Here is a 551,474-nt window from a genome sequence, read left to right on the forward strand (position 1 = left end):
GTTTTTACGCGTGTGTCAGCGCAGTCAATTTTTGAAGGCAGGGTTTTATGAGGGCCATTATTTTTTAAGCTCATACGATGTGGGGAAGCAGGAAGCGTTCAGAAGACAAATTCGTATGTATTGGATTGGGGGATTGAAAATCAATAGATGATGCAGGTGTAGGGGCTTTATACAGGAGGTGGCAAAGGGGGCGAATGTTTCAGAAAAAAGATGAAAACCGCAGGAAGTACATTCCAGATATATTTTTGTGCAACTTAAAGATTTTTGAAAGAAATAGATATATATATATATATATATATATATATATATATATATATATATATATATGTATATATATGTATATATATATATATATATATATATATATATATATATATATATATATATATAAATGTACAGGGTGTCCCACATTTTATGTGACAGGCAATATCTGGTTTGTTGAAGGAGATACACAAAAATGTTTCATACAAAAGTTTTAGGAGTTCATGAGAGCTATATTTTGATATAATTTTTAAATATACAGGGTGTTTGGTGTAGGTGCTACAGACCAAAATTCCATTTTTTAAAATAGAACGCCCTGTATATCATCACATATTCAGATGCTACGTTAAATTCTGATATCATTTCATGTTTGGTTTTTGAAATTCGGTTACGGCGTTGTTGAGTTATTGCACTATTCCTTAAATATAAAGTTTCAAAAAAACTTATTTACTCGTACACGAATCCAGTCTATATCTTTCATTAAATTGAACTAGACTACTACTGAATACAAACCATTATTCTCACCTCTACGATACGATATCGATATCAGTTGAATATAATATTGAAATTCTTGAGAATGTGACTAACTTGAGGGTGAATTGCTTTATATTGCACAATTTCATCAAGTAGTTTATGCTTGTTGATGCCATAGTAACAAATGTTGTTGAATTGTATCTACTTGTCAGTTCGATTCAGTGATTCTTTACAAAACAGTAACTGTGTTCTTTGTGCGAAAACTCCAGTATGCCTTTCGCGTTTAGTCCAAGTGATTGCATTGATATGTTATTAATTTTTGGGGAATGTCAGAAAAACTGCCGTCAAGCACAACGTCTATACCAAGAACGTTTTCCAGACAGACCCATTCCGTCACGAATGACTTTTTCGAGAGTTGTAGAAAAATTGCGAACTGGGTCATTTCCTTCTACTATAAAGCATCGTCATCATACGAGATCTGTTAAAACTGAAGATTTAGAGATCAATGTGTTGGCTTATATTATTATTCATCCACATGTTTCTATCCGTACTCTTGCAGAAGAAGTCGGTGTGAGTAAATCTAATGTACAGAGAATTCTGAAAGAAAATAAATACCACCCATTCAAAATTCAGTTGGTACAAGGTTTGAAACCCACGGACTTTGAACGACGACTTGAATTCATTGCTTGTATTCAGGTAATATTACATGAAAGTCCTAACATATTCAGTCTAATTTTGTGGAGCGATGAATCGCGATTCCACAATAATGGAATTGTGAATCGACATAACAGTCACTATTGGTCTCAAGAAAATCCCCACTGGGTCCGCGAAAGTAATTTTCAAACTACTTGGGGTATTAATGTATGGTGTGGATTGTTCAATGGCCGCATCATAGGACCTTACTTTTTCAATGAAAATCTCAATGGATTGCGATATTTAAAGTTTCTAGAAAATGATTTGATCCAGTTCATGGAAGATATTCCCATAGCAGAACGACAAGGAATTTGGTGGCAACAAGATGGTGCTCCTCCTCACAATTCACAGGTTGTTACTGAATATCTGGATGGAACGTACCCAAATAGATGGATTGGTAATAAGGGTCCAATTCGGTGGCCGGCTCGTTCCCCAGATTTATCACCGCTTGATTTTTTCCTATGGGGTTATTTAAAAGATATTGTTTTCACTAATCCCCCTTTGAATGTGGATGATCTGAAAATGAAAATTCGACTAGCGTGCAGTGATATTACGCCTGATATTATAAGAGCGACTTGTACGAGAGAAGTGATTCGACGTTTCGAAGCCTGTATAATATCTAATGGGCATCACTTTGAACAATTTTTATGACTTATTTCTAGGTACCTACCATTCTTATGAAATGATTTATCAAGTTATATTATTTACATTGTTATTAATTAAAGATTTGTTTTCGAATACACCTCTTTCAATTTCGCAATTGTTTCATATTCAAAATGATTCCTGACTGAATTCCACAACTCAAAATTGAAACCATTACTTCGAACACCCAAAATTCTGACTAATTTTCATGTGATCTGATGCAGAGAGAATAATTGTATGAGATATTTAAAAAAATAATAGTCGTTCTCAAGACTTTACATTTTGAGCAATAACTCAACAACGCCGTAACCGAATTTCAAAAACCAAAGATGAAATGATATCAGAATTTAACGTAGCATCTGAATATGTAATGATATACAGGGCGTTCTATTTAAAAAATGGAATGTTGGTCTGTAGCACCTAGACCAAACACCCTGTATATTTAAAAATTATATCAAAATATAGCTCTCATGAACTCCTAAAACTTCTGTATGAAACATTTATGTGTATCCCCTTCAACAAACCAGATATTGCCTGTCACATAAAATGTGGGACACCCGGTATATATTCATTTTTCACAGCGGCAAGCGAGAAGCGAGTCCTCTTATAACACTATATTTCTGATATTTCGACAGGCATCTTCAGAAAAGCCACGACACATTTAGTGAAGTTAGAATTATACGACAAGTTAAAGAGAATGGGTGTTTACTTATAGTATCAGTGGGAAAGATTGCTGAAGTTGTTCATACGAATTTACAGTGCATTTCTTTAATGTTCCCCCCCCCTTTTATTTTTTGAACGGGTCAACTCAAAAATTTGAAATTTCGGATAACGAAATTAATGCATGAATACTTTATTTTGAAGTGAAATTGACAGATGAAACTTTCAAGATGGTGACTGGGCGGCATCTGAGAAAACAAAATCAATTGGAAAGAGGGGTCTTGTGACACATCATTTTGAAGATCTTGACAGATGTTTCATAATCCTAGAATATATTGTCAAAATCTTCAACAACTATAAAATGGCGGAAATTTTAATAATTGCTTGAATACATTGGTATTCAACAACATATTATGAGGTAATGAGAGCTTGAGCTCAGCTCAGGAGATGTTCGGAATGGATTGCCTTGAACTTCTTGACATATGAACAGCCTATCCAATATTTCACACCAAACATTCTCGAACACAGTAACGTCAACATATCTACAAATATTTATTATTCTCTGCAGTATATCCAATATTGAAGCAGGTTCAGTTTCGTACACCTTTTTTTGCTTTTTTGATTAATTGTAGCAGGTCAACAAGTCGACCCTAGCAAGGTGGCTCTATACAAAACTTGACTAAAAGAACACAAAAGAAAACGTTAACTAGAATAAGATAAGTTACTTTTCCACAAAAATTAACAATGCCAATAACAGAAGAAAACCTGGGATATAATAAACAGCGAGTTGGGAAAAAAAACAGATTTAGTGCTGAAAATATTACACTCAATCATAATTCAATTATTGTTGATGACCCTCCTGTTATAGCAGCGGCAATTTTGTCTGTGAACATTGCCGTTTAAGAAAATGTATATTCATCACTAAAACAAATATTGTGGAGATATGATTTCGCAAAATTCTGTTCTTCGATCAAGGTCATTTTCAGTCAATTGGTGTACCATTTTAATTTCATATAGATGATACTTATTCCTCTTCAAAAGTCGCCACAAAGTAGAAGGAGACACCTCACAAACATTCGCGACGGAACAAGTAGACAATACAGAATTCACTACCATCACACCAATTTATTTGCACTTGCTGGTCTTCCGGAATGAACGGATGACCTGAATTTGGATACAAGTTCTCTTAAATATTTTCTACAGATAGGAAGATTCTAAAAACGTTCATTTAAAATCCTTTCGGTCTCGTGAAAGTTACACGTCGCACCGTAAATAAAAACCGCTTGAATTTTTTCTTTCGATGAACGAGAATATTACCATTTCAGAGATTGTTGACGTGGTACTTTTCTACTAGTGAAACCAAAAACTAAATAAGAATATTCGAACTGAACAATGATGTTCATTATCGTACTGACATTTTTTGACGTTTTTATAAACAAAAAATAACTTAACAAACCTTATCGGGTTGTTGAAATTGCCATATTGCAGATAAAAAGGAATATTTCTAGAAATATCGATATTAATGTGTTTGTTTTGATGAAATTATTAAATGTTTCGCCATTCCGTAGTAGGTGAAGATATTGACCATATTCTAGGGTTGTGAAGTATTCGTCAGGAGCTTCAAAAATATATCACAAGGCCTCCCTTTCCATTTAATTAAAAAAATGCACTGTAGATGCACATGGAATGTAAACAATATTAGAATGAAAGCTGACCGCGTGTAACAAACAAACGTAAATGGATTTCGTCAAGACGTAAGAACAATAGTATTAAAAAAATGTTCAGTAAAAAAGTATATTTGTTTAAATTTTAATTTTTTTTTGAAATCTTTGAAATCAACACATTTAGGTTTGGTGAGGTTACAGTATCATAAAGCGCAGAACCAACCAGAAGATCTGAGGAGAAAAATAACAGAGATATCCATAACATCTGAATATTGGCAAGAGAGAACAATTTTCTGAATTAGATCTAAAAAACAACGTTAAATATCTTCAATGAATGAACGGAGAATTAATGGAGATCCCACAACAGCGCGATATTCTAATCTTGACTTGATATAAGCAAAGTAAAGGAAAAGGCAAATATATAAATAAGAATTATCTATAATTACGAATTAATAATTTATGAACATTCAAAAACTTTTTTTATATCTAATTTGACTTACTTTGTCAATTGATAACGACCATCTCGTTGAAGCTATATCTGCCAAATCAGTCTGTTTCGCCTATTTTACGGTCGCCATATTTGTCCTACTGAGAGGACTATGGGCAATGTGGTGGATAAATTGAGTCCACTGATTCAGTAGAAGATCAACCAACACCCGTACTTCAACTGAACACAAAATATGCCAAAAACTTCACCGCTGCCTGTGAGATTTTGCAGAATATTTCGAGGCAGTCGATTTCGCGTCGCTCACCAAAACACGCCCTTTCACAAACCACAACTTGCTTCGATAAGTTCATAGGGAGTTGAAATAGACACCAATATGTCAAATCAAATCCTCTACTCTCCTGTTCAACATATCTGAATGTTATTGTATTGGGCATATCAGTGTGAGCTAAATTACAAAAGTAAATCACAAACTACTACACTGAAACACGTTGAATAACCATTAACGCTGTTATACGCATTCAAAACTGAAAAATATTGTTTTTCATTTTAAACTCTCCAATGTTTTGCTTCCTTTCATGTCACTTGGTAAAACACTAAATAAACGAGGACCTGCAACACTAGGACCTTTGAGAGTAATCCGCCCTTGAGCTAGCAGAATTTGATATAATATTGTTTGCTTAGTGTTAATTATATGAGAAAAGCTAATTAAAGAAAATCGACTTCCATATTGAAAAACGTAGACACAAATTTCCATTATGTACAAGCAGGGTAAAGTTAGTTTTTCTAATTTTTTGAAAAAAGGTTTACAGAACTCCATGTAACTAAGGCCAGTGATACTTCTTATTTTATTCTTCTGAGCCAAAAAACCTTCACTTGCGTTTGTGGACCAACTCTAAAAACGGACACCATAGTGCAACCTCTACTCCACATCAGCATAGTATACAATTTTTAGTTGGTCTAAACCAAACCCAAAATGTTGGTACTTCTCGACAATGGAAGCAGCTGATTATCCACATCAATATACAGTGTGTCCAAGATAAGGATCCTAAGCATGGGAATCTCAGTACGTGTTGGAGATACAGCTTAGGTTAAATTAGGAAAAAGTTGTGTTCTTTAAAGCTTATTTACATGCCGTTTAGAAACTTGAAGAATTTTCATGGCCTGCTGAGATATTTGGGAAAACGAGAATTTGACAATATCAATTTTATTTTTTTCTGACTTTATTTGAAAGGATATCAAAAAATGAATAACACTTCTTCATTGGCACTTTCAAGGTACTACATGATGGTATTTTTAGTTTTTATATCCGACGTTTCGTTTTCAAAAAACCATCATCAACTTTATTTTTTTAAATAGCCCGAAAAAAAAGTACACCCTGTATCTGATTCCAATTTTTATTAAGAATTCAACGATGTAACACATGCCATTGTTTTCTTTTTAGTTTGAGGAAAAATTGCATTTTTTCTATTTTTAAAATGCATTTTTAAGTAGGTTAATAATGATTTTTTTAAAGTAATGAAAACAACAAAGAAATTAACGCATTTTTTATTTAATTCAAAGGAGGTGTTCAAACAGGTTTCCGTTATTTTCAAACATAAGTATGATCTTCTAACTGTAGAACTTAAAACATCACGTAACATCTCTGGTGTAATACTGTTAAATGCGACAGTTACACATTCTCGTAACTGCTGTACAGTTTCAAAAGAATGTTGGTAAACCCGATTTTTAACAAAACCCCATATGGAGAAGTCCAGAGGAGTTAAGTCAGGGGATCGCGCTGGCCAAGACACTTCACTAAAGGTTCCAATCCACCTTCCAGGAAATCGCTGCGAAAGATACTCTCGAAATTGTCCAGAATTATGTGCAGAAGCACCGTCTTGTTGAAACCAACAGTTATTGACCTGTGCCAGATGTAAATTATCTAAACAGTCTTCTACATAGTTTTGCAATAAATGATGGTATCGTTCGGCGGTCAAAGAATTATAGTAAAAAAACGGACCTAGTATTTCAGTTCCTAAATTTGCACACCACATATTAAACCCAAAACGTTCTTGATGTCTTGATATTTTCTTAACACGTGGATTTTGCTGAGCCCAGTAATGCGTATTGCGGCGGTTGAAGATACCATTATTAGTGACCATACTTTCGTCGGACCATATTATTTTTGAAGTGAAATTATAATCTTCTTCACACGCACGTGTATACCATTCGCAAAAATTTCGGCGCCGTTCGAAATCCCCTGGTTTAAGTCCTTGGCAAATCCTAAATTTATAGGGGTGATATCTATTTTTACGCAAAATAAATTGAGCTGTGGATTTGGCTACTCCTACATTATTTTCGATTTGCCTGGTTGATATTTCAGGGTTCTCAACAACTGCTTGTAAAACATTATTTTGGGCTTCTTCTGAAGATTCCTTTTTTCGAGATAAAACAGGCTTTTTAAATGAACCATATCCTTTTAAATTTCGAGCCAGCTCTAAGAAAATGGACTTACATGGCTGCTTTCTTTCTGGATATGTATAAAGATACATTGCTGCTGTATTTACAGTATTTTTGTGGCACAAAATGTAGAACGTTAGCATGTCAAACTTTTCTTCATGGCTATAATGCTCACCCGGCATATTCGACGATAATAACACAATATTATCTATTCAACAATAAACAATAATAACGACAACAGTAACAATAACTCTAAAAACAACAACTCGACAAACAGGCTAACAACAACGACAATTACTATTTTATCGTGTAATTAAATAATATTTGACGCCTACTTAAAGATTTTTTTAAAAATGGAAAAAATGTAATTTTCCTTTAAACTGAAAAGAAAACAATGGCATGTTATACATCGTTGAATTCGTCAGATACAGGGTGTACTTTTGTTTCGGGTCATATAAAAAAATAAAGTTGATGATGGTTTCTTGAAAACGAAACGTCGGATATGAAATCTAAAAATACCATCGTGTAGTACCTTAAAAGTGCTAATGAAAAAGTATTATTCGTTTTTTGATATCTTTTCAAATAAAGTCAGAAAAAAATAAAATTGATATTGTCAAATTCTCGTTTTTCCCAAATATCTCAGCAGGCCATGAAAATTCTTCAAGTTTCTAAACGGCATGTAAATGAGCTTTAAAGAACACAACTTTTTTCTAATTTAACCTAAGCTGTATCTCCAACAGGTTTTGAGATTCCCATGCTTAGGATCCTTATCTTGGACACACTGTATAGTGGGTCAATATATGTCTTGGCATGTCGCTGGAATTGCAAAGACTGCTTCTCAAAAACTTGAAACATTGTTTCGAAAACTGTTTACACCTCAGCAACTTTTGATGCTTTATAAAGCTCAGATCAGACCTTTTGTATAGTTATCATGTATGAAGCTCCGCCCCTCAGCATATCTTGAAGCTGCTGGATTCCATTCAGTAAAGATCCATCCACCTGATTGGAGACTTGAATATCACTTGCAACCTTGATAGTCTGGAACATCGAAGAAAGGTTGGAGATTTGTCTCTCTTCTATTGATACCTACTTTCACGGGAAGTGTTCACATTTGATTCCACCAAGAGCAGTACATATCAGAAATACGCGACAGACTGTGGCTGCTCATCGTTTTGAGGTTCAACTTAGTACATCTCAAACTGTACTGTTCATAACTCTTCCATTTGGATAACTTTATGATATCCAAAAACGTCCAATACATCTTGAAAAAAATCTTATTGGTGTGATTTTGGGCTGGCGGCGTCATCGGCCTATATTTCGTTGAGAACGACGTTGGCCAGGCCATCACTGTCAACGGCGAGCACTGTAGGTCGATGATTGCCAACTTCTCTTGACCAGAATTGGTTGATCTGAACTCCAACGACATGTGGTTTTAACAGAACGGCTCTACGTTCCACACACATCATGCCACATTCGATACTCTGCACGAGCCATTTGAGGGCATGTCATCTCTCGAGGAAGTGATGTGAACTGGCCACCGGAATCGTACGATTTGATCCCGTTGACTCTTTGTTGTGAAGTTTACTCAAGTCGTAGGTGTATGAGAATAATCCACGAATCACAGTAGTCCTCAAAACCCACATAACTCATGCCATCCGTCAAATTCGGTCTGATTTATGTGCCATGTGTATTGGAAAAGTGATCATTTTGAATACGCTACATACAAAGAAGCAGTGCTGAACATTTCACACATAATGGCATCGATAGTTATTCCAAGCAAATACAAAATTTCGATGATATTTCATGCACACTTTGTTTAATTTGAATTTGAAGATAGCAAGCGCTTTTTTAAAGGAGTAAACACAAGCACTACAGACAAATCCTCCAGGCGCTCTCAGAGCGGTGCCTGTGCGAAAGTAGCGATTCACATTGAATTTGAATCGCTGGAGATTGATGAAAGACCCTATTTATTCACAGTATTCGATAGTATCAATAGATGACTATATCTTTGAGTCATCCGCAAAAAATCATCAAAATTGATGCAATCGTTGACGTCATTGATGAGCAACAAAAATTTAATTGTGCCGAGAATCGAACCCTGAAGAACTACAGATGAGGAATTGTAATGAAAAGTGTCAAAATCATAGTATGATGTAAATTGCTCAGGCTGAAATGACTAAGATTCGAATAAAAGTATTGCTAAATGATGGAAAACAAATCTTTCGGATTTTTCGATTCCGATATGCCAGTGCAAGAAGTCCTTATCGTGAACACGCTGTATTTCTACTTGAATGGAATTCGCACCTGAGAGAACACGATTCAACATATTGTGAAACTATCTGGCACCGTTACAACTGTATCCAGCACTAATGTGCAAACTTTTCCCGTTTCCTCTCTACTTCAGTGGTGTGTGAACAAAGAACAACTAAAACACTCGACTTTGTTACCGGGTTATCAACTTTTGTAATTCAAGGGTCAGTCTCCATCATTTCTCTTAGGGTTTGTTTAATATTATGGTGGAGACTTTGGTCGTTTGATCGTTTGTCATGTTTACTAAAAGAAAGAAATACAGGAGACCGAGGTAAAGCGGTCATTCTTAGGTTTGCTAGTGACCCCAATGAGGAAAACATTCACTTCCACAAAAAATATATTATTTTTTTAATCTTTGTGAAAAATCAATGGCACAAATAAATCATATTTTGAATGATATATTTCTCCAAAACTTGAAAACTGTCCAGTTTGACGCAAACCATGTAGTAAAGTGGCCAGTAATGAGGTAGTAATTGTTTTTGATTATATTTTCATTATTAAAATATGAGACCTAAAAGCAAACTCTCCACTTTTCCATTTTCATACAAAAATGTGAGAAACTTCTGAAAGAAGAAAGAAAGCAATTGGAGTCTAGTAGGAAAAGATGTGGTCTCTTAGTTACTCTCAGATACAAACTGGGAAAGAAACCCCTTCCAAAATTACTTCAAAATGAGCATTGAATTACGCGGAAATAACTTTTTTCTATTCACTTTGTACTCCAACCATTCGTAATCGAATTGAAACAGATGGTATTTATGGAAATGCTATAAAATATAATATAGGGATTTTTGCTTTCATTTTGTTATCGGTGACATGGGTAGATTTTAGATGTTTCATGACATAAAGTTTTGAATTCATGAATGAGTTGTGTGTTATCCAGAGTGTTGTAATGTTATCCAGATTGATGCTAAAAAGGCAATGGGGCAAACATCGAAACATCGATGTTTGCCATTGAGGATGTGAGTGGGATTTTACTGAATCGTGTCTGTTCACAAGAACATCCAAGGCGTGATGAAGTTGTATGAACATAAAGTCGTGATTTAATGAATGAGTTGAGTGCTCCATTTTTTATTGTTATCCAAATTGATGATGAAAAGTCAATGAGGCAAGTGTCTTACTCTGAAACATCGTTTTTTGCCATTGAGGATGTGAGTGAGATTTTAGTACATAGTGTCTATTCACAAGAACATCCAAGAAGGCCACAGTTGCTTGGGTTTCTTGTCCCACTTTGAATAAAAAAAGGAACGAGGAACCCAAGGGACTCTAGCCTTTTTGGATGTTCTTGTGAAAATACGTGAAGATGGTACATTGGACCACAGAGTGTACTCGAAACCAACTCACGTAGACAAAACTCACTTAGAACAAAACCTCTAATCACAAGTCCCAACAGGAGAGAGGGGCAATTGAAACGTTGGTTGATAGAGCACGATGTATCTGTGAACCTCAGAGTCTTCACGACAAATTCTGTCACCAGAAGAACGCCTTCAACGGAAATGGGTACAGCAAAGGGGAATTCGAGCGGGCCATAGGATCCAGTAGAAAGATCGTCAAAGTAACTCCAGATAGGCTGGTTAAGGAAAAAGCTTTTCTTCCTTATGTTGAAAATGTTGCCGACCGGATTGGAAGAATCGACGTGAAACCAATATTCAGGCCGACAAAAACTATCAGACAAACTCTAGACTCAGCTGTGAACCCCAAAGAACCTTCAGCGTCGCGTTTGCCTGATATATACCGCTCTTGGTGGAATCAAATGTGCCAGGTCACTCGAACACTTTCCGTGAGAGTATCCATAGAAGAGAGACAAATCTCCAACTATTCTTCGATGTTCCAGGCTATCAAGGTTGCACGTAATGTTTGCGTCTCCAATCAGGCAAATGGCTCTTTTCTGAATGGAATCCAGCAACTTCAGGTATGTTTGAGGGTAGAGCTCTATACAAGGGAACAATACTCCAAAGAAGGTCTGATCTGAGTTCATAAAGCATCAAGAGCATTTTGAGAAGCAGCCTTTGCAATTCCAGCAACACAATTATGCCAAGACAAATTGTTGTCCATTTTAACCCTCAACAAACTTTTTGAAGTAGGAAGCGGAATTGTCCAACCTGACATTATTATATCCGGTTCGGAGACATTTATCTTCTTGGAGAAAACTGACGCCTGGGTTTTTGTGGCATTGAATTGAACCTGATTACTTCCATCACAATTCGAAATCACACACGAGATCAACATCAAGATCCAATATCGCTAATGAACCACATGCAACAGAGGAAGAAGGGAGTATATCCTTCTCATCTTGGGTTTCATAAACACCTATCAATGATTAGATCAATGTTTATTTTGATTTTTGATGTAATGAGTACTAAAATACATTTTTCCCAAATGTTGAACAGAATGAAATGGCGAATTTTGACAACAGAACAATTATATTATTCCACATAAAGTGACTGGCTTTCAAAATTGTGGATCTTTGACTCTTTGTCATTAACCACCACAAATTGGTATCTTCTGAGATATTGATGTCATTACCAAGCTTATCTTTTTTGCATACAAAAAATAATAATTCGGATCATTTGTCGTTTCAGAGGTTCAACCTTTTTGTCTGAAAGAATTAACAAATTTGAAACTTGAAATAGAAAACAAAAGTAGCAGTAATGATCTGATGATTTGGTTGGTAGTCACAGATAGCAAATCTGAGAAAATTATAATGGAGATAAGAGAATTGGAAACTTTCTATGTTTTTTACCACTTTCATTTATAAGTAAAGGTACTGCAGTTTCGTCTTATAAGGACATTCTCAAACTTATACTTTGAACTAAGAATGGTTCATTACATTAGCAGTTATATAGCACCCCTGTAGGTAATAATAGAGGTAGTTGGCTTGAGTGAGTACCTGTTATTAAGACACGCCCGGAGAAGCAATTGTATGGCGAACACGTATTGCGTTTTTGTGAAAATCACACAAGTGTTTTTAAAATACGTTGGTTATGGATTTTCATTAAGTATCGGCCGATTCCATCATATATCAGATACTCAAGCCCAGTACCTCTATTAATACTCACAGGGGTGCTAGTCTAATCTAATAAACCCTTGTTAGTTCAAAGTTTAGGTTTGAAAATGTCCTGCAGTAACTTTAGTTACAAATGGAAATTGTGAAAAACAGAAAGTTTTCAATTTTTTTTTCATTATGATTTCCTACCACGTTGTAACGGCTGCATCTATTAATTTATTTATAGAAAATCAATTTCTAATTGTATGCTCTTTCAGCAACAGACTCAACATTCTCCTCACAAGAACTATTCGAGGAGACCAGCGACGTTCTTCCGCACCAGTATCATGCAATATCATCATAGACGTCACTCTTCGAAAGGCTTAGTAATTTTTCTGTAGTACATGTGCATCTCTGTAAAAAGAAGGCTCATTTCAAATCACTTCAATCAACCGACGCTCAAATCGAAGGTGGAAAAACCTAGTCCTTGGTGATATTGGTAATTGAAGCAATAGCCCAAACAAACGAAAAAATTCATATTAATTTGAGTCTCAAGGCCACCAATTCTTGTTAAAATTCTCATCATCTTTCGGTTTCAACATAGACGATAATGTCGTACTCTCCAATTATAAATCAAAAAGTAATCGGCTGTACATTATTGTTATGAGTGGGGCAAACGCTCGCCGAATTGTTAAGTAGTAACTTGTCATCGTAATTGGTTGGGGTCACACGATATTAGTTCGGTGTGTTTTTATAGAAATACGGGAAGTGGTTTCGTTTTACCATTGATGTACAGTGGATCCAAAAACGCTATATTCATTATACTGTTGGATAAGACCGGAACATTTTGTGAATATTTTTTTGTGTAATGAAGAAAGGAGAACTGAAACTTTCTATGCATGGACATAAACTTTTGCATAGTGCAAAATTTCCGTATCCAAGGAATCATTTTTACCAAGTCTGAAGGACCTTGCATGTTCAGAATACCGTTTTGAAAAATTTTGACCACATTTTCCCACATTAACACTATTATGCACACCTAAAATATCACCGGTAACATTCAACTATGTACTAGATGGTGAAAGTTTAACACGAATCACGGAATCAAACGATATTGGGGTTTTGTTTGATCAAAAACTCACGTTTTCCAATCATTTTCAGAATGTAATATCAACTTCAATGAGAAGTCTGGGTTTTTTGATATGCTACTGCAAGGAATTCTTTGAAAACAGTTTACTCAACACTGATCGGGAGTAAATTAGAGTACTGCAGTGTCGTTTGGAATCAGTTCCACATGAAACATATATCTAGTTTAGAAAATGTTCAAAAATTTGTTTGAAATATACATATTTCAAACAACATGGTGCTTATCCCACGAGAGGTAATAGCTATGACTCATTGTTGGACGAGTTCCAAATTATATCTCTAAAGAAATTCAGGGAAAGCCAATATATTTTTTCTATCGTTCAAACAATTCAAAAAAGGGATTCTTCGTTTCATTAAAAATTATTCTTACTATATGTATAATAATCACAATTCTAATTGTATACACCTGTAAATAGGTTTTTTGGCCTGCTGTATGTATTGAATAAATAATTGAATAAATAAATTACACTCCGTACACTTAAGCTTATAAACTCCAGATTTCTCCAACTTGTCCACTTTATCTTTAGCATTGAAAAGGAAATCAGATAACCTGGAATGTAGTCTGAATGTCACTTCCACATTGTTTTTCCTAGTTTATGACCGGTTTTTGAATTAGCGTATACACATTGTCACAAGTAAACAAAATTGAGATACCCAATTGAGTACCTCTATTATTACCTTCAGTAGTGTTATATATGGGCTAATGCAACCTCATTTTTTATTCAACGATAAGTTTGGAAATGTCCTTATAGGACGAAACTGCAATAACGTTAGTTACAAATAAACGTGGTAAAAAACTTAGAAAGTTTCGATTCTTTATAATGATTTTCTACCACGTAGTAACAGCTACATCCATCAATTTATTTCTTGTAGAAATTCAGGTTTTTCAAGATTATCTGAATCTGCAAGAGGAGCAAGGAAAAGTCAATGAGGACTGAAGAACAGCGAGTACAAGGGTGTAAAATGAAAATATATTCTTCACGCGATAATAATATGTCAAATAGGGATTTTATATCGTGAGATTTTTGAGTTGGAGTTTAGCAAAACAATTTAAATTGTGAGGGTATATTTATAGGAGAGATAGATTTTTGGAAAGAAAGTTATTGGCTTTCAATTTCTCAATATGTGGCAATTTTCCAGAGAAAGGAAGGAGGCAATCAATTCAATAAAAAATTACCTCTATACAAAGATGAGTAGACCTTACAAAGAAGTAACTTTTTGACACAAACTGGTAGAAAAAGACCTCCCGAAAACAGCTATTTTTGAGTAAACATTGAATTACACGTTTATATAGAAGTATTTGTTTCGATAGTATTTTTCTCTCGTGTGATTCTATGTTTACATGAAAGTAGTTGTTTCAAGAGAGTATTTTTCCAGCTTGTGTCTGAAAGTTATTTCTTTCTTTTAAAATTGATTACTTCCTTCCTTTCTTTGGAAGATTCCCACATTTGTTGTTTCAAGATCAATATACCCTTTCAATTCAAACAAGATTCCAACAGCTGGGATTTGATCAAATAAGCGAAAGAATATTATTTACGTACTGTTATCGCTGACAAGGATGAATTCAAACAATTTCGTGACAAAAAGTTGTGATTATGAACGAATTGACCGTTTTTTCTAATAATGTTATCCATCCGTATTTGCTATTGAAGAGCCGAGTCGATAAGGCAAGTGTCTTACGGCGAAACATCGATGTATACCAGTGAGGATGACAGTGTTTCATGTGAGTGAAATTTTCAATAATTATATTGTGTAGGAATCCTGTGAATGATATCTGATTCGATTCCATACAGATGTTTGGAATACAAACGGAAAAGAGAATAGCGTTTTTCGTATGATTCAGCATTTACATAGAAGTACTTGTTCGAAAATATGTTTCTTTCTTGTAATTCAATGTTTATATGAAAAAAGCTGTGGCTTTTTCTACCAGTTTGTGTCTTAAAGTTATTTCTTTTCATGATCTACATATCTTTGTATAGAGTTAATTGTTGATATTATTTGCTTCGTTCCTTACTTTGGAATATTCCTACATTTTTTGTATCAAGATGCATAATAAAAAGGCGATAAACTTTCTTTCCCAAGCAAAAAAAAATGTTTTGAGTGTTAACCTATATGCTCGAATTGTTTCCGTTGGGATAATGATCACCCCAATTTCCTGCAAGTTTTGTAGATTCTAAGGATAGGCTGGCTCATCGTTAACACAAAATATGGAAAACATTGTCAATTTTTTCAAAAGACGTAGCTACTACGGTTCTGCTATAATTTGACATGATTTTATTATTAATTACAACTGACTATGAAATTTTTTGCAGTTTCAGTTTCATCTGGAGTTCTTCTGGTGTTCAAACTTCTTGAGCTATATATCATGCAGGTATGAAACCATAATTCCAGTCTACATGTGTATGGCGAGGTCATTGAAAAAAAATTAAAAAAGCAGTTGTCCTAGAATCGAACCTTGTGGAACTCCTAGTTCAACATCAGTAGATACACTTATACATGTTGTCATATACATAGATGATGATACCGAGGTGAGAAATCAACTAAATTTTCTGATAATTTTCAGATGGATATTGAAGTCTTCCGTGGAAGATTCTTCCAATGACAGGTTTCAACTTGCAGTAAATTTTCAATGGTGGACACTGTATGCAAAATCATTGAAGAGAAGCATTATTAGTAAGTTTCATGAATCTGTACCCCAATTTGATTCAACTCAGTGATATTTTATGCAAATTCAACAATTCCCTTGTCATATTCATTCTATTTCGTTGATAATCTATCAATGTTGGAAGAATTATTTTTATTATTAGGACGTGAAGTAACTCAGATGTCTGGCTCAGAATGTGACACGTGTTGATTGATTGTGTTTTGAATTTCGACTCCATCTCCTATTTTTAAACTAGCTGTAATGTATCAATATATCACACAAATCAAAACATCACTGTATTCGTTTTCAGATTGTTTTCATAATGAATTGCCTACATCTCATGAAATTGTTGAAATGTTCATTTTTCACACAAAAAAATGAAACTAGTGTTGATTCGGTATTATTCATGAAAAAATTGATGAGGCACTCAAACTAAACAATTTCCAAATATATAATTATCATTTTTCAATGTTAAACCTATAATAGCGTGTTCTTCTTACCATCCAATATTCGGAATTGAAAATAAAAGTGTTCATAACAATATTCAAAGGAATTCAATCTACCTATATACAACAAACAGTAGTCAAATTGATTATCATGTGTTTGAAACAAAAATAATCACCTGGGTATGATAATTTACGACCAGAAACTTTGAAAAATATATCCGATGAGATGAAAATTCCCTTGACCTATTTCTTCCACTGATGTTTTGATAGAGGTTACTTCCCAAAAGCGCTGAAGGGTAGAGTCGTGAAGCCACTATTTGAAAATGAAAATAAATCATAAAAGTAGAGTTACAGACCATTTTTTTTTCCATTTCAAACATCGTAAAATTTCAAGAGAAATCATTGAATCAGGATGTCTAGATTTTGTGAGAATTCGTCCCAATTTGCGATTATCTTAACGCCTTCAGAGAGAAAAAATCAACGAATGATACAATTGGCCAACTTACAACATATGTGTACAATTCATTAGATACAAATAACCAACGCTTTGTATATTTGTTGATCTCCCGTAAGCCTTCGATACTTTGAGCTATAAGATATCACTAGAAAAATTGGAAAACAATGCCATGAGAGGTAACATTAGCAAACTTTCGAAGAGTTATTCAACAGATCGTGACCTAAGAGTTCGCATTGGCGAGACTTCAACTGAATCAATGAAGCTAACATATAGAGTACCACAAAAAACGGTATTGGGTCCTCACTGGTTCCCTCTATATATAAAAAGCTCACTGAATACATATAAACTATGTATGCAGAAAGCTTCGAATAATATTACATAAGTTCAGATGCCTCAAAAATATATTAACGTACCAACAAATGAAAATATTATATCATGCATTAATTGAGAGCCACTATGCGTTCGGGTGATAACTGATAACTGAAGACGATTGTGGATACTAACAATCGAAACGTCATGAAGTAACTTGGTTTGGAATTTTTTAGTTTTCATTTCTTGTTGATAATTTTTAATTTTTATCTCGTGTTAACAGTTCAAATTTTTGATTTTTTGATTGTCGCTTGTATTTTATTTCATTGTAATTTCAGTTTTTTTGCTTGATATAATTGTTATTTTTCAGCTGATTTTTTCAATTCGTTATAGATTTGTCCAGGGATTTTAAATCAATTTATATCATGTTAGACAATGGAAGTCTGAACGAATGAAAGTCACCACGAAACATTATTAACCACCTTCAAATAAACAGAAGAGGAATCGTTCAACTTCTCTTGCTGAGGTGTGTAAAGTTTTCTGGTTCGGAACAGTGTTCCAAACTTCTGAGAAGCAACCTTTGAAATTCCAGCGACAAGACATCATTATATCTGCTTCACATCCTGAGCCAAAGAAGGCTCAGGATGTGGAGTGTACTCCAGATCACTAAGCCTAAGGATTAAGTAGGGAATGGGAAAAAATACCAGTGTGGTCCAAACAGAACTGGCTGGTATCTCAATCGCCACAAAAGAAATAACCAGGAAAGGAATCTCTGGAAAAAACATAACAATCTGCAAATCTGAAGAAATGAACTTTGAACGTTCAAGCCAGTGTCAAATATACCTACACAGTAGGTTAAATGGACTGACGCCTATCAGAAAACAACTACTCCCCTGGCCAATACCCCGAAGGGCGTTGGATTATATCCGACAGGCGTCAGTGCAGGAATTCTCACAGAAAATTTCCTGCATATGCAATTGGCAATACAACTGAAAGATTCGACCTCCAATTTTGCAACGGGCACACTTGCAGACCGTCATTCCTTTAGATTTGTTTACTGCCAGTGTTCAAGCATAGCCCACTTCCTCATTCAGAGGAATCGGGCAAATAGGCGTTTTCATCATAAGACGAGCGCAAGCGTAGCTGTCATATTGAAATGGCGGTAATTCAAAACATTCGTACTGTTTTAATCAACAATGGCTGGGCAAGGTATGTTATCTCTACAAATGAATAAATTATTGGAAAAAACCATTGATGGTGCTTCACTTGTTTATAATTCAGTTGAGGCTCATAATTGTGAACAGTTGAAAAGGTGGTTAAAACGTCATGGGCGTCCGCAATAAGGAAAAGAAGTGAGCTGATTGAGAGGTTAGGTTAGCTTAGGTTAGGTTAGGTTTTGTTTACTATCTAAAACCATAAAAAATAGTATTACCCTTATTAATAATGTCAATTTATTTGATGTAATTGAAAATATATTTCAGTTGACAATACTATTACTTATGGAACTAATAAATAGATCAAGATATTAATATTTTGAGGCTGTACATATGACATTATCAATTAGACAAATATGCAAATACTGAATTGAATATGTTTAGTGATTTTTTTTAGAGGGAAATATTTAATACAACATTATATATGTGAAATTTACAGTCGTATGTACGTATGTTGAATTTCTTGATAGCTCAAAGGATCAGGGTTTTGTTCAGTTGGACCACTTTCTCCAATGAAATGTAGTGAGCAAATATAAGTATCCTTGATAATATCATTAAAAGATTTTAAGCCTCGGTCACTCCTGCCACATTTTTTCACCCATAATTCACATTTCGCACATTTTGCACATGCTTTAATATGTAATTTGCTTGATGATTTGATTCTTTTTTTTGCGATATTCCAGACAAGGCTTTGGAAAATTTATAAAATAGTATTAGGTGGTTTTGAATGATTTGTATCGCGTATCACTTTTACATACTCCATAACAACACCTTTTTGTTGTTCCTTTTCGTACAGATAACATAATTATAATGGAGTATAAAAATTTTTTTCTGATTATTTTGACTTACTTCTTTATTTTTTTTTTCACTTTTTTTACAATTGATAAACTTCAATTTATATTTTAATTTTTAAAACTTGAGTTGAGGGCTCTTTAATTTGGTTGTTTACAAAAAACAGTACGGAAAAGATGGCTGATACTGACGCATGCGCCCAAAAAAATTGTGATGAAAAGGCCTATTACGGATATGCAGTTGGTTAGTACCTCGTACACTAGATGGAGCGACATTTCGTTGTTTCGCTCCAACTTAGGAAGAGGAATGAAATACTCTGACAGAATTCCGATTTCCAATTATGGAATATCATTGACTTTAGGTCGATGATGGTCACTATCTTGCACTGATGAGTGGCTAATGAGCCCGAAACCGGTCTGCAAGTGTGCCCGTTCCAAAATTGAAGGTCGACTCTTTCAGTTGTATTGCCAATTTCATATGCCGGAAAGTTACTGCATAAGGATATTTTTTGAAGCTAATACAAAAGTTTAAAAATGTCCTTTCAGGACGAAACTTATTATTATTATCAATATTACTCCTTACACAAAATAAAATGAAAACCTCCATCTGACCAGAAAAGGTTGAAAGTATGCAAAACTCATCCACTTTTCACCGATAAATACAGAAAATCCATCAATCAACTGGAATAAAACTAACTTATTCAAAAACCATTCCCTGACTTATTCCTCTTTCGATTGCTGAATTCCTTGTAATTCATCTCGGAGTCTGCCATATATTATTGATAAAAGAAGCTACATGCGAGAAAATGAATGGGAAACCATACATTATGATAATCCTGGAATGACAGAAAAGAAGATTTATGCCTTCGGTATCTCTTTATGCTCCAGATATATTGTGTGAGTTTGTCGCGTTAAATTAATGTCCAGGAAAAATACGCTACGTGAAATTAATTCTTTTTCAAGATCATGAAATGTTTTCGCTTGAGTTGTTTCAAAAGCTCAGCGAAAGTGAAATATAATCTGCACTGTGGGTCTATATACGGGGTTGACCAAAAATAGGGTCGATCAAGTAATCTCACAATAAAATAATTAGAAAGAATTTTTAATGTTGACGTCATAATGATGATGAAATAATGATTATATTCACAATATATTCCAATATTTTTTTGGTCTGCTACTCAATTTCCTGAAGAAGCCCACTTGGTTGATGAAACGAATACACGTCGGGAAGATTACTGCAGTTTTGGTGTTTGTGACCAATGCTTGTTTCTGATGAATTCCATACCAGGGATTTTAGTTCTACCCTTGAAAATTAACTTTTTATCCATTCTCAAACAGATAATATCAACAGATAACTTTTCATCCATTCTCAAACAGATAATATCATATTGCTACAACATCCTTTTTCTACTGTACATATTCATTCCATTCTCCCAAATATCTTCTTTTAGGATGAATCATTGATTATATCAAGTCACCGAACAAACATACTACACAGAGAAAGGTCATGTCGTGGAAGTAAGAAACCATCCTACCCTCTTCTCGAAACTGGCAAGTGGAACTTTATACATCCTCTCCAGATACTTCATTTATCTTGGATGAACTGCCTGTGGCCTGACAAGGTGTACTAATGAATACTCAGACTCAAGTCTGTTGAATAATGAAATATCCAATCCCCAAGACATTGACAAGGATATGATAGCAGGTCTTATTTCTGTGAGATGGGACAAACGATGTATCCGAAACATCGATAAATCCTCTTTGAATCTGCTAGAAATGCTTTTAATTCAATTTGCCGAACTCAAAGTACGGGGTTATTTCAGTTTGTCGGTTTTTATGTCTACATATCTCAATAAATATTTATTCTTCTTTGTCGTGGTGTATAATGATCGATGAAGAGTTTTGTAAACTATTTATTATAGTTCATTGCATGATTTTCACTTTGAAGGGTTTCACAAGAACCTCTCCACACAATCATGTCACTGGAATCACAAAGGCTGCCTCTCGAAAACTATACACACCTCAGCAACTGTTGATGCTTCATAAAGCTCCTCTGGAGTATTGTTCTCATGTATGGAGCTCTGCCTCCCTTGATGACCTGGAACATTGAAGAGAGGTTGAAGATTTGTCTCTCTTCTATACAGTGTGTCTCACTTCTCATGGAAACACCCCCGTATCTTCCGTAATATTCGAGGTAGAATGATGAAACTGACAGGACTGATGGAAATTCTCAAAATGCACCTAACACCTGAATGGGGTTGGCCAAAATGATATATACTGTCCACCACTCGCGATGGAACACCCCATTTTTACGCTAAAATATATTAGAGGGCAAAATAGAGGGCAAAATAGGCTCCTTCGGATTCGTGATCAGGACTACCAAGTTACTACGGTCACATTTTCTTCCTGAAAAAATTTCAGTCCTGAAATATCCGAATTTGTCTCATTTCTTATGGAAACACCCCCGTATCTTCCGTAATTTTCGAGGTAGAAAGATAAAACTCTCAGGAGTGATGGAAATGCTCAAAATGCACCTACCACCTGAATGGGGTTGACCAAAGTGATATACACCGTCCGCCACTCGCGATGGAACACCCCATTTTTACGGTAAAACATATTAGGGGGAAAAATAGGTTCAAAATTTCTTCAGATTCATGATCAGGACTACTAACTCCTACGATTACACATTTTTCCTGAAAAAATTTCAGTCCTGAAAAATCCGATTTTGTTTCACTTCTCATGGGGAAACACCCCCGTATCTTCCGTAATAATTGAAGTAGATTTTTTTTTTGGTTTTGACGAAATTCTTTGAGAGAAACTTGGCTTTTGTTTTCACATAAATATGATTTTCACTTTAAAGGGTTTCACAAGAACCTCTCCACACAATCATGTCACTGGAATTGCAAAGAGGATACGGGGGTGTTTCCATAAGAAGTGACACAAATTCGATTTTTCAGGACTGAAATTTTCCGGGAAAAAGTGTATTCGTAGTAAGTTGGTAGTCTTGATCACGAATCTGAAGGAATTTTGAGCCTATTTTGCCCATTAATATGTTTTAGCGTAAAAATGGGGTGTTCCATCGCGAGTGGTGGACAGTGTATATCATTTTGGCCAACCCAATATGTTTTACGGTAAAAATGGGGTGTTCCATCGCGAGTGGCGGACAGTGTATATCACTTTGGCCAACCCCATTCAGGTGGTAGGTGCATTTTGAGCATTTCCATCAGTCCTGAGAGTTTCATCGTTCTACCTCGAATATTACGGAAGATACGGGGGTGTTTCCTTGAAAAGTGAGACACACTGTATGTACTTTCACGGGAGGTATTCAAGTAACTTTGTATTATAGTAATGTAGCTGCAAGAGTTCTGGCCCATTCTCTATGAAGAAACACGTGCAAATTTGAGCAGGTCAATTCTGGACCTCTTCGAGCCTCAGGCCCAGTTTACACGGAAGGGACAAAGGTCCGCGCTTCGTCTCTGTGTGAATTGGGCCTTAGACTTTCAGAGCCAATTCTCCACTTTTGCCATCATACAGTCGACCAATCAGAAGCTACCGCGCGTACAGCGGAAAATTCAAATCCAGTAGATGAATAACACCGGTACAAGCACGCACCGGTACAAGGTCACGCGTTGTTGTTGTTTCACGGAGAGAGAATTTAGTGAGTGGGAGAGAAAAACGTGTGACCTAATCGGTGCAGGATGGAACGAGTATCGGAGAGATTCGAAGAGCGTGGCCCCCTTTGGGGCATCATATCAGAAATACGCGACGGACTGTGGCTACTCATCGTTTCGAGGTTCACCTCAGTACACCTCGAACCTCACTCTTTGAGAACTGTTTCATTTGGAGAACTGCAATCATGTGAAATGAACTTCCTGAGAATGTTTTTCCAAATAAATTCGATCTCCAGCGATTGTGTTTTGTCTTTTGAAAAAAAAATTGCACAGAGACTGGTTTCAGAGTATTTTTCTGTTGTGCTTGTGTTTTGTCCTTGTGAAAAATAAAGTATAATTAGCAAGTTGTTTTGAATCACCTGCTCAAAAAATGGGCGTCACTGAAGAGTCTTGTCATTCATTAGGAAAAGTACGATTCTGAAGATGAAAATCAATTATATTTCCAAAGTATCCGAAGTGATTCCATTTGGCCCTCGAGAGCATATCTTTCAGTAAGTTCAAATCACTTGAAAAATCTTTTGGTGAATTGAAATGGTCAATTTTTACAGCTATATTCATTCAAGAAATTCATTGAACAAATAATATGCTTCAGTTTCATCATTTGTTAAGTCTTCTCCCTTATGACTCGTATTATTTCATTTTCCAAACGATATTCATTTTATTCATTTGATATTATAGCATGGACAATCTGCAACGTATTTTAAAATTTCTTTTCACATCTTCAAGTTTGTATCAATTATTGTAAGTCATATCAATTGATCGATCCTGTGGATTCCGTATATTCTGTGCATCATCTTTCCAGAACTTTTGAATAGTTCGATGATAATTTTTCAAATCTGCTGTTTTGAGTGATTACTATTATTATTCTTCTCATAGAGAAAACTAATCACCTGATAAGATAGGTTTTTTCTCTATATGATGATGGATAGCGTTCTTGATTCCATTTCTTCACCTTCACCGAAATGATGGATTCATAGCCTCCCAACGGTTTCGAGTTCACTTTTCATGAAAATCAATATTAGTTTCAAAAGAAATTGATGGATGTTTCTTTGCATCATTACCGCAGCAGTTGGATTAAGTCACTGAAAAATCTCTGCTTCGTAGAATATTTGACAGTAATGCAGTTTTCGTGTAACCGTTTTGATGGATGATTATTTCTTTCCTTTGAAAATAATCCGAACGGCTCTCTGGTGTCTTGATGTGTGACAGTTGATGTGTACCGTGTCGGTGGAATGTATTTCGAAATGCACTCTGTTTTTATTTTCATTTTGAACGTAACAGTCAGAGCTCTGCCAAATGGAGCTTGAGATAGTACAAAGGAAGAGCATGTCGGAAGTTTATTGGTGAATGTCAGGCTTCAAAGAGGTTGGAGTCATTTTGAACTTAGCATAATTTCATTCTGGAAGCAGTCGTGGTCGCTAGCTAACAAGGAAAGACGAGTTTTATGTGACAAAGCTGTGGCTTCGCTTATATATATTTTGCGACTTTTCACGTTCTAGGCGGAAGAAGGAGCTGCATCCATATTTTTCTTTCTTGGATGTCATTCGACTTATCCAAAACACACATTCCAATATTTTTACTCCCTATACCAATTTGTACAAGTGTTTCTGCTGAATTTTTCCAGTATATTTTTTGCTGGAATCAGTTTTGATGCTTACCTCCTGTTATTTTATTCTTCATATCTTCGAAGAATAGTCTGGTCATCGTTAATGGGACCGATATAATAATAATAATAGCACTTTATTTTTTTCACATAATGAATACATTTTTCCAACTTAAGTAAGTAATTATTGGCATATTAGGTGGAATTCAGCTTCTTTAAGAAAATATATAGAACTATTCTTCAATTATACAACTGAGCTGCTCTACCACTTAACCTCAAAAGCGCCATATAACGGAAAAGTTAATAATTGAAAAAAGTATTCTCAACATAGTTATCGAGAGGTGTTCTGTTTCATCAATAATATCATTTTTAAGTTCTCTTCGGTCATCTCTTTCAAACTGTTTCAAATTTCATTAAAAAGTTTCGAGATTTGATAACTGAAAGATCTTTTATATTGTTGTGTTTTATGCAATGTGGGTGTTGAAAGCCCTTTGAACCTCAAGTTCTTCAATATATGTACATCATTTCGGAATTTAATTTCATCATAAAGATATTCTGGTATTTTAGTTTTGATCATTCGGTTATTCGGATGATTCGGTTATTCATATAAAACCAGTTCATAACCTTCAAAGTGTAGGTGATGCTTTTATATTTACGAATACCGAAAACGAATCTCAAATGAAAATTTTGTATTTTTCGTACTTTTTTTATGAAGAACTGTGAGATTTGGACCATACAGATGATCTGTGATATTGAAACTGGACAAAAGCAAGCTCTCGCATAGAATGTATTTGATTTTTATTAAAAATTATTGTCTACTACTGTGAATCAATTCCAAAGATCCAAATGCTCTGCGAATCAGTTCATCTACATGTTTCTTAAAACAAAATCTCCTATCCATAATAACTCCCAGGTTTTTAGCACAATCAATCACTTCAAGTTTACCTTGTTCAATTCTAATTTCCACCAGACTTTTTATCAAATTTCTATAAAGTTTTGGACCAAAGACTAGAATATTTGACATACTAGCATTAATTTGTAGACCGGGGTATGTAGATGGAACTACAAATGTATTGATGTCAATATTGATCCGTTCACATGCATCAACAATGCCATTAGGATCAAACGAATAGAGAATTTAAGTATCGTTTGAATGAAGGTGCATTCGACAATATTTCGTACGTTCGATAATTTGACTTGTATAAAGCGAAAAGAGAACAGGCCCGAGAATAGATTCTTGGGGTACACCTGATTTAAATACTGTTCGGTTTCTTCCCGTGTGTTGACCAATTTTTAAACAACACTGAACAATAATGAAATTTAAATTTATTAGGTCGTTCCGCGTGCCGCACTGTAACTTTCACTTGACTCGATGGGCGAGTGGATGGCAATCGAAGGTGCCGGAACATATTTCGAAATTTCATCAGAGCCGGTAGCAATATTCTTGCTACATCTAGAACGGCAGCGAACATCGTACATTCGCCCGCTCTCAGCTACGTCACAATTGGTTTATGGCTACCAGTGGCGGCCGGCGTTATTTTCTTAAGGACGCAGGGTCCCAATGGGATTATATGGAGTTCTATTGGCGCCAGTAACCCCTTTCTTGTCGGCCGCACTTGAAGATCTCTTGCCATTTCGGCCTCACTCCTTAGACAATCCATTCTCGTCCAGTTTTCGAAACAGGATCCTCCTTCTGCGCTATAATGATTTCTTGCCTCGTCATGAAGGTAGTGTCACCCTCAGAGTTTGTAAATGACCGTGCACAATCATGGTCAGGTGATTTCTCAGGTTTTCTGTTCGTATCCCTGGATAAGGAACCCCTACAGGTTGCTACCGCCGGTTGCTCCGGGTCAGAAGGAACCGGCGGGAGGTAGGGGAGCTAATTTCCTATCAGAGCTGTCTATATAGAACTCTCTGGCGGATATTTCATCACGTCTGATGAAAAGTTCTCCTTCTAGTAGCTGGGTATCCTTGTTTTGCTGGAGTTGGCAAAATTTGCATCCGAATGTCAGGCATGATCCTTTGGAGAGGCTATCTGCGTTTCCCTGGCTCTTTCCTTTTCGATGTTGAATATCAAAATCGTAAGTTTGTAATTCTCCCATCACTCTGAGGTTTTGAATTTGAAGAGCCACCTAAGTGCTGAGAGGTCTGACCTTATCAAAAATTCACAGACATATAAAAAAGAGTGGTAGTAATCCACAGCTTTGATCACTGTGAAAAGTTTTTAATTGTGACGCAGTAATTTCTTCCGGATGTTGCCAGGGACTTACTAAAATGGCTGATGATGACTTCTTTTCGCAAAGCAAGATGAAGATAACTGAAGCTTCTCATTGTGTGGCAGCGTATCTGATGATTCCCAAGAGGTACCTTCTTCAGAGTATGTGAAAGACCTAAAGGAGATGTTGGAAATTGTACACAAATTTGCCAGGTCCAAATTACAGCTTTTCAGGGACAACATGAAGATAAAATTTGACAAAAAGTCGCTGCCAGTGAGCTTCATGGAGGGCGATGCAGTGTGGCACTACCAACCCCAACGTCGGAAATGTTTGTGTCCCGAATTGCAGAGACCATGGCAGAAATCTCATCAGGTAACCAAAATGATAAACGATATGGTGTACAGAATCCAATTGTCACCCAGAAGCAAGCCTAAATTTGTCTACATAGAGACGAGTCCTCACATGGGTCGTGAAGGTTTCTCTTGGAATGTTGTTCGGGGTGAACAACCTCAGGGAAGGGGACGGTGCTGTAAATCATACCCTTAAGAAAATAACGCCGGCCGCCACTGGTAGCCATAAACCAATTATGATGTAGCTGAGAGTGTGCCAATATAAGTTGTTGACTGCCGCTCTAGATGTAGCGAAAATATTGTTACCGGCTTCGATTGAATTCCGAGGAATGTTCCGGAGCCTTTGATTGCCAAATATGAGCGCCATCCACTCTCCCATCGAGACAGTCAAGTGGAAGTTACAGTGCAGTACGCAGTGCGATCTAGTAAGACGATAGACATTTGATTATTGTTCAGTGTAGTCAATGATTGGTCAACCGACGGGGAAAAACGAAATATTTTCGTTTTTTTTTGTTAGGTCATAATTTACAACAATAGTTTAGGTCAATACGTAGCATTTGTTGTGTTCCCGTCAAATATGATTTACGAAGTGCTACTGTGGTTTCAGTCATACCAAGATGTATCCGAATTGATAAGATATCATGACTGATTGTGTCAAATGCACGACTGAAATCGAGCATAACTAAGAGAGTGTATTTTCCCGTGTCTGTAGCTTTCATAATATCATCCACTACATGGAGAAGTTCCGAACCGCAACTGTGCCCTTTTCTGAAACTAGACTGTATGATGGGAATGAGTCTGTGATCATCAAGATGTGCTTTCATTTGTTTTTCCATAATTTTTTCAATATTATGAATAATTTCCAATGAGTAGTCCTATAATCATTATCAGCCATCTTTCTATTTTGGTGATGAACTTCTTTCATTTTTCCCAGGAGTTTTTTGATCTGGGGTAACCCCACAGTTGGACCGAACGTGGAGTTGAAAATCAGTGTCTTGTACACCCTTGAGTGTTTTAATTACCTATGATTTTGGAGAACGCTGTTATTTAGTTCTTTGTTGTTCTCCCATACTAATCTTGATATCACTTTTGGGATCCTCGATATAATTAATGGGGTCTCACTGTTTCTAAGAATATTCGATAAAATTTAATAATTATTATAGTAATGAAGAGTGGCCAGAATATTATTCGCCCTGATAATAATAACACACTTCAACTGGAACTTCAACTTTTTGACAGAACATAATACATAGAATACATATTCACACAATCCTATTGACATATACTCTTACATGTCGACATCTGAAGGTAGATCTGCAGAAAGTAAATATTTAGCTATTTGGAGAGGGTAGGTTAGGTTATGTCTAAAATGAGTGGGTCTATTCGACCCTCCACCGCAACCCGTAAGGGTTTATTGTGGCTCACACCTATTCACACCAGACCAAATAAACCCAGCTTATTAACGAAGCCGATTAGTTTGTATGGTGAGTGTTCTTTTAGGTTAGATGGTAAGAGTAAGGCTCTGCCAAACTCTAAAAACTTGATTCGTTACCCAACGGGGCAGGCACAAAGTATGTACTCTGCTGTTTCATCATTTTCCAAACAGAGGCGACACACACTGTCTTCCGACAGTCTGAGTCTCTGCTTATGATGTTTCAAACGACAGTGACCTAGAACCATGCCTGTTAGACATCGTAGTTCATTCCTACTGTAGTCCAACAAGTGTTTGGTATCAAGCTTCGAAGGGTGAATAAACGCCAGTCCTGGAAGATTTTGCCAGAAGTCTATAAATCTTCTTGCCATCCAGGTGTTCAATCTTTGTTTGGAAAAGCCTGAAGCGATGCCAATGACAGGTTCTGATCCGATGAAGGTACTTGCAGCCCCTCCTTTGCAAGGGAGTCAGCAGCTTCATTGCCTTCCAAGGCAGTATGGCCAAGAATCCAGACCAGAGACAATTTGTCAAGTCTTTCTATCGGGGAGAGTCCTAGGCAGGTTTATATCTATGTCCTGGGTCTGCGACTGAAAACACCTGCACCAGAACCGGAAGGTGTTCTTGATCCATCTGTGAACCAACAACTATCTGCTCTTAATATTTCTTCCTCCCCGGAGAGGGTATGAAAAATAATGAATCTCTGATATATTTTCAACAGAAGCTCCAGATAATGAATAAGCGAAGGGTAACTGGCAAATTTGATAATATTAATTAATTTATAGTTTTGTTTTTCGTAAAAGATGTTTGCAGTATTTGGTATTACAGGAGTATTCCTTAGAGACGAGATGATATTAATGACATGGATTCTATCATAACTGTTAAAATTCCTGGTAGCAAAACAAACAAGTCCTGAGCATTCGTGATAGCAGGAAACATTAGAAATTTCAATTTCGAAATTATTTCTTTCGTCCTCAGTATACCATTTTATCCCTGAGTCCAAAAAAACAAACGTCCATCATCAGGACAACAGGATATAGTGACAAAAATATCAGCGTCTGTGATAGTCTCTGAAACAATTTCTTTCTGCTGTTATACAGAGGAAAACATGACAATATTCGCAAAAAAACTTTGTTTTTGCTTTGCAGTCTGTATTTTTGCAGCGGGTTGAATTTTTGAGATCTACAGCCAAATTTTGAAAATGCTCAATTTTCCTTTTGGTACCTGTTGTTGACGTTTCGATTGATGTTCTTGTTGAACCCTTAGGGCCATATCAGGTTACTTGTTGAGGAATTGAGCTACTTCCAGAATAATTGTCCGTTGAGTCTTCCAAAGGGTATTTTGCCACCAAAATTTTGAAATCAACAAACTTCATGGTTGTTTTCGCACTATCACCAAGTTGCTGTCTATCATCTCGGTACTGAATCCAGGCATTGGCAATACTCAAATCAAATAAATGTATGATTGTTTTTACGGTCCATTTTTTCGTGCGAATACTCATTCTGATATAGCTGATCATCCTATCAATGAAATCAATGCCTCCCATACAACTTTTGTATGCCCTCACGATATTTGGTTTTTTTATGGTGAGATAACGGGATTCTTTCTTGGACCATCTACGGCATTCATCTTGTGGTTCAGTTCCTAAAGCGGTTGATGCGAGAAATACAGATTTCATATCGTACCAATGTACTACATTCACTTTGCCATCATTTCGAACAGTTTGTTCCGAAAAAGCCCTACCCAACCGCGACATAACTTTCTCGGCCGTCAAATGAACTGCTGCAGGTATTCTTGATTTCATTATTGTTCCCGTCAACACAATTTTTTAGCAAACATGTGTTCAAGAAGTGGTATTGTTGTGAAGTATCTATCAACGAAAATGTGTGAACCTTTCGCCAGTGTTTTGGACAACCTAGTAACATTGTATGTTTTCCCTGATAGATCTCAAAATCCAGAAAAAGACCTTCCGGAGTTGCACAAACGAAATTTTTCAATCCTTCTGGATTTGGTTTGCCCCTCACAAATTGTTTCCATGAATCTAAAATTTGAATAGTCACAGATAATTTGAAAATCAGTATCGTCAAAATATAATTTGATGTACTGGGGATTCCTTGATCCACAAAGTCGGGTGCCGCAAACTGCTCAGATTTCTTCCAAGCCATTCGCAGAGTACCTGATTTTTGTGCTCGATTTTTTTTGAACGTTCACCAGAAGCTCATTGTCAGAATCCGACCAGCTTTCTGAATTGTAACTTGCATTTTTTTCACTCACTGCATTGAAAACTTCCACCTCCATGTCATGCATATCCTCATCATCTGACATTCCCTCAATTTCGGAATCATCTGCATCCAAGCACTCCATAATATTATCATAGTCGGTAAAGAAAACCAAATATTTTTCATTTCCAAAAACATCTGAAACGAAATAAATAGTTGACTGCAAGTCCTGACGTCCATTAAAATGGGCCAGCTGTATTTGTTATTGCCATCCAATAAAAAAAACTAAAAGGGTAATTATCTATTTTGGCCACATTAAAATACATCAACAAATAACTATACAATCAAAAATGATAATAGAATTAGCAAAAAGTATTTATTCACCTCCTAATGTTTTTTTCTGCCGGACGCCATCTTAACCTCAACAATAAATTGGTTCAGTCACGTTCAAACTGGCGTGATTCGTCTGTGATTCAGCAGATGCTTTTATTTGCATGTCAATTACGATGTACTGTGGACTCACATCGCTTTGTTTGTTATTTAAATTCTGAGAGGCGAAAAACTCGATGTCCATCCTGATGGACATTGGGTCTCAGGAGGATATAAATTGATTTGAATTCCCTGAAAGAATCTGTAAAAAATTGAAAAAAAATAGCTGAAACTAACGAAATGCACCACGAAACATTGTCAACCACCTTCAAACAAACTTTTTGTGAAATTGTAATATTTGAATTCTGAAAACCCTGTACAATACACGGAACAATTCCCGCAAATCTTCTGCAACATTGTTTGTAGAATTGGGCTCAGATATACTAACATTGAAATGAAGGATAAAAGTCTTCAACTGTAGCCAAAAGCTACAAATCAACCATTTGAACACTTAACCGCAATTTACAATTTATCGTCAACATTTTGATTCATATACGAGGATTTTATTCAAAATCAATTGAATTTTTTTATTTTTTGTCTCCATGTCTCCAAAACGAGTAAATCGTTTCACAAAAGTCTGGCAGCAAAAAATTCATAAATTTCCACTTCTCTTTTATGTTTCTCATACACCTAATCCTTCTTTATTCAATTGAAATTCATGAAATTCAATTATTATTCGATTTTCAGCGGTGACAATTTCAACTACTCCCACGTCGTTCAGTCTGCATCATAAATGAAGCTGTGAAAAACTGTATTCGTGAAAAATTTAGGGCTATACCGAAAGTTTTTTAAAAACTCCAGTGACGTTTGATATAAATCACCGGCTAGCGATCAATTATCACCAACAGGGCTGTCATTAAATACTTCTAATTGTTCGAAACACGCCGTCTGCCTCATCTGTTTGATGGGATTGTTTCGAAACATTGACTAGTGTTTCAAAACAAACCGAGTGGAACAGTTTTTACTCAATTAGTAAACAAAATAACTGGTACACTGCTGAAAGGGCATTCGACGTTTGGAATTGTGACTGATGGGGTTTTGCGTAGAAGTATGGAGACAGGTGACAGATAAATACTGTGGTTCAATTGATTGAATGAAATGTAGTTCGGTTTGAGATGATTGAATATGTGTCGCGAATATTATGAAATATTTGAACCATACGGGTCATAAATATTTCACTATGACTATTGAAAAAATCGTCAATTATCTATATGACTGCTTTTCAATCAGTCAATAATTGCAAACTGCACGTCGTCGGCAATGACACCTAACTCAATTATTTGCATTTATAAATCATAACCTCAATCAATTCATGACTTTTCGTACTGAACATGATATCATTATTTCGTGTTAGGAATCACACGTTGGAAGGTAAGACCTCGTTAATCCTCAGCTCGCACAGGTTTCGACTTCTGAGGGTTGTCGTTCGCAGGGGTGCGACAGTTGGTTGACGGAGAAAAAGAACAGATTTTTAACCCTACAATGCTCAATTTTTTGTATTTATATGAAAAAAATACGGGATTGTTCAGAAAGTTCTCAAGAATTCTCTAAAAATACCAAAAAAAAATAAATATACCATATTTTTTCAAATTTGAATGAAAAAATGTTGTCTTAAATTTGAGACAAAATGCGTTTATTAGGTAAAAAGATTATGTGAAATCAACTGGTATGAAACTCACGTCCTTTGGTGGAATATAGGAGGTGGTCGCAAAGCGTTTTTTCTCCTGTTCAATCTTTGCTTCTACGTCAGATGGTCTTCCTCTTTTCACTATTGGCTCAGTTCCAATTCTGCAGATGCAGTCAGCAATTTCTGCTCTGAACTCTGCCAATTTCAAAATTTTTGTTTCATTTTTTTGAGCCGCACATCTCTTATAGAGAAGCCAAGAATTTACTGGAGCTATATCTACTAAATGGTAAAAGAGTCTCATGTACCATTTCTTACTTGTCATGATTACTTTATAGCGGCCAATCGAGCTATCTGGGAAATCCCCACCCCCCATATGCCTGTTATATTCGAGCACAAGATTTGGGCATTGGTGTTCCACATTTTTTTGTGTATTTCATCGAACCGTTTGACTGTTCCTTTCGGCAATTCTCCCACGAAAGTTGACATTGATGAAACATTTTTGTTATCTTTCCACAGGACAATAGAAATATCAACGCCATCTAAATTGCAGACATATTCACAGGCAGTTCCTCGGTCAATTTTTTAAATTTTTTCTTCTGAAGGCAACTTGCAATTATTGGGAACCCGATTTCTCCTCACAGTTCCTAGAGCAAATATACCTCTACTAACCAGAAACGACATGAGCGGAAGTGATGTATAGTAATTATCAAAGTAGACCACATGATTCAAATTGGTTGGAACCACTCTGGATAAACGTATGACAGTATTTGAAGCTGCTCACAAATCTGGTTCATCTAGTAGTCTGAATTTTGGCTGATTTTCGGCACCACTATAAATTTCGAAATTATAGGAGAAGCCACTAGCTCCATAAAGAACGATCAGCTTATAACCCCACTCAGGAGGTTTTGCTGGCATATATTGTTTCAAATGATGCCTTGCCTTTGTAGCACATAACTGTTCGTCCACTGATAGGCTTTTTTCCAATGGAACACTCTGAAATTTCAACGACAGAGCCTTTATAATGGGTCTCAATTCATAAAGCCTATTATGTGTTTCGCCTTCTCTGGGTAACATGTTCATATTATCAATGAAATGAATTACCCTTCTTATAGCTTCAAATCGATTATGACTCATAGTCTCTTTTACCTGTCTCATTCCTAATCGACTACTTCGACTTCTATCATCGCTTGGTTTTGTTTCATAATATGTATATTACTGAAGTTTTTTCCAACACCAAACCGTTATTTTATCACCTCGACACGTGTTTCGATCACCAAGCGATCATCTTCAAGAGGAAGATCAAACTGTTTGATCTTTCTCTTGAAAGATCAATAGATATCGGACATGTGGTAGTTCACAAGTTCCGTTGTGTGAATAACATCAGTTCAGAAAGTAAAATAATCTTCTGAATAAAAATATCAAACCACCCTGTATGACAACACTGGCTTTTGACCGACCACCAGATGAATAATATCTCCACAGCGAAAGCTTCCAGGTAACTTTGCCAATTTTATGAAGCCTCGTTAATGCGGAAAGCTCCGCTTTTCATTGCACCTCGGTTTGTGGGGATCCTTTATTGGAAGGTGGGAAACTTTTTACTCTATTTTGAACTCTGATTCGTTTGCGCCGGCTGCTTTCTTGGTTAATTAGATCGGGGAGCTTCTTGCGAATTCATGCAGTTGAAGTTATCAATCATCAGTACTGTAGTTCTGTTGTTTCGAGGTTCATTATTCAGGGTGGTGAGACGGCTCTCATTTGTCTTGGAAAACTTCACTGCGTGTAGCATTACAAATCTGTAAATATGAACACATATCACTTTGAATTCATTTTGACTTCTGAACGATGTGAGGGACTGCAGCGACCCACGGTGTTTTTAACGTGCTAATATTCGGAGAAGCTATTTTTGGATACGTTTCGACAGAAAAAAACTCCAGAGGAACCCCAACTATAGGGTGCAAAAAGGAAAAAAAATGATCAGCAACCGTCCGGGTCCCAAACGTTTTCTCCTTGAGAAAGTAGCATTTTCACGGCCTAGTCCAGAAATATACAGTGTCACACATAAAGTCCGCATCAATGGGATTTTTTTTGTTCATCTCTTCAAGCAACTTTTGATATCTCCATTAGGTTGTGCTTTTAAAATGATGCCAAATGACATGCATATGATCGATCAAGTGATTTTTCTTCCCTATCCAATTTGACATTTTTTCCCAAAAATGTTCAGAAAAGTAGTTATTGCTCGAAATTTCGAAAATCGGTAAAGAGAAAAGATTATGGTTCTTTCATTTTTCACCCATATACTAATTTTTAGCTCTCTAGTACAAATTTAGTTTTTTTACAGTTTTTCGAAAATTTGACATTTGCCGATTTCTCAAATTTAGCCAAACCTCAACAAAGTTAGTGCTTTATGCCTAACTTATCTTTCCAATGCATTTTCATAACCAATTGCAATTCTAAATACAACTTATTTCGCAAAAATTTAAAACATCAGAAAAAATTATGCCAAAAATGATGCAAAGTTGATACAGTTTTCAAAAACAGATAAATATTTCACTTTATTTCTACTTTTTGGGAAATAGCTTGATACATAAGTATAATTAAAAAACAATATCAATGAAAAGTCAATAATTTATTCTTTACTGCACTTTTCAAACAGTTGAACTTTGATTTACTAATTACGAAAAATTACAACGAAATTAAACTGAGGGTACTGTGGAAACAATTGAACTGAACTGAATAAGCAAAATATTTTATTGTCATATGACATTTGTTGAATAACTCAAAATAGTGTTTATCAGTTTTAGATTTAAAATAGTTTATTCGTTGTCTAGTGTATTGTTAAAAATGCTGAATCTTCAAGAGAAAATTGAAATCGTTTCAATATGCGGCGAGAATACCGGTCACCGACAAGTAGCTGATATTTTCAATGCCAGACATCCTGCAAGAAATATTCATCAGTCAACAGTTAGTAGGATGATAGCTAAGTTTAAATCTACTGACTCGGTTGGGAGTAATTTTAGAAAAGCACATCAGCCTTCTAGACATACTGAAGAAGTGGAATTTGAAATATGTTTGGATGTCGTAGAACATAAAAAAACAAGTATTCAAGATATTGCTGATAGAACAGATGTTAACCGAGAGAGTGTACGACGTATTTTACACAAAAATAAATTTATGTCTTATGAACCGAAATTTATCAATACATTAAAAGAAAGGGACTTCGATATGCGCTTGTATTTTTCTTTTTGGTTTCAAGGGGAAAAAGAAGAAAATTATCATTTTCCTTATCAAATTTTATGGACAGATGAAGTGAGCGACCTTCTCTTCAAATGGCGTTGTGAGCTCGCAAAACTGCAGGTGGTGGGCAAAAGAAAACCCACATTTCGTAATTGAATGTCGAGATCAATATTCGTTTAAGACGAATGTATGGTGTGGCATATTAAACGATCAAATTATAGGACCATACTTTTTTAGACATAATTTAAATTCTGCGGACTGCCTACACTTTGTGAATACCGAACTATCTGAAGTTTTGGATAATATGCCCCTTCAAGTAAGAAATGTTGTGTGGTATCAGTGTGATGGTGCACCTATTCATACTACAAGGGTGGTTAAAGAGCGTCTTTTGGAAATATTTAGGGGCAAAGTAATCAGTCGCAATATGGAATACTTTTGGCCGCCTAGATCTCCTGATATAACCTCACTAGATTTCTTCTTGTGGGGTTACTTGAAACAAAAGGTGTATAAGCAAAGACCTTTTCGAGATATAAATCATTTAGAGGCAGTTATTCGAGAATGTGTTGTAAGCACGAAACTCCGTAGTATAAAGAATGCAGTTAAAGATGTTTTAAAAAGGACAATTGATTGCATTGAACGTGGTGGAAGGCACACCGAAATGTGACTTTTTATTTTGTATTCCTATTGGTATTTACATGGTATAGGCATATGTTTCGATTTGATTTAGTGTTCTTAATTTAAATAATAACTTTATTTTAACAGATGTTTGTTAGAATTTTTTACGGTTTAGTTTTCTAGGCAACAAAATCTAAATTGATTTCTGAAGTAATTTTGTTCATTTATACCTCGTAAAAGATATTTAGTAAATGTGAAATTACTTTCGTATAATCCCTTCCCTTAGTTTAATTGCGTTGTAATTTTTCGTAATTTGTAAATCAAAGTTTAACTGTTTGAAAAGTGCAGTAAAGAATAAATTATTGACTTCTCATTGATATTGTTTTTTAATCATGCTCATGTATCAAGCTCTTCCGCAAAAAGTAGAAATGAAGTGAAATATTTATCTGTTTTTAAAAACTGTATCAACTTTGCATCATTTTTGGCATAATTTTTTCTGGTGTTTTAAATTTTTGCGAAATAAGTTGTATTTAGAATTGCAATTGGTAATAAAAATGCGTTAAAAAGATAAGTTAGGCATGAAGCACTAATATTGTTGAGGTTTGGCTAAATTTGAGAAATCGGCAAATGTCAAATTTTAGAAAAACTGTAAAAAAACTAAATTTGTACTAGAGAGCTAAAAATTGGTTGAAAAATGAAAAAACAATCATCTTTTCACCGATTTTCGAAATTTCGAGCAATAACTGCTTTTCTGAACATTTTTTGGAAAAATGTCAAATTTGACAGGGAAGAAAAATCACTTGATCGGTCATATGCAAGTCATTTGGCATCATTTTCAAAGCACAACCTAATGGAGATATCAAAAGTTGCTTGAAGAGATGAACAAAAAAAATTCCTTTTATGCGGACTTTATGTGTGACACTGTATATGATGGAATTGCCCGTTACTTGATGAAATTCTATAACTAAAGTGTTCAAAAACACTATATTGTGAGATTTTCACTAAACGATTTTACAAAAACGCAACACGTGTTTTGCCAAACAATGGCTTCTTCTGGCATATCTTCACTAACCCGTGTTAGGATTAGTGACGCTCTCGCGAAGCCAAGGCGAACCTCTCTGGCTTACAAAAACAAGTTTGTCTCGCCATCAGTGGTGCCATCAGTACCACACCCTCAGTGGCCATCGAGATCCTTGTAGATCTACCTCCTTTCCACATTTTTTTTGGAGAGAGAGGCTAGATGGACTGCATACAGACTTGCGCACATTGCTAATTGCACAAATCAGGATGCGGAGTGCAATATACTGTTGGTTGACACTGGAAGTCACAGCATTTAGGAAATGACCTCTGACTTTATACCTCCCACTGTCAACTACGAACGGCGTTATAAAGTACGGAGGACTAGATCCCTCGGGAGAAGGAAATTTTGAGAGTAGATAGTTGTTGGTTCACAGATAGATCAAAAACACCTTTCGGTTCTGGTGCAGGTGTTTTCATTCGCAGACCCGAAATGCGAACCGGAAGGTTCTGGTACAGAACCGGAAGGTTTTTTCATTCGCAGTCCCAGGACAAAGATATCAACCTGCTTAGGAACCTATGCGATCGTATTCAAAGGAAAAATTAAGGTACTGAATTATGTGCGGAGAGATTGGAAGAACACAACCTCATACACAAGTCAATAGACATATTCTCGGAGAGTCAAGCGACGTTGGAAGCTCTTGGCTCCTACCGAGCAACATCTAAACTGGTAGCATATTGCCAAAAACGACTCTTCCAGATAGTAAGACTTATCAGATAGTCTAGATTCCTGGAAATATTGGCCTGGAAGGCGATGAAGCAACTGACTCCCTTGCAGAGAAGGGTGCTGTGAGCAGCTTCATCGAACCAGAACCAGTCATTGGCATCGCTATAGGCTTTGCCAAACAAAGATTAAACATCTGTATGGCAAGAAGATTTGTGGAGTTCTAACAGAATTTTCCAGGATTGACTCACTCCAAAGCGTGTATTCACCCTTCGAAGCTTGATACCAAGCAGTTGTTGGACTACAGTAGGGATGAAATATGACGTCTAACAGGGTTTGTTATAGGTTACTGTCATTTGAATCATCATAGATAGATAGATAGATAGATATATTTATTCGTGTATACAATAAAAACATGTCTACATTTGTCATTAAACACAAAACAAAACAAATGCTATAAAAAACAAAAAAATATATATAAAAAAATAAATAAAATATCAATACTCACACACACATGCACTCCCATGAAGCAAAAATTCTTCCACAGAATAGAAACAATGATAAACTAAATATTTGCGCATTTGATTTTTAAATGTTTTCAAAGTAATGAAATTTTTATGTTTTTGTGGAAGGGCGTTAAACATTTTAAAACCTGAATATAAATAAGAATTATGAGATTTGGTTAGTCTGAAAAGTGGAAGACGCAGATCACTACCACCTCTGGTACTGTACCTATGTACATGGCAGTTTGAGGTTACCTCATTCGCCAAAATTTGACTCCCAACATAAAGGAGGCACTCCAAAATATAACAACAAGGCAGCGGCATGATGTTAAATTTTTTAAAAAGGGGCTTACAATGAGCGTCATATTCACTAGAAGAAATTATTCTTATGACTTTTTTTTTGCTATGAATATTTGATTGGCATGAGTCGCACTTCCCAAAATAATCAAAGTCATTATGCCGTGGAACATAGCAAAGTACGCTATTTTTAAATAATCAAAGGACAGCTGATATTTCAATTGACGCAACCCATAAGAAGCTTTGGCCAGACGTTTTGCTAGATCCTGAATGTGAAATGAAAAATTTAGTTGAGAGTCTATATGAAGGCCCAATAGTTTAACTCTATCCTTAGATTTTTCCGCATGGTTCAAACTGAGATGCTGCGTTTTACTTTCATTTAAGAAAAGGAAATTACATCGAAAACAAACTTTAGCATTCTGTTCTGAACAATTAAGGGTCTGTAAAGCACTGCTTTTATTTAAATTTTTCACAACGAGTGTGGAGTCATCTGCATAAAAAATGGAAGACACATCAGAGTTAATACTCATACATAAATCATTGAAATATATAATAAATAGCAAGCAGAGAGAGTCCGACAGTGGGAAGATAGTGTGTGTCCCCTCTGTTTGGAAAATGATGAGGCAGCAGTACGGCAAAGCCGTACCCTTACCATCTAACCTGAAAGATCACTCACTCTACAAACTAATCGGATTCGTTCAGAGGCTGGGTTCAGTTGGTCGAGTGTGAACGGGTGTGAGCCACAATGAACTCTTGCGGGTTGCGGTGCTGGGCCGAATAGACTTAGGACCTAACCTAGTAACTGTTAGAATTTTAAAATTTGATTCCGATTACAGTTGAAATGTTCAAGATTTGTCCTACAAAAATATAAAATGAAGAAATGTGTCTCATCGATATGTTGTTCCACACGGTTGCTGAAAAAATGCTGCCCAAAAACAGTTTGTTCGAACCCACAGACATTTAATCTTTGAAAAAACAGTATTCTCCGTCAATCATGATACGTTTTATCGAATTGGAGACAAGTACAGACACATCTTCACTTCACTTATCGAGTGGAAGGTTATCTAGAGTGTGCTTTTTTCATGACAGTCGACCTAGTTAAGAAAGTCGATCTCTATCACAACTTCAGACAAGACGACCCTGAAGTAACTAATTAACTCCATCTCTTCAAACTTTCGTTATGATGAGATCAGAACTCTTGAGACAGATTGAAAAAGAATGAAATGTGAACAGTTTTTTGAAAATAATTTTATGCACGACTGTAACTGACAAATAACCCACGAACTTTATATTTCACTTGGGGAATCGTATAGACTGAATTTGATTATCTGATGATCTGACTCTTGGAGACTATGGTTCAATAATTTGTCAGTTCATTTTGAAGACCATTCATAGAAAATTAAAAAAAATGGATGAATGTGTGACAGAAAACTGAAAGAAAGCTACTTTTGTTTTATGTTGGTTTTTTATTTCAGATGTAACTTGTTTCGTGAGTTTCTCGAAATTTTTCAGAGATGCTCAAATGTGATTTTTCACTCTTTATGTTGCTAGTTTCAAGTCTGGCTGAAGCACCAAACTGATCAAGTGAAAGTGTCCTTCCCTAGTAAAATTTATGTATTCTAGAATTTTTTTTCGAGAATAAAAAAATTCATTTCAATTCAGAACCTCAAACACCAAATCACGCTTCTCATAAACGAACTCAGCCATCCATGAAATTTGTTTATAGAAACAATCTACGAATTTCTCGATAGACGCACAGTCAGAGAAATACTCACCTATTTGAGATCGACAAAAGAACAGACGAAAATATATCAGCTTCCAAACCTTGTATCTTAAAAAATATGGTAGCTTATTAGTTTGTATGGTCAGGTCAGATGGTAAAAGTACGGCTCTGCCGAACTCTAAAAACCTGATACGGTCCCCCATGGGGGCAGGCACAAAGTATATTCTCTGCTGTTCCATCATTTTACAGAGGTGACACGCACTGTCCTCCGATAGTCTGAGTCTCTGCATATGTTGATTCAAATGACAGTGACCTGTAAGAAGGTCTGTTAGATGGTCCTTTTCACTAGGAAAAGAAGTTTAACGGACTTAAAACCTCCCGAAATCTTCAAAAGTGAACTGAACTTCTCTGAAGAGGTGAAATACCTTGGTACTATCCTCGACAATAAGCTAACATGGAACTCTCATCTACAGAGTAGAGCAAAAAGAGCATACGTGGCTTATGAGCAATGTCGGAGGACAGTGGGACGCGCATGGGGTCTTTCACCCCGTGTGGTCACCTGGATCTACACTGCAATATTAAGACCTATGTTAACGTATGTAGCCATTGCATGGGGACCGAAAGTTCTACAAGCAACGGTCATCCAAAAATTATATCAAATACAGCGATTGAATTGTTTAAACATCACAGAAGCCATGAGGACAACACCAACCGCGGCAATGAAATTAATCACGGGTCTGACCCTTCTGGATCTGTACGTTAAGGAGGTCGCGTTAATGGCCATGTTACGATTGCGCACGGCTGGTGTGAACCTCGAAGTAGGAATGGATCAATTGAGGCTGGGCCTATGGCGAGAAGCGCTTACTGCGCAACCTCTGCTGCAGGCAACAAGTGATGCAATTGAACCCAGGTTTGTGTTTATTAAACCCTACAAAATACAAATTGAGCATAACACAGAGTCAGATGCTACAAATGCAATACGGATTTATACAGACGGCTCGAAAACCAAAGAAGGCTCAGGATGTGAAGTGTACTCCAGGTCACTAAGCTTGAGGATTGAGTGGGAAATGGGAATACCAGCGTGGTCCAAACAGAACTGGCTGGTATCTCAATCGTCACAAAAGAAATAACCAAGAAAGGAATTTCTGGCAGAAACATAACAATCTTCACTGATAGCAGACAAGCACTATCAGCCTTGAACAGACAGCGTGTTACCTCAGGGCTAGTACTTGGGTGCCACCAAGATTTAGCTAAAGCCTCTGTAGATAATAACATCATCCTGAGGTGGGTTAGAGAGCACGACAGGACTAAAGGTAATCGCATTGCCGACCCTTTAGCCGAGGAAGCGGCTGAACTAAGAATTCTAGGACCCAGTGGCACCCACGGCCTGATGACTTCTACAATTGCGCAACTAGTCAAATGTTACACCCATGCTCATTCCTTAAAAAGATGGGATGGAATCAAAAGATGTAATCCTGCCAGAATCACCATGGGCGACCCTGGGAAGCTGGCGCCGAAGAAATATCTGGCGATGACCAGGAAAAATCTACGCCTAACAGTAGGATTTCTGACTGGCCACTGTCAACAAAGGAAACACCTCCATAATATGGAGCTAGTGGACACACCTCTATGCAGGATGTGTGAACAGGATTATGAGACTGTCAGGCATGTCCTATGCGAGTGCCCGGAGTTATCGTCAATAAGGGAGTGTGTGTTCGGCGAGTCTTGGCCTACACCTGCCGATATAAAAGAGATGTCTCCCAGCAACCTGTTCACCTTCCTGGAAAGGACAGGATGAACGATGACCTAGTAGGACAACTCCTCGGGAGGATGTATAATGGGTCACATGTGGCCTAAGTGCGTGGGCTTACACTCCCTCTCCCAACTCTACATACAGATACAGGTCTGTTAGACATAGTATTTCATCCCTACTACAGTCCAACAACTGTTTGGTACCAGCAATTTCTATACGAGATTTTTTGGAGAGAGTGTTCGCGGGGTTTTTGTTTAAGCAGTGGTCTTTGGAAGATAGTCTTCCTGGATTATTTTCTTTTTGAATAGTCAAAGCGGAGGGATCAAAGCGAGATTTTCTTCGAGAGAGCGGAAATCGAGCAGTGTAGTGCAATAAAATAGATAATAATTTCCTAGAACGAAACGGAGTATACTCATGTTAAAATTGAGGTGGAGTTTGTCACGATATCTTTTTGGATAACCTGCAAAATTAACCTGGACGAGCTAGAAAGGCGGCGGGCGGTGAGTTACCTATACATGTGAGAGGAAGTTAGCTAAAAATCAGTATACAGAGTGGACTCATAGTTGAGTAGCAGTCCGAAAGTATTGGCCAAGCTCTCGTATATGGTAAGAATTACGGTGAAGATGCGAAATTTGAGGTCGAGGTTTGATTATTAACATTTCATTTTGGTTTCTGTTTTGTTGTTTAATTTTCCTTTGTTTCTTCACTATTGAAAATAGTAGTTCCAGATTTGAAGCCGGCTTTTGTATTAGAATTCAGCATAGTAAGATCTTCATCAACTGCAGCTGAAGACCCTCTCTTCGTGCAGGAGGCTGAATTCAATCTCCTTTCGGAATTGCCTCAACATCCAAAATTTGATGTGAAAAAATTCTCATCTAGTGACACCAGCTGCCAAATTATTTTAACGAAATAATCACGGCAATAGCAAGATATTTGTAGTAGTTTCAGAATTATATTGGAAACCACAAAAGTCAATACAAGAATATAGAATATGGTGTGCCTCAGGGAACTACCCTGGGCCCAATTCTTTTCAATATTCACCTTAATGACTTATTCTCAGTACCAACAATAGGAAAAATTTTCACATATGCTGATGACACAGCCATTTTTTATGAGGACACTACCTGGTCTTCCCTGAAAAATAAAGTAGAGATTGATCTCAGAAATATCAGAAAATGGTTTTCACATAAACTCCTCACAATAAATTTCAGCAAAACGTACTACCTACCAATTTATGCTTCTGCGCGCTCCTCACCATCTTTTACTTCCCTCAATGTGTCCAGCTTGTTTAATATCACACCTGTTGAACAGTTTAAATATCTCAGGATTGTTATAGATGACCAACTCAGATGGGAATCCCATATAATCTATGTAATAAAAAAACTCCAATTTCTAATGCACCGTTTCAAGGTCCTAAGAGACATATTAGACAACAAAACACTCAAAACGTTATATTTCGCTCTCATCCAAACGCATATAACTTACGGGATACTGGCATGGGGATCAGCTGGAAAGACTACTATGAATAAACTGATAATAACACAAAAAAGAATCCTCAAAATAATTTTCAAAAAAAAGAGGAATCACCCAACAAATGTTCTTTATCACGAAACAGCACGAAGCAGCTCTTCTTTCTGCTTACTAATATAAAATGCTTCAAATCAAAACAAAAACACCCCAGGATAGAACACGAATACAACACTCGAACAAAACAACTCAACTTCAAAATGCCGTTTATGAACAAAGTTGTAGGACAAAAAAGCTACAGCTACCTCAGCCTCAAATTTTTTAATTCGCTACCCAATCAAATAAAAAGTTCAAAAAACCAAAATGAATTTAAAAAACGATTAAATGACTACATTACTAGTTTGCCACGTACAGAGATACATAAAATAGTGTATTGATAATATTTCTGTGTCTATACATATATAGTTATTAATCTCAAATAGTGTTCCATTATTATATAAATATATCTTTAAATTGAAAAACAAACTGACCATATGTATGTGTATATGTGTATGTTTGTATATATGTGTGTATGTGTGTATATATATATATATGTATATATATATGTATATATGTGTATATATATATTTTAGCTAATGTAAGTGTAAATAAGGATATATCTAGGGTTGAATATGAATGTTGTATTTTTATTATTTTATTAGTTTTCTTTAAGTGATTTTAACTTTGATTGTAATTTTCACAGTCACACACAAACTGGAAACAGTTTATGTGACTTCTTAGTTTATTAACTTAACTTGTTTTTACTATGTCTATATTCTATATTTTATATTGTACCTGAAGTTAATAAATAATAATAATAATAATAATAATATATGAAATTATAGTTTTTCTGAAATAATCGATATTGAATTTATCATTGGAGCTACAGCGAAATACTCGTCATAAGGAAGGTTTCATTAAGTTTTTTGTAAATAAAATTAAAAAAACTATCGCCGATGAAACAACTCTTTCAATTTTTCGATTCCATCCAAAAATTTATAAAAAGAAGATCTGATGGAGCTTCATATGTGGTGATGATTTCAAGGAAATATGTCGTATCGTTCGGCTGATATCGTCAACAAAAGTTCTAAGGACAAGTAGATGAACTGACGGACTGACACACAGACAGACATACAAACGATGGTTTCCTTCATCGGGGAACTTCTTCGGAACAACTAGGGGTCAATTTCGTCAAATAATCAAGCTGGTGTCAGGTGTGACAATCGCTGTATACTACTCCTATTGATCGAAGTATGATCAGCCGGAGGACTTTCGCTAAATATATTATTGTTGTGAATCATGCCCTAAAGAAAATAACGCCGGCCGCCACTGGTAGCCATGAACCAATTGTGACGTAGCTAAGAGCTCCCAAATGTTCGATGTTGGCCACCGTTCCAGGCGTGGCGTTGCTTCCAGAATAATGATACCGGCATCGATGGAATTCCGAGGAATAATCCAGGGCCTTCGATCGCCATCCACACTCCTATCGACACAGTCAAGTGGAAGTTACAGTGCGATACGCGGAGCGATCTAGTAAGACGATAGACATTTTAATAATAGTTGAAGTTTCAGTTGAAGTGTTTGTTGTATTTGAAGCGAAATAAAGTTAAGTTTGATTATTTCTCAGTGTAGTCAATTATTGGTCAACCAATGGGAAGGAAGTAATATTATCCAAGATAATGAATTAGTGATATGCAAAAGTTGTTTCACTGTTCTGAAAAATATTCTTATGGAAAGTGTCTTTTGACGTTGAAGTGACTCCTATCTGGAATCAGTGAGATGCCGAATTGGTTGGTGAAATGCGGCGTCGAGAAGAGTATCGCAGTTCTGGTGATTGAGAAAAGAACTCGTTCTGAAAAAAAATTTGTTACAACAGCGACTGAACCCACAATTGGTCCCGTTTGATAGTTTCATGCAATAATCTAGGCTGATATGCCTAGGCTAATATGCCTGAGGATCTATAAATCTGTTTTCCGTTAATCAGCTGTCGCTCTCATACGAACGACAACTCTCAGAAGTTAAGAAACTTGTGCGAGCTAAGGACTAACAAGGTCTTGCCTTTTAACGTGTGATTCCCAACACGTGACCATTTCAACCTCATGATTTCGCTCAACCGTTTAGAATTGACATCAATTCCGAGACACATGTAGAGCAAGTGGCGAAATCGAGCATGAAGATTACGAAACCTGAACAAACCACATTATGCTTACTCAGCCAATAGCCTGCTATTTGCATTATTTTATTCGAATTTGGCGTGTTTAAAGAAAATCCCGGCGTTTTTCCGGCAGCAGTGAGAGGGAAAACGCGCTTTCGGATGTGGATTGAGGTCAGTGCATTATATTCAAACACACGAAGTGTGTCGATTCGATGTGGTGTTCGAGGAAGCGAGTTTTTCCATGGCCTGATTTGGGGTGTTACTTTGATCGAAATTAAATGTGGAAAATATGGAATTCCTTCATGAAATCATTTCGCCACGAGAAATTTCGTTTTTTTATTCAGGATGATAGGTAGGTACAAAGACGTCAAAAATTAAATATTCGATAGAAAAAGTTCCACTGAGTGATAGAAAAATACCTAGGAGAAGAATATTTTTTTGAAATGTAAATGATTTGGCCAATCAACAATGAGAATCAGAAATTCTTTCGGGAAATGAAGGTAATTTTCACAGTTTTGAAACTGAGAGGTGAAGTCCTGGATATACTACATGGACTGGAAAGTTTTGAGCTTAACACATAGATGGGGCTAGTCTTAATGCATTCACCGCTTGAAAAAAAACTATTCGACTTCAATATTTTCCAATGGATTGAAAACAATTTCGTGTTTCAATCTCACACTGCTTCTTAATGGAAAAAAATACCGTTCAAAAGAAGCAGATTATGTCCAATAATGATTGATTTAGATAAAACTGAATATTGATTTTCCGAACGTCGTTCAGAATATTTCACAGAATAATCTGATCAAATTAATACGCATGAGTTACTTCATACGTATATAGAATAAAGAAAATACTTTTGTCTAGTTTCTACTGTATTTATTTATTCGTTACGACCGGTTCCGGCTTATAAGGCCATTTTCAAGTAACTACCACAAATTGTCAAGTTGCGTCTTAAATAATGTGGACAAGTATCTGCTCTAGGTACCTGTCCTAACACGTTACCAATATTACAATATGTCACGATTACCAACTATTGGATGGATCCTAAAATTCAAAAGGGGCAAGCTGCATAGATCTAGTTGGTCGTTGAGCGTTATGAACTTGGGGTCCTTGTACAATTTATTTATTTCCAACGCTTCCAATAGATTCATCTCCCTTCCTTTGTTACATGTATGAAGAATTTTCACGTTTCATTTATTTATTGTATGGTTCGTTTCTTTTAGATGTCCATATATGGCTGATTTTTTATCTGATAATACATGTTCTCGGTATCTTATGTCAAAGTTTCTGCGTCTAACCTGTATAAGCTGCTGGGCAGACCCTACTTTCTAGTCTGTATATGCCCGATTTTTTCCATTTATCCCTTTTGGGTTTTGCGTTGAATAACATGTTATCTAAATTATTCTTCTCGAATTATCACATTCTGCGACTCCAAAGTTTTTCAACTCATGATCTCAACTCATCAGTCACATTCTATTCTTGAACATAGTTACATCTTTACGTATTACCAATTTTTATGTCTTATAGTCCTCTACATAGCATATTTAGGAAGCTATGTTTAGTACTTACGTGAAAGAAATCTAAATTGTTCATCATCATGAACCGGACTGAGTGAGATGAGATCCGCTATTACAATGTTGATGTCTGAACCTCCATTAGTCATTGCCAATTGGATCACCATCTATTCCAACTTATTTGACGACAGTATATTTCATCATTTACGAATAATTATAAATTAATTCGAGACCTCTGGGGCTTTATATGTTCGGATCTCTTCTAATCCCATGATGTATCTCCTGTGAACTTAAGTTTTGTATGAGACGAATATCAACCTTTTCAATAACGTTAGAACATTTGACGCCTACCTACTATTTTCTAGCTTGGGCCTTGCACTATGGCTCAGGAAATCTGCTCAAAAATTCCTACTCTTTCTGTTGATGACCCTTACTCATTCAGTTCCCAAAAATATGGGATTATTCACATTCATAGAACTACCTGCAAATATGCAAGACTAAGTACATCTCTTCCAGTTACCTCTTAAGAGTTATCTTATCCAAACAAAAATCTCGTTCTTTTCTCCAGACTTGGAAACAGCTTTGAAGAATGACCGTTTCTCATGAGAACTTCGCATTGTCTGCCAATAAAGACGTTCGGTTAATCACTCGTGTCTGTTATAATTACCGAATTATTCATTGAATTGATGAATGAATTGAAGTTCCAGAATTGAGTTGTGAAAACGGTGGCTTCCTGTCTTGCTGTTTCTGAAAAAGTTTTTTTTTTTCAAAGACACTTGTTCTGTGTACTTCGAAATAACCTTGCTCAGGAAACTTCGTCTGGATCTCCAAGCTTTCAGCAAATATGAATTCCGATGTATATATCTGATCATCTAATTTTCAATCGATAATACTACTACTAATAATACTACTTTACTCATTACTGAGACCTACGAAGTCTTTTGTACCTAACGCTAATTTTTTTGAAGCCATATGATGCTGAGACTTCCGATAGATTGATCACATCTTTCAAAACACTATCAACATCAACAATTGAAAGAATTTCAGACTTTTGAGATCAGAATCAGTGGTAAGTATGAATTGAGTAGGTGTTTACGACCCTCAACCAAATCCCGCGGAGATTTACTATGGATCTCACCCATTCAAATCCAAATAAATGTATGGAGCTCCTTCACGAAGCTGATTACTTCATTTGGTGAGCTATTTCTGAGATCAACAGAAAATCAAATCCAGTGATTGGCGTGGAAGGCATATGCTGTGCTACCATGGCCTGAATTTCCTGATGGGGAAAATAATTCATTCCAAAGTACATGTAATCTGATGAGAACTCTAATATGTAGTTGAGCAACACCAATGTGTCGCTTGAAGAGTATCTGTAGTAAGTACCCTGCATGGTATGTATGACTACAACTACAACTATGAATCAGAAAACCCTCTCCTGATACTCTGCAGACATCAATGCCAAAATGTGCAGCTCTGTGTATTAACTCCAGGAAAATATGCGGTTCATGTTCACTTTGGCGCATTGTTGTGAATCAGCAAGGTCCCTTTGTCATAAATCATGGAGGCCTCTGATGATACTTTGACGTTATGTGAAATAATGTAGAGTATGCGTTTATACAGTCCACTTGCCAATCAGTGTCCTTCTCTGAAAGTTTCATTAAAGTTTCTGTGAAATTCGCAAAACATTCAGGAAACGTCGGAAAGAGTCAGAGGAATGTCGAAAAACGTTTATAAATCACCAGAATGCATCAGAGAATATCTAAGAATCAACTATAACTGACGATACACTATATTCAGCATTGCAGAGCTTTTTTGCTTTTGGCGTAGGTGAATCACCGTTTCATCGTGAGCGTTTGCTGAGCTACTCAGGGGTAGTTTGTTTCCTCTGCTTCTGCTGTTCAGGAATTTCGTACAAGGCATAATCAGAAGAGGCGTAATTTGCTTTCTGGTTGCACCATCTAGACTCCTAGGTCTGACAACAAGATAAGGACTTGAAGAACTGAGAAGCTCTTAATGCAAAGGAAGAACAGTGAAGGTCATTATGTATATATCTATCTGCTCTGTAGACTCAGCAGATTATTTAGTTACACAAGCAGCTACCAAAGAAGTTCAATCACGGCATATCCTCTCATAATCGTGAAAAGGACCGGTGTTTTGAGGGCTCTCTTATTGATTCTGAGTGGGCTTAGCGTCACGAATAGGATTAGGGGACATTCAAGAGAACTCTGACATTTCAGTAGGCAGGGGTATTCTAACATCCCCCTCTGCAAGGGGGATGTTAGAATACCCCTGCCTACTGGAAGATTTTCACAATCCCACTTTCCACAACTTTCACTAACAGATCTGTACATTTTTGTGAGTCATTTCCTTCTCTGAATCAATAAACCATAAATGTGATTCACCCTCAATATTTTGAAAGATTTTAAGTAGATTCCATATGAATCAGATTTTGTAGTTTCAGTTATCATGCAATTTTCTAGCTAATTCCTAATATGATCTCAACTCTCCCCCCTATATCTGCCATATTCTTTATTCAACCGTAGAGGGTGAAATTATATGGCCCGTCAGCGAATAACTCTCGAGCGCTGCATTTTATTGCAAGAGTCGCGGCCGTGTCGTCGGGAAATTGGCAATAAAAATATTTGTATTGGAAGAACATTTCATGTTCGAATTGTTTGTTATTGAATTCCGTGTTATGAGAAATAATAACGGGAAGTGAATTTACTGGTATAGGACTACTTTTCTGTAGACTGAGCTAAAAAAGTTTCAATGTGTTTGAAATGGAATAAAACCGATTATTTTTTCCAATGCACAAGGCACTGAATGCATTGAAGGCTAGCGCACAGTTTTCAGTGATGAAATGCACTAGATTTGTTGAAATAAGAATAAATTTCACACAAACCATAATATTCGGATTCTGAGAGATTCCTGAGTTCAATCTCCCTATTGTTTCTGCGATCATACATTACATATTTACATATGATTCTACGTCCATATACGACAGGTTTTTCTATGATGGAGTCGTTATAATAACAGTAGAAATGCATAGAAAACTTCATAATTTTGAATCTGGGGATTTATATTTTATCAAGAGGAATTGTCAAAAACCTCGAGTTCGTTCCGAACGTAGAGTATGTCAGGATGCAGAAGAGGTGGTTGCATGTTCTGTCGATTCCTGAGCGTAATTCGGGTGTTTCATGGCTGGGGGCGCTCTTGTCAACCTGTGTATATTCCACACGTATATATCTGTTACATAAAGTGGATGATTCGGACTCCTTAGCTTTGGCAACATTTTGGAGTTCGTATTATTCCAATAGTATATCAAGAAGTAGGTACTGCCAAATTGGTACAAAATTCTGAAAGAATATTGAATCAATTTTCCGTTAGTGGGTAGTTATACAGGGTGTAGCTGAATCAGTGTAGAACATTTGAGGAGGTGATTCCTCATCGAAAAAAAGATAGGATCTTTCATATAAACTTAATTGGAGCAACCATTGTTGAAAAGGGTAAATAAAACTTGTATAACAATTTTTTTCACAAGCACTGAAAAAGTTACAATATTGAAAGTAACCTGACGTTTTGTACTACCAAAAAGACACTTAGCCAGTAATTTATCTGGTTTACCTCATGGTAAACCAGTAAACTTATTCTCCGAACAACTACAGAGATACATCGTCATAAATGCGAACTGGATTTATTGTTATTTTGTAATTAGTACCTGCATTAAACGAGTAAAGCGAAATAAATAAAACTAATTTATTAATAACAAAACACACAATATGTAGAGAACATAGTAAATGTTCAGACATTACGCATGCGTTTAGACGTCGGCGCATTGAGCCACGTATTCTCCCAAATATTCCTGGAGTCTCTCTGATTACCCTGCACGCATCGATGATGCGGTTTCTTAAGTCCTCTACATTGCGAACAGGAGTACATTAAACCAAATGCTGTAAATAGCCCCAAATAGAGAAATCTAGAGGATTGAGATCCGGGATCGAGCGGGCCAGTTCTGTGGTCCTCCTAGACCTAACCACTGATTTGCATATGTTTCAGTTAAATGCTGACGTGCTACTTAACTAAAATAGGCGGGAGCCCCATCATGCATAAAAATATATCCCTTCTGACGCCCAAAAGAACTTCCTCCAGCAGTACTGGATGCACTTCTCTTAAAAATTGAACGTATGCCTCACCATTCAATCGAGGAGTTAGAAAATGAGGCCTAATTAAATCATCCCCAATAACTCCGAGTCACACGTTAAGAGAAAACTGTTTTTGATGGTTAGTTTCGACAATAGCGTGAGGGTTTCCATCAGCCCATATGTGGTAATTATGAAAATTAATAATCTTGTCCCGAGAAAAACTACATTCGTCTGTGAATGCTATCGTCTTCAGAAAGTCACAATTCCTTCTAATCATTTCCAGCATCCAATTGCAGAATTCAAGACGGTTCGGAAAGTCTCGCGGTAGCAGTGCCTGTACTCGTTGCAGATGGTCATATGATCAACATTTAGCTGGAAAGCAATCTTTCTAGTACTGGTGGTAGGTTGTTCTTCAATCAAATTAAGTACTGCTTCCTCAAGCTGTGGTGTTGGTACTTCTCGATGGCGACCACAATCCTGCGTTCTTTTGTCGAATGAACCAAATTCTCGTAATCGTTGATAAAGTCGAGCAAATATTCTATGTGAAGGATGCTGATGTTGAGGATACATTTCAGCATATCTTCTAGAAGCTTCTAACCCATTTTCCTGCGGCAGACCGTAATGCATATCAGCCATTTCCTCATTTGTGTATGCAATTTCAATAACAAGTAAATTATGAAAGTGACAAATTAGGAACAGAACAAAAACACACAATTAGTATTGATTCAATTTCGAAAATTCACAACCTGACAGCGTCACACCAATTCAATTGTCACTATCGCTAATAGCGACCTACTAGGTAGATTAGTTTCGTATTTTCGCATTTATGACGATATATATCTGTAGTTGTTCGTAAAATAATTTTTTGCTGCGAACTGGTTTATTTTGGGCAAAAAAGGAGACATTTTTTGTTTAGAATGACATAGGCTATCGGAAATATATTTTTAAATGGTAAACAACTAATAAGACAAAAAATTACATTGGAAATAAATTTTAGGGGTTGCGCTTTCCACCCCTTACACCATGGGGTAAACCAAATAAATTTCTGGCTAAGTGTCTTTTTGGTAGTACAAAACGTTAGGTTGATTTCAATATTGTAACTTTTTTAATGCTTGTGAAAAATATTGTTATACAAATTTCATTTACCCACTTCAACGGGCTGTATCTTAACAAAGGATGCTCCAATGAAATTTTTCAATATGAAAGATCCTATCTTTTTTTCGATGAGGAATCATCTCCTTGAATGTTTTACACTTATTCAGTTACACCCAGTATATCCATTCATCTCTTCATTGATTTACAATAAGAACAGTGTGAATTATTTCATATATGGTGCAATATTAGCGATAATATTTTTATTACTGAATTCAAAATAACTAGTTTTTTCGATACGAATGACATACAATTATTGAAATCTCAAATATTCATCGTTTTAAAGATAGTAATCTTCATATCACTTATCTAGAAATCACAGAAGAATGTTCAGTTCAATTTTCAATTGAAATGGTATGGAAAGCAATTTGAATGAGTATATGCCTTTATATTGATAGTTGAACTTTCGGAAATTTTATGTTTGTTTCAAAACGACTTCAGCTAATTGAGCATGAATACTTGATCATGAACTAACAATAATTGAATAGAAGGTCACTATTAGCTTTTTCAGCCAGTGGTGCAATTTTCAGAAATTTCAACTCAATCAACTCAAAATCCAAGGTGACCAACCATGTATTTTGATTTCTGAATTCGACTTAGAGGTTCTGGACTAAAACATATCGATTCGGAAACATAAACTTTCGAAATCTCGAGCGAAATCAAAGTTGTATTAGAAAGTAAGCTGTCTGCTTCTGCTTTCCGCTTCGATGAGTTTCTTGAAAGCTTGGAAAACTGTTCCGAACCAGAAAACTGTACTTCTGATGCCTTCTGAAGCTCAGATCAGACATTCTTTGAAGTATTGTTCTCATGTATGGAGCTCTGCCCCTAAGCATACCCTGAACCTGCTAGATTCAATCGAGAAAAGAACCATTCGCCTGATTGGAGACGTGACCATCACCTGCAACCTTGATAGTCTGTCTGGAATATCGAAGAGGGGTTGAAGATTTGTCTCTCTTTTATACTTTCTATGACTTGGCACATTTCATTCCACCAAGGGCGGTACTTATCAGAAATACGCGACGAACTGTGACTGCTCATCGTTTTGGAGTTCAATTCAGTACACTTCGAACATCTACGTTAAAGAACTCTTCCATTATGTAGTGCTTGTATTTCGTCCTTGAAAAATATTTATTGGAATTCTATAATATTCGTTAATGATACCAATTTGCCTGGTAAAACAGAGACTATTTTATTATTTTGAGTGTATTTATAATGGATTTGTATTGATAGAACCAAAGCATGATTTGAAATCCCGATCAATTTCGTCATAGTTTTTTTGTGGTTATATTTTTTCGATTCACGTCTTTCCCGCTATAATCCCCCACAAAATAGTGCACAATTCAGTATTTCCTGGAATACATGACACAATTTCATTTCAGTTCATCAATTCTAAACTACGTTTCAGTGAATGTATTAATGAGTTTCCTCTTTGAGTGAATAATTTTATAAAATACAAATAATGGCATCCACTCACCTGTAATGAACCTGTTCAACAATCACAGTCCAGAAAGAATCGGCTATTCCAATAATGATTAGTTTTTTGTTTACAATACAATGCCCATATTTCACTGAAAATGCGATGAGTTCACGATTGGAAATTTTTCAATAGAAGATCTCACAAATACTATTGAATAATATTCGATCACGTTCGGTGACAAGCGAATAGTGAGTCGTTTCAGATGAATGTTTCTGAAAAATAAAAAGCAGTTGCACGAATAATATATAAATGCAACAAGTCTTCTGGAAGGAACGGTTACAGTTGCTCCAATTACTGGGTTTAGAAAGCCGTAATCCACCATATACTTGAATATTTGGAGGGCTTTAACATCTTGAGCGATCATCATCATGGCTCTGGAAACATAGATCAACAGGAGACCTTCTACCTATAATTGGAATAGCGCAATCGGTGAACATGGAGAGTCAAGAGTGTTGCGCTTGATATTTCTGAAGCTTTGACCGTGTGTAGCATGAGGGTTTGCTGGCCAAACTTTGATGCTATGGCTAATCGAATCATTTTTGTGTATGGCTGTCTGGAAAGAACGTTTCCTGCAAGTGGTTGTTGATGGATACATCTCAAATATTTTTATCATCAACGCTGGACTTCCCCAGTGATCCATATTGTCTTCAACATTCTTTTTATTGTATGTCAATGACTTATTGGAAAAAATCACGATCTAATATATTTTTTTGCTGACGAGAGCACACTTGTTTCACCATTCCATTTGGAAGCCCAGATGTGGGCTGTGGATGCACATCTTCAGCGGTACCAGGAGGTGGATTATATTGATGAGGATCTACAGGTGATTTCGCCCCCCGAAGGGTCGTCACCTTGTCGTGGTGGGAGGGCTTGCGTACTGCGATGAAGTTATGTCGGCGACAGCTCAGCTACTGGTAGGGTCTTTCATGCCGAAGAGGCCGTAACAGAACAGTCAGACTAAAAAGGACCCAGGCCTAATCCAAGGTGTTATGCTCCCCGTGCCAAAGGATGAATGGTAACTGAACCTCATCAGTTATCACTAACGGAACCTTTGGGATACCAGGCGACCTCCTGAAGTATCCAGCCTCACATCCATATAGGGGGCACCATGGATGTGGACAACCCTTACCCCATACTCGTGGGACTTGAATGGAACAAAGAACTATAAGAACTACTAGAATATCAGAGAAGGACTCTTCGAGCGACTCCTCGCAAAGTAAGACTATCCTGGAGGTGAAAACTGAGCAGGCAAGTCATAGTCAAACGGCGGTAAACACCAGTCCCGCCGAAAGCATAACTGCAGATTCGACGAAAGTCGAACTGCAGAAGTAAAGGCTATCAGGGAGGCAAAGGCGCAAACTGATGAAAGCGGAGAAAATAGCTGCGGGAACGTGGATTGAAAATCCATGTAATACAAAAGATCGCAGAAAAACAGAAAAAACCTAAGCAACTTCTCTGGAAAGGGCCAAAAAGAGACCTAGAGAGGATCAAAAAACTCCCCCACAGAAGGTACTGAAAAAACCCAGGGCTTCCAAAGGAACTGTGACTTATATTAGTGAGGCTGCTAGGGGCCAGAAGGTGGCGGTCACTGACATGCGACACCCTGAGGTCACCCTGAGTCAGGGTCAAGCAGACCTGATCCAGGAGGGACTTGTCCGCGAATTGGACAATACTCCCTCTGGTAGCCTCGACAACCTACAATTTAAAAAGACCTCATTTGGCACGGGATCCTATGGATAACCTGTGCGAATGAAGGGATGAAAGAATGGCTCAAAAGAAGCATTGGAAACTTGGGCAATCTTTGGGAGGGAGCGGACTTTATAGTGGTCGAGGCCAGGAAAGTGGAAAAGGAATCCTGGCCTTCTCCACGAATGAAACTTCCTTCAGGGCCTTGGAGGGGAACATGTTCGAAGCCTACTTCAAGCTGGGCATGGTCACCTTCAAGGTCCTGAAGGATCTTAACAGCAATGTTGAGAGTAATATAAACAAACCTGCCTCGGGGGGCCTCAGCTGTCCTTACCAAAATGATGGGGGTTTGATATTGCTCTCATACAGGAATCCTAGGTGTACGGGGGAAAAATAATGGGATTGAGGGGCATCAGAGGGGAGTTGATTTATAACAGAACCTCAGAAACCCCAAAAACATGCCTAATTATCCGTAACGGAATAAATATACTGCCGTTGAGTAATTTGTGTTCCAGAGACTTGACGGCAGGGACTACAACTTATAATTGGCTGCAATGCCAATGCACACCAACTAACCGTGGAAAGCACCAACACCAACGAAAGAGGTGAGCACTTACTACAGTTTTTCATGGCAAATAACTTGGACATTTCAAACATAGGCAATAAACCTACTTTTGTAAATGCGAAACGTAGTTGAGTGATAGACGTAACGATAGGAACTACATTTGTAAGTAACTATGTTGTGAAATTGAATGTGTCCAGTGAGGAAAGTTGTTCAGACCATCGACACATAAACTTTGAAATCGAAGGGGTTTAGACCTTGATCCTAACATATCAAAATACCCGGAAAACAAATTGGAGAGCATATACGGTGGACCTGTTTAGACCGCATGGATTTTGACATCAGAGATTCCATAGACCTAGAGTTGGCAGCAGATCGATTACAGGGACCTATCATCTGTACGTACAACGGAAATTATCCCGTAATAAACCTGGGATCAAACAGGAATGTGCCCTTGGGGAATGGAGATCTGACGAGAATGAGACAAAAAACTAGAAAAGCCTTCAAATGTGCAAGGAAATCAGGTTCGTGGGACCAATACAGAAGGTCCCTAACTGAGTATAACAAAGTCCTGAGAAAATCCAAGAAGGAAAGTTATCCTAGATTTCAAACTGACCTGGAACCAACACTTGGACAGGATAAAGAGAAAAGCGAAGGTAGTACTGATGCTTACCAGACGCACTTATGGAAAAACATGGGGACTAAAACCAGACATACGCATCTCTGGTCTGGTGGCCAAAGATGAAGTAGGCGATCGCTATCAACAAACTAGACAAGGTGCAAAGACTTGCTTGTTTGGGAGAGACGGGAGCAATGAGAACTACCCCAACAGCTGCATTGGAGACACTCCTGAATCTATCTCCTTTACACTTCGTGATAATGGGGGAGGCTAAGATGGGACGATTCAGACTGGAAAACTCACCGAACTACAAAAGATCGAACCGAACAGAAATTTCGGAACAAGTGGAGGAGCACATATTGAATATGTGCACATGACACCGAAATACACCTTCAAAACAAACTTCACAGACGAAATCATAAGCCGTGAAGAGTCGTCCCGAAAACATGTTTGGAAAAAACACCTGGTATAGAAATGGATCGAAGACCAAACATAGAACGGGAGCTGGAATATACCGAGCGGATATAAATTTAAACTACAGCTATCTCCTAGGACTATACACATCCGTCTTTCAGGAGGAAGTGCATGCTATCTTGCAGTGTGCAATGCTTATTCAATTGAGACCTACGAGAAATGAGCGGATCAATATTTTTACAGACAGCAAGAGCGCACTAGGGGCTCTAACAAACCCGAAGGTGACATCAAAACCGGTCTGGGAATTTCATGAAGAACTGAATGAACTTGCAAACAGGAACAAATTAACTTTGTACTGGGTGCCAGGGCATTCAGGAATCACAGGTAATGATGAAGCTGATGAATGCGCTAGACGCGAATCATCAACTCCATATATAGGTCCTGAACTAGCTCTGGGGGTACCAAAATCATTGATACGAAACCACATCAGGACATGGACCAATAAGAAGCACACAGAGTACTGGACAAAATTACTTGGCAACAAACACAGTAGAACCTTCATTAGGGAACCGTCCGAGAAAAGAACCGATGAACTACTTCAATACAGTAGGGACCGGCTCAGAATAATTACAGGGTTACTAACCGGACATTGTCCGCTTAGAGGACACCTGAATAAAATGGGGCTGTATAACGGAGACCTCAGCTGCAGATTATGCAACGAAGGTATAGAAACAGCTTTACACATCTTATGCGAATGTGAGGCACTGAATCACAGGAGGCAGGCAATATATGGACGTACGAAATTAGGTCCAGAAGAATATAACGAACATCCAACACGGAATCTGTACAAACTAGTACAGGGAACGAGACTGATGGAATGAATGTCATGAGAAGATGGGAGAATAAACGCAATGAGCCCAAGAGGCTGCAGTGTTTTCTGGAGACTTGGACTGAATGGACAAGTCAGACAGCTCCCAAGGTACCAAAAAAAAAACCAGGTGATTTCGAACTGAGGTGAAAGTAACCAGGTTCAATTCAATGCCACCAAAACCCAGGTCTCGGTGACCTAAGAGTTCACCTTTCCTAAACACTTTTTTTCAATGGAGGAACGTCTCTTGTTTCATCGATACATAATCTATGGAAATTAATTACCTTCAATGTTTTCATTAAAATGTAGCAAGTCATTATATCATAGCTCAGCTCATGGGTGTTCTAAAGATAGATAAAATTCAAATTGAGTTATGATAAATAATCTTGTTGTTTGCTGTCATAATCACTTATAATCGTCCTTGCAGTGAGTGAAAGACTGGCTCGATTAATGAACGCTGTTTTCAAACAGAACTGACATATCTTCACATGATATTTCGATTAATGTGTGCTAAGATTTGAGCTGCACAAAGTAGTTTTAATTTTATTGGATTTTTTTCGCGTGACTTTAAATATATGTCTTATATTACTTTTTTCCGTACGTTTCACAACACGTTTTTTCAACACTGCTAACATATTCATTTGTTCCTCAATTTCGAACAATTAATACGGAAAAAGTGGTGAAATTTCATTTATCTGATATGAAATGATTTGAGAGTTCGGCAGGGCCGTACTCTCACCATCTGACCTGAAAGACCACTCAATATACCAATTATAATAATATTAATAATAATAATGGTCTTTATTGGGAGAAATACGATATACATCCAAAAAGCGAAGTTCAAAACAAACCAATAGTGTAGAACACTATTGGTTTGTTCTACCACTAAACCTCTACAGCCAGCTACGAGAACTGGCAACAAAAAAATAAAACAAATACAAACAAAAAACAAAAAAAAATAGAAAAAGTAATACATTATACATCTGATATCAATCAGCATTCCAATAACAACAAAAAAATACATATGGATAAACTATTGAGTATTTAAGTTTGTTTACATAGTAGTTCAGTTTTCAATTTTTGCCTAAAAATACCTATTTTGAAATGTTTTAAATGAGGGGGAAATTTATTGTGAACGTTGCATATCTGATACGTAAATGATCGTTTGAAAATCAATCGGCTTCGTTAAGAAGCTGGGTTTATTTGGTCGAGCGTGAATATGTGTGAGCCACAATAAACCCTTGCGGGTTGCGGTGGAGGGTCGAACAGATCCACTCACTTCAGACCTAACGTTACGTAATCTGAGTAAATGATCGGATCTGAAAAATTCAGACAGATAAACAATTTCACAATAAATGTTTGAAACGGAAAGTTATGAAAATTTTAATGAAGAGAATTCATTCATTGTTTTTCAGAAGCACGTATCAAAATGCATTACCATCAATTATCAATGAAAAATTTCCAAAACTATCCATCATTTTTGATCAATGAGATATCTTGTTCAGGATTGAAATCAAATCGACAACACAGAGCCCCTTTTAGGACTCGATTTCACACTCTAATTCTTGATTATTGATCTGACAATCTCATAAATCACATAAATCTAATGAATTGGTTCAGACGCAATGCTCCAATATGCTCTAGAGATCCTCTCCAGAGAAATGGAGGCGAACTTTATGGAAATCTTCGTCCACAGTGTCAATATTGCTGATATTACAAGTCATATCTATAAAATTCTACGATAATATGTATCGAAACTTCTTCATCATAGTGACGTTGGTCAGACTGGTATATCACATGAATGGTGTATACAACCTAGGTCAGTAACGTTTCAACATCAACAGTAATAATTTCAGTCCATAGGATGCTGTTCAAATCCTATTTTCCTAGGAAGAATTGAACCGATCAGTCATATCATCTGCCTGTATCTTCTCAAAGCATTTGCTGAGTGACGAGTGACGAAAGCAATTCAATATTTGCACGACTATGTAGTGATACATTCAGAATAGAAATGATTCAATTTCTCAGAGGGTTTAGAAATCATTAAACTCAAGAGTGAATTGAATGATTTTCCTTCAATGGTTCAGCCTCATGATTACTCAGAAAATTTCATTTTATCACGTGTTCATTTGAATGAGTATGTGAAATTTCTTTTCGAATTTTTGAATTTGTGGTTAGTTCGTATCTGAACGCAAATAAAATTATTAGTCATCAAGTAAGTAGAGTCATATCAATCAAACGTCTAATTCCTATGAAGCATTGAGTAGGTAAAATTTAGTTATTAGGAATAGGCTTGAATAAGCCATCATATGACGTAATGTAATGAAGCTAGTACAGTAATACATAGGGTGACCGGTGAACACTTTCATTAAAACCAACCCAGATCACAAGAATATATAGTTTACAAAAACTATAACCAAACCTAACCTAACCTAACCTCATATACTGTTATAAAGAAGAAGAACTATGGTTATAACATGGTGGTGTATATGTAGAAAGTTATACATTCTCACGATAGTGTAAATGAAACTCGTCTTATAATTTTGTAAACTGTTTTGCATGAATTTCAATCAAGTAACAGCCAATTTCGACATCTGAAACTGGATTTATTAGGGGTTCGGTTTAGTTTGAGGTACAACAAACCCTTGAAAGTTGCACTTGAGGATACAGTGAACCTACTAACTCAACCTCTGTAGAATTGAGAACAGTGAATATGACCCAAATACTGATTTTTTTCGCCTGATTGAAGTACCTTCAGCAGCAATGGAGAAAATCGGCATTAAGTGATCAGATGTCACCGCCAATAACCTCAAAAAATCACACATATTATTCATTTTCTACCTGTCAATATTATTTTTCGTGAATGAAAAATCCTCTCACGAAAGCACAATGTAATAATCAAATACGAATATTGCTTATGAATCATTGCACACGAACCAATTCACACTATTTGCTTTACCTGAATAGATACTTGGCTTTATGATTATAAAATGATATTCATAAGCTTTATCAATATTCGGGGTACTTCGTATAGAGAGGAATGGGTGACTTCATTTGATTATGTTTAATCAAGCCGGATTTAATTTGGATACCGCAATATGGCCACATATAGATATAATTGAATAATATATATTAATCTTTATATTTCCGGTGGGAAACTAATATGATTTCTTTGTTTTTTCAAATCCATTCATATGTATGCATACATGCCGTTCCAACAAAAACTTGACCCCCCCTGTAAGTCAGAAACGGACGTGTTATCAAAAATTTTAACGAACACATCAATTTTCATTTCTCGGGGGACTAAATCTGATTTGATATGGAAATTGATTTCACTAGTTTGGACTTTCATTGTCTACTATATAAAATGATTTGAAATCCCTGAAACAACTGAAAAAGAAAAATTAAAAATGAATATCTGAAAATAACAATTATATCAAGCAAAATAAATCTGAAATGAAATAATACTGAAATGATTTACAAGTAAAATAGAACAATTGAACAAAAATAAATGAAAATAAAGAAATGAAAAAACAAAATCACCCGTCTTCGGGTGATTCCTCCGAGAGATGTCTATTTATAGGTCGTTCCCTTATCCCCGTTCTCCATTTTCCGCTTCACTGGTTCCGTGGGAGATGACCATTTGGCGGGATTTGGCCATTTTTCGCTTGATGATGGGTTTCCATATGTAGCGTATTTCTACGCTGGCTTGGCTGAATACGTTGTTGGACAACATGTAAGCGGCTTCCTTGAATTTTCTCCTTAACCAATGTAACTTTCTGTGCAAGATCTCAGCTTGGTACCACTCGATGTCATGTTGTCCAAACATAGTATGCTATTCCTGATTTGCTGGATTCCCCTCGCTATTTGTGTTTCCTGTGCTCGGCAATGTGAACATTCAATGGCCTGTTAGTTTCACCAATATAGGATTTTCCGCACTCACAGGATATCCGGTAAATGCAATTCTTGGAATCGCAGTCCGCGTTTGGTGGCCTGGTTTTCGTGAGGCTGCTACGGATAGTGTTAACAGATCTGAAGCAGGTTCTGATGTTGTACTTGGAACCAATTATTCTTATCCTCATCGATAATCTTCTGATGTAGGGAAGTGCAAGCACTGTTTGTGACGACTTCTCTTCCATGCGAGGCTCCAGCTGTCTTTCAGCCAAGGTCTTTTCAATCATCGCTTTGGAGTAGCCATTCCGTTGAAGATCATTTTTGATTATGTCTAGTTCCTTCTCGAGACATACCTTCTTGTTGCAGAGCCCGAAATCACGGTTTAATAGAGTCTTGATGATTCCTCTTTTAGTTGATTGATGGTGGTTGAACTCGTGGTTCAGATACTTTCCACTGAAGAATAATATGCTGACGCCTATGTCGAGGCGGGAATTCGTTCTCTGTGCTGTCCCAATTGGTATTGGAAATACTATACTAAGTTCTGCCAGTACAAGTGAGCACGGTTGAAGGCGAAATGTCAGACGTGAAAACTGTTGACCACTGTCGATGAAAATGAAAAATCGCTTCAACATAGTCCATGAGAATATACATTCATGTTTATTATGTATTTGGATTCTACTCAGAAGTGAAATAAACGTCACAATTTTTTTTATAAGTATTCTAGTGATCAATATTCTGAATTCTACAAGAAGTATAATGAACACATGTCTGAGTTTTTGCAGGTTTGCCGAAAGAATACTTCAAATTTCACATTTATTATTAAATGTACAATATCAAACGAATGTCTATGAATATTTAAAACATTATAATTACATGTATAATATTTTAACACAGTCTGCTAAGTGTGAACACTTGTGTTTGACTCGGTGATTTGAAAAAGAAAGCCAATGTTAACTGTTAATAGATATTGTTCATGAAATAATATATAGAAAAATGAAAATGTATCAATAATATTATTTTATTATGAATGATGATGAAATAAATTATCTGTTGACCTGAACTATTTCAATGTGAGCAAATTTTCAAATTTTTTTCTATCATCTAATATCCAGTTGTGTTATGTTTCTTTAAATGCTGTTGTTCTCAATTTTTTAATTTCTCATGGAATTATATTGTAAATTTTACAACCAATACATACGCAGTGTTGTTGCATTGAATGTAAAAGAAAGACTACACTTAGCAATTTGTAAGCAATCATTGGTCTTTGATCTCGTATCATACTGATATTCTATTATGTCAGTATTTGCAAAATGTTTTTTCATATAGATGGCACTGATTTTGTGAAATATTTGTCTGATATTCAAAACGGAATATTTTCTGAATAAAACTTTCGATGGAAATCTGAAAGGTTTTTTAAAAAGTATTTTTATTGCATATTTATGAATAGACTTGACATATTTTAACGAATTTTTATATGCACCACCCCAGGCTATGATTCCGTAGGTCATAATATTAGAAAATAATGCATCATAAAACATCAATAGTGTTTTTACTTCAAATATATCTCTCAGAAATCTGAACTTATAAAGACATTTTCTTAATTTTTTGTTAATTCAAGTCAATGTTTTTTCTACTTCAGGCAATAATCTATATAAATTCCTAAATATTCAATTTGTGGGGCTCTGTTTAATTTAAGAGTGCAATTGCATTTTTGAAAATGTTCCTGTGAACATTTCGAATTTTCATTTCATCAAGTTTTCGTTGATATTTTTCACTACATGAAACTGTCATGACTTTAGTTTTCGTAATATTGAGTGTGAGCAAGTCATAACTCAAATTATGTTTCAAAACTAACATGCCAACTTCAGCCTTCGATATAGTCTCATTCCATTTATCTCCATCCATTACATATACAGCGTCAACTGCATACGAATATAAATCATCATCAAGATTTGTATTTAGTGAATCAATAATGTAAATGAAAAAAGGATAGGTCCCAAAACCGTGCCTTTAGGAACACCACACTTTGTCATTTGTTGGTACAGTTACGAACTGTTTTCTGTTTCTTAAATAACTTCGGAAAAATTCAAGACAAACGCCTCTTATTCCATACTGTGTTAGTTTCTTTTGAAGTTTAAAGTCAGATACGGTATCAAAAGCTTTCTTCATATCTAAAAATATTCCAATCACTTTTTTGTTAGTATTCAGACTATGATATATATTTCGAGTTACACTGAAAATTGCATCTTCTGTTGACATTCCTTCCCTGAAACCAAATTGTTAAGTTGACAAAATTTTTTCATTTGCAAGACAGGTAACTACTCTTTGTTTATACATTTTTCGAACACTTTACTAATATTACTTGTCAATGATATTGGTCTATAATCATCAATACATTTTTTATCTCCATTCTTGTACACTGGTATGACATTACAAATTTTGAGAATTGATGGAAAAATATCAGATGTTGAACAATTATTGAAGATATGAGTCAAGGGTTTCGCTATGAAATACTCAACAGATTTGAGTAATGTGCTATTTAATTCATCAGGGCCTGGAGCAGATTCATTTTTTGAATCATTCATCATTTCAATCACTTCAGTTTCTATAATAAGCGACCAAAATAATCTTCTGTTATCTGATTCAGAATCTAAATTCAAATATCCACTTGGAAAACTAATTACTCGAATATGTATTTGAGTAACATCGTTACCGTTTCTACTCTGCAGATTGAAAGAAATATGGCTAGAAAACCTACAGTCCCATATGTTCTGATATTGCAAAAAGTGGCAATAAGTGTCAGAAATTTCATTACCCAGTGATTGCCAAAGAATTTATGATCCCATCACTCTAGTCCTTTGAAAAACAGCAACACATATAAACGTTTTATTATTCTCCGGCAAAAACTTTTCAGGAAATGGAATGAAATGACACAACGGAGAAAGTTCCGGATGTATCCGGGAGGTATGATGAGTAGAATAATATATTCATGTCCTGGATTTTCAGCCCTTCCGTATATACTTGTACAGGATAATGAACAAAACACAGAAAGGAAAGGACCGACATATAATGCTCATATAGGATTGACCTTGCCGAAGTTGAATTTCAGTTCCAGAAGTTTTGATTGGATACGTTTGTTCTATGATAATTTCGTATTCTGTGGTTCGTGTCATTTATAACAAAGATGATTGTGAAAATTTCACAAATTGAGTATTGATAACTGATCATAAAAAAAGCTTTCCTGAGGGTTGATAGCTTTTAATAACACAGCCCACCAAAAAATAATGTCTGTCTTGCTGCCGAAGAAAAATTAACTGATTTTGGTTAATTCATCTATGCTGATTCCAAAAATACAAACCTTTTCGAGATATAACTGACTCATCAAATACTCAAAATTTCTTACATTTCTGTATATTCCACCACTATAATTGCAATATGTATACAGGGTGTTCCTTAAACACATGCTAATATTCAAGGAGATAATTCTTAGACCCGTTTTGAGGAGAAAACGTCCTATGGACGTATGTCCTAAACGCCTTAACTTTTGAGATACAGGGTGGCAAAATTTTCAAAAATATAATCAGTTTTTTAATAATAACTGAGATAATTTTGTAGACATTTTTGGCATATTTGGTACATATGTTCCATGCCTCAAGGCGCATTTTCTGATGTACAATTTTCTTAATTTTCTCTGCCAGTGGCGTACGTACGAGTTTTGAAATGTATATTTTTGGCGAAAAAAATACTACGCTACTGCTTCATCTTGAATTAAAAATTATGTTTAAAATCTCCATACATTTTTGAGCACATTTGATTTGCTGGGTTTTCTCTGTCCAACGCATGATTTTCGCTCAAAAAATTAAAAATCGCTTTACTTTACTAAGAGATCAGATTTGTTGCAAAATAATTGAGGATCTAGAAGGTATTTGTTTGTTGTCAGATGCACTGTTCTCAATTAAAATTGCAATAACCGAAACCCATTTCCAACACCAATTTTCGGTTAATGTATGGGCAGGAATTATAGGTGATCATCTAATAGGCCCATTTTTTCTACCAGGACTCCTTGATGGTCGTTCTTATTTACACTTTCTCGAAGAAGACTTACCTGGGTTATTGGAAGATGTGCCACTTGCGTTAAGGAATCGAATATGGTACATGCATGATGGCGCCCCTGCTCATCTCAGTGTAATTGTCCAAAACCATTTAAATACAGTTTATCCTAATCGTTGGATAGGTCGCGGAGGACCTCAGCAATGGCCAGCAAGATCCCCCGATCTCAACAGTTAAGATTTTTTTATGGGGTCACCCCAAAACTCTTGTGTATAAAACTCCCGTTAATACTTTAGAAGATTTAAGAGAGCGAATAGTTGCCTCGTGTGAAACTATACGAAATACGCCGGGAATATTTGAACGGGTGCGTAATTCCATGCGTAGAAGGGCGGAAGCATGCATACTAAGTGCTGGTGGCCACTTCCAACAATTTTTTAATCAGTTTTGGTATTATTACTAATTAACAAATTTGTGCTATTCGTTTAGACTTTCTGTCACAAAATGAAATAAAACTCGTTGGATTACTTATAACTTCTGTCTTCAAATATCTACTCATTAACTGTTTGTTATACTGAGTAAATGATACAAAACTAGTATGTTTTGATGTTTTGGATACATAAAAACAAATACAAATTATTATTATCAACTCAGAAAAAATATGCGATGAGTAATATAGTTATGATGTTGAGTGTTTTCCCAAGTATTTCAATCCCGAAAAAAATATATTTATAACATCCCAAAATGTACGTCTCCAAAATAATCGATATTTTTCAGATTCTTGAAATGATGTCCTCAAAATGTATTTGAAATAATGCCATTTTGAATCATTAGCAACATTCATTTTTAAATTTTTATTATTTTTAATTTTGGAGGTGGTGAGTTAGTCATTATGTATTTTCACCTAGTATGACTGTAAAATCATCTAAAGGAACAATTTATCCAGGAGTACTACTAACTTTAGATGATTTGATTTACAGCCAGTCTTCAAATATGCCCACTGTCTATATGAGAAGTATGACTGTAGGTATGTATGTATGTGTATAGTAGGGAGGGTGAATGTAACCCCACGCACTTAGGCCACATGTGACCCATAGTACATCCTCCCGAGGAGTTGTCCTCCTAGGTCATCGTCCATCCTATCCTTTCCAGGAAGGTGGACAGGTCGCTGGGAGACATCTCCTTTATTTCGTCAGGTGTAGGCCTAGACTCGCCGAACACACACTCTCTTATTGACGATAACTCCGGGCACTCGCATAGGATATGCCTGACAGTCTCATCTTCCTGTTCACACATCCTGCATAGAGGTGTATCCACTAGTCCCATATCATGGAGCTGTTTCCTTAGTTGAAACATTTTCTTTATATCGGCAGGTGTAGGCCAAGACTCGCCGAACACACACTCTCTTTGGCAACATTGGGGTATCTCACGGCGGCCTACGCGAAGGTTTTAGAAGGTGCAGCCATATAAGTGTCGTTGAGAGGCTCTTTCAACCTTCCTGGGGTTCCCGTGGTGGAGGTGTTCAAGTCAGGGCGCTTTCCTGCAGGTGCAGCCGATTCCTTGCCTTTATTCAAGGCGGAGATCTTGGCGCCCGCCACAGGAAGTGCCCTTGCTGTTCGAGGTGTAGTGGGGGAGGATGAGGATACACTTATAGTTGCTGCCACACCTGCCTCTATCGCTCTCTTTCTTCTTTTGACCTCGGCGTCCCAAATGCACCGCCTTTGTATTACATCACGAGGTGATCCGCTAACTCCAGCCTCATTTCGAGCGGTAGATTGGCATGGATATTTCCCAGTCACCGCCATAGATTGGAGTGAGCACTTCTGTCCAGTCTCGTGATTGGTTTTTGTTGTGCCTGTTTTGTTTGTTTCATATATTAGTGTTTACACGAGTAGCAAAGGAAGAGTTGGAAGGAATGGCCCTGCGGCCATTCAGCTGTCGGTACGATTCTTTACACCTTAGCTTGGGTAGGCTGGTCCACGGTGGCATGTTTCGCAAAGACTTTCGGGGAGTTTTAGTTCCCCTCACCCTACTTATTTCTGCCACCGACCAGGAGTCCGGCGATTTCGTCCGTAAGGCCACATATTGGCTTCCTGGAGAGGGTCCCCAGTCCCCTAGCCGTTCCAATATCCGCCACCTGGGGACGCGCTCGATAGATAGCCCAACCCACAGGAAGTATGACTGTATTTTATTCAATACGTGAAATGGAGCAATGTTCAAGAGTGATTTGAAAAATGGTGGGGACTTTGGTGGTTTCCTTTCTTCAGGAAAAAAACAAAAACCAACTACAAAAATATTCCTAGTTTTTTGATTGACTGGTATAAACCTCAGTCAAAAACCTGTGGACTGTTATAACAAGAAGAAAATTTCATTATTTTGGGTCTCTATTCAACATTGTTATGTTAATGTAGATAACGAATTCAAAAATAAGAAATGCAAAAGAGTATTTCTGCAGGTACTAATAGATGAACTCATGAAAGCAAACGATTTTCTCTTATTTGAAATGAATATCAATTTTCAAATAATGAGTTGGAAAGGGCATTTTTTTTATTCGTTAGCAAATTGTATGTCATCAAAAATCAGTATAGCATAGTTTGTTTTCTTTTCTCTTAAATAATTCCAACTAATATTTGAATATGCTCCCACAAACATTTAGTTCATATATAGATCGAGAGTAATTATATAACCATTACGTATTTGATCACGTACAACTTGCTAACTATGCATTCCTTCATTGAACATTTCAACTAGGTGAATATTATGCACACCAAATACGAATAATTATGCTTCCTCGGCATGTAATTCGACAAATTTGGATTGTTATCTATTATTACGTCAAAACCATTCTTGATACAGCAAAAAATACCGTTACAGGTGGAGATATAAACAGTGGTCCTACGACATGTTTCCGGGAATATGTTTTTGATAATGAAACTCAAAATAAAAATCATTAATGTTTCTGATGATAATGGGTTCCAATGCACTCAAATTATAAAATAATTGTTCGAAATATGGCGTTACATTTTTGAACAATATTGTTGTTGTATTCTTCTATACTAACCAGTTGCTGTCTATTCTTCTAATGTCATTGAAGACCAGGACACAAAGGGATTTGAAATTTTACAGCGACCGAAAGACGAGGATGAAGAAGAAGAAGAAAATTTTAAATAAAACTTGTAGTTTATATTGAAAAGGTTATATTTTTAGAAGTGACTGATTTTTGGGGAAGAAAGTTTTTGGCTATCCACTACTACATTTTGATACAAAAAAATGTGGGAATCTTCCAAAGAAAGGAAGGAAGCAATCAATTTTGAAATAAGTAACTCTATACATAGATGTACAGATCATGCAAAGAAGTAAATTTCAGACATGAACTGGAAGAAAAAACCCTCCTGAATCAGCTCTTTGCATTAAAACATTGAATTACACGAAAGGAAAATTCTTTCGAAACATATTTTTTATATGAACACTGAATTATACAAAAAACACTTTTCTCTACTCAGTTTGTATTCCTGACTTTCGTTATGGAATTAAAACAGATATCATTCACAGAATTTTTACACAATATACTAAGGTTGAGTTAGGTCCAAAGTGAGTGGGTCTATTCGACCCTCCACCGCAACCTGCAAGGGTTTATTGTGGCTCACACCTATTCACACTATATGAACCCAGCTTCTTAACAAAATCGATTAATTTGTATTGTGAGTAGTCCTCCGGGTCAGATAGTAAGAGTACGGCTTTGTTGAACTCTAAAAACCTGATTAGGTCCCCAGCGGGGCAGACACAAAGTATGTGCTCTGCTGTTTTATCATTTTCCAAACAGAGGCGACACACACTCTCTTCCGATAATCCGAGTCTCTGCATATGATGATTCAAATGACAGTGACCTGTAAGAAGGCCTGTTAAACATCGTATTCCAATCCTACTGTAGTCCAACAACTGTTTGGTATCAAGCTTCGAAGGGTGAATAAACGCCTTGGAGTAGCCAATCCTAGATAACAGGATCTGGTCCGATGAAGCTGCTTGTAGCACCTTCCTTTGCAAGGGAGTCAGCAGCTTCATTGCCTTTTAGGCTTCCAATTTAGACGTTGCTTGGTAATAGCCAAAATGTTTCAACGTCGCTTGACTGTCCAAGAATATTTTCATTGACTTTTGCATGAGATTAGATTCTTTCAATCTCTTCGCACAAAATTCAATTGCGTAAATTTACGCTTGAAATACAGTCACATAGCTTCCTAGGTAGGTTGATATCTCTGTCCTGGTTCTGCGACTGAGAACACCTGCATCAGAACCGGAAGGTGTTTTTGATCCATCTGTGAACCAACAACTATCTGCTCTCCATATTTCCTTCTCCCGGAGGATCCAGTCCTCTCCACTCGGGAACAGGAACAGGCAGGTCGTAGTTGACAGTTGGAGGTATAAAGTCAGAGGTTATTTCCAGAATGCTGTGACTTCCAGTGTCAACCAACAGCCTGTTACACTCTGCATCAAATTGATTTGTGCGATTGGCAATGTGCACAAGTCTATATGCAGTCCATCTAGCCTTGCTTTTCAGTAAAATGTGGAGAGGAGGTAGATCTAGAAGGATCTCCATGGCCGCTGACGGTGTGGTACTGATGGCACCATTGATGGCCGACAACCCTGTCTCTGTGAGCCAGAGCGCTTCGCCTAGGCCGTTTCCTGTAAAGCCTTCGGCCACCAGGCAATTGCACCATAAGTGATCATTGGTATGACAATCATCACATAAATCCAATGGATTTGTTTGGGACCTGAACCACAAGATTCATCACAAATCCTTCGACATGTCCATAGAGACAGTCTGGCTTTGTGTTAAACTTTTTCCAAGTGAGCGTTCCAGGTGAGTTTTTTATCAATGTCAATGCCAAGATATTTCACCTCCGTTCCAAATGGAATGACCTCACCATTCAGGGGAAGTGGCGCTAGATCGTCAAATTTTCTCCTCCTGGAGAAGGGAAATATCACAGTTTTGCTGGGGTTGACAGACATCTACTCTTTCTGGCAACAACTGTGAACAACGTCCAACGTTCTTCAGAGGATATTACAAGCTACCCTTCCCGACGTGGACCTTGCCAAGATGACAAGGTGATCTACATAAGCTTGCAGATCTACTTTTCTTCTGTCGAGAGCATCAAGTAGACTATCCATCAGGAGCGACTACAGAAGGGGAGATAGTACCCCATCTTGAGGACAGCCTCTAGTGTCCCTGAAGCTAATGGCCTCGCCTTGAAGAGTCGTAGTTGCAGTTCTGTTTACCTGCATAGCATAGATCCAGCCTAAATCTGTCGATTTGCCGGTTTGATGAGCATAGTGTTTTTTATTCAGTGGGAATGCATACCATGCCACCCTCCAGTATTCTATCAAGTCCTTACAACAGAAAGGATGTGAGGCTAATGGGTCGTACCGAGTTAGGGTGTGGGTCTTTCTGACCCACTTTAAGTATATATACCACCCTTGCTGCCAACCAACTTGGTGGTATATAGCTTCACGCCAGACTAGCTCTATACAATTTTATGAGGATAAGTAAAATTATTTCCACTCCATTTTGAAGAAGAGCTAGAACTATACCATCCTCTACAGGGCTGAAACGACTTGACAGCTCATTCAACTGCCGGTGCTTGACGACCTCCCAATCGTTGTTCTTTGGGCGTTTAGCGCTCTCGAAGATGGGAGATTTGTTGTTATCGAGAGTCAGATTTCCAGGAGAGTGTTTTACTAGCAAAAGCTCTAACGTTCTTTATCGGAAACTGAGAATGTTCCATCTGATCGTCTAAGCGACCCAATTTCAGCAGTCGGCTCTTTAGAGAAAATCTTGTGAATTCTTGTGCTGCGAGGTGAATCAGAGATACTCTCAAAGAACTCCCTCCAAGACTCCCGTTTTGCCTTTCTAATTTCTTTGTTACATGTCTTTGGAGTAGTTTTATAAAGCTCCCAGTTCCTGACTCCTTAGCTCGCAAAATTGCTCCACTACTATATCCGTATCATGTTTTAGGTGTCAAAGTGAAGGTTAATACAAGTTTATGGCTGACCTCTCTTATTCCGTGGCGAAACTCCAAATATTCCTGGTGTATAAGTATTGACTGATAGTTAACAGAGTCCAAGGCTTGCGTTACGTTGATGATACCAATCGACTCGCATATATCGCATCTCGCACGAAATAAACACTTCACTCCGTCTGATCTCACCTGAATGACTCATTTCCACTATAATTACCGCCATTGAAAAAACTGTCCAATCAACAATCCATTCTAATATTTCGACAGCATTAGCATCCTCAACGAAAATTGCGCAGGCCGAAACAAAACACTGTAGCGCGCCGCGAGAACTATGGATAAAACAGTTCACTAACGGCGATCGTATTGCGAGCATGGCCCACTTCGCGCACCTCAGCAATTTTCGTTGAGGATCGGCGAAGTTGAGGAAAACGACGAAAATTCGAAGACCGCAGTTTTTGGACAGGTGTCATGAATGAAGCCGGGCATGTTTTCGGTGAAAGAAGGCGCTGAGTCGGGCACTGATCACCCTTGATTCAGGACTTGACAGGGAGTTGACATTTTCGAAAAACATTCGACGGTTGTTGGTGGTTCGTTCACAGAACGCATCCATGGGTTATAAACAATTGAGTGCGTGTGGTGTCGAAGCATTTTGGGACATTTCAATTATATTTTAAGTGGTAATTATATAGCAAATAATGCAAATATCCAGTGAAATTGCGTGAAAGCTGGCAAACAAAAACAGTTCAAGTGCGAATTCGTAACAGAGGGATACAATCTTCCTTTGTAGGTGAGTGTGTTTGGATTTTAAATTTTTAATTTCGCGTATGGTTACGGCGCTCATCCGGTATAATATGAGCGACGTGTATCGGAGGTGTCAGAATGATTAATGATCCTTCAGCTGGAAATTTCCTTGTAGTTTATATGTGTGCAGAGGGACGCGGCGCTAATAACATTTTCGTCATCGATTTTTTCTGTTTCCAAGGAGATAAATAGACTTGATGTTATTAAAGATTCAACTGTGATGCACCGAACTATTTCTTGTAGACTATTTATATCGATAGATTCAATATCTTTAGAAATTTTTGAATTTATTTCTTTTACTGCTCAATAAGCACAATGGAAGAAGACGGATCATTCAACTTTGCCAGCTAATACAAAGTTGTCATAGTGTGTTGTAGAACAAACATTTTCGACACAAATGACAAGCTGATATTTTGTGGAGGATTGACATATTGACTGGAGGTTGCAAACACAGCAAGGTGCCCCAAGCCTACTACAAAATACTGGAGAGATCACCCATGCAGGACCGTTATTAATGGTTGAAAGTATTACAAAAACAATCTCATTGAATTCTGTGAAAAATTATTATATCTACTCATTTAAACTAGTGGAGGCAGTGACATCTTTCTCATGAAGATTCCATCATTGGGATCGACAAATGACTTCATTTTCGAGGCTCTCCAAGGCGGTCCAGGTAACTGCAACTAGTTAAAAGAAGAATTCCAACACCATACAAGTCTGTAGTGAGTAGATGGACTCATCTTCTTCAAAAGACAAGCCTGAGTGGAAGTGATAACATATTATCTCACGAAGAAGCCGACTGTGGGATCTAGAAAAAACTTAATTGTCAGTTATCGAATGTCAAGAATGATATCGAATATCAACAATGTCGAATATCAACAGTGTCGAATATCAAGATTCTTTCTCTGTCTTGCTCTGCAGCTCCCACTGCAAGGCAACTAGTCGAAAACAGAGCTCGAAAACAATGTATTCGTGATACATTAGACAGTGCTATTTCGACTCAACCTAGGTCTCATCAGTGATGCTAGGTCTGACCACACTTCGAAATATTTCCTTTCGACTACTTACCTGAAGATTTTATCGTTTAAGTTCAAAATTTTCACTCGGCAACGTATACATATATGAAACCACCATAATGGTGGTTAATGAAACATGGCTTGACAAGGTCCCTGACTCTTAGCGATTTCTGAATTATTAATGAACTCAAACTGTTATTGGGTGATATTTATTTTTGAAACAGAAAAGTTTTTGGCGTTCTACTTCTCCATCTCTGAAGCAAATTCTTTTCCAAATTTTCAATTGTTTTGAGAAACTATTATTTTTATAACTACCTAAATCAGGAAAATTTATCTCGAAGGATCTTTGCGTTTGAAAATTCTATAGCGTCAGATGAATTTTGAAGAATCTTGACGTCATCAAAGCTTCTGGTTCTGAATAAAATATCAATCATCTTACTTCAACAATGAGCGAATAAACTACCATCTCTACATATATGCAGGTTCTTCAACTTGTCCTACAAAACTGGTATCAAATTCTGGAACACCGTCAACATTTAGCATGTACCCGAAAAAAGCCTGAAGAATCAATACAGCCTATAGATCAGTTACTCTATTCAGAACGAATGACTTTCTGGGATACTTCAAAATAGCAAGTATATTTTTCGCAAAGAAACCGTTTATTTTTTGAGGTATGCGAACATTTCTTCCTTCTGATTTAACTATTGTTTGATGCTATTTCTTCACTTCTTTGGAATGGACACTGATGCTTGTTTGACTTTCTCTCCCAGGCATCTTTGCCTTCAAGGCCAATGTTAGTCAGATAACCATATTGCCTTCAAATATCTTTGTCGTACTGTTGGAACGTCTTGAATATTCGAAATATCATTTCGCTGACGGAAGCACATATTTCTGCTTTTTCTTTCGGTAGGTCAGAATATCAACTCCGATGCAAACTTTTGCCAATGAGAATTGCAAAAATTTTGGCTCCCATCTTGAAGTTACAGTAGATGTGAAAGATTTTGTCATATTGATGTCATCTCTTCACCAGAGAATTCTCCTGATGCCTCATCGTTTCTACATATTGACCTCTCATCGTAGAAAGCCTCATCATGACAATGTGGTACTCTTTGTGAACGATGAAGTACAAAAAAATCTGGCTCTGAGTCTACTGAAAAATGAATATCTACTGAATGACCCTAACTCTCCTTCCTGTGATATCAGATCAGGAGCAAGAGCTTCTCAGTTCTTAAAATCTTAATCTGAGGAACCAAGGTGCTACCAGGAACCTACCTTGCACCGAACTCTTGAGCAGCAGAGGCTGAATTTTCATAAGGAAAGGAAGCAGACTTCCTCATAGGAGATCAGCGAATGCGGTTGGTCAAATTTGTATTCATTCAAACCAGAGGTGGAAGAGCCCTGCATGAATTTAATGCGTCTTCAGATATAAATGACTTCTAAATGCTTTCGTATGGAAAGATTGTAGCGGTTATTGAGATCAGTTTTACATTTCATCTTCCGTGGAAGATTTGCCAGAAGATAATTCGAAGATACAATACCAGGGGTACATATTTAGGAGTGAATCACAAGGTGGCTATGTGAAGTTGAATTCACCAACTTACTTCAGGCCTACCCTAAGAGAGATTTAAATATTACGTAAATACTAGGAGGTAGGAGAAATCTTTGCTTTGCTCATTTCTGATGGAATGGGAACCAAGATAAGGCCTGCCTGAGTCAATATTTCGAAGTGCTGGTTTACCTACCACCTATCCTACTCGGTCATTTTTCTACTTGGAAAAGTGTTTTTGCTCAATGTGGTGGAATTTATAATACAGGTTGTAACTAAATGAGTGTGGAACATTCAAGGACGTGATTTCTCATCGGAAAAAAGATAGGATCTTTTATATAAAGAAAATTCATTGGGTTATCCCTTGTTAAGATCAGCCCCTTGAAGGGGATATATAAAATTTGTATAACAATTTTTTTCACAAGCATTAAAAAGTTATAATATTGAAATTAACCTGACGTTTTGTACTACCAAAAATACACTTAGCCAGAAATGTATTTGGTTTACCTTATGGGGTGGAAAACGCAACCCCTAAAATTAATTTCCAATGTAACTTTTTGTCTTGTTACTTGTTTACCATTTGAAAATTCATTTCCGATAGCCTGTTTCATTCTAAACAAAAAATGTCTCGTGGGTTTTTTGCCCAAAATAAACCAGTTCACAGCAAAAAATTATTTCACGAACAACTACAGAGATACATCGTCATATATGCGAAAATACAAAACTAATCTATCTAGTAGGTCGCTATTAGCGATAGTGACAATGTAAATTGGTATGACGCTATCAGTTTGTGAATTTTCGAAATTGAATTGATACTAATTGTGTGTTGTTCTGTTCTTAATTTGTTACTTTAATAATTCACTTGTTTTTAAAATGGCATACACAAATGAAGAAATGGCTGATATGCATTACGTTTACGGTCAGTCGCAGGGGAATGGGTAAGAAGCTTCCAGAAGATATGCTGAAATGTATCCTCGTAAGCAGCATCCTTCACATAGCATATTTGCTTGACTTCATCAACGATTACGAGAATATGGTTCTTTCGATAAAAGAAAGCAGGATTGTGGTCTCCATTGAGAAATACGAATACCAGAGCTTGAGGAAGCAGTACTTGCTTTGATTGAAGAACAACCTACTATCAGTACTGAAAATATTGCTTTCTAGCTAAATGTTGATCACATGACGGTATTTTGAATTCAAAAGGAACAACTCTCATACCCTTATCATCTACTAGGAGTACAGAGAAGTTATTGGCAATGATCTAATTCGGCCTCATTCTCTACCTCCTCGATTGAATGGTGAGGCATACGTACAATTTTTAAGAGAAATGCATCCAGTACTGCTGGAGGAAGTTCCTTTGGGCGTCAGAAGGGATATGTTTTTATGCATGATGGGGCTTCCGCCCATTTAAGTCACGTAGCGCGTCTGCATTCAACTGAAACATACGCATATCAGTAGATAAGTCGAGGAGGACCACAAAACTGGCCCGCTCGATCCCCGGATCTCAATCCTCTCGATTCCTCTATTTGGGGCCGTTCACAGCATTTGGTTAATCGTACTGCTGTTCGCGATGTAGAGGACTTAAGAAACCGCATCATCGATGCGTGCAGGGTAATCAGAGAGACTCCAGGAATATTTGAGCGAATACGTGGCTCAATGCGCCGACGTCTAGACGCATGCGTAATTTCTGAAGGTAGATATATTGAACATTTACTATGATTTCTACATGTTGTGTGTTTTATTATTAATAAATTAGTTTTGTTTATTACCCTTCAATCGTTTAATGCAGGTACTAACTAAAAAATAACAATAAATCCAGTAAGCATTTATGACGATGTATCTCCTTTGTTGTAGTTGTGCTTCGTGACATCCTGAACGGAAGTTTCAATAAGCACAAGGCCCAAAACTCAACTGGCCCGAAAATGAATTCCGCCAAAATCAATATTGTGGGGTTAATTATGATTCCAGTAATAGGTACCTAGAAAACCCTCTGTTGGAAATTAAGGTTCCTGGCTCAGCCGGTTCAGGGAATGGAAATGAAGTTTCGTGTCTGGCACAGTCGTTAGATTATTTATTCAAAATTTTATTTTGACAGTGTTGGATATAATTATGAAAATAAAAACAACAATGAAAATCAATTGGCGCTACAGGGCGACTTGATTCCAGTAGCGCATTTGCTTTTTCTGCTGCAGGAAAACCCGGTAAAACCTGCAGCCCCACATCGTGTGAAGATCTAGATCTGCCAATGTCCTCTCTCTCATTAAACAAAATGTAGGGTGTCTCCAGAGGCTCCAATAGATTCGAAACATCGCCAGAAAACTTCGTGACACGACTATCGTCAAACTTAAACCAGTCCGTTTCGTCTTTGACCAAGGCGTAATGACCAAATTTAACGACAGAACCACAGTGAACAATTACTGCATGGATATTATAATAGTGGTCTGCTAGATTGAAATGTTCATCTATTTCGAACCTTCGAAAGAGTTTCTTGCTTCCGTCAGAGGTTGAGTCTTGTTTGAAGATCATCAGTGTTATTATTATATTGACTGATGCAGAACACAAGAGTATTGTGGAGTATTGATTTTGCTATTGTTTTGCTCACGAAGAGTATTCCATAAGAACCCCAAGAATTCGGAACAATCCTTCTTGTCCTAACGAGTAGGTATCTAGTGGAGTTCAAAGACTCCAGGAAATCAGTTGGAGGGAAAGATGATACACTCTTTCGAAACTGCGGCTGCATGAACAGGTGTTTGAGTTTGATGAATATGTAGGGAACATTCCCGTTCTCGTTCATTATTAAAACCTCGCTCTTGAAATCCTTCGTCATGAACAATTTATTGCCTATCGTACTTGAATATCCTGGTACCCAGTATAGTTCAATATATTCTTGTCCGCTATGCTGACGGCATTTCCAGACCAGTTTCGATGTCACTTTTGGGTTCGTCAGTGCTCCAAATGCAACTTATCTGTCAGTGAGATTATTGATCCGCTCATTCAGTTGAGCCCCCTAAATAAGGTTTCTCGATGGCAACTACTCCATCCCGGAAGACTGAAATGAAGATTTTTTCCCACATAGAATATTCCAGCTCCCGTACCATTCGGTTTTCGACCCATCTGTATACAAACATAGCTGTTCATTCTCAACTCTTTGCAGTGAACAATTCCAACCGCATAATTTGTGTGAAACATGTAGGTAGTCCGAAAACACGACCTAATACCGCATAACTCAAGCTTGCTGAATTTTAGAGACTTTATGAATATAATCAACCTCAAGATAATGAGCAGGACCAAATGAAACTTCAGTTTCTTGGAAGTAGATTTGCTACATATGGCCATATACCAGTGAATAATATAAGATACCGAAATTTGAATTCGTTATGAGAAGTTTTTTCCGATCGTGATAAAGGACGGTTGTGCTATAACGACCGCCCTCAAAGATGACACTTGGATGTCACGGTCGGAGTGGAGTCCAAAAGGTGTAACCTCAAAATGAAGTGTGAGTGAAAATGAAAATATGTTTGAATAAACAGTGAAGTGGCAGCCCGCTACGCCAGTAAACAGGCTGGATGTCTACGGTTTCGACGAGGTCGTCAGTTCTATAAAATATATCAACATGTGTATTTGTGTCATTTCCATCTGAAGGCCACCCGAGAAGAAGGCAACCAGTGAAAAATGAAGTGTTTTTGTTAAAAGAAGAACTGAATGGAAAAACTCAGGATGGCAGCATTGCTTCGAGCAAGAGAGCTGCGCCCCCAGACAAAGCTTCTGTTCACTATGAACAGGAGAAGCCTGGCCAAATGCGCCCGAATGAGAAGCCATAGTAATCACAGAGAGAGAGAGAGAAGAAGTCGTTATGAGAAAGTTCTCAATATTGTCGCTGTTGTTTCAGTTCACATCACCAGAAACTGTTGATTAGGATATGCAATTTAGATCTCTGTATTACCCATTCTTTCACTAAAAACGTCTACACCACACACCATTATGATACATTACACATTTTTTTTGGAACATTGCCTCAGTGATGTTATGAAAAACATTTCATATTGTTTTGCTACCTCTATAAATCATCTAAATTGTTAGGAATATGGAACTTTCTGGTTGATTTATGAGTGCTTTTAGCATCTGATTTTTATACAAAAACCATTTGATATCGGTTGTATCTCATGGATGATATAAACATTTGGTACCGACATGATGTTTGTATCGACTAGAAAGCATTATATAAACATTTAGAAATATGTTTTGCCTCATTTGCGATCATTAATATTTCACAAATTATCAAATATAGTGTCGACCTTCAGTAAACTATTGCTCTTATCAGGATCTAACATTAAAAGGTCAAGCAAGGTGGACAGATACTCAGTTTCTTGGTTGGATTTCTGGCGAAATTGATTTCTTGTTGAGTTCAGTATGCTGGTCGTGAGTAACATTGATATGATCTATCAATTGCGGAATACTGAGTGTTTGATAACGGTGGATACTTATATAATGAACTCATGACTTGACGAGATTTATTTTCGGCAATACGAAAAGAAGTTTTCATTTTATCCATCCCTCTCAGATGAAGCAGTAACTACGGAAGTTTAAGATGCCACAGAAGCTAAGATGTCTTCTGAAAGATTAAGTAATTCAAAATATTTTCAAGTCACACTTTGACTCCACCACCTACTCACTTATTTCAATGAAATTCAGACTGATCTACACAGATCAAGATGCATCACTATACAGGGTGTTAATTAAGTATGTACCATAAATTTAACAGACGATTCTTTTGATAATTTTAAGACGAAATGTTCATATAAACAACGTTAAAATATAAATAAAAAAAGTTATACGTAAATATCTTAAATATCCTTTACCTAATTCTGTTGTTATTCGGCAATAGTATTTATAACATTGAGGAGCTGATTTAGCCCGAACGTGATTCAATTTATTGAGTCCAGTGGCGTCTCGAGCGGGATTTGAACGAATATTTTTGACTTAAAAATGTACGCCACTGATTTTGTACAATTTTTATAATCTCTGTGGATTAGGCAATTAGAAATACAACTTTTTTGTCTCTTGATTTTTTTTCGTATCTTGCTTTGTTTTTGAGAAAAAAAGTCGTCCTAATTGCATATCTCTGGACCTCACAAGGAATAATATGGGAAATTAAATGTTCCTTTTGGAAATAATTTTTTTGACAATTTTTCATTACTAATTATGTAACAATAACAACAAATATTGAATGATATTAACATCTAGACTAACAAATTGCACTAAATTAAGTGTTGGAAATGGCCTCCTTCGGCTTCAATAAAACCGTCTAGCCGCCGCATCATTGAATTTCGCAGTCTTCTGAAAATACCATAAATGATAATCAAAGGTTGCCTTGGAAAACAACTTTATAAGCTTTTAATTTATAATTGTTATGAAAAGTGTGTTTAGTGGTTATTTTTCGAACCATTTTTGTAAAACATGGTTCAATTTACAACAGAGAAATGGCAGATATGCATTTCTGTTATGAAATGGCTCACGGAAACTCGAATGTTGCAAGACGCATTTACTATGAAAGATTTCCTCAGCGTGTAGCGCCTAATAGAAGAATTTTTGTACGTCTCCATGCACGACTATCTGAAACAGACAGCCTTAAAAGATCGACGGTTGTCATTGGGAGGCCTGCAGTGGTACGAACAGTTCAAATTGAAAAAGCTGTTTTAAATGAGATTGAAATAAATTCTCATACCAGTACTCGGAAAATAGCTGAAGAACTGAATATTACCCAAGTCACAGTGTGGCAGATTTTAAGAGCCCAGCAGCTATATCCATATCACATGCAACGTGTGCAAGTTCTATTGCCCAGAGATTTGCCTGTGAGACTAGTTTTTTCTAAATGGTTACGCGGTAAAATAAGAAGAAATCCAGGTTTTCTAAGTCGAATATTGTTTTCAGATGAAGTTTGTTTTATTCGTAATTCAATTATTAACTTCCACAACAATCACATTTGTGCCGAAAACAATCCATACGCGTTGATAGAAAATAATTTTCAAGAACAGTTTTCTTTTAATATTTGGGTTGGAATTATCGGTGACCATCTCATTGGGCCTCACTTCCTTCCACCTAGACTCAATGGAGAAGAATACCGAAGGTTTTCAGAATTTGTTTCACCTGGACTTTTAGAAGAAATTCCAGTCATGGAAAGATTCCGTATGTGGTACATGTACGATGGTGCTCCACCACACTTTAGTGTAGTGGCACCCATGGCCACCTCGCTGGCCCGAAATGAATCCCTTAGATGATTTTATCTGGGGACACCTTAAAGCGTTGGTAAACAAAACTACTATTCAAAGTGAAGAGGATTCACGGAATAAAATCATTAATTTATGTGACATAATAAAAAATACGCCAGGTATTTTCAGAAGAGTGCGAAATTCAATGATGCGGCAGCTAGGCGGTTGTATTGAAGCCGAAGGAGGACATTTCCAACACTCAATTTAGTGCAATTCGTTAGTTTAGATGTTAATGTTATTTAATATTTGTTGTTATTGTTAAATAATCAGTAATAAAAATTTTAAAAATAATAATTTTCGAAAGAAATATTCAATTCTCCATATTATTCCTTGTGTGGTCTAGGGATATGCAATGAGGTCGACTTTTTTTCTTAAAAACCAAGCAAGATACGAAAAAAATTCAAGAGACAAAGAAGTTGTATTTCTAATTGCTCAATCCAAAGAAATAATGAAAATTGCACAAGTTAGTGGCGTACAAAAATATTCGTTCAAATCCCGCTCGAGACGCTACTGGACTTAATAAATCGAATTACTTTCGGGCTAAATTAGCTCCTCATTGTTATAAATACCATTGCCAAATTACAACGAAATTAGGTGAAGGATATTTAGGATATTTACGTATAACTTTTTTTTAATTTTTATTTCAACACCCTGTATCTTGAGAACGAAGGATTTGCAGACCCATGTTTATATGAACATTTCATCTTGAAATTACCTGAAGAATCGTGTGTTGTACATACTTAATTGACACCCTGAATATGAGGTTGGTCTGAAGTTTTCGACTTTACAAAGATAAAAGATATGTTTTAATTTTTTTTCATTTTTCAACATATTTTCTTTTCAACTAACTCTACACACTTCTCCCAACGATGTTCCAATCTCTGTAACCAATCAAATAGACAGCTTCCTCATGCCTACATTGTTTTATTATGTGACAAATATGTTCATAACATCTGTATTCTTCCTCATTTGAAATTCCGATGAAGCTGGTCCGATGAAGCTGTTTGCAGCATCCTCCTTTTCAAGGGAGTCAGCAGCCTCATTGCCTTCCAAGTCAATATGGCCAGGACCGTGTTACTTCAGGGCTAGCACTAGAGTGCCACCAAGATTAAGCCAAAGCCTCGGTAGATAATAACATTATCCTGAGGTGGGTTAAAGGGCACGACAGGAGTAAAGGTAATCGCATTGCCGACTCTTCAGCCAAGGAAGCGGCTGGACTAAGAATTTTAGGACCAAGTGACACCCACGGCCTGATGACTTCGACAATTGCGGAACTATTCAAATGTTACACCCATGCTCAATCTTTAAAGAGATGGGATGAAATCAAAGGATGTAATCTTGCCAGGATCACCTTGGGCGACCCTGGGAAGCTGGCGCCGAAGAAATATCTGGCGATGACCAGGAAAAATCTACGCCTCACAGTAGGATTTCTGACTGGCCACTGTCAGCTAAGGAAACACCTACATAATATGGGGCTAGTGGACACACCTCTATGCAGGATGTGTGAACAGGAAGATGAGTCTGTCAGGCATGTCCTGTGCGAGTGCCCGGAGTTATCGTCAATAAGAGAGTGTGTGTTCGGCGAGTCTTGGTCTACACCTGCCGATATAAAGGAGATGTCTCCCAGCGACCTGTCCACTTTCCTGGAAAGGACAGGATGGACGACGACCTAGGAGGACAACTCCTTGGGAGGATGTACAATGGGTCGCATGTGGCCTAAGTGCGTGGGCTTACACTCACCCTCCCTACTCTACAGATACAGAGATGGCCAGGAATCCAGACCAGAGACAATCTGGTCTGGATTTCTATCGTGGAGACTCGTTTTTGGCAATTTGCTACCAATTAAGACGTTGCTCGGTAGGAGCCAAGAGCTTCCATCACTGCTTGACTGTCCGAAAATATTTTTATTGACTTGTGTATGAGGTTGGATTCTTCCGTCTCTCCACACACAAATCATTAGCGTAAATTTCGGCTTCAAATACAGTCGCATAGGTTCCTAGGCAGGTTGATATCTCTGTCCTGGGTCTGCTACTGAAAACACCTGCACCAGAACCGGAAGGTGTTCTTGATACATTTGTGAATCAACAACTATCTGCTCTCAATATTTTCTTCTCCCGGAGGATCCAGTCCTCTCTACTCAGGAACAGTACTTTATAAGGCAGTTTGTACTTGACAGTTGGGAGCATAAAGTCAGAGGTTATTTCCAGAATGCTGTGACTACCATTGTCAACCAACAGTCTGTTGCACTCTACATTGAATTGATTTGTGCGATTTGCAATATGCACAAGTCTATAAGCAGTCCATCTAGCCTCTCTTTCCAGATAAATGTGGAGAGGAGGTAGATCTAGAAGGATCTCCATAGCCGCTCACGGTGTGGTACTGATGAGTTTCAACTCTAAAATTATTGCAAAATATTTTATGACCTTTGAAATTTCATCAGTAGAGCATTGGTTACTCAACTTACCAGAAGATTATGTCCTCACTTAGCAGGCTTTTGCATTTTTATGAAACAACTTGCATTTTCGACTACAGATTAAAAAATATGCTAGGTTTCAATAAAAAAGTTCAGTTATTGGTGCAAGATTCTTTCAAAATCATCGAATCCTTTCAAAAAATAGTGATGACATATTCAGGTATTGGAATGTATTCAAAGATTTCAGAAGGTTCATATCAACATCGATCAACGATTTTCCAGTCGCTTTCATCAATAAATTGAAAGATAAATAATACTTCAACAACTTCAATGGCATATAAATAATTCAAGTTATTGTGATGAGTGTTGACGAGCCATTACGGATTGATCGTTTAGAAAAATAGATAATCACCAAACTTTTTTTGAATGAAGAATATGTCTGGTCGTTTACGTGTGGGTGTAAACTACGAAAATTGAGCGGCAGCAAAATAATTCAGTAAAAGTGACATGGCAGTATTTTCGATCAAACTGTTAATGCGATGTACATATTAATAGAGTCATATTGAATAATCCTTGAACTTACATTCTAGTAATAATCAGATTTTTTGAATTGTCAGCGTTACTTTAGTACAATACAGGGTGTCTTGAATGGAAAAAAAAACGTTCAACAGTGTTGAGCGTTAAAAGGTGAAATCTTCACGGTGAAGTTATTATACGAGATCACTTCAAAAATTTCGTCTGGTAGTCGGTTGGCGAGAGGTCTGGAGAGTATGGGGGCTGAGGAGACCTCCGAAGTTTCATTCGTTTGATTTTCGAACTGTGATTTGTGAAACATGTGGACAGACGTTTTCCTTTCACAAGCACTACAGGAAAATCCTCAAGGCGCTCTCAGAGCGGTGCCTGTGCGAAAATAGCGATTCACATTGGATTTGAATCGCTGGAGATTGAATCCATTTTGAAAAACGATCTCAGCAAGTTTGTTCCACATAAACGCAGTTCTCCAGATGAAAGAGTTCTCAAACAGTGAAGTTCGAGGTGTAGTGAGTTGAACCTCAGAACGATGAGTAGCCACAGTCCGTCGCGTGTTTCTGATATGTACCCCTCTGGGTGGAATGTGCCAAGTCATTTGAACACCTCCCGTAAAAGTATCTATAGAAGAGAGGCAAATCTCCAACCTTTTTTCGATGCTCCATTCTATCAAGGTTGCACGTGATGTTCGCGTCTACAATCAGGCAGATAACTCTTTTCTGAATGGAATCCAGCAAATTCAGGGTATGTTTGGAGGCAGAACTCCATACATGAGAACGATACTCCAAAGAAGGTCTGATTTGAGCTTTATAAAGACTAGTACTATGTTGCTGTATGACTGCTGTTCCAATAGTTTGACAGAATCAGAATCAACGAACTTAGGCGTGCGCAGCGTTATAGAACAGTTCTTTCAAAAAAAGTGTTCTACAGCGCCATCTAGTGGCGAGTTACAGAAAAATTGATAGCCTAAAAACCTTCTCTATGAAAAATTACTTACACATATCAAGTTTCATCACAATCGGATGAGCCATGTAAAAGTTTATCACTTACCAACCAACCAACCAACCAACCAACAAACATCCATTTTTACATATTAGATCAAAAGTTGGTGAGGTATGATTACTTTTCTGGTTCGGAACAGTGTGCTTTTGAGAAGTAGCCTTTGCAATTCCAGCGACATGATTGTGCCAAAACATATTGGTGTCTACTTCAGGTGAATTAGAAGTATCAGAATCAAATCAAGCTGAGAAAAATCTACTTAGCAGATGTCAAAAGGAAATATTTAATGAAGAAATGGAATCTTTGAGAACTCATGGCATTGTGAAAAATACGAGTCGCCTGTATACATTGGATTGTTTCCTTGATGAAGAAGGCTTGATCAGATTGGGTGGAAGATTAGATAATTCCAAACTTTCAGATTGATATGTGAAAAGACCGATAATTTTAGACCTGAAACACAAAATTACGAAACTGCTTATATTTTATCATCACAAGAAGTTCAATCACCATGGACAGGACACTGTATTCAATAGCATGAGACAAAAGTTTTGGATACTACGAATGCGACAAGCTATCCGCAGCAAACTGCCAAAAGTGTAAGAACAGGAAATCCTTGCCGAAACCTCAGATTATGGGACAGCTTCCAACATGTAGAATAGAACGGACAGTGGGACCTTTCATACAAATCGGAGTTGATTATTTTGGACCTCTTTTAGTTTCGGTCAAGAGAAGTCGCGAGAAGCGATATGGGGTGATATTCACTTGTATGGTGACACGAGCAATTCACTTAGAGATTGCCCACGACCTGAGCACGGATGGTTTATTTCATGTTTTTCGACAATTTGGTAGTAGACGAGGTTTTCTGCAAGATATTTATAGCGACAATGGAAGGAATTTCAAAGGAAGTGACAGAGAACTCCAAAAAGGTTTGAAATCATTTGACCAAAATGAAATAAAGGAATTTTGTACGCTGAAAAATGTGAAGTGGATTTTCAACCCGCCATTATCTCATTTCACGGGTTGACCATAGGAGAGTTTCATAAGATTCATCAAGAAAAATGTGTCGAAAGTTCTTACAACAAGATAACCCCAAGGAATATGCTTCAAAGATAGTATTTGCAGAAGTGGAAAATATTTTGAAGTCGAGACCACTTACCCACGTACCCAATGATCCAGATGATATGGAGGCTCTAACTCCCAATCATTTCTTGATTGGAAATTATTATTCAGCGTAACCTTGTGCTGAAACCGATGAAAGGGATTTGTGTTTATTGGACAAATGGAAGGCAGCATGAAAGCTCACAGATTTATTTTGGCAAAGGTGGGCTAATGAATATCTACCATCTCTAGCAAAACGAGATAGATGGCACCACCAGAGAAGAAATGTCAAAATAGGAGATATTGTCCTATTTTATACCCCAATAGTCCACGGAACATTTGGCTGAAAGGAAGAAATACAAATGTTCATCCTGGGAAGGATAGCAAAATCAGAGTGGTTGATGTTGTTACAGCTTCCGGAACAACATCTACGAGCTGTATCTACACTTTGCATACTTGATGTATTCAAAGAGGAGTTTTCCGAGAATAATCAGATTCGAAGTAATTTCTTTCATTCGAATCAATTACTGTGGGAGAGAATGTTCAGTATTTATATTCATCATTATTTGTTTACTCTCTGATTCACCCTGTATATAGTTATATTTAGTTTGATGTTCAGTTGTTGTAAAACACAACACATATTGGTGTCTATTTTAACCCACAACAAACTTATAGAAGCAGGAAGCAGAATTTTCTGACCTGACATTATTATATCCAGTTCCAAGACATTTATCTTCTTGAAGAAAACCGATGCCTGGGATTTTGTGGCATTGAATTGAACCTGGTTACTTCCACCCCAATTCGAAGTCACACCCAGATCATTATTAAGATATGCAAACTCCTGCTGCCGGTGAAGATGTGCCTCCGTAGCAGCTGTCCTGGAATCCAAATGAAATGACGAGACAAGTGTGCTGTCGTCAGCAAAGCAATATATTATATTATCGGATTTTCTCCAATTAGTCGTTAATATACAATAAAAAGAGGGTTGAAGACAATATGGATCCCTGGGAAACACCAGCGTTGATGGCCACTTGCAGGAAACGTTCTTTCTGTAAGATGGAGAGCCATACACATCAATGATCGAGAAGCCATAGCATCGAAGTTTGATCAGCAAACCCTCATGCCACACCCGACCAAATACCTTAGAAATATCAAGCGCAACACCTCTTGATTCTACATGTTTCTCGATTGTGTTATTCCAAATATGGGTGAGTACCAGCCGGCATTGTTGAAGCAATCTTTGGTATATACAATATGACTCACAATATGACTCTTTTGTGATGGTTCAACCCGGTTGTAAAAAGTTATAGTGACACACACCAGCCGCTGACCACCAAGGTCTTTTTTCGCCTTTGCGAAGTGTCTGGGTAGTTCATCAGTGTCCAACCACTGTCCTGAGAATCTCTTGTTGTGATAGATGATCGTAAGTGATCTATCACACATGACGATCCGATCAGAACAGAATCGTTTTGGTTGCGCCAAAGCAAAGCAGAATAGACCTTGAAAGTTGACAACTTCAGTTGATCGTTCAAATCGTGAGACACCCAATTTTCCAGCTGTTTTTGTCGTTCCAATACGTTTTGAACCATAAAAAACCACACAGGAGGTCAGTCACCACCAGGGTCTTCAAATTCCTCGTCCTGGATTGGTGTAAGTTGACCACTTTTGGGCTCATCTTCGAGGCTAAAATTTCCGAAATGAAATTTCGCAAACCAACGTCAAACAGTGCGTTCATCAACACTATCATTGCCAAATGCCTGGTTAATTTTTCAAAATGATTCGACAATTTGGTTCAATTTATATTCGTAGAGAAAAATTGGTCGACATGAGCTGAAAAAAGCAGAAAATTTTAATCTGGAAAAAAATTAACAACATCAATGTATAGAGTACAATATTATCTATCGGTCAGTATATACCACATAACAGTAAAATAAATATTCATTAAGGTATGTAGGTACAAAAACAAATAACATCTCGGTTTATTGGAGGGGACATCATGATTTGTTAGTTGCTGAATAGGTTGATGCTAGCTATATTACATACTAATCGATATCTCTCATACCAAAACAACTTGAGATGAGGTTTTGAAGTCATTTTGAGTGCTATGTAATACGAATATAACCATTCAGCATTATAGCATATTTGTTCTTGGAGAAGTTTCAATATAACTATTCAAGAATATTCGATGTTACCCAGTTAGTTCTGGAATAAACCTCTGAAAGTGTATCAAATCATCATGGTTTCATACAAACTATATTTCTATAAGTTTTTTTTTCAAGCAATCTTGACAAATGTTTCCATATTATAAATTTTAACCATACATATTTGAATTCTGGATGTTTTCATAAGAACTATTCATAAATAGTTGAAGTAACATGATTTGATTTCAATGTGTAAATAATTTTACCATTCACATAGGATAAGAGAAAATGTCAACTAGGTTAGGTTTTTTTGGAAAACTTATAAAGGCGTCAGGTGAGAAGATGTATTGAAAATTGAACATGAGCAAAAACCTGAAACCTGTGAACACACATCATTTTTTACGACTTCAGAAGTACTCAGAAAAACAACCTGTAGTTTCAACAGTGAAGTTCCTTCGAAAGATTCTTTAGGTCACAGAAAAATATTGTCGAAGTTTGCTTCGAAGAAAATTTTCGGATCGATTGTGAAATGATTTTTGACCTACTGTTTTCACTGTTGCAAATTTGTGATGTTTTTTTGCCTTATTCCATAAAAATCATAAAATGTTTGTCATATTATATTTTTCTCATATTTCAACCTTCTTTTTCGTGCATGTTTATTAAAACATCCTGGGAAAACACTATAAGGTTAGTTGAATAGGGTTGAAATGAGTTTTACATTAGTCAGCATTCTTTCCGTAGGGCGGAACTTAAGTTTATCATATTTATATCAGGTTTCAAGTTCTGTCTTCACCTATGACAGAACGTACCTAGTAAGTTCTGTCATTACCTACTGTTATATATTCATCATGTTTATTCACTAACAAAAAAAGTACAAAATATGGATATGGAAAAGTGGATATGATTGAGGTGATGTAAGTAGATAAAATAACTCCAAATATGAATATATAATTAAGTGATATGCGCATACGTCTATTCACATACACACTCATATAATAAACAATTACATAAAACAAGAGTATACATTCAACAGATGAACAATTAAAAAGCCACAGAAATAGCAAAAGCTGTTTGTACGTGGCGAAACACAATTTTATTTATTGGTACACTAAAATGGAAAAAAGGATTCTAAAATAAGTACATATATGTAAAATATTCAACATTTACAAAATAATATTTGTGTTACATGGAAATATAAGTTAACTGTGATGTATAAAAAAGCAAAAGGTAAGTATTTACATTTTTGCGATGACAAAGCCATTGAAATGGTGTATAAAATAAAAATCATCAGAATAGATCACGTGGAAAATAAATATATACATATTAAAATCAGAGGATGAAAAGGATTAGGGGTAATCCGTTATTATTTCAATAAAATATTCATCCAATGTTTTTACATGAAGCCTAGTAATAAATTTTTCGAGTGCCGTTTTCATGTGCTTGGTAGATTCACAATTTTATATATCTTCTGGTAGGGAATTGAACAACTTTGGGCCCAAGAATTGATGAGATCTCTGTCCCATTCTTTTAAATGCGAATGGTACTATGTATTTGTTTTTGTGTCTTGTAGTATATGTATGATTGAGTCTCGTGACTTTTGCGTTTTCTTTATATTGATGCAATGCATCAATATAATTTTGAGAATCAGTTGCTCTACATCGAATCTTTCTGATTCTTTGTATAATTCGTCACTGATACTGAATAAACCACCAAGATACAACTTGGTGGTTTATTCAGTATCAGTTTTATAAATTTTCTCTGGATAACTTCCAGTGGGTACAAGTGGATTTTGGACACTCTTACACGTCCAATATAGGTTTTTTTCTCCTTCTGATCCAGGACGTCTTTGAGTTACCTAAACTCAAAAAGGATACTTCTTAATTTTTTCACTAGATTGTTTATATGAAATTTCCATCTTGAATGAGGGTCTATAATAACTCCCAAATACTTTATATTCATAGCTGAGCATATTTGAAAAGTTTTTTATATGATATATATATATATATATATTGTATAATAATTTGATGTATTCCTAACTTATTTCATTATAACAGTTTACCGTCTGAAAGTTACTTCGTCATCCGGTTTATTGATTCATGATCTGTTAACAGACACTTTCAGGTGTTTCTCGATTCGTTTTGAATATTTGCCGATCATAGTTTGGTAGTTCGTATTGTTTAAAAAGTATGTGACCCCGAATTACTATCGTCAATTGTTCGCATCGACACACTAATGGTGTTATCAAACAAAAGTAATAGGAAATTCAGGAATTTGTATCGTCCATGGACGTTTTCATTGATGTTTGTTGTTTTCTCGGAGTAGTGTAATGTTTTAGAAGCACAGAACGGAAAAGTTTTTTGAGTATAAAGTTGTTATGTGTAAATAATCGTTTTTGTAGTCACATCAATATTATTAGTATATTCATCTTAGTCGAAATTGCGTTAGTATTTCGAAATTCGACATAAACAGCTATAAACTTGTATTTCGACATCCTAAAAGTTTTCTCAAAACCTACATACAGCGTGACTCACGGTCGATGGTAGGTTAGACGTTTCTGGAAAACGCAAAGCATGATTTTTTTGAAAATTTCACCTCTCACATTTCCTTATCTGTTCTATCGATCTAAAATATTTTCAGCATTGCGGCGTTGCCACTTCCATCAAAAAGTCCTAGCAACTTTATTTTTTTAAAAGGAACACACCCCGTATATTAATACATTTTTGGAATTGCTCTGGTATTTTAATACTTTTTTGTTGATGATATCCTATACCTATATCTATCTGTTTTCGAGATAAAAAATAAATTGTGCTAAATATGGTCCAAAACATAGCCATTATTGAAATTAAGTACATCAGTAATCTCAATTCATGAAAAGTTGATATTCTGATGATAGTTTGGACAATCTCGAAATATTCAAACAACATCAAGAAATTGACTCCATATCATACAGGGCGTGCTAAAATTACTATTATTTCCATTGTGCATAAAAGTAGTCAAAAGTTCATTTTTGCAAATGAAACCCCCTGTATATCACTCGGTAAATTGAAAGATGGTGAAAAATGCTTCAAGATGATTCATCATGTCCCTATACCTAAATCGTCAAGTTTTCTCAATAAAGTCGCTTCTTCTAGAAACATTATTCTTTTTTAGAATTTGGATTTAGGTAGCAGTGGAATTATCAAGCTTATAGCAGTTCGGTAACTTTTATAAGTAATTTACAAAGAGTTATCGACGGTGTTTCGAATCATCTTCCAAAATGAATGCAAATATCGATTATTCAAACGAAGTTCTTATGAAATTATTTATTACATGAACAAAGTGATCAAATCATTGTCAGAACGTGTATAAAATTCAACCAGAAGGAAATGTGAGAGGTGAAATTTTCAGAAAAATCATGCTTTTCGTTTTCCAGAAACGTCTAACCTACCATCGACCGTGAGTCACGCTGTATACTGTACATCATAGTGTATGCAACTGATAAAATCTGAAGTCAATGTTCACAAAACTCGACATTTTGTACATTTTTTGCAAATATCTTGTTTCCTATATATGAATTCGAAATTGCCATTCGAAAATTATCAGATGAAAACAATCAATGTGAAACGAAGATTTCAATTCCTTGTTCTGCATTTCAAACAAATTGAATCCCTTCAATATTATCAATCGCTGAAATTTTCATATAAATATTAATATAAATAAGAATCAGAATATTTCTGTTCTTATCTTCTCAGTGTCACTGTTTTCCGAGTTTGAAAGCCGTGGATTTTTTGAATTTCTTCCCGACGTTTCGCTGGCGCGAGTAGCTAGCTTCTTCAGAGGTTTAACCATCATGACTTGCTGTCCTATAACTATCTTTCAGGCTTCGAACTTCAATATTTAATACAAATGAGGATTAAAATGTTTGAGATTTTGTTCTACCTGTCTACGGCTCCTCCTGAAATTTTGCCTTCTCATCGAAAAAAAAGAAACCACATTATTTTCTGGACTTCTCGTTTGGGTAAAATTTATCAAACGTCACTATTATTGGATACTGGTGTTTGAAACACAAGGACTTACTTTGAATTTCGAGAAAACGACGGATAATGCTACATATACCCACAAAAAGTATTTGAAACTTCAATAACTTCTAAATATTGTAAGCGAGCTCTATCGATAACAGACTGTGCTAACATCTTCATGGCCCTACATGACTTTCTTTGAATTTTGAGAAAACGACGGATAATGCTAACCCACAAAAAGTATTTGAAACTTTAATAACTTCTAAATATTGTAAGCGAGCTCTATCGATAACAGACTATGCTAACATCTTCATGGCCCTACTCAAACTGAACGTTTTACCTCCTTGTTTGTTCTTGTGTACGGTTGGATCGCCTTAGTGAATTCATTATTGTTGCTAATGGTTCATTAATTGAGGCTTGGGCAGGTATTTGTCCTCTCCTTTCATCCGGACGTCTCATTAAATTTGCCTGTAAATTACATCTGTTAATATCCTTTGTGTTGGCGTTTGTCTAGATTCGTTGTTTCTACGAATGTGTATTGTTTCGTAGAATATATTGATGTTAGGCCAAGTTGTGTTTTGATTTGTATTCATTGCTTGATAGGTGAATTATGACTTTTGAATTTATGGATGTTTAGATTTTCCCAGATGTTCATACGGTTTCCTTTGTAAACTTGTTTTATGGGTTTGACGATTTCTGATGGGGAAGAATGTTAGGTTTATGTATGCTTTTTTGTGCTCGTCATACCTTCAGATCGGTTTTTTCTGGGTTTGGCCGATACATAATTTGTTGCAATCCAAGCATTGTATGCTGTACACTCCGTTTAGGATTTTGTCTTCTTCTTTTTCATAGTTATTCATTTTTTGTGTTATTTTCGTGTTCAGCTTGTAAGTGATGTTAATGCTCAAGGGTTTGAAAATGTTTGTTAATATTTTGGTTTGGTGACCTGTGAATATGAATGCAGTCCATTTCTGTGTCGTTTATTCTGTTAGAGTAGTTTGATCCTTATTCTGTAAGTTTTGTTTGATTCTACTTTCTAATTGATCTATTGTCTTTTGAACATATCCGGTCTCGTTTACTATTTGTCATATGATTTTCCTTTCCTTGTTCCGGGCTTTATTGCAAAGTGGTATCCTCAGCATTCTGTAGATGAATGCGTTATAGGCAGCCACTTTGTGTGATTGTGAGTGGCTCAAACTTCCAGGTATGGTGGAGCTTGTTTGTGTAGGTTCCTGTATATGCAATATGAAATTTTCTTTCGTTATAGTGTATTCGATAGTTATGTCCTGGTAATTGACATTCGAGCCGTTTCCTTTCTCTATGGCGAAAATCAGTTATTGATTTATTTTGAGGATTTTCTCTGTTATTTGTTCAATTCTTATTCCTTTGTTTTGTGATATGTATAGGCCATCGTCAACGTATCTGAACCATTTCCTTTTTCATCTTGTGTTTTGATTATTGTTACAATTTTCTCATCTTTCGTTTGTAGGTTTATTTCGGATATAATGCAAGATAGTAATAGTAATGAATATTCTTCTATTATTTTGACATTAGTTATCCTTTACGACGGGTGTGTAGTAGACCTAACGTTAAAAAATGAGTGGACATGGATGTCAAAATATCTAGTTGTAAGTTGAAGGATCTTCATTCATTGAAAAACAAATACCCGGTGCTGACTGATTTTTACAGAGAATCACAAAAACGACACTCTCGGCTTTTAGAATCTAAAAAGAAACAATACTATCAAAATAATATTCTCCGGGTAATGATATGGTCCGGGTAAAACTGCCTGGAAAGTAATATCCGAAATGAACAATAAAAACAAAACAGGACACAAAAATATCAATGTGTTCCACAATGATATAAAAGTGGAAAACCCAGTTATTGTATCAGATCTGTTTAATACTTTTTTTTTAAATGTCCCGCTAGAACTCAAAGAAAAGATCACCCAGTCAAATACTGCAGTGAACAGACCGTTTTCACCTGATGAATTATTTAATCTGCTCAGTGATAGGCTGAAAAATAAAGCATCTGCAGGTCCAGGTGAAATACCCACTTTCGTTTCAAAAAAAGTAATGAATGTTTTAATAGGACCTTTGACATTTTTATTGAATCTTTCATTTGAAACAGGAAAACTTCCCACAACCCTCAAGAAAGAAAAAGTCATCCCTATTTATAAAAAACACTGTCCCGATTACTTGGAAAATTATAGACCTATAATGATTTGCAGTAGTTTCTCGAAAGTTTTCGAATGTGGATTTTTGGACAGACTGATGAATTTTATCAATGAGCATAATATTTTGACGAATAGTCAGCACGGTTTTCGACCTGATAAATCAACATCTAGCGCAATCTATGAGTTCTATTATAATCTCATAAACCATATAGAACAAGGAGAGGTCCCAATGGGCATTTTCTGTGACTCGAGTCGAGCTTTCGACTGTGTGGACCACGATATTCTCTCATCAAAGTTGTATAACTATGTTATTAGAGGTGTTTGTCTATAATGGTTAGAATCATTTATTAGATGTCGTTCTAAGTATGTGAGTCTGAAACATCATCAAAATAATATAATTCGTAATGTTACATCTGCCAATACCGATATTAATATAGGTGTTCCACAAGGATCTATTTTGGGCCCAGTTCTTTTTATTTTGTACATAACTGAAATAGCAAATTCCTTTCTGGATATTGAGATGGCTATTTATGTAGACGACACTTCCCTACTGATTTTTCCAACAAAAATCAAATAAAACTGAAAGAAACCTGTGAAACTGCTCTAACTAAGTTCTTGGTTCAATAAAATCACTCTCTATTTTAATGCAGACAAAACTAACCTTGTGAAATTCTATAGTCATCAGAGGGAATTGGTAGATGAAGATATAATTTTAAATAATACACATCTGCCTATAAATAATAGCTGTAAATTCTTAGGATTATTCGTTGACTCACATTTAGATTGGAAAGAACATTGCAAGCTCCTGATTTCCAAACTTTCATCTCTCCACTATATGTTCAGGAATCTCAAAGTTGTTTTGACACAGTAACAATTAATAAATTTATACAACGCACAAGTATAGAGTCGATTGAGGTATGGTATTTGCCTATGGGGAGACTCTACACTGTTGAATAACGTCCTCGTAGGTGTATCGCTGGTGTGAAAAAAGACTATTCTTGTCGAGAAATCTTTGAAAGATTCGAAATTCTGACATGTGCAGGCCTCTACATATTTTAAATATGTATTCATGTGTTCGAAACTAGGGATTTGTTTTTCATAAATGAAGATTTCCACGAATACAACACACGTCGTAAGGATGATTTAAACGCAATGTTTCCTATAAAGCTCCAGCTCGAATCGGCGCAAAGATTTTCAACAACTTACCTTCCTTTATCAAAAGCTTAAAACATGAACGTACTTTCAAAAAAAAACTGAAAGGATACCTGGTTGAGAAATGTTTATACTCTTTGAATGAATACTTTCAACTTATTTAATGCCAATCTGTTTTTTATGTAAGTCAATATTCTGTGTACAATGTATATGCATATTTATTATGTAAACATTTTTTTATAGTGTTATATAATCCTTAATGTACTGTTATTTTCCTTTTGTACATTCCTTCATTTAAATCCCGACCATACTACCATGCGGTTGTAACCATGACTTTTTCTTATACAACTGTATGTTGTCTTAAAGAAATAAAGTGATTTTACTTGAGTGGGGATCCTATCGCTAGCTCATCTGTTTATTTATAAATGTTTCTTTCAGATTTTAAATACTCAACCAGAACTATGGATTTTGTGACAAAACCTGACTTTGAATTCCAAAATTTTGATAACCTTGTTCATTATTATTTTACACCTTCCTGTTTCGTAAAGTTTGCCGATACTCCTAAACAATGTTTGTTGATTCAACGGTTTGGTTGTTTTGATGTCATACATTGGCACTTTATCAAAACGCTGTCAATATTTACCTTGAAAATCCACATGATAATGTATACGGTATAGTTTATCTGAATCTCAACGTTTTTTGAAATAATATCAAGACAACGAGTCATAATTATGAATCCGTTACAGCAGTTAAACCTTTGTGAAAATATTTGCATTATTCAAATATGCTAAATGAACACGGAAAAAAAAACTAATTCGAAGAGGTTACGCCATCAAACGATGCGTTATGTGAATATTTCTTCTAGATTTATGAAAATTTATACAGTGTGTGAAAGCCAAATGGAATACATTCATTAATTCGGTCACTGTACATATTTTTGAAAAATCCCGAAACATATCGGATGTAAATTATTATTTGACATTCTTCAACTAAAAAATGCCACCCCTACCTTCAACCCCCTTCGAATGACCGTACAACCCCCAATTTTTTTAATGGGAAGTACCTATAGTTTTGTGATATATTGTTTGAAATATCTCTTCATTCCCTATTTAAAAATATTATCGCTTTCAAGTTCATTGCAACAATCGAAATACAATAATATTAAAATCACGTGGTTACCGAAATTCGATAAAATACATTCAAAAACTAAAATGTAATGCAAAACGCAATGAAATGTAGAAACGAAGAAGATGTTGAAAATGTTCACCGTTATCGTCTTGGCAACATCCTAATCTCACGTAAACCTGTCTTCTTACATTATTTGACATGTTAAACATGTTTGCCTGATTTATAGAAAACATAATATGGTTGGAACTCCGGAACATACAAATGACATAGCCCGGCAAGTAACTGAAAAAAAAACATCTTGCTTTTCCTTAAACAAGCCAGACAAAGTATTCTTTAATGTATTGAAGTAAAAAGCTGTATAATGACATACCTTACGAAATTAGGAAGGAAAAATGCTATAAAAAGTTCAGAAATCTTATTAAAGATACCCTTGCAACCCTTGCTGTGATTCAATTTAGGTGTTATTCTGTTGTTTATATTGACACCTATACTTTAAATTATATTTTATACTGGTATACAGTGTGTCTCACTTCTCATGGAAACACCCCCGTATCTTCCGTAATATTCGAGGTAGAACGATGATCACGAATATGAAGGAATTTTGAGCCTATTTTGCCCCCTAATATGTTTTACCGTGAAAATGGGGTGTTCCATCGCGAGTGGCGGACAGTGTATATGACTTTGGCCAACCCCATTCAAGTGGTAGGTGCATTTTGAGCATTTCCATCAGTCCAGAGAGTTTCATCGTTCTACTTCGAATATTACGGAAGATACGGGGATGTTTTCATGAGAAGTGAGACAAATTCGGATTTGTCAGGACTGAAATTTTTTCAGGAAAAAAGTGTAATCGTAGTAGGTTGGTAGTTCTGATCACAAATCTGAAGGAATTTTCAGCCTATTTTGCCCCCTAATATGTTTTACCGTGAAAATGGGGTGTTCCATCGCGAGTGGCGGACAGTGTATATCACTTTGGCCAACCCCATTCAGGTAATAGGTGCATTTTGAGCATTTCCATCAGTCCTGAGAGTTTCATCGTCCTACCTCGAATATTACGGAAGATACGGGGGTGTTTCCATGAGAAGTGAGACACATTGTATATCTTATTTTATTGCCATGACATGTGAACTGTTATATTTTATCTATTAGATATGTGAACTGAGTTTTGCTCAAGTTGTGTTTCTAGGTATTTGTGTTTTTGAATTGTTTCTTTTATTTATTATATTTTATCTATTAGATATGTGAACTGAGTTTTGCTCAAGTTGTGTTTCTAGGTATTTGTGTTTTTGAATTGTTTATTTTCTTTTATTCTTTGAAGTGCTCTATATACCAGATTTTTCAACAAGCTTCGTCAATTAGATTGTATTTTCTTGGACAATGAAATATATCTATCTATCTACTAGACGTGACCGACTTATTCGCAAACGTTAGTCGTTCTTTCAAGTCATTCAAATCTAAAGGTTCAATTTTGCACACATTGCTCTTCACATACCCCCATAAAAATAAATCTAATGATGAAAGATCAGGTGATCGCGCTGTCCATTCAATCGATCCTCGCCTCCCTATCCACAGATTGAGAAAGGTTTTTGGTTTTTGCTTACTTTCTTAATACCAATATCTCAACATGAAATAAGTTTTCAGTATATTGAAATAAGTTTTGAGCGTATTTTATCGAATTTCGGTAACCATAAGATTTTAATTTATTTTATCTTAATTGTTGCAATAAACTTGAAAGCGATACCATTTTTCAATAGAGAATGAAGAGACCTTTCAAACGATATATCACAAGCCTCTATTTTCCATTAAAAAAATGTGTTTTGTACCTGTCATTCGACGGAGGTTAAAGGTAAAGGTAGCATTTTTCCGGTGAAGTATGTCAAATTATAATTAAAATTTGACGTATTTCGGGATTTTGTTGAAATATATACTTTAAACGAAATAATGAGTTTATTCCATTCGACTTTCACACACTGTATAAAGAATATACAAATCCACATGTTTTCTGGTGAATATGGAATTGACTTTCGATGAATAGTTTCGATAGATCTTCCGGAAAAAAAAGATTAAATCAATATTATTTGTTAATTCTATAAAAAATTGTTCATACATCGTAAAGTAACATTCAAATTTCTTCATCCTGAAGGAAAATCGAATTTTCAAAATTGACTATGTTATCCTTTCAAACCACGTTCCAAAATGCATGTGAATAAAAATAGGATATAAATATTCAATTGAAACTACTCAATCAGAAATCTCTTTAACAAAATTCCAGATATAACGTCTTTGTTTCGTATAAAATCAAATTATGCTGTATGAATGAGTTTTACGGTGTTGCCAAGTTCATATCGAATGTAAGTAATGTCACGAAAATCGCTTCTACTCTGTTTTGACATGAACATAAAACGAGGTACTATTCAATAAAGGCAGTTTTCACCTATTCCAATGACATTGTGAAGGTCCATTTAGCGTTTTATAAAAGCGTCATTCATATACTTTTACATCATTTTGTATCTCCATCAATAGGATCAATCAGACCAAGTTTAGGTGTCTGAGAAAATCAGTTACATTTCTGGAGTATCATTATTTTATTTAGCAGCAAGAGATATTATTTCACCGTCTCACCGTTCTACTTGTTGGGTGCCAAACAGAGGGAGTCTTATGAGATACTGTTGTCAGGGATTCTAGGTCTTCCATGTTGTTTTGAAATTTCATTTCAGTATAATATATCCCGGTTTATTCTCTATCGCAGGACATTGCCTCGCGTTGTTCAGATTCACAAGAAGGTTATCCTCGTCCTTTGTACGGATTTCTGCAACTTCAGTATCCCCCATTTTCTATAATTCAGTTCCTGGGCAATATGTTTTGAAATGAGCGATTCAAGCGATCTGAATAGATTCATTTTCAGCCAAGTGACTACTGAGTTTTCGAATAAGAAATATTTTTCAATTCAACAAATTGAAGTTATTCGTGGATAAGACACACTGTAAGTTATCTTCGCACTGATGATTATGGACTCCAAAAACAGATGATTGTCATTTACCTATTTTTTATGCAAAAAATCCTTATGATTCCTGTTGTTTTGCTACTTGACTCACACTCGTGTATGAAATCAACTGTGAAAGGTGAGTTGAACTTGCTATCGAAACTCAGACAGCATACGTCATTTTTCAGACCAGGAAAATGAAGTGTTTCTCAACATGCCTCGGGAAACGGTCGTTCTTTTTGTCAATTAATATAGAAAGAATGTGGAACTTTTATAAAAAAAAAAAGTGGAGAAACCAAGAAATCTGTGAAATTCCTGCACTTATGACTCAGAAGACAGAGTACATATATAACAACTGTAGTTGCCTATGAATATTTGGTTAAAATTAAATAACTTCGGTCCAGATCGGTGCTAAGGAGGTAATAAGTCAAGTGTTCCATTCCGAAACATCGAAAGTACGTCATTGAGGACGACAGTATTCTATGTAAGAGAAATTTTATCTCTTTCATAAATTATATTCTGTAGTAATCCTATGAATAATATCTGATTCAATTCTATAGAAAATGTTTGCAGTGCAAACTGAACAGAAATAATTGTTTTTTATATAATTTAATGTTCATATGAAAGTAGGGCTTTTCTTCCTGTTTGTGTGTGGAAGTTACTCTTTGCATGATGAGTTTTTGAAGAATTTATTCTAAATGTTTTGCTTTCTTCCTTCTTTTGGAAGATTCCCACTTTTTTGTTTGAAGATAATCAGTATATACTGGATCATCTTTTGCATCATGAAAGTTATGATACCCACTATCAAATCCTTGAATGTACGAAAAATAGTTTGAGAGAGATGACATATGGTGAGAGAAGGCACAGAACCCTTGAGCCCATATTAAAACTTTTTCCTATTTTATTAGAAGTTCTGTGTACTTTTCTTCGAAATGGAGATGAGAAAATACTCTAAGAGAAATATATCCTGTATCATGCTTGTTATGCATCTTCGTCTATCACATACTTGACATTTAAGGAATTTCATTTCCGGATTAATCGATCCATTTCAGCTCTAATCTACTTAATTCGATTTGGGAAATCACTTCGGTCGGAAAGCTTCATCAATTATAGAGAAATTATCAGCTCCCTACTAATAATTAGTTGGGATTTGAATCGCCGATATAGATGATTCAATTTCAATTATGTTGCGAATCGGAAATGCTGAATTTATTCCGTCGCATTATTGAGTAATGACTTGATGAAGACCTGATGATTCCTTCAAGAAACTATCAATTCAAAACATTACTTCAGGATTTATTTTAGTTAATTGAATATTCAGACATCCATTACAAGAGGATTAGAAATGGATGCTCAGTATTGGATTTCCGAGTCGAGAGAGGTTTAGCACTGTAGTTCAACAATTCATTCGTATTTCGGCCTAGTATCACTGATGAGATAGAACTATGCAAGGTTGAAACAGCGCTGTCTGGCGTAGGATTATAATTATTACTTCTAGATGTTCACTTGCAGAGAAAGCTGCAGAAAAAGACAAAAGGGATTACTTCTGACTATCTTGAATGAACAAGGTCTAAGCTTTCAGCTGGTCCCATAGATGGCATTGTCTACAACATATATGTTTATGAATAATAATGAGGTTTTTCTCAATACCAAATCGTTATTTCGACACCTCTTCGAAAGGAAGATGATCACTTGGTGATCGAAACACGTGTACAGGTATTAAAAATCACGATTTGGTATTGGAAAAAAACTCCAGTAGTTAATATTCATTACTACGCCAAAGGTTCCAAACAGTGCATTATAAGTATATTTGTTTATGATCCCTCATAATATGTTTGTTCAACTCTTAAGCAAGGTCAAATAAATTACACGAGTATGAGCGCGGTGTAAGTGGAACTTTCATAAAGAACCTCTTTCGTTTCCGTCATTACCGTTTATTGCAGGGTAGACGTGATGATAGACACAATATGCTGGCGGTTTTTTTCAAAACTTCGAGATAAATGAGTTTCAGCAGAAAAATAGTTCAAAATCATCTTTTGATTTGGATAAATTCACTGCAAAATATCTGGTTTTTTTTGGTAAATGTGTAGAGAATAATGATGTGGCCAATTTTGATGAAATTTTCAGAAGTCTCAGAACATCCTGACATGAAGAAAATATTCACAGTGTTTGTCTGAAATGATAAAACAATACTTTTTGTTATCAAAACCTATTCTGGGGGTTCAGAAGCAGGCCATTACAAAAGTGAACAATCTAGCCAAATTTTGTTTGCTTCATTATTTGATATAACAATATCACACTTATCGTATTTGATGTACTACGCTTTTGATGTAAATGAAGAAGGTTTGGATATTTTTTTTGACTCATCATGAGAATGAATACTTGTTATAATGATTCTATAATGATATGATTCTATGAAGGAGTAAATAGTAAAAAATCCGATATTTTTTGAAAATCCATAGTGATGAGAGTGAATTTCCAGTGACAACTGTAATTTATTAAATTCTCCATATAATCCCACCAAACCTGAATCTTGTCATATTTCATCTCACATTTCCTGTCAATTTTCGAAAATTATCTCATTAAAAATGAACCTGATCTAAATCTTCACCTAGCTTACGAATTCGAAGAGGAAATTTTTTTATCAAAACCAACCAATCCTACTGAGTGGTAGAGAATTTTTTAATCAAAAATCAACCTCACCTATAACCTAACTCACCTATGCAGTTGAGGGAAGAATTTTTGCATCAAAACTCAAACTTAACCTAGTCTACAAAGTCAAAAAAAATCGTATCTATAACTAACCTAGCCTATAACATAACCTAGCCTTCGTAGTAGGAGAGGAAATTATCATATCAAAAACTAACCTAAGAAATTGAAGAGGAAATTTTCGAAAATCAACCTAATTTAAATCCCAACCTAGCCTACGAAGGTAAGAAAACAGAAGTGGACATATTTGTACGCAATCGAGATGAGCAATTGATAAAATTAGATATCAAAAAGTAATTTACCTCAGCTACCTACCTAAGCTATCTGAGCAACATTGTTGAAGAAGATTTTATCATCAAAAAGTAACCTGACCTATATCCTAATTTACCTGTGTTGTTGAGGAGGTAATTTGTGGTTCAAAAAATCAACCCAACCTAGCTTACAAAGTCGACAAGCAAACTTCTTCATCTATAACTCATCTAGCCTATAACATAACCTAGTCTTCGGAGTAGGAGAGAAAGTTTTCATATCAGAAACCTAACCTAGCCTAGGAAATTGAAAATTAACCTAACCTATAACCCAACCTAGCCTACGAAGGTAAGAGAACTGCATATTTGTACGCAAGTCATTGGAGATCAAAAAGTTATTTACAATGTGGAAATTTAATTATTCACGAATAAAAGTTAATTTGTTTTGAAAGTGGGGTGGTTAGTACCACCAAATTTATAATTTTCATCGTAGTCTGCCTCTTACCCTGTAGAATATTGTCAAAAAAATCATTTTAAAATAATTTTTTCGCAAAAATTAAATTTTTGCTCTGTTTTAGGTATCCTGAAAAAATCCATCAAAATTAGCTACTACACTATTCCACATCTTGACCAGTTTTCTTTCAATTCACAACTTTGTGATACCATTTTCATATAGAAAAATCAATAGAATTCATAATACATGTGATAAAACTGAAAACTATCAGTTCAAATGATCTTATCCGATAAACTTACGACCTCTTATCTCACGGTCTATAAATAAAAGTCAATATGATAACGTTTGACCTTGAAATTCAAATGTTCAGAACGCTGATTTATGAATGAAAATGCATAGTTGTAAGGATAATATTAGTATTCAATCTAGACGGTTCACAAAACCGCGCAAACAATCGCAATAAATGTTCTATCATAGCTTTCTCAAGGGTTTTCATACTGAGAATGAGATTTTTGGATTTTCTCAGTTTGATTACAAAGTATGATGGAGTGCTGGTCTTATTCATCTCATATACGAAGGTCAGTGAGTGTAGTTTCAAACCTGCATAGCCTCAAATTTACTAGGCTCTACCTCTACCGGCTGTTCCAGAAGCGGCTTGATGTGACTCAAATTCGACATTGTGATATGCATAAAACAGGCGGCGATCCTTTGCTGCTGCTGACGAAGGTCTATGTACATTCGGTAAAATTTAATATAATCGTCAGTAACTACAATTCTCCTGTTTACATCACTCTTTGTTTGCTTGAGTTTCACAATTAATAACGTTCCCGAATCTTCAATATCATCTAATGTTACCTGGCTGATTTCACAAATTCGACAAGCTCCTGCAATTCCAAATACAACAACAACCTTGGCCATTAAATAATCATCCAGAGTATTATTTAAAAAGTCACTAATATGTGTACTCGTTAATATCTTGGGCGCGTAACCTTTCCCGTTTTGTTTCAGAAAAGTAATAAGTTTTGAAATATTTTGGAATGTCTACATTATTATTCGATTGTAACATAATTTTGATCATTGAATAATTCGACCATACTGTTGATGGCTTTTTTTGTTGTACCAGTTCCGAAAAATAAGCCAATAATACCGTCTCCGAGAAAGAACTGCATTTTTTTTCATCTTCCATTTCATGAATCTTGAATACGCGCTTTCATAAATTTCCCGCAATTTAGCTGGCAATAATTTTTGTGACGCTACTTTCGCTGCTTCTACTAACTCCGCTGGAGTCAGAGAATACTCTGAATCAGACATTTTTCAAAATAATTACTGACCACTAAGTTCGCAATTTTCAAATCAAATCACAGAATTAATTTGACAGATGTTTGATTTTCTATTGACTGGTTTCCTACCAACGCTATAAGTACAACAGCCTACCTGTTTAAATTTTTTTATTAAAACAACGATAAAAATAAAAACAACAATAAAATTGCTGCAGGAAAACCCGGAAAAACCTGCAGCACTACATCATGAAGATCTTGATTTATCAATGTCCTCTCTCTTATAAAACAGAATGTAGGGTGTCTCCAGAGGCTCCAATAGATTCAATGCATCGCCAGAACACTTCGTGATACGACTATCGTCAAACTTAAACAAGTCCGTTTCGTCTTTGACCAAGGCGTAATAATGACCAAATTCAACTCCAGAACCAAAGGGAACAATGACTGCATGAATATTATAAAGTGTGTAACAACGAAAACTCAACAGAACCGTTTTTGAATATAAAAAGTGAGATTTAAAAAAAAAAGCTAGGACACGTCGGTTTCTAATTAAAGGGAGACACCTTTCAGACTAATCAGATTTTTTGTAGTACGTACCCCCTCGGAGGAGTGCGTCCTACGACCCTTATTTAGATAGGGAAAGTAGGTCGAATGACACCTTGTTTAAAAGGTCTTTCGAAAACCTTTACTTCTCTGTTGAAAAAAAAATTGTAACGATTAGTTTTCGAGATAATTTGAAGATTTAAAGGTATTTTTATTGAGTTCAACTCTTTTTAAAATAAATCAAATTGTTTTTAAGGTACAATTTACGTTCAGAACTTCCATAAAACAAATAAATTTTTGTTTTTTATGACAACCTGCTAATACGCGTCCATTTGATTTCGTAAAAAAGTTGGTTGGTTGGCTGGTTACCACCCTTACATTTTAGGTAAATTGAGTGGCACCTCCTTATGAAGATTGCCTTTTGACGTGGATATTTAATGCTTCTGATAAAAAAGTGAATCGTACTAAAAACTTACCTACACAACGAATACAACCTGCTGATTTCCTTGAATGCTGATGACACAGAAAAGTTTAAAAAACTGTTTTAGGGTTAATAAATCCCAATAATTGTTTTTAAAGCACACACAAAAAAAGTAACACCTAATAAGGGTAACTCACATAGGAAATTTAGAGTAAATGTATAAAATGTGCGCCATGCAACAATGAAGATTTTGTTCGAATTTTGCTCTTACATTATTCAACATCTCAGGAGTTATAGCTCGGCATTCATCAATAATTATACGACGTAATTCATCCAAATTGGCTGTTAGTGTAGCATAAACTTTAGACTTTAAATATCCCCACAGAAAGTACTCCAGTGGTGTCAAATCTGGTGATCGTGCTGGCCATTCAATTGGACCTCTTCTGCCAATGTATTGTCCTCGAAAATGATTATTCAAAAATTTCGAACCTGCTGGGCATAATCTGTTAAAAAAAATCTGTTTTCCGTTATTCAGCTGCCGCACCAATAAGAACGACAACTCTCAGAAGTTGAGAAATTTGTGCGAGCTAAGGACTAACGAGGTCTTACCTTTTAACGTGTAATTCCTAACACGGAATGGGGTGGTGCACCGTCTTGTTGAAAATGGATAAATTCATCTTGACATCTTGAATCCTGTTCAATTATTTCAACTCTCTCGGTTTTTTGTCTCCTCCATCACTTCGAGATATAATCTAATACTATTTTCCCTTGTATAATAAATAACTATTATTTTTCATTTCTTGTTGATAATTCTTTAAATTTTTCCGCTCGTGTTAATAGTTCATAAAATACACCACGAAACATTGTCAACCACCTCCAAACAAACGCAGAATTCTGTTATGGTGATAAAAGGGCAGTGGTTCAAATGGCGCCTATTTTCATTAAATCAAATAACTATTCATTGAGATATTAATGTTTGAATTAGACTCTTGAAAATGGACAAAACTTCTGAGACCGTATTTCGTTTCAAAAATTCCAACTGCTTATCAGTCTTATAAAGTTTTGGATCATTAATGACCTGCTGATTCATCACATCAACATTTCCTGAGCGATAATTATGAAGTCAACTCTCATTAACGAAAAATATTGAAATCAAATTGAAATTTTAGATTTTTTTGATATTCAAATAGGTGGATCAAGAATACAATAACGAACTAGTATGACATGAAAGTTCATTAGCATTGTGGATAATAATGAACTCATAAACTGTGGGTGAGGAGATATCCAATGACTTTCTTTGAAGAACTTGAACTATGTCAATATATGCTTCGTTACCTGTATTCGAGGAATTTGACCTGCTCTGATCCATTTTTTTTCATGAGAAATATTTCTCTCTAGCTGTTACACCATTTATTCTCAATAAATTATTTTCTTTGAAATATCTGGAGGCGAACCGTTGGGAGTGAAAGAATCCAGCATTTCACCACAAATTTCATCCATCTGGTTTTCAATAATACCGGGTGTCAACGAATCTATTAGACAAGTCATAATTTCTAGACTATTAGGAGAATTGAAATGAGATTTGGTATAGTTGAATGGTATGTGGAGAGGAAGTTTTCACATATTTTTCACTTTCCGGTCACTTCCGGTTTCAGCGGAAATGGCTCCGGTTCTGAATTTTTAAATGGAACACCCTGTATATTGTAACATTTTTGGATTTCTGAGACAATTCTGGATCAGAAACTGACATTTCCGGAAGTTTTTCAGCCTACTTGATTTTTTCAGAGTCACTTTTAAAATTGCATCTAGGTGGCCATGATCGGACGTAAACTAATCTATGGAACTCAGGTGATATCAGAAAATTGCAATAGCGGAGTTTTAGTGACTAGTGTGTTGAATATGAATGAGACAAGTTTACAAAATAACATTTTCGTGTCTAACTATTATTTTTCAAATGGCGACCATTTTTTGACAAGCAATTTCCGAAAAAAGGATTTTTTGACGAATCTAACGTTACTAATTTATTTGCGATTGGATCAACAAATTTAACAAATTTAACTAATAATTTCAGCGATGCACTTAGATTTTTTGCAATATCCTAAGTTCTTGAAAATTCCACTATAGTAAATTTTCAAAGTGCATCCCTCCTTGTTCAAGACACATTTCAGCTCGTTCAATTGTTTCTCTCAACACGTTTTGTAACATTTGAGGCGATATACTTCTAAATGCCTGTTGAATCTTTTCTTCTAAGATTTCGAGAGTGGCTGGGGCTGTTGCATAGTAGACCCTTTCTTTTACATATCCCCAAATGAAGAAATCTAACACAGTCAGATCCGGTGAGCGGGCAGGCCACCGTACTGGACCGTTGGTTGCAATAACTCTATTATTAAAATGCTCTATTAAAAAATCAAGTACGTCTCTGCTATTATGGGGTGGTGCTCCATCTTGCTGGAAGTAAATTTGCCGTAAAACTTCTAAAGGCATATCATTAAGATGATCCTCGATTTCATTTTGAAGAAAACCCAAGTATCTAACACCTGTTAACTGACCTTGAAACAATATTGGACCAATTATTCTGTTTCCAACGATACCAGCCCAGACATTGACGCCAAACCTTTCTTGAAAATTGCCCTCTCTCATTGCATGTTGATTTTGTTGGGCCCAGTACCGACAATTCTGCTTATTAAACATGCCATTATTTGTAAACCGTGATTCGTCGGAAAATAGAATGAAGTTGATAAAATTTGGGTTAACTCTATGATTTTGAAGCAACCAATCACAAAATACTACTCTTCTATTGCCGTCGTCAGCATACAAATGTTGATGTAACTGATATTTAAATGCTCGATATCCGTGCTTTTTCAGTATTTTTCTTGCTGATTCGTGACTTATCTGCATTTCTCTACTAATTTCTCTTAAAGAAACCGTTTTGTCAACTTCTACCATAGCAAGAACGTTAATCTCAGTCTCCTCATTTATGACAAACCTCTGTTCTGCGTCTCGATTTCCCTCTTGCCTAAAACGACTCTCAACATAGGGAAAATACTGATGAGATGGGTGTTGCCGATTGGGATATCTCTGAGCATACAACTCAGCAGCTTTCCTTGAATTTCTGTGGCATTCTCCAAACAATAACAACATATCCACTTTTTCACGTTGAGTATACATTATTTCGACGAAAAATTAAACTAAAATTAACGAAAATCAAGAGAAACTTCTACTTTCTGCTCATAAAGCTTATGTCACTGTCATAACCTAGGTGAGCGTTTTGTTCTCCAAAGTGGACTTGATGGAAATAACCGCAAAATATTATGCATCATTCCTATCCATGGCACCCTTGACAAAAGTAAATGAATTTGTATCGAGTATTTTCCTCAGTAATATTTAATTTATGTTCTTATTTGTAATACAATCGCAAATAAATTAGTATCGTTAGATTTGTCAAAAAATCCTTTTTTCGGAAAGTGCTTGTCAAAAAATGGTCGCCATTTGAAAAATAATAGTTAGACACGAAAATGTTATTTTGTAAACTTGTCTCATTCATATTCAACACACTAGTCACTAAAACTCCGCTATTGCAATTTTCTGATATCACCTGAGGTCCATAGATTAGTTTACGTCCGATCATGGCCACCTAGATGCAATTTTAAAAGTGACTCTGAAAAAATCAAGTAGGCTGAAAAACTTCCGGAAATGTCAATTTCTGATCCAGAATTGTCTCAGAAATCCAAAAATGTTACAATATACAGGGTGTTCCATTTAAAAATTCAGAACCGGAGCCATTTCCGCTGAAACCGGAAGTGACCGGAAAGTGAAAAATATGTGAAAACTCTCCTCTCCACATACCATTTATCTGTACCAAATCTCGTTTTGATACACCTAATAGTCTAGAAGTTATGACTTGTCTAATAGATTCGTTGACACCCGGTATACGTCTCTAGAGGCGGGATATCGTTTTTGAGGCAAGAAACACATATCTGAAGGTTACAGAGAATAAACAATGAAGAACACTGAAGAGAGACCCTATAGGGATAGCGTGAACAAGGAATTTCAGAAAGTTCCGTTGAATTTTTGAGTTGTTGTTGATCTCAATCCCCAACTGAGAAGTTGTTCCAACAAAGTTTCATCGATTTCTCAAGAGTGATCTATATCAGTCATGAAATGATTGCACCTGAAGGTTCACTCCAAGATATCATTAAATATTAAGGAAGCTCTGCAAAATTCTCCAACAGATATTTCTTTTGCGCTTCTAACTGATCAATAATTCCACTTCAGATTCTCAATTAATTTGAACATTTATCACTATTTAATGTTGAATAGGTGGCAAAATATGACCAGAACTGTGTTTTTTGTGGGAGTAGAACACTGTCGGAATTACGTTGTTCAGTTCCATTTAATATTATTGCCCCAAAAATATAGAGAAACAAATCAATTTATCAGATGAAAATAGAAGTAGTCAGAGGAACAATAATTGAAAAAAAAACACGGAAAAATCAATTACATACAGGTAATTGATTGTATATTTTACATTACTTTTTTTATCGACCTTTTTTGGGTATTTGTTACCTTCCACAATCTGAAAAATATAAAAATTATAATGGAGAACTTTATACAACTGTACAAGGGCAAACTTTTCCTTTCACCCCGATAAGTTACTGCGTGAAAATCAAAGTATTTTTCACAAAGAAAAATCTTCTATTTATCAGTAACTTGTCGTATTTAACAATTTTGCCTATCAAAAAAATTGTTGAGAAATAATACTTATCTTTCACGTTTCGGAGGCCAAAATTTGCCTCCGTCTTCAGAAATGGATGAAAATTCGAATATATTCTTAGTTATTTCTTTTTTGATAGTTAATTTCTTTATACAAACAGCTTCACAAATTCAACAACATCCAACTAAACAATTACCGACTCAACATCCACCGACACCTTTCACAACTAACGTTATACCTTACATTCCAAGACTATCTGAAAAAATAAGACGAATTGGAAATAGATATGATGTTAGAACTACTTTCAAAACAAAAAATACACTGAGATCTATACTCACACATACAAAAACCAACAACACTGAGGAAAAAATAAAAAATTGTATTTATGAAATACCTTGTTCTTGTGGTGAAAGTTACATTGGTGAAACCTCGAGACCATTGAAAATGCGTGAGAATGAACATCGAGATTACATACAGAATAGACAATTGACAGGATCAAAATTATCAGAACACATTTTAAAATCAGACGGTGAACATCGGGTGGAATGGAATAGGACAAGAATGATTACTAATGAGCCTCATTCTAAGAGACGTAAGCTAAAAGAATCAGCGTATATTCTCATGTCTGGAGAGAATTTTATCTCGAAAAGCTCCTTAGAAATAGACCGTACTTGGCTGCCCATCTTGAAGAAAACTTTGGATAGTGGCGAAATGGCAACCGACCGATATCGGAGAGTACCTTGTATTACATTGAATGTTTCAGTTGTCAATCAACAACATTGACATAATTTTGTATTTCAAAACTTCTTTGACATCTGTCGAAGAAGTAAAGAAATGAACTATCAAAAAAGGAATAACTGCAAATATATTCGAATTTTTTATCCATTTCTGAAGACGGGGGCAGATTTTGGGGTAAATTTTCGTTATGTGGACACCCGGCGATTTTGAAAAAATTTTTGACTGTACTTACGTATTTTGATGCGTAGATTACGAATCCGAAAGATCAAAGCGGCGCTCTCCCCCATTTAAAAAGTTACGGCCCTTCAAAGTTCAGAAAAGGGCAACTTTTCAGCCTTCTTTTTCACTAAATGAACTATTTAAAAACACAAGCATTTATTCACTAGGTCACCTTTACACCTTATTCCTTCTTCTTTAACACTTTTCACTTCAATAATCAGATTGTGGAAGGTTACAGATACCCAAAAAACGTCGATGAAAAACTGATTTTTCCCCCACGAAAAATGGATTTCGCTGAATATTTTACATTACCTTGCGTAATTTACTCATATCTATTTTTGGATATATATAACAGGACTAACATATATATGGCGCTAGTCTTATTGCATTCATCCCTTTTTCAAAGAAAACCTTTCGGAATTTCACGATATTCATCTCATAAGTTTCTAAGTTATTGAGCAGAGAATGACACCCTTTTTTTAATTCCAAAACAATGAATCTCGGTAGAAAAAAACGTTCAAGGAAGGCGATGGCTTGAACAGTGTTAAAAGGACTCCGCTTCATCAGAAACAACAATTGAACGTTGGTTTTCTGACTTCAAACGTGGTCGTAGAGACACTGATGATGCAGAACGCAGTGGACGTCTAAAACATTAAAAAAAAAAACAAAATCGTTTTGAATGATCGAAAGGTAAAGTTCCGTGGGTAAGCTGCCATGGTAAGGTTAGGTCCAAAGTGAGTGGATCTATTCGACCCTCCACTGCAACCCGCAAGGGTGTATTGTGGCTCACACCTATTCAGACTCTACCAAATAAACCCAGCTTCTTAACGAAGCCGATTAGTTCGTATGGTGAGTGGTTTTTCAGGTCAGATGGTAAGAGTACGGCTCTGCCGAACTCAACAGCATCCGATGGCGGGTTTGCTCAACCCCCACATCCCAAGCCAATGCACTCGCCACAGCATGCACATTGGTTCAGTCAGCGAAAGATGAACAACGACAGCCATGAGAATTTGACTATGAGAAAACTTTGATGAAAGTGGGTGCCGCCCGAGTTCACTGAACAAGAAGGTCTTGATGATTCTGAGCGGTGTTTGGTCACGTTTAAACATAACAAACCTGAAAAATTGCGTCGATGTGTGACACTTCAAATTCGAATTCAAATTCGAATTTAGATTCGAATTCGAATTCAAATTCAAATTCAAATCCAAATCCAAATCCAAATCCAAATCCAAATTCAAATTCAAATTCAAATTCAAATTCAAATTCAAATTCAAATTCAAATTCAAATTCAAATTCAAATTCAAATTCAAATTCAAATTCAAATTCAAATTCAAATTCAAATTCAAATTCAAATTCAAATTCAAATTCAAATTCAAATTCAAATTCAAATTCAAATTCAAATTCAAATTCAAATTCAAATTCAAATTCAAATTCAAATTCAAATTCAAATCGAATTGGAATTCGAATTCGAATTCCAATTGAAATTGAGATTGAGATTGGGATTGAGATTGAGATTGAGATTGAGATTGAGATTGAGATTGAGATTGAGATTGAGATTGAGATCTAGATCGAGATCGAGATCGAGATGGAGATGGAGATGGAGATTGAGATTGAGATTGAGATGAGATTGAGATGAGATTGAGATTGAGATTGAGATTGAGATTGAGATTGAGATTGAGATTGAAATTGAAATTGAAATCGAAATCGAAATCGAAATCGAAATCGAAATCGAAATCGAAATCGAAATCGAAATCGAAATCGAAATCGAAATCGAAATCGAAATCGAAATCGAAATCGTAATCGAAATCGAAATCGAAATCGAAATCGAAATCGAAATCGAAATCGAAATCGAAATCGAAATCGAAATCGAAATCGAAATCGAAATCGAAATCGAAATCGAAATCGATATCGATATCGAAATCGAAATCGAAATCGAAATCGAAATCGAAATCGAAATCGAAATCGAAATCGAAATCGAAATCGAAATCGAAATCGAAATCGTAATCGAAATCGAAATCGAAATCGAAATCGAAATCGAAATCGAAATCGAAATCGAAATCGAAATCGAAATCGAAATCGAAATCGAAATCGAAATCGAAATCGAAATCGAAATCGAAATCGAAATCGAAATCGAAATTGAAACGAAACAGAAACTGAATCTGAAACTGAAACTGAAATTGAAATTGAAATTGAAATTGAAATTGAAATTGAAATTGAAATTGAAACTGAAACCGAAACAGAAACAGAACTGAAACTGAAATTGAAATTGAAATTGAAATTCGAATTCAAATTTTATTGCATCCCCTACTGACAATAGATAAATCGGATTAGTCCAAATTCACAAACTGAATCGTTTCTGATGACTATGTACATTTAAAATAATGGTTAAAAAAAATTACATTTTTGAATGTTATGAAACATCGAGTCAAAAATTGAATTTGAATCGGGTATTTCAGTGATGCATACTTCGCCGTCTTTGAAAAATCACAAGACCATCACAAAGATAAAGCAATATTTGAAGAAGCATGAGAAGGTCAGTACTGAAAGTCACTAATCACAAAAAAGTTTAAATTCAAAGGGGGAGTAAAAGCATCCTTCGGGCAGTTCTGTTTTAAATTTGCGTTTGAAGATATCTGAACATCTGCTCTCTCCCAATTCGAGGGGCAGAATGTTGGATAGACGTATTCCAGTATCCACTGGAGCATGAAGTGACACATTCTCTTCAGTAAAATATTTCTTCTGTTTTTGGTGTCATGAATGTGAATATCGCAATACCTTCTAAAGCTGTTTAGATTCTTGAAAATTTGAGTCAACAGTTTCAATATACGAATAGGGGCACCGTGTGAATATTGAAAGTGTCTCTGCATGATGTTATATAAGATAAGCATGAAATAAGTCTAATAATACGTTTTTGCAACACAAACACTCTTTGTAGTTCGGACGCTTGACCCCACACAACGATACTATATGAAATAGTGGAGTATCCCAGTGCATAGTAAACTTCAAGCAGACATTCTCTTTCCAGCATGTTTTAGAGTGTGGTGACCATATAAAAACATCTGTTCAGCTTGTCACAAACTATATCGACATGCTAGTATCACGCTGCAGTCGAATTGTTTTCCTAAGAACCTCAGTATTATGGATAGCTCAATTGATTATCCTTCAAATGAGAGGTAAATGCAAAGGTGTTCAATATTTGCTAAAAACATTTTATATGTTCCATTTTAATATGTAACTATGTAAGCAGTTGTCATCCACAAGCACCTTCAAGAGTCGGAACATGTGCGAGCTGACGATTAACTAGGTCTCACGTTTTGATGTGCGATTTTTAGCACGGAATAAATGGTGAACGACTGATATTTTGTACGAGAAGTCGCCATTCCTCGAGGAATTTTGTAGTGAGTCGTTTCATGAATAAACATACTGTATATCGGACACATGGAAATGATAATGAAGACGCAATTACGCTATTCATTTATCAACCACGCTATTTTCTCACTTGCTGGATTATTTCTGGTGTTGGCTTCACACCAGAATGTATGTTCGTACTGACACATCTCATCTGCATAGACATATATTTATAAAAACGACAAACTCATTAATTAATGATGTGGGTGTCGTTGCGAGCAGTTGAAAAAGTTTTCAAGAAAAATTTGCGTGTCAACGGAAAATCTTGAATAAACAAATTGAAGCTTTTATATACGTAAATCGTTTGAAACGCGACACAGAACATATGCAACATGTAAATATTTTTCGGTTAGAAACTATTTAATCCCAGCCGTCAAGAGTTGAATAAATAAAAAAAAGACAATCAATTAGTTACTGTACAAAAACTCACCTGAACGAATGTTGTTCATTTAAAAGGGTAATATTTTTCAAATGATAGATTTTGTGGGAAAAGAATATTGGTTTCTACTTATCTATCTATACAGGGTGTTATTGAATAAGTGCGATAGACTCCAGAAGATAAATCAACTTAGAAAAGTAATTACGGTTGACTGTTTCACTCTCGTTGACGTTTGCCTTACAAACTGACTATTCTTGTTTTGGTGAGTGTTAGTTGGTAGATGTTAAGTTATTTCGCATTCGTTGATATGCAATTAAGAATTTTATGTTCATTAGCACGCATTCGGATAATTATCTCAATGTCTTTCAAATAAAAATAGCTCGCTTCTCAATATTGTATAAGCTTGAATATCTTTCCATTCATTACATTATACTTTAGCTGATCCCACTAGTACTAGGTGAGGTTAGGTTGAGTTAGGTACTCACGCCTATTCGAATTCGACCAAATAAACCCAGTTTCCTCAACGGAGCCGATTAGTTTATATGGTGATTGATCTTTCAGATCAGATGGCAAGAGTGTGGCTCTGCCAAACTCTGAAAACCTGAAGTCCTAAAATCTTCCTGCTATTTAGGTGTTTGATGTTCGTTCAGGAAAACACGAAGTGATACCAATGATAGATTCTGGTCCTATGAAGCTGCTTGTTGACCCCTTATTTGCAAAGGAGTCAGCAGCCTGATTGCCTTTCAGGCCAGTGTGGCCAGAAATCTATACCAGACACAATTTGTTGAGTCGTCCTATCGATAAGAGTGATTTTTGGTAATTTGCTGGCAACTTAGACGTTGCTCGGTAGAAGCCAAGAGCTTCCAACGACGCTTGAATGTCCGAAAATAATTTCATTGACCCATGTATGAGGTTGGATTCTACCAATCTCTCTGCACACATTTCAATAACATAGATTTCCGCTTGAAATACAGTCGCATAGATCTCTAGGCAGCTTGATATCTGTGTTCTGGGCCTGCGACTGAAAACACCTGGAGGTGTTTTATATCCATCTGTGAAACAACAACTATCTGCTCTTAATATTCACCCCTTCCAGAAAATCTACTCTTCTCTGAGAAGTACTCTATAAGGCAGATCGTAGTTAACAGTTGAAGGTCATTCCCAGAATGCTGTGACTTCCAGCGTCAACCAGCACTGCAACTGGCGATGTGCACAAGTCTATATGCAGTTCATATAGTATTTTTTTCAATGTGAAGAGGAGATAGATCTAGAAGGATTTCCATTGCCGCTGACGGTGTGATACTGATGGAAACACAGATGGCCAGACAAGCCTGTAAGGCGAGACTTACATTATAACAATACTTCAAAGAAAGTCTGATCTGGGCTTTATAAAGCATCAAAAGTTAATGAGCGTGTACAGTTTTCTGGTTCAGAACAGTTTTCCAAGCAGCCTTTGCAAATCCAGCGACATGATTGTACCAAGACATATCGGTGTCCATTTCAACCCCCAACAAATCTAACGAAGCGGAAAGCAAAATTGTTTGTCCTGACATTATCATATCCGGTTCCGAGATATTTATCTTTTTGAAAAAAGTCAATGCCAGAATTTTGTGATATTGAATTGAACCTGGTTACTTTTACCCTAATTTGAAATCACTTCTAGATCCTCATAGAAATATGCAACCTCCTGCTACCGGTGAAGATCTGCATCCACAGCCAATAATAATAATAATAATGTAATAATGATAATAATAATAAATATGCTTCATTGTCCAAAGAAAAGTTCTTATTGACAAAGCTTTGGTGAACATTTTGAGAAAGAAAAAACATAGTCGAGTGCATAAAATCAGAATATAAGGTAGTAGATTAATACAAAAATCTAGAGTCCTACCATAAATATAAAAATAAAAATTTTGAAATTCGTATTTCGTATTTCGACAGTTGGTAGTACTGTCATCTTCTAGGCACTGCTCAAACTGAACTGGTCATCCTGTTGTCTGCCTCTTTATACGGTCAGAGCGTCTTAACTCAGGTATTTCAGGTACTTTAGGTGAATTTCCCTGTATTTGTTCTGCATCAGGTACTCTTCTTTGTGTTAGATCTTCTCTAGGAATGTGTATGTTTTTGTTTAATATATTGAATGTGAGGTCTTGTTGTTTTTTGATTTGTACTTGTTCCTCGATAAGAGATTTATGACTGTTAAATTTATGGATGTTCAAGTTTTCCTCGGACTGCAACAAATTCTATATCGGCCAAACCAAGAAAAAACTGACCCAAAGGTACAATGAGCACAAAAAGGCATACATAAATCCAACAGTATATAAATCAAACCTTGCAACACACGCCATACAAAACAAACATAATTCCCCCCCACCAGAGAATATAAAACTCATAAAACAAGTCAACAAGGGAAACCGCATGGACATTGCTACATGACAGTACTACCAACTGTCGCTCGCAGATAATTAATAGAAGATATAAAGCTTCAAATCCTTTTTGCAGAATTTAATATTGATACATACACACATACATACATATACAAACACAAAAATAATTTAAAAAAATAATGTATAGAGAGAAATGTGTATAAAATATGATTAAGAGGTATCGTCATGAAATTCTTGCAAACTAGGTAGTTTGGAAGATGATTATATATCTTGAGACCATTTTACCATATAGAATTTTTAAATAAAGTAGTGTTAGGTATGGAAAGACTTAAATTTAGAGTCTGGCGTGTGGTGTAATGAGAGACAATAGAGGGAAGTTCTGTTCTATGTTCATGCACTAAGCAAACTGTTTCTAAAATGAATAGAGCATACAGTGATAAAATTTTGTTTGCTACAAACAAAGGCCAACAAGAATTTCGTCGCCTGGCTCTACAGAGAAATCTTAATGACCTTTTCTGCAGAATAAAAATCGACTCGAGTCGAGTTTGATTGCTTACCCCCCAGAAAGGTATTACATATCTTAGATGTGATTCTACTAATGAATAATAGACAGTTTTACCTGCAGTTAGTCTTAGTTCGTTAGAAGTTATTTTCACAGCATAACATCCAGATGAAAGTTTTTTGATAAGAGATATTATGTGGTCCTCAAATTTTAATTTATTATCAACCCTTGAAATTTGTTGCATGACGTGATCTCGATCAGATTCGAATTCGAGGCTATAGGAATATTAACAAGAATACAATTAAAGGATAAAACTTTACTTTTTGAGACATTGAAAGCTGATAAATTGGCCTTACACCAATCTGAAAGTTTGGAAATATCAGAGCAAATGGCATTATATAGATCATTTGTGTTGGTATTGCGCCATAATATTGTAGTGTCGTCGGCGAATAAAGTAAATTCACCCTCAATATCAATGGTAGTCAAGTCATTGATATAGAGTAGAAATAGGGTTGGTCCTAGCATTGATCCTTGTGGTACTCCGTTAGATATGTTAGAAACATCAGATACTGTTGTATATTCAATCCTTTGACTTCTACCCGATAGATAAGAAGCAAACCATTTATGAGCCTGCAACGCTGGTGTTCCTGGGGAACACCAGCGTTGCAGGCAACATTCTTCCAGGAAACCATACCATCAAAGTTTGGCCAGCACACTCCAATGCAACACACGGACAAAGGCCCTCAAAATATCAAGCGCAACAGCTCTTGATTCTCCATGATCCACGATTGCGTTGTACAAAATATGGGTGACAAACTATAGGTCGCTTGTTGATTTTTGTTTCCGTAAGCCATATAAATGATCGCTCAAGATGTTGAAGCCTTTCAAATATTCAAGGATATGGTGGTTTACATTTTTCTTCGTGATTTTTGATATCACTGATAGCAAAGCAACTGGTCTGTAGTTATTTGGAAGGTCTTTCTTGCCTTTTTTGAGAATTGGCTGAAAGTGAGCAATCTTCCAACAGAAAAACCCATTCCTTGTGAGACAGGTTGGAAAAAGTCTACAAAATACTATGGACCAAGAACAAGTGCCTTTTCGGCAGTGTGAATTCTAGTATAGGAAAAGTGCCATTCCTAGAAAATCGACTGTGGAGGGGGCCGCGAATTTTTCAGCTACTAGATTTGCTTTTTCTCTATGCAATTGAACTATTCTCTTGTATTAGTTGTGGAATTGTGAGTTTTATGAACTTTCGATTAACAGCTTTATCTACCGACCAGAATGATCTAGACCCGTTAGGTTCGGCAAGAAGTTTTTCCCTACTTCCCTGATTGTGAAGTTCTTTGCTTTCATTTATTCTGAGTTTGCAGCTGTTGCGGGCATAAACAAACATAATTCGGTTTTCGACATCATTCCTATGGTCTACCATCATCTGATATAACCACTGTTTATTCCGTGAAGAATGATTGGGTGCGGATATTTATTCAATAAACGGAGGTCAGGTTAATGATTTTGTTCAGTGGGGACTCACAAACTTGCCAAAACTGTCAGTCATTTGTGAATATCTTTGCCAAATTGGATCTATCGCTCTCTTCCACATATTTGGAATGGCTAACAAATCAGCTTCCTCTACATTCCAGATGATTCCAAATCGCTTCATCAAGTTCCTTGATTAACTCAATTAATATAAATCACTCCAACTAGCTGGATAGAAAGGGCCGCAGCCGAAGTTAGGAAGTTGCATTTCTCACACCCTACCTGTTTGGACTAATGAATATGTAATTAAGGTTTGCATACTCAAACGCGTCGTGATTCAATGGTCAGTGGTCAACTCCTTACTCACGTTCGTGTACCTGGGGAGCCTCCTAATGGAAATTTGATATTAATAATTTTATCTCTCCCTCTCGTATCGTCCAGAGAGATTCCTGAGAGGAAATGAAATACTTACAGTCGTTGAGTTCCCGTCGAATTTCATTTAGCTCGTGAATTATTTTGTACGGTTTTGAATAATTTTGAGTGACTTCAGGCTGTACAGGATATTTTGCAACGTGTTTGGTGGGAGAAGAAGAAAATAATAATCATGCTTGTCAAACAGTTATTACAAATTTGAAAAGCAGCAGATGTCTCTTAAGGTGCTTCGACTCATTTCAATTCTGTACCTTCTAAAAGTGGATCTGAAAAAGCTATATTGAAGCAGAGGAAAAAGTATTCAATTGCAAATTTTCTAAATGAAATATGATGTTGTATTCTCGAAACATTCTGGGGCAAAAATATGATATATTCAAGAAGAGATTTTCATTAAACAACTTCACAAAAATTCAACACGTGTTTTGTTATATAATAGTTTTTTCAAGTGTGTTTCTTAGAGTATAAAAGTATGTCTTGAGAATTTACATTTTTCAAAATTGTTCTCATACTACAAACTCAATCATTGAAATGTCTATTGGTTATTTTATATTGTTTTTTCGAGTGTATAACTTTTCACAACCTGAAAAATTCAAGATAAATCAATGGAGAATCCGCTGAATTGGATCGTAAAGAAGAAGAAGAAGAAGAATATATTTATTGAAATAGGTAACCCTAGTATAAAATATTATATGAAACCTATTACCAACATTATATAATTTCATCAGTTCGGACTTCCATTGTCTAGAATGATATAAACTGATTTGAAATCCGTGAAAGTATCTGTAAAAATTAAAATGATTAGCTGAAAAATAACAATTTCATCAAGGAAAAAACTGAAATTACAATGAGTTTGTTATGTTCCGCTTGATTAGAAGTTTCCATATGTTACTTATCTCTACGCTAGCTTGGCTAAACGCGTTTTTGGACAACATTTATGCGGCTTCTTTGAATTTCCCCCTAAACCAGTGTTCCTCCTTGTAGATGATTTTAGCTTGAGCCTACTTGATGTTATGCTGATGAGTCCAAACATGCTCTGCTTTTGCATAATAACTGGTTTCTCCTCGCTGAGTGTGTTTCTTTTGTTCGGCAATGCAAACTTTCAATAGCCTCTTAGTTTCACCGATGTATGATTTTCCACAGTCGCAGGGTATCCGGTAAATGCAATTCTTGGAATCGCAGTCCTCGTTTGGTGGCCTGATTTTCGTGAGGCTACTACGGATTGTGTTCACAGATCTGAAGCAGGTTCCGATATTATACTTGGGTCAAATCCTTCTTATCTTTTCCGGCAAATTTCTGTTATAGGGAATAATAAGTACTGGTTGTGGCGGTTTCTCTTCCTTGTGGAGCTCTTGCTGTCTTCTAGCTAAAGCCTGTTCCACTATCATCACTTTGGAGTAACCATTCCGTTGCCGGTTCCGTTGAAGGTCATTTTTGATGATGGCCAGTGCCTTTTTGAGATCTTCCTCTGTATCACAGAGCCCGAACGTACGGTCTAGTAGAGTCTTGATGATTTCTCTCTTAGTCGATTGATGGTGGTTGAATTCCTAGTTCAGATACCGTCCCATGTGATTGGGTTGCACCACGAAACATTGTCAACCACCTTCAAATCAACATCATAGAATTTGAAAATAATTATGAAAAACTCAAACTGTAGATATAGTTCGAAATTGAAAATGAAAATTTCTAGTTTGAAAAATAACGACATATGCTATTAAAAATACATTGCAATATAGGTGCAGCTCCAATATAATGATAAATATAAGAAAATAACATACAAATACCATATTTATTATTATTATCTTGTCAAGTATTACCCTATCTAGCATTATGGATGGATTTCAATAACTGTTTTTATTAAATAGTTGATGATGTACTAGATTCATTTACATTTGATAATTTATTATATGCATCAAACCCTTTAAAAAATGAAGAATTCATTGCACTTCTTCTATTTGTTCTGCTTGAATGAAAATGAGTATGATTTCTTGTGGCACATTTGTGCACTTCTGAATTTAAACTAACAAATTCAGAAAAATATAAAGGTGATAGATTTTTCTGAATTTTATATATAAATGTCATAGTTGAGTAGCACAACCGTGAAGAAACTGGTAGCCACCGCAAAGTTTGTAACATGATTCCGATTTCAGTGAATCTATTCACTTTTAGAACAATTCGCATAACGCGATTTTGAAGTGTTTGTAATTGAGATGTTTGATTTAGATTAAACAAGAAAATAATAGAGGCACAGTAATCAAAATGAGGTTGGATAATCGCATTGTATACAGGAATTTTAGACTAAGTGGATAAATTACCAGAAATTCTTGCAAAGGAATATAGTTTTTCAGATAGTTTTTACATATATAATCGAGATAATTCCCAAAAAGTAATAAATTATCTAACTTCAACTCAAGATATTTGATACATGAAACAATTTCAATGTTTTCATCATGGATTTGTAGATTTATTTCATTTGAATCAAGGTTGTTCCATTTATATTCTGTTGTCATAATCATTTATCTAGTTATGATTTTATTCAATTACAATTTATTTGCCATGGGGTACTCATTTACATCCGTCAATGCGGCATTCATATCATCAATAGCTTTATCTGAGCTTGTATCGTAGCATGTCACTAATATATCTGCAAAAAATGTACAAAATCAACATTAATAAACAAGTACAAGATATTAAAGTATAAGATAAAAAGTGGAGGTCCTAAAACGCTACCCTGCGGCACACCTATATGTATAACCAATTCCTGTGAGATATTATCTTGAACTCTGACTGTTTGCTTTCTATGGGATAAACAGTCAGATAACTATTGGTAAACATGGTAAACATGACCATCAATGTATATTCATGTTTGACACACTTAGTAATCTAGTTGATGCTTTTCAAAAAACATACTAACACTACTCTGACAGCTGCTAATCGGATGTATGAATTCTTAGTTAGAAATACAAAAGGCTTCGAAAAAGCTTCAACATTGAAATTACTTTATTTCACTTTTGTTCGATTTTGGCTGGAATATGTATCTGTCGTGTGGAGTCCCTACTATCAGGTTCATATAAATCAACTAGAAGCCCTACAGAGGCGCTTCCTAAAATATGTCTTTTAAACTTGAAGGCACATATTCTATTGTAGACATACCTTATAATGAATTGTTCGAAACTCACAATTTTTGTAGTCTCGAGGTACGGCGTGAATATTATTTATATCTTTTTTAATCAAGGTCATGAACAATATCATTACCTGCGCTCAATTGTTACCTACATCCGTTGAATTTTTGGGTTTCTAGATCTAGGAATAGTGTCACCTTTTATCTCAACACTCCACAAACAAATATAATGAAATAATCACCAATTTATACAATGTGCGATACCTCTAATTCTGTTTGTCGTGAATTAGATATATTCAACTGTCAGATTATACAAATCAAAAGACATTTCTTAGCTTACTAGATGCACAAATTATATTATGCAGGTAATATTTGTAAATGCCACTCTTTTTCCTTTTTCTGTGATTGGGTTCATCCTGTAGAATAGAGTACGAAATAAATCAATGAAAAAATAAATTATGTTCTATTTTTTTCATAATTCCATATACCAGAAGCTTTCCCGGCTAAACCTTGACTGCTCGTTATTTTTCCCATTCTTCTATGTTTGTTTTCGTGTTAGTAACTCGAAAGAGACAAACATATACAGGGTTTTTCATTCGTCATTCATATCGTCAAAATTTTTCATTCGTTCGAAATACTTATTGATGCCATTATGGGTGAAATATAATTTCGTTCAGATATCCTCTACGGCTTATATGAGTGCCCATGAGAGCCCATCAAAAACATACAGTTGTCCATGACTTTGATTGAATTTTGCCGATGGCATGGGTTTATGTTGGCTTTGAGGATGTGATTTGTGACTTATACGCATATACCTGCCACTCGAAAAAAACCCACAAAAAAAGTCCAACGAGATCAAATCGCCCGATCTTGGTGGCCACGTGAGATGACCATGCTCCCAAATGCTCATATTGAAATCCACCTTATTTTTCGAACAGAGTGGTTCACTTGAAAAATAATGACCCATTATTATCATCATTGCCATTATATTATTATTATTTCTAGTGGATCGATTCCTGTTGGACTTTATTGTTTCTAAAATGGTGTCGTCGAAAAGCTCTGATAGCAAAAACAAAGCTCCTTTTAATCTGATGGCTCTTCATATGTTAGGGTCGTTTCTGTCCCAAACTCACAAATTGATGTTCATGGTATAATAACGCGACAATTTCAGCACCATGGAAGATATTACCTAGTGGAATAAAAGCGAGCAAAAAATGTGTTTTTCCGTGTGAACACAACTCGGCATCGTATACAAAAGAATCGTTCATTTCGAAGGAACCAATTTCCCGTACAACTGAATGAAATTTCCGTCATTGAAAAGAACGCTGTCTCGAGGAAAAATAATCCTCGAATATAAAAAATAACCGTTCAGTAACGAAGATGAATTCTCCTCTATACAATGCGACTCACGGAGATTTTAGTCGGGGTTTGTCGAAAACAGGAACTTGGAAGGGATTTGGATTCAGTCTAGGCTGGTTTATAGCACAGTTACTTCCGAAATCGAAGGAAGTTGCACGCTATATTGACCTTTCTTATATTGAATGATGTCAATAGATTTTGTCCTTAACACTCTAATACAGCAGATATGACAGGGCCGAATGGTTTTTTATATCTTGTGTTCATGCAAGGAATTGTGATAGACATATATCTCAGATGGGATTATCAAATTGAAAGTATAGTAGGAAAACTGAGAGGTCATTTATTTGAATTCAAATAATTGGAAGAATTTTCAGGTGAAAATCATTTGGAAATAGTATATTATGCTCTGGTACAGTCACATATATTTTACGGCTTGGGAGGTGTTAACGACTTAGAAATGCTCAGTTTTCTTCACAAATGCATACTGAAAATTATTCTTGGAAGAAAAGCTACATATTCCAGTGAAAATTTAGTTGAAAAGGCCAAAATATATTTGTCGTCAGGCAGGCTTACTGCATCAAATTATTAGTTAATGTGAAAAACAATAAAATGCAACTTAAATCTGTCGATCACAATTATAGTACCAGGAACAAACAAAACAAGATACCTAAATCGAAAAAAGCAATTACAACAACGTTCAGATCAACTCGGACCTCGACTACATAATATGATACCAGAGTATATAAAAAGAAAATAAATAGTTCCTTTCGTTATGGTATTCTAGTATGGGGAGGAATGTTCAAAAATGCTCTACAAAAACTAAATGTCATTCAAAATTATATATTAAAAATAATATATAGGAAAACAAAACGTTATCAGACAACACTACTTTATAATGAAGACGTTGGTGAAATAAGATCTCTATATTTTTATAGCCTATGTATATACGCCTACAAATACAAGCAATATCAGAACCATCCTTCACATAACTATACAACCAGAAGTACTACAAACCATCACTTAAGAATTCCCAACTGCAACAAAAATATTGTTCATAGATGTTTAATATATACTTTACCTAAGGCATTCAACCTTCTTCCATCCAGTATAAAAGAAAAAAAATTTCAAGAAATTTAGTGTTCTATCAAAAAAATATATTTTTCATAATTATTACACCTTTCTAAAAATACTGAATAAATAAATTATTGCAACATTTACACTTCTTTGCTGACATACGCTTATGAAGTTTTCATTATGTTTTGATATTATTCCTAAGCCATTTTGTTACAAGACTTATTTGAAATCCGCATATATAATAGAGTTGCACAATACAAGTGTTCAATCACTTAGGTGCCAAACTCAGTAATGTAATCAGAAATTAGTATAGCTAACCAAATCCTCGATTAACTTGCTGAACTATAAAATGTATACTATATTTCCTAGTAAAAAGGTATGGTATATATATGTATGTATATATATATATATATATATATATATATATATATATATATATATATATATATATATATATTTATATATATATATATATGTATATATTTATATATATATATATATATATGTATACGTGTGTGTATATATATCATATCATATTTATTGTATTGTTATCATTTTCAATTGTATAAATTGTATAAAAATTGTATATTGATTTTGAGAATCCTATTGTTACAGTGCTTTTGTATAATATGATTATATTAAATTAAATTAAATTAAATTAAATTAAATTAAATTAAATTATTCACAAAAAAATAATAAAATTTGGAGTCTGCGATCCGAGAGGACATTATTTCACCAACCGTTTGTATATAGTATACTTACACGCAAAGCTGACAACAAACAGAATATGGACAAGGACAAAATGGACAAGGAAGGTGTCGAAATTGCCATCGTGCCCCTTATCGAAATACAAAAAACATTTGTAACAATTGCAATAAATTCATATTTCTGGACCATGCGGAAATGTACTGCGAATCTTGCGTAGAAATGACAAATGTTGATGACCTCTAATTTTTTTTATGCTTTTCGATTATATATTTTTTTTAATTTCTATTTTATGATGTTTCATTATCTGTTTGAACCAGCAATTTGATATTCATTTAGTCGTTTTATGTGCAAAATATTTCTTCGAGTAAACCTACATTTTTTTACATTAAAAGAACTCATTGTTTTGGTAAAGACGTAATATAACGATTTATTGCTCGTTTTGGTAAATCAGAGATAATTTTTTTGCAAAAAGAGATATTACAGTATAGAATTCTCAAAACAACTATGTTAAAATTCAAGAAAATGTTAATTTCAACAGAAAAATCAAATTGGGGTCTCACACACCCCACGTGTCTACAAATGTTACAAAAGTCCACGTGTCGGACGCAGGGTTAATACTGTATATACATGTAGACACAGATCTTCGTAAATTCAGCCTAATAAACTGTAATGCGTATAATTCAGTTTTTCCAATGGTTTCTGCTTATAAATGGTATTGACACTTGGTCTGTTACTGAAAATCCAATTTTTTGTTTTTCAATTCGAAGGAAATTAGATAGATAGATAGATAGATAGATGGCACTTTATTTCCAACAGGTGAACACCCAATTACAGGAAATGTTAAAGAAAATATACTAAAATAATAACATTCAATTGAATTAAATTCACATATTACATATTAAATTGGCAAATTACATATGATAATAATAATATAAATGAAATAATATAATAAGATTCAATTGACATATTATAAATGAATTGACCTTCACAAGGTTGACATAAAACATATGAAAGTTATATAAAAAAACTATAAATGAAAGGTTCTATGTAAGATACAGTCCTTGATAAAGTTCAAAGAGTTTTCATTAATGTCACACATGTTACATACTAAATTAAAATTATAACACATTAAATTTACTGGTGCTTTGAGATTCGCATTTGTTCTACTACGTGAGGCGTGGTACATAAAAATGAATTTTTAGTAGGAGCGGAGTACAGGAGATGTTATTATTTATTAAATTGTATAGAAATGTGACCGTAATGAGAAGTCTACGTCTATTCAGTGATATAATATTAAATTGGTTCAAAAGGATGGAATAGTCAATTCCCCTTTAGGGATAAATATACCTGTAGTGCGAAAAGACAAGAATTTCAAGAACTTTCTTTGGACAGCTTCAATTTGCTGTATGTGAGAATTATAAATGGGATACCATCATCGCACCATATTCAAGTTTGGATCTCACATAAGCATAGAATAGCGTGATTATCACCTTAGTATCTCTAAATTATCTGGTGTTCCTCGTTATGAAGCCCAACATTCGACTAGCGGACTGAAATAAAAGTGAATTTCTCATCAAAATTAATGCCAAGGTCTTTCATTTCATTAACTCGACGTATGGTATTGTTATCAATTTCGTAAGTAAATTGTATTAGACTTTCCTTTCATATTGTGGGTCTAAGCAGTCTCCATAATTTTTTATCACCTTGAATATCAGCGTAGAGCTGATGACCCTGAGTAAGTTTTGAATTGTTTATCATTTTAGTTGAATCATTAATGAGAATCAAGAACAACAGAGGTCCTGAATTCGAGCCTTGGGGCACTACGGATTCTTTAAACAGATAGTTTGACATGAGAATAACCCCTCCTCCTCTGGTTGTGTTTGTTTGGCTAAAATTTCTGTCACATATTGGAATATTGTAGTACTTGGGAAAAGCTCTGCATCAAATACATTACTGGAGTGCCAAGTTTCACTCAAACATATAACATAACATAATTCTCTAGCACTCACTGCGTTAAAGAATTCATTAGTTTTCATGTTCAGCCCTCGCACATTTTGGTAATAACAGTTGAAGGTGTAAATGGGTTTAGTGCTTAAAAATTCACTATTTTTGAAGAGCCGTTGAAGTGTTTGATTCTGATATTTGTTTCACCGTTATTTTTTTCTTTGTTCCACTTCTTGTTTGAGCTGTTTATAAAATTGTTGCTGTTTGGGTGTTTTTTTCGAAAGAAAGTGAAATATGCTTGAATTCTTTCTTCTTTATCAATTCTAGAATGTCCTTACTATCAGTAAGGTCGTCCTGCTTCATCCTGTCATATAGTTAGGAAAGTACTAACAAATTATTTCGTTTGAAATGTCAGTGCTCTCGACGTCCACATTGAAACATTCCACTGCCAACTTGGTTATTAAACGACCAATGATAAACACGCTACTGTCATAACCCGATATTCTCGGTGCTGCCCGGATGATAATTACTCATTAATTCCTAAACCGTAATCAACAATGCTGTCAATTAAAGCGGGATCCTGGCATCGTTGAATAATTGAACGGCATTTGTTCCGTATTTTCCATTCGAACTGACTTCAGCAGCAGCGTGGATAGTATTACATCGCAAATCCCTCTGATGGATTGCCAGGATTCAGTCTGAGGAAATCGTTTTCATTGAGCTGATTTCGTAGAGGTGCAGATCTATCTTCCTTCAATTATGTAATGAGATTATGAGGTTAATTTGTAGTTTTTTCGGATATTTCAGAAAAAATCTCAGAGAATGCTTCAGTTCAAACTAGATAGGCGCCTAAGAGATTTGTATATGAAATAACATTGGTATCTAGTGGTTTTATTGCCCTTAACGTTAACGTGGTTTTGCTGACAATTCAAGGAATTGTTGAAGGTTTTGAAAAATTAGTCTTTTTTTTTTAATTTTCATTTTCATATTTTTTCAATCAGTGAAAGTGAAGGAGACATAAGGAATATGTTCTCCTATAATAACTTTCCATAGAGAATTATCATTTAATGTTTTATTTTGATATTTAATATCATTCATGAAAGTTGAGAAAGAAAAAAATCATTACATTTATTTGAAACTTATGTTTTATGTTATTTTTTGGGGAGGCAGGCAATCTCCTTTTGAAAACCAGCCAGTAGCGGTCCCTTCTACGTTTCTTTCATTACGTTTAGATCCTGGTGAAAGCGTTCTTCCTGTTCCCCACTAAAATTTTCCAGATTCTCAGAAAACCTCTCCAGATGACTGTGAAGAAAATATAACTCCATGGTCATATCTGCTCTCAAAATTTTAAAGCTTTTCAACATCTTTTGTTGAGTTTTTCTGAATGAGCGATTGGTATTGATGCAAATTCATTCACATTGTAGAGTAAAATATATTTTGAACTCTTTTTGCAGCTGTTAGATTTATATTCTTTCAAAACTATTCCTAGAAGTAATATTGAGATATTATTACAGTGAAAAAGTTCTTTATTTACACTGAAATATGGTAAAATCTTATTTTATGGTACTCTGAATGCTGTAATACTGACATTTGGCCCCAAAAAGTACTTTTCTTTCAGTCTTAAAGCAGTTCTGATGCTTGTTTTGGTAAATTCAAATCTCATATCAAATTGCTAAGCTCATGTTTGTTTGGTGTGGTGGATTTTTGGTGGATGTTTGGTGTGGTGGATTTTATTGTTGAAATTTATCTGTGAAACATCGTCTTGGTAGATCAGCCTTCAATTATCTCATTATTTCATCAGTATAAAAGAAATAGTCGAATCAAATACGGAACATTAGGAATAGAGAGTTGATGAACCGTTCCACTTTTCGATTTCTAAAAAAATCCACATTTTATCATGATAGGTAATACCATGTCAACGGGAAAAAATGATGAATGGCTCCCAGTTTTGCCTATTTGAGTTGAAACAGCTTGTATGGTATTCAATCATAATACAATTGTATATAAATCGAACCTCAATATTTTTTTTGGTTACGAAACAACAAATTTTGGTAACAATTCCAACTTTCCACTGTCTATCAGTTACTTCAGATTGGAATGCCATACTGCATTTCTGTTTGAGACTAAAATGACCCGTCTGAGCCGTTTTCTGTTGCTATTCTCGATGAAGTATCGACCAGAGTATCAAACTCATAACGAATACATTATAGACGTGTACGGAGGCTGATAAATATGTAACAGGTAAGCCTACATTAATATTCATCCTGTCCGTCAATGTCATCGAGCTCATATCAGTTCTGCTACAACATCAACGAGGGGCGTCCCATAATTTTGTTCCGAGTGAAATGTGGGTACATGTAGAGGAAATAATTTTTTTGACATTCTATCTGTTTTTCATTATGAAAAAATTATAATTGAGAATAAGAATAAAATGATTAATACCAATGAACATTATGGACTGAGAAAGTAAATAGTGAGGGGTCAATTCTGCCATTAGACCAAAGTCTGTAAGTGGTTCAAGCCGATTTTGGAACCTCTCCCCACCACTCGGCCGTGATCTTAGGACGTCACACGACCTTGAGCTTTGTGCACTTCATATGGCCTTGAAAACCCTAAACGTTCTCTAGTACGCCATATGACTTCGAACACGACGTTTGACCTTGAAATTGGACTTTGCACTTGACATTGAGTTGAAGTGGAGAAAATGGTTTTCATCAGAAAGGTGCTAAATATTTCAGTCCATTGAAGGGTTCAGTCCGCAATTGGAGCCAGCGGTAAGGGGTAAGCACGATGATCCCTCAAAGGCTATTTCAAAATTTGCCATTCACTAAGCAGTCGGTATTTTACACTTGCTCGCTGAGCAGACGGTTGCCGTCAGAACAAGGATTAATTGGTGCAAGGATGTATTGCAGTGTCGTATACGACACTTTGACAGCGAGGCGTGCGGTGTACTCGAATTGGGACACTCATGCTTCATAGTTGTAGGAGTTGTCGATAACGGTTTCAACTGATATACTTGTGTATATGAATGCTTTGTACTCATGGTCAATGCTACATGAATATCTATGTACATAAAATCGAGTGGATTTTTTTCTCATAAGTTCTTCCGGGTATGCAATCCTTTCTCAGGGTCGCTTTTTCTACAACACATTTTTCTGAAAGTTATTCAGGGTAATGTCACCCCTGGAAGTTATTTCAATATCATTATGATTGATAAAAGTTTTTGACTTTCTACCACTCCATCTTGATACAAAAAAATTTAGAAATCTTCCAAAGAAGGAAACAATCAATTTCAAAAGAAGTAACTGTATACATAGATATGTAGATCATGCAAAGAAGTAACTTTCAGACACAAACTGGAAGAAAACGCCCTCCTCAAACAGCTTCTTTCATGTAAACATTGAATTGCACGAAAGAAAAATTCTTTCGAAACAAATACTTTTATATGAACACTGAATTATGCAAAAAAAAACACTTTTCTCTACCCAGTTTCTATTCCGAACATTCGTTGTGCAATTGAATCAGAAATCATCCACAGGATTCCTACACAATATAATAAATAAAAAGTAGAAGCATGAGCAAGAGCATGTTTGGAAGGTGTTGCTGCAGCTGATGCCTTTGCAAGTTTGAGAAAAAAATTGAAACTCATAACTGAAAATGACCTCACATGGTCTTGAATGTAACCTTGCGACGTTCAAACTTGATGGATGACCTTGAACTATCATATGACATGGAGTGACCTAGCGGTGTGTTCCCCTTGCACCACTCGTAAAGTCGTCACATTACCTTGAATATGACCTTGCGGAGTTTGAAATTGATTTTTGAACTTGAACGAGAGCAACCAGCATGATAAAACCACGAGTTTATAGGACGAGTGGTTTCATTTGTTATTGGTTGCTCGATTGATTTAATCACAAATAACAAAGTATGAGTTTCAACAAATGGAAATTTATCAATATTGATACCACGAGATCTCAACATTTCAACAATGAATTTTAATTTTCAAGAACAACCAGTATGATAAAACTACGAGTAGGACATCTGTTTTATTTCATCGCATCTATTCCTGTTCTATATTTTTCTTTTCGAATGGTGGTTGAACATCATAACTATTGTTATTTCCATTTTCCAGTTGATGAAATGTGTCTGTTGTACCAAATTCAGACTCTACTCGACCATGATGAGTTGCTTCATAGATATTTTTTGATTTGCCACACCTCATTTGGAATCCTTGACAGAAACGAGGTGGAACTGATTCACTTCATACTTTCCATCTGTTATTGAAGAAAACCTCTTAACGTAGTTGAATGATCAGTAGCCTAATTGAAACAAGAAACGAATTCATTCATGGTACCATCAGTAACATCATCATGCTTTCCTTTCTTCAGATACAGTATATTCTACAAATGAATGAGGCAAGCATACGTATGTTTCTCTGGAAGATTCAAGAGCATCCAGCTGTGTTTCAAGGTTGTTATCCAAAATAGTTACTGGCGTACTTGATGTATTGTTTGTTACTCGTTTTGAAAGTAGCTCCTACATATACAATCACGTCCATCTCAAGTTGGTCTTTCTCATTCTCATAATCAATCCATGAGGTAGAAAAACTGTCTAACAATGATCTAGCAGAAGATACGGGTTACATGGCTTGTAATAAATATTGAAATTCATCGTTGTTACCAATATCTTCATCTCCATGAATCACTCAGAAGTGACCCCAAAATACTAGCCAGTTTTTCACATCTCACTTGATTTTTCTCTCAATTATGGCTTGAATCAATGAGCACATATTCAGATTTTGAGATATTTTCGATTACTGTTTTCTGTAGAACAACACCAAGAAATCTTTCGTCAATTCCTGCATCATTCTGAAACGAAATATTTTTTTCTCCGATCATCAGGTCTAAAATTTTCAGCCCAATTTGACTTGCAACTATTCAAATCACATATATTTTTTCTTCCAAAAAGCTGTAGCACTGAACTCAAGAAAATTTTTCAAAATGGTTGACGAATAGCATTTTTTCGATTCATGAGATGAGAGAAAATGAGAATGAGGAAATTAACATGAAGAAGAATCCGGGATTGTCTGGGAACGCTGGGTATATCGGGGTTTCTCTAATTGTGGCAATGTCGCTGCCGAACATGCCAAAAACATACCAACAACAATATCACACTCCACTGTCCCAGGTTCTACAGAAACGTCACAGAAATTCCTAAACAGAAACAATGTCAACAGAGTCAAGAAAACCCAGAAGGTTGATGATCTTGGCGACCTACTCCAACGAACAAAAAAACTGAATCGTTAAATCAGTGAAAGATCTATTAGGAGGAAGAAGCTCTATGTTGAACTAACTGGTGGGGATCATGAGTCAAGTTCAGCAATATAAATAGATGAGTCCAGAAAGATCAAGAAATGTCATTTGAGTAAGTAAGTTTCTCACAACATGTAGATAGATATCAAAAGCTGAAACTCAATAGGAGTCCAAGATTTCGTGAATTTGGCTCTCGTTCAACAGCTGTCAGTTCGCAAGTTGATGAGAGACACTATGATTGGTAGTTTCCTGCAATGTGAAGTCACCAAGTTATTTCTGATATCAAGCATTCGGAATCAGTTTACATGCTCATTTTCAACTATGATGAAAGCTATTTTTGCAAAAAATATTGCATATACTACTACTCTTGAGGAAGCTGGGCAGGAAGTTTGCTGTCCAAATATACGAATATACCTCCGTTATTCAATTCAAAAAGTCCACAGGTAGCTGAGACGACTTGTGTTGATATGCTGTTGCCAAGAAATTCCGGATATTCATTCAAAAATGTAATTTTTTCCAGAAAACTGACAGATAACATACAATCACAGTTGATAGTCTATCAAAAATATGTGGAACCAAAATATAACGTCATACCTTCAAACTTTAGACGAACATTTTTCACCGTAGCTACCTTGTTAGCGAACGGTTGCTTAAAAATTTTTGTTTTTATGTCATCTTTTTTTGTGAATGTTTGCATTGATGTCTACTGCACTGTGTCGTCGTATAAACTTGTTGATAGAAAATTTTGTGCCCTGAGTGGGCAATGTTGATAACTCCACGAGCCACTTAGGGAGCATCATGGCTATTGGCAGTCCGTCAGCCACGTAACCTTGCAGAATAATCCCAGCTTCATGATGGTTGAAACCCCTGTCTCTCTGTCTCTCTCTCTCTCTCCCACTGGATTGAAATGTATGATTTTTTTATATCTTTTTTTTTTCTCTGTTATTTTGAACATGCATGGTTTTCTTTCTAGATAATACTTACGGTTACTGAATAGAATATGGAACTCTTGGTTGAGACTTTTTAGTGCTCTAGTTATATATGTGTATATGGGTGTATATGTGTGTATATATATATATATATATATATATATATATATATATATATATATATATATATATATATATATATATATATATATACAGAGTGACCCATTTGAAAGCGGGCCACCTCTCTAAAACTGTTATTTATTATCCGATTCAGAAGTTTTTTTTTTCAATAGATAGAGCGTCAATAGTTCTATTAGAGTGCTGTGAAGTCGAAATATAAATAAAATTTTCAAGGCCTACTTCGAATTTTTTTCAAGGTCAAAAATCCAAAAAACATACTAGCGATTTTTTTATATGAAATTTGACGACGCCACTGGATTTGTGATGCTTTCAAATGGTTGTGACTGAAATTTCAAGATGAAATATGTTTTTTTAACAGAAATATAGCATAAGTAAAATTTTTATCACTTTATCTAAATATTTCGAATTGTCGTCATATTAAATCACAATATTATTAATAATATCGTTTAAAATGCTCTTTCACGTCGTTAGCAGTCGAGCTTGTAAACAGCAGTTATTCAAAATGGTGTCAAATTATGTTTCTTTCAAACAGAACTCCATAAAGTATAGAAGATAGTTATGTCCATCAAAACACTGCAGTTTTTTTGTCATCAGAGAAATGAAATATACATCTTTACATCAAATAGTAATCAATATTCAATAATCAATAATAACCAATACTGATGAAATAAATGAACTACAACAAAAAAATGGATTGAGATGAGAGTGCCCAGACATTAATTTCCGTACTTTGTAACTAATTTCCGATTTAATTCGATACGTTTATTCTACCATTTTCTAATGCTAACTAATCATAAGATTCGATCAAAATTCGATCATTGGTTTGGGGTAACATTTATGCAAGCCTGGTCTTATTCTTTCACGCAGTTCCTCTTTGGTGGTTGTCAGTTATTCCGAATATCTACATATCTTGGTTTCATTCAAACATGTTTGGGATGCCACATTTCGAAAATATTATTTTTATTAGAAGGCTTTGAAAGTTAAGTTGCCGTGGAGATGACAAGTCATTAAAATAAAAGACGAAAAGACACAAATTTGTCAGTATTAATAGTGAAGTTTATAACTCTTCAAGTACCTACACTAATAAAGAAGTATGGCAGATAATTTGACTTTGCAGGAGAAAATTGAAATAGTAAAACTTCGTGGTAACAACGACAGATCCGAAAGGGAAGTATGTAGAATTTTCAATAACATGCATCCGGAGCGTCGAAATATTAGCAGAGCTACAGTTGGAAGAGTAAACAAAATTTTCAATCAGTATGGAGCTGTTAGTAAACATATCCTGAAGAATATTAATACTGTACAAAGGCAGAGACGAAATAATTCTGAACGAATTCGAAATTATTTTAATAATAATCCGAAAACAAGTGTGAGAATTGCAAGTTTGGACATCAACTTACCGCGTGAAACAATAAGGAGAAATCTTAGGAAATATAATAATATGAAGCCCTTTAAACCAAAGTTTCTTCACACCTTAGAAGAAGGCGATAATGAAAAGAGGATGGAGTATAGTTTATGGGCTCAAGGAGAATATCTAAATAACAGGAATTTTCTGAAAAAAATTTTGTTCAGTGACGAGGCAACATTCACAACCAATGGAACAGTTAATTCTCAAAATTCAAGGTACTGGACGGAAGAAAATCCACATTGGATAATAAATTGCAGAAGACAGTACTCCCAAAAAATAAATGTTTGGTGCGGAATATTACATACCAGAATAATTGGCCCCTTTTTTTTTGAAAACAATTTGAATGGTCAAATTTTTTTGAATTTTTTGAAAAACGAGTTTTCCAACGCTATGGATGAACTTCCACTAGCAGAAGAGGCCCATATTCTATTTCAATTAGATGGCTGTTCCATCCACAATAGCAGGATTGTTAGAGATTGGCTGGAAGAAAATTTTCCTAATCGGTGGATAGGGCGAAATAGTTCACTGATTGAGTTTCCCCCCAGATCCCCGGACTTGACTCCACTTGATTTTTTTTTATGGGGCACCGTTAAGGAAAAAGTATACAAAACTCGCCCAACGAGCAAAGAGGAACTGCGTGAAAGAATAAGACAGGCTTGCAGAGATATCACCTCAAATCAATTATTGAATGTTTTGGTTAACATTAGAAAACGATATGATAAATGTATCGAATTGAATGGAGATTTGGTGGAACAGTCCAAAATTTAATGTGTGGGCATTGTCATGTTAATACATTCTTTTGTAGTGGTTCATTTATGGTTTTAATATTGATAATTATATTATGATATAAAGATGTGTATTTCTATTCTTTGACAACAAACTGCAGTGTGCTAATAAAGATAACTATATCGCACATAAAGTTGTTATGTTCTGAAGAAGTATTTCAAACCATATTATTTACAAAATTGTTATTTAATATACAACTATTTGAATTATTTTGACAGTGATTGGTATATTTTACTTATGCCATATTTCTGTTAAAAAACATTATTTTATCTTGAAATTTCAGTCACAACCATTTGAAAGCATCACAAATCCAGTGGCGTCGTCAAATTTCATATAAAAAAATCGCTAGTATGTTTTTTGGATTTTTGACCTTGAAAAAAATTCGAAGTAGGCCTTGAAAATTTTATTTATATTTCGACTTCACAGCACTCTAATAGAACTATTGACGCTCTATCTATTGAAAAAAAAACTTCTGAATCGGATAATAAATAACAGTTTTAGAGAGGTGGCCCGCTTTCAAATGGGTCACTCTGTATATGTGTGAATATATATTTATGTATATATATTTTTTTGTTTTTTGTTTTTTTTTTTAATATTTTTAAAATATTTCTTTTCTTATATTGTTTAGAATACCTACAGGTTAAGTGGAAGACCATCTGTGAGCATATCTATGCTCACGATGAACTTCGCCTTTTCAGCGCGCATCTCATATGTATATAATATATTATTTATATATGTATATATTATTTTTTTTTATATTTCTTTTTTGTTCTCTCTTTTCACTGATGTATCTGCTTTTGAATGAAGATTATCATTATTATTATTATTATTATCAACTAGCTAAATTCTCCCGAGAAAAATTGCTGGTCGAGGTTGGGATCTCACGATCTTCTGATCGTGAGTCGGGCGCCCTTCCATTGTGCCAATTCACCGCTCAATATTAGTGTTAATGAACGCAATGTTCGACATTGATTTGCAAAATTTCGTTCCGGAGAACGGCCTCGGAGTTGATAATCCAAGACGAGGATTTGAGGACCATGGTGGATACTACTCTAACACAAACGGTGCGTGAAATGGCGGAAAAACAGGGCGTCAGCTCTAATACGATTTTTGATGGTTTGAAACGTATTGGAAAGGTCATGTTTCGAAGTCAGTTTTTCTCAGGTCTTACACAACCAAAACTATTATTTTTTGGACCGGATCGTCACGTGGGATGAAAAGTGGATCATCTACCACAACAGAAGATGTTCAGAACACAGACCAAAATCCACCATGAAAAGACCATGGTTACTGTATGGTCTTCAGCGGCATATATAATTCACTATAACTTTATGCAACTAAGCCAAACCATCACAGCAGTGTCCTATTGTGAGGAAATCGACGAAATGTACCAGATGTTTTTCAAGTGAATCTTAATTTTTTTAGTTTGTAGCCTAGAGTTGCCAGCTCTAAAATTTGTACAACAAAACAGATTGTTTCATGGCATTATTTTTATTTTATGTATTGTTAACTAATCTTCATTAAGTTATTAAATTTTTCATTATTTCCAATCGGGGGTTTCCATTTGGTCTTTTAAGGCTGCACCTATATTGAATACGTATTTCTCCCGACCCGATGTGGGATGATTATCGGACGCCGCGCGATCCGATGCAGTCCGTTGTAACTGCCTACACTGGACTCAGTTGAACCCGATAGGTTAAATTTTGAAGATGTGTTTTGCGGGTAATTATGAGTGACTCTGAAGATGATTTTTTGTGGTGGCTTATACAAGACAAGAATGTGTTCCTCAATAGAAGACGTAGGAAAAAGGTATGGGTGCATCAGTTTAATAAAGATAAATCTGAAGGGAAATTTTCCAAAACTTTCCTATTTATAAGAAACTACCCGGATAGGACTACCGTCGTATGACAATGGAAACGTCTTCTTGAAGACATAAAATACGACATAACTGGCCAGTCTACCTTCAGAGCATACATCAGCCCTTCTACCTGTAATTGGTCCCCAATAACCTCCCATAGTTTAGGCTTAATATCACTATTATGGTAATCCTTGTTTCGCTGGTACCACAAGCGAGGCTCATCTCTCACAAGAATTATCAAAAACTCTATCAGTTTTATTATTCATTATTACCACTCCGTCGGAATGAAAGATCGGACGGAAAACAAACACTTTTGATTTGACTACTCGTCGGTTAGTAATCGGTAGTGATCGTTTATTGTCGTATCGGACTACCCTTTCCAATGAAGGCACCTACTTTAAAACCTAAGTGTTTGTTTTTTTTCCGATGTCGTCCGATGGTCGTCCCACATCGGGTGGAGAGAAATACGGATTCAATATGGGTGCAGCCTAATGTACGTGATCGGAATAAACTCGGAGTCTACGTTGCAGTTTATATTTGCATGGTCACTAAAGCTATCCATTTAGAGCTTGTTTCCGATCTTACTACGGAAGCTCTTTTGGCTAGTATTAAGCACTTTTTTGCTAGCAGAGGAAAGTCTCTTGAAATATTTTCTGACAGCGGCACTTACTTTGTCGGCGCTGACCATGAGTAACAAGCCTTATTCAATTCAGCTGATTACCAAACCGAAATAAAACAACATTTTGATAGTGAGAGAATCACTTGGCATTTCATACCACCCCGAGCTCCTCATTTTGGAGGACTTTGGGAAGTTGCAGTTGAATCATTTGAAAAACATTTACTTCGCACTGTTAGAGATACATTACTTACATATGAACAATTAGAAACATATATAATTGAGATCGAAGCGATATTTTACTCTCGTCCTTTATGCCCCCCCTTTATCCTCGGATCCCAACGACCTTTTGCCTTTGACTGCCGGCCACTTCCTCACTGGTGCTCCATTGACAAGCTGTCCAGAGGTTGACTTCACTGACACTCCATCCAACCGATTGTCTGCCTGGCAACATGCGCAGAAATTGAAGCAGCACTTTTGGGATCGCTGGCATAAGGAATATCTAAAATAACCGTATCAGCTGGCATCACGTTCTAAATCAACCAACAGGATTTAAGTTAGAGATTTGATTCTGATCCATGGAGACAATCTACCCCCACTTGTTTGGTCCATTGGAAGAATCACCGCAATCCATCGAGGAGAAGACGGCTTCGTTCGTGTAGTGACTCTAAAAACTAAGAATGGCGAGTACAAGCGCTGTACTAAGAAACTTTGCCTTCCACCCTTCAATTAACAGCTCTATTTTATTTTATTGAACTTGAACAGTTCATGGGTGGCGGCATGTTCGGTCTCAAAAGCTTGCTATCGAAATTATTATGTTTCTCAAGTGAATCTTAATTTTTTAGTTTGTAGCCTAGAGTTGCCAGCTCTAAAATTTGTACAACAAAACATATTGTTTCATGGCATTATTTTTATTTTATGTATTGTCAACTAATCTTGTTCAAGTTATTTAATTTTCCATTATTCCCAATCGGGGTTCTCCAGTTGCTCTTCTAATGTACGGGTCTTTTCTAATCCACTTATCCTCATGGAATTCAATATTCCCGAATATTCTTTCCTAAACAACCCGAATATTGCATTACCATTTTTGTAAAATCATTCATTACGTTTCAAACCTTGTAATAGTACAGTAAGAATTTAACACAAACTTCACGGCCAAAATCATAAGCCGTGAAGAGTGGAAGATCATTAGTCACCCCGAAAATATGTTTGGAAAAAACACCTGGTATACAGATGGATCGAAGACCAAACATGGAACAGGAGCTGGAATATACCGAGCGGATAGAAATCTAAACTACAGCTATCCGCTAGGACTATACACATCCGTCTTTTAGGCGGAAGTGTATGCTATCTTGCAGTGTGCAAGGCTTATTAAATTGAGACCTCAAAGAAATGAGCGGATCAATATTTTTACAGACAGCAAGAGCGCACTAGGGACTCTGACAGACACGAAGGTGACATCAAAACTGGTCTGAGAATGCCATGAAGAACTGAATGAACTTGCCAACAGGAACAAATTAACTTTGTACTGGGTGCCAGGGCATTCAGGAGTCACATGTAATGATGAAGCTGATGAATGCGCCAGACGCGGATCATCAACTTCATATATAGGTCCTGAACCAGCTCTGGGGCTACCAAAATCATTGCTATAAAACCAGATTAGGACATGGACCAATAAGAAGCATACAGAGTACTGGACAAAAGTACCTGGTAACAAACACAGTGGAACCTTCATTAGGGAAACGTCCGAGAAAAGAACCGAAGAACTACTTCAATATAGTAGGGATCGGCTCAGAATAAGTACAGGGTTAGTAGCCGGTCATTGTCCGCCTAGAGGACATCTGAATGAAATGGGGCTGTACAACGGAGACCTCAGCTGCAGATTATGCAAAGAAGGGATAGAAACAGCTCTACACATCTTATGCGAATGTGAGGCACTGAATCACAGGAGGCAGGCAATATATGGACGTAAAAAATTACGCCCAGAAGAATATGACGAACATTTAACACGGAATCTGTACAAACTAATGCAGGGAACGAGACTGATGGAATGGGTGTCATGAGGAGATGGGAGAATAAACGCAATAAGCCCAAGAGGCTGCAGAGTTTTCTGGAGACTTGGACTGAATGGACAAGTCAGACAGCTCCCAAGGTACAAAAAAACAGTAAGAATTGAATCTTGTGTTGTCTACAGTACATCTTGCCATTCATCTTTCTCATCCATTCATCTTCTCACAAGAGTTATTTTAATTAGTGTGTGCATTGAGCTTTCATTCTCACGATAAAACAATCGTGGGTCAAAACAGCAATATGAAAGTGAAGTACATTTGAAAATTGTCAAATTCTAGCGTTTGAAGCACATCCCTCGAATCCATTCAAATATATAATCTGCACAAAGGAAGCAAAAAAATAAAAATTACTCAAAAATGGCAAGGAATCAGAAACGACCTCCTCTATCACCTCCATCAGTTTTGATAATGACTCAGGAGACGCCCTGTACAATCTGCCCGTGTATACCGAGAATTGGAGTAATCATACAAAGACGGGTTGAAATTGACATATCTGATTGCACACTGTTTCACATGTATGAATAATTATCAGGGTCCATTTCACCAATCTCATGATTGTCCTGTCATTTTGATGTCACCGAGAGAACGGATGGTTCATTAATCCAGATATTTCCATGGTTGAAGACACATCCATTTATATCGCTTGCTGTATACTCGTAGAATAATACATTGTGATGAATGAAACAGCAAAACGTTACATCGGAGTAAACAATAAGGGAAGACAAATATTGCAAAGAAAACCTTCGTTTCTTGTGTCATAATATTGGTAGCTTTGTAAATGTCGCACGAAATGAAAAAAGGGATAATAGAATTGATTGAATTTGAGGAGGATTCCGGTATATATATATATTCTTTTCATCGTTTCTTTTTATTATCACATAGGAAGCAACATAAAAACCAATTCAGAACGTCTCAGTAGCGATAGAGACTGGATATAATGGTCTGAACGTGACCATAACAATGATAGCTGGTCTATTGATGACTATTGTGTTGTTATACCATCGGTTTATGTTCTTCAGGAAATGGACAAGAGATGAATATAGAATATTATGGTTGTTTGTTCTAAGTTGGACATTGTATTTATAAGGTTGTTTCAACAATTTTGTCCGTTTCAGTGTCATTTGTATTCTAGTCGTGGTATATACCGATCGATAGAGAATGTTGTACTCTATACATTGCTGATTTTGATTTTTTCCAAATTCTAATCCTTTGCTCGAATTCAGCTCATTACTATATGATGTTTTTCAGCAATTTTTGGCCTACTTTTCTCTTCACATTCAAATTGAACCAAAGCGCTGTCGAAACGGCCTGGAAAATCAAACTAGCATATGAATTTCACTAGTTCGGTACCTAGTTGTGAAAAAAATTGTTATACAAATTTTATGTACTCCCTTAAAGGGTTGTATCTTAACAAGGAATGCTTCAATTGAATTTCTTTATATGAAAGATCCTATCTTTTTTTCGATGAGGAATCATCTTCTCAAAAGTTTCACACTTATTTCTTATATATTTATTTTATTGTATATTATATTATACAATTAATGTTAGTCTGTAACACCCACGACACAAGCCTAGCTTAGGTGGCTACAGATTATCTAATACATGGTTCTATGATATGAATAATTTGAATTGTAAATCGCAGGGAAATCAAATCATGTAACTGAATGATTGAATAACATGAAATGGATAAAATTACTTACTTACTTACTCACCATGTCAAACAATGATTTAACTCCAAATTTATCTGATAGAGCACATGACAGACAGGCAATCTCGCCTAGGCTAAAGCGGTCGATATCGAAATTTATTCTAAAGAGCAATATGTTGAGCTTTGATGATATACACATTGATTTTTAAAAAAATGAAAATTGAATTGAATTAAAATTGAATTTTACCAGCGAGAAATGGTCATTACTCTCTCGAGTGGTTCAAGACCCTCTCGTCAAATTTTATTCCCAGGGGTAATGGCTGTATTTCCCGCTCGTTCAATAATATACTATTATACCATGTATATCAGTGCAGATTTTATGGGCACATAACTGAGAAGATAATGTCTCACGATTAGGTTCATTTCGATCAATTATCATTAAACTCGAATTTCACGACGTTCTCGTTTCTGTTCCAATAATAGATAGGATAGCGTTTATTCTAATGAAGCGATGGCATGCTTCCGAACGATTACGGTGAGTTGGGGAATTTATTTTTGAGCATTTTTCAAGGCTGCCAAATCCGCTGAAAACTTTCGACTGGTTGATTTCCTGATGGGTGAGGGTGCGGTATATGGTGGAATCAATCATGTTGACAGCCTGTTTTCTCAGAGTGTTCAAAATCCGATAGTATCGCATTTATCAGAAAGCTTGTTTCGTGATTATTTTCAATAAACATAGACCTCATTCATTCAAACACACACTTTTTTTATTTTTGTCTATGTTTCACTCTGTTTCACTCATAAACTGAGTAGTTGTTAAAGGAAGTAGAAAATTCTTCAATGAAAATTACTTATTTTCTCTATTTCAGGAGTTTTTTTTTCCGAAATGCCCCCATCTATAAGATGAAGGATTGGAATATAAATCATGTTTGATGTGAGCCATTAAAAAAAAAAGATTTATTTCTAACAGGGGTACCCAGTTACAGGAAATGCTCATATTACAAAGTATATATAAAACAAATATTAAAAATAATGAAATATTGAAAATTATAAAAATAAATGTTAGAACAAATATATATCTATGAAATATTCATATACGTAGATTTCAAAAGAGGAATGGAAAATTCAATATATAACACAAAAAGTTACAAATCATGCAATGTAGCAGTACTGACACAATGATTATATTCATAGTATTATTATAAGTGATTGTGGATACATGATACCAAGGTGTTCAGAGATTCGAAATGAATATCGCAATGTTCACAGATTTTATTGAAGCTACTGCACATAAAATTCAATGGTGATCGTAGCATGAAATTTGTGCGTGATGCTTCGCAATAGAATTTCAGATTGTGTCGATCCTCACTTCTTGGTACTAAAAAATTGCCGTACTGTCAATTGTGTTGTTGAGTATTTTATACCAAGTATAACTCTCATATTTTCCAAAGATGTCATATTAAATTGTGTCAACAAAATGTTATGATCGATTCCTCTCGTGAGGTTTTGTCTATCAACTCTTAGACATAAGTATTTTAGGAACATCCTTTGCACGCTCTCAATTGATGTTTTTTGGTAGTCGAAAACTGGATTCCATAACACAGAGCTATACTCTAACTTCGATCTGACATACGCAAAATATAGCAACTTCAAAGTGGCAATACTTTTGAAGTTTTTGCCATATCTGTAAATGAATCCAAGCATCCTATTTGCATCAGCAGTCATATTCCTTACATGTGTTTTAAATGTTAATTTACTGTCGTATGTTATACCAAGATCTTTTATCTCATGTACGCGGTTGATTGTAGTATTGTTGATTGAATAATCATACATTGAAGTTCGCTTTTTTGTTGTGAATGATATTATTTTACATTTGGATACGTTTAGTTGTAGACGATTATTATTACACCAAAGTTTGATAACATCTAATTCATGTTGTACACGTTGGCAGTCAATAATGTCTTCGAATTTGAAATATAGTTTCAGGTCGTCTGCAAATAGTGGACTAGGAATATTCAAGAAGAGGTTGCCAACTCATAAATAAAAATTAAAAATAAAAGAGGTCCAAGATTAGGACCTTGTGCTACTCCAGATGTAACTATCTACTGAGGCGATTTGAAAGATTCATATTCGACGAATTGTTTTCTGATGAGACATACCAATGTGATATATATAGGGTCTTCTATTGAGCGCTTCCTATTTTTAAATATAAATGAAACAAAGTATGTGTGAGATATCATCGAAATATTTCCGATGCGCTGGGTGGAGCGCATCGGAAATATTTCATTATGATTTCTTACCACGTAGTAATGGCTTACATCCATCAATTGTTATTTTTGTTTTGTTACTTCATTTAAGATGCATTTTCATCTATTTTTCTTTATTTTCAGGTAAGTTACTTCTGCAGATCTTCAAGTATGTGAGTAAGACCTGATATTTTCAAGAAAGAGGTCTCAACATGTAAAAAACGGATTTGTTATAACAGCGATTTCAAATTCTCAGTAAATATCTTCCCAAATAATTTCAACAAATTGCAACCCTTTGTTCTATTGTGAAATTCTTACATGCTATATTTTATAATCAAGTTGGAGTCGTGAATGAAACTTCATTGTAAATCACCTATTCGAATATCTCAACAAAATTTGGTTGATTTCTTTTCTTCAGCTTCGAAATTGATTTTTTTACTAGTCGAGAAAAATCTTCATATTTCAGAAAAGTGAGTCAAGAAAAAACTTAATGAACCAGGTGGCTGTTCGAATATTTTTAGTATTTTAATACGATTCAAAATCAGAAAAATCACTGAGCTTATTGAAATAACAACAAATATAAATTTCACTAGTTAAATGATAAAATGATTTGAAATCCCTGAAACAACTAAAAGAGAAGAATTGAAAATGAATAGCTGAAAATAACGATTATATTAACCAAAATAAACCTGAAATGAAATAATAGTGAAATGAAATACAAGTCAAAAAAGAACGATTGAATCAATAAAAATAAAGGAATGAAAAAAGAAAATAAAAATAAAAAGTGAAGAGATTCCAAGTCACGGTAGTTCACGACGTTTCGATTGTTAGTATCTACAATCGTCTTCGGGTGATGACTGGACTGATTTATAGGTCGTTCGAGTACTTTCACTTATCCCCGCTTTCATTTTCCGCTTCACTGGTTCCTTTGGAGATTACCGTTTTGGCGGGAAATGGCCATTTTTCGCTTGATGATGGGTTTCCATATGTTGCGTATTTCTACGCTGGCTTGGCTGAATACGTTGTTGGACAACATGTATGCGGCTTCCTTCAATTTTCTCCTAAACCAATGTTCCTCTCTGTGCAAGATCTCAGCTTGGGACCACTCCAAGTTGTGTTGATGGGTCCAAACATGGTCTGCTATTCCTGATTTGCTGGTTTCCCCTCGCTGTGTGTGTTTCTTGTGCTCGGCGATGCGAGCACAAGAATGGCCTCTTAGTTTCACCAATATAGGATTTTCCGCACTCACAGGGTATCCGGTAAATGCAATTCTTGGAATCGCAGTCCGCGTTTGGTGGCCTGGTTTTCGTGAGGCTGCTACGTATAGTGTTACCGGATCTGAAGCAGGTTCTGATGTTGTACTTGGAACCAATTCTTCTTATCCTCTCCGATAATCCTCTGATGTAGGAAAGTGCAAGCACTGGTTGTGATGGCTTCTCTTCCTTGCGAGGCTCCTGCTGTCTTCTAGCAAAAGTTTTTTCTACCATCGCTTTGGAGTAGCCTTTCCGTTGAAGATCATTTTTGATGATGTCTAGTTCCTTCTCGAGATCTTCCTTCGTATTACAGAGTCCAAAAGCACGGTTTGATAGAGTCTTGATGATTCCTGTTTTAGTCGATTGATGGTGGTTCGATTCGTGGTTCAGATACTGTCCCGTATGAGTGGGTTTTCGGTATACAGATGTTTCCCACTTAGTGTCGGTCTTCTTCACCAAAACGTCTAAGACATACAATTCGTTGTGGATTTCCCTCTCCATTGGGAAATTGATGGAAGGTCTCACGCTCTAGATGTGTTACAGGAAGGCGTCTAGTTCAGTATTCTCATGGTTCCATATTATGAAGATGTCGTCAACATATCTCAACCAGATTCGAGGTTTCTTGTGGGCTTCTTCAATGGCCAGAGTTTCAAACCACTCCATATATATGTTGGCTATGACTGGTGAAAGTGGCGATCCCATTGGCAGTCCCTCATCTTGTGTAAAGAATTCGTCCTTCAGTTGGAAATAACAGTTTCGTACACAGCATCCTAGTAATTCCATAATTACTCCTGTTCTATTTTTACTTGTATTTCATTTCACTATTATTTCATTTCAGGTTTATTTTGGTTAATATAATTGTTATTTTCAGCTATTCATTTTCAATTCTTCTTTTTTAGTTGTTTCAGGGATTTCAAATCATTTTATATAGTAGACAATGGAAGTCCGAACTAGTGAAATTCATCATGAAATATTGTCAATCACCTTCAAACAAACAACAAATATAATATACTCGATAATGTTTGAAAATTGACTTGGTTTATTTGAAAGGATAGTGGAAGGAATACTTCTTGAATCTCGTCACTTTTGATTGAGATATTCTTTTAGCATCTTCAACATAATTAAAATTATTTGTATGCAAGTCCTTTTTTGATAAACGACTATTTTCTTCGTTTATAAAATGTATTCTTTGTGACTTCTCCAAAAGCATTGTATGCTATTTTTATGAATTGAATGAAGAAAACAAACATTGTTCTGGCAATATTCGAATTGAAGGAGTGTTCAAGCTGAATATAAAGTTCATGCTGCGTTATTACCTGCAATCATTGTCAAATATCTGTATAATCCCAAATGGAGGTTTTACGCACCAAAAAGGTCCACGCCAGTTATCCATTATTTCCGTACGATCCACACAATGGGGTGCGAAAGTAAGTTGAGCCTATGTTTGTTTCCATAATGAATTCAAACAATCGCTTCCACGAAAAATCAGTTAGTGGATTAGCTACTGACACGCCGATAATTACCATTAGAGTGTCCGCAGGTGATAAGTGTGGCAATGACGTGATAAATGTGGCAACGGAATGGCAAACGCAGATGTGTGTTGACGATTTTTTAATAGAACGAAATAGGGGAGGCATTCGTTCATTTGTGGGATTCGAATAATTTGAGCGTACGTTGTTGGTTTTTGGACCGCAAATTAGTTGATTGAGTTGGTGATGCTGGATGCAAATACTGTTTGATGAATACGTGGAATCTGATGCAAACAGATAAGTTGAAGTTGGATACAATAACTCTTCATGCTATTAATTACAACGTTTAGGATCGTCACCCACGGATAGAATCAAAAATGAAAATATTTGGGTAGAGCAACATTGACTCATAATGCAACTTTTGTTACAGTTACAGATTTTACCTAATGATTAAAGGACATTGAAAATTTCATGCGTATTTTATTCAAAGATGAATTAGAACAACTATTCCATTTTTTCACTGTACTGTACTGTATTAATCTGTAGTTATCGTGAGGTACTTCATATTTACTACAAACTAATCAACCAACTTGGAGGTTTACGGCCTGACAGAAATTTTGTCAAATGGTCCCGCATGACTATAAGTTCACTGCTCTGGAGCATTGTTGCACCAATTGCATTGGTGCAGAGATTATTCTCGTTTTTGTTTGGGAATGCAGGATGGAGGAGCAAGAGTAAAAAGGCGTCGCAGTCAAAGACGAGGTCCCCTGTTTGATGTGGAGAGGCATGTTTACCATACTGTTGGTTTGATAGTATGGGATACCATTTCATGTGGTAGCAGGACACCTTCAGTCTTTATTAGAGGCAACACGACAGCTCTTTGTTACATCCACGAAATAGTGGAGCCTCATGTCCATCCATATGTTTAGACCATCGAGAACCCCATATAATAACAAGACAACGATGTGGCTAGGGTAACTCTAGACTTCGTGGATCAGAATTACATTAACGACTCATCATCATGGGCACCCAGATCGCCCAATCTTTCACCGATCGAACATGTGTGGGATATTTTTGGTTGCAGACTTCTGAATTTACAACAGCCCCCATAGATTATGACAGCACTGAGACATAAGTTATAAGTAGGGCGAAATGAGATACCCCAACAGAATATAAACCACCTTATCAGCACAATGCCCAGACGTATCCATGAGTGAATAAGACATAGAGGATCTGCAACACACTATTGAACTTCACTGGTTTCACGATCATCCAATTTATCTGAAAACTTACTCGTTTGTTTGCTATTATCTGTCAAGTATGTAAGTTGAAAATTAATGAAATATTTTCGAAATAAATAGGTGTTGAAATGTTTGTTACTCAGTATACTTGCTCAAAACTCATCTGGTCTATTAGCAAACGTCTCAAGGAAACCATCATAGTTATGATGTTACAATGTTCACCGTGGATACCCAACTGGAAACACACTTCTATTCTTTCCCAATACTGAAATTTTGTAACTCTTCCATTTTTTATGTATTTTTTTCATTCATTCTTCTCGTGGAGGGCTGTAAAATATTTTACGACGCAACTCGACATGAGAATTCAAAGCTGTTGTCTCTGAACATATCCAGCCATACATTGTATACTTGTTCATTCGTGCATGAAAATACGGTGGGTATACGGAATTGGTGCGGAAATTGGTTTTCATGTAAATGATATTTGCAGTGGGAATTGCTGAGTGTTTTGCGTATTTATGTTTTGTTATCGTACCACAATGGTGCGATTATGAGCGATTGACAATTGTTGTAAATTCTGAATTTCATCAAGTGTAATGATAATCCAAATGTTATGAAAAATATCAAAATGTTTATATTTTTTTTGGTGTAAATAAGTGACATATTCGATTCAAATATATTCTAATTTGTCATCCTATTTTGACTTCATTCAATGTTGAAGACTAGTATTCACTTTTCATTCATAGAATGATAAGAACTCGGTTTGCAAATCAAAAAAATATTGTCAAAAGTCAAAAACTATGCAAAATTCATATGTACGAAGGAAAAAATTGGGTCAAAATGAAGTTTTTAGTTATCCTTGCAAACGACATGCCGGTGAACTCGAAATTTGTGTTAATTAGAAGAATCGAGGTCTTACCTTCCAATGTGCGATTCCTAACAAGGCAAAGATCATTTCTGAAAATGAATGAAGTTCTATGTTTTCTGTACAACGTCTTGGAGATGAAAAATAATAACACGATGGATTTTTTGAGAAATACAGTTTTAGGCTTGCTACTACTCCATCTTGATACAGAAATATGTGGAAATCAGAGAAAAGAAGGAAGTAATCAATTTTAAAAGAAGTAACTTCATACATAGATGTGTAGGTCATGCAAAGAAGTAACTTTCAGATACGAATCGAAAGAAAAAACATCTCTGAAACAGCTACTTTCTTATAAATATTGAATTACACGAAAGAAAACTACTTTCAAGAAAAATACTTTTATATGAACACTGAATTATACACAAAACATTCTTCTCTACTCAGTTTGTATTCCAAACATTCGTTATGAAACTAAGTCAGATATTAATGACAGGATTTCTACACAATATACTGAATGGAAAGTAAAAGTTTTACTTACTTGGAACACTGTCATGCTCGCTGGTAAACACTTGCCTTAGGCACCGTATAAAAGTTAACAAAAGTAAGTTCACTCTCCGCCATATTTGGGTCAAGATTCCCCACCTCGAATTTTATGCGCGGCCGAACTACAGCGCAATCGACTGAATCTGAGGCGTTTACCAAGCGAGCCAAATTGAGGCAAGGAATATTATTACAGAGTGAGTCGTTGTAAGTGGTGGTATTGTATTTGAGCGTTCTGCAAAGTTTTCCTTGAACTGTTAATTTTGATGTTATAATGAATTTTACCTACATTATTACGTAAATACCTGATGTACTTTTATTATATTATACTATATGGCATATAAAAAAACAAATGTCTTGGTGATATATGACATGAACATATTGTATTCGACATAGTTAAAAACATGACTAAGATCAGAAAATATTTCAGTCGGGTTTTCGGCTGCCTCAAAAAATTCTCAATGAGTGCTGAGCAAAATGAAATAACAGAGCTTGATTGGTTCTGAATTCATTCTGATTAAGAGGTGAAGTAGAATTTTTTTGGATTTTTCAAAGACAAAACACAAGCACTACAAAAATATCCTTGAGGCGCTGTAAAAGCAGTGCCTGTGCGGCTGCCTCAAAAAATTCTCAATGAGTGCTGAGTAAAATGAAATAACAGAGCTTGATTGGTTATGAATTTATTCTAATTAGGAGTTGAAGTAGAATTTTTTTGTAGTGTTTGTTAAGGACAGAACACAAGCACTATAGAATAATTCTTAAAGCGCTCCGGTGCCTGTGCGGAAGTAGCGATTGACATTGAATTTGAATCGCTAGAGAATAAATCCATTTGGAAGAAGGTTCTCAGGAAGTTTATTCCATATAAACGCAGTTTTCCGAATGAAAGAGTGCTTGAACAGTGCAGTTCTAACAGGAGCTGAAGAGTCATATATAAAAATGAATCGACAAGCCATATCATCGAAGTTTGGTCAGCAAACCCTCATGCCAAACACGGTCGAAGGCCTTAGAAATATCGAGCGCAATATCTTTTGATTCTATATGTTTTTCGATTGCGTTATTCCAACATACAATAGAAGGTCGCCTGTTGATCGAACGTTCATCAATATCTTTAGGCACTGTAGATCACATAATTCAAAAACCCATCTGATCCACCTGAATTCACGTTCCTCATATTCTTATTGGGGTGGGTTTGTTACGATATAATGAGAACACAAAATCAATAGTTAGTATTTCATTTCGTTTCGAGACCAGAGCAACAAAGCTCGTCAACGTGTCCTCTTTTGTTGAATAAATGAATCGACAAGTCCTGAGAGAAATCTTTGTACCCTTGAATTTTTAATGGCCCTCCCGGATATACGGTAGGAATAGCTGATCAGGAGAACTTGATATTTTTACAAAGTGAAATCTGAGGGTGATATGGAGCAGACAAATCTGATTATCTTTCAGAGGGGATGAATGTTTCCGCAGGGCGCTGTGTGGATAAATCTGGGAAATTGTACCCCGATTTCAACTGGGAAATATATCCATGTTCTCCATCTTATATCCAGTTTAAAAATATCTGGATTAGGAATTTCACCAGATTTGAATAATGGGGGAGAAATGACAATGACATTCATGAAGTGCTTTTTGAGAAAATATGTTAGCTTAAGAAATGTTAACTTTTTCAATTCTTTTGTTCAAATTAGGTATGTGAAGGAAGTGGAGCTTTTAGTCGATGAAAAATATGGTGGCACAGCTAGCGGATGGAAATAAAGGCTAAATGTGCAGAAGAATGTGTGAGAGAGTAGACGGATGACAGGAAAGAATGGACAAAGTCAAGTAAAATATGTGGGATACATTTTTGAACTCAAGAGATTTCTGTAAGGATTCAATGAAAGATGAAAATATTGAAAGTATTAGAATTGAATGCAGGCAAGAGAGTGTAATCGCACGTTCCGAATGAAAGTTTATATTTCAGTGTTACCATCTTCATACCTCCACAATGAGGGGCAGGTGGACACACCTCTATGCAGGATGTGTGAACAGGAAGATGAAACCATCAGTCATGTTGCCGCGGTGGTAGTGCGCCCAACTCACGATCAGAAGGTCGTGGGTTCGATTCCTGCCTCGACCAGATATTTTTCTCGATATAATTTATCTGGTTTAAGCTGGGCTGAGTCTGCAACCGTGTTAGGAATCACACGTTAAAAGGTAAGACGTCGTTAGTCCTTAGCTCGCACAAGTTTCTCAACTTCTGAGAGTTGTCGTTCGTATGGGGGCGACAGCTGATTAACGGAAAAACATATTTTTTTTCAAACAGATGTCCTATGCGAATGTCCCGAGTTATCGTCAATAAGAGAGTGTGTGTTCGGCGAGTCTTGGCATACACCTGCCGATATGAAGGAGATGTCTTCCAGAGACCTGTCCACCTTTCTGGAAAGGACAGGATGGATCATGGCCTAGGAGGACAACTCCTCGGGAGGATGTACAATGGGTCACATGTGGACTAAGTGCTGTAGGCCTATCTTCACCCTCCCTATTTACAGATACAGATACCATCTTCATTCGGGTTTGAAGACCATATTGGTTTGGAACTGCAATTCTGCAAAAGCTTAAACTAATTCATCGAAACTCGTATATTTCATGTTTCCAGGTTACATATGTGATCCTACTATAACCAGGACTGTTTTTCTGATTTATGCTACTACCACCATCCCAGTCATGTCACCTCCATTTTCATTAATGTCAATTGTAATATCATCTTCGATTATTTCATGAGTTAGCTCTTCAATCGGATAAAACTCATCGGGTTCCAAAGTGTCTGCAAAGCAATTTCATCTCACGGCAGAAAAGTTTTTGAAGAGTTCGTTTGGATATGGCTCTACTTTCTTCACAGTATTTTTTGAACAACTCGTTGCTTCAGAGAAACACAGAAAAGTTTCATTGAATTCAAATTCTTGATGACTTACGACAGTAGCTTGCGTAGTTCGTTCTTGAACACCCATCTTTCACGTAGATACGTGAAACGCTGCCGTTACTTGCGCTTGCATAATCTCAATATGTTGTTCACAATTTCTCAGCTTTGTCCACTGGGAACCTTGTCTTTCGATTTTCTCTTCAAATGCATTATCCGAAAACAACAAGTTACTCACAGTTCACCACACAGTATAATTTCTCTGCTCACTGTACGAACACGATATTCGCTACACGAACTCCTCGATGTTTACGAGTACTCGCCACACTCCGCCGGCTGATCTACTGAACATTCAATATTCAAAGACACAGCTAAGTGGGTCACTTTTTGCTTTCTACATTATGGTAAGGTACCTTGTCTCTTATGAGAAAATAATAGACAGGAATGAGCGACAAATCAGGACTAAGATTTTCCTGAAGCCATTCCTTGAAATTACAATGTCATGATTTTTTTTTCACAAAAAAGCTAGTTTATGCAACTTCAATCTTCCATATGCTCACTCGCATGTGGTTCCTGCTGCATAAAATGTATAATATTCCCAATAGTTTTGGTACGTATCACTACGTAGAATTTTGGATCGAGAACCAGTTCCAATATCTAACATCAGCAAGGAAGAACGTAGAGCTCTGAACGGCCTACGTAGAGACAACACCATCAAGATCCTACCTGCAGATAAAGGAAACGCTACTGTGGTAATGGATACCGTTCTCTACGAACAGAAGATCGAAGAGGTTCTGCAGAAAGGACAATACACAAAGATCGTACGGGACCCTACTGCAGCAATCGAAAGGAAGTTGTACCAGATTTTGAAAAAACACGGGAACCTGAAAGAGAGAACGAATCTACCTATAGAAGTAATTATGGAATTACTAGGATGCTGTGTACGAAACTGTTATTTCCAACTGAAGGACGAATTCTTTACACAAGATGAGGGACTGCCAATGGGATCGCCACTTTCACCAGTCATAGCCAACATATATATGGAGTGGTTTGAAACTCTGGCCATTGAAGAAGCCCACAAGAAACCTCGAGTCTGGTTGAGATATGTTGACGACATCTTCATAATATGGAACCATGGGAATACTGAACTAGACGCCTTTCTGAAACACATCAACAGCGTGAGACCTTCCATCACTTTCACAATGGAGAAGGAAATCCACAATGAATTGCCATTCTTGGACGTTTTGGTGAAGAGGACCGACACTAAGTGGAAAACATCTGTATACCGAAAACCCACTCATACGGGACAGTATCTGAACCACGAATCCAACCACCATCAATCGACAAAAAGAGGAATCATCAAGACTCTATTAGACCATGCTTTTGGGCTCTGTAATACAAAGGAAGGTCTCGAGAAGGAACTAGACATCATCAAAAATGATCTTCAGCGGAATGGATACTCCAAAGCGATGGTAGAAAAGACTTTGGCTAAAAGACAGCAGGAGCCTCGCAAGGAAGAGAAGCCGTCACAACCAGTGCTTGCACTTCCCTACATCAGAGAATTATCGGAGAGGATAAGGAGAATTGGTTCCAAGTACAACATTAGAACCTGTTTCAGATCCGGTAACACTATCCGTAGCAGCCTCACGAAAACCAGGCCCCCAAACGCGGACTGCGATTCCAAGAATTGCATTTACCGGATACCCTGTGAGTGCGGAAAATCCTATATTGGTGAAACTAGGAGGCCATTGAATGTTCGCATTGCCGAGCACAAGAAGCACACACAGCGAGGAGAAACCAGCAAATTAGGAATAGCAGACCATGTTTGGACCCATCAACACAACATCGAGTGGTCCCAAGCTGAGATCTTGCACAGAGAGGAACATTGGTTCAAGAAAAAATTTAAGGAAGCCGCATACATGTTGTCCAACAACGTATTCAGCCAGGCCAGCGTAGATATACGAAACATATGGAAACCCATCATCAAACGAAAAATGACCAACTCCCGCCAAAACGGTCATCTCTCACGGAATCAGTGAAGCGGAAAATGGAAAGTAGAGAAAGTGAAAGTATTTCAACGACCTATAAAATAGTCATCTCTCGGAGGAATCAGTCCAGTCATCACCCGAAGACGATTGTAGATACCAACAATCGAAACGTCGTGAACTAACGTGACTTGGAATCTCTACACTTTTTTTTTTATTATTTTCTTTTTTCATTCCTTTAATTTTTATTTATTCAATTATTATATTTTTACTTGTAGGTTATTTCACTATCATTTCATTTCAGGTTTATTGTTGCTTAATATAATTGTTATTTTCAACTATTCTTTTTTAATTATTCTTTTTTACTTGTTTCAGGGATTTCAAATCATTTTATATAGTAGACAAAGGGAGTCCGAACTAGTGAAATTCATCACGAAATATTGTCAATCACCTTCAAACAAACGTAGAATTTTCACTTCGTCAAAATCGACTCAAGTCAAATTTCTTCTACGCCGAAATCTCACTATATCGAAAGTCACCCTTCCCTTGAAGTCACCAAAATAGGAAAGTTGTCGACACTAAAATTAATTCAACATGGCCAGATTCCACCGTAACGATTTTTAGGGGTGGCGTAACTTTTTGTTCCTTGGCAGATGATCATTTTTACGTCGAATTCTCACTACGTCGAATTCTCACTACGTCAAGTTCCTATTACGTCTAATTCTAACTCTGTCAAAATTGCGCCAAGTAGAATCAACTCGACAATTTCTGTATTTAAAGGACGTCAGTGAAAGGGTTGAGTTTCAACGCAGTGGAAATTTGACTCAAGGGGATTACAAGGTAACAGAAATTCGATGAAGTGAGACGTTCATAATAATCTGTCTACTGTGGCCATTCAAATGCTTGCTTGCCTTTTACTTCCGGCACGAATTGCATACCGAAGTGCAAATTGCAACGGCTTCAACACAAATAATTTATAATCAATCTTACTTTTTGTTCCGGCTGTACTTGAGCCGTATACCTACGACTCACATAGTGACAGATACCGCGCAAGTTGAAACTTGCACTATTTTCAGTTGGTTTCCCATTATTCATTGACGACACTCATTTTGAAATTTTTGATATTTTTTCTAGATCATTCGTTCAATATTTGTCATATTCTCTTGAACATTCAGTGAAGTGTCTGAAAATCGCAACAAACATGACCAGCTATCTCTCTTTCTTTGTTGCACCTAAATTATCCATCATGATGAAGATTTTCCATTCCTGTGTTCACAGGTCTATAGACCTGTGAATATAATGAGTCGATTCATATCTATGCGGGGGTTCTCAATGATACATAATCGGTACACCTACACAGAAACGAAGCTTCATTTTGCTATTCTGGATTCCACATTTTCTACATTTCAATTATTCACCGTCGCTTTCCTTGCGCTCGAACTGATCCTAAACTGATCTGTATTTGCAGACGTCCTCGTTCATAAATTATATTCGAACAATCTTCTGTATCGACACATTTGACTTTACGGTGAGTAATTTGGATCGCCACATTCATAGACAGCGTATTGGGGAGACCAAAACAAACTCATATCATTCAGTCAGAATGATTGGAACATAAATTTCATTTCAGCTCAGGAAAATTTAATTTGTAGTCATAAAATTTCAATGACTCCTAATAGGGATCGCACGTCAAAGGGTAAGACCGAGTTGATCCTTGGCTCAAATGTGGTTCGTATAAGGGTAAGAGCTGATTGACGGAAAACAAATTTGGATGAGATTGCCATCAGCAGATTTGTTTATTTCCCAAGCAAATATCAAATTTGACAATTAAAGAATGTAAATCATTGACAAATCCTTATTTTCAACTATGGAAGTCTGTTATGGAGTATATAAAGTATGCAGACTTTGATGGTGATATTGCGGATATGAACTTGAATGAGGCATTCCCTCAGTATCACTTCTCAATTTCAACAGTTTATAATAAAGGCTTCTCTCAGTCTGATCATTGAATCATGTTTCCACCACAAAGTAAGTAAGAAATAGCGTCAAGTGCCATCTTTCCTTTTATTAGCTCTACATTATTAAATTCGGAATTGGCTTCCTCCAGACTCGCACTTATAATTATGACGCCACTTTTATTAGTCATTATGTCGTTAATGAGTTTGGGGTAGTAGATATCCTTGTAATAGTCGTTTCGTGCGTACTGGGAATTATGGCAATGTTTGTTTCACGACAATTATGAAAGTATGGAACGGATTTGTTCGAAATCCAGTTTTGGCGGAATTCGTTTGCTGCTGTTTTCATGAATTGGTGTGGTAGATAGCAGTCATACCAAATGCAGACCAAAAAACAAGTTCCATTGGAAGATAAAATCACCTCTGTTATACACACATGTTAATGATGATGAAAATAGTAACATCAATTGAACTGAAAGAAAATGCAAGTGATTTTCACATATAGTCCGTGGGCATACTTGAAGACTGGATATAAATCAAATCATCTGGAAAGAACAATTCGTTCAAGAAAGTCTCAACTTCCTACACTGCAGGTTAATGGACTGACACCTATCAGAAAACAACTACTCCCCTGACTAATACTACGAAGGGCGTTGGATTATATCTGACAGGGATCAGTGCAGAATTTTTCACTGAAGTTATTCCTGCATTCCTGCAACTGTCGCAATATATTTTCAATTATTGGAACACACTTGCAGACCGGTTTGACCACTCGTCAGTGCAGAGGAAATTCTATCATCAACATGAAGTCGGTGATTTCCGATAACAGGAAACCGAATCCCTTCAGAGTATCATTCCTCGAACTAGGCTGAAGCGAACAATAAACAACAGTTTTGACATCGCCCCATCTGCCCGTGAACGAGGTAACCAACCGCATATCCGAAATTTTACGAAAATTGAGACTCTCTAACCAACTCTCTAATTGAATCATTGTGGTGTACGGAACTTTCTGTCGTGGGTTCTGTATAACAATAAATAAAGTAGCCCGAATAACACATTTACTGAATATTAAAACATATATAAAACTCAACTGTTTCGATACAAAATCAAACGCCACTCGTTCCATGTTCGAGTATGAAAACTCCCAGTTAACCAATACATGCGCATGACATTCATATAGGAATATATACAGGGTATATTATAGATATATATATTACAGAAAATAATTCGTCGAATATGAATCTTCCAAAACGGCTCAGTACGTAGTTACATCTGGGATACCACAAGGTTCTAATCTTGGACCTCTTTCATTTTTTATTTTTAATAATGATTTGGCAACCTCTTCTCGAATATTCCTAGCCTACTATTTGCAGACGACCTGAAACTATATTATGAAATCGACGACATTACTGACTCCCAACGTGTACACCATGAATTAGATGTAATCAAACTTTGGGGTGTTAATAATCATCTGAAACTGAACATTTCCAAATGTAAAATAATATCATTCACAACAAAAAAGCGAACTTTAATGTACGATTATTCAATCAACAATACTACAATGACCGCGTACACGACATAAAAGATCTTGGTATAACATACGACTGTAAATTAACATTTACAACACATATAAGAAATATGACTGCTGATGCGAATAGGATGCTTGGATTCATTTATAGAAATACATTCTTACGAAACTGCAGCTGCGTGAACAGGTGTTTGAGTTTGGTGAATAAGTGGAAAACATTCTTGTTCTCGTTCATCGTTGAAAGCTCGGCATGAACATTACTTGTAAAATGCTATTCATGTAGCTAATGTTTCCTAAATTATCGAATCCAATTTTCAGGAGAACTGTCTACTGATCAATTAGAGAGAACATGTTTCACAGAATCTGCTTCAGAACCATTTCTCAAGCTGCGGCTCTTACTCCATGAAGTATTTTAGTAGCTTGATTTTTTCAAATAAAAATATTGGCGGTCACTTTTTGACTGGCAACCTGTTTTCAATGTATTTTCCTATTCATAAATATATGTGAAATTTCGAGTTTGATTAACTAGTCTATGAACGTAGTGATTTTGCGGCGGGATCCTGTACTATATGCTACGTTCACCATTGAATTTTATGTGCAGTAGCTTCAATAAAATCTGTGAACATTGCGATATTCATATTGACTCTCTGAACACCTTGGTATCTTGTATCCACAATCACTTTTAATAATACAATAAATAACATTTGTGTCAGTACTGCTTCATTGCATAAGTAATTTTTTGTGTTATATACTCAATTTTTCATTCCTCTTTTGAAATTCTACGTATACGAATATTTTATATATATATTTTGTTTCAGCATTTACTTTTATACATTTCTGAATTCCATTATTTTCATATTTATTTCATGTATACTCTGTAATAATAGCATTTCCTATAACTGGCTACTCCAGTTGGAAATAAATCGCTTTTCACATATAGTCGGTGGGCATACTTAAAGACTGGTTATGAATCAAATCTTTCTTTAAATCTATTTTAAAATCTGTTTCTCCGTTTATCAGCTATCGCCCCTATACGAACGACAACTCTCAGAAGTTGAGAAACTTGTGCGAGCTAAGTACTAACGAGGTCTCACCTCTCAACGTGTGATTCCTAACACGGTTGGAGAATCATCCCAGCTTCAACCAGATCGAACCCACGGCCTTCCATTCGTGAGTCGGGCGCACTACCACCGCGGTCAATCATCTAAAAGAACAATTCATTCAGGTCAGTCTCAACTTCCCACATGGTAGGTTAATGGACTGACACATATCAGCTCAAAACCGGTCTGCAAGTGTGTTCCAATGGTTGAAAATATATTGCAACAGTTGTATCACGAACAGCATATGCAGGACTAACTTCAGTGAAGAATCGTGAACTGACACCTGCCGGATATAATCCAACGCCCTTCGTGGTATTGTCAGGAAAGAAGCCTGATAGGTGTCAGTCCGTTAACCTACAGTGTAGGGAGTTGAGACTGAACTGGACGAATTGTTCCTTCAGATAATTTGACTTTCCCGGTGATTTTTGCGGCTACTCCATTCTATTATTATTTTATTGAATTGTCTATATTTTTTGTAGGAAGATTTTTTCATTTTCACAATGCCGCATGGATCAGCTGCCCAATATCTCCTGAATCAACAAACATGCTCTTGTCTTTTTTTCAAGCTAATCCCGTCAATCATACAACCATACAAACTTCCAAATTTCCAATTGTTGTTAAATACATGACACTCTGATTTCGAACATGTTCATTCGTGGTTTCGCGCTTCGAAAAGCATTTTCGAACTCATGCATCCAACCGAATTCCGGAAGCAAATAACAAAAAATGTCAAATAAATTATGAGTTACACCCTGCTTTGAATGATCAAATATATGAACTCGCTAGTCACATTCGATTTGAAACTTCCCATTTCAAATTTGAGGGTTGGCAGCAAGTGTGTAAAACCGTTCCATGTTGTTGGCTCTTTTAGCGTTTTCCAAATGAAATTAAAGTCGCTTTCGTACTTTGTCACTGTCGTTTTATGTGATAATAAGTATTCATTTTACTGCCACCTGGACTCGTTTTGAAGCGACTGGTGGCGTTTTCCAGAGTATGCCTGGATGAATGTGAAAGCACAGGAAGTCATTATTCCGTTTGCTCAAAATTACCCTTTCTTCGGGTGTTATTCAGGCCTGCCTTGAGTTTACCGAAGTCAGTGTTGGATGGAAATGCTGAAATCAGTCAATATGAGCTGTCGTTCATCTGATATTTCTTAAAATGAATAATTTTCTGAGTACTGCTTTCATGGATTCAGATAGTATAAGAACAAAGGCTTCCACGACCAAAGTCACGATTAAAGGGAACTAAATCTGGACCTAACGTTTCACGTGCTACTGGGGTAGTATGTGTGTTCACCGTGAGGATGAAAATTATATCTCGAAGTATCAACAACGACCCCATGCCCCCTCCCTGGTCGAGTGCCCTGACGTAGAAGCTTCCCCCCCCAGCTAGTTAGCGAGGAGAACCTACTACCCCACTCCATCCACCCCCGCTCTCCGAGCGGTCTTCAACTTACTGATGAGCACTTCGGCAAGATTGACATCTGACCTCTTTTGGTCGAAAGTCAGCCTTTAGGTACTATTCTTTCGCGATCGGTAAAAATGTTTTGTCGTGACTATTCCTAACTGGATGTTTGCATGGAGGCCCCCAAAAACTAACCGGAGGCTATTGTTGTTAGCGTCGAGCGTTCCTCAGTGAATCTCCAAGATATTTGAATCGCGGTCGAGTTGTTCTGCGGTGAACTTGCTGAAAGGAAGTCTGATTAATATGCTTACCGGAGTCGTCTGGTGGGGACGGTCGTAGATTCCTCAACAACAACTCAACGGCGAGCTCCGTTTATACTCGAATTTATAATTTCAGATGGTGGTGGGGATGATGGTGGGAGCGAGGGCGTGGTGTCTATGCGAATGTTTACTCCTGATTGGTCATTCAGATTGATCCACATTGTCACTATGTTGGTCGATGTTGCTGACAGGAATGCGGCTGGACGGCTTTTATGACATTAGTTTTCAATATCTGCAACGATCATTTACTTGGTAATGCCGTACATGATAGATGATTAGCCAGGGGGGCCCAAAAACTAACCGGAGGCTATTGTTGTTAGCGTCGAGCGTTCCTCAGTGAATCTCCAGAATATTTGAATCGCGGTCGAGTTGTTCTGCGGTGAACTTGCTGAAAAAAAGTCTGATTAATATGCTTACCGGAGTCGCCTGACGGCGACTCGTGGGGGCGGTCGTAGATTCCTCAACAACGACTCAACGGCGAACTCCGTTTATACTCGATTTTAGGATTTCAGATGGTGGTGGGGATGATGGTGGGAGCGAGGGCGTGGTGTCTATGCGAATGTTTACTTCTGATTGGTCATTCAGATTGATCCACATTGTTACTATGTTGGTCGATGTTGCTGACAGGAATGCGGCTGGACGGCTTTTATGACATTAGTTTTCGATATCTGCAACGATCATTTACTTGGTAATGCCGTACATGCCGTACATGTACGGTCGAAAGTTAGCCTTTATGTGCTATTCTTTCGTGATGGGTAAAAATGTTTTGTCGTGAATAGCCTCCTGCAAACTGAATGTTTGCAGGAGGCTATTGTTGGTAGCGTCGAGCGTTCCTCAGTGAATCTCCAGGATATTTGAATCGCGGTCGAGTTGTTCTGCGGTGAACTTGCTGAAAGAAAGTCTGATTAATATGCTTACCGGAGTCGCCTGACGGCGACTCGTTGGGGCGGTCGTAGATTCCTCAACAACGACTCAACGGCGAGCTCCGTTCATACTCGAATTTATAATTTCAGATGGTAGTGGGGATGATGGTGGGAGCGAGGGCGTGGTGTCTATGCGAATTTACTTGGTAATGCCGTACATGATAGATGATTAGCCATACATCTTGAATCCTATGGAAGCCGTACAAGTGCTTTTGGCAAATTACTCCTAAATTTGGGCTATTTTTTTCATTTTTCCAATATTTTCACGTGTACTATCTATATTGATGACATACAGATGGAATTTATTTTATACTTTAGGACTGAGAAAGTCATACATTTTTGACAGGTATTATACGACCTTTCAAAAATTCATCACTATTTATCATTTTTGATAAAAGCCTGTTCTATTTTTTGTTTGTCATAAAAAAATAACATATTTTTCCCAATTATGAGACATCTGACTTATCTATTTATTACGTCTCCTCAAAACACTCGTTTGTAGGTTGCTTTCCTTATATTTCAGTTGACAAGCCGTTCAGGTTGCTTAGAAATAAACGGTATAGAACTAGAGAATAGTATTATTCCCAAGTGTCAGTCGAAATTCAGACTTCAACATACTGTCCTTTTGAATATAACCGGTAGGTCAGTAGCCGGGCGGTTCGACGTAAGTGCTTTCTTCACTCTCTAAATCGACCAATGTGTGAGTCGGTGGTTGAAGCCGCAGGCTAAACGATCGATTATCACTTGCTATCGTCCAACTCGTGTTAGGAATCACACGTTGGAAGTTAGGACTTCGTTAGTCCTTAACTTGCACAAGTTTTGACTTCTGTGGGTTGTCGTTCGTAGGGGTGCGATAGTTGGTTGACGGAAAAAAAAACATATTTTCAAACATATAAACATCTTTAGGGCGATTGACAAAAACATTTTGATGAAAGAGACTTGCTTTTAACATAACTAGAATCTATAACAAAAATATATGTCGATTCTTTCTTACAAATCCAAACTGAAATCAAGTGAATTATCACTGTGAATTTTCGTTGGTTGTAATTCGTAATTTGTTATTATGCTATGTTGAAACTTCATAGAGGATTGAAGTTCACCGTAGTCTACAATAACATGTAAATTTGCTTGTTTGATTGTAATAGATTGAGTTGTCATACCCTGTAATAGTTCAATTCAGTTTGTTGAGTAAAGAAAGCACTTCGGATGAGAGCCAGTGCTGACTCTGTCTTCTGGTACGTCCTATTCCCTGGCGCTATTGTTATTTCAGTTTGATTCTACCAATAACATCGTTCGTTATTACTAATATTATTATCATGCCTAACGTTAGTTTGCGCTGGTCAAGTCAGGCCCAGGAGCTAAAAACTCCACGACAAATATCGACGACAGCTTGTATGAGCCTGAGGATGGAAAATGAATAGTTCTGCAGAATTCAGCATTTCTCGTTCCTCACAACGGATTCAATATACTCCGGAGCGAAGGGTAACACCGGGGTATCGTCAATGCCGAAATAGTGCCCTAGGTAGTAATACAGCAATCTAAGAGCCGTGTTATGTCGATGGATGAAGACTGAAACCACATATGCTGAACGTGCTGACAGCAAGTACATAGGATCTCAGAAGCCCTATATCTCTATACCTATCAGGTGACCGCAGTAGACTGAGGTGTTGTAGACGACATCCTGGCAGGCTTGTTGAACCCCTCAGTTTCCGAGGAGAGCGAAAGTCAGTCACTTTGATAGTCCAAGATAAAGGATACTCCATAACCATGGCCTATTGTTGAACGAATTCTAACTCGCTGACAGACTTGTGATCATCCCGTTTAGTGTCAAAAACAGTATTCAAATGCTCCAATTCTTGCTCTCCCATGGTCGCGGTTCATACAGAGAAGGTGATCCCAACTCCTAATGACTTCAGAGGCTCCATCCAGTAACATTCTGTCAGGTAGATACTCCAAACTCAAAAGTCCACGGCATTCCTGTTATCGGGGGAAGTACAACCGTAAAACGGACGACTTGGGATACAAACTCCTCTGGAGGTTCATCATTTTTCGGGTCGCGTGGTTACAGCTTCTCCTGAGTCCACTTCACTACTCTTAACCAGTAGAGTGAGACTGGAATGGCAAGCATATCACTTGCAGCAACTTTGTCCCCGACAGTCCCGATGACTGATTGTGCTGATACTTGCCGCGGAGAGAGTTCTGCACTGCTGTAACCTCTTGTTAGTGGCGTTATTCCACCCTGAAGTGAGTATACGTCTTTCCGTCATCCAGATGTTGCATCTACGAGCTGCATATCCTCTCCGAAGTCTCCGTATTATTAATAAAAACCATCTGATTGTTCTGAGTCAATCTCTTGTTTCTTCAATTCATTTTTGTTGTATGTGTTTTGGACGATATGTTTACAAATCCTTGTATAGGCGCAGAAGTAAAATAATCTATGCGGCCTTTTGTTTCAATGTAAGTATTTTCTGTCACTTATTGATTTAGCATAGTCCAATCCTTCGGTAGGATAACGGAAGGATAATGGTACTAGTTGAAAGCTAGTCAAAAATTTCCATCGAATATAATTCACACTCACACGCCACCCAATACAAAATCACTCGAGAACAGATTTATTAACCAGAAAACGAGTGTATTGAACAGAAATAAGTGAACAAGCACCCAAATAAACAACCAAATATCCAATTTCAAAGCCCCTCACCAATCTGAGAAAACTAATTTGAGGCCACATATTTCACACTACCGTGATTCGAGATATCATTAAATCACAGATGACACGTAGTTTGTTTATTGAAATTTATTAGGCATTTAGAAAGCAATTTATCACTTAGAGCCAGACGGTTACTATCAGTGTGGTCAGAAACAGTATCTTCGTTAACATCATTTTTTATCCTGCCAATTTTCTGTAAGGTATCGATTAATGGATAATAAGCGAACATTTGTTCTTTGATGCAAATTACTAGGCGACAATTCGGGGTTCTCAATTACGATAATGTTTTCCATCATATCTACAAATGGAAAAGAACCCCTTCAAAATTAGACTGGGATAGTCTCAAGACATTTTTTCTAGACTTGAGAAAAAATTGGCTTTTGCTACAATGACCCCAATTGGTGAAGAGAAATACTTAGTTCTGAACTCATTTTGATAATAATATCAAAATGACAAGAAAATAATAATAATGTGTAAAGACACATGCTGGTCAATCTAGGATATCTAATCCTAGGACATCGAAGGCGTAGTTCAAATTAATAATTTGAAATTACTGATTTGTTCTAGAGAAAGATGAATATTATGAGAATTAATGTTTTCTAATGAATTTTTAGAACACTCACCCACCATTTATACTCTGTAGGTCTGGTAAATGCCTACCGGCTAATACCACGGCGGGTATTGCACTATGTTTGACTGAAATTTTTGTAAGATTCCTCGCTGAAGACAAATTTGGAAGATGTTGCCTTCTCGTTCATCAGCAGAACCTCTATGAAATCAATCGTGTTATACACCGTACGGATCTAGTTTGGCTTATTGCTCCCCGTCAGTGCAGAAGAGGTCCAACACAAACAGCAGTGCACCTGGAACTCGACGACTTCATTGCGGCTTGACTGCAATTATAAACCTACGAATAAACCTTCTTTCTCAGTGAGAAATCATGCATATATCTTAAGTTGTATTTCGGGAGGCATTCACCAAATCTTACAGTATGAAAATGGACTGATTTTGATTCCTGATAGGAAAGACTTAGTCAGAATTAATCCTTCTATGCAAGTCAACTGAAAAGAAGACTTGATCTAGTGGCGTTTCGTGACTCGTGACCACCATGAGTACTTATGAGTTCATCGCTGAGTCTCCAGTGGAATAATACGTCATTAACTGTCTATCAACCCTTGATAGCCCTTCCGCTATTGCCGTGTTTATGCCAATTTCTTCACAACAAATTTTAGATATCTGGCAAATCCGAAAGAGGCTCGAATTACGCCTTCTGCACTAGGGGGAGGTCTTCAGTTGCAGAGAGGAAAGATCTTAAACATTCGCAGACACTTTCTTCCAAGAGGTTCCTATGGTAAATTTTGAAATGAAAGCCTTCTTGAAACCTTTAGAAGATACTATATTCAGTAATAAAGAAAAATAAAGGAAACAAAAAATTATATAACAAAATAGACAAAGAACATAAACACACAGAAGATAAAAAAAAGAACCACAACCAAATCTCGAAAACATAAAACTCAATATTTATTATAACTAACTCCTTTCCAAAATCATAAAATGGTTAGTACACATGTATATTCAACTCACCGCTGCATTTTGCCTACTCGTCCCCTATTTGAACTACTGCACTACACTGCTCGATTTCCGCTAGAACCTTACACGCTCATTTATTCCCACGTCAGAATAAAAGACTACCCAAAATCGCGCCAACCATCTGTTTTTCAAGAATAAAAAAAATTGAAGATTCCACCCAAGGAACTATCTCCGAAAACAAAATACCATCCTTGATCGACCGTCAAGAGAACCCTCCAAACTCCCAAGTTTTCGAACCTCCTCAAAATTCACGCAGACTTACTTCCCGAAAAAACTTTCGCACCATTTTAAGACCACTGCCTCAGGCGAAGAGCTCCCAGAAACTGTCTTTTCTTCTTTCAAAAGCCAGGAAGAAAACACGGATTCATAGTGCCCCCGTCTCTCAAACCATTCTTTCTAACAGTCGCCCACGAGCAACGGAGGTCATCAGAAAAAAACCTATTTAGCTGAATTGACAAAACTTTCAATGCTGGGATATTGATATGCCCATATTTACATCTTGAACTTCCTGACAAATATATCTGACTGTTTATATAAACACTCTCGGTCCCTCAGTCATAACTTTACACTGTATGAGAGACAGATCCGGCGTTTAAAAAAATCTCAGTTGAAAAAATCTGTCTCTTCCCGAAATTAGAATATATATTACCATACATAGCTTTCGCTAGGTATTACATCCTTCATCTATACCCCAGTTAATGGATAACAGATCTGATGGAAACATTTTATGTCTTAGAATCCAAAAACATTCGATACACTGATGTTGAATAATTTCTGTACCATAGACTTGACAACCTCTAGGAGGGGACCTGAAAAATCATCATCGAATCAGAAAACCTTCCTTCTGACGGTGTAGGACCATTGAAAAGTCATCAATAACTCACTGCAAATGCAATATCAGCAAATTACTAAGGTCTTCTGAGCGATATGGTGGGTTATTGCATGAGGGAGTAGTTTGTTCAACCGGTTTGGACTTTCTTTATGGTACTTTTCATTTCTCTTTCATCATTGCCCGCTATATCAAAATTTAATTTTTTTGCGACACTTTGATCCGTTTTATTCTTTGTACGAATGCATACCATTGTTTTCCTGAACGTTCATGAATAGTTCAGTTCGAATCAATTTTCATTTCCTGCCCGTCTAACCTCCCTCTTCCTTCATCTGTGGAGCAGATAAATGAGATATAAATACTCACCATCAAACCTTGAGGAGCACTTACATCGATGAAAGAGATATACATTTACTAATATAGTTCATTGTACGAAACAATCTCAAAATCTCGAAGGAAGGCAATGAAATCTACATTCATGAACATTAGAAGTCAGGATGTAATACAGTGGGTAGTATATATTTGCAAATTGGATGTGTCTGCTAGAAAAAGTTGTTTGAATCATCAGTTTTTGAGCAAAGGTTCTTATTTCTCGTCAAAATCCTTCGAAAACAAGCAGAGTAGACAAGCAGTCTATATAATATGCCTGAGAAGTATATCAGATCAAGAGGGTGCTTCTGATAATTGAAAAATGGCAGCAAATCGATGCTACCTTATAGTGTACCTGATATTCCGAGGTAATGATACTATTTCTACTAGAAAGAGACTGAAAAATATTCATATTCAGTCAAACCATGAGAATTGACGTTATGAAATGAAGCCTACAATGACCTCTGAACTTCGTCAAAGAAAAATATCCCAAGAAACGAATTCCTGCTTCAGGCCTCTCGTCCACTGAGAGCGGCGAACTGCGATGAGTTGCGACATCAATTCATCAAAATTCGCACGACATCGCAGGAACGATCCAAACACATGGATCGGTAGGAGACCGCATCCACTTGGCCCGCATCGTTCGTCAGTTTTCATCCTACTAGGTGCGAGTTGCGAACCGATCCCGTTCTGCTGGTATCTAATTGCGTTCTAGTGCAAGAATTGAAACAATAATGTATTGAAATGTATCCTTTCTCGCTCGACAACTCTCTACTGATTCGTAAGGAAGAACATGTTTCACAGAATCTGCATCAGAACCATTTCCCGAGCTGTAATCGATCCTTCCAAGTGATGAAGGGTTTCGTAGAGGGATCGATTCGGCTCTTGCTTCATGAAGCTTTTACACTGAAAGGGAAACAGAATCACCAGGACTGCAACTCATAATTTTCTGTTATACTCCCTATAGAAATGTATGATGTCCTCCATTAACCTAACTGTAATTACTATTCAACACAATAACTTCACGAACGAATTAGTTTTCTCCTTTTATAAACCAACACGCAACAATATCGATCAAGATTCATCATAATAAAGTCAAAAAATACCGTACCAACCCCTACAAACGTCAGTTCAAAAATATCAAATTGAAGTTGGAACCTACAGAAAAGGAAGCAAACTGGTCTAGACTACTTCACTCACATAAAGCTTTCGACCGCGATTTTAATCATTCGTTTTGCTATAACCTTCCCGACGAAAATTAAATAGTGGATGAAATAGGACGAGTGGAAACAGGAATTTCATAAGTACAATAGACCTTCTTCCTCCTCGTTTCAACGGGAGTTATTCCTCGTTGTTGCCCCTTGATGAAGACGATGATTTATGAGACACAGAGAAAATGAAACGAGGTATACGGAATGATGTTAATGATACGAAGTCTGAAATTGGACTTTGATCCATGAAGTGGAGCAAAAAGTTAATGGGAGCGAATTGAGACTGATAGAACTCTCGACAGTGAATGATACAAATAGAACGTCAGATTTCGAGAAAGCTTTTTCATTAATTTTTTTTTTTCAATTTTCTCTATCGTTACTGTTTTCAGCATGAAATTAACTTTTGGTTTTGGATTTGATGAACCTATCCTATTTATCCATGAAAGAATTTCATGGATAAAACTCATTTAGGGAACAGTTTACTTTACTATTTGATTTTGATCGGCAAGAAGATATAGGATATTTTAGAGTCGGTGTTTTCCAGTGAATATTTCCAAAATGTCATCGAACTAACAGATTATTTCAGTCTACGCTTCATTGGTGTCCAGATTATGTAATTCAGATCAATAGAAGTTGGTAATCATTGACTTATAGTTCGACAGTAATTGCCTAGCCAACGTCGTTCTTAAAGAAATATGGACCGATGAGGCTACAAGCCCAAAATCCATAACAAACAGTAACCTCTTCGTGATGCATTGGGAGTATACTTTGATCTCATGTGGATTGGTACTCGTTATTATTTTCCAATTGTAGAAGTATTTTTTGAAGACCCTTTATTTGACTCTCCAAAACTAATTCACCAATGACTACTCCATTTCAAGTTCTACTAGTATATAATATGGAAGTTTGATGTTTTCTAGTCTTTGACTTTGAATCATCACTAGAAAGCTTCCCCATGAGTTTTATCGAACAAGTTATAGACATTATATAACATTTGTTCAGATCCACTCAATACATATGAATGATCCATCAGCTAAGAGTGTCAACATCCTTTCGTTACAAAAAATTTTCAGTTTCAGAATCTCCAAAATGCTCTACAAAGAACAGATTATCCAAAATTTCAACTTCAAACTCCAGATAATTTACTGATCAACAAAATTATTAGAAGGGGCTTCTCATATGTGCCATGAGGTACACCCGATTATATCATGCCTACTTCTTGTCAAATCATACCAAAGTTCACTTCATTCTCCCACATAATATCTCATGGGTGAAGGATGAAGAATTAAAATAGGACTGTCTTTCTCAGTCAAAAAAATTGCTACATTTTTTCCTTTGGGCAATTAGCAACCGTCCCATTTTGACAAATCAATTTGTAACTAGTTATTTAAAAATAGTATGAGGACCACTCGACAGTAAATCGTTATTCAACTCAATATTCGCGGCCTTGAGATATATTAAAAATGGTTGGAGTGCTTCCCAAGAAAACAAATCATCGAAAACGGAGGTTCACATTAACCACATTGACGTGAATGGTATTTATACAGGATGACGTACAATAGGTAGCTCATAACATATACAAGACATCCTTTGGATTATGAAAGAGTTGGGGATATTGAAAATCTGGTAGTAACGGAACTTTTATACAGGGTGATTCCGATCCCTGGCTACTCTACATTTGAAATTTCAAATGTAAACCTTTATCACTGATCGGCGGTGTTGACCATCGATCATTTAGAAAATACATTTGATTCGATATCTTTTATTAGAATTTTACTTTTTAGTATAAACTTGAATATACATTTTTGGATGATGTACATCCGAATCAAATCAATAGATTTTTTCTAATAGATTCGGCCGTTACTTGTTGAATATTCATAGTACTTTCATAAACTACACCTTATGATTTGATCTTCACACACTTTATTCGAGACATTTTTTGCTAAGACAGTAGCTTTCTCAACAGTGATTTGAATATTAAGAGTTGAATCTCACGCTGAAATTCATATACCACAGGTACCTACAATTATTGAGACTACCTCCATCAAATTACCTAAACTTCTACAACTTTTATAAACCTGAGGTACCTGTTCAATTATGATTACTTGAAGCGTTAATGGTGATCATTAATGGTGATCTATTCGAATCCAGTTGGTCATTCATTACATTACTTTCAAAATATTCAGTTTCAAACCTTTATTTTCTACGTATTAAATTTCGAACTCTTCGTTGAATATATGATTGTCTTCTATAAGATAATTTGAATATGTTAAACTTGTCTTCTTATTTACATAGCTCATATGATGTTCCTGTATTCGATTCCCAAATGTTCTGCCAGTTTGACCAATATATACCTTAAGACACTCTCCACACTTCAATTTTCATCCTCCTGATTTCTCGAATTTGGATGTTTCGTCTTTATTATTTTTAACCAACTTTCCCAAGGTAATACTTGTTCTATATTCAATTTTAATATCTCGTTTCCTCAAAAATGAAACCACTTTTTCTGTTGTTTGTCCAAAATATACGTTGGAGCTCTATAATTTTGATTATCCAACAATCAATAGGAAAAACGTTTTGAATCGCTACGGCGTAGACTTTTTCGCAAAGTATTTTGTTAATTAATTCAGCTTCAAACCCATTGTTTACTGCAATTTGCTTAATGATATCAAGTTCTTTTTTGAAATCATCTATGGAAAGAGAAACATTGACTCATCTGTGAATCATACTATTATAAGCTGCTACTTTGTGTTGATATGGATATACGCGGAAATTCAGCACTATAAATGACGTGACAGAAATGAGAGCTTCACTTACAGCTGAGACGCCACTGAAAATGACTGTCGCAATTGCAGTTGAAATATTTGGAGATTATAATCAAAGAAGACCGCAGCAAAACTCCAAAGACAGTCAAAAGATATCTCATAAATTGCCTCCCTGAAAATAAGTTTTCAAATGAACACGCTGTATGTTCACGAATATCACCACCACAGAAAAAGTAGACTATCAGTTATGTCAAAGCTATTTTGAGAGTTCTCTGTACACCGTCCACTACTGCGGTAGACGTTTTCAAAAGCTTTGAGGTGACAATTGAAGTGCCCCAGTTGTTCTCAACGCAAATACTGGCAGACTACAATTTCTCCTAGTTTATATCATCATAGGTAATTGAATTCAATGACTTTTTGTACAATTAGGGACAAGAAGCAACGTTTTTCCATTCTTCGTTACGTTTTTCTTTCTATTGAAATCATCCCTGTGTTTCCAAATTTCCATTTTCTTTGTATATATTGTTTATATTGGAGATATGAACCTGGAGACATGGCCTTTTCATCCACGGTGATTCCAATTGAGGACACGAGACGGCTAGTAGGCAAACTATATGATAGCCCTTTTCCAGAGGACTGCTGTTTTTCACGAAGAAACGGATGGTACCGCAATGGACAGTTTAATCAGTCCGGTAAACTTTCTCATGAAAAATTTCGATCAACGAGCTTTAGAGTAAGCGGCTGTGAAACCGTATAGTTGGCTTCTCTATATTTTTAATATTATGGTATGGTAGGATGGCGGGGAGATACCAAACGATTTTCTATTACATCTAAACTGTCTCAACCGAAAAATCCAATTCACGATGGAACGAGAAACCCAAGGAACTGGGTTCCAGATGTTCTTGTGAACATTGGGCCATATAGTTTACAGGAAACCAACACACATACAGGTACCTGAGTAAAAACTCTAACCACCATCCACAACAAAGGAGAGGGCTAATATAAACGTTGGTTTTAAGGACACTAGACATCTGTAAATCTGAGAGATCCCCTGAAAAGTCAGTCACATAAAAGTGCCTTCAGAGGAAATGAATACATCGGAGTAAAATTCGAGTGGGTCATACGAGTCAGGAGAAAGAACGTCAAAGTAATCCCAGCAAAGCCTGTTGAGGATAAAACTCCTCTTCCATATGTTGAAACTGTTGCAGACTGGATTGAGAGACTTTTAGAGAAACACGATGTGAAACCAATAGTTAGGTCAACAAAAACTATCATTGAAAGTCTAAGGTCAGAGAGCCTTGAGTAACACCTTGGGTCTACCAGATTCTTTGTAGCTGTGGGTCCGTCTACATCGAAACCACGAAAAGGAGTATAGCTACCCGTCTTTCTGTACGCAAGAGAAATTTTCACCTTGGACAAATCGATGAATTAGCTGTAGCTGAACATGCTCTCAAAGAAGGCGCTCAGATCATCTCATTCGAAAATACACAAATATCCGATAAAACCCAAAATAGAGGCAATAGAAATCCAGAAACATACTTTCAATGGAAAGGAAAAGGTACTAAACAATAATAAAATATGGCTACCTTTTCTTAATTGTATACAAACAAAGTATTTTAATCCAATTAGGAGAAATGGAGCGAGGCCCACCTGCATTGTTTCTGCATTAAGAACAACTTGAGCACTTAGACAGTTACATTACCGCCTTTGATAAAGACTTTCGCAGTGGGCATTAAAACCTGTAGATCTCGTCCAAAAAACTTGAAGAATAGCTTTGACACAGTTTTTTATTTGTTACTTATTTATACACTGTTTTACAGGTTACATCCAATTACAGAACAGGGATATAAGTCAAATCACAATACAATACAATTACAATAAGTTATGATATATAAACAATACATATGGAATTAGCTGAAGTAATAAGACCTAATCTCCGATGTGGAACAGTAAAAAAATTCGAGCTGACAACTTGCAGAATTGCATTTGACACACATGTTATGAGGAGGTGAACGTTTCAGAATATTTGTACGTGGTGGCAGATAAAAAGGATTAACCACTCTAGAGGTTGGTCTAGGTATATTTAAATTAAGTTTTCGCAGAATATGTGGGTCAATGATTGAATTATTAATCAGCTTAAAAAGAAAAATGGTGGAGTGACAATCACGATGACAACTCAAACTATTCTTAGTATGTCTAGCTAACAATGCATCATGGGAAAATCCAATTGGTGGATAGATATTGTCTGATCTAAAGGAGGGAAGTTTTAGGAAACGACATTGTACTGATTCAACTTTCTCTGTATACAACAGTGAGTTTCATTCCAGATTATGGATGCATATTCTAATTTTGATCTGACGGAAGCATAGTATAAGGTTTTAGATGTAGATGGATCCGAAAAATCTGGGGATTCGTGCAATAAATCCATACATTCTGTTTGCAGCAGACAGAATGGCTTTAGTGTGTGGTACGAAGGAAAGTTTTGTGTCGTAGGTGACACTTAGATCGGTGGATGTGAGAGGCCGTTGAAGTGGAATATTCTTCATCAAATATTGACATGATAATGGAAAAGTTTTCAGTGTATACATTAATAATTTACATTTACTCGCGTTTAAAGGAAGATTATTGCGAAAACACCATTGCTCAGCACGTCTCAGATTGACGGAGAGTTGAAGAAAGTCCTCGATGCCACTGATACTCCAATATTATTTCAGGTCATCCGCGTATATCAAACAGTTGATGTCAATGACCTCAAGTATATCGTTTATGAAGGCGTTAGAGAGAAGTGGACCTAGGTTGCTTCCTTGTCAAACACTCGAGGTAGCTGCATATTTCACGAACTTGAAGCCATTGAATACAGCATACTGACGCCTGTCAGTGAAGTATGATATGAAAAATTGGATCCGGGTCAGACAAAAACCGTACCTGTATAATTTCGATAGCAATAATCCGTGATCGAGTCTGTCAAACGCCTTAGAGAAGTCCGTATATATGACATCAGTTTGGAATCTCCTAACAATGGTTTCAGAAATATATTGGGTAACATTGAGAAAAAGTTTAGTGATAATCGAGCGACTCTTCATTAAACCATGTTGAAGTGGTGTAATTTGATTACTCGAATGAGGATATAACCTGCTATATGTATATGAGGATTTCAAACACTTTGGCGAAGTTGCATATTACTGATATGGGTCTATAATTACCATCAAACTTGTCTTTTTTTTATAAATTGTCCAAACTTTAGATAATTTCCATAGAACTGGGATGGTACTAGTTTTGATGCAGATATTTATTAATATTGTCAAAGGATGAGCCAAAATGGTCATCTCTCAATTCGGTTGGAGAGCTGGTGATATATGATTTTGAGGAAAAATCAGCAAAGCTATTAAGAATATCTAAAGACTGCCTTTCGTAGGACATTCTGTCCGAAATGCTGGTAAAATCTTTTTTGTTATTTGTATACTTAGTCTTTAGACGAATTTGCTGAATAATTTCATTGTCAAACCACGGCCGTAAAAGTTAACACTCTTAGACTATCAATTCTTGTCATTCCAGTAATCTACACGTCGCAAAACTGTATTTAGTCCCTCCCGTTTCGTGATTCCAACGAATTAAGTCAGTTCGTACTAATTGCCGTAACTGATAACGCCAGGAGCGGACTAATTGAGAAAGGTGCCTGATCGGCTTGTTCGTTTTATTTATAGATAAAGGTGGTGTAGGTATTCAATTAAGAATGGTAGCAAATCTTGAATGAATTTTTTAGGACACGGTCAATTTATATACAAATTTGTTTCTAGACAGACTATACACAGGTATTCCTCAATTTGCGGTTTGAGTTTCTGATTACGATATGAAAGTTACTCCATGTTGGAATTGTAATTTCCATAGTTCGTTAGTTGTAAAGACAACTATTTGTGCAGTGTAATGTAAAAATGCGTAGCTTTCAATGTACCAAGCGCAGGCTATAATTCTAAAAAGATTTCTCTCTGTGAATAACTACGAGTGTTGACTTTTTAAATCTATTTCCCACTTTTATGGGAAAAGTATTTGTGTATTTTATTGATGACGCATGTGCTATCATTCATAGTTCTTGGTGTATCAATAGAGTTTGCTCTGGCTTTCTCAAAAATGAAATTAAAGGCTTTCATCATTCACAAAATAATATTGAAATCAAAAGGTAAGTAATCGAGGACGGTACATTAACTTATCTGTTCTAGGTTCCCATATAACTTAGCATTTTTCACGAAATTTGTGATGGTAACTCTTTCACTACATGATATTCATCTTCTCCTAACTTCTCCTGCAGATAGCTCTTTATGTGAGTTATTTTGACTTCGGGCAACACCCTGTATAAGTACATTCCTGCTTCAGGTGGAGTTCCTTCGAAACCATGGGTATAAGTTTCTTCTCCTTGTCCAATCGTTTTATTTGGTGGTAGTCTTTGGTTTCGTTTCTGCTTTCTTGTATGAACTCTTTCAAAATCATCAGTATCCATATTTTCATTTTGTGACCAACCCTAACACATTTGTTCATTTGTTCGTTTATTTTTGCAGTATTCAGTATTCCTCTGATGTCAGATACTAGAGTTTATGCAGCAATTCATTCTTTTATTATTCACTGGTATCAGTTTACCTGAATCCATGACAATTATTAATCTATCCAGCGCACTTTTCTTTGTTTTTCTTGACGTCAAGCATGAATAATGATAACACAAGTGAGAAAGGAACAAGATACTTTCGCCTATCGAAAATGACGTTTTTTTATGAAGAGCCAGTTCCAAGTATTGATAACATTGCATTCTATGAAAATCAAATTCATTCTATTTCGACAATATCTGATTTGTTGTTCACTTGATTGCTGAGCTTGATTTTATTGAAAACAACTAGAGATGTTGAGACAAAGAATTTGTATCAGGCTTGAAACTATCGAGGTTCAGTTCTATGCCACAAAAACAGTGTTCTTCGAGAAGATAAGTGTATCCGAACCGGATGCATTAATGTCAGGTCAGACAATTCCGCTTTCTGCTACGATAAGTTTGTGGTACACAGTAAAAAGTATTTCTTTAAAAGAAGATCATAGGTTGCTTTGGAATTTTTATCTCATTCGTTTGATTATATCATTGCGAAAATGAACTATTTTGAATCAAGAAAATATAATATCATCTCAGAATCCACCACCTATTTGAATCAACTTGATCTGAACACATAGTGTTTGTTTGAATTTAATACTGTATCCCTTCAAATAACTCAATTCGTTTATAACAAGAGTTTTGTGAATCTACATACAAAACTATATTATGATCGACTGAAAATAACAGGAATTTCAATTTGAAACAAACTGTGGTGCTCTGGTCTTTCTATGACCCTCTCAGGTGAGAGGGGAGCGGGGAATTCCGTTGTAAGCATCGCGTACGCGCCTGTATGTGTTGGAAAGTGAATGTTGGTGTGTTGCGATTTATAGGAGGAAGTGTTTTATGTGTCTGTAGGCACTGCAATTTCTTTCCGATTATTTTGTATCTAACATAATGGACCAGATTCTGCAAGACTGGGGACTTGCACAGTTGAAAGATATTTTCATGGGTAAGTATTATAATTGGATAAAACTCCGCTATATCAGTAAGTACCGCGTTGTATACGTAGAATCAAAGAGAAAGTGGTAAACTTTGATGGCAACTCTTAATTTTGCCCTTATTTGGCGGAGATTATACCAATGCTCCGTAATTTTTCACACATGCATTATTACATTTGCCGAGCTCTGCAAGTGTATAATAATTTAAACTGAAAAATCCCCCACGTTAATTCAAATTTGACAATCTCTTGTTTTGAACATAAATTTTATCTTGTTTCAAATGAGAGCATTTTCTCTAAGTGAAATTTGATTTTTTGTTGGACCGAATTCATTTTTTATTGAAAGATAGAGGTACTTATAGTTTCTACAATAAATTATAATACAAAAAATACCAAAATAGTTACCAGTAGGTATAAAAAGCTTCTATATGTGACAGCCACTTTCTGATTTCAACATGTAAATATTTGTTGAATTCCGAAACGTCTTTGCTTTCTGTAATCACTTCAGAAATATTTTTATGTTATTCATTGGGACAAATTGAATATACCCTACTCAGCTTGAAATTATCTGATAGATTTCCTTTGGGAATGTAACAAATAGGTAGAAATATTACCAAACTCACTAGAGATGAAATATGAATTTCCAAAAACGTGAAAACAGTGAATGCTGTTATTCAAATAGCGAATCATATTCCTTCAAGTATGTTTGTATGATCATGAGTTACATTTTTTCATTGAAACATTTAATATTTTTCATTAATCCCCTAATAATTACTTTGAAAGGCAATTTTTCTGTATAGACTTCTGTCCACTTCAAAGGGATTTGAGGTACGTCTTTTGGATTGATTATTTATTTCTGATCAAATAGTGTTTAAGCACCTTTCAACTTGCTAGGAATCGTATGTTAAATAATAAGACCTCAGACAAGTTTGAAATTTTGAGGGTTGCCAGACGCATGCGAACAACAATTGGGCTGGTTAACGAAATGAACCCACTTGAACAGTGTTTTACTGAAAAAACATTTTTTTTTTATTAAGTGGCTGCTGTTTTCATATTTTTACCTTTCTATATATTTGAAATAGTGGCTAAGAATGATGTGCTGATTTCTTGTTTCGTTTCAGATTCCAAGTGATGTTCCGGCAATTGTGGACAAACAAAAGCAGAATGCAGAACTTGTTCGACGATAGTGATTTTTTTAATGTTATTTACCAGAATGGCATCTAGTTTTAAAAACTTCATTTCTGTAAAATTACTATCTAATTGATTTATTCTCTTGTCTGAGTTGTAATGTTGTTTGTAGGTTCGATTTTATTTTATTTGTTAATTTGCAGTTTGTCAAGAATATGTCCCTTTTTTATATATGTTTTCTGATTGAATATTTACTTCTGTTATTTGTATAACTGTATGATCTCTCAAAAGTATACGGTTGGAATATGATATTCAAGCAAAGATTTGCAAAGAAAATTTAGTTCTCTATTACGTTTTGTTTTTTATCACATGCTTTTTCAAGATAATATTTATGATTTGCAATTGCTTCAAATAAACCAATCATAATATGTAATGTATTATTTAGTTTCTTTCCTTACCACTTATAGCTGTTCATATTACCGATGAGATACTTTGGATTCAAGTTAGTAATTATATCCAAATGAGAGGGACAGTTCATAAACAGAAGCATAATTTCATCTTTGATGATGAAGTAAATGGGTTTATTTGATTCATGCACATAGAAGCGTTTCAATGATAAATGCTTCTCTTCAAAGGAAAACAATTAATTTCTCATACGGAGACATTCAAATAATGTTCCAAGTAAACATATCATTATTTCAAAACCCAAAACAGTTTTGCTTCGAGATTGAATTTTGCCCAGACTGAAGAATGCATACTTACTTCTCTTGAGCTAATGTGATTATTTCCATTGAAATGTATGCACAATCTTGGTGGAATATTTTTTTTACTTAAAAGCATTTATTCAATTCATTTGAAATAATGATTCAAATTCAACTTGAGAGAATATGTTTTTCAGTTTAAAAAAATATTTCATTATGAATATAGGAGAGCAAGATTTCTTTAAATCGAAATGTTCTTCACTTTGAGATTTTCATTTTTCTGTGTAGTTGAAATTGCACAATCATGTCACTGGAATTGCAAAGTTTGCTTCTCAAAAGTTTATACACACCTCAGCACTTTTGAAGCTTTATAAGACTCAGATCAGATATTCTTTGGAGTATTGTTCTCATGTATAGAGCTCAGCCCCTAAGCATACCTTGAAGCTGCTGGATTTCATCCAGAAAAGAGCCATCTGGACACGCGAACATCACTTGCAACCTTGATGTCTAGAACATCAGAGACTTGGCACATTTGATTTCACCACGAGCGGTACATACCAGAAATAGGCGACGGACTGTGACTGCTCATCGTTTTGATGTTCAACTCAGTAAACCTCAAACCACACTATTCAAAAACTCTTTCATTTGGAGAACTGTGTTTATGTGGAATGAACTTCTTGAGAATGTTTTTCGAAATGGATTTAATCTCCACCGATTCAAACCCAATGTGAATCGCTATTTTCGCACAGTCACCGATCTTAAAGCGCTCCAAGGATTTTTCTGTAGTTCTTGTGTTTTGTCTTTGAAATGCTCCATGTGGAGCATTTCGTAGGAAATATACCTAGTTTGTATCGATGGTAAAATGACTTGCAGAAAGCTGGTGTCAGATACAGAACAGGCATTTACTTAAAATCTGTTGCTTCATTGGTACTGAGGTCATCAAGGATTCATCTGACTGTTCCTGGGAGAACTACGATGTTTGCTTCCAGGTAATGTATGCATCTCATGTAAGGAGATTCAATTTTTCGATGGATTAGTGAAAAATGAGATACAGAGCTGAATATGAGATTTGACCTATCTGTTTTCCTCAAAGTCCAAAATGAAAGCGATCCATTTAAAATGAGTAATGAGCATGAGTACGTTCTGATGGATTGAGACAGATCCTATCTTGTCTATTCCATAAATAATAAATTTTCGTAATGACAGAAATTCTGAAAATTCTGAAGTTGGTCATGAAAAGTTTATCGCTTCAAGGGAATACATAATAAACAAGTACCATTAGACATCAATTATAATAGCTACTCAACTTTATGAAACCTAGCAACTAACAATTCACCTTCTATTTATGAACCCTGAATTTATAGAGATCTTTCAACATTAAAATTATCTTTACGATCCACTAAAATGTTATTTCACCATTCCAAACACAATCATTACACTATTACAAATACTTCTGTTTCACTACCGTCTTATGTCTAAACGACTAGAATAGTATAATTTATTGGTCACAATCGATTCCAAAGGAAAATAAACATCAGTGTTTTTATATATGTTTCCAAATAGTATCAACACTAATTAATACTTTCAATCCTGTCTACTTTATCATTACAATAAACAAAAGTTCATAAAACCAGTTTTGTATTTTATCAATTCAGACTTCCACTGTCTACTATGATATAAATTGATTTGAAATCCCTAAAAGAATATGTAAGAAATTGAAAAGATCAACCAAAAAATAACAATTTTATTAAACAAAAAACTGAAATTACAAAGAAATAACATACAAGCAACAACCAAAAAAATGAAAAACTGAAATATCAATACAATCTGAAAATTGAAAAATATTATTACCAAAAAATGAAAAATAAAAATTAAAAGATTCCAAACCAAGTTACGTCACGACGTTTCGATTGTTAGTATCCACAATCATTCTTCGGGTGATAACTGGACTTATTCATCCGAGATATGACTATTTGAAACTCTGGCCACAAGAAGCCCCAAATCTGGTTGAGATACGTTAATGACACCTTCATAATATGGAACCATGGGAATGCAGAACTAAATACTTTCCTGAAGCACATCAACAACGTAAGTCCTTCCATCCCTTTCACAATGGAGAAGGAAGTCCACAACGAATTGCCTTTCTTAGACGTATTGGTGAAGAGGACCGACACTAAATGGAAAACATCTGTATATCAAAAACCCACTCACACAGTACCTGAACAGGACAGTATCTAAAACGGAAATCCAACCACCATCAATTGACTAAGAGAGGAATCATTGAGATTCTACTAGACCGTGCTTTCAGGCTCTGTAATACAAAGGAAGGTCTCGAAAAAGAACTAGGCATCACCAAAAATGATCTTCAACAGAATGGTTACTCCAGAGTGATGGTAGAACAGGCTTCAGCTAGAAGACACCAAGAACTCCACAAGGAAGAGAAGCCGCCACAACCAGTACTTGTACTTCCCTACATTAGAGGATTATCAGAAAAGATAAGAAGGCTTGGGTTCAAGGATAACATCAGGACCTGCTTCAGATCTGAGAACACTATCCGTACCAGCCTCACGAAAACCAGGCTACCAAACGCGGACTACGATTCCAAGAATTTCATTTACCGAATACCCTGCGAGTGCGGAGAATTATACATCGGTGAAATTAGGAGGCCATTGAAAGTTCGCATTGCTGAGCACAAGAAACACCCACAGCGAGGAGAAACCAGCAAATCCGGAATAGCAGAGCATGTTTGGACTCATCAACACAACATCAAGTGGGCTCAAGCTGGATCTATCCACAAAGAGGAACATTGGTTAAGGAGAAAATTTAAAGAAGCCGCGTATTTGTTGTCCAACAACGCATTCAGTCAAACTAGCGTAGAGATACGTAACAAATGGAAACGTCTTATCAAGCGGAAAACGACCAAATCTCGCCAAACGGTCATCTCCAGCCAAAACCAATGCAGCGAAGAGAGAAAAGAGGGGATAGGTGAAAGCACTCGAATGACCTATAAATAGTCAGATCTCGGATGAATAAGTCCAGTTATCACCCGAAGACAATTATTGATACCAACAATCGTAACGTCGAGACGTAACTTGGTTTGGAATCTTTTAATTTTAATTCTTCATTTTCTGTTATTATTTTTTTATTTCTTAATTATCAGCTTGTATCAATATTTCAATTTTTTCATCTTTCTGGTTGTTGCTTGTATGTTATTTCTTTGTAATTTCAGTCTTTTGTTTAATAAAATTGTTATTTTTTGCAAAGCTTTTTAATTTTTTACAGATTCTTTCAGGGATTTCAAATCAATTCATATTATTTTAGACAATAGAGGTCCGAACTAATGAAATACACCACGAAACATTGTCAACGACCTTCAAGCAAATCCAGTTTTTTCATTTTCAGGTTTTCAGTAATTTTCAAAATTCTCGAGTCGCGCAATCAAACTTCAGTGAATGTTAGTTTATTGATGATGATGACATAACGAAAGAGATAAATATGATGAAATGATGTGAAAATATATAGCAAAACAGTTTGAGGTCTACGTGTTCTTCTGTTGGGCTATTCCAGGCTAGTTAACAAGTTGGAAAAACAAGTCCAAGCACATGTTTCACTCAGCAGTACCCTCTACTCTCCAACTTACGAAGTAGACCACAAAGATCGAAAACATATGAAAGAAAATCATTTTCGAAAATCCTAGTGCTGGGCACTTGAGAAGTTGATAAATTCATATATATTCAGGAACAGACCATCCTTCTTTCTTTCTGATTTTTGGTGTCACTGACAGTGAAGTGATAAGCCTGATGAATATTTGAAATATTTATCTGGGAAATATCAATGACCTGATACTTCTCCATCAATATATTGAATCCTGGAAACTCCCAAAAAAAGGAAAGAAAAATTGGAAACATCAAACAAAATATATAGCTTTTGCACCAGTCTCAACTTCTCATCAGCACTCGATTTTAAGAAAAATTTTTCATTAAAATTTCATGTCACCGGAAAAAATTCTTTCGCATGACATTTCGTAAAAAACGTTTCTACAACTGGTAGAGTGAATCCAACATCAGGTTCATTGGTATCTAAGGTAACTCAAATTTCAAAGATTGATGACAACTTCATGGACAAGAAAAAACTCTCCAGCAGGATGATTTGAAATATATTTTGATGTTCTTGAACAAACATCCTTTTTGGCTCTTCATTTCTTCACAAATACACAGAAACTAAAGAACTGACGAGAAAAAAAAAACAATGAATTTAATCCATAGTCTCAGTATTGTGATGGATGTATCTTGGTTTTTTCACTTTGTTTATAGCAATTATATCTATATATGACATTTGGTATAAATCGGTACTTCAACTGATTGATCCAATCCAAGCTATAGAAATTTCATTTCGTCAAAAAAAAACGGCATTTTTTGTTTTCAGTTTATTGATAAGAAAACCTTTTTGACATTCTGTTTCTCCACCAATATACATAAACTATAAAACTGACAGAGAAGAAGAATTAAATATATCAATAATCTCAGTCATGCCATGTGTGCATCACATTTTTTGTATTCCTTTCTTTTCTTCCACACTAATCTCTCTCACAATGACACTTCTCCAAAAATGTGTCTATGTCTTGTTGATTGAATCCAAGCCATATAAATTTCATTTATATGGCTTGGATGAAAAAGTTCTCGAACTTCACTGTTCAAGAACTTTTTCATCTAGTATACTGCGTTCATGTTGAATAAACTTACTGAAAACGTTTTCCCAATTGGATTTAATCTCCAGCGATTCAAATTCAATGTGAATCGCTACTTTCGCATGGGCACCGCTCTGAAAGTGTCTTTAGGTTTTTTCTGTAGTGCTTGTGTTTTGTCATTAGAAAATTGATTTAGGTCTTATCATATTTCATGAAGCTTATAGCTTCATGGAGAAGTATAATGAAAAAGTACCATATTCATCAACTATGATAGCTTCCTAACTTTAATCTGCACCAGAAAAGCTGGCTGACAAAATGTTAAGTAGAATTTTATTAGATTGATCAATTTATCTTCATGATCAAGAATTTAAAAAGAATATCTACCCAAAAAAAACTGGGCGAACAAATACAGAGCAGAAACTCCACTGAATCAATTGATCTGTCGCATGTTAATTTTATTGTAATCCATGATATTTATTCTTGGATGTCATAGTTTTAGATATTATATATTTTTGTCATGACAGAAGTTCTCAAGTTAATGATGAAAAGCTCATAGCATGATGAACAAGAACCATAGACATCAACTATAATATCTATTTAACTTCACTCTGCTCTGCACTAGACAAACTGGGTGAGAAAATGCTCAGCGGGAACTTTACTGGATTAACTAATCTATCTTCACAATGAGTTTCATTCAAAATTGAAAATTAATATACATCCAGAAAAACTGAGTGGAAAAATTAACAGCAGGAACTTCACCGAATCAATTAATCTGTTAATTTTGTTGTGTTCCATGATATTTCTTCTTGGATGTCTTAGTTTCACATATAATATTTTTTTGTTAGGACAGAAGGTCTAAAGTTAGTCATAAAAGCTCATAGCTTCAAGAAAAGTCCTGATAGACAAGTATCATAGTTATCAACTATAATAACTACTCAACTCCACTCCGCACCATCCATATGATAAGTTCTACCAACAATTGGAAATGAATATCTGCCCAGAAAAACTGGGATGAAAAATACACAGCAGGAACTTCACCGAATCAATCCATCTATCACGTGTTAATTTTGTTGTGTTCCATGATATTTCTTCTTGGATGTCTTAGTTTCATATATAATATTTTTTTGTTAGGACAGAAGGTCTAAATTTGGTCATAAAAGCTCATAGCTTCAAGAAAAGTCCTGATAGACAAGTATCATAGTTATCAACTATAATAACTACTCAACTCCACTCCACACCATCCATATGATAACTTCTACCAACAATTGGAAATGAATATCTGCCCAGAAAAACTGGGATGAAAAATACACAGCAGGAACTTCACCGAATCAATCAATCTATCACGTGTTAATTTTGTTGTGTTCCATGATATTTCTTCTTGGATGTCTTAGTTTTATATGTAATACATTTTTGTTAGGATAAAAGGTCTAAAGTTAGTCATAAAAGTTCATAGCTTCAAGAAAATGCCTGATAGACCAAGTTCGATAGTTAAAAACTATAATAACTACTTAACTTCACTTTGCACCATCCATATGATAAGTTCTACCAACAATTGAAACTGAATATCTGCCCAGAAAAACTGGGAAGAAAAATACACAGCAGGAACTTCACCGAATCAATCAATCTATCAGGTGTTGATTTTGTTGTGTTCCATGATATTCCTTCTGGGATGTCTTAGTTTCATATATAATATATTTTTGTAAGGAGAGAAGGTCTAAAGTTAATCATAAAAACTCATAGCTTCAAGAAAAGTCCTGATAGACAAGTATCATAGTTATCAACTGTGTTTCATCAAAAATTGAAAATGAATATCTTTCCCAAAAAACTGGTTGGAAAAATACACAGCAGAAACTTTACCGAATCAATTGATCTATAGCGTGTTAATTCTTTTGTGTTCCATAATATTTCTTCTTGAATGTCACAGTTCCGAATATAATATATTTTTTTCATGACAGAAGTTCTGAAGTTAGTCATTAAAAGCTCATAGCTTCAAAGAAAAGCATAATAGACACGTACCATAGTCATCAACAATAATAGCTACTTAACTTTACTTTGCACCAGGAAAACTGGGTGGTCAACAGGAACTTCATTGAATCAATAAATTTATCCCGTGTTGATTTCATTGTTTCATGAATTTTATGAATTCCATACTTTCATGTTCCATGAATTTCATGTTTCGGTATTCCATAGACAGTATATGGAGAAAAACCAGTAGGTGAACAATGTGTATCAGGTAGTAGATTATAATGCTGAAGATACTGAAAACTATAGACTGACTGACTTCAATTCAGAATAGAAAATTCAATAACGATGATGGAATACGACGAAATGTTGCAATATTCGCGATTCTGCCTGGCCCAAGTCTAGGTCCAGAAAGGGCCAACATATTTGGCTCGTTCATATTTCTTGAAAAAAACTAACACCAGTTACCGCTCTGCTGGCAGACTTCCATCCCATTTTTCCCGAACAGCGTTTTATATTTCAAGGTTCCGTTATGCAAATAGCCCTGGCCACAGTTCCATTGACAAAATGGAAAATACGTCAGCATTCGAGGAATATCCTTCAAGATCCTTATGATGAATGGCAAGAGGGAGAACTAAGAGAAAAAGCATCATCAATCACGCCTCGTTCCGATGTTTGAATGGCTTACGCGCGTTTTTGTATTGGCTGAAAACTTGTCACTGGCATCGTTCCGTTTTTCTTCGACATTTTTGTTATTAAATTCGTTTAGTCGCTTGAATTATACGAGGTGTTTACTGATCGGCTGAGCAGGTGGTAATCAATCATACGAAAGAAAATGTGTTCGCAAATATTAATTTAGATTGACAGATGTACAGAGAATGGAAAATATTATTTGCGGGTTTGTTTTTCCAACCGAACCGGGAAACAATATTCCGAAAGTTCTTAATCTTTTGTTGTGGAAAATTGAGTTTTCTTAAGTTTCTTTATTCACAGAGACCAAAGAACGAAACAGAGCCCGAACACCTGATTTAAGTTTTGAAAATGAACTGCATCATAATGAATTCGTCATAATATGTTTCTTAATGAGCGATACGCCAGTTGTATAGGCGTTAAATGTCTCAAATCATATTCAAGTCTCAAATGAATTGATCAGTCACATCCATCAGCTCGTCTGTCCATTCATTGGTAGGTCGGTAGCCGGGCGATTCGATGTGGGTGCTTTGTTCACTTCCACAATCGACCGATGTGTGAGTAGCTGGTTCAAGCCGCAGGCTGAATGATCGATTTTCACTTGCTATCGTCCAACACGTTGAACGGTAATACCTCGTTAGTCCTTAGATCGCACAAGTTTCGACTTCTGAAGGTTGTCTTTCGTAGGGGTGCGACAGCTAAAAAACATAATTCAACAACAACATTCATCAATTCATTCATTCGTTCGTTCAATCGGTCATTAGTTTATTCATTAGTTCGTTCGTTCATTCATTTATTCATTGATTCTCTTGTTCCTTCTTTCGTTTATTTATTAATTGATTCGTTCATTGGTTTGTTCGTTAATTCATTTATTCATCAGTTCATTCGATCATTCATTCATTCATTGATTCGTTTTGTTCATTGATTGATTCGTTCGTTAATTCATTAGTTCGTTCGTTCATTCATTAGTTCGTTCGTTCATTCATTTATTCATTGGTTCGTTCGTTCATCCATTTATTCATTGATTCGTTCATACGTTCGTTCGTTCAATAATTCATTAATTAGTCCGTTCGTTCATTCTTCAACTCATTAGTTCGTTCGTCCATTCATTATTTATCTGATTCTCCTGTTCCTTCATTCGTTTATTCATTCATTGATTCGTTAATTCGTTTGTTCGTTAATTCATTTATTCATCAGTTCATTCGATCATTCATTCATTCATTGACTCGTTTCGTTCATTCATTGATTCGTTCGTTCATTCATCAATTCGTTCGTTTATTCATTTATTCATTAGTTCGTTCGTTCATCCGTTTATTGATTGATTCGTTCATTCGTTCGTTTGTTCATTAATTCATTAATTAGTTCGTTTGTTCTTTAATTCATTCATTAGTTCGTTCGTTCATTCTTCCACTCATTAGTTCGTTCGTTCATTCATTTATTAATTGGTTCGTTCGTTCATCCATTTATTAATTGGTTCGTTCGTTCATCTATTTATTCATTGATTCGTTCATTCGTTCGTTTGTTCATTAATCAGTTCGTTCGTTCATTCTTTCACTCATCAGTTCGTTCATTCATTCATTAACTCTTTGATTCTTTTGTTCCTTCATCCGTTTATTCATTCATTGATTCGTTCATTCGTTTGTTCATCAATTCATCTATTCATCAGTTCATTCGATCATTCATTGATTCGTTTATTCGTTCGTTCATTCATTGATTCGTTGATTCGTTCGTTCATTCATTAGTTCGTTCGTTCATTCATTTATTCATTGGTTCATTCGTTTATACATTCATTCATTGATTCCTTCATTCGTTCGTTTGTTCATTAATTTGTTCATTATATCGTTCGTTCATTCATTTATTCATTGACTCGATCGTTCATGCGTTCATTCATTCAATGATTCGTTCCTTCGTTCTTCCATTAATTTATTCATCAGTTCTATCATTCATTTATTCATTCATCAGTTCGTTTGTTAGGTCTTTCATTTATCCATCAGTTCATTCCTGTATTCATTCAATCATTGATTCGTTCATTTGTTCATTCATTAGTTCGTTCATTCATTTATTTATTGGTTGGTTCGTCGGATCTCGGAGGAATAAGTCCAGTTATCACCCGAAGTGGATACTAACAAATGAAAAGTCGTGACGTAACTTGGTTTGTAATATTTTAATTTTTATTTTTCATTTTTTGTTAATGATATTTTTAATTTTCAGCTTTTATTGATATTTCAATTTTTATTATTTTGGTTGTTGGCTTATATGTTATTTCTTTGTGATTTCAGTTTTTTGTTCTTGTTTTTTGTTATTTTCGGTTAATCTTTTTAATTTTTTTCAGGGATTTCATATCAATATATATTATATTAGACAACGGAAATCTGAACTGATGAAATACACAACGAAACATTGTCAACCACCTTCAAACAAACGTTGAAGACATTCCATTCGAAAATTCATAACTTTGGTTCACAAAATTGAGTTGAAACTAACAAACTCGCTATGTTGGAAGAGTCCTTGAGATTTTCTTTTTGTTTCAATAAAAATTCAAAATAACAAAAACCATTAAGAAGGTGAAACTATGTCGTAAATTTTACGAATTCACTAAACTTTCATGATGAGTCATAATTTTGAATGCAATCACAAAATTAATTCATGTCCCATCGAAACTGATACAATGTTACATTCAATATGAATATTTTGCACAAAATTAACATTTAATAAATAAATTACCGTAATTCAAATGGAAATTGAATATTTTGGAGTTATTGATACAGTCATAATTGACAATATTCCAACGCAAAATCCGCTTTTAGGTTCATTAATTGAAAGTTAATTCCTGTTTCGGGTATATTTCTGATATTTTATTTGTTTTGTTGAAATTAGCAATGATATTTTGCATTGCAAAGTCAGTTACATAGATTTCAGTTGATAATATCTCCGTGCAAGTTTGTTCTCATTTTCTATAATTAAAATCTTAACTGTTCATGTTTATTTAGGTATGGGCCTCAAACTCGAAAACAAATTGAAGCCTTGATGTTTAGTCTCCAATTGAGGGGAAAAGAAACGCAAGCGTAATCTGAAAGAACTATTTAATTATTCAAAAAACGCATTTTTTCGATGAAAAATCTTGAGAGTAGTGTTATTTTTGAGAAAAAAATTTTGACAAAAGAGTAAATCATTAAGATTGATATCCCATTCAATCAAAAAGTAGTTTCATTTACTTCTCGTGATTTAATCAGTCAAACTGGCAAAAATGGATGAGCCAAACAGTGGAAATACTCAAAATGGAACGGAACCCACTTCAAATGGTCTCAAGTACATGATTCCACAAGCGAGGACGGAAGCGGAGGAAATCGTTGATTCTCTCTGTTGTTCTTGAATTTTCAGATTTTTACATTGAACAAAAGTATAATTTTCGACGACTGAGATACGTGGTCTTTTCAAAAAACAAGTGTTAGGAATCACATGTTAAAAGGTAAGACCTCGTTAATCCTTAGCTAGCACAAATTTCTACTTCTGAGGGTTGCCGTTCGTAAGGGTGCGATAGCTGGTTGATGAAAACACAGATTTTTAGTTTCAGCTACCTAGTTTGTTGGTGACAGGCACAAAAGTTAGAATTTTGCAATTTTTTTTTGTCAAAAAAATGGATCACTGAAATTTGTGTAAAAAATCGAATGAGGTGATCGAAAACGCTTGAGGTGTTGACAGTGGCATACGGTGGCATACGGTTGGCTCAAGCCATACAATTTCGGAAATTTTGCGCATGAAGCAAAGTTCGTTTCAAAATTGCTGAATTTCAACCAAAAAAACCGTCGCACGAGCATCGCCCAGGAATGCTGGAATAACGTCAACGGCGATCCAGATGTGCTTGAAATGTACATAACTGGTGATGAATCATGATTAGTAAAACTCCAAGGAAAAACATCACATATTGAGTATAATTCATCAGGTGTACGACAAGGTTCGGTTCTGGGTCCTATCCTTTTTCTGATTTATCTGATTGATCTGGTAACCATTGATATTAAAGGAAAGTTCACACTTTTAGCGGATGACACCACGATCCTTTGGCGTGGGGCGAATGAAGATAATCTCAAAGACATCATAACCCTGGATCTCTATAGGGTTGAACAGTGGTGCGATATAAACTCTTTATGTTTCAACACAAATAAAACAAAAATAGTTTGCTTCAAACTCAATTTTGACGACTTACTTACAGAAAATCACGCTATAGTTAACAAAAGTCACACAAAATTTTTAGGGGTATTTATAGATGATAAATTGAAATTTGATGAGTATATAACAAATTTATGCAAAAAAAATAGCAGTTCGAGTTGTTCCTAACGAACTCAATCAATTCTCAGCCAGAACTGTGTATTTTTCCTTGGTAGAGTCGCACTTGAAATATGGAATTGCCTTTTGGAGCTTTTGTTGTCAACAACTACTAAATTGAGTATTCGTTCTACAAAAATAGGCTCTCAGATACATATGAAGGGCAAATCACAAAACCACTACATACCACTTTTCATCAGTCACAAAATTCTTACTGTTCCTTGTTTATTCCTGTTAGAAACCGTTTGCTCAATTCACAAAAAATATTCCAACTCAGCAGTTATTAATGACAGACGTTACCACACGAGAGGAAGTCGGAATTTACCCTTGCCAATCCCAAAATCAGCAATTACAAAATTTTCTTTCCACCTTCCAATATGCTATAGGGCAATAGCAAATTTAAAAACATTCAGAAAATTGTTCGAAGGAGTACTTCTGCAAAAAGCCTACTATGACTTAAAGTAATATTACGATGATGTATTTCAACTCTTAGTATTTCAGATGCTTACATATCTGTAATGATTTATTTATTTATTATCTGTAATGGTATATACAGTGTGTCCAAGATAAGGATCCTAAGCATGGGAATCTCAGTACCTGTTGGAGATACAGCTTAGGTTGAATTAGGAAAAAGTTGTGTTCTTTGAAGCTTATTCACATGCCGTTTAGAAACTTGAAGAATTTTCATGGCCTGCTGAGATATTTGGGAGAAACGAGAATTTGACAATATCAATTTTATTTTTTCTGACTTCATTTGAAAAGATATCAAAAAACGAATAACACTTTGTCATTAGCACTTTCAAGGTACTATACGATGGTATTTTTAGATTCTATATCCGACGTTTCGTTTTCAAGAAACCATCATCAACTTTATTTTTTTATATGACCCGAAACAAAAGTACACCCTGTATCTGATTCCATTTTTTATTACGAATTCAACGATGTATCACATGCCATTGTTTTTTTTTAATTTGAAGGAAAATTACATTTTTTCTAGTTTTAAAAAAATCTTTAAGTAGGCGTTGCAAACAAATGCTTTGACGTAAATACCTGTCACCGAGCCTGTCAAATATTATTTAATTACACGATAGAATAGTAATTGTCGTTGTTGTTAGCCTGTTTGTCGAGTTGTTGTTTTTAGAGTTGTTGATACTGTTGTCGTTATTATTATTTATTGTTGAATAGATAATATCGTGTTATTATCGTCGAATATGCCGGGTGAGCATTATAGCCATAAAGAAAAGTTTGACATGCTAACGTGCTACATTTTGTGCCACAAAAATACTGTAAATACAGCAGCAATGTATCTTAATACATATCCAGAAAGAAAGCAGCCATGTGAATCCTATTTATAAAATTCGTGGTTGAACTGTGGTAAAAACATTTAGTATCAGCATTGCACCCGTGCGGAACCGAGGCAGTTCGCTAGTGATGTATATTCACAACTCCCAGGTTGTAAGTGATCGAATGTGGCTCTGTATGGGAAAAACGCATTGTCTATCGGTTCTCGTGGGTAGCGAAGCGCATAAACCGACCTTCGGTCCTGTCACTCTTCCGGAAATGACATTTTGATGTTAATTAAAAAAGGATTGCTACCGTCCTTTCCATTCAGCGTCGGCAATTCAGATGGGAAATAGAGCCCAAAGTGTAATTTATTTTCCGTGCTGCTAGTATTCCACTTTGGAGTGTTATAAAAAAGTCGATCGGAGTCCGACACTTTCTCTTTCGAAAGATGAAAGCCTCTCGAAAACGTCGAACCAGACAATGTCGGGGACATCGCTCCCTAATCTGGTGATATTGAAGGTTTATAGTGTCCTTCATCCTTACAGTTCTATAAAATGTTGGTCTCTGTGAGATAGGTAGGTACTATTACGATACGAAGTGATGATAATTGTTGTTGTAATAATTTGCTTTCGATAGTTATTATAATCGTATCAAAATAATCTCAGGGTTCTTTTTTTTATTATGATTTCAGGAATTCTAATTTTGTTAATAAATAATTCTAGGCTCTTGCACAAAGTACCTTTTCACCGTGTGGAGCATTTCTTTGCATCGCAGGGGCCTAAAATTGGAGTAGTTTTGAGCATTTTCCTTTCCTCTGAGCACCTAAGACAGCTGTTGGCGGGGGTAATAATCATCGAGTTTGATTGAAGTCAATCGAAAAGTAGATTCTGGATAAATTAAGATTCAGGCAGTTACTTTTAACTGCTCATTTATTTCCTCATTTTCAATTTACGTAAAGGTATATCTCTGTCAGTTCAATAGTCGAATCTTTTGATTCGATATTGTTCCGAAGTAAGAGTTCTCCAGTAGTAATATCGTGATCAAAACGGCCTTTAGCGGCGTATTAATATCTCTACTGTGAACGTTTTTTTGTATCAAGTATTGGTTCGTTAAACTTTATATATATATATATATATATATATATATATATATATATATATATATATATATATTTATAAAGTTTAAAGAACCAATACTTAATATATATATATATATATATAATAATTATATATATATATATATATATATATATATATATATATATATATATATATATATATAAATAAAGAGAGATTTTATCGAGTGGGTATGATATAAAAATCAAAAATGAAACAATTAGTGGACACAACACTCCAAAAGTGGGGCAAACCGCGGACACGTGTTTCTGGCTATTGGCTTCATCAGCGCAGTGTAGCCAAGTGTAAAGATGGGCAACACTTGTTTGCCGAAAGCAGGAAATAACACATATGCACGGAGTCAACAACAGAAGCCAACCGCACATTTGTGGTTCCAGTTAGAAGACCTAGAATTCCTAGGCTACATCTAACATGACCACGTAGGCAGCTATAGCTACCTGCGTGACATCCGGGTCCAGGATATAAATACAAAGAGAGATTTTATCGAGTGGGTATGATATAAAAATCAAAAATAAAACAATTAGTGGACACAACACTCCAAAAGTGGGGCAAACCGCGGACACGTGTTTCTGGCTATTGGCCTCATCAGCGCGGTGTGTAGCCAAGTGTAAAGATGTGCAACACTTGTTTGCCGAAAGCAGGAAATAACACATATGCACGGAGTCAACAACAGAAGCCAATCGCACATTTGTGCTTCCAGTTAGAAGACCTAGAATTCCCAGGCTACATCTAACATGACCACGTAGGCAGCTATAGCTACCTGCGTGACATCCGGGTCCAGGATATAAATACAAAGAGAGATTTTATCGAGTGGGTATGATATAAAAATCAAAAATTAAACAATTAGTGGACACAACACTCCAAAAGTGGGGCCCACTGGCGCCCCAGGGCTTACTTTTTTCCATCGACTCTAAAAAACATATTTTTCTCACCCACGTCCAGCCTCTACAATAATTGACTAGCCTGAGCCGAACTACCTTTTGGTAATTACATAAATACCAAGGTAGGTTATACTCTCTCTGATTGAATAAGAGCATAAACTACTTTCTTCACCACTTGAAGAAGGAAAGATGTTCCAAAAAGTATGCGTTTTATCGCATTATTTATTAATCACATATGTGTATTCTTCTGTTGTCCCAACTACAGTTGTTTTGAATCCGAATATGTTCACTATTTTGGTATAACAAGTTCAAATGGATTTGAAATTTCTTGAAAGTGACCACGACAGTTTTTTGTTCTACGGGTGTATTATAAATTGGCAGTGTATCATAAATAAATATTATTCCAGCTCTCTTTTCGATTTGTCACTTCACTGTCGAAGATTTATTGGGAGTTATGTAGGTCGAGTGGAACGTGTACAAGAGTGAGAATACGGGAATGGGATACGATTGAACAGTATATCTTTTGCGAATTGATTCTGCAGATCGAAAAGTGGAATGTGTGTTTGAAATGATTCCAGTACGACAGCTGTGAAATGTTCCATATTTATTGAAACGGATATAAAATAGAGTTCTGGAAATACTTGGCAGTCCGTGAAACGCCCAGAGACATTGACGGAAAGAAGTACATGACATTTTTATTGGAGGCGAATTCATCAATATAATGTATCAATATTCAGGGTTTCATAAGATAATGTAAATAGGGCCGTTGCCATGGGGGGATGGGAAGGAGCCTCCCCCCCTGCTTTTTCGACTTGGGAATAAGTTGGGAAAAAGTTGAGAAATTTTGGGCCGTGAAGATAGAGAAAAATAATAGTAAAAAAATTGATGAAAAATAAAAAGGGGAGGATAAAAAGTGGTGATAAAAAAAAGGGAAAAAACCAGGAGAAGGTTGGGATTTCCCAACATACATATCTTGGAGATCCCAGGGATTTCAAATCAATTTCTTTTATATTAAACAATGGAAGCCCGAACTAATGAAATACACCACGAAACATTGTCAACCACCTTGAAAAAACAGGGTAGTTTAGTGCCCTCATACTTCCATCAAATTTCCATCAAACATATAATATAGACGTATAATGTTGTGAGCTAGATGAATAATCCTCAAGAAATTTTAGATAATTTTTCTCATAAAGTTTTTTTTCTGTTTCAGGATTGAAAGTGGAGCCTATGGTGAGTAACTTCATTCTTCAATATGTAAAACGAAACTTTTTTCTTATACAGCCACTTCTTTTCCAAAATTCCGATCATCTTTCCATTTCCAAAAATTTCACATGTTCACATTCATCATCAGAGTTATATTTTTCTACTTCCTCAAGGTCGATATGAATATATTGACTAATTTATGAATGAATATTTGGATTCTTACACTATTTACTCAAATCTAAAGCAAATTAACTTTAAACGTTCGAACCAGTCTCGATATACCTACGCAGTAGGTTTAATGGACTGACGCCTATCAGAAAACAACTACTTCCCTGGCTAATACCACGAAGGGCGTTGGATTATATCCGACAGGCGTCATTGCAGGAATCTTCACAGAAAATTTCCTGCATATGCAATTAGCATTACAACTGAAAGAGTCGACCTTCAATTTTGTAATGGGCACACTTGCAGACCGGTTTCGGGCTCTTTAGCCACTCGTCAGTGCAAGATAGTGACCATCATCGACCTAAATTCATTCAATTTTCATCAAGAGAATCTATTTGTATTCTATCAGAATTAAAATCCTCATTTTTGTAGTGACACTTTTTAATTTCTGTCAGATTGAAGTACGATATGAATTCTTTTGTCAATTTTTATATATAAGATGCTTCATTTTTTATGTTTCTACCTAATTTGGATATCCATTATGAATATATTTTATGTAAAATACCCAATAATAACAAAGCAACTGACATTTCCATACTAAAACTGAAGGACTACCCATTATCCTCACAATGATAAAGATCCGAAGAGAATTGACCAAAAGAAAAATCTAGATAACAGAAAGATTAGCTGATAATGAATGCAGAAAAGTGAACAAACCTCTGAATTGTTGCTCTGAGTTTCGAAAATATATGAAACTTCAAATTATGGATCATAAACAAAGGTTCATAATTTCGTCAAAAAATCCAGGAAATAAATAAACAGAAAAAAGTCCATTTGGTCGTTCGTTTGACTTCCGTTAGTAAAAAGAAAACCAAATTAAAATGAATGATGTGATTGGTATCGATAGTTTGAACTCTAACGACCCATAGTAAATCATAGAATAAATCTGTCAGTCGATTAACAATGAAAATAAACTCATCATCGAATTTGCAGGCTCATTGAATTCCAAAATATGATATCCATTGTTCTGAACCAAGTATTTGTTTCACAATATCAATTTATTATTGAATTCGGTACAATTCTATTTATGATGCTTCACAAAGTTACAAAACAAGTTGATTATTGAATATGAATTAGCTTCATAAAACGAAAATAGGTTCACTATCAGTTGTGTAATTATGTCAGTGATATATTCAGTGGAATAGATCTGAACGAAATGGACAGTTTGGATGGATGGATCTGAGTTTGATCCTGAAAGAATGTTCAGCTGGTTCAAAACTGCGGAAACAAACCATTCATCAGGCTTATCCCACTTCAATAACCGTCATAAGACACTGGCAGACTTCGATGAAGCCACCAATAACATAGCTCGTTTGAAAAGGACAGACTGGGACGTAACTTACTGGATTAATTATAATGCAAGCAACACTGAAAGCAATAGAATCAGAATTTCAGTGTCTGATAGATCAGGAGTATGAAATTTGTCTTGTGTTCTTGCCCAAAAATTCATCTTGATCAAACGGAAATACCTTTTTTTCGAAGAATAAAAGAACATAGAAGTGGTTTCTTGAATGTGTAGATAATATCCACATTTGCAAACCCTTTTTTGACAGGAGCATGGGTTCAACTACAAAGATGACCCATTACATCTGAAGTAGAAAGGTTAGAAATGAAATTCTTCTTCTCTTACTTGGTACTTGGATTTTCATCAAGTATTGGTCAATTACATCACAGCTATAGTGATTTGATTATCAACTTCGCATAGTAAGAGGTTCAAGAAATATCCGGCCCAACCAAGAAAATACAAAATTTTGAATAAGAAACTATTTGTTTTTCAACATTATCCCTTGCAGTTCTATACACTTTTCCTAGCGACGTTCGATACCGTTTTTACAATGAGAACTGTCTTGCTGCTCAAAATAACTATCAACTGCAGACATCACTTCTTTATCAATCAATCAATTTATTTCATGAAAGGCAGTGGTTACACTGGAAATTTACAAAGAATAAAGTAATTACAAGAAATAAACATGATTCCTCTACTTTTAAAGGAAGGGATAGCTATTAGTGGAAAACTCTACAATGTTTAAAAGTGTGGTTAGTATATAATGTATATTAAAGTAATAAAAGTTATAGAACTCAGTTAACATTATGAATATTAGCAATAATTTCACATATATAATGTAAGCTCAGTAAGTATATAACAGAATTAACTTTTTTTGTACTCTCATTATACAGGGCTATTCAAATTCATTTCTGTACATGGGAATCTCGTAAACGATGAGAGATAGAGTGTCGGTTGAATTATGGCAAAGTTGCATATTTTAGAGACCTATTCAGTGATGTGAAGAAATCGAATATAGCTCTTTTGGTTCCTGGATATACAGGAAAAACCAAAAAATCCCAAAATATTTTTTTGCCTATATCTTCTTCATTCGCAGACATATTGAAAATCTGTCCACATTCTGCTCTTGGCACTTAATGTAGGCTCTCAAAATATATCTATGAATCTTTTATATAGTATGTCATCTGACTTGGGCCCCCCCATCTTAGAATGTTTATATACGGACCTGTATTTTTTGTTGTAGTTTTTGGATCGTAGACGTTCACTTCATACTGAGAAATTGAATTAAGTTTTATATATCGAGATTTTTCGGTAATATTCGATTATAATTGTGTGAATTATTCCTTTTTGAGTTACGGCCCTGGAAATTGGTTGACTGAGTTGAATAAAAACACAATAGCAACTTTCACGTCTCCCTATGTACCGTAGAGTTTTTCGAGTTTTTTTAATTTTTAGGTAACTATTCATATTTTTTACATTGCTCTGAGCGTTTTCTACAATGAACTTCTAATAAGAAAACCTTTTATGATTATCTGAAACATATCTATAACAAAAATAATATTATATGTGTTTTGATGAGCAGAACAAAAAATTGTAGCAATAATAACATCCGAAACGAACACTATAATTATAATGAAAATTGAAATGAAGTAAGTAATTTATATACACAAAAAAATTAATTGTGCAATGAATGTTCGAATTGGAGTCCTTCCATTTCGAGACAAATAATGGGACAATATAGTGGCCTGCAAGATCACCAGATCTTACTATATTGGACTTTTTTTCTATGGGGGACATTGAAAAATAGGATTTACGCTGGCAGAGAGATAAAAAATGTGGAAGACTGGAGATTGAGGATTTTGAATGATTTCGCAACAATGCAGCAAATAAGTGTAATAAGGGCAATGAATAATTTGAAAAATCGAGTTTAAAAATGTCTCGAAATGGAAGGACTGCAATTCGAACATTTATTGCGGCAATAATTTTTTTGGGTACCTATATAAATTACTTCATTTCAATTTTCATTAAAATTATAGTGTTCATTTCGGATGTTATTATTGCTTCCATTTAAATAATCATAAAACGTTTTCTTATTCGAAGTTCATTGTAGAAAACGCTCAGAGCAATGGAAAAAATATTAATAGGCACCTAAAAATGAAAAAAAACTCTACAATACATAGGGAGAAGTGACAGTTGTTATTATGTTTTTATTCAACTCAGTCAACCAATTTCCAGGGCCGTAATTCAAAAGAGAATAATTCACACAATTATAATCGAATATTACCGAAACATCCCGAAATATATATTTGAATTTGATTTCTCAGTATGAAGTGAACGTCTACGATTCAAAAACTACAACAAAAAATACAGGTCCGTATTTAAAAATTCAAAGATGGGGGTGGCCAAAGTCAGATGACACCCTGTATAAAGGATTCATGGATATATTCTGAGAGCCCACATCAAGTGCCAATAGCAAAATGTGGACAGATTTTCAATATGTCTGCGAATAAAGAAAATATAGGCAAAAAAATAATTCGGAATTTTTTGGTTTTTCCTGTATATCTCCAGAACCAAAAGAGCTATATTCGATTTCTTCACATCATTGATTAGGTCTCTAAAATACACATCTCTGCCACAATTTAAACGATACTCTGTCTCTTATCGTTTACGTGATCCCCATGTACAGAAACGAATTTGAATAGCCCTGTATATTTATATATATTTCCTTTTCTCACATGTATATTACATATGTTCCTATCGCTTGATATTTTTCAACCACAATCTTTACTTGTGTATGTGACGATTTCCATGCTTATAAAAAAGTATCAGGAAAAAAATAAAGTATAACGATTACCAACTTTTTCAAAACACCAAACAACGCAGCGTCATCAAATTCATAACAACAAACTTGGATTGTGTTCTTTCTGATACCGCCATATCTAGGCCACGTCGGGTACTTATGGAACCACCCTGGTAGTTTGAGTACGATGAAGGAAGTCAGTGGCTAGATGGAAATTGTCCGTCTGGCAATAGTGAATGCCAGTAATGACATCCGTAGAAAAAGATAGTTTTATGAGTCAGCTATAGTTGAAGACACGCGCACTGGAATATTTTCGAATGATCTGGAGTGTTCCATAACTTTCTAGTGATTCCATGTTTCTTCAATAGCACATCCGTCAAATTTATACCCGAAAGATGTGCTAGATCTTTTCACATGGCCAAGCTGATATGACACTATTACCAAAAAAAGAGGCTAATTTTCCGCTACCTGTGCGGGGGCAGGTCGGGTCACTAGTCAATAAATTCAAAGCATTGAAAGCTCATACATGTGTCAAATTATATCCCTGCCTCGATACGGAGATGAGAACATAGAACATTAGAGTCAATTGCCCCAAAGCCCTTAACTCTAATTGGGCTAAAATGCGTATTACGTGTAATGAAGTACCCTTCTGTTCAGTTTCCAGTTATGCGAGATTGAATTAGCGTACAGGCTGTTGGGAGTTACGGGTCATGACAGAGTGTGATGGCTGTTTACCCAGGCCGGGGTTTACAGGAGAAAACGTTGATTTCGGTTAAAAGAAAACCTTTCATTTGCGCTCACAAAAAATGAATGAGCAAACAAATTAGACAGGTTGAATTGGGGGAATATTTGAGTAATATAGTATTCCTCATCAACATGGTTTTGAAGCGGGCCAGGAATTTCGTTCGAAGGGGTCTAAAAACATGAGGGGTCCGGGGTAATCCCCCGGCAAAAATCTTCAAAAAACAGGGTAATAAATAGAGGATTTGGAACTGATTTCAACATTTTCCATAATCGAGAAAGCTTAAATTCATGATATATCGATATTATTTCAGTTCTTTCTTGATGAAGCAAAGTAATTGTATTTAATCCAAATAAACATAAATATAGCGTTGTAGTTTTGTCCAGAGCTCCAAACTCTTTCAAATAGATGAATAAGGTTGGAGAAACAACAGTGTGTGAGAATAGCTAAAGTATATTTTTAACGTTTACCATTACATAAGGGAATTTAAAAAATAATGCTCCAAGTTACAGCCCTAATCTCCTATTTCCACTAGCGGCTGGCGTGCGAACTAGACTTACTGTGACAGTTCAGACGAAATTTGGCTAGCTATATAAACACCGCCCTCACACTACTCGAGCTGCCAAGCTCAAACGTATCGTTTGATAATTCATGATTCACACAAAAACACAAACCAAAAACGGTATGATAATTCAATGTTTGTAAACACGAGTAATGATAACTTTTCTTTCTTCCATTTTTGTTTGAAGGTGGTTGACAATGTTTCGTGGTGTATTTCATCAGTTCAGACCATTGTGTAATATAATATAAATTGATGTGAAATCTCTGAAAAAAATAAATAGATTAACCGAAAATAATAATTTTATTAAAACAAAAAACTGAAATTACAAGTAAATAACATACAAGCTACAACCAGAAAATAAAAATTGAAATATTAATAAAAGCTGGAAGTTAAAAAATATTATTAACATAAATAAAAAATGAAAATAAATAATTGAAATATTGATAAAAGCTGAAAATTAAAATATATCATTAACAAAAATGAAAAATGAAAAAAAAATACGAATTAAAAGATTTCAAACCAAGTAACTTCACTAGTGACGTATTTTTATTTTTCATTTTTGTTAATATTTTTTGATTTTCAGTTTTTATTAATATTTCAATTTTTTATTTTCTGGTTGTAGCTTGTATGTTATTTTCTTGTAATTTCAGTTTTTTGTTTTAATGAAATTGTTATTTTCGGTTAATATTTTTATTTTTTTCAGGGATTTCAAATCAATTTATATTATATTAGACAACGGAAGTCCGAACTGATGAAATATTCCTTTCCTTTACCTTCTCCACGCTAATTTTTTTTATCTGTTTCAAAACTCCGGGGACTTCTAGACCCCCTTCGCTACGCCACTGGGCTGCAGCTACTGATTTATTCCTTGTTACTCATCTTTCATAATTCAAATTCTGAACTATTTGGTTCTCTCACCAGATGCTGTGAAAATTACCTTAAGGATGGATCCCAAAGTGTTAAAATTGATCAAATGCAATTAAATTATTCATTTTTTGAATTTGGAGTTCTCCAAGGATGAATTCATGGACCACTGTTGTTTGCGGTATATACCTCCAATCTCATTACAAGTTTTCGATATTGTAACATTCACTGTAAGCAGATAATACTCAGATTGGTTTTTATTTTCCTCCGATAGAAAATGATACCGCTTGTAGTATAATCGATAGAGAACTGAATATCTTTATCAAGAATGCTTCGTCTCACTGCTTGATTATAAATTTCTCTAAATCTTTCGTCCAAAAATTACAGGCAGAAATATCGTTAATATCATAAATATAGTACGTAGTGATGTAGGAATTGTTGGAACAATAAAAGTTTAAGGGGTAGGATTTCAATATGTGATTCAAGAGACATATCAAATGTCAATGAATTTTTACAATGAGCTCACTTCTCCTTACGTGTAATATATTGATATGACATTTTCCATCTCCAAAGCATTGTTAGACTCAAATTTTTTTCAAGGATAATCCTAAGTAATGCACGACGGCCTCAAAATTGGAGTCTTGTTTGAAGTTCGTAGATGTTTTTAGCATTGATGAAAATACGAAACAGAAAGAAATATGTGAACACTTCAGTCTCATTTCCTTTGGTTGTATCCATTGGGGTATTTCATTGATAATTTTGTTAGTTATATACTATACTATCATACTACCGACAATTGACGTTAATTTGTTTTTTCTGTGAAGTATACCCTAAATTCAGAATATATTCCTAATCATCATTAGTATTTCTTCCGAAATTGTTTCTTTTTCAAATTCTGAATATATTATATGCTTCTGAATAATTTAATAATAATAATAATAATAATCGTCTTTATTGTTTCTCAGCTGTAGTTACATACAAATATTCAGATAAATTATACAGAGCCAGTTGCTAATATAAAAAAAGGCGAAGTTCAAATCAATTAGCACAAGTGCTTTCGAGTTGTTCTTCCACTCAATCTCACAAAAAATCTATCTAAGCTAAGACAAAAAGAAAGTAATACATGAAAATGAAAAATTTGGGATTGTTCAAATATATATTAAAATGCTAGATTTTTTATCACTCTCGAGTTATCAACTCGTTTTTTTCTGACATGTTTATCTATTTCTTGCCTCCTACATTAATGAAAATTTCCATCACCATATGAAGGTGGTTGACAATATCAACTACCATTGTCTAGTATGATATACATTGATTTGAAATCCCTGAAAGAATGTATAAAAAATTGAAAGGATCAACTGAAAAATAACAATCATATAAAGCAAAAAAAATCTGAAATTGAAATGATATAAAATACAAGCAACAATCAAAAATTGAACTATCAACACGACGATTGTGGATACTGAGAATTGAAATGTGAAGTAACTTGGTTTGGAATCCTTCAATTTTAATTTATTGTTAATGATTTTTAATTTTCGGCTCGTGTCAATAGTTCAATTTTTGAATTGAAGGGGTTATATTTTTAGGAGTGATTAATTTTTTGGGAAAGAAAGTTTTTGGCTTTCTACTACTCCATCTGATACAAAAAAAGGGATGAGAGAATCTTCCAAAGCCTTAGGGCAAGTGTCTTAAGGCGAAACATCGGTGTATACCAGTGAGGGTGACAGTGTTCTATGTGAGTACAATTTATTACCATTCATTCAAAGTAGAACTCATGTGAATGATATCTGATTCTTATTCCACAACAAATGTTTGAAATACAAACTGAGTAGAGAAAAGTATCTTCTGCATAATTCAGTGTTCATATAGAAGTATTTGTTTCGAAAGAATTATTTTCTTTCGTGTAATTCAATGTTTATATGAGAGTAGCTGTTTCAGGAGGACTTTCTTTCAGTTTGTATCTGAAAGTTACTTCTTTGCATGATCTACACATTCATGTATAGAGTTTCAAATTGATTACTTCATTCCTTTCTTTGGAAGATTCTCTCATCCCTTTTTTTGTATCAGATGGAGTAGTAGAAAGCCAAAAACTTTCTTTTTCAATTTTTGATTGTTGCTTGTATATTTTATTTCATTGTAATTTCAATTCTTTTTGCTTGATATAATTGTTATTTCTCAGCTAATCTTACTAATGCTTTATAGATTCTTTGAGGGATTTCAAATAGATTTATATATATTAGGCAATGGAAGTCCGAACTGATGAATTCACCCATATATCTACTTTCTAGCCACTATGAGTTTTTTCTGTATTTGTTATACCACTGCATGATCATCTCTATTTCAAAAACCGTCTATCTACAAGATCCACTAAAAACCGAAACGGCAAACATCTAATAAAAGCCAATTCATATCAGTCGTTAGTAGTAGGTGTTTTCTGATAAAATAGAAACACCTTGTAAAAAGATTCCGAGAATAAAGTTACTCCATAAAATCCTCATTGGAGTAGTCATTTCATCCATTAGAGTGCCACTGAAAAAGAAATACCGTTCTCTTTTCCCGGAAATAAAATGGAATCATCAGTCATTGCCAGTCACTTCGTTGCCTCTTCCTTTGAATTTAGGGCAGAGGTTGTGAATACTTTTCGGTATTTCTTATGAATATTTAAAATGTTTTGGGACGATTGTTTCTAAAACAGAATAACACGGTTCATCTGTAAATATTTTCACGACACACCCAAATGATAATTTGTTGGACGTTTGTGGAAACATTCGGGCAAGTTTGTAAATACAAAAATAGATGTTAATGTTTGCTAGTGTTAAGCGCATCAACAATTGGTTTATATAAAAAATCGAGACGTGAAATACCCTTACCCAAGTTTCAAAATGAAAGTATTAGGTTGTTTTAAACGTGTTAGAAATCACACGTTAAAAGGTAAGAGGTCGTTATTCCTTATCTCGCACAAGTTTCAGCTTCGGAGGGTTGTCGTTCATAGGGGTGCGATAGCTGGTTAACGGAAGAAAGATTTCAAAACATTTATTTTTTCAAAAATTCTTTCGCTTTCATGCGTTTCCTTCAAACTGTAATATATGAGTGTATGCTCATTCATTTCAATCGGAAAAAGGGCCATTTGAATCAATGTAGTTTTTCCCACGCAACACAAGTCGAATAATTCCGTCAACATTAAAATTGTTTGCTCAAGATTCGATGAAGTAGACGAAAGTCGTTTTTACCTGGTCCTGATTGACGAAGATTCTACCGCTAAGAAAGTTATCGAAGTGCTTCAAAAGATGGTAGTGGGTTGGGGAGTTTGATGGGTGAGACAAAACTTGGACGCTCGATTTGTTGGATTTTCCAACGTTGATTTGTGAAACATGTGGACGGGCGTTGTCGTGCAGCAGTATCAGACCTCTTCTGTTGACCCGTGCCGACTGCTGCTGATGGAATGTTCAAAACATTTCGTCGTTTTCCTTTCAATAGGACTGTGATGGTCTGGCAAGTTATAGTGAATGACATCAGTCGCTGATCACCATAAAGTAACAATTTTTCAAATAGAGAATCCACTTTTCATCACAAGTGATGATCTGATCCAAGAGAGGATCGTTTTGGTCGCGCAAAAGCAACGGGGGACAGATCATGTCGCATTGGCGTATTGAGGTAGAAAGATTTGCCTGACGAATGAAGCAGACTGTTTGTTATTCTTGGTTAATTTCTTCTATTTAGGGCATATTATGGTTATCGGACCTCACCTCAACTGCCACATAATCATTCATTTAATCTGCTTGGCGTGTTTTCTTACTGTAAGCTTCTGTATACTTACTTAAATGAAAAATAAAAAACTTTTGTCTATAAATACCACTGATAAATTTTATTTATAAAACTGGGTCGTTTAGACAAGTTTTTTACTAATTTCATTCAAGTGATCATGAATTATCATACTTTATACTTACAGAACATTTTCATTTTAATGTTTCCTTCATGAATTTTCAGAAATACTGTATATCCATCTCAATGAAACTTCCTCAAGAATCCTCTCTTCAAAATTACTTTCCAAAAATCCGGGAGCAAATGTTGATTGAAACTCATATCTTTGAAACATTAATCATATTAGACGGAGTTCCTCTATAAAAGTATAAAGGTATCAAATCAACGTCGACTATGTTATTTCAGACTTATCTAATTCGATTTAGGACAACGGTTGCACAGAAACTTCAATAATTCAGCTTCCATAACTCTTTGACAGAACTCTCTTCAGCGAATAATATAGGAGGCATACAATATTCATATCTTGAGAATATACGGAGCACACACGAACAAAGTTGGGCTCTGGAGTATCCATAGTTTAATGCAGTCTGTAGCTGGAACAGTATAGCCTTATGAAAAATATATTAGCTGAAATTTCCAGGTCGTAAACCCTGTTGGGTTCAAAGTTCGCAAATGAAATATACCCCATTTCATTATTTTATGATTTTTATATCAATTTCATTCAATAATTGAATAGAACTGGCCGATACGTGATGAAAATCCATATTAAAAAACTAATCAATACAGTTTATTGTATGATTTTCACTATAAGGGTTTTACAAAAACCGCGACACGTGTTTCGCTATACAATAACTTTTTCAAGCATGCTTCTTCATGCTTGAAGAAGCTATTGTATAGCGGAACACGTGGCGCGGTTTTTGTAAAACCCATATAGTGAAAATCATACAGTACAGTAAACTGTATTGATTAGTTTTTTTTTTCAATTTCATTCATTTTCTCATGCAATCAGATAACGGTGGATCACACAAAGTGTAAATAAAGATGATGAGATATTGTACAGAATGTTTCTGAATCAATATTCGAGGGGGTCCCATTCTGAGAAGAAAACTTTCAAAAATTCATTATTGTTTTGCCAACCTTTGAGGTTTACTGGTACGAAATTTTTCCACCATACCTAAGTCAGACAGCTAATGTTTTACGGCCATACATAAGAATGATTATGCTGCCATCTATTCGCCAATATAGGAAGCGTCGTTCTAGCGCAGAACTATTAGGTGGGAAATTATTATCCCAATAGTTTATCAAGAAGCAAACATGTTTTTAAAGTTTTTATTGTCCATGTTTTTGTTCGTGTTGTGCCTTTTTTTAATAATAGAAGGAAATATTACCAAAAAAAATGTAAGTGAGTTACATAAGTATTTAATACTCTCAAATTATAGTGTATTTGTTTTAAATAGTATTGATATTCAGCCACAGTGTACGTGAAAATAAGGAAAAATAATGCTCCTCACCATCTTCAGTTCAACACATTGAGATCTATTGGAAAGATAACTTTCGAATAATTTCAAGGCCACTCCCTTTATGCCGATGTTTTCCAAGCATTCCAGAAACAAGTCATGACTGACCGTATCGAATGCCTTTGAAAGGTCTATAAATACACATAGAGAGGGTTTTCCTGTATCTAAGGCATTATACATCTTTGTTGTGAGGGCGAGGATCGCAACTTGGGTTGATACTTCTTCTTTGAACCCGTATTGGTTGGCGGAGATGCTTTTTTTTTTTCATTAAGATATTTGGCAAGTCTTATTTTCATGATTTTTTCCAGTATTTTAGCAATAGCGCTTATTAATGAGATTGGTCTGTAGTTTATGACATCCTCCCTAATACCTGTTTTGAAAATTGGTTTGATCACTGACTTTTTGAAGATGCTTGGGAAATGTCCTTGCTGAAGAAACTTATTGAATATGAGAGACAGTGGTTTTTGATCATTGGTGATAATAATTTTATTTTTTCTGCTTTCATTCCATCAATAACTGGTGCTTTCTTGTCTTTGATCGATAAAATAATATCATTTATTTCATCAGCATTGGTAGCGTTCAAGACCATCGAGGACAATGGATTACTTTTCTTAGGAGGTTGAAAATTAGGATCCTTGTCAATTGTATTTGCAAGTTTTCCACCAATTTGTATGTAATGTTCGTTGAATATATCAGCAATAGATTTGGTATCTGTAATTTTTTCTCCGTTATGTTCGATTAAATTAATATCTTGGGATTTTGAATTATTTTTAGGATAGAGTTCATTGATAGTGGTCCATACATTTTTACTATTTTTAGCATTCTGTTCGATTTTGTTGCAATAATAGTTGGATTTTGTTATTCTCAAAAGCTGTCTCAATTAATTTTTGTACTGAGTATAGTTTTGTTTCAATTCCACATTTTCAGGTTCATTAAGAAGTTGCTGATACATTTTATCTTGTCTATTGATAGATTTTATGAGTCCATTGGTAATCCATGTTCTACGTTTTTGTATTTTATATCTGTGCGAAGTTGTGCAGTTTCCTATTTCAGTATTTATAATATCCATGAAAATATTTGTTGCGGTTTCTGCATCTTCCGTTTCATAAACGGTATTCCAACGGACATTTTGTAGTTTCTGTGTTGGTTGATTATAATTGATTCTGTTATGACTAGAGAATTTGTTTGTGGGATTGCTAATTTATATTATTTTCATATATAATTTGTAGGAATGTCGTGTAATGATCGGTCGCATTTGTTTTGATTATAAATGGTAGAAGTTCGGAGTCTGCATATGTTTTTACAAATATATGATCTAGGCATGATTTACTTTGAGTTGTTACTCGAATATATTTAATAATGGTCGACACAAAACCATACTCCTGCATGATAGTTATGTATTCCGTTTTCACATGCTGTCTTTGTCATCTTTGATTGCACTGTTTTCGGCATTCTGGTGTGGAAATAGTGTGTCGTGCCTTTTCACCAGTTTTTTGTGATATTCCTCAATAACGTATTTCATTTTTAGAACCATGGCATTTCTATTTGTCCATCAGTACAACAAGTGCACAATGGCTATCTATTCATTTCAGTTAGGAGATCCTCATAATTGAGACATATGAAGGTATATATTCAAATAATGTGTTTCACCAGAAAATTCCTCATTTCAATGAAACCCATATAGATAGTTTCAAAGTCAAGGTGAATTTTAAATATATCTCCGAATGTGAGCTGCATCAGATGATTGACGTTTTGTTTGATAATGTAACCTTGGTTTTTTTATCCAGGCAAAACGTTCAATTACTTGCTATCTATAATTATAATATGCCAAGAGTTAAATATTTACGTAACGAAAAGTCATTAATCATTTCAACATCATCCTTGTTATAAGAAATTTGTATAAAATAATTTGACTTTTTACATTGTACAGAGAGCGTAACTTCCAACAATAACAAAGTATTGAATAAGAAAGATAAATTGATGGATGTAGCCGTTACTACGTGGTAGGAAATCATAATGAAGAAAAGATAATTGAAACTTTCTATGTTTTCTACCACATTTATTTGTAACTAAAGTTATTGCAATTTCGTCCTATACAAACATTTTCAAACTTATACATTAAACATTGATGTAAAGTTTAAAATATTGACGTATAAGTTTCAAAATGTCCTTATAGGACGAAACTGCAGTAACGTTTGTTACAAATATGAGTGGTAAAAACATAGAAAGTTTCGAATATATAACTAGAAACATATACCCCTAAACGAGCAACTTGATTTATGTAGGTCTCCTCTCTTGAATTTATGAGTTTAACAACCCCAAGAATTTTCAGGGTGGTATTTAAGTTGGCATCCTGTCTCTCAAATACCTGTCCTGGCAGCATACCTGAAAATTCTAATGAAATTGATATTTCAAAATTCAGATCTCAGTTTTATACTTGATAATCGGATCAAACTCGAAACCGGTCGTATAAATAAAAATTTTCCAGTGGTATTTAGACAAAAGTGTTTTTTTTATTTCATTTAAGTTGAAATAAATTAATATTACTGGAGTTTTTTCCCAACCCCAAATCGTTATTTCTAACACCTCGACACGTGTTTCGATCACCAAGTGATAATTTTCAAAGAGAAAGATTAAAACTGAGAACTAGAGCGAGCTAATCCTATTTATGCTATAAAGGTAACTCATACAGGTAAACCATCCAGGCGTATCAACCATACACGCAACCAACCTTGTTTTTTGGACTTCCCAAAAGGCTCTGTAGTGTATGACTTGTTTTAAAAACCACCTTCATACCTAGTTCCTTGAAAATCTGAAAGCCTGGAATTTACGAAATTGAATGTAAGGACTGCGATGCAAAATATTATGGACAGACAAAAAGATCTATTAAAGTATGATATAAGGAACACATAGCACACTTAAAATATGAAAGACCACCTGAAAAATCAGCAGTCGCCCATCATATTTTGCAACAAAACCATTCCATAGACTTCAGCTCATTGAGATTAGTTAGACAAGTTAACAACGACAGGCAACTAGATGCCTATGAGAGTGTTGAATTAAGTAAACACAATAATATTATGAATAACGATGACGAACCTATACCAAAGAGCATACTATATATCTTGTTACATTAAAATAAAATAATGTTGTTGGGTTTACTGATTACTACATAAGGACACATTGCAAAAATAAATTTGGATAGGCAATATTGTGAAGTTAATTTTTATATAGCTGAAAATTGTTTTATATAAACATATATTGTGAAATAATAGATAAGGCAAAATTGTAAAAGTAATTTAGGTTGGTATACCTGTATGGTTGGTACGCCTGGATGGTTTACCTTAATGAGTTACCTTTATAGCATAAATCAGATTAGCTCGCACTAATTCTTAGTTTTAATCTTCCTCTTTGAAGATGATCACTTGGTGATCAAAACACGTGTCGAGGTGTTAAAAATAACGATTTGGTGTTGGGAAAAAACTCCAGTAATATTCATTACTACACCAAAGGTTCCAAACAGTGCATCATAAGTTAAAATAAATTATTTTCAACTTTCAAGTTCGATATTGTTTAAAAACGTGTTTTTTAGTTTTTTAAACTATATTCAATCAGCCGTATATTGTATATGTTCGTACAGCGCCATCTGCCCGCGAATAGATCAATCAATTATGTCGGTGATTCTGTCAAATACAGATCCTGAGCTTGAGAGTTACAAACATATATACCTACATACATAGAGATGAAGCTAATATAAATCGTGTAGTAAAAAGATAATAATGATGTAGGTGATTTACTATTCCGAAGTTCCTAGGTAGCAGTCATCTCATCACTCTCCTCAGCAATCTACGGTATTGATCAGAAGAAAAAATAATAGAATCGTTGGTCGTAGTATTTACGTATTTACTAAAGTTACGCTACGCCCAACGATTTTATTATTTTTTATCTTATCAATACAATAATCTGAAGAGATTTGTGTGATGACTGCTACCAAGGACCTTCTGATTTTTTTTAGTTTTGAGTACATGATCTACATTAATATCTTTTTTTTTTTCAATAAAACCGTTCAACATTACTGTTTTATTGCTATTTTGGTTACTGTTACACCTACAGGGTGGTTTAAATTGAAGAAATGTTTTCTCTTCTGAGAAATAAGAATAATCTCTTTCTGGATCAAGTATGTCAGTGGTTGTTTTTGAAATATTCGCCAAAAAGCGGAATTATCGACTTCAGTTTTTTGGCTCTACCGACTCCATTTCGAATTATATAAAAAAAGCCAGAAAAACTTTCAGTACTCTTTCATATTTGTCATAATCCGGTATGTAATGCGACGTTTCGTATTAGATTTCCATTGACATCTCAATTTTTTTGAATACGGGCCTCTAGTTTTTTCCTCAATTTCAGTAGCCACTATTATAACAGCTTTGTATTAAAATACAGGTCCATATTCAAAGTTGATGATATAATCCAGTGAACGAAACGTCGCAAAGCAAATTGGTTCGTATCAAATTATAACAAATATGAAACGGTATTTGGAGTTTCTCTTCCTTTATTCAGTAGATATTCTGTAGGTAGAATTGTCAAATGAAATTTGACAATTCTAGTTTTTCGCGAATATTTGAAAACAACCACTGATATTCTCTGATCTGAAAATAGAATATCCCAGTTTTCCAAAATATAAAACTTTCGTCCAATTAAACGGACCTTGTAGGTTTTACCGTTTACGAGATAGCAATTGTGAGATCAGCTGAAAAATAACGACCTGTATATACTGTGGATAATTCTGTCTCTCTATTGGACACATAATTTCATTTTGTAGCATTTCACTGAAATTACAATTTTCAAAAGCATTTCTATCGAAATCATTTTTCAGTTTGCGAAATGAAAAAAAACACATTAAAGGATCGGTTCTCCAAAGTTCCCAGAAGCCATACCAACTTTCAGTGACAACTTCATGAAGTTAATTCAAAACTTGAAAACAGTCAACAACAACATGATTCAGTGTTCACTATAAAAATACGTCGGAAAGTAAATAATTGCTCAATTAGAGCTGTCAGTTAAAACCAGCCTTGCCACTTTGTTGCTTTTGTGTTTGAAACTCATTATCATCTATGACGAATCACTTTTGCAACTTCTGGACCCAACATCACGTTCCGGGAACTGAACAACAAGTGGATGATGAACTTCTGGTGGTGTTATTGTAAAAATAAGTTTGGAATCAGTTTCAAAGCGGTTTTTGTTGTTTGTCTGAGAAAAAAGTGGTTTATAAAAAACAAACAGAGGGAAAAGTGAAGAAAAGTTTTTGTAGTTCAGAAATGCTTGCTCGAGATAGATATCTGGTGCAAAAGTTCTTGGATTTATTATTAAGTAATGGAGATCGAATGATAGTTTGTCCAGAGAAGAAAACTTTCCACACCGGAATAAAAACACTGTCTTTGTTGAAGAGTGTTTCGCTTGTCAATTCAGAGTTATCAAGTGATGTAGATGATTACATCATCTCCCGATGATGTTAACTTGGTGAGCGAAACGTGCGTCAAAATACGCGCAATACCCGTACGCAATACGCGCATTGAATCATACAAGCGAATGAATGTCATTACGTTCTGTTATTGATGACATGAGGAACTTCACAACCCATTCGTGACATGAAGTCGTAATTTCGTTAATGCATTGAGTACCTCATCTTCTGATGGAACATTGTCAATCATCTTATAACGAAATTTTACCCCTTTCATATACTATGTTGTGTAGCAATCATGTGAATGATATCTGATTTGATTCCATAACGAGTGTATGGAGTACAAACAGAATTGGAAACACCGTTTTTTGCATAATGCAATATTCATATAAAAGTAGTGGTTTCGAAAGTATTTTTTCTTTCTTGAAATTCAATGTTTATATGAAAGCAGTTGTTTCGACGTGTCTTTTTCTTCCAGTTCGTGTCTGAAACTTACTTCTCTGCATGGTCCACACATAAAGTCGATGAAAAAGGGTTAGTTGGGTAACAGGATTATTTTTTTCTAAATCAAAATCAAAGATGCAAACCGAATTTTAAAGGTAGACTTGTATCACAAACCAACTTTTTCTGAGAGATTTTCAAATTATTTTTCGAAACATAATTTTCAAAGTAAAATCAACATTATGAGGAATTTGAAATCAAGAGCAATTGCCATTTCTAATTCTGAATTCCATAACAAAAATATCCAATTGGTTGAGAATTACCTAGTGATGAATAATTTCCCTAGACCCTTCATTAAAAAAATAATTAAAGAAAGAAGGTTCTCCTTCAGGGGTGAAATCCAAATATCACAAAATTCAATTTGTAGAAAATGTATCTGTTAAACTTGGAATGCTACTCGGTAACGAAGAAATAAAAGTGGCTTTTTCAAATGAAAATACAGTTGGAAAGCATTTTTTCTCGAAACAAAAAACTAAAACATCACAAGAAATGCTATCCAATATTGTGTACAAACTGAAATGTGGAAGCTGTCACAAATGCTATGTTGGTCAAATCAGGCGGTATCTTGAAACACGAGTTTCAGAACACATGAGGACTCTGAGAATATGAAAAACCCCACAGCTCTCGTTGAATATGGCAAATTTTTCATTTTGATCATCCTTCTATTCTAGATATTCAACCATATTTATCAAAAAGACTTTTGAGCGAAATGATACATATCCTCAAATGCGATAGTGTTAACACTAGAAGAGATGTAGATGGTCTTGATACTGCTCATTTTAATTTCATACGTAAAATACCAGAATAATTTACACTTTTTCACACTTTTTCTTTCTGCCATTGATATAAAAACAGACACCACCCTATCAGAATCACAAATGAATCCATTCGTTTGTTTCATGTCGTTTTGTGTTGGTGTTGTCTCAAAAATTTATTTTTCATCTTTATTTTTTAAATACGCATCTAATATGTCTGATAGTAAATTAAAATAGTATTATCTTAAAATAGTATTCATAAAAATAGTATTAAAATAGTATTATTGAAATAGTATTAACATCAACATGAAAAAACTACTTTTCGGTGAGTGATTTAATTAAAAACTGATTAATTCGTGTGAAATTGAAACGATAATAATCGTATAAGTTTTGTGGAAAGTATATTTATGAAAATAAAATGTTACAGGGCCCTGAAGATGAATTCATTCGAATTCAAAACGTCGGCAAAAATACAATTGATTTTTTAAGAAAAAACTGATCCTGTTACTCAACCAACCCCTTTTTCAGAAAAATTATTGGATCACTAAACTAGTTAACTGAATAAAGTCGATGATTTTTATAATTGAAAATCGAATTTTCTCAGAGTATCATTCCCCAAACTAGGCTGAAACGGACAACAAACAACAGGTTTGTCATCGCCCCATCTGCCAACTTCGAAAAAAGTATCTCATTCATTTAGAGGACGTGAGTGAAATTAATTTCAAGCCAGTTGAAACAGACATTCAGCTGAGTTTTGTCACATAAAGAAATGTCTCGTCTCAAAGTACGGGTCTTTAACAAACACCTACCTCGGGACAGTGAATTTGAATCACACTGAGTATCATTTTAAGTAATCTGCGATAAAACATTTGAAACTTCAAAAGATAACATTAGATTAGAGTGTGTTTGTGATGATTAACAACAAATTGAAATTGACTCATATTCGCGAGTGAATAGTGAAATAATTTTGGATTATTTGTTTAGGACTGTTTCAGAAAAACATCAGGTATGTGGATTGAAAACTAGTTTTTTTTAATTATATTTGAGTAATGCTGATATATGTGTTCAGTATGAAGACAACCTTAGTAGAAATTGAGACTTTCATTGTCTTAAATTATCAATAGATTCAAAAATAAATATTTATAGCATCAAAATAAATATTTAAGAAGTGAATGACTGAGGAAGTTCAAAAACTAATACTCGAATATGACGAAAATGAATTATCACCAGCTGAAATAGGGAGGTATTATTCATATGGGTTAGAATGAGGATTTCATAGCGAACGAATTGTGACATGGGATGGAAATAAAAACGAAAAATGTATAACTGATCATAGTGCAAAGATCAAGGACGGAATGCGACATTTACTCATGATATTCGATAAACCAACACATTTTACTGAAAAATCCAAGGATTATCTGGGAATATGAAAAGGAATAAATGGATGATTTGTCTTATCAGAGTTTATTTTACATATTCAACATATTACTACAATGAATTAAATACCAACACTATATGAAATAGAGAAAACATATATATGTCTGATTGAGTTTTTCAAAACGCTTTGAATGATAGTAAATTGAAAATTTTATCATTTCAGTTACATATAACAATTTTTATATCGAAATCAGAATAAATTCATTCACAATAATAATAATTTTGTTGTAAAAAATCGTGGGATGCCTTATTATGGATCCAATCTGGCAAGCAGCTCCTAACCAAGTATTTATAATGATGGATATTTAGCACCTCACGTTTTTTTACAAAAAAATATTTTTTTTTTGATAATAGATACATTCTGATTCCAAACTTATTAAAAGTCATTAGTTACATCAAGCCACAGGACTTATCATCGATGTTGAACATAATCGTAAATTAATTTCTAATCATTTTCTAGTTTGTGTTGCTGTTAAAGCGTGTTTTTTGAGTTTTTATGAACTATTATTTATTTTCCATTACAATCACAACACAACAAAGTTTTTGTTTCGGGATTGAAATTAGATGATTTTAATGTATTTCCACGTGTTTAAACCGAAAGTGACCATAAAAATTATATATTAGCTCTTGTTTTCAAGATATAGTACCATTATATTATATATATGTATACTGAGTTTTCAACAAATGAAATATTTTATCACCAACAGTTGGTACACATGTTTGTTTACATAACACTCCTCTCATCAGCTGTTCTTAAGTAGTAAACATAACCTATGTGAGTTTGTCAATTGTACGCACGTGGTTGCTATTGAAATTATCGTGTGAAGTTGATTTTTGAATTAATTTAAGTGCTGATCTGAAATGCCTCGAAAGTGTGTGAATTCTGTCGATAGTGAAATAACATTTAAGGCTCAGAAACGTAAAATGACACCTATCGTTAAGACAGCCTATGAACATTATTTTGGTGTGAAAGTTGGGGACCAAGATAAATCATGGGCTCCTCATATATGTTGTAATTCTTGTTCCGTCATATTGCGAGAGTGGCTGAAAAATAAAAACCGGGCAATGGCTTTTGCAGTACCTATGGTTTGGCGTGAGCCAACCAATCATACAGACGACTGTTATTTCTGCTTAACTCCTCCCATTGAGCAAGGTTTATCTATGAAGAAAAGAGGAACGGTTAAATACCCTAATCTCCCATCTGCTCTTCGGCCTGTACCACACTCAGACAATTTGCCAGTCCCTTCTCCACCCCAAAACTATGAAATTTTAGAGGAAAGTGATGAAGACTGTTTAGAAGGAGCAACCCATCCTTCTACATCCTATGACCCTGATTTTGAGGTAAGCGATAGGTCTAGTGATCCGCACAGAATTAGTCAAGCAGAGTTGAGTGACCTTATAAGAGATCTTCGTTTGTCTAAGGAAAAGGCTGAGCTGTTAGGGTCAAGACTACAACAGTGGAATCTTCTAAAACATGATGTGAAAATATCTCAGTACAGACAGCGTCAAAAAGATTTGCTTCCTTTTTTTGAGAAAAAAGAAAACCTCGTAGTTTGTTCTGATGTTAATGGTTTAATGGACTGCTTGAATTTGGATCACACTCCATCTGAATGGAGACTGTTTATAGATTCTTCAAAACTAAGTTCAAAAGCTGTACTTCTGCATAATGGAAATCAGCTACCCTCTATTCCTATAGGTCATGCAGTTCACATGAAGGAAACGTATATAAATATGAAAACACTTCTCCAATCAATCAAATATGAACAACACAAGTGGCACATCTGTGGTGATCTGAAAGTCATTGCTATACTCCTACGAATGCAATTAGGGTTCACCAAGTACTGTTGTTTTTTGTGTCTGTGGGACAGTCGGGATAGAAAATCTCACTATAAAAAAATGAACTGGCCTACAGGAGACCTAAACCCTAATGAGAAAAAATGTTTACGAGCCTCTTGTAGATCCTAAGGATGTTCTCCTTCCCCCATTACATATTAAGTTGGGACTAATGAAAAACTTTGTGAAGGCCATGGACCAGGAAGGACAAGCTTTTAAGTACTTGAGAGCAAAGTTTCCCAGGTTGAGTGATGCTAAAGTCAAGGAAGGCATCTTTATTGGGCCTCAAATCCGTGAAATCGTAAATGATCCTGCTTTTGACATGATTTTAACAGGAAATGAAAAAAGAGCCTGAAAAGCCTTTAAAGGGGTTGTACATGGGTTTTTAGGTAACAAAAGAGATGATAACTTCACAGCATTGGTTAAAGAGCTTCTTCAAGCTTACCACCAACTTGGATGCAACATGTCCTTAAAAATTCATTTTCTTCACTCTCATCTTAATTTCTTCCCACAAAACTGTGGAGCTGTGAGTGACGAACATGGAGAAAGATTCCATCAAGACATTGCCTTAATGGAACAGAGATATCAGGGCCGTTGGAATGAAGCAATGCTTGCAGACTACTGCTGGTCTGTGTGTAGGGATGCTCCAGAAGTGTTTTATAAAAGACAAGCTAAACGACAGCGATCTTACAATGAATCGAATGGACTTAATTGAAATTTGGTGGTACAAACTTCTTTTATTTGTCAAAACACTAAGAATAATGTTTTTTTTATTAATTTTGTACTTAAAATATTCTAAAAGGAACATAACAATATTGTTTTATGTACTTTCACTTTTCACGTATAGTATAACTACTCTTTAAGATTTAGTACTGTGTATCTCAAAAACCAGAGCTAATAAAGATTTTTCATTGTTATTTTCGTTTTTATCACCCCAAAATTAGTAGGAATTGACTAATTTAGTGTAGGAAACATTCAAAAAATATGTTTTGTTGTGTTGTGTAATTTTATTGTGTTATTTATACGTATTCCTTTTATATGTTTAACATTTTATTTTTATTGCAATGTTTCTCTTTATGTACTGTGACCTGCAATAAATGTATTTATACGTAACATGGTTGAATAAAACTCTATCTTTATCTCTATCATTTGAGGTAGATATGTGCTATAGCGGACTTTTATTCAGAACTATTCAAGATGAACAATCTTACGGTACATTATCTGCATGTAACTCCAACGGTATAGGCAGCGCACGCCAAGATATTTCTCAGGAAGCAACAATTTTTCCGACTTACTCGATACTTATCGTTGTATTATGACTTAAACTACACAAAACCTTTGTAAATTGTAGCCTTCATGTTATTCTGATGCACAAGCTGTATTTACGTAAAATTTCATCTAAATCCGTTCAGTCGTTTAGACGTGAGCCACAAACATACATACATACATACATACATCCATCCTCAGGAACTTTACATTTATATAAGTATTCACATTGGAGTTTGAATTTATGATCTGAACGTTTTTATTCGCAGTCTCTTTTATCTGTTCATTGTATTTGTGAGTTTTATTTGATTTACATATTTTGAGTCATCCCAATAGAGTTAGGATCTAGTCACTATCATAATCATAATATCTAATTGAACCTGGTGATTTCTGGCAGAATCATAATTAAATGTTTGATTTCATCAGTTCAATTTGATCAGGACACTGACATTAATGTTGTGAATAATGCATTAGTAGGCACTGAGAGTTACGTATGATTTAAGAATGATAACATCTGGAAAAGGAGCGTTTTATCGCCTGTCCTCGATTTTTTCCATCTTTCCATCTATTCAAAAGAAAAGAAACATTGAGTCACCAAAACCACTAACAAAAAGACTTTCAAATTTTCATTCTCCGAAATAATGTGGGAATCCCCCATAGAGGAACCCAGCTTTGACGTTAAAGCGACAGTAGGGAATGACAATTGCTGACTCGTATAATTCCCACACAGTAACCATCTATTTGTTTTCATTCAAGTCGTCCATTGTGATATATTGGACATTCGCACAAAACCAATACTCAACAAATCCTCCCGAATCGGACTGACAGTTTGAGAGGATCATCCGTTGAATCCTCCTTCAATTCTCCATTTATAAATGGGTCTCTTTGGGGCAATTTCGGTCGATATTCACAAAACGAAAGCACATCAACGCGCATGAAAAATTCCGAGGCGTCTGAAATTTTTGTTCAAAGTATTGAAAAATGACAACCAACAAAATTGTGGAATACTGTTCAACCAACAGTATTCTCTTTATATCCATTATATTTGGAAAATATTACATTTTACATGTATGTTATAGTCAGCTGTTGTTAGGAAATGAAAAATGCTTTTGGAACTTCCTATATAGAATAGCCAATTTGGATTATATCCAACTGTCCAACGCCCTTCGTGGTATTAGCCAGGGTAGTTTATTTTTGGTCCCTTGAGAGCTGTCTGACTTATCCATTTAGTCCAAGTCTCCAGAACATACTGCAGTTTCTTGTGCTTATTCCGTTCATTCTCCCATCTTCTCATGACATCCATATCATCAGTCTCGTTCTCTGTACTAGTTTGTACAGGTTCCGTGTTGAATGTTCGTTATATTCTTCTGGACGTAATTTCGTACGTCCATATATTGCCTGCCTCCTGTGATTCAGTGCCTCACATTCGCATAAGATGTGTAGAGCTGTTTCCTGTAGATTCAGGAGTGTCTCCAATGCAGCTGTTGAGGTTAGTTCTCATTGCTCCCGTCATTCCCAAACATGCAAGTCTTTGCACCTTGCCTAGTTTGTAGATGGCGGTCGCCTGCTTCATCTTTGGCCACCAGACCAGAGATGCGTATGTTATCATGTGTTTTACTACCATCGTGTATAGCCAATATACCATGTCTGGTTTTAGCCCCATGTTTTTCCATAGGTGCGTCTGGCGAGCATCAGTGCTACCTCCGCTTTCCTCTTTATCCTGTCCAAGTGTTGCTTCCAGGTCATTTTGGAATCTAGAATTACTCCCAGATATTCAACCTCCCCCGACACTTGAATTCCTTCACCTCGAAGTTTTAGAGGTCCCAGTCCCTCTGGGAGGGGAGTAGTTGTTTTCTGCTAGGTGTCACTCTATGAACCTACTGTGTAGGTAAGGGAACACTAGCCTGAACGAATTTTTCCCCCCAGATGATTTGATTTATAGCCAATCTTCAACAATTCCCACTATCTTATAGGTGATATTAATTTCCTTATACGAGGATTTGGGTAATTCGCATGTACGGTTGTTCAGGACCTCGTCTACAGGCAGAAGGATTAATTGCAGATATGTTGCTTGTCGTTCGCTTCAGCTTTGTTCGAGGTATGGTACTCTGTAAGCATGTGTGCACGTTCCAGTCATTCAAAATTGATTACGGCACTTGCATAGCCAAAAGTATTTACAGGAATCACTTCTGTGAAGAATCCTGCACAGCCACCTGTCGGATATAATCCAACGCCGTTCGTGGTATTAGCCAGGGGAGTAGTTGTTTTCTGATAGGTGTCATTCCATAAACTTTCTCTGTTGGTAAGGGGAGACCGACCTGAATGAATTGTTTCTTCACATTGTTTGCTGTGGATGAAGCAGAACGAATGAGAAGTTGCATCAGTAATTTCAGAAGCAAAATAATATTTATATACAGGGTATTTCCTAACTACGGTACGAAATTTCAGAGGGTGATTCGTTAGGTCGTTTTTAGGAAAAGTTCCTATGAATAATGTCCGGAGGGGGGTTGAGTTTTAAAAGAAAACGGTATTTATGAATTATCATAAATATCCTCACACCGATTTGGTTATTTGAATTATTAAGATGCTTTAGCCCGATCTAGATTGTAATTTTCAGGTCCAGTGGCGTCTCAGTGGGCACCACAGCTAGCAATATTGCGGGAAAAAAAGCCACTCACTCATTCTGTAGTTTTTTAATTTTTTTAGATTGAGCAACTAATAATACAACTTTTTCGTCTTTAGAGTTTTCTTTATATAAAGCTTCGTTTTAGAGAGAAATAATCACATCTAAAAACTATCCATGGGCAACATAAAATAAAAACTAGAAGTGAATAATAAACAATTTCTATCTCGAAGTGAATGAGCATAATGTCCGCCTTCTGACAAAATACACGACTGCAATCGATTTGTCATTGATTATCTAACACGTTCAAAAATACCTGGAGTATTCCTTATGACATTGCAATTGTCAAATATTCGATTCCCCATATCCATTCATATCTAGTACAGGAATTTTTTGAACAAGAGCTTTGAGATGACCTCATTAATAGAAATCTAGAGGATTCATATCAGGTCTCGCCAGTTTTGAGGTCCTGCACGGGGAATCCCACGATTAAGGAAGCGGACGAGCAAGAATATTAAAATGAGATGTAGCCCCGTTGTGTAATAACCACATGTTTGCTCTTACAAGTACCGCCATTTTTTTTAACAAAATGGGTGAGTGATCTCGTGAGAAGTCTGTGAAGCATTCACCTGGTAATCCTACCAACTGAAAAAATGGTCCAATTAGGTAGTCACCAATCATTCCTACCTAAACGTTCAGCAGAAATCGTTGCTGAAAATAAGTTCCTTCAATAACGTGGTAGTTTTTGTCGGCCCAAAAATGGTCATTGTGAAAGTTCATAATAGCATCTCGCGAAAAATTTGCTTCGTCCGTAAATAAACTATTTGGTGAAATATTATTATTGTGTGTCATCGTATGAATCAACCACATGCAAAACATTGATCTTGGGTGAAAATCCCGAGGCAGTAGAACTTGGACATGCTGTTTTGGATATGTTCATAGAAGGTTTCTTTTCAGAACTGTCAATATGGTTTTTGGGCTCACTTCCAGCTGCAGTGCAATCTTTCTCGTATTATTTGAAGGATCTTCTTCCATCGCATCAAGTTGAGCTTCTTCTAGTTCAGACGTTATTACAGTTTCTATTATTTCACCCCCTGCATTTTCATTAAAACTCCCAGTTTTACATAATCCTGCATGTAGCGTTCTAAATGTTTTGGAACATGGAAATACTCTATTGAGATATCTCTCCTGGTAAATTCTCAGAGCTTTCACACATTTCGATCTGCTAATTCATAAATAAAGTTCATGTCAGTCATTTCAGCGTTGGTGAAATTATTTATGACGGAATCACTGATGATATGACAACACTATCACTGTCAGATGTTCTCCAAATTAGGTGTTCACGATATGCGAAGTGGCTTACAATTTTTTCCCAATATTATTGGGTGTGGTGTCCACTGAGACTCCACTGGACCTAATAATTCCAATCTAATTAGGACTGAATAAGCGCTTCTTTACTTTCAATAACTGAAGAAAATTTCAACCGTATCGGTGTGACGATATTCATTAAATTTTATTTCTTAAAACGACCTAACGAATCATTCTCTGGAGTTTTGTACCGTAATTAGGAAATATTTTGTATAGGGCTGGATATTTCATATAGAATAGAATGAAATAGAATGCTTTCAATTTCAGGATCAAAACCCCCGTGGTTAACTCTGTCGAATGCCTTGGCCAAGTCAGTGTATATAACGTCTATTTGATAGCCATTTTTCATTCCCTCCGTAACAAAGTTACTAAATGCGTATGAATTGGTAATGGTAAATTTATTACCAATAAAGCCATGCTGTTGGTCGATTATTACTGAGTCCACGTGATTGTATACTCGATTATATATCACCCGTTTAAATATCTTCGACAAAGCTGGTAAGACAGTTATGGGTCTGTAGTTTCTTACATTGTTCTTATTGCCGCTTCTGTGTATGGGGGTAACTTCGCTAATTTTGGGAAAGCTTGGAAAACGATTTTTTTTCCAGAGACACAGTGGTTGCTGTAACAAGTCACAGTAAGCTTTGAAAATGTAGCTGGAATGCCATCGATACCAAAGGCTGCTTTGGGTTTCAGTGTCTTAATAGCATTTTCAACCTCTTGTTTCTTGGTATCACCAATTTCAATGATGTCAAGGTCATGCTCAGGAACTAGTGTGGGGTTTACCGGCACACCGCTATTCGTGAAAGTGAATTTGAAGAAAGTAGCAAAATCGTCTGCAATATCCTTATCATTGAATAATTCATCATTATCATAAGTGGATCTGTTAGCAACGGCATAGTTTATTCGACGTTCCTTGATATAACCCCAGAATTTTTTGGGATATGTCGGAAAGAATTGTTTTCAAATAACATCTACATATTGAGGACCTCTAGTCCTCTATTTGAGAGGTTTCACCTCCAAAGTGATTTGGCTCCTAGGCATTTTCTTGCTGCGAGTTCTTCTAACCATTCATTTTTTCAACTTCAGCACCGCAACCTCATTATGAAACTCTACCTGTACAATTTGTAGTAGGGAGGCTTCCCAAACAATTACTCATCCCCAAAGAAATCCCTCAAACTTTTCTGAATGTTCTCCTCACATCTGATTCAACTCTGTTCCAATCTGCAATCTGCCAGTTCTTTCAGTTCCTTCAAGCATTTCCACGCCCCTCTCGTACTTTTGCATATGAAAACATCGGCATAGCAACAAAAAAGTAACTCGAAAATAACTTCTCATCCTCCGAATTTCATTTTTCTATCTGGAAAATCTTGTAAGTTATGGCTTGCCTAATGACTCCTTTCTCCCGATGAATTAAATGGTGTTTTCACTCGGTAGGGGGAGAGCAATGACTGAGAATCTCGATTTCGCTTCGTGATTCCAAACGTCAGTTAATCGAGTAGACTTTTGAGCCCCCATGGACGGAGCCATTCGCTACATTTTATTTTTGCCACGTAATCCCCGAAACATCCGAAGTGAATCTGGACCTCTGGCGATCAGGAAATGTTTTCGAATTAGGAGAAACCGTGGTCAAGTGTGAATCCATCGTGTCGGATTCGTTGAAAATGGCAATAAGGCAACACGTCTATTTATAGATTGGGGCAACGGCGCGGAGATTTTCCTTGCTGCGAATGACTTTTATTGCTTTTATGTTTTACTAGTTCATTATTGTGTTGGAGTATTGATTGACTGCCTCTGCGATATGGAATGATGAATTTTCCAGGTTTGAAGGATTAGGGAACCATGTATAGTGTGTTTCATTGGGTATGTAACGAATGGTCTTTTTTCCTCCGTTATACAAAAAAATTGATATCCACCAAAAATTAGTGCATTGGAAATATGTTTAAAATCCGTTTATTTGTCAACCAGCTGTCATTCCTTTGGGAACGACAATCCTTAGAAGTCTAAACTCGTGCGAGACGAGGAATTCAAAGGTCTTACTTTTCAACGTGCGGTTTCTAGAACATTTTCGATAACTCGCTATAAGTTTTGTCTCGAAAAATAGAAATTTCTCTGAGATATTTTTGATAAAAGATGAACAGTATAATATTTGACATGAACTAAGATACGTCTCAGAAAATAGAACCCTGTCATCAACCATCGGAATAAAATTGCTTATCAAGGTTTTGTTTTTGACGAATATGATACTATACGAGAAAACTATCAATTTCTCTTCAACGAAGTGACTTCTAATCATGTTCAACAATACTGAATTGTATCAAAAGTGAATGTTGAGATCATATTATGAAGTGTATTAAACCAGATTTCATGGATAGACAGTGACCAGATGATCTTGCAAGACACGAAAACACAAATTCAGACTGATTACAATATAAATATCAAGGATATAGGACAGTCAACTACATAAAACTCAAACTAATATAGGGTGATTTCAAAGTGATAGCACGAAACATGTGGAATGATTATTCTAGAAATGAACATGACCTTAGAATAATATACAAAGTAAATAACAACCAAGACTCTAATGTTGAAGTGAATCCATTTCTCCTTGAACTAGTTTAATCATCTTCTTCCTCTCTTCCGTGATTTTCCTCATCCTCTTCTTCTTCGGAGTCTTTGGGTTCCTCGTCGTTTTTCTTTGGTCTGCCACGTCCACTTCCTGCTGCTTGAGGTTTGGGTTTTACTACTGCTTTTATTTTTGTAGTGCCCTTTGGCCTACCCCTGCCTCTTTTCACTGCTGATGCACCATCTTCTTCAACTTCTTTTGTTTCCTTTTCCTCTCTTTTCTTCGATTCTACTGCTTTGTCATTCTTTTCGGCTGTTACTTTTTCGGCATTTGATTTTCGGCCATATTTCGCCGGAGTGAGAGAAGCGTCATCAGACGTTTTGTGCTAAAGTTTTCACGCAAAATACAAACAGACACACAAGACAGCTAGGACCAGTGAAATATTCATAAACCTAATAATCCTACTGACATAAGGGTGTAACTGAATAAGTATAAAACATTTAAGGAGGTGATTCCTCATCGAAAAAAAGATAGGATCTTCCACATAAAGAAACTTCATTGGAGCATCCCTTGTCAAGATACAGCCCCTTGAAGGTGGTACATGAAATTTGTATAACAATTTTTTTCACAAGCACTGAAAAAGTTACAATATTGAAATTAACCTAACGTTCCGTACTACCAAAAAGACACTTAGCCAGTAATTTATTTGGTTTACTCCATGGTTGTTAGGGGTGGAAAACGCAACCCCTAAAATTCATTTCCAATGTAACTTTTTGTCTTATCATTTTTCTACCATCCAAAAATATATTTCCGATAGCCTGTTTCATTCGAAACAAAAAAATGTCTTTTGGTTTTTTGCCCAAAATGAACCAGTTCGCAGCAAAAAATAATTTTACGAACAACTACAGAGATACATCGTCATGAATGCGAACTGGATTTATTGTTATTTTGTAGTTAGTACCTGCATTAAACGATTAAAGAGTAATAAACAAAACTAATTTATTAATAACGAAACACACAACATTTAGAAATCATAGGAAATGTTCAATATGACGCATGCGTCTAGACGTCGGCGCATTGAGCCGCGCATTGAGCCACGTATTCGCTCAAATATTCCTGGAGTCTCTCTGATTACCTTGCACGCATCGATGATGCGATTTCTTAAGTCCTCTACATCGCCAACAGCAGTACGATAAACCAAATGCTGTAAATGGCCCCGAATAGAGAAATCGAGAGGATTGAGATCCGGGGATCGAGCGGGCCAGTTCTGTGGTCCTCCTCGACCTATCCACTGATTTGCATATGTTTCAGTTAAATGCTGACGTGCTACTTGACTAAAATGGGCGGGAGCCCCATTTTGCATGAAAAACATATCTCTTCTGAATCCCAAAGGAACTTCCTCCAGCAGTACTGGATGCACTTTTCTTAAAAATTGAACGTATGCCTCACCATCTAATCAAGGAGGTAGAAAATGAGGCCCAGTTGAATCATCCCCAATAACTCCGAGCCACACGTTAAGAGAAAACTGTTCTTGATGGTTAATTTTGACAATTGCAATCAATTGCATCACTGGTTGCCTGCAGCAGAGGTTGCGTAGTAAGCTCTTCTCGCCATAGGTTCAGCGTCAATTGACCCATTCCTAGTTCCAGGTTTACACCAGCCGTGCGCAAACGTAACATGGCCATCAACGCAACGGTTGGTGATGTTTTCATGGCTCCTGTGATGTTAAAACGGAAACTATTATTTGATCGATATTTTGCAAATATTATGTTTACCAGGTATCATTCACATTAACTGAATTGTCTGAAAATGTACATCGGCGTTTAAAAGCTCATAATTTAAAGCAGAATGATTCGCTTTTCTAAAATTGAATAATTGCTTCCTGAGGCAAAAAACGTATTATTCATTCCATCCTACCGTTCAATTTCTTTTTGAATTCATATACATATTATGGCATGGTTGAATTGGAAAAAAGCTTCAGTTGACATTTCATCAGTTCGTACTTCCATTGATATAATATGATTTGAAATTCCTGAAAGGATAATTACAATTGAAAATCGGAGAAAGACCTAGGCATCATCAAGAAAGATCTTCAACGGAATGGTTAGTCCAGAGTGATGGTGGAACAGTCTTTGGCTAGAAGACAGCTAGACCCTCGCAGTGGAGAGAAGCCTTTACAAACAGTGCGGAAAGGATAAGAAGAATTGGTTTCTTGTACAACATCAGAATCTGCTTCAGATCTGAAACACTATCCGTAGCAGCCCCACGACCACCAGACCACCAAACGCAGACTGCGATTCCGAAAATATCATCAATCTTGTGAGTTCGGCAAATCCTATATCGGTGAGAGTGAAAGGCCATTGAAAGTCTGCATTGCCGAACACAAAAAACACACACAGCGAGGAGAAACCTGCAAATCGGGAATAACAGAGCATGTTTAGACTCACATCAAGTGGTCCCAAGCTGAGATCATCCACAGGGGGTGGAACTGGTTTAGAAGGAAATTTAAAGAAGCTGCGTATATGTTGTACAATGACGCATCATATGGATACCCATATAATGCGTCACTGTACAGATACGTATCATATGAAAACCCATAATTGAGCAGAAAACGGTCAACTCACGCCAAACGGTCATCTCCTGCTGAACCAGTGAATTGGGAGATGAAGGAGGGGATAGGTGAATGATCTATAAATAGTCATTTCTCCGAGGAATGATCCAGTCATCAATCGAAGACGATTGTGTATACTTACAATCAAACCTCGTGAAGTAACTTGGCTTGAAATATTTAAATTTTTATTTCATTCCAACTTTTTCAATTTTCAGCTATTCTTTTTGATTTTCAATTTTATATGTTGTTTCAGGGATTTCAAATCATATTATATCATAGTAGACGATGGAAGTCCACCATTCGAGAAAAAATTGTAATGAGTCAACAACTGAAATAGTATCCGACACGCTAAATTGCAATATCCGAAATCGCGCCGGAGAAAATTCCCCAATTTCGCCCCATTTGAATCGGAGATATAGTTCATTTTTATTTCCTTGTAAGTGGCTGGTATAACAATCCGAAGGAAACGGCATGGCACATTCACAGCACGAATAATGTCATCAATTTGGAACAGTAGGGCGGAACTCTGCCGTTTCTCATTGAGAATGAAAGCGCGAACAGCAGTTGCATCTTTGCCATTGCCTCCCCAGCAGTGTTTGCGAATTCCGTATGACATTTACAGAACACGTATTTCATGTCGTGGTGTCACTATTTCTCGTTACATACCAGCTAGATGAGAAAACAAGACATTGAGGAATGGCTTCAGCTGCACCAAAAGATAAAAATTGATCATCAATAGCATAAAATTCATATTTCTTCCAATCACCACCAAGCGAGTCTCTAGAGATGCACAATTTCTGTAGGAAGTCCTTCTATACGTTTTGGTTGGTTTTCGGGTTTTGCCGTGGTCTTCTTTGTTTGTAATCTCCAAACGTTTCAACGGCAACTGCGACAGTCATCTTCAGTAGCGTTGTCAAAGTACTCTTCTTGACGTATCAACTGAAACTGAAGCTCTCATTTCTACCATGTCATTTATCGTGCTGATTTTTTGCGCACTTTCTGTAATGGTGGGTTTGTGCGAACTTTCCTCACGAGTTGAGTGGCATGGCTTCGTTTTGGCGCTTTATACTGCTGTGTGCCAGATCTTTGGTAGATATATTCCCTTTTTCTTCCTGTTGAAGTTCTCCTGGTGTTTGTGTATTTTTATGACTTCCAAATACATTCTCGTTGAATAATGATGCGACGTTGCTTTCCCTTCTCGATATTTTCTAAGAGGATTATGTGTTCATGTGTAAGTTTGAGTTTGTTGTGGAATTGACCGCGGTGGTAATGCGCCTGACTCACAATCGGAAGACCGTGGGTTCGATTCCCGCCTCGACCAGATATTTTTCTCGAGAGAATTTAAATGGTTGAAGTTGGAATGATTCTGCAACCGTGTTAGGAATCACACGTTAAAACGTAAGACCTCTTTAGTCCTCATCTCGAACAAGTTTCTCAACTTCTGAGAGTTGTCGTTCATATGGGGGCAACAGCTGATTAACGGAAAAACAGATTTTGTAAAAACAGAAGTTCATGTTCAGCGACTGCAGACTTCTGGATCCGTCCCAATCAGCAACTCCGCATTGCTTCTTTTCGTCTGACCGATATAAACTTTAACACAGTTACACAGAATCCTGTAAATTCCTGCTGATTAGAGTGGATCTCTGCTACCTTTTGCTGATCTCAAATACTCCGATATTTTTTTTCGTTGGTTCAAAGACGGTGATAATTTTCTCCTTTTTCAGAATTTTCCCGATTCGGTCAGTGACACCTTCTATGTATGCCAAATAGACAGTACCTTCGGGTTGATTTTCACTGGTGTTTCTCTTCTTCTCTGTTCCTCTTCTTCTCTGTTCCTCTTCTTCTCCCTTGGAATATTCGGAGATTATAGCCAAAGAAGATCACAACAAAATTTGGAAAACAATGGCGTCAGTCGTGAAAGCATACATTTCTATATAAGTCCTTCGATATCTCTGAAAACTACCGGCATTTCCCGAATGACAATGTTCTAATCAGCTGCAGTACTTGGGAATGTATTGTTTCCAGTTCTTTTACTAGACTTCAGATTATCGCGTTGCTTCCAATTTGAGGCTCTGAAGAGGCTCATGATGGATTCAAGGAGCGTCAAAGCATTCTTGGAGATCAATGAATATGAGCAATATTTCAAAGACGTTCAAACTTGAGCATCATGAGTTGCTGAAGTTTGGAGGTCCTACCAACGTTTCAAATTTATCTGAGGACTTACTTACCCAAGATGTTGCTATTCATTCAAAGAATTGATTGTCTGTCATGAGTCATAGGTATATTATTAGAATCTGTCTCCTTCATCTCCACAGTTGAAACTTCCAAAAGGCTAAAAGACTGGAGGAAACGGGTTCATTGACCATTTTTTGAGTGGGTTATGATGATGGGTGTTTTTCGATGCTGAATTTTGTTTGAATAAGCGCTCGTTCAAATTTCACCTAACAGTTACTAATCAAAAAGATATAAAAGCATTGAAATAACAAGCAGTTTATTCCCAATTTCCAGTTCTTCGTGATTCTCCACTTTCGTCTATTTCTGATTTATATTCATTACGAACACTAACGAAAATGGAAGATTCATAGGTGTGAGCTGTTCTGTTGATTGAAAATACTCTTTCGTCTGCAGCTTGCATACATTTTTGGAAACCCTCCTTCGTTTTAACTAGACATATCCATGTACTGATATACTGATATTTCATTGGAAAGAATATCCTCATCAACCGTTGAATTTTCAACCCAACAATGTTGGCAAAGGACTGCGATGCAAGATATTATGGACAGACAAAAAGATCTATTAAAGTAAGGGTTTACTGATTACTGCATAAGGACACATTGCAAAAATAAATTTGGATAGGCAATATTGTGAAATAACTTTTTATATAGCTGAAAATTGTTTTATATAAACATAGATTGTAAAATAATAGATAAGGCAAAATTGTAAAATAATTTAGGTTGGTATACCTGTATGGGTGGTACCCTGGATGGTTTAAATGAATGGAATACTTATATGGCATAAATAGGATTAGCTCGCATTAGTTTCTAGTTTTAATCTTCCTCTTTGAAGATGATAACTTGGTGATCGAAACACGTGTCGAGGTGTTAAAATAACGATTTGGTGTTGGGAAGAAAAAACTCCAGTAATATTCATTACTACACCAAAGGTTCCAAACAGTACATCATAAGTGTCAACAATGTTGATAATTTCACATTGGATCGCGGATGCATATCTTCTTGGTTTTGATGTTATGTAGTTGCTTATTAGCAATGTAAAGTTCAAAAAGACAGGAAGTTTGACCAATTAACGAAATAACGACTATCAAAAAAGTTTGCCTCACACGACATGAAATATAGCAAAATGGCAACTAACTGGAATCAAGAACCACCTTACGCTACATTGAGAAAACTCTGATATTACTGGAGTTTTTTAACGTGTTTCGAATGGTGCTGAAATGCTGAAGCGAAAAAACTATTGATAATTAGTTTTGTCCACTGATTATTTATCAAGAAAATATATATTTGTGTTCAATCAGTAACTCATTTTTGTACGAGTATACAGTCGCAGACCCAGGACAGAGATATCAACAGAAGCTCTTGGCTCCTACGGAGCAACATCTAAACTGGTAGCAAATTGCTCTCCTCGATAAAAAGACTCAACAGATTGTCCTGGCCATACTGGCCTGGAAGGCGATGAGGCTGCTGACTCCCCTGCAAAGGAGAGTGCTGCAAGCAGCTTCATCGGACCGGAACCTGTCACTAGCATGGCTTTAGGCTTTGCCAAACAAAGATTGTACATCTGGATGGGAAGAAGATTTATGGACTTCTGGCAGAAGATTTCAGGGTTGGCCCGCTGGTGACCGGCAGAGTCGTACGTTTACCATCAGACAGAGTCGTACTTTTATAATTTGACCCGCAAGACCACTCACCATACAAACTAATCGGCTCCGTTAAGAAGATGTGTTAGGAATCACACGTTGAGAGGTAAGACCTCGTTATTCCTTAGCTCACACAAGTTTCTCAATTTCTGAGAGTTGTCGTTCGAATGGGGGCGATAGCTGATTAACGGAAAAATTGATTTTGAACAGAAACAGATTTGTTTGAGTGTGAATATGTGCGAGTTGCGATGGACCCAACTTAAGCTAACCTAATACTAGTGGTTCTCTACAATGAAATCACAACCAGAAAAATCAACTTTCGTCATAATTCATTTGGATGTTTCAGCCCATTGAGAAAGTAATCTACTTTTTTAGTCATTTTTCATTATTCCTCTCATTCATTTTGCATGTATTATTGTTTCAACTCTCCTAGTTCCTATCACAACTCCTTCTATAAATCCAGCTATTTTCCTTTCCTTTGTTCAACTATTTTGGCTTCGCTATTTTTCCAAAAACCAGGGTTACATACAGAAATTGTGTACAACCTCGATCCTTCTTTTTCCATAGACTATAAAATGCAGGTTGAAAATAATCGCATATCGCATATGCTCGAATAGATATGTTTCAATGAAAAAAAAACGTGAAAATAGTATCCAACTGTAAAATCGAACATTTTAACGCTTTTCCGTCGGTACAGAACATCAGACAAAAATACCATAATACTCGCAAGTGCATGTGCAACCAATGGACCAGAAAAGAGATATCGGTACGGGAAACTCGAGACTGAATATTTTCATCATTTTTCATCGGAGGTGCTTCTATGAAAGAAGCGGAATATATTGGAAATATACTCTGAGTAGAGGAAAAAGGTTTTGGCTTTCTACTTCTTCATCTTTATACAAAAAAATGTGTCTTGCAGAGGAGGAAATAAAGCAATCGAATCCAAAAAACTGTTGACAAAGATGTGCAGATCATGCAAAGAAGTAGTTTTCAATCGCTTACAGAAAAAAATCCCGTTTGAAGTAACTACTTCCATATTAACTTTGAATTACACGAAAGCAAACATGTTTTCAAAACAACTACGTTTATACTCGTTTGAACGTTGAATTTTACAAAAACACTTTTTCTCATCCAGTTGGTACTCCAAACATTCGTTGTGGAATTGAATCAGATACCATTCACAGCATTCTTTCACAATATAGTATATGAACGAGGTAACATTTCACATAGATGAAACACTGTCATCCTCATTGGCGAACATCAGTATAAATTGCAGTATAAGTTTATTGCGGAAACAAAAATCATCTAAAAAATGAATTAATCCTAAATATAGCTGATGAAGAGCGAACCAAAACGTTATAGCATAATATAAGCTGTATTGATTAGTTACTACCTGGGTGATCACGTATGTACTCGGCCGGACCTAGAGACTTTCTAATGGATGAATCCACCTGAAAAGGTCAGGTATGAATTCATTAGCTATCTAAATGAATAAAATTTTCGAAAGTACCGTAAATATACTCAACTTGTCGCCTGGAAATAAACAGATTCAATAATGGCGAATGATTCAGTTCAATTTGGTCGTTCATGAGATATTGAGAGTTTATGAATTTGTTTATTTCCATACTCTACAGCAGGTTAAGTTTCAAACCTTTCTTTTGGAAATGGAGGGGCTAGAATTCATGGCTGAACTCATGTCCCTCTGTAATTAAATGTGTGGCATATGTGGATTTTTTTTCATTCTGGAAACTATTTCTGTGGTTCTTTATGCGCACTTGAAACATTATTTCAGTTTTGCCTATATAAAACATCGGACATGACCCACACGATAATTTATACACTCCCGATTTTTCTAGAACTGAACTTTTATCTTTATTATTCTTAAAGTGTATGCCTAAGTTGTTAGATTTGAAAGCTATATTCACACTTTTGTTGTGCAGCAAATCTGAAATATTCGTAGTGGGTTGGCCTAAGTAAGTTTGAGGTTCCATAAGTTCTATTCTCATCTCTTCGAATTGAGTAAACTTCCTTCAAAGCTTAGCTGTATAACTTTTTCGATAATATAGAATGTATTAGACTGCTATCGTGATCATTGTTGGCGGCTATTTGTTTTATTATGTTCAGTTCTTTATTGAAATTTCCATCTGACAAAGAAACGTTTATCCGTCTGAGGATCATATTGTTGAATGTTGCTACGGACGGGTGGACTAATTATAAATGATAATATCATGGTTATTGTTAACTTTCGTTATTGTTGAGTCCAAAAACCTTAGAGAGTCGTCCTTTCCATCTCCATGGTGAATATAATAGAAGGGTGGAGAGAATTGATGAAATTCAAGAACTTAGTCTATTGTCTCTTCGTTCCTGTGAAACATACCAGGATATCGTCTACATATCTAATCCAATACACGAAATTTTTTACCGGCATGTTACTGTGTATTTTTCTGTCCAAATCGTCCAAAGTTCTGCCAGAATGGGACTTAGTGGGTTTCCCTAATGGGAAACCCAAATGACCAAAAAATTTCGTTCAATTCGAAGTAATTATGTTTCAAAAATACCGTAAGCAAGTTTGATATTTTCTTTTTCACTACAGAATTGATAGACCGTTCATCTAATAGATTATCTACAAGAGTAATCATTTCATTCGGAGGAATATTCGAAAACAGATTCATTACATCGGATGATATCAATTTTGCATTATCCGGGAGTGTAATATATTGTATTACATCGATCAAATGGTATGAATTCTTCAAATGAACTATCTGGCCCTGTATACAATGCACTCAACAACTTACTTTGGTCGAGAATATCCAATTCTGGTCTACTGGTCTTGTTGACAGGCACACTCAGAATGTGCTACGATGTTTGTTCAACCACGAAAGGGGATGACGTGCCGCCTCCCTCTGACAGATACGAAGCGAATTTCAGGTGTAACCACGATCTGGTTTCCTCGGAAAATCAGATCCTCGCTCAACATTGTGACAAGAGTACATATATTTCACAGTTGGGATATTATTAACGTTTGGATGCAGGATGGACTTGATACTTGATATGTGCAGACGGGATTCAATCACCCGAAATATTTGATGAACAAGAAAGGCAAGGGAAGTGTCAAAAATATAGTAAAGGCTGACAAAGTGGAGTGTCATGAGTAAGTAACGAGTTAGTAACGTTCTACCAGTGATCAAAATGGATTATTGAAATATGAAAATTTTCAGTTGGAAATGAATATTCAATGTTTCAGAAGGCATACTCATTATGGAGTTGATATTTTTGAAATAATTCCAATTTTTAAATAATAATAATAATAGGTCTGGATTCACCATAAAAATACAAATGGAATAGATAAAAATGAAATATGACGGTTTACAGGAACAATAACAACAAAAAAAAAAATACTTTTAGTGTATGGTGAATAGGTGGAGTATCAACCAAGGCTGTGTTTCAACTCAACCTGGGAGAAACTATAATTAAATAATATGAACACAAGTCGAGTTAACAATATCAAAAAAAAAATTGTTATTGCTTCAATAAATGTCAAGGTCGGGAACGGACAAGAGGCTAATGAGTTGAATAAGTAATAATAATAAATCGACTTTATTCATCAAAAATAAATTATATGAACAGGCGGATTATCAGCATAAGCTGTTTTTCAAATCAACCTTACAAAAATATACAATAAAAACTATTATAATAACAAGTATAGAATAGAAGATAAATTAACCAATACAACAATAAACACAATAATAAAAGCTTGATTAAAATGAATAATAATAAGGGTTTTGCAAAAATCGACGTACAGAGCACCAATTACCAGGATTTAAGCAGAAGTTTCAAGCGTTTTTTAAATGTCATTATCGTGTAAAGTCTGAAGTCACTGGGCAACTTATTATACAGCTTAGCGGAAATATAGGAGAAATTTCGAGTAAAAAGTGCCGAGTTGTGTTTGGGAATGACCAAGACAGATCCATTTCGAGTATAATAGTTGTTAGTCTGGGAAAAACTAACAAGGCTATTATATAAATAATCAGGTTTATTTGTTAATAGTAATCTATGTGTATTTATGAGGATGTGTAGAGTGCGTAGTTTTTCAAGTCTTAACCATCCGGAGTCATCAAACCTACTACTGATGTGATCAAATTTACGTATACCGAAGGAAAATCTCAAACAAGAGTTTTGAATTCTTTGGAGAGTCGTATTGAGTAAGTGCAGGTCCATATATGCAATCGCAATAAGATAATTTAGAGAAAATTAAAGTTTCGCAAAGCTTAAGTTTGAGTTGTGTAAAAAGAATGTCTCTATTGGGAAAAATTTGTCTGAGAATGTTATAGGACAACCTTTTTTTAAAGTTTACGATGGTGTATGATCGAAATTCGCAGAGTAGTTGATTATAATATTTGGGTGCATTATACAAGAAGCAGCGGGTGAAGATGGAATATTTGTGTTTGGGGATGACTAGAACTGAACTGTTCCTTGTAGTAAAGCTATAAATCGTAGAGAATGTTTTAAGCTTCTTCAGTAAGTAATCATGTGTCGAGTTATCAAAACTTCAACAGTGTTGGTAAGAAGGTGTGGGTTTCTAAGTTTATCAACATAAAATCATCCTGATTCTTGCATTGCTGGGGATATATGGTCATATTTCCGAATACCAAACGAGAAACGTAGACAGCTATCCTGAATACGTTGTAGTCGGAGAGCATCCGATTTATTTAAAGCAGGTCCATAAATACTGTCGCAATAAGAAATTTTTTACATAATCAGTGACTCGCATAGTCTGTTTTGAGTTTATGTTGAGCAAAATTTGTCTGAGAACGTTATAAGAAGATTGGTTCAGATAGCTGAATTTTTTATCTCGTCCACGGAGGGAAGTAGATATATCGTTTTCGATGCGAACTTGAAAAGTAGAGTTGGTGACCTCTCTGTTCCTCTTTGCTCCGAACATCATTATTGTGGATTTGTCAGAATTGGGCTTGAGCTTATGGGCAGTAGAAATGTCAAAGATGGCTTGGAGATCGTTATTAATATACGACAGAGCAGATGTAGATTCGCTAGTCGAAAAAGGGAAATATAACTGCGTGTAAAAATATACAAGCTAAAAAGCAAGGGCCCAAGGATGGATCCTTGTGGCACTCCCTTTAATACCGGTATTCTGAAATAACTTCATCAACAACAACTCTTTGAGTACGATTCTTCAGATAGTTGTCTGAGAGAGGCACTGCTTTCCGAGAAAAACCGAAGTAGACAAGTTTGTCACACAATATCTCATGATGTAGAGAGATACAGCAGAATTGTAATTGGTCTTAGGTCAGAAAGGACAGTAGGTGAGTTACACTTAGCCACAGGGATAACCAATCCATCCTTTCAACATTTTGGAAATTGGCAAATTAATTGTGTGATTGTGTATTGGAGGTCATGCTTTGAAACTAATGCAGGATTATTTGAAAGAACGAACAAAAACTGTTGAAATTGGTAGCAACCTCAGGGAACAGTGCTTGGCCCGATCTTTTTTCTTATTTACATAAACGCGATAATGCAGATTAATGAACTTGACGGTCATATAGCACCGTATGCTAATGATACGGACATGATCTTCACTGATGGAATTCTTTGCTGGTTGAATGTTCATTGATTGACTTTTTCACTAAATTCAGATGATTAGCAGCATATCAATAAACTTAAATTGCACCAAATGACAAGTACAAAAGGTGAACTAACATATTGGTTGGGTGAGTTCATCTTGAGCAATTCACCTCGGATATTGATGATGAAGGTGAGCTATGGGCATATAGTAGACATTCAACAGTTTTCGTGATGCACTGTTCGGAACCTTTGATGTAGAGTAGGTAATTAATATTACTATCCCAACACCAAACCGTTATCTCAAACACCTCGACACGCGTTTCAATCACCAAGTGATCATCTTCAATAGGAAAATCAAACTAATTGAACTTCCTCTCGAAGATGACCACTTGGTGACTTAAACCGTGTCGATGTGTTGAAAATAACGATTTGGTGTTGGGATGGAATTCCAGTAATATTCAACAGTTATGAAAAATATGTTGATACCTTGATATACTATTTGAGCAAAAACAAGTTCAAGAGAATCATTAAAGTATTTTTCAATAACAACGCATTCTATTATCTCGATGAATTTAAAAACTGCCAACTGAATTATATAAATAATGAGTTGACCTGTGAGTGATCATCCCGCTATGACTTCTATTATCTCAACCTGCTGTGATATCTTTACTCCAAAGTCTAATTGTTATTTATTTTGTATTTGTAACTCATCTATTACATATTTATGTATATGTGTATATATGTATATATATGTACATATTTTTTCTCATCGTGTAACTTAAAATTTTGTATTCTGTACGACTTGCTACAAAAGTTTATATATAATGTGGTCAAATAAAACAATATCAATAATAACAATTTACCCTTCCTTTGTATCGAATAAACTTTTACTGTGTAACCTTGAATACCTCCAAATCTTCACATACTAAGTTCCAAACTGACGCAACTGGGGCAGGAAATATATTCGGATATATCAGGTTGTTCTGTACTGTAGATAGAACAAAGCTTTGGTAATTTCTGAAAGTGAAAAAATGTTGTCTCTTTTGATGTATGCAAACAATCCTGTTTCACTTTTTCTTCCTTATGCATGGTAGGAATTTAACGTTATATATTATTTTGCACTTGTAGCAAAACTTGGAAATATTGGATTCGTTGTTGGTTCAGGAAAAAACATTCTAGATGAACTGAAAATTCCCAATAGATTTCTGGCCATCTACCTACATATTGAAAATATCAAGTGAATATTTCTTGCAAACTTTTTCTTTTGGCAATTTATCGAAATGGCTATGATCAAAATCGTCCGGCTTCAAAGCTTCCTCAGGCTGAAATCTCATCTCTTTCGAAGAACATATTAGAAAGTGAAACTGTTTTGAGAATATTCAATATGCTTGATGAAAACTATGAGATATCTCTCAGCGACCATTGAAATTTCTGTAGATCCACCTCCTCTCCACATTTTTCTGGAGAGAGAGACTAGATGGACTACATATAGACTTGTGCACATTGTCAGTTGCAAATCAATTCAATGCAGAGTGCAACAAACTGTTGGTCGACACAGGAAGTCACAGCATTCTGACCTCTGACATTATTCCTCGAACTGGCAACTACGAACTGCCTTATAAAGTACTGTTCCCGAGTAGAGAAGACTGGATCCTCCGGAAAAGGAGATATTAAGAGCAGATAAAAGCTCTTGGCTCCTACCGAGCGACGTCTCAATTGGTATCAAATTGCCAAAAACGACTCTCCTCGATAGAAAGACATAAAAGATTGCCTCTAGTCAGGATTCCTGGCCATACTGGCCTGGAAGGCAATGAGGCAACAGACTCTTTTGCAAAAGAGGGTGCTGCAAGCAGCTTCATCGGACCAGAACCTGTTTTTCTCTCACTCTAAGGCGTTTATTCACCCTACAAAGCTTGATACCAAACAGTTGTTGAACTACAGTAGGGATGAACTACGATGTCTAACAGGCCTTCTTACAGGTCACTGTCATTTCAATCATCGGACTCGGACTGTCGAAAGACAGTGTGTATCGCCTCTGTTTGGAAAATGATGGAACAACAGAGCACATACTTTGTGTCTGCCCTGCTGGGGATCGAATCAGGTTTTTAGAGTTCGGCAGAGCCGTACTTTTACCTGAAAGACCACTCACCATACAAACTAATCGGCTTCGTTAAGAAGCTGGGTTTATTTGTTCGAGTGTGAATAGGTGACAGCCACAATAAACCTTTGCGGGTTGTGATGGAGAGTCGAATAGATCCACTCATTTTGGACCTAACCTAACAAAATCTCTCAGTTATTTTTGGAGTCAAACTCTGATTGGATTTGTCATCAGTTGTCAATTCCCATTATGAATATTTGGTTTAAAAACTGTGTCTGTGGGGAAAGGAAATGTTTCAGATAATTTTTTCTTGTATTTGATATTGTTGTTCTGAAAAATTATTCAAGACCTGATTAGGAAGACCACGGCTGTTTTTTTTATTTGGCTACACTGTGTATAACTACACCACGTTTATTTGAAATCCACGCCATAAAATAGGAAATGAAGGAGTAAACATATGTTGGTAGTCATAACAAATATTTCAAAATTAATATATGTATATTCGATAATACACGTCAATAGGCTCTCAAGGATAATATAATTCAATGAAATATATGAAAACAATCATCAGTATCTTAAAATGTTTAAACATGCTCATTATCAATAAACTTAGATAATTTTTTTTAAATTTATCTGCAATAATGTCTTGAAATTTGAAAGTTACTACAAATAATTTTTTTTCAGCAGCACTTTCAGCCATTTATCATACTGGCAATTTTACTTTGATACAGCTATTATTAGAGAGTGAAAAATGTAATAACAAATATTTATAATTTCATGAGATTTATTTTAATGATTTCATCGTGGTAAATTTTTTCATCAATAATCAGAAACAGACAGACAATATATTAAAGATGAAATGGACCACTATGTGGAATTTGGAAACTGGTAGGGGAACAACTTGCAAATATGCGAGTATGAAAAATTACAAGTGTGAAAAATGTCCCCTATTTTTAGAGCTTATTCAAATGAGAAAGTGTTTCTGTTTTTCAATATATTTTTGAATAACGTCAAAATATTTTGGAAACTGAACGAAATTTCCTAGATGAAGATTAGAATAGACTATTGAACTGGAATTTTCAACAAGTGAAATGAAAAAAATATTACAACATTTTTGTATCGGCCATTATTGGGAATTGATTCCAAATTTTTGGATCATGATATCGATTTCGTTTCCCATGACTGATGTTTCACTCTCCTGAAAAATTTTCCCACCGTTTTTATGTCATAAATGTAATAAATGTAATTCTATCGACGTCCTCTTTTAATGCTCAAATTTAACAATTATTTCATATCCTGAAAGGTTGCTTTTGAATCTTCCCAAACCCTTGTTTGAGATTTCAGAGAATACGCTACATTTTATAGTCCAATAATTTACGAAAAAAGCGAATGAAGCTAGAATATTTTATTCCTGAGAGATATAGACTAATAAAACTTTCGAATTCTCTTGTCGGTGATAAAAGTTTTATTTACGAGGATACCAGACACGAATGGTTTATAATTGAAGTTGTTCCAGATCCATGGTTGTTATATCAACTCTTTCATCATATAGTTTGGCTTTGTCAAAGTATATATGAGGTAGTTGGTTCAATGTGATGTGCATTTATGTTGATAGAACAGAAAACTCACCAGGTTTATTTCGTTTGTTTTATGACCAAGCTACTTCAAACACGTGTAGCATTTTTTGGTGAAGTCCTTCATGACATTTCAAGTTGGAACATAACTGAAATATCTACACTTTGAGTTGTTTTACACTAAAAAATTTAAAAAAACCAGTGCCATTCGTATACTTCATCTGCCCACTTGTCATTCTCAATAAAGAAAGAAGCCATTTTTAACTTCATAGTAACCAACTTCTGAGAAGATAGCATACCAGTTTAGTCTTTTCACTTGAATGCTCGATCGTTAGCTGCCACTACATATTTTCAACATGACATTCATACCTAAATGACGATCTTCAAGGTACTTCTAGAGTGACTGAGTGGAGAAATACTTACTGTGAATATGGTAGGTGAGTAAAAAAGGCCCAATGTGAGAGTATCTATCTGACCTTCACTGCAAATAACAAAGGTTTATTGTGACTCCAAGCTATTCCATACCTATCTTTTGTAGTCCTGCACTATAGCCGTAATGTCACATTAAAGATGTATTCAAAAACATACTTGGAAAGACTATCGATCAGTTCTAATATATTGAAATGGCCACCAGTGATTGCAGTAACCTTCCTCCCTATAAAAATATCTGTAAGTCGTAAGTCATCACTTGATCATGTGTGTTGATTTTGCTTCTGCTCCCCGAAAGCTCATTTCAATACAGATTGATGGAATATCCTCCTCTTGAGGAGGATCAGCACTTGCACCACGTAACCACCAGAAGCAAGAACTGAGAAACTCTTTATCTTGATACGATGTTGGACACTTGAGCTTGTTTGGATGACATCTAATCATCTATAGGTTTGGAGTTGAAATATTCGATCATTTCAAGACCCATCAAGAGTAAAACGAGAGCTAGAGAAAGGAGGCCTATCACGATCGAGCCTCGCAACACCCTCACAAGGTTTCCTACGACAAAAGAATGCCCTATATCTTGAGGGATCCATTACTAACACTGCTTGGCAGAGTTGTACATCTTTTTGGCAATGATACAGACATATATGATGGGGTTTCATTCAGGAGGACTATCATCACCACGGATACATCTCACCCGGCAGGAGTAAATCAAAGAGAAAAGAAGAGTTTTCAAACCTGATCAACTTCAATAATACTTCATCAAGCAGGAATTAACACTCCTTTGGAATAATTTTCACACATTTGGAGTTTTGCCTCCAAGAATATCCTGAAGTTGCTTGACCAGAAGTCTTGAAAATCTGGAACGTCGAAGAAATGCTGACTATTTGTCTCTGTCTGTCCTCAACAGAAGGGCGATGTTCTGTTTTATTCTTCAGAAGGTTAACTTCAGAGGTTTTCCACAAACTTTTGATGTCAATCGCTTCAAATTACTGGGGAGTGAAATCATACACAGTTTCATCAGCAATAATGACTGAAATTCACGTGAAATCAAGTAACCCTAGGAAAAATTTACTATATCAAACGAGCCTTTGTTTACGGTCAAACACCTATGAATGATCTATTATATTATTGAGTCACTCAATAACGAAGATGTCAACAGTAAGCAAATATTTTCATTACCAACTGGCTATTGATAACTCGATGATCACAATTTTATTGATGAGAATATGGCATTATAAAAATGATTCAAGTGAAAGTCTATGAAACTCGGTTCGATCCAAACAAGTAATGATTAGAATCAGTAAGAATTTAGTCTTCAAATTTGATGAATGATCAATGCAATGAAAAAGTTATAGCCATGTGGAAAATAGGAAAATTTTTCGAGTATAGCAGAACCAAATCCTCCATTTCATTATATTGTCATAGTTGTCACTAGAGATATGGGGTGGATAATATTTCTAAGTTGTCAGTGACAAACAGCTGTCAAAAAGTAGTGCCTCAATTGTGAACAGCACTGCCCATCGTGAGCAACTGAAACCGCATGCTGATTGTATATTTGTGATTCCATATGACAATTATTCCTCAGTAAAATTCCCCAAAGTGCTTCTCTTGTATAAGTTGCTTCAAAAGTTTTGCCCATTTTTATGAAGCTACCTTAAACTGATAAATTAGTTAAGGCTTTCACGCCGAGATTTTCAGTGTTACTATCTAGGTAACAGGAAACAGGTTGGCTATCTCTCTCAAAGGATCTTCTAGCGGTACGTTGGTGAACAAGGACAGAAGGATATTCTGGTCAGTTTCGACGGAGAACTACAACAGAAAAGGGGAGGTGGTAATGCTCAACCGGATTTGGAATCTCATAATGAAAGATGCTGAAGTGACAAAAGCGCAATGCAGTGTTACGTCATTGAGAGGTAATAACAGTTCGGCCAATAGCAACGCTTCAACAAGAGGGGCGGACTACCTGAGTCAACATAAATACACCGGTGATCAGTGAATCATCTGGATGATTAAACCACGGAAGAACCCAGCCACTCGTACTGGCGAAACGTCAGGATGCAGTTCCTAACTACGACGGCCTTCAAACACAAATAATAATAATAAATGGTAGTAATACAACCTCAAACTGTCGAAGTTTTAGTGAATACTCAATGAATTTGTTCGAAATGAGCGCCATTTGAATCAATGTATTTCTGCCAAGGTAACACAAGTCGATTCATTCTGTCAGTATGAAAGTAATGCACTCGGGATTCGCTGAAGTCGACGAAGGCCGTTTTTGCATTTTCTTGAAAGGTTCTACATATGAAAAAATTATCGAAGTGGTTGAGAATATGTTATTCCGTTGACGAGAGGTCTGGAAAGTATAATGAGTGAGGGAGAACTTTGACACTCAAACATGCCGACGGTCGTTGACATAGAGCAAGATCCGATTACTTCTGTTGACCAGTACTGGCTACTGCTGGCCGAATTTTTTGTTCATTCAGTCGATTTACTCACGATTTCAATGAGTCACACTAGCCACTGGCAACCATACAGTAACCATGGTCTCTTTGGTGGGTTTTTGCCATTGGGAAGTGACTGGGTAGCTCATCGGTATCCAGCAACTCTTCTGAACATCTTCTGTTCTGGTAGAGGATCCACTTTCCATCACATGTAATCGATCGATCCAAAGAAGGGTCATTTTGGTTGCACAAAAGCCAAAGAGAAACAGAACCTGAAACGTGACAATGTCTGTCGATAGTTAAAATCGTGAGTCATCCACTTTTCGAGCTTTGTGACCTTTCCTACACGTTTTGAAGCATCCAAAACCCCATGGGAGCTGACGCCCAGTTCATTTTCCATGCCATGAACTTTTTGTGATGGGTCAGGATCCACCAGGGTCTTAAAATCCTCGTTCTAGATTACTGTTGGTCGAACACTTCTGGGCTCATCATCAAGGCTAACATCTTCGAAACGAAATACCACAAACCAACGTCAAATACCTGGTTAATTTTTGGACTGTTTTGGTGGTGCTTTGGTTCAATTTGAATCCATAAAGGAAAATGGGCCGGACATCGCTCGACGACATAATGAAATAATAAGTTAAAATGAACTTGTGATGCACTATTTGGTACCTTTGGTATAAATGAATATTACTGGATATCAAACCAGTTTGATCTTTCTCTTGAAGATGATCACTTAGAGATTGAAACACGTGTCGAGATATTGAAATAACGGATTGGTGTTGGGAATAAACTCCAGTAATTTTCAAGCTAAAATGAGAATGCTACCATACTACAAAACATGACATGACATTGAAACGAGCAACCAGCCTAATGCTTTGAATTATATTGAAAAAAAAATAACTTGAAATTTCCAGCAGCGGTTTACTCTACCTCTCTCTTTCTCTCTCTCTCTGTAGAGAGTATAACTCAGGCTCCTTTGTCAAGAAATATACGCTTTGTTCGTTATACGCACTTGAAAACGTAACTAGCGGAAAATTATTCAGTTAGGAACCATTAAATGTACATGAGAATTCCACGTGAAGGAGTCGTTGTCCTGAAGTAATGGGATTATTTGGCTTCCTAGTGAGAATCTTTTGTCTGCTGTATTATGTGTCGTACAAGAATAACCAAATTGTTAATTTTCATGTATGGCAAGTCAGGAATTGAATCGGATCGGTGTTGATGATATTTATGGAAGGCAATTGCTTCTGTGATGGATACATTTCACTATCTCTTGGTATATGGGGATCTACAATGTAATATGTATTTCAAGAGAACCATCCTAATTGAAATTCAGTTTTTCAGATATCTGAAGCGTCTTTGGAAAATGTTTTCATTTATTCTGTAGAATCCACTGTTTCGTACATTTTTTGAAAACATTCAGAGGGCAAAATATTGTGATATGGGATATTTCATGAGAATATGAGACACCAAATCACAAGATGCTAGTAATATATGAAGTATGCTCAGGAAATACCGGATTTTATTTCATTCCACTGGTTTGGAGAGTACTGCTGTCAATTCCTCAAATATGTTGGTATACATGTTCCTGGATTATGATACAATTTCCAGCTGGATTCATTATTTACTTTGTCTGTAGTACCCTTTGAAGTTAGACGTAGCGTTTGTTAAAACAGAAGGATCAAATAATTTGTATCAAATTTCGCGTAAAAAAATTAATATTGTGTACCATAGTATATGAAATGTTATTAAAGACCCATTATTCTTCTTAGGAAATGGTGAGGATGAATTGCTGTAAAAATAATATGATTCTACGATTGTTTGAAGGTGGTTGACAATGTTTCATGGCGAATTTCATTGGTTCGGACTTCCATTGTCTAATATGATATAAAATGATTTGAAGTCCCTGTGAGAATCAATAAAATCAAAATAAATAGCTGAAAATAACAATTATATTTGGCAAAAAAATCCTGAAATGAAATTACAATGACATAAAATACAACCATCCATTTAAAATTGGTCACTTGGAAAGAAATCAAATACTAAAAGATTTCAAGCCAAGTTCCTTCACAAGAATCGTAAATATGTATAAAACAATTTCCACCCAGAGCTATATAGCTCATTCAAACCGCTATATTCCCTGAATTATGTCACTGAATATTTCCATCCTTCCAAAATATGTTTTGAAAGTAATTGAAAATGTCGTTTGGTGCTTTAACTTGGCTTGAATCCTTTCAATTTTTCATTTCTTCTTTTATTTCTTTCCAATTGTTTAATTTCCAGTTATTGTGTCGGGACAGGGTGATAGGTGAATTTATTAATCAGTCGAACGCAGCATTTACAAGTAATAAAATGTATTAACAACACCAACAAAACGAACAAACAGAATATAGTGAAACCTCGTGGCGAGGAGAATAAAAATTACGATTAGCCCGAACAAAATCTCAGAACAGAATAAATGCCTGCATTGGCTAAATAAAATATCTTCCCAGTAATTCTTGAGAAAAATCACCACTGGTCGAGGCCATAAATAATATATTCGAGAAGAGCCCTTGTTTTAAACCATCACATTGTTAACAATGAAACATCTCAAGTGGCTTCGTTCTAATTATCGACAAGTTTTTCGACAATAATCGTTGGGTTGGTGAGAATAGAGTATTTCAATGATTTGCCATGAAAAAATACAAACATGCTGAGTAAAAATGAAATAAAACAATTCACATAAAAATACCCAAGCCGTTGTATGAAGAACCCTACAGTTGCTTGTATTTCATTTAATTGTAATTTCATCTCAGGGTTTTGTTTTTGCTCAACCTAATTATTATTTTCAGCTTTCCATTTCAATTTTAATCATCTTTTCAGGTATTTCGAATCATTTTATATCATTATAGGCAATAGAAATCCAAACTAATGAAATTCAATATGATTCTATTAATTTGCTCATATACCTATAATAAAACATAATCCTTTATTCTCTCAACAGAAAAATCAATTGGTACAGAAAGTTTTCGTGTTTTCCTCGAATCAATATAAAAGTGGCCAAGGTAACTTTAAGCAATTCTTCATTTAAATATTCCAAACCCAACCATGCGCCAATTTTCACTCTCACCGCAATAAAATAAATCATCTATCAGTATTTTGACTCTTAATTCACCAGTTTTCAGGAAACCGTGTTTCACATCTAATCTGATTTCCAACAAAACCATATTACTGATGTTTTCAGAAGCACTAATAATACTGATGTTTCAGAAGCACTTAACCACATTTTCAGTTACCATTGGAACATATCTAGAAAATATGGAAATATCTATCGATATTTTTGACATATTCAATAACCTAATTCTGGTAATAGATCAGTTAAAATGGTCAAAAAATAATTTTCTTCAATGTGGAAAGATTTTAAAGCATTACAATCTGTAGTATAGTAAAACCCTCATCTCTCAGTATTTCTACATTGAGAGAAATCTGAACCAATAACGTAAAATATGTAATCCTTCCAAAGTATTCATGAAAGTTTTCTAGCTGTGATGTATTTTGAGATGACTTGTAGTTTTTCATTCAGTACAATTACGTGAATCATTTAACACAATTTATATCTTCACACACTGTAAATATTTATGAGAAACGTGGAGTATATGTTTATTTATCTAAGGACGACTTGACATTCCAAAGTAGTGATTCTTTTGTAATTAGTGAAAATAAACAAGCCAAGGAAACACATAAATTGAGAAATGAGGTATTCACATGTGGTCGAAATATTAAAATGATATCGAACAAAAGCCATTTTTGTGAAAGAAATCAGTGAAGGCTATAACATCTTTCTCAACGAAGACACCATCTGTGGCATCGATAGAAAACTCCTCGAATGAGGAGGAAAGGCGAAAAAAGAGTGCAATCGATTTTATGTGATAAAGTTTGCCGATACTATCGCAACACGTGTTGCGATAGTTAGTTCAAGCCGATTCCAGAACCTTCCCACACCACTTTTGAATTCGAAACGACCTTTACCTACGTTGCATGATGTAGTCAAAGTGACCTCGAAAAAGTGTTTTGAGTTCAATGTTGAATGACTTCGGCCTACGTCACACGAAGCAGACAGGTTGATTTCGAAGTAGTGTTTTGGGTTTGACTCCAAAAGACCTTGATTTATTCACGCCTCATGTTGATTTCATATGAACTCGAGCAAGTCAAGCGGCTATTTCGAAGTTTCGAGGTTACGACCTTGAACGACCTTCAACTACTTGTACAACCTTGACCTACGTTTCACGATGTAGTCAGGGTGACCTCTAAAAAATGTTTCGGGTTCAACTACGAATGACCTCGACCCACGTCACACGATGCAGACGAGGTGACTTCAAAATAATGTTCTGGGTTTGACCTTGAACGGCTTTGATCAAATAACGACCTACATTTCCTGCAAGATGGAATTGGTCCCGAATGAATTCAAACTATCTATAAGTTTCGAGTTTTGAGGTTTGGACCTTGAAAACGACCTTCAAATGTTCAGACGAGGATTCTAGAGTTATATTTTCGACAAGGTGACTTCGACATTGAATTGATTGAGTCATGAATTGAGCCATTGAATTGAGCCATGCCACGAGACTAATTCGAATATTTAAGGATTCGACCTTGAACGACCTTCAGCTGCATGGACGAAAAGGCTTTTGGAGTGCGTTTTCGTTTGACTTTGAGTGACCTTCAGCAATATCAGATACCTTTGCTGAAGTTTAAAATAGGGGTCGGATTTATTTAGCGTATTGTTTATTCACATCACAAAAGTTGACATAACAAACATAATTGTATAAAAGCATAAAAAGACACAGGAAATTAAGTTTACGAACAAACATCTAAGTCACGTATATATACAATTGAATCCTTAGTAGCTGTCCGAAAGTCAAAGGCGACAGCGGTTTAGGCGCTTAGTGGTCAATCTTCACCGATTTGGCTGATTGTTTGCACATCATCTTTACAGTCGCACCTGGGGGAAAGGTTCTCACTCCATTTGAAAAGTGATTCAGCGCATCTCCCGCATTTGGTTCTAATTCTATTTGGAGTTGACCATGTTTTGCGGGATAGGTTGAATCCAAGTGGTTTGCTGGATATGCAAGGCATGTTGCGGTAGGTTAGTGGAGTATTGTCCTCCCATTCTTCTCGCCAGCGGACAGTTATCTCAAAACCGACATCATGCAGAGACTTTCCAGTTCTGAGAGGGGGATACCTGGAGCAGAGTCGGTTTGTTTCGAGGTCGAGAGTATTGGAGACGATCGGTAGTTGAGGAATATCAATGATCTTTTTAAATTCCTCAACGAAAGCGTGCTCTATACGGAGGTGGGGAAGGTGGGGAAGGGCTATGTGGCTAAGCGTAGGGAGTCAGAAACTAGATGTTGATTTGATCGTACCCGGAATAAGCCGCATTCTGTGGTTGAGCTGGCCATCAACCAGGCCATCGTGAGTGCTATCAAACCACACCGAGGCACAGGCTGAAGCTCCCCACGTGGTATCGCATAGTTTCTAGAGAATATTATCACGCGTTTTGATTTCAGCTGCTGCTTGAAACTCAACGTTCTGTCTAGTGTAACCTCTAGGTATTAAGGTTGCTTATTGTATGCACGTATCATGTAAGAACACGCCTGAGGAAGTCATAATGTAGTGAAAGGCTTTTTGCAATTTCGTGTTCTGTTCAGTGAAAATATCACAATCAAGCGGAATTCAATTGATTATATCGAGAAGAAAAACACACCAGCTCGATACATACTCTGATATCTACAGTATATAAGCATCTCGGAATTTTACCCTAACTTCTTTCTATTTTCCATGCCTCGTGACATGAGTGTGAATTGTCTTCATTTAATTTGCACCCGCTTGACTCCTACTATTTTCTTAAATAAAACCAACGAACTACGCTAAAAACTCCAGTCGCGAACTAGAGAAATGTAATTTCCCTCCTCACACTTCTTTTCATCCTGCTCGCGGGCCACAAACTTCTGAGTGAGTTGTAGACTGAAAGTTGGAAAACGATTTGTGCAGTTTAAAATTCCATTTCGAAGAAAACGGTATGTCAAATCACCCTTCCTGAAGCAAATACAAGCACAGCTGCAAATTGGGCTGTGACAAATGCGATTTAGATTATTTCGAGTGTAAGATTTATTGGCATATGCGGTTGATGATGGATGGAAAAGCCAATACAGATCCGAATGTCGTCTTGTGAACAGCATACATTCGACTGGCTAATGAATAATTTTTGTCACATCCACCCAAAATGTAAATAATTCTCATCAGTTCCATTTCGAGGAGAAGAAATAGTAGATTTCATTCATAAATTCACTTGCTCAATAATCAAGTGTCAATTTTGTTGACAATTTCTCAAAAATCAGATAGATTTACCTACAATGCCTTATAAATATATCGACACATCACTTTGTACTATGCAAATATACTCATTTCGGAACAAAATGGGAGAGTCTATTGGCCAGAAATAATTGACTTAAAATTTATTTATCCCTCCATAGGTCGCGCTGGTCTACGAAACAGTATATCTATATATATTATATAAAGAGGGACCTGGATTTTTTTAATCTACTATAGGGTTCACCACAGCAACTGAAAAAGATTAGTTCCTACTCGAAACTATTGAAGTATGTTGAACTATGTTGAAGTACTGTTGAACTATGTACTATGTTGAAGTACTGCATACCAGCGTAGTCTGGTGATTTTTTATAACTAGAGTATTTCATCTTTTGCAATCTGAATTGATTTTTTGTAGTGTTTGGTAGCCATGAATGTCGCTATCAAGCGCAAAGTTATTTTTATTCTTGCAAAGATATGTTAATAGTTTATATGAATATATACCTGTGAAAGGTAATAATTGCTTTGTTGTGAATATTTCTCGGCAGGACTCACGATAGTCTAGTCTGAACATAGCACGGATTATTCTTTTTTGTGCCAGAAAAACTCTGTTACTGGAAGTTGCTAGCCCATAGACTGAGATGTTGTAACTAATGGTCGAGTAGACGAGGGCATAGTAGACTGCGATTAGCCCTTCTTCGTTCAGGCAGCTTCTCAGGTTATTTATGGCAGAGTATTGTTTATTTAGTTTAGAGCAAATGCTGTTAATGTATTCGTCCCAGCTGAGAGAAACTTTATTGTCTAAATCTGATATTTTGGTCGATTATGGGATCTACACAGGGTCTGTGGAATCTCAGTAGTGTTATCTTAGAGTGGTTCATCATCAGGCGATTTTTTGACACCATTCCTCGGATTCGTGAAGGACCTTTTTTGTTTTAAATATCACTTCATCTTCATCGTATCACTAGATACGATTATAGATGTGTCGTCTGTGTACATGAAAACTTCGCCGTAGCTTATGTAGTCAGGTAGATCATTGATGAATAATAGAAAAATCAGGCGACCGAGCACACTTCCTTGAGGTATTCCCGAATTAACCAGGTATTCGTCTGAAATTTCATTATTCACCATCACAATGAGTCTTCGCCCTTGTAGGAATGACTGAATCCAATCAATTATATTACCTCGTAATCATATTGCTGATATTTTTGACAATATAAAATCAAAATTAAAGCTATCAAAGGCACGGCTATCACGGAAGGTGTTCAAGTGACTTGGCACATTTGATTCGACCAAGAGCGGTACATATAAAAAATACGCGACGGAGGGTGACAGCTCATCGTTTTGAGGTTCAACTCAGTACACCTCAAACTTAACTGTTTAAGAAGTCTTTCATCTGGATAACTGCGTTTATGTGAAATAAACTTCCTGAGAACATTTTTCCAAATGGATTTCAATCTCCAGCGATTCAAATCCAATGTGATCCACTACTTTCGCACAGGCACCGCTCTGAAACCGCCTTAAGGATTTTCCTGTAGTGCTTGTGTTTTGTCCCAAAAAAGCCAACTGACCAGTAATTCCTGAACGTTCTCCTCAAAAATCAACAAAGTTCTCAGAGCTTTCAAATTTCTCGTTCAAAACATTTCCGCACAATTTACAACTTGAAACTTTTCTCTTTAGATTCGCTTCGCGCAGTTGTCTCAGACGATAACTTCGTGGATATAATCAATTATGGAATATATATGAACAAACGCATGTTCAGAATGCTCTGATGCGATGATAATTACTGAATTGGATTCCCAGAGATAAGCAAATGAATTGCTCCGGGGCCATTTGAAACACTTTGTCGGATCTGAATTCGCACTCAGCAAGGGAAATGAAGTGGAATATTGTATGTAATTCGAAACAGATAAGATGGTCCTGGGAAACTGTTTATTTTCGTTTCTACAGCCGCTTCTTGCAGTAAAATATATTTTGTATGGTGATAGCTTATCTGGGCAAACTTGGTACTCAAACTTTGTTCAACTGAAAAACCTGTATTCCTCCATGAAATATTCCACAAATGAAAATTCAGTAGTTGAAATGGGAAGGTTTCTGAATTGGGGACTCCACTGTAGCTTCATTTAATGATGGTACTAATTTTTTCTCCGAACCAACTTGTTCTAACTTTGCAAATGAATAAGTGAATCACTTCATGAATCACGTCGTTAGTTTTTTGTGGATCTTCATCACCACATTATCATTTCGCAACATGAGAGGCTGGATCAGGAAAATTGTTTGACCTCGGAATATGACAGTTGATCTTTTCAATAGTTCTGAATTGCCATTTCTGAAGTGAAAATGAAGAATGACAGGTCATATACATCAGTCAGAATCAAACCAATTCAGTTGGAATACTACCTGAATAACGAATTCAGGCACTATCTATATATGAAGAGAAGAATTGTTGAGACAATAACTAATTGATATTGCATTCAACTCCTCCAATATTGAGTAGTGTCTGAATAAAGAGAAACCTCAACAATATAGATACTTCAAAAAACTGGTAGCTGAATCAGAATCTGGTCAGAAGATGACAAGATTCCACAAGGAAGAAATATCGTTACCGCCATTAATTCAAAGAGCATTATGATAAAATAGAAATGATTGGATGTTCATCAGAAGCTATTGAAGAAGCCAAGAGACCAAAAGAAGTCCTTTTGGCAAGCACACTATCAAAAAGTTATGGTCGATCAGTCTTCAATCAGTTACGAAGTTCCACCGGTAACTTCAAGTGTAACAATAACAACAGCGCTGAAGAACCAGATTCATTTGCTGAATGATTTGTCTTCACTATACAGTTGACTTCCAAGGAAAAACATCAACCACTCACCTCACTGTATAATCCACATTAATATTACTTTTCAACAATGACGATTGCCAAAACTGCTCAACATCAACAGAGCTTCTGGTTCTGCTTCATCATCGTAGTTATTTTTCGGATACTTTCATCATCTGAGCTGGTATTCCCCAAGGATTGTCTTCAACTCCTTTCTCGGATTACATGAAAGTTCAATTTATCCAATAGTTTTTTGTGAGATATACAATCGAGAGCTTTTGTGGGGTCCAAACTCTTCAACTTCGTTTCAATAACAATACAATTCAATGAATTCTGTATCATTGTAAATCCAAGATGGCCGCAAAATGGCGCATTTCATATTTTTTCACACCTACCTCAATATGGGTATTAAATGGCAAAGCTTGAGTAGTCTAGTACACTATAAAAGAGATGCAAATCCAATATAATCTATACAAAGAACTTGGTCAACTCAGAATCGGAATACAAGCAGGGATCTCCCACTCAAGTCAAGATTTTGTATCCTGTTGAGGATTGTGTGGCGTTAGGGCGGCAAAAAATTATACATGTTCAACGATACACCTCCCAAGTTGAGGGAAAAGGTTGAAACATGCCGAAAAATGTGAGGCTTATAGTGAATAGCCACATCTTGTTGTATCTACATAATGCCTTGCCCCTATATTGGACCTCTGGTCGTTATAATGTCTATTTCTCGTGTAAACAACATGGCAAATAAAACTAAATCAAACAAAAATAAAATACGTTAAAAAAATTATGTTATATTCATTGAAAAAAATGATCAGATAGCTGAGGAGAGTGATATGATTACTGCTACCTAGGACCTTGAGAATTATTTTTCAGCCTTTAGTACATTGTCTACATCATTATTATCTTTTTTTTTTCAAGAAAACCGTCTATCATGATTTTATTTACTTATTTTATTTCTATTGTCTGTATGACTGTAGTAAGTAAATATTTCCTCCATTGCCAGATCCATAGCTTCGTCTTTAGGGCGACCAACTTTACCCCTCAGTGAAAGGTTTCAAGAAAGAAACATAGCAATCATGATGATACTTAGTTTCAGCAGGAACCGAATCATATTCATATTCTACTCGAGCAATAACAGCTTCTGCTATAGCATCGGAACGCGTCCGAGCTACTTCCAAAATTGAATCTTCAAAATTTAGAGTACTTACTTTACTATTTTGACGGCGGGAATCCGAGGATTTTTTTCTCTCATCCTCTTCATTCAATTCCTTGCCGCAGAATAAACATAGATTTCTAAAACAAAAAGCTGAATCACTCACACGTGATCTTGTACGAGGAGGATCTACTGCGCTCAAGACTAACGGTATTTTATTTATTGGGCATTCTGACACAAAGCAGGTATACGACCTTAGCCATGCACACAATTGAACAGGGATACAGATGTTGGCTACAGGATACACTAGCGTAGAAATTAGGGACTGGATCTCATTCTTCCTGATATTCTTATATTTATACTTATGTATACCAATAGAAAAATATTTTTACTTAAATCACAACTTCAGAGATGTATATACGTGGCATTTGTGGATGAATCGGGTACTCATAGATTGAGCTGCCGTTTTAGCGCTGGTCGTTTATCTCGCCACTATGCAATTAATGATCTAATCAAAAGGGCTTTAACTTCAGCAAAAATTCCTGCGATTTTAGAACCCATAGGCACAAGTCGAGACGATGGAAAACGACCGGATGGTATGACACTTGTTCCATGGAAAAATGGTAAATCCATTGTTTGGGACTTTACTTGTGTAGATACATTAGCAATTCGCCATCTGCTGCTGCTTCTTTAGGAGAAAGTTCCAAACTACGGAAATATCAGAATTTGGGAAATAATTATATCTTTCGCCCAATAGCTATTGAAACGTTTGGTGTTTTTGGCCCTGAAGCCTTATCTTTCATCAATGAAATTGGAAAAAAGGTAACCGATGAAACCCACGAATCAAGAGCCACATCTTTTCTCATTCAGAAAATTAGTATTGCCATCCAAAGAGGAAATGCAGCTTCGTTTTTCGGTACTCTCCCTGATTCCAAAAAACTTGATGAAATTTACTTGTTTCCTGAAAACCAATTTTATAAAGAAAAGAGAGGTAATAAGAAACCACTTAATGAAATTAAAATAAAAGCAAATGAAAAAAATACTTTATCTCAGCAAAATTCTCAAATGGGCCTCAAAGATATTTCGGATTGTTCAGTGATAAATTCTTCAGTCAAAACCTTTGGGTTAAATGGTTTAAAAAATATTGGTAACACCTGTTTCATGAACAGCGTAATTCAATGTTTATCAAATACGAGATGGTTATTGGAATATTTGAAAAAGGATGAATTCATGAAAGATATCAATACTAGTATTTCTAGTATGAAGGGTGCTTCAATAAAATCGTTTGCAGAAGTCATCAAGGAGTTGTGGTCAGAAGATTCATTTGATAAAGTAGTAAATACAGCCTCCTTAAAAAATCAGATTCAAAGTTTTGCTCCTCGATTCATGGGTAATTCCCATCAAGACGCCCAGGAGTTTCTCCGTTATCTTTTAGAAGGATTACATGAAGAGGTTAATATAATTAATGAGAAACCTAAACCAATCTTAACGGAGATTGACGAAAAATTGAGCGACAGCGGAAATGCACAAGAGTCATGGCTCACATATTTGAGGATGCATAACTCTAAGATTGTAGATAATTTCGTTGGCCAATTGAAATCCACGATGAAATGCACACACTGTGGATACTCTTCAGTAACATTTGATCCTTTCTGGGATCTGTCTCTCTCCATACCACAAAGAACCGACCAATTGAGTTTGTGGCAATGCTTAGATTATTTTACAAGAGAAGAAACTTTGGATGGAATTGAAAAACCGACGTGTTCGAAATGCAAGGAAAGGAGAAAATGCATAAAGTCCCTATCAATCCACAAGTTTCCCTATATTTTAGTAATACATTTAAAAAGATTCTCTCCAACGGAAAGTAGAGGCAAATTGAATGATGTCATCGAATTTCCTCTAGAAGGATTGGATATGGACAATTTTGCAGGAGAAAATGTGGCTACTTATTATAATCTATATGCACTTTTAAATCACAGTGGGACTACTAACAGAGGACATTATACAGCATACTGCAGACACCCGTATACTAGCGCGTGGCACAAATACAACGATTCACACGTGTCACCAATTTCACCAAAGTCGCTTGTGAGTGGAGAAGCATACGTCCTCTTTTATGTAAAGGATGGAACAAAATCGCTCCTTCAAGATAACCGAGGGAAAGTTTAACTTTTAGTTTCTTCAATTTGGTAATTTTTTTCAACTTCTCATTTTTGTAAATAAAGTTTAATTACCTATTGAAGTGTAAATTTTAATAAACAGCTTAAAAGTGTACATAATGATAAAAAAAATTCTTATGCATATAATGACGATTACAACTTTTACAACTTTTTGACTCGTCGTATCTCAGAAACGGTGGCTCTTGGAAAAAAAAGTATCGATACATTTTTTGTAGAGAATTCTATTATCCACAATTTTTATCTGAGGTTATTTCATGATTGAACTCACCGTTTTCCTGAAAATCACCAAATACCAATTTTTTTTGAGATTTTTGACCTTTGACCTCGGATAATTTTTTTTCCAGGCATCGCAATCATTTGGAATTTTAAAATCTCATTTTTAACTATGTTTTGAACAACTACACGCATTTGAAGCTTGTTGTAAATTTATGTACCTTCACTCCTACTTTTTAGTCTAATTTGACTGGACCGATATGAAATGAAAAGAAGAGCTACAAACAAGCAAACATACATACATACAGGTGAAGCTAATATGAAGCGTGTTGAAAATTGAAATCAACCATGAATTCCAAATCGAGCACTCGTACCAAACATCAGAGCTGCATCACTATTCACGACGCGCGTTTCACGAACCAAGTTAGCTACTCTACTGGATCATTTTCTTTGGAATTTTCAGCGCCGAAAAGTAGGTTTCTGTTTTCCGTTTGCGTCACGTTCGGCAACTTTCCGCGGGCATAATTCGATCTAGATGATTCGATTCACCACCTGCGGAATAGTTGCTGGACTGAAACTTAAATGACGATTTTGAAGTTGGTGTTCCTCTCAACAAAGTTTGATGCCTACGCGCTGCGGGAATGTCAATGAGTGGCAGTTTTAGAAAGAGAAACTTTCGACATTGGAAGTTTATCGTCTTGGTACCAGACGGGTGAACTGTTGAGTAATTCGTGTCGAGGGAATACAATGTTTCAACTGAAAATTTGGATCAAGATAGATGGGATTCAGTGGAGAGTGAGAGTAGAGATGGTGGCAAAACCAACAAATGTTGAACATGTACAGCTATAATCAATATATTCTTCGAGATGATAATAGGATTTATCCAGGAGCAACTCTTTGATCTGGTAGTTATACTTTTTTAGAGCCAGATTTTTCATTTTACTTGGAAGTTTATTATACAATTTAATGGCCATAAGCCTGGGACATGATTCAGATACAACTAATCTATGTGTTGGCACTTCCAACTGTAAGGAATTTCTATTATTATAATTCTTACTACCATTAAGAGTAGGAAAACGAGTTGTGTGCGATTTTACGTGTTTCAATATCTCATAAATGTATATACTTTTAACAGTCAATATTCTGAGATTTTGGAAGATGAGTTTGCAACTCCAGTAATATATATAGGAATTGACACAATTGTACAAGTTGTTTTCTGGATTTTCATAATATTTTGAACCGGTTGGTCTCCAGTTGTTGAAGTGAATGCAATAAATTTGTTTTTTTTTTATATATTGACACTCAATAAATCAGAACTCAGCTATTTGAATATCATTTTGATGCCTATCTCAGCCACTTTTTTTAACAGAAGTGAAGTTATTTCACCATTGAAATTGGAAATTTTGAAGATGTTATTCATATGTGGGAGAAATAAGATGGGTTTCAATACAGTTCCTTGTAGTACACCCCGGGAAACTAGTTGTGTATCGCTCAGAAAATCGTTAACCTTGACAATTCGTATTCTATTTGTCAAAAAGTCCTCAAATATTTGCAAAGCAAGACCTCTCACACCTATGTTGATTTGATTAACACTCTCAGAAACTGCGTTTTCCAGAACCACCATATTGTGATTCAGAAAAAATATTGTTCTTATTTATATGTTACTTATGTATACGTAAAATACGTGGGTAGGTGGGTGAGCATAAACTACTACGTTTCTACTCTCTGAATAACCGCCAGTGTCATCAGACCCCCTACGTCAATAAGGAATGTTATTTTGACAAGTATACCAGTTTCAGATTACTGGACTATTGGACCAATAGTCATTGGACTCCATTGGACATAATTCCGTCTGACTGTTGCTGAAATACTCTGGGGTACCTGTCAAAATAACATTCCTCATTGACGTAGGGGCTCTGAGGATACTGACGGTTATTCAGAGTGTAGAAACGTAACAGTTCATGCACACCCATCTATCCACATTGTTCTTATTGCAAAATAATATGACTCTATTTTTGAGACATTTTCCAAGCATTTCAGAGAAGTTATTAATTTGAGTTGTGGGGCGAAAATTTTTTACTGATTTTCCATCACTAGACTTGGAAATCGGTATTGTGATTGAGTCTTTGGAATATTTGGGTATTTTTCCAACAATCCAAAATGATAGGTTCTATGAAATACGTGTGTAGCTTTTTGAAAAGAAACACAGAATTCTTATCGGGACCAGGAGAAGTATTATATTTTAATTCGGAAATGATATCGATCAACTCATTCCTCGTTACTGGGTTTACGGATATTGGGTTGGTGATATCATTGCGGCTTTCTATAAAGGGGGATGTAGACTTTACCGTTCAACTTGCCTTATCATTACCAATTCTGAAAGTTTTCCATATCAAAAATAATCAATCTACGTAACTTCTAGTAATTTCGATAATAAGTGTGCCTCAAATTACACGTATCATTTACCATTCCACCCCACCGGTGTGACGTGATATCAGATACGATAATTCAAACTGGAAAATCGTTCATGTTTGAATCACGCAATACCCCCTGGCAACCTCCACCGAGAATAATAATGTTGTTCGTCTACCGCCAACCATCTGTTGAGCTTTTGGCTTCGCCTTCCATTCAAACTCGTTCGAAAATGCGAAACGGATATCGTGGAACTTTAGAATATGTTTTGAATCAAACGGAAATGGCTGCTGGAAGATATTGCTCATAACCCACACGTGAAGTAATATCTACATAGTAGTGGGGCAATTCCAGTGAGGGCTTTACCTGTTTTAAATTTTTGTTATCTCTCCAAACTAATTTTGTGTAACTACTAGCTGACCCAGTAAACGTCATTTCTATCAAAACCATAACGTTTACAAATAATATCAATCCCTGAAAATAACAATTATATTAAGCAATAAACCGTTGATGTATGAAAAAGGAAGCAATACAAATTATGAAATTATAAAACAACAACAAACATTAATTGATTCCATTGGCGCTTTTGCTTTTTCAGCTGCAAAAAAAACCCGGAAAAACCTGCAGCACCACATCAATAGAAGATCTTGATCTGTCAATGTGATTTCTTTCATAGAATAAAATGTAGAGGCTCCAATAAATTCAAGAAATCACCAGAATGTTTAGTGACACGACTATCGTCAAACTTAAACTAGTCCGTGCCATTCAACGCCAGAACCACAGTGAACAATGACTGCATGATGATTATGAAAGTGGTCTGCTAGATTGGAGTGTTCATCTATTCCGAACCTTCGTGAGAGTATAGTGCTTCCGTCAGAGGTTGAGTCTTGTTTGATGATCATCAGTGTTATTATTAGATTGACTGGTGCCTCAGCTAAACTTATTTCCTTATAATAGTCAGTTAGTTTGGCGCATGTTTACCAATACAGTTGATCATCACCCGTTGAAAGTTCAATTTTCAAATGACTGCACGGACTGGTTATCAGTCATATCAGGAAACGCTAGTTGAAGATCAACAAACAATCCCTTAATGCTATAGTGTGTATAAAAATTTTTATTGATCCATGTTCAGCTAACACAACCAAACAGGATATTTTGCCCACTCGAAAGCATGCCACGTATAATTGTCCGTGTGAAAAATATAGTATGCTCAAATTCAAGACACAAACGAACCAATCTGATTGAAAATTACACACGTTTGAAATAAATTGGCACATCTGTAGATATAATAGGGTTTTTTGGTATCAATATATTTTCACTTCGGAACTTACCATTCAAAATGGTGGCATCCACAGCATTATTAATTGATTTTTTAGTGAATAATCGCGTGCCGTTGCACAGCTGTAGTGGATTCAAATTACGGAGCGATCCAACCTTCAGTTGTGAATTATGCGGTGGCATGCCTAGTGAATGCAATTCCTTCAAAAGCTCTATTGGATAATTCACAGCTTCGGTGGCATCACAAACTGTATTTACGCTCGATGGATAAACAATAATAGTATTGAAAAACTATGTAGGCAGTGAGAGAAGGCTTATTGTGTGAGAAAGACAGAAAACCGGCTTCGTTCTCATCCCTACTCTGTACTGGCGGGAGTAACTGATCTATGATCAGGGTTAAAAATGATTAAATTACTATAATGGCTATTGAAAAATAGCGATTGGTGATAGAAGGGGAAAACTGACAGTTGTATGTATTTTTCAAATGCTACATCATAAAAAAATTAAAATAAAAACAAAAAATATTCTTTAAGGAATGAAAAACTGTTTGGGGTTGAACACCTTTATCACTTAGGTGTTTGGAAAATAGATTCAAATCCATTCTCAGACCTAACGAAAATACATATAAAATTTCATGAAAATCCGTTAAGTCGTTTCCGTGGAGTACGGCAACTGACACTGCGACACGAGAATTTCATATATTAGATCAGGGGTCTCCAAACTACGGCCCGCGGGCCAAATCCGGCCCGCCAGTGTCATCAATCCGGCCCGCGACAGCCAATGATTTACTGTCATCAATCTGGCCCGCGACAGCCAATGATTACCTAGTTGTTGTTACTACTGCTGTGATAAGTTGAAGAAGAAAACACAGAATGATAATTACTTGGTTTTATTCACTTGCAAGGTAAAACTTAACGACAGAAATGATGACAAAGAAAACTTAATTTAAGCATCTAAGTTTAAACATATTAATAACTAACAAATAATTGAAATGAATCACAGTAAAACAAAAACACTAATGAGATTTATGTGATTGTGATTTTCCACCGACAATACTTTTTAGTTGTGGATCAATTTTATTTGTACCAATTATCAAAAGAGATTTAAGATGCTCATCGGTTGATAAGAGATCTGTAAATATTCTTTGTGTACTTCATCTTGGAAAACGTTTTCTCACAGAAGTAAGTAGTATCAGAAACAGAAAACAACCCACGAGCAAATTTATGCAAATTATCAAATTGTTCCAGTGGAAGACTCTTATGAAATTCCATCAAAGATGAATTTTGATATTTGTTCTCAAGCATATCACGGCACCGTAAATCAATAATTTCCATTTGGACTTCCGGAGCCAGGGTTTCAATGTCAGAATCAAAAGGATTTTGAAAAAGCTTAATTTCATTCGCAATGACATCAAAATCTGAAAAACGAGTCAAAATTCATCTTCAAAGCACTCAAATTTTCTATTGTAAAATTGACGGGAAATTCAGTCTCTGTAGTGTGGCTGAATATTTCACATGTTTCAAAATGTGTGAAACATTTTTTACGAAATCGCGATTGAAATAGTATTATTTTCTGCCTGAAGAATTTGATATTGGTGTATAAATCAGGGAGAAGCTGATTTTCTCCTTGCAATCTCAAATTTAGTTCGTTCATATTATTTGTCAAATCAATATAGAATGCTAACTTCCACATCCATTCACTATTCTCTAAATCGGCAAAAGGGCGCTGCTTCTCATTTAAAAAAATTTCAATCTCTGCTCGAAGTTCAAAAAAGCGCTTAAGGACTTTTCCGCAACTAAGTCAGCGTACGGCAGTATGATATGATGAATCATTTACTCCAATCTGTTGAATAAACTCGCGGAATTGTCGGTGATTCAACTGATGAAGTTAACAACTGATATGACTGGTTTCAGAACTTCAGACATATCCAAACATTTTCCGCACAAGGACTGTTGATGAATAATACAACGTAAGACAAATGGTTTTGAACCACCATCATTTTCTACAGCCTTTGACACAAGTGCAACCACTCCTTTATTCCTACCATACATATTTTTGCCTACATTTTTTCCATACTAACAAATCACACATAAAAACAATAAGTCAAATCAAAATACTTTTATTGACGGGTGTTACTTTATTTCACTTCCTTCGCCTTTCCTACGCAGACTAACTCGCAGTTGCGCCGGTGGCCTTTTTATATGCAATTACTACTGCCATCTCGAGGTGAATACACTAGCTAACACCAGAACTTTCTCGAACCAAGGGGTATTTCCAAATATTCAATTACGCCTAATGCCACCTAGCGGATAGCTGAAAAAGTACCACATAGTACCACTATTTGTCACTAGATGTCGTTGACTGTCACAATACACAATAATAATTGAAATGCAAAAGAAGCGTAAATTTGCTTAGGTGACGCACTTTGCGACTATCTTAGTCTAGAAATATAGTTGAGGGCAGAAATTGGCCCTTGGAACAAACTGAAAAAATCATTATAGCCCAAAGGCTTCAAAGTTTGGAGACCCCTGTATCAGATTATTCATACATGTGCGGGATATCAGTTTTTCTCTCTCATAGTGTCACATCAGCTTGTGCATGGAATAGGTTATTGGTGGTTGATCAATAAAAAAGTATTCGTTGATAAATGGTAATATTCTCGACGATTTGAATATTTATAGAGGTTTTATCCCCGTGCGATATATCTCAACAAACTATTACTTCCGTAACCTGTACATAGTATAGTATTTTCAAGTGTTTGGGATGAATGCAATCCTGAATATTTTTAAATACTAATCTGTGTAGAAAAATAAATTTTTATGTTTCATCAATTTCTATTTGGTCCCATTAAAAGTACTTCCACTCAGATATGAAACACTTATGCCAGCTCCATTACAGTCTTCAAAGCAGTTCTGACATGAGCTTCCTGGTATGTCTTAGAGCTCTCTCGGTTTTCATCTTCTCAATCGTCGCAAAACGCCTTCCTTTCATGGGTCTCTTCGATTTTGGGAAGGGGAAGAAGTCGAAGGGGGTCAAGTCTCGTGAAGAAGGTGGCTCTGGTATGTTGTTTTTGGCTAAAGCATTACGAACAAGCAATGTAAGTAATGTAAGGCATGAATTGTTTTTACACAATACCTGAAATTTTCTTCGTGTTGTTTCAAGCGGAGCATAACTTCGAGATAATTAATACTCCTTATTGACCTTGCCACCGCGTAGCAAGATCTTTATCATGGCCCTCCTGTACTCTTCCTTCGGGAAAAGTGCCCCTTCCAATATGTCTAATCGAATACAGTAAATAGCGCAAATAGCGAAATTTGTTTGCAATCCAAAATTGAGTCACGTTAATGATATCTCCATTGAGGCTATAGAACATATTTCGACATTCCCATCGGTTGCGTTTCGACATTAAAAAGGCCATCACGCTTCCCGTAGATGAAATATACTTCCATACCGATCTAGCTCCGCTTCCTTCCTGTCAATAAAGATTTTCTAAATGACGCATTTATTTGCTCTTCTTCGAAATGGGAGGTACGTGTGAATACCGAAAATGCGAGTCTACATTCGTTTTACGTACAGATTTATTGCGTTGAAATTGGATTTTTGGCAGTAGCAAGACTTGATTTGACCCTATTGGAGCATTTTATACGCTCTTAGCTTAAAAATTCTGTGGCAAACCGATACATCCGATTCCAACACTTGCTTCTCTCACCGTCCCGCTCTTAACGTGGAAAAATCATTTAAATGAAAATCATTACTGAAGAAAATGAGTGGATAACTGTAAGAATTACCCATCAATGGCAAAATCCCTCAGAAGCTTCAGTATTGAATTCCTAAGGCCTTTGACCGTGTGTGGCATAAGGGTTTGCTGGCCAAACTTTGATGTTATGGCTTTTCGGATCATTTTTGTGTAATGCTCTTCAGTTTCCTGAAAGAACGTTTCCTGTAAGTGACCGTCGATGAATATCTCTCGAATATTTCCACCAGAGATTTATATTGTCTTCAACCCTCTTTTCATTGTATATCAACGACTTATTGGAAAAAACCAAGAATCCATTATATTGCTTTGCTGACGACAGCACACTTGTCTCGTCATTCCATTTGGATTCCAGGACGTCGGCTACGGAGGCACATCTTCACCGGCAGCAGGAGGTTGCTTGTCTTAATGAGGATCTAGAAGTGATTTCAAATTGAGATGAAAGTAGCCAGGTTCAATTTGATGCCACAAAAACATAGACATCAGTTTTCTCCAATAAGATAAATATCTCCGAACCGGATATAATAGTGTCAGGTCAGAGAGGTCAGGTCAGGCAATGGCCACTAGACAAAATCTTGAAACATTGTCCCGAACCAGAAAACTGTACACACCTCAGCAACTTTTGATGCTTTATAAAGCTCAGATCAGACCTTCTTTGGAGTATTGTTCTCATGCATGAAGCTCTACCTCCACACATACCCTGAAGTTACTGGATTCCATCCGCCTGATTGGAGATGCGAACATCACATGCAACCTTGATAGCCTGGAACATCGAAGAAAGGTTGAAGATTTATCTCTCTTTTATAGATACTTGCACGCGTTACATATATCAGAAGTACGCGACGGTCTGTGGCTACTCATCGTTTAGAGGTTCAACTCAGTACACCTCGAATTTCACTGTTTGAGAACTCTTTCATCTGGAGAACAGCGTTTATGTGGAATAAACTTCCTGATAACGTTTCCCAAATGAATTTAATCTCCAGCGCTACAAATCCAGTGTGAATCGCCACTTTCGGACAGGCACCTTTCTGAGAGCGCCATTAGGATTTTCCTGTAGTGCTTGTGTTTTGTCCTTGAAAAAACAAGAAAATAACTCATTGACAAAGTTCCCAATACTCAGTCTTCCTGAATTATGGAATTCGTCACTTGGTATTTATATGAACAAAACAAAAACATTTCTAAATGAGTTGTTGGTCATTTATGAAAAATTGACACCAGAAGCATCACTTATTTCCTTCAATAACACTAAATGTGGATATTTTTCATGTTCTTTAACCATTTCTTCATCCAGTAACGACGTTTAACAGAACGGTTCATACGTAAGGCAATAATTATGATGGAAGAATAATGTCAGTGATAATGAACATGTGAGGTAAGGAAAATAATGACAGGGAATGACGGGACAATTTTCAGTTAGGATGTTTCTGTCATGATCTGCTGAAACGACATTATTACTGAGCGTGTAATGGGACCTTTATAGTGGAGTTACTGGAAGTACTGTTATTCTTCTCACAAACATCCAATATTAAACTCTTATGGAGGAACTTTCCATTATTTTCGTATTCCATATATGAGCCTTCAATCCAGAAAATTCTGCTTGAGAGTTTCCACAGTCTATACTGTCATTTTTCTATAAAAAATAGTAAATATAGCATCAATAGATGTTTCAAAATGAGCTGCATTTCCCCTGATGTCGATTTAACAAACTACGAGCATCTTTATTTCTCTTGATAGCCATTACAGCATTTGGAAAAAATGTTGAGTACTACTTTTTCTCGATACACATAAATATGAACGGTTCAAAATCAAGTTTAAATCATCAGTTCTGCAACCCTCAATATGACTTGTGTTAGGGTTAGGTTGGGTCCAGAGTGAGTGGGTCTATTTAACCCTCCATCACAACCCGCAAGGGTTTATTGTGGCTCACACCTATTCACACTCGACCAAATTAACCCAGCTTCTTAACGAAGTCGATTAGTTTGTATAGTGAGTGGTGTTTCAGGTCAGATGGTAAGGTTACGGCTCTGCCGAACTCTAAAGACTTGATTCGGTTCCCAGCGGGGCAGGCACAAAGTATGTGCTCTGTTGTTTCATCATTTTCCAAACAGAGGCGACCAACAGTCCAAGTCTCTGCATATGGTATATCAAATGATAGTGACCTATGAGAAGGCCTGTTAGACATCTTACTTCATCCCTACTGTAGTCCAACAACTGTTTGGTATCAAGCTTTGAAGCGTGAATTAACGCCTTGGAGTGAGTCAATGACACAATGACACAATTATAATGACAATGACAAGTTCTGGTCTGATGAAGCTGCTTGCAGCACCCTCCTTTGCAAGGGAGTCAATAGCGTCATTGCTTTCCAGGCCAGTATGGCCTGGAATCCAGACTAGAGATAATCTGTTGAGTCTTTCTATCGAGGAGAGTTGATTTTAACAAGTTGCTACCAATTTAGACATTGATCGGTAGGAGCCAAGAGCTTTCAACGCCGCGTGACTGTCCGAGAATATTTTTATTGGCCTATGTATGTGGTTGGATTCTTCTCCATACCGAATTCAATAGCGTAAATTTCCGCTTGAAATGTGATTTGTGTGCAAAAAAGGACCCAATGTAATGACATTATTCTCCATTATTTCTCTAATTGTGGATTATTTTATTTTCAAGACCTTCATATCTATCGAATACAAATTCCAGCTTGTGAGCAAGACTACTAACAAGACCCGATAACGTTAACTTTGCTTCTGAACAGATATCTAATAAATGTTCTGCAAATTTGCTTCGTATTGGTACACTGCAACTAGGGCATGACCTATTTTACGTTGCTAATTGTGAAATTGAACATTACAAATTTCTCAGCCGCACATTCATCATTGTAGACCTTCATCATTCCTGGCTTATCTCCTCCTTCGTGACTGTCTGGCAGTTTCGTGTTTAAGACTGAACTTACCTGTTCATTCAAGGGCCTCATTGAGGGATAACTTCAAATTGTTTTGACTTCCAAGCTCGTCTAATTGAAGATTCCCGGAGTTGTGCCTAGAATTCGAATTAACAGTAATGAGCTTGCTAAGAAACTATCAGATATAAAGCCAATAGTGTTTGAAGAAATACCGGAATGGAATATATATCGATAATGATTCAGAGAAAAGTGGTAATGAGTAAAAAAATAACAGTTCGACCCAACTGAGCACATCATGGCTATTTTCAGTAAATCGTATCAGGGGTATGGAACTCGATATTTTTTCAATCATATCTCAGCAACGGAGTGCAAGCAAAGAGATTTGATAATATATCGTCGGATTTTGGGAACGATCATCGTGATGTACCTCAGGGCTCTGTGTTGGGGCCATTTTCATCAATAATAAATCTAAATGCTCTCATTTCTCATCTACAGGATTTTTTTGTTCGTTTTGCGCATGATTGTTCAAGGTCAGTGGCGAAGTCTGTTAGAAAGGCAAGAAGGATAAATAACAGCATACACATTGTTACAGAATCATTGGAAATTATTACCAGAAAAAACAATTTGAGACTACGGGAGATGAAACAGGGTGAATTTCAGGCATTCAAAATGGTTTTTATTTTTCTAATTGTAGCACTGAGCCCAAAATTTTTGTTACTATGTATCCCGAATAAATATAGTCAATAATGTGAACTATTTTGTAGATCATTTTTCTATGAGGGTTTTCACGATTTTTCATGTTCAATAACAGTCGTAACGTTATCACGATTGAGACTTCTCATCAAACTATCAATAGAAAATATATTTCTATTATTTTTCCTGGAAGAGTTGCTCACCTGAAAATCTATTCTTTTTTCTTCAATGTATTCCACTCCAAAATTTCGTTTTCGGAATTTTTCTGAATAAAATCAATGTTAAAAATAATATTATTTTCGGAAACTGAAGGGTCTTTCATGAAACGCTTCCTATCTTCGAATTTGAATGAAACAAAGAAGTGTGTGAGATATTATCGAAGTTTTTCATTCATCTGAAAGACCTACTGATGCCATTACGTGTGGAACATCGTTCAAATGTCCGCAACAGGCTCCATTAGAGAAAGTCTAACGGGGCCAAATTACACGATCTTGGTGGCCAGTTCACATCACCTCCACGAGAGATGACCATGCCTTCAAATCACTTATTCTGAATACCTAAGTATGCAATATGGCATCAGCACCGTTGGTTTAAAGGTCATCCAATTCAGGTCAAAAGAAGTTGATAATCATGTACCTACCCGTACAGTGCCCACCGTTGACAGTGATGACCTGGCCAACAACGTTCTTAAAGAAATATGGACCGATGACGCCGCCAGCCCAAAATCCACACCAAACAGTGACTTTTTTATGATGGATTATACGCTCTTGGATCTCATGTGGATTGATATCGTTCCAAATTCAACAATCCTGTTAGTTCATGTACCCATCTATCCAAAAAAGTGCTCATCGCTGAAGATGATATTTTGATCGTTCACCTCCAGTTCCTGGGTCAGTTGAATTTTGTACGGGTGCAGGCAACGCAAAATTCGCCAAGTAGTAGTCTAGGAAATGCCGAATTGCTGAAGGCAACAAGTGATGCAATTGAACCCAGGTGTTCAATAAACCCTACAAAATACAAATAAAACAGAACACAGAGTCAGATGCTACAAATGCAATACGCATATATACAGACGGCTCAAAAACCAAAGAAGGCTCAGGATGTGGAGTGTACTCCAGATTACCAAGCCTAAGGATTAAGTGGGCAATGGAAAAAAATTTCAGCGTGGTCCAAACAGAACTGACTGGTATCTCAATCGCCACAAAAGAAATAACCAGGAAAGGAATTTCTGGCAAAAACATAACAATCTGCACTGACAGCAGACAAGCCCTTGCAACCTTAAACAGACATGTTACCTCAGGGCTAGTACTAGAGTGCCACCAAGATTCAGCCAAGGCCTCGGTAGATAATAACATTATCCTGAGGTGGGTTAAAGAGCATGACAAACGTAAAAATAATCGCATTGCTAACTCTTCAGCGAAAGAAGCGGCTGGACTAAGAATTTTAGGACCAAGTGGCACCTACGGCCTGATGCCTTCGACAATTGCGGCACCAGCCAAACATCACACCCATGCTCAATCCCTAAAGAGACGGGATGGAATCAAAGGATGCAGTTTTGCCAGAATCACCCTGGGCGAACCTGGAAAGCTAACGTCAAAGAAATATCTGGCGATGACCAGGAAAAATCTACGCTTAACAGTTAAATTTCTGGCTGGCCACAGTCAACTAAGGAAACACCTACATAATATGAGGCCAGTGGACACACCTCTACGCAGGATGTGTGAACAGGAAGATGAGACTGTCAGGCATGTGCTATGCGAGTGCCCGGAGTTATCGTCAATAAGAGAGTGTGTGATCGGCGAGTCTTGGCCTACACCTGCCAATATAAAGGAGATGTCTCCTAGTAACCTGTCCACCTTCCTGAAAAGGACAGGATGGACGATGACCTAGGAGGACAACTCCTCGGGGGAATGTACAATGGGTCACATGTGACCTAAGTGCTGTTTGCTTACACTTACCCTCCCTAACTCTACAGATACAGATACAGATGCCGTATTCTTGTGACCGACACGAAATCGACTGTTTCGGATTCTTCAACACACTCTCATACAAATAGCGGCGATGATTTCCACAGATTTTGAGTTTCGTCGACGTATGGGTATTGATCAATCGTTTACGTAATCAGTGGACTGAAATTCATCCAGCACAATGCGAATGATCCTTTCAGTAGGACGATTATGGCGACCGTAAACTGCCGAGAAACTAAGACCTATATCAGAAAAAGAGGGAGACATTTTCTCTAGAGAATTTTTCAAGAAGGCAATTATATAACTCACTCCATTATACTATCCATAGTCTGATAGTCCTAAATCAAACATTTTTGATATGAGAGAAAAATTTGCTTCCATATCGTTATACGCCTGATTATAAAACTTTTTTTCAATTCAGCAATGATGATACAATGAAAAATACAATGGACAATGATACTATCCATAATTACACTAGGTTGTATTATAATTTTTATGGAAAGAGTTAATAATTTCCATCAATAGACTAATCTACTGATGACCATTTCAGTTGATTTTTTCTTGATCGTAAATGGTGTTTTGCTTCATTGATTCAGTTAATGCAGCATTCGTTCATTCAACACCCAGTGGAATTAGTTCTGGAACAATAACTTGATCAATGTATACATTTGTCTTGATAACTAATTAGATAAGTATTCTACCAGCAAATTACAGCAGATGCTTTATCATTTCTTCAACTACGGAATTTTCCAGCTCCCTAATCTCGAACAATTCAAGACACTCATTAATTCTTGATAACACACAGGAATTCACGATGAAAGAAAATCGATTCGGGTTTGGTCGTGATGAAAATCTCCTGATCCTACCAGCGAATAGGTGGAAGAGAAATGAAAATTCCAATATTGTTCTCCACTTTAGTATTTTCCTGGATTTCCGATGAAACGCATCCTGTTTAGAAGGGGACATCCATTATTCATTATCGGTTTTTCAATTCGCTGTCGATGAGGAAGTTGCTAGGAAACTACAAAAGATTTTGAGATGATGTGGAAATAGACGCCGTTTTTATACAGGGTGTAACTGAATAAGTGTAAAACATTTGAGAAGGTGATTCCTCATCGAAAAAAAAGGATCTTTCATATAAAGAAACTTCATTGGAGCATTCCTTGTTGAGATACAGCCCTTTAAAGGGGGTACATAAAATTTGTGTAACAATTTTTTTCACAGGCACTGAAAAAGTTACAATATCGAAATTAACCTGACGTTTTGTTCTACCAAAAAGACACTCAGCTTGTAATTTATTTGGTTTACCCCATGGTTGTATGGGGTGGAAAACGTAACCCCTATAAATTATTTCCAATGTAACATTTTGTCTTATTATTTGTTTACCATTTAAAAATGTATTTCCGATAGCCTGTTCAATTGTAAATAAAAAATATCTTCTGGGTTTTTGCCCAAAATAAACCAGTTCGCAGCAAAAAATTATTTTACGAACAACTACAGAAATACATCGCCATAAATGCGAACTGGATTTATTGTTATTTTGTTGTTAGTATCTGCATTAAACGATTAAAGAGTAATAAACAAAACTAATTTATTAATAACAAAACACACAACATGAAAAATCATAGTAAGTGTTCAATATGTCTACCTTCAGACATTACGCATGCGTCTAGACGTCGGCGCATTGAGCCACGTTTTTGCTGAAATATTCCTGGAGTCTCTCTGATTACCCTGCACGCATCGATGATGCGGTTTCTTAAGTCCTCTACATCGCGAACAGGAGTACGATAAACCAAATGCTGTAAATGGCCCCAAATAGAGAAATCGAGGGGATTGAGATCCGGGGATCGAGCGGGCCAGTTCTGTGGTCCTACTCGACCTATCCACTGATTTGCATATGTTTCAGTTAAATGCCGACGTGCTACTTGACTAAAATGGGTGGGTGCCCCATCATGCATAAAAAACATATCCCTTCTGACGCCCAAAGGAACTTCCTCCAGCAGTACTGGATGCACTTCTCTTAAAGATTGAACGTATGCCTCACCATTCAATCGAGGAGGTAGAAAATGAGACCCAATTAAATCATCCCCAATAACTCCGAGCCACATGTTGAGAGAAAACTGTTCTTGATGGTTAGTTTCGACAATAGCGTGAGGATTTTCATCAGCCCATAGGTGGTAATTATGAAAATACATAATCTTGTCCCGAGAAAAACTACATTCGTCTGTGAATTCTATCGTCTTCAGGAAGTCACAATTTCTTCTAATCATTTCCAGCATCCAATTGCAAAATTCAAGACGGTTCGGAAAGTCTCGCGGTAACAGTGCCTGTACTCGTTCCAGATAGTAAGGGTATAAGAGTTGTTCCTTTAAAATTGGAAATATCGTCATATGATCAACATTTAGCTGGAAAGCAATCTTTCTAGTACTGGTAGTAGGTTGTTCTTCAATCAAATCAAGTACTGCTTCCTCAAGCTGTGGTGTTCGTACTTTTCGATGGCGACCACAATCCTGCGTTCTTTTGTCGAATGAACCATATTCTTGTAATTGTTGATGAAGTCGAGCAAATATTCTATGTGAAGGATGCTGCCGTTGAGGATACATTTCAGCATATCTTCTAGAAGCTTCTTACCCATTTCCCTGCGACAGACCGTGTATGCCATTTTAATAACAAATGAATTATTGAAGTAACAAATTAAGAACAGAACAACAACACACAATTATTATTAATTCAATTTCGAAAATTCACAAACTGACCACGTCATACCAATTTAATTGTCACTATCGCTAATAGCGATCTACTAGATAGATTAGTTTCGTATTTTCGCATTTATGGCGATTTATCTCTGTAGTTGTTCCTAAAATAATTTTTTGCTGCGAACTGGTTCACTTTGGGCAAAAAACACAAGACATATTTTTTGTTCAAAATGAAACAGGCTATCGGAAATACATTTTAAAATGGTAAACAAATGATAAGACAAAAAGTTACATTGGAAATAAATTTAAGGGGTTGCGTTCTCCACCCCTTACAACCATGGGGTAAACCAAATGAATTTCTGGCTAAGGATCTTTTTGGTAGTACAAAACGTCAGGTCAATTTCAATATTGTGACTTTTGTAGTGCTTGTGAAAATAATTGTTACACAAATTTAATATACCCCCTTTGAGGGGCTGTATCTTAACAAGGGATGCTCCAATGAAATTTCATTATATGAAAGATCCTGTCTTTTTTTCGATGAGGAATCACCTCCTCAAATGTTTTACACTTATTCAGTTACACCCTGTATTTGTGGAAATATTGTACATTTGATGAAACTGCCATAGTGGACAGATGTGGAGCCGAATTGTTTTAGTTCCGAACAAACTCGAAACTTGAAATTCCATCAAACAGACAAAAACTTGTCTCAGTCGCGTGTTCTGTTGTGAAATATTTTCTGTCGTTTCCACTACTGAAACAGTTTTCATCATGTCTTCTCCGGATGATGTTTTTATAATGATCTGCGGTTTTATTATCATCGAATATTTCGAGCGAAAGAAAAGAAAAACAAGATACTGGATTGAAACAATGTTGAGAAGGCGATTAGATAATGTAACGGATAAAATTATGTCAGAGTTAATGAATGATGATATAGAAATGATTGGAGAACTGGCATCATCGAAATTTAAACCCTCCACAGATTAACACTTAGGATAAATTAATAATGTTCCATGAATTCACACAGCAAAACAAAGTAGCGAACTGAATAGTATCTTGTTGTTGTCGCCAACCGTTTCCATATATCAACTTCTGTCTATAAACACGAAGACAAGACACCAAAACCCTCCTATCTTTCCGCCTACCGACGGGACAACAACCTTCCGCGACACGAAGTTTTCAATTTTTTTTTGACAAGGTAAGTTAATTGAAAATCCGCCTTTATAGATCTTATGTTTTGGTTGGCGTATTTAGTGGGGCAGGTGAAATGTCGTCTGAGGATTCTCAGTGGAAAATCAAAAAGGGTTCAAAAGCTCTACGACGTTTTTATGACGCTTTTGAAGTGCTTTTTGGACCTGAGGCAATCCAAACTCTCATTTAACGTGTTAAATAATTCATGTTAATATTATATTCAACAAAACCCCTTTTTCCAAGTACAGAACACAAGCACTACAAAAAAATCCTCTAAAATCGGTGCCTTTGCAAAAGTAGCGATTAACGTTGGATTTGAATGGCTAGAGATTAAATTAATTTGGGATTATATTCCTAGGAAGTTTATTCCACATGCATGCACTTCTCCAAATGAAAGAATTCTTGAACAGGGAAGTTCGAAGTTCGATTAGCACCCACAGTCCGTCTCGTATTTGTTGGAATCAAATGTGCGAAGTCTCTTAAACACCTCCCGTGAAAGTATCTAATAAAAAAGACAAATTTCCAACCATTCTTCGATGTTCCAGACTACCAAGGTTGCAAGTGATGTTTGCTGATCTTCAATCAGGCGGATTGCTCTTTTCTGGATGGAATCCCATAGCTTCAGGGTACGCTTAGGGGCGGAGCTCCATACATGAGAAAAATACTCCAAAGAAGGTCTGATCTGAGCTTCATGAAGCATCAAAATTTGTTGAGGTGTGTACAATTTTTCTCATTCGCAACAGTGTCCCAAGCTTTTGAGAAGCAGCCTTTTCGATAACCAGCTATATGATTGGTGTCCATTTCAATGCCCAACAAACTTATATCCAGTTTGGAGACATTTGTATGTTTGGAGAAAACCGATACCTGGATTTTTGTGACATTGTAATAAACCTGGTTACTTTCACTTGAGGTTTACCCCAAGGAACTGTTTTAGGACCCATCTTATTTCTAATATATATGAACAACATTTTCAAAATTTCTGATTTCAATGCTGGAATAACTTCATGTTCTAATGACACAGCTATCACTTTTGTTGGAAAAGCGTGGGAAGAAGTATACACTCAATCTGAAATAGGCATTGAAACGATTTTCAACTAGTAGAGTTCTAATTTATTGAGTGTCAATGTTAAAAAAACCAAATTCATTGCATTCGCTCCCACAACTAGAGATCAAACACTTACAAACATCCTAAAAATACACAAAACATCTTGTGCTAATATTCCCAATTGTAGCTGTACTTCTATACAGAAAATGGATACAATGAAATTCTTAGGGGTATTAGTGGACCAATCGATGGAATGCACACATTGATTATATAGTAACTAGACTACGGAAATTAATATTAATTCATATATCTACTATATAAAAATGGATGTTTGTTGGTTGGTTAGTAATTAATAAACTTCTACATCGCTCAACCGATCGTGATGAAACTTGACACGTATAAGTAATTTTTCATAAGGAAGGTTTTTAGGCTATCAATTTTTCTGTAACTCGCCACTAGATGACGCTGTAGAATTTTTTTTTGAAAGCACTGTCCTATAACGCTGCACGCGTAAGTTTGTTGATTCCGATTCTGTCAAAATATTGAAACAGCAGCGATACAGCAACATAGTACTAGTATTATATAAATTTTATCAGCTCATGAATTATAAACAGAGAAATGATACTGATGGTGTATGATGCCTTGGATAACTCCATAATACGTTACTGTATAATAGTATGGGGTGGTACCTTCAAGACATCGCTAATTAAATTAAAAGTGATTCAAAATTCAATAATATGGATCATGATGAAAAAAGATCGGAGGTATTGTACCCACTCATTGTATGATGAAACTGAGTTATTCGGTGTTAGTAAAACTTACATTTTTCAGAGTCTGCTAATTCTTCAAACAAATTTGTACAGCATGCTTTCAATACTCGTAATAGTTCAGTTGAGACCATGAATGTTCAACGATGCAGACTCACGCATAATCGAAAATTCATAACCTATCTGGGACCCAAACTTTACAACAATCTACTTGAGTCATTGAAAGGCATGAGAAACAAATTCAAATTCAAAATAGAGTTGAAAAAAATTTGGTGACAATAATTATGATATGCTTCTTCTGATACTTGAATAAGAAATATCTATCATTAGAGGTGTCTTTCAGAGCGCATCACAGTCAGATCTTTCTCTCTCTCTTTCTCGTCCTTTATCTTCTTCGTACTATTTCTTCCTTTCTTTACCCTGTTCGCTATATTTGGTTATACAGGGAAAGATATACTATTAAGTTTGCTGGCTACAATACAAGCTTTCTTAGGTAGCCGTAACTTTAATTAGAATTGTATAATCGCTACATTTCATGTATCATTATTCATTTATTTTATTTTATTTTATTTTCTATCCTTTTGTCATAGAGGACTATGTATTTTGTCTTATAACTGATTTGAATAAATTCTTACTTACTTTCTTACTCACCAACTCTAGATTCTCGTTAAGATATGCAACCGCGCGCTGACGATGAAGATGTGCTGGAATTCAAATGGTACAAAGTGAGCTGTCGTCAGCAAAGCAATATATAATAAGTCGTTGATATACAAGAACAAGAGGGTTGGAGACAATATAGATCCCTGGGGAACACCAGCGTTGAAGGTAGAATTAGTCAGAAAATATTTATCAACAGCTACTTGCAACGAAAGTTCTTCTGAGAAGCTGAGGAGCCATACCCACACGTGGCTGGATATGTTAACTCAATTCAGAAATTTTCAGCTTTTTCGTTGATCAACTCATTCTTCTTTCATGTTCACAATGGCTACAGTTAGTTTTTTCTCCTGCAATAGAAAAGTTTTTGGAGCGTAATACTGGGCAATACTTCTTCACGCCAAAGGTGTTTTCCTTGGGTTTTCGAGAACGAAACGATATCAATTTCCGAAACGTTCACTTCCCCCAAAAGGTTTGTGTCTGGAAAAAACTTCTGTGTGTATAAATATATAGATCATCTACATATTTATTTTCTCTTCTTCGAAGTTTTCCATGTGCAATAGGAAAATTGAGAGCCAAAAAGCGTCTTTTCCAAAAACCCAATCTTCTAAAAATATACCTTTTCCAGAACAGTTGCCAGTTATTCCAGTTACCATCACTTTATAATCGGTATTATCTGTTGGAGTATCCCCTCAGAAGCTTATATTCTGACAATACGCTTCATTTCTTTCAATTTTGCAAAATTTCATCAGGAATATATTTCTATGATAATTTTCATTGTTGCAATCAAGAAGTCCAACACGAAATCTAAACATGTTTAGCATTATCCGATAAAACGGCCTGGTGTTCACTGTTTAGATGCCCCAGAATCGATAAACATCTGGAATAATGAAAACTTGAATATTATTCCTAGGCAAACAATTTCCAATTAGCCAATATGTTGATTTTCAAAGGATCTGCATCCAATTTGTCTGCCCCAAATTGAATATACTGAATTAGGTTGATAATCCTCAGGACGACGCTATGTTCTCTATAACAGCATGTCTTGTGCAGAGAGTAAACAGCTGGAAATATATGGACAATGTTTCCAGAGAGGCTGCACTATCAACTATCAAGCACGTTCTGTAGGGTTTCTTTGAAATTAGGGCTCATTGGGCAGGTTAGGTTAGGTTAGGTTAGGTTAGGTTAGGTTAGGTTAGGTTGGGTTGGGTTAGGTTAGGTTCGGACCTAGGGAATGCATCGGACAGGGCCCACTAGAAAAAGTGAAAACAGTTCGCTCGATCCGTCCTATGTTGAACAGCTGACCTTCAATTCGATATGCAAAATACCGTGAGAAGCTTTTGAATTTCTTATGTATCAAAGGGTATAAATTTAGAACCTATGAACCTAAAATTCTTTAGAGAATCATGCTCTCTCACTCTAACTTTCAGAAGGCAAAATTTCTTCGATGCAACATAACAGCACTCACAAACAATCTATGTTTCATATGGGGTATATTTCCAAATTGTGTGGAAATTTCCAGAGTAATTTCAGTCCCTAAAAAGTGATCTTCAAGTATGGGTCTTTCAATAGAGACTTCTAAACTTTGACAACGGTGGACGAATGAAGCATTCAACAACGCGTGTAAGTAATGAAAATGTGTTATCAAATCTGGTGTTCTGTTCGAACAACGTACCGCGCGCTTCGCTCATTTCACGGTCGCCATATTCGTCTTGTCGAAAGAGCTATTTGCAATATAGTGAATGAATTTGGGTTCACTGATCGACCAACATCCGTACGTTGACGAAACGCAAGACCTGTCATCACCGCTGTCTGTGAGAGTGTGTAGGGGAATCCGAATCGAATAAATTCAGGTTGAATACGGTCAAGCATACGGAGAAGCATTAGTTCAATTACGACTAAGATATGATACATTTGTGAGAGAAAGGAGTGGAAAGTTTGTAAATCAAAATGTTCAATAATCAATAGATTCAAAAATAAGGATTTAGAAAATTGTTGTATGGATTCCTCTCAAAATATTCCATAGGCTTAAAAACGGAAAATAAATTGAATGCAACGTCCTTCAAAACTATACATTTTTCTATGTCAAGTATGAAAGTTTTGCTTGTGTTTTTTGGATATATAATTACACATGCAGTACTGCAAAGACACATCAACAAAAAACTTACAATCGTTCGTTGAGATACATTGTTTGTCTTCAACATTTTTTTTTCCGATATTCTTTCAACAATTTGGATGCTGCATCTCCTGGTTGGTCCAAACATTCGAATTCGCAGCACCGTTCGCCAACCCTTTTGAAGAAATAGGAAGGATCACAATCGATCGCATTGGCATATAGAGGATTCCGTGTTCTATGGTTTGTCCTTGGAAGTCGGTGCAGTCTTCTTCAATTGAACTTTGTACTAGCTGCAATTCGAATTGTGACTTGAACTGCTTTCTGGACTGCGATTTGGACTGCAAACTGGACTGCGATTTGAACTGCGCCTTGGACTGTAATCTGGACTGCAATTGGAACTGCGCCTTGGACTGTAATCTGAACTGCGATTGGAACTGCGATTTGAACCACTTCTGATGATGATGTGAATGATCTTTGATTCGATTGCATTTATTAGGACGTACACTTCACCTTTTAATAGACACTGACTGCACAATTATCAAAATCCGGCTCGAAGGACCATGCGTTTTGATTAATGAAACAATCCAAATTCAATGACCAAATAAATCATTCAATCCCCCATTGATTTATTTTCTAACGATTTGAACTGCTAATATAATTAATAGTAATAAAGTTGGTACGAGAACAAAGGCTCGATTCGATATTTACGCCGTATTAATATAATACACAATTCTATTAAGCAGTTGGTGTATCTCCTGGATGCCAAAGGGCTTTTTCTCTGTTTAAATGGTGTTGAACAGTAGCTGTTAGTTTGTATATTCGGGCCGACAGACGTCCTAAGACCCATTATCCTCACTCAAATATAATTTGGTCGTGGGTAAATGGATAGTTGGGAAATGTTGCTTTCTCTGGTATTATAGATATCATTTGCATAAGTGACTATTAGTTTGAAACTTCACGCTACAATTTCACAGTCACACAAAGCACTTGAACGAATGATAAAATAGACGTGTTTGAATTGATCTGTCCATTACTGGATACTTGTTCAGTATATTTTGTTTTTCGATAATATCGGTAATCAGTATGTAAGCATTGATTGATTTTTGTTCAGAAATTGTGAATAACTCGTTTTCTTATTAATGAAATCTATATCAATGTGATTTTTCTCAATTTTTCATCACTATTGTTCAGAAAATTGTCGTCAACAAATATTGTATTCAAAATGTAATTGGTAATTTGGATATTTCCATACGATTCGAAAAAATTGATCATATGAAAACGCCTCAATAATTAACTCCGTATTTTTTCATTCATTTACTCAATTAACAATTCCTCATGAACAATTGAATATCTGCACTTCACTTTTCTTAATAGTAAAGAATCAAACAACTATGTATTATTCTCCACTAATCAAAAAAATTTTTTAAGTGTGACAATTTATTCATTTTCAACAAATTTTTAATAGGATGAATGAGTAAGAACTGGAAGAACTGAATATTTCCTCAGAATACAAAACAGTGGTGGAGATGCTTTTTCAGAATAAATGTTTACCCAAAGTTGATTTTTTCAGAGAAAATGAATAGTTGACTAAAGAGAGCGTTTTCATGCAAAAAAAATCATAAACATTTTTTTTATCAATACTTACATTGATAATCGATATTCCTACAAATAAATTCTAATATCGCAGAGTACATTTGTTTTACCAATTTTACAAACAATCGAAATGAAAAATTACAAAACAAGCAGCAAAACCGATCTGAGGAACCTATTGTATCACGAAAAATTTGTCGCGGTTTCATGAACCTTTCATAATGGAATCATGTCGAACTTTATTAGGAAATACAAATCCATTCATGAGGTGAAATCGGTCACTTTTTTGAACACCGATTCAATGGTCTTTTGTGGACTCTTGTGAGCTGGTGCTGATTCTGTCCTGTTAATGGATCCTTTTCAATTAATAATTTTTACGAGATTACTCAGAAATGTTGAATGTGATACTGAAAATTCACTCTAGTAAAAGATATCAGCAAAATCAGATACATAGGTTTATTTTTACAGTATTTCCGTTGAAAACGTTGAAAACAAAAGAACAGATCACCGAAGATGCCAACGAAACGTCAGGAAAAATTTTAACTAACGACGACTTAAAAACCCGGTTACAAATAACCTATATCATCTATCTGTATATTATTATTATAACCTCTCTACTCGTCTGTAATGTATTTTCCCACTTCGATTGAAAATTCAATTTCGCCTACATATTTCCATTCTGCTCATTTTTATGAGTTAATGAGGAAGTAAAAAAGACGTAACGCACACTTCAAAGTGTTTCATTCCAAAAACAAAACAAAGCATCGCTCTCTCGTTTAATCATTTCCGTTTTTGATCCCTTCACTATTATGAATTCCCTTTGTGTCCATCACTTAATCCTTTTGAATTTTTGCCTCAGAACATCCAGAATTTCCTTTTATACCGACTCAAAACGTTGTATGAAACCCGTGTTAATCCTCGCACAATGTCACTGCATCCTTGGAGAATTAATATACGGGTAGCAATAATCTATCTAAATCTGGTTTTTCCCTTTGACGAAAAAGCCCATAGGCATGAGGGAAGGAGATGTAGGCGTTAGTTAGTTGGAAATCTGTATTACAAACTTGATTTCAATGGCTTATCTACGTCTTGACTAGCTGAATAGAATATTAAATTCGTGGACGTGGGTATTTCATTCAGATTGTGCCGTCATCTTCAGTTTTCTTCTTAACTCGAGCGAAACTAATTTTGAAATTACTTTTCCATGGTTCATAATGACAATGAAATTCACTAAGATCTATATTTTCTCTACTCTATGATTTTACATGGAAAAATGTCCGTTAACATATGTTCAAAACTTTTCAGTTGTGGAGATACAAAGTTTGAAAATACTCAAAAAAATGTTCTTACTCGAGAGTTAAGCCACTCAATATAATTTCATGAATTCATAGGTGAAGTAAAAATATGAAATATCATGTGAAATCAAGTTGTTCACTTTATTATACGTAAAATTTTCTAGAAAGTGAAAATGGAATTTCCCCGGTAAACAATGAAGTGCAAAATATCGGTCATATGAAGATTTCCGTTAGACGTTTGCAGACCAAAATAATTTTGAGCAATTACGTTCATACTTTCGGAAACAAAGATCAACAGGTGACCTTCTATCGTATGTCACCCATATTTGGAATAACGCAATCGAGAAACATGGAGAATCAAGAGCTGTTGCGCTTGATATTTCTAAGGCCTTTGACCATGTGTGGACCGTGCGGGTCATTTCTGTGTACGGCTCTTCAGCTTCCTGAAAGAAGGTTTCCTTCAAGTGGCTGTTGATGGATATCTCTTGAATACTTTCACCATCAACGCTGGTGTTCCCCAGGGATCCATATTGTCTACAATACAATATAATACAATACAATATCTTTATTCCTTAAAATGATCACTTCACAATGATATAGGAGTCGTCAATGGTAAAAAACATGAAATATATATAAACATCAGTACAAAATACATAAATTTAACACATGAAAGTGCTTGTTTAAAATAAACAATTGAAAGTGTTTATACATGTACATAATAGCTGAAATAGGTAATGACGGAATTATATTAATTGTTGATTGGCGAATGTGGATATTCCAAATATTCGTTAATATTGTAAAAACAACCACCTACAAGATAGTCTCGGATTCTCCGTTTGAATACTAAAATTGATGCTACATTCTTTAGGCCGGAGGGAATATAATTGAAAAATTTGGAACCTGCTAGAGATGGCGTCTTTTCGAATAATTTTGTACGATGTTGTTGTAGTTTGATCAAATTCCCGTTCCTTGTTGAGTAATTATGACATTGGGAGTTAGTTTCTAATTCGAGTTCCCGTTTTTTCACAAAAAGCAGACAGTTATAAATATAGAGAGAAGGTACTGCCAATATTTTCCTTTGCTTGAAAACAGGTCTACATGAATCAGTATGACGTAGATTGTGAAACATACGAATCATTCGTTTCTGAGCAACAAAGATCCTGTTAATATTTGTTGCATCTCCCCATAAGACCACATTATAAGATAGAACAGAATCAACAAGAGCATAGTAAACATCTAACAGTTGTTCTTCACTCAGTATTTTTTAAGCTGCATTAAAGCATAGAAACTGCTATTAAGTCTTTTACTCACGATGTCAACTTGAAATTGCCAATTCAATGAGTGGTCGATGTGAACTCCTAAAAACTTTGTGGATTCTGAAGGGTATATATTCGTGTTATTTATAATAACATGTATGGGATGTTCCACAGATTTTCTTGGAGAAAACTGTACAAATACTGTTTTTTCTGCATTTAACATTAGTCTATTTCTGTGATACCACTTTGAGAAATTTTGACTGATCACATTCAATTTTTCTTGAAGTTCCAAAGTACTGTCGGCTTCTGCGGAAATAGAAGTATCATCGGCAAAAAGAACTATCGAAGTAGTGCCGATATGTTGTGGTGGATCATTTATGTATAGTAAAAACAATAATGGTCCCAAGACTGAGCCTTGTGGAACTCCAACTTCCAAGTCATATAAGTACTCGAGTTTACATTATCCCATTCTACGTACATCTTTCGAAATTTCATGTAAGACATAATCCATCATTTCGAGGTTCAACTCAATACACTTCGAACTTCAATGTTCAAAAACTTTTCCATCTGGAGCACTGCGTTTATGTTGAATAAACCTTCTGAGAACGCTTTTCCAAATGGATTCAATCTCCAGCGATTCAAATCCAATGTGAATCGCTACCTTCGCACAGGCACCGCTCTGAGAGTACCTCAAGACTTTTCCTGTAGTGCTTGTGTTTTGTCCTTGAAAAAAAGGATGATTGTATAAATGATTCATGAATAATGTATATGAGCTCGTTATCTCAATGATATTATACACACTTCTTTGATTGACGACTTGTTTATTTTGTGGAAATTCATGTTTACTGAGGATACACTACAAAAACATACTTTTGTCTATTTTCCACGATATTTCTTTATTGTTGACTAGTTTCGGCTATTACACCATTTTCAAAACTAACTAATTGCATTTAAATCTGAGTAATTTATACCTAAGTTGCCTATCCTATCATAAATAATTTGGTACCTCCATTTTGTATACTTGTAATATCCATGAACATAACAAAACAAAGCTTTTGATATAATGTAGGTTTTCGGAACCTATAATCCAGATCCCAAAACCTACGTTATATCAAAAGCTTTGTTTTGTTATGTTCATGGACATTAAAGGTTTACAAAACGTAGGTAACAAAGTATTGATGATAGAATAGGCAACTTAGGTATGAATTACTCAGATTTAAATGTAATCAGTTTGTTTTGAAATAAAGCTTTTGATGTAATATAGGTTTTGGGAACCTATAACCTGGATTATAGGTTCCCAAAACCTATACTACATTAAATCAAAAGCTTTGTTTTGTTATGTTCATGGATATTACAGGTATACAAAATGTAGGTACCAAATTATGTATGATAGAATAGGCAACTTAGGTATGAATTACTCAGATTGAAATGTAATCAGTAAGTTTTGAAACAAAGCTTTTTATATAATGTAGGTTTTGGGAACCTACAATCCAGTTCCCAAAACCTACATTATATCAAAAGCTTTGTTTTGTTATGTACATGGATATTACAGGTATACAAAATGTGAGTACCAAATTATTTATGATAGAATAGGCAACTTAGGTATAAATTACTCAGATTTGAATGTAATCAGTTAGTTTTGAAAATGGTGTAATAGCCGAAACTAGTCAACAATAGAAAAATATCGTGGAAAATAGACAAAAGTGTGTTTTTGTTGTGTATCCTCAGATATTATTCACAAATTTTTTCCATAATTGCAATATCTGGGAAAACACTAAACATCATATATATTTGAATTGAAGGGGTTATATTTTTAGGAGTGATTAATTTTCTATAATGTTATCCAATTTGGTACTGAAGAGCCTTGGGGCAAGTGTCTTAAGGCGAAACATCGATGTAAACCAGTGAGGATGACAGTGTTCCATGTAAGTGCAATTTGTTACCATTCATTTAAAGTAGAACTCATGTGAATGATATCTGATTTTTATCCCACAACGGATGTTTGAAATACAAACTGAGTAGAGAAAAGTATCTTCTGCATAATTCAGTGTTCATGTAGAAGTATTTGTTTCGAAATGATTTTTTTGTGTAATTCAATGTTTATATGAAAGTAGCTGTTTCAGAAAGACTTTCTTTCAGTTTGTGTCTGAAAGTTACTTCTTTGCATGATCTACACATCCATGTATAGAGTTACTTATTTTAAAATTGATTACTTCCTTCCTTTCCTTGGAAGCTTCCCTCATTTCCAAAAATCATACATATGTCTCATATTAGTAGATCATTTTCTTCAAGTTGTGAAAATGCTCAATTTTCAACCAGATGGAATCTATATTTTTGCTGCAAATAAAAGAATATATTTTATTATTCATGTAGAAATCTTCTAAAAGAAGAAGGCAATCAATTTCAACACTGCCATTCTGAATTCCGGACATTCCATGTTTCGGAATGAACCACCAGCCTCATCGTCTCTAGCATCAATCTGAAGAAGATGAAGAATTTAATTCATTTATGAAATTACAACTTCATGTTCATGAATAAAGTAAATCTACTCCGGTCATCGACTGGATCATACAGAAAACACTCTTCAACATTATTGTTTTCACCACAAACCATTTTCCGGCACTCAATGACCCATTAGTTTCTATAATAATACTCTTGTAGCGGTAATAACTAGCGCAATGTAAACATTTGTGGTTCAACTCAAATATTCATCGCATTTCGAAATTGGTTTGTTGCTAGGACAATATTTGTCCATATTTTATGATTTCTGAAAATTGATTGTAATCACCGTTATTTATAGTGAAACTCTAATTGTCCTTTTGAAGCAGTGTATAATGAATTTCCATTCGATTTTCGTTAAGTTACTGTGAAAAACTTTTCAATGTAGCTAAAGAATTTGATAGAACAATAGTTGATCAACAAAAGTTAGCCACAAAATTCAATATAATGAGGTGATGAAAGTTTGTGAATTTTGCATGTTGGCAATGTCAAATATCGATGAAACCTTCCCAAGTTCCGAATAATTATATTTTTCAACTGCGTAAGGTTATTCAGAAATATTGAAAGAAATTGAAATTTGATGGAATATTCATTCGGAAAGAGATTCAGTTTTCAATTTGCTCTCAATTCAATTTCAGTTATCCTGATAAGTTCCCTTCGTAATTATTACATTCAGAAAATTATATTGAATTTCGATTTTGTGACAGAACTGACCAAAACTTGATGAAAATTGATTATAACGTATACAAAACACTTCATTATAAGATTTCAACTTGATAGTTCGGGCGTCACAATACTGACTGAACGAATACTGTGGCATGCTTTTATAGTAAGTTGAATCCTAAACACTATTGCATTACAGATGTTTACATGATAAATTCATTACATGAGATATTTTCCTTCCTAGGAACAATTCATTGAACTGGAGAGTACTGAATACAAGTTTCACCTGCGACCTCTTTTAACCAACTTTTAAGATCTATTCTGATTACCAGTTCCATCATTGGAAACTGAGTTCGATAAAGGGGAACATTCAAAATTAATAGAAACAAATCCAATATATTGCTTTGCTGATGACAGCCCACTTGTCGCGTAATTCCATTTCGATTCCAGGACATCTACTGTAGATGCACATCTTCACTGGCAGCAGAAGGATCTAGAAGTGATTTCGAATTGAGGTGAAAGCCACCAGGTTCAATTCAATGCCACGAAAACACAGGCATCGGTTTTATCCAGAAAGAAAAATGTCTCTCAACCGAATACAATAATGACAATTCTGCTTTCTGCTTCGATGAATTCATCGAGAGTTGAAATGAACACCAATATGTCTTGGCACATTCATGTCGCTGGAATTGCAAAGGCTGCTTCTTAAGAGCAAACCAGAAAACTGTACACATCTCAGGTAGTTTTAATGCTGTCAGGACAGACAATTCCGTTTCCTGCTTCGATAAGTTTGTTGGGGATGGAAATGGATACCAATGTGTCTCGACACAATCATGCCGCTGAAATTACAAAGGCTGCTTCTCAGAAGGTTGGACCACTGTTCCAAACCAGAAAACTGTACACACTTCAGCAACTTTTGATGCTGTCAGGACAGACAATTCCATTTCCAGCTTTGATAAGTTTGTTGGGGAAATGGACACCAATATGTCTTGGCACTATCATGTCGCTAGAATTGAAAAGGTTGCTTCTCAAAAGTTTGGATAACTGTTCCTAACCAGAAAACTGTACACACCTCTGCAACTTTCGATGCTGTCAGGACAGACAATTCTGCTTTCTGCTCCGATAAGTTTGTTGGGGATCAAAATGTAAACCAATTCGTCTTGGCACAATCATGTCGCTGGATTTGCAAAGGCTGTTTCTCAAAAGCACTGTTCCGAACCAGAAAACTGTACACACTTCAGCAACTTTTGATACTGTCAGGACAGACAATTCCATTTCCAGCTTTGATGAGTTTGTTTGGGAAATGGACACCAATATGTCTTGGCACAATCATGTCGCTAGAATTGAAAAGGTTGCTTCTCAAAAGTTTGGATAACTGTTCCTAACCAGAAAACTGTATACACCTCTGCAACTTTCGATGCTGTCAGGACAGACAATTCTGCTTTCTGCTCCGATAAGTTTGTTGGGGATCAAAATGTAAACCAATTCGTCTTGGCACAATCATGTAGTTGGATTTGCAAAGGCTGCTTCTCAAAAGCACTGTTCCGAACCAGAAAACTGTACACACTTCAGCAACTTTTGATACTGTCAGGACAGAGAATTCCATCTCCAGCTTTGATATGTTTGTTGGGGAAATGGACACCAATATGTCTTGGCACTATCATGTCGCTGGAATTGAAAAGGTTGCTTCTCAAAAGTTTGGATAACTGTTCCTAACCAGAAAACTGTATACACCTCTGCAACTTTCGATGCTGTCAGGACAGACAATTCTGCTTTCTGCTCCGATAAGTTTGTTGGGGATCAAAATGTAAACCAATTCGTCTTGGCACAATCATGTCGTTGGATTTGCAAAGGCTGCTTCTCAAAAGCACTGTTCCGAACCAGAAAACTGTACACACTTCAGCAACTTTTGATGCTGTCAGGACATACAATTCCATTCCCAGCTTTGATAAGTTTGTTAGGGAAATGGACACCAATATGTCTTGGCACTATCATGTCGCTGGAATTGAAAAGGCTGCTTCTCAAAAGCTGGGATAACTGTTTCTAATCAGAAAACTGTACACACCTCTGCAACTTTCGATGCTGTCAGGACAGACAATTTTGCTTCCTGCTTCGATAAGTTTGTTTGTGATCAAAATGAGAACCAATTCGTCTTGGCACAATCATCTCGCTGGATTTGCGAAGGCTACTTCTCAAAAGCACTGTTTCGAACCAGAAAACTGTACACACCTCAGCAACTTTTGATGTTTCATAAAGCTCAGGTCATACCTTCTTTGGAGTATTATTCTCATGCATGAAGCTCTGCTCGTAAGCATACCCTGAAGCTGCTGGATTCCATCCAGAAGCCATTCGCCTGATAAGAGACATAAACTTCATTTGCAACCATGATAGTCCCCAGTGATTCAAATCCAACGTGAATTGCTACTTTCGCACAGGCACCGCTGGCAGAGCGTCTTGTGTTTATGTTCTGTACTTGAAAAAAAATCATCATATGAAGCAATAGTCCCGAATTTTCAAATCCATTGATTTCTAAGGTTCAATTTTGACCCTTTCTCTTTCAAATACAATACCTAAGTCCTAATCGTGATTGAAGTGGTGCCCCTCTATCCTAGAAAAATATTTTTCCTTCCACTTCTCCATCTTCAGTGCGAAACTACCAAAAAAACAGGAAAAAAATATAACCTCCACGCATTATAAATGTAAACAGAAGTTTCTTTCACTTTGTATCTGGAAAAAACGTATGTGAATATAAAAGAAAGTCTTTTCGAAACAACTACTTCCATATATACAATACATTTTTGGAAGATTACTTTCTCCCATTAAGTTTGTACTAAAAACATTCGGTATAGGATAGAAACAAATGTCAATCACGCTCAATAATATCGATATAAAATATATATGATATACATGAAACATTATCATCCTCAAAGGCGTACTACAAAGTTTCGGGATGAGACATCACCTCATCAGCACCATAATACGAAGTATTTATTTCTTCCTCAACATTACGACTTTGTTTTATCGGAAGCCAAAAATCCACTTTTATCACGATGACTGTATGTATACACATTCATATGGTTATTTAATCCCAGTCATAGAAATGTCATTTCGAATAACAATTCTACTTCTCCATCATCAATCAAGAAATGTAGGAAACACAAGAAGCAAGAAAGAAAACTACAATGAAAACTCTTCGAAAACATATGAAGAGCTCACAGTTTTGTTTGATGTTAGAGACGTAGGAAGCCAAACTTTTTTTCCGAAATGATGTTTACACACTAAGTGCTTCGTCAAATCAAAATAAACCATAAATCATCAATAGGAAACTTCCATAACTATTTTGAATATTGAGTGATAAAATTAGGAAGCAATAACTATGGTTTCGCCCCGGCTAATAAAAAAGCTATAAAATTTATACCTATAATAAACCGACTATTTTGTTATGATTCTAATTGATTAATCATCAAAGAAGATGTTAATGACGATAGTGACCCTGATCTTCAAAGAGCCCGCTGAATATAAAAATTCAATTACGGTCAGAGTCATTTATAACATATTTTATTGGTGTTTTATTGTTTGGTTCCGTTTAATGATGAAGATGTCTAAATAAATGATTATACTACCGTCGGAATCATCTTTCTGGACATTTTTTGTGGTTACTGAATTTTAGAAAATTCATTGGTTATTACTTGAGAAAACGATGGCAGCAAATCTTAATCAAACGCGTGTCCAGCTAGAACGCGAGTCAAGTGCATCGTCCTATTTAGCTTCCGAACAAAATATTCAACATGGAAACATCCGGAACGTTTGGAGCAAGGTATAAATTTGTAGCAGCCAACGCAAGATTGCTGGAATGAGCGCAACAACATAATTTAAGACTATGCCCCGGGAAAAAGGGAGTTAATATGCATCATTTTCCTCTCGTGCATCCACCGAAGTGAATAATGGGAAAGGTTTAATTCCAGGAAGCGAGGAAAGTTTCCTAGAGTTATCTTTCAAGTACATGGGATAAAATGTATGTATCTTTCACTTAAGATTATTATGGAATTCATTGCGAAGGAATTGTTGAAGAAGCCAATCGTTGTCTTTGTGCACTCGACGTAATTCATAATTTGATTATTTTCGTTATGTTCCACTTCATCATGGAAATGATAACAATTTCACTTGTAGTCGAATCAAGACAGACTATTTTTATTTTGCATTTTCCTCTAGCTGCCCGAGCGGTTGATGAATTCGGTTCAGTTTCCGACACTGAACTAGGTGACTGCAATTCTGTAACAGAGTTGGACTGGCCGGAAAGGCAATTAGGCTGCTGGCTCCCTTGCAAAGGAGGGTGCTACAAGTAGCTTCATTGGACCAGAACCTGTCACTCGTGTTTTGTTCAACAAACATTGGACACCTGGATGGCATGAAGATTAATGGACTCCTGGCAAAATCTTGTAGGCTCACTCCACCATACGAAGCTTGAAAACAAACAGTTGTTGGACTAGAGTACTAATGAACTACGATGTCCAACAGACCTCCTCAATGTCAACATATGCAGAGACTCGGACTGTCTGAAGACAGTGTTTGTTGCCTCTGTTTGGAAAATGAGTCGCAATCTTACCATCTTACCTGAAAGATTACCCACCATATCAACTAATCGACTTCGTTAGGAAGTTAGGTTTATTAAGTGGAGTATGAATAGATGTGAGCCATAACAGACTCTTGCGGGTTGTGGTGGAGGGTCGAATAAACCCACTTACTTTTGACCTAACCTAACTCAACCTAACCTATCAAAGCACCTGACCTTTGCTTTCCTTAGATTGAAACTGGGAGGTTCATCATAGCCTGCCATTATTGTAGTAGTACTAAACAGAAGTACCTAAACAGAAGCTAGCGCGCGCACAACGGGAAATTCAAATTGTTTTCACCGTTAGTGAGTGGGAAAGAGACGTGTGCGACGTAGCCGATGCATAGAAAGATAGAATTGGAGAGATTCAGTTGAGAGATAACATCGCTGTTGGATTATAAAAATAACGATATAATGATAATAATTACTGAAAAATCGGATTAAAGAAAGAACATGGCGGCGAAGCATTCAGTGCAGCGTTAAAGGAGAAACATGGCTGCCACCGAGATTTACAGGGTGTGTGTGTGTGTGTGTGTACCGTTCGAGATTTTTGAATGTGTACAGGGTGTTCCAAACTTCGCCATTTAAAAAACATAGCAGTTTGACGGGGCTCTATCGTTTTAACGTAGGAGTCTTGAATGTCTACAGGGTGTCTCAGAATACGTCTTTCACAAAACATGACAGTTCAACGGGGCTCTTTCGTTTCAACGTGCGATTTCCATATGTGTACAGGGTGTTTCAAACTACGCCATTTAAAAATCGTGTCTTTTACACCTCAGTCAACCGCCCGTTGATGAGTAAAGAGGTCCTTGACACAACTGCAGGCCTGCTACGAGAGATGCTACTAATGAGCCTGATATAGTTCTTCTCGAACATCAGAGCAAAACATTGGTTGTCGTGAAGATTTCAAATCCCGGTGAAAATAATATCATTCGAAAACAAGAGGAAAAATGAATGACATCGAGATTTTGCTCCACAGAGTCTTTGATTCAAGATCATACCGGCTCGCCGCACGATGGCAGAAATCTTGGCCGAACAAATGCAAAAGGGTGTCAGTTTAAGCTCATTGCGTTTGTTAAAGAAAATGATTCTTGGAGCCAATGATCACTTTCCTCATGTTGTGAGGACTGTGTCGGAGCTTCCGGGACAAGGCCCGACCTGCTCACCCTATGGAAAAAAAACATAATGATAATGATAATATTCAATTGACTTGTTGGAAATTGAGAAATAGTTAATGAATAATAGTCTCATACAGAAACAAAGAGAACGTAAATTATCAGAAGTAGATTTAACAAGTATATGAAGTTATAATAACAAATAATTATAATACTTAGTCAAAGACTAATTGAAATTAGTGGAAAATCCTTCTACGTTGTGGCAGTTCCTTTTCAAAAGATGAGATTTCAATCGTGATTTGGAAGTTGAGATATTGGGACAACTTATATCCATGTCCAACCTGTTGTAATGTTTATGCCCTGGGTAGGTGAAGGTAACTTTTATTGTGAAGATCAGTTCAGTAAGAGCAAGTTATTAGCATTTTTCGGGAGTTCAGAGAGGGAGTTTCAGAGAGTTCAAAAAAGTCTGCAGACGAAAGCAAAGAGAAGCCTGGAGAGCCTATTGTGAGGCGTAGAAGACTTCCCACTAGCTTCTAGGCTACAGAAGGCACTCTCAAATGACCACCATAAGACTATCGGCATCCTGACGAGGAAAAATGGCGACAAAGCCGCCAACCTCCAGGAGAGTGCTGAGTCCTGGATGTCCACAGGGAGGGGTCTCCTCTGGAGCATAGTTCTGGATACCCTAATTAATCACCTTAACAAAAATGAATTCTACACAATTGCATACGCAGATGACATAGTTATCTTGCAGACCGGCAAATTTGTAAACACACTGTGCGATAGAGCGCAGGATGGGTTCAAATTAATAGAAACATGGTGTAAGGAACACTCACTGTCGATCAATCCCAAGAGAACTGAGATGGTCTTTTTCACCAGGAAAAGAAGTTTAACGGGCTCAAGACCTCCCAAATTTTCCAAAAACAAACTAAACTTCTCTGAAGAGGTGAAATACCTTGGTACTATCCTCGACAAGAAGATAACATGGAACTCTCGTCTACATAGTAAAGCAAAAAAGCATACGTGGCTTATGAGCAATGTCGGAGGACAGTGGGACGCGCATTGGGTCTTTCACCCCGTGTGGTCACCTGGATCTGCACTGCAATAATATGACCTATGTTAACGTATAGAGCCATTGCATGGGGATCGAAAGTTCTACAAGCAACGGACATCCAAAAATTATATCAAATACAGCGACTGGCTTGTTTAAACATCACAGGAGCCATGAGAACAACACCAACCGCGACAATGGAATTGATCACGAGTCTGACCCCTCTGGATCTGTACGTTAAGGAGGTTGCGTTAATAGCCATGGTACGATTGCGCACGGCTGGTGTAAACCTCGAAGCAGGAATGGGTCAATTAAGGCTGTCCCTATGGCGGGAAGCGCTTACTGCGCAACCTCTGCTGCAGGCAACAAGTGATGCAATTGAACCCAGGTTTGTGTGCAATCAACCCTACAAAATACAAAGCAAGCAGAACACAAAGTCAGATGCTACAAATGCAATACGGATTTATAGAGACGGCTCAAAAACCAAAGAAGGCTCAGGATGTGGAGTGTACTCCAGAGCACTAAGCCTAAGGATTAAGTGGGGAATGGGAAGAAATACCAGCGTGGTCCAAACAGAACTGGCTGGTATCTCAATCGCCACAAAGGAAATAACCAAGAAAGGAATTTCTGGCAAAAACATAAGAAACTGCACTGATAGCAGACAAGCACTATTAGCCTTGAACAGACAGCGTGTTACCTCAGATCTAGTATTACAGTGCCACCAAGAATTAGTCAAAGCCTCGGTAGATAATAACATTATCCTGAGGTGGGTTAAAAGGCACGACAGAAGTAAAGGTAATCGCATTGCCGACTCTTTAGCAAAGGAAGCGGCTGGACTAAGAATTTCAGGACCCAGTGGCACCCACGGCCTGATGACTTCGACAATTGCGGAACTAGTCAAATGTTACACCCATGCTCAATCCTTGAAGAGATGGGATGGAATCAAAGGATGTAATCTTGTCAGGATCACCTTGGGCGACCCTGGGCAGAAATATCTGGCGATGACCAGGAAAAATCTACACCTTACAGTAGGATTTCTGACTGGTCACTGTCAACTTAGGAAACACCTCCGTAATATTAGGCTAGTGGACACATCTCTATGCAGGATGTGTGAACAGGAAGATGAGACTGTCAGGCATGTCCTGTGCGAATGCCCGGAGTTATCGTCAATAAGAGAGTGTGTGGTCGGCGAGTCTTGGGCTTCAGCTGCCGATATAAAGGAGATGTCTCCCAGCGACCTGTCCACCTTCCTGGAAAGGACAGGATGGACGATGACCTAGGAGTACAACTCCTCGGGAGGATGTACAATGAGTCACATGTGGCCTATGTGCGTGGGCTTACACTCACGCTCCCTACTCTACAGATACAGAGATAGCATTTCTTGGTTGGAGGTGGATCTGCCCATATTTCCATACATATAGATGAATAATCCTTTCATATATTGATCTACCAGATTAATGTAAATCCGTTTGCATAGTGTGATGTGAAGATAATAATAATGATAGAAAAAGATAAAAAAGAAGAGGAAACAAAAAAGAAGGAAAAAATATTAGAAGAATAAATAAGAAAGGAAAAAAATAAAAAATAAGAGGAAACAAAAAAAGGGAAAAGATATGAAAATAGTAAAAAAAGAGAAAAGAACAAAAGAGGAAAAAAACGAGACGAGAAAAACAAATGTGTATATATGTAAATTTTTAGTTGATAAGAGATTGAAATAAAGAAAAAGTGAAAAATGATAAGTAAAGTAGTAAAAGAGAAAGAAAAGAAGAGAAAAAAAAACAACTTGTCAAGAATACCCGAATACCAACCTTTAGAAATAAGTAGGTGGCTATTATTCATCTTGAAAATATCGAAATATTGTAGAAATTTTACATGTTGAAATAGACTGGCAAATTGGTATACCAATGCCATTTCAACTCATCATTACACATCTCAATGCATACCGATTTTTTTTAAGTTCGTTACATACAGTATCGATGTCGAGTTGATATTTCCTTATTTGAAAACATCAAAACGAGATTCAGAAGAAACAATAAACTTTACATAACATAATCAGGTAGTAAAAGGGACCTCAAAAAATCAGTCAACAGGTTAACTTTGGAGTTTGTCAAGTTCAGACTGGCAAACAAAAAAACTTCGCGACCAACAATGAAATTTTGGAAATATGACTCAACAACTTTCAGTCAACCTATAATTCTGATTATATGGCCATGGTATTTGAAATGAGTGATTCATCGTCAACTGAAACAGTCCTTGATGTTTTTACTTTCGGGCCTTGCGCTGAAGTCAACTGAAAATTTAATAATGTTGAAATAACTGTCAAGCAATCATAAAAACAATTGACTTTAGAGCTGAATATTAAATCCGTAGCTAGAGTTTCCAAAATGTGCCTGCTCATCCCCTCATTTTCGAGCAAAACAAACAATGTAATATTTTGTATTCTCAAGAATCTCTGACGTGCTTCAAGATGTCATCGCTCATTCTCGAATAATATTTCTCCCTGAAAACCAACATCACAGAGCCTGAAACGATCTCAAGTAATGAATTCCTTACTCAACGATGCCGAAGTACAGGACAATGTTATCTTTATCAAAATGTTCGTAGCCGTGGAATTTATTTCCGAGATTATATTTTATATATTCATATCTTGACAAAGAGGGCTTGATAATGAGAAGAAATGTGAACCGATTGTTCTTTTATGAACATTTTCGAAATTGTAATTCAGGTAACAAGTCCGGAAAAAACGTTTGTTGGACGAGTAAACAAATCTTCGATATTCTGCGAGTCTGTCAGCCCAAAAAACTCTGCTTTTGGTACGAAAGGGATTCAATTTATTTGAAATTCTCGGATATTTGAATGCCTTTTGTTCCACATCGACGGTTTTCATCTGATAATTTTTGAATGGACTTGCCAATTTTGATTACGTTTTCAAGTGAATGGTATGTATATCTTTCAGCGACATTGGTAGACTTCCAGTTACCGTGTCTTTTCAAATATATAATGTTCCAACCATTATCAGCAAATGACGTCACCTATGTTATGGCTTTCGTAATTTTCAAATTCTGCGATTCCTAATACAAGATTTCCAAAACTACGAATATCAGCAGGCTGAACTGAAAATTTTCTTTTTTTATAACTCACAAATGATTCGTTATATAGGGCGTTCCAACTGAAACTTGACCCCCCTGTAAGTCAGAAACGGACGTTTGACCGAAAATTTGAAAGAACACGTAAATTTTTATTTCTGAGGAGACTAATTCTGATATGGAAATCATACACGAAACTTCACCCCTGCGGTCAGCAACTACCCCTCTATTTTTTTCGATAGCATGGGGAGTCGAGTGATACATCATTTGAAAGGTCTTTTGTCCAACTATTACTTCTGTAATTTTTCTCGAAATTGTTTCATTCGTTATTGAGGAATTGAATGTTTAACGTTTTATTTGAGAAAGAACAGAAATCGCTGTTGTTCATTTCAATAAGGATATCAACAGCAAATAATATCAGTGGGAACAAAATCAACGGATGAATTGTTCAAAATAACCTCCACCTAGTTCCATATAATAATACAGTCTACTCTCGAAAGCAGGTTTTTTAGATTTCTGGGATCAGTAGAGTACACTTTCGACTTAAAACGTACAGCTCTTTTCTGTATAACTAAAATTGATTGTAGTGTTGTCATAGTACAAGTACCCCAGAAAGGAATTCCATATCGTAGATGAGATTCTATGAGAGAGTGATATGTTACTTTGGCAGCAGCAAATCCCAACTCATAAGATGTCAGCCTCACAGCATAAGACGCTGAGGATAACTTTGATTTGAGACTCTTGATATGGTCTTCAAATTTCAAATCACTGTCAATAGATAGCCCCAGAAATTTGGTTGATGGTTTATTCTCAACAAACATGTCCATTTGTAAATTGCTGATGGAACATTTGAAGCCAATTTCGTTAGTTTGAGAGATATTAAAACTGAGAAGATTTGCGTCACACCATCTTTTTATATTGTTAATATTAAAATTTATTACTGTTTGAAGTTCAGCGGGATTTTATTCATGCCATAAAATTGTAGTGTCGTCAGCAAATACTGTGAAATCTCCGTCAATATCAATAGATGTCAGATCATTTATATACAAAAGAAATAATAGTGGACCTAGGACTGAGCCTTGTGGAACTGCACAGTTCCTTTTTTCCTTCCTCAGAATAATTAGTCGTTTTAACAATTTGACTACGCTCAGATAAATAAGATTCAAACCAATTGAGACTTACACCTCTTATACCATACTGTTGTAATTTCCGAAGCAGTGTATCATGACTAACACAGTCAAACGCTTTCGATGTGTGACAAAACACAGCAGCTAAAATATCTCCATCATTTAATTTGTTATATAGACCATAATATAATGAAAAAATGGCATTATGAGTGTTTTTTCTACTCTGGAATCCAAACTGACATTTGTTCAATATCTGGTTTCTCTCGAGAAAATCAACTTGTTTTCTCTTGACTAGTTTTTCTATAATCTTTGCAAGTGTTGTTATTAAAGAAATAGGTCGGAAGTTAGAAGAGATACCAATATCTCCACCTTTATGGAGAGGACTAACAATAGACGTTTTGAGAAAATTTGGAAAAACTCCTCCTTTATATGAGATATTTATCATGTCAACTAGTACTGATACAATTCCTGAAGTGTGTTTATTTTTCATCTCCCTAAAAACTCCTTTCAATTCTGAGAGGTTTGTGTCATATAGAATAAAATTATCTGCTATATAAAACATTCGTCCAAAAACTGTCTCACCTGAACTTTAAAATGTGGAGGTGCACCATCCTGCTGGAATGTTATTTTATTTTCTACTGAATTGTCATCATCTTCAAAAATTTTTGAATTCATAGGATCTGCACAGTCTTGTAATAGATTTAAGTATGTTTCTCCATTGAGATTACCTTCAATGAAGAATGGTCCAGCAGTATGATTACCAAGAATGCCGATCCAGACATTCAATTTTTGCAAAATCTAAATTATAGTTCAATACCACCTCCACAAGCCACATAAACAACAGTTGTTTTGTTATTTATTTATATGGAGGGAGATAGGTTAGGTGCACAAAATGTCATATGTCACAGAATGTCTTGATACTCGGAACATAAGTAAACAGAACAGCACGCCTCTGAAATATGTCATCTTTGTTTGTCTCATACAGGTAATAACTTTTCTCGAGATCAAATGCCCTAACACCAAACTGGTATTTTTGCACTCAACGCGCGTTTCGTCAACAAAGTTAGCATCCTCAGGAGAAGAAAATTGATACCTAGTCTAGTCTGGTTAGTCCTTATATACTAAAATTTATTACCTGAGGTTGTATACCTGAAGTCCAATATGAAATTTCTCGGTAATTAACTGCCTGCAAGTTCTTAGTAATTATTCTCTTCCTAACAGAAGATTAAAAAGCGGGCTAAACGGGATGGGTCCCTTATCGCCATTCATGCTGTTTTTACATTTTGCTATTTCTAGACTCTCACATGCATCGAGTAGCCTGGTGTCATGCACATGCCTAATCAGTTTCAGATTGTTTTCACCAATTCTGTGGTCCTTGTCTAGAGCATGTTGGGCGACACTGGATTTTTCTATCCTTCCGTATTTCATGTGTGCACGATGCTCCTTGAAGCGGGTTTTAATCGCTGCCGATTAAAACCCGCTTGAAGCGGGTTTTAATCGGCACCGCAATTTCTGTGTACCAAAAATTGCAGTGCCGCCATTTTGTGTTATGGACAATGATTCGAGTCATTGGGAATGCATCTGAAAGTGCCCGTGTCATTCCTGTGAATGTCAAATTCTATTTCATTCTATTCCGCAACTTTCGATCTTTTTCTACTTCATATGTGAATTTTATACTCTTACACCAGTTGTTTAGTGCTGAAAGAACATTCTCGATTCTGGTTATCCATGTATCCACTACAGCGAAAATGTCATCAACATACCTGATCCAGACCCTAGGGAAGTAACTGAGTACTTTCCCAGCTTCCGTCTCAAACCTACCCATGAATAGGTTCGCTATAAATGGAGACAATGGGTTACCCATAGCCGTTCCTTCACGCTGTTCATAATATGAGCCATAGCCATAGCGATATTATACGAAGGCGAATTAATTGCTGAGACTATTGGTCGCATCGATTTTGCAGGTTTGTGTATTTTTGGTAAACAATATATCTTTGGTACTGTGGGATTTGAAAGTTGTAGCCTCCTGTTCAAAATCGGTGTGATCAGTGTCTTGCATTTCTTCAATGTGGCTTTTGCGTTAGCGATCATCTTGGATAATGGATTTCGTGGTAATTTTTGATATGGACCATTTTCAATTAAGCTGTCGACTCTCTCAAAATAATCTTCTTTATCCAAAATCACCAATTTGTTACCTTTGTCCGCTTTTAAATAAAAACAGTCCTTTTCTTTCAATCTTTTGATAATTTTCTGCTCTTTTCTCGATGAAATCCACGATAGATTATCCATTAACTGTATTAACGTATTGATGGCTCACGTTGTGGTCTGGATGATTCGTATTATAAATTCTTGCAGCAGCTTTAGCACATTTATTATTTCGATAATAGTTTTTAACAATTTCTATCCTATTCTTCAGTAGAATAAACCATGTTGGAACACAGTGAACAAGGATGGCTGTATAATAATTCGCGAAGAAGTGACAACGGCCAACTATCTACTTTTTGTTCTGTGAGAACTAGATTCAACAAACACTACCAGTGCAGAAAAAACTAACATATAGTCCATTTCAAAACGTTTACTACTAAATTGTTGGGGAATGCCGATTTCTGACTCCGGACATCTTCTATAATATAAGGAACGCTTTCGAAAGTAGACGGTATTATTGTATGGAACTAGATGGAGGTCATTTTTAACAGTTTATCCATTGATTGTACTGTTATTTTCTTCAATTAAACGTTCAATATTCAATTTAGAAAAAAATACAGAAGTAAAAGAGGGACAAAAGAATCTTGAAATGATGTATCACTCGATCCCCCATGCTACAGAAAAAAAAATAGGGGGGTATTTGCTGAACGCAGGGGGGTGAAGATTAGGGTATGATTTCCATATTCTCTCACTAACCGAAAATTTTTACAACCGAAAATATTTACTGTTACTCTCATAAAGCATGGAATTTTCATACTTCATAGAGGTTTAGCGCTATTATCCCGAATAATGAGTTTCTCGATCGAGACAATGGTGCTGAAATAATGGAACGCACAACGTTATAAAATTTGAAGCTCTAAACTCTAAACAAACCTCGGTTGAGTGAATATAAAGTACGCAGAAGACGAGTATAAGAGAACGGAAAGGAGTTTACATAATAAAGTGATATCTCTTAATGGTTGCCCGTGATGTGTTTTTTATCGAGTAGGGGTTCAATCCAAGTGCAGCATTATTCCTTATATTCCACGTTTCAATAAACTAAAGAATCACAGGACATGGAACGCGAGAATGAATTTAAAAGGAGTTGTCAGCAGAATAATGGCTTGGAAAAAATTATTGAATGAAAAAATTTTAAAGTTTTCGAAAAAGAATTGTAGCATAATATCACTTCGAATGTGCTCTTATCGAAAGTACCACTATGGAGATGTTTGCTGCGTGACTGGAAAATTACCTTGGATTTCATGAAAGAAATCGATTTTATTCATCGATATGAGTAATGATAATTACAATAACAAATACAAGGACAGTGATTGAAGGCGAAGTTCATCTCTAGCTGTGCTTCTTTCAATTCAAATTATACACAGTAAAAATAAAAATCTCAAAGTGAAGAACATTATCTCGATTTAAAGAAATCTTGCTCTCCTATATTTATGAAGAAATATTTTTTTACTCTGAAAAACATATTCTCTCAAGTTGAGAGAATATGTTCCTCAGTGTAAAAAAAATCTCTCAACTTGAGTAAAAAATAATATTCCACCAAGATTGAGCATACATTTCAATAGAAATAATCTCATTAGCTCAAGAGAAGTGAGTATGCATTCTTTAGTCTGAGCAAAATTAATCTCGAAGCAAAACTGTTTTGGGTTTTGACAGAATGATATGTTTACTTGGAACATTATTTAAATGTCTCCGTATGAGAAATTAATTGTTTTCCTTTGAAGATAAGCATTTTTCATTGCAACGCTTCTATTTGTATGAATCAAATAAACTCATTTTCTTCATCAAAGATGAACTTATGCTTCTGTTTATAAACTGTCCCTCTCATTTGGATGTATTTAGTTATTTGAATCCAAAGTATCTCATCTGTAATATGAACAGCTATAAGTGGTAAGGAAAAAACTAAATAATACATTACATATTATGATTGGTTTATTGAAGCAATTGCAAATCATAAATATTATCCTGAAAAAGCATGTGATGAAACACAAAACGTAATAGAGAACTAAATTTTCTCTGCTAATATTTGCTTAAATATCATATTCCAACCGCACACTTTTGAGAGATCATACAGTTATACAAATAACAGAAATAAATATTCAATAAGAAAACATATATAAAAAAGGGACATAAGCTTGACAAATTGCAAATTAACAAATAAAATAAAATCGAACCCTATAAACAACATTACAATTCAGACAAGAAAATGAATTAATTTATTAGTAATTTGACACAAATGAAGTTTTTAAAACTAGATGCCATTCTGGTAAATAACAATAAAAAAATCACTATCGTCGATCAAGTTCTGCATTCTGCTCTTGTTTATCCACAATTGCCGGAACATCACTTGGATTCTGAAACGAAAGAAGAAATCAGCACATCATCCTCAGCCACTATTTCAAATATATAGAAAGGTAAAAATATGAAAACAGCAGCCACTTAATCAAAAAAAATTAATAAAACACTGTTTGAGTGGGTTTATACCGTTAACCAACCCAATTGTTGTTCGCATGCGAATGACAACCCTCAAAATTTTAAACTTGTCTGAGGTCTTATTATTTAACATACGATTCCTAGCAAGTTGAAAGGTGCTTAAACATTATTTGATCAGGAATAAATAATCAATTCAAAAGACGTACCTCAAATCCCTTTGAAGGGGACAGAAGTCTATACAGAAAAATTGCCTTTCAATTTTGAAACCTCCTATAGGAATTCAAAGTGTCGTGTGAGCATTATTAGAGTATCAATGATAAATAAATGTTCCATTAAAAAATTGTAACTTATGATCATACAAACATACTTAAAGGAATATGATTCGCTATTTAAATAACAGCATTCACTGTTTTCACGTTTTTGGAAATTCATATTTCATCTCTAGTGAGTTTGGTAATATTTCTACCTATTTCTTAATCTATCAAATAATTTTAAGCTGAGTAGGGTATATTCAATTTGTTCCCAATGAGTAACATAAAAACATTTCTGAAGTAATTACAGAAAGCAAAAATGTTTCGGAATTCAACAAATATTTACATGTTGAAATCAGAAAGTGGCTGTCACATATAGAAGTTTTTTATACCTACTGGTGCCTATTTTGGTATTTTTTGTATTTTAATTTATTGTCAAAACTATAAGTACCTCTATTTTTCAATAAAAAATGAATTCGGTCTGAGAGAAAATTAAATCTTGTTTAAAGAAAATGCTCTTATTTGAAACAAAGTAAAATGTATGTTCAAAACAAGATAATGGCAAATTTGAATCAGCCTAGAAGATTTTTCAGTTTCAATTTATATACACTTGCAGAGCTCGGCAAATGTAATAATGCATGTGTGAAAAATTACGGAGCATTGGTATAATTTTCGCAAAATGCGGGCAAAATTAAAAGTTGCCGTCAAAGTTTACCACTTTCTCTTCGGTACTACGTATACAACGTGGTACTAACTGATATAGCGGATTTTTATCCAATTATAATACTAACCTATGAAAATATCTTTCAACTGTGCAAGACCCCAGTCTTGTAAAATATGTTCCATTATGATAGATACAAAATAATCGGAAAGGAATATCATTGCCTACAGACACATAAAACACTTCCTCCTCAAAATCGCAACACACCAACATCACTTTCCAACACATACTGGCGCGTACGCGATACTTATAACGGAATTACCCGGGTCATAGAAAGATCAGAGCACCAGCTTTTCTCAAACTGAAATTAATGAAATACTTCTTTAAAAGAAACTCTGTTCATTCTATACAAAATTCCTGTTATTTTCAGTCGATCATAACATAGTTTTGTATGTAGATTCACAAAATTCTTGTTATAAACGAATTGAGTTATTTGAAGGGATATAGTATTAAATTCAAACCAACACTGTGTTCAGATCAAGTTGATATTGCTCTTCATTTGAAACAGTTTATTTTTCCCTTCAAGTAGGTGGATTTTGAGATGATAATATATTTTCTTGATTCAAAATAGTTCATTTTCGCAATGATATAATCAAACGAATAATGTCGTTGAAAGGCCAAGAAATTTGATTTCTTTGTTTAAAAAAGTGTTATTTTCTGGTGAAACATGGCGATGTTGGCATAAAGTAATAGTTTTTCCAATAGAGATAAAAATTTCAAAGCAATCTATGATGTTCTTTTAAAGAAATACTTTTTACTGTGTAGTTATCTGTGGAATGAATTCATAGAAGAAGAAGAGTCAGGTTCGGCAACACCGAAAAAATAGATTCCTTCATTTCTTTATCGAAATGTCGACCCACAAAAAGACAAGGAATCTAAGGGGACACGTAAGCAATGGACATAGACGTATTGGTAAGCAATGCAAGCACCGCGGAGGTCGTGGTGGTGCTGGTGGTATGCCAGGATAAATTTTGACAAGTACCATCCAGGATACTTTGGAAAGCTTGGTATGCGTAACTACCATTTGAGGCTAAACTCCAAATGGTCCCCAGCGATAAATCTGGACAAACTGTGAACACTCGTTAGTGAACAGACGAGGCTGCAGTACAAAGACCATCCCGAGGGAAAGGCACCTGTTATTGATATTGTTAAAGCTGGATACTACAAGCTTTTGGGTAAAGGGCGCCTGCCTGACCAGCCCGTCATTGTCAAAGCAAAGTTCTTCTCAAAATCAGCTGGAGACAAAATCAAAGCTGTTGGAGGAGCTTGTGTTTTGAATGCATAAACTAGGAAAATAAATTTGTAATGAGGAACATAAAAACATAAAAAAAAGTTACAAACACAGTGCATTCCAAAATCAATCCCTTGTCTACTACCCCTTCCCGTCAACAATTCTCATCAACAATTCTCATGTGAAATATTCCAAATGGAAATAAAAGTACATGAGTCTTTGACTTGAGCGTTATTTTCAATAACAAAGCAAAAGCTTTTCAGTGATCAAACTGTTCGTCCTGTTAACAAGCATTGGAGGCTGGGTGATTTAACCAGATAGAGACTTATCGTTTCCTCAAGAACAGAATATTTTGGTAGTATGGCTTGCACCAAATTCTTGGGCAACATTAGCATGATCTGAATCAGGAGAGAAAGCAAACTTCTGCTCAGGAAAAGTGTATTTTCTCATAATCATACGTTTGCACCTAAATTATGTTTCACCAAAACCAAAGGGGTAAAAGCCATGTATAGCAGCTGTATATGATGTATTGTCAGGTATATCAGCTCTCAGGAAGTTGCAACCAATGAGCTGTCGACCAATCGACTGAAATATCTTTATTATTCTTTTATGGCAGCCACAGATGATATTATTATTAAGTTCAAACACAAACACAACAGAAAAATCTCCAAGGCACTCTAAGAATGGTGTTTGGAAAAACATTTTCAAGAAGTTTATTCCACATCCACGGAATTTTCCAAATGTGACAGTTCCTAGACAGTAAATTTCGAGGTGTACTGAGTTGAACCTCAAAACGATGAGGAGCGACAGTTCGTCGCGTATTTCTAATAGGTACCGCTCTTGGTGGAATCAAATTTTCTAAGTCACTTGAACACTATAAAAAAGAGACAAATTTCCAACCTTCCTTCCATGTTCCAGACAATCAAGGTTGCAAGTGATGTTGAATTAGACGGATGGTTCTTTTCTAGATGGAATCCAGCAGCTTTCGGGTATGCTTAGGAGCGGAGCTACATACATGAAAACGATATTCGAAAGAAGGTCTGATCTTAGCTTCATAAAGCTTCAAAAGTTGCTGAGGTATGTACAGTTTTCTGGTTTGGAACAGTGTTCCAAGCTTTTAAGAAGCAGCCTTTGCAATTCCAGCGACTTGATTGTGCCAAGACATATTTCAACCTCCAATAAACTCATCGAAGCAGAAAGCGAAATTGTCTGTCTTGACATAATTCCAGATAATGGTCCACAGGTTCGATTCTAGAGCTGCTTATTCCGGCCTGGATGTCTGAAGGTTATCTAAGGGAATCAAGAGGGCTTTTCTTGGTTAGTGAGCGCAGTTTGTACCCTGTAGCCACGTAAGGGCGTCTTCCTGAAATTTGTCCCACAAGGTCTACTTCCCAAGCCACAAATTTGTGTTGCTCACTTACCTGACGAAGTGGCAGAGAAACCGCGGCTCAGGTCCTTGGTAGACTGAGGAAATCCTAGACCATCACAACAGAGACAATAATCTGCGCCTGCTTCGCCCCGGCAGAGTAAGGTTGTCAGCGATTGGAAGTTTCTTACTCTTTCCAACTGGCCAAAATTTTCACATATCAAAAATCATTCGGCTTCTTCAAGGAGTTGAATTCATTTGATGGAAGTCGGGTGTGTGCCGTAAAAAATTTCTTACGGGTTGCACTAGAGCATCAAATAGACTCAATTTGGATCTACTCATCTTGCCGGTATTACTGATAGTAGTAGAGCAAACTGGCCTGGGATATAAGCTGAACTCGAGTGATCTTCAACAATGAGGAAAATTTTTTTGGGACACAGGTAAACGATTCTTCAAAACATTGTTGTGAGTTTGTTGACCCATACTTCAAGAATGAAGTAGGTAACTGCTTCAGAGATTCTCACCGTCTATGAAGCATTTTTATGTGTGTCTTTGATCCACAAAACCTCATTTACGAGGTTCTTTTTGAAACGAGTTTTCACATCTTGTTCAGTTTGTCCAACATTCTCTCAATCTTCGCAAATGATTCCATATCTTAGACTTCTGAGCTATTCTATCGTGTTTCAAGATTTACGACTACACTAAGATCCAAGTAAACGGGTTTTCACGGGTCTTTACCGTTCAGATATTTTTGTTTGTCCCACCGAGCAATCATGAAAAATATTGCGAAGCTTAACAAGGTTTCTAACAGGCTGAGTTCAAATTGAACATCCGCCAGTTTAAATGAGGTTGCAAATGCATTCTCTATCATGTGGTTTGTCTCGTTAAAAAGTCGTTTATCGACTAATTACTGTTTCAAAATCGCATTGCATTGTTGAGTAGATCGCCAATTAATGCAAAAATTAGTATCCTCTAGAGAGCGGCTACCGACAGCTGGCGTTTTAAATTTGTGCTTCGCTGGTGATTGGCGCAGGATATTAAATCCTGTGGCTCGATCGCGTTAAAAAGACGAACGCGGGATATCGGGTTGGAAGTGGTGATCAGTGATGAATTCACACTATTTGAAAAGGAGAAAAGTATTTTCCAAGGGTATGACAACTTTGTTAAATTACTCATTCGGGTCATAAAAACACGACATCACATATCTGTTAAAAATCTGTTTTTTTCGTTAATCAGCTGTCGCACCACTACGAGCGACAACCTTTAGAGGTCTAAATTTGTGCGAACTAAAGACTAACGAGGTATCACCTTTAACCGTGTGATTATTAATACGGGCTGGACGATGGCAAGTGAAAATCGATCGTTCAGCCTGGGGCTTGATCCACCGACCAACACGGCGGTCAATTTGAGTGAGTGAACGAAGCACTGTAATAATAGGAGCTTTCTAGTTCCTTAAATTCTCCTTTCTCATTTATTTATTTTATGAAATGAATTTTAGCAGCGCTGTCACCAGATGCAGATTTCTCCGCATCAAATTTAGAATGTCAAGGTAGGTTCAAAAGAAAGCTGTAGGGTTCGTGCCGATTGCACGAAGGCCGGTCTTTTGGAAACCTAACTAAACCGTGTACCTTTTGGAGATGGTTTTATTTCTAGGTTCCACTTCAGAACGAGGCAGGAGACTAATACTTGAGGCTAAAGGCCTTTCAACTACCCTGAAATGGTGCGGGACTTACTTAAGTAGTGAGCCATTAAAAACAACAAGAAGCTTCAGATTAGGCTTATATTACAAAAGGAATAACTGTGGGAAAAAAATATAACACGAGAATCCAACAAAACAATAAAAAACCGAAAAGTACGATCAGAATTTTACAAGAAAGCACGTCCCAAATAGCTGATTGTCAAACAAATATTATTTTTTTAACAACTTGTGAAATGTTATATTTCTGCCATAAGGTAGAATTCCAACTTACATGAAAACAATTACTCTATTACCTGGCTTCACGCCCGTGCGTACTAATCGCCATTTCACATATGTGAGGGGTGTTGTGTAATTTGTTGCCCTTCTTATATCTTCCCCAAGACGCAATAACAATAAGACAATTATTTTAAAATCAAAATGGCAATAGTTACAAAATTAAAATGGCATTCTCTCTCTCTTTATACCGACATGGGGGGTTAGTAAAAAATCCAAATCGACTCACGATACTAGGCTGGGTTCTGATCTCCCTCTCTGGTCCGGTATCCATCTAAAATACGCAACCGTTGTAAGTGCAACCAAAGGCAACACCACAGTTAACTCACTACGCGCAAATTTACTGGGATTCCACTATCGAGTAAAAAAATCCTTTTTCAGACAGCCCCTTATTTCGCGACCCTCTTCCGCTACTGACTTTCGCAACTCCCTTTCGCGACTCTCCCAAATTAACTATCGATCGCAAAGGAATCTTTTCGCAACTGACTTTCGTAACTTCTCTATAGACATTCACTTTCGCGACCTATTTCACGTAACTTCCTTTCGCAACTCCCCCACTGACCGATCGCCACCGTGCCCATTAACCGACTCCCTAGTCTTCTCAAGTCCAAAAAATTGTTCCTAATACTCCTCCCTTGTACCGTCCCTTGATTGGTCTGATCTTTGTTTAATAAAACCGAATTTTTCCATTACCCTTCATACTCAAGACAAATCTTCTTTTCATTGAAGTTATTGGTCAGTTTTTATTTTAAATAAATTTTCGGACCCACCTATTCAGATATGGCCGAACTTCCTGTCCACGGAGCTGAAATGCAAACTCCTAGTTCGTATTTTTTGCGTTCCCAGTATTATTACTTATCAACAGAATATGTTTGTTATGTCTAGTTCGAAGGAAAGATAATCATGCCGTCAAGGATCAACAATCATAACTCAAATTCAACGCTTACTCTGTTGAAAAACTATTGATACCGAAAAACCGAGTGACCGACCCCTATCTTTATGAATAAAATTATATTTTTCGTTAATTATCGCAATGGCAGTTATTACAGCACCCACATCGAACCGATCGGTTACCGACCGACCTCGGTATAATATCGATACATGTCGAAATAATTACATGAATTTGGTTATTCACAACATACCAAAAACTCTACAATAATAGTTCAGAAAACTGTTTAAGAAAGTTCAAAGGTACCAGTAGGAATAAATAGTTATATTACATACCTACGAAGAAAAGTACGGCATTCTCGCACGCAGAATTTTGTCGCGGGCGAGGAATCCGTACTTTTGACCCGTGGTGCGTATAAGATTTTTTCTCACTACGGGATGAAAAGTTCGATCTTTTCGTTGATTGAGCATTTTTCACATATTGGAAATGTAACTGTCCCTAGGTTACCGAGAGGAAGTTATGGAAATGCGCGTTGGTGTTATCTAACCAGGAGAAAACTAGGCATTTTTTTCCCGCAGTGAGAAAAAAAAACATTAGGAATTGACAAAACGGCTACAGACAAGTGCACAAGGCGTCCTACAACTGGCGTTTGATAATAAATTTATAATGGAATGAAATTAAAACCGAAGACAAACTTGCGGGATCGGGTGGGGGATAGAGGGGGCCGGGGTGGGTTAAAAACGTTAAAAAGGTGAATTTTCGTATTGAAAAACAATTCGGTTCAGAGGGGAAAAAAAACAGGTGTCGCCATCTGAAATGAACTATCGGAGTTATTATTTTATCATAGCGCCATCTTATGTAAAATAGCGGAATCGAGTTATGTTAGGTTATGTTAGGTTAGTATAGGTTAGGTTAGATTACTATAGGATAGGTTAGGTAATATTATGTTAGGGTAGGTTAGGTTTGGTTATGTTATGTTCTGTTAGATTAGGTTAGGTATTGGGTTAGACTGAGACTAGGTGGAGGGTAGGGTGGCTTTTAGTTGGGATAGTTGGGGTAGATGGTAGATGGATAGTTGGGTTAGGCCATTTGAGGTGGACGACGAGGAAAAAATTGTCGTTTTTATTGAGGATTGTTGCGGGTTAGTCGATAAAAATGTGATTTTTTTTTTATTTCGACGAAAAACTCAATAAAAACACTTTCTTCATACAGAAATTGCATTTTGGTTTGTTTCCGATAAAAAAAAGTTTCTGTTTTCATCTGAAAAAAATGGGGAAACGAAATTCTTTTTTTTATAATCAGAAAGTTGTGATTATGCCATTTGGGGTTGACGACGAGGAAACAAAACATAAAAATTGTCGTTTTTATTGAAAAATGTTGCGGGTTAATCTGTAAAAATGTGATTTTCGACGAGAAATAAAAAAAAAAAATCACTTTTCTCTATACAGAAAATTGTGTTTTGTGTTGTTTCCGATTGCAAAAAACAAAATATTCGTTTTTATTCAAAAAAAGAAATGGGGCAACAACACCCTCTTTTTTTATTATCAGAAAGTTGTGAGTCAGGCCAGTTGATGGACGAAGAGAAAAAAAACATAAAAATTGTCATTTTTATTGAAAAATGTTGATGTTAGTAGGTAAAAATGTGATTCCTCAGGATTTCGACTAGAAATAAAAAAAATACTTTCCTCCATAAAGAAATTGTGTTTTGGATTGTTTCTGATAGCAAAAAAAAAACAAAATTTTCATTTCCATTCAACAAAAGAAATGGGCCAACAAAATCCTCGTTTTTTTTATAATCAGAAAGATTTTCACGTGAGCACAACATATTTACTCCTCTGATACAATGTTGAGTGCAAACAAATGTTAAATCATTCGATACATAGGTATATTTTTCTTTTATGTTGCGATAACTTCTTTATATTTTATGGGAAACATATGTCCATAACACTTTCCATATCTTTAAACCTCTGTCGAACTTAATTCGCATTGAAAATGGATACTTCAGATATGTATCGCAAGAATGTGAATCCTGAAATATATTTTCAATTTTATTCCGTTGGATTTGCGGCTCGGGTATGAATATAATTCCATTCTTCTATCCTTACGAGAATATTCCGATAAGTTAGTTTTGAATTCAATGGTCCGTTGCTGAAAATTAATGACTTTATACGTGAAAATTAGTTAACTATTTTCACACTTCATTTGGAATGCGTTTCATCATACAGTAGCTTCTTCTGTTGAGCTGGTACTTTCAACACAGAGCACAAAAGAAGTTTTGAACTGAAGAAAACCAACTTCATGAATTACGGGTATACAGACTATATAGAAAATCAAAGACAGAAAAAACCCACTGGGCTAGATGAAAATATTCAAATTTCCCAATGAATGAACGACATGAAGTTAATCCTCAACCTTATTTCTCATTCACGTATTTACCTAGAAATAATCCTCAATGATAAAGTACTGTATTGTAACAACTTCTCCTCAAAATCTAGCTGATTATCTACAATTCAAATTCAGTAATCAAGTTCTGCAGATTATATAGAATTCATTGTGACATAGTTCGCAGTTGCATTTCAAATGAAGAAGCTGAAACGAATCTTGAAGGAGTTCATAGTGTGAAAATTATCATCATAGATAACGGTGAAGAAGTATCTTCGAAGAGAATGTCTTTGAATCAGTGATACACTGTCATTGAATGATATCAAATATCTCATAGGTGAAAAATATGAAAATACCGGTAGAACCAGATCTTCACAGCTATAAATGATGTAAGTAGCACCCAACCACAAAAATGACACCTAACTTAAGAATAAAAATGACAGAAGAAAATAAAAACAAATATAGAAAAATTCCAAACAGCTGAAACTATAGTCAATTGGATTGGATTGGATATTGTCGTGACTGTGAATAATACAGTGCGACGGTAATGCGGTACTAAGGGTTAGAACTTCATTACTGGAATGCTAGATGACGTTAAAGTAGCAAAATTTTGAGATTCTTTCTACAAACAATTTTTTTATCTTACATAAAAAAAAGTTTTTTTAAAAAGCATCCTATGTTACTTCTAATATCTCCAAAAACATGTGTACAAAATTTCATGATAATAGGTTAATTAGTTTTCGCGTGAAACCGTAACATACAAACACACAGTCTCATTTATAATATTAGTAGGGATATTTCTAGGAGAGATCCTCATCTTTACTAAAAAAAAAATTGGAAACTCACACACAAACTGAAAAAAGAGTTCTCTCGAAACAACCACTTTTATATGAAGATTGAATTATACGAAAAGACACCTATTCATTGAATCAGATATCAATATAGTATATGAAAGATGTATAATTTCTCTTACATGCAACACTGTCATCCTAAATGGCGGACACGGATGTTTCGGAACATGGCATTTACATTATTATCTCTTCAGCATCAATCTGGATGTCATCATAGATGGAACCCTCAATGACAGTACGCTCATTCGATTCAGTTCCAGCCATAGGAATCTTATTTGAATTGCAGGGCCATGTGGAAATATTATGAAGACATTAACTCTCATCAAAATGTGTAGATCATGCAGAAAGTAACTGACAGTGTGTGTTTGTGGGTTACTTCTTTGCATTATCTTTGCAAAGAGTTGAATTTCAAATCAATTTGGAATCACAATTTTCATATTTTTTGTATAAAGGTGGAAAAGTAAAAAGCCGCAGCCGTAGTTTCATGGAACTTGTCAAAAACTTCACATATTATGGTAGGTATATGTTTCAGCCATTATCGTTGAGAGAATCCATTTTAAGCTTTGATGTGGAAATTGCTGACTCGATATAGTTTGATCAACCAATATGCTGTGAATTTAATGAATTTGTTTCTGTGTTTGCGAATTAAACTGATTGTTCTTTCCACTAACATTTCTGCAACATGTACAAATTCAAACAAGGCAAATATTAGCCTGCCGGGTTCACGAAAGTTTGATTCAGTTGTGTATTTTGCTGTCTGCTTTTATATATCCTTACTCTGAAAACATTGTTCATTACATACACTACAAAAATTAATTTGGTTGTTCAGATGCAATCCACTTGATGAGTCATAAAACCACAATTTATTTTTCTCCTAGACATTTCAGTGTACCATCGAAGCATATTTTCAGAAATAATGGTCTATCTTGATTTTCAAAATCTTCAGTACCATCATTCAACCCAATTTTTTTCTCTGAGGATAAAACACAAATTTATTCGGAATAAAACACAAATTGATTCGGAATCGCTGAAAAAAAATGAAAAGATCAACCGAAAATAACAATTTTATTGAAACAAAAGACTGAAATTACAAAGAAATCACATACAAGCAACAACCAAAACAAAATAAAAAATTCAATAATTGAAATATTAATAAAAGCAGAAAATTAAAAAATTAAAAAATATTATTTACAAAAAATGAAGATTCCAAACCAAGTTACGTCACGACGTTTCGATTGTTAGTATCCACAATCGTCTTCGGGTTAGTATCCACAATGGTGGTGGAATTGTGAAGTTCTGATCAACAGCTTTAGCTACTGAGCAACACTATTTTTTCATTTCCTTCATCCTTCACTACATGCTGAAAATTCCACCTGTTCTATCGATTCATCGATTAGTTAGTGATTATGGTGAATTGTGAAACATATAGGTCCGAGAACTGAACCCAGAGGTACACCACAATCAGTTTACTAGTACTCTTTGCTTGGGACAATCGATAGTTGAAAGCTTCAAAGAAAACACCAAAAAATATTGATATTTGTTCGAGTTAAACAAAAAATAGCTTCATATAGGAGCTTAAAAATAAATACCTAAACATTGTAGAGAAGCATTTTCAAGTGATGAAAGATCAAAAATTTCCGATATATTGAATTCAACTCGTAAAATTCCTTCGAAACGATTCATGAAGGTTTTAATGGAACAAATGAAATTCATCATATCGTAACATTGAACTCATTTTCGCTGTGCCTTATTGAAATTAATGATATTGCAACGCCAACTTGTGTTCTAGCTTAACTCAATTACCACCGTTCGAGGAAATGACTTGGAACAAATTGTTCCAAATTACTGTGAAACAAACTCTGAAACAAAGTGAAAAATTAATCGGATGATGAATGAGCAACAACTGTTCAGAACAGGTCATACCTTATGCCGATTAAAGGAAAAATGGTGTCTTAGCTGAAGAACGGGTAGTGAAATAAATACCTATAGTTTAAAAAACACGCTTTCTAAGAATATCGAAGTGGGAAGTTAGAATTTTTTTTAAATAAGCTTGAAACAATGACGAACGAAAAATACCAGTATTATTGATCTGAGTTCGCGATCTGTCTCCATAGCCAATCATCATAAGTATTTCAATTCTTTGCTTTACACTCAAATTTATTCGAAGCAATACTACAGAAAATTCACGAATTGATACAACAACTACTGTCCTATTTAACAGTTACTGAACGGAATGACATTTCACAAATTTGAAATGAATGAGAAATACTTGTTAGCACGGTTACTGTCAACTACAGCAAAGACTACTCTTCGAACATTTAAAATAAAGTAATCTATTTATTACTGGATTACTTTTCAATTGAATATTACTGGAGTTTTTTCCCAACACCAAATCGTTATTTTTAACACCTCGACACATGTTTCGATCACTAAGTGATCATCTTCAAAGAGGAAGATTAAAACTAGAAACTAATGCGAGCTATAGCTATATAGCTATAAAGGTATACCAACCTAAATTAATTTTACAATTTTGCCTAACCTATTATTTTACAATATATGTTTATATAAAACAATTCAATTATATAAAAATTAATTTCACAATATTGCCTATCCAAATTTATTTTTGCAATGTGTCCTTATGTAGTAATCAGTAAACCCAACAACATTATTTTATTTTAACAAGCTATATAGTATGCTCTTTGGTATACGTCCGTCATCGTTATTCACAATATCATTGTGTTCACTTATTTCTACACTCTCATAGGCATCTAGTTGCCAGTTGTTATTAATTTGCCTAAGTAATCTTAATGAACTGCAACAAAACCATTCACAATTCATTAGGATTAGTTAGACAAGTTAACAACAACAGGCAACTAGATGCCTATGAGAGTGTATAAATAAGTAAATACAATAATATTATGAATAACGATGACGGACTTATACCTAAAAGAGCATACTATACAGCGTGACTCACGGTCGATGGTAGGTTTGACGTTTCTGGAAAACGCAAAGCATGATGTTTCTGAAATTTTCACCTCTCACATTTCCTTACCTGTTCTATCGATCTAAAATATTTTCAGCATTGCGGCGTTGCCACTTCCATCAAAAAGTCCCAGCAACTCAATTTTTTTAAATGGAACACCCCGTATATCAATACATTTTTGGAATTGCTCTGGTATTTCAATACTTTTTTCTTAATAATGTTCTATACCTATCTCTATCTGTTTTCGAGATAAAAAATAAATTGTGCTAAATATGGTCCAAAACATATCCTCAATTCAAATTAAGTACATCAGTACTCTCAATTCATGAAAAGTTGATATTTTGATGATAGTTTGGACAAACTCGAAATATATAAATAACACCAAGAAATCGACTCCATATCATACAGGGCGTGCTAAAATTACTATTATTTCCATTGTGCATAAAAGTAGTCAAAAGTTTATTTTTTCAAAGGAACCCCCTGTATATCACTCGGTAAATTGAAAGATGGTGAAAAATGCTTCAAGATGATATATCACGTCCCCATACCTAAATCATCAAGTTTTCTCAATAAAGCCGTTTTTGGAAAAATAAATTTATAGAGTAATATACAGGGGTTTCATTTGAAAAAATGAATTTCGACTACTTTTATGCACAATGGAAATAATAGTAATTTCAGCACGCCCTGTATGATATGGAGTCGATTTCTTGGTATTATTTGAATATTTCGAGTTTGTCCAAACTATCATCAAAATATCAATTTGTCATGAATTGAGAGTACTAATGTACCTCATTTCAATTAAGGCTATGTTTTGGACCATATTTAGCACAATTTATTTTTTATTTCGAAAACAGATAGAGATACGTATAGGACATTATTGAAAAAAAAGTATTAAAATACTAAAGCGATTCCAAAAATGTAAGAATATACGGGGTGTTCCATTGAAAAATATATAATTGCTAGGACTTTTTGATAGAAGTGGCAACGCCGCAATGCTGAAAATATTTTAGATCGATAGAACAGGTAAGAAAATGTGAGAGGGGGAATTTTCAGAAAAATCATGCTTTGCGTTTTTCAGAAACGTCTAACCCACCATCGTGAGTCACGCTGTAAAGCTTGTCAAAATAAAATAATGTTGTTGGGTTTACTGATTACTACATGAGAACACATTGCAAAAATAAATTTGGATAGGCAAAATTGTGAAATTAATTTTTATATAGCTGAAAATTGTTTTATATAAACATATATTTTGAAATAATAGATGAGGCAAAATTGTAAGATTAATTTAGGTTGGTATACCTGTACGGGTGGTACGCCTGGATGATTTACCTGTATAGGGATACCTATATAGCATGAATAGGTTCAGCTCGCATTAGTTTCTAGTTTTTTCCTCTTTGAAGATGTGATCACTTGGTGAATACCGATGACTTTATCACAATAATATGGATCACCCTGTATAATGAAATTCTGGTGTGAAATTCAGAATATTGAAATTAAAAATAGACGTGTTTCAGGTTTTTGTAAAACGACTTTTGGTTTTGGAAATATCGAATTTATTCCATACTTTGCGGACACCCTGTATATTAGTACATCAGGATTGCCCATTTCTTCTTATTTATCTATTATAATTCTAACACACCGCTCATAACATTTGTGTCACTTAAATGTCATACAAACAATATTATACTACTCACACGCACCTACCATTGTATTCATTTATAGTTATACATTTATATGTGTGTGTGCGAATGATTTGTAAATATTTATTCTTATATTAAGACAAGTCATTGGATTTCTTCATATTTTCGCAATTGTTAGTATGATTATCATTTATAAGTTTTATTGCATCGTATTTTCTCGGAACAAGTGTGAGAAACACTTATCGAATACTCATTTATTCACCTTCATCTTCTAACTACATTGTTCTGTATTCTTCTTTCTTACAAAAATAAATATTTTCATTATTATTATTATTATATCAATAAATTACTTGGTATATTATTTTCTAAACGATAGTACTTCCAATCAACAATACCCTTCAAACCCCATCCTGTCATTCATGATGATTTCATTAACGAATTGAATTTCTTTCAGGCTTGACACCGATTCCAGAAGTATGGCTCCCGAGATATCAGCACAATAAATCACGTAGAGTGATCGGAGTGGAGAGGGATCATTCACCGACTAAATGTATTAAAAATTCATATTCGAAACCATCGTTCCCCGAACCTAATGATCTGCCTCAAGTTCGAAAATTAATTCGAAGAATTTCCATGAATAAAACATCCGGAAGGATCCCGATAATGGCAAATACTCATGCATATTCAACGATGGCGTGAAGGATCCTCCACGCTAGAAAAACAAGACAATATTCGTATGGCGACCACTATCAACCCCAGCATAGTCAACGAAACCGTCAACTCCACCAACGAGTACTTCACCGGATACAACCAGATCGAGCAAATCGTTATCTCCTTCATCCTCGTCACCATCATCCTCGGGACCATCGTGGGTAACATCCTCGTGTGCGTGGCAGTGTGTTTAGTGCGAAAGCTGAGGCGGCCCTGCAACTACCTCCTGGTCAGCCTAGCGGTGAGCGATCTCTGTGTGGCCATCCTGGTGATGCCCATGGCGGTCTTCTACGAGATCAACGGCAAATGGATCTTCGGGGAGATCATGTGCAACCTGTGGGTCAGTTTTGACGTGCTCAGCTGCACTGCGTCCATCCTGAACTTGTGCATGATCAGCGTGGACCGGTACTACGCGATAACAAAGCCTTTGGAGTACGGAGTCAAAAGGACCCCCAAGCGGATGATCCTCTGGGTTATCCTGGTGTGGTGCTTCGCGGCGTGTATTTCTCTCCCGCCACTCCTCATCCTCGGTAACGAACACATGGAGATCGGGGAGAACGGGGAAAAGAAGTTCAATGTTTGTTTGGTTTCCCAGGACTTTGGTTACCAACTGTACGCGACTATGTGCAGCTTTTATATACCGTTGACTGTGATGATGCTCGTATACTATAAGATTTTTCGGGCGGCTAGGAGGATAGTGAACGAGGAGAAGCGAGCGCAGAGCCATCTGGAGTCGCACTGCTACCTGGAGATCAGCGTGAAAAACGGCGGGGGACACGCTGAGAACAAAATTTCTAGTCAGACGGCCTCGCCTGCTCCGGGCAGGGGGAACCACAGAACCAGTTCGGGAAGTACGAATACGATGGTAAGTGAAGCGATTATGATTGATTGTAACTTGATACCAAAAGAGTATCGAACAATATAATAATGCGGTATTATAAGCCGATTATGAAAAGAATATTGTTTACTCACGTATTTTGACGTTTAGATTACGAAACCGATAGAAATGAATGGGTCCCTCAGAGTTACAGCCTTCAAATTTTCGAAAATTGCTATTTTGCAGCCTTTTTTTGCACATTACAAACTATATTTATTTGACACTTCTCAATTTAATAATCAACATTTTGTTTGTACGAATATTCAATAACGGAGTTGCTTTTTTCCGGTTTTAACTTCACAATGCATTTGGAGTCGCACGTTGAAATGTAAGACCTCGTTAGTCCTTAGCTCACACGCGTTTTGACTTCTAAGGGTTGTCGTTCGTTGAGGGCGACAGCTGGTTAACAGAAAAACAGATTTCAAAACAGATTTTTTTCAAAATGAATGTCACCAGAGAAGGAATCCATTGTTAAATCAAGTTTTTTATAGAAAACATTTTGATTCTCAGACTGAGAAGTGTCAAGGAAAGTGTGATGGGATGTGGAAGTGTTGTGGTGAACGAATAATAGTAATTCTATAGATTTTATTGATGCCAAAGGAAAATTGAAAAGTTCAGGTACTTTGGAATCTCTGGAAATATGGGAGAACACTAATTTTTTTCTTTCGAATTCGTAATCAACTCGTCAAAGTACGTAAGGACACACAAATTTTCTCTGAAAATAAGCGACTGGCAGTCTGTTTTTGTTTTCTAATGGCCACTCAATCAGGTTTCACACAGGTAGTCAAATACACTGTATATTAGACTATAACCAGAAAAGTTCTCATCATAAAGGAATTCTTTCAATAATAGCTTCATCAAAAACTTGACTTCGTTAACAATGTCGGCTTTGATAGAGATGAAAACTAACCTAAAAATATAGTCACGTAATTCTCATCATCTGTCAAGTTTCAATTATCCGAAAGTGCGTTTTTTTTATTGTTTTTCCTTGTGAATTGTACCCGTTTTTCTGGATGATAATCAGTGCAATCTGCATAAATCACCTCAATCTTAACAGTCATTTTTCCTAGACACGTTTTGTTCTAAAGGAGGATCTTATTGATTGTGTTGACACAATCAGAATAGGATTTTAAAATTTAGTCTCGGGCGATGCATAGTTCATTCATGTTTAACCCTGTGTAAAGTAACTTTTTGAAAATTTCATTTTTGAAAAACCAGTTTGTGTCTAAAAGAAATGCAAATATTAAAAACAATAGTTCAAATGAATTGAGTCAAAAACAAGACCCTCCCGATTCCTCAAAAATAACATAGTCATAATTCAATCAATTCATATGAAACTACACATATGAACTCAACAAGTTTGGTACTTGTTTGGTATCTGGTTCAAGTTTGGTACTTGTTGAGTTCATCGTTTTCAGACAGACAGTCACTAGAATATACGTGTGGGGACTTTTTTATATTTTTTATTTAAACAAATACGCTTCAACCACGTAGGTGATAGAAGGTAGTGGTATATTACGTATAACAAATGTATGTGTTTTAGAAAAGCTTATAAATTGTTAGTATTACAATTTTCTCCTAATATGTCTTTGAGTGAACGAACAATATTGCAATCAAGTCCAATCATTATGATATAGAAAGCATTCGGTTAATATTGGTTCGAAACTTACAAGGAACTTTGTTTTATAATATATATGTAGTTATGCAAAGATAAAAATTCGATACTATAATTTGGCGAATAAACCGGTGATCGTAATTTATAATTATGGCGGAAGCACCGGTGTTTCTCAATTTCAACAAAATTCAAATACTTTCACATTTGCGGTAAGTGAATCCTAAAATTTTGAGAGATAATAAAAGAATGATGAATCATTCAAATGATGTATTACGTCATATTTTTCTGAGAAATTAGCAGTTGTATATTCGTTTGAAAATCTGCAAACATAATTTCATCGAATTGGGTATTATGCACTACCCGATAATAATGACGTTTGTTCAAAAATCCATTTCTACCATTATCGAATATTCAACATTATTGTCGCTCCTATAAAAAAGATTACCCTTTCCAATGAATTTCAAATCATCTTGTTATCATGTCCCATTCAGAAGTTGACAGAAAGTGGACTTTCAACATCCACAACAAATAATATTTGAAAAGAAAGTCGAAACACAACTTATAGAGGTGAATATATATTTTCTCCAGCTGTTACAACTGAGTTTGTGAGAGATGAATGCCTTTGTCCTTGCTCTGTATAATTCGAAGAGAAATATCATCGATATTACTTTCGAAATGAATTATTTCATCAATGAGCTGATAGAAGCATTATTCATAGTTATCTACAACAAAATTCCCTCGCTAGATTCCAATAATTAATGTTAGTGCATGGCTCTTATTTGTGATCGATAAATTCGTTTATTTCAAACCCTGCAAGAAATTGATGATTAAATTTTATGGAAATTCATCATGTAGAATAATTTCGAAAGAAATAGATTGCTCTGTTCCACAATCATACAGAGTGAATACCAACAGATCCGATTCTCTGCTCCTAAATTATATTCAAAGGTATTTTTCAAAAATAACTCAATAGCCGCACACTATCCCATTTATGGAAAACTGTTGATAAATATTGGACGAGATCGATTCTTCATGATTGACATCCAGAGAAAAATCACGAAGAATTCTTTGAAATGTCAACCTTTTACTTCGACTCCTTCATCTGAGTGGAATTCAACTGTTGAATAGTGAATTGCATCAAAATTCAAGTGACACCACGTTCAGAGCGATTTCTCTTGTCAACGTTATGTTATTGGCATCATTTCATCAAGAATTTTTTCATTCACTTACTGATAATCAGAAGTCGATTCTTGCAAAAAATAATTTTTTATGTTAAACGGTTTAACGGTAAAAAAAGATAATAAAGATGTGGATATTGTACTGAAAATTAAAAAATAATTCGAAAAGTCCTAGGTAGTAGTCATCACATCACTCTCTTCAGCAATCTACGGTATTGATCTGATAAAAAATAAGGAAATTGTTGGGGGTAACGTAACCTGAGTAAATAATGTAAACACTACGTTTTATTTGATCAATACCGTAGATTGCTGAGGAGGATGGTGTAATGACCACTACCTAGAACTTTCCGAATTGTTTTTCACAATTTCTGGTCATGAGAGTAACTGAAGTACACGTAACTTTACGTATGAGTAATTTCAGAAAAAAACTCGTTCGTACCATTTTCGTTGATCTCAGAAACATTTAATATATATGACCTCGCAACCTGATCCAAAAGAGAATCCATTTATTTCATTCCGTATTGTGACTGGGAGGCTCAGCCTTCCGCTTCAGTTGATCACTTTTTCGAAGAATAAATTGAATGGAAATTTGATATGGCGATAAACTGTTTGACTTATGACCGGGCGTTTCATGTCTCTGGTTATTGAAACTGATCGTGTTTTTTCGAGAGAGATTTATGTTTTCTCGATTTTCAGTACTAAACGTGTGAAACTCTTACAAGAAGCTTGGCAATTCGAGTCAATTGATGATATATTATCTCAACGGTGATAATAGTAAATGATTTCACTGAAGGTTTTCCCTATATGATACTGAGCCAACATTAGAGATGCCGGGGTTCTGATCATATCAAAGAATATCTTCAGACATCCGTAAAGCAGAATTGAATATAAAGCGATTCTGCGTAGGAAACTTCAGAGGCGAACTTTTGTCTCTGAAACGAATCAGTATCAGTTAATAATTATAATAAACAGTCTACACATTGCCCACTACAATTTCAATTTTCGTTAGATCGTGGAAAGTGGAAATACCAGCAAAGATATCGTTGTCTCAGAGTATATCAGATATATTTGAATTCCGTAGATATCATTCCGAATAAGTGTAAAACATTCAAGGAGATGATTTCTCATCGAAAAACAGATGAAGATATAAAGAAACTCCATTTGAGCATCCCTTGTTAAGTTATAACCCCTTGAATGGGGGGACATGAAATTTGTATAACAATTTTTTTTCACAAGCACTGAAAGAGTTACAATATCGAAATCAACCTGACGTTATGTACCACCAAAATGACATTCAGCCAGTAATTTATTTGGTTCACCCCATGGTTGTAAGGGGTGGAAAACGCAACCCCTAAAATTCATTTCCAATGTAACTTTTTGTCTCATAATTTGTTTACCATTTGAGAATTAATTTCCGATAACCTGTTTCATTCTAAACAGAAAATGTTTTTCGGATAACTACAGAGATACATCGTCATAAATGCGAACTGGATTTATTGTTATTTTGTAGTTAGTACCTGCACTGAACGATTGGAGGGTAATAAACAAAACTGATTCATTAATAACAAAACACACAACATGTAGAAACCATAGTTAATGTTCAATATGTCTACCTTCAGACATTACGCATGCGTCTAGACGTCGGCGCATTGAGCCACGTTTTCGCTCAAATATTCCTGAAGTCTCTCTGATTACCCTGCATGAATCGATGATGCGGTTTTTCAAGTCCTCTACATCGCGAACAGGAGTACGATAAACCAAGCGGGCCAGTTTTGTGGCTCTTCTCGACCCATCCACTGATTTGTATATGCTTCAGTTAAATGCTGACGTGCTACTTGACTAAAATGGGCGGGAGCCCCATCATGCATTAAAACATATCCCTTCTGACGCCCAAAGGAACTTCCTCCAGCAGTACTGGATGCACTTCTCTTGAAAATTGATAGTATGCCTCACCATTCAATCGAGGAGGTAGAAAATGAGGCCCAATTAAATCATCCCCAATAACTCCGAGCCACACGTTAAGAAAAAACTGTTCTTGATGGTTAGTTTCGACAATAGCGTGGGGGTTTTCGTCATCCCATATGTTGTAATTATGAAAATTAATTATCTTGTCCCGAGAAAAACTACATTCGTCTGTGAATTCTATCGTCGTCAAAACGTCATAATTTCTTCTAATCATTTCCAGCATCCAATTGCAAAATTCGAGACGGTTCGGAAAGTCTCGCGGTAACAGTACCTGTACTCGTTGCAGATGGTAAGGGTATAAGAGTTGTTCCTTTAGAATTCGAAATACCGTCATATAATCAACATTCAGCTGAAAAGCAATATTTCTAGTACTGACAGTAGGTTCTCAATCAAATTGAGTACTGCTTCCTCAAGCTGTGGTGTTCGTACTTCTCGATGGCGACCACAATCCTGCGTTTTTTTGTCGAATCAACCATATTCTTGTAATCGTTGATGGATTCGAGCGAATATTCTAGAAGCTTCTAACCCATTCCCCTGCGACAGACCGTAAACGTAATGCATATCAGCCATTTCCCCATTTGTGTATGTCATTTTAATAACAAGTGAATTATTGAAGTAATAATTTGAGAACAGAACAACAACAGACAATTAGTATTGATTCAATTCCGAAAATCCACAAACTGACAGCGTCATACCAATTTAATTGTCACTATCGCTGATAGCGACCTACAACATAGATTAGTTTCGTATTTTCGCATTCATGACGATGTATCTCTGTAGTTATTCGTGAAATAATTTTTTGCTGCGAACTGGTTCATTTTGGGCAAAAAACCCAAGAGACATTTTTTGTTTAGAATGAAACAGGCTATCGGAAATGAATTTTTGAATGGTTAACAAATAACAAGACAAAAAGTTACATTGGAAATGAATTTTGGGGGTTGGGTTTTCTACCCCTTACAACCATGGGGTGAACCAAATACTGGCATCTGGCACTTCTCGAAGAGTTTGAGGAGTGCCAGATGATGACAGTACTACCAACTGTCGAAAGCGCTCGCAGATAATCAATAGAAGATATAAAGCTTCAAATCCTTTATTTCCCTCTCCGAGTGTGTATTCCTCTATTCTCTTTTCACTTTTCCTCTATTTATTACTTTCTCACTCCGACCTGGCTCTGAATTCTGTTGCTATCACAACTGATCACAGAGACTCGTTCGTGATGAAGATGATGAATAATTTATCAATTAATTTATGGATGTAGCCGTTACTACTTGGTAGGAAATCATAATGGAGAAAAGAGAAATTGAAATTTCTATATTTTTTACCACTGTTATTTGTAACTGACGTTACTGCAGTTTCGTCCTATAAGGACGTATAAATTTGAAAATGTCCTTATATATTGTATAAGTTTGAAAATCTCCAACAAGGACGAAAATGCACTAACGTTAGTCACAAATAAAAGTGGTAAAAAACATAGAAACTTCAATTTCTCCTTTCTTCATTGATCAATCCATTGATTATAAAAAGTAATTTTTTTGAGAATTTTTTCAAACTTATTTTCTCATATATACAAATATTCTACTTTAAAAACATACACTCATTTATTTGCATGCTATTTCCTGAGCTTTTCAATAAATTAAGTACCATGAATTGAAGAAAAAATTTTAAAAAATATTGTTTTTGTCAGATAAAGCAAATCCTTCTAGATAATCGTCAGAATATGAGACAGCACGTCTAAAACATGAAGATGAACCATATAAATCTTAATCTGACGCGCTTGAGTATTTCAAAATGGCGAATTTTTTTTGCATATCATAATAAGGGCCGCGAGTTTGCGTCAGATCGAAATCGTCAGATTATTGAATGGGAACTTATTTTTTGTTGCACTCAACGCCCCCTTAGAAAATCTGACGCGCTCGATTTAATTTTTTTCTTTTCACTTTTAACCTTTACGTACAACCACCCACACCATGCAAATGATCAGATCAATATACCAACATTATTCAAAATACGTAGGACATTGATGCTATCAATATCTGACGCGCTCGAGTATGTCCATGCAACTATATTTTCTTACATATTCAAAAATCTATAGCCGGTTCCCCGACCGATGAAAAGGGATACATTATATAATATTTTTTCCTTCTTATCATCTAAGCTTTGCAACCTAATATGTCTCAATGACGCTCGAGTAAATCCCCATCGTGGGCTACCCTGCTATTGGATTTTACACTGTACGCCAATGCGATTGGCGTACAGTGTATACATTTAATCGTATTGCGCGGTATATATGTCACATCACGAGGAAACCAGGACAATGCTATCCATCACCATCGATCAAACGCAGTCATCAGTTATTCCAAACACCGGAATCATTCAACTAACAACTATTTCAAGTGATTGATTGCCGCATTCGTATTCAAATCAGTCATCCACGACAATTTGGAATTCACATACTAAACGCAATAAACGCAGTTCAATCAATAGCAATTGGAAGTTCTGTGGAAATAATCGGAAAAATGTGTTTTGTGTAATGGGTTGGTGAGGTAATATCCGCAATTTTCTCCCGTTTATTGTTTTCATTCCCAACTCATCATCATTTTGCTATTTGAGATTTTCAAAAGCAGTCATCGCTTTGGTAGAAGGATATCATATCAATTCTATATCAATAATACAATGTCGGTTTCTCAAAAGACAAGTTCAGTATTGGTTTCAATTTTCAAGTTCGATAATTTTCATTACTCACGAATGATTCAACTCCAAACCTTCATTTTCTATGTGTGAAATTTCAAAACCTCCGTTGAAGGTATGATTTTCTTCTGAAAGATGAATCGAATATGTTGAACTTGTTTCCTCACCTATATAGCGCATATGATGTTCCTAAACGCGATTCCTGAATTTTCTGCCAGTTTGACCAATATGTATCTTAGGACAAGTTCCAAAATTCAATTTATATACTCCTGATTTCCCGAATTCGGATATTTTGTCGTTATAATTTTCAACCAACTTTCCCAACGTATCAACTGCTGTATTGTTATTTGTTCAAAATATGTTGAAGTTTCATATTTTTTTTATTTTCTGACTCACAAGTAGAAACAACACCACGAATTGGTTTTGCGTAGACTTTTTTGAAAAGTATTTTGTTAATCATTTCAGATTTGAATCCGTTGTTTACTGAAATTTGCTCCATGATATTGAGTTCTATATCAAAATTATCGATTGAAAGAGAAACATTGACTGATCATGCTATTATAAGATGTTTTTTGTGTTGGTACGGGTGAATAAAATCGTAATGAATGGTAATATCCGTATGGGAAGGTTTGTTATAAATTGAAAAATCTTGATTTTTGTTCATTCTACTGATTTTCAAGTCCAAGAAATTGATTGAGTATTGTCTGCTTCAACTTCGATAGTGAATTTAATGTGTTCATGAATTTTGTGTATGTCCCTATGAGAAAAATCTAATTGTCTCTTAATATCTGTGAAACATACCAAAACGTCATCCACATATCGATGCCAATACAAGAAATACTTGAACAAAGGATGGTCAAAAATCGAATTCTCTAGAATATTCATTGAAATTTCGGAGAGTAAAGCCGATTTTATATGTTGTTGTTGAACTGAAAATAATTTTGTTTGAGACGTAACTTCAGAAAGTCAATGATTTATTTTTTCAAAATTGAGTTCACCCGATTTTTATCTAATAATACTATAACTTAAGTAATAGTTATCATCAAGAGGTATGCTGGGAAATAGATTCTGCAGATCGAAGGATATTAACTTTGCATTATCTGGTAGAGTTATGTTCTTAATTTTATTCATCAAGTCATGTGAATAACGTAGAGTGGATATAGATTGAAATTTACTATAGTTCATGATGATACTAATTATTCTTTCTGATACTTTCACTGATGGTTCAGTGACAAAGAAAACTACTGGTCTACCGACCACACAATTTTCATGCTGATGAAAATAACCGATCTGTGTTACGTTGGCAGCAATGCACCGCTTCAAATGACTTGCAAGTGAGTGAAACATAGAAAATCACATAACATCAAAATTGTACCAGATTTCCATGGAACCGCACAAAGAAAAGAGTTATCTGATGACATATTTCATTCACTAAGGACGCATTAAAAGTTTATTTGAGTAAAACTCGTAAAAAATTAACAACCGCCTAATCTTTTGACATATCAAGAATTCAAGTTTACCGACATCATGTATTTAGAATAGCGGGCTAATAATAGAAAAAAAAATTACTCTCATTCATCTGGAATAATTACAGTTAGCATGCAAAGGATGGATTTGTCACATAAGTTGAATTTGCAGGAACTGATTTTATCTCCGTCAAGGAATTATGGAAGGTGTTGTGTATGAAAAAATATTGATATGGAGGTTTTATGCCGTACTACGTTTACTTGGGCTGAAAACAATTCACTCACATGAGCAACTTGAAAAATCGTTAAATACTCAGTTGTTATCATGAGTTCAATTCATTCAGTGGTTGGTAAAAACAGGTTTTCCATTAAATATTCTGTTTTGTGAGAATTATTCATTCGATAGCCAGCCACTTGAAATCAATTATTTTTGTGACTATTGAAAAAAGCATAAAAAAGCAGAATAATATATGAATCACACTTCAATCACACAGATTCATAACTCACTATTTTCAAATTTAACCACAGATCTCCAGAGTGGTGTTTCAATTATTCTCAATCACAAGTAAACCTTGAAAATTCTCCCATGCAAAATATGTTCTCCTACGTCACACCTAATCTTTGAACAGACTAGAAATGAACTGCTAGAAATGAAATGCAGTTTTGAAATACAATTTGATCCGTTTCATTATTATTTTCCAAAGATCCTTCAAAAACAAGTAGAATGCTTATTGCGCATATGATACTGAAGTAAAAAGATACAGATGTTTTGGAATTTCCCAGATATCTAAAAAATTACTCAATTCAATTCCTCATTTTATGATAACACTTTCAAATAATTGTTCATAACCCTCATAGTAATCTAGATATCGATATATCAGGGATTATTTCAGTAGTCTCTGGGGATCACACCCCTGTACCTTTTATGTATGGCTAGAGATAACGTAAACCAACAGAGAGTTTCCATACAGCGACCGCAAGTGGTCGTAACCGCTTCCAACTTTGATTTATGAAGGTACTTGTGAAGTTTTTGAATATCATTAATGCGAATTACTAATCCCATATACAAGAATACCAGCGTGTTCAGATGCAAATTGCCCAGTCATTTCGATTCATCTATTTGGTTTCAAGAGTCATAGAAACGAAATAAAGGTGATGGAGTTTGAATGTTGTTTTGAAACTGGTGATAATTCAATAGTGAGTTTTGATTTACGGCAAATTTGGTCGTTTGGGCAACCATGTTGTTCAGGAGTTGGATTCATGTAAAATTATGAATGAAGTATATTGAATTAATGCATGAAGTATAACCAATAATTGGAGAGTGAAATTCATCCAAATTATTGACGATTATATTGAAATGCAAACAGAAAACAAAAGTATTGGAAAATATTGGAAAAAGTTTCTGGAAGCGATCAATATTCAGGTAAAGAATTCTAGTTTCATCAGATATCTGTCTGACCAATGCAAACTCCTGAAATGCTCGTCGAAGAGAGAAAATTTCGTGAGTGAATTTCGTAAAGCGTGTTTGATACTTTGGTGTGCTAATACCTGTAACTGGATTAGGTAAATTCCGTAAAGGGTACTTCAGTTGACCCAGGTTGTGTGATGTGATGATACCTGTACCTGGAACCAATACAATCAATACCATTGGGAATTGAAATAATGAAAATGAGTGAATATTGAGTGAAAGAAAAATAAGATTTCATTTTCTGCGCATTACTAACAAAGTTTCAGAAAAAAACAGTTTTTTTCCTAATATGATTCTGACCATTTCTAGAACATTGTTCATGTGCCATTTTCATTTTTATATTGAGATCAACACCAACTCTATTGCAATCATTCGTCTCAAATCGCCAAGTTCAATAATTTCAGGGAAATGAAAATCATAAACTGAAAATACAAATGAAGGCATTGAATCAAAACAATTATTTTCATTATTTTATAAAAGCGCTAACTATAACTCGTTCAACTCGATAGATTTCCATTTTCCAATTTGCAATTTCGATTGCAAACACCGTGTGCGAAACACTTTGTATCGTGATTGAACTGCAAAACTACACGTAAGATCGCAAAATCATAAACACATCCACGATAAACCAAAAACCCTCACAATTATATCCCCGTCAGAATATAAATTGATTTTTGGCTAGGTAATACTTATCAAACTAATGTATGAGTAATAAAATCTGGAAATTATAGTGCAAACGAGTAAATACGCCAGAGCCAACACATAAGAATGTCTACTATTTATAAAACTTGGAAACTATATCTGAAAGTACAATTTTGGAACATTAGGTCACAACAACGACCTTAAAATGTTACAAATCGAAAAATACTGTGTGTCCATATGAATAATATTAGATATTATTATTCTCAAATTCTAAAAAGTCAGACCTAGAAATTCAATATGAGAACACATAGTCCAATCATTGAAAATAAATTAAAGCGATATTTGAGCTGATTTCACCCTGGGACTGTAAACTTCCCTTTCTGGTGGGGTGAAAAATGTTTTTCTAAAATGATTTCAGGAGTAGATAGATTCAATGGATCTAAGTACCTTTTATTGTATGAATTTCTTCCTAAAACTCAATAGTTTTAGACTCATTCCCAAGTGAAACTGTCAATTCTGCAAAAATCACCCGTTTATAGACCGTATTCTGTGAAAAACTGAAAATGTGAGTATTTGATCGGAAAAATAGTTTCCAGAGAGAGTGTAGCTCATAAAAAATTATGAAAAGTTTATAGAGTCTGAAGACCTAATACAAATGTAATAAACACTTTTTGAAGATAGGACATCATTCGCCAAACACCAAAATTCAAATTCTCAACGTGAATTGACAAAAAAATAATGTTCGTTTCAGGAAAAATGCGAATTCCTCTTTGAATTCCCCGCCATCAAAAGTAGGCGAGTTGCGAAGAAATTATATTGGTCCTTTTTTCCGTGACAAAAAATCATCCCTCATTCCAAATACCAGAATACTATCCTCTCACTGTTTCTGGTGTTTGAAAAAAGTGCTTGTTCCATTTATATCCTACGCCAGATCACCCAGTTTTACTTGCCATGATAATTATTCATGTTCTGAGCACCAGAACATGAACATTCTCCATGATTATTTGCAATATCCTCATCATAATCAACAAGTCCAGGCTCTTCTTGATTTCCCATTGTGAATGATTTTCTGCCAATTTCTTTAAATTGTTGCTCCTCAATTTGACGTCAGAATTCTATTCACGGTAGAAACTAAAACTTCCAGAAACGCCTCAAGGAATTTCCACAATAACATTTCTGGGCTGAAGAAAACCGGCATGTCATTATGAACAATCACCACCAGTACCAATTTTTTGTGAATGTATGTGCTGAAATTATCAATTATAATCAATTTTGATTTACTTCTCACCAGACAGATTGAATGGAAATAATTATACCCAGTTTCTTGAACAGACATTTTCATGATTATGTGTCTTGATGCTTATTGAGGCTATACAAAGAACCTACCTGCATTTTTCAAGACTCTAAGTTCAGTAGCTTTGGCTGGAAATGACTTCTGACTTTATGCCTTCAACTGTCAACTACGAACTGCCTTATAGGACTGGATCCTCCGGGAGAAGAAGAGCAGATAGTGTTTGGTACACAGATGGATCAAAAACACATTCTGGTGCAGGTGTTTTGAGTCGCAGACCCAGGAAAGAGATATTAACCTGCCTATAAACCTATGCGACTGCATTTCAAGCGGAAATGTACGCTATTGAATTATGTGCGGAGAGATTGAAAGAATCCAACCTCATACACAAGTCAATAAAAATATTCTATGATAGTCAAGCGTCTTGATAGTCTATGATAGTCTTGGCTTCTACCTTTTCCTGTGTTGATAAAGGTACTGTTAAAAATGTCTACAATTTCATTCATATCATTAACCATGTTTCCATTTTCATTTTTTATGGAATTTATTTCAACTTTTTTTGATCTTCACCAAACATTTCATTTATGTTTCGCCACAGGTTGGCAGCATTATTCTTGTTTTCATTAATTTTTCTTTTATAGTATGCATTTTTTTTCTATTGTCTTTTCAAGCGTGTTTTTGTAATTCTTATACCCAGCTTTGAGCCGTGAATTATTTGGGTTGTTTTTGAGTTGTAGATACATACTATTTTTTTATTTATCGATTTGACCAAAGATGTAGATATTCAATCTTTCCTTTTTTTTTGGTTTCCTTTTATTGGTATATAACTGGTGCATTGCTCAGCTTCAAATTGTGAGGTTTGTGAGTTTGTGAGGATAGATGAATGTAATTGGTATACAGATAGATCATGACCTGGAATGGTACATAAGGTAGGTTTACACGGTGATGCGAGTAAAACAGCGGGGAACAGCTAGTAGTGTATTGAAATAAAAATACTTGGATACATATTTATTTTTGTGAATAACTCGTCTCAAGAAAATCTTCGAATCATTCCGACTTCAGTAACTATTTCTGAGAATAGCTCAGAATTCATTCGGTACGTTAATGTCTTGTAAAAACAGTTTGTTTCAAGGCAGAATATCTCAAGATAAAATGACTGTGCATAAATGAATAGTAGATGTCGAAAACACGTCTTCAAGAAATCTGCAATTCTATTAGTATTTTCCGACGAATTATTCAGGTAACTGTGAATAACATGTCTGAATTCGCTGCATTAATTCAAGCCGGGTCATACCAAGTCGTTTGCAGAATTGTTTGGATTTTGACGTTCTCAATTTTTGACGAGTAGCAAAATTGTTTTTTGGTCGAAAGTAGTTATTTATTCACGAATATAAAGGACTATAATTTATTCATGTCAATTCAAATATAAGTTTTCAACTCCGACAAAATTTTTAGGTTCATCAACAATATATGATGCAAAAAAATATTGAAATTTCAACATACATTGAATACTCGAGCATCATGTTTGATAATAACTCTGAGAGACCTTGAAGTGAGAAAAACCGTACTGGGTTGAATTTTTTCCAAACAGAACAAGTACAAAAAATACTGTTTTTCACGAGGAGTCAAAATTCTAGAACAAGACGAGTCCTAGAAGCCCGAGTTGAGTTTTTTTGTTATATTTCTTTGAAGAACAAATTTTTGAAGATCCAATCCTTATCTGAGTATAATATTGAAATAGAAACAGAAGATAGGCAATGATATGTAGGCTTACAATGTCGGTGCTAACAAATTGTCCGATGTTGCCGGATTTATTAGCCGTGGTCTGGCGGTTTTTATACCACTCGACAAGCATGCTATTGCGGCAGACATTCTGAGTGAACTGAATCGCTAGTCGAAGATTGCATGGAAACATGCAATTGTACTTTCGTTGCCAAATTGTGAAAATCCAACTGAATTATCTCATTTAAGGCCAATTAGCAAACTGCCTATCCTATCTTAGGTGTTCTAGCGGATTCTGAAAGATCAAATTGATTCTTCTGTATACAATAATAATTTATTAACAAATGTTCATTCTGGATTTCGTACATTCTGTAGCACCACCACCGCTTCTGTCAACATCACCCAAGATTTATTCAAAGCAACTGCCATGGTACTCTTGGACTACAGTAAAGCATTCGATGCATTAGATACATTAGACCACAATATTCTGTGTAGGAAAATGTCATTTATCGGATTTAGTGAAGGGACTGTAGATTTATTGAAAAGTTACCTCAGAAATCGGACTCAGTCAGTATGTCTGGATAGAATGTGTTCTAGTGCTTCACCTGTTGCTTATGCAGTACCTCAGGGCTCTATCCTTGGCCCAATTATGTTCTCTCTCTCTCTCTCTCTCTATATATATATATATATATATATATATATATATATATATAATATATATACATATATATATATATATATATATATATATGTATAATATATATACATATATATATATATATATATATATATATATATATATATATATATATATATATATATATATATATATCATTATGCAGATGACAGTCAGTTATATTATCGATTTCCTCCAAGTAACTGGCAGGTGGCAATGGAAAAAATTAACAACGATCTACAAAAGTTATTGGATCTACATATAGCGCATAACCTGAAATTAAATTCTAAAAAGTCTCAGCTGATACTTTTTGCCAGAAACACAAAAGACGGGAAATTGAAGGAAGAATTGAAATCCAACTTGGACCAGACTTACTACAAACAATTACAGAAAACAAGAACTTGGGTTTATGGCTAGATGTCGATCTGAGATTTCACAAACATATAAATTCACTTTGTCGTAGCTCATACAGTATCTTACGTTAAGTTGACTCTATCAAAGTAGATATATTATGACTCCCAAATTGAGGTTGAAACTTTGCGAAACACTCATATTGTCTAGATTAGCATATTCGATATAATCTACGGGTCTGCTTGATACAAACTAATGTAGATCGCTTACAAAAATACAAAACAATTGCATTCGTCTTTCTTATGGTGTGAGAAAATTCAACCATATATCCCCCAAGTTCGAGGAGTCAGGTTGGTTACCGATTGCTGAATCCTGGCAGTTCCACCTACTCGTCAATACACATAAATTCCTAATTTACAAAAAGCCAATTTATATTTATGAAAGATATAAAACTTTCGAATCACAGAATAATCCGAGGACACGAAACCGTCACAAATTTTATTATTCCAAAACACTCGACAGCCTGCTTCTCTCGTAGTTTTATTTACAACTCTATCAAACAATATAACGCTCTGCCCAGTGAATTTAGACACTACTCCATATATAAATTCAAGAAAAAGTTGGAAACATATCTGAAGTCTTCTGGATAGATAACATATCTGAAGTCTTCTGGATAGATAACATATTCATGTTATGTCTTGCTCATATGGTTTTCCCTTTGTCTTACCTTTGTGTTTGTTTTGCTATATATTTCACCTTATTTCAGCTAAATAGATTTTTAATATTTACTTTGGAATTAATAGCTTTTGTTTTTTCTTAGTTTCACAAAGATTCATTTACTACTCACTTACCAATGTATACCAGGTAATTATTTTTATATTTCTATATAATACATGCTATCCCCTAGGTTAAGTTGTAAAATAGCCCCGACTTAACTTCGCCCTTTCATTGATTTTTGTATTTATTTCTTCTTTATAAACAATGTATGTCAATAAACAAAGCCCATTTATTATTATATTATTATTATGAGGATTCATGTAGATGACATCTGAAGGACGAAACACAAGCACTACAGAAAAATCCTCAAGACGCTCTGAGAGCGGTGCATGTGCGAAAGTAGCGATTCACATTGAATTTGAATCGATGAAGATTGAATCCTTTCGGAAAAACATTCTCAAGAAGTTTATTCTACATTAACGCAGTTCTTCAAGTAAAAGAGTTCATGAACAGTGAAGTTCTAAATCTACTGGGTTGAACCTCAAAACGATGAGCGTATTTATGATATGTACCGCTCTTGGTGGAATCAACTGTGCCAAGTCACTTAAAAACTTTCCGTGAAAGTATCTAAAAGCATCAAAAGTTGCCGACGTGTGTACAGTTTTCTGGTTCCGAACAGTTTTGCAAGCTTTTGAGAATCAGCCTTTGCAATTCCAGCGACATGATTGTGCCAAGACATATCAGTGTCCATTTCAACCCCAACAAACTGATCGAAGTAGAAAGCGGAGTTGTCTGTCCTAACATCATTATATCCGGTCCGGAGACTTTTATCTATTTGGAGAAAACCGTTGCCTAGGTTTTTCCAGCATTGAATTGAACCTAGTTACTTTCAACCCAATTCAAATTCACTTCTAGATCCTCATTAAGATATGTAACCTCTTACTGTCAATGAAAATGTGCATCCCGGAATCCGAATAAAATGACGACACGAGTGTTTTGCGTCAGCAAAGCAATATATTGGATTCTTGGTTTTTTTCGATAAGTCGTTGATATACTATAAAATGAATACGATAAAAATTTTAGTAATCTAATCTGAATCGAAGGAAAGTTGTGTTTCTGAAGCTGTTCACAGCTTACACAAGAAACGTTTAGTTATTCAAAACATCTGTTCCTTTTCGAATTTGTTCAACAGAAAAAAATATATTCTGTAATATCGACCCGTTTGAACCACTCACACCACCTCCATATTTTTGTTACAGTACAGCTTCGACAGAACCCCCCTGGGCCGATGCTTCAAGTCGAGACACAGCAACGAATCGCAGTGCCCCATGCTGGCCTCCAAGCCGCCCATGCAGCAGCACGCAAAACACCAGAAACAAAAAAAATCCAACTTCCTAACGACCATCAAAACCTCTCCAAGCACCAACAGCCACCAGAAGAAGTTGAGGTTTCAACTGGCAAAGGAGCGCAAGGCGAGCACGACGCTCGGTATAATAATGAGCGCGTTCACGTTTTGCTGGTTGCCCTTTTTCGTGCTGGCCCTAGTGAGGCCCTTTCTCGAAACCACGAACGCTCTCAAGACGTTAGCCACGTTGTTCTTGTGGTTGGGCTACGCCAACAGCTTGCTCAACCCGATTATCTACGCCACGCTCAATAGAGACTTCAGGAAACCGTTCCAGGTGAGACTTTCATCTTTATGATTGCATGTTCTACTGAAATTCAACGGTGTAGGCAGGATATTCTTTGTTCAATTTTTGTGAAGACGTTACATGAGGTTCCATGTCGATTTTTATCCCATATCATATCTGGATTCCGAGTGGTCCTGGTACTTTCATTTTGCTTTCTGAATACCACTTCACATTAGCATATTATGATGAAAGTCGGTGTGCTGATAGCCGATCTAAGCAGTATACACAGTATACACAGTAATCAAGCGTAACTGCACATTCACCTCCATGTTACCCGTTCTTGACTATCAACAGTACTAACATAGCCACTCCTGAAACAGCTTGTTGCAATGAAGAGGTACCTGTTTTTGCTGAAATAAAACATCAGTTCAGAACTCTTGTAAGATTGTAAGTTATCCAAACCGGTAGATAGACAGGTGGGCCAACTAAATCACCTGATATGACGCCTCTACATTTTGTTATATCTGAAGTGTACGAGACACGACCACAGTCAATTTCCAGTTTCGTGAATGGAAAAAGAGGTGCTTGCAACTAAATTACATTAGAAAAATTATAGGCTAGATTAGGTTAGGTCTAAAGTGAGTGGGTCTATTCAACCCCTCCACCGCAACCCGCAAAGGTTTATTGTGTCTTACACCTATTCACACTCGACCAAATGAACCGAGATCCTTAACGAAGCCAATTAGTTTGTATGGTGAGTTGTCTTTCAGGTCAGATGGTAAGAGTACGGCTCTGCCAATCTCTAAAAACCTGATTGTCCCCAGCGGGGCAGGCATAAAGTATATGCTCTGCTGTTTCATCATTTTCCAAACAGAGGCGACACACACTGTCTTCCGACAGTGCAAGTTTCTGCATATAATGATTCAAATGACAGTGACCTGTAAGAAGGCCTGTTAGATATTGTAGTTCATCCCTACTGTAGTCCAACAACTGTTTGGTATCAAGCTTCTGCCAGGAGTCCATAAATCTTCGTGCTATCCAGGTGTTCAATGTTTGCTTGGCAAAGCCTGAAGCGATACTAATAACAGGTTCTGGTCCGATGAAGCTGCTTGCAGCACCCTCCTTTGCAAGGGAGTCAGCACCTTCATTGCGAGCCAATCCTGGAAGATTCAGCCAGAAGTCCATAACTCTTCTTACCATCCAGGTGTCAAGTTTGTTTTGCAAAGCCCAAAGACATGCCAATGACAGGTTCAGGTCCAATGGAGCCGCTTGCAGCAACCTCCTTTGCAACAGAGTCAGCAGCTTCATTGCCTTCTAGGCCTGTATGGCCAGGCATCCAGACCAGAGACAATCTGTTAAATCTGTCAAGCCAAGCCAAGTGCTACCAACGCCGCTTGAATCTCCTAGACTATTCTGATTGACTTGTGTGTGAGGTTGGATTCATCTAATATCTGCGCGCATAATTTGGTAGCGTAGATTTCTACTTGAACTACAGTCGCATAAGTTCCTAGGCAGGTAGATATTTCTGTCCTGGGTCTGCGACTAAAAACGCCTGCACCAGAACCCGTAGGTGTTTTTGATCCCTCTGTGAACCAACAACTATCTGCTCTTAATATTTCCTTCTCCCGGAGGATCCAGTTCTCTCTACTCGAGAATAGTACTTCATAAGGCAGTTCGTAGTTCAGAGTTGGAGGCATGAAGTCAGAGGTCATTTCCAAAATGCTGTGACTTCCAATGTCAACCAACAGTCTGTTGCACTCTGCATTGAATTGATTTGTACAATTAACAATGTGCACAAGTCTGTGTGCAGTCCATCTAGCCTCTGTCTCCAGAAAAATGTGGAGAGGAGGTAGATCTAGATGGATCTTCATGGCCGCTGACGGTGTGGTACTGATGGCACCACTGATAGCCAGGCAAGCCTGTTTCTGTAAGCCAGAGAGCTGCGCTTGAGCCGTTTTCTGTAAAGCCTTCGGTCACCAGGCACTATAAGTGATCATTGGTCTGACAATCATCACATAAATCCTTCGACATGTCCATAGAGACAGTCTGGCTTCGTGTAAAACTTTTTCCAAGTGTGCGTTCCAGGTGAGTCTTTTATCAAGGACAATGCCAAGATATTTCACCTGTATTCCAAATGGAATGATTTCACCTTCGAGGGAAAGTGGCTTCCTCAAGCACCAACTGTGAACAATTTCCAATGCGCTCCGGAGGATATTACAAGCTACCTTTCCCGACGTGGACCTTGTAAGGACCTTGAAGAGTCGTGATTGCCAGTTCTGTTCACTAGCATGGCATTGATCCAGCCAATTATGGGCGATTCTATACCCTTCCTAGCCAAATACATTCCTAAAGATTTGGGTAGTGCATTGTCAAATGATTTTTCAATATCAAGAAATACAGCAACCGCAGTCTGCTTGTTGTCAAGGGATTGTCGATTTGCCGTTTGATAATCATACTGGTGGTTATTGAGGGGGGATGCATATAATGCTACCCTCCTGATATGTCCGTCCAGTATCCTCTCGAGTCCTTTCAACAGGAAGAATGTAAGGCTGATTGATCGTACCGATTACATTATAAGTGTCATTTTATTATCGTTGAAACGTGAATAATAGATATGTGCAAGCAGTATTCAATATTCTTCAGTACTTTTGGTATAAGATTAACTATTATTTCAGGCAATTTTATACTGTCAATGCGGTAGCCTGAACAACATGATGAGGGAAGAGTTTTACCACAGCCAATATGGAGATCCGGATCATCACATCAACAGGTGCCATACGGAATACGAAGAAGGTGTGGAGTATATCGAGGCAGACGGGGAAGAGGTGAAAGTTCCTGAAGCTGATGCAGCAGCGCATGAGTCATTTCTATGATTTTCGAAGAATTACGGGTGAGTTTAAACAATGACAATGTTCCAAACAATGACATTCAAAGAATTTTGATCTAACAACAAAAATATTGAATTTTGTCAGTTCGGAGTTCCATTGTAAAATGGAAGAGTAAATAAAATTAGGAGGAATAACTGAAATATCAATTGTTTCAAAAGATAAAACGTTTTCCGCTTGATTAGAGGTTTCCATATGTTGTGTGTGTCTCCTAAACCCACTTGATGGTATGTATGAGTCTAAACTTGCTCTGCTATTACGGCTTCATTGAATTTCCTCCTAAACCTGTGTCCCTCCCTGTGTATGATCTCAGCTTGGAACCACTCGATGTTATGTTGATGTGTCCGAACATGCTCTGCTAATCCTAATTTGCTGGTTTCCCCTCGCTGTGTGTGTTTCTTGTGCTCGGCAATGCGAACTTTCAATGGCCTCTTAGTTTCACCGATGTATGATTCTCCGCACTCGCAGGGTATCTGTTAAATGCAATTCTTGGAATCGCATTCCGCGTTTGGTGGCCTGGTTTTCGTGAGGCTGCTGCGGATGGTGTTTTCGAATCTTGTAGCTTCTTCTACTTATTCTTCTCTACAATCCTCTAATGAAGGAAGGGCAAGCAATGGTTTTGACGGCTTTTCTTTCTTTCAAGCCAAAGTGTGTTTCGTCATCACTTTGGAGTAACTATTTCGTTGAAGATCTTTTTTGATGATGTCTAGTTTCTTTTCGAGGCCTTCTACTAGAATCTCGATGGTTTCTTTTTTTGTAGATTGATGGTGGATTGATTCATGATTCAGGTAGTGTCCCATGTGAGTGGGTTTTTGGTTAACAGATGTTTTCCACTCACTGTCGGTTTGTTACTTTTTCAATGGTCATGAAACATTGTCAACCACCTTCGAATAAAATCAAAAATATAATTCTACTGGAAAAATGAATTGGTGAATAGACTTATTATTTTTTATAGATCATTCTTGGAATCCACTTTCGAGAATATACTAAGATGATATATAGCGTTTCCAAGTTGTCTGTATATTACCCCATCTGAATATTAAACTTGGCTAGACATATTTCTAACGTTTTCTATTCCCTCGTCAGATTCAAACGTTGGGAGCCCATATTATTCTAAAAAACCCAGACGCTTTTCAACAGTCGTTAGTTCGAACACATTTTGAGTGTTCAAAACATCCCAAAAACGCCGCTGTCTACAAATTATCAGACTATAAAAACCTAACCTCATCATGGATTCTTTCGCTTTCGCACTTTTATATAATTTACGGTGTGAAGAGGTGGAGCGGCACATATTTCCAGTTCGCGTCGACTAAAAACAGGTGAAAGAAGTATCTGCGTAGTCGATCATCTTTTTTGTTCTGAAACACAGAAAGTCAGCTCATCAATGTTAACAGTTGGTTATCAGGAAAGTTTGTGATTTTTTTGCGTCGAACCTGAATTTTGCAACGGAAAGTAACAACATAATCTCTTTCCTTACAGTAAGTTATGAATTGTATATGGAGCCGAACAATGTTGAATGGAAAAATCCAGACGAGAAGTTCGAATGAAAGCTTAATAGAAAAATCTCTGGAGTATAAACGACTTGAACTTATAGAAATGAATTGAGAAGGCCCGAATGGAGGAGAATAATAATGAAAGGAGAGTTGATGATAAGAAACTGCAAGAGTTCGGAATTCATATTTCAATGGGAGGTTTAGGATGGTATGTGAGTCAGTATCCACTTGAAATGTCAGGAAGGGGGACACCTGTTTTTTTTTAACAAAACACAAGCACTACAGAAAACTCTTTGTGAAACTCTAGCAGAAGTGCTTGTGCGAAAGTAGCGATTCATGTTGGATTTGAATCGCTGGAGATTAAATTCATCTGGGAAAACGCTCTTAGGAAGTTCAGTCCACATAAACACAGTTTTCCAAATGAAGGAGTTTCTGAATCGTGAAGTTTGAGGTTTACTGAGTTGAACCTCAAGACGATGTGCAGCCACAGTCCGTCGCGTATTTCTGATATGTACCACTCTTGGTGGAATCAAATCTGCCAAGTGATTTGAAGACCTTCTATGAAAGTATCTCCAAAGAAGGTCTCATCTGAGCTTCATAAAGCATCAAAAGTTGCTGAAATATTCACATTCTTTTGGTTCGGAACAGTATTTCAAGCTTTTGAGAAGCAGCCTTCGCTATTGCAGCGACATTATTGTGCCAAGATGTATTGGTATCCATTTTAGTCCACAACGAACTCATCGAAGCGGGAAGCGGAATTGTTTGTCCAGATTATTATATCCAGTTTGGAGACATTTATCTTCTTGGAGAAAACCGATGATGATTGGGTTTTTGTGGCATTGCATTGAACCTGGTTACTTCCACCCCTATTCGAAATCACTTCTAGATCCGCATATTAAGATATGCAACCTCCTGCTGCCGGAATCCTGAAATCCTGGAATCGAAATCTAATGTCGATACAGCAAAGCAATATATTATATTATTCTTTTTTCCAATAAGTCGTTGATACACAATAAAAAAGAGGAATGAAGACAACATGGATTTGTAATGAACACCAGCGTTGATAGTAGGAGTATTCGAAAGATATCCATCGACGGCCACCGGCAGGGAACGTTCTTCCAGGAAGCTGGAGAACCATACACAAAAATGATGTAACAAGTCATAGCATACAAATTTGGCCAGCAAACCCTCATGCTACACACTGCAGGTTTCAGAAATATCAAGCGCAACAGCTCTTGACTTTCTTTCTTTCTTCATGACTTTTTTTCTTTCTTCCTCCATGATTTTTGATATCACTGATAGCAAAGCGATTGGTCGTTAGTTATTTGTAAGATTTTTCCTGCTCTTTTTGGGAATATGTTCAATGAACATACTCGGTCTGCTCAACTGAATAGCCATTATATAATTGTTACAGTTTCGGTCAATAAAATATGCAACCTCATAGTTATTTGTCATTATTATAAATATATGAATGACACCACTTTCATTTGTAATTAACGTTACTGCAGTTTCGTCCTATAAAGACATTTTCGAACTTGTACATCAAACTGCAGTAACGTTAGTTACAAATAAAAGTGGTAAAAACATAAAAGTTTCAATTCTCTTTTCTTTGTTATGATTTCCTACCACGTAGTAACGGCTAAATACATCACAATATATTTGGTTAACAAAATTTCCAGGTGGTGATTGTTCAAGCATTGGCCTATTAACCCAGTCAAGGAAAAATTCTCTACCACTTTTTCACATACAATCAACAACGCCAGAAATTACTTAATAGAGATAACTAGGGAAACGTAGTTTCTGCTACGGATAGTGCTACGTAAGACTGCTCCGAATAGTGTTCCCAGATCTGAAGCAGGTCCTAATGTTGTTCTTGGACCCAATCCTCCTTATCATTTCCGATAATCCTCTGATCTAGGGAAGTACAAGTACTGGTTTTGGCGGCTTCTCCTCAGTACGTGTACTTCCCTACATCAGAGGATTATAGGAAATATTGGGTCCAAGTACACCATCAGGACCTGCTTCAGATCTGGGAATACTATCCGTAGCAGTCTTACAAAAACCAGGCCACCAAACGCGGACTGCGTTTCCAAGAATTGCATTTACCGGGTACACTGTGAGTGCGGAGAATCATACATCGGTGAAACTAAGAGGCCAATGAAAGTTCGCATTGCTGAGCACAAGAAACACACACAGCAAGGAGAAACCAGCAAATTCGGAATAGCAGAGCATGTTTGGACTCATCAACACAACATCAAGTGGGCTCACGCTGAAATCATCCACAAAGAGGAACACTGGTTTAGGAGAAAATTCAAAGAAGCCGCGTATTTTTTGTCCAACAACGCATTTAGTCAAGCTAGCGTAGAGATACGTAACATATGGAAACCTTTAATTAAGCGAAAAACGACCAATTCCCGCCAAACAGTCATTTCCCGCTAAAAACCAATGAAGCACTCGAGCGACCTATAAATATTCGGATTTCGAGGGAATAAGTCCAGTTATCACCCAAAGACGATTGTGGATTCTAACGATCGAAACGTCGTGACATACCTGGGTTTGAAATCTTTCAATTTTTATTTTTCATTTTTGTTGATAATAGTCTTGAATTTTCATTTCTCAGCTTTCATTATTATTTCAATTTTTTATTTGTTTGGTTGTTGCTTGTATGTTATTTCTTTGTAATTTCAGTTTTTCGTTTAATAAAGTTGTTCTTTTCGGTACATATCATTGATTTTTTCATTGTTTTTTCAGGGTTTTCAAATCAATTTATATTATATTAGACAATGGAAGTCCGAGCTGAAGAAATACACCACGAAACATTGTCAACCACCTTCAAACAAAACTTACTCAAGAGTCTACCCAAAGATTTTAGGTCTTTCATGAAAAAACTGACTTTTTTCCATTTATTCAAATTCATCAAATGGGTGGGATGGAGTGAGTTCAAAAGGTTTCTCCATTAACCATAACGATGCTCAGGATCGTTCAGGAGACTTGGATGAGCAAAAAAACATCGAAGTTAAAATCAATGAAATCACATCATACTATCTCAAATTTCCATCGAAACACCACTGTTGGCGTAATATTTTTCCAGTAGCAACCCTTCCAATTATGAACGAATTACGGATGGCTTTTTCCACTGAACCCTTTGAAGTTTTGTTCATCATTTTTTGAAATCGTTCAATATCACGTCATCTGTTGGAAGATTCTAATCGGATTAGGTTGCTAGGAATAACAAGGCTAATTAGCTTTTTCAAGGGAATGCGTTTCATGATGAGAATATTCGATGTATACACTGGACTCGTTAATTCGTTTGTGAGTTATGCTATGATGGGATTTTGTATCGATGATTGCATTTCATGGATGAAGATTGGAAATTATCATTGCTATACTCTTCAATCGGCAAAGTCTCATAACGTAACGAATCTCCATCGGTCATTCAGATGAGTTTTAAAAATTTTGGAAAAAATTAAACCACAAATATGCTTGGGGTCTTGCATTCTATTTTATCCCTTCGAAGTATAAAGCATAACATCATCTACATGAGGGTACCTCCCTTGACAACAGAGCAACCATGACCTTCTGAAATTGGATTTTTCTTCTAGCAACTTTCTGAGCAACCGTTAATCTCAACTTCTTCTTAGAAAGTACCACAATGAAGGATAACCTTGTCCAAAAGAACCTGAAAGGAAAAAATCACAATGATCATTTGGAAATTGAGCGAGTGGTACAAAATTCTGGAACCTTCCGACGGCTACAACTGCGGAAAGCTACGAAAAAAACCAAATGCTTTCTAATTGGAGTGGAGCAAGAAAAATTGCATCAACTCGAGACGAGATGAAAGATGGTCGATATACGAGAGAAGATGCAGATCACCTACATATGAGAGGAAATACATATTGTCAAAATCAGAACAAAGGTTTGTATGAAACATCGGAAAGGCGAAGAAGCAGAAAGTATTCCTATCAGGTTCAAAACGGATCCTGATATCGAAAGAAATTCAGACCTATAAACGAAAGATAAGGTGGGAATAACGGCTCACGAAGTTCGAACTGGTTGGCAGCTAGTCTCTGAGCATGGCGCAGTTGGTTAGACTGACAGAGATCACTGAGAATCCCTATTCTCCCAGATAACTTGGTGAATCGCAAGTGGGAAAGTCCAGAGGGTCTATTCAGGAGCCGAATTAGTGATGAGCTGAATCAACTCTATACGATTCGAGAGCAATTCAGTATCAACAGGACCTCATCACGTGATTGACGAAAGAACTACTGGGTGCGATCTGGCACCACGAAGAAATTGTTTACAATGAGTTTCTGGAGTAGACCAGAGAACGAGGAGAAATTCCTTGCATTTCCAGTAACTGGGACAAGAAGAGGCTGAACTTCAAGGCCAAGGAACCGAAGTTCCATCAACAAAAAGCTGTGTGGTTATTTCAATTACCAAAATGAAGAATTTGTTTCAAGTCTCAGGGAAAATGGAAAAGCATCTGCTGATGTGAAAAGGAAGGAATAACTCCTCAAATATACGTCGAAAGTTTTATTGAGTCATGTTGACAGGTTACTCTAGTCGAAGTAACTTGAAGAAGAGAGCAATGAAGTCACCTGGCACAGTGAGCTTGAAACGTTTACGTTTTGTTCGAACATTGTATATATTTCGCACCCTTCGGAGATGAATAAAACTGAATAAGTTTTTGAACTACAGCGCGGGTTAATTCGAAAGCAAAGAATATAAAACAATGAAATAGTGAGATAATTGAAAATAGTTTAAGTATACTGTTCGTTGTGTGCCGTCAAGTTTATAAACGAATGAGCGTATAAATCATTCATTCATGGAGAACCCTCATATAGTCGGAACTAGTCTCCCAAGTTCGTAAGAATATTTTTTCAGTCTTAATCTCCTGCCAACTGAACCGATACCCTCATTCCGATCGAAAGAATGGAAACGCCTTTGTGAAAAACGAAGGAAATATTTTTCATGGAACAAAAACAATTAACATTTTGCTTCCTGTCGAAGCTTTATTATAAACCCGACGAGAAAAAACAATTATATATTCCTTATGGAATTATCCCAATTACAGTTTCATCAGATATTTCTGTCAGAGAAGATTAAAAAGAGGGTTGTTCCCTTGTTCAATCGCATTTACATCAAAAAATTACGTTCAACTAAACACTGAGAGAATTTTTTATAATTCCAACTCTTCCCGGGGTTTGTCGCTTCTCCGGGGTAACAATCCCACCTACGCTTTAATTTTCTATAGCCAATGAAAATGAGTTTTCACAAGATAGTCGTGTTTTCTATCAGAAGATTGAGATGAAGTGGTGAATTTATCAAATATAAAATTGTTAGATCAGTGCTTGTGTTTTTGAGAAATATTTTCGACAATAAAGGGTACCGATTAGAATCTTGGCGTTGGCTCTCAAATGAAGTGAAATATATTGCTCTGATGTGGGGCATTATTCAGAGCGATATTCAAAAATGAAATTTTCCCATCATCGAATGAAAATTTACCAATGATTGTGGGTGAATCGAAACCAAAAATCATTCTTTCTTGATTTTTTCAAATGGATTTTTTTCATTCTGAATATGAATTCGCCTTAGAAAGTTGTCATAATGATACCTACCACCTAAATAACAACCTATCATCAAAAGTCATGATGGAAATATTCGAAATTTCGAAGTAATTGAAGAAATTTTGAGATGAAATAATTCAGAGAAAAACTCGAAGATCCCCATGGCAAAGTAAGATGAGCTGTTTTTCCGGCTTCGCTTAGTGTTCTGTATTTTCGATCCTAACGAGGATCATTTTCACGAGTCTCATTCGCCATTCTCTGATGATGTCTGGAGTTTAGAACTAGACTGATTCACTCGAATACTGTTTCTCAATTTAGGGATAGGGATAGGGATAGATGCTACCATTCATCTGGGTTTATGCCTCTACCTGTATTAGCTCAACTACCTATGTCATTATATCTGAATTTTCATGTGCTTAGTTTTGTTTTTGGGGTTGTGCGGTCTGTTTGATTTTGTGAAGTGGTAATACGGACCTCCTTGAGACTCCAGTGGTATCTGACTCAAATGATCCGCTATTTCTCCGGGTTTCGCTTCGTGTTCTGTGTTTTTGATCCTCATGAGGATTATTCATACAATGTTCCACCTAGGTCTCATTTGCTATCTTCTGGTTATATCCCAGAATATGGCAAATGAGACTTTATCGGATCTTTGTGGAAATAATCTTTGTAATGATCGGAAATACAGAACATACAGAACGAAGCTCATCATAGTTTATCCATGAGAATCTTCTTTCTGTCTCTCTCCCTCTTTCTTTCATGTAGACCTTTGGAAGATTCGTAGCAAGTTACTTCCCACTATGAGAAGCAGAAATCAATTTCATTTGGTCGGTACGACCAACCTATAGACCGGTTTTGGGGACTTGCCCCATCATCAGTACCGGGAAGGTAATTTCAGAAGGAGTGAACCATCTGAGTATTCCGAACAAACAAAACTGAGTCCAACTAGTCATCAACTTCACCTGCAGTTGATTCAGTGGAATGTCCATTGCGCCACCTGCAGACAAAGCTAGGAAACAACTCCCCAAATAAACTTCGGAGTGTTCGGCTCACATGCCGAACACGAAAATAACACAAAAAATGAACAGCTAAGGAAAAGAAGGAGACAATAACCTAAACGGAGTCTACAGCATTCAATGCTCGAACTGCAACACATTCTATGTCGGCCAAACCAAGAAAAAACTGATCCAAAGGTAAGACGAGCACAAAAAACATACATAAACCTCGCAACACACACCATACAAAACAAACATAACTTTTCCCACCAGAGAACATCGAACTCATCAAACAAGTCCATTGAGGAATTCGTATGGACATCTGGGAAAACCTGAACATCCATAAATTTAAACGTCATATTTCACTTATCGAGGAATAGACACAAAAAAACACAACAAGACCTGACATTCAATATACTACACAAAACAATACACAGTTCTAGATTCAATGAACCTAGAGAAACACCAACACATAGGATATTACCTGATGTAACCCAAATATAGGCACATTTAAAGAGACATCCGGATAAGCGGAGAGGACAAATACCTACACTAAGACATTGTAACCGTATAAAAGAACAAACACGAAGATAAAAGTCCGGGCACTATTAATAATGGCCGGTCTGTATTCATAATGCCCGACTCAATTGGGCAATGTGATCAAAACAGCATGAATAATCACTTTTCCCGGCCATTATAAATAATGCCCACCTTATCTTGGGAAAAATAATAAAATAGGTGAACTGTAGTGTTTTTGTTTAATTATTGAAAACTGAAAATTTTCATGAAAAATTAACAAAAGATAAACTATTGAACATAGTAGTTGAAAAATAAATAGCTAAAAATGTAGTAACATCAGTAGTTACCTACTTTTATTTTGATAAGAATATTACTTAAGAATAATAGTTCAAAAATATGAATGAAATGAAAAAAAAACACTTTTGTGTTTTTAAATAAAATCTACCACTGGTAGATTTTATTTGTACGACCGGTTTCGGGTTGACCCCATTTTCAAATATAAAACTGAAATCTGAAGTTTGAAATATCGTTTATATTAGTATTTCCGGATATGCTGCAAGGACAGGTATTTGAGGGACAAGTTGTTGGGCAAACCAAAATGCCAACTTTTAAAATTCCACGCTGAAAATTCTAGGGGATGGTAAACTCATAAATTCAAGAGAGGAGACATACATAAATCGAGTTGCTCGTTTAGGGGTATAAGTTTCTGGTTTTTAATTGATTTGTTGATTTCCATGGCCTCCAAAAATGTCATGTTTCTTCCTTTATCACATATGTGTAGGATTTTGAGGTTATCTTTATTTATCTTGTGGTATGATTCTTGAAGATGTTCGTACATTGCAGACTTTTTGTCCAAACAGACGTGTTCACGCATTCTTATGTCAAAATTTCTACCGGTTTTGCGTATATATAGTGCAGATCATTCGCCACACTCTATTCTATATGTACCTGATTTTTTCATCAACCCTTCCGACCATTTTGTGGTTTCATTTACCTCCAACTATGTGAATACAATCTTTTCTATATTCTGATTTGCTCTTTCTACTGAACCTTGAGATTGGCTATGACTTCTTCGCGACTTCTTCGGCTCGTTTTGTTTTTAATGGTCTAAGAATCACAAACTTGGTGAGATTGGCTTGATATACCATGATGAACTTAACATCATTGTCTGATTGTGTTTGCATGTCGATTAAGTCGACTCAGCATCGTGAGTTAAATTCACAACTTTTCATAGGCTCAATAGCAAGCGAGACATAAGTGGAACCACATATTGGTGTGATCCCCCGCTTGCGTTTACGCAGTTATTCCTATTAAGTACTTTTCTTGGTTTTTCACATTTTTTCTCCAATTGAGGACCGCCTGCCCTGTACTGACGGTGCCCAATAGGCTGAAACAGCTGTCTACTGGTGGCTCTCAAATTGAAATCAATATGGGAATGATCAGAATGGTCACAGGGAAGACGGAATGTCGTCGCTTCAAAATATATCTGATTCTGACTAGTACCAAAAAGAAAATTCAGGCTCTTGAGGATTTCCTTGAAAGTAACTCCACTGACGCGATTATAATACTAACCCTTCCACCGGCTTTAGTCCGTCTCTAAGATAACAATCCAGCCTACGCTTGGTTTTTGTTCATCCCTTCAAAGTTTACGAACTACGCCGTCGAATCAAGTCGTCACTCGTGGATAATTAATCAAAAGACAATCGCTGTTCTCATCAGAATGTACTCAGAACCGAATTCCTGAGAGATTTCGAGTATCACTTCGTACCTTGAGGTTTAGTTATTCATCCAAAGTATTCGAAGGAAATTATCCAGAGTGGAGAAAACGCGTTTGAAGGGTTCACAGGGAAGACGAAGGTTGTTGTCCTCACTTCAGACGAGAAAGGATTAGAAATCAAACGTGGATGAAAATCCGACGATGGAAAGGTAATATCCAGGTTTATTTAAATTCGAGACGGTGCATATTATTATACCATTAATTCAGCTTCCAGAAATTGCTTCGATGCTTTGGCACCAATGTAGTTAACGTGTTTCATGTTGAGGTTGATTTACTGATGATAATAGTAATTATATTGTCACGATTCCGTGACTCAAGAATACATCCTTGAAAAAATCAATAAGTGCAGCAACAGAAAGATGATGCATTTGTTGTCACTCCTTAATTGTCTTTTTTCAATTGTCTCTCTCTTTATCTTCATCTTGAAGATGATCACTTGGTGAGCGAAACACATAATGATGTGTTAAAATGTTTTGTGTTGGAATAAAACTCCAGTAATATTCATTACTACAACAAAGGTTCCAAACTGTGCATCACAAGTTATGAGACTGGTTGACTATGCGACTGGAGCAACCTGGGCAAAAGATACCGCTACAGCGATATTTCTCTTCAAGGCTTTGGATAGCCTAGCTGACGATACTTATGAACAGGAACTCTTCACCACGAGACTTCTGGAAACAGGCGTCTCAAGAGGCTCAGTTTTTCCCCATACCTCTTCTTGGTATACACGAGTGTACACAACAGACGTACTCAATCCAGAGGATGACTCCAATAAGTTGGCTCTCTACGCAGGCAACACAACTCTGCTGGCGATAACCACAAACTACGCGATACCTTCAACATCAAACTGACATAATAAAGAATGGTGCCAATCTCTGAGAGAATAGCATTGGGTTAAGCGAAACTATTCACCTGGAGAAAGGCACAACCAAAAGTACACGTCAGCTTCAATGGCCAAGAAATTCTTTGAACGAACGTAGAAACTTGTCACAACTTGTGCCCCATCATTTGGCACTGGAATAATATGGATCTTCAGATGGAACTGCTTCTGATGAAAACAATCATATCTCCAACATCCTCAATACATCTACTACCTGAGGCTAGTGCGTGAAAAAATAGATACCTACTCCAGATCTGAAGGTTTTCGAATGTCTGCCTACGAACGACCTGAATCTTAGCACCCTGTGAAACCACTCCAAGAATATTTTCGGGCAAATTGTTACACAGGCAAATCTAGTGCTATGTGATCCACACGATTCAATGAATAGCACACACATACACAGGGGACAGGTAGGCAAAGGCAACTATCATGCAAACACTACACACAAAAAAGTAGAAAAGAGCAAACAACAACAACAGATAGACCAAAATATAAACAGCAGAGGCTGACTTTCAACCAATAGAGGTTAGATATCAATATCGCTGGAAGTCCCAGTAGCAGAATGGGGAGCGTCTGGAAAAGAGCAGGGATGAAAGAATGAGATTGTAGCTTCAAGCTCCTGGCTTGTGGAAAATCTTAGCCAGAGGGCATGGTAGCAAAATAGTCAGAATGAATGACAACTGATTTGACAGATGTAGCTTAAACAAGATGGTCGTTATCAATTGTTAAAGTTTGGAAGTCCTTGATGGAAGTTGCTATACCATACTTCAACATGTTTGCTTACCACAAAGTTTCCTTCGAGAACACCTCTAAATTTGTCCTGTATTGCTCATAACTGAAACTGACAACAATCACTTGTCCCTCAAAATAGGTCGAAGTGTTCACAATTCTGCCAGCTGTTATTTCTACAAATGCCTGCATGTAGCGGAAAACTCCCAAACATGTTTGTTGACCATGACCTACAAGCGTTGCATTTTCCCGTGCAGATCACATATCTGGAAATCTTCCAGAAACTCACTTACAACTGTAATTGTTCACCGAACACCGGAACATAATGTGTTTGTCTTTCACATCACGAAAACAAGAAGCAGAAATAACTTCCAGATCGTATTATTCTTGAGCACCAATAATTCCATTTCCATTAACGATATTGTCTTCCCCGACATTGCATCGTTTCGGGCGGGCTGGAAAAATGGGTTTGTATTTTCTGAAATCCAATTTTACGATGCTCGATTTCGTTCCTTGAGGTTTTGAGAAACGAGATTTAACGTTTTGTTTACACTCACTCATTGGTTTGATGGATTCCAGTTTTGTGGAATGAAAACCAAATGAAATCCGTTACGACAAATGCGTCTCAATATACATTTATTCAGACGCATGTTCCTGAATTCTCTAAGCCATTTTCAGGAAGTATCGCTTATATTTTAGAAAATGTTGATCAGATTTTCATCACTGACCTAGATTATGTCAAGTGCATTCCAGATGATTTGGAATGACGTCATCTGAAAGTCGAAACTCGTCATTTGTAAGTCAAGTAATGTCAAATTAAAATGGTAAAGTTTTAATTGAATTTTATAAATCAAGTCATCCATGAGAAACTAGGTTCCACCTTGAAACAGTGTTCATGACTCATAGATCTCATCTTTTATTCCAAATGAAAAATTTTCATATAATGTAATATTGCTCTCTCTATCTATTTGTGAAATTATGGAAAATATATTTTTTACTGTACGTTGAAGTCAGTTTTCCAACTATTTTCCTGTTGTATATGCAATTGGTGTTTTCTCTGTTGTTAAGAATATCCTCAGCACCTGCTTTAATATCCTTCTCGAAATTCATTTGGATCAAATATTATCTTAATGTCTGTCATCCTTGTCAGGTTCAGAGTTGAGCAATGATCATGGACACTTTGTTTCGATTTTGACACCGAATCTTCATAAAAATCATGTTTCATTCAATGTAATTCCTTTTATATTTCCTATAATTTATTTATCCCTTCAAATATAATATCATCTCTTTTTGACTTTTCTCCATACTTTGGTTCTTCCATCCAGATTATTCCATATTCCATTAATATATTTAGGCTAAGATCACAAATCTACTACACAACTTTACACCAAGAAAGTCAGAATCTCTAACAAGAAACTCCATTCTAAATTATTGCGGTTGTGAATACCATTCCTTCCCAATTAGAAACGGATTCAATAATGGGAGGTGTATGAAAATATGTTCATCCAATTTTCTTTCCTTCTGAAATATGTAAAATCCCTAATAAAATTAAGACATCCCCACAACCAATTAAAATTTCATAATCTTCCATCAAAAATCCACTTTTTACTCTGAAATAATGAACAACTTGAATAACCTATATTCTCTTTATAATCTGCATTTTCTCTTTGTTTTAATATTTCATCTCACGGAAAGAAGATACATGTTTTGCTGCCTCATTAATTCGTCGTGAACGAAGCTAATTACCGAAGCCTGAGAACAAAAAAAACAATTTCAATGTTGCGAGATATTTTTTCCAATAAAAACACCTCAACAGTTACTTTCCTCCAATTCATTTGTTATGCATCAAAGCCTAAGGAGAAGTTGATTGTGTTGAAAACACTTAGAAATGCTCAGGAAGAAAATGAGTTGAAGATTGTTTTTGTTTTCATATGGAGTCAAAAGCAAAATAACCTGAGGGAAATCTAAATAGTTTCTAGAGATCGCTTCAAATAGAATACCAAATTTTGAATTCTCATGAATATTTTGCCAATATTAAGTCAGTTCTTTGGTTATTCAGTTCGCTGATTAACCAAAGATCAAGATCCCATTCAATACACGGAGATTACACAGTGTGTAACAACGAAAACTTTACTGAGCCGTTTTTTAACATAAAAGGTAAGATTTATAAAAAAAGCTCGGACATGTCGATTTCTATTTTTTGTAGTACGCACGAGGGGTGCGTCCGACGACCCTTATTTAGATAGAGAAAGTAGGTCGAGTAGCACCTTGTTTTAGAGGTCTTTCGAATACCTTCACATTTCTGTTAAAATAAAATTTTTGTAACGATTAGTTTTCGAGATAATTTGGAGATTCAAAGGTATTTTTACTCTTTTTAAAATGAATCAAATTGTTTTTAAGGTACAATTTACGTTCAGAACTTTCATAGAAAAAATAATTTTTTGCTTTTTATGACAACCTGCTAATACGTGTCCATTTGATTTCGTAAAAAAGTAAGAATTATTTGTTCATCACGAAGATATTTTTTCGAGAGATGGGATTGGTTACCACCCTTACATTTTAGGTAAATTGAGTGGCACCTCTTTATGAAGGTTGCCTTTTGACGTGGATATTTTATGCTTCTGATAAAAGAGTGAATCATAATAAAAACTTACCTACACAACGAATACAACCTGCTGATTTCCTTGAATGCTGATGACACAGAAAAGTTTAAAAAACTGTTTTAGGGTTAATAAATCCCAATAATTGTTTTTGAAGCACACACAAAAAAAGTAACTCCTAATGAGGGTAACTCACATAGGAAATTCAAAGTAAATGTTCAAAATGTGCGACATTTTGCTCCATGCAACAAAAAAGATTTTGTTCGAAATTTGCTCTTACATTATTCAACATCTCAGGAGTTATAGCTCGGCATTCATCAATAATTCTACGTCGTAGAATTATTGATGAATATCCAAATTGGCTGGCTGTGTAGCATAAACTTTAGACTTCAAATATACCCACAAAAAGTAGTCCAGCGGTGTTAAATCTGGTGCTGGCCATTCAATTGGATCTCTTCTGCCAATCCATTGTCCTTCAAAATAACTATTCAAAAAATTTTGAACCTGCTGGGCATAATGGGGTGGTGCACCGTCTTGTTAAAAAATGGATAAATTCATCTTGACATCTTGTATCCTGTTCAATTATTTCAACTATACCCAACTTGCCTCTTCAAGAAGTTGTAAATGAGAATCACCGGTTAAATTTCCATCAATGAAAAATGGACCTAAAAAAGGATTGCCTAATATTCCGGCCCAGACATTCAACTTTTGGGGATGTTGGGTATGTATTTCTGCGTATTGTCTTGGGTTTTATCCGACCAATTACGGCAATTGTGACGGTTCACGCAACCATTTAAATAAAATGAGCTTTTTTCCGAAAAACAGATGTCATAAAGCAGCTCGGGATTTTGCATTAATCTCTCACACATGCCCTCACAAAACTCCTGTCTTCGGTCAAAATCATCCTCATTGAGTTCATGAACAAGTTTAATTCTTTGCAAGAAAGAATTGAAATTGTAGGTTTATACTACCAAAATAATAATTGTACAAGAGCTGCTGCTAGAATATTTAACGAATTACATGACGGAAGACATATTTAACGAATTACATGACGGAAGACATGCAACTCATAAGTATGTAATTCAACTGATGGAGAAATTTACCACAACAGGGTCTGTTTGCAATAAAGTGCATAAGCGAGAGGGACTCGTAAATAACGAAGCAATCCAAGTGGCAATTTTAGGGCAAGTCAGCTTAGGGGCTCAACAACCCCAATCGTTGTCAACAATAAGTAGAGCGATCGGTGTTTCATCTTCTACAGTTTTCCGAGTTCTACATGAATTCAAGTACCACCCATACAAAGTTAAGTTGGTGCACGAGTTGAATGAAGATGATTTTGATCGTCGTCTAGAGTTTTGCGAATCAATGACGCAATTTATCAATAACAATCCACAGTTGTTAAACAATATTTGCTTTTCTGATGAATGCTCATTTTCATTAAATGGCTTAGTAAATAGGCATAATTGTAGATATTGGGCTGAAAGTGATCCACATATTATGCGTGAATTCCATACCCAACATCCCCAAAAGTTAAACGTTTGGTGTGGTATCCTAGGTGACCACATTGTCGGACCTTTCTTCATCAACGGAAATTTAAATGGTGAATCATATCTTGAGTTGCTCAGGGAAGGGGTTGACCCACGTATTACAACAATAATAGAAAATGATGGTAACCTTTCCGAAAATTTACTGGTATTTCAACAAGACGGAGCTCCCCCACACTATGCTATGCCTGTCCGACAATTTTTAAACGAAACATTCCCCGCTCGTTGGATAGGTAGAAGAGGGCAGATGATGGAGTGGCCACCTAGGTCACCGGATTTAACACCCCTAGACTTCTTTTTCTGGGGGTATTTAAAAACAAAAGTTTATGCTACCCAAGCAGAATCTCTGGATGATTTACGAGAGAGGATAGAAAATGAATGTCGACAATTAAATCCAGCCTTATTAAGCAAAGTCAAAAAGGCATTTCAAAATAGATTATACCATTGTATGGAAGTGAATGGTACTCGTTTTGAACACTTATTGTAACTTCATAATAAATAGCACAGTTAAAAAGATTAAAGAGTTTGAGCTGTTGTACAACCCATTTTAGTACAGGCAAATGAGGTGAAAGTAAAAAATAAGTAAAATTTGTGCTATTAAAAGAAAAATTGTTTATCTCATAAACTAACCATTTTAACCTACAAGTATTATACATTTTTGAAATCAGCTCAAAGAGGAGTATCCAAGTTTTACATAAAAAATATGAGAAGTAATTTAAAAAAAGGGATGATGCTAGGGGTGAGGGGGTGGCTTTTCCAGTGAGTTTAAATAAGCCATAATGCTTGCCCCTTCCAACATAAATTGACGTGTTTTTGGATTTTTCCTAAATACCAGTATTACAAAAGTTATTGAAGGTGGATACTTTTATCTGAAAAGCACTGTATATTGGTGAATGTAATGAATCATTGTTAGTTTATTGTATTAGTTTGAGAATGTTCATATAGGACGAAACTGCAGCAACGTTAGTTACTATTGAAAGTGGTGAAAAACAGAAATTTTCATATCTCTTTTCATTATGATCAACTACCACGTACTTAGTAACGGCTACATCCATCAATTTATTTATTTTTTTCTTCACTTACTACTATTTCTATTCACTCCAACTCCCACGATCCTTTTTTCTGTTTGATAAAAACAAATCAAACGTTGACATACCACCAAAGGTGAATACAAATTGAACTGTTTCTATAAAAAATTGTGACTTCAAATCCAGAACCGCATGCGAACATAGCGGTTGTAACTACCCGCCATTAATCACTGTTGAAAACAGTATTGGTCGGGTCAAAGGGTCAAGAAACGACCACTACGATTATTATCGTCAGGGATGTAATTTATGAATCCCACTTTGAGTGAAGTCGGGTTGGAAAACGACGAATCTGTTTAATGTTTTGCCTTTCAACTAAATGGATTGGAAGCCTCTGTCCGCGCCCTTTAGGATAGGGGTGAGTTTTTTGGATCAAGTCTGAAATTGAATCGATTTATAACGAACTCTTAGGGGATGTTTCAGTGTCTGAGATTTTTCGGGCATTCATTCGTTTTATATCGAGGTTTGTTAAGAGCTTTACATTTCACCCTTTTTGAACTTTGTACAATAGAAAAATATGGGAATCTTCCAGAGGAAGAAAGAAAGCAGATAATTTCATAATGAACTCTATACAAAGATGTGTTGTTTACGCAATAAAGAACTACTTCATAGAACTACACAAAATAAAAAATATCCTCTTTCAGCGGTTGCAGGACATTGGAGTTAAAGGAAGGTCTCTCGAAATTTTCAAAGATTACTTATCTAACAGAATTCAGATAGTAAAAGTCAATGATTCATATAGTAATCCGCTACCTGTCAGCAAGGGCGTACCTCAGGGAACAGTAATAGGCACTATTTTATTTCTGCTCAATCTAAACAATATTTTTAATATCAGCAATTTCAAAGGAAAACTATTATCCTACCCCGACTATACTGCTGTAGTATTAGTGGGACGAACTTGGAATGACACATACGAAAACGCAAACAAAGGAATGAAAACGATTTATAACTGGCTAAGTACTAATCTATTGAGTCTCAACATAGATAAAACTGAATTTATAACTTTCCCTTCGACAATAAAAAACCAACCTGACGAAAACTTCATTATGATTCACAAATATATGTGTAATGAAAACCAAAACTGTAGATGTTCCCGAATATGTAAAACAAATACTATCGGATATTTAGGCGTGTCTGAGCGACCAGTATCTACGCTGGAATGATCACATAGATCGCATAGTGAAAAAACTCCGCAAACTAATTCGGAAATTTTACCAACCCAACTGAAAAGTATCTTGGGTAGAGATATCATACTGATGGTGTACGGTGCCTTAGTGGAGTCGATGATTAGATACTGCATCTTAGTATGGGGTGGTTTATTCAAAACATCACTACATAATCTTGACGTGATACAAAACACACTGATCAAAATCACCTTGAAGTAGGATAGGAGATATTCTACAGAGTTACTCTACGAACAAAGTGGTTTGTTCAAAGTCAGAAAATTATACGTTTCTCAATGTTTATTATGGATTTGCAGTAACCCCAATAACATCATTACATATAAATATAATACGCGAATGACCTCCCACCAAGCAATTATGATACAACGCTGTAGATTGAGTCATAACCATAAATTTGTAACTTATTTTGGCCCGGAATTATACAATAAGCTGCCACTCCATATGAAGAATATTAATATTTACTCTAAATCAAAGAAGGAACTGAAAGTTTTTATCAGAAATCACTATGATCAATTGCAGGATATCTTTGAAAATGTTTGAGCTAAATTACCTGATCTCTCTTTCTTCTTACCTCCCTCTAGCCATCTCCAACTGCGGTTTTAAACCTAGTAAGGGAAAGTAATATACAACCAAACGACCTATTGTAGCTACTGTAGCTATTATAGCTATTGTATTATTTAACACAACCAATATCAGTCTGTAACAGCCACGACACAAGCCTAGCTTAGGTGGCTACATATTGTCTAATACATGACTCTATGATTGGATTATTAATGACGAAATTTGAATTGTTAATTGCAGGGAAATCAAATCATGTAACTGTAACCAACATTTAACCAATGTAACATGTAACCAATCTGGATAACATCACTGTTATCTGGATAACATTACTGTTATCTGGATAACATTACTGTTATCTGGATAACATTACTGTTATCTGGATAACAAGTTGAAAAACTCAGTTCATTCATTAAATTACTTCATGTCACGAATGCGTTTAATCTACTCATGCCAGCTATAGGAATCTTGTTTGAATTGGAAGGGGTATATTTTTTGGAAAAATAAATTTTTGGAAAAGAAAGGTTTATGCTTTTTACTTTTCTATATTTTTATACAAAAAAATGTAGAAATTTTTCAAATCTGTTTTCCCCATCACCCACTTCTGCGAGTTTTTCTATTTCGATTTTGTTGATATTATTAGGTAATATTATAACCATTTTCAAAAACTGACGTAGAATTAATGACTGTCAATTTCACAACACATATACAGTGTGTATGTTTCATGTTTTATTTCTATACTCATTTTATTTTGCCAATATAATCAATTGTAATTTCATTGTCTATTCTTTTTTTCGAAATTATCACAGGTCCACTCCTATGAAGAATTTGTCTCTGACTAATTCAAACATACAAATTCGTGAGATTCCCAAGAGGAATTGGAACATGGATAACAGTGCGTAACAGTGCGTGACATTCATTCACTTATTTATTCAAACCCAGCCATAGGAACCTTGCTTGAATTGAAAGAGGTATAATTTTTGAAGAAATTAATTTATTGGAAAGGAAGTTTTTTAATTTCACTTCTTCATCTTTGAAAAAAAAATGTGTTAATCTTCCAAATCTGTTCTTCTCAAAACTTACCTCTGCGAGTTTTTCTATTCCGATTTTTTTGATATCAGTTATCTGATAATCATGTAAATTTTATGACTGACAATTTCACAACACATATAAAGTTCATGTTCCAAGTTTTATTTCGATACTCATTTCATCTTGCTGTAATTTAATTGCCTATTTTTTTATTTTCGAAATCATCACAGATCCTTCTCACTTCTTTAAAGAAATTGTTTCTGACTAATTCAAAAATAGAAATTCGTAAGATTCCCAAGAAAAATTGGGACATCGATAACAGTACGTAACGACAATCATTCACTTATTTATTTAATCCCAGCCATAGGAACCTTGTTTGAATTGAAGGTGATATATTTTTTTGGAAAGAAAATTTTTTGCTTTCTACTTATCCATCTTCATACAAAAAAAATGGAAATCTTTCAAATATGGTTTTTCCAAAACTTACCTCTGCGAGTTTTACTATTTCGATTTTGTTGATATCAATTATCTGATAACCATTTCCAAAAACTGACGTAGATTCTACGACTGGAAGTTCACAACATCGAGTTTATATTCCATGTTTTATTTCTATACACATTTTATCTTGCCAACTGTAATTTCATTGCCTATTCTTTTTTCCTCGAAATTATCAGAGGTCTATCTCAGTCCTATGAAGAAACTGTTTCAGGCTCATTAAAAAAATTGAAATTCGTAAGATTTCCAAGAGAAACTGGAACATCAATAACAGAAATGACATTCATTCACTTATTCATTCAATCCCAGCTATAGGAACCTTGTTTGAATTGAAGGTGATAAATTTTTTTGGTGAATTAATTTTTGGGGAACGAAGTTTTTTGCTTTATACTTCTCCATCTTTATACAAAAAAAATCCTCAAAATCTGTTTTTCCCAAAACCTACCTCTGCGAGTTTTTCCTTTTCAATTTCATTGATATCTTATAACCATTTTAGAAAACTGAAGTAGATTTTATAACTGGCAATTTCACAACATATATAGAGTTTATGTTTCATGTTTCATTTCTATACTCATTTCATCTGGCCAATATAATTTACTGTAATTTCATCGTCTTTCTCACTCCTTCAAAAATATGTTTCCGACTAATTCAAAAACAGAAATTCATTAGATTTTCAAATGAAATTGGAAGTGTGGATGAAACATTTTAGAATCGAGACCCTGGGGAAAAACCTGTTTTCTCTAGGAGAAAATGTTATTTTATCGAATGTAAATGAATTGAAAATAAAATTCAAAGCTGGAAACAGCTCAAATTACCAAACATTACCTAATGCTGAACATTTGTTACAGGACACGGTGAACAAAATAACCCGAAGCACAGGAAAATCAAATTCGGAAATGATGCCATGGATTTTGTTCAGGGATTCGGATTTTCTTCTAGTCGTGATGTAGAATATCACCATTTGGAAAAGGAAGTATTCTTTGCAGAACGGTGTCAATGGAATATATCATTGGAGTGCTAGTAAACATTTGGACTGATATGAAGAAAAAACTTTGTTTTCATTGTCTACTCTTGGAATCAATTATGTTCAGTGGAACATCATCTGAAGATTTTGCTTCATGTCTGTATCTGTATCTATAGAGTAGGGAGGGTAAGTGCATACCCACATTATTTAGGCCACATGTGACCCATAAAACATCCTCCCGAGGAGTTGTCCTCCTAGGTCATCGTCCATCCTGTCCTTTCCAGGAAGATGGACAGGTCACTAGGAGACATCTCCTTTATATTGGCAGGGGTAGGCCAAGACTCGCCGAACACACACTCTCTTTGGCAACCTTAAGGTGTCTCACGGTGGCCTCCGCGAAGGTTTTGGAAGATGCAGCGATAATACTGCCGTTGCGCGGCTTCTTCAACCTTCTTGGGGTTCCCTCCGTGGAGGTGCACAAGTGAGGGAACTTTCCTGCAGGAACAGCCGGTTCCTTACCTTTATTCAAGGCGGAGCTCTTGGGATCCGCCGCAAAAAATGCTCTTGCTGTTGGAGGTCGAGTGGGGAAGGCCTTAGCGCCGCAAGTGCGCTTACATCACGAGGTGATCTGCTATGTCCAGCTTCATTCCAAACGGTAGATTAGGGTGGACCGCCTTAGATTGAGGTGAGCACTTCTGTCCAGCCTAGAGATTGCTTTTGGTTTTGTCATTTCTGTTTTTGTGTTTCTTTCTTTCATGTGTGTTTCCACAAGTGGCAAGGACGAAGTTGGTCACCTCTGGCAGAGCCCCGTATTACCAAAGGTAGGCTGATTACGAGGAGGTTTTGCCCAGTTCCCCAAGGGGCTTCAAAGACAGGGCCTCCAGTCCCCTGGCCGTTCCCCTATTCACCAACGGGGGACACGACCGATAGGTAGCCCAACCCACGGGTTGGGCTTCATGGAATCAAATGTGAGAATGGTTTGGATGGTTCTGGATTCTTCACAACTGTTCCGCGTTCATCACCTCTACCGATTACCAGCACTATTGACTTTAGAGTTTCCTCTATCTCTCTCTCTAATGAAGGGTTTTATTTCATAAAAGCTAATGTTTAGCATTCGCTAATAGTCCACTGTTTTCCATGAAAATAACATCATTTTTTGCAGTGAGTTTTATTGAGTTTCCGAATATATTTTCTTCGTGGAACTGAGTGTCATGAACAGGTTCAGATTTCAATATATTTGGTTTCACATGCTTATTCCAATTATAAGTACCTTTTAGATACAGCTTTGTATCAATACCTGAAAATTCTAGTCTTGCAAAATAAATTTTTTTTTCACAGAATTATCAAAGTCTTTTTCAAATGTTTCGATTTTGTGAGCTATTGAATGAAAATCTCAGAGTATCGGCCAGTTCCGTCACAATTCCAAAAAATATATTGTTGAAAAGCCATGAAGTGAGACGTGGAGTATTATTTAGGAAAGTAGTTACAGGAGAACAACAGGAAACTCAATCCCAATTCATTTTAGTATAGTTAGCATTGTAAAGCTAACATTGAGTGGCCTCTGTGCTCACGAGATTTACGTTCTCTCGATTTCTTCTTAGAGGTACATAAAAAACGAAATTAGAACACAAACTCAGCATCTTCAGAAGAATCTCATTGTTTGCGAATGCCATCGAAACAATCATTAGATATCAGGAATTTGCGAAAATGCTCCGAACAGAAACTCGGGAATTTCCTCTTTTGATGGAACTCAAAACTTCAAGAAGTGTGTTATATCTCATCAGAAATGACCTAATGAATTTGAAAACGCTTCATATATCCGTGTTAGGAACCACACGTTGAAAGGTAAGACCTCGTTAGTCCTTGGCTCGTATAAGTTTCGACTTCTGAGGGTTGTTGTTCGTTGGGGTGCGACAGCTGGTTAACGGAAAACAGATTGTAAACAGATATGGTTACTACTCCAGATGGAATTGTTGTTTTTGTTACATGAATTGCGTCAAGTTATGAAAATCCAAAACTTGAAATAGTTGATTCTGAGAAATCATTGAAGGCAAAGTTTTCTTTTTCTACCTTGATTGAAAATGGAAATCATTTAGCAGGATGCTCAAATGTTTTTAACAAATGATTCGTTTCAGAATTGTGTCGGTTTATGATTAAGTTGAAGAAGATTCACCTACTTGAATGAAAATGTTACAAACTATGTTCAAATCTTGCGGAATATGAGTGATTGAATCTTCATGGCCATGTGACAATGTCATGTATATTTACTTCACATTGTATATTCCATCACTAGATTCACTGAAATTATTGTTTATTCAGCAGAGTTTTTTGAAATTGAATGGCCATTCTCTGTGAAATGCTCTAACTAATCATCTTTAGAATTGGGCTCGCACTCAATACATCGACTGGAAATTATTCTTTGCCATACATTGAAAACACAACAAAGTTGGGTATTTTTCATCTTGAGAATGACCATTTGAGGTGAATTTTCTATAGAGCCCAACTGAATAATTCAGAATGTATGCGACATTGTTATTCGTTTGTACAAAATATATGTTTGGAGTCATTAAAGCAAATAACCAAATATAGACAATCGATTACTCAATAGACATTAAGTATTCAATAAGCTTGTTATCTGTTCCTCTTCTAGTCAATTTTTATGCTTTTTTATACAATTTCAATTGCTTCAAGACATTGAAAACTTCGAAGGCTGTCGATATAGTTATAAGTTAGAATATTAAATGGAGTGTGTTGGAATTCCACAAAATGGCGTCACAAATATCAATCTGTTCGAAGTATTTCTTCCGTCCATCAAAGCTTCTGAAATTTCATCAAAAATCATCAACATGAGAGGTCTAGTAGTCTTAGGTTCTCAATTTCACCAATATTTCACAAGATCATTGTGAAATGATATTCATAATATGCATGACGTTCTAGTTCACTGAAGGAAACTCATTATACAGGGTGAGAAAGTACATTATCTCGGCTATAATGAGAAGTATGATCAAAAGGTTTCTGATAGAAGTTATATGGTTTACTTCATTACTTGTTTCAAAAATTTACGAAAATTTAGCGGTTTTGTCAAGTTATTGCTGGAAGTAAGAAAATCTTCTAAAAAACAAACCACCTAAAATGCCACCAGAAAAAAATTTTTGATAAAATTTGAGCAGAATTATTTGGAGCATGCAACATCAAGAGTAAGTTGAAATGTTGGTTAGGACTGAAAGTTGCATTTATCAAATGGAAAATTTCATACAAAGCTATTAACTTGACAATCTTTGATTATCGAAAACTTGGATTGATTTAAATGTAACTCCCAGTATGTTATGTCATCATTTTTATAACTATTTCATCCCTATGAATTTGGATAAGATAAAATAGACTCTGAAAGTGACACACTGAGGCCGGAGAACAACCCCTTGATGTTCGCAGGGACTGTCTTTCCTTAAGTTATGCCGCAAGAGTAGCCGCTTCCAAAAACCATCCTTCCTATCGATATACATTCTCAGATCATTTCCAACATATCTTTGAACAAAAACAAAATTACCCCTTACCTTTTTATGTGAAAATTTGCCTAAGTTTCTGATAACCATATAGACTTTCCAAATATTCTTCCTCTTGACTTGAAAATTCCCCCTCCATGGACATTACCAATTACTTCCTGTAATACCTATCTCCTCAACTTTCCCAAATACGATACCCCTTCAAATTTCATAAAGAAATCCTTCGCCGAACTGGTCTCCAAATATCAGCACTTCAAGCATATATACAGGCTGATTCACGGTGGATGGCACATTAGACGTTTCTGGTGAACCAGACAACGGATCACTTTGAAAATTTAATGGAGGGCATATTCGAACATTCTCTAGCCAACTAAAATATTTTCGACAATGCGGTGTTGCCGCTTCTATTAGAAAGCAGTAGCAACTTTGATTTTTCAAATGGAACACTCTGTATATAATATTATTTTTGGATTCTCCAACAATTGCCCGACAACTTTTTTGATATTTCCCTATACCTATCTGTTACCGTTTTCGAAATAAAAATTAATTTCAATTTTTTTCTTCGAAAATCATGACTTCTAAAAATGCCGATATCTTTCAGTTAAGAAGTACTATGATATCGAAATTTGGTTTGGAGTTAGGTGATACTTGGACACTTCCCACACGTCAGCCTAATCTCCGTTACTTCAATACAAGGTGGTAAAAAAATACAGTTTTTTCGTTTGCTTGAGAAAGTTGCTGAAATTTGATTATTTTAAATGGAACACCCTGTATATTATTAGAAATTCGGAAAGCTGCTGAAATTTGCTTTCTTTCTATGTATATCATACCTATACCTAACTAGTCAAGTTTCGGACTTATGAACATTTATTTGTGAAAATGTCCCTTCAGAATGGTATTTCCATTCGGTATTTGGTAAGCAGGCCATGATTACTATTTGACAGTAGCGTTGTGACATTCTCCTAATAATATCGACATTTTCGTCACTTCAGAAGTTGCAAATACCTTCAAAACGATGGAACAAAACTATTCAAACGTAGTTCTTATGAATTTGTTTATTATTTTTGGACAGTGTGACAAAATTATCAGCAGAACATGTAGAAAGTTCAATGGAATGTATCCGAATCTACCGCCAATGAACCTCAAGAAATTTATACGAATTCAGAACAATTTCAATATGTTTGGATAAACTTTAAAAAAGCACCAAGAAACTTGAAATTGGAAATATTGATATGAATAATTATAAAAAAGTAAAACAATCATGTGGAATACTTCAAAATATGTTCTAATCGCTGGCCGTTCACTTCCAAGCACTTTAAAATGCGGGTGTTGACTGCTTTCGTGGTGGCAGATCTGATTTCATTGGGATCCAAATCTTCAAATGTCTGGGCAATCCTTTCTAACAATTCATCTCTCGAACGCACGGGTATTTTGTTAACTTTTTCTTTAAACATTCCCCACAAATAAAAATCTAATGGATTAAGATCGGGTGATCTCGCTGGCCAATTCCATGGTCCCAAGCGCCTCATCCACCGATCGTCAAATAGTCTATCCAGTTCTGCGCTCACTTCTCTTGTGCAATGTGCACTAGCTCCGTCTAGTTGGTTCCAACAGTTTCGATAATCTTCGAGTGGCAGATTATCCACGAAACGGTCTACAGTATTCTCCAAAATATTCAGGTAGCTTCTGGATGTTAATGACTCCTCGTATATCACGTACCTCAATTTGTTGTCCATCAACATGCAGAAGACATTAAAACTAAATTTTTCTTGAAATCCGGCTTCTTTTGTGACGTGAGGATTTTCACTGGACCAATAATGACGATTTTTTCTATTGAAAATCCCTTCTCTCGAAAATTTCGATTCATCAGTCCAAATAATTTTATTTAAAAAAAGTGGATTTTCTTGAATGCGTGTCAACAACATTTCACAAAATTCTACTCTCTGTTGAGGATCTTGAGGCTTCATTGCTTGAATTTTGGTGAATTTATAATCATACATTTTATGTCTTCGCAAGATTCTTTGAACCGATGAATATTTTATACCCAAATCTTCTTCAGCACTTCTTATCGATGACTCGGGAAATGCGTGAAAATATGCTAAGACATTAATTTGGTTGTCTTCGAAAGTTACGGGTCGAGGCAAGTTTCTTGGTGCTTTTAAAGTTGATCCAAATGCATTGAAATTGTTCTGAATTCGTATAAATTTCTTGAGGTTCATTGGCGGTAGATTCGGATACATTTCATTGAACTTTCTACATGTTCTGCTGATAATTTTGTCACACTGTCCAAAAATAATAAACAAATTCATAAGAACTTCGTTTGAATAGTTTTGTTCCATCGTTTCGAAGGTATTTGCAAATTCTGAAGTGACGAAAATATCGATATTATTAGGAGAATGTCACAACGCTACTGTCAAATAGTAATCATGGCCTGCTTACCAAATACCGAATGGAAATACCATTCTGAAGGGACATTTTCACAAATAAATGTTCATAAGTCCGAAACTTGACTAGTTAGGTATAGGTATGATATACATAGAAAGAAAGCAAATTTCAGCAGCTTTCCGAATTTTCAATAATATACAGGGTGTTCTATTTAAAATAATCAAATTTCAGCAACTTTTTCAAGCAAACGAAAAAACTGTATTTTTTTACCACCCTGTATTGAAGTAACGGAGATTAGGCTGACGTGTGGGAAGTGTCCAAGTATCACCTAACTCCAAACCAAATTTTGATATCATAGTACTTCTTAACTAAAAGATATCGGCATTTTTAGAAGTCATGATTTTCGAAGAAAAAAAATGAAATTAATTTTTATTTCGAAAACGGTAACAGATAGGTATAGGGAAATATCAAGAAAAGTTGTCGGGCAATTGTTGGAGATTCCAAAAATAATATTATATATAGAGTGTTCCATTTGAAAAATCAAAGTTGCTACTGCTTTCTAATAGAAGCGGCAACACCGCATTGTCGAAAATATTTTAGTTGGCTAGAGAATGTCCGAATATGCCCTCCATTGAATTTTCAAAGTGATCCGTTGTCTGGTTCACCAGAAACGTCTAATGTGCCATCCACCGTGAATCAACCTGTATACCGATTCTTCCAAAACAGTTGAAGGAGTAGGAGCCGCTGTGATAACAGATACCACCACTTACACTTATCGACTGCCATCTTTCTCTAGTATCTACTCAGGAGAAGTATTTGCTATACTCAGCACACTATAATACTGTCGTAGATCCGTTGGTGATCATGTCATTTTCACTGATTCTCTCAGTGCTATCTTGGGCATTCAACAACTCTACCCGAAAAATGCTCTCCTTCTTCTCATTAAGACTGAACTGGAAAAGTTATTACAGGATGGTAAACACATTGAGATAGTTTGGATTCCTTCTCATATGGGAATAACGGGTAATGAAAGGGCCGATTCAGAAGCTCGAGAAGCCATTTCAAACCCCAACTGTCGAGACATCCAACGAGTGCCCTATCAAAACGTTTATCTCCAAATCGAAGAGCTCATATGCGACAGATGGAGGCAAAGGCGGCAATCCCTATATAATAATAAACTCAGAACCAATAATCCGAATCTAGTCACTCAAAATTACCGAGCTCTCACCCGCAGAGAGCAAGTTTTACTTACACGCCTGAGAATTGGACATACGAAATTTACCCATCTACATCTCCTAAAGCATGACGAGCCTCGCATTTGTGATACCTGCAGTGTGACGATGAGCGTTGAACATTTCATCTGTGATTGCCCAGCTTTCAATGAAGAAAGACAATTTTTCGGATTACCAAGCGACCTCACCAATGCATTGGATGTTACGAACTCTACTTCCCTTTATAGTTTTATGGAAAATGTTGGCATCTCTAACAAAATTTAATGTACCTACCTAATAACCCTAGTGGTTGATGCAGTGTTTTTCCTATTAAATAAAAAAAAAGTGACACTTTTTGGGAAATTCACAATTCAATTCTGTCAAAAATCATCTTTCTAGGATTGTCCAGCTGAGATTTCAACAGTCAGTTACTATTACTGAAATTTAATAATGTCAAACTTGAGAATTTTATTCGAAATAAAATAAATTGCAAATGTAAAAAAATCTGTCAATTTTAGGTCTAAGTCATATCAACAAACATTATAGGTAGTAGTTCTTCAAAATGGTAGAATAACATACTGGGTGTTTCATTTGAAAAAACAAGTTTTTGATATTTAACGTTTGTCAAGTTAATGCCTCTGTAAAAAATTTCCTATTTAAGTATTGGAATTGCATTGGTATTTTTGCTTAAATTCTATTCATAAGTTCTCATGTTGACATTCACGGTGATCTGTTTTCCCTATGATTTTTTTTTTCAGCAATAACTTGACAACACCGTTTTGAAAAAAGAAAATACCTCCTAATGTAAAACATTTTGTCCCGTTCAAGGATGAAAAGATGAATAGGGGGTATATTTGAAAAAAAAATGATTTGTATTGCCTCGTTTCAAAGGAGTACTCAGTATATTTCAGAATATTTTATAAATAAGCAATAAAGTAAAGCATATTACTTTCATCTGAAATATTTTATCATGCTCCTCATTATGTATGTCCACTGACTATGTGTGAAAAGTTTCCTTTCCTCATACGAGGAATTGGCAAATTTCGGATGTACAGTTGGTTACCTCGCTCACAGGCAGATGGGGCTATGACAAACCTGTTGTTTGTTGCCCGTTTCAGCCTATTTCGAGGAATGATACACTGAAGGAATTCGATTTTCAATTATCGGAAATCATCGACTTTATGTTGCTGGTCGACACTACCTTGCACTGACGAGTGGCCAAACAGCCCGAAACCGGTCTGTAAGTGTGTTCCAATAATTGAAAATCCATTGCGGCAGTTGTATCACCAACAGTATATGCAGGAATAACTTCAATGGAGAATCATGCACTGACACCTGTAAGATATAATCCAACGCCCTTCGTGGTATTAGCCAGGGGAGTAGTTGTTTTCTGAAGGGTGTCAGTCCATTAAACTACAGTATAAGGAGTTGAGACTGGCCTGAACGAATTGTTCCTTCAGATGATCTCCTCATTATAGGTGAGATACTGTACTTCCTCACACTAATGGGATTGCTTGTATATAAAAATTCTTTTGTAATGTGTACCTGCAAAAAATAATAATATCAGTGAAGAACATAGGGGCAGAGAATGGGTAGTTTACCTTGTTGTGGCACTGGTATGAAAATTATGGAAACAGCTAATTGAATAAAGTATTCTTTCTGGTAGATGAAAGAATTGTTTCGACTAACTTCAAAGAAAATCTGGAGTTTTCACATTTGTTCATAGATAATTCATATTTTTATAGTGTTGTTGGTTGAATTTGCATGTTTGTGAAGTCTACCATCAATGAATTCATGTACCTCATAAATCATTGTAATAGTCTCCATGAACTTCTGAAGATAACTATAGAAATAATTACAAACTGTAGATATTTTCATTAAGGTAAAAGTACAGATAATTCCAACACACTCATCAGTAACTTAGATCAGGCTTAGTGGTATAGATTTTTAGTAAAATTATATGTTCCTCACTTGTCAACAATAGAGTGTAAAAAGTAGTTTTAGAAATAGTGGAACATGGAATTTTTCATGAATATATAATTGTTACCTTCACATTATTACTTTTCAGTTAGAATATCTAACCACCGTCATTTGATTGATGGCTGTTAGATTTTCGTATATGAGTTACCGAAGTATTGACTCATCGTTAGTATATCTACCTACAAACTAGTTAAAACTAGCCAAAGTCTTGCCACTATAGCCTGCACATGGATCTTTCGTAGGTGAAACTACTCTTACTGTACATAACATTTTTCAGGCTTAGGCTAGAGACTAGTGATAGGTTAAAAAAAATCAGCGTGAATATTTCTACATAGAAAATTTTGAGATTGTTTTCAATTCATTTTGTTTATTTATCAAATGTGCGTATGGGTTTTGAGAATATCATGAGAGGGAGTTGGTGAACTGGATGTCAAACAGGGTAGGTTATTTCTATGAACATTTCAAGTCAAATCTATTTTTTGTTGATAGCTATTGAAACTATCTAGAATGGTGTATAGAATTTATAATATCATATTCAAGAAGTAAAGATACTATAGAAACATTTGTTTTGTGTTTGAGTTCTTCTCCAATTTTCCTTAACTTTTTCCATAGATACATTTGTTGATCCTCACTACTCGAGAAGCGTGGTTCTGAATAGGTATATTTTTGAATCTGTTTCGACCAGTTCCCCGAGGGTTTTTAATCATAACCGCATATCATTCAGCTGTTGGCACGATTCCTTACACCTTAGCTTGGGTAGGCTGGACCACAGTGGCATGTTTTGCAAAGGCTTTTGGGGAGTTTTAGTTCCTCTTACCCTACTTATTTCTGAAACTGACCAAGAGTCCTGCGCCCCACCCGTAAGGCCACATAGGCTTCCCGGACAGGGCCTCCAGTTCCCCTATCCGCCACCTGATGACGTGCCCAATAGGTAGCCCCACCCACGGGAATGGTGCGTCTACTATGACTTTCAGATCATCATTCCTTTGGCAGGTAACAGGTAGCATAGATGTATGAAAAACCTGACAATTGTCATCGTATATGGCATGGTATAATTCCTTTGGGATACTATTAGAAGGCGTGTTAGGCATTGCCGGATACCTAGGGTGGATTCTTGTACCACATCCTTTCCAGTCAGCGACTCTCTTTTTAACACTCTCTAATCATCCATCCATTAGATCACTATATCAATGACTGATGATATCCGTTTGTATGAGATGCTTATGAACAACTAATATTAGGAATTGGAACACATTGTCAATATATAATTTCTGGATATCTACAAATCCCCGTTTCTGACAAATCAGCCTCACATCCTTTTGTTGAAAGGACTTGATAGGATACTGAAGAGGCACATCAGGAACGTGGCTTCATCTGTAGCTCCCTGAATCTAGTATGCATATTAAACCAGCAAATCGACAAATTCAGCATCAAACATCTTTGTAGGAAAAATTTTCGAATCCCTCGACAACAAGGAGATTGCGGTGCCTGAATCTATAGGATCAGCCCTGGCTGGAAAAGGCATAGAATCGACCATAATTGGCTGGATCTATGCCATGCTAGTAAACAGAACTGCAACTACGACTCTTCAAGACGAGGCAATTAGGTTCAGGGTCAACCCTGTCCTCAAGATGAGATACTATCTTTTGTCGCTACTGATGGATAGTCTGTTTGATTAGCTCGATAGAAAAGTAGCAGATCTGCAAAATCATGCAAATAAACGGGAAGGGTATCCTGTTATATCCGCCATTCCGCCATTCACAGTTACTGCCAGAGGAAGCAGATGTCTGTCAACCTCAGCAAAACTGTGATGAGAAGGGGAAAATTGGACAATTCAGCACCACTTTTCCTCAATGATGAATTCATTCTATTTGGAACGGAGGTGAAAAATCCTGGCATTGTCCTTTATAAAAAATTTCACCTGGAACATCCACATGGAAAAAGTTTCACACATATCCAGACTGTCCCTATGAACATATCGCAAACAAATCCATTGGATTCATGTGTTGATTATCTCAGTCCCATGACTCATAGATCAATTGCTTGGTATAGAAAACGGCTCAGGTGAGCCTCTCTGGCTTACAGCGACGGTTTGTCTGGCCATCTGAGATGCCATCAGTACCATACTGTCGGCGGCCATAGAGATCCCTCTGGATGTACCTTCTCTCCACGTTTTCATGAAGAGAGAGGCTAGATGCACAAATCAATCTAATGCAGAGTACCAGAGACTGCTGGTTGACACTGAAAGTCACAGCATTCTGGGAATGACTGCTAACATTATGCGTCCAACAGTCAACTGAGAACTGTCTCGTGCAGTTCTTTTCCCGAGCAGCGAGGGCTGGATTCACATGGAGAAAAAATATCAGGAGCAGATAGGTATTGGTTTACAGATGGATCAAAAATATGTTTAGGTTGTGGTACAGGTGTCTTCAGTTGCAGACCCATGACAGAGATATCAACCTGCCTTGGGCCAATGCGACTATATTTCCACCGGAAATGTGAGCTATCGAATTGTGTGCAGAGAGATTGGTAGAATCCAACATCATACACAAGTCAAAAAAATATTCACAGACAGTCAAGCGGCGTTGGAAGCTCTTGGATCCTACCAAACAACGTCTAAATTGGTGTCAAATTGCCGATAACGACTCTTCTCAATAGGAAGACTCAACAAATTGTGTCTAGTCTGGATTTTTGGCCATACTAGCCTGGAAGGCAATGAGGCGGCTGACTCCCTTGCAAAGAAGGGTGCTACAAGCAGCTTCATCGAACCAGAACCTGTCATTGGCATCGCTTTAGGCTCTGCCAGACAAACATTGAACACCAGGATGGAAAGAAGATATAAGGACTTCTAACAAAATATTCCAGGATTGGCTCACTTCAAGGCATTCATAGACAAGGGGGTTGCGATGGACGGTCGAATAGACTGTCCATCGCACTTGACCTAACCCTTGACCCAACTCAGCATACAGAACGGTGTACAACGGTAGTTACATTACTCAAATAATCAATGAGGTAATTAATTAAGGAACTTGGTGATTAATGGTCATTCGATTATCATTCGATAGTTACAGAACAGTGAACAACAGTAGTTACAGAGCTTAATTAATCAATAATGGTAATTGGGTTCCATTCTGCAGCTAAATAACAGTGTACGAAAGTAGTTACAGATCTGGATTAATTTTTAATGGTTATTGATTACCATTCTATAGTTACGGAATAGTGCCACCATAGTAACAGGGCTCGATAAATCAATAATAGTAATTAATCACCATTGGATAGTTTCAGAGCTTAATTAACCAATTCTTTGATTACTTTTCTATGAAATGCATCGCAAAATAGTTCAATGTACCGTTCGACTGAAGAAGCCACTGTGTAGGGAAACGTATCCTTAGTTAAGTTATTAGTATGAAAAATGTTCAATCATCATGGATATTGTGCAGAATGTTAATCAAGTAATTGGTTATTAAATCAACAGAGTAAAACATTTCAGAAGGGGGACGAAGCTCATTCTTGTTATCATAAGAAACTCGCTTCTATCACACCCACCTTCATTTGAATTCAGACTGAACTTTCAGTAACTAATTCATTTATCAGTCTGATTCACAGTCAAAGATTAATACACCTTGACGATTCAAACTTTCGAACCTCTGAAAGTTCAAAAGATTAATTAAATAGATATCATCCACTAGGTGGAATAGATGAAGAGCGGCTGGATATAAATTTTCGATTGAGAAGTTCTACTGAAATGAGTTATGGCAGATTTCGCAGTTACTTTGTCTACTTCATTTTTCGTTCCTAAATTACCGTCGAGAAAGAATTTAATCCTGGTCGACTCCGCTCTACTCTCCGAGTAATAACGCTCGGAAATGAAGTGAAATATCTCTAGTCTTGGTAGGGAAATGGAATTACACGTAATGTGGAAGTTCTTGAAGAAAAATTTATTTGGGATTGATTTATTAACCATATTCAATGTTTTGACATGAATCTATTGTTTTTGTTAGTTCACTGATGACTTTTCGTTCAGCCATTTCGATACGAACATCCTTATTCTCAGGTTTTTCTTCACTTTTTTCCGTTTGATGAAAGAATGACAATAATTTCCACCTAATCATCCATTGAAACTGGCCGATACTTGATAAAACTCCTAAAAAAACGTACTTATAGAATTAATTATGATTTTCTCTATATCTGTGAATATTTCACAGTGAAAATGAAAATAAATAAGTCAAATTAACTAAAAAAACAATTCATTCAGGCCAGTCTCAAGTTATGAGTTATTGAATTATTATAACAGTAATTTAAAACATAATATATCTACTGACAAATTTCGCTTCGAGCTGGTAACAGAAAATATTGTTTACAAATGTATTTTAGAAATAAAAACAAGAGCCATAGGTTCAGTTAAAATAATATAGATATGCTACTTCTTTGCTCTCCTATAATACTACCATATCAAACACCCCTCGTGGTATTAGCCAGGGGAGTAGTTGTTTTCTGATAGGTGTCAGTCCATTAACCCACAGCGTAGGTAACTTGAGACTAGCCTGAACTTATTGTTTTTTTTTTTTAGGTAATTTGAATTACAGCCAGTCTCCAAGTATGCCCACTCAATTTATGTTGTGAAATAAATAAGTTTTTATATTTGAACTGTGTAGAATAAATCAAAGTTTGAACGAGAAATATAGTATGACTAGTGAAGTCCGCATCATATGGGATATTGTTATTCATGGTTTCATTGAAAATTTGACAATGGCAACATTTTTTTTCTCTGATAAATATTATCTGAGAAATATTTTCCAAAATATGCAAGAGAAAATGTATCGGCCATCTATTAATTTTCTAGGAAGTGTACATACACACAAGGCATGTAACTACAATATTTATTTATTTATTATCAAATATTTCACTTGTTGAAAGGTACAATGGAAAAAAAGATGAAAAAACATATCTTCCATTATACAATAACAAGGAAAACGTCAGCTTGAAAAAAAAACTATAGGTATTTACAAATGATTTGACAAATGAACAAGAAACACGAATTTCATAGAGAGGAATAAAATAATCAATAAAATTCCTCCAAGGAGAAGCAATTTGTTTCAACTGAATCTTGAATTTTCAATCTCGATTTTAAAATATTTATATTAGGGCTGCCTTTATATTTACGTCTAATTTGTTGAAAATTTTCGGTCCGAGATAAAGATGGCTTTTCTGGTAGAGCTGTTCGATGTAATCGAGGTACTAGCAAATTTCCAGAACGAGTTGGATAATCATGAGTTTTCTTGTTCGATAAAAAACTTGATTTGTTATTATAAACAAAAATACATAATTCATAAACATATATCCCAACAACCGTAAGAAGTTTCAGGTTTTTGAAAGAGCTCCTGCATGTCTCTCTCCATCCAAGTTCAGCATTTATTCGAACTGCCGAGTTTCAAAATCCCTTATCACAAATGACAATGAATAGTGGCATATAATAGTAGTTAGACAGTAGTTAGACAAGAATCCTAATGCATAACAATTTTTACGTAGTTTTTCATAAAGTGAGTCGATATGTGGTGTCCAGGTGAGTCTGTAATCAACTGTGATGCCTAATAATTTAGTTTCTTTAGAGGATTCTACATGAAAATCATCATCCTCATATATACTGAAAATCTCGGACTCATTTGTAACCATAGTGAATTTCATCAGCACAGTTTCAGTTATATTGAGTTTCAGGTAATTTTCACTTGCACATGTTATAATTTGCTGGTATACCTTTCCAGTAATATCTGATAGAGTTGCCGAGCCTTTCTCAGCTAAAAGGAAATTTATATCATCCGCATATGTTACCACGTGTACTGATGAAAGTTGTTGAAAATAGTCAAACAAATCATTCGCAAAAATGATGTAGAAAAGTGGTCCGAGTATAGATCCCTGAGGAACACCTTGCTCTATTTTCCGTGGTTCACTCATAGTGACGTCAACAATAACTCGTTGAATTGTGCCTTGCAGATATGATTTATTTGACTTGTGAGCAGTCCCTCTCACGCCAGATCGTTCCAATTTCTGTAGCAGTAGTTCATGGTTCACGGTGTCGAAAGCTCTTGAAAAATCTATAAATAAACCACAAATGTGTAATTTGCAACCAATACCATTTATAATGTGTTCACTTGAATCATATAGACTGTTTCTATACTCTTATTCCTTGTGAATTCATGTTGGTTTGATGAGAAAATGTTATTCATAGAAAGAAAGGAAATTAATTGATTTCTGATATCCAAGTCAAATACTTTTGATACACTAGAAAGCAAACTAATGCCCCTATAGTTTTCACACAAGTTTGTATCAACCTTTTTATAAATCGGTACAACATTAGCAATTTGCAGTTTGTCAGAAAACATTCCATATTCTAGTGATAGGTTAATGATGTGAGGCAGCGGATATGATAACTCATGAGCACATTTTTTTAGGAGCTTGTTCGAAATCTCATCATAACCACTTGCACCCGAGTGTTTTAGTGTTTTTATCAAATCAATTATGTCATATTTACTAATGGGAAAAGGATTTTTGGCAGATGGGAACATTATTTTCCATAAATTTTATGTCTATCTCATCATGACACTTCATAGGGGAAAAAAGGGCATTGAAATTTTTAGCCATCTCGATTTTTGATAATTCAACATTACCATCATTCGTTTCAATATTATCGTTTCGTTTGTCATTTTTCCTGAGATGGTTAATCATCTGCCACATTGGTTTAGACTTATTATTGGATTTTGCTATTATATAATCTACATGGTGTTTATAATTTTCCTTCAATCTTCCCTATATATTTGTGCGAGATGCTGGCTCATATTTTCATAGCGATCATATTTCCTGGCACACTCTGAATAAAGCGAAAACAAGCCTTTGAGTTCCTGCGTGATAATATTAGAATTTTTTTTCTCTGTCCACGAAAACGATTGATGAAATATTCTACATGGGCTGAGAAGTCTCGGGCCTGACAAATAGATGGTATTGCATTTAGTAACACCAGAAAACATAACCATTGACAAAATTACGTTTAGCTGTCATTAACCTTTTTTTGTTATTCCATGTCAGATGTGTTTTTGCTATGCCACGTTTTATAGTGACTTCTTGGTAACTCCTTTTAGTGGACTTATTAATTTTTCCTCCTTCCTTACCACTAATATATCTTATCTTTCCACCCGGCGGTAATCTACATCACTTTCATTATTCTCTTTCAATTTTGCTGCTTTCACTTCCAATAATATTTTTTCATACTCATGTTGGTTTAAAAAAACATTATTTTTGTTTTTTATGATACAATCTGTTCTAGTTGGTTTTCAAATTTTTCTTTTTGTTCCATTGCTTTTCAAAAATTCCAACTAAAAAATGTTTTGTTGAAAAATCAAAATTTGAAATCTATAATTATAATAATTTAAACTTACCTGAGTCTTATTCCTCTAAATATCCTTAATTATATCCAGAAATCTTCAGTACTATGGCATTAATTTGTAATGAAGTTATTGTAGCGTACATAAACATAAAAACATCAACATTATAGATGGAGTACTTGCACGAAATGTGTATCGTGAAATAGCAGCGCCTACTGAATTAGCCGCGTACCACTACAAGTGCACATGCGCACCACATTACTAGCACTCGCGATTTCGTATTTTGTATTCTCACATTTACCACAACGATATGGTCATTGTGAATTCAATGTACGTTTTCCTTATTTGAAATTGTAAATGTTAGTTTAATGCACATTACCCAAACGAGGAGGCAAATGTACACATTTACCTGAAAAGTTGTACATTTGCCGCAATATCTACTTTTACCGTAACAGATCCATCACTTCATTCCGTAATCAACGATCGTCATCTGAATGGAGAGAAACATCAACAGTGAATATTAGATAGCGTTATTGGCGCCTTCAAAAGCCGAAATTGCAAAGAAACGACCGCAAATGAAAATGGAAAAAATTTTGTTCCAACAAGTAAAACTACATGAATAGATTTTCGAATCACTCCCACACCACGGTATTCACCCGATTTGGCTCCAAGTGACAACTGTCTATTGGCAGACCACAAACAATGCTCACTGGTAAGGAATTTTGCTGCAATGAAGAGGTTTTTGCTGAATCTCGGGGACCAGGGCAAAATCGTTCCTCAAAAGTGGTATTGAAATGAAAGAGTCGCTCTTAATGGAGATTTTGAACACAAAAACGCGTTTCATTTCTTAGGCTTCATTGTGAATTTTTTGTGAAGTTTTTGTGAAGTTTTCTAACTTTTCGAGTAATTACTAAGTATGGATATCATCATGAATCTCACCTTCAAACAAACATGAATCTCGGCAATTGATTGGTGAGCCTCGACATCGGTGTTTTTGAAGTTTTTTCCTGATCGTTCCATTATCCCCATTTTGTGATGGCATAAACACCCACACGCCTTTCTAATCGATAACGTTTAAAAAAAACAGTCAATGAAAAAAAACCACTGAGAGCCGCGCAGAGAGAATCGAATGAAGTGAATTAGTTGAAAATAAGTTGTTCGATGTTTCCATTCAACCTTGCCATTTACTCTTTTGGTATTGCATGCTAGGAAAGTTTCCCAATAGTCTAATCAACAAGTTCAAAAGCATGAAATATAGAGATGAAGGTCCTAAAAATATGAGCGATTGCTCATTTGATTCAGAATCACCTCTAGAAAAATGTTTTTGAATTATTTTGATGTAGGTAAAAATTGCAATTGTTATTAATAGAATAAGATTTGAAAACATGGGATTTATTTTTTTGTTGATAACTCAAAAAATATCAATATTTAAGCAATTTTGAAAAGAGCTCATTAAAGAGGAGGAAATTTCCGATAAAAAAGTCCCAACTCTCGAAACTTTATCTTCATTATTATTAATTTCAATTTGACGTTGAGAATAGGGTTCCACGCGGCTGTTACGGCCGCTAAAGAGAGTTTATCAAAGGAAATAATTTTTTTATAACATAAAATGTCATTTTAAGTGTTTGAAAAAAATCTAGTTTCTCATTAACACTTGAATGAATCGAGTACCATAGAAAAAAAAGTTTTATTACCATTTTTCAAAAAGTTATTCAATTGTTAACTAACAAATTTTTTCCCAATCTCCGTTGGCATAAATAATGGGATTGAAGGTATAAATAATTGGCCTATAAATTTTATACTTCGTGGAGCCCTTTTGATATATATATATTCCATACGATCCTGTGATGAAAGTTCATAAAAATTCATCAATTTGTTACTATTGAAAAATGAAATATATAAAAAATTTAAAAAATTTTTTTTTCAATTGATATTTAGCTTTGTCTGTTCTTACATTAAACAATGGCAGTTATTAACATAGGATATGCATTTTTACGTAATTTGTTCATCAAATTGTTTTAAACAAATAGAGAAATTCAATATTTTCGAAAAAAAAATTCTTGCCATTTTGTAGTCTAGAGATAATTATGATTTGAAAAAAATCCTAATTTTAATTTTTAATTGTTTAAAATCTATTTTTTCATATTTCGATTGTTTAATAGTTGAGAAATAAATTTGCTTTTAAAAATCATAATTCACACTTTTAAATAGTTTGGCAAAAAAAACTCTTTTTATTTATTATTTAATTGTTTAGTAGTTTGTTATAAACAAATATTGACCAACGTTATATTTTTTCCTGAAGCAGAACAAAATTATAAAAAAACAGCTATATATAAAAAAGTGCCATATTTTTTTTTATTCATTATATCAATATTTCATATCAATATCATACGATACGGTAATTGTAGCACCTACTTGACTTGTCAATCAAAAAATTGATGTATCTTTTAAACTATTAGAGATACGATAGAGGATATTCAATTTTTTTCATAGAGAAAAAATTTCTCTGTCAGGTAAATCTGAGCCCAAGCGGGGATTTCGGGATTTACTAAAGCGTGGCAAATTAATATACACCAGAAATTCTCGAGCGCGTCAGATTAAGGTAGGGTGAGTTAATTACCTGCTAAAAAGTGTATATTCCAGTAATCTGACAATTTGAGAGTGACGTAAAGAAAGGGGAGGGCAGCAAAGTTGTAAAAAAAATAACGTCATTTCGACATTCTCGAGCGTAGCAAATTTTTTTCATTTTGAAGGAAATAATTCAAGGATAACAAAAAATATATAATCTGACGATTTCTGCAAGCCAAAATAACAAAAATTCGTCGATAAAGTTCAATACGTGCAGTTGTGTGACACCTATCCCTCGCTGTGTGTGGGGAAACCAGCAAATCAGGAATAGCAGACCATGTTCGGACCCATCAACACAACAGCGAGTGGTCCCAAGCTCAGATCTTGCACAGAGAGGAACATTGGTTTAGGAGAAAATTCAAGGAAGCCGCATACATGTTGTCCAACAACGTATTCAGCCAGGCCAGCGTAGAAATACGTAACATATGGTAACATCAAGCGAAAAATGGCCAACTCCCGCCAAAGGGTCATCTCTCACGGAACCAGTGAAGCGGAAAATGGAAAGCGGGGATAAGTGAAAGTACTCGAACGGCCTATAAATAGTCATCTCTCGGAGGAATCAGTCCAGTCAACACCCGAAGACGATTGTAGATACTAACAATCAAAACGTCGTGAACTAACGTGACTCTCTCCACTTTTTATTTTTATTTTCTTTTTTCATTTCTTCATTTTTATTTATTCAATTGTTCTATTTTTACTTGTATTTTATTTCACTATTATTTCATTTCAGGTTCATTTTGCTTAATATAATTGTTATTTTCAACTATTCATTTTTAATTATTCTTTTTTAGTTGTTTCAGGGATTTCAAATCATGTTATATAGTAGACAATGGAAGTCCGAACTAGTGAGTTTCATCATGAAACATTGTCAATCACCTTCAAAAAACTGGTATATTATCAATTTTGTGTTGCTTTCCGTTTACTAGAATATATCTGTTGATTTTTAGGGTTAATGCACTCCATCAATCAATGAAATTAATTCCACTACACTTCAAGCTTGACTTTGTATACTTGTGATTTCATTTACGTTTTCTAATATATCCAGCAAAGTGCCCAAGACTCTAGAAATGAATAAAACCTCTTCGGAGGAATACCTTCGATACCGAAGTCAATCCATCCAAGAGAAATCATCTGAAGAGTTTCTATGCCATCCTCAATCGAGCATCTGCCTTCTGGGTACATTCCGAATTTTATCGCTCGGATTTGTGCGGACACTCAAGAAAAGCTGTACATATATTTCGTTCTTCGGGTAAATTATAATTTAAGGGACATCTGAGACCGTTTCGGCCGAAGCAGCCAGAGAAAGTTCTTTCATAAATATCTTCAAAATGATATTTATTAGACCCTTTGCGTCTTCGTGAAATCTATTGTCAACTCGAAAGTATCCCGAATTTATGGGTTCTTAATGGATTCGGAAGGCACGTAAAGGAAAGGTTGTTACTGATAATAATTGGGAAGGATCATTATACATGGTGAATGTGTACTTTTCATCTGTAGAAAGAATTATATAGGTCAAACTTCAAGACTCTCACAAGTAAGAAATAACGAACATCGTAAATATATGAAGAGAATACAAATAAAAACAATCAGGGGTGACGAAGGATGTTGTCCATTCGTTTCGAAATTCCAATTCATCATCAATGTATAGAGTTCAAACTTCTCTTTGCACCAGTGTATACCATGACACAATAGAATGGATATTTATTGAGATATGAAGTAACGAAAACAAATAATATTAAAACAAGCAAAACTTTTCATAGAATGTACCATGCATGGGAGAAAAAGTCTACCTCCTGACCTATCTGATAAATCTTTCGATGGAGCGAGGAATGTTCCCTGAAAAATTAAAGTTTGCAATCGTTACCTCAATCTTCAAAAAAGGAGACACAAATATCTATGAGAACTATAGATAAGTAAGTTTCCTCTCTAGTATATCCAAGTTATACGAAATGAATATTTTCCTGAAAAATGAACTACTTTCGACAAACCAGCATTGTTTCATGCAGAATAAAAGCAGGGAAACAGCTTTGTATGATTTTATAGAACACGTAGTAACAGCCTTGGATAACAAACTACAGATTTGTGGTTTGTTCATCGATTTATCTAGGGCATTTGACTGTACATTGATCACTATGTACTAGTCCAGAAAATGCATCGCTATGGGGTTCGTGGAGTTGCCCAAGATTGAATGAGGTCCTATCTAGAGAACAGGTTACAAACAGTGATGATTCAAGGTGTTCACAGTCAGTCCTTGGCCTGCAAGCAAGGAGTTCCACAGCGATCTATACTCGGACCACTGCTTTTTCTTATTTATGCGAACGACTTGATACAATACCTAAATAGTCTTTCGAAGGTACATATAGTTGCATATGCAGACGATACAAATGTTCTGGTCACTGATCGTGATACATCAGCACTTGCAGAAACAACAGAATCCATATACGAGAAAATATTGAAATGGGTTGATGAAAATCATTCAGCACTAAAGATCAGAAAAACAGCATTAGTGATATTCTCACTGCAGAACAACACCGAAACTCTCAAAATATATAAAGATAGTCAACTAGAGATGTCCAACCCAGAAACAAAAATGCTAGGTCTAATTCTAGATCACAAGTTCAATGGGAGTCCTCATATAGATTCACTATGTGATAAACTACGAAAGAACTGTTATGCACTGAGATTTATGTCGAATCATTGTGGAAGAGAGATTCTCCTGAATCTGTATTATGCAACTTTTAGCTGCCACTTGCGCCATGGAATCTTGAATTGGGGTATGAGCTCCTCTGCTGAAAGAGTATTTATTCCACAATAGCGTGCGGTCAGAATATTTGCTAATTTAGGATGGCGACACTCATGCAGAAACTCATTCAAAGAGCTGGAAATACTCACAGTTGCTGGTCTGTATATATATGAGATGTGTCTCTACGTTTATAAGAATGGAGACAAATCAACAAAACATCCCACACGCAACTAGAGCTAGAAGATTGCTGATAGCGAATCCTCACCGAACCTCTTTCTATCAGAAGAGTCACCTATACCTTGGACCCAAACTATATAACAAGCTAGATGTTTCTATCAAGCACTCAGTGAATATCTACATATTCAAAAGACAATTGGAAACATATCTCATTGAGAGAAACTGCTACACCGTTGACGAGTTTTGATAGTCTCAATAAATAATTGTTAATCACTTTTATATATCCAGTTCAATATCTGTCATTTTTTGTTGTTTTACATGGACGTCTTTCTTGTTACTGTATGTAAATGTTTATTATAATGCTTTCATACTGTTCAACAAGTGAAATAAATATTATTATTATTATTATTACCAATTTATGATGTACTGTTTGGAACCTTTGGTGTAGTAATGAATATTACTGGAGTTTTTTCCCAACACCAAATCGTTATTTTTACACCTCGACACGTGTTTCGATCACCAAGTGATCATCTTCAAGAGGAAGATAAAACTAGAAACTTCTCAAAACTAAAGCTATTTATGCTATTCAGATACATCATGCAGGTAGGTAAGTAATACCACCCATACAAGTGTACCACCCTAAATTAATTTTACAATTGGCCTTTCTATTATTTTACAATATGTCCTTATGTTTGTTCAAATGTTACAGCTATATATAGAACAATTTTCAGCTATATAAAGTTAGTTTCACAATATGGCTAATCTAAATATATTTACAATGTGTCTTTTTGTAGTAATCAGTAAACCCAACAATATTATTTCAACAAGCTATATAGTATGCTATTTGGTATTGGTCCGTTATCGTTATTCATAATATTATTATGTTTACTTATTTCTACACTCTCATAGGCATCTAGTTGCATGTTGTTGTTAACTTGTCTAACTAATCTCAAAGAACTGAAGTTTGTTGCAAAATATGATGGGCGACTGCTGATTTTTCAGGTCTTCCATGATTTAAGTGTGCTATGTGTTCCTTATATCTCACTTCAATAGATCTTTTTGTCTGTCCATAATATTTTGCATCGCAGTCCTTACATTCAATTTCGTGAATTCCAGACTTTTCCGAATTCTCGACTTTGTCTTTTGGACTTCCCAAAAGGCTCTGCAGTGTATGACTTGTTTTAAAAACCACCTTCATACCTAGTTTCTTGAAAATCTTTCCAAAGTTCTTCGTATATTGGTGGTATGGAACTAAGATGTATTTATCTTGGTTTTTTTCCCTTTCTGAAAGTCGAGATTTCGTTCATTCTTAACCTAAACTTCTTTTTCCTAATTATGTCATCTACAATACCCCTCGGGAAACCGTTAGTGGCCACCTGTATTCCTGTATGATGGGCAGTCGCCCATCATATTTTGCAACAAAACCATTCCTTAGACTTCAGTTCTTTAAGATCAGTTAGACAAGTTAACAACAACAGGCAACTAGATGCCTATGAGAGTGTAGAAATAAGTAAACATAATAATTTATGAATGACGATAACGGACCAATACCAAATAGCATACTATATAGCTTGTTGATTACTACAAAAAGGCACATTGTAAATATATTTAGATAGGCAATATTGTGAAACTAACTTTATATAGCTGAAAATTGTTCTATATATAGCTGTAACATTTAAACATACATAAGGACATATTGTAAAATAATAGAAAGGCCAATTGTAAAATTAATTTAGGGTGGTACACTTGTATGGGTGGTATTACTGATTACCTACCTGTATGATGTACCTGAATAGCATAAATAGCTTTAGTTTTGAGAAGTTTCTAGTTTTATCTTCCTCTTGAAGATGATCACTTGGTGATCGAAACACGTGTCGAGGTGTAAAAATAACGATTTGGTGTTGGGAAAAAACTCCAGTAATATTCATTATTACCAATGTGTCATAGGTATGATCAACAGTTGTATCAGAACAGTCATGAACTTGATCAAGTGCAAGAAAATTTTCAAAATTTCATGATACAATAATTGTAGAGAACATAATTTGAATATACAATAGTTATTCAGTGTACGATTTTTCTGTGGAAATATTATACAGGTAAAACTTCAAGACTCCCACATGTGAGAAAAATTAACTTCGTGAATATATGAAGAAAATACAGAAAACATGATCAGGGGAAAGCAAGGACACTTTGAAAGTAATTGATGATCACGCAATGAAATGGAGTTAAACAAAAATTATCAACAAGAAGGTATTTGAATCTTTCAGAAGAACATGGTTTCCCTATCGTGCTTTTTTGACAACAATTTGTTTTGAATAAAGCATTATCAAAATTTGAAGAATTTCATTTAGTTTACTTCTAGTCTTGTGATTCAGTTCACAAAAAATTGGCGATAAACCAAAATGGTCACATGCTGCAAAAATTTTGCATCTGATCCAAATATATAAACATATTTCCTAACTTTTTTCGATACTTGAGAAATAACCTCACTTCTGGCTTTTCATGCAAATCAATGCAAGTTATCTAGCTGGTATTGTTATGCTATTTTCCATCTCAATCGAAGCAGAAGTTGGTGCTGTTTCCAACAGAGTTATTATTGAAAAATCATTTCGAGTTTTACTAGTATATTTCTAATCAAGGTTGTATAAAATATCAGATCACAACGCAAGGCTTTGTAACTTTATTGAAACCTTCATCTAATAAATACTGAACATCTTCCTGTGCCATCCTGATAGTTTTAATAAGAAGCTCCTGTTACATGGGATTAATTAAAACATCAGAATCTTCTTGATCCTGCAGAATCATAATTATCAACTTCAAAAAACACCTGCCTGGCTCTAGAGATTCGAATATTTTGGAATATAATACGGAAGGAAGTGTGTAGAGTTCTTTACGGGAAGCTATGGAAAGAAGTCAGTAATTGAGATGATTAGAATTTAGATGGATGTCAGAAATTTCGAATGGATTTTTCACTTCAAGCTCCAAATAAGTATCAGGTCTGTCAGTACAGAAAGTTTCCCTGCATTTCTTCTTCTATTCTGTTTGAATTCCATTCTTCATCATCATTCCAAACAGTGTCATCCCGAATTGTCAATGCATTTATTGGGATGGTTTTTTTTTCAGAAAATTCTCAACTCTCAACATCACCTAATTTTTCTCGTTCCAAAATATCCCTCCAACTCGACCTATTGGGAGGAAGAGGTTTTTTTTATTCATTGTTGTATTTTCTCAGAAATATACTTCTCACAACATTGTGTTTTCATTACTACTTTGATGAATAATTTCAGTTGTATTGGGACGGAAATGAAAAATATTTTTATAATCTGAGAATATTTTAGAAATGAGTTCATTTTCAGATATTTCAATTCATTCCTTACTGAAAAGTAGGTAATTATATATCATTTACTGCAGACAGTGGCGTTTGTTACAGTTTTTGGTTGAATTAAAGTCATTATATCACTCGATTCTTTTAATTCGAAGAAACGAATATAGTTTCTTTCATTAAGAAAAGGTAGACAATACTTCATTTTCCAAAATTCCACAGTTTTCCATGAAGGATTCAGATTCTGATACAAAAATACTAATTGGTATAGTATTGACACATCACAACTTACGTTCATATCATACGTTGAAAGTTTCCATTTACATTTTTAGATAACTCTTACTTTGAATGATATGTAATTTTGTGTTCGATACTTTTTATATCCATTTTAATACCTAATAAAATAATGCTAAAAACCTTCCAAAACAAGCTTTCATTTGAATGCCCTAAAAATCAAAATAAAATTTTGAATCATATTAACCACATTCATTTATGACTTTACAGAATTGAAATTATAATAAAAGCTTGTCGCGATAATTTCAATTTGTAATTGAAATTTTGTAATTAGGTAGGCACCTACTAAACTTGTAAGCAATTCATAATGTTTTTAATTAAATAAAAGTGCCGTGAATGCTCAAAATGTGGAACTTTAACCTTGAATAACTTTTTTGCACACATAGGATTTATCGGGTGTACCGATACCTGTATATCATAAACGAATGCGTATACAAAATTTCGTGTTCCTGCTATTTACCGCTGAGGAGATCTCTCGTACGGAACCGACCCTGGCAGCAGTATCACGTCACGTTTATGATTAACATGCATTGTTATCGATTCTGGACCAGCATGCAAAATTTCAGGTCAATCGGATATCGGTAAGTGGGTCAAATTAAACTTGCAAGTATTGTTAACATACATACAAGTCAAGTTAAATAAAAGTAATATTTTCTGTGGATATTTTAGATTAAATATATGGATTAAATATTGATTGCATCAGAGGCGGACCATTACTTATAAGAAATGCATGCGCTTCCACCATAATATTCAATTGAAATCACCAGTTCATATAACTTGCAAGATTTGTTAACATACATACAAGTTAAGTTGAATGAAAGCTTTTAAAAAGTAATATTTCCTGTGGATATTTTAGATTAAATATATGGATTAAATATTGATTGCATCAGAGGCGGACCATTGCTTATAAGAAATGCATGCGCTTCCACCATAATATTCAATTGAAATCACCAGTTCATTCACCAAATTGCAGATTCCAACTTCATTTGTTATAAGAAATGTTGTTTATTGTCCTTCTCCATTTATACCCAAGGTGACATGAATTACTGTCAGTGCTAACTTGCTGAATCGACAACCGGCGATACGCAGTTCTTGAAATAACGACACAGACTCCTAATTTCCTTTGTTCTATTTTCAGATTGTGTAAACACTTACTTTACTCTAAATACGTACTGAGTGGCAAAATGAATCACTTGTAATTATAGTTAGTTTCTATCAAGTGTAATGTATGATTTTTTGAAAACTTATATTTCAAAAGTGAGATATAACAGAAATATAAACTATTTTTCAGTGGAAGATTATTTTACCAATTGATGTGATTTTGCAATCAGAATGGATTCTTCATTCGTTCAAGAGTAATTATATCAAAAGCATCGATAATTTGAGAAGAAAAACATCTCTATAATTTGTGTACTAGTTCTCATCTTCATAGTTACACAGACGAGGATCGATTGAATGGCCTGCGTGATCACCTGATCTTTCATCATTAGATTTCTTTTCATGTGGATATGTGAAATACTACATCTTCAGATTTGAATGAATCAAAAGAACGAATAACGCTTGCGATTTGGTCGTTCACGCCTGCTATGTTGAATAAATTTGAAAGCAATAACATTTTTGAATAGAGAATAAGGGTATGTTTCAAACGATATATCACAAACCTGTACTTTCCATTTGAAAAATTGAGGGTTGTTGTACCTGTTATTCGACGGGGGTTGAAGGTTTTCCGTTGAAGTATTTCGAATTATAATTGAAATTTGACGTGTTTCGGGATTTTGTTAAAATATGTACTCACCATAACCAAAATAATGAATTTATTCCGTTTGGTATTCACACACTGTATATAATTATGTTTATGAGACAACTTTTATGACAACCACTAGTTTTCATATTTGAGTGATTGCAATCTGAAAGCTGTGATATTTTTGAGTTCATTCGGTAAAAAATATTTGATTTTATGGGTTGCTGATGAGATCTTTCCTATTGAAATATAGGGTTATGACTGAAAATAATATTTACAATTATATTGATGGTTTCTAGGAAACATGTTAGAGTTATTTTAGAGAGCTAACAAGACGTAATAAATACGGCGTTGGCACTGTAGAAATTTCAATTCCAACAGAGATTCCTTAGACAAGGTTTTGTGATTTCTATTCAGGACACATCTCAGAATGCTTGTTAAGAAAAGGATATTATTTATAATATGGTAAGAAATCTCATAATATGTGAAATCTGTCACTACAAATGGGCCTTGCTTCAAATTACAAACATAGATTTGATCCCTCAGATCGAATTGCTTCCCAGATAGTGCTCAAGCTGCTATCATCTCCATTATGGTGAATTTCAGTTGATCAGATGTTGTGGATTTGATAGTGATCAGCAATGAAATATTCAAAAATGAATGCTCATAGCGATCATAAATATTCTTTCAATCACTATAAATTGTGTGTTTCTATAAGGAAACCAGATTCGTTTCATCGTTACAGAATCAACTCCCAAACAAAAAGCCGATATATGTTTCTTACGTCTCAGTTCGAAAATGAACACAACGTGCGAATACAATTCCAACAGATCGACAATACAATCGAAGTTCATGAATTATGAACTCAATCTCCAATGGAATACGTTGAATAAATCATACATAAAGTTACTGAATCGTGTATTGCTATCGCAATCGGAAAATACCACTCTTGCAGAACACGATTCCACCAGGATTTTAATTTCGGGATATGAAACGCTATACGTAGGTCATTACTTCGGTCCGTATTCATTCGAAGCCGGGTTCATTTCTACTTCGCCTCTAGTTGATGTACCGAGGGACACTGAGTTCGTCTTGGAATCAAAAAATAGAAAATGAGGCAAAACTACTCTCGTTAACTTCGAAATACTTTAACTTGGTAACTGTTTTTGGAAGAGAAGTGATTCGGCTCTCTACTTCTTCATCTTCATACAGAAACGTGGGAATTTTCCAAAAAAAGAAAGAAATCTTTCGCTTTCAGTTCAAATCTTAAAGTTACTTCTTCGCTCAGGCTCAGACAAAGCTCTCTGGATTACAGTGACAGGTTTTTCTGTCTATCTGTGATGCCATCAGTACCACACCGTCAGCGACCATGGATCTATTTCGTTCGTTATTGATGGCTGTCTAACAAATACAAAGCGACGCAGCGTCTTCAAACTTGAAAAATATGCTTCGTAGATTGTGTACTTACTAATAGTTATATTTTTCAAACAACTACCGTTATCTCTAGGTCAGACGGGGTACTTCTAGAACCACCCTGGTACAGCTCATCCAGTTGGGCAACTAAAAGCAAGCCTTCATATACAGATATTCAGGATATCAAATCTTTCTATCAGCGTAGCCTGTAGGAAATAAGGTTTTGGACTATTTTCCACTACTCTACGCCTGTCATTCAGGAAAAATAACAATCACGGCATATATATATATATATATATATATATATATATATATATATATATATATATATATATATATATATATAGAATAAAATAATTCGTGGACACAACACTCAAAAAATAGGGGCAAAGCGGGGACACGTGTTTCTGGCTATTGGCCTCATTAGCGCGGTGCAGCCAAGTGTAAAGATGGGCAACACTTGTTTGCTGAAAGCAGGAAACAACACGCACGGAGTCAACAACAGAAGCCAACATCTTTACACTTGGCTACACCGCGCTGATGAGGCCAATAGCCAGAAACACGTGTCCGCGGTTTGCCCCTATTTTTTGAGTGTTGTGTCCACGAATTATTTCATTCTTGATTTGTATCATACACACTCGATAAAATCTCTATCTGTATTTATAACCTGGACCCGGATGTCTCGCAGGTAGCTATAGCTGCCTACGTGGTCATGTTAGATGTAGCCTAGGAATTCTAGGTCTTCTAACTGGAACCACAAATGTGCGGTTGGCTTCTGTTGTTGACTCCGTGCGTATGTGTTGTTTCCTGCTTTCGGCAAACAAGTGTTGCCCATCTTTACACTTGGCTGCACCGCGCTGATGAGGCCAATAGCCAGAAACACGTGTCCGCGGTTTGCCCCTATTTTTTGAGTGTTGTGTCCACGAATTATTTCATTCTTGATTTGTATCATACACACTCGATAAAATCTCTCTCTCTCTCTCTATATATATATATATATATATATATATATATATATATATATATATATATATATATATATATATATATATATATATATATATATATATATATATATATATATATATATATATATATATATATATATATATATATATACATACATAGATAGATAGAGTAAGGCCTAGGCCTAGAGGATGACAGCACGACCAGCGTAAAAAATACAAATCCAAGTAAATTTTACAAATACACTTCAATTTGATAAAGCATACCCTAAAGTTATTTGATTGTGGCTACTTCAAATACATATTGAATAAAAATAGTAAAAATATGTATCATACAAAGGTTATTCAAAATTTTCCAAAAGAATAAAAAATTCGAATAGCAGGCCATGACTTCGTATCTGAAAATAACTTTCAATTTGAAGCAACTTTTCTTCTCAACATATTTCTATATTTTTTGAAATAAAGGTACTTTACTCCTGGAAGAACTTATTATTTTTTGGCCTCTCCTGTATGGTGTTTGTCATGAAGCCATTTCAGGTACACCCGGTATAGTTTTGGAACATGCACCAACTTTTGTCAAGGATGAAATTTTCTGAAAAATCGATAATAAAAAAGTTTCCCATTTGTTGCAGACTTAGTGGACCACACTGTATATGATGGAATTGGCCGATACTTGATAAAATCCATGACCAACATTCTCAAAAAACATTTCATGGTGAGATTTTCACTAAACCATTTTACAAAAACGCAACACGTGTTTCGCCAGACAATGGCTTCTTCGGGCGTGTCTTTACTAAATAATACTACCTACTCATTGCTCAATATACCTTATTCTAACAATTTGAAGTAGCTACATTTCAAGTACCTACTTGATTTTTACCTGAGTTCGTAATGAATTGAATTACCTGAGCTTATGTCCCAGTTTCCACATTTGAAAAAATATTTCTTAACGGGGAGTTATTCAATTCTAATTGATCATTCAATGAATTACCCAAATTGCTGAATCTATTGATTTCTAAACATTCTAGACGATTGAGTTTCAAACTCCATTACACCATTACGAAAAATAACAATAAACATGAATTTTCAATTTTCCACAAAACATCGTACACTGACATTATCATACATAATTCCTCCACACACATAAAGTTGCTGCATTCAATAGTATGCTTCACAGAATATTCCACTGTCTGAGAGTAATTTCCAGAGACAGCTGAGTTTAATCAAACAAATCGCGGTTATAAACGGTTATAAGGTATTTTTCAATTTTTTCCATTTTTTTCAAAAAAACTACAAAATCAACCCATGGACCTGGCCTACCCAAATTCAAGATGCGATAACATCAGTTATAGGACATTGTCATATTTGGGTGAACCAACCAATAATATGGCCCGTTTTACGAAGAAAGAATGCGTAAACGTAGCTTACAAAACGAACAATAGTCTAAGTAAATTAATCAAAAACAATAATGACAAAACTTTGGTGTCGGATAGATCAGGAGTATATAAGCTGACTTATGGCTCTTGCCAAAACTGTATATTGGCCAAACAGGAAAATCATTTCGCCAGAGAATCAAAGATCATAGGAGTAGTTTTGTAAATAGCAAGAACAATTCCACATTTGCCAACCACCTTTTAGCAGAAGGACATGAGTTCGATCACGAATACGATGTGTTGCATATACAAGGAAACAGTGAAACTCAGTCTTCTTGAATGTTTAGGAATCAATAGATATTTCGGATAATTTACTGAATTTCCAATTAGTATAGAATAACTTCCCGTTACTAAATATTTTTTTCATTTGTGGAAACTGGAACATAATGTCGGGTAATTTAATTCATCACAAACTCAGGCAAAAATCAGATACTTGAAATGTAGGTACTTCAAATTTTAGAATAAGGTACATTAGGCATTGAATATGTAGACTTAGTAAAGACACGTCCGAAGAAGCCAGTGTATGGCGACACACGTGTTGCGTCACAATGAAGTGTTTTTTGAATATGTTTGTTTGAATATTTCAGCAAATGTATCGATTCTTGCACATACAATTTCGACTCTAATTAAACAATAGATGAAATCCGTCTCCATACTCCTTCCATAAACCTTCATTTCATGGAACATTAAAATGAAATCCCTCCATGAAACATCCAAACTACCGAGAAAGCTCCAAACCGAATCTGCGAATGCTAAAAATAGGATCGTGAACTAAATGAAACGTTTTCTTCGAAAAAATCGCCAAGCTTAGAGTTTAAACTCATTGTTTATGTCTCTGCAAAGCCGAAATGAGATTCATTCTGCTCATTGCGACAAACCAAAATTTATCTTCCTAGCGCTGGCTGCAGATGTCTGTTCATTGTATTTTCAGATTTTTTCTGGTTGAAAGCACCTTGGAGAAATAATAAACGAGTAAGAAAATTCAACAGCACCCGAAATTTATTTCAGGACTCCATTCTGCTGAAAATAATCGTCCATCTTTTCGAGTTGGAGTGGTTTCGAAATGGAAAAGGAATATATGATGATATTTTCAGTTGACCGGTAGGCACACTGATATATTTTTTCGATCAATCATACCAAAATTCGTGAATAAAACTGTTGACATTACGCAGTAGATTTTTGGAACCTATTTTCAGTTCTCTTTTGCTTCAGCTACGTCTATTTTTCAAATTATGAAATGGTGAGTACACAAAAAACAGTAATAGTAACAAAATATGTGTTGGGTAAAAAGTGGACAATGAACTTTGTACGAGATTTCTGGAAGAATCCATCTAATAGAAAAAACTGGTTTGTTGTGACTGTCATACGATACAATCATCTCTTGTCATAACATTTTCCAACTTTACAACTTTCATGCAAAGTGCATGTTGATGGATAATGCAATGAATAGATAATACTGTAACGAATCTGAAGCCGGACCTGGCCGATCTCTCAGCCAGCAAACACATGACTCACCGCAAACCGCCACGAAAAGTATAGATGAGTGCCGAAACGACTAGAGAGATCTAGAGTGATCGTTACCGATATAAAAGAATTCGAACAGTGAAGATAAATTAAGCGTTAGTTTGTAAGTGTTGAATATAAATTAGTTGTGATAGTGGAGTATTATTAAAAATAAAATTGTTCAAGACAGTTAATTCATTCTCAAAAAAAAAGAAGAATTAAAAATGAATAGCTGAAAATAACAATTATATTAAGCAAAATAAACCTGAAATGAAATAATAGTGAAATGAAATACAAGGAAAAATAGAACAATTGAATGAATATAAATGAAGGAATGAAAAAAGAAATTTAAAATAAAAAGTGGAGAGATTCCAAGTCACGTTAGTTCACGACGTTTCGATTGTTAGTATCTACAATCGTCTTCGGGTGATGACTGGACTGATTCCTCCGAGAAATGACTATTTATAGGTCGTTCGAGTACTTTCACTTATCCCCGCTTTCCATTTTCCGCTTCATCGGTTCCGTGGGAGATGACCCTTTGGCGGGAGTTGGCCATTTTTCGCTTGATGATGGGTTTCCATGTGTTGCGTATTTCTACGCTGGCTTGGCTGAATACGTTGTTGGACAACATGTATGCGGCTTCCTTGAATTTCCTCCTGAATCAATGTTCCTCTCTGTGCAACATCTCGGCTTGGGACCACTCGATGTTGTGTTGATGGGTCCAAACATGGTCTGCTATTCCTGATTTGCTGGTTTTCCCTCGCTGAGTGTGTTTCTTAGTTGTTTCAGGGATTTCAAATCATTTTATATAATAGACAATGGGAGTCCGAACTAGTGAAATTCAGCATGAAACATTGTCAATCACCATCAAATGAAAGTTAATTCTTTAATTCGTTACAATACAATTTGATCTCCTCAATTATCCATTAATCATACCTATCAAGCCAGTATTGTGACCCGTCATGTTCTTCGTATCGTCAGTTGTCACATTTTTCAATTTTTCCCACTTGGGATGTACATATTGAAAACATATAATGGTTGCAGAAATATATTATTTACCAATTCCATGGATAAAAATCAACAATTGACCAGTGCTACTTATAAAGTCGCTTTTATCAAGTGCTAGTGAAAAATGTTCAAATTATGAAGATTTTCCTTTTAATTTATTGAACATATTAGTTTAGATATACTCAATAGTTCGAATTACTGTTCGTACAGACAAACTAATATCTACAATTTTTTAATGAAGGAAAGAGAATAAATATTTTCTATGTTTTTTACCACTTTTATTTGTAACTAATGTTACAGCAGTTTCGTCCTATATGGACATTTTCAAACTCATACATTAAATGTATGAGTACGAAGTATTAATTACGAAGATGGAAAAACCTTCGCCTAAATATTAAATATCTGTTGGTAGGTCCTTCGCCAAAATATATCGTCACCTTTTTGCATGATATAAAATTATAAAACAGTCTTTCGTGAAGGAATGTTTCAATATTTTCTGAAGGAAATCTGTATACGTGTTTTTGAAATATCACATTTCCATTCTCTCAATTTTCGTCAAGACAAAAATAATAATAATATCGGAAGAAATCGTGAAACAAAGAACTATCGAAACACTTCATAATGTTATTTATAAGTAATTCACTTTCTTATTTATGAAAAAAAACTTCAACTTTCATGTCACGTCTTCATCCATCCATCGAGTTGATTTGGGGAAAATTTAAACAGAGCATCAGGCGTAAAAATAATTTTCCAAAATTTTACAAAAAGGTAATAGAGCTAATTAAAGAAGAAGTATGTCATATTACCGAAGAAGACTAGCAGAAAAGGATTAAAAAAGTAACTTTATTCGAAAAAGACTATATGGAGATTGGACACTTCCATATTAATGATGGAAATAAATTCATTATTGATTTAAATGACGACAGTGATAGTGAAACAGAGAATATGGAAGAGGAATTATCAGAAGCTTTCGAAGAAAGTTAGTAAGTGCATATATATATATACAATATAATTAACAGGGTCTCTCAGTCAAAAAATCAAAAACCAAACTCTGCTCTACTAAAACGGATACTACAAAACAGTCAAAAACATTCCTTGTAACAATTGTAACTTGGATTATATTGGAAAAACATCTAGAATCCTTAATGATACATAAAAGTGATATGAAGCTCAATAAGAATCATATGCATTAGCACAACATTCTATAGGAACAGGACATAAACCAAATTACACTAATACCAGAGTTTTACATACAGAAAAAAATATTTTCAAACGTCTTTTTCTTGAAATGGTTGAAATTAATAAATTTTTTGATTGTATGAATAAGAAAACTAACATTGATATTCTCAGCAGCATATACAGTAACTCACTGAAACTACATCAGAAACATAATAATAATGAAAGTTTCATCAATCAATATTTCTTTCTTTAGAGTCAAAAGTTATAAAATCATCATTCCTATTGAGAAATGACATTTATGTGAAGGTATGACATTTGTCAAACCTACAAAAAATCCTATACATGTTTAACTATCAATTTATATGTTCAATAATTGTTTTCACTCATTTTTACTGCAAGTATGAATTGTAATGTAGTTCAATGGCGAAAAAATTCACAACTCATCAAATGATAGGAACTGAAGAAGCTTCCCAATAGAAGCGAAAGCTTGGCAAAGTAGAGCAGAGTTTGATTTTTGATTTTTTGACTTCATATACATATTATATAAAGAGGTTTCCTCTTTCTTTATGGTTGCTACCACGCCACCAGTAAGTGCCATGCATGGCCAGTAAAATAATTTTGAAATTTCGAATCTTTTAAATGTTTAAATAAAATTAGTTTCTGTACTTTTTCTCTAAAACATAAAAATTCAATGTGTAACACTTTTCTACATGACGAAAAGTATTAACTTTGTCTTTCTCATTGAAACGTCTGACTTTTTACTATAACCTCAAGTTACTGTCTTGATAAAGAGAATAAACATTCTCGAAAGCTCGACCATATAACGAAGAGTATTCTTTAAACAACAGTCCAGTACTTTTTTTACCTGTATATACAGTGTCACCATTAAAGTGCGCACCATATGGGAAACTTTTTTTTCAAAAAGTTTCAATGAAGTTTAACTTCGGCACTTGTTTATGCTTCAAATTTTATTTAAAATGATGCGGCCAACTGCGACCCACTGACGTTCAGTGTTTGTCAAATTCAACTTTTTTTTTGAAAAAAATATCCACATCACTCTGTTATTTGAATCCCTACGTTTTCACTCAACTATATAAACGAAATATTCACTATATATTATTATGAATATGATATATTCATTGTGATTCTTATATAATCAGAAATGATTATTGAATAACAAAATTAGTTAGCTCGCTAAGTATATTATGAAAGGGGAACAGTTGGAAGGTAGGTTACACTATATCGTTTACTTGAACCATACTACCTGAATCTCCAGCTCTCGAATTTCCATCCCCCCAATATCTCCGAAGAATTGAGGGAATACTCTTGGAGGCAACTTCTCAGATTTTTGCCTCCAGGCAACTATGCGGTTATTGCTTACACAGGAAATTCAATTTCGAGAGTCCACCGAATAAGAACTCGGGAAAGTTTTAACGCCGAATCGTTCTTCGGAAAGTAATTTCCAACTGTTGAATGCGGTTTCTTCTGCAAAGTGGAGAAACCTCAATAAGAACTTCCGAAATTAACATTCCGCAAGAGACCGGAAGTTTACGCTAGATTAGTTCCGGAGTATTGGAAGAACAATGAAAGTGTGGTTGTTGCTGAACATGAAAATAATTTTGATTGTAATTCATTGTTGACTGTTTTATGAAGCCTGATGAGCGGGCAATCAATAATTTTCTGATTTGATTCCTGAAGTAATTGATAATTTTTGACTAAATACGTGAAAAATTCTAACATGGAGTGACATTTTGTGATGTTCGCTCCAACTTCGGAAGAGAAATGAAATACTCTGAAAGAATTCCGATTTCCATTTGTGGAATATCATTGACTTTAGGTCGATGATGGTCACTATCTTGCACTGATGTGTGGCTAATAAGCCCGAAACCGGTCTGCAAGTGTGCCCGTTCCAGAATTGAAGGTTGACTCTTTCAGTTGTATTGCCAATTGCATATGCAGGAAATTCCCTGTAGAGATTCCTGCACTGACGCCTGTCGGATATAATCCAACGCCCTTCGTGATATTAGCCATGGACTGTCGTTCATGGACTGTCGTCCATGGCTAATGGCCAATAGACTGTCGTACGGAAGTCCATTAAACCTATCGTGTAGGTGTGACCCATTGTACATCCCCCCAAGGAGTTGTCCTCTTAGGTCATCGTCCTTCCTGTCCTTTTCAGGAAGGTGGACAGGTCACTAGAAGACATCTCCTTTATATTGGCAGGTGTAAGCCAAGACTCGCCGAACACACCCTCTCTTTGGCAACCTTAAGGTGTCTCACGGTGGTCTCCACGAAGGTTTTGGAAGGTGCAGCGACTTGGGGTTCCCTCCAAGGAGGTGCAAAAGTGGGGGAGCTATCCTGCAGGGGCAGCCGGTTCCTTGTCTTTATTCGAAGCGGAGCAGGAAGTGCCCTTGTTATTGGAGGTGGAGTGGGGGAGGAGGAGGGTGAATTCATAGTTGCTGCCACTCCTCTTTTGCTCTCTTTCTCTTTTTGGCCTCGGCGCCGCAAATGCGCTTACGCCTTGCTCTTTGTATCCCATCACGAGGTGATCTGCTATGTCCAGCCTCATACCAAGGACATTTCTGGGCATTTCTGTTCATCCCCAGCCTCCGCCTTAGATTGAAGTGTGCACTTCTCTCCAGCCTCGAGATTGGTTTTTGTTGTTTCTGTTTTTGTGTTTGTTTCTTTCATTAGCACGATTAGCATTCACAATTAGCAAGGGAAGAGTTGGTCACCTCCGGCAGAGCAGCGCATTACCAAAGGTAGACTGAATACAATGAGGTTTCGTCCAGTTCCCCAAGGGTGACCGTTGGTGACCGCATATCACCCTGCGGCCATTCAGCTGTCGGCACGATTCCTTACACCTTAGCTTGGGTAGGCTGGTCCACGGTAGCATGTTTTGCAAAGGCTTTGGGGGAGTTTCAGTTCCCCTCACCCCACTTATTTCTGTCACTGACCAGGAGTGTGGCGACCCCGTCTGTAAGGCCACATTGGCTTCCCGGAGAGGGCCTTCAGTCCTCTGGCCGTTTCCCCATCCGCCACCCGAGCACAACATAGGTAACAATCAGCATGGAAACTTGGCCATGCCGCCTTTGATGTGGTAAAGTATCTAGACGCCATTTTGGGAAGTGACGATAAGAGGGCAGGACTCGCGAAATGGTTTTGGACAGGTTCGCACTCAAACTTTTTTATATCCAAAATGCTCATATAATTTTGATATATTTCACGGAATGGACCCAATTTCAATCGATATAATAATTCTTGTGCAGACATTCTATCTGGTTACATGATTATTTCAAAAAATGTCAAAACAGCCGAAATATTTTTAAAATCACCAGTAGGGATACAATGGTTCAATCAACTGGAATATGAAGGAAAAATTTTCCAGCAATCAACTTTTTGGTATGAACTTTGTGATCTGTGTGACTGTGTGATTTTTTATATTACTAATTGACCTTGCAGTTGAATTGCTTGTTCTTTATGATAAGAATTGAAACGTTCTTCCTGCATTTTAGAATGAACTCTTTTTCAACATAATGTATTTTTTTCACATACATAGTTGAGTTCTATCCAAATATCAACTTACTTTTGTTACTCCAATCTTTTTATTCTTTTTCAGTAATACGTTCACAGAACGTTCTTTACCCTCCTGAAATGTCAATATCGTGTAGTTGACCCACTTAGGATCCTTCTAGGTTTCCAAGGTAGCTGATGATTTTTATATAAGGAAAATACTAAAAATACAAATTGTTCATTTCAAAACATTTGTTAGTGTCTCCAAATTATTATTTTATTCTTTTTTTTGGCAATTTTTTTGAGATTTGAAATTTCTTTTTATGTATTTCAATGATTAAAATAATCTCACTCCACTATATAACTTCAAAAAATGAGATATTGGGAAATTTTCACATGGATGGTTATAATTAAATCGTTCAAACAATGATACAAATCCTGCAATGACATTTGTTCCTACAATATGATTCTCAAAATTGCTTTGAAAGTTTAGTTCCAAGGAGGAAATTTAATGAAAAAATTCATTTTTGGGCATCCTTTAGTTACCGACTGTGTCAAGAGTTCCGTTTTGAAATGCTCTGAAATAACAGTACAGAGTTTAATTATTTAATTCACAATTTGTCCTAACAAGAGCAAAGCCAAAAGCAGAATGAGAAATTTCACTAGTTCGGACCTTCATTGTCTACTATATAAAATGATTCGAAATTCCTGAAATAACTAAAAAAGAAGAATTAAAAATGGATAGCTCAAAATAACAATTATATTAAGCGAAATAAACATGAAATTAAATAAAAGTGGAAAAAAATACAAGTAAAAATAGAACAATTGAATGAATAAAAATGAAGAAATGAAAAAATAAAATAAAAATAAAAAGTGGAGAGATTCCAAGTCACGTTAGTTCACGACGTTTCGATTGTTAGTATCTACAATCGTCTTCGGCTGATGACTGGACTGATTCCTCCGAGAGATGACTATTTATAGGTCGTTCGAGTACTTTCACTTATCCCTGCTTTCCATTTTCCGTTTCTCTGGTTCCGTGGGAGATGACCCTTTGGCGGAAGTTGGCCATTTTTCGCTTGATGATGGGTTTCCATATGTTGCGTATTTCTACGCTGGCTTGGCTGAATACGTTGTTGGACAACATGTATGCGGCTTCCTTGAATTTCCTCCTGAACCAATGTTTCTCTCTGTGCAACATCTCAGCTCGAGACCACTCGATGTTGTGTTGATGGGTCCAAACATGGTCTGCTACTCCTGATTTGCTGGTTTCCCCTTGCTGTGTGTGTTTCTTGTGCTTGGCAATGCGAACATTCAATGAGAAATGAATGAGAAAGTCTGTCACTTCCCAAAATGGTGGACTCATTAACGCGACGGATATGCGCGAACTTTTCCCGCCAAGCGAAGTGACATTGCTGATTATGCTTTGACCTGGGGACCCGCCCGATAGGTAGCCCAACCCAAGGAAGGATATGATGTTATGATTGCTGTTATGAATGTTTGAAGTTGTGGTCATGTACTAGTAATGGTAACTTGGTTAGATAAACGTGGGTCGAAAGACATCATTTATATTCTGTTATTTTTCATGGCATAAATTCCAATTTAACCTATATACCAAGAAACAATTGAACCATAGTGTTATGATGCCCAAATGCTGAAACAGTTATTGGCTGAAAGTTCTAGTACGGCTTCTATAAATTCATATACTTATTATGATTGTGATCTTTCACAACCAAATGATGTACGAAACAGTGGGACAGAAAAATACGAAAAAAATTCACTAAAAACTGACCTAGAATGTCGTTGACTTCAAAAACTAAAAGTGTTAGGAAAAAGAGTGAAGGGTGAGTTGGATTGCTGGACAGAAATGAAAGATACATGTATATCCCTTCTGAATTCAGAATGAATAAAACGAATCAGTTATTATTCAGTTACTACTTCTAGAATGAGGGGTTCGAAGTTATTATCCTTGTATGGTTAATTTCACGTTCACCACCCTATAAACATTTTTTTTTTATTTTTCAGTCACATTTTTCGTGCGGCGTTTGGTCAGAGAAGATCTCGGTCATATTTAGCATCTCAATGAACGAAATCCGTGCAAAATTTTTCAGCAAATTACCTCCCTCAGCATGAGCCAGCAGTCATATTCGTACTGCCACTTTTACTGGGTCATGTTAGTCCCCAATCGATTATTGATTACAGTGAATACAATTCAGTTGAATCGATTCGTCATTATAGAAAGCAATTCAAAAGTACTCTGTGCCCTTTGTAGGCATTGTTAATTGTTAGAGCCACACAAAGGATCTATTTACGTATTCACGAAAAGGGAAACCTTGGAGAGAAATGTGTAGCAATTTTGACTAAAGGGTGTTTTATGTGTTTGAATACAATGATTGGCAGCTTGATTGAAGGGAAAACGTAGACTTCATTATAACGATCATCATATAGGATCTAGAAGTGATTTTGAATTACGGTGAAAGTAACCATGTTCAATGCAATGCCACGAAAACTCAGGCATCACTTTTTTTCAAGAAGATGAATTTCTCCGACCCCGATATAATAATGTCAGGTCAGACAATTCTGCTATACAGTTCGATAAGTTTGTTGGGAGTTCAAATAGACGCCAATATGTCTCAGCATGATCATGTCGCTATAATTGCGAAGGCTACTTCTCAAAAGCTTGCAAAACTAATCCGAACCAAAAAGCTGTACAAACCCCAGCAACTATCTAATGGAACAATTTAAGCTTTCTCACATACAAACTATTGAAAACAAAATCAGTAAAAACTGTAAAGACTTTTGGAATTACATAAACAATAAAAAAATGATTAAAAAATATCTAATAATTTCAGATATGAAGAGGAAGTCGTTTCTGATGGTGAAGCAATGATTGTAAAACTTTGGCTCAAATGGAATACTCAATGAGGTTTTTGTTGAACTGCAAATCTATTAAAAATGTCAATAAAGTAAATGTTCAAAGTGGGTTCCGTTGTTTTGTAAACAATAATACAACCGATTGTCAAAGTCTGCACGAACTTTAATATTGTCCTCCAAAATGGTTAAGGTGCTTTGGGTTGTGGAGGTGCTGGTTAGTCCAGCCCGGTACGCTGGGCGTCGACTTCCCACAACCTGTGTGCCTTGGTGTTGACGAGGGCGTGTTCGACAACACCGACCCCGCTGTCCACCTCAGCCACCGTTTCCGCTCGTGGAGACGGCCAGCAGGCCTCCCAGACCTGAGCCCCAGGGATTTCGTGACTCAGCTCCTCCGTTCAGGGGAACGTACTCCAACGACGGTGGAAAAGTCACCCACCGAGGGAAAGCAGGACAAGTCGGGGAAGCTTGTACCTGAACCGCCGGCGGGCGTTAAACGTGGAAAAGAAGTCGCAAAGCAGCTGGGAGCGGTTCAAGCTGAAATCGGCGGCGGGCGTAGAAGGGATTTCCGAAATACAGGGTGTTCGAGCCTGGGTGTTCGGACCTGGGGTTAGGGAAAAGTTCTTATATCTTTCAAATATTTGAAATATTTCTCTAATTTCTGCAATATTTTTATTATTTACCATTTTGATAAGTTCAACCAATTCATAGGAAAACTGTATCGAGGAGAGATACATACGTACTAGAAAATAAATATTTGCAAGTTTGCGTATTTGAAAATTGTTTTATATTTCTATATCCTGTAATCGTATCAATTTTGATGTCTATGAACTCGAAATATCAAAAGATGGAATTGTCAGTACTGGGTGTTTTTATATCAGAAAATTGGAGTTTTCAATTCATGTATTCACTCGAATGGATTTGAATTATTTTATGACGATTCTCCGTTTTCTATATTGAATCATTCGAATAAATTTAATATTTTCATCAAATTTCTACTGTCGATAATAAAAATAGTTTTTTCATTTCGAAACTCTCGTTTTCAATGTTTTTCAATACAGTTTTTATATATGAAGGGTTTGAAAGCTTCGTTTCTGCTCCAATGAAGCCTTCTTCATAATTTTGTTTTCTTCGACAGCCTTATGAATAACGAAATATTGAAACAATTATGACCCTAACAGTTCGTCTTTGATACATTCACAAAGTCCAATTCAAAGTTAAATTCATTTCAGTCGCACTGAACTCCTCAATTTCTCATCTAGGGCTTCTTTTAACAAATTGTATTTCCTTCGTTCAATTCCTACATCCTTTCACAGATGATGGCTCATCCATCAAGATGACACTTTTTTGGTGTTTTCAGTTGGAATAGCAAGTTTTATCTCCGCCTCCCTTGTTTCCCAGTCACTTATCTGATCAGTTCCTACGGTCAAACGAGGAGGCTCATCAATTTTGTTGCCAAATAGGATGCTATGAAAATATAAATCAGCCGAAACACATTTCGACAAAAAGTGAGTGGCCAAAGATCCAATTTCACTTCTTTGTTGCACAATTCATCATTCTACTTAATTATATGAAGTGTATTATTGGTGGAACTTCATGTGTTTTTTTATATCCATCATCATCAATCAAGCCGGTAGTTCCCAAAGAAGTCACAAAAATAACTCCGAATTCACTTGTCTCTATAGAAATTTATTTTCATTATGTCCATGTATATCCTGAATGTTGTTCAATAACCTCAAATAAGTATTTTAGGCACATTTTGAAGGCGATTCAATGAGAAATTTCCGTGTAGCGAAAATGGAAACAAATGTTTTTTCCTGAAACTTCAGATTTTTGAACAACTTGTTGTAAAGGACCGTACACCACATCAGCATAGTTCGCAAGGAATAAAACAAGTGCATCGCAAAGAATTTGTTTCGATTGACAATTCAGTAGTTCACGGTTATGATAGATTTTTTTGAGGTTGCAATACCTTCGTTTCAAGATCAGTGAGATAGGCGCTGAAAATCTTAGCGATGGATTAATCAGCAAACCAAGGTTTTTTATATTGTCATTTCTGCCTTTTATTGGCTTATATTATTCAAGCACTTTTTTCAACGATATTACATTCCACACATAATGATATCAATAGACCTTTCAAACGAATTTCGATGATATCTCACACACAATTTGTTCCATTGAAAGATGTAAATATAAACATTCAAATCAACACAGACAAAACAAAACTTCAAAGAGATTACCTGAAGAAGATATTGCAGGAATTGAACGAACGCAAGCAAAAGGGAAATGAAGATATACACACATCGGAAAAGTCTAGGGATATTTTTAAAAATAGCAATACTTTTTTTTTAGATCGCTTTAGGGAAAAAAAAGTTGACGGGTGATTATTAAACGAATGTAACTTACAACAAAATTTATTAAATGGTCAAAAATACTGAGTGCGCATATAAGCAAAACTAAAAAAAATATGGCTCTTCTTTGGCACCCCGAAAAAAAATCATAATACAAAAAAAATTGGAATCAGTACAAAGTACGGCCTCCACGCTGGTTTATTACGGCCCTACATCTATCGTGCATCGACAAAATGAGATTGTCAATGTCTTGTTGAGGTACATTTGCCCATTCAGCGATTAAAAGCTCTCTCAATTGAAACGTTGTGTGAATGTTCCCCATATGCGGAGTAATTCTTCGTTGAAGCATGTCCCACACATGCTCGATGGGATTCAGGTCCGGTGATTGTGCTGGCCATGGCAATACATCAACTCCTTCGTTGGTGAGCCAGTCAGTCAATAGACGCGCGACATGTGGACGAGCATTATCGTGCATTAGGTGGAAGCTTTCACCAACAGCACCAGCAAACGGACGGACGATAGGTAGAAGAATAGTGTCGAAGTACTGTCGAGCTGTGAGGGAGCGATTTGGAAAAACGAGATCGGTTCTGCCGCCGATCATGATTCCGCCCCATAGCATTACTGTACCACCTCTGTATGTGTGGACTTCCTGGACGTGTCTCAAACGTTCATTATTTCCAGGTCGTCTCCACAGTCTTACTCGACGAGAATCTGGATGAAATCCAAATCTGGATTCGTCTGTAAACAAAACTGTGGCCCAATCATTTGCATCCCAGTTTTGATGTTCCTGACACCACTCTAATCGTCTACCGCGATTGCCTCTCGACAAAGTTGGACATCTAAGTGGCCTTCTGTTGTGGAGATTTGCTTCATGCAGTCGATTTCTGATGTATCACGACCAATGGTTACCTGGTGCGTCTGCTGTAACACGTTAACCAACTCAGGTGCTGTGATAGTCGGTTGTCTTCTTGCGGTTAAGACCAAAAATCGGTCTTGAACTGCAGTTGTAGCGCGTCCTCGTCCTGTATGTTGTTCGGCTGGACTGCCAGTTTCACGGAAACGCCGCCACAATCGACTGATAACATTTTGGGAGACCCCCAAACGAAGAACTACATCATTTTGTCGCATGCCACCTTGAAGAAGCCCTACAGCTCTATTCATCTCAGCCAATGGTAAGTGATGGCGTTCCATGTTAAAACACAATATTTCCAGTTTAATTGCTGAGCAAGAACTGCATAGAATGTACAAACTCGACACTTTCAGATTATTCATTTTAGCCGAAAACCTACAGTTTGTAAAAAACTCTAGGTTTTCGATTTGTTACCGTTTTTGCAGGCTTTGTTCAACCCATAGAAATCTACAGGGTGGTCGAGTGTACCAATTTAATCGAAATTAAACGGCCTCATGCATTTATTTTTATGATTTTTAGTATGTTATAAAAATATCCCTAGACTTTTCCGATGTGTGTATATACAGCGTGACTCACGGTCGATGGTAGGTTAGACGTTTCTGGAAAACGCAAAGCATGATTTTTCTGAAAATTTCACCTCTCACATTTCCTTACCTGTTCTATCGATCTAAAATATTTTCAGCATTGCGGCGTTGCCACTTCCATCAAAAAGTCCTAGTAACTTTATTTTTGTAGTGGCTCTAGTATTTTAATACTTTTTTGTCAATAATGTACTATAATTATCTCTATCTGTTTTCGAGATAAAAAATAAATTGTGCTAAATATGGTCCAAAACATAGACTTAATTGAAATTGAGACCATCAGTACTCTCAATTCATGAAAAGTTGATATTTTGATGATAGTTTGGACAAACTCGAAATATTCAAATAACACCAAGAAATTGACTCCATATCATACAGGGCGTGCTAAAATTACTATTATTTCCTTTGTGCATAAAAGTAGTCAAAAGTTCATTTTTTCAAATGAAACCCCCTGTATATTACTCGGTAAATTGAAAGATGGTGAAAAATGCTTCAAGATGATATATCATGTCCCTATACCTAAATCGTCAAGTTTTCTTGAGAAGAGACTGCAGAAAGAGCTTCAATTGTTACCAAAAAAATTGGTTCAGTAGTACAACATCGCATATTCTAATGTTTTGGCTGGTGTAGACTCAAAAACATCGAAGGAAATTTCAGAAAAACCGTCTTCTTAGCCTATCTAGAAGAGAAATAAAAAATTTGGAACTGGTCAACTTTGTGGAGCAAATTTTCGATGATGAAGTCGAGTTCGCTCGTTAAAAATGGTGTCAAAACAAGCAAATATTTCAAGGTAATAAATAGCATTCTTAAATCGGAAAAATGAAAGTTATAGGCCCAAAAGTTTAAACAAGTCCAAATGAAAAATATTCGATGATAAAAGTTGCTACTATGGAGCCTACCGGTGTGAAGATCTGTGCCATTTATTGATAGTAGACATTAAGTTAATGCAGATAAATCATTGATTGGTTAAATTCAAAACACAAAAACGATAATACGCCATTTTTGGAAAATACGTTGCATTACGCCCTTCTGTTATCAATCATCAACGTTTTTTTCTACAATATCCAAATCATAAATGTTGTGCCAACCCAGTTGATATAAACACTTTTGGGAAAATGCTCTCTACCATTGCTGAGTTTCTAAACCTCTTGGAATCAAAGGAATATACTCTTTCAGAAGATTTATGCTTCTTTGCTAGCAGAATCAGGAGCATATATAACGGATATTAAGAAGTACGGAGGATGGAAGTCTACAACAGTAGCTGAGGGTTACATCAGTCAATCTATTTATTATAAAAAAACTATTGCTTGAAGAATAATCATAAGCGAATTGAACGTCCTTCAAAATGATGTGACACTGGACCTCCCCACTATTTAATATTTCAAGGGTAACATCTTCATCTCCTAGGGAGTTGAACCATGAGGGTTGAATATATCTATTCAAGGTGTCTTCCTTGAAAATGAAATTAACCTGTCTTTTCCATTCTTTATATTATGTTATGGGTGGGAGATACTGAGCGTGGGAAGTTTCCAGAATAACACCCTGTTTATATTATTTAAGATAGGAGATGAAATATGATGGAATCGGCCGATACTTGATGAAAATCCATAACTAACGTATTCCAAAAACACTTTATTGTGAGATTTTCACTAAATTGTTTTACAAAAACGCAACACGTGTTTCGCCATACAATGGCTTCATCTGGCGTGTCTTTCCCGTGTCTTGAAAGACACGCCAGATGAAGCCATTGTATGGCGAAACACGTGTTACGTTTTTGTAAAACAATTTAGTGAAAATCTCACAATAAAGTGTTTTTGGAATACGATAGGAGATGAAGTTTTCCATTACATTTCCCACTTTTTTTCAGATTGTGGAAGGTGAAAATACCCTTAGAAGGTTGTAGATCAGAAATAACTCTGAAAATACTATAACTTGTGCTTCCTTCAACAAACCGAAGGATTCACCCAACCATTTTCTTGCCAATCTCATAATATGACTGCCCGCCTCCCTCTACCCTGAAATCATAAAATTTCTTGCTCGAGTATCATTTTGTCTGCTATCGACAAGGGTAAAATATAGGAGTAATCGAAGTCATTCGAAATTTTATGGCTGTTACTTCAAGAGGTCGATGCGCCATAGCCAGGATATCCGAGTCACGACTGGGTTGTAAAATGAAAAATACCTAGGGAAAAAGTTTATTACCAAGTATTCGAAACACTCATGGACGAAAATGTTCGGTCTGTGATATTTTCCTGTGATTCATCTGCAGACAGGGGGCATGCGATGTTTGCGCAAAATATGGTTTTCAAGATATATCACATTTCTGCCAGTAGGCAGACGACATGAGATTGAGATGATCTCAGTGGGAGAATATACTTGGAAACGAAAATTGTTGAAGTGGGGGTTTTCGTGAAGAATGCATGGTTTATGTCACAAATCCCATCAAAACCAACTTCATTAAATTTTTTATACACTGTAAATAGATGAGAGCTTGTGTCATATCTACCAAAAATCATCTGAAACTTAGTTTTCTGCTAGTAAGCAGTGGAGGAATGCATCTCTTCCAGAATAAATACTTCAAGATCTGTTAGCACCAGAGATATTTTCAAATATGGAAAATAGCCATGAAATAATTCAAATTCATTCAAGCGAATACATGAATTGGAAGATGTTTCAACTACAACTTCAATATTCTAAAATAAATACACTCAGTATCCACAATTTCATCCTTTAATATTCCAAGTTCATAGACATAAAAATAGATACGATTACAGGATATAGAAATATAAAACAATCTTCGAATATGCAACGTTGCATCCCGTGGGTTGGGCTACCTATCGGGCGCGTCCCAAAGTGGCGGATAAGGAAACGGCCAGGGGACTGGAGGCCCTGTCCGAGAATCCACTGTGGCCTTACGGACGAGGTCGCCGGAATCCTGGCCCGGTAATCAGCTCACCTCTGGTAATGCGGGGCTCGGCCAGAGGTGACCAACTCTTCCCCTGCTCTCGTCCCTGCTGGACAGAAACTCTCACCTCAATCTATGGCGGTGGCTGGGAGTAAACAGGAATGTCCACCCCAATCTACCGCTCGGAATGAGGCTGGACATATCACCTCGTGATAAAATACAAAGGGCAAGGCGTAGGCGCATTTGCGGCGCCGATGCCAAAAAGAGAAGAAGAGTGAAAGAGGCAGCAACTATAAGTGCACCCTCCTCCTCCCCCACTTCACCTCCAACAGCAAAGGCACTTCCTGCGGCGGGCGGCTCCGCGGAGGGAACTCCAAGAAGGTTGAAGCCGTGCCACAACAGTAATGTCGCTGCACTTTCCAAAACCTTCACGAAAACCGCCGTGAGACACCTCAAGGTTGCCAAAGAGAGTGTGTTCGTCTTGGCCTCCACCTGCCGATATAAAGGAGATGTCTCCTAGGAACCTGTCCACATTCTTGGAAAAGACAGAATGGACTATGACCTAGAGGGACAACCCCTCGGGAGGATGTACAATGGGTCACATGTGGCCTAAGTGCTGTGGGTCTACACTCACCCTACCTACTTTACAGATGATACGATTACAGGATATAGAAATATAAAACAATCCCCAAATACACAACGTTGCACGGATGCCTATTAACCATTTTAAGTTAGTACGGTGACCCGAGCAAAGTTGCAACCTCGGCATATGAATCTTTATAAATATTGAGAGTTTCAAACCACGATATATTTATATATATATATATATATATATATATATATATATATATATATATATATATATATATAAATATATAAATATAAATTTTTGATTTATATCATGCACACTCGATAAAATCTCTATTTGCATTTATCCTGGACCCGGATGTCACGCAGGTAGCTATAGCTGCCTCTGTGGTCATGTTAGATGTTGCCTGGGAATTCTAGGTCTTCTAACTGGAACCACAAATGTGCGGTTGGCTCCTGTTGTTGACTCCGTGCGTTTGTGTTGTTTCCTGATTTCGGCAAACAAGTGTTTCCCATCTTTACACTTGGCTGCACCGCGCTGATGAGGCCAATAGCCAGAAACACGTGTCCGCGGTTTGCCCCCTTTTTTGAGTGTTGTTTCCACAAATTGTTTAATTTTTGATAGATATATATATATAGATATAGATATATAGATATATATATATATATATATATATATATAAAATATATATATATATATATATATATATATATATATATATATATATATATATACATATAGGCAGTCCCTCACCTTGTGTAAAGAATTCATCCTCTAGTTGGAAATAACAGTTTCGTACACAGCATCCTAGTAATTCCATAATTACTTCTTCAGGTAGATTCGTTCTCTCTTTCAGGTTCCCGTTTACGGATAGCTTTCTCTGTATGATTTGGAGTGCTTCTTCGACCGGAACGTTGGTATAAAGGCTTCCCACGTCGAAACTAATTAGTTGATCTTCCTGTGTGACTTCAATTGACCCTAGTAGTTCAACAAAGTGCCTTGAATTCTTCACAAAAGACTTTATGGAAAGTAAAAATCTAGACAAGTTTTGAGTAGCCGAATTTCTGGAGCTGATGATCGGTCTAAGCGGAACGTCCTTCTTGTGGATTTTGGGTAGTCCATTCAAGTGAGGGGGCTTACTGTGGTGCGGTGTTAGCGATGATCTTTCCTTGTACGAAAAATAGACTTGGTGTTTTTTCAAAATCTGGTACAACTTCCTTTCAATTGATGCAGTAGGGTCCCGTACGATCTTTGTGTATCGTCCCTTCTGGAGAAGCACTCCGATCTTCTGTTCGAAGAGAACAGTATCCATCACCACAGTAGCGTTTCCTTTATCTGCAGATAGGATCTTGATGGTGTTATCTCTACGTAGGCCGTTCAGAGCTCTACGTTCTTCATTGTTGATGTTAGATGTTGGAACCGGTTCTCGATCCAGCTGTTCTCTGATTTTCCATCTGAATTCTTCTGCCTAGGTCTGGTCAATAAGGGAACTGGTGGATTCCACTGCAGTAATTTTCTCCAAAGTGAGCACAGATGTAGGCGCAATGGCGAAATTCAGGCCTTTCCTCAACAAGGATTCCTCTATTCCCGTGAGCGGGCGGGAACTCATGTTGATGACGTTGGCGACTTCATAGTTGTCCTGTTTCCCGTCTGTATTTCGGCATGTTTCCTCACTAACTTTCCCCACTTTCTGTTGTGGGTATTCTCCATTTCTTGGCACCAACGTCATTTTCATTTCAGGTTTTTGCTTAATATAATTTTTATTTTCAGCTATTCATTTTTTAATTCTTCTCTTTTAGATGTCTCAGGGATTACAAATCATTTTATTATTAGACAATGGAAGTCCGAACTAGTGAAATTCATTCATTTGTCCATTTATCTCAAATTCCAAAAACTGTCAAATCCGTTTGGGTTTCAAAGTGAACAGTGCTCTATAATCATTGTCAGCCATTTGCCGATAAGACCATGTGTAAGCCCGGTGATCAGGGTTGATATATGGAACAGATTCTGATATCGTGGAATTATATGTTTTCTATTCATCCAGCTATCAAACAAGACGTGGATGAAAAGCTCACAGCGTGACATCTATTGATCGAGCTTCAGTCACTAACGACTAACAATGTTTCAACTTCATGCGGAGTGTGCTGTTGAAAAATTTAATTTTGGTACCCAGTTATCACCATTCGTGACTCGTATTAGTTTTTATAGCATTGAAATACATTTAAATCAAAACTGATTGTGAATACCTGCCAGAAGTAGAGGTATAAGAAAATTTCATCTTTTCTGAATACAAAAAGGTAACGTTTTTCTTCGCAGGACAATATTTTATCAGTATAAAACAATTGACTATAATGATAAACGTAAATCAAGAAGAAATAAAGCAATTTATTCACAATGACACAATGAAATGCAATATTTACAATATTTCTCAACAGAAAAAATTATATCGATCAGGCCTTTTCCTAGAAATTCTGATAGACCTGCATCGAAACTCACTAACCACTCCTCATACAGTAAGGTAAGCAATCATTGGGTCCGAGAATCATGTGACCTGAGTACACACTATGAGTCATTATTGACAGCCTTCTGCAAGTGTCTGGCAATATTTCTGCCATATTGCGGCAAGTTGGTATGATTTCGAAGTTCAAAACTAGGGTGGGCCAGGGATTACAATAATCAAAATAACTATTTCAATAATGCATGGTAGGAAAATCTCTGAATTGCATCTGTTTTCCTTTTCATTTTGGGCAATATTCACCTCATCTGGATTTGAAAACTCAAGATGAATATGAACGAAAATCGCTTCACTTCAATGGTCGAGGAGTACTATATCAATTAACGTGAAAAATTGATAGGCCTTATAAATTTTGTACTTCTCATTCTTGATAACGACAACGGATTCAATATCTACGTAGCTTTAGGCAACACCAGTTGTCACACGTTATATCGATAGATAAAGGCCGCCTGTATCAGCGTGCTGATGGCAAAAGTATAATGGTCTCAAACGCCTCGCGGCACTTAGTCTCAGGAACATTCATATTCACCTCACATGTCTAGCAGACTGAGGTGGTTTCCCCTTGCTGTGTGTGTTTCTCGTGCTCGGCAATGCGAACATTCAGTGGCCTCTTAGTTTCACCAATATAGGATTTTCCACACTCACAGAGTATCCGGTAAATGCAATTCTTGGTATCGCAGTCCGCGTTTGGTGGCCTGATTTTCGTGAGGCTGCTACGGATAGTGTTACCGGATCTGAAGCAGGTTCTAATGTTGTACTTGGAACCAATTCTTCTCATCCTCTCCGATAATCCTCTGATGAAGGGAAGTGCAAGCACTGGTTGTGACATGTTCTCTCCCTTGCAAGGCTCCTTCTGTCTTCTAGCCAAAGTTTTTTCTACCATCGCTTTGGAGTAGCCGTTCCGTTGAAGATCATTTTTGATGATGTCTAGTTCCTTTTTCCTGAATTGCATCTGTTTTCCTTTTTTTGGGGCAATATTCATCTCATCTGGATTTAAAAACTCAAGACGAATATGAACGAATATCGCTTCACTTCAATGGTCGAGGAGGACTATATCAATTAACATGAAAAATTGATAGGCCTTATAAATTTTGTACTTCTCATTCTTGATAAGGACAACGGATTCAATATCCACGTAGCTTCAGGCAACACCAGTTGTCACACGTTATATCGATAGATAAAGGCCGCCTGTATCAGCGTGCTGATGGCAAAAGTATAAGGGTCTCAAACGCTTCGCGGCACTGAGTCTCAGGAACATTCATATTCACCACACATGTCTGGCATACTAAGGTGTTAAAAATACCATTCTGATGATGAACCCTTGAATTTTCGACTTCTGTCCACCTGATCTGGGGAAATCAAAGGTCCGATGCTTTGATAGTCCAGAGTTTTCAATACTATTGAAGGAGACCTTATGGTAGCTGTCTGAAAAAGAAATATTCATATTTTCTCATTGTCGCAAAAAAAGATCCAAACTCTTGATATATTTACTGGCTTCATCCAGTAAGCGAGTTGTGCAATGATTTCAAGGGAAAGATATAAACATGGATTCCGGAAATTTGTTCGTGAGTAAATGAATGAGAAGACAAACAATAGAAATTAGCTACTCCATGAATATGGAGTTTTCAAAGTGGCTCTCACCAATTCATATCAGGTAAATCATCTCAAACGTCCAAATTAGTCATCACTGGGAATTCTTTAGGAAAAACTAATGAGAGTTCACCAACCCATTCACGAAACGTAAATCAAATGAATGGTCTCAAAGTGAAAAATTCCAACACTCATTACTAATTGCATCCAACCTAAACATCCTGAATGGCTCAACATTTCCATCCTTTTACGCCAACGAATGTATTTCTCGCAAAACGAAATTAATAGTTGAGAGGAAACGTCACTATACAATAATTGAGATGAAATCACATTAAGAGAAATTAACAAAACTTCCTCAATTCCAATGTTCACAATAACAATGCAGTCGCTTCGCAATTGGAATTGCTTTCATTACATTAGTGTGCCCATTACGAGTATTACCATCGAGGTCTGCGAGAGACAAATTAGACAGCTTTTTGAAATGTTCAAACTGAGAGAAACAAAAGAGAATATTTCCATATTCATGGATAAGAGTTGAATAAAATAAAGTAGAATTGAAGGGACTAGAACTACCGAACAACTTATAGAAGAGTCAACCAGCACGGAACAAAAACCTTGAATCATTTTGACAGATGACTATCTCAGAGGTGATAGTTGACGTAGAAGTCAACCGGCACAGAACAAGAACTCCGAATTTTTTTGACAGATGACAATCTTAGAGATAATAGTTGGCAACCTAAAAATTCTGTCGCATTTTCAGTGAACGTGAACAAGGTGGCTAGGGTTACTGAAAGGTTGTCTTAATAGCCTGCCGAACTGACATTGTGATAGTTGGAATATATCATATATCTGTTAGGTTTGAAATAGTCTTTTTCACCGCTAAAACCTGACACATCTTACACAGTTTAAAGGTAACAGAACTCAACCACTCTACATCAAAGTGCCAACAGATGAGTGTTTTGTGAGGAGATAATGAATAGAAAAGCCCATAACGAAACGGATGACAACATAACATGTACATCTTGACGACAAAATGTTTCTCTACGATCTCGACAAACACGTGACCTTAGATAATGAGTCCTTCCAATTCAACTGCTCATCGTTCAATAATTGATTATCCATGCTATACCTCAACAATTCATTCCCTAACATGTTCGAGATCGAGCTAAATCAACATACGGCACTCACGCAGTCAATTTCGTATCTAGACAGACATGTTACACATTTTTTTCATAATCACGTCCTTTCTGGTGAATCACATTTTCAAATACATGGTAGTTTATTCAGTTGCAGAATGAAACAGACGTTTCTCCTTCTCAAGAAGTGAAGTTCACAAAGTGTTAACCTAAAAACGTGAAATATAACAAGTAAGCGCAGTAGGTAGGATTCTTCAACAACACTGAACATTAAGGAGTATAACCATTAATGTGGAGAAAAACCCACTTCATATTTCAATAAAACTTTGATTTACATGAACGTAGAAACACTTTAAATGAATTCGTTATAGCTCAAGAATGGAGTCACGATGAAAAAGAATAAAATCCGGGACAATAAGCCCCAGTTGAATGGTAAGCCGTTTCGTCTGCTACTGCGGCAGACATATCCAGTGGTATACGTGTGACTGCAAGGACAAAGGTAGTATCTCGAAGTTTCAGCAACAATTGACTCAAGAAACATAAATAGTTTCATTTCTATTTTATAAGATTCTTCATAATTTTGCTTTTAAAATGATCTCACAGTTTCTTCATTCAATGCGGATGTAAATAATATGTTTACCTTGAAAATCAGCGACCAAAATATAAATATTATAATTTGAAAAAATAAGAATTCAAAACTCACTCCAGTTCATTTCAATAAAAGTTTCAAAATGGTTGCCGTTTACCCCCTGACAATGAAACAGTGATTACCGATACATTTTGAAATATTTCTGGGGTCATTCAGTTTGAAGAATCCCTTTTTCGCATCTGACAAATCCAAGATAGTTTTCATCAGACGTTACATTTCAGTAAGAGTGTTACGCTAGTTGCAAATACACCGATTTTGGACGGCCAGTATAAAATCGGCCGATATTTTACTGGTAGCGGGTGCTTGCACACTCACCGGATTTTTATCGGTCAATCAGTTGCTTTGTTGTCGAAATTAGCACGCACTACCAAAACGAAGTTAATGCGTAGTAACTACAATTTCACCGAGCATTCGAGACTGGAATGGTCGGTAAAAACCCGGTGAGTATGCAAAAGTGTATTTAGTCATGTGCGCCACTACTTCCCGGTACTGCCGGCGATATAGTGGCAGTGGACGGCTGCTCACCGGTATTTTACCGGCGACGATCACCTGTCGGCGTATGTGCAAGGTCCCGTTCCCACATGTGGTTCACTATTGGAATTTGGACGACCAGTACAAAGTCGGCCGTCCAAAATCGGTGTGTGTGCAACTAGCGTTAGTAAGGTTTCTATGTAATTCTAATAAACAACTCAATCATAGATAGTAACGCCATCCCTTAGCAAAAAACGGAAATTCCATATTATTTTTGTTGAGAACAATAGAATCTTCTACACGCCTCGAGTCTAGAACTTCCTCATAGATATGAGGAACACGCAGAAAGCGTGTTCGATAGAATCAGATCGCACAACAACCCGCGATCTACACGATGCGTTGAATATGGATGACCTCAGATTCCGAAAAAGGAACAAACACCCAAGGCCGACTAAGCAAAATCAACGACCACCCCCGCGAGTCGCCGTCAGGCGACTCAGGTAAGCATAAAACTAATCAGATGAACTCTCTTTCAGGTAGGTTCAACGTAAAACAATTTGACCGCGAATCACTTTTCCTTAGATTCACTGAGGAATGCTCGATGTCAACAACAATAGCCGACGGTTAGTTTTTGGGGGCCCCCATGCAAAAATTCAGTTAGGAATAGTTATGATAAAACAATTAACCGATCAGAAAGTAGAAGCACCTAAAGGCAGACTTTCGACCAAAAGAGGTCAGATGTCAATCTTGCTGAATTGCCCATTAGTAAGTTGAGGACCGCTCGGAGAGCAGGGGTGGATGGAGTATTAAATTTTCCTCGCAAATTAGTTGTGTGGCGAAGTTTTTACTTCATGGCACCCAACCCGGGAGGGGGCATGAGGGAACTGATTCGTTTGTCCTTCTGACAAAGACCAGTAGAAAGGGTAAGGGCGCCAGGTTCTAACATGTTTAAACCAAGATGGCTGTGGGACATGAGTCTGTTGAGTCGAGTAATCGAAGGGATACGGTTGGAGATTACAACAAATATGATACCTGATATCAATAAGCTCGTCAAAAACAAGTGGAGTCAGGTATCTGAATCCTCGAGCTCAAAATAATTTCCCTCTTTTATAACTTTCTTAACAACCGTATAGTATATACTATATATTTTGATAAATGAAATGTTTTGATAATTCAGTAGTTTCTTCAATTTGAATTTGTACGACCTACACATTCTAAATTTAATATATGACCCTCTAGGAAATTGAGTTTGACAGCTCTGCTATAAAGAATCGAAATAAGTGTCAAACGCATCACCAGAAGATCCCTCTATTTGAAAAAAAAGTGATACAACACTAAAAAAGTACTAAAAATGATTGTTTTAACCCACGATTGTATTATCGTGAGTATGAATGCTCAATGCAAACAAGAATTAAAATAACTCTTGTGGAAAGATGTGATAAGAAAAATAACTAGCTAGATATACTGTAGACATGACAAGATTCAATTCTAACTGTACTGTTACAAGGTTTGAAACGTTATGAAATGATTTTACAAAATGGCAATGTTCCACTCGGTAGTTAGAGAAGGGGTCAGATCGGTCATAGGATTAACATAGGTAGGAAAGGTCACAAAAGCGGGCAAGTCCCAAGATGAGGGACACAAGAAACAAAAGAATTGAAAATTAGCTTACTGTAGTTTATAATATTTACATGAAAATAAGCTTAAATAGGGTTGTTTAGGAAAATATATTTGGGAATATTGAATTTTATGAGCATAAGTGGATTAGAAAAGACCCGTATATTTGAAGACCAACTAGAAAACCCCGATTATGAATAATGAAAAATTGAATAGCTTAAACAAGATTAGTTAACAATACATAAAATAAAAATATTGCCATAAAACAGTCCGTTTTGTTGTACAAATTTTAGAGCTGGCAACTCTAGGCTAAGTACTAAAAAAATTAAGATTCACTTGAAAAAACATAATAATTCCGATAGCAAAATTGAGACCGACCAGTGATACATTTTTCTGTTGACTGGACCTGTCTGCCCTTGATTTTTTGTCCCATTCCAAAGTTAAGAGGGGGACTATTCACATCCGCATTGTATAATAATAATTGAAACAAATGTAAACAGTTATGTACCCTTAAAAGTTATCGGTTTGGCTCGCTTATTGCTTCGACTTTTCATAATAAAATTTTCAATATTCAAACGCTTCAGGCGTGCACGGTGTTGTTGAATTTAATAAGCCCCCTAAAATGGATCGTGAGCTTTCGATGAACAACAAATTTTCGTTATGACGATAATAAATTCAGCCGAAATTAATTGAACATGCTTTACTCATTCTCCTCCAGTACGGTGTATATGCGACATAGGAAGTGGTTTTCGGTACAGGAGACTAATTTGTACAGCGATTCAAAGCTGATTTATCGCCCGATTTCATATTTAGGGGCACGGGAAACGAAATTGGCTGAAGTAGGTGTTTCTCTTGGTTTCGAAAGAGACGATTATGACATTCCCATAGTGATATGATCTGTTATAATATTTCCCAGCGAGTTGTATAAAATTCTCCTGAATTATGATTTACAATTTGAGAAAAGACTCATTTTCTTGATTTATATAATGCCAACGTAAAGGGTATAACCCTTTTTGATTTAATTTTCAGAATAAAATCAGTAAATAATTTAATAATGAATCGTTACAAAAATGTGTAGATCATGCGTAGAAGTTACTTTCAGGTGAAAGCATTTCTTTTCCATAAACCAGTCTCAAAATTATATCGATACATTTCCAATTTTCACCAAGTTCTCTCTCATTTCACTTCACAAATTTGAAAACCATGTATGAACGTTCTTATGCCTGTGTAGTTTGAAATGGAATATTATTAGATTGTTTTACAAGTTTGTCCGTTTTTATGTGTCTACTTCACAATCGAAACAAACGGCATTCGAATCGGTACACTTTTGCCAACGTAACATCAGTCGAATAACTCAGCATAAAAACTTGGTAATGAGCTGAAATTTGGCGAAAATAAAAACCAGTTTCTCAATAACATAATGATAGTTTTTTTGCAGCAACTTTTATTGTTCCATGTAACAATTTTGTTTCTAATATATAAAACAAAAAATAAATTGATGGATGCAGCCGTTACTACGTGGTAGTAAATCATAATGAAAAAAAGAGAATTGAAACTTTCTATGTTTTTCACCACTTTTATTTGTAACTAACTTATACATTAAACTAACAATGATTGATCACGTTAGCCCTTATACAGTGTGTAACAACGAAAACTTAACAGAGCCGTTTTTGAATATAAAAAGTAGGGTTTTAAAAAAAGCTCGGACACGTTGATTTCTAATTAAAGGGGGACATCTTTCAGACTAATCAGATTTTTTTTAGTACGCACCCCCTCGGAGGGGTGCGTCCGACGACCCTTATTTAGATAGGGAAAGTAGGTCGAGTGGCACCTTGTTTTGAAGGTCTTTCGAATACTTTCATAACTATGTTGAAAGAAAATTTTTGTAACAATTAATTTTCGAGATAATTTGAAGTTAAAATTGACATGTTAATAATACATTAGACGGACCACTCAGTAACTTGTATGCCTAAATAAAAAAAAATCGAGCAGTTCTTCTTATCAGTTTTTTGTTAAATGAAATCCCTTTTTTAAAATCAATACCCACTCCTCTTCTTCCAGTTTTCATTAGTAGTTCGTTCGATTGTTTTGTTTATACGGGTCGTGTATTGTTATTTGTTCAAAAATGCCTTACACTACTGCTGAAAGGGTTTCAGTTATTGATTTATTGCTAATAGAATATCAATTTTATTTACGAGCAAAACCCTGGTAAACACCTAAGCAGAAATCACGTTTTGGATTTGGTCACAAAATTCAGGGAGACAGGTTCGGTTTTAAATAAGAGAGAAATGTTTAGAGAAGGGTAGTGAATGACGATAATGGAGAATCCTTAAAAACTACAAATTCCATCCTTACAAAATTAAACTTGTTCATGAACTCAATGAGGATGATTTTGACCAAAAGCAGGAATTTTGTGAGGGCATGAGTGAGAGATTAATGCAAAATTCCGAGCTGCTTTATAATATCTGTTTTTCGGACGGAAGCTCATTTTATTTAAATGGTTGCGTGAAACGTCACAACTGCCGTTATTGGTCGGATGAAAACCCAAGACAATACGCAGAAATACATGCCCAACATGTTATAGGTCCATTTTTCATTGATGGAAATTTAACCAGTGATTCTTATTTACAACTTCTTGAAGAGGCAATACAACCTCGTATAGTTGAAATAATCCAGGATCCAAGATGTCAAGAAGAATATATCCATTTTCAACAAGACGGTGCACCACCCCATTATGCCCAGCAGGTTCGAAATTTTTTGAATAATCATTTTGAAGGACAATGGATTGGCAGAAGAGGTCCAATTGAATGGCCAGCACGATCACCAGATTTAACACCACTGGACTACTTTTTGTGGGGATATTTAAAGTCTAAAGTTTATGCTACACAGCCAGCCAATTTGGATAAATTACGTCGTAGAATTATTGATGAATGCCGAGCTATAACTCCTGAGATGTTGAATAATGTAAGAGCAAAATTCGAACAAAATCTTTATTGTTGCTTGGAGCAAAATGGCGCATATTTTGAACATTCACTCTAAATTTCCTATGTGAGTTACCCTTATAAGGTGTTACTTTTTATGTGTGTGCTTTAAAAACAATTATTGGGATTTATAAACCCTGAAACAGTTTTTTAAACTTTTCTGTGTCATCAGCAGTCAAGGAAATCAGCAGGTTGTATTCGTTGTGTAGTTAAGTTTTTAGTATGATTCACTTTTTTATCAGAAACATGAAATATCCACGTCAAAAGGCAACCTTCATAAGGAGATGCCACTCAATTTACCTAAAATGTAAGGGTGGTAACCAACCCCATCCTCCTAAAAAATATCCTCATGATAAACAAATAATTCTTACTTTTTTACGAAATCAAATGGACACGTATTAGCAGGTTGTCATAAAAAGCAAAAATTTATTTTTTTTCTGAAAGTTCTGAACGTAAATTGTACCTTAAAAACAATTTGATTTATTTTAAAAGAGTTGAACTCGATGAAAATACCTTTAAATCTTCAAATTATCTCGAAAACTAATCGTTACAAAAATGTTCTTCCAACAGAGTTGTAAAGATATTCGAAAGACCTTTAAAACAAAGTGCCACTCGATCTACTTTCCCTATCTAAATAAGGGTCGTCGGACGCACCCCTCCGAGGGGGTGCGTACTACAAAAAATCTAATTGGTCTGAAAGGTGTCCCCCTTCAATTAGAAATCGATGTGTCCGAGCTTTTTTTAAAAATCTTACTTTTTATATTCAAAAACGGCTCTGTTAGGTTTTCGCTGTTACACACTGTATAACACCACTGTAGATAATAATAGAGGTATTTAGCTTGATTGAGTACCTGAATTTTGTTTACTAGTGACAATTTGGATATACTTATTCGAAAACCGGTCAGTAAACTATATCTATTTGGTCATTCAACAGTTTGCACGCGCTATGTTTATGCTTGTCAATTTTCAAGGATTCCAAATAATTGAGTTTGCAACGCTTCCTTGCATAGTGCAAATTTTCCGTATCGTTTGAATTCGGGAACTTGTGGTTGCATGCCTCACTGCCTTTGTCGGTTAACAATCTAGCTAGGAAAATTGATATAATTACACAGATAGGCCATGATAATGGTTTCAAGATACATTCCAGAAGTTAGTCAGAAAAAAACCGTACATTCATTTACAGGTTAATATATCCCCAGATCAAATAATCAGGAATCAAAAAAATAGGCAACTCTAATATATTTTGGTAAAAGAGCAAAGATAATTGCGAGTTTCTTCAGAAAAAACAATGTGGAAATGGCATTCAGACCACAGTGGTGTATTTTAGGCAAACTAAGTCAAAATTTCCCCGTTGGTTCTACAATGATTTGAACAAACTCATTATTGAAAAGAAAAAAGCTCATAAAGCCTATAAACTTAGTAAATCTTGGGATGACTACCAAATATTTTCAGGTTTCAGGGCCCGATGCAAACTGGCTTCAAAAATCTGTCATGATGATTATATTAAAAGAATTGAAACTAACTTGACATCAAACATGAAAAGCTTTTGGAATTTTGTTAACATCAAACGGGAAAATTATGGCTTTCCTGATACTATGTACCGCGGGGATAATATTTATAAGAATGGAAATGACATTGTTAATGCATTTGCAGACCAGTTTAAATCATTTTATAGACCACATAAAGATATTGAGATACCAATATTAAGTTATGAGAAAACAATTGATATGAATAGTTGTACAGTTTCCTTAGAAATTATCCTACAAAAATTATCGGAATTAGATCCATATAAGGGTCCGGGACCACATGGCATTTCACCGATGCTACTGAAAACCTGTAGATTTACACTAGCTAAACCATTATTCTTATTATTTTCAGCTTCACTTAGTTTGGGAAAATTTCCCCTCATTTGGAAATCAATTTATATAACGACAATTTTCAAGTCTGGTAATAAAGCTGACATAAACAATTTTAGACCCATCAGCATATTAAGTACAATACCCAAACTACTTGAACACATCATTTGTGATAATATAAAGAGTCCTTTAAAACAAGTGAATATCGACGAACAGCACGGATTTAGTGATGGTAAATCTACCAACACTAATCTACTGTTGTACAGTAGATTAGTGTTAGTAGATAGAGTGCTAGAGTGGTGTCGGTCGGTAGCCAAGCGGTTCGGCGTGGGTGATTTGTTCACTCACTCGAATTGACTGCCGTGTTGGTCGGTGGTTCAAGCCCTAGTCTGAACGATCGAACTTCACTTGCTATCGTCCAACCCGTGTTAGGAATCACACGTTAAAAGGTAATCCTTAGCTCGCACAAGTTTCGACTTCTGAGGGTTGTCGTTCGTAGGGGTGCGACGGCTGGTTAACGGAAAAACAGATTTTGAACAGATTTTTTTGAACGCCCAGTATATTTTGAATGCTCTGGAAAATAAACAACAAGTGGACGTAATTTACACCGATTTTTCAAAAGCATTTGACATCGTGAACCATAAAGTTCTTTGTGAAAAATTGAAAGCAATTGGCTTCTTTGGGAGTTTGCTGGACTGGTTCTCAAGTTATGTTTGTGATAGATCACAGTTTGTGAAAATATCTCTCACGAGATATCTGTCACCTCAGGAGTGCCTCAAGGGAGTCACTTGGGACCTTTTCTCCTCAATATCTTTGTAAATGCAGTGCAGAGGAAGAAGAAATTTCACGTGAGATGCTCCGAATTCAGTTTTGTCATGTCTACTGCTTTTGACGTAGATCTTCTGTTTTAATTCTCCAGCCACTGTACTACTGTCTGAGAGCAGTTGAAGTCCAGTTTTCAAAATAATCATGGGATGACTGAATAGTTGAAAATGCCATGTATATTTTTTTATGACACAAAATCTATTGCTAAGCATGAAGCAACACCTCATGCTTCACAAACAGAGCTAGTATTTTACTTATTCAATTTCTCTTCTCCGCTTGCCAATAAGCAACCCTATAGTGAAAAATCACAAGCAAAAATACTTCATTTACAGTTCCGTTACTTCATTCCATCCAATGAAAAATAAATATTTATCTAGAACACCAACCGGGAATCTGGAAACCTCTCATCGAATATAAAATATCCCGGTCTCAAATTATGCCGGCAGAAGCAAATAGAATAATCGACGGAGTAATTAAAAATTAATAAACAATCTGAACGCTAATTATACCCCGAGCCTTAAGGGGGAAAAGCGCAAAAATGCGAAATTATGAAACGCTTTGAGGCTAATTGGGATCTTATTCAATAAAAAAACAATTGGATGAAGGATTTAAAATTCGTAAAATAAGGAGGTCCGGAAGGAACAGTTGAAAGTGTATTACGTACCAACTTTTGAGAATTTATAATCAGGGTAGCAAACTCGAAAAATAAATTGCTTATTTTAACAAATTTGTGACAAGCATTTTTGGATCAAATCACCAGAAAGAACAATTTTTTCAGGCCAGTCTTCACTTACCTACACAGTAGGTTCATGGACCTGCACCTATCAGAAAAAGACCACTCCCCTGGCTAATTCCACGGAGAGCTTCAGATTATATCCGACAGATGTTAGTGCAGGAAGGATTCGTCACAGAAGAAATTCCTGCATATGATTTTGGCGGTACAACTGCCGGAATTGGTTTTCAATTATATTGGAACCAGTACACTTGCCGACCGGCAAATAGCTACTTGGCCCAGTTCAACGTAGTGTCCTACATAAACAAGAAGTCAATGATTTCCCATCAATAAAGATTGAATTTTTTCAGAGTATCATACCTCAAGAAAAGCTGAAGCTAGCGACAAGCAACATATCTGTCATCGTTTCCACTGCCCGTAGATGAGATACTAACCAACCGCATATGCATATGGCCCAAATCCTCATATAAGGAGATACATTTCACCTACAGTAAGTAAGTGGGCATACTTACTATTAGCGAAATAGCCAGCTAGTTGTTGTTTTGATAGGTGTCAGTACATGAACTCACTATATAGGTGAGTAAACGAATTGTTCCTTCAGAGCAACTGTTAGATAGATAGCACTTCATTTCCAACAGGTGTACACCCAATTACAGGAAATGTTAAAGAAAATATACTGAAAAATTACATTCAATTCAATTAAATTCACATATTACATATTAAATTGGCAAATTACAAAAAAAGGGAAGATTCCCTCATCCTTTTTTTTTGTATCAAGATGGAGTAGTAGAAAGCCAAAAACTTTCTTTCCCAAAAATTAATCACTCCTAAAAATTTAACCCCTTCAATTCAAATATTAAAGTTATATAAAAAAATCTATAAATGAAAGGTTCAATGTAAGATACAGTCCTTGATAAAGTTCAGAAAGTTTCCATTGATGTCACACATGTTACATACTAAATTAAAATCATAACACATTTGTGCTATGACTTGTGTTATGATTTGATGACTAGCCAACTTCGCATAAATAGGTGTATTGAAGTCTATCCAGCAATAATAACTGCACTCACAACAACAACAATTCATACAAGAGAGTGATTTGGCATTTTCATTGTCTATTATATTATTACGCTCTCCTCCAAATTTCTTTTGCTTTGAAAAATAATTTTCTTCTACAAAAAATCTCGTTTCAGAAACTAATAATTCCCTCTCAAACTTTCATTGAGTTTCTTCAAGCTTGAATGATTTTCTGCATCGAAAGAGATTGTTCCGGCTCTAATAAACCGAAAACAAAAGCATATCCCGCCGTAATACCGGAACACGGAGCTTTAACAAGGCTCCATCGGGAAGCTGAAAGATTATCAATTTATTGAATGGTTTTCTCTACTCTCACACTTGAGTTTTTCTCTCGAAGTGCTAGACGGCCGTTCACTTCGGTATCGAAAAGTCATTTTCGCTTGATTCGGGATGGGACCTCATGAGAAATCTCAGGGGAACTTTTCACGGACAAATCGGATTGCTTTGATATTACGGAAAATATTTCCGGTTGGGATTTGGAGGGCGTTTTTCATCTTCTTATAAATTTCAGCAGTCACTTTGTTTTGAAGCATCAATTCGGAGATACTTGGTATACAGTGTGATTAGCTAAAAATTGTTCACACTCCATTTCCAGAAGCGTGGACAAAACTGAAAGTTTCATTAACTTCTTTTCATTATTTTCCTGACAACTAACTGAACAACGATAACTGTACAAGAATAAACAAATTACTAATAGCTAAAAAAAGAAAGTGAGTTGATATTCTAACCATTATTTCACTATATATATTCAACTGTGTTGTTTATGTAATAATAATAATAATATTTATTAATCCAATAAAGTCACATGCAGACATATGATAAGTCACATTAGTAGTTAAAAAAGAGTACATTCTAAAATAAAATTTAAAATAATATTAGAGTTATATAGAGATAAAGTGGTAGTACCTGGAGTATAAAGTGGGTGTATTGATATAAATAAATTATATAACATTCAAACTAGACTAAAATTTCATTAAAAAATTCATTCAATCTGTAGAAGGGAGTCCGAATGAGTATTTCTTTGAGTTTTAACTTAAAATTGCAGGTGGTTAGTGATTTCAGAGTAGGGGGTAGATGGTTGTACACTTTAATTTCCATAACTGTGGGACTCTGGCTGGTAATTTATAGGGTGTGGTTTGGAATTATTTCTTGTATTTTCCTTGTGGAATATGGGTGTGTATTATTTGAACAGTTGGTTCAATGTTTCCTATCATGTGTAAAGCATGCTATTTCTAGTATATACAGGTTGACCACTGTTAAAATGCCTAGGCGTTTGAAAAGTGGTTTGCATGGTTCAAGATAATGAGAAGAGGTCATACATCTAATTATCCGTTTTTGGGCATTCAGTATATTATTCACTGCAGATGAAGTCCCCCACATCCAGATACCATGACTAAGCCGAGACTCAATTTCAATGTGATAGATAGATATAGTCATTGAGTCATTTAAAAATTCTCTAAGAGTTTTGAAAAGATAACATTTTTAACTCAGAGTGGATATTAGCTTAGAGCAATGAACTCCCCATTTCAGGTTCTCCTCTAGGTATACACCTAGAAATTTAGTTGAGCTGTTTTGTATGAGGCGCTCTGGTTCTATAATTATATATTATATATATGGCCTATAGAATTTTGCTGTGGGTGAAAATTTATGAAGTTAGTTTTGGTTATGTTCAGGACCAGATTATTAGCAGAAAACCATTCACTTGCCTTTTTCAGAGCAAGGTTTGCTTTAGCCTATGTATCTAGGGAATCTGAACCAGTTATTAGAAAATGTGTGTCATCTGCATATATTGTGACGTTGTGGTCTCCGGTGTAGCATGGTGAATCATTAGTGTACAGAATAAATAGTATACGACCAAGTATGGAGCCTTGAGGTACCCCTATATTAATGGTGGAGGTTTCTGATCCGACTTTTTTGTTTTGGTCATCATTACTATTTATTTTGACATATTGTTTTCTATTTTTCAAGTACGAATGAAACCAGTTGAATGGAATGCCATGAACACCATATTTTTCCAGTTTATAGAGTAACCGGTCATGCTCAACACAGTCAAATGCTTTACTTAGGTCAGAAAAAACTCCTACAGGGTAATTTTTATATTCAAAATTTTCAATGATGAGTAAAAGTTCAGGATTGCCTCCACAGTTGATCTCTTTTTTCTAAAGCCAAATTGTGAGTTACTGAGTACTTTGAATTTGTCTGAGTATGGAAAAAACGACTGGGCATTGCATACTCAAAAAGCTTGGAGATTGGGGATAGGAGGGCGACTGGCCTATAGTTATCCAAGATATGACTATCTTTTTTCTTGAGTTTTGGAGTTATTATTGCAGTTTTGAACATTTCTGGGGAAATTCCTGAGTTTGGAGATTCATTTATAACATGACCTATCGGTTCTGCTTGTAGGTGTTTGAATTCTTTGAGAACTATATTAGATATACCACATACACCAGAGGATTTTTTATTTTTCAGACCATTGAATAGCTCTATAATTTCTAATTCGTTGTTAGTTGTTCTGGGAAGGAAAGAGACACTGGAGGAAGGGGCCTCGATAACGAGTGTGGTGCATTCTCAAAGAAAGTTTTGAAATGGTTGGCTATTTGACTTGGGTCACTTATAGTTGTACCACCAACATTTATTTCTCTGATAGAATAATCTTTTTCTTGTGCCTTTTATGTCTTTGACCATAGTTCACATAGTTTTTGATCTGTTACTTGATGTTTGTACCTTATTTGAGTAGTGATTTATTTTTGTCATTCCAACAAGATGTTTTTATGCCTTCTGGGCATGTTTATACATTGGTCTAAATAGGTCAAAAGTTTTCTGTAAGACATACAAATCTCTTATTCTGACACTGTCCCTTTTGATTTGGTAGGTATTCCAGTTTTCATTCTGTCTGGTGTATGTGAAAACTCATGTCGACAAGTTTGAATCAAGAGATAATCTTCGGCTCGCCACAGGATATACGTTAAGATCCAACTATAATTTTATTGTTCACCGCCATAAATTAACGAGGTCATCGGAGGTTATTATTATTATCATTATTATTATTATTATTATTATTATTTTCACCGTAGTGTGAGATGATCAGGCCCTATCCCCCGAAGCCCCGATACATTCGGGAGGGCGCGCCAGCATTATCAACCAATGACCACTCCCCACACCGTGGGGTAAGTGATCATTGGGTCCGAGAATAATGTGCCTAATAGTGTTTAAAGTCAAAACTCTGCTCTACTTTGCCAAGCTTCTGCTTCTAATGGGAAGCTTGTTCAGGGCAGTAAAAATGAGTAAAAACAATGAATAGAACATATAAATTGAAGTAACTTAAACATTTCAGATCAGATATCAGATTTCAGATTCAGATTTATTCATCTTCAAAAACATTTACATTACAATTTCAATACAATATTACCTTTTCAAAGCAGAAATAGTCACCTAAGCGCAGTATGCCTTGTTTTGTGGAACTCCCATTGAAACATCACGATTCACACTTTTTTCTTTACCCACTTTCACACATTGAGTTCTGTGGAACAAATAATTTTTCAGAACATCAAAGGCGGATCCACGAATACCATAGTCATATAGTTTATCAAAAAGCTTATTATGTGAAACTGTATCAAAGGCTTTGGCCAAGTCCAAGAATACCGCTAAACATTTCTCCGAATTTTCCAAGGCCTTTGTTGTTTCTTTGAAGAAATCTAATATTGCTGATTAATGGATTTTTTATATGCTTTGATGCGATTTGATTCGATTCTATTGGATTCGATTCGATTAGATTCGATTCAATTTGATTTGATTTGAACCATCTCATCAACTCTACTGGAGAAACTCCAATACGAAATACGACTATCGTCTTTGTGATAAATCAATTCGGAAAATAGCCCCATAAAAAAAGTCCAAAGCTGTCAAATCTGGCGAGCGTGCTGACGATTCTGTATTACCTCGACGGCCAATCCAACGACCGGAAAAATTAGTATCCAAAAAGTTTCTTACTTGTCTGGGGTAATGTGGTGGTGCTCCATCTGGTTGAAATACAGTATCCATATCGAATTCATTAGGGTTCGCTTCGACGATTTCAGTGATGAGAGGGTCAACTGTAGTTTCCACCATATTCAAATACAGTTCCCATGTTGAATTTTGATCAATACATAGAGGTCCTATAGTATGGTTTCCCAATATTCCTGCCCAAACGTTAATTTTTTCTGGATTTTGGGTATGAGTTTCCCGGAAAACGTGAGGGTTGGTGTTATTCCAATAACGGCAATTTTCTCTGTGAACATTGGCGTTGAAAAAAAATACATTCGTCACTAAAACAAATATTGTGGAGATAGGTGGGATGGCTTGCAATAGTTTCCATCATGATTTCGCAGAATTCTGTTCTTCGATCAGATTCATCTTCAGTTAATTGGTGTACCATTTCAATTTTGTATGGATTATACTTATTCCCCTTCAAAAGTTTCCACACAGTAGAAGGAGACACATCACAAACATTCGCGATGGAATAAGTAGACTGTTCAGAATATACTATCATTATTTGCACTTGCTGTTCTTCCGGAATGAACGGATGACCTGGAGGCTTTTTGTTATGTACACTATCGGTAGTTGTGAATTTGGATACAAGTTCCCTCGAATATTTTCTACAGATAAGACGATTCAGAAAACGTTCATTGAAAATCCTTTCAGTCTTGTGAAAGTTTGCGTCGCACCGTAAATAAAAATCGCTTCAATTTTTTCTTCCAATGGACAAGAATTGACCATTTTAGAGATTATTGACGTGGTACCTTTCTACTATCGGATTGTTGGAGTTGCCGTATGGCAGATAAAATGGAATATTTCTAGAAATATCGATATTATTGTGTTTTTCTTCAGGAAATAATTGAATATTTCGCAATTTTGTAGTAGGTGAAGATATTGACTTCATATCCTAGAGTTGGGAAGTTTCGTCAGGAGCTTCAAAATGATGTGTCACAAGACTCCCCTTATTCATGCACTAATTTCATTATCCCAAATTTCAATTTTTTGAGTTGACCCGTTCCAAAAATCAAAGGGGGGGACATTAAAGAAATGCACTGTATGATGTAATCGAAAATTGTGTTAATATTCCAGGAGTATCGTTTATCTAAATCATAAATACTTGCCACGCGTTAAATATTGGTTCAATGAATTCCGAGCTGATGACGCAGATGAAATCAACCCTATACAATCAACTTCCATTACCTACCAGCAGTGTTTGCGTTCCACCATTTCATTTTCACCAAGAGTCAGAAACATGTTTCGTGCGAAGCCGTCCAATCTGCGCCGCCTTGCACTTAAAATGATGCGATCAGGTAATTCCCCAGCCAAAATTCAATATTCAAATATCCTGTTCTACGTTAATGCACTGAAACTATTCATGTGTTGGAAAATGAATAGATGGATCAACCCACGAATGGAAAACATTATGTTTAGTTACTTTGCATTGCAATGAATTAATTTGCAAGTACAGATCTTTTGGGAAACAGGAATAATTCCGAGCACACATTGGAAGAAACAGAGTTGATTATATAGAATTCAGCTTGACTTTCAGTTTCGGAAGGAAATCACCTGTCATGGCTACAGAAAATCTCAAATGGAACAAGCATATTGATACGATTTGTAAAAAGATATCTTCAATATCTTATTTTATTCAACAACTACGCTGGAATGTAAATAGTACACTCTTATGAATGTACTACTATTCACACTTTCATTGTAACATTTTCTATGGTATCATAGCTTGGGGAGCATCTAGTGATTGTTCCAGAATACTCAAATTTAAAAAAAGAACCATAAGGTATATAGCAGGAGTTTCTAGAGGGACAAGTTGCAAACTCATCTTACAAAATATCAGAATATTTTCTGTTACAAGTATATACATTTATGAGATTTAAAATATGTAAAATGGCATATAACAATGCCAGACATTTCACCTCCGTTCCAAATGGAATGACCTCACCATTGAGGAAATGTGGCGTTAGATCGTCCAGTTTCCTCCTCCTGATAAAGGGGATCATCACAGTTTTCTGGGGTTGACAGACATCTGCTCCCTCAGGCACTAACTGTAAACATAGTAGTAGTAGTAGTATCTTTATTCATCATTAAAGCAATCTACAGATCTTTGCAGTTGAACACATAAAATGCTTATCAGACTAGTCAAATATGGATTTACATACTAGTTTAAAATCTTAATACTAAAGTGATTATATAATAAAACAAAGATTAAAAAGAATTCATTCATTAAATGTATGAGATTCACATTTTTGGCCAGAACATAATCCCAAATATTTATTATAACATTTTATTTGTTGATATCTATGTAATTTTTGTCCAAGAGTCATCCTTGAGAATGGTTGATATATTTTGTTCTTATTTCTTGTTTCATGGTGGTGATTATTTGTATTCTTAGGGATATTTTGTTGTTTAAAATCTATGATAAGTTTGAATATATAGAGGCAAGGCAGAGTTAAGATTCCAGACCTTTTGAACAATTCTTTACATGATGTCAGAGGCGAAACTCCCATCATACTTCTCAGTATTTTTTTTTGTATAATGAATGCATCATTTGCATACCTTGATGATCCCCAAAATATAAGACCGTATGATAAAGCACTCTGTACATGGGCGAAATATACCATTTTTAAAATATCGTAGCTAACTGTATTTCTTAACTGCTTTAATGAGAAACAAACAGAGCTCAATTTAGCTACCAGTTTATTAATGTGTCCTTCCCAAGTTAATTTATGGTCTATTGTGACTCCTAAAAATTTCAATGATTGAATTTGTTGAATTATTTGTCGATTCATTTTTATAGTTAAATTAGGATCGTAACTTAGATTTTTGAGTAAAAATGTCATAAAAAATATTTTATTGATATTAACAGATAATCCATTGTTTTCACAGTAATCGTAAAATGCTTGGGCGCTTATTTTTGCTCTCGCACAACATTCTTGAGCTGTTTGGTTTTTTGAACAGAAATTTGTGTCATCTGCAAACACAATTTCTAAATCTGATTGTTTTTCTAAGTAAGTTAGGTTGTTCACGAATACTATGAACAAGAGTGGTCCAAGTACGGAACCCTGAGGTACTCCCTGCGTAACATATTGTATATCGGATATACAATTATTTAGCACAATACACTGGCTTCTCCCATGCAAATATGATCCCAGCCAGTCATTGCCTATTCCTCTCACACCCTGATATTCTAATTTATCAAGCAGTAGCACATGGTCTACTGTATCAAATGCCCGACTCAGGTCGAAGTAGAGCGCAAATGGGGTTTCCTTTCTATTCAACGTGTCATAAACAAAGGACGTAAGTTCATTTAGGGCAGTGATAGTAGATTCATTTCTTCTAAATACATGCTGAAATTTCAGTAGTATATTATTTGACTCAAGAAAATTAATCAATCTGCTGTTGCAACATATGTCAAAGACTTCAGCAAGCTGACTTTGTAGACTGATATTTTTATAGTTTTTTAAACCATTTTTCTCTCCTTTGTTTTTATATATGTTATTGATTTCGACCGCTTCAGTATATTGGGATATTCCCCACATATGAAGGACTCATTGATGAGATAACTCAAGGGCTCACATAGAACGTGGGCAGCTGCACTTAGTACTCTTCCACATATTTCATCAATGCCAGGACATGGCTTCAGCGATAATCATAGTAGTAATTCACTGCGAAACTTTAAAAGCATTCTCCTCGAAACCTTGTTTTCGTACACTATGTAACTTTTTCGGTGAACCCTGTACTGACTCAATTCACCACAATAGAAAATCTTAATAATCATATCATCCACCATATGATAAAGCGGTCGATTTTCCAATCTCGAATAACCAATTGGAGAATATGAAGGAATAATATGCAATCCGTTTTGATATGAAATTTCACAAGCGACTCTGTCGTTGCAGAATTCAATTCTCTTTCTTTTGCTTCTGCCTTTGATTTCCCGAAATTGGATCTACCCGGAGAAATATATCCTCTTGCGTATTCAGTAACAGAAGTGAAATTAGGAGAATAGATTCATATGTTTCTGAAAAGGTCCCATTTCGGTCGGTTACAATTCATGTTCAGGCACATCTTCGGGAATGATGTTTGCGGATGATTCCGAATACTAAAGTCAACAATGTAGTGTAAATCCATAAGTGATTTTCAGTGATTTTGACTGGGAAACAATGGATTCGGTTTTCGGTACACGGAAAAGCTTTTCATATAATCGAATACTGCTCTCCAGAGAGATTAAGGAAGAGAACACTACTATTTCGTACTATGTATTTTGAAACTATAACTTTCAACATATCACGGACCTCACATAGTTTCAATTGAAATATCGAGGAGAGATACATATACAGTGAAAAATAATATTGTGGACAGAAACAGGAATGAAAGTTCATCAAATCTTTGTTGTTTCAACCAATCCGCCACTCACTGCAATGCACTTGTCATACATTCTTCTAATATTCAATATAACTCTTCTCAGTTGTTCTGTTGAAATGTCTGCACAAGTTGCATTTCTGCATAGTGCAGACATTTCTGTTGAAATGTCTGCACTATGCAGCTGCATAGTTCTTCTACTGACTGCGATCTGGACGTTTTTCCTCACAGTACCCCAAAGAAAAAAATCTAGCGGTGTCAGGTCCGGTGATCTTGGTGGCCGCTCAATGTTAGTAATATTTCGACCTATCCATCGATTTCCGTAACTGTTATTCAGCCATGCTGTTTTATTAACTGTACAGAAGTCCCATCTAATTGAAACTTCAAATTTAGGTTATCCTACACTGGTAAGTTATGTATTGCGTCCCAAAAAAGCGGTTTTATCACGCGTCAAGCATGAAACATATATTTTGTAAAGCGGTTTTATCACGCGTCAAAAGTGATAAAACAGCTTGATGAATGAAAAAGAAACATCTGCAAGACTATCCGATGTGTGGTGTCTTGCATAAATGTCTGTATTCAAGTACTACGGTGTGGGTAATTCAGTAGAGACGAATGTTTCGAGATTTCCATTTCGAAATATTCATTTCCATATATTTCATCAGTTTGGACTTCCATTGTCTGAAATAATATAAATTGATTTGAAATCCCTGAAAAAAATAGAACTGTTATCCGAAAATAACAATGTTATTAGAACAAAAAACTGAAATTACAAGGAAATAACATACAAGCTACAACCAGAAAATAAAAAGTTGAAATATTAATAAAAGCTGAAAATTAAAAGAATATTATTAACAAAAATGAAAAATAAAAATAAACCGAGTTACGTCACGACGTTTCGATCGTTAGTATCCACAATCATCTTCGGATAATAACTGGACTTATTCCTCCGAGATCTTACTATTCATAGGTAAGTCGGGTGCTTTCACCTATCCACTCTTTCCTCTTTCCACTTCATTGGTTTTAGCGGGAGATGACCGTTTGGCGGGAGTTGGTCGTTTTTCGCTTGATAAGAGGTTTCCATATGATACGTATCTCTACGCTAGCTTGACTAAATGCGTTGTTGGACAACATATACGCGGCTTCCTTGAATTTTCTCCTAAACCAGTATTCCTCTTTGTGGATGATTTCAGCTTGAGCCCATTTGATATTATGTTGATGAGTCCAAACATGTTCTGCTTTTCCGGATTTGCTGGTTTCTCCTCGCTGTGTGTGTTTCTTGTGCTCAGCAATGCAAACTTTCAATGGCCTCTTAGTTTCACCGATGTATGATTCTCCGCACTCGCCGGTAAATGCAGTTCTTGGAATCGCAGTCCGCGTTTGGTGGCCTGGTTTTTGTGAGGCTGCTACGGATAGTGTTCCCAGATCTGAAGCATATCCTGATGTTATACTCGGACCCATTCCTTCTTATCCTTTCCGATAGTCCTCTGATGTAGGGAAGTACAAGTACTGGTTGTGGCGGCTTCTCTTTCTTGTAGAGCTCTTGCTTTCTTCTAGCTGAAGCCTATTCTACCATCACTCTGGAGTAACCATTCCGTTGAAGGTCATTTTTGATGATGCCTATTTTTTTTTCGAGACCTCCTTTTTCATAAAAGAGCTCGAAAGCACGGTCTAGTAGAGTCTTGATGATTACTCTCTTAGTCGATTGATGGTAGTTGAATTTCTGGTTCAGATACTGTCCTGTGTGAGTGTGTTTTCGATATACAGATGTTTCCCATTTAGTGTCGGTCCTCTTCACCAATACGTCCAAGAAAGGCAATTCATTGTGAACTTCCTCCTCCATTGTGAAAGTGATGGAAGGACTTACGTTGTTGATGTGCTTCAGGAAATGTCTATTTCTGCATTCTAATCTATAAATAGTCGATATCGGAGGAATAATTCCAGTTATCACCCGAAGACGATTGTGGATACTAACAATCGAAACGTCGTGACGTAACTTGGTCATTTTCTGTTTGTAGGTTGTATGTTATCATCTTGTTATTTCAGTTTTTTGTTTTGATAAAATTGTTATTAGACAATGGAAGTCCGAACTGATGAAATTCATCACGAAACATTGTCAACCACCTTCAAACAAACATTTCCATATAGTTTGAATTCATTATAGTTTTATTGCATACACATTGAACCGAAACTCAAATTTAACTTCTTCAATATTTGTTGACAGTTACTTCGTTACAGCAAACTCACTCGAAACGCTCACTTGGAAAAAGTTCAACACAAAGCCAGACTGTCCCTATGAACATGTCGAAGGATTCGTGGTAGAACTTGGTGTTGAGGTCCCAAACAAATCCATTGAATTTATGTGTTGCTTGTCAGACCAATGATCACTTATGGTGCAACTGCCGGTTGCCGAAGGCTTCAAAGAAGACTGCCCAGGTGAAGCTCTCTGGCTCACAGAGACAGGCTTGTCTGACCATCGCTGGTGCCATCAGTACGTCAGCGGCTATGGAGATCCTTTTACATCTACCTCCTCTCCGCATTTTTATGGAGAGAGAGGCTAAATGGACTGCATATATACCTGTGCACATTGCCAATTGCATTAATCAATTAAATGCAGAATCCAACAGACTATTGGTTGACACTGGAAGAATGACCTCTGACTTTATGCCTCCAACTGTCAACTACGAACTGCCTTATAAAGTACTGTTCCCGAGTAGAGATGACTGGATTCTCCGAGAGAAGGAAACATTAAGACCAGATAGTTGGTTCACAGATGGATCAAAAACACCTTCCGGCTCTGGAACAGGTGTTTTCAGTCGCAGACCAAGGACAGAGATATCAACCTGTCTAGGAACCTATGCAACTGTATTTCAAGCGGAATATTACGCTATTGAAATTGTGTGCGGAGATGTTGGAAGAATCCAAACTCATTCAAAAGTCAATAAAATTATTCTCGGACAGTCAAGCAGCATTGGAAGCTCTTGGCTCCTACCGATCAACATCTAAATTGGTAGCAAATTGCCAAAAACGACTTTCCTCGATAGGAAGACTCAACGGATTGTTTTTGGTCTGGATTCCTGGCCATACTGGCCTGGAAGGCAATAAGGCTGCAGATTCTCTTGCAGAGGAGGGTGCTGCGAGCAACTTCATCGAACCTGAACCTGTCATTGGTATCGCTTTAAGCTTTGCCAAACGAATATTGAACACCTGGATGGCAAAAAGATTTATGGACTTCCGGCAGAATTCTCCAGGATTGGCTCACTCCAAGGCGTCTATTCACCTTTCGAAGCTTGATACCAAACAGTTGTTGGACTACACTATGGATGAACTACGATGTCTTACAGGCCTTTTTGTAGGTCACTGTCATTTGAATCATTATATGCAGAGATTTGGACTGTCGGAAGACAGTGTGTGTCGCCTCTGTTTGGAAAATGATGCAGAGCATATGCCTGCCCCGCTGGGGACTGAATCAGGTTCTTAGAGATCAGCAGAGCCGTACTCTTACCATCTGATCTGAAAGACAAATGGTGGTGTCAATGATAATGTTGATTTTAATTGACTGATGACATAAACGTAATAAATCAATATATCATTGGGAAGTTAGCATTATATTGGTAAAGTCTATCTCTCATGAGAATGTGGATTCTTGTTTTCATTCTTATAATTTCTAACTTATTCAATTTGTTTCATTAGACAGATTCCGCTAAAAATTCTGTGTCAAAATGATGACTTTAATGAATTCATCTTCTGTAACTTATTTTCGTCGCCTCTACACTCGGCATGTTATATAAATATAATCATTCAATTACCTACCCCGTTGCTCGTCGCCCAGTTCATTTCGCGTCATAAACACCCTCGTACAAGTTACGGATGGCAAAACATAATGTCTGGGGAATTTTCGATTTATAATATCATAAAGCTATTTTAATAATCTGGGCATTACGTTCGTTTTGCCGGTGGAAATTCCAATTTTACGATGTTAATTTATAAACCCCCAAACATGAATATCAAATGGGGTTGTTATGTTCAGTTTTGTAGTCGGCTCTCCATCAATTGATATTCATTTCAACGTAGCATGCGAACATCAACCAGATAGGTTTAATGAAATGACAGTTAATGATTAGTGTTGAGAAACAAATACTAGCATTTTTTTCATTCACTGATTCTTTAGAGCAATAATAGATATAAAAATTGTTAAGAAATACATTTGTTGTGTATCAGACATAAAAATGTGACCCGAATTCACTATTCACTAATAAATTTGTTTTGTAGATGTCTGAATGATATACTTTCTTTCACAACCTGTTCAGAAATATCATCCTTGTCTTCAAATTGTATTCCAAAGTACAATGAATTTTTTGTATACAAATTTATCAATGGTCGTTTCACCTGTATGCTTTGTATTGTAGCTGCCGCACAAGATAAGAAGCTTAATAATAATAATAATAATAAATATGCTTTATTGTCCAAAGAGAAACTCTTATTGACAAAGCTTTGCTGAACATTGCATTTATTGAGGAATAAAAAACATAGTCAGGTACATGAAATCAGAGTATAAGCTAGTAGATTAAAGCTTATACTTATAAAAAAGTAGACAAAGCTTTGCTGAACATTGCATTTATTGAGAAATAAAAAACATAGTCAGGTACATGAAATCAAAGTATAAGCTAGTAGATTAATAAAAATATTTTGAGTCCTAACATAAGAATAAAAAATGAATAATAAAAATTTTGAATGTCACATTTTCTGAAGATAATATATATATATATATATATATATATATATATATATATATATATATATATATATATATATATATATTATATATATATAGAAATACGGAATAATGTTGGGGATGCAGTCAAAATTGCTGGGCTGTTGTTTAAAGAATACTCTTTGTTATATGGTCGAGCTTTTATGCGCAAGCAACAAGTTACTGAACTACCATTCATACCATCCTACAAAGATGAAAATAAATTTAGTCCTCACCATGAAAAACCGGGTGATCAATCTGACACATCCTCTATTTAAAGATGATTGTATCAAAGAACTAAAAGGTATTCTCCTTGAAAATTCATATCCTTGCGAACTTTTGTATAAATTACTTTTCAGCTCTTTTTCCACAGTGACTACTGTTTCAAATAATTTAGTTAACCCCATAAATAATAATAATTTAAATTTATCAAACAGTGGAGATATACCTCCAACTTCATTATTTTTCAAAACATTACCATATTTTCAGTCTTTAACACCCAAGCTCTTGAACGTTTTCAAGAGTGAAAATATTAAATTTGCTCAATACATTGTCACCACTACGAATAGTCTGTTTTCCAAAATTGAAACTCCTTTGAAAACTTTAGAAAAGTCTAATGTAGTATATGAAATTCCTTGTCATACATGTGATAAGACATATGTTGGTCAAACATCTAGAATTTTATCAGGACGTATAACGTCACATAAAAGTGATTGTAATATGAATAAAGCTACTTGTGCATTGGTTGAACATGTCATCAACACAAAACATACAATGAATTACACCGAAGTTAGAGTATTGTGTACTGAAAGTAACTTACAGAAACGGCTGTTTAAAGCAATGTTCTTTATCAAAAGGAATACAAACAACATGAACAAAAAGACTTAGATAAACAACCTCAGTAATATTTATAATTACATCTTGAAATTGGAATAGATTCCCCCAGGTTCCCAAAGTAACAGATGGTGTGTGAGTTTGGAAACAGTGCTGAGTCTTGTTATTCACTTCTTTTACGAGTACTTGGCAGCACTGTATCCATATTCAGATACTTTTTGAAACTGCTAGTGTCAACATTGCTGTTGGTGTGCCTTTTGGTAATCCTGTTTTGTTTATACTGTCAATTTTCAAATTTTAAACTTCAAATGTCATAATGTCAATTATCAATTTGTAAATATTTCCTGTTTCCTTTCTTTCTAGTTGCTACCACGCCACTAGTAAGTGCCATGCATGGCCGTTAAAATAAAATTTAAAATTTCAAATCCTTTAAATGTTACTTCTGAATAAGTTTTATATATATCTTTTTTTAAACCATAAAAATTTAATGTGTGACACTTTTCTACATAGTGAAAAGTACTAAGTTTGTGTTTCTCAGTGAAACGTTCGACTTTTTACTATAACCTCAAGTTAGTAAGTAATTTTTTATCTATTGTTTTACAATTTTGCTTCAATGTTATCAATTCATTGTAGATGTCTTGATAAAGGGAATAAACATTCTCGAAAGCTCGACCATATAACAAAGAGTATTCTTTAAACAACAGCCCAGCAATTTTGACTGCATCCCCAACATTATTCCGTATTTCTCCTTAACTAGTCAGTCAAGACTACCCATCGCTATATATATATATATATATATATATACATATATATATATATATATATATATATATATATATATATATATATATATATATATATATATATAATTCCTAGTCATAAGTTAGCCAAGGTGACTAATGGACCTCTTTAAACAAAAATTTCGGAAACTATTATGTGAAAAGGTATTTCATTCGCTTGATGAATTTTTTTAGTCTGATTCGGAATTTTAAATTTTAATTTTTGTATCCCTTTCATGGTCTAAATGTTATATAATATGTCTTATAATTATGTTGTTTTATGATTGTCACCTCATTGTAATTGTACTGAGTTATGTGACTTTTTCCATGCCTTCCCTAGGTCTACGGAAATAAAGATTTTTTGATTTGATTTTGATTTTGATCAAACCAATTTTTATGTGAGCGAAATCATCCTCTACTTTTGATTTCAAACCATCCCAAGAGTTACCTGAGTAGATCAATGCGGTATCATCTACAAAAGCGATGATATTGTTCCAACTTTGAATATAAAATAAGTCGTTAACATATATGTTGAAAAGGTCTTAGCACCGTGCCTTGCGGAACTCCATACTCAATATCTGGGTTATGAAAAATGATCATCGGTACATAATTCCGTAAGCTCCAAGATACCTTCCACACTTGATATCGTTTTATTTCTCAGGTAAGCATAATTTTCTAATTCCGTTTTAACAATTTCTAGGGTATTATCAACCGCAACGTTGAGAAATAAATTCACATCGAAATTCTGCAGTTTATCCTTGTTTCGAATTTGTAAATCATCAAGTTTTTTAATGAAATCAAAAGAATTCGTAACTTTTCCAATCTCTAGACAAAGGTTTCACAATTTTTCATGTATCTAATCCCCACTTCAGCCGATTAAAAGATCTGGCTGGAAAAGTCTACATATGCTCTCTCAAGAAGGGATCACGTAAAACAAAACACATAAAATGCGAAATCCTGCAACAAGCAAATGTATAGCGAAGGGTGAAGTTTCACAGTAGAAGAAAGAATTTACTGCTTGTTTGGTGTGCATACCAAAACGTCTATTTACATGTTATCACATTCGACACGTGGAAAGATTTCCATTGCCATATATCTTTCCGGCTTCTTGAAAAGAACCGAAATGAATGAGAAACAACGACTGTATAGGATTTATGCAAGCGACAATGGCTGTATCGAATATGTTCAGTTTGGGATATAGGGTTGAATATGGATTTATACTTCACAGTATAAAGTGGAAATATTGAAAACGTGCTGTTATTTATCGGAAAACTATGTGAGGCCCCTCCCTAAGGGATTGAAAGTACACTAGATACAGGGTGTAACTGAATAAGTGTAAAACATTCAAGGAGGTGATTCCTAATCAAAAAAAGATAGGATATTTCATATAAAGAAACTTCATTGGAGCATCCCTTGTTAAGAGACAGCCCCTTAAAAGGGGTACATAAAATTTGTTATGGAAACGCCGACAATGGGCTACTTGGATATTGCACGCGAATCGTCGGCGTAGCGTTGTCAACATGGAGAACGTGTCATATCAATCTAACATGTAACAATTCTAGACCGACTTGGGTTATCGTGATAATAGTGAGAAATTTTTTCTCACTGTAATGGCCGATATTTCTCACTGCGTGAGAAATCTTTCGTTTTGAATGTATGAAAGCGGTGAGAGAAGTAGCACATTGTATAGCATTCGTAAAAAAAAATTGTATATTGATCAGATTTAGGTTACTGAAGAGGATCTTACCCATTCGACAACTAAAAATATCATATCACCGAATAGTAGAGAGCCTGAACTGAAATCTCAGAAAACATTCTGTGTATTCGTGTAGACTATTGAATATGACATCTATACACTCTATTCTTTTGGCGTTGGTCAAATAAAATATAGCTGTTCGCAATTGAAGCGTTGCTGACAATGAATTTTTAGGTTTTCAAAACGAAAAAGGAAAATCTATATTTTCATAAACTACAACTCACGATTAGATATCCGCAAACTTTAAGTTTGTGCAGATAAAATTGTGAGTTGTAGTTTATGACCTTACTATAGATCTTCATCAAGTAAAGGCCGAATCAACCAGAAGATTACCTTTATTTTGAAACGTCCCATATACAGGGCTATTCAAATTCGTTTCTGTGCATGGGGATCTCGTAAACGATAAGATATAGAGTGTCGGTTGAATCGCGGCATAATTGCGTATTTTATAGACCTATTCAATCATGTGAAAAAATCGAATATAGCTCTTTTGGTTCTGGAGATATACAGGAAAAAACAAAAAATCTCAAATTATTTTGTTGCTTTATTCACAGACATATTGAAAATCTGTCCACATTTTGCTAGTGGCACTTGATGTAACCTATCAGAATATGTTTATGAATCTTTTATATATCAATCAATCAATCAAACATTTATTGAATCAGTTTTCATTTACAATCACATTAGGCAAACATCATCATAAAATACTGACTGATACAACAGGTCAAACTATTATAAAAAATCAAGTACAGAGCATAACTTAAAAACAAAATAACTAAGCTACAATCAAATTATGATTCAAGGAGAATCTCATCCACAGAGTAGTATGCTTTCTGAAATAGAAAAACTTCGAGCTGCCTTTTGAAGACATTGATGTTTGAGGACTTAATGTCATCACTAAGCTTATTATATAGTTTAATCCCACAGCACATGGGGTGATTCTTCGATACTGTCAATCTACTATAAGGCTGATGAAGTGAGGGTTATTTCTGTTGAAATATTCATGGATTTGCTCATTTCTAGGAATAATTGAAATATTGTTTCTTATATATATATCAGTGTTTGGTAGATATACAAACTAGGCATTGTTAATACACTATAACGAATGAATAATGGCCTGCAGTTTGCACTTGAAGATGCCCCAGCCAGAATTCTGATTACCTTTTTTCGAATAACAAACACTTCATCAGCTTCAGCTGATAAGCCCATAGGGTGTCATCTGACTTGGACCACCCTCATTTTTGAATTTTTTGATGCGGACCTGTATTTTTTGTTATAGTTTTTGGGTCGTAGAAGTTCACTTTATACTGAGAAATTGAATTTGATTTCATATTTCGGAATGTTTCGGTAATATTTGATTATAATTGGGTGAATTATTCCCTTCTAAATTATGGCCCTGGAAATTGGTTGACTGAGTTGAATAAAAACACAATAGCAACTTTCACGTCTCCCTATGTACCGTAGAGTTTCAAGAGAGTTTTTTTTCATTTTTAGGTACCTATTCATATTTTTTCATATTTTCATTGCTCTAAGCTTTTTCTACAATTAACTTGGAATAAGAAAATGTTTTATGATTATCTGAAACATATCTACAACAAAAATATATTATATGTCTTTTTATGAGCAGAAAATGAATGATAGCAATAATAACATCCGAAACGAACACTATAATTGTATTGAAAATTGATATGGAGTAATTTATATACACAAAAAAATTAATTGCGCAATAAATGTTCGAATTAGAGTCCTTCCATTCCGAGACCAATAATGGCCAATAAGATGGCCTGCAAGATCACCAGATCTAACTATTTTGGACTATTTTCTATGGGGGACATTGAAAAATAGGATTTACGCTGACAGAGAGATAGAAAATGTGGAAGACTCCAGATTGAGGATTTTTAATTAAGGGCATTAAGGGTATTAAGGACAATAAATAATATGAAAAACCGAGTTCAAAAATGTCTCGAAAGGAGTCCAGTTCGAACATTTATTGCGCTAATAATTTTTTTTGTGCATATAAATTACTTCATCTCAATTTTCATTACAATTATAGTGTTCGTTTCGGATGTTATTATTGCTGTCATTTCTTTTTCTGCTCATTGAAAGACATATAATATATTTCTGATGTAGATATGTTTCAAATGAATATTACTGTCGTTCTTTTCCAACACCAACAGTTTAATCTAAAACAGTTCAATCTTCCTTTTGAAGATGATCACTTGGTGATCAGATAATCAATCATAAAAGGTTTTCTTTTTCGAAGTTCATTGTAGAAAACGCTCAGAGCCATGGAAAAAATATGAATAGGGCTGTAATTTAAAAGGGAATAATTCATACAATTACAATCAAATATTACCGAAACATCCCGAAATATAAAATTGAATTCAATTTCTCAGTACGAAGTGAAAGTCTACGATCCAAAAACTACAACAAAAAATACAGATCCATATTTAAAATTTTAAAGATGGGGGTGGCCTAAGTCAGATGATACCCTGTATAAAAAATTCATGTACATATTCTGATAGCCCACATCAACTGCCACCAGCAAAATGTATACAGATTTTCAATATGTCTGCGAATAAAGAAGATATAGGCAAAAAAATAATTTGGGATTTTTTGGTTCCTCCTATATAACTTCAAACCAGAAGAGCTATATTCAATTTTTTTACATCATTGAATAGGTCTTCAAAATACACAACTTTGCCACAATTCAACCGACACTCTCATCGTTTACGAGATCCCCATGTACAGAAACGAATTTGAATAGCCCTGTATAAGAAGTTGAGTAGGTACAGATATTTAAATTTTTCAGTTGATTATTCAATTTGTTGGCAAAGTTCATACGACAACTAACTGACTACTTGGGCTTTTCAGTGGTTTACATTGAGCAGTAAACTTTTCGTGGTAAACTCTTCAGTTTGCCTTCATTACACTTCGGCAGATCTTCTACTGACTTAGCTCTGTTCATTTTCCAGTTTCAGATTGTATTTTCGTTAGTACCCTCATACCTTCCTGAAATTATTCCTGTTGTTACTACAAATCCAATTTCCTTCAAGAAGGAGAAATAAAAATATTTTCTGTTCGATAAAATTTACAATCATCAGTAATCCACCCATTTTCTCTCATGAATATATCAATATCATTGACAAAGTTGATGAAATCATTCGCATATATCAGAAATAACACAGGGCCCAGTATTCAACCCTGAGGAATTCTTTGCTTAATTTTTAGAGGATGACTTCAAGTATTCCTAATGAATTATTACACTCTGCAATCAATGAATAATCAATCGATCTGAATTTTTCCATCCAGGGCAGTCAGTGCCGTTTCAGTGATTTTCTTGTTTGTAAGTCTATATTGATGAGGGGATAGTAACAGTAAAAAATGTGGGTAGTTGTTTTTTTATGTTGAATCCATAAACATCACTATATTGACAACAGCTAGATGATAGATATGAAACTTTGAATATTCCATCGGAAATTTACCCGATGAGCAAGTTACGCCGCTGTTATCAATTTTCTCCGGATTGAAACCATGCATGACTTGGATTCAAGAAACTAGATCCAGAGAGAGCATTTAAAATCAAAGAAAAGCTCTAGTGGCAGGCGGAACCACAGGAGACCTTCTGCAGTTGACATTGATGGCAATATAAATTGTGTACAAATGTGTACAAAATCCGGCAGAAGTTAGACTAGGAATTGGTTTGAGATTGTACTGGTAACAGCATAGATAACAAATAGAAGTTGAATACGTTTATCGTATGACGTTGATGTGGCGGTTTTTTGATACTGATGATGAGATTTTTGGATTATTATTTATTCATTTCACACTATCCTACAGGATGAACCCAATTACAGAATAGGGAGAAACAGTGGCATTTACAAATATGAACTTGAGTAATATAATTCGTGAATGTGTAAAAAAAATTAAAAACAGAACTGTCAGCACGATGGTGCTCCACCACACTTGTACCAGTGTAGTGGCACGGCAATTTTTGGATGAAAATTACCATAATCGCTGGATTGGGAGAGCAGGCCCACACCCATGGCCACCTCGCTCGCCCGAAATGAATCCTTTAGATTATTTTCTCTGGGGACACCTTGAAGCGTTGGTATGCAAAACTGCTATTCAAAGTGAAGAGTATTTACGGAATGAAATCATCAATTCATGTCACATAATAAAAATACGCCAGGTATTTTGAGAAGAGTGCGAAATTCAATGATGCGGCGGCTAGACGGTTGTATTGAAGCCGAAGGGGGCCATTTCCAACACTTAATTTAGTGCAATTCGTTAGTCTAGATGTTAATGTTATTTAATATTTGTTGTTATTGTTACATAATTAGTAATGAAAAATTGTAAAAATAATAATTTCCAAAAGAAACATTTGATTCCCGATATTATTCCTTGTGAGGTCCAGGGATATGCAATTAGGTCGACTTTTTTTCTTGAAAACTAAGCAAGATACGAAAGAAATTTAAGAGACAAAAAAGTTGTATTTCTGATTGCTCAATCCAATAAAATAATGAGAATTGCACAAAAGTCAGTGGCGTATATTTTTAAGTCAAAAATATTCGTTCAAATCCCGCTCGAGACGCCACTGGACTGAATTGACTGAATTGAATCACGTTCGGGCTAAATCAGCTCCCTAATGTTATAAATACTATTGCCAAAATACAACAAAATTAGGTAAAGGATATTTTAAAAATAAAAAGGCCGCAGAAATAGACGAAATTTCAATTATCATTTTTGCTAACCTTCCTGATACCACATTAAATGCTTTAGCGTTCGTAATAAACTCATGCTTCAAGACCGGAACATTCCCTTCCAGCCTAAAAAAATCAATAGTTATCCCATTGCACAAAGGTGGTAATCTCACTGATCCTTCAAACTTCCATCCTATATGTCTCAGTCCCACTCTAGACAAGCTAATAGAGAAACTGGTTAAATTAAGATTGACAATTTTTTCAAATAATAATAGTGTCATAAGTAATAACCAGTTCGGCTTCCAATCAAAAAAGAACACCCATGATGCTATCTTTTCTTTGTTATATGGCGTTTATGGAAACATTAATAAAAAAGAGTCATCAGCAGCAGTGTTCTGTGACTTTGCTAAAGCTTTCGACTGTGTAGATCATGGAATACTGTTAAACAAACTATATCATTATGGTATCCGTGGAATTACTCACAAGTGGTTCGAGAATTATCTCACAGTAAGAAGTCAAATTGTGAAAACCTCATCATCCTCATCAGCAGGCGAAATAAAAAATGGCGTACCACAAGGTTCAACACTGGGACCGATACTTTTTCTGCTATACATGAACGATTTAGCATCTATCGATATAAAAGGAAAATTTACCATATTCGTTGATGATACCACAATATTGTGGCGTGATAAAACTTTATGTAATCTCCACGAGAATATAAGTACAGATATAAAAAAATAAAGAAGTGGTGCGACTCCAATCTGCTGTTTTCCAAAACAAATTTTATATCATTCCGCTGCTTTTTCGATGGCATTCCTTCACCAACACAGGACGCGGACAGGATAATTGAAAACAGACCTAGTACTAAATTTTTGGGGGTTATAATTGACAATAAACTCAAATTCGCCGATCACATTGTAACCCTCAGTAAAAAGCTAGCTTCAGGGTGTTTTGCAGTGAGAATAGCATATAAGGATCTTGGTTTGTCTGCCGCTAAATCGGCTTATTTCTCACTTGTTGAGTCGCATTTAAGGTATGGAATTCCTTTCTGGGGAGTATGTTGCAAAACTCAAATACAGACTGTGTTCATTATTCAGAAAAGGGCTATAAGATTCATGTGTAATGCCAAAAGTCGAGACTCCTGCAAACCCCTATTTGAATTACATAAAATCTTGACAGTTTTTGGAATCTTTATTTTAGAAACAGTATGTTTAATTGACAAACATACATTGATATTTACCGGTTACTCCAATTATTATGCCCTTCGTCAATCTAACGACCTAAGATTACCCATACCAGCCTCTACTCTAGTCAAGGACTATATATTATAATGGTCTCAAGATGTTTAATCATTTACCTGACCATATTGAAATTTTAGAAGATAACTGTGTATTTCGAAATTCAGTAAAAAACTTATTGTGTGGTAGACCCTATTATAGTTTACAAGAGTTCTATGAGGACCGCTTTCTCTAATTTATTTTATCAACTGTATTTTTTATTAAACAAAGTATGGTATACTGCATTTGAACATTTTGAACTTTATTGGTATTTTTTATTCTTTGATATCTTCAATCAATTTTACATGTGTTCGAGTATTTCAACATTATGTATACTCTATATATGTATGTGTGTATCTGCATATGTGTGTACATGTATATTATATGATGACTGATGAAAATTTGCAGCTTTGTCCATAAGACCTATTGTTCTTTGGGCAATAAATCATATTATTATTATTATTATTGTTTTATGCCTCTCACCAACAAAATAAACGTGCTAAACAGCTGTGAACATCGCTAATCGAATGTACCAAGCCCGAGAAATTTGAACATTCACCTCATTTTTTTTAACATTTCAGGTAATGAATCATATTATTATTATTATTATTATTGTTTTATGCCTCTCACCAACAAAATAAACGTGCTAAACAGCTGTGAACATCGCTAATCGAATGTACCAAGCCCAAGAAATTTGAACATTTACCTCATTTTTTTGAACATTCCAGGTATAATTAAAGTAAACAGTTGAAGAGACTTGGGTGTCTTCTTCCCTCAGCAACCAAGTTATTGACTGCACTTCCAACTAACACAGAATAACTCCCGCAACTTCTCAAACTCGCGTGTAACTCTAAATGTAATGAGCATTCGCTGATTCCGTGCTTCGTGCTACAAAATGTTCATTTATTGTCCTATTTACGTGGAGCAAATACTTACAAACGCATTCTACTTTTGTGCTTGAACTTTCTGATTCAATTTACACTCGTACATGTTGACTATAAACAATGAAGCATCGAGTAATTAACGTTGCTGTCTGTCGGATGACGATGGTTGGGATTTCGAAATATCTCGAGCGCAGTTCAGACATTCCCGAGATTTTGCTATGTATGGGCTGCAAAATGAAACTTTGTCAAGAGGGAATTTAGTTCACCTTCTCATGTCGTTGATACAATTCAATAATGTATTTTTATTCCTCCATTTTGAAGAAAAACGAATTTGACATCACATGATGAATGCGGAAATGGCTCCATGTATTCATACTTCTTTCGCCAACCAAGTGTTACCAATTCTTGCATTTGGCTGCATCATACTGATGATGGTTCAAAAGTTCGAAACACGTGTCTATGGTTTGCCTCTGATAAAATGATCTCTTGGTTTTGAATCAAGACACTCAATACTTTTCATATCCGTATGATTTCATGGACACATGTAGCCAAGTAGCCTACTTAGTAATTTTAGTAGTATACTCATGAACACAAGATCTGTTAGCCTGAGCCACGATTGTTCGGTTAGCTTCTGCTGATGACTCCGTGCTTTCGTACTTCTTTCGGCAACCAAAAGTGTTGCCCATCCTTGCACTTGGCTGCACCAAAAGACCGGCCAAAAATTCGAAATGCATATCTATGGATTGCCTCTTTTGAGTGCTATGTCCAATAAAACTATCTTTTGGATTCATATCGATACTCTCGATATTCTTCATATCCCAGTCGCTTTGCTATCAGTGATATCAAAAATAATGAAGAAAACAGTAAACCACTATTTACTTGAATATTTGAAAGGCTTCCAGAAACAAAGATCATCAGGCGACCTTCTATCGTATGTCATTCATATTTGGAACTACGCAATCGAGAAACATGGAGAGTCAAGAGCTCTTGCGATTGCTATTACTGCAGCCTTTAACCGTGTCTGGCATGAGGTTTTTGCTGGCCAAACTTCGATGCCATGTCATGTCGGATCATTTTTCTGTATGGCTTTTCAGCTTCCTGGTAAAACGTTCCCTGCAAGTGGCCCTGATGAATATCTTTCGAATACTTTTGCCATCCACGATGGTGTTCCCCAGGAAACCATATTGTCTCCAGCCTTCTTTTTATTGTATATCAACGTATCAATGTATGGAACTACACCCCTAAGCACACCTTGAAGCTGCTGGATTCTATCCAGAACTGAGCCATCCGCCTAATTGGAGACTTGAACATCACTTGCAACCCTGATAGTCTGGAACAGGGGTCTCCAAACTTTGAAGCCTTCGGGCCACAATGATTTTTTCGGTTTGTTCCAAGGGCCAATTTCTGCCCTTAACTATATTTCTAGACTAGGATGGTCGCAAAGTGCGTGACCTAAGCAAACTTAAGCTTTTTTGCATTTCAATTATTATTGTGTATTGTGACACTTAACGACATCTAGTGGCAAGTAGTGGTACTATGTACTATATTTTCAGTTACCCGCAAGGTGGCATTAGGCCTAATTAAATATTTGGAATTACCGCGTTGGTTCGAGAAAGTTCTGGTTCTAGCTAGTGTATTCCGATCACTTCGAGATGGCAGTAATAATTGCATATAAAAAGGCAAGCGGCGCAACTGCGAGTTAGTCTGCATAGGAAAGGCGAAGGAAGCGAAACTGTCTATTGTGAAATAAAGTAACACCCGTCAATAAAAGTATTTTGATTTGACTTATTGTTTTTATGTGTGATTTGTTAGTATGGAAAAGAAGCGAAAAATCGACAGTGAATGCAGAACATTCCAAGAAAAATGGGACTTTCAGTATTTTGTGATTGAGTCCAGTAATGAGGCACTATGTTCAATTTGTAATGAAACCATAGCTGTTCTTAAAGACTATAACAATAAAAGACACTATGAATCGCAACATCTTCAAAGTTACTCCAAGTACACAGGAAGTTTGCGGAAGGAAGCTTTGAAACGCGGACTCAAATCGCAGCAATCTTTGTTCACCAAAGCGAATACTGAGCAAGAGTCTGCAACTCGCGCCAGCTTTCGTGTGGCTCTTGAAATCGGAAAACGTGGCAAACCATTCACCGATGGAGAAATGATAAAAGAATGCTTGATTGCAGTAGCCGAAGAAATATGTCCCAAAAAGGTAAATTCAGCAAACACGATGGCTCGGAGGGTGCAAGACATCGCAGAAAATATATCATCTCAACTGTCTGACAAAAATGGACATCATGAGTGGTTTTCTCTAGCATTGGATGAGTCAACGGATGTGTGAGATACTGCTAAGGTGTTGATTTTTATTCGTGGAGTAGATAAAAGCTATGAAGTGTATGAAGAACTTCTTGATATTGATAGTATTTACGGCACGACAACTGGGGCAGATATTTTTAAGGGAGTTGAAAATGCCATTAATAAAAAGAACCTTCGATGGAGAAATTTGAAATCTATGACAACTGATGGAGGCAAAAATATGTATGGTAAAAATAAAGGAGTGGTTACACTGGTGTCAAAGGCTGTAGAAAATGATGGTGGTTTTAAAACCATTAGTCTTACATTGAATCATTCATCAACAGTCCTTGTGCGGAAAATGTTTGTATATATCTGAAGTTCTAAAACAAGTCATTTCAGTTGTTAACTTCATCAGATCCACTGGGCTGAGTCATCGACAATTCCGCGAGTTTATTCAACAGATTGGAGAAAATGATTTACCATATCATACTGCCGTACGCGGGCTTAGTTGCGGAAAAGTCCTTATCCATGTAATTATACCTTTGGTCTGTTTGGATACAAGTAAATAAATAAATAAATGAATCGCTCTTTTCGCTCGGACAACGCTCTTAGAGCGCCTTATAGACTTGTCATTAGTGCTTGTGTTTTGCCCTTAAAAAATATATCTGTATGATTTCCTGGACCCACGCGGGACCCACAACTGTGTGGCTGGCTTCTGCTGATGGCTCCGTGCATTTCGGCAATCAATAAAATTATCTCTTGAATATATATCAAAACACTCGATAATCTTCATATCTGTATTATTTTCCAGGGAGTTCTTTAAAGTTTCGACTTCACTGGGTCGACAACACTGGCAGCAAGAGGCTTTGTTTTATAATGTGTAGTGATAAAGATTGTAAACAAAATCGTTTTCCAACCATCTACCATGCCTCAATATGCTCCGAAATAAAATAGCATCAGACTACCTACGCGTTCCATATAAATTTCAATTTTATGCAGACTCTCCAAAAACGCCGTTTGAATAGAACGCGCGGATTCCTTTACAAAGGTGTGGCAGATGAATAAATCGGGACGCTTTTGTGAATCATCAAGCCATTTCAGCTATTAATCAAATTTCCGAGGCGTATGTGGATGTTGCTGGGTAAGTGTTTGGAAGCTCCACTGACAGGGGTGTATTACTTTAGGCATTGTTATCGGGAAGCTGCGGGTGTGAATAATGAGGGTAGTTTTTCTCGGGAGTTTTGTATTAGTTTTCGGGACGACTAGAAGCAGGAGTGTATTGTTTACATTATATACTACTGTAATATTGTACTAAGCGGTGAAACCTTTTCATGAACATTATGAGAGGAGATCATTACCATTGACACTCTCTCCCTGAGAAAGCTTGGAATGGAAGCTTTTTTAATGGTCATAGTTCTCATGCCACACTTTGCTCCGGGCGTACCGAAATTCTACCAATTCTAGAAAGTTATCATTTATTCGATATGCTATGTGTTCCATGAAACAAGTTTCAGTATCTTACCCAACTGACCGATATATGTTTTGTTACAGTCCGCTCAACTCATATCCTATATTTCCGGCTTTTTATTTTCCAATATATTGTATTCAAGGTTACCTATAAGTTGTTGAAGTAAACAAGAATTTTTGAAGGCCACGTTTACATTCAGGTTCCCCTGCATGAAACTGAATTGATGAATGCTTTTTGAGAGCCTGGAAATGGCAGTGTGTGGCAAATACCACTTTTTTTTGTTTGTTGTACCAGCTCCCTCGAATTCAAATCTTCAGACTTTTCCAAAAGTTAGTTTTTTTCTTGTGCTGGCGTCACAAAATTGCTTTCCTGATTACCGGTGTCTTGCTTCTAATGTGTCGTGTCCTCTTCATCTTTTTCTGGTCTTTCCTTCCTGTTCCCTCACACACTGTTTTTATAATGTTTATTCAATAATCACCCCGTTCAAATTCTATTTTCTCTCGTTTTGAAGAGACATTTCACAACCAAGAAACGAGAAATTGCTTGAAGATGACTAGACTTCTAAAATTCTGAATTCTTTCAGTAGATTCTTTGGTGCAATTTCTTGATTTTTCTGTAGTGCATTCATATCTTTTTTGATATTTTTTGATCTTGTTGTATTATGTGGCTCAGAGTAAATGCTGCTTTTTCTGGTGATCACTATGATCACTATGATCAAAACGTTATACATCCGTGACCAGGCAACTGGGCATATTTGAACGAATATTTATTTTCCAATACTTCGACTGCGACGTAACTACTCGAAACCAACGCCCAAAAAGAAAACATTTGTCAGTGGACTAATTCGAGAGCCAAATGGAGGATCAATTCGAGGACCAAGTAGACGTCCTATCTCGAGGCCCAAATTGACTCCAAAAATATTTAACGTGAATTTTTTGAAAATGCCTCATTCTTATTCAAGTGCCAGATTCGAACACTAATTCGAGAGCTGAATCGAGGGTCAAGTAGAGATCCTATCTTGAGGCCCAAATCAAGGTCCAAAGATTTTTTGGGAATATTTGACGTGAAATTTTAGGGGGAAAGGCCTCACCCTAATTCAAGGACAAAGTCGAGGTCCTATCTCGAGACCCAAATCTCTCTGAAGGGAGAACAATTTCAATTTACCGCTGTATGCGCGGTAACTTATGATTGGTCGGCTGGGTGATGACGAAAATGGAGAAGTGGGGATGCTCTTAAGAACCGCCATCCCTACTCAAAGGACAAGTCTGTTGAAGTATAGGCGATTCCATCTCCTCTTACGAAGACGTCATCATACGATCGACAAATACTCAATCAGAATCAAAGATGAACTAGGACTCTTGAAACTTGCCTGTGCACTTACCACGTCGGAAAGAGTGTTTACTTTCGATATTTTTGATGAATCTCGTTCAGCAGTCGATGTCAAAACTTGACTTTGCCACTGGCTGCCTTGGAGAGCCTCGTTTATCTTCATCACTCAAGTTTGTTGATCTCAAAAATAGTGGTTGAGGCCAGCACTGAGAGACATATTGCGGGTTGAAATAGCGTATAGGTTCACGAATACTCTGTTATTGTACTCTGGTATAAATTGTCTTGCAGTGAAAGCTGCAAAGAAAGACAGGGATGAATCTCGTTCAGAGGCTTTGGCTTTGTAACGGACATCCTGCACATCGGTGAATAGAACGGTATTTCATCACAATAAACAATTTGCTTGGAGTCTTCAGATGAACAACACAATCATGAAAGTAGTCACTGTCCTCAATTGACTGAAAATTGAATTTTCAGAGTATTTGGGAGTATTATCAACAGGGGAATTTTATCAGCATCTTCCTTAATCCACTTTCTCAAACCGAAAATAGAAACATGATTGATACATTCAGATCTCCCTCATGTTGGTCCTCCAACATTCGCTTCGGAAATTAATCTACGAGTCATGATGATCGACCCTGAAAAATATCGATAGCTCAACATTTTACTCTATTAAAACTTCAGCTATCAATCCGCCCTTTCGTGATTAGCACTCTAGGCGGCGAATGGCACTAGAATATAGGAGAACTATTAAATTTCCCGGCATATTAGAACCGATTTGGTATGCACGACGTGACGATAGTAAGTTCGAAATCAAATTGCTGCAGATCGTAATCCCTGCATATTATGTCCCTTGTAATATATATGTCTCCAATATTGTTTAGGCCAAGTTGCTCCGCTGGGAAATGAACTGAATAATTATTGCAGTTGGTTCTGTGAAATGCAATGCACTCTTTTCTTTTCGTGTGTCTGAAAATATCACTTGTTTATTACGATGTATACATGCACTAAACAAATTTGACTGCAAGTTTGTACGAGGAAAAACTGAGTTCTGTTTCTATCATCTTCGTCATAGACACCCTGCGATAAAATATAACTTCTGGATAACACTCAAAATCATCCTGAATGCAAGGTGGGTTGTTCATTTCCTATATATTTCCTATACAATTCGTTTCAAATTTAGGAACTATTGAAATCATTCTTAACGTATTCGTCATATGCAAAAATCAAGCATGCTTCCCGGATGCATCTCCTATCGAACATCCAGGACTGTCAATAGTCGTGGAAAACAGCCTTCGAACAAAATAGAACTTTATTTTGTGCTCATAGAGGAGTAGATTAATATGATTCAGGAGTATATCCGAACGCTAATTCGTAGAATACCTCGAAGAATGAATACTATTGTCCGAACTAGAGGAAACAACACTCGATATTGAAAATCTGTTTGTTTTCTACCTTTTCAACCGTTCGCTAATCATTTTATCATTCAATGTGGCGAAGTACCAAGGGGGCCCAAGTCACGCTCTCATCTTTGAATCTCTCCCATACTCATTCCATCCTTCTCTGCATCGATTACGTCACACATGTCTCTCTCCCACTCACTGAAGTATCTCTCTGAAATACTCATCAAACAACGCATGACCTTGAAGTGAGCCTGAAGCCGCCTTGTTCATCTACTGTTGGGTGTTCCACAAGGTTCCGATCGGAGGTCGTTCAATCACCAGAATGGATCTGCTCAAGTTTGCACGCGTTTTTCTATAAGGAATGGTGGCAAAGAACATCGAGTTGACAATATTCAAATGAAATTTCCGTTAAATTTTTAAGCATAACTCAAGGAAAATCGAAAACAGATCGTAACTGATATTTGAGAGATTTGATTGTTGGGTCTGCAAATCACATGGTATGCTGTTGAGGATTTTGCAGGATGTGCAAATGAATGAACTTTTGAAGGTATAGGAAGGTATGGTTGCAAAATGTGTTCCATGGATATTTACATTGCATTATGTGTATGGCATTCTATACAGTGCTTTTCTTTAATGTCCCCACCCTTTTATTTTTTGAAATTTGGGTCAATGAAATGAGTAGTGTAACTAGGGGAATTCAAAGTTGTTGCGAATTTTGCTAAGTCCGAAGTTATTGTGAATTAATCGAGATTGTGGTATCCGCCACCACACACCCACGGTTGACATCTGAGCATAATTTTGATTGAAAGAAAGACGATGCCAATAGAGCACTAGGTTGTATCTTCGCTAATAATAGTTGGATCTCAAAACGATAGGAAAACGATTGCAGAATTCATTGACAAAGAAAAATAAAAGAAAGACGATGTCAATAGGGCACTAGGTTGTATCTTCGCTAATAATAGTCGCATCGTCACGTGTAGCATATCAAATGTGTGTAGCACACCCACAGTTAACATCTGAGCAACATTTTGATACGCTATAAGCAAATTTCGGATATGCAATTGTGCATCGGCCCGGATCGGGGACCCCGTACCTTAGATGGGGTTCCTCATTGTGAACATCCTAGCCTATTTTTTGTATGTTATGCATCATGAGAATTGTTAATGGAATCTAGTAAATTTTCATGCTCAATTACCTAAAAGAACGTCTAAGTATCAACAAGATTTGGTACCTCACACTATAATGAATAAAAGATTCTTTTTGGTAATTGAGCTTGAACATTCACAATATAAAGTATTTTTCATAAACATTACTTATGATGTATTTCTGCTTCATAACTGTGTGTATTTTTTTATCATAGAATCCAAACTGAAGATACCGGGTCATACATCCAGGCTGATGCACAATAGCGTAGACATTATTTTTGGTAATGGAGCTTGAAATTCACAATATAGACTAAATTTCATAAACAATTCTTATGATGCATTCAAACCACATTTTTTCTTCATAGAATCCAAACTGATTCTAATAACATACAAAAAATAGGCTAGGATGTTCACAATGAGGAACCCCATGGGACACTAAGGTACGGGGTCCCCGATCCGGGCCGATGCACAATTGCGTATCCGAAATTTGCTTATAGCGTATCAAAATGTTGCTCAGATGTTAACCGTGGGTGTGCTACACACATTTGATATGCTACACGTGACGATGCGACTATTATTAGCGAAGATATAACCTAGTGCCCTATTAGCATCGTCTTTCTTTTATTTTTCTTTGTCAATAAATTCTGCAATCGTTTTCCTTTCATTTGATGTACTGTACGTTGAAATCCAACTATTATCACAACACAACAAAAAAATATTTTTTGAATGTTTCCTACACTAAATTAGTCAATTTCTACTAATTTTGGGGTGATAAAAACGAAAATAACAATGAAAAATTTTTATTAGCTCTGGTTTTTGAGATACACGGTACTTAATCTTAAAGAGTAGTTATACTATACGTGAAAAGTGAAAGTACATAAAACAATATTGTTATGTTTCTTTTAGAATATTTTAAGTACAAAATTAATAAAAAAAAAAACATTATTCTTAGTGTTTTGACAAATAAAAGAAGTTTGTACCACCAAATTTCAATTAAGTCCATCCGATTCATTGTAAGATCGCTGTCGTTTAGCTTGTCTTTTATAAAACACTTCTGGAGCATCTCTACACACAGACCAACAGTAGTCTGCAAGCATTGCTTCATTCCAACGGCCCTGATATCTCTGTTCCATTAAGGCAATGTCTTGATGGAATCTTTCTCCATGTTCGTCACTCACAGCTCCACAGTTTTGTGGGAAGAAATTAAGATGAGAGTGAAGAAAATGAATTTTTAAGGACATGTTGCATCCAAGTTGGTGGTAAGCTTGAAGAAGCTCTTTAACCAATGCTGTGAAGTTATCATCTCTTTTGTTACCTAAAAACCCATGTACAACCCCCTTAAAGGCTTCACAGGCTCTTTTTTCATTTCCTGTTAAAATCATGTCAAAAGCAGGATCATTTACGATTTCACGGATTTGAGGCCCAATAAAGATGCCTTCCTTGACTTTAGCATCACTCAACCTGGGAAACTTTGCTCTCAAGTACTTAAAAGCTTGTCCTTCCTGGTCCATGGCCTTCACAAAGTTTTTCATTAGTCCCAACTTAATATGTAATGGGGGAAGGAGAACATCCTTAGGATCTACAAGAGGCTCGTAAACTACATTTTTCTCATTAGGGTTTAGGTCTCGTGTAGGCCAGTTCATTTTTTTATAGTGAGATTTTCTATCCCGACTGTCCCACAGACACAAAAAACAACAGTACTTGGTGAACCCTAATTGCATTCCTAGGAGTATAGCAATGACTTTCAGATCACCACAGATGTGCCACTTGTGTTGTTCATATTTGATTGATTGGAGAAGTGTTTTCATATTTATATACGTTTCCTTCATGTGAACTGCATGACCTATAGGTATAGAGGGTAGCTGATTTCCATTATGCAGAAGTACAGCTTTCAAGCTTAGTTTTGAAGAGTCTATAAACAGTCTCCATTCAGATGGAGTGTGATCCAAATTCAAGCAGTCCATCAAACCATTAACATCAGAACAAACTACGAGGTTTTCTTTTTTCTCAAAAAAAGGAAGCAAATCTTTTTGACGCTGTCTGTACTGAGATATTTTCACATCATGTTTTAGAAGATTCCACTGTTGTAGTCTTGACCCTAACAGCTCAGCCTTTTCCTTAGACAAGCGAAGATCTCTTATAAGGTCACTCAACTCTGCTTGACTAATTCTGTGCGGATCACTAGACCTATCGCTTACCTCAAAATCAGGGTCATAGGATGTAGAAGGATGGGTTGCTCCTTCTAAACAGTCTTCATCACCTTCCTCTAAAATTTCATAGTTTTGGGGTGGAGAAGGGACTGGCAAATTGTCTGAGTGTGGTACAGGCCGAAGAGCAGATGGGAGATTAGGGTACTTAACCGTTCCTCTTTTCTTCATAGATAAACCTTGCTTAATGGGAGGAGTTAAGCAGAAATAACAGTCGTCTGTATGATTGGTAGGCTCACGCCAAACCATAGGTACTGCAAAAGCCATTGCCCGGTTTTTATTTTTCAACCACTCTCGCAATATGACGGAACAAGAATTACAACATATATGAGGAGCCCATGATTTATCTTGGTCCCCAACTTTCACACCAAAATAATGTTCATAGGCTGTCTTAACGATAGGTGTCATTTTACGTTTCTGAGCCTTAAATGTTATTTCACCACATATATAGCAAAAGCTATCGACAGAATTCACACACTTTCGAGGCATTTCAGATCAGCACTTAAATTAATTTAAAAATCAACTTCACACGATAATTTCAATAGCAACCACGTGCGTACAATTGACAAACTCACATAGGTTATGTTTACTACTCAAGAACAGCTGATGAGAGGGGTGTTATGTAAACAAACATGTGTACCAACTGTTGGTGATGAAATATTTAATTTGTTGAAAACTCAATATACATATATATAATATAATGATACTATATCTTGAAAACAAGAGCTAATATATAATTTTTATGGTCACTTTCGGTTTTAACACGTGGAAATACATTAAAATCATCTAATTTCAACCCCGAAAAAAAAACGTTGTTGTGTTGTGATTAGTGAAGATACAACCTAGTGCCCTATTGGCATCGTCTTTTTTTTATTTTTCTTTGTCAATGAATTCTGCAATCGTTGTCCTTTCATTTGATGTACTGTAGGTTGAGATCCAACTATTATTAGCGAAGATACAACCTAGTGCTCTATTGGCATCGTCTTTCTTTCAATCAAAATTATGCTCAGATGTCAACCGTGGCTGTGTGGTGGCGGATACCACAATCTCGATTAATTCACAATAACTTCGGACTTAGCAAAATTCGCAACAACTAGTTACACTACTGAAATGAATTCATGAATACTTTATTTTCAAGTAAAACTGATATAGATGGCGACTGGGCGCCATCTTGGAAAAAAATTGAATGGAAAGGGGGTCTTGGGACATATATTTTTGAAGCTTCTCACAAATGCTCCACAACCCTGGATTATAATGTCAATGTCTTCAATTACTTCGAAATGACGGAACTTTTAGTAATTGCCTTAATACATTTAACAACATAATATAAAGTGAGCATAATATAAATGAGCTTGAGGTCATTTCAGAAGATGCTCGAAATGGTTGCCTTGAACTTCTTGACATATGAACAGCCTATCCGATATTTCACAGTAGTTTCCAGCATATTCAAATACAGTTCCCCTGTTGAATTTTGATCAATAAACAGAGGTCCTACAATATGGTTTCCCAATATTTCTGCCCAAACGTTAATTTTTTCTGGATATTGGATATGTGTTTCCCGGAAAACGGTAGGGCAAACAAAACATAACGGCAAAAAAAATAACTTAAGAAACCTTAGCGGGTTGTTGGAATTGCTATATGGCAGATAGAAAGGAATATTTCTAGAAATATCGATATTAATGTCTTTGTCTTCAAGAAATTTGGAAATTATTAAATGTTTTTCCATTTTGTAGTTGGTGAAGATATTGACTTCATATTCCAGGGCTGTGAAGTTTAATTTTTTTCCCAGATGAAAGATTAATCCGTCAATTTCACTCCAAAATAAAGTATTCATGCATTAATTTTATTATCCCAAATTTCAATTTTTGAGTTGACCTGTTCAAAAAATTAAAGGCGGGCATTAGAGAAATGCACTGTATATTGATTTCCTCCCAAAACAAGTTATCATGTTTTCAATGAATGTATCAAAATAATGATCAAACAGCTGAATAGTATGTATCAGTTATCTCTACAGTAGTGAGTTTTATTGACATTCCTTCTCTTTCTGAATTGAATTAAGGAATTCACACGGTTTCAAAACTATCATTCAGTCTATTTCTCCAACTCCGCTCCTTTTCTACTTCCATGAAAATTCACTATTTTCTGAGCCATTAAAGCCAACATCTTTTCGCCGGGATCCTCATCTGTCGAAATTAGCCGCCATTATCGGTTTTATTGCACTGGCGGTGTAGCCCGAGTGGCTCTTGGATGTGGAATGACTTCAAGTCCCACTTTTATGTTTCATGATAACGATCAACCCACAACATAGGGGATGTTGAAACACTATAATCATATGTGAAAATTATTCCAAAGTAGGATGAATATCGAATATTCAATTAATTTCGAATGAGGGGTAGATATATTTAGGGAGGAATAAATGTGTTCTGGTCCAACTGAGATTAGCTTTAAATGTTTATTGGACAGTGTTACGAGGGTTGCTTAATGAAGTTCGTCAAACAACCCAGTAATGAATCTGGCTTATGACGTAACTGTAGTATGTTCTATTTAATAATAATAATAATAATAATAATAATAATAATCGTCTTTATTCATCGACATAATATAAAAAATGGAATACAAAAATTTAGAACAATAATTAAGGGTCAATGAAAAAACCAAAGAAGGTTCAGGATGTGGAGTGTACTCCAGATCACTAAGCCTAAGGATTAAATGGGGAATGGGAAGAAATACCAGCGTGGTCCAAACAGAACTGGCTGGTATCTCAATCGCCACAAAAGAAATAACCAAGAAAAGAATTTCTGGCAAAAACATTACAATCTGCACTGATAGCAGACAAGCACTATTAGCCTTGAACAGACACCGTGTTACTTCAGGACTAGCACTAGAGTGCCACCAAGATTTAGCCAAAGCCTCGGTAGATAATAACATTATCCTGAGGTGGGTTAAAGGGCACGAAAGGAGTAAAGGTAATCGCATTGCCGACTCTTTAGCCAAGGAAGCGGCTGGACTAAGAATTTTAGGACCAAGTGGCACCCACGGCCTGATGACATCGACAATTGCGGAACTAGTCAAATGTTACACCCATGCTCAATCTTTAAAGAGATGGGATGAAATCAAAGGATGTAATCTTGCCAGGATCACCTTGGGCGACCCTGGGAAGCTGGCGCCGAAGAAATATCTGGCGATGACCAGGAAAAATCTACGCCTTACAGTAGGATTTCTGACTGGCCACTGTCAGCTAAGGAAACACCTACATAATATGGGGCTAGTGGACACACCTCTATGCAGGATGTGTGAACAGGAAGATGAGACTGTCAGGCATGTCCTGTGCGAGTGCCCGGAGTTATCGTCAATAAGAGAGTGTGTGTTCGGCGAGTCTTGGCCTACACCTGCCGATATAAAGGAGATGTCTCCCAGCGACCTGTCCACCTTCCTGGAAAGGACAGGATGGACGACGACCTAGGAGGACAACTCCTCGGGAGGATGTACAATGGGTCACATGTGGCCTAAGTGCGTGGGCTTACACTCACCCTCCCTACTCTACAGATAAGGGTCAATGAAAAGGTGAAGTATCAGCCTAGGCTGCTTTTCAACTTAACCTAGCGAAAAAAAAAAGAAAAATATATAGGTGAATCATAGAAGACTATAAAAATATAAGTGAATCATAGAAAAATACAAAAGTAAAATTTGATTTTAGCGTATATAAATGCACATGAACATTTAGAAGTGAAATAAAACGGTCCAGATAGATGAAGCAAATCTCACAAAAGTCGTTCCTTTCCGAAGCACTTTCAGTAATAAATTATCATTTGTTTTTCAGCTACACTGGACATATCGACACCATTCCTCCCTGAAGATCGAATAACAGTTAACACTGAATGATACGTACAATTTGTCTGCCAAATATCTTCGACGAAATTAGGAAAACAACTTCGTACGTCACAATTTATCAGTTCAAGGTAAAACAAATAGAATTGTCTGCATTGTCTTAATATATCGTCAGACATTTTTTTGCACCGTGTGAAACAAAAATATATACACACCGATTGTCAGAAAAAGTTAAAAAGGTCGTTTCGTATTTCTTCAAAACATTACTTTTGTTATTTGAACGAAAATTACAGTTGTGAAACAACTATTGACGCAAATGATGCGTTATTTGGAAGATTGCATTAGACAGATAGTTGAAGGTGAAGCTTTATCCACGGTCAGTTGATTGACACAGACAATTTGGCAACTATAAAAACATTTTTTTTCTTTACCTTCAATGTTCTCAGTGGAAATTCTCTCCTCACGAAGTGAAAATAATTCTAATATCCCCAAAGAGTGATGTGGATAAATGATTTTGTAAATGCAGTTGTGAAGCTGGACAATTTGGTTTTCACAACTTATGAGCATCTTTTTTCCAGTTAATAAACCTTCAGTTTCAGTGGATAAACGTTCAATTTTTTTTGTATCTGGTATCTACAATAGGTTGGATGATTGCTTGAATATGCAGTATTGCGTGAACTCCGGATGAAAATACATTTGTTAAAGTATTCGTTTCAAAATATTTGATTGATTGTTTCACCGATTCTGATTTTGATTTTCGTTGTTTTGCTATTTTCGGATCTTGGAAAAAAACTGTTCACAGACATATTTCTGATAGGTGTACCTAATTATCACACTGGCTAACTGAACATTATATTTTAGAATAAGATGTAGAGCTTACAACGAGTAATTCAATGTTCGTGATTCAATAAAATGGTTTAAATATCGGTAATTTTTCTGTGACTGCCTGACTAACACTCATAAGATACTAGCGGCAACACTGATGATGAAGAAAACCCTTTGGATTCGAAATAGAGCGCATATTTTTTGAAATCCAGACGAAATAATTTTTGACATGAAAAGTAGAAAAGTATGAGTACTAGCCACTACAGAAACAATAATAATACTTGACAATATAGACGATACATCATACAGCAATAGTTCGCAGACTGTATATCATTTTGTAATAAAATATTCATGTTTCATATGCTTATAGTATTGAACGAACAATAATGAGGTATGGATAAGGAGGGGACGAGGGATCATTACAAAAATGGTAAGATACCGGAAAGTATTTGGTTATTTTTGTAGCACGACGTTAAAACAAAAAGTGAAATTCAAAGTTTATTTCGGTACGTGCAAAAATGTTGATGTCTTGTTCACCTGAAGAAAATATGCATGCTTATCCATAGCAATTGTTCAGGAGACTGTGTTTTAATTCGATTTAATTCATTCGTGGCGAAGACCAAAAGAGTATTACTCTTTTCATTCATAATTGAATAAAAAAGTGATAAATCATTCATTTTCGAAAAATTTGTTGTAGAATGGTTTTCACTATAGCAAAATAATCACTGAATCATTTTGATCAAATGATTCGTTAGCATAATATATTATATAAACACAGAATTATGTCATCATCACATGATTGAACAATTGATGAACGTTTGCATTGGAACATTATTCAACTTTCAGCCAAGCTTGTGCATATTGATTAGAAATAACTGACGGCATTACAGGGTCGATGCAAATTCACTGTTCGAATACGTAATATCAGAATACTATAATGAACAATAGTCCGTACTTCCCGGACTGGGCCGGGAGGAATCACATCATTGTTGTCATTGTAAATATGAAAATCTTGGTAGGTATGGTTGAACTACATTGTTAAACAACGCGTATTTGGGGAAATTCGATGTTGGATTTATTCTATAGAATGGCCAAAACGAATCCGGCGCACGAACACATTCTTATATGGTCAGTCGAAAAAATTCGAACAGACGAAATAGATGATATAAAAAATGCGTGTTTTTCACATGGTCAGTTGTACGTGACATTCTCACCATCGAAAAACCAATTTTAAAATCCTAAATCTACTCATGCATTAGCCAGTTTCGAGACATTTCGTACTATGTAAACTCATTGCAGCACAATGAAAAGGACTGTACAAATACGAATCTCACCACTGCGTGGACAGTGCTAACTGCCCTCGATAACGCCCAATCGCTACCTAAAAAACAATATCACTCCATTACAAACCAACAAAACTATAGTCCACTCTTCCGAGGAATCTAAGATCGCCCAGAAATGGAAAACCTACGAAGAAAGAGAAGAAAAAAATACCCAGGTAGTTGTGATTCATCTTGTTTTCATTGGGCAATCATATCGATTCCAATATTTCAATTGTTCAACGAACACGACCACTCAGTTTTTTTTAAGTATTTAGACTAATCGTTGAAATTCGTCATGTACTCATTTCAGAAAGTTACTTCTTTTTGCACAATATCCACATGGCAAAACATTGAGATCCAAGAGCATTATCGCTTGGCTCTCCAGCTGTATCACATGCTCCTAGCTATAAATCGTATCGGTCAGTTGAATTCCAACGAAAATGTTCGAGATTTTAAGCTTTGTTCGCTGGAGAGGCGACCTTCCGATGCAACTTCCGACTTTTCAGTCTGGTTTTCATTGAACTCCTTCAAATGGAAAGTCTGTCGATAAGTTCGAAGTTGGAAAATTCCAAGTTTTCCCGCAGACGAAAGTCAAGTTGTGAAGAGGATGAGAAAATTGCTTTTGCTGCGTATACCAATCCGTTCGAAGAGGTTTTTGCATTATATCATGTTCGATGAAAGTTTCAAACTCAAATTGCACCAAATCTCATGAAGTAACACAGATAATAATAAATTATCTCAAAACAACAAATAATTGTTGATTATAATAATAATAATAATAATAATAATCGGCTTTATTCATCGAATAATTACAAATTACACACAGTGAAACAATCGATGAAAGGCGAAATTCAGCTTGTGCTGTTTTTCAACTTAACCTAGGTATTTTTGAAAATAAAAATAAACCTATAAAATAGCAAATGATATTAACAACTAACCATCAAATAATAATCAAATCCAACAAACATACACATAACCATATACACATAATCTAGCACACATATATATATATATATAGATACACAATAAGTACTCATATACATACATGTACACACAAATATACATATACATGACACATATGTATAAAGAAAAGAATCACCAAGAAGATAAACAGCGGTATGAATTCCACATTAGATCAATTTGAATCAGTGAAGATAAGATTTGATTTTTTTCTTAAAATTATACAGAGAGTAATGCTTAAATTCACAAGGTAGAGCATTATAAAGAATGATGGAATTGTAAATGAAACTTTGAGTGAAACAGGCTGAAATGTGTTTAGGGATGATGAAAGTATCCCGATTTCTTGTTCTTGATTGACGGCACCTTTTGAAAATATACGATGGTTTTCTTTCGGATAGGAATTTATGCGTAGCAATAAGGATATGTAGTTGCCAGATTTTATCGAGTTTAAGCCAACCTGATTCTTTGAATTTCAGTGAAATATGGTCGAATTTGCTCACCCCATATGACAATCGTATACAGTTATTTTGAATTTTCTGCAGGCGTTTCGCGTCAGAGAGAATCAATGCTGGTCCGTAAATGATGTCACAGTAAGAGACTTTAGATAGAATAAGATTTTCAGAAAGTTTTAGTTTTAGTTTAGGAGTCATAATATCCCTGTGCGATACAGATGCCGTAATATGGAGTAGGAGCTTTGACATAGACTACTAACATGTTTATTGAATCTAAGGTCTGAGTCTAACCACAGACCAAGATTTTTACATTCATTAACAATAGTAATTTTGTCACATCCAATTCTAACATCTATTTTGTTCACTTATTCAGCCCTTTTACGTTTAGTACCTGTCAGTAGCAGATGAGATTTTTTAGAGTTTAATTTTAAGTTGTGCGCGATAGAGAAGCTCGACAGATTTTCAAGATCTTCGTTAACCAATGCAACAGCATCATGCCAGTTGTTCTTGGCAAAACAATAATACAATTGTGTATCATCAGCATAATGATGAATAGTACAGTTCTTAATTATACGGTGAAAATCTTAAATATACAGTGAAAAGAGGAGAGGGCCCGGAATAGAACCTTATAGGTAATGTATTCGAGCATAGATCATTTAGGCATATTAGCTGACTCCGATCTTTGAGATAGCTTTCAATCAAAGCAACGGCACTAGCTCCAAAACCAAAGTATTTTAGTTTTCTACAAAGAAGTTGATGGTCGATGGTGTCAAAAGCCTTACTATAATCAAGAAGGACCATTAGCGATGAGTCATTGTTACCAACTGCCTGGAATAAATCCTGAGTGATGTTGACGAGAGCGGTTGTTGTACTGTAAGAGCTACGAAAACCAGACTGAACATGTGTAATAATGTTAGTACATGCAAATGTGTCTAACTGACTCTTAAGACCCAGCTCGAATGCTTTGGACAATTAAGGGAGTTTGCTAACAATGAATGTAAAACGGAAACTTTACTTTCTAGTTCTGACTTCTACAAAAGATACTCTCTTATTAGTCAGTAGGGTATGCTTGAAGACTGGCAGTGAACAAATATAAAGAAATGAACTTTAAATGTTCGAACCAGTCTCGGATATACCTACACAGTAGGTTGAATGGACTGACGCCTATCAGAAAACAACTACTCCACTGGCTAATACCACGAATGGCATTGGAACTTTCTCATAGTCAAATGCTCATACAATATAAAACCAACACGTTCTTTTGATACTTTCATAATGTCAGCTCTCAAGGAACTTCAATTTTCGACTATTCGAAACGGTTTTGTAGTTGTGGATTTTTTTAATGTTTTCTGGTATAACTGTCTCATATGGACAGACGTCCACTGCGTTCTGCGTCATCGTGTCTCCACGACTACGTTTGAAGTCAGCAAATCAGTTGTTGTTCCTGATGGGCCAGAGGCCTTATACTACTTTCCAAGCAATTTCTTCGCTTAAACGGTATTTTTTCCATCAAGAAGCAGTATAAAATTAAACCAAGAAAATGTTTTTGATCCATTGTTTGGAAAATAACAAAAGTAGTGTCACTCTTAGCTCAGTTATTCAGAATATTGTTGTAAATCATGCCCTAAAGAAAATAACGCCGGCCGCGACTGGTAGCCATAAACCAATTGTGACGTAGCTAAGAGCGCGCGAATGTACGATGTCCGCTGCCGTTCTAGATGTAGCAAGAATAATGCTACCGGATTCAATGGAACTCCGAGGAAGTTACAGTGCGTTACGCGAAGTGATCTAGTAAGGCGATAGACATTCCAATAAAAGTTGGTTTCAGTAAAAGAGTTTGTTGTATTTGAAGTGAAATGAAGTTAAGTTTATTTATTGTTCAGTGAAGTCAATCATTGATCAACCTACGGAAAAAAACGTAACAATATCATGAATTTCCAACATCTTCCTTTTAAAAGATGTTGGAAACTGAAGGAGCGGCAAATGCCAGACAAGCGCCATTTATGTGTTAGGCCCGAGACTTTTCAACCCATCCAGTAGATCTTCTCAACGCAAAATAACGCAAAATTCAACAAACGATGAAACAAGAAAGCAATAGAAATAAGAAATGTATGTCTAAAATTTCGTATCATTGATGTCTTCATAAAACTTAGGAGCCGTCTGATGTCCCTTTCTTTCAAATTTCTGGAAAATACATTTCCTCTAATGAAATAGTTCTCTGTTCTAGTGGATGATACCCTTCTCGGCATACCGAACGAGTATGCAAAATAATAATAGTCACACACATAAAGTTTGTTGGGAGGGTACTTCAATAAGAATTCACTCAAAAAACAACCTCAGTTCCAATGAAAGGAAAGTTCCTTCAATCGACCACATTTCGATTTCACGAACTATTTACGAAACTCAAACAGCAACACTAACTCTCACAACTTCGAAGGAGTTTATGTGAAAACAAATAGTACACCCGAAATAATGTTGAGTTTATATGTTTATCATACCATGAACTTAATGGTTTGGAGAATATAAATTAGACGGAGATCGGAGATCCTCATTTCGCCTATTATAGAAGGATTAGGTGACGTTGGATTTATTTGAAGATTCCGTCATCCATTAAAGTGGTGGATATTCTGTTAGTCATGGATCTGTATCTGTAGAGTAAGGAGGGTGAGTGTAGTCCCATAGCACTAAAGCCACATGTGACCTATTGTACATCCTTCTGAGTTGTCCTCCTAGATCAGTGGTCGCCAACCCCTTCAATGTGTTGAGCTACTTTGTTAATTTTGAAATAAACAGCGAGCTACCCACACGGAAGCCACGTAACGCAACGTAAATGAAATAATCCACAGTAGATTTATCATTATATGTATTTACTTTACTATTTAACTGGTAATACATAATACATAGGTACTAATAATAAACTAATAACAAAATAACTAATATTACTAGTACGTACTTGTTCATAGCTACATTCCTACCTATCAAACGAAGGTGTTTGGAAAATAAACACAAACTTTTATCCAGCCAGAACGGCATGTCACATATGATTTGAAAATAGTTAATAATAACAATAAAAAAGTAACGCACTATCATGAACATAAACATTGAAAAATAAAAAAGCACGTTCAATGAGAAGGCTGACACTCAGACTCATCGATAATGTTTTTAATGTTTGCAGTATAATTTGATGCAACCATTCGAATACAATTATCCAAATGTTCATCTGTAAGTCGATTGCGATATTTGTTCTCAATAAACTTCATATTGGAAAAAGAAGATTCACACAAATAGGTTGAACTGAATAATGCTTCCACTTTCAAGGCAACACGGCATAGAACTGAATATTTGTCTTTACTTTCAATAGGCCAGATACATTCAGTACTCGAGACTAACGATTTCAAGGCTAGATCATTTTGAAACTCAATGACTTCCATTTCTGTTGCAGCGATGTCTTCGCCAAAGTTCTGCATAACACAAGTTGCAAACTGTTGGATATCAATTTCTATAAAGGGTGAAACAACAAACTGCGCTACTAAAGCTATTTCATTGAAATCCTTAAAACGATTTTTGAAGTTATTCTTGAGGGTAGAAATCATTTCTACATGATATTTGTTGTCATAGGGTTCTAATATATTTTGAGATATTTTTTCTAAAAGAATAGGAAAATGCTTGGCATCGCTGTTAATTAGGTTTTGTTCCCAAAACTCCAGCTTTTTGATAAATGCTTTTATATCAGAAATCATTTCCGCTAGTTCTTTGTCTCTTTCCTGAAGCTGCAAATTAAGTTCGTTTAATTTCTCTGTAATATCCACGAGAAAACCAAAATCTCTAAGCCAGATTGAATTTTCTAGTTCCGGAGTCGGTTCATCGCGTTGTTTGAAAATTTGAACTATGCCAGATAGGACATCATTAAAACGTTTCAGCACCCGTCCTCTACTTAACCATCGGACTTCAGAGTGAAGAAGTAGGTCCCCGTATTGACAGTCAACTTCATCGGCCAAGGTTCTGAATAATCTTCTTTGTAACGCTTGAGCTCTAATTTTGTTCACAATTTTTACCACCAGTTTCATAACGTTGTTTAGTTTCAGGAAATTTCCACATAATGCTTGCTGATGGATAATGCAGTGGTAACAGAGAAATTGCGGAAAAGTTTCATCTTTACGACATAACGCCACCAGACCCTTATCACAACCCACCATAGCTGGAGAGACATCGGTTGTCAAGCCTACCATTTTCGATATTGGAATTTTCTCGGAAGAAATAATATTTTTTAAATGAGAAAACAACTCATGTCCAGTAGTGTATCCTTTCAGTGGAATGAACTTCAAAAGATCTTCTTTAATCGTAAAATCACTAAAAACCATCCTGACGAACACGGCCATATAGGCAGTGTCAACGACATCTGTTGATTCATCCAGTTGAAGTGAAAAATGAACACAGTTATCTAAGTCAGTTATTAACTGTAAAAAAATATCATTGCTCATTTTTATCTTTAACTTCTGTAAAAAAGTATTGTTCTTCCCATTCCGAATGAAAGTGGTATGTCTTTACCTTCTTACAACTGCTTGCCATGATATTATTTTTGTTGTTCCCTACTAACCCAACCGCCGGACGTTGGTTACGCGTTCAGTTTTAAACTAAGCGCAATGTCGCCGCGCCGTGCGTATTTATCCCGTTCAAAGCAATCCAGATTGTTCTCGAACACTAACGCGCTGGTCCGGCTGGTCGGTTCTAGCCGATTCTAGCTTAATGGCGTCAGCGGCAGATCGCTCACCGCAACGTTGCCGCTGTTATGTTTTCACCAGAAATGCCTTTCCTTTCCTGGTTCTTTTGTGGCGATTGAGATGCCACTTAATCGTGGATGAATAGATTGAATGTATCCGGTAGAAATGATTTAGTTTCGATATATTGGGTCACATTGATCACAAGTCACTGGTTTTTCAATGATCCGCAACGAACTGAAGTTAATGTTAGTCCCGGCTATATATAAAAGTATGTATGGAAAACGAAATCATTTTTAGCATAGATCGGTTTTTGGAAAAGAGTTTTAATTTCTTCATCATTACAAATAAAATGTGGGGAACTTACGGATAAAGAAGGAAAGCGATTAACTCCAATGGAGATTTTTGACAGTTATTTGTGCATGGACCATGATGTAGACATATCTTTCAGTTCAAACATAATTACATTCATATTTATTTTCCACAAGCTTTGTCCACAAGATTTATTCTTGAGGAAAATAAAGTATATTATTATTATCATTGAAGTGGTAAAAAAAGTTCATCTGAAGTAACTACCTTCAGTTGGTACTCTAAACATTCGTGATGGAGTTGAATTAAATATTGTTCAAAGATATACAGGTCAGAGTTATAGTTGACAATCAGCAGTGATTTCATCATGAATAAATGGCTCACATGCACTCCTTATATGGATTAGCTAATGAAAATGCGAAATAATCACAAAGAATTTACCAGGACAGATATCTCAATCATAGTATAAATATGATTCTTAATTCCATGTGCTAAAACATTCAAAACGCTACATGCAAGATTTTGTCAAACTGTGAGTTTTAATTAGAATGCAGGTGGTGGAAGACCAGACATTGTAACAACGCCTGAATTAGAAGAAGCTATACTTGATGCGATATAAGAAGATCATTTAAATAGTACCAGGAAGATTGCACTGCAGCTGGAAGTCGGATCCAAAACCGTACGGACGGTTCTAAAAAGAAACCTCCTATACCCCTATCACATACAGCGGTTCCAAGCTCTACTTGGGTGGTGGTGGGTGGTTGATGGCACACAATAATTCTTTTTCAAATATTTTATTTACTGGCGAATCAAATTTTTCACGAGATGCTATTATGGACTTTCACAATGACCATTTTGGGTTAGGGTAGGAATGATTGATGAATTCCTGATTGGTCCATTTTTTTTACCAACCAGATGGACAGGTGCATTCTACTCGGAATTTTTGCGAGATCATTTAGCAATTTCATTAGAAGAAAGTGCCGGTACTTGTGAAAGGCAGCATGTGGTTTATACACGGCGGGGCTCCAGCTAATTTTAGTGGTCTTGCAAATCAGCATCTCGACATCACTTATCCTAACCGCTGGATTGGACGTGCAGCACCTCAAAATTGACCCAGCTCACACTCCTGATATGAATCCTCTAGATTCCTATTTCTGGGGTTATCTGAAGGCTCTTGTTCATGAAACTCCTGTACTAAATGTGAGCGACTTGAGGACTCAAATAATTAACAATTGCAATGTCATAAGGAATACTCCAGGTATTTTTGAACGTGTCAGACAATCAATGACAAATCGATTTCAGTCGTGTATTATACCAATAGATGGACATTTAGCTCATTTACTTTAAGGTGCAAATTGTTCATTATGTTTTCCATGGATAGTTTTTAGAAGTGATTTTTTTTCTCGAAAACGAAACTACATATGTTCTTAGGAACTTTTTTCTTTAAACGACCTAACGAATCACCCTGTGGGTAGGCATTATTAAAGGAGATGAGGTAACGGTCGCCCAAGTTGGTGTTCGAGTTGTTGTTGATAATGGCTAACGCAGTAGTAGGCGAAATGTCAGGCATAAAAACCTGCAGACCACAGTCGAAAAACCCGAAAAATAGCAACATATCGAATATGTTCGAAAAAATTATACAAAAAATTGGTAAAAATCAGCGACAAATTCCATTCAATTTCTGACAATAATTTGGCTTCAAAGACAGAAGTTCCACGGAAGATAATCCGTGGTAGGTAACAAATAAAATTCATGTAGCCATCAAACAAATTACACTCGCATAGAATAAGGAGTAATGCATTTGTTTGAAGGTGATTGACCATGTTTCATGATGAATTTCACTAGCTCGGACTTCCATTGTCTACTATATAAAATGATTTGAAATCCCTGAAATTTTAAACTACTTTTAAAGACGTTTTGATAGAAGTTTTCATTGATTCTTTTTTCTACACCCGTACTCTAACAATACACTTATATGACCATAATCCGTTTCATAATGATATCCATTATGATACAGATTTTTCATAACGATACAGATTATCAACCAATAGAAACCCATAATTTTTCGATCAAGAATCCTGTTCCTTTGTTTGTCCTAGATTCTAACCTAAGTAACTAATTGTTTTATTTGTCGAAATCAGTTTTCATATTACCTACCTATATTATCAAAATGTCTGAAAACAGCAATATAGAAGGAATACCATCGACTCCAATATTTTTAAAAGATCAGATTAATTACAGTTGTTATATTCAATATAAATATAATTAGAATCTTCATAGTTTTCATATATCCATGATAATATCATTAAGTTTGTGTTTTTTTAAAAAAATATGAGTTAATTACTGTAAATGTGTTCAATACAAATATAATATTTATAGTTTTTCATTATTTATCGGGTTTAGAAAAAATAGCATATGCAACTCTCATGTAATAGTTATTAATACACTCGCATATACCATACAAAACTCGCCTTCGGCTCGTTTCGTATCCCGGTTAATGCTCGTGTCTTAATAACCATCATTACATGATCGTTGCATAATATACTAGTATGGTCATTTACTGAACAAATAATCAAACAAAAACATTTCCTAGCAACACCTTGCACACTCCATTCAAAGGAAATTGTAGGACACTACAATACACCCCTTTTAAAAAAAAAAATTTATACGAAAATAAATAGCTTCGTCATTTTTTCTTCGTCAGATATTTGATACATTCTGATAAGTTGACTTTTTAGTAGTTCATATGAATCTGGAGAATTTTTATGTTGTATTGTAAAGAGATTTGAATTTTCTCTAACAATACTGCCATCCAAATCTGTCAGTATATTTCCGCATTTGATAACATTGTAATGTATGCTATGTTGGTTGAAAATTGTTTCTACAGTATTGGTCCACAATTCTGGTTCAAGCTTCCAGAAGAATGGTATAGTGACAGATTTTGTACGATTGAATTGAGTTTCTGGCTCTGTGTTGTAGTCTGGACTAGTTTGACTGATAGAACAACGATATTTTTCTGTGGAAGTTGAAGGCGAGATTTTCAATCAACTTATTACAAAAAATCTCTAGCTTGTTCCCCTTTTCAATAACAATACCTTTCGCTTGAGATTCCTAAGACTTTTCCCGATTACTGATTTTGCAAAAAAGTTTTGTGAAATCGAAGTCTTGGTAATTCATCATTCCAGAATACTCCTCAAGAATCTCAGCATCCAGCATAATTTCATGCCAGGAACAGTTCCACCAGGATTGACATTGAAATATTCAAGTAGGTTAACTAACTGCTCTCGCGAAAGGTTTTGAAATAACTTGACCATGGTTTTATCAAATGCGTAGCAACGAATCACTTCTTGGGGTCACCAATTGTAGTTTTTGAACTACTTTTAAAGATTCACATATGAAGATATGCGGTTGGTTAGCGCTTTGTTCACCAGATGGGGCGATTACAAATTTGTTGTGAACAAATTGTTCTTTCAGGTAATTTACTTTTAAATACGTTTTTTGATTGAAGTTTTTACTACACAAATCATCAAACAAAAGGGTTTCCTAGCAACACTTAGCACGCTCCATTCAAAAGAAATTGTAGAGCACTACTTTCTTAATGAAAACCAGATAATCGTCCTCAGCAATGAATATAATACATAAATTCAGAACACACCCTTCTTATTTTTTATACAACTTGTATGTAACAAAATCAAAATATCATTTGGATATCTTGATAGAGTTTGTGACTTTTTTAAAATATAATGAAATATGTCTGTCTGTTCTGTGATATAACCACTCCTTGTATATATCTGCGGCTACTGAAATGATGCTCAAAGAAAAAAGTTCTCGTGGTTTCATTTTTCATTTCCATTGTCGCGATACGGTAAAGCCCTTCTCAAGAGGAAATATCGTACAATAAAACATTATCGACAGTTTGCAGAAGACTTGGGTTTCTTTTCCTTCTTCTATTATATACCTTTCATTCGTAATGGGATTTGTATCATCGATATGACAAACTTGAAATGTAGTGTGTCTCTTTTATAAGAGTTGGTGTCAACGGTGTCCATTGTAGACGATCGTAAATTGACTTTTATTAAAGAGCCATAAAAGCCTCAAACTTGGATTTTCTCCTCTACGACATATCAGGTATTATTTCCACAATAATTTATAGTTCAAAAAATTAATGCTGCCTTGCACAAAAAAATCAAATTAAAGATGTTGCACAGCAATACTGGATGATAAATAAAACCCTTCCGGCAAGAGACAGTATGTAAAATTTGGAAAAATCCTTGAAATAGTAGAAAGGCTATTTTCCGGGTTTTCTGGCCGTAGTCTGCAGGTTTTTACATCTGACGTTTTGCCTACTACTGCTATAAATATTTTCAAAGGCGAGCTACTTTTCTGGTTATTGTTCCTTTTGTATCCAACACATTAACTACTATTTCCCCCCATGCCCCCTCCCGGGTTGAGTGCCCTGAAGTAGAAGCTTCCCCCCCAGCTATTCAGCGAGGAGAACCTACTACCCCACTTCATCCACCCCCGCTCTCCGAGCGGTCCTCAACTTGCTGATGGGCACTTCAGCAAGATTGACATCTGACCTCTTTTTGTTCGAAAATCAGCCTTTAGGTGCTTCACTTTCTTATCAAATCTTTGTTTTATCTGACTATTCCTAACTGAATTTAAGCATGGGGGCCCCCAAAAACTAACCGGCGGCTTTGTGTTATGCATCGAACGTTTCTCAGTGCATCCAAAAAATTTTTGTCGCGATCGCAGTCGATGTGTTCTTCGCTGAACCTACCTGGAAGAGAGTGTATCTCGAGAGCAGCGCCATTGGGTATATTATAAAGCTTTGCGTAACGAGGTAAACTATGCAATCAAACGTGAAAAAAAAGCATATATTCAATTCCAACCCACCCACGTTAGCAGAAACATATGGAAGGAACTTAAAAATCTGAACATTATTTCTAGTAGTAAGACGTCACTCATTCCAGACAGTTTAACTGGTGATCTCAATGTACTGAACGGTAACTTCATCTCTGGTACAGGTTCGAACATCCCTGACAAACATACCGTCAAATATTTCTCCAATCATACTTTGGAGAATACTAGACAGCTCTCGTTCTCTCCTATTGACGAATTTAAGGTTCAAGAAAAGTTACTTTCTATCAAATCCACGGCCACCGGCCCAGACAAAATTTCCTTAACGATGATTTTGTATTGCTGTCCTCTGATATTGCCATGCATCGTCCACATTTTCAACTTCTGTCTAATTAATTCTGTTTTTCCCTCCATTTGGAAACAATCAAATATCATCCCATTGCCTAAAAAACATGACGTTTCAAGCATGAATGATCTAAGGCCTATAAGCATCCTCTGTACCCTGTCAAAAGCTCTTGAAAAAATAATTGACGAACAGATTCATGAGCACGTCCTGATACACAATGTTCTTCCACACCACCAGTCAGGTTTTCGTCCAAATCATAGCTGCGCCACTGCTCTCCTCAAAGTGACGGATGACATATTCTCATATATAGATGCGAACAAGCTTTGTGTTCTCGTACTTCTTGATTACTCAAAAGCTTTCGACAGAATTAATCATGAATTGTTGTTAGCTATTCTACACTATATAGGTTTTTCTCCATCTTCGCAGCAACTTATGTCTGCTTATCTCAATAAACGCACACAAAGAGTCATACTGAACTCCACATCATCAGACTCCATCGAAACCTTGTGTGGTGTACCTCAGGGATCAATATTGGGCCCGCTACTCTTCACTATTTACACCTCTCAATTCTCTGAACATTTGAAACATGTAACATCACATTTGTATGCGGATGACACGTAGCTGTACCTCGCATTTGATGAAAAAGATATCGTTGCTGCCTGCAATGAGGTTAACGAGGATCTTGCGAGACTTGTCGATATATCAGAAAAATTCTGTTTATCCATCAACCCAACCAAATCCAAAGCCATACTTTTCGGTAGGAAATCGACCAGAAATAGATCCCGACCTCTAATTTCCCTTTACATCCGAAATGAAACACTCGAATTGTCAAATTGCGAAAAAAATTTAGGCTTGTTTCTTGATGACTCCCTCACATTTTCCACGCATATATCACATATAATTAAAAAAGCTTTCGTAAACCTAAAACTGATCTATTCCAACAGAGATATTTTAAATAAAGCATGCAAAATCACCCTATGCGAGTCACTCGTCCTATCCCAGCTAAATTACTGCGATGTTGTTTATGGGCGGCTATAAAAAACTCCGATAGAACTCGCCTACAAAGACTCCAAAACTCTTGCACCCGACTGATATGCGGTATTAAAAGACGGACTCCGACCTCGAGTTACATTACTGGACTGGGATGGTTGCCTATGAACAAACGACGTATTTTGCATTGCTGTGTATTATATCACAAAATTTTACTCACAAAAAAACCTTCATATCTATATTCAAAAATTCAGAGGCGTTCTGAAGCTCACAATGTTAATGTCCGGTTTCGACAGAAATTATCTGTACCCAAGCACAACACTTCGCTTTACCGATCTTGCTTCTCCTATGGCATCGCTAAAATCTACAATTGTATTCCCGATGATTTCAAAAACTTGTCAATTTTCAACTTTAAGAAAAAGGTTAAAAGTCTTTTGTTGGATGGTACTTTAGCAATAGACTTCTGATACATTGATGAACTTATGCGACATTCATTGCACTTTGTGACATAATTATTATTATTATTTTTATTTATATTTATATGTATATTCTTTTTCAGTTGTACTATGTTTATGAGAAGGTATATTCTTTTTTTCTTCTGGAGGGACCAGTTTTTGTCACTGGTCCCTTGACGTGGTTGCGTGGAAGAGCGCTATTCTATCTTTCTCAGAAGATAGAAGAGCGAACGATGCCATTTGCTACATAACATCAATCAACCTTGTTCTTTGTAACTGTTTTTTGTGTAGCAATTAAAAAACATTTATTATTATTATTATTATTATTATTATTATTAGTGTTATACTTACCTGAGCCGCCTGACGGCGACTAACGGGGACGGTCTGTTATTCTGTTTAATCGGCCTGGGATGTTTGTCCCTTTCTCGGAATCTGGGGTCATCTATATTCAACGCATCGTGTAAATCGCGGAACGCTGGATTTGAATGCGATCTGATTCTATCGAACGTGCTTTCTGCATGTTCTCTCATATACACGTCCACATATTGCGTGTCCAGGTCTAGGTCTCTGTATATAAATCTGTTGGGTATATAATAAGGTGCGTTCACAGCGGCCCTTACGCTCGCATTCATGAACGATTTCATCTTCTTTCTGTATGTCTGTGCGCACTGGTCCCAGGCAGTGCATGCATACAGTATTATTGGCATTAGAATCGTTCTGATCATTAGTAACTTGACTTTCAATGCCATGTTACTGCTTCATCCTATGATCGGCGCCAGGCGTCTTCTAGCCTGTCTGGCCATTCCTATTCTCTGTTGTACGTGGGCCTGGAATGTTAGTTTCTTGTCTAGGATGACCCCCAGATATGTCGCTTTGTTTGTCGTATCCTACTTTGCAGCGGCATCGCCTGTCAGCTAGAAAAGACTGAATTAATCTTACCATTGGTTTTGAGTATCCAAAATCGCTCATTTTGGCCAATAGCCCGTCATGCCAAACTCTGTCGAACGCCTTGGAGACGTCTAAGAAGATAGCTCCGGTATTGTATCCTTTGCCAAGGTTGAAGCCTTCTGTCGCAAAGTCCACTACCCTCAGGACTTGTAGCTCTGTTGAGTGTTCTGATCTAAAACCGAATTGTTCGTCGTGTGCTCTTACTCTCTAGTTTGTTCTTCCAGTCTTCCAGGATGACACGCTCCGCTACTTTGCTTACGGATGGCAGTAAGCTAATTGGCCGGTGGTTCGCTGGAAACAGGTGGTTCTTCTTGGGCTTCGGTATGTGGATTACCGTTGCCTTTTTGAACGGGTCCGGGATTTCTACTATTTCCGTATTGAGCACTGTATTTATATCGTTCTTAATCCTATTACCTGTCCGTGTCAGTGTGCCTCTAAGGACGAGTAGCAAGCTTTCATTAATATCTATTGTCTCTTTTCTTCTATTGAAATTATTCCTATGCTTTTGAATCTGAGGCTACAGTTTCTGTTGTGTTCAAAAAGACGGGTCCCTCTACTTCGTTTCATGGTTCCAAGGTAGACCAACCCGCAGCTACATGGGATCCGGTATACCCTGGCAACACCGTTGCCAGCTACATGAGCTACAGCTACAGCTACATGGGATCCGGTATACCCCTGGCGTTGTTAGAGGTTCTCTAGGGTCCTTCGCTGACCTGAGGTTTTGCCTAATGATTTTGTTGGCTTAAATATTGGTTTCACGTCGTATTTCACTGAGATTTTACCAATCTAGTCTGTGGCATTTTTGACATACGGAAGGAAATCTTTTTCCCTGACTGGCCCAGCTGGGGTTGCTTTGATATTCTCTCTCGTGTGCCGTATGGCCCGATCGAATTCTCTTCCGCTGTACCCATGAAGTTTGAATGAATTTTTTAGGTGATTCAGTTCTTCAGGCAGACCCTCAGGTTCACAGATTCGTCGTGCTTTCTCAACCAGCGTTGTAATTACCCCTCTCCATTGTTGTGGCTGGTGGTTCCAGTTTTTGTTCAGGAAGCCCAGTTCGACGTGGAACCGATCCATCTTACCATCAAACTGGACAATTCGTTTCACTGTAGTAATTGGGACAAAATAGACCGTCTCACGACGGACACAATGGAAACCACAGGATTAGCCACTACCTAGAGACAAATGAAGAAATACGAAAGTCTGAGTCAGAAACAGAAATATTTGGTGCCAGAACACAACAGACAAAAAGTGGTCAACATCTCCTACCGGACACTGTCAGAAGACGAGTGCACGACGAGTCCACAAAGATATCATTGCCAATGTCGTAACAGGTATCCGCACCTCACCCAACGACAATGCTGAGGAAATCCGCATAGAAGCGGCGAGGGTTCAGATGCACGGGAAACCTCCCAAGGCCAACATAACACGTCAGAAACGAGAGGTGTTGAAGAATATAAATACAGACAAGAGCATCTTAGTACTAGCGGTTGTCAAAGGAAATGCCACCGTCGTGATGAACACCAATGATTATAAAGAGAAAATGGCCACCTCAGTCGAGCCAGAGACATATGAAAGACTCAGTCGGAACCCAACATCGGGTATGTTGAGAAAAACGAATCTTCTCATTCGTGCATCTAGTCTGGACAAGAACACGAAAAAGGCCATACAAACTTCTGAAGCCTATCAACTACGTCGATAGGTTCACCTATCGCGACCAAATAGGTTCACCAACTTATGAACTGGCCAAATACCTGACAACTCTATTGCCACCTCATGTAGGAAATACAGAATCATCCATCAAGGACTTGGGGCATTTTATCGAAAAGATCAAAAACATGGAGCTACATCCTGGAGACACTAGTGAGCTTTGACGTGGTCTCCTTATTCACGATTCCGACCAAGGAAACGATACGGCTAATTCACGAAGTATTCCCAGCAGATATAACCGCTCTCTTTGCACACTGCTTGTCATCAACCTATTTTCAGTAGAATGGGGTGGTGTTTTACGAACAAATGGACGGTACTGCAATGGACAGCCCATTAAGTCCGGCGGTGCCAAACATTTTTAAGGAAAATTCCGAACAATTGGCCTTAGAACAAGTAGCCGTGAAACCATATTGCTGGCTACGTTATGTTGACGATACTTTCGTGATATGGCGAGATGGGGAAGATACACTTAAAGATTTTCTACTATATCTTAACTCGCTCAACCCAAAAATCCAATTCACAAAAGAACGAAAAATCCAAGAAACTGTGCCTTCTTGGATGTTCTTGTGAAGAGACGTGAAGACGGTCCACTGTGCCACCGAGAGTGTTCAGAAAACCAACGCACACAGACAGATACCTGAACAAAAACTTGAATCACCAGCCACAACAAAATAGAGGGGTTATTTAAAGGCTGGTTGAGAGAGTAGGTACAACGAATATGTGAACCTCAGGGTCCGCATGAAGAACTAAGTAATAGTTACAGCGGAAGTGAATTCGAACGGGCCATAAGACCCAGGAGAGAGACCAAAGTAATCTTAGCTAGGCCAGTCAAGGAAAAAGATTTCCTTTCCTATGTCAAAAATGTCCCAGACCGGATTGGTAGAATTTTGGTGAAATACGACGTGAAACCAATATTTAGGCCAACAAAAACCATCAGTGAAAGCCTCAGGTCCGCGAAGGACCCTAGAGAACCTATAGCAACACCAGGGGTATACCAGATCCCGTGTTGCTGCGGGTCGGTCTACATCGGAACAACGAAATGAAGTATAGGGACCCGCCTCTCCGAACACAAGAGAAACTGTCGCCTAGGACAAACTGACAAGTCGGCTGTGGCAGAACTTGCTTTCAACAAAAAAGGTACACACATCATCTCATATTACAGTTATCTCCGGCAGTGAAAGTTTATATTCTTCGAAATCTCAAAACAAAGGGATGGCATACGTAAATTTAATTTCACTCTATGAAACCCTATCACTATCATTGGTTTCGTACCAATTTTCAAATAAATCCTGTATCATAACTTAGTCATTTCACTTCATGTGGTATCATGGCGTGTCATTCCGTGTCACGATGCGTCATGTTGTGTTATGCCATGTCATTTCGTGTCATATTAAGTGGTGTTATGTCGTTTCATGTTATGTCGTGGCGTATCATGCCATGTCATGTTATGTCATATCATGTCATTTCGTCGTGTCATGTTGCATCATGAGGTACCATGTTGTGTTATGCCGTGTCATGCCGTCTCATGTAGTGGCATGTCATTAAGTGTCATGTTGTATCATGGCGTGTCATCTGATGTCATGTCGTGCCATGTGATGCATGTCGTGTCATGTGGTGTCATGTCGTGTCATATCGTATCATGGCGTGTAATATGGTGTTATGTTGTATCGTGTCGTATCATATCGTGTCATGTCGTGTCATGTGGTGTCAAGTCGTGTCATTTCGTGTCATTTCATGTCATGTTGTGTGATGTCATGTTATCGTGATATTACGTGTCAGGTCGTGTCATGTTGTGTCATGTGGTGTCATACCGTGTTATGTGATGTAATGTCGTATCGTCATGTCATGTGACGTCATGTGGTGTCATTTTGTGTCATGTCGAGTCAGTCGTGTCATGTCATGTACGGTCGTGTCGTATCATATCGTATCGTTGTGTCATGTCGTGACATGTGGTATCAAGTCGTGTCATAAAAGTGATAGTTATGTCGAAATATGAGAGAAGTAAAGAATATATTCCTTTCAATTAAAAGGGAACTATGATCAATAAGGCACGAAAAAATATGGGAACGTAAACTGAAATGGAACTGGATATAATTTGGCAAGACTGTTCTAAGTAAAATGCCAACATCACACGAAAAGTTATTGAAAAATATACAATAATAAATGAATGAAGTGATATTTTCAAAATAATAATAATAAATTGTAAACCAGTTTTCAAGTTGTTCAGACAATAGAAATCGACAACTTATTCTCTAATCCAGCACACCCACGATTGTGATTCAGGAGTTGGCATAGAAAGGAACCAATTGAACAACCGATGAACCATAAACAGGAATATATTTTAATAGAAAATTTGTATTTATGTAAGGTGTCGCGAGATATCAAAATAACCGCACATCTACTTATTATTACTCCTCTAACAAAGGCCAATATCTTACTTAAATGCAAACAACCCCGACTAATGGAAAATCGATGCACCATCAATCAGAATAAGCAAAGCCGCAGTTCATTCCCCTATAAGTGTTTCCAAAACCCCTTTCCGAATTTTCCGCCAGGGAAAATTCATACTAGCATCATTGCGATTTCTGATCTTGATGGATGTAACAATTCCACAATAGAATTGTTGCCTGCTATTGTTTCAGGCAACACAATGGAGTTTTTCCATTATTTTCAGGGCAGACGTTCGCGGCATGGCTTTAGCGGTTTCACTCGAAGATTTCCATGAAAAAGGGGTGAATTCACGTGTCGGATATGGATGAATGATGTAGCAGACGAAAACACTCGTTGCTTTCTGATTCAGGAATCAAATAATTTTGTATCGTTGAGGTGCGGGTTGTGGATGGCCCTGAAACAAAAAGTTTGACCCTATTTCAATTACTCTCTTATGAACTAGCGATTAAAAATAGTTCTAGAAGGATACTGGAAGCCCTGATGACTCCGGATTTGTTGAAACACATGAATTCCTTTGAATGAAATGTTTTAGAATTATAATATAAAGGGTGTTTCCTAGCTACGGTACGAAACTTCAGAAAATGACTCGTTAGGTCGCTTAAAAAAAGTCCCTACAACCAACGACCACTCCTCACACCATGGGGCAAGTGATAATTGGTTTCGAGAATAATCTGCCTGAGCAAGCGCAGCGAGCCAAGAATGACAGCCTTCTGCATCTGTCCGGCTAAGATTTCTGCCTTAGTGCGGCAAGCCGGTATGATTTTGAGATTCGAGAGTAGAAATGACATCATTCCACCAAGGACTCCAATAATCAGAACAACCATCTTGACAGAGTGATCTGGATAGAGTCTGCGGAGTTCGAAGAGAAAATCTCGATATTTTATCCGTTTTTCCTCCTCTTTTCTGACGATATTCGTCTCGCCAGGAGCTGAGAACTCCACTACAAATATCGTTTTGCTCTGGTGGTTGAGAAGGACTACATCATTATAATTATTATTATTCAAACTCATCTCCCCAGGAATTCGATTGCATTACAGGTTACATCTCTAGATTCTATCATTTATTGAAGTAGAAAAGTTTTCCTTCATTGAAAGTTACTTGTTAGATACTTTTACAAATTTTTCAAGTGTAACAATTCAATGCAAAGAACTCCACTCTCGGCCATAAACAAAAAAAATTTAAATATACTTTCTGGAACGAGCTAAAACCGTTGAGTGCAAAACAGAGATGTTCGGAAAGCTGATTTGCATAATAGCGAAGTATCGGAAAACTCTTTTTCCACTTTGAAGTTTTTATGAAGGCGTTCATCGCGTTCTTTATAGGAAGTTCAAATACGGTAGAATCTATTGAGACTACTTTTTTGAATTATCAGTTAAAAATTCTCCTGGATATCATATTTTGTAATTCATTTTGTTATTGGTATTTTTATCAAGCGCATCGTAGCTTCATATATTTCTGCCGTTACTAGAGAGTTCATTTCCACAGTGGAGTGCCGCAAGGTTCTCTACTAGGTCCACCTATATTTCCCATTGCTAGAGCTAATATACCAACACTGTTGAAAATCGCCTGCTTCCTACAAAACAGCTAGTATATTCAACTAATCGACTACTTTACTCTATATACAAGATCATTTCTAACTGGTTGAATAATTCCACACAATTAAATGCATTGGGGAACAGAAAGGTGAAACTGTCATTGTAGATTCAAAATATTGCAGCCTTAGCCCGCTTCTGGGAAAATCAAACGAACAGTTTCAGTTAGACACAGACAAAACAATAAATTGGTGGATTTACCGAAAGGAAATGTATATTTGGTATGTGAATTCTGATTCGTAACTAACTCAGTCATCTGGAAAACTTATATATCATCACACCGTTACCCTGGCAACGTGCACCAAACATCAAACGGAATTCTTGAATAGTCGAGGAGATCGTAAGAAGACCCCATCTAAAACGGTCGAATTACCGCGATAAGCTTGAAAAATGATACAGGGGGCTCAACTGTTATATAAGAAGGTGAGACAGTCGCATAGTGGACTTATTAGTTCAGAAATAAAGTCATGACAAGTGACGAGGTTAACAGTGATATGACATAAATGAATCAACAGTAAAGTGATACAGTAAGAAGTTTTTAATTGGATCTCTTGGATCTCCCTTAAAGTCAAACGATGCTGGAACAAGTTCGGTCTAATCGCAAAATTCATATTGTTTTAATTAAATGATATAGATAAAATACTCTGTCTAATTTCCACCTACTCAATGTATTGATATTAATACGACCAAGGTTTCGGTTTTTACACCATTCTCAAGTATTCTAACACTACTGACCTAATACAAATATTGGAGTATATATATATATATCCGAGAGTAGGTAATAAGATATATACCTACATTCATTAATACCAACTACATAACCTTCAAACTGTGATTAATTGCGTTGTCATCTTTATAAATTCAAAAGTGGAGACCTACACAAATCTTTTTGTTCGTTAAGGGTTCTATATTTTGAGTTTTTAATTGATTTATTGATTTCCATGGCTTCCAACAAATTAATTTTCCTTCCTTTACTATGTTTCAGACTATAAGGTGTCTCCAATCAGGCGAATGGTTCTTTTCTGGATAGAATCCAGCAGCTTCCGGGTACGCTTAGAGGCGGAGCTACTTACATGTGAACAATACTCCAAAAAAGGTCTGATCTGAGCTTTATGAAGGATCAAAAGTTATGTGTGTACAGTTTTCTGGTTCGGAACAGTTTTTCAAGCATTTGGGAAGAGGCTTTTGCAATTCTAGCGACATTATCGTGCCAAGAATTATTGATGTCTATTTTAGCAGGGGAGCCCACGATGCAAAATGGGGATTTACTCAAGCGTCATTGAGACATATTAGGTTGCAAAGCTTAGATGACAAGAAGGAAATATATACCTTTTCATCGGTGGAGGAAGCGGCAATAGATTTTTGAATATGTAAAAAAATACTGTTGCTTAGACATACTCGAGCGCGTCAGATATTGATAGCATCAATGTCCAACGTATTTTTAATAATGTTGATATGTTGATCTGATCGTTTGCATGATGTGGGTGGTTGTACGCCATTATTATAATGTTCAAATAAAAATTCTCCATTTTGAATACTCAAGCGCGTCAGATTAAGATATATATGGTTCATCTTTATGTTTTAGACGTGCTGTCTCATAATCTGACGATTATCTAGAGGGATTCGCTTAATCTAACAAAAACAATATTTTTTTTATTCATTGAACTTAATTAATTGACATGTTTTTGACATTGGGTTTTCTCATTATTATTCTCATAAAACAGCAGTTGACTCTGATCACACTTGCACCATAACTGTTCTCTTTTTGTTCCACAATGAAACATAAACTTACTAACGAACGATCTTTCAAAATGAATGACAGGACAGCTGTCACTGTCAATTGTTTTTATCTCTCTCTGTGGTCTGCAGCCACATGGCTTCTACCAGTAAATTATAATTTTCAAACCATAACGATTTCATTATGTAAATTTAAATAATATTCCTTCTATCAGTGAGGATTCAAAACTTTGTTTCAATCTGCTAACTTGTTATATTTTATTGACATGTTTCAACTATTCAAATGTAACATTTTTTTGACACGGCCATCCTCACCAACAGTAAGTTGATCCTTTTTTGTAACAAATTTATATTATTGCATCATATTTTTTGTATCTCTTCCTTGATAATGATAATAAACTTTATCGAAATATTGGAATAACTTGTGTTATAAGAGTACACTTCTGTTCTGCTGATCACCCAAAGATAGTTAGTTTGAGGAAGAAGTTATTAAAAAATAGTTTATATAAATGTACTTTTGAAAAATATAGTATCACATGGGTATATACTGAGTTAAGAAGTTATGCTAAAAATAACGTCAACAAGTTAATCTATTCAACCGTCACTATTTTGAGTTAACGATCATTTGATGACTGTTTTTTGTTATGAAGATCTTTGAAAAATATAGTTTTTTCATTATCGAATAATGATTTGACTATACTCTTTCTGATACTGGGTAAATCAAAATTCGGAAATAATTTTTTCTTGATTTTCCAAATAAATAATCAAAAAAAATTATTCAATATGTGATTTCTCCTTCAATAGCCCTTTTTCAAACTATAGGGTTATATTGGTGAATACCTAGTGGTTCGAGAGTTGTAACAAAACAAGTTTAGAAGTTGTTTCAAGGTGGTTGACAATGTTTCGTGGTGCATTTCATGAGTTCGTACTTTCATTGTCTAATATGATATAAATTGATTTGAAATCCGTGTAAGAATCTGTAAAAAATTAAACGTTAGCTAAAATAAAAAACAATTATATCAAGCGAAAAACTGAAATTACAATGAAATAAAATACAAACAACAACCAAAAAATCAAAAAATTGAACTATTAACACGAGATGAAAATAAAAAATCATCAAAAAGAAATGAAAATTTAAAGTTAAATGATTCCAAAACAAGTTACTTAACGACGTTCTGATTGTCAGTACACATCCACAATCGAACTGAAGTAACTTGGTTCGGAATATTTTAATTTTTAATTTTCATTACTTGTTAACAATTTTTATTTTCATCTCGCGTTAATAGTTCAAATTTTTGATGTTTGATTGTTGCTTGTATTTAATTTCATTGTGATTTCAGTTTATTTGCTTAATATAATTGATTGTTTTCAGCTAACTTTTTAATTTTTTACAAATTTTTCCAGGGATTTCAAATCAATTTATATCAAGGATATCAGCTTTAAATCTGTTTTTCCGTTAATCAGCTGTCGCATCCCTACGAACGACAACCCTCAAAAGTCGAAACTTGTGCAAGCTTAGGCTTATCGAGGTCTTACCTTTCAACGTGTGATTCCTAACAATTTTGAAAATGTCCTATATATTGTATAAGTTTGAAAATGTCCTTATAGGACGAAACTACAGTAACGTTAGTTACAAATAAAAGTGGTAAAAAGCATAGAAAGTTTCTTTATTATCTTTAAGTTTCTTTATTATGATTACTACCACGTAGTAACAGCTACATCCATCAATTGATTGAATAATTAATCATCATCTTCATCTTCATCACGAACGAGTCTCTGTGATCAGCTGTGATGGCGTCATGGCAACAGAATTCAGAGTGGGAACGGAGTGGGAGAGTAATAGATAGAGAAAAAGTTAATAGAGAATAGAGGAAAAGAAACTCGGAGAGGGAAATATAGGTATCACACAGCTGCACGCATTAAACTTTATCGACGAATCGTCAGATTATATATTTTTTGTTATCCTTGAATTATTTCCTTCAAAATAAAAAAAAAGTGCTATGCTCGAGAATATCGAAATGACGCCCTTCCCTTTCTTTACGTCACTCTCAAATTGTCAGATTACTCGAATATACACTTTTTAGTAGGTAATTAACTCACCCTACCTTAATCTGACGCGCTCGAGAATTTCTGATGATCAATTTTTTTTTACTAATCTCATGCTTTATCCCTGACAGGCGGCCCTATATATGGAGCTCATATTTGGTGGAGGTACTTAACCAGGTACAAGGTATCTCCCTGTATATTAATCTGTCGCGCTTTACAAAATCCCGAAATCCCCGCTTGGGCACCCCTATTATTTCAACCCCCAACAAAATTATCGAAGCAGAAAGTGGAATTGTCTGACCTGACATTATTATATCCGGTTTTTGAGAAAACCGATGCCTAGGTTTTTGTGGCATTGAAGAACCATCATTTTCCCCCATTTCCTTTCGTTTCTAAGGCCGAAGGCCTTGGAAATATCAAGCGCAACAGCTCTTGACTCCCCATGTTTCTCGATTGCGTTACTCCAAATATGGGTGATATACGCTAGGAGGTAGCCTGTTGAGCTTTGTTTCTGAAAGCCATATTGATGGTCGATCATGATCGAGTTGATCCAACATGAATCGTTACTTTCGCACAGGCACCGCTCTTAGAGCGCCTTAACGATATTTTTTAGTGCTTGTATTTGTCTATAACAAAAATTAAGTAAACAAATATATATTTCGTTCTCTCTGCCTTATTGATCGACCACTCGCCAACTAGATACAAACTATGTTTGCAACAAAATACTTTCACAGCATAAAAGTTTCATGAATTGTGAATTTTATCTCCTGTGTGCCCTCATCAATAATCCACTATCTGTTATGGAATGTGTTGCAGTTTTACGTGGGATGTCAAACCCTCCACCGAAACAAGTCTAGACGATATGCACGTTCTACTTTATGTTACTGTAAAAGTTTGAAACGGTTTTCGGAAATACATTCAAACAGTTCGCTAGTTTGCTGGATCAATAATTTCTTTCCCGATAACATATTGCTTTGACAAGAGTTACAGAAATTTATTTTGTTGATTCAGACGTATTTGCTGTTTGACATACTCCATAATTGACAATATTTCGCCTCGTGAATAACATTCAGGCCGTTTCTATACAAAATGTTAGAGGAAACGATTTGCATATGGAATATTATAAAATATGGTCTTCCAACTGGAACTGTCAAATTTTGACAATTGTTAGCGACCATCTTGTTGAAGCTACGTAAATTAGTGGTCATTTATTCAATCTGCTTCACATAATCAACATGTATGTATTCATCATTTAAAAATGTTTGCTTTGAGAAAACTGACAAAAATTTTGCAAGTATGATTCTGAATCTGCCATAGGAGTATGGGTATAGTTCAAGTAAAGGATATAGTGTAACCTACCTTCCAACAATTCCCAATTCCCAATATATATGTATATATATATATATATATATATATATATATATATATATATATATATATATATATATATATATATATGAATATTTCGTTTATATAAATAAGTAGGAAAGTAGGGATTCAAACAACACAGTGATGATTGAAAATACTTCTGAATACTACTTATTCACATATACAGTGTGACCCATTTTTAATGGAAACACCCCCCTAAAATTTGAAGTTGTACACCGATTTTAATAATTTTTTTTTGAATTTCAAGTACTAAAAGGTCTACCTTGAGACAAAATTTGAAATGTTCATCAAAGTTTCAGGGCATACTACGATATTTTTTCTTAGTCGAAAATCGGGATTTTTTATTATCGATGATTTTTGATTGAAAAAATCACTACGCCACTGGATTCAGAGTGCCTCTAAACAGGTGTGACCAAAATTTCATTAAAACATATTCATTATTAACAAAGTTATGACAACTCAAAAATTCGAAAACTCACACAGCTAACAGTTACAAAAAACACCCTATATCAACAGATATAGCCATGATATTATTTTTTTACGATTTCAACAATAAAGTGCCGCTAGATGAAAAAAAAACAAATAGCGTAAATATTTTTAATGAAAATAACGGAATTACATTCAAGTTTTCACGCAAATTAACTAAAACTAAGACCTAATATTCCAATTTAAATCTTAGTTGCCATGGAAATGATATTACAGTTTGACACTTGTGAAAGATTCAAGGGTACTATTGTCAACAATATTCACCTTACAGTTCTTCGAATTATTTTGTGTCATGGCTGCAAGATTGAGCGTAAGAGAGAAAATTGAAATTGTACGCCTTTCGGGAGATGACGTTAGAAGTGCTAGAGAGGTTTGTAGAGTATTTAATGAGAGACATCCAGATCGTCCTCGTATTAACTGCGGTTAAAAAGTAATCCTGTATCTGTACAAGACGAAACAGGAATGACAGGAATGATCAAATCATTTTAGATTATTTCGGAAATAATCCTAATGCGAGTATAAGAAATCCCACTTCAGATTTGAATATTCCACGAGAAACTATTCGGAGATGTCTCAAGGCGAAGAATATCAAACCTTTCAACCCAAAATTTTTACACACACTTCAAGAAGGCGACGAAGCAAGACGCCTGGAATATTGTTTATGGGCCCAAGGGGAATATTTAAACAATAGAAATTTCCTAAAAAATATTTTATATACCGACGAAGCCACTTTTACTACAAATGGAGTAGTGTCATCACAGAATTGTCGCTATTGGGCAGCGGATAATCCTAACTGGGTAATAAACTGTAAAAGCCAGTATTCCCAAGAAATCAACGTCTGGTGTGGGAATTTGTACGAACGAATTATTGGTCCTTTGTTTTTTGAGGAAAACATTAATGCGCAGAGGTTTCTAGAATTTTAAAACACAGAGTTTTGGGTTGCTATTCACGAGCTGCCAATCAATGAACGATCAAATTTATTTGTCCAGTTAGATGGGTGTTCAGTTCATTATGCCAGAGCTGTGAGGCAATGGCTTAACGAACATTTTTCAAACCGATGGATAGGCCATGGTAGTCCGTTTATAGAGTGGCCACCCAGATCTTCAGACCTCACAGTTTTATATTTTTCTCTCTGAAGACTTCTCACACAGAAGGTTTTCAAAAACCGCTCAAGAGATAGAAATGAACTTTGTGCAAGAATTCGACAGGATGTGCAGATATTAGCCCTCAAGAACTAAGGAACGTAATTTTGTTACGCAATTCCACTATTCTTCCATTTTCCATAACTGCTTGACGTTTGTTTATTATTTTAAATCTAAATCTCAGTTTCTTTATCCAATTCTAAAGAGTATTGTCACAGCAGCTCACGTTATGACCGGAAGTATTCAATTTCTTCCTTATGATCTCAGTTGTAGGAAACTCATTGCTTTTTTAACAGTCGTATATTTTTTTAATGAATTTATTAGATGAATATCTAAAGGTTTTGGTAATCCCGCATCAAATCGCGTCTTGCGTTCATAACGTTTGTTTTTGACTATTTTACATACAGTTGAGAAAAGAATTTCGGTCAAATCTGATGTTGCTTGTAAAAGTTTTTTCCCTCGAAACCAAACTTTATATGTAGATTCTTATATACATTGAAACATACTCTCTGTGTTTCAATATTCAAATGCATCCGAATTTTATTCACTGGTATCTCTTTTTCGCATTGTTCACCATCGCTATTGGAATCACTACACAGGAAAAAGTCCGTGTTCTTATCACACTCGTTGTTACTATTAGTACTTGTCCAACGTCGCCACATTTTAAACAGATAACAAAAATTTTAAGTAATTATAACTGCACCAATATCGAATTTCAACACTCAAATCGCGATCAGTTCCTGAACTGAACATTGAGAACACGACGGTTCGCATTCTATTCGTCACCGTAACATGACTTCAAATTTAATTTTATGACTCTTCAGCCAATCATGAAACTCGGTTAGTAAAAATCATCCAATACGAACCGCCAATTCTTCAGTCCATGTGGACTAATTGACAGCGGCTTTATTTCTCTGTATTGGTGTTTTTGGCTTTTGAGATGCCGATAGCTTCAAGTATTCACAATAAAGGTTACTTCGACTATATATATAAAGAGAGAATAGACATGACGAGGGTATGTATTCATCCAATGAAACCCTATCAACGGGTGACTTTTGAGGGCGCCGACACTTTAAGTATGCACAATACCACTTATACAACGGAATACGTCTGCCTGTCGTGTGAATCATTGATGAATCAGTGAAAGAATATAGCGTGTTCCCAACGAATTCTCGCTGAACTGACTGTAACTGTGCTGAATTTTGGGAATGAGCCAATTTTAACTGAAAAAATCAGCAAGTAGAAAGGGATCGGACAAAGTATAGATTACGTAATATGTGGAAGAATGAATATTAAACATGTTCTTGCATCACATGAGACCAAACAAGCTTCACAGTCAAATTCATCAACCGCGTAGAATGGAGAATAAACAGGCATTCAAGATGGTTCGACATCCTAACATGAGGCAGAAGCAGGGATTCAGAGTTCGGCAAGAACTGAGGGATACGTCATTTTACAATGATAATAATAATAATAATATCAATTCATTTTCATATGCTGATTACATGGAAAACAAGTCATATACAATGTGAAATGCAATATACAATACAATAAAAAGTTAATTACACAGTAAAAGGGTGAAAATTTGAAAGTTGAAAATGATGTATGTACATTACATAATAGGAGTATCTATCACTCATATAGAATATGCTAAAAGCTCCTCAACAGAGTAGGGAGAAATTTGAACACCATTAACCAAGTTTATAGATTGCAACTCCACCATGAGTCTTCTCTTTTCTGGAAAACGCATTACAAAGGTTGAATATACTTAATTTAAAGCTGTCAATCGATTCTTGCGACTGTCTATGTTCAGAAATAAGCAAAAAATCACAATACTTGTCATCTTCAAAGATATTATTCAAACGTAGCGTTTTGTTGCTGATGCATTGGATATTCTGGTGACAAAAGGTGATTTTGGACTTTTTAGCATCAGTTTCAGATAAAGGTTTTCCTACAGGTTCACAGTTTGTTCCTGAAGATGAAACAAAAAAAAATGAAACTGGTTCTATGTCATTCAATTCTGTTATTTCTATTATCTTCAGAGCAAATTTTTGTTGGTTTCTTGCTGTGAATTCCATATTTTTCATTAATTTTTCCATGAGTTCAAATTTGCTGCATTTTTTTTTTGTCAGTAAGAAATGTTATCGAGCAGTTTCTATTTAATTGTCTGAATATCTTTATTTTTTTGAAAATAAGCCTATTGATATTTTTGTCAAGGTAGTCGTTACATTCTGATACAATAAAAAGATTTGTAAATTTACCAAGACCTAGCACATTATTCAGAAAAAATTGTAAAGTTCTGTTATTGCTTATGTTTTTTGTGATAAACATAACAATTATTAAAAGGATTTGGAAAAGCTGAATACACTTATTTAAATTAATGAATCGAAGAGGTTTTGTATTAAAGTGTATAATATTTTAAAATTCTTGCAAAGCGCTTTCGACTTTCGTCATTATCAGTGCTCCCCTGAAAGTAAGTGATCTAGTTGAAAAGGGAATTTAGTGAAATTGAAGTTGTAAAATTTTTTTTTAAGGTTAAGAAATTTGGAAAAATTGTTTGAGATTACTTACTTGTCAGGCAACAGGAAGTATCAAGATAAGTGAATTGTACATTGTAATATTTAAATTATATAAAACAAAATAGGCTCATAGCCAAGAAAATACATTTTTGGATTCAGGCCATGTGGTTCAGTCAAAGTATCTTATGAAGATGGACAACTTGAGACAGAATGTGTCAAGTGTCATGTTAAAATAATGGTACCAACTTGAGGAGTGATCCATTATGGGTTTGATTGAATATATAGAGGAAAAAATATTGAATAAATTAATATTATAAACTTTTATCGACCTTTTTTGGGTAATGGTTACCTTCCATAATCTGAAAAAATATAAAAATTATAATGGAGAACTTTATACAAGTGTAGAAGGGCAAACTTTTTAGTTTACCCCGATAAGTTACTGCGTAAAAATCAAAGTATTTTTCCCAAAAAAAAAAAAAAAAGGTCGATAAAAAACTGATTTTTTCCTCCACAAAAAATGACTTTCGTTGAATATTAATAAACTGTGATTAATTAATAATTCATAATCCTCTTATGAAGGGGAAGGAAATCTCTGTTTAAGTTTACTTGAGTATTCAAACAATGATCATTATTAACAATTATTGTATCCGCTTGACCATATTCTATTGTTTCAGAGAAAATATTTTCAGTTAACTCACAAAGTTCCATGTTCTTTCTTATATTCGCGTTTATCTTAGATGTATATTGGTCTATAAATTTTGTGATGGCTCTTGGGAATCCTGTCGCGTACTGGTCACCACAGATATAAATTTTTCAGTGAAATTTCGTTCGACTTTGCATGGTGTTATTCACATCTTCAGTATTTGTAGTAGTAGTTATATTTTGTTGAGAAATTTCAGTTGTGATATTTGCTGTTTCCAATTCTACGAAAATACTTGAGTTTCTATCTTCTTAAGTGAAGTTTTCCTTTCTCCGTGTGTCATCTAGGATTGGAATGTCTACGCCACTGATGAAAAGGGGGTCCGTCATTGTCGATTGTTGCTTCATATGATGGGTATATGTTTGTGTATCAGCTGTTTTTATAGCGACCCTTTTTTCTGTGATTTCTTTCTTTAGTTCCTTAATTTTAACTTCCATTTCTTCAATGTGTTTTTTTTACTTTTCTAGCAGTGAATTCATTGTTTCTCAACTTCTAATGCCTGCGCTATTACAATTTGGTTTTCATCTTTCAGTTTTTACATGTACTTGTCTTTTAGAAATCCATCTTCGGCAAGTTCATTTTTTGTTTTTTCTAATATGCTGTTTTCTTCTTCATGTTCTTCCTCGGCGTTCACACGGCAACAGATTATTTTATTGTCTCTAACAAATGTAACTTTTCTTTCACTGTTGCTGCAGACAGCTTCTATGAAACACACTAAAACACTTTGTGCACACATAATGAACAAAAGGTTTCTGTTTACAACATTTGTAGTTCATTTTCGGGCAGCGAGTTATAAACACGTCTTCACTACAATCACACGAAATGATCAATGCGCAATAAATATCCATTTGTGACCCAATGAATTGGAAAAGTCTCATTTTTACAGACATATAGGGCTATACTTGGGATACTTATGAAACCAAAAGTAACATCGGGATTGGAAGACAGCAATACATTCAACACATGATGCCAAAACACTCAAGAATTATCGGCAACACAGAAGTTGATGAGCGTGACAGACACAGATCATCAACTCCATATATAAATGATCTATCAGCTGTGAGGTACCTATCAGACAATTCAGTATGAATCTAGATCAGAAAATTGGTTAGTAAGACATGAAGAGTACTGGGAAAATTTACTCCTGAACGGAGAAACCCTTGTGAAAGGACCGTCTCAGAAAAGAACTGAGAAACTACTTCATCTCAGCAGGGATTGCCTCAATTCATCAGCTGTCAAAATTTTTACTTCATCTCAAATTGTAAACACCTGCTCCTTCGCCATAATTTCGTTTATTTTGGTACCTTTTTCCGTTTATTATTTTTTTTTTAATTCTGCCTCCTTCGAAATTTCTATTCGGGATTACTCAAAATTGATCCACCATTTTTACTGAACAGCCAGATATAACTGTATCGAGGTTAATTTTGATAACTTACATACTGATTGCATCATTATATGCCTATAGTAAATACTAAACGAATTTCGAGACAAAATTATTTCCAACTAATGGTCTGATTGAACATTGTTTAAATTAGTTAAACTGGAATATATTTGAGACAAATATATGAACTTGGATTACTGATCGAACTAGAGTGAATGAGTGATCCTGATAGAAAGTTGGAGTGAGGATAACTCTCTTCTTTTTATATACAGGCCATCTCTTTTATCATGTGGTAGCATTGTCATATTCTATTCCGTAACAGATACGAAGATGAAAACAATACAATGGTTGAAGAAAATCTACGGGGACTTTCTCTCTTCTCAAGTTATACGAGGAAAACCAAAATTGCTGTTTTTCGTCTTTTTTCGAATGGAATTGTTATTTCGGAAAATATCAAAAAATTGAGAAAAAATGTTATTGTATACTGTGTAGTATACTGTGACGATATGATAATAAATATTCGATAAAACGAATTGTGTCAACATGGCCACCATCAACTTTTTCTTAATCCGGACCTGTCTTCTTTATTACATATATTGATAAAGCAAATAATTCACAATCCAAGGGTATATCACATATGATATTTTCATAGTGCTTCATTTGAAATAACCATCATCATCAGTGACAACAATGGAACAGAAAAGCAATTTATTTTATGGAAAAATGAAACTAATACGGAGAATCAAAGCTACATGGCAATCTACATTAATTGCTCGAATTGACGACTTCTTTGTTGAGTGTACATAAGTTGTCGGTCCAGACAATTTTTATTATATATATCTAAATGAAATTGGATTTTCTGACAATTTTTCAAAATCGTGGGTCCTTTGTGATGAATTAACAAGATGACTATACACTAATGTATCTTGTGATGTGCTTTTATTTCAGAAATTGTTGTTAGCCAAGTGGGGTAGTTCTAACATTGTCGCAACTGGCAACAATTGATAATGCCAGTACTATTGTTTTTCCATTGGAACAAATAAGTGGGTTAATTGCAAAAAAAACACGTTAGTTGAATTTTCTCAACATATTATGATTGCGTCAACTTTGAAAATTATTATTGCTGGTAAATGAAAAGTCATTATTTTGTTAGCTATTGGGATAGTATACCAAGTACTAGTTCCATGAGTGATGGCCCAAGTAAATCTTACATATATTACATGAAGACAATTTGTAAAATATTCAAAAAACGAAATGAAACATGAAGACACTTGGTTGGGTCTAAAGTGGTTGGGTTTATTCGACCCTTCACCGCAACCCGCATGGGTTTATTATGGCTCACACCCATTCACACTCGACCAAATAAACCCAGATTCTTAACGAAGCCGATTAGTTTGTATGGTGAGTAGTCTATCATGTCAGATGGTAAGAGTACGGCTCTGCCGAAATCTAAAATCCTGATTCGTTCCACAAAGTATGTGCTCTGCTGTTTCATCATTTTCCAAACAGAGGCGACACACACTGACTTCCGACAGTCCGACTCCCTGCATATGATGATTCAAATGACAATGACCTGTAAGAAGGTCTATAAGACATCGTAGTTCAATCCTATTGTAGTCCAACAACTGTTTGGTATCAAGCTTCAAAGGGTGAATAAACGCCTTGGAGTGAGCCAATCCTGAAAGATTCTGCCAGAAGTCCATGAATCGTCTTGCCATCCAGGTGTTCGATGTTTGTTTGGTGAAGCCTAAAGCGATACCAATGACAGGTTCTGGTCTGATGAAGCTGCTTGCAGCACCCTTCATTGCCTTCCAGACCAGTATGACCAGGAATCCTGACCAGAGACAATCTATCAAGTCTTCCTATCGAGGAGAGTCGTTTTTGGCAATTTCCTACTAATTTAGACGTTGCTCGGTAGGAACCAAGAGCTTCAAATGGCGCTTGAGTGCCCGAGAATACTTTTATTGACTTGTGTATGAGGTTGGATTCTTTCAATCTCTCCGCACACAATTTCATAGCGTAAATTTCCGCTTGAAATACAGTCGCATAGGTAAATATCTCTGTCCTGGGTCTGCGACTGAAAACACCTGCACCAGAACCGGAAGATGTTTTTGATCCATCTGTGAACCGACAACTATCTGCTCTCAATATTTCCTTCTCCCAGAGGATCCAGTCCTCGCTACTCGGGAACAGTACTTTATAAGGCAGTTCGTAGTTGACAGTTGGAGGCATAAAGTCAGAGGGCATTTACAGAATGCTGTGACTTCCAGAGGCAAACACCAGTCTTTTGCACTCTGCAGTCCATCTAGCCTCTCTCTCCAGCAAAATGTAAAGAGGAGGTAGCCAGACAAGCCTGTCTCTGTAAGCCAGAGGGTATCGCCTGGGCCGTTTTCTGTAAAGCCTTCGGCCATCAGGCAACTGCACCATGAGTAATCATTACATAAATCCAATGGATTTGTTTGGGACCTAAACCCCAAGTTCTACCACAAATCCTTCGACATGTCCATAGGGACAGTCTGGTTTTGTGTAGAACTTTTTCCAAGTGAGCTCCAGGTGACTCTTTCATCAAAGACAATGCCAAGATATTTCACCTCCGTTCCAAATGGAATGACCTCGCCATTCAGGGACAGTGGCGTTAGATCGTCCAATTTTCTCTTTCTGGTGAAGGGGATTATCACAGATTCGCTGGGATTGACAAACATCTACTTCCTCAGGCACCAACTGTGAACAACGTCCGACGTGCTTTGGATAATATTACAAGCTAATCTTCCCGACGTGTACCTTGCCAAGTTGACAAAGTCATCGGTATAAGCTTGCAGATCTACTTTTCTTCTGTCGAGGGCATCAAGCAGACTATCCATCAGGAGCAACCACAGAAGGGGAGATAGTACCCCACCTTGAGGGCAGCCCCAGGTTACCCTAAACCTAATGGCCTCGCCTTGAAGAGTCGTAGTTGCAGTTTTGTTTACCAGCATAGCATAGATCCATCCAGTTATGGTCGATTCTATACCTTTCCTAGCCAGAGAAGACACTTACAATACATGAAAAATAATATGTATATTTGAATATTGATGAAACGGCAGTTTGAGTTTTTATATCAAAATATAAAAACAAATGTGATTATCAGTCCCTTCAACTCCATCTCTAGTATTTGACCACTCCCTGTATATGACAGACGGTTAATATGAAAACGTAGGCAAATTTTTTAAATCAACATCGCGATAACCGTTTTATTTCGTATGAGTATAATATAATAAAAACTGGAAACTTCAGGGTGGAGGTTCGTTACATCAATATTTACTTTTTTGTTAAAATGGAAAAGTCGATGAAAAAATAATATCTCGTCAGGGCGTATTTTCATAACGTTATCGAAGCCAGGGCGGTATTGCTGACAAAAAATCCAATTTCAAAGCTCGTAGATGATTACACTGGAATATCTCATCTTCCATGCGAGGGCACAAAAAATTGTTGAAATGTTGCCTATTCAAAAACCGCTATCAGAGTGGTATAAGGTGGCCGTGATGCATAAACGGAAGATGCGGAGATTTTTCATCGCATTCATTTCGCTACACATCGCTCGCCAGATTTTTCCGCAAGAGATCAAATTCAAAGCTCCATAACAGTAGAATTGTAGTTTTCCATTTTGATGAGCAGAAGTTAAGGATTCGACAGTATAATGTCACGAATTTTGAAGGTGCCGAATGAGTCAGAAACAAACTTTTTCACAAACTCTATTGAAACATTAATTTGGAAGGGATATATTTTCAGGAATAATTATTAATAATAATAATGTTGGCTGCGGATGTACATCTTCAGCGGCAGCAGGAGGATGCACATTTTAATGAAGATCTAGAAGTGATTTCGAATTGTGGTGAAACTAACCAGGTTGAATTCAATGCCACAAAAACCCAGGCATTGGATTTCTCCATAAAGATTATATACCGGGTGTCCCAGAGCTTTTAGGCCAGCAGATATCTCAGTCACCTGCAGAAAAAAATTGAAAAAAAATATGTATAACATAGAAGACCACCAGCACTTTCATGTAGCAGAGCAAAATCCACCCCCTCGCGAGCAACCCCTGCGAAACCACCCCTAACTTTTGTTTTTCAAATGGCAACCCCATGTTGTTTGTCGTTCAACTGACAGCTCTTGTTATTTCTCAACCAACGATAGGTATATCATAATTGTTCGAGAAAATTGAATACGTTAGTGGGTACTATTAACTGGACTGATCGAATTGTTCTGCATTGTAGACACCAGAAAAAGTGGACGCTACGCAGAAAAAGAGGCGATAAAATGTTAGAACTTTTTGTGCTTCCTTTCATTCCTCTGATATCTGGATGACACATTGCCATCAGTCGTGATATTGTTGTTGTATATCAAAATGCCTTTTACCTTCACTCCCAACGAATACGTTGATATGCTTTTAATTTTTGGTGAATGCCGAAAGAATAAACGTGCTGCGGAGAGGCTGTATGGGCAGCGCTTTCCTGATCGTCGACAACCAGGTCGTAATACGTTTTCGTATGTAGAAAATACCATGCGAACGGGATCATTTCCAGGAAAAACAGATCAAGTACATCCTACACCCGTGCGAACTGAGGAAAATTGCATAAATGTGTTTGCCTACGCCGAAGCACATCCTCATATTTCGGTTCGTGCATTGGCGGTAGAGATTGGGATCAGTAACTCATCTGTGCAAAGAATTTTCAAACAGTACAAGTATCATCCCTTCAAAATTCATTTACACCAAGGACTCAGACCTACCGATTTCGAAAGACGAACGGCATTCATTGCTCACATTCAAGTTTTAGTCCATGACAATCCAAACATCCTCAATCAAATCTTGTGGAGTGACGAATCCCGCTTCCATAATAATGGTACTGTTAATCGACATAACATGCACTATTGGTCACAGGACAACCCTCACTGGATTAGAGAAACCAATTTCCAAACAATGTGGGGTGTGAACGTATGGTGTGGTTTACATAATGGACGACTCATCGGGCCCCATTTTTCCAAGGCACTTTGACGGGCCACCGATATTTACATTTCTTGGAAAATTGTTTACCTGCCCTCCTGGAAGATATTCCACTTGAAGAACGACAACAAATGTGGTGGCAACAAGATGGTGCTCCTGCACATAACCATAATGTACTTACTACATTCCTCAATGATACTTTTCGATACCGTTGGATTGGAAATAGTGGACCTGTGCGATGGCCTGCACGTTCTCCAGATCTCACGCCACTGGACTTTTTCCTGTGGGGATATCTGAAACGAGTTGCCTTCGAAACACAACCAATGAATATTGACGATTTAACCCAAAAAATTTCAGAGGCTTGTCATACCGTTACTCCGGAAATGATTAGGGCTTCCTGTACTCGCGCGCTGATTCGGCGACTTGAAGCATGTGTGGCAAGTGCTGGCCAACATTTTGAACATTTTCTGTAGTATCATGTATCAAAATACAGATGACCTTAAACATTAATATTTCATTTGTGTTTTTATTTTCTATGATTCTGCATATCATTCTACCTACCATGATACATCATTGACCGAGAAATGAAAAAGACTGTAAGTCGAACCAAAACAAACATGGGCGTGCCATTAGAAAAACAAAAGTTAGGGGTGGTTTCTTGGGGGTTGTTTACCAGGGGGTGGATTTTGCTATGCTGCATGAAAGTGCTTGTGTTCTCCTATGATACATATTTTTGTTTTAATTTTTGTTCTGCAGGTAACTGAGATATCTGCTGGCCTAAAAGCTCTGGGACACCCAGTATAGTCTCTGTGTCAGATATAATGGGCAAGTTTCATGATTTTTGGTTTATAGTTCACTTAATAGAAATTTTAAATTGAAAAATAGTACACTTTGTTTCATCTCTCTAAGTACCGTAGTTTTCCCCTAATTAATTATTAAAAATCGAAAGTGGTAGGGTGATGACGTCACGCCCCTATTCTCGCTTCTTGTTCGATTGACCAATAGGAACAATAGAAATAATCAACATTGCCAAATCGTAATATTTACGAAACTTATAATTATCAATCTGATTATGGAAGTGTATATGAACCCGTTAACGTTTCAATTAATGAAAAATTCTCCACATGGAATAAAATGTACACGAAAAATCATATATATCTAAAATCAGTACACAAAGTCGATAGATCACAAAATATTCACCTAAACTATGATTTATTGCATTATTTAATAATATACAGTTATGAAAATCAAAAATATACCAAACTAGATTAAAGAATCATTTCAAATATTCAATTTATTCTACAATCCTCAATCTGCAAAACTGCAATTTATTATAAAAAAAATGTTCCTAGATACATACCTCTTTCTAATATAGCTACTAAGTTCAAGCGTTATATGCTCGCTTGGGTAATCTGTTGAATCTTCCAAAACTTGAGAGGAAGGTTGGATATGGTCAAGTTTAGACACAATTGATTGTACTCGAACTGATCCAACAAAAGCTTCTGAGGTAATAATACCATTAATTATATGATAAAATCAATTAATTTTGTGTTATACTTTCAGTGGCAGGAATAACTCCACATAATACTTTCTGTGGAGAATACTTGAAGTTGAAATAAAAAACTCTGTCATCAAATTCAATATTTTCGTTCCCCTTTCATTCATAGTCACTTTTTAAATGATTTATATAAAGGCTTGGAAGAGTAGACGGATTGTAGTTCTTTCTTTTCAATACTTTTATTCATTTTTTCTCATCATTTTATCCTTTGGGAACCTAAACTCATTATATGAATTAACTCACTTATAAACCAATGCGCTTTCTGTTTTCTTATGCCTTTACGCACAATTAAAATCAGCACAAGAATTTACCATATTGATATTCAAATATATCTCTAAAACGCTTTCAAAATGTACACAAACTAAACTCGATGAAAAAACGAATTGTTCCTACGCGAGCTGTCAGCTATGAAAAAGTTGAAACTCAATGTTGTAAAAACAAGTAGAATGGATCCGATATGATATACATTTTCAATGCCGAATAAACCAATAAATTGTGATATGGGTACTCCATTTTCCTGAGGAAATGAACGATCAATTAAAATTTTCTGTAATTATTCATTCCTTTTTTTTAAGAATAAAGCCAGCAAACAAATAAATATACAATAATAAAATCGCTCGAATCCACGAATTGTGCATAAAAATGAACAATAATATTTGCCTTGATAACTGATATAGTTCAAGTTATATCTAAATATAATTCTAAATAGAATGTAACAAGCTGTATTTTCTAATGGTTTTCTAATGCTCATGAACCCTAATTAAATAAATCAATTATGTATTAATGCCACCCACCAAAAAATAAGAAATTCAACGTTGCTGGTATATTAGCCATATCGTCATCCAGTCAGCCAGCGGCCTCTGTAGTGTATGCGACAATGTGCTCTTTCTAATGTCAATGGTTTCCACAAACTTCGTATTTTTGTTAAAATAATTTCAAAATGAATGTTGAGCCTAGTTTTGTTAAAGCTCACTCCCGACAACTTACCAAGATCGATGAATTTTACTTGAAAAATTTGTAGGTTCCTTTTATTTATATGACATTCATTTCAGACTTTGTCTTTTATCGAAGGATGGAAAGTATTGATTTAATTTTCATTTTATCTCGGCCAAGGAGCAGTATGGTGACTGGAAAGAGAAGCAAAAATATGTACAGTGAAATATAGAATTACTCCAGAACATACCAATCCAAAAATAACCTGAAAAAAATATTTTTCGGAATGTAAATTAATGACACGGAATATGCAGAAAAATAAGTACCCGCCGAGACCTACCTTTTACAAAAAAACGTTCTGTAATTATATAATTGTAACAGTTGTATTCACACCGAGTTGACAACAATAACAACAAAAATGACGTCTGTCAAATTGGATCATCAGATCTGTGATTGGATATTAAAAACCAATACACTTGGCAACTCCGCTCTAGTCACGATCAATTTTATTGGTCAACAGGCATGCGGCCAATTTAAATTCTTACTTTTCGAATTATTCTTTTTTCTGCAAGAGGTTTTGAGACCGATTAGGCTTGATAAGTATAATATACCCCTAACTCGATCAGTCTATAAGCAAACCAGTTTCATTTTCCATAGCATGAAACAAGCCCATTCCGCTTTCTGCTTCGAAAAGTTTCTTGGGGGTTAAAATGGATACCAATTACTATGCCACCAAGGTCGAATCTATTTAATATAATTTAATAATGATGAAACCAAAGCGTATGATAGAAATCTTAAAGATATAAATTGTACTGCAATCAATTATTCATTAGCAGAATATATACCTCCAAAAAAGATTTTAGAAAACCGCTACAGATTGGGTCATTTTCTTTGATTTTGAATATTCAGCTAATCTGATACTTCGAGAGGTATAAGAGCATTTTTCAAGGACGAAACACATGCACTACAAGAAAATATTCAAGGCGCTCTGAGAATGGTGCTTTTGCTAAAGTAGCGATTCACATTGGATTTGAATCGCTGGAGATTAAATCCATTGGGAAAAATGTTTCTCAGGTAGTTTATTCCACATACGCTGTTCTCCGAAATGGAACAGAATGAGTTGAACCTCAAAACCATGAGCAGTCACAATCCGTCGCGTATTTCTGAAATGTACCGTTCTTGTGTAGAATCAAATGTACCAAGTCTCTTGAATACTTTCCGTGAAAGTATCTATTGAAGAGATACAAATCTCCAACCTTTCTTTGATGTTCCAGACTATCAAGGTTGCAAGTGATGTTCGCGTCTTCAGTCAGGCAGATGGCTCTTTTCCTGATGGAATCCAGCAGCTTCAGGGATTGCTTGGGGGGTATATAACCTCCAAATTTTGAAAAGGCAAATTGAATATTTCAAAATTTGGGATGCAGACTCCTTTTGCTGATAGGCTGCTCAGTTTGATACGGGAGGGTGTAAGTTCAACACAGGTCTGATCAATAGCTATTACTGATTCTTTTACTATTAATCAAATAAACCATAAGTTTACTCGACTAATTCTGTTATTTGGGCGCCAGGTTGCAAAAGGCAAAACCAAAGAGAACGATATAGCTTGTACCTAGCTCTGATTGCGAAAGTCATATTTATGATCGCTCAATATGTTGAAGCCTTCCAAATATTTATGGTCATGTTGGTTTACAGTTGTCTCCATGTTTTTGATATCACTGATACCAAAGCAACTGGTCTATAGTTATTTGTAAGATTTTTCTTGCCTTTTTTGGGAATAGGCTGAACACAAGCAATCTTCCAACAAGAAGGAAAAACCCTTTTTTCGTAAGGCAGGTTGAAAAGTCTGCAAAATACTGTTGTGAGTTCATTTGCGCACTTTTCAAGTATGATGACAGACACTTCATCAGGACCAGACGCATTGTTGATATTGAGCTGTTACAAAATTTGCCTGTTGTCGTAAAGTAATTTCCAGCATTGTGGATTTTAGTGCAGGAATAGTGGGTGGTGCCTTTTCCAGAAAACCGACTGTGGAAGCTAGCTGCATCCCCTGTCAGAGTTGCAACTGAGTTGTATAGTGTTTTCAGAGATACTACAAATTAACAATTCAATCCCGAATGAAAAACCAGCAGGTACTCGACAGCGAAGATAAATATTGTGAATACCTGCACCTTGTTTACAGTTAAATATAATGCGATAAATGGTCTAATAATAATTTCTTTCAATCCCTTTTGAGCACCTACCCACTGATCAATTTGTCAATTCAGTATATCACTGAAACCACTATATGTTTCTGTTCTTTGAGGCTAATGCTATGAAACATTTGTATCGCAGTTCAATCAAATTGTTCCCAGTTTCCAAACTATGAAAGTTTTAGCTGCTATATGTTACTCCTGATCATCATCAAAAATATCAGTATAATTATTTTCCTTTCACCATTAAAAGCGAAAGATATAATTGTTTATAAAAATTGAATATTGTTTTTGTCTATGAAACTTCTTGAGCATCTTCATTTCTGCCTGGTTTGAAATCACCAAGTGCTTGAGCCATCAATACCACTAACACATCATTATATTATTCTAAAACAACTAAATCATGGAAGTTTCTATCTACAGAATACGTGAAACTGATTTTTTTATAAATATCGTGTATAAAAATATAAATAATTGCCCCAAAATTATAGTTGATTCGGTGGACTTCTATGGGAAAGATTTCGCCATGAAAAACATTTTGACAGTAATGAATTGAGTGAAAATAAAATAGTTCAAATTTATTGTACCTCCCTTAAAATAATATATTTCATTTATTTCCACAGTGATGCTGCAATGTTGTTGATGCTGTATTATTCGTGATAAACAAATTACTCATTTCAGTGAAAACATATATCAAAACACAAACTGAGTTAACAAACTTTCTGGAACTGCAGCGAACGCGGTATATTACTTACAAAAAAGGACAAACTAGCAAACTGTTTTAATTGAACTTGTTTTCTGAAACCATTTGAAATTCAACATAACATAAACTAAAACGTGTGAAATAACATCGTCTAGACTTGTTTCGGTGAAATGTTCTGCATCCCAATTGAAATTGCAACACATTTCCAAACGGCGTATAATCAATGAAAGTATACTAGAGATGAAATTCGAATGCCTCACAGTTCTCATGCTATTTATGTATTCTGTTAAACAAACCCAACATATGTATTAACGAGACGTCAATCGATAACAGAGAAGTACTGATGATAGTAGTAATAATAGCAATTCCATCCCGCAGATCTAGATGCCGGAGAGTCATATATTAACTTCGGGATTGAACAATGCTTCTGGCAAGAAATCAAAATAAAGGAAAAGCTCTATCCACGCAAGCACAAGCTCCGATAGATCTGATCATGGGAACTGTTGAAGAAGAACAAATTTTTTTGCAGTTCCATCTGAATTTGCTCCTTTGGAGCAAAGTGAATTCAGCAGGAGCTGCATCAACTTGACGTGAATAACAGGAAAATTATGCAACGTTACACGGCAGCTGATAACCAGTAACTGGTTATTACCAGTGACAGCAAGTGCTGGTAATCAGTAACTGGTTAGCACCAGTAATAGCAGTTACTAGTAACCAGTAACTTGTTTCCACCAGTACCCGCAGTTGCTGGTAACCAGTAACAACAGTTACTAATAACCAGTAAGTGGCTACCACCATTAACTATTGTTCTTTTTTCCACCAGCAGATCTATTGAGGGGGTTCTTGCAATCGTCAGCAGAGCTTCAGTTGATGCTGTTCTATATGCACATACTATTTTTTATGACTCCTTCTTTTTGGACACTCAGTAATATATTTCTAAATATCCTTTTTTCATAGCCGTTTTCCAGATTGTGGTGCCATAGAGCATGATCGACTAGACGACTGAGCAGAGAATTCATCTGCTACCTTCTCGAGGGTCCCCAACGTTGGGTATTATTCTGCTTATGTTACTCATAGCTTTCCCCCTTCTTTCTGCTATTTTTCTAAAATGAGTTCCCATTTTCAAGTTTCGGTCCATGTGGATACCCAGGTATTTAATGGATTCTTGGCTACCCTTCGTCTCCTCCAATTCATTTGTTATACTTTTCAGTTTCCTACCTGCTGCCAGCAGTACTACCTCTGACTTCTGATGGGCAAGCTTGAGTTGCTTCGCTGTCATTCACTTGGCTGTATCCTTCACTGTTCTATTGGAAGTTCTTACAAGACCAGGTTCCACAGTGTGGGATTAATTACAGGCCTTGTAGAACACCACAGGAACAATTGCACAAAACAACGTACCAAAAGGTTAGCAGGATCACGGTAGAAGACATAATTTTTGAATGCATACGTTGGGAGAAACAGAGACGAAACACATAAATGACGACAAGAGAAGTGTCACTGGAAAACATGATAAGGAAGATGTTCAAAAGAACTTCCTGACAAAGAAAAGAACTATTTAAATGAAATGATGGAGCACTAAAGACAGACAGAGAGCCTTGAACCATCATTATAGTCTGCTATTACGAAGTAATGCCCGAGAGTGGTTCCAGAGTAACCTACTTGTGTCATGAGTGGTTTTTTAGTCGGTAAGAATCCGACACCTGGTCGCCCTCACTCGCCGAAAAAAAACACCATTAACCAGTTACTGTTAACCACTGTGAGCCGGTTACTTCTAACCAGTAACTGGTGGCTACCAGTAACTGATTACTACCAGTAACCAGTAACTGGTTGCTACCAGTAACAGCAGTGAATAGTACTGGTTACCACCAGTAACTGATGAAGCTAGCGTATGGCGAAAAGCGTTTTGAATAAAATGTATTGTGGAAATTCTCTATAATCATTATCATGGATAGGAGTTTTCTCTCAAATTATCCGCTACACAGTTATACGCAGAGAGCACTCTACTTTTGCGGTTACATAAGGTTAGTTCTATGCTTGAAGGTTCCTTCCGTCTAAATGTTCAAAATATGTTTGAAATATGTTTTTCCGTTAACTAGCTGTCGCACCCCTATGAACGACAACCCTCAGAATTCGAAACTTGTGTGATTCCTAACACAGATTGGACGATAGCGAGTGAAAATCGAGCATTCAGCCTGGGGATTGAACCATCGACTCACACATCGGCCGATTGACTGAGTGAATGAAGCGCCCACGTCGAACCGCCCGGCTAAGTCGTCCGACATCTGATCCCATCATAATTATCCGGTCAAATTAGACTAAAAAATAAGAGTGGAGGTACATAAATTTACAACAAGCTGCAAATGCGTGTAATTGTTCAAAACATAGTTAAAAACTATTTTTTGAAATTCCGAATGATTGCGATGCCGGAAAAAAATTTATTCGAGGTCAAAGGTGAAAAATCTCGAAAAAAAATGGTTTTTTGCAGCATTTTCAGGAAAACTGAGTGAGATTTTATCATAAAAAATAATTTCAGATAAAAATTGGTAGATCATAAAAATTTTCTACAACAAAAAATGTATCATTCTTTTTTTCTTAGAGCCACGGTTTCTTCTGAGATACGACGAGTCAAAAAGTTGTAAAAGTTGTAATCGTCATTATATTCACACGTCTTCACTGCAACACCAATGAGGTAGTGTATCTTAGCGCGTTTTTGTAACGTGGTTTCCCCACGTATGTATGCCACGTACATACATCTCTATGAAGTTGTAATTCAAGTAAAATTACTTTTTCTATTGGTATACATAAGTATAAATATAAGAATATCAGGTAGAATGAAATCCAGTCCCTTAATTTGTACGCTAGTGTAAACCATGAGCCATGCGGGATGAGTAATAAAACACAGAAGTCTGCCATTTACGATTGTGTTCCACAGGTCAATATTGAAATTGACAATACTAATACGACAAACAACATCATTGACGGTGAATATTTATACATCGTGTTGTGTGGGATAGTGAAGAAACATTTAGCATTATTTTAGATATATACGTTCAGTATGTACGTAGACATTTTGGTGCCAGAATTACGGTTGTTTTGATGGCTACGCTGATTGCACGAGAAATATTAAAGCTGCAGAACAACGTCGTCGAACTTCAGCAACATCTTCCTCCGATATTCTATTTGATGAACTTATGACAGTTCCTACCAGTCAACAGAAATTTCTTGCAAATACTCGCAACAATCTCGGTTCATTTCAATGTTCTAGGATAAGTTTATTGGCGAAAATATATTGGTTTAAAAGGCTAAATAACAATGCCTACGTACTGATTTTGAAACAGCTTATAGAGCAATTTAATTTGACAAATACTACTATTGTTGTTGGTGAAGATTGTAGACTTACGCGTACTTCTTACTGCCAGGATAAAACTCAAAGTCAAACGAAATATATTCGTCAAAAAGTTTATCTACTTTTGCAAAGAGTCAAAAATCATGTACTATTTTTACACGCAATAAGTGGCTGATGATAACGACGTCTGCATTTACACAGAGGAGGGGTAAAGCAACAGTCTTTAAAATGTTTTTGAAAAACAAGATTTAGTTCAATGTGCTGAAGTTTTCAAAAAATTAATTTGACTAAGATGACTAACAAGAAATCACACCAACGGGATCCAGTTGTGTACAAAGTTGTACAAAGCTTCGAAAAAAACCACCTGCTTAGATAAGTAGTTCGGTATGCATGTTTCTTAAAAAACACTGAGAAATATAAGAAACAGGTTGCAATTAGCTTGTCTTCCTCCAACCTCAGTTGCTGCTTCATCAAAATCATTTCCGGGTATATTACCAAGTTCAAGTGTGGCTTGGTTATCAGCTAGACCCAAAAGACTGGAGTTGGAAGTTGGTCGATAATGCATTAGACCTATTCAGACTTTACTCACACCTGCTCCGGAAAAACTGCTGAATACAATTTTTTGCAACTGTGTAAAAAGGGATACAGCGCTAAATGTGTAGGTAGTAAAAAAAGTTGGACTGTTGTGTTCTCTGGCATGTACACATTGTCAAGGCCAGTCATGTTCTAATGCTGAATCACCATAGTAGTGGAGGATTCATTTGATACCAACGAGGAAACATGCGATACATCACTCTTGACGCAGTTCACCTACACCCAGGATGAACATCAAGAAGAAGAAGAAGAAGATCAAGAAGAAGGAGGAGGGAGACCAAGAAGAAAAACCACAAGAAGAAGTATTTGAAGGTTATGACTCAGATGAATAAATTTTTACATTTTTTTAATTTCAATCGCTTTTATAAATTTCCAACCCTTCCTAATATATTTTATTTATGCAAGTTTTCAATTTGACAGAATCACACACGACATGTGGAATAGGCCTACTGGGGAAACCACGTTAAAAAAACGCGCTAAGCTAACTACCTCATTGGTGGCTAGGAAACGTGTGAATATAATGACGATTACAACTTTTACAACTTTTTGACTCGTCGTATCTCAGAAACGGTTGGCTCTAAGGAATAAAAGTATTGATACATTTTTTATAGAGAATTTTATGGTCTACAATTTTTATTTGAAGTTATTTCATATTAAAAACTTACTGTTTTCCTGGAAAATCGCGGAAAAAACCAATTTTTTTCGAGATTTTTGTCCTTGACCTCGAATAATTTTTTTTTCCAGGCATCGCAATCATTCGGAATTTTAAAATCTTATATTTCAACTATGTTTTGAACAATTACAAGCGTTTGCAGCTTGTTGTAAATGTATGTACCTTCCACGGTCTAGATTGACCGGATCATAAGTATTGTTACATTTTTCCACGTGGGTTTAATAATAATTGACTACACTGTATAATAATCAAATTTAACTTTGTTTCACTGTTAATACAACAAGATATTAAAATTTCAACTGATATTCGAATATCTATCGCCTTATTACATCGCTGCATCGCAACGTACCGTACTGTCACTTTAACTTGACCTCACTTGACTATATCAAATGCTCGTAGGTAAACGTTTATATATGACAATCGAAGGCGGTAAGAAATTTCCGGAATTCCATCGAAGCCACTAATATTAATTCTCGAAGCAACGCCAACGTCTGGAACGGCTGCTAGCACACGTCGAGTTAGGCGTGGTCTTGTCACGTCACAATTGATTTATGACTACCAGCGGCGGCTGGCATTTATTTTTTTCAGGGCATGATTTACAACAGTACAGACGCACCAGAACATTTTCAGTTTAGGTACAGCATCAATGCGACTGTTGTCACATCGCCTTTGACAATGTCTTCCGCAGTAGACATAGCGAGATCGAAGTGTCAGGTATAAAAAAACCTGCAGACCAGGCTAATAAACCCAAAAATATCGGACAATTTGTTAGACACCGGCCGTAAAAGCCTACACAGGAATCGCACACTGAAATGTAAAACCACAATAATCCTCAGTTCGACACAAGTTTTAACTTCTGAGGGTGCTATCTGGGACAGCTGGTTAATGGGAAAACAGAGTTCAAATCTAAGTGCATCCGAATTTTTCTACAACATATACGTATGTTCTTCTGTATAATAAAAAAGAAGGTTTTTCCGCAAAAACTCATTCTCTTCTGTAAAAATATTACTTCATTATCTTTTCTACTCCTCTACGCCACTGTTCGGATAGACTTTCGTTAATCAAGAAAGGTTCGCTATCGAGAATTGAGATATAAAATTAACATTCTGCGATTCCCCAAGTTCTCGTTGTTTGGTTTCGCGAATTTCGTAACTCATTGTTCCTTTTTCCAATTAATTTACGGACAAGACCGGAGAATAAGTTGTAATTTATCGAAATGTCAGATGCATCTATTCGGAAAAACTCGTGGGTATTGGATTCGAGTTCCTGGCAGATAAAACAGATAAGCGAAAGGAGACATCATTATCCGTTTCTGTGAAGTGAATGCTGACCGGAACAATTGATGTTAGATGTTTCGTTCTACGTCTAATTATGTTTTTTTCCTTTTTGTGTTCGATCCACTGATCTTGATCGCTCACGACGGTCGAATTAATCGAACAACGAGCTTTCGATAGTGTGGATTACTCATAAATTTGTTTCCAAGGTAAGTACCCCAGCTCATACATAATAGCACGATGTTTGTTAGTGAAATATTGTGCTGTTGATTCCAAAAAGTTTCCTGTGGAACTGGGAGTCCCTAAGGGGCCACTTCTGGGACTACTTATTTTCACCATTTTCATCAACGATCACATACCTATACATTATAGGTATAGGTATAGGATGTAAGCAAGACAAAATTTGAAATATCTACCAACTCTTTCAACGGCACATGAATAGAACACAAGTAACATAAATACTCTTGATCATACCTGCACATCGTAAAATAACATGAAAAATCACCAGAACATAATGCAATCAAAGTGTCTTCTATAAATTTGATGAGTGGAAATTTTGATACCCACAGCAGTCAATGCGATATTAATTTCTATCCACTGAAGACCATATTATCCAAAATTGAACAAACCATTATCTAGCTTACTGTCTTCATTTCATGTTATTTACAAATTAATAATTACTAAATTTTTTTTTTTAATTCGATCATATATGTGAATTCATTTCCTAATTTGTCAAATCCTCAATATGTCAATCTTTTGTCATATATTTAGTTTGAGTAGCCTTTATACTATAAATGGATTCATCTGTAGGGCAATAAATTTTGTATTTCTTTGTTTTTCTTTTCTTCTTTTCATAACACTGAAAATCAAGCAAATTCCTGACAAACTCAAATACAAACCTGTTGTGAGAAAAATTCTTATGGATAAATGTTGTTATGATATACCTGAATACCGAAATGAATCTCGTGTAATCTGTTTATAAGGGTTTTAACGAGGATTTCCTGTTCCTTCAAACGTTTAATTTAATATGTTGCTAGGTCTGTGTATATTTTTGAAAATTCCATATGTGATTTGTATAGAATTAATGTTTTCATAATATTTATTTCTTGTTTTTTTACAACTATGTTATTGACGTGTCATATGTACTACCTGTATCTGAAATTCTACTATTCTATTCTACTCATATATATGGTGTGACGCAGGGTAGTATTTATGTCTACTGATGTTCACTTTATTTTTTCATAATATATTTCATATCCATTACATTACTATAAGTGAACGATTTTCAAATTCACTGTACGAGTAATTTCAAAAAGCTTTTGCGTACAATATTGGGGCAAAGGATTTTTCTTTGCCAGATCCGACGGGTTTTTTGGTCAAAATTCAGCAATTTTGGAACAATCACCTTTTGTCACTGTGTCAATTTGAAGTGTTCTTTGATCCATTTTTTCGTGTTTGAAATGCAATGAAATAGATAGCGTTCCACATCGGTAGCGAGATTGCGGAATTTCGAAAGATACATTTAAAATGGTGTAAGGAAAAAATAAATAAGAAATTTGGCCAGTGTAACAATAGTGGTGATCCAAAAGGGGATTTTTCAAAGAGTATTCAAAAATGAAAATGAGGCAAATATTTGTCAATGGATTTATTGTGGTTTGTTGTATAACAACATGGAGCAGCACAAATATTTAACAGGGTTTGTGAACACACTTACAAGAAGTAGGTGGTTCATGATAGAGTCTAATTGTTTAGATAGATTTTCGAAAAAAAATTTTTTTAGGTATAGGTATATGTTTATTCTATGTAGGTATCATAAAGATAAATAAAGAGGTTCTTTAAAGAATAGCAGAATATCGCCGAACACACGTAAAACACTTTCAACTTGTATGCCTTTCACCAGCAAGCAGCTTCATTGGACCAGAACCTGTCATTGGCATCGCTTTAAGCTTTGCCAAACATATTGAACACCTGGAAGGCAAGAAGACTTATGAACTTCTGGCAGAATCTTCCAGGGTTTGGCTCACTCCAAAAGCGTTTATTCACCCTTCGGAAGATATCAAATATTTGTTGGACTACAGTAGGAATGACCTCGATCGATATCAGGGCCTTCTTTACAGGTCACTGTCATTTGAATCAATCAACATATGCAGAGACTCGGACTGTCGGAAGACAATGTGTGTCGCCTCTGTTTGAGAAATGATGAAACAGCAGAGCACATACTTTGTGCCTTCCCCGCTGGGGACAATCTGACCTGAAAGACCACTCAACATACAAACTAATCGGCTTCGTTGAGAAGCTGGGTTCATTTAGTCGAGTGTGAGCCACAATAAACCCTTGCGGGTTGCGGTGAAGGGTCGAATAGACCCACTCACTTTGGACCTAACCTAACCTCACTAGCGAACTGAACATGCTAAACAGGTGAATCAGTGAATATATGTTCGAGATGGATGTACCAACACAAAAATAAATAAATCGCTAATCGAATGTAGGTAGCCCGAGAAATTTTGGACATTCACCTTATTTTTTAAATAGACCTCGTATATCGTACAATATGCTACTCGTATTTTGAAAAATACAGTCGATGTTTCTAAAACATTTATATTACAAAAAAAATCATTTCATATAATCTTTCATAGAGTTTATCAAGGAGGCAAAGTAGCCGATACTTTTTCCCCACCGTGTGAAAACTAAAGTGTTTCCGTTGATGTTTTTCTCGTCACTTATCTTTATTCAAATAGAATTTTATCGCTCACTGTCTTCACTCTTCTATTATTTATATAGTGAATAATGGATTCTAGCAAATTCGGAAAAATATGACCTCGAACACAAGCGTTTTCTTTATCTTCCCGAGAATAATCTGCTCATTGAAGTTGAGTAAATTCTCAAACAAAATAAAAATATCTTGCTCAGCAATTGAAAGGGAATAAAGTTTGATCAAAACCATATACAGGATGTTTCCTAACTACGGTAGGAAAACTTCAGAGGGTGACTCGTTAGGTCGTTTTAAGAAAAAAAGTTCCCATGAACATATGTCTGGAGTTGCTTCGTTTCTGAAATACAGGGCGTTAAGGTTTACAAAAAAGCTCATTTGTTGTGTTGACAAGAGATCACTGTCTACTACTAAATGCCACTAAATGGAATATCATCCTTTTCGGATAAAAAAGAATCGCCAGAAAACAAGTGAATCTCTTACAATCACGACTGATAGTGTTCCTTTGCAACCCACAAATGAATGCAAAAATCTTGGAGTTATAATCGACTCTGACTTGCGGTTTGAGAAACACAAACGAACAAATACAACTGGCATATTCTCCGTTGAAACTTATTTATGGACACAGACACGTACTCACGAAACAGATGAAAACAACTCTCTGTGATGTACTGGTTTTATCGCGCTTCAACTACTCGGATACTTTATATGGTCCACGTTTAACCAAACAGTATGCTCAGAAAATACAGAAAGTACAAAACTCGTGTCTACGGCTCATTCACGGAATTAGGAAATATCAAAGAATATGTATTTCATCAGTTCGGACTTCCATTGTCCAATATAATATAAATTGATTCGAAATCCCTGAAAAAAATTAAAAATGACCTTCAACGGAATGATTACTCCAGAGTGATGGTAGACCAGGCTTTAGCTAGAAAACAGAAAGAGCTCCACAAGGAAGAGAAGCCGCCACAACCAGTACTTGTACTTCCCTACATCAAAGGATTATCGGAAAGGAAATTAGAGATAATAACACATACACGGATCAAATACCCGGAAAAACCAGTTCAGCATATTCCTATCCGTGAAAACTTCAGATTTAATATAAACTGGTTTTTCCGGGTATTTGATCCGTAATTTCACCGACGTTTCGACAAAATCTCATTTGTCATTGTATTCGTTACGTGTCCAGAATAGAGTGTCCATGAACTCTCTACTACCTACTACTTAAATGTTGTTGAGTTTAGCATATATATATATATATATATATATATATATATATATATATATATATATATGGAAATATGGAGGCAAACCGCGGACACCACGTGTTTCTGGCTATTGGCCAGAAACACGTATATATATATATATATATATATATATATATATATATATATATATATATATATATATACATGAAAATTGGAACTTTTCAGTTCGATGTTCTTTAAAAGCGTGTTTTTTAGTTTTTCAAACTATATTCATTCAAATGATCAGCAGTAACCATATCTACAGCTGAGTAGTTGTTGGTAAAATCAACAACATCTGGCTCCGTGTTCGCCTTAAATTTTTACTTTGTTTGCATTAGATATTACGTGGTATTGAATCAATAAATAAAATGGAGATTTGAAGTTATAGATGGCAGTCAAACAAAAGATTAAGTGCTAAAAGGTTCTTTCTAATATTTATTGTTTATTGTGAAAAGGAAAATGTCGACATACCTAGCGGCACTGGTTTTGACCGTTCTTCCCAATATTGGTGGAATTCTCGTTAGCTACTCTGTCAGAAATGAGATAAAGTCTTACTATCAAAAACTCAAAAGACCCAGTTGGGCTCCTCCAACTTGGCTCTTTGGGCCGGTCTGGACCGTTTTATACATCCTTATAGGATTTGCTTCCTATCTTGTTTTGACCGCAGACCCATCCAATATAGGTGAGTGCAAGATCATTTCATTATGTAACTATTTTAAAAATATTTCTTGATAATTTTCGTGGGTTAGATTAGTTTCAAAAATGTCTTCATTTGAAGCTGAACGAAAAAAAATCCGATAAGCGAACCAAAAATTAAGAAAAACAATTGATCTGAGTGGCAAAAATATTCATCTGAATTCACCCGGAAAATTTAATTATTCACCGTCATATTTCCATCTGCTGATCATGAGTCTGAAGTCAAAATATTTTTAGATGAGACTACGTTTATGCTCAAATACATCTCTATCACTTTCATCTTCAATCCCATATAAAACATACAGTGTCATCATTAAAGTGCGCACCATATGGGAAACCATTTTTTCGAAAAGTTTCAATGAAGTTTAACTTCCGCACTTGTTTGTGCTTTAAATTTAACTTGAAATGATGCTGCCAACTGCGACCCACTGACGTTCAGTGTTCGTCAAATTCAACTTTTTTTGAAAAAAATTGAAAAAGAGCATTTCTAGATCGAATTTAACAAAAAGTTATTTGAAAAAGTTGTGTCTACGGCAATTTTATATCCATATGCCAAATTTTATGCAACTAGGATAAAGTTAACGTTTTGCTTATTTTTGACAGATATCCCCTTTATTTAAAAAAAAACAAGTTCGGTTAATTGTCATCAATTCATGTATACATAACAAACTCATCATGGAGTTTAACTTTTCTGATATATTTTTACTTATACGGACATTTTTAGAGAGAAATTAAAAATGTGCTATAAAAATTTTAACATGACATCAAAATCTCTTTCTTTTAATGTGTTAATGAATTTTGGCTTGTAAGGCCAAAATTTATTCTTTAATTCTTTTTTAAATTGATTTGCTACGGATCCTGCTTCTCTGAATTATTTCGACATTATCCTTGACACAGTAGTATGACACGTGTTACAACAATATGTCTTTATGTCTAAATAACATAAAGAAATCAATTCAGTTCCACCATTTTCTAGAAATAATTGGGAATATAGGCATATTTCCAGAAAATAAAACTAATTCAAATATTTATAGCATTGTATGATTTTAATTGAGTTTTTATCATACCTAAAATTTCGTTTAGCTTCCCAATGCAAACAACAAAACAACAATATTTTTCATATTTCGTGAAATATTTTTTGAACTTCCCAAAATATATTTGAAGTGTGTATTTCTGGAAATATTATTCCAATGTCACAATCCAGACAGGAATTTGTCAGATTGAACATGTTTTCTTATATTTCCCTTGGAAAATATATATTTAGCTTGATCACAAGATCAGAATGGAGTCCACCATCATCATGTTACAGAGAGTATCTCGTTGATTGAGGCAAAAAATTCAAATCTAGCTTGTTTTCACATCTCATCATAGGGCCACATGAACAGAGAAAAGTAAAAGCTATCACTCTCACTCCTTTCCTGTCGTCATTTCACACGAAAATAAAATAACTAAGACTTCAAAGTAATATTCAAATGTCTATCGCCTTATTAGATCACTTCGTACCGCATTGTCAACTAGACTTCCTCGATTTGCGACTGGGTAGTGTTTATATGTGCCAATGGAAGTCTTAGGAAGCCGATAGAATTATTTTCGAAACGGTGCGACACTTAAAGCGACCTGGAAAAACAAGTAGAGTTGAGTGCGACCATGGCCAAGTTACAGTCGATTGACGACGGTCAGCGGCGGCCGAAGTTTTTTTTTTCAGGGATGATTTACAACAATTGTTCCATATTTGTTGTTTTTATTGTTGTCGAACGCAACAGCAAAGTCGAAAACATCCATACATCTGACAGTTCTGAACAATTTTTTTTTCAAAAATCTGGTAAAACATAATCTTTTTTTACAGATCTTTGGTTGATTCCTTTTGTGATCTACATCTTCAATCTTCTACTCAACTGGTTGTGGACCCCAATTTTCTTCTCGTTAAAAGATATGAGAGGTGTAAGTATATTCTATTCATTTATTTTACATAAGAATTCAAAAATGAAAAAATATATGATTTGCAGAAGGCGTAGTGGAGAAAAAAACATTATGAAATATATTGTCGGAAAACTATACAAGACCCGTTTGTTTTACTTGGTGAAAGTGTAGGTACGATATGAATACCAGCTAACCGATCCGTTTAGGAAAAATATTATTATTATTCGATCCACTTTCACAGTTTTCCAGTGTAAAATCGACTGCTCATGCGTGATACTGAACGGTGTACCAATGCTAGCATTAACTGCTACCATACCTCGTCAGTGTTGATCCAATCGTTACTTTATTAACAAAACGTAACTTTTTGACGTTCAAAATCACACACTTACGTTTTTACCTATTTTTTCATTTTGAAAAACTCTCAGCTGACAGTTAAGAACTGACAAGTGACGTAACAAAACTGACATTTGACGCATCATAACTGAGAATTAACATACCAAAACCGACGGTTGGAGAGCATTTTTACACGTTTCTCATCAGTCAACGTCAACGTCAACCACAGAATAGTGAAATTATGTGCGTCAACTATCACTTTTGCAGATAAATCACCTGATGTTACCAAACTTTTATACTTATACTGGTGATTCTGGAAAGATTCTAATAAGAAAACTTTTGTCTAGCGTAAATCAAAAATATTCAATTATTTTATCGTTGAAGATCATCTGTTTATTCATTTTCAATTTTATATGTTGCTGTAATCAATTCAGTTCATTTTATATTTGAATTTTCTTTATTATTAGTAGAAATACTGAAAATGATGGACAATGTGCCAAAAACATCATTTTCTGTACTAGTCTAACTCACAATTGGAATTTTATATAATTTCAGTTTGCCACCATCGGAAATTTTTATTGTTATCATTTATTTCAGGCTCTCCATGAAATACTCATTGTTGACATAACAGCAGTGCTGGTAGCAATCCAATTCTACAGGGTGAATCAGTTTGCCGGATACCTCATTATTCCTTACATCGTTTGGTTATCGATAGCAACGGCTTTGAACAATTCCATATTGGAGTTGAATTCAAAAGAAGAAAAGGAAAAGAAATGAGGTGAAATCTTCACTCTCAAAACAAATATTTTTAATGAATTTTTCTCAGAACTAATAATTCTAGAAACATAATTGGAAATACATGAATGTTATTTAATTCAGAAATAAATATTCAAGTACTTACTGGTATATTTTTTCAATTTGAATAATTATACGGGTGCACTGTTGAACATGATGCTGAGACAAGAAAGGTGATTACCTACATTCCGAAATTAAAGTAACTAAGAATATGCCAATGCTGTTTATATTAATGTAAGATGTTTCTCTTGTATGTTCATCACTAGATAGGTACTAATAAGTATCTAACTAACCACTTACAGTTCAAATAGTTTTCAACATAAATGTTCAGACAATTTTGTGAATCTGCTGAAACATGGGCTGTGGATTACATTAATGAATATAAATTCATGGATACATACTCTAAATAAACACTCTGTCTAACTTCTCTTAGCTAAAATTCCATAATGGATATGCTTTGCTCGCCGACTGCTCAAAATTATTTTTGTTCGAGTTTCGAGTTCAAACCACAGAATACGTAGAACATTTATTAATAGGATATTTCTCAAATGAAATAATACGATTTGTAGGGTACTGACATCTTTTAGTTAGAAGCTGAACTAAACTCTCGGAAAATGCCGTCTGGAGAAAATATCTCAATCAAAGAGAGATAGATACAGACATTGTTTGACAATGATACAGACTTTCCACCATTCAACTTCACCTTTCTATTGATATATAAAAAAAAAATCTAAATCCCGTTATTTTCCTGAAAAGTTTTGGCTTCTTAATTTTTCAGAATCATACATCCAAATAACTGCAATAATTGCTCCAATATTTGTTTTAATGTACGTAGATGCCAAATTTGGGATCTCAATACATTACTGTTTTATTCCAAATGATACAGTGCTGTATACAAGCGGGAGTAATGGGGATAATTACTCTCCTTCCCCAGAACACTTTTGGTCCTATTTGTGATTACAATTTTTGAAAATATTCAAATCCCAAATTCATATATCATAATTATGAAACCCAAAGAAGACATTTATATCAGTTCATATTCGTCACTGTGTATTAATTTTGTCAACAGCTACAAAAATTAATTGCCGAAGATTTATTTACAATGTTCAACAATTTCGCCCTTTTGTGGGAAAAACTGATATGTATGAATGAGGTTGCAAGTATATTCGGTCATTGCCTTATATGAATGGAAAATAAGAATTCGATGATTCAGTCATTGGTCATTATACAATTATAAAATATGTTCGGTTATTCCGTTGTTCTACTAGTTATATGTGCATATGACGAGGGTTGTTAAAAAATGTAGCAACAATAAAATTGTCGAAAATCGAGGTACATACCTTTTAGATCGATGTAAAGTTATAACAGAAATAGGAAAGACGTGTGTATTTTTTCCAACAGATATAGTCTTCTGAAATCGCAAACATTGAAATATATATTTCAGATTGCTTCTATATTAAAATATTCATATTTGGAAAAAGTCTCGATTTGGATTGAACTTATATAAGTTTCCCCAAATGCCAGCGCCACATATAATCGCCTATGGACATTTTGAAAATCTGACTGCAATCATAATTATTCATCAAAAAGCATCGTCATCCAAAGGCGTCGACATATTAAAAGTTTCTTACTTGTTTGTGCAATATAATGGCTGGGAAAGCAAAAAATTATCGAAATCATTGAACAAACCTCATTTTTTGTGCAGGATATCAGTTTTTGTGGGGATTATCGCCTTCCACAATTTGAAAAAAGTGTAATGTAGAACTTTTTACAAGTGTAAAAAGTGACAGTATATATAACTGTCGTGTTCTGTGGTCAATTATCTGTCAACTGTCATTTGTTCCATGTCAGGATAGCCAGATGAAGGTCGTCTGTTTTTAAATCATGGACTTTGGATTTTTTTTAACCCACCCATTATTACATCATCAACTACTTGTAACAGTGAAGGTAGGGGCTTTTCAGAAATAAAAATTACAATAAACAAGCAGTGATAAGCACCGTTTACCGGCAACTTGGTGTATTATTAGTCATTGCAATTTGTAATTGAAAGACGACTCCATAAATAATTCAATAATGGTACCTATGAATTGGCCTGCTATTGGTTTCACAATATTACCTAACCTAGGAGGAATTGCTGGTGGATTCATTACAAGACCACAGATCGACAAATGGTACCAGACTCTAAATAGGCCATCATGGAGGCCCCCAAATTGGGCCTTTGGACCAGTATGGACTTCTCTGTATTGTAGTATGGGCTATGCTTCATACATAGTGTATCGTGATGGTGGTGGATTCGAAGGTAATTTGTTTTTCTCTTAATCATAATTAAGGTAAAGTTCAATTTTTTTGTCGTCCTGGGTTGTTAGGTCTATTGATTTTTCTTTAAAATTAATTCATACATGTACTAAAATATGTGAAAAAATCATGTCGTACTACTGAACAAGAAACTGTTGTTTTTCAGTGGTATTCAAGACTATAATATATAGTATTGAACAAGTAGTTATTACAAATGATAATCAAATACAGTAGTATTTTTCATTAAATACTCAGTTGACTGAATTTTTGAATGAAGATTTTAAAAATTTAGCTTTATGCACAGAAGAGGATTCAAAGATACAATTTCATTAATTATTATTTCCATTTTGGTGTTGAAATCTTTATGTTATAAATTAGGAATGTTTTGATACCAACTGCAGAGATTTAATGATTTGAAGTGTCTTATCATCTATTTTACTACTAAACAACAGTAAATGGATTGTTCAACAATGTACATTTCTGTAGTGCGTATTAATGTTGAACAAGAGTAATTTTTGTTGTATTTGATGAATTAATTCGAAGGCTTTTAGTTATTCAAATATTTGAGTTAAATATTAGATTTTATCACTTCTTTACCTGTCAGAGGTCAGTGTACATTTATTATGTGTCTTAAAATTATTTTTTTATATTGAACAAATCAAAAAATGTAAGTTTTCACTGCCAGTGATAACAATATCAAAGCTATTTTTTGGGTTTTTTGTCGGTGATCAGCAGTTTTTTATGCCTGATCTTTCACCATAATAGAGATACAAACAGATTAAATATATCAGAAGTTGCTTTGACTGTTGACAGGACCAAAATTGAACTTGTGGTGGAATTAAATACTCACTTCAAATACCTCTTGAAATATACCCGAATGCACAGTGAAAGTTCTAAAAAGTAGCACACAATAATTTGTGTTCCACAAAATTGAGATTTTTACATTTCAGGGGCAGCAAGATTACCTTTAGCAGTATATGGTGCCAACCTGGTAGCGAACTGGGCATGGACTCCTATCTTTTTTGGAGCTAAAAACATCAAATTGGTAATTATGTTATGTGTAGTCTCTAGATCTGTGAAACTTTTCCCCTGAACCAACCAGATTTTATTGGTTTCATTTTTTGGCAAAAACTTTAGGCAAACCATTTTCATTAAGGGATGTGATCAGACATACACACACCTTATAATCCATGTCATTATTGAATCACAAATCTCATTTCATTTTCTATATTTGTTAATTGAATAATCACTACTTCTCCTAAGCTATTCCAACAAAGTTGGAATAGCTTAGTAAACCTATAGTATTGAATTGAAGTATATTTTTAGTCATTATCCTACAATTTAAACAAATTCAAATGAATATCTTTTGAAAATAGAATCTCGACACACCAATTCATGAATTTTTTTGTTTCAGGCTCTCTATGAAATGCAGATTATCAATATCACTGCAGTTGGTATGGCTTGCTTGTTTTACCAAGTCAATCCTCATGCAGGACTTCTTATCGTTCCATACTGTTTGTGGCTGAGCTTGGCTACAGCTCTGAATTATGTGATGTACAGAGACAACAAGGATAATAAACCAAAAATCACCGAATTGAAAGATAACTGAATCTATCTTTTATGTATATTTGGTGTTTAATATAGCACAGGTTATAGAAAATATATATGTATTGATATTGTGCATTTTGTAAATTTTATAAGCATTCCAAACTGTGTTGTTGATGCAATAAACATTTTAACATTTCATCAAGTTTCAAATTTATAAAATTCCAAATTCGTGAACATGTCCATTAGTCTTGTGTTTATTCCCATTGTCATTGGATAGTTTTACTTCATTTTAAATTTTTTTATGAAACCATGGTGAGATATTCATATAATGGTAATTGGAACATAGTACCTAACTAATAAGTTTTTATGATTTATGGCAATGAACTCATTGAATTGGACATAAATGAACAAAAAGTTTTGTGAAGCCCCATATAAAGATAATTAAAATCCAATATCTTCATTACAATTCAATTTAACACAGAAAACTAATTTCAATCTATCGTCATTGAGCCATTGTTCTGAATCTATTAATTACTAGGCATTCTAAAAGATTGAGTTTTCAACTTTTCTCTTCCAAATGTAATGTTTTTAATTATACTTACATGAACTGAAGCCTCTGCCAAAATATGCTTTGCAAATGTTGAGTTGGCAAGTGCAAGAAATCGCACATTGAAAAGTAAGACCTCGTTAATCCTGAACTGCCCCAAGTCTCTTGTGAGAGTTGTCATACGTAGGGCGTGACAGCTGGTTAAAAGGAAAACATTCAAAATACTTCAATATTTTAGTTCTATTGGGGACAGTTTCCCCGTTGGGCAATATAAAATTTGGTATAAAATGAGTTGTCTTTATTTTTCATTCATTTATTTGTATTTGAGCAAGTTTATCGAAAAGAGACTAAAACTCGAGTTTTGGATAAATCAGGAGTTAATACGGTGATTTGTGCTCCTTGTTGCAATTTATATTGGTAGAACTTTGTATAAAAGAATACAATAACATAGTTTATCGAATGAACATTTGCAAACTGTCTTCTGGCATGTGTTTGATCATTATTGTGATGTATTACATTTGAAAGAGAAAGGTTAGTAACTCATTCGTTTAGAAGGCCTAACAATCAATAGATTTAACAGTTTGGAACAATTTTTTTTAATAGATTTGGTAGGTAGTTAGGGTGAATTTTAATTGTGGTAAGGAGGCTCAGGCAGATTTTGTCTTTATCACACGTCCAATCTAATTGAAATTCAAACAGTAAGAATAGATCCCAATTACTATAACCCTTTTTTCTACTTGAATAATATCGGATAAACTGGTATTTTTGGAATACATAATTGAAAACAGATGCCTTTATATCCTGACTTGTAATAGGTTGTATAAAAACATACTTTCAGATAGAAAATCAGGACCACGGTAAAACACTTTTCTCTAAGGTACATAATCCTGCACAGTCAATATAGATAATACTTTCTAGTCCAGCTGTTGCTCCCTAATGGACGACAACCCACAGAAGTCAAACTAACGTGCGAGCTAACGATTAATGAGGTCTTACCTTTTAATGTGCGATTCCTAGTCTGGATTGGAAGATATTAGTGACAAAGCATTGCCTGCCCGTGGAGCTTGAACCGCCGCTCCACTTGGCAGTCTATTGAATAAGTAGAACTTACCACTCTCGGTTAAAAAACGGCTAATTTCTCCAGGCTAATGACAATTAGAAAAAAACTAATAAATTTCATGAATTTTTATTTGTTTCTATAGAATGTGGACTTATATAAAGAGATAGTTGTAGAGATGCTTTTCAGCAACAAAGGATATCAAATATTCATATATTCAGCTGCGCAAGGAAGTAAAATTGTATAAAAAAATACCTTACTATGAAAAAAAGAGAAACCTTTGATTGATGTTCATCACTGCCTGATCACTTCAAAGTTACTGTAGTACCTATTTGGGCTACAGCCAAATTATCCACTATCAAGCCAATACAAAAATTGCAAAATGAAACAATGAAATGTAAATTCATCCTTTCTGTTGTAAATAAGATACAATATTACAATTCAAATTCTTATGAGGTCAATGATGTTCATGAGCACAACACAGCAGAATATTTTCTTGAGATCTCAATCTGAAAGCTAATTTTGAACAAAACTGTATTCTTTACAATAAAATTAACATATACAATACACCCTTCCAAATTTTGATAAAGTGAATATAATGACTACTAATTGAAAACATATTTTTTGAATTATTACAAAAACAATTAAGTTTTTTTCTCTCGACATTTTTAATTTACAATTTAACTGTTCAATGATGATTTCTTTTCCATAATATAAGTTTTTTCTTGTAGGTAGGTATAGTTTGAATTAATACACATCACATATTTTTCTAACACACTCCAATAATGTCTTGGAAAAATAAAGTTATTATAAATGAATCTTTAATCTGACTGAAGTCATAGAAAAATACATAATTCAATTTTCATAAATGATTAATAGTGTATATACCTTTTGTAGAAATGTGTGATATATTTGTAATAATTCTCTATTTATTTTGTTGCAAAACTTGAATAAACCATCTTTTTATGCCTTTTTATTCAAGTGTTTTTATACTAATAAATATGAAAATGATGTTATCATTATGCCTTGTTTACAATGAATAACCTGATAAATATTTGTCTTTGAAATGTGTAATTTTTCAATTCATGAGTATCATACTGAAATTACGTTCTGCTACACTCAAGAAATATGTATATATGAATGAAGATGCATCATTTTCATCCCAATAAGTATTTAAATGTCAAGAAATAGAAATTGAAGGCATTCAAGTTACACCAGCAAAATCTTATCTACTGATTCCTTGGATGATTTTGTATGAACATGGCAACATAATAAATAGTGTAATGCAGCATATCAACAGATAGTATACCCAGATTGACTTTACTACCCACCATTAGACATAATAAAATATTACTATATGTGAAAAGACTTGTCACTGATGAAGAATAAACATTCAGAAACGCTGAAAATCAAATAATCTGCTGGTCTTTACACAGTGGTTCATCAGGCATATATTTTTCAATAAGTAAGTTTTTCTCAATAAGTTAACTGGAAATTTTATGTCACAAGATAATGAGTCAAAGATCTTATAGTCTGCATATAAACATATATCCATCATGACTATAACAGAAATTTGAAGTACTTCTGATGGCTTCTGCCACCTAGTGAGAAATACTGACAACATACTTCCCACCAGTTGACATTGAAAGTATATAAAAAAAATCACTAGGAATTTAAATTTATAGGTGTAAAATAAAAATAGAAATTTAAATATGGAATGAAAGTTGAATACACTGAAATATGAAACCTGGAAACTTCATAACCCATAATGATGTTTGTTGTTGATTTCGACACAATCAAATCCAATACTTATCAGTCTGCTATTTATAGAACCAAGTTTATTTTTTGTCATGGCATTGAATCACTGGCTAACAGAAAGAGGGGTAAATAAAACATTCTCTATGTACCACATTCAAGGTTTTCTATGATTTTATATTACAAATAATATTCCGAATTATCAATCTTGTGTTCCACCAAATCAAGATTCCGTTAACAATCGAACAATAGAAAGAAGTTATGAAAAAATACTAAACCTCCTTAGAACATTCATATATTTCCTAAGAGATGTTCTAATTATAATGGCTAGGTTTCAACAAAAAGTTTTGGTAGATTAGTCGACACACAAATACTCGGTCTTTGAGGCTTCATCAAAATTCTCTACTAGATCTGGCACATCTTCCTCGTCTTCGGGAACTATTTTACCAACGCTTCCAGAATTGGCAACTGTATTCGCTAGTCGTTTCAACTGAGTGATACCCTCCGGGCCCAACTGACTCAAAATCCCTGGCAGCATATCTGTAATCTGTTTGTTTTCTCCATGTCCAGTTATGGCAAATGTATTCGCTGCTAGAGAGGCTTGCGTTTTGGGATTATTAAAATGAATAACACTTCCATCCTCTTTAATCATGTTTACTTCTTCAATGCCTGGTATAGTGTTAACTGACAATTTCTTCAGGGAAGACTGTAATTTCTTATCGTCTGTGGCTTGGGTAGAATGAACAACCTTCTTCTTTCTTCGTGGGGTACCTTTTCCTCCAATTCTTACTTGTGATTGTAGTTTTTTCAGCTTTTCCGAATTCATATTGGTTGACGTTTATCACTTTCACTACTCACGACACCGTTGACTGTCTCTTAATTCTCGTTTTTGGTATTGTTGAATGATTATTTAGATTAACGATGATTTCTAGTTTTTCAATACAGCACGTGTGCTTCTACGACCGGTGCTGGTAAAAAGAAAATGGACGATCTTCAACTTCCTCGCGCAAGTTGGTATTGCGATTGCGTCATTAGTGTCACTACCGCCAAAATACAAAATATTTTATATTCATTTGGCAAATTTGCGAAATCGAAAAAATGTTTTTTATTGATAGATTAGGGAGTAATTGAAATCATCGAGTGTTCATCAAAACTCACGAAAAATCATTGAGAATGATAACCAGTGTTGGTTGTTACATTGTTACAAATTCATTCAAAATACTATACTGAAAGTAAACTAAAATTGGCACCATCGATATTGTACGCATGTGTAGAACTGTCATTTCAATTATGGTTCCTTATTTTTATTTTATTTAAAGTTATTTACTTGTGAATTTATGATCATAATGTCTTTAATGCGTTCATTATCGACATGAAAAACTGATGAATACTTAAAATGAATTACTTTCAATCACGAGAAGCACAAGAAACCACAATAATATATGAGAACAGATGGCATGACTATGTTTTCATTTTTCCATCTAGCTCAGTTTCAATATGTCCAGTTGATGTCGTATTTGTATCGGGGAACTCTAATAAAAAATTCACATGATTCCTGAATAGGACACCAATATAAAAGTATCTGCTGGCAAAGCGTACTTTGATTTGATTGATAATTCTATGACTTTGACAGAATGTCTTTTATGGTATCTGTGGATATTTTACACAGAAATATAATGAACATTATATTTTTGTGATGAATGTTTGAATAATACTTCTATCATAGACTAACTAATATCGATTCTGTTATTTCATCTGCGCAAATAAAGAGGTATGAAAAGTGATTTCCCCTGTAGTCGCCGTTACAATTGACCTGTATTGACATGCCCGAGTAAAGAAGGTTGAAAAGAGAAATGGAGCAATAGTTTATCCAGTTTCTCATAATTAAATATCAAAAGCTAATTGTAGCGCTATATTGTAGGAACTATTTGCTCTAGAAATGCACACGCGATCCATTAATCCACTTCATTTGATGGGGATACTAAAGTTATCTGGATTATCGATCAAGTATATTAGTTTTCAAATAACAGAACATCTTCTCCAACAATACTTTCACCTCTAGATATTGATACAATTTTTGTTGAATTAACAAACAATATTTCGGAAATTTTTCCATAATTCATGTCTTCGATATTTTCTTTGATTTCATAGCGGTCGTTCTGATCGCATTTTGATCGTTATATATGAGTGCTTAGTGAAACGTACGGTTTGACAGAAGTGTTACTGCTTTTTCACACCTTCAGGCAAACACAGTACCATCTCCAAAATATCTACGAATTCATATTATACTGAAACGCTGACAAAACAGCCTGAAAAACTAATCAGACACTTGGCAATGATAGTGTTAATGAACGGACCGTTCGATATATTGATTTGTGAAATTTCGTTCTGATCTTAGCCTCGAAGATTAGCCACAATTGGTCGACCTATAGTAATTCAGCACGACTACAACTTGAGACGTTCAGGACAGTGATTGGACACCGATGAGCCACCCAAACATTTCTTGAAGGTGAAAACCCACCAAGAAAGATCATGGTTAGTGTATGGTGGTCAGCAGCTGGTGTTATTCACTATAACTTTCTGTAACCGGGCCAAACCGTAATAGCCGAGTCCTTTTGCGAGGAAATCGATGAAATGTACCAAAAATTGCGTCAACAGCAGCCGACATTGGTAAACAGAAGAGGTCCGATCCAAATCCACAACAACACCCATTCGCACATTTCACAAATCTCCGTCCGAAAATTTAACAAATTGAGCGTTGAAGATCTGCCTCAGTCAACATACTCACCAGAATTCTTGCCAACCGACTACTATATTTTCAAGCACTTCGATAACTTTCTCACCGGTAAAACCTTCGCCAATCAGGGCCAGCGTTGACCTCATCAAATCCCAAACACAAAACAAAATTTTATGCTGACGGAATTATTGACTTGTGTTACGTTGGCAAAAGTGAACTGATTCAACTGGCGCTCATTTCGAATAAATTCACCAATATATTACAGACGAAACTTCTGAAACAGGCTAATATTTTTTTAACACTTCCTTGTGTCTCCACTTTAGAACCTAAACTCAGATTTATATTGCCTTCCTCGCCTAACAGATATGCATGTCATATAAACAGATACACATATATGTATGTAAAAATTAATTTAGAAAAATGAACATTTCAATGTTTTAATGTTTATTTAGGGCCTGAGAAAGATGATCTATTTGGCAAATTCGTCCAAGTTATTCGCGAAAGTTGTTTGGTTTTTTCATTTTTGATATGTTCCTTGATCATCAGTTTCTTCAGGCTACTCAGTTGAGAAATTGATTTCATCGATTTACCGACTTCAATATTTTTTTCTTCGCTGTTTCCCGTCGAATATTTTGTATCATTGATTACCTAAAACATTGAAATCATCCATAAACGTATCAAAACAGTAAGATACAATTTTTCACACCGTTTCTTCTTCGCTAAGATTCTTCATATTTGGAAATACGACACTGAATTTTTCTTTACAGTAATGTTCAAAATCGGTATTCACTCTTTTCTTCAAATCTTTTCGAATACTCAAATACATTTTCAGCTCTGCCTGACTTCTCAACACTGTTTCTTGTTGTTCTAATAGCTCCCTCTGGGCATTTTCCAAATTCTCCTTGCATATGAGTTCAGCTTCAGCAAGTATGGATTCCGTGAGCATATTGTCTGCTGTTTTGTTACAAACATTGAATTTTCTCATCACATTGGCCTGAAAATCAGTATTTTGATAAAAAGTCGTCATAAAGTTTTCTACATTTTGTAATTTCATTAATAGGCTATCATGTGTAGGGTCTTCCAACAGAGACTTTCGAACTTTGACAAGCATTTGCGGATGACACCCAGTCATATCATAGTATCGAACCTAATAACATCTTAGTATCCCAATCCCAAAATCAAATAAATGATGACCTTGAAGTCATAAAAACTCTGTCGATCAAACACAATTTGAAGCTGAATCATAGCAAATGCCATATCGTGTTCTTCGGCAACATAAACCAAACACAATATGCTAAAGATCATATGAAACTCAAGATAGGTGACCAAATACTCAAATCGGTTGACTCTGCAAAAAAACTTGGGATTCACTTTTGATCAAGATTTAAAATTCAACGCACATGTAAAACAGTTTATGATCAAATCCTATGCCACTCTCAAAGTTCTTCATCCATATAGACAGAGCTTTGAACATATTTCCCAAGCTCGTGCCTACCTTGGATGGGTATCAATGTCCGTTCTCAGGGAATATAACTATACTGCAATATCACCCATTCAGTACTGAAATCTAAAATACCTTTTTCTCTATTCAATAAATTGACAAAGAGGTTAGAGCTCCATCCTTTCAACCTTCGAACTAACGAAAACTTACACATCCCTCGTCATTCGTCAGCCATGTTCAGAAAATCATTTTCCTTCCTTGCTGTATTTTTCATAATACGATTACAAGGATCTCATGCAATTCTCAAAATCCACATTAAAAAGAAAGTAAAAGCAAAATTCAATATATGATCAGGAGAATCAAATGTATACATTTAACTATGATCTTGTTGTATACTCCTAACAATTTGTTTCATCACACAATCTATTTTTATTTGGTCCATTTATTTTTAATTTTTTTCTTATAATACATATTAGGTTAAGTGTAAGAGTAGCTAATAGCTAAACTTCGCCTATTATGTAATATTAAATACTGAATAAAGTCGATTATTATTATTGATAACGGCCATCTTGTTAAAGCTACATCTGTCATATTAGTTGTCATTTATTCAGTCTGTTTTGCCGAATCACCACGGACGGATATAGCATTCAACAACAAGTGCAAATAATAAAATTGTTTTATCAAAGTGGGTGTTTTGTTTGGGCAACGTACCGCGCGCTTCGCCCATTTTACGGTCGCCATAATCGTCCTACCGAGGGGACTATTCGCAGTGTGATGTTAAATTTGAGTCCACTGGTTCAGTAAACATAGCCGCTGTTCGTGAGAGTGTGCAACGCAGTCGATTTCGCGTCGCTCACAAGAACTCGGCCTTTCGCAGACCACAATTTGGCGAATTTTGCATCGTGACTTGGACCTGCACCCGTACAAAATTCAACAAACCCAGGAACTGAAGGTGAACGACCATAGACAACGACGTGTGGATCTGGAGCAGTTGACAACTAACCCTAAATTTCTCGAAAAATCATCTTCAGCGATAAGGCCATTTCTGGATGAATGGATAAACAAAGTTGTCGAATTTGAGATCCAATAGCCTCCAATACATCGCGAAAAAGTCACTGTTTGGTGTGGATTTTGGTCTGGCAGCGTCATCGATCCATATTTCTTTAAGAACGACGTTGGCCAGGCCATCACTGTCAACGGCGAGCACTATAGGTCGATGATTACGAACTTTTTTTTTACCTGAATTGAATGTTCTGGACACCAACGACATAATGTTTCAACAGAACAGCGCTACTTACCACACATCTCATGACACATTGAATATTCTGCACGGCGATTCGAGGGCATGATCATATCACGTGGAGGTGATTTGAACTGGCCACCAAGATCGTACGATTTGCGGTCTCAAAGCCAACATAACCCATGCCACCGTTCAAATTCAGCCTGATTTATATGCCAGTCATAGAAAAGTGGATTTTTTGGATGCGCTACACCCGGAGAAGCTATGGTAATCATTTGACCGATGTAATATTCCATACATAATGGCATCAATAGGTCTTTCAAATGAATAAATCGACAAAAATTATACTCACCTCTGCAATATCATGCTTAATATTTTCGACAGTATCTTTCATGCCCTGTAATTTCTCAATATCTCCCACATAGTTAGAATATGTAGACATTATAAAACTCTCGTTGTTTTTATATTCTTCGACCAGACTTTTGTACGAAGGTTCGGTAATGTACAACTTCCACACTTCTCGATTTTCTGGTAATTCATCAGGTATTAAATGAAACTCGCTCACTAAAACCCTATTATCAAAAGTTGAAACGCTAGCATTCGACTTTCGTTTGGATATCGAGGCGGTTCGTCTTATGTTTGCTAAGGATGATTTGGTTGTTTTCTCTTTGGATGGTTTCCTTTTGTTCATATTTGCTATGGAAGCGGATGCTGAAAAATAATATTTTTCGGAAGTAAGTACATATAACGACTACCACCCTATATATTTATGGGAGTTGTTGGTGGAAAAAACTTTGTTATTGTTTCACCATCATGCACAATAATTTCTTCTGAGAGAAAATGTGAACAATAAAATTCACAGTTATCAATGATGACCTTTTTACTCAATTCTTCTTTATATATAAATGATCATTTTTATTTTAACGCTAAATATATCTATTATAACATTGAACAAATAATGAATGATACATCTCCGCATATATCGTCTAAGTGCGACGAAATTTACCATTTCGATGTGAAATTGTTTGAATTTTAATAAAAGAAATCATCTAGTTTTCTTGAATTTACACGCGTGGTATATATAAACGAGTCGGTAATCAAAAATGAAGAAGTACAGTTAAAACTTTAATTTAAAAAGATAAAAGCTTTTTGGCTTTCACTTCTTCTTGTATATACAAAAAATTGTGGGAAACTTCTTGAAGAAGAAAGCAATTCAGTTTAAAATGGGTAGATAGCGCATAGAAGTTACTTTCAGACACAAAAACTAGAAGAGAAAAAATATATTCATTTAAAATGAAACAAGATTGCCACAGCTGGGATTGAATTAAATACGCACGGATTTCTTTACATACTGTCACCGCAGAATGTAGTTCCGATATTCTGTACTGTCACAATGACAGGTGCTGATGAGGTTATGAGACAAGTGTCTTATTCTGAAACTGCGACGTCCGCTATTGAAGATGTTAGTGTTCCATGTTCCATGTAGGGGAAACTTTATGTCGCAACTCTTTCATATATTTTATTGTGTATGGTTCCCATGGATGATATCTGATTCGATTCCATATGGAACTTTCATGTTCTATAAACTCAATTGCTTCATTCCGTCGTGTGGAAGTTTCACATAATTTTTTGTATGAAGAAGGAGAAGTGAAAAAACTGTTTTCTCAACGGAGTTTCAATACATATAGTCTTGAAGTCATACTCAAAACGGTACATCTGAAAGAAGACTAACATTGTATGTATATAGTAATAACAGGATGTATATACTTATTAAACTTACATTTATCAGTTTTCCCCATTTTAGATTTCATCAACTCTGATATAGACTGAACTGACGTAGATTTCTCGATTTTTTCTACGCTCATTCGGTGCTCCGTAATGGATGGAGATTCCTTCACTTTTTTTGATACTCTTCTAACAATCGAACCTCTTCGTTCCTAAGTTTGAATGAACAACAAATCAAATTCCAACGTTTCGCTTCAATCCAATTCTAATTGAAGTAGTAATGACTAGTGGTTTGTTGAAGTCAAATAACTGTGTAATCGCAATAAAAATCGAATATAAGATTCTTCAACGATCGATCATTAAATAACACTTATAACTGGTATAGTTACCATTATACAAGCAATTTCCAATTATGGAGATCGACTTATGATGTTTTTGTGTATTGTAATCCTTTGGTTAACTTAATTGTCCTTTTAAAATTAACCTTCAATCATGGCTAAGTCGTTGTCTTCCCCCAATATACCGTCCCTAAGTGTGGCATTTCGTCAATCCGACTTCTGCATGGTGACGTCAACATGACAATATATCAAGATTTTTTGAACGAGAAGAGTTTGAATAATTTTCGATAGGATTAGATTAGCTCTAAGACAGTTTCTTCAAGAGATCAGATGTTTTTGAAACGTTAAATTAAGTTGCTATATTTCAAGTCTCCGAATTATTTTTCAAAAACTCATATATAGAGACGTAAAAAAAGTATATTTAACGAATTAAGTAGTCAATGGGGTAATAAAAGTAAGTGATTATAGTGAAATAGAATAAGAAGCATACCTAATAAGAGAAGAAAGAGTGCATAAAAACAGAAATAAGACTAAGAGAGATCATTCGTGGAAATTAAAACAAATGAGGAACTGGAAAAACAAAAATACAAAAGAAAAGAATTAATGGAAGAAGGAAAGGACAAGCAAGTATCTATACCAGAGACAACTCTGAGCAAACATGAACAACCACAAATATTTGAACAATTATTTTGACCTATATCCAATGACCCAGAAGAGTACAGCATTCAGATTGTGTAAAGGATAATGAGATGCAGACTAGAGTTCGAGAGTATGAGAAAGGCTTTCAGAAGAATGAAAATGCAGTTGAGGAGAGTAATCGTGTCCAAATTAGCAACGTTGAAGGAGAAAGTCAACAGCTCACATAAACCCTCTACAAATTGAACAAGTGGTATGACAAAGCGAGATTCTTCTAAAAGTAACCTTGCTGCACCACCTGCAGATGGATTGTTGTAAACTACCAAGGCCTCGATCTGCCAAGTAAATAGGAAGAGAATCTGGAACAAGGCTGAGCAGTCCATTTAGCAGCAACCACTACATTTCGAGAGGTCTCTATATAGGGTTAGACCATAGACAAGATGTGACAGCTAGAAGAAAGATAATTATCTGAAGTCAATTCAATAGCGGAGTTCGATATAATCGGCAGCGAGTCCCCAAATATGGTGCAGTTGTCAAAGTTTACTGGGCTCAGTGGGATATCCACAACGGTCTATTGTTTCGCAAGTTGGAGAGCTCAGACGGGATAACGAAAGTGCATCAGTTGGATATATCGACAGCACTGAATAGAAGGTATGTACTGGAGCTTGCACAGTTCGATAAATATACTATTGAATCAATTATTGCCATCACGTATAGGAATTGTGCAAACTATGCCACCTTTGAATCTTGAAAAAAAGACTGCAACGAGTTAGTCGGTAAAACCAGAACAATAAGAAAGTCCATCGTCTCATGAATTGAAACTTACTGATTACCAGTGATCGGAGAAAGAAACGGAGACATGTGGATATAAAAAACCCCAGAGTAGGGGGATATATCATCAAGAGTTAATTGAAGAGGGGGCAATATTTTGGTGTTGGTGCTAGAACTAAAAATTTAACTTTTGGGTTCTTCTGGAGAACAGAGAGTGGTTGACTGCCAAGTTTTTTAGTTCAGATATTAGAGTAAATCGCGAGGGCAGTACAAAATATTTTAAATGCAATAATTTTCACCTACTCTGAGCGAGCTCATACTGGAAGACCCTTTCGATGTCCCTTTTCTCACAGGATACTCCTCATCGTGCATTCTGTCCCGTAATAATTTATTCCTTTCCACTTCCAGCTGATTGCACATCTCCTTGAACAGCTTGAAAACGACCGAAACATCGGCTACGTTCATTACACCAACATCAGAGATACGGCCTTTCAAGTATTCGTTTACTGTTCTTTGAAGATGGTCCATTCGATCGCAGCTCAAATTCGACGTTAGATCTTGATTCAAAAGAACGGAATTTTGAAGTTTCTCCCTGTGCAATTTCTCGAGTTGACGCTGCAATGTACGTTTAGATATAAATTTGTTCTCGTGTGATTGATGGAACCCCAGGAAACATAGAAAGATCCATTCCATCAGTTTTTTTTTATCTAAATATTAAAAAATATTCAAAAATGAGAATACTGTTTCTGCGTGCACGATGAAAAATATTCTCCAGATTTTATCTAATCTAAAAAAATGGCATGCTTTAGTATTGTGTGACATTTTGTTAATGTCTAGCCAATACTCAACTGATTTTATTTCTTAATTCATTATATCTTGAACAATAGGATACTTTGATACTTTTTTGAATATGAAATTAATGTGTCATCAGCAACAACAAACTGTTTTAGTGAAAGGATTGCACCTGTACGTTTTGAATTCAAATAATGAACGGAATAGGGCCAATTACAAGGCCCTGAGGTATTCCTACTCCTGAAAAAATATTTTTGATTTTGTTTTTTTATCACCTATCTTCAAGATATTTCTCCAATACTGTATTTCTTTTCCTCACTCATTGGTTCATAATTTGACAATTCGGTAAATATTCGGAATTTTGCCGGTCTATTGTATTTACGTGAAATGATGATCATGTCACGATTTTGAAGTCAAGGCGCGGCACACTTTGTTCATTCCGAAATTATGACTCCAAAGATCAAATGAAGGTCATATTCCACCTTCTTTTTAGCATCAAAAAACGATCGGGATACCTATGGTTTTATTCACCACGTCACCTTTACACAATGTTTCACATCGCTTCATATTTCTCCGAACAAATCTACTTTTTTCTTGAGAAGAATGTATTTTTTGTCAGAGCTGTTTTCTGATAGTGCGCAATTGACAAATTTGAGGTTAAAAATTAACTATAAATAAATTGATGGATGTAGCCGTTACTAATTGGTAGAAAATCATAATGAAGAAAAGAGAAATAAAACTTTCTATGTTTTTTACCACTTTTATAAAAGTGGTAAAAAGCATAAAAAGTTTCATTTCTCTTTTCTTCATTAAAATTTTACGATGGTACGACTGCTTCACTGAAATATTGCAAATTCCAAAGTGGTTTGAATTAATTCAATTGTTTTTATACGCCATATTCAGATAGTTAAATATTTTTTCAGAAGTTAAGTTGCTCTTCATCAACATGAATCTGGGCGAAATAATCAATCTAGTTAAAGTGAAAGAAAACATAATTCTCTATTCAATAGGGATTGACATTTTTGCATCAGAAACACGAAAAAGTTTAGTAATATTTGTAATTGCAATGAGGAATTTATTTATTTTATAAGATTCATATATTTTATGAATCAAAACTGCTCACTTCATTTATAAAGTGAAGTATCTATAAGCACCAGCTTACTTATTTTTTAAAACCATAATTTCTTGTCAGAAAATGCGGTATTGAAGAACAATTGATTTAATTTAAATCCTATTCAAATTTGTAATATTGGAGCAAAGCAGTCGTACCAACGTTAAGTTGTATACCTCCAAATCTGTCATTTGCGCAATAAATTACCAGAAAACAGCCGACAAATTTCTTTGTTCCATGGAAAAAAGAATAATTTATGCGGAAAAGCTTATAAAGCAAGGTGAAAAAGTTTCTAAAGTTGATATGGCGAATAAAATCATGTGTATTCCGATCGTTTTTTTGGTACAAAAAGAAGGTGGATTTATGACCTTTTGATCTCTGAAGGTCCATAATTTCGAAATGAATAGTATTCTGCTCTTCATTTGATAAACAAAAATGTCTTGCATATTTTGACTTTTAGAAAATCATAATGAAAATTTAAATGAATAATGTACTATTTATAGTTAAACACCCTTTCAAAACGTGATCTTACCTGTAAATATTTGATTTTATACTCAGGATCAAGTTCGATTTCCAATTCTTTCTGGGTTGGTTTGTATCCCTTCAAGAGTTGTCCAAATCTCAACATAGACATGGTAATTGGCAAGTTTTCTCGTAGAATTTTGATATGCCCTACAAAACTGAAAACCCCCTAGTAGTAAACTACAATTTCATACAATTTTTCCCATTCCCCACGAAATGTTGGATTTGAGTGGTTATTGTCAAATTGGCATGTCCTGACAACCTCAACAGGTGAAGTACATTGGCAGTTGAAATCATATAGAAACAAACAATTGTTCCAAATGAAATACAGGGTAAGTCAAAAAGTAGGTGCGGCCAAAACTTCTCCACTTGTAAACATTGTTTAATAGTTCTTATGGCCTTCAGTGTATTTCAATATAGTGTATAATTAACAATTTATATACCGTGATATGTTTTGGCAACTCAGATCATTTCCCAGGTAATACATCAGAGGATTCATCCTTTGCTTGATTCTGATCAGTTCTGGATTTTTTGTTGTGAGGCACGATAGAAATATTCCCAAATTTAATTTATCCAAATTTGCATACCCAACATCCGAAGGGTTTTTGTAGGTACAAGACTCACCACCAATGGATTCAACTCCAGCCATATCAATGATATGCAACTAAGGAATAAAAAATATTAAGACTGTGGGACCCAATGTTCGACAACAGGCCTAAATTTATTTACCGATTATGTATAATTATTCAACTTAATATAAATATGTCCAAGATAAAATTTATGATGACTGTGATGCTCCTTTTGTAGGAGTAATTGTTTCAGTAATTTTTCATAAAATAAAGTAATATTTTCTTGCTCTCAAAGCAAAATTGTTTTGTTGTTTCCTCAGCTAGTTTGGTATGCTTCATTAAGTTCTACTTGAGATATCATTTTATATGGATACAGACAGTTTTCATAATGAATATTTATGTTATAGTCACGATTCACAGATTGACAAAAAGAGGCCTATGGTGATCGTTCGCAATTTAGCATTGCCTAATAATGTTACAGCTCTTTTTTGATGAAATAAAATTTGACTACTACGGAAAAGGCAATTTCATAGATTAATTGTGATGAAACGAATGCTAGTAGGTTCATTTTCCAAGCCAACACATTTCCTACTACCTGATGCATATGTTGTAACAAAATTATTAACACTCATAATGAATGATAAATAGTACCCTTGACGCAATTTGTTGAGGATGACTGAAGTCAATATCCATTGTTGTTACATGGAAAGTAACAACACTCGTATTGTTATGGGACATGTAATTTCCAACTTGTACAGAACTTTTTCTACCTTCACCTAAAACAATAAACTCTCATCGGGCATATTTCAAGGCTTTAATCTCACCTATATATAACAATTTCAAGGCATCCAGTTGGGATTTCACTTTGACTTTAGTAATGGTTTCTTTGGTGTGCCATACGTCTAGATTGTTTGGATATTCTTTGAGTAAATCTGTAACAGCATTTTTTGAAAACTCAGCATAAGACATTTGTATGCACATTCTCAAGTTTCTTGGTACAGTTCTCTTTAGGGAAAACAACCCATTGATCACTCTTGGAGCTAGGCCTAGATTCTAGAACAGGATGCAAGAATTATTGGGCACAAATAAATTATTTCGTAGTTCTTCCACAATCTTAGAAAAATGTTCATCTATCAATGTTTGATTGCGACGTAATAATAATGATGATAGGTAGAACAAGAATCTACACAAAATGGATCTATTGAATACTGACTCTCGACGCGCGTTTCGCTAGTTGAGTTTTATTCTATTTCCTATTTGCACAGTAATTCTTAATTTTCTTCTCGAAACGTGCGTCCATGAAGCTAATACTGTTACCATCATACATTTCATTACTGAAAACTCAAGTACCTCTTCTGACAGTTGTAATCCAGCTGCAGTTAAAGATTTTCCCGACCCGGGTTGTCCAAAAACAGCTATTATTCCATTAGAACCCTTGCTCACCCTGAAAATATTTTGTTTCATTTTATCAACCATTTCTGTATAAAGCCATTTTTTATAAGAGCTCATACGTTTCATCCACGATAATTTTTCAACAATTATAGGATTGGTACAAGTGTTGAATAATATTTTAGAAATATTCATACAGGAAGATTTTTGGAAATTCACAGTTGGATTAAATTCTTAAATTTTATCTAGCTAGTCAAAAATTATATGTATCACCGACGAACAATTCAACTGATTCCTTCATAGGTACATTTTTTTGATGAGTTAATGTAGGTATATCTAAAAATGAGAGGATGAAGAATATCCTTACAGTACCCAAAAATATATTTTTTTTATGAAACTGTTGATTTTTTATGCAAATATATTGTTGTCTATCACTTATAAAATCTGTGAATCAACATGTTTTAGTGTTGATATCAATATGGCATGAATATCAAATGCATCACACAAATCTAAAGTCATCAGCTAACCATTTTGAATCTCGGGAACGACATTCTTTGCTGTTGCCTCTAGACATGCAAAAATCATACTGACCAATGACCAACGAAAACCTAAAGAGAGATGGAGATATACAAAGACTATTGTTTGTACTCAATGACCAAAAACACACAGACACAGTATTTTGTATATACAGAAATACTGTGACACAGATGAGATACTTGAATGTTCTTCAGGCTGTCTTGAAATATTCTGTAAGTCGCAATTTCAAAGTCATAGGAGTTCTTATTAATGTTTGTTATTACCAAAAATATCACGCTGAAAGGACGAAGGCTTTTATCTGGAAATCTCAGCAACGACCGACAGCCTGATTACAACTTATGATTAAGATTAGTGCGTGAATCCAACTTCTGGTTACTCTCACAACAAAATGTTTCGTTTTTATCATTCTATATCAAGCGTTTTGGAAAATATTCCTGATATTTTTTTACTTACCTCTGCAAAATGTCTCCAGTGACTTCCGAATATACAAACTCTTGCCTGCTGTTGAAGAAAACCCCATCAGTTTCGAATTCCCAATAAATCGGTGGCTGTTTAGATTTACTTGGATCAGACAACTGCTGCAAGTTCCTCAAATATACTTTAGTCTTATCTTTAACTTTTATCAAATCCCAGCAAGGTTTCTCGGTAGGAAAAATTCTGTAAAAAACCTTTACAAACTCGTTACCAGTAGACATTTTCCTACCTGAAGTAAAATCAAGTGAAAGCTGTCAACCAGACATCAAATTTTAGTACAGGAGTTTGTAACATATACAGAGTCATCTATAAAATATTTTCTTTCAACTTGGAAGATACATCTGAATTTCATCCAGGGTTTCGGAGATGAAACAGATGTTTCTACAGATGTTTTTCTACCTGAGGGTTGTTAATGGCTTCTGGCGGTTCTCCTACCTGAGATGGTTCATCATCAATTGTAGGAGAACCGCCAAAAGCCATCAACAACCTGCAGGTGGAAAAACAGGTAACAAATCCATACAACTTATGCAAGCGAAACCATATAAAAACACCACAAAAAGAACCTAACATCAGTTACACCTCTCGAAGCGAAGCAGTAACTCGTCTTGATAATGCCATCTGAGATGATGGCGAAACGTCGACTATCGAATAGTACACAACGGATGAACACCCGGAAAAATAACACATCATATTCTACCATCCGTGAAAACCTACATTGTGATATATATATATAGCTCTGCTACATGTGAAAACTAATGTATCCAATCTGAGAGATGAATCAATAGTTCATAACCATTAGTCATTCGACGCTTCTCCATAAACCTTTTTTTCACTTTCACTTCCAGGGCGATCGTATTCATTTACATCTTCTCGACCTTCTGTGAACAGCTGGTACCACTAGTAAATATTTTTCTGACTCAGAGTACAATCACCGTATGCTAATGTCAACATCTCAAGTGTTTTTGAGCACCTAATTCCATTTTTACACAAAATTTGATGCAGATTCTTTGATCTATTTTTTTATAGCAAAAAAACACGGACCACGCAGAACACTTCTAACTTTTATGACTCTCACCAACAAACTAAACATAAATGAATAACTATTCGTAGCCCGCGAAATTTGAACATTACCTCATTTTTTGAATAGTCCATGTATTCTACTTCTTTTGGATAAACTTTTTTTATATTCCACATGAGTAAAAATGGCTTAGGTGAGAAATAAATATTTACTTGCCTATTTTTAATCAATAATGTAGCCAGAAAATGAAGAATCTATCAAAGTATCTATCCAAAAAATCGGTTTGAAAGTATGATGAAAAGTATATGGACCTAACAAAACTCAATATAATAACTCTGAAAGTTACTTCATTGCATGATCTACACATCTTTGTATAGAATTTTTTTTTAAATTGATTGCTTCTTTCCTTTCTTTGGAAGATTCCCACATTTTTTTGTAACAAGATGAAGAAGTGGAAAGTCAAAAAACTTTCCCAAAAATTCACCTCTCCTAAAAATATAACCCTTTCATATTGAACTCATTTAAAGTAGCACATGGTACAAAATCATACACTTGAGTTAGATTCAAATCTAGAAAATATAAATAAAATGCCAGCCTCAATTAGAATTCAATTTAATTAAAACTTTCATGATTATAAATCTTAGGAATATATACTTTTTTGAATACTTACAGTAACATACAAAGCCCTACATAAAAAACAATCGTCTTATGCAATAACATAAACAGCTTTCTCCTTCAGATGAAAATTCATCGGAACTGGTGAACGCTGATCCTCAACCCGATGGAATCCTTGCCTATCTCCGCTACTCCGCAAATATTGCAAAGACTACCCTTGTACTTGGGTAAGTAAGAAGCCCCGCAGAGCGGGCACTTCTCTTCGGCTTTTCCCCTGTATATCGGTGTGTAGGAATGTCCGCAGAGCGAAAACGGGTTATGTTCATCGTAATGCAACTGTAGCTCGTCTGTGAGGTTAGAATCACAAGCCTGAAGAATTTTTCTAGCCTGCTGAGCCACTTCAGGCCTGGGGCCGAGGTCGAGCAGTCTTTTGGCAAACGACGCAGCAGTTTTGTAGTTCTTCAGCTTAAAGAACATGTTGAGCGCAGTCCGCAGAGTCAGGATCTGATGTATCGGCTGCAGTTTGCAGTGTGTAAAATAGGCTGCCATCTCACACTGGCGTTTTTGTTCCTCGATGGTGGTTTTCGGAAGAGTTTTCCGAATCGTTTCCATCTGCAACCCGCAAATATACTCGCTGCAAATTCGAAGCAACTGCTGGGCTTCAGAAATTTCTTGTTTGTTGTCCACTACCAGGAGGGTGACAGACAAGAGCAAGTTTTGGAATTTTTCAATGGCTTCGGTGAATTTGCCACCCGTAGTGAGCTGATAGCAAACCTGAAAAAAACGATGGGTTTGTACATGACTAGTGTTGATAACGTTGAAGATTTTTCAAACCAGATGTATAAAACAAAAAAATGATCAGCTGACATTCAATAGAAATGATACTTCTTCATAAAAATTTGAATCAAGGGTCTGAGAATCTCAACCAACCTGCAACCGAGCAACCAAATCGTTGAGCTTGATACCTCCAACAGGCAACTGATTCTTCAGAGTAGCCTCTTTCCAATTCCTCAGTGGATAACTGAACGAAGGAGGAATGTTCGCCTGCCAAGAGCTCACCGTCCTCGAACTGCTATACAAATTCAGGAAAAGTGTTTCATACGGTTTAAACTCGACTATACCCAGTTGGTCATGAAGCAACCTGGCAGCAGATTCAAAGGATCCCGCAACGACATGATCCGCGGCCAACTGGGAGTTTTTGGTCCACGTCAAAGGAGCAGACGGTCCTACAAAAAAAGTCATATACTAAATTTTGTTGCAACAAACTTTGTACTAAGACCTAAAGAGGGAGTATTATGTAGTAATTGTCTATTTGATTTAGATAAATGTCTGTTGTCTGTCTGTTCATCTGAAAACTTTTTGTCGATTACTCACACTTATGAGAAAACTTTAAATCTTTACTGCAGGTAAGACCCGTCGATTTTTCAATTTCTGAAATGCTGAAATTCGAAAAAAATACATACCTCTCGTCGGCAAATGAACATAGCTGTCAGTCGTTTCAGCAGCCTGAGAGGGGCCCAAGTCAGGTATCTCCAGATCTGCGTCTTCAACGTCCCATCCCCCTTCTCCGTCAGCAGAAACTTCAGCTCGCTTCTCTTCGGGATCGATTTCCAGTTCGTCCTCATCGCCCCAACCTCCTGCTTCTTCCATTCCGACTTCTGCAGTGGGTTCCACCATTAAGGACTTCATGTTCGCTGAGGCACCAGCTGAAGCTGCAGTGTTTTCGAAGAAACTCTGTAATGAACAACACAGTTTCATTTCTGGTTCAATTCGCAGAACTTTTGCATAATCGTACGTATTTGACGTACTTTACTGTGGAATTTTCAATAAACATGTGTTTTACTATACAATATCTTCATCAGGCATGTTTAATACTTATTTATGAATGGCTTTCACTAACTACTTGATGACTGATAACTTTGTTTTGCAAATGGTTAAAACTACTTCTGTGATCTTTTATTCTTCTAGTGAAAGTTCTTCCCCTTTGACCAATATAAGGATTGGGACAAGAACTACTCCATTCAGACTCCATTATATAAAATTTCAAACTTAGACCTCAGATGTATGAGAAACAGTAAATTATATAATTCACAAAAAAAAATTGTGATATAGAAAAAAACTAAAACAGTTAATTTACTTTCGACCTTCAATGAAACGAGAAAAAGGGGCCCAAGTTGTACATCTCATGAATACTTACCCTACTAACAGTCAACAATGGCCAATTGGACTCCGCCTGCTGAATAGGAGGAGGAGGTTTCAAAAACTTGGCATTTGGATCAACATCGGGTAACTTCTTATCATCTCCAATCTGTTCCCGCAGCTGCTCAGCTTCTTCTTTCATACCGTGAGTAGCAGCTGTTAAATAAGCCAACGGAAGTTGATTCGATGCTTTCAATACCTTTACGCGTTCCTCCAAATCACCTTAAACAAAATGCCCATCAACAAACGCCTTTCTCATACAGTGAACACATTCAACTTACCAAGTAAAAGAGCTCCGTGGTACTGGGAAGACCTTGCCTTACGAATCTCGGCTATCTTAGTCATTTTTCTAAGTTTCTCCAAGTTACCGGTTATCAAGTAGAGGAAGGATAGTTTTTCGAAACTCTTGGTGCGTTGATAACACATCTCAACCACCTGATGATTGCCCTGCCACAGTGCAGCTTGTGCCAACTGATCCCAGCAAGCCTTGTCGTTCAAAGCTTTGGCTGCTTCTAAAGCTATTTCGATATTTCCACACTCGAGTGCTAAAGTGAATCGAGTCTTGTCGTCTTTGACGAAGTGTAGAGCTACTTCGGGATAGCCTTTTTGCTGCAAGTACGAGATGATGGACTGGCCGACTAGTCTCGAGTTTTTAACCATGTATAAAACTTCTTCGTACTTGTGGTTGATGAGGGCAAGCTTGAATTTGTACTCGGTAGGATCGACAGTTAGAACACGAGGCTTACATTCACGGTCCAGACAGAAAACCTGGCTACCTTTCACCCTGGTGATGTAGATGGGAAGGTCCAGGGTGCGAATGATACCATGGTCACTGAATTTGGGGGGGAAAATCAGATATTTCGGTATTTTTTTTGGAAAAGTAACTTACCCATTGTTTAATGTATATTTGATATGGTTGCTGGTTGTATAAATGAAGACTCCTGAATCATCCCAAGCTCCAGATTTCACTCTGGTGTTTTCGTGTAAGGAGCAAAGTACATCCAATTTTCGATTGCATATTGTTACGTTATGTTTGGATAGTAATGCAATGTGGGACATATCAGTTGACCAAACAACATATCTGCATTTATTAATTTTGACTACAATTTCAGAAAGAACAAATTTTAGTTATTTTATGATGTAGCTGGGCTGAGAATATTATTTATTTCAAATCAAATTTATTTTCATCACTTTGAATAAGTATTTACCAAAGTAGATATTTAAAAAAGTGAACTGTAATTCTGAAAGTAGAATGAAGCGTAGGAAGATAAAGTAATAGAGAAAAGAGAGAAGAGAAGATTGAAAGAAGAATATAACATTCAGATTTGATAAATCTGTCAAGATTTTTATCATTGAAAAAGAAAAATATAAAATGAGACAAACAGTTCCAGTTTTTTCAGGCCTAATATCTCGTTCCATTAGGTAATTAAGTTGAAGAACACTTGAATGTAATATACTGGGTTACATGAAGGAATAATGTCGAAATCAAAATTCTTACCTTGTGCTAAGGTTCTCTTTTGCTGAACATCAAACAAAGTCACGTTCTCAGAATCTCTCAACAGCAGCATTCCTGTGCCTGCATAGAACACCTCATCGCAAGTAGGAGTCTGAACTTTTTTTGTAACCTCATTTTTCAAATTTTTAATAATCAGTTGGTGAGTTCTGTCAAGTACCGCAAATCGATTTCTAGCCACCCATAAGGCAGTTAGTCCAGAAGATCTCTTGTTTTCAGCTTCTGGAACGTGATCATCTCGTTCCTGTTCTTTTGGAATGTTATATAAATCGTAAGTGCTGTTGTCAAGATTGGAAGTACGAGTCGAGAGGAGAACAGCATTTTCAGCTGGATTGAAAGACATTCTGTAAACCGGTATTTTGCCACCCCCTCGAATTTGAATGACAGGAATGTCTTTGGAAGTAGTGAAATCTAGTTTTCTCAAAAAGCGTTCTTTGACGTAATACAATAAGTTACCATGAACAGTATAAGCTGGTCTCTCCCTTTCCAGTTTGAAAATGACCTATAACATTTCAATCAGTCAACTAGTCACCAAACCAAAAAAATAATCTCACCATTCCACTATCATGTCCAGCTGCAAACAAATTGAGGTTAGGATGAGAAGTCATTACCCAAAAACGCTCATGTTCTCTGCGGAACGTGTGCAAACAAGTACGTTTCGTCATGTCCCACACCCTGATGCTCTTATCTTCACTGTTCGAGAGGAGCAACTCCTGTCGTGGGTGGAACAAAACTGACGACACATTGTTATAGTGGCCCCTGCAAGTATCTACTTCCCAGGCCTTGAATTCGTTCATTCGCCATAGTTTGATCTGGCGATCATCAGCTCCAGATACAATTAGAGGCAAGGTAGGGTGAAAAGCTGCCCAATTCACTCCACGATCATGGCCTTCAAGAACGTGTTTCACCACTGCATCGGCCTGACCAAACAAATCAGTTGCTCCTGGATTTTTCAGGTGTTCTTCAAGACCAGCAGGGCCGGGAGAAACATTTTTCTTCCTCAAACCTAAATTATATTATTTTGACATCAAGACAATTGGTGGATGATTATTAGGTAGAGGGGTTTGCTCTAAATTTGTGCATATTTCAATGTTTGAGAGCTTTTTTGTGATCATACCAAATTTAATAGTCAGAAGATTAAGTGGAAGTGTATCAAATAACTGAAGTCACTATTGGTTTCTGTCTATGTTTTGACATTAATGAAATCCTCTCCAATGTTAAAACACAAAAATATGTAAACAATAATAATTTGGAATGTAGAAAAAAAGATAAAAAAATATATTTTCAACTGTTTGCATCCAAAAAATATTTTTTTTCTTTTGAAAATGCCTAAAACGGATGAATAAATAGGTTTTGAATGCAGTATCTCAGAAATTTGGTGCCTACACCTTTAGTAAAAACAAAAAATTAACAAATTCAGCATGAACACCTCTGCCAGATAATTACCAAATGGTGAATTCTACGAATCTCACCTGATATATCCCAAACTCGCACAGTCGAATCTAAAGAAGCCGACACCAACAAATCTTCAGTCAAGTGGAAACTGGCACACATAACATAATGGTTGTGCCCCGTGAGAACGCAAATGCAAGTTCTACTCTGCCAATTCCATATCCTTATGGTTTGATCATCAGAAGCAGATACAATCCAAGGATACTCGTGATGGAACATGGTAGTACGGATGTAATCTAAATGTCCCAATAATGTGAAAATACAACGCTTCTGTTTGTAATTCCATACTTTAATCTTATAGTCATCTCCCCCTGAAACGAATAAGGGCTGTTGATTGTGAAAACAGATACCACGAACCGGTCCATCATGTTCATCGAATTTTTCCAGTAAAGTACACATTCTGTAATCCCATAGTTGGATGCAGCCGTTGTGCAAACTTGCCAGAATCCACGGCCTTTTGGGGTGGAAAGAAAGACCTTTTACTCGAGCCGATTTCGTTTCGAATTTTGTCAACATTTTGCTGCTGACCGGTGAATTGGCAACAAATAACTTTAGCTAGTTAATTGAACGTCTATTTTTAGAGGAATTGTCGAAACATTACATAGATAAAAAAATATTCACAATTTTACGTTAATTTTGTATACGTGATCCTGATGGAAGAGATGACGTATTTCACCAAAATTGAAAGTGACAGACTGACACGTAGTTTGACAGTTCATTATCGAGTCCATTTCAAACGAACAATCACTTATTACATGCTAATACCTATGATCGTTGGTTACAAATCACTTCTCTGTTTACTAGGCTACTCATTTGAATTTAATCGGTTGAGTCAGATTTTCCTAATGATACAAGAAGGAAATACGAAAGTTTTCTCTGATAAAAGTAATTTTAAGTCCAGTTATCATGTTTCCAAATTCATTCAACGGTTGATGTCCAAATAATCAATACATAAGGTTGTAAAAAACAGTTACTATTTGTAAATTCAATTAGATTTATTGTTGAATGTACTAAGCGGAACATGATTTCGAAAAATCATTGAATTATAATCTGTCATTTTTCATAAATGATAATGATTTTTCTAATATCAAGGATCAAGGGGCATCATCCATAAGACACAGTACAAGGCAGATATAGAATCATTCATCGTTTTCAGTGTATGCGCAGGTTATGTCATAGCTAACGATCATTTATAAATTGGTATTTTTGAAACATTCGCAGATATGGGTTTTGATTATTATTTGCAGAAAAACGAGTGAGTTTTGAAGCTGGCATTAGGGTCTCTGCGATTGATATGTAAACATATATTCCACCTGCAAATCACACTACTTCATCACAGCATCATGCGACATATCAAATTTTCACATAGCAATATGCAACACGTAAAACATCGTGACGTTGTATCTGATGTTGTGTACGACTGACGTAAATGCCATGACACGAATCTCTTCATCTTTTTTTTAGTTGTTGGAGTCAATGTTCTTTCTTCAATGGTCACTCCATATTTATTATTACGTCATTGTTTATAAATGTAACCTCATATTTTGTTTATTTTGCTATGATTTTGAATCTTATTGTTCATATTATTTAATAAAATTGTTAATTGTTTGTACTATAACATTCTCAAAACCTAAATTCCTCCAATTTGTTAACTATAAAATTCTACTTCAAAAAGTTTTCAATACCAGACACATTGTGGCTACTATGGTGAGCTGTATAAGCTGCAAAATTTCTCATGTAGTAAGAGGAAGAAAGGGTATTTCTTTCCATAGGTGAGAATTTATCTGTCGTTTATCTGATAGCAAAACGAAACATTTACCTTTTTACTTCTCCATCAGTATGTTGAAACATTTTAAGAAACAGAATTTTCAAACTACACATGAACTGATGAATTGAAAGCGAACATTTTCAACTCTGAGTTAACTTTGAGGGCGAAAATGATTCTTGTAAGTGTAATTTCATACCAGTATCATTCATATTATGTTGTGTCACATTTCTGTTATTTACGACTGTTTTACAAATTACGAAAGAAAACATTCAGAAGAAAAAGTAAATAGACATGAAATGCCACAAGGTTCCGTTTTTCGGACTGCTATTTTTAATATATATAAATGATATAAACGCAACTCTGCCACATAGTTCTTTAATACTCTACGCTGATGATACCCCTTTTACAAAATGTAATGATAACATTAACAATTCAGAAGCCTAAATGAGCAGATTCAATTCAAATATTAGTGAAACTCGCAAGAAGATATTTTCTATGAAAAAATGTGTTTTACCAAAAAATCTAGACTCTGCTTAGTAAATATTGTTGGTAGAGGCATTTAGTTAATTTTAGATCACCTGTGGACCAGAGAGTCATACAGTCTGTATGTCCTCTTGCCATATTAGTTTGGGAGACTCGTTATATGTTCCCAAAGTATTTGGCCTTCAGCGAAGAGCAGTGGGTGTTATTAACTTTTCCAATCTATTCTATAATTCAATAGGGAAAAGTAGGTTGTTTCAAACCAGGCTTTTTATTCTCTCCCTCTCCAAAATACTTTCTTCCGTTCTAACTAATATTGAAAAGGGAAAATATCTCTCAGACCCTCCATGGTTTTAGTCACAACTATTGGTTTCAGTTAAGGTCAAAAATATAGTACTACCATGTATTTTGTTAGTTATTCTCTGATTTGAGTAATTTAGAAAATTGTGAAGAAAGAGCAACACTTAGTTATATCACTAATGCTCCTCAAATCACAAGGGTCACAATCATTACCTAGCTTTTCTAACAGATACGATAAGATAAATTTATTTTTGAAGTTTCGTAATATATACAATAATTAACAGGCTTATGCATGAAATGATAAAACCTTGTAAAGGTAAACTTGCCAAGAAAAGTCATAAATAATAATCAGTGTTTTATTTACTTCAAAGAGACATGAAAATAATTAATTTTTCTACTTTATGTTTAGATTTCCAGCAAATCCTATTTTACGAAAATCCTGGCTAGAGTTCTTGAAACTGAAAGAAAGTGAACTTCCTATAAGGGCCCATTTGTGTTCTCAACATTTTGATGAAACATCCTTCGATAGAAGCTCTCGCTTAAAAGTTCAGCTAAAGAGAGATGCCATTCCATCAATACTCATACTCAGAAAAAGAAATGTAAGTAAATTGAACTTAATTATATTCATATGTGAGTCATAACTGTTGTAGTGTGACATTTTTTCTTATGTAGTGTATGTATATTTTTTATATTTTCTGTGGGACATACCTGAGCAAATTTTGTTATTGCAGATATTTTCGAATGTAATAAAAATTGTAATTAGAGGCCCATAAAATTTCTGTTTTTTCTTCTTTCTATGTATCCATTATTGCATTAAATGTGTTGCCCCAAAGTAGAATACCATATGATAGTATAGGATGAAATAAAGACAAGTAGGATATGTTTAATACTTTTAGATTGGTTACTAGTTTGAGTTATTTTGGAACAAATACGTGGCTGAAACAGTTTAACCGATCGTCGATGATTTTTTCCAAGAAAAGATCCATTTTCTTTTCTGATAGAGTGGATTTGGGAAGACAATTAGTTCTATGTTTTACTTTCATTCTGTATATTCTGTGTGAAACAGCTTTTGACTAGGTTTTTGTTCTCGCCAACATTTTGATTCAAATCGATGGTTCAGTTCAACTGACTCTCCGTACGTACTCTTTAACGACACTATCTATGATAATTATATGTTGATCCTTATCAAATAATGTTGTTTTTGCTTTGTCAATGACACGTGTTATTTAAATTCAATTTTTCAGGATAGAAAAAGCACAGGTGGGATAATAATCAAAGAAGAACATGATGTACCGAATGAAAAAACAAAAAATTCCTTAATTGATGATGAAACACTTTCATCAATCAAAATCGAATGTGATATTGACATATCAGATACCAAAGTTGAAGAATCATATTAAATAACTTTATTAGTTCCAATGAAACAGCAAATGAAGAAACACCGATAAAGGACTAATGGAACCAAAAAAAAATTAAAAATGTCTTCCAAGTCCAAATCGATGTTAGTGTTGTTTGAAATATCATGAATACCAAAATTTAAGACTGCAACGGAAGTGGGTATTTTATATTCAGTTTGACAGTTGAATTTTTAATTGTATATAAAAAAGGTCCTCAGCTTATAGCACGATAATTTGTTGAGATTCATTTTTGTCGATAGAAACTCTTGTTCATATAAACTATATTCAACTGAGGAAAGATTCACAATAATAAAAAAAATGAATAGTATTTTTTTGAAAATAATTGTTTAAATACATTTTTAATAACCTGATGGCCTAATATTAAGTTTTATTACAATTTCAAGGTGAATATTATTTATTGTTATGAACTAAAATTGTACATAGTTGTTGAGTATGAATAAAAATATATTTCAGAATGCTGTTCATTTCACTGATAAATCATTTGTATTTATATGAAAGTAGTTGTTTCGGAAGGGGTTTTTCTTCCAGTTTGTGTCTGAAAGTAACTTCTTTGCACAGGGCCGTAGCGAAGAGAAAAACCAGGGGGGAGAGGAAATCCAAATTTTTCCAACCTCACCAGCAAAATTTCCCAACTTTTGAAAACATGAAAGTCGAGAGATTAGTTACTACTATAATATATTAATTTTCTTACTTAGCTATCCAAAGATTAGCTGAATGCTTATGCCCGTTAGGGTATGCACAAACAAAAATAAATTTTGCTGATTATAAAAATAATAATGGAAATTATTCTACTTTGGATTGTTTTCTACTATTATTTTTTCTATCTTCACGGCCCGAAATTTCCCAACTTTTCCAAGTCGAATAAACAGCGAAAAGTTGGGAATTTTGTAAAATTCACTTCAAAAATTGTGGACTGTTCAGGCCTGTTCTCTTACTTGAGAGAAATTAAACTTTTTTGAAGTTTTCAAACAACTCAGAGTTTCAAAGTATTAGATCTCCAAGTTATGCATGTTGGGAAATCCCAATCTTGTCCTGGTTCTTTCCCTTTTCTTATTACCTCTCTC

General features: G+C 35.8%; 7 protein-coding genes and 1 pseudogene across 8 annotated transcripts; 4 read left to right on the plus strand and 4 right to left on the minus strand.

Annotated features, from left to right (window-relative positions):
- Positions 1–73,366: 73,366 nt before the first annotated feature.
- On the plus strand, positions 73,367–363,833 carry 5-HT7 (5-hydroxytryptamine receptor 7). Of its 2 annotated transcripts, XM_074175555.1 has the most exons (6): positions 73,367–73,831; positions 196,932–196,951; positions 316,955–318,076; positions 335,127–335,546; positions 338,171–338,385; positions 359,681–363,833. In XM_074175555.1, exons 3-5 carry the CDS (start codon positions 317,177–317,179, stop codon positions 338,366–338,368), a joined length of 1,518 nt encoding a protein of 505 aa, XP_074031656.1. In that variant the 5' UTR covers positions 73,367–73,831; positions 196,932–196,951; positions 316,955–317,176; the 3' UTR covers positions 338,369–338,385; positions 359,681–363,833. The 2 variants fall into 2 exon arrangements, with proteins under 2 accessions (XP_074031656.1, XP_023030310.2); XM_023174542.2 differs by lacking the exons at positions 73,367–73,831; positions 196,932–196,951 and adding an exon at positions 216,278–216,401.
- On the minus strand, positions 226,502–231,068 carry LOC141482458 (uncharacterized). The gene is made up of 2 exons (XM_074175786.1): positions 231,063–231,068; positions 226,502–226,873 (listed from the first exon to the last, which is right to left on the minus strand). Exons 1-2 carry the CDS (start codon positions 231,066–231,068, stop codon positions 226,541–226,543), a joined length of 339 nt encoding a protein of 112 aa, XP_074031887.1. The 3' UTR covers positions 226,502–226,540.
- On the plus strand, positions 304,020–304,492 carry LOC111518181 (large ribosomal subunit protein uL15-like; annotated as a pseudogene).
- A 150,941-nt stretch (positions 363,834–514,774) lies between the features above and the next one.
- Positions 514,775–518,266, plus strand: LOC111506816 (translocator protein). Its single transcript, XM_023162022.2, has 3 exons — positions 514,775–515,101; positions 516,962–517,056; positions 517,966–518,266. The coding sequence occupies exons 1-3, from the start codon at positions 514,879–514,881 to the stop codon at positions 518,143–518,145; spliced, it is 498 nt and encodes a 165-aa protein (XP_023017790.1). The 5' UTR covers positions 514,775–514,878; the 3' UTR covers positions 518,146–518,266.
- A 1,770-nt stretch (positions 518,267–520,036) lies between these two features.
- On the plus strand, positions 520,037–522,204 carry LOC111506817 (translocator protein). The gene is made up of 3 exons (XM_023162023.2): positions 520,037–520,462; positions 521,409–521,503; positions 521,873–522,204. The coding sequence occupies exons 1-3, from the start codon at positions 520,237–520,239 to the stop codon at positions 522,065–522,067; spliced, it is 516 nt and encodes a 171-aa protein (XP_023017791.1). The 5' UTR covers positions 520,037–520,236; the 3' UTR covers positions 522,068–522,204.
- A 3,317-nt stretch (positions 522,205–525,521) lies between these two features.
- On the minus strand, positions 525,522–526,361 carry bic (bicaudal). Its single transcript, XM_023162024.2, has one exon. It carries the CDS (start codon positions 526,189–526,191, stop codon positions 525,721–525,723), a length of 471 nt encoding a protein of 156 aa, XP_023017792.1. The 5' UTR covers positions 526,192–526,361; the 3' UTR covers positions 525,522–525,720.
- Positions 526,362–528,529: 2,168 nt separating this feature from the next.
- On the minus strand, positions 528,530–539,901 carry LOC111506819 (kinesin-like protein KIF9). Its single transcript, XM_023162025.2, has 11 exons — positions 539,627–539,901; positions 538,598–538,691; positions 538,072–538,300; positions 537,899–538,023; positions 537,122–537,342; positions 536,689–536,836; positions 534,557–534,868; positions 532,564–532,720; positions 531,136–531,494; positions 528,809–529,096; positions 528,530–528,750 (listed from the first exon to the last, which is right to left on the minus strand). Exons 1-11 carry the CDS (start codon positions 539,866–539,868, stop codon positions 528,547–528,549), a joined length of 2,379 nt encoding a protein of 792 aa, XP_023017793.1. The 5' UTR covers positions 539,869–539,901; the 3' UTR covers positions 528,530–528,546.
- Positions 539,902–541,261: 1,360 nt separating this feature from the next.
- alphaCOP (coatomer subunit alpha) lies at positions 541,262–547,144 on the minus strand. The gene is made up of 9 exons (XM_023162026.2): positions 546,465–547,144; positions 545,547–545,998; positions 544,978–545,494; positions 544,369–544,579; positions 543,761–544,311; positions 543,478–543,701; positions 542,744–543,014; positions 542,211–542,506; positions 541,262–542,054 (listed from the first exon to the last, which is right to left on the minus strand). Exons 1-9 carry the CDS (start codon positions 546,958–546,960, stop codon positions 541,413–541,415), a joined length of 3,660 nt encoding a protein of 1,219 aa, XP_023017794.1. The 5' UTR covers positions 546,961–547,144; the 3' UTR covers positions 541,262–541,412.
- Positions 547,145–551,474: the final 4,330 nt, after the last annotated feature.

This window comes from Leptinotarsa decemlineata, unplaced genomic scaffold (genome assembly GCF_025532065.1).
Source record: "Leptinotarsa decemlineata unplaced genomic scaffold, Ldec_3_MD MMD2_tig00001064_RagTag_RagTag, whole genome shotgun sequence".
Taxonomy (NCBI): domain Eukaryota; kingdom Metazoa; phylum Arthropoda; class Insecta; order Coleoptera; family Chrysomelidae; genus Leptinotarsa; species Leptinotarsa decemlineata.

Coding starts and splice junctions, on each gene's coding strand:
- 5-HT7 (XM_074175555.1), top strand. CDS start 317,177: ATGCATATTCAACGATGGCGTGAAGGATCCTCCACGCTAGAAAAACAA. Junction 318,077..335,126: donor CGGGAAGTACGAATACGATG/GTAAGTGAAGCG, acceptor TTTTTGTTACAG/TACAGCTTCGACAGAACCCC. Junction 335,547..338,170: donor ACTTCAGGAAACCGTTCCAG/GTGAGACTTTCA, acceptor CTATTATTTCAG/GCAATTTTATACTGTCAATG.
- LOC111506816 (XM_023162022.2), top strand. CDS start 514,879: ATGTCGACATACCTAGCGGCACTGGTTTTGACCGTTCTTCCCAATATT. Junction 515,102..516,961: donor CGCAGACCCATCCAATATAG/GTGAGTGCAAGA, acceptor CTTTTTTTACAG/ATCTTTGGTTGATTCCTTTT. Junction 517,057..517,965: donor CGTTAAAAGATATGAGAGGT/GTAAGTATATTC, acceptor CATTTATTTCAG/GCTCTCCATGAAATACTCAT.
- LOC111506817 (XM_023162023.2), top strand. CDS start 520,237: ATGGTACCTATGAATTGGCCTGCTATTGGTTTCACAATATTACCTAAC. Junction 520,463..521,408: donor TGATGGTGGTGGATTCGAAG/GTAATTTGTTTT, acceptor TTTACATTTCAG/GGGCAGCAAGATTACCTTTA. Junction 521,504..521,872: donor GAGCTAAAAACATCAAATTG/GTAATTATGTTA, acceptor TTTTTGTTTCAG/GCTCTCTATGAAATGCAGAT.
- bic (XM_023162024.2), bottom strand. CDS start 526,191: ATGAATTCGGAAAAGCTGAAAAAACTACAATCACAAGTAAGAATTGGA.
- LOC111506819 (XM_023162025.2), bottom strand. CDS start 539,868: ATGTCTACTGGTAACGAGTTTGTAAAGGTTTTTTACAGAATTTTTCCT. Junction 537,343..537,898: donor CTCAACAAATTGCGTCAAGG/GTACTATTTATC, acceptor TTTATTCCTTAG/TTGCATATCATTGATATGGC. Junction 532,721..534,556: donor CCAGTATGAGCTCGCTCAGA/GTAGGTGAAAAT, acceptor ATTCAAACTTAG/GAACGAAGAGGTTCGATTGT.
- alphaCOP (XM_023162026.2), bottom strand. CDS start 546,960: ATGTTGACAAAATTCGAAACGAAATCGGCTCGAGTAAAAGGTCTTTCT. Junction 544,312..544,368: donor AAATATACATTAAACAATGG/GTAAGTTACTTT, acceptor CCCCAAATTCAG/TGACCATGGTATCATTCGCA. Junction 542,507..542,743: donor TGTTCATTTGCCGACGAGAG/GTATGTATTTTT, acceptor CTTTTTTTGTAG/GACCGTCTGCTCCTTTGACG.